At 39.4% G+C, this 572,661-nt stretch overlaps 10 protein-coding genes and 3 pseudogenes across 15 annotated transcripts; 6 read left to right on the plus strand and 7 right to left on the minus strand.

Moving 5' to 3' along the window:
• Positions 1 to 9,253: 9,253 nt before the first annotated feature.
• On the minus strand, positions 9,254 to 16,949 carry GPX7 (glutathione peroxidase 7). Its single transcript, XM_046015034.1, has 3 exons — positions 16,680 to 16,949; positions 11,698 to 11,959; positions 9,254 to 10,099 (listed from the first exon to the last, which is right to left on the minus strand). The coding sequence occupies exons 1-3, from the start codon at positions 16,812 to 16,814 to the stop codon at positions 9,936 to 9,938; spliced, it is 561 nt and encodes a 186-aa protein (XP_045870990.1). The 5' UTR covers positions 16,815 to 16,949; the 3' UTR covers positions 9,254 to 9,935.
• A 39,994-nt stretch (positions 16,950 to 56,943) lies between these two features.
• On the minus strand, positions 56,944 to 57,469 carry LOC123955873 (annotated as a pseudogene).
• Positions 57,470 to 67,752: 10,283 nt separating this feature from the next.
• On the plus strand, positions 67,753 to 191,824 carry TUT4 (terminal uridylyl transferase 4). Its single transcript, XM_045998664.1, is given in 32 exon segments — positions 67,753 to 67,917; positions 97,235 to 98,083; positions 106,256 to 106,419; positions 111,467 to 111,583; positions 120,655 to 120,832; positions 122,516 to 122,604; positions 123,627 to 123,678; positions 126,931 to 127,000; positions 128,619 to 128,745; positions 138,791 to 138,910; positions 139,091 to 139,303; positions 142,897 to 143,071; positions 145,383 to 146,083; positions 148,018 to 148,168; positions 154,277 to 154,363; positions 156,278 to 156,381; positions 159,002 to 159,059; positions 159,162 to 159,265; positions 159,580 to 159,669; positions 161,334 to 161,447; positions 166,113 to 166,190; positions 166,333 to 166,510; positions 166,828 to 166,875; positions 166,959 to 167,011; positions 167,013 to 167,042; positions 173,459 to 173,574; positions 174,500 to 174,720; positions 175,475 to 175,575; positions 178,528 to 178,975; positions 183,269 to 183,427; positions 184,792 to 186,291; positions 191,566 to 191,824. Coding segments are annotated over 30 exon segments (4,971 nt in total). The 5' UTR covers positions 67,753 to 67,917; positions 97,235 to 97,326; the 3' UTR covers positions 184,860 to 186,291; positions 191,566 to 191,824.
• Positions 191,825 to 191,972: 148 nt separating this feature from the next.
• On the minus strand, positions 191,973 to 203,278 carry PRPF38A (pre-mRNA processing factor 38A). Its single transcript, XM_046009817.1, has 10 exons — positions 202,982 to 203,278; positions 201,072 to 201,231; positions 199,422 to 199,543; positions 197,705 to 197,790; positions 196,677 to 196,787; positions 194,188 to 194,300; positions 193,610 to 193,636; positions 193,405 to 193,502; positions 192,942 to 192,990; positions 191,973 to 192,369 (listed from the first exon to the last, which is right to left on the minus strand). The coding sequence occupies exons 1-10, from the start codon at positions 203,109 to 203,111 to the stop codon at positions 192,327 to 192,329; spliced, it is 939 nt and encodes a 312-aa protein (XP_045865773.1). The 5' UTR covers positions 203,112 to 203,278; the 3' UTR covers positions 191,973 to 192,326.
• Positions 203,279 to 203,470: 192 nt separating this feature from the next.
• Positions 203,471 to 234,465, plus strand: ORC1 (origin recognition complex subunit 1). Of its 2 annotated transcripts, none has more exons than XM_046014688.1 (18): positions 203,471 to 203,594; positions 206,911 to 207,043; positions 208,934 to 209,033; positions 209,657 to 209,784; positions 212,062 to 212,240; positions 213,605 to 213,923; positions 218,151 to 218,520; positions 219,435 to 219,539; positions 220,133 to 220,328; positions 222,946 to 223,043; positions 223,621 to 223,722; positions 224,139 to 224,310; positions 224,914 to 225,021; positions 225,309 to 225,458; positions 226,172 to 226,291; positions 230,518 to 230,687; positions 231,232 to 231,319; positions 233,394 to 234,465. In XM_046014688.1, exons 3-18 carry the CDS (start codon positions 208,939 to 208,941, stop codon positions 233,583 to 233,585), a joined length of 2,592 nt encoding a protein of 863 aa, XP_045870644.1. In that variant the 5' UTR covers positions 203,471 to 203,594; positions 206,911 to 207,043; positions 208,934 to 208,938; the 3' UTR covers positions 233,586 to 234,465. The 2 variants fall into 2 exon arrangements, with proteins under 2 accessions (XP_045870644.1, XP_045870652.1); XM_046014696.1 differs by having other exon boundaries at positions 206,914 to 207,043.
• Positions 234,466 to 236,929: 2,464 nt separating this feature from the next.
• On the plus strand, positions 236,930 to 250,665 carry CC2D1B (coiled-coil and C2 domain containing 1B). Its single transcript, XM_045998119.1, has 25 exons — positions 236,930 to 237,074; positions 238,627 to 238,713; positions 240,111 to 240,255; positions 241,257 to 241,360; positions 241,738 to 241,896; positions 242,327 to 242,452; positions 242,622 to 242,781; positions 242,988 to 243,175; positions 243,349 to 243,424; positions 243,532 to 243,642; positions 243,723 to 243,853; positions 244,065 to 244,137; positions 244,343 to 244,473; positions 244,892 to 245,009; positions 245,093 to 245,265; positions 245,669 to 245,794; positions 246,291 to 246,349; positions 246,438 to 246,554; positions 246,856 to 246,929; positions 247,073 to 247,131; positions 247,354 to 247,405; positions 247,812 to 247,911; positions 248,078 to 248,168; positions 249,604 to 249,733; positions 249,965 to 250,665. Exons 2-24 carry the CDS (start codon positions 238,648 to 238,650, stop codon positions 249,730 to 249,732), a joined length of 2,568 nt encoding a protein of 855 aa, XP_045854075.1. The 5' UTR covers positions 236,930 to 237,074; positions 238,627 to 238,647; the 3' UTR covers position 249,733; positions 249,965 to 250,665.
• A 364-nt stretch (positions 250,666 to 251,029) lies between these two features.
• On the minus strand, positions 251,030 to 455,278 carry ZFYVE9 (zinc finger FYVE-type containing 9). Of its 3 annotated transcripts, XM_045998108.1 has the most exons (20): positions 455,156 to 455,278; positions 396,525 to 396,630; positions 380,676 to 380,781; positions 378,254 to 378,298; positions 374,970 to 377,071; positions 334,645 to 334,744; positions 332,035 to 332,211; positions 330,034 to 330,203; positions 325,391 to 325,511; positions 321,766 to 321,888; positions 319,671 to 319,826; positions 297,253 to 297,477; positions 295,630 to 295,712; positions 285,493 to 285,597; positions 268,252 to 268,402; positions 265,976 to 266,056; positions 263,384 to 263,546; positions 258,868 to 258,973; positions 256,727 to 256,903; positions 251,030 to 255,335 (listed from the first exon to the last, which is right to left on the minus strand). In XM_045998108.1, the coding sequence occupies exons 5-20, from the start codon at positions 376,833 to 376,835 to the stop codon at positions 255,174 to 255,176; spliced, it is 3,966 nt and encodes a 1,321-aa protein (XP_045854064.1). In that variant the 5' UTR covers positions 376,836 to 377,071; positions 378,254 to 378,298; positions 380,676 to 380,781; positions 396,525 to 396,630; positions 455,156 to 455,278; the 3' UTR covers positions 251,030 to 255,173. The 3 variants fall into 3 exon arrangements, with proteins under 3 accessions (XP_045854064.1, XP_045854046.1, XP_045854055.1); XM_045998090.1 differs by lacking the exon at positions 378,254 to 378,298; XM_045998099.1 differs by lacking the exons at positions 332,035 to 332,211; positions 378,254 to 378,298.
• Positions 411,826 to 412,995, minus strand: LOC123937345 (annotated as a pseudogene).
• On the plus strand, positions 420,014 to 456,095 carry LOC123955975 (transcription initiation factor TFIID subunit 4-like). Its single transcript, XM_046028215.1, has 5 exons — positions 420,014 to 420,073; positions 437,655 to 437,739; positions 454,652 to 454,938; positions 455,029 to 455,803; positions 455,980 to 456,095. The coding sequence occupies exons 1-5, from the start codon at positions 420,014 to 420,016 to the stop codon at positions 456,027 to 456,029; spliced, it is 1,257 nt and encodes a 418-aa protein (XP_045884171.1). The 3' UTR covers positions 456,030 to 456,095.
• A 41,431-nt stretch (positions 456,096 to 497,526) lies between these two features.
• On the minus strand, positions 497,527 to 497,859 carry LOC123956032 (annotated as a pseudogene).
• Positions 497,860 to 501,503: 3,644 nt separating this feature from the next.
• Positions 501,504 to 523,511, minus strand: BTF3L4 (basic transcription factor 3 like 4). 3 transcript variants are annotated; one of them, XM_046022216.1, is made up of 6 exons: positions 523,398 to 523,511; positions 519,719 to 519,785; positions 515,613 to 515,726; positions 503,593 to 503,794; positions 502,506 to 502,565; positions 501,504 to 501,963 (listed from the first exon to the last, which is right to left on the minus strand). In XM_046022216.1, exons 2-6 carry the CDS (start codon positions 519,770 to 519,772, stop codon positions 501,917 to 501,919), a joined length of 477 nt encoding a protein of 158 aa, XP_045878172.1. In that variant the 5' UTR covers positions 519,773 to 519,785; positions 523,398 to 523,511; the 3' UTR covers positions 501,504 to 501,916. The 3 variants fall into 3 exon arrangements, with proteins under 3 accessions (XP_045878172.1, XP_045878182.1, XP_045878192.1); XM_046022226.1 differs by lacking the exon at positions 523,398 to 523,511 and adding an exon at positions 520,044 to 520,062; XM_046022236.1 differs by lacking the exon at positions 519,719 to 519,785 and having other exon boundaries at positions 523,398 to 523,503.
• Positions 523,512 to 524,603: 1,092 nt separating this feature from the next.
• Positions 524,604 to 557,130, plus strand: TXNDC12 (thioredoxin domain containing 12). The gene is made up of 7 exons (XM_046021563.1): positions 524,604 to 524,838; positions 543,843 to 543,903; positions 550,795 to 550,847; positions 551,634 to 551,707; positions 553,539 to 553,608; positions 554,353 to 554,436; positions 556,274 to 557,130. The coding sequence occupies exons 1-7, from the start codon at positions 524,742 to 524,744 to the stop codon at positions 556,351 to 556,353; spliced, it is 519 nt and encodes a 172-aa protein (XP_045877519.1). The 5' UTR covers positions 524,604 to 524,741; the 3' UTR covers positions 556,354 to 557,130.
• KTI12 (KTI12 chromatin associated homolog) lies at positions 545,552 to 547,874 on the plus strand. Its single transcript, XM_046021552.1, has one exon. The coding sequence runs from the start codon at positions 546,273 to 546,275 to the stop codon at positions 547,335 to 547,337; it is 1,065 nt and encodes a 354-aa protein (XP_045877508.1). The 5' UTR covers positions 545,552 to 546,272; the 3' UTR covers positions 547,338 to 547,874.
• Positions 557,131 to 572,661: the final 15,531 nt, after the last annotated feature.

Consider the following 572,661-nt stretch of genomic DNA (forward strand, 5'->3'; position numbering starts at 1 on the left):
TTCCCAACCAAGAATTAACTTGTTCCTGGAGTGAGCCTAGCACAGGTGATTGTGTCCCTGAGAAATAACAAACCCAATGTCACACAGCAGTCGCTGGTCCAGGCAGGACTGGCACTCAGGTCCGCTTAGCCAAGGGTTCCTTTGGCAGTCTGATGAAGACTTATGGACCCCTATTCAGAAGAGTACTTTTAACGACAAAACGTAAATTACTTAGGATAACAAGAATACCAGTTATATAAAATCATTATCAAAATATATGTTTTAAAGGTTTTATTTATTTATTTGAGAGAGAGAGACAGGGAGAGCACAAGCAGGGGGAGGGGCAAAGGGAGAGGGAAAGGGAGAAGCAGCCTCCCTGATCAGCAGGGAGCCCAATGTGAGGCTTGATCCCAGGACCCTAAGATCATGACCTGAGCTGAGGTCAGACATTTAACCAACTGAGCTGCCCAGGTGCCCCTAAGTGTCTCCTTTCAGCTCAGGTCATGATCCCAGAGTCCTGGGATCAAGTCCCACATTACCCCTCTCCCTCTGCTGCTCCCCCTGCTATGCTCTCTCTCTCTCTTTCTCTCTCAGTCTGTCAAATGAATAAATAAAATCTTTAAAAAATATATTTATTTTATGAATGCCTTTCTTTTTTAATTTTAAAAAAATTTTTGGAAAGATTTTATTTATTTGACTGACAGAGATCACAAGTAGGCAGAGAGGCAGGTAGAGAGAGAGGGGGAAGCAGGCTCTCCGCTGAGCAGAGAGCCTGATGGGGGGCTGGATTCCAGGACGCCGCGATCATAACCTGAGCCAAAGGCAGAGGCTTTAACTCACTGAGCCAACCAGGAGCCCCATGAATGTCTTTCTTAAATATTAAACAAAAAGATCTAGAGATTTGTCTGTTAGCTATTATAATTTCAAGGTGGTGAATGAGTGTAAACAGTATTTTCAAGATATTGTTATTATAATGTAATATGAAAACCACAGCATTTGTTTACAGAAGATTCTTAGTGATAGGGTTTGCCAACCCTAGGACTGGAACTGCCTTTTCTCTTGATCTTGGGCAAGTCTCTTCCCCTCTCTGAGCTTTTATTTCCTGTCTTTTAAACAGGAACAGTAATTCCTAAATAACCACAGGAAGAACTATAATTTACTGGATATTTACTATGTGTCAGACACTGCAGTGGTTTGTGGGTGTATTAGCATTGAATCATCCCAATAGGCTTATGAGTTAAGTGCCATTAATATCCCCCCGTCCCAGAGGAAGACACTGAGGCCCAGCGAGGTAAAGTACTTTGTTTATGAGTCACCCAGCTGCTAAGCAGCAGAGCTGGGATGTGAATCCTGCTTTGCAATACTCTAGACTAGGATTTCTCAATCTATTGACGTTTTGAGATAATTCTTTGTTGTGGTAGACAGTCCTGTGCATTATAGAAGCTTCTGTGGCCTCTACCCACTAGATGCCGGTAGTACCCATCCCCCAGTTGTGACAACAAAAAATGTCCCCAGGTATTGCCAAATATTCCCTGGCGAGCAAAATCACCCATAATTAAAAACCACCTGTCTATACTCTAGAGTTCTAGACAATGTCTTTCCTCTGCAATGTGACCATGCTTGGGAAGCTTCTTTCCCTAAGAGTCAGTAAAGGAAATCAGCTGCAGACAAGTACTACACTGATGATAATACGGTTTCATTTTTGTTACAGTCCATTTCCACTTGCAGAGTGCCTTCTTATACATTAGTTTGTCTGATTATTCCAGGTGAGAGAACACATAGACAGAAGTTATCTAGCACAGTGCCCGGTGATTTTAGGTAACATCTTGATTTCCTTTTATTGGCTAGATGAAGTGATGATGGTTTTGTGAGGTTAAGGGATAGTTCCAGGGTTACACAGCTAGTAAGTGGATATTGTCATTTATCATATTGATTAACCTGTTAACTATTTTTCCCCGCTTTTCTACTTAAATCCTGAGAAGAGTTTCTGCTTTCATTGGGAGGAACAAGGCAAATCGGAAGAGTTAGAATCTTTGTTTCTTGGAGTTGAAAGCCTCTAAGAAGAGGCTATTAGCTCAACACCTTACTGCATGGTGTTCAGTCCAGGGAAATGTTGCCAGATAAAATAAGGGTGGCAAGTTAAAATTGAATTTTGGGAAAATAGCAAATATATTTTTTTAAGATTTTATTTATTTATTTGACAGACAAAGATCACAAGTAGGCAGAGAGGCAGGCGGGGGTGGGAGGAGCGGGCTCCCTGCCGAGCAGAGAGCCCGATGTGGGGCTCGATCCCAGGACCCTGAGATCATGACCTGAGCTGAAGGCAGAGGCTTTAACCACTGAACCACCCAGGTGCCCCAGCAAATAATTTTTTAAAAAGATTTAATTTATTTGTTTGAGAGAGAGAGTGCAAAAGGAGAGGGAATGGCAGAGGGAGAGGGAGAAGGAGGCTCCCCGCTGAACAGGGAGTCTGACTTGGGGCTCGATTGTAGGACCCTGAGATCATGACCTGAGTCAAAGGCAGATAGATGCTTAACCGACTGAGCCACCCAGGTGCCCCAACAACAAATAATTGTTTAATAGACGTATGCCCCGTGTAATCTTCACTAGTACCAAAGACAGCAGTGGCGCTGGCTCTCCCGCTGGAGAATGATGAGCAGGGCTCAGTCTGCCATGCGATCGGAGTGGAGCACTTCCATTCTAAGGGATTAGAGGAAGGGGTCTTCTGACCGGTCTTTCCCATCTCACTGAAATGGGTCACCCCTTCTATGGGAGAAGCCTACCAGATGCAGGGGCTCAGATAGCCCTTGGGACATTCAGAAATAACAGATGACAACAATGAGGTCAGTTGAACACCCACTCTGAGCCAAGCATTTCCTGTACTCAAAAAGGGATAAGGTCAATATCAATATCAAGGAAAGTGAGAATATTTTTTACCTGTGCAATGGGAGGAAGGAGTAAAGAGAATATGGCAGGAAATGGAGGAAAATGAGGCACAAGGACTTGGAATGACAGATTAAGGAACTAAGCCTTTACTCCAAGAATAGGGATGGAAGACACACTGAAGCAGAGAGATGATATGCTCAGATTTGCTTTTGGAACATCATTTAGCTTGTGATGTGAAGGATGGATTGGAGAAGGGAGCTGGAACCAAGCTGATGAGCGAGAAGGATGATAAGTCTTGAGTAGGATAATGGTAACAGGAAGGAACAGGGAGAGATTTGAAAGATGTTAAGATGTGGGTTGTTTTTTTTTTTTCTGAACCCAACTATCGGGGCTATTTGTTCTCCCCTTCTTCTACATTAATGAAACTCCCAGTTTTCATCTGGGCACATTACCATACAAATAAAAACTTTACTTCTCAGTCATCCTTGTCTGAGTGGCTATCTGGTCAAGTTCGTCTGACTTGTAGGGTGTGCTATAGTGCCCTTACTTAAAAGTATAGGGTTGAGGGTGCCTGGTGATGAGCTCCAACTCTGGTGTCAGCTCAGGTCATCATCTCAGGGTGTTGGGATGGAGCCCCATGTCAGGTTCTGTGCTCAGCACAGAGTCTGCTTGAGATTCTCTCTCTCCCTCTCTCTCTGCTCCATCCCTGCTCACACGCCCTCAATAAGTAACATAACATAACATAACATAACATAACATAACATAACATAACACATAACATAACACAACTTAACATAAATACATAAAATCTTTTTTAAAAAAAGGAATAGGGTTGAGGTGGCCGGCTGTCTTGGGTTGTGCAGGCGAAGGCAATATCCTGAGGATGGAAGAGCCATTAACCTGGCTAAAGGTCCTTTACATAGGCTAGAAATAAACTTTAACTTTATTTGAGGATGTGTTTACTTTGGGTTCCTGTTATAGCTGCCAAATCTCCATCCTAACACAAAGCAGTAAAAGCCACAGGTAAGAGCTAAGATGTAGGGACTAAAGGAGATGTGGGGAAGAGAGGAAGCTGCAGAGGTTTTTGTGAGACCTAAGGCAGTGTTTCATTTTTGAAATGTACCTTTTTTTTTAAAAAAAAAAAAAGATTTTATTTATTTATTAGAGAGAGAGAGAGAGCATGAGAGGAGAGAGGTCAGCAGGAGAAGCAGGCTCCCTGCTGAGCAGGGAGCCCGATGTGGGACTCGATCCCCAGGACTCCAGAATCATGACCTGAGCCGAAGGTAGTCGCTTAACCAACTGAGCCACCCAGGTGCCCCTGAAATATACCCTTTTGACCACCTGCTGTGTCATTTGTTAGGGTGGAGTCCACTTGGTGATTCGTAGGGACCCAGGCCTTGGCAATCCCCTCCCTCAGCTGCCAGGCTGGCCTTGCTGGCACTGGGATCTGCCAGGTCAGCCTGCTTTCCACAGGGGTCTCCACGGTGATCTCTCCTCCAGGAAGCCAGAGCAACCTGCTTCTCCTATCGGTAGTTCAGTGTCTGTCTCTGCCCCAGAGTTTATTTCTGGCCTTCAAACTTGGAACTGAAGACAGGCTCTGTCGTGCTAAGTCAGGTCACTCTCATTTTTTACCTGGATTCCACAAGGCCCGCAAGGTCTGGCCCCTGACTACCTCTCTTGCCCTTCACCTTATCACATGGCTCCAGACAGCTCCATCCTATTGAGCATTTCCTTCCTTAGGGTCTCCGTCTACTTAGGAACTTCCCACTTCTTTACCCTAACTCTTTATTAATTTTTTTGGTAAAGATTTTACTTATTTATCTGAGAGAGAGAGAGAGAGAGAACAAGCAGAGAGAAAAACAGATTCCCTGCTGAGCAGGGAGCTGGATGTCAATGTTGGGCTCCATCCCAGGATCCTGGGATCATGACCTGAGCGAAGGCAGACGCTTAACTCACTGAGCCACCCAAGCAACCCTCTTTCCTCTAACTCTTATTAAAATTTCAGCTCTTGGGCCCCTGGGTGGCTCAGTCAGTTAGGCATCTGCCTTTGGCTCAGCAGGGAGTCTGCTTCTCCCTCTCTCTCGGCCCCTCTCCACCGTGTGCACTCTCTCTCTCAAATAAATAAATAAATCTTACCAATAAATAAATAAATAAATAAAATTTCCGCTCTTGGCTTAAATGTCATTCCTCAGGGAGACCTCTGAACTCCAGAATAGCTCCAGTGCCAGCCTCCCTGTATTTCCTCCTGGTGCTTATCATAATTATGTAATAATTGGTGCAATTATTTGTTTAATGCTTATCTTTCCCATTGATGTTTGTCTTTCCCACTATTCTCTAAGTAACGTGGCTGCTGAGAACAGGCCTGTTTTGTTCACTGATGTAGCCCTAGACCCTAGTGCAGAACTTGACACATAAACGGGGCTCAAGAAATATTTGCTGATGAATGAATGTCCCTTTCAACCATAACTTTCCAGGAAGCACCCTCATAGTCATACTCTCCTCTCACCACATTCTAACTCAGCTCAGAGAGGTAAATAAGCAATTAGGAGGGACCTCCCTTTCTTAGAGGACCTGGGACCAGTTGATGAAGGAGAGGTCAGCCAAACAAAAAGGCCTTTGTCATATCCACAGCCAGAAGTGATCCCTCTCCAAACTCCTACCTGGTGGTCTCTGGATTGCTAATTTACTCTAAACTAATATCAGATAGCTAAGGGATCAGTGTAGGATTTAAGCAGACAACCAAAATATTGATTAATAATTAAGGCTTGGCAGAAAGCTAAACTACTAAGTGCTAAGAGAAAACCTGATAAATAAAATACATTGCTTATAAATAAAGTGTTAGAAAATAACTAAAGTGCTAGTAGAAAACCAGCTATTAAGTACTCAAGTGTTAGCTAATTACCAAGGGATTAATTTAAAACTAAGTTGTTAGCAGATACTGGTTAGCCAATGACTAAGATAACAGTTGATAAGGATTTAAAGTGAAAATTTTTTTTCCCTAGGGAACTCTTGCACATTAGAGGGGACAATGGGAGCAGGAGAATGCTGAAAAAGCATAGGAATGAAGGCCTACTTGGGACTGCAAAACCCTCAGCTAGACTCTAAATTTCTGGGGGAAACTGCTCGTCTTTGGTTTCTAGATAGGTCCTAGTCAGGGACAGCAGGGAGCTGGTGCTCAGAATGCTTACTTTATAGTTAAATTATATATATCCTGAAAGCCAGGTGCTGGGCTAAGGAGAGAGGGGAAACCAGTCGCTTAAATAATAATAGTGCAGTAAGTGAGTGGTATGTGAAAGGAAAGGCTCTGAGGATTTGTGAAGGCTGAGTGGAAGGGAGAGAGGTGTGTCAGGGAGCGGTGATGAGTTAAGTTCTGGAAGCGTTAAACTGTGATGTCTGTAGACACGCCCACTAGGCAGGTGAATAGGAGTCCAGTGTAGATACAAGGTAGAGATTTGGGTGTCAGTAAGGCATACATGGTGGGGTGCCTCAGTGGCTCAGTTGCTTAAGTGCCTGACTCTTGATTTTGGCTCAAGTCATGATCTCACGGTTAAGAGACCCAAGCTCCATCATGGGCTCTGGGCTCAGCTTGGAGTCTGCTACAGATTCTCTCTCCCTTTCCCTCTGCCCCTCCCCCCACTAGCTCTAAATAAATAAATAAAATATTTTATGTATTTTTTTAATTTTAATTTTTTAAGATTTTATTTATTTATTTGACAGAGACACAGAGAGAGAGGGAACATAGCAGAGGGAGTAGGAAAGGGATAAGCAGGCTCTCCGAAGAGCAGGGAGCCTGATGAAGGGCTCGATCCCCGGACTCTGGGATCATGACCTGAACCGAAGGCAGACGCTTAATGACTGGGCCACCCGGGTGCCCCATTAATAAAATCTTTTTAAAAATAGGGCATTGATGGTGGTCAAACTATGAGGAAAAATGAGATGGCTGAAGAAGAGTACATGGAGTGAGAAGAAGGACCAACCTGTTACTCCAAGGAAGAGCAACTGGGAAGGAGTGGGCAGGAGGAAGAGATATCAACAGATCTGAAAAGGAAGGAGCCCTCAAAGAGAAAAGCATAAAACCAAGAAAGATAGTGGCATGAAAGGGAAGAGAATGTGTCAGGGAGAAGAGTGCAGTCAGCAATGTCAGATGTGGCTGAGAGGTCCAGCAGGACAGGTCAGATTTGTCCACTGAGAATGTGGTTCTGAGGTGTCCATCATGAACATTTCTATGATTACTGCATTTCTGTGTGTGTGTGTGTGTGTGTGTGTGTATGCATAGCATATGCAGAGCTGGAACTTGGAGCAGGGTGTGTAAGGGCAGGCTGGAAACCACCATAGTGGGGCCTGTGGTTGGCTCACAGAGAGCCTTTATTTACTCTGGGTAGCTTTTGAGGGGGACCACTAAGCGACACTGCAAAAACTATAAGCACAGTTCAACCTTTTCATTGTCCAGTGGGAAAATGGAAGACAGCAGAGAGGGAACAATTTGCTCAGTCTATGAGTCAGAGGCACAGCCAGGACTTACATCCGAGTCTCCCTTCTAGAAAAGTGACCTTGGGAGAAGTGGACATGAAATTCTTATGGTTAATGAATTATCAATCAGTGACTTTGCCCATTACTTCAGTTTTTAGCTGCCTCTTTTTATATTTCTATAAAGAGTGAAATACATATTTTACATGCAAAATTCAACCATTATAGAAATATTTAACAAAGACTGTGAAGGTTTCCTGTAATCCCCCCTTTCCCCTGACTCCTTCATTGACAACCACCATTAATAGTTTGGTCTAGGGGGACCTGGGTGGCTCAGTTGGTTAAACATCTGACTTTGACTCAGGTCCTAATCTCAGGGTCCTGAGATTGAGGCCTGCATCACCCCAGTGCTGGGCTCCACGCTCAGGGGTTGGGGAGTCTGCCTGTCCCTCTACTCCTCCTCCGCACGCTCCCTCTCTCAAATAAATAGAATCTTAAAAAAAAAAAAAAAAAAAGAAAAGAAATAGTTTGGTCTATATTCCTCTCTCTCTCACTTAATATAGAAAAATTTTGATAAAAATATTATACTTCTTGGGGTACCTAGATGGCTCAGTTGGTTAAGCAACTGCCTTCAGCTTGGGTCATGATCCTGGAATCCCAGGATCAAATCCCACATGGGGCTCCCTTCTCAGCCGGGAGTCTGCTTCTCCCTCTGACTTCCCCCACTCCATGCTCTCTCTCTCTCACTCATTCTCTTTCTCTCTCAAATAAATAAATAAAATCTTTAAAAAAGTATACTTCTTTATACTGGATTTTTTTAAAAAGAGATTTTATTTTTAAGTAATTACTACACCCAACATGGGGTTCGAACTTACAACCCCAAGATCAAGAGTCACATGCTCTACAGACTGATCAGCCAGGCACCCCATACTAGAGTTTTGTGTGTGTGCATGTATTCATTCTGTTTTACAAGTTGCCCTTTTGTCACTTTTGGACAACTTTTTCTATGGTAGCATATAGAAATCTACTTCATTCATTTTGGGGCACCTGGCTGGCTCAGTCAGTAGAGCGTGTGACTCTTGGTCTCAGGGTTGAGTTCAAGCCCCGCATTGGGTATAACATTCTTTAAAAAAAACTAAAAAAAAAAAATTAAAATAAGATGAATGAATTATATTTTTGAAATATTTTATTTTTAAGTAATCTCTATACCCAATGTGGGGCTCAAAATCAACCCTGAGACCAAGAGTTGCATGATCTACTGACGGAGCCAGTCAGGTGCCCCTAATTCATTCATTTTAATAACTGTATTAGTGTACCATTTGGATTTGTACCATAATTCATTATCAGGCCATATTGATGGGTACAGGGTTGCATCCAATTTTCACTATTGGATACTTGTCCTATTTTTTGTTTCTTTGTATAAGGAGGTTCCATACTTAGTATGGAGCCCAACACAGGGCTTGAACTCACAACCGTGAGATCGAGTCAGATGTTTAACCTACTGAGCCACCAAGGTGTCCCTCCAGTTTTCACTATTATGAACAATGTACATATATACTATTGTACATATATATTTGCACAGTTTGGGAGACTTCTAGGATGAAAAATGATGTAAGATACTGCCAAATCACCATCTAAAAACTTGTGCCAGTTCATTGTCCCACCAACAGTTACTATGAATGCCATTTCCTCACATCCTTACCAACTATGGGTATTAACATTTAAAACAATCTTTCCAACTTTAATGAGGCTGAGTATCTTCTCATATCCTTATTATCATCTATATTATTCCATGAATTATCTATTCATATCCTTTGTCTATTTGTTATTATAGTGTAGTTTTGGTCTGTGAATTCTTATTGGGCAATAATGATTGGCTTGATAAAAAAAATTAGGAAGTCTTTGTACCAAATTGCTGACAGTATTTATTTACCTCCAGGGAGTGAGATATATAGAAAATAAGGGGGATATCTTCATTTTTATTTTATATCATCCGGTATTATTTTACAATCTATTTGCATTACTTTGTGATTTAAAAAAATAATACAGAGGAAATCAATCACAGTAACAAATAAATCTTTGGCCTTGGATTCTCAATGGCTGGAAATTCCTGTTGGGCAAAAGTTTTTATTGATTACAAATTATTTTATGGTTTATGTGCAAAAAAAAATTATTGAATGCCTCCTAGCGAACTGGCACTGCCCTAGGCACTTTCATAGATCTTTCATCCTCATCCTCACAACAGCCCTGTGAGGTAGGAATTGGTCCCATTTTACAGAGTTCTTAATAGACAGGAGATTATTGCTTGATATACTTCTATTTGCCACATGTTTTCATGGGCTAGAGGTCTTACTGGCTGGTGATTCATTGGTTGAGAGCTCTTATTGCCCAAGAGTTCCTATAGGTTGTTCTAAGACTCAAATAGCCCCAATACTAGAAATTTCTCCCCATAGATGTGATAGGGTAGGTGGGTTAAAAATGGAGGAAGGAGAGTCCATAGTCCTCCCTCTAAGCACCACTGAGCACCACTGAGTTTGCTTTGGTCACCCATTCAAGGTGGAGGATGGCAGGGGTGGGAGGACAGGGGAGAGGAGAGAAAGTGGTTATAAGTCTTCTCGCTTCTTCAGGATGAGCTTCCTCACGAGTGCTGTGATCTGAGGCCTGATCTCCTCCACCGACACAGTTGGGTCCCAAGCCCCGACTACCTTTCCATCTGGGGCCACTAGGTACTTCCAGAAGTTCCAGGTGGGCTCCTTCCCAGAAGTCTCTAGAGAAAAAGGAAGAAGGAGAGCAAAGTGTGCTTCCCTGTGTCCCCTCTCCTGGAATTCCACTACCGGTGTCCATCCTTCCCTTGAAGCAGTGGTTCTATTAGTCAGAATTAACTAAAGAACTTTTAAATATCCTGATGCCCATGGGACACCTGGGTGGCTCAGTTGGTTAAATGTCTGCCTTCAGCTCATGTCATGATCTTGGGGTCCTGGAATTGAGTCCCGCATCGGGCTCCCTCCTCAGCAGGGTGTCTGCTTCTCCCTTTCTCTCTGCCCCTCCTCCCTGCCCATGCATGTGCTCTCTCTCTCTCTCACTCTCTTACTCTCTCTCTCTTTCAAGTAAATAAAATCTTTAAAATCAAATCAAATCAAATCCTGATGCCCAGTCCACACCCCAGACTACTTAAATCGGAATCTCTGGTGTTAAGATGCAGCCATCAGTACTACTTAAAAGCTCTCCAGGAAATGCCAGTATGGCCCCAAGGTTGAAAATTATTGCTTTAGGATTTCGTGAAGTGCTTGATAAAGCAGTATCAGATCCTCCTTTCGTAATGATCTCAAACTACTGAATAGTCTACACTCTATTCTCTAATGAAATCTTAATAGTTTCCAGATGTTAGTCTGTGGACTGGTTGCATCTGAATCATGGTGTTGGTGGTGGTATGGGAGAGGGGGCGGGTTAAAAGCAACAGATTCTTGGGCCCTGATTCAGTAGGTATCAGTCTAAACCACTTTTGAGAGCTCCCCAGTTGCTTCTAAAGCAGTGTTGGGTTTGATCTATAACTATGGGAACTGGAAAGGAACTAATAAAAACACACAGGGGGAAAAAAAGCAAATATTAGGATTGACCCATAGAGCAAAATTCAGATCTGCCTCAGTAAGGGATCTTTTGTTTGCTACACTGTTGTTTTTCATTTACTCTTCCAAGTAAATGGGGGGTAGTGGTGAGGGATAGGAAGGCAGTCAGAAGCGTAGAATAGAAGGCAAAAATGGAGCCCCCAAAAGGAAGAGAAAGGCCCAAGGGAGGAACCAGGACCACAATGACAAGCTTGGCCCATGACCCCATCTTGGGGTTCTGAGGCTCCTGGGGATGCAGATGGGATCTATTTCTGAAATATTAAGATCTGGTATTTTTTGCTCTGAAGGTTTCCCTGCCATGGTCTACAAACTTTGCCCCTTACTCAGGAAAGGAGATACCTATCAGCCATCTTGGTCAGCCTTCTCCAGGCATGCGGCATCCCTTGTCTGTGCCTTGGTTTCTCTAACCTAAGTCCATAACCTCGACTAATTCATGTTGACTGAATCTGAGGGCCCAGTCTCCTTTTAAGAACCCCTGCATATGAAAACAGGATCCCAGAGAAGTCTGCAAGAGTAAGGGAGAACCTTAAGGCAGCGGGGTGAGGTGGGGTTAGAGATATTCTCAGGGAGGAATACCTCTCAGCCCACCCTCAAAGACTGGTGCTGGAACAGACCACGAATCTACATGCAGGGGTCTGGAAGGGGCCCCAGGTCACCCAGCCTTCTAGTGGCTTCTGCTGCCCAGGGAGCCATGACCTCAGCCAGCTACAGGAAGATGAGGGAAAGGATCAAAACTCACGGATCAGGTACTTGAAGGCAGGGTGGGCACCGGTGCCAGTGACTGCGACCTTGCTAAACATGGGGAAAGAAACACTGTAGGTGCGGCGGGCGAAGCTCTCGATCTCCTTGTTGCTGTCGGGCTCCTGCTGGCCGAACTGGTTGCAGGGGAAGGCAAGCACATTGAAGTGGTGGGGCCCCAAGTCCCGCTGTAGCTGCTGCAAGGCTCGGTAGTGCTGGTCGGTGAAGCCGCACTCGCTAGCCACATTCACCACCAGGGACACCTGAGCGCCAAAAACAAAACCCAGACACATACACAACCCAGTGACGAGTCATGCATTTATACGCGCACACATTGAGCCCCCCAATAATTAATGTTTTCTCATAAATACAAAGACACAGTGTACACATATGTAAACATGCAGTCCTCGCACAGATAGAACACATACACCCAGGCACAAATGAAATCAAACACGCAGATACGTGTGCATGCACATACATGAACATTCACGAGAATGAGAATACACTATCCATAAATGGGGATGAGTATGCCCCAAGATACAAAATATATCAGAGCACATCACACGTGCCCATAAACACACACAACACATTTACAGAGAGAGGCACACACGGTGGTGAGCTCCCATCAGGAGGTAATGCGGAGGAGTGGAAAGGCAGATCTGGATTCAATTTCTGGCTCAGTCAACGGGCACTCATCACTTTACATGGTCTCCCTTGTAATAAACTCACTGTGAACCCACTGAAGGCTACGCCTGCTTCTCTCCTGGGCTTAACACATGGAAAAGAAAGCAGAAAGTGTGTGCAGAATGAGTAAGTTAGTGTGCACAGTCAGTCACCTGCAGGGGTATATAGACAGACATGGCTTTTCTTCATAAAATGACCCCACGGCAATCCATCCCATTTTGCCCCTCTCCCTCCAGCACACAAATATCACTTTCTTGAATCTAACTTAACTAATCCTTAAATTTATTATCACCTTATAATAAATGCATTTATTTATAGCCTCTAGGTGGTAAATACAAAGCTGGCCGGCGGAACTCAGTTATAATACTGCAGTTAGAATTTTGGCACCAGTGCTGTTTTTAGCTCCTAGTTATACATTGTTAAAGAATTCTTAAATCTGGGGCGCCTGGGTGGCTCAGTGGTTTAAGCGTCTGCCATTAGCTCAGGTCATGATCCCAGGGTCTTGGGATCGAGCCCCACGTTGGGCTCCCTGCTCAGCAGGGACTCTGCTTCTTCCTCTGTGCTCTCTCTCTCTCTCCTCAAATAAATAAAATCTTAAAAAAAAAAGAATTTCTAAATCTTACCCTGTGTCTGGGCCGCCTGGCCCTGTCTCCTTGGCTGCTTTTCTACAAGAGCAGGGATTATACTAGCTATCTCCGTAAAGAGGGCTACCTCCCAGGGGCAGTCTGGCACTGGGCATGCACAGGCACAAACTGCTCAGACCGTGCAGAGTTTCTCACCTCAGTACGAGGGACATTTGGAACTAGATATTTCTTTATTATGCAGGGGCCATCTTATTCATTGTAGGAAGTTTAGCAGCACCCCTGGCCTCTACCCAGCAGATGTCTAGTTTTGGCAGTCAAAAATGTCTCCAAACATTGTTGTATGTCTCCTAGAGGAGTTGACAACTACTTGGCTGGATGATGAGAACTGTTGAGTTGTGACTCTCCCACCCTGCCTCCACCAGATAAGGAAGGACCCACTCTATGGAGCCACAGGCCATTAGTACAACCTCCCTCATTGGTGTCAGTATGTCATATTCTGCCTGTGGTGGTGAGAAACTAGGACCCTTAACTCCCTTCCCTAGTTAGCGGTCTTCCACTTTCTTATCCCCTTTGGATACCGGGGCAATGAGAACATTAAAGGTTGCTTATTTTTAACCTACATTTTTGCATCTGCCCACTCTTTTGGAAGGAGGGAAATTCAGCTTCTAGTTCCATTGCTGAAACCAAAAAGTTTATCCTTAAAGTGACCAAAACACGGATGGGCAGACACCCCCAAATACACATAGCTAATTTACATATACGTCTAGCCAAACATACAGACTCAGGTGTGCACACAGAAGTAAACCAACGGTTTGCACACATGCTACACTCAGGCCCAAGGTACATAAGCTCACACCTGAGACAAGTGCTTTCCCAGGTGGTCACCTATTCATCCATACTCAACACTGGTCTAAATGACAGCCTTCCCAGTTCGCCTGAGAGCACAAACCGTACGCTCTTGTTCATGGCTTTGTCTCCAGGGTTGGACCCAGTGCCCATGCAGGTACTGGGAGCCAGGAAACCTTTTTCAATTTTTTAAAAAAGACTATTAAGATATACATAATGAGTCAGTAATTATTTACAGGTAAATGAATGACCCCTATCGTCCAAGTAGTAGACCCAGCTTGGGTTAATTCACAGAATCCTTTACAGCTTCCTTGGAATGACTATTCCTGGTTTCCCTTTAAACCTCACAGTTATGGGCTTGGGCTTTGGACCTGGACTGCCTGGATTCAAATTCTTACTTTATCTCTTGGTAGGTATGTGATTTTGTTCTGTTTGTTTGTTTGCTTGTTTGTTTGTTTCAATTCCTTTAGGATTGATTTCTTGGCTTCTCACTCCCATGCTTTTTAGGATTTACCAATGACCTAGAGTATTAAAACACTCAGAATTCTGGAATCACTTCTCTGGGTCATTTTTCTCCGAGATTCCTGTTCCTCACATTCTGAGTGCCTTATTAATTATAAAAATAAACAGACTTTGTTCTATTTATGTCTTAGCACTTAGTACCACTTTACTAGGAATTACCTTGTTCACTTCTCTGTTTCTGTTTATTGTCTCTATCTTTTCCATTTCATATAAGCTCTACTTAAGTGGAAACTTGTCTGTTTTGTTCACCACTGTATTCCAAGCACCGGCCTAGTACTTAGCATACAGTACGTGCTCAATAATAATGCATGAATGAATAGCAGAACTGGTCAAGTGCTAAATCTGGAGCTCTCTGACAACCTGCACTAGAAGGAAGGTGAGACCTGACTGGGAATGGGCCCTACTCTTACTGGCTTTTTGTCCTCAGTCCTGGATGAGTTTCCTGCTGGGGCCCACCAAACACAGGTATAGAGCACTCTACCAGGTTCTTCTGATGTAGGAAAATGTTGAGTTTCAGAGCCGACAGCCAAGAAAGAATTCTTGAGAAGTCTGGTGCAAAAAGGTGCTTTAATTCAAGCACGAGGACAGGACCCATGGGCAGAACGAGCTGCACTGGAGTCATGAGGAGTGGCTGATTATATACTTTCAGGTTGAGATGGGGTTAGGGACAGCACAAGCCTCCAAGGTATTTTGGAAACAAGGTTTCCAGGATCCTGAGGGGGCTAGCCATTGTTGGGAAAAGGTCATTTATTACTGTTTAGTAAAAACTCAGTCCTGAGACCCTCCATATGTATATTAGTGGGTCATTTGCTTGGAGGATGATTGCTAACAGACATCTTAGAGGGTAGAGACAAAGGAAGTTTCCAAAGGAATTTTTGTATGTTAAAGTAGACACACAGGATCCTGGGGCGTCAGGCTAAGGTTGCCTCTTGCCCTTAGCAAAGTGTCAGCATTGAGGCAGCTGAGCTCCTACAAGAACATCACTCTACCTGTTTCAAGGACTTGTTGATGGGCTGTAGGCAGTAAGGAAACTTAATTTTTTTTCTTTTGCCTTTATTTCCCATATCACTTCCACACTATCATCTCATTTGAAATTCACAACACCTTGGGGAACAATCAGGACAAGGAATATTGCCCCCACGATTCCCAGCATAACTGGGCATTTTAAGGTTTAGAAAGTGCATTCTTCACTAAAGACTTTCTCCCAGGAGAAAAATGCCGATAGCCATTTTTGTGCAGTCCTTCCAAATTGGGATGTTGTCCCTATGTGTCCATTATCAACTCCTGACCTTTCCCACAACAAGGCCCTACCTAGGTTCATCTCTTTCTTTTCTTTACTTCTTTTTTTTTGTCTCAGGTCCATCTTGGGAAATGGACTTTGAGCACTCTTCATTACACCCAGTGCAAAATCTAGGCCTCTGAATATAGTGTTCAAGGCCCCTCGGGTCCTCCCTACTCCCTTCAGCCTCATCTTCTACCACTAAGCCTCAAGCTTTATACTCCTGCAAGCAGAACCCTTGAAGCCCACCCACTCATCCTCCATCCTTCTTGCTGTTTGCTTCTGAGCCTTGGTATGAACAGTTATTTGCCTGGAATGTACTTGGTCTTGCCAAAACTCACCTTTGTTTCCAAGACTAACCCAGGCACATTTCTCTTTGAGTCCTCTCTGAGCTAAGGAGATAGCAGTTAGCCTGGGTGACTTGGAGCTCAGCCCCAGCTGCCATCTTAGGAGTTTGCCTAGCGAAGTCCACAGATGGGTGGGTGATTCCCCTCCAGGCTCTGTGGTTTCCAGAGCTGTGTGACCCTGTGCAAATAACCTTTCCTCTGCTGGCCCCAGTGTCCCCTCTAAAGGGAGATCCGTGGAAGGTCCCCGTGCATCTGAACACCCCTCCCTACACTGCACATTCATTTTCACAGTGCTCTCATTAGATTCAAGAGCAGCAGCAATCCCAGCTCCAGACGCGGAAACTGGGGATGGGAGAGACAAAGGCGGCAGGATGCTGTGTTACTTTCCGACCCGTGCATGACAAAAGGCTGGGGCGAGGGGAGCAGCCTCTGGGAGAGGTCCGGACTCCAAAGCCCAAAGTCGCTCGCTGGGAGGGAAATCCTCGTCCTCTGGGAGAGTTTCGGGTTTCATTGCGTGCCAGGGCCGTGCCACGTCGTCGCGGGACAGACCCAGAGCAGGATCTGGGAGCGCTGCACCCCGCGGGGAATGCCTGGGGGTGATGGGAGCCAGGGCAGGGCTGCGGAGCCTCCTCGGAGCCACACCAGCAGGGTCCCGGGTCGCGGGGCTCGAGCACCAGGCCCTGCCCGGGAGGCGCCGAGGCTGCCGCGGGCGGACACTCACCGAACCGCGGTACTTCTCCAGCGACACAAGCTTGCCCCGGATGTTGACCGCCTTGAAGTCGTAGAAGTCCTGCTCCCGCTGCGCGCAGGCCGCAGCCGACAGGAGCAGCCACGCCGCCACCAGTGCAGCCACCATGACTGGCTCCCGAGCTGGCGGCGCTGCGAGGGCAAAATCGAGGCGTGGGGACCCAGCGTGGGGGGGGGGGGGGGGCGGAGGCGGCTCCGGCGCCGCGCGGCTGGGGAGGCTGGGCGCGCCCCCTCGCCTTCTGTCTCGCTGGCGCTGGAGCACGGGGCTCTGGACCTCAGTCTCCCCACCGGCACCGGGGGAGCGTCCGACTGCGCGCCGGTTCCCGGGCCCCAGAAACATGGTTTGGGGATTCTGACCGCTGAGACTATTCTGATCATGACAGTGAGGCTTCGTCTCGGTCCAGGATGCAGCGACTCGGTAGAGAAAGGGAGGTGAAAAACTGGATCTGAGAGCTCAGCTTTTAATGAGCTCAGTGACCTTAAGCTGGTCACGCGACTTCAATGGGCTTCAGCTTCTCCCTCCGTTCAGTGGAGGCTGGCTAGTCCCCCTTCCTGACGCCCCTAGACGATATAGAATGGGAGTAACAGAAAAATGGATGTGAAACCGACGGAAGAAAAAGAAACAAAGGCCAGACTTTGCTGCGGCCGGCAGAATTCCTGAGGTTTACAGATTGTAACACTCCTACATCCGTTACAGCTTTGCTCTTATTAATGTCACTTTCCCTGATCGCTGTAAACACTCCCCAAGATATATTTGCAATTACCTCCTGAGCATATGGCCCAGTGATAGACATTCGAAGGGTCCATGACTGATGTTTTACTAGGCAGTAGTAAATAACCTTATCTTAGCAGCACCTAGCCCCCTCAAAGTCCTGGAAGCTTTACTTCCAAATTCCTTAAAGACTTAGTCCATCCCTAACCCCCACTAACTAAAAAGGGTATCATCAGTCACTCCTCCCAACCCCAGTGCAGTTCTTTCTGTCCACAGGTCCTGACCCCGTGCTTAGTAAAAGCATCTTTTTGCACCAAAAATGTCTCAAGAATCACTTCTTGACCATTTGCTCCTGGTCCACATCACTTCAAAATGCTTCCTCAGCTGAAGGGTGCCTACAAACTTTAGGTGAATGAATGTACATTCCCTGAAAGAGATGGCACAGAGAAAGGGGAGAGAAGACAGAGGGCCTGTTGCAGGTGGGGTTTGGGGGAAGCAGATTCTGAATGGAGGTCATAGTGCACGAATTTATAAGTGAACACCTGTGGAATCAACACCTGTGGGCACAAGTCCAGAGCTCCTTGCAGGCCTAAGGACAGTCTTGGCTGACCCCATGGAGTCTCTGGAGACTCTGGAGCTAGACCAGCCCATCAGAGTAGTCCCCAGATTAGCTAAAATGGCCAGGCCAGGACTTTATGTCCCTGCCTCACCAGTCTTTGGATGTGGGGCCATCTGGGAAGGGGCCATCTGGGAGCCAAGGTGACCCTGTCCTTGGAGGGGCCGATCGTTAAAGGCTTTCCACTGACCACACTCCCAGCAGCTGATGTCTCAGGTCTTCACTGATAGGGAATCTGGGCGGCACATCACAGTGTCTCCTACATTCAGAAAACCCTTACTGAGCCCCACAAAGTGCCAAGCATGGTGCTGGGTGCTGATGCTGTGCTGGTTCTTCAGGAGCTGACAGGCTGCTGTTAGAGAACCCAGCCAGGGCACACGGGTGCAAGAGCTCTTGACTCCAGGGGTCCCAAACAGACCAAGTTCAGCCAGTTGTTACTGACAAAATCAAAGGCAGAGAGATGAGTGGTAGTAAAATGAGAAAGGAGTTTACTTCAGTGAGGCCAACATCGGAAGACAGCGGATTAACCTCTCAAAGACTATCTCCGAAGTGCCAAGAGTACTTCCAGATTTATATACAGAAAATGTGGGGCAAAAGTGGGTGGCTATGTGCAGGGAGGCAGTAGCAGTCAAATTGATCACTGTCTTGGAGTCAGTCATGGTCAAAGTCTTGCTGGCTCAGGGCAGTCCTGATTGCTTAAAAGGGTGGTTTGGGTTCCCATCAGGGGATGCTTTGCCTGCAAGGTCTTCCATCAGAGCCAAGAGACAAACTGGAAAAAAGAACCCAACTGGGGAATTTTGAGGTCAAAATGGAGGCAGCTTAAGTCCTCTTTTATGAGAAACCAGGTAAACTGGAGATTTGTTGTAATGTTGTAAGGGCTAAGCACTCCTATAGTCATTCAACAAACACTTATTGAGCACCTGGTCTGTACCAGGTTCTGCTTTAGGCACCTCTTATGCAGTGATGAACAAGACAGCATGGTCCCTACCCAGGGGGAGACAGGTATTAACTAATTCATAAATTGGTCTCTAATTACTACTTGTTAAGTACCGCCTAAACTAGCTTGGTGAGGGAAAGGGAGGCAGGCAAGGAGGGCTTCCCAGAGGAAGGAAAGTTTGATCTGCACTCTGAAGAATAAGCAAAAAGTAGCCAGGTTGAAGCAAGGAAGCAAGTGCAAAGGTCCTGAGGGAGAGAGAAACATGGTGCATTGAGAAGCAAAAAAGACTATTCTAGCTAGAGCACAGAGAGCAAAGGGTGAGGAGGGGAAGGTAATGCGGCAGGTACGGGGTGAGATCACAAAGTAGCTAGTAGGCCACAATAAAGATTATGGTCTTAAGCCAAGAAATGAGGGTGGTTTGTTGTTGTAGTTATTTATCTTTTTTTTTTTTCTTTCTTTTAGAGGTGGAAAGGGGAGGGGCAGAGGAAGAGGGAAAGAATCTTAAGCAGGCTCCACGCCCAGTGCAGATCTTGATCTCATGACCCTGAGATCAGGACCTCAGCTGAAATCAAGAGTGAACGTTTAACTGACTGAGCCACCCAAGTGCCCATTGATGTTGTTATTTAAAGTACAGGAGTTGGGGCTCCTGGGTGGCTCAGTGGGTTAAAGCCTCTGCCTTCGGCCCAGGTCGTGGTCCCAGAGTCCTGGGATTGAGCCCCATATCAGGCTCTCTGCTCAGCAGGGAGCCTGCTTCCCTTCCTCTCTCTTTGCCTGCCTCTTGGCCTGCCTGTGATCTCTGTCTGTCAAATAAATAAATAAATAAAGAAAGAAAGAAAGAAAGAAAGAAAGTACAGGAGTGGCAGGGAGTCTTATGATGTCAAAAGATCCCTCTGGCTGTTCCAAGGAGAGTGGATAGAAATGGGAAAGAGCACAAGCATTCTAGGCACTGAGGTAAAGGAAACTCTGGGTTTTTAAGGCCTAGAGGCAGTTGCTAAACTAGCAGTCAGGAAAGTCTTCTTGGTAGTAACACTAGAATCATGCCTTCAGAGAGGAATGAGAATTCTCCAGTTTGGGGAAGGAGAGGGCAAAATGTCAGCCTTAGAGAGCAACAGAGTCTTCATAAGAGTCTGCCTGGCAGTCGGGATGAGAAGTGTAGAGGGTAGATGAGATCGGAGTAGTCATCAGGGTCCAGATGGAGAAGGGTCTTAAGTGCCAAGCCAAGGAGCTCAGACTTCACTCTATACTGTGACAAGGGAAGTTTTGGAAGGTGGCCACAAGATCACATAGTTAATCAAACTCAAATCCAGGCCTTCAAATTCAGAACATGGGCTCTTTCTGAACCGCCAAGGTGGCCTCTGTCTTCAGGAGCACACAACATTATCAAGGAGAGGCGGAGGGGCGCCTGGGTGGCTCAGTCGTTAAGCATCTGCCTTCGGCTCAGATCATGAGCTCCACATCAGGCTCCCTGCTTAGCGGGAAACCTGCTTCCCCCTCTCCCGCTCCCTCTGCTTGTGTTCCCTCTCTCGCTGTGTCTTCGATCAAATAAATAAATAAAATCCTAAAAAAAAAAAAAAAAAAAAAAAATGGAGGGGAGGAAAAGAAGAAAACGTGCTCCTGGCAAGTGCCAAGACAGAAATCAAGTGCTCCTGCCATTCCCATTCCCTCCCCTACCTTCACTGTGGGAGCCTCAGGCCTATGATGCTTCTATGGTATTAAGTGGCTCCTGCTTTACTCTGCCCCATGAAGATGTTGATCTCTCTTCCTGCCATCTGTCCCTTTCACTCAGCCTGTCCCTGGATGTCCCAAATAACCATGAGTTCTCAAATTCTGCTCTATACAACTTAAGAGTTTTGCAAGCTTGGCCAAGCTATTTCCTGTAAAAATCCAGATAGGTAGGCATTTCTACTATGTAGGGGGTAAAAATAGTGATGTAATGTTTCTCACTTAAATTTCTCTTCTGAGGCCTATCCTCCTTCCTGTTGAGAACCCAGCTCAGATATCACCCTCCTCTGGTACTACACTCAAGCACTCTTTCTTCTCTGATGCCTCTGTAGCTAGTACATTTTCCTCCTGGTGGGGTGGTGATAATATTGTGTAGTTGTCTGTTTCCATGGCCATCTTTCCCATCAGCTGTTGGGGCAGGCTGGGCCATATCAGAATCATCATTGTCCCCCTGGCATACACTAGTTACTCAGTAAATGTTCATTTTTTCTTAAACCTTCTGGTGACTTTCATTACTTGTCTATGCTAGAATCTGAGATGAGATGCTATTGATTTTAGCCACGAGTGTATATTTTGTCATTTTATTTTCAGTCCACTATGAATTTTTCGTGTTTCCGAAAGAGCATAGCTATTTCCAAGTGGTCTATTAAGTGGGAGAGCCACACAGTTAGCTGAGTGCCTGAAAGGGTAAGGGACTCACTCCTGGATATCCTGTACTCCTCTCCCCCATAATAAGCTCAAAGAAGCTTTATATGGGTATTTAGAATATTTTCATTAATGTTTTGTTCATTCCTCAAATTATTGATCACCTACTATCCACAAAATACATTTTTTTAAAGATTGTATTTATTTATCTATTTGACAGAGAGAGAGTGAAAGAGCATAAGCAGGGGGAGCAGCAGAGGGAAAGGGAGAAGCAGGCTCCCCACTGAGCAGAGAGCCAGATATGGGGCTTGATTCCAGGACACTGGATCCAGGGCCTGAGCTGAAGGCAGACGCTTAACTGACTAAGCCACCCAGGCATCCCAACAAAACACTTTTTAAGGGCTAGGAATATAGTAGTTAATAGGACAGACCAAAAAAAAAAAAAACCAAAACAAAAAACAAAAAAAAAACAAAAAACAATAGTTCTTGAACTTACATTCTTATAGGGGGAAAATGAATAATAACTAAAATGTATAATATGAAACATATAGTTCATTAGATGGTGGTAACTGGGGAGAGGGATAGAGAATGTGCTGGTGAATGGGGAGGGAGTGGGAGGGATTTTGCAACTTTAATTCAAATTATCAGAAGGCCTCACTGAGAAAGTGGCATTTGAGCAAAGACGGAAGAAAGAGAGTAAACAATGGGGAGAACTAGTAGAAGAGCAACATTCCAGACAGAGGAAACAGCAAGTCCACAGGCCGCATGCCAGGAGTGTGAAGGTGTATTTGGAGAACAGCAAAGGGGCCAGGGTGTCTGGAGTGGAGCGGGTGAGGGAAAGAGAAGCAGGGGATGACACTAGAGAGGTCATGGGATGGGAGCAGGCTGGTATTGTAGGGCCTCACAAACCATTGTAAAGACATTGGCTTGAAAGCTGAGATGTTGAGCCACTGAAGAGTTGTAAGCAGGTGGAGCGCCTGGGTGGCTCAGTCTGTTGAGCATGGGACACAGGTCATGATTTCAGGGTGGTGGTGATGTAGTTTCTGAATGTTGGTGAGGTCCGGAGCCAATGGCCAAGAAAGAATTCTTGAGACATCTTTGGTGCAAAAAGATGGTTTTATTAAAGCACTGGGACAGGACCCGTGGGCAGGAAAAGCTGCTGCCCCAAGGTTCTGAGGGGTGACTGATTGTATTGGGAGACATAGGGAAAAGGGAGTTTTTCTTTTTTTTTTTTTTAAAGATTTTATTCATTTATTTGACAGAGAGAGATCACAAGTAGACAGAGAGGCAGGCAGAGAGAGAAAGGGAAGCAGGCTCACTGCTGAGCAGAGAGCCCAATGCGGGACTCGATCCCAGGACCCTGAGATCATGACCCGAGCCGAAGGCAGCGGCCTAATCCACTGAGCCACCCAGGCGCCCCGAAAAGGGAGTTTTTCAAAAGACTTTTGTATGCTAAGGAGGACCTACAATATACTAGAGCCTTGTCATTGTCAGGTTAAGGTGATTTTTCCCTCCAGTGAAGTATTAATATTAAGATAGTTGGGCGTTTCTTTCTGAAAGTTAGGTTATTGGTAACAATGCTTTTTCTCTTGTAAATCACTAAGACATTTGTAACTGAGGGAGACTCCCGGTTTATTGGACGGTGATCTCTATCAGTTTTCCATTTGTTTTTCCTTCCCGTAGCTTTAGGGCAGAGAGCAGTGCTTGAGGAATGTCACATATAGCCCCCCAGGAGTGGGGGGGATTACAGAGTGTCAGCTTGTGGGTTTTTGTTTTTTATTTTTAAAGATTTTAGTTATTTATTTGACAGAGAGAGACACAGTGAGAGAGGGAACACAAGCAGGGGGAGTGGGAGAGGGAGAAGCAGGTTTCCTGCTGAGCAGAGAGCCCAAAGCGGGGCATGATCCCAAGACCCTGAAATCATGACCTCAGCCCGAGGCAGACACTTAACAACTGAGCCACCCAAGTATCTCAGCTTGCCTTCCACTCCCTCATCAGCGGGATGGAGCCCAGCATGGAGCTCTGTGGGCAGCTCAGAGTCTGCTTGTCCCTCTCCTCTGCCCCCCAACCCCCGCTTTCTTTCTCGCCTGTGTGCAGGTGCGTGTGCACACACAGTTCCTCACTCTCTCTCTCAAATAAATAAAGTCTTTTCTAAAAAATGTAAAAAGAAAAAAAAGTTTTAGGCAGAGGAGTGGCATTTCTAATTCACATTTTAACAGAATCATTCTGACTGCACTGTTGAAGTGAGGAGACCAGTCAAGAGGCTGGTGCAATAATTGATTGGCTTAGAAGAAAGAGATGGCGGTAGAGGTGGTGCAAAGTAGTCAGGTTTGAAAGGAGATGCAAAAGGATTTCCTATTAGTTGGATGTAGGGTGTGAGAGAAAGAGAAGAGTCAGGGATGACTTTCTAAGGTTTTGGCCAGAGCAACTGGAAAAGTGAAGTTTTGCCATTAACTGAAATGAAGATGCCTACAGTGGCAGCTGGTTCGGGATGGAAGATCAAGAGCTCAGTTCTGGAGTTGCTTATGAGTAGGAGTGTGCTGGTGAATGTGTGACAACTGGTTCTCCAAGGGAAAAAGGGGTGTGAGTGTGTGTGTGTGTGTGTGTGTGCGCGCGCATGCACACGCGCTCATATAAATTTATGATAAATGGACACATACCACCCAATTCACAAATAATAAAATGTAGTAGCTCTTCTCCATCTGTGGAAGATAGGTTCCAAGATCCACAGTAGATGCCTGAAACCTGGGATAGTACCGAGCCCTGTATGAAACTATGATTTGGTATGCCTGGGTGGCTCAGTTAGTTAAGCATCTGAATCTTGACTTCAGCTCAGGTCGTGATCTCAGAGTCATGGGACTGAGCTGTTTTAGACTCCGTGTTCAGCGGGAAGTCAGCTTCTCTTCCTCTCCCTCTGCCCTCCCCTAAAACAAAACAAAACAAAAACAAAAAACCCACAAACCTATGATTTTTTTTCTATAAATGCATACCCGAGAGAGTTTAATTTATAAATAGGCACAGTCAGAGATTGACAACAAGTGCAAGTAATAAAATAGAACAATTATAACAAATAGAATAAAAGTTACATCAGTGTGGTCCTTCTCTCAAAACATCTTGTGCTGTGTTTGTAGTCAGGGTTCAGGGGTACAAGAGCACCCGGTTCTCGGGGCTCCCAAACACACCAAGTTTGGCCACTTGTTGCTGACAAAGTCCAAAGGCAGAGAGATGAAAGGAGTTTATTTCAGTAAGGCCAACCGCGGGAAGACAGCGGACTAGTGTGTCTGAAAGCCTGTCTCCAAAGTGTCCTGAACACTTCTAGGTTTCTATACGGAGGATGTGGGGTGGTGGTGGGCGGGTACAGGCAGGTGCACAGTAAAGGTCAGGTTGATCATTATCTTGGGGTCAATCACCAGCCGGGGCTTGCTGGCTCAGGGCAGTCCTCATTGCTTGAGAGGGCATTTTGGGTTCCCATTAGAGGATGTTTTGCCCATAGGGTCTTCTGCCTGAGTTAAGAGATAGCGGGGGTGGGGGAAGAACTTCATCAATGTGTGGGGCACCTGGGTGGCTCAGTCATTAAGGTGTCTCGAAGGCGTCTGCCTTCAGCTCGGGTCATGATCCCAGAGTCCTGAGATCATGGTCCCCCTGCTCCGAGGGAAGCCTGTTTCTCCCACTCCCACTCCCTACTGTTCCCTTTCTCTCTGTATCAAATAAATAAATAAAATCTTAAAAAAAAAAGATTTTTATCAATGTGAAAGTACAGACTGAGGTCACAATGCAGGTAGTTGACGTCCTCTTTTATATTCTCCCTTCTTGTGAGGATGTGAAATGGGGTGAATGTCTAGGCATTTGTGATGTAGTATTAGGGGACTATTGGCCTCCTGATGGTGCATCAGAAGGAAGACTTTTTCCAGACAGCAGTTGACCTGGATAAGTGAAACTCCAGAAGGGAAAGCCTCAGAGAAGGGAGGACTTTATATAATACTCCTTATCATAAACTCCATATGGCCAATTAATTCTCACAGAATGCTTTCATCAGTTTTTGCCAAACTTGTGTTTGTTTTTCAATGAATTTTTAAAGTTATTTATTTAAGGATTCTCTACACCCAACATGGGTCTCAGGTTCACAACCCCAGGGTCAAGAGTCTTGCACTCTATGGACCGAGCCAAGCAGGTGCCAGGATTTTTGCAAAATTTGTATCTGAAGCCAACTAATGGTTGCAACTGCTGAATAAGGATTGTTCCAAGGTTCAGCCATAAAAAAGAATGAAATCTTGCCATTTGCAATAATATGAAATGAAAATGACCCCTAGAGTAGTATACTAAGCAAAATAAGTCAGTCAGAGAAAAACAAACACCATATGATTTCACTCATATGTACAATTTAAGAAACAAAACAAACAAAGGGGGGAAAAGGGGGGGGGACAACCCAAAAGGCACACTCTTAACTATAGAAAACAAACAGATGGTCACCAGTGGGGAGGTGGGTGGGCAAAGGGGTGATATAGGGAAGGGGATTAAGAGTATACTTATAGGGGCACCTGGGTGGCTCAGTGGGTTAAAGCTTCTGCCTTCAGCTCAGGTCATGATCCCAGGGTCCTGGAATCGAGTCCCACATCGGGCTCTCTGCTCAGCAGGGAGCCTGCTTTCTCCTCTCTCTCTCTCTGCCTGCCTCTCTGCCTACTTGTGATCTCTGTCTGTCAAATAAATAAAATCTTTAAAGAAAAAAAAAGAGTATACTTACAGTGATGAGCACTGAGTAACATACAGAATTGATGAATCACTACATTGTACACCTGAAACTGATATAACATTGTATGTTAACTATAGTAGAGTTAAAATTAAAATTAAAAAAGTATAATTCCAAGGTGAATATTGGTTGATATTTGTTTACGTTAATAGTAAGATGCAAGTAGGAGGGCCTGGGTGGTTCAGTTGGTTGGGTGTCCAACTCTTGGCTTTGGCTCAGGTCATGGTCTCGGGGGGCTGTGGAATGAAGCCCTGTGTCAGGCTCCTTGCTTGGTGCTGAGTCTTCTTGAGATTCTCTCTCCCCCTTCCTGCCCCTCCCCCTGCTTGCTCGTGTGCTCTCTCTCTCTCAAATAAATAAATAGAAAAAAATAAAATCTTTAAAATAATAAGATGAAAGTGAAACAAGAAAGAACTATTTTGGAACTTCACTAGCCAATGATACAAATGACTGCTTTGTTGACTCTGTTGTTTTCCAACCCTGGAAGAACAGTCCCTCAAATTTTTTTTTTTTTAATTTTATTTATTTATTTGTCAGAGAAAGTGAGCGAGAGAGAGCACAAGCAGGGGGAGCGGCAGGGAGAGGGAGAAACAGGCTCCCTGTGAGCAAGGAGCCTGATGCGGGACTCCATCCCAAAACCCTAGGATCATGACCTGAGCCGAAGGCAAACGCTTAGCCAACAGAGCCACCCAGGCATTCCTGAAATGATATTTTTTAAAGATTATATTTATTTATTTATTTGACAAAGAGAGAGAGCACAAGCAGGGGGAGCAGAGGAAGAGGGAGAGGGAGAAGCAGACTCTCTGATGAGCAGGGAGCCTGATGTGGGGCTTGATCCTAAGACCCTGGGATCATGACCCAAGCCAAAGGCAGATGCTTAACTGCTGAGCCATCCAGGTGTCCCCCAATTTTTTAATATTATTTATTATTAATATTAAATAATATTATTTACAGTGTAATAGCTGCATATACAATGCAATCTAAATTTAATCTGCATTATTAATATTTTTTACATCACTTTCTTATGTACAGGCAATCAACAAAGTAACAAGCCAAACTCTGAGTGGTAGCATTTGCCAATTTCTGCAGTGTAATACTCTCACCATGAATGGTTTTGGAGCTACCAACGTGTCACTGAATGTGGAGTTAGGAAGAGATGAAAGAATAGCACATCATTAAATAGTATTTTCATAATAAGAAAGAATAGTTGTAAATAACATCAAGAGCATAGGAAATAATAAAATATATGAAAATTATGAGTTTTGGGGTGCCTGGGTGGCTCAGTTGGTTGAGTGTCTGACTTTGGTTCCAGTCATGATGTCGGGGTCCTGGAATCAGGCCCCACATCATGCTCCCCGCTGGGTGGGAGTCTGTTTCTCTCTCTCCTTCCTGCCCCTCCACCTGCTTGTGCTTTGTCTCTCAAATAAATTTATAAAATTTCATTTATATGAATTAAAATGAAATTTTTAAAAGTGACAAGTTTTAAATTTTATCTTTTTAAAATAGAATTTATTTCATTTTAACTTTATACAGCTTAATTTTTAGTAATGGTTGTGTTTAACAAGAGGCTGGAAAAATTCCTGAAAATGTAGCAGTTGTCTCTAGGAGCCTGGTCCAGACACCACTCTTTCTCTATTTAGGCTGGGTATCTGAGTCCGGACTTGGAGGAGACCTCCAGGTCAGATATATAAATTTGGGAGTGGACAGCATGTGGAGTATTTAAAGCCATGATACTAGATGATGATAGAGAGTTGGTCTAGATAGACGGGAGAACCAAGAACAGTTCCTGGGACTCCCAACATTCAGCATCAGGGAAATGAGAGCATCAAAAGAGTAGCTAGAGGAAGAACAAGAACCAATAGGGTGCAATTCATGGAGAACAAGTGACAGATTTGTCTCAAGAAGGAGTTATTTTTTATGTATTTATTTTTCGTATTTTGTTTTTAACATCTTTCAAATTCTTAATTGTTTTGTTTGCTTGTTTTACCAAGGAGTTGTTAACTACTCAAATGCTGTCAATGGTAAGACTAGGACTGAGAACCGAACAGTGGATTTATCAATTTGTTCTTAGCCCACAAAGAGAATCAAACAAACAAAAATACAGTATTTTCAAGCCTTTTTGCCATTACTCATCCTGCTCCTTCTGCCATTTTTCCCTGGTCCTTATCCTTATAGCAAGCTCCCATCCTGCTTCCAGGCTTTATCAGTCAGTCTGAATAGGAAACAGATGACACATTCAGATTAGGACAATTAGACAAAGGTTTATTTACAAAGGGGCTAATTTCAAGCAGGTGGATGGGGTATAGAGGAAGACTAGGAAGAGTCCAGGAACCTCGTGGGAGCTGTTAACGCCCCTTGACCTGGAGGGGTTGGGGGGAGGGGGAGAGATTACAGAAACTGGAAGAATCCTGTTCACCCAGCCAACGTGAAAGGGACAGTTACCTTCAAAGAAGGTTCACAGCCAGCTCAAGCGAAACTTGCAGGAACTAGCCGGGGAATTAACGACCCAGCCCTCACATTCCTCCCTCTCACCAATCCTCTGCAAGGGTGTTGGCGCATACCTAAGTGGAAGCAGGGAGCAAAGAAGCAAATTGACTTGGTCTGTGCAGGTTCATTATACTGGGCTGTGCATGGACAGTGGATCTAGAGAGCCAAACAGAAGGTATCCATGCAAACCCAACTCCAAAAACAACTGAGGCTTTTCTCAACATCTTTCATTTTATTTTTGAGTAAACTTTACACCCAACGTAGGGCTCGAACCCACAACCCTGAAAATCAAGCGTGGCACGCTCCACGGATGGAGCCAGCCAGGTGCCCCTCTCAACATCTTTAGGCAGCTAGGTGTGCCTATGCTAAGCTTCCCTTTAATGTAGTACTTACGCTGTATTGCCACGATTCTCAATCCTGGCTGTGCTTTAGAATCATCTGGGGAGCTTTTTTTTTTTTTTTTTTTAAAGATTTTATTTATTGGACAAGTAGGCAGAGAGAGAGAGGGAAGCAGGCTCCCCGCTGAGCAGAGAACCCGATGCAGGGCTGGATCCCAGGACCCTGGGATCATGACCTGAGCTGAAGGCAGAGGCTTAACCCACTGAGCCACCCAGGCGCCCCTCACCTGGGGAGCTTTGAAAAAATAACTGACATCCGGTCCCATTCCAGGTCAGTTGAATCAGGAAGTCTGAGAATAGGTCCTCAACATTAGTGCTTTTAAAAAAATCCTCCAGGTGATTCTAAGGTGCAGCCAGGACTGAGAACTACTGCTGTGTGGTCATTACCTACCTACCTGTGTTTCCTTGAGCGTCTGAGCGCTGTGAGGGGAAGATCATGTTTTTAACACGCAGCATGGAACTCGATAACCTGGCATGTGCTCAGGACATGAGAGTTCACATTACAGAGTACGATGACTTCACATTTTGTGTAATTTTGTTAGGATTATGGTGTATTTGTCATCTAGGGCATTGTTTTCAAACTGCAAGTTGCAACCCATTAGAAGGTCCTAGAATCAATTTAGTGGCTCAGACCAATATGAGGGAAAAAAAGAAAGACTTGAATCGAAAATACCAGAGTAGGTCCCACAGAGTAAGGGTTAGTGTAGTATTGTGAAACAGGTATGAGTGATCCAGGTTACAACATGAACTATGTTTCTGCTGTGGCTTGCGTACACAAGGCTTGAAATCCACTGATCTGGGACAAGTAATCTACTGTCTGTGCTTCTGTTTCTCTTTCTTTTAAAAAGGGGGTAGTGGGGCGGCTGGGTGGCTCAGTGGGTTAAAACCTCTGCCTTCGGCCCAGGTCCTGATCCCAGGGTCCTGGGATGGAGCCCCACGTTGGGCTCTCTGCTTGGTGGGGAGCCTGCTTCCTCCCCTCTCTCTCTACATGCCTCTCTGCCTACTTGTGATCTCTATCTGTCAAATAAATAAATAAAATCTTAAAAAAAAATAAAAAAATAAAAAGGGGGTAGTAATAGTACCTCCTACTTTATGGGATTGCAGAGAAGATTAAATGACGTAATATACGTAAATTGCTTGGTGTTTAACACAGAGTAAATAATCAACAGTTTTATTGTTCAACAACAAAAATGCTTTTTAAAAGCAGAATATGAAAGTTTATTTATCCTGCAATTACTGCTGTATACTATTAGGCATGCAGATAGATAAGGGTTTTTGTCTTAGACCAGTTATTGTTGGTAAATACTGTGACAGTAAATAACCTTTTACAAACAGGAAGGGATGTACCCAACCTCTTTCCTTTTCTTGAGGTCAGGAATGTTGTGGGCCTGATTGGGGTGGTGGAGGTGCTGTGTTAGATTCTATCTGAGGCTATGTCCTATTAATATCTCTACTGCTTCTGACCGGTGCCCGCAGGCTGTCTCTGCACCTGCTCTTGGAAAATTAACACAACTCTGTTTAGAGGCCCTGGGAGAAGGTACTCGGCAGGGCTTACTTATTTAGGTATCCAAAGCACTTAGCACCATGCCTGATACTCAATAAATGTGGGCTAAACTATGGGTAACTGTTGTGTGACCTTGATCAAGTCATATACTCCAGACCAGAGTTTCTTGTGTGTAAAATAAGGGAAATTGTGTGGAAGTTAGAGGTAAAAGGAATCTCTGATTTTACAAATGGGAAAGCCAAGATTCAATTAGGCGAAGGCACTTGCCCAAGTTCACACGACAAGGTAGTAGAGAGGTAGAGGTTATAGTTGAAGGCTCTCCACTCCGTGGCACAGCACTTTCAGGGGCATTGTATTGTCCATCCAATTCTAAAATCCTGGCAAGCAGTTAGAGATGACAAACTAAAGATGCACATAGCAGCAGGGATAGATCTTGAGAAACAGAGTGTGTGGTACAAAAGTAAGATACAGAATGAGATACATAATGGAGTGTCATTTACATAAATGTGAAATACATGCACACGATATGAAAACGCACATTTTGCAAGAACAACAAAAATGGTTGCATATGGGACGCCTGGGTGGGTCGTTTGGTTAAGCGTCTGCCTTCGGCTCAGGTCATGATCCCACGGTCCTGCATGGGGCTCTCTGCTGAGTGGGCTCCTGCTTCTCCCTCTGCCTGCCACTCCCCCTGCTTGTGCTCTCTCTCTCTAGCAAATAAATAAATAAAATCTTAGAAACAAAAACACAAACACGGTCTCACATTCAACACATTAAAGAGTTACCTACAGGGGCGGGGAGAGGAAAGATAGTAAAAGAAAATCAGTAGGGGCAGCTGGCTGGCTCAGTCCATAGAGCCTGCAACTCTGTTTTGGAATCATGAGTTTGAGCCCCATGTTGGGTGTAGAGATTACCTAAAAAAAAGAGAGAGTGAGAGAGAGAATGGATGAATGAATGAACGAGACAGGTCTTTCAGGTCAAAGAAACAACTGAGTAATATGTTTAACTCAACTCTCCACACTTAAAGTTTAAAATAAAATAAAATACTACAATCTCTGCCCTCTTGAGATTTTATTTCTTTTTAGGGGGGAGATTTTATTTCTAACACTGTATGTAAAATGCAAAGCAGATAGGTTGTCACTGATTTTTAAAAATCCTCCCCTCCTCTCCTTAGCCTCTATCCTCATCAATCAGGCCTCAGTTTCTCTCACTTGGAATCTTGGGGCAGCTTTCTCCGTGGTCTCCCTGCCTCCACTTTTGTCCCATCCAATTCAATGCAATTTCCCACAGAGAAACCAGAAAAATCTTTCTCACACAAAAATCTGATCGTGGTTTGCTCTCTTTTGTTTAAATACTCTTCAATGACTTAGTCTGTGAGCAAACAATGTGTCTTTTTCTATCTGGCTTCTTTCACTCATCATAGGTCATTTGGTGATCCATTCTGCTACATTATGAGTTTTTTGAGGAAAGAGAACCGTGTTTTATTAATCTTTAAATCCCTAATACCTAGCCCAGGGCCTGGCACTTGATGGAAGCCCCATGAGTATTTGAGGAATGAACGGATGCATGATTCCCTTGAGATTTTGTAATTAAACTGGTCATTTCCCCATCGTCAGTGGGGCCCCAGCTTCAGATCCCTGGGTGATGCAGGTGAGTTGCTAGGCAACAGCATGAGGTTGGCTCTGGGGTCACAGTGGAGAGTGTGCTATGGAGGCCTGAGGCTGAGGTAATTGGAAACACTTCTATTCAGCAGCCTCTGAACTGCCTCTGGTTTCGCCCCTCCAGCCCATCCCCCACACAGCTGCGGAGTGATCTTTCTAAAACAGGCATAGACCATAGCTCTCCCCTGTTCCAAAACCTTTGGGCTCTCAGCTGAGGAAACTAAGGTTCAGAGATTTGAAATAACTCTCCGAATGTCCATATAACAAGTAAAGTGCAGAGCTAAACTCTGGTTTTTCTGATTCCAAAACCCAAGCCCTTTCCAGTAGTTTGATTTTGGACAAGCTGAATTTGGAGTGTCCACAGATCATCAGCTGGAGAGATCCAGGAGTCCATGGGTGGCACTGCTGCCCTTCTCGCAAAGACTTCCAAGAATTAGGTGCTTCAGCAACAAACAAAAAGTAAAAGGGCAGGAGACTAGTTCCCTGTGAGAGAAGGGATAATCTTGAAGGTTTCATACAACTTGGTATCTAGAGTTCTAATCAGTGGACTTTGATCCAGACAGTGGCAACATGAGGCCTCCAGAGCCTGTCTGCAGGACCTCACTGATCCCAGAAAGGCACAACAGAGCGGTAGACTGGAAGAACAGAGGAGAGCCGTCAGGAAAGGATTCTGGGGCAAGAAGGCATTTTGAACAATGAGTAGAAGACCAGGGAGAGAGAAGGGGAATGTGATAGAGGCAGTTCAAATGTCTGGGTGTGTGAATTTAGGAGACCTTTAATAATCTGGTTGATGCCTACTTTCCTGGGTGAAATTGTAGTTCTTTAAAGCATTCATTCAATCACTCATTGCACAAATTTTTCTTGGTTAAGCCATGTACATTATACTTCAACCACATTGAACTTCTCACTGTTCCTTACACAATAAATGAAAGCTCTGTCCCTCCCCACCATTTACATACACACACAGTTCACGGGACACCATAGCAGTAAGTCTTAGTCTAGATGCAGGAAGGAAAAGAGGCATGTGGAGGAAGAAGGAGGAAGTGTCATCCAAACAGATACCAGAAAGATGGATGGCGTTAGCCCCGTCAGGAAGGGGAGCAAGGTACTGGTCTAGGAGAGAAACAACATGTGTACAAGTGCAGAGGCGAGACAGCGCAGTGTATTTGGATAACTGGAAGAAGCTTCTCGTGGCACATTCCTGTACATTCTTCTTTTATGGATCCAATTATTCCAGGGAGACTTGGATCCTTTCCCATTTCTCGAAGATTTATGATGTCTTTTCTTAAAGGGTTCATTACATGATATTGTCACTTGTCTGGATTGTTGTATTTTGTCTGTTCTCCTAAAGACCTTAAGTTCCTTGAAGGCAGGAAACTATGTCTGATTCTGCTTGATGACAGCAACACTGGCGATTAGTGTCATTGAATGACTGAATGAATGAACAAACTCCTCATATGTCTTTCTTCTCCACTAAACTATGAGTTGCTCAAGGGCAGGGATTCTAGCTAATTCATCTCTAAGAACTTTCTGGCTTTTGAATATAGTAGAGAGTATACAGGTTTTCAGGGACAAAGAGCAAATGTCAGTTGCATCAGATATTAACTATGTGACCTTAACCTTCCTTGTCTTCAGTTTCCCAATGGTCAAGAGAAGCAATAATTCCATTTTCACAGGGCTTCTGGGAAGGTTGAATGAAAAAATGTGTGTGATGTGGCTAACACAATGCTCAGCATATAGTAGATGCTGGTTGAATGAATGGGCAGATAGGTGGTATGGCAGTAGTTGAAGAGAAGACATAGGAAAAGATGATTCCCTTTCAAACCCAGATGAAAGAGGATTATTTTCCCCCTCATCACTGAGAGATGACTGAAACACTCTGCCTCCCACTCAGGGACCCCAAATTCTAGTTTATAACCCTCTAACTCATTGTTGCATGCTCAGTCCCACTTAGGCCTTCCCACTTTCCCCATTGTCTTTTCATTCTCTTGTATTATCTGTGGGCTTATATTATCTGTGCGGTTCAACTCCCCACATGGAAGTCCTTGGAGAACAAGGAGCAGAGTGGATTAATGCCTGACACATGGGGGAATGGTTCTCATTAATCACATGCGAAGTAGAAATATAAAGGACAGTAAGTCTGATGAAAAGGCCACCTAGTGGGGTGCCTAGGTGGCTCAGTCAGTTAAGTGGCTGGTTCTTGGTTTCAATTCAGGTCATGATCTCAGGGTTTGGAGATCTAGACCTTAGTCAGACTCTGTGCTTAGTGGGGAGTCTGCTCCCCCTCCCACTCCTCCTGCTCGTTCTTTCTCTCTCTCTCTCTCAAATAAATATATCTTTTTTAAAAAACACAGACAGGGGCACCTGGGTGGTTCAGTGGGTTAAAACTCATGCTCAGGGCATGATCTCAGGGTCCTGGGATCGAGCCCTACGTCGGGCTCTCTGCTCAGCGGGAGCCTGCTTTCCCTTCCTCTCTCTCTACCTGCCTCTCTGCCTATTTGTGCTCTCTCTGTTAAATAAATAAATATATTTAAAAAAAAGTTATTCTCATGAGAACTTTAAGATAGTTTAAAAAAACACAGACAACCTACTGGATGGGAGAAGATGTTTGCAAATTATATATCTGATGAGGGGTTAATAGTCAAAATATATAAAGAACTTACACAACTCAACACCAAAAACAATTAAATAATCTGATTAAAAACGGACATTTTCCCAAAGAAGAGATACAGATGGCAAACAAACATATGAAAACACTTTCAACATCACTAATCATCAGGGAAATAGAAATCAAAACCATAATGAAATATCATCTTACACCTGTCAGAATAGTTAGTATCAAAAAGACAAGAAATAACATGTGTTGGCAAGGATGTGGAGAAAAAGGGATCCTTGTGGACCAAATGTAAATTGGTTCAACCACTGTGGAAAACAGTATGGAGGTTCCTCAAAAAATTAAAAATAGAAATACCATATGATCCAGTAGTAATTCCATTACTGGGTATTTACCCAAAGAAAATGAAAACATTAATTTGAAAAGATAAATGCACCCCTGTGCTTATTGTAGCATTACTTACAATAACCAGGATACAGAAGAAACCTAGTGTCCATCAATAGGTGAATGGATAAAAATGTGGTATATATGGAATATTATTCAGCCATTAAAAAAGAATGAGGGGCACCTGGGCGGCTCAGTCAGTTAAGCATCTGCCTTTGGCTCAGGTCATGATCTGGGGGTTCTGGGATTGAACCCTGTATCAGGCTCCCTGTATCTGCTCAGTGGGAAATCTACTTCTCCCTCTCCCTCTAATCCTCTCCCTGCTCTTGCTCTTTCACACTCACTCTCTCTCTCAAATAAATAAAATCTTTAAAATAAAAATAAAGAAGAATGAGATCTTCCCATTTGTGACAACATGGATGCATCTAAAAAGTATTATGCTAACTGAAATAAGTCAAAGACAAATACCATGTGGTTTTACTTACATGTGGAATCTACAAAACAAAACAAATGAACAAACAAATAGAAAAGCAGAAACAGACTGCTAAACACAGAGACAAACTGGTGGCTGCCAGAGGGAGGGGAGTAAAGGATGAGCAAAATGAGTAAAGAGGACTGGGGGGAACAGGCTTCCAGTTATGGAATGAGTAAGTTGCAAAGGTGAAAGATCCAGCACAGGGAATATAGTCAATGGGATTGCCATGGTTTTGTATGGTGACAAATTGTAGCATAGCATAACATAGTTGTCAAATCATTATGTTATACACCTGAAACTAATGTAACCTTGTGTGTCAAATATACTTCAATTAAAAAAAATAAAAGGAGCAGATTTTTTTTAAAGGAGTCTGAATAATACATTCAGAGTGATTATGGACTCTAATTAAACTCAAAGACATCTTGTTAAAAAAAATTTCTTCCCTGGTAGCAATTTTCTATTTGAGGCCAGTGACTTGCTTTATTGAAAGACCTTAAAGTGTTGTCGATCTGAGCCAAAGGAGGTTCAGAAAGCCTTTTCCTGGCAGCGACTCAATCCTTTCTATTATGTCCATTTCTTTAAACAAAAAAGGATTATAAAAAATCTTTTAAAATTGATTCTCTTGTAAACACTCAAAGAAAGAATGTCTGTCCTGTGGCTGGGGTAATTGACTCTAAGAATAAAGTGGAGGTCTGGGGAGGGGGCTGGGTGAAGGGGGAAAAAAAGGTCTTTTAATTGTAAAGACGTAACATGTCTGAATCTTCCCTTCTAACATATTTAGTGTAATTGGCAATAATTTCCCCCTCCCCCACACCCTGATTGAGAGACAGCTCACTTCCTATTAGAAGAAAACCAGATCACCAACCTGAGAACCTGAGTCTTGGAAAAAGTTTATTTTACTAGAGCATGCTTCCAGAGGGAGCGGAAAGCAGGAAGCCTGCATTTTCTCTCTGCTTCAGTCCACCTGGTACCTGGACTTACCACCATGCTTGTGATTGGCCTCAGCTTTCCCCCCTTCCTCTTGGGACATTTTGTAGGCTTGGAAATATTTGGGCAGATGCTTCCTGTGGAAAATATTTCACAGGGCTACCCTCTGTTATATGGGTTTCTGGTAGAAGTATCAAAGGTTCAAAGCTGGGTCCCATATTGAGATATTAGGTACATTGTGCTTTTAAGGGATCTGTTATAATATTAGAAAAATCCTTAGAAATTTCTTTGCATTGTCAACAATTAAAAATCTCATCTTTTTCTTTCTTTCTTTCCTTCCTTTTTTCTCATCTTTTTTTCTTTCTTTCCTTCCTTCCTTTCTTTTTTTCTGATTTTATTTGTTTATTTGAGAGAGAGAGAGAGAGAGCATGAGTGGGGAGAGGAGCAGAGGGAGAGAGAGAAGCAGACTCCCTGCTGAGCATGGAGCCCAACAAAGGGCTCAATCCCAGGACCCCAAGATCATGTCGTGAGTGGAAGGTAGACACTTAACTGACTGAGCTACTCAGGACTCCTAAAACCTCTTCTTTTCTTCAGCAGGCAAACAATTTAACAAAATTTAACAAAAAAATTTGTTAAATTTCGGGCCCTACCATTTATTAACTGTATAGTTTTGGACAGGTTGCCTGCTGCCTCTGAAACTCAATTTCTTTTTCTGAAAAAAAATTTTTTTGGAAATAACAGTTCTCGCCTGCATGGGTTGTTATGAGGTAGAGAGAAAAGATAAGTGACAATCTTGGCAAGCATAATCACTAATAAATTATAACTATTATCAGTGTCATACCCTGGAACCAAAGGGTCCATTCTGCCCAGTTTTTGAGCCAATCCTGCCTGACCAGTGTAGGGGTAGATTGCCATACCTCTAGGAGTGGGTGGGACCGAGAGACCTGGTTTTGGATAGGCCAGACTGATTCAGTGTGTGTGACTGGTCTCCAGCTGCAGTCCTCCCACTTAATACACCTGCTGCTTGGTTGTCAGCCTGCGTGATTCCTACTAATCTTAACCTGGCTAGGGAGTGGGAATAGATCCTGCTCCTTATTTTAGCCACAAGCTGGCATTGAGCTGCAAATAGAATGATAACCCAGAACCACAGTGTTCCTCTCATGAGACTCCTCAATGTCATTTGCTGCCTAGACCGGCTGCCATTTCCACCTGCTGAATTGGAGTTCTTGCCACACATACCACCTATCCAGACCATGCCTGAGCTCATCACACTCTGAACATCATGCATTGGTCTGAGACTCAGCCTTCTCCTGACTAGGTCTCTACTTCTCCCTTTCTCGAGCCCAAGAGAAAAGGGAAAAATAAGTTAATACTTATTGGATACTAGGCAGCTTTATAAATGCATTCTCGCTTAGTTTTAATCCTAACAACTATATGAGATGGGTCTTATTTTTCATTTTCCTTCTAATTTTCTTCTAATAATGAGAAAACCACGGCTCAGGAAGGTGAAGTAATTTTCTCAGAATCACATATAAATCAAGAGGTGGGGTGAGATTTTGGACCTTGGTCTTTGCTGCTGAGGTCAAGGTTCTTTTCGTTAGAGACTGGGTGTTCGTTCTGAGATCCTCGGCTTGAGGCCCACAGAAAAGCTTCCATTGGAGTTGGGGAATTCCTCTAGTCCATTCTTTTGTAGGGTCCTGCTTGGGTTCACATCTTGACTCTGCCTTCTTGTCTTGTTCCATTTGCATATAGTAATCTTCTTTCCATCTTTCAATATTGCCCTTCGATCAGTCACTAAATTGATTAGCCAGGGTTTCTATTAGTTTTCTAGGGCTGTCATAACAAAATACCACAGACTGGGTGTCTTAAACAACAGGCATTTATTTTCTCACAGTTCTGGAAGTGAGAAGTCTAAGATCAAGGCACCTGCAGATTTGGTTAACTCCTGACACCTCGCCCTTTGGCTCCAGGTGGCCGCCTTCTCACAATCTCTTCACATAGTCGTTTGTCTGTGCACGTGTGCCTCTAGTGTCTCTCTGTGTCCACATTTCCTCTTCTCATAAAGACCCGGCAGGTTGGATTAAGCCTACCCTAATGGCCTCATTTGAACTTAATCACCTCTTTAAAATCCCTGTTTCCAGATACAGTCACATTCTGAGGTTCTAGGTCAACATCTGAAGTTTGATGGGAGAGGAGAAACTCAGTTAAGGCCATCATAGGGTTCTAAGTAATAAGCGACAGAAACAGACTCACTGAAGGGTGCTTGGGTGGCTCAGTCGGTTGAGGGTCTGACTCTTGGTTTCAGCACAGGTGGTTATCTCAGGGTTGCGGGATTGAGCCCTGTGCTGGGCTCTGGGCTTAAGCAGGGAGTCTGCTGGAGATTCTCTCTCTCCCTCATATGCTCTCTCTCTCAAACAAGTAAATCTTTTTTCTTTTTTAAAATATTTGTTTATTTATTTTATTATTATTTAAAAAAAGATTTTATTTATTTCTTTGACAGAGACACCGCGAGAAAGGGAACACCTGCAGGGGGAGTGGGAGAGGGAGAAGCAGGCTTCCCACCGAGCAGGGAACCTGATGCAGGGCTGGATCCCAGGACCTTGGGATCATGACCTGAGTCAAAGGCAGACGCTTAACCAACTGAGCCACGCAGGTGTCCCTCAAATAAGTAAATCTCTAAAAAAAAAAAAGAAGAAGAAGAAAAAAATGGACTCATAGATTTCAGAAAAAAAAATGTATTAAAAATGCACTGGGGATTTCTAAAATCTTGGAAATCAGGCAGGAATGAGAGAGGTGAGTAACCAGCCCACAACACAAATCAGACTACAAACCCCGTCTGGTGATGACCTGTCACTGGCCCTGACCAGTGACACTGCCCTCTCTGGGTGCCATCACTGCCCCCCGGAAACATGGCATGCCTGCTGCTGCTCCCACTTTGGTACTAGAATGAACACTCTATGGTCCCTGATCTTCTGGGTTACCAGCTCCTGATTCAAAATTTTGGGCAAGTGTATCTGATTGGACAACACATGCCCTTGTCCACCAGCAAGAGAGGCTACGAAAACAAGCATTTTGTGTTTTCTGCTTCTATATTAGACCCTGTCTTCACCCAAGACTCAAAAGGAATTTCCAAACATAAGGAAGAAGTTCAGACCTTGGGCACTCAGAATTATAAGTGTCCACTGCACTCAGCAAGTATTTATTGAACTTTCAATTAAAAAAAAAAACAACTTTATTTTAAATAGGCTCCAAGCCCAGAGTGAGGCTCGAACTAATGACCCCAAGATCAAGAGTTGAAGCTCTAGTGGGGCACCTGGGTGACTCAGTCAGTTAAGTGTCTACCTTTGGCTCAGGTCATGATCTTACGGTCCTGGGATCGAGCCCCACATTGGGCTTCCTGCTCAGCAGGGAGTCTGCTTCTCCCTCTGCCTGCTGTTCCCCCTGCTTGTGCTTGCTTTCTCTCTGACAAATAAATACATTAAAAAAAAAAAAAAAAGAGTTCCAAGCCTGGTATAGTGGTAAACAGATGAGTAAAGGATCAGTTTTAATTCACTGTAATTATGGCTATGATAGAGGATAGAAGGAGCTGTGGGATTACAGAGAAGAGGAACTGGCTAGCATAAAGGAATCAGGAGAAAAAAGATAAATATTCTGGGAAAGATGATGTCTGAGGAATGAAGGACAAAGGAGTTTTAGCTAGCTAAGAATCACACCCTCCCCCTTACCATCCCAGGCACCTGTTTTCCAAGCCTCAGATATGAGATGCCTTCTTGGCACCTGGCATCCAATCCTAATTGTACCTTCGCCCAGGTACCTCAGTCTTCTGGTCTGAGAACAGAGACTGAACATGAGTTTCCTCAATTAAGAGACTTATCCCCAAATGTACCAAATATATTCTCTCCTTCATTAATATTCTTAATCTCTTTTGGAAGCTTCTAAAACTTCCCAGCCCTGTGCTAGGCAAAGTAGGAGACAAAAAAAGGGAAGCCAGGGGCGCCTGGGTGGCTCAGTGAGTTAAGTGTCTGCCTTTGGCTCAGGTCATGATCCCAGGGAGCCTGCTTCCTCCTCTCTCTCTGCCTACTTGTGATCTCTGTCTGTCAAATAAATAAATAAAATCTTTAAAAAAAGAAAAAGGGAGGCCATGATCTGTGCTTTTAAGTGTTTATAATCTGGCTGTGGAGAGAAACAGGCCTGCAGTAGGGCTAATGATGTGTTCCTGTGGAAGGTCGGCTGGCCACTCAGATTCATTCTCGTAGGCTGGCGTTACCATGGTTTACCCTGGTTTTGTGGCACATGAAGAATGGATATGTCTCCTAGATTAGAGAGAGATCCTCAGATTCACATTAACAAAGCTCAGTGTAACATGCATAAACCAGAAGTCCATTTATTAATCTACGAAAAGAAACTATTTGCAAAGACAGTTTAATTTGCAAAGCAGATCAGAACACTCACATTAAAAGATCTGTGCACTTTCTCTCTCCCTCCAAACCTGTTATAAGGGAAGACGAGTATCACAGCCCAGTAGTCCAATAGGCCTGGAATTAGAGCAAAGGGTGTGAGTCAATCTCAAAAGAGACCCCTCTCCTCACTTAGATGTTTCTCAAAACTGATTGCACATTAGAATCATCTGGAGACGTTTTTAATGCACTCATGCCTGGGTCCCACTGAAATTCTGATTCAGTTGGTCCATGGTAAAGCCCAAATAGGAACCTTAATTAATCAATTAACTTATTTTTGTTTTGGAATCTTATTTTAAAAAGCTGCTAAGGCTGGGACTCCTGGGTGGCTCAGTTGGTTAAGCGTCTGCTTTCGGTTCAGGTCATAATCCCAGAGTCCTGGGATCAAGCCCCACATCAGGCTTCTTGCTCAGTGCGGAGCCTGCTTCTCCCTCTGCTCATGCTCTCTCTGTCTCTCTCTTGCTCCCTCTCTTAATTTTTTATGAGCAAGAGAGCACACAAGTTGGGGGGCGGGAGGGACAGACTCCTTGCTGAGCTCAATTCCAGGACCCTGAGCTGAAGGCAGATGCTTGACAGACTGAGCCACCCAGGCTCTCCTGGAGTTGTTATTTTTTTTAAACTATGAATTTAAAAAAGATTTTATTTATTTATTTTTGAGAGAACATGAGCATGGGGAGGGCAGAGGCAGAGGGAGAGAGAATCTCAAGCAGACTCCACACTAACCACAGAGCCTGGCATGGAATTCGATCTCAAGACCCTGAGATCCCAACCTGAGCTGAAATCAAGTCAGACATTTAACCAACTAAGCTACCCAAGTGCCTTGACAGTATGCATTTTAGTGTTAGACAATATTGATTGATTATTGTCTGTCATGGTTGGGTGACTAATACTATTATACTGTCTCCTCTCCAGTACTGCCTCATTTTTGTTGCTCATTATTTTTAGTTTGCCAAGATCCATAATGTTTATATTTTCTTTTGTAATTATAATTCCTCTAGCTGTTTAGGCTTAGTTCTAGATTTAAATGGATTCCATTTTCACCATCAGTCCTTTATGATACTTTCTTTTCTTTGTATAGATTCATGTCTTGATTGGCTGGATTTCAGCATTAAGAAGTTTTGTGGTTTGTTTTTTTTTTAAGAAGGATGCTGGATTCCTTGAATTCTTCCAGTTTTAACAATGTCTGCCTGTTGCCTTTTTATTTAAAATGACAACATAAAAAAAAATAAAATGACAACATAACTGAGTAAGATAGTCAGAAAAACTGCTTGCTATTTTTGCAACTCTTCTATAAATTTAAAATTTAAAGTTATTTTGAATTAACGAGTTAAAAAATGGGGCTCCTGGCCGGCTCAGTCGGTGGAGTTTGTGACTCTTAACCTTGGCATTGTAAGTTCAAGCCCCACATTGGGTGTAGAGATTACTTAAAAATAAAATCTTTTAAAAAATAAAGAGTTAAGATGCATAATAATACAATATATTGTTCAGGGATACAAATATGCATTGAAAGTCTAGGAACAAGTGTTCCTGGATGGCTCAGTTGGGAAAGCCTGCAACTTGACCTTGAGGCTATGAGTTCATGCCCCACATTGGGCATAAAGCTTACTTTATAAATCAATAAGATTCCTCAAAAAAAAAAAAAATCCAAAAGCATACATAGGACAACCTATGGAATAGGAGAAGGTATTTGCAAGTGACATATCTGATAAAGGGTTAGTACCCAAAAATATATAAAGAACCTATACAACCCATCACCTCAGAAGACAAATAATCCAATTAAAAAATGGACAGAAGAGGGGCGCCTGGGTGGCTCAGTGGATTAAGCCGCTGCCTTCGGCTCAGGTCATGATCTCAGGGTCCTGGGATCGAGCCCCACATCAGGCTCTCTGCTCCGTGGGGAGCCTGCTTCCTCCTCTCTCTCTGCCTGCCTCTCTGTCTACTTGTGATCTCTCTCTGTCAAATAAATAAATAAAATCTTAAAAAAAAAAATGGACAGAAGACATGAATAGACATTTTCCCAAAGAGGAAATACAGATGGCCAACAGACCCATACAAAGATTCTCAACATCACTCATCATCGGAGAAATACAAATCAAAACTACAATGAGTATTACCTCATACTTGTCAGAATGGCTTAAATCAACAATATATGAAATAACAGGTGTTGGCAAGGATGTGAAGAAAGGGGAACCCTCTTACACTGTTAGTGGGAATGTAAATTGGTGCAGCCATTCTGGAAAACAGTATGGAGTTTCCTCAGAAAGTTAAAACTAGAACTACCCTATGATCCAGCAATGGCACTACTAGGTATTTACCCAAAGAATACAAAATACTAATTCAAAGGGATACATGCACCCTAATGTTTATAGCTGCATTATATACAATAGCCAATTATGGAAAGAGCGCAAATGTCACTGACTAATGAATGGATAAAGAAAATGTGGTATACACATATAATGGAATATTATGCAGCCATCAAAAGGAATGACATCTTGCCTTTTGCAATGACATGGATACAGCTAGAGAGTATTATGGTAAGAGAAATAGTCAGAGAAAGACTCATATGTGGAATTTAAGAAACAAAACAAATGAGCATAGGGGATAAAGAGAGAAAGAGATGCAAATAAAAAAATAGACTCTTAACTATAGAGAACTCATAGTTACCAGAGAGGAGGTAGGTAAATGGATGGGTGAAACAGGTGATGGGGATTAAAGAGTACACTTGTTATGATGAGCACTGGGTCATGTATTGAAGTATTGAATCACTAATTTGTACACCTGAAACTAATATTACATTGTATGTTAACTAACCGGAATTTAAGTTAAAAAAAAAAAAAGCAGCATGCATAGGAAAGAAAAACACTGAATTCATGATAGTGAATACTTATGAATGCTAGAGGGGAGGAAGAAAGGATTAGGCAACTGTGGACAAGTATATAGGGGCTTTAATTTTATTGGTAGTTTCATTCTTCAGTGGGTTGTGGGACTACAGTATTCATTATATTTTCCATATTTTTTTGGTATATCTGATTTATTTCAGTAAAAATGAAATATGGGGTGCCTAGGTGGGGAAGTTGGTTAAGCATCTGACTCTTGGTTTTGGCTCAGGTCATGATCTCAGGGTTGTGAGATCAAGCCCCTTGTCTGGCTCTGTGCTCAGCATGCAGTCTGCTTAGGACTCTCCCTCTCTCTCTGCCCCTCCACTGTGCGTGCACAACCTCTCTCTCAAATGAATAAGTATATCCTTAAAAAATAAATAAATAAATATTAGGGCACCTACCTGGCTCTTGATCTTGGGGTTGTGAGCCCATGGGGGCTCGAACTCACAACCCTGAGATCAAGAGCTGCATGCTCCACTGACTGAGCCAACCATGTGCTCCAAAAATAAAATCTTATGTATAAAAAAAGAAATATATAGTTCAGTGCCAAAATGAACATTTGTGATAAAGCCTTACCTTATTCTCTTGTACAGATTTACCACTGAGCAATAGCCAAAATTTGAACTACCCTCCTCTTGCTCCTGCCTTTGCCTTAAGGTAAAAAGTGTGAGTTGAGGGCAGATTGTAAAGGACCCTGAATGCTTGCACTTTATCCTGAGAGCAAGGAGAAGCTGTTAGAAGGTTTCAGCAGGTGAGGGGTGTGGTTAGATTCATGTTTTAGGAGGCTGACTCTGGCTACAAGAGATAACAATTGAATGGGGATTGAGAATAGAAGCAAGAATGTAAACCAGGAGACTGGCAGTAGTGCAGAGAAAAGTGAATGGAGTCTACACCAAGGCAGTAGTAGTGGGAACAGTAGGAAAGGGAAATATAGACGAGGTAAGAAGGAAATAGCAGCAACAAGACTTGGAGAGTGATTGCATGTGCAGCAGTAAGGCAGACCCAGGGATAATGGCTCCTCTGAACTTTCTCATGAATGCTCTGGGCATTTAGAGTATTTGGCAAAGGGGCACCATGGTGGCTCAGTTGGTTAAGTGTCTGCCTTAGGCTCGGTCATGATCCCGGGGTCCTGGGGATGAAGCTGAGCCCCATCTCAGGCTCCCTGCTCAGCGGGAGGCCTGCTTCTCCCTCTCCTCCCCACTCATACTTGCTCATCTTCCTCGTGCTGTCTTTGTCTTTCTCTCTCTCTCAAATAAATAAAACTATAATCTTAAAAAAAAATTTTAAATAAAGTATTTGGCATTTAAGTATATACAGTATGCTATGTTATTTTGCTTTTTGTATTTATCCTTTGTCTCCTCAGTAGACTGGGAGCTCATTGAGGGCACAAACTGCCTTCTTTGGCTCCTCCACACCACCCAGTCCCATGCCTTGTGCTATAGCTTACCAGAAATTGGTAGGAGCTGGAGAGGTGTTGAGTAAAATCTCAAAAGCTCTGGAGCTAGGAGCAATCATATTCTGATGCTCTAGGAAAGGCTGCTGAGGAAAGGTGAATCCTGGGGCAGGCTGGCTAGGGCAAGGCTGTGAAGAACCAGGAAGAAGGACCTGGAGCGAGAGATGAGTTGAAAGCTAGTGCAGGAAAAGTAAGCTCAGAAAACAAGTATTTTCTGGGCGCCTGGGTGGCTCAGTGTGTTAAGTCTCTGCCTTCAGCTCAGATCATGACTCAGGGTCCTGGGATCGAGCCCCACATCAGGCTCTCTGCTCAGCAGGGAGACTGCTTCCCTCCCCTCTCTCTGCTTGCCTGTCTGCCTACTTGTGATCTCTGTCTGTCAAATAAATAAAATCTTAAAAAAAGAGAGAGAGAGAAAACAAGTATTTTCTTGCCTTTTTTTTTTTTTTAAGTAAGCTTTACATGAATGTGGGGCTCGAACTCACAACTCGGATATCAAGAGCCTCTTGTTCTATGGACTGAGCCAAGCACGCACCTCAACAATCCTGATTCTTTTTTTTAAAATAAGATTTTATTTATTCATTTGACAGAGAGTGAGAAAGCACAAGCAGGGGGAGTGGCAGACAGAGAAAGAGGCTAGAAGCAGGCTCCCTGTTAAACAGGGGAAACCCAATGTGGGACTTCATCCCAGGACCCTGGGATCATGACCTGAGCAGAAGGTCATGCTTAACCAACAGAGCCACCCAGGCACCCCAATAATCCTGATTCTTAATGGTGAATGGTGAAGGTGAATTCTAAATGGTGACTCACTGGTTTGATTTAGTTGATTCCAATCTATTGTAACACCATACAGAGCTTCCTAAAAGCCTAGCCACTAAAATCATACTATAAACATAGCATTTTATTCATTTATTCAGTAACTTATTCAAAATTATTTTTGTTGAGCACTTGTTATCTTACACACTTTGTTCCAAGTGCTGAATTACGAAACTTATGATCTATTGGAGAGATGATGATCAAGTATTTACAAGTATGATAAATGATACAAGCAAGGAATATTGAGTATTATAAGTCCTTATAATAGGAATGTCTAAACTTGTCTTTGTTGGGGACGGCCTCCATTAAAAGTAATGTTTAAGTTAAAATCTGAAGGATGAGCGGGAGCTCGGTGGATGAGGAATTGGGGAAATGAGTGGGAAGAGACTGAAAGTGGCATTGGCATGTGGGAAGGCCCAGAGGCCTAACCCTAACCCTAATCCTAACCCTAACCCTAACCCAATTTTGTTCAGGGAACTGAAAGGTTCAGTTCCTAAAAACTGGAGCACTGAGTATGGGACATGAGACAAAGCTGAAAGACTGCTGGGGGTCAGCTCATTTAAGACTTTATGGTCATGCTAGAGTATTCACAGTTCCTCTTCCTGGGACTGGCTTTGTTCTGGGTACTAGACATATACAAAATTGAATCAGACTTTAAAGTTCCTTAATCCTGGGGCGCCTGGGTAGCTCAGTTGATTAAGCATCTGCCTTCCATTCGGGTCATGATCCAGGGGTCCTGGGATGGAGCCCCCACCTAATCCGGCTTCTTGCTTAGTGGGAAGTCTGCTTCTCTCTCTCTCTCTCTCTCTCTCTCCCTCTGTCCCTCCCACTGCTCATTCTCTCTCTCTCTCAAATAAATAAATAAAATCTTTTAAAAAAATAAAGTACCTTAATCCCAGGCCTTAAATAATAGGTCATCGGGTGGCTTAGAGACACTTTGACAATGGCAATGCAGCATAATAAATATGATGATAGAGGTAAGAAGAGACTTTCATGGGAATTAACAGGAAAGGATCTTAAGGAGTAAAAAGCATCTAGAAAACAATTTTTTAAAAGACTTTATTTATTTATTTGACAGACAGAGATCACAAGTAGGCAGAGAGGCAGGCAGAGAGAGAGAGAGAGGAGGAAGCAGGCTCTCTGCCGAGCAGAGAGCGCAATGCGGGGCTCAATCCCAGGACCCTGGGATCATGACCCGAGCCGAAGTCAGAGGATTTAACCCACTGAGCCACCCAGGCGCCCCTAGAAAACAATTTTAAAGATTTAAAGACTTTATTTATTTATTTGACAGAGAGAGACAGACAGACAGAGAACACAAGTAGGGGGAGCAGAAGGCAGAGAGAGAGGGAGAAGCAGACTCCCTGCTGAGCAGAGCCCAACACAGGGCTCCATCACAGGACCCTGGGATCATGACCTGAGCCGAAGGCAGACGCTTAGCCGACTGAGCCACCCAGGTGCCCCAGGAGTAAAAATAATTTCATTATATTTCCTTTTAAAATTATTATTATTATTAATTAACATATCATGTATTATTTGTTTCAGGGGTTCAGGTCTGTGAATCATCAGTCCTACACAAGTCACAGCACTCACCATAGCACATACCCTCCCCAATGTCCATAACCCAGCCATCCTATAACTATCCCCAACCCCCCCCAGCAACCTTCAGTTTGTTTCCTGAGATTAAGAATCACTTATGGTTTTTCTCCCTCCCCTGTCCCATCTTCTTTCATTTTTCTCTCCCTTCCCCCATGACCTCCTGCCCAGCCTCTCAAATTCCTTATATCAGAGAGATCATATGGTAATTGTCTTTCTCTGACTGACATTTTGCTTAGCATCATACCCTCTAGTGCCATCCATGTCATTGCAAATGGCAAGAATTTGGTCTTTTTGATTGCTGCATAGCATTCCATTGCCATTATAGTTCCTTTTAAGTTATTTCCTATAGCTTCTAAACTCATATTAGATCAATCAATTGTAGGACTAGGTTTAGATTAATGTTACTTTTGGGCATACAGAAAAATGGCGTAGCCACTTAGGCAACCAAGCCATTGCTTGTTCTTGCTTATCATCTCTATACCACATTTCCTTTCCTTTTCATAGACTCTTACTCATTCTTTAAGACTCTGCTGAACTCCCCTCTCTCATTTTACCCGAGGTAGAATTAGAAATCTGTTCTTTTCCCCCCGGTATTCCCTCTAGATTCCCCCTCTAGACTTTTCCCCCAACTAGATTTCTTTTTTTTTTTAATATTTTATTTATTTATTTGATAGCGAGAGATATCACAAGTAGGCAGAGAGGCAGGCAGAGAGAGAGGAAAGAAGCAGGCTCCCCGCCGAGCAGAGAGCCCAATGCGGGGCTCGATCCCACGATCCCAAGATCATGACCTGAGCCGAAGGCAGAGGCTTTAACCTACTGAGCCACCCAGGCGCCCCCCCACTAGATTTCTTAAGCATAGAGATTTTGTCTTGTTCATGCTTCAGTCAGTCACTCAACAAATATTTATCAAACATCTACTATGTGCTGACCATCAGGATAGGTGCTGCAGATTCCCTGGTAACCTGGCTAAGACTCAGTCCTTGCTCTCATAGAACTATAGCCCAGTACAGAAGGCAGACAAGTAAGTGGGCAAAAACAGTAAGTATGACAAATGCTGTGATAAGGACAAGGGTAAAGTGTCATGGGGAACTCAGAGCAGGAGTACTTACCTTACTAGTGGTATCATAGAAGGCTTTCAGAAGGAAGTAATTCAAACTAAGAACTGAAGGATAAGCATGAATTAACCAGTCAGAATAGCATCATGGAACAGAGCTGAGAGAGAACATAATACATTTTAGAAACGGAAAGAAATAAACATTAAAAAAAAAAAACAGAGAGAGAGAAAATTAAAGACCTTTACAGAACAGTAGAGCTAGTAGACATGGGTTGGGGGGCAGGGGTCAGGTAGAGAGAAAGAGAAGGGAACAATTAGAGATAGGTGTTTAACATGATGGTGTACACATAGAAAACACTATGTAAATATTTGTTGGATGAATGAATGAGCCATTCCAAAACCTAAGAAAGTGAGACCTTTGGGAAAGCCAAGTTTGTGTGTGATTTTGTTCCCTCGTTCTCTGCGAGGCATTGTAGTGTGTTGGTTAAAAGCCTGGTCTCTGGCACCAGCTGCTTAGATTTGAATCCTGGCATTCACAATTAATAGCTGAGGTCACTCTAGACAAATTACATAACCTCTTTTGTGTCATTTACCTTATCTGTTAAGTTAGAGAAGATAGTAATACTTCTTAGGATTGTTGTCAAGATTAAACGAGTTAATACTTGTAAAGCATTGGAACAGAGCCTAGAACTAAGCACTGTGTAAGTGTTAGCTATTATTCATCCATTCATCAAAACATTTATTGCGGGCCAAGTTCTGTGGGAGATGCTGTGAAAATAAGATGTGGCTCCAGCCATGGAGGAGGACCGTAAAATCTGGTGAGGAAGAAAATTCATAAATAAGTAATTACAACACAATACCATCAAGTGAGGTGATGGGGTAAGTGCTGCAGAATTGAAGAAGAGGGGGTGACTCATTCTCCCCAAAGAAGCCAAGGGAGGCTTCAGAGGGCAGAATGCATTTAAATTGGGTGACACAAAATGAACAGATTGCCAGCAAAGAAAGGCAATAAGATTTATCAGGCCAAGGAAGCACCATGTTGCAAATGTTTAATAGGATTCAAGCCTAAAGCATGTTTAGCAAATGGTAAGGAACACTTGAGCATCTATTTTGGTCTGCGTTAGGCACTTGTTTTAAGTTATTTCCTTTACTTTTCATAAAAACTGTTCATTGCGTGCCTACTCCACGTAATACTCATATAGTCCTTACTGTTGCAGTGACTTTATGTATATTAACTATAGATACTTCTGACCACTGTGTGAAATAGGTACCACTATCATTCCCATTTTACAAATGAGGAAATTGAGGCAAAAAGGTCAAGTTCGTCATTCAACCTCATACAGCATTGAAGCAGCTGTGCCAAAATGCAAACTCACAGACTGACTCCAGAATTTGTGCTCTTAACCACTATTCTTAGTCTGTCCCCTCCCCTCTCCTATCCATTAATTGTTGTTTTTGATCTGCTATGGCTGTAGAAACTAGACATCCAAACTTGTTGGGACTGCATGAAAAGTAAGAGTTGAAAGTCACATTTGGGAGCAAAGTGCACACATAAGCTCTACGGCATATGCAGTCTGCCCAAGACTGAGACCCAAATGCTTAAGCACAAGACAAATAACTCCTTCCCCTCTCTGACTCTCCCGCTTGCTGTAGGCAGCAAAGGTGGGGGTGAGGGAGAGGTGGATGTTTATTGAATTACACAGGATGTCTCAGGCCACACATGCGTCTCTGGGGGTCCATTTTAAATGTGGATCCTCCAATCAGCAAGCTGCTCTTCTCTAGAAACAAACAAACAAAAAAGGGTTTAAAATACTCCCTTTTTGGTAGGGGAGGACAAAAATGGGCAGAAAATTGCAACACAGACAAGACATGCGACAAAGAGAGTTAGGATTACCGAGAGCTAGGCAGAGCCAAATTAATTCACAAAGAGATACACCAGTTGCAAGGACAATGAGGAATAAGAAGGGAGACTTTTGCAGACTTACTGGAGGAAGCAAACTTCCTCAGAAATATGATTAAGACCATACTTGAAGTGAACCCTTAGCAAATGCAACCATGGAGATTTAGATTAATGGTGGCAAACAAGAGAAGGAGCAGAACTGAGGCAGTGTAAGAAAGTTCAAATCCGACCTGAGGAATTCACATTAGTTAAGAGCTTTCCCTAGGTTTTTAAATTTTGTTTTGGTTTCGTTTTTGTTTTTTTACAGAGGAGGAACTGAAAGTCGAAATCAAAACCTATTAAGTCACCTTTGAAAATCTTCCTGCGGATTTATGTGTAAGTCAATGGGCAGTGAACTATATACTCTGGATATAATATATATTCGTAATATATATTATGTATATATATAATAACTGTATATTATATGGTACACAATATACATCATAAATGTATAAATATAATAACTGTATGCTCTGTATACTCTGAATAACTGAATATATACTCTATATTCAGAGCATAGGTTCAGTCTTTCCCTGTGAACCCTTAAATGACCTTCATAAAGTCTCCAGTTTAAAAAAAAAATCCCTCTATGTATGACCTATAGATAGCAATCTGCATGGCTAGGCCCTACCTGAGGTACAGTCAAAATTCTGGTTCCGAGGGTGGACAAAAAGCAAAGATTTCTTTTTAGTCAGAGTGTAACATAATGAACAGAAACTTCCTGACCACTCTCAGGATGTTCAGAGTTCTTGCTTGTGAAACTGCTTGAAAGCTAAGATTCTGGATAGGTGAATTTATAGCAACATCATGTCCCAGATTTTTGAAGACAGCCCAGATTTGAAGTGTCCTATCTTATTGTAACTGTAAGTATGCATATAAACTTGTCCTCTCGTGTATCCTAATTTGGTCAGAGAGGAAAATATGGGCATGATATAAGTTATACTTTCTTGGACTTAATGATAAGGATAAATACCAGAAGGACATTGTGCTTGAATTTAGAGGGATAACAGTGCTAGGAGTATTCCTAAGAATACTTGGTATGTACTTGGTAACAGGGTGTAAAAAAGCTGTTTCGGATTTGAGAGAGGCTGGAAGAAACTCCTGCAAAATTGAGGATGTTACACGTGCCATTTGGAATAATAGAAGAGTCCAAGTGAGAGAAATTTGGGGACAAAATAGAGAGAGTCTGCTCCTAGTGAAGTTCAGTTGTGTCCCCATCTAAGAGGAAAGGGCTGGAAGTCTGAGAAATCCAGAAGGACAGAGAGAGAGTGAAAGAAAGTTTACAAAGGCTCACAGGGACAGAGAGATAAAGAGAGTAACATTAAAAGAGTTTACAGAAAATCTTCAAAGAGACTCAGGAAAGTAAGAGAAAAGCGGGAGGGGTGGGGGCAGGAAGAATGGCTAGGGAGAACCAGAGCATTGGAGTGAGGGTGGGGTGGGGGTAGGTTGAGTTGGAGCGAGCAAGCAGGCAAGGGCCAGAGAGACAAAGGGGAAGCTTGGAGTTTCTCTCAAGATTGTGAAAGTCTGGGGGAGAGTTGGGAGAGATCTAAGTCTCGGAAAGGATTGTGGAACTGGACCAAGGGCTGTCCAAACAAGAAAAACTCAGAACTGCATTTACTGTCTGCTAGAACTGATGACCCTCCAGGGATCCCCTAGAGAGCCTCACCCGCCCCAAAGTTGTAAGGGATGTTGGGTCATATCCTCCCAGGAATTTTGGAGACCCAGCCAGATGTTTTGTTGATGTTTTCTAATCTTAAGAAACTCTCTCTCTAAAACATTGTCAACTTGCAAGGTGGGAGTACTTCGTGGTTTAAAAGGTGTGTTTCTTAGGTTCCTAGGAAACATCAAAGTGAGTAACTTGTGTTAGTCCCCAGTTCTCCTCAAATCTGGGTCTCCTGTGCTACCAGCCAGTACTTAATTTTTTAAAAAAGATTTTATTTATTTATTTGACAGAGAGAGAGAGAGAGAGAGACAGAGAGTGAGGGAACACAAGTAGGGAGAGCGAGAGAGGGAGAAGTAGTCTTCCTGCTGAGCAAAGAGCCCAACGCAGGGATAGATCCCAGGCGAACCCAGGACCCTGAGATCAAGACCTGAGCCAAAGGGACACGCTTAATAACTGAGCCACCCAGGTGCCCCAGTGTTTAGTTTTTGACTGAAACTACATTTGTAGTTACTATAGCCTTTGCTCAGAGATTCTGAGAAGCCTGCCCTTTTTAAAGCTTGGAAATGTTTAGTTTGTTTTCTCTCCCACATAACAGTGCAAGTGGAATTTAAGACAAACCCTTTAAAAATCAGTTTGGCAGCATATATTAATTTAAAATTTTTTTAATTTAAAAACTTTAAAATTTTCACACTACTCAATATAGAAATCCCACATTTGAGAATTTTCTCGTAGGAAATAACTTCATAATGCTTTATACATTTATTAAAAGTTATCATTTATAATAGTAAAAAATTAGAAGACACTTAAATGCCTAATAATAAGGGACTGGTTAAGAAAACTCAGGGGGGCGCCTGGGTGGCTCAGGGGTTTAAACCTCTGCCTTTGGCTCAGGTCATGATCTCAGGGTCCTGGGATCGAGCCCCGCATCGGGCTCTCTGCTCAGTGGGGAGCCTGTTTCTCCCTCTCTCTCTGCCTGCTTCTTTGCCCACTTGTGACCTCTCTCTCTGTCAAATAAATAAATAAAATATTAAAAAAGAAAAAAAAGAAAACTCAGGTACCTTCTCTTATGTAACATTTTGGAGCTGCTGAAATTGTATTTACAAAATTCTTAGTGATGTGGAAAGAAAGATAAAACATCAGGTAAAAAAGTACGTACAAAGTGTGACCTAAACTATGTTAAAATGCATAGTTAAAAAAGGACTGGAAGGAAATATGCCAAAAAGTTGCTTAGACTAGGGATCATAAGATAGTGGGGTGATGGTCTATTATTATTATTTTCTGCTTTTTCTTTTTTTAAGATTTTATTTATTTATTTGTCAGAGAGAGAGAGGGAGAGAGAGAGAGAAAATGCACAAGCAGGGGCAGAGGGAGAGAGAGAAGAAGGCTTCCTGCTGAGCAGGGAGCCCAGTGTGGGACTCTCCATCCCAGGACCCCGGGATCATGACCTGAGCTGGAGGCAGACGCTTAACTGACTGAGCCACCCAGGTGTCTCCTATTATTTTCATCTTATGTTTTCTTACATTTTCCAGATTCTGCAAAGAGCATGTAATATTATCATTGGAATAAAATAAAAGTTTAGTTTTAGAAGTTTAAGAAATCAGGGAACTAAATGTTTGCAAATATAAAAATCATTTAGTCAAAAGTAATTTTTACAAAAATAATTTTATAAAAACAATTGTTAAAGGGAATGCCATAAAACTTTTATTTTTATTTTATTTTATTTATTTAATTTTCAAAGTCATTTTAAAAAATTGTATTAGTACTGGGGCGCCTAGGTGTGTGTGTAGTGGGAGGTAATATGAACCAACGATTATCCAAAATTACTTTCCACTTCTTCTACCTCTCACCAAGAGAAAGATCAGAAAGGAAACAGCAATGTCACAATCAGAGCTCCCTCTCTGAAGCAAGAGTGGACCATGACCTTACCTTTAACCTGTTTCCTAGACATTATTTGTAAGTAGGCCAGGGTTTCTCTTAAACCCTCCTTTACCTCTGCATGCCTTTAGAAGGAGATGTCTATAAAGTCAAGGGCAGATAACCCAAAATTATTTTAGCTCTTATCAAGGTCTAGCTTTCTAAAAAGTTATCATAATTCTTGTATTGAATACCATCCTGTAACTATACCTCAACACTGATCAGACAGTCCTCGGGGGAGAATGCAAAAAATAGGATCTCAATACCCTATTCCTATGGTTCCCTTAACAAATTAGTCCATACAGTCCAAACAGTTCCTTCTGGGATAAGGAAGGACATATGAACAGCAAGGGTTAGAGAAAATAGATCAGGACCCACTCCATCCCTGTGTGTGTCAGTTAGCCTTTACTGGTCTTCTGTTTAGGTTGTAAGAGGCAGTATCCAGGTGGAGGTGGGAAGAGGCAACTCCTTATGAAGTAAGACACAGCAGGAAGGCATCTAGCAAGGCAGTCCTATAGGAAAATGCTTAGGTATGACATTGTCTTTCATACACAAAAAATTACGTTCTCGCCCCCATCTTAATCCCAACAGAGGAACCCACCAGAAAGATTCTTCTCTGGATCTCCTAAAAGAACAAGGGGAAAGCAAACAAACAAACAACAACAACAACAAAAAAAAAAAAACAAGAAAAAAAAAGAAAAACTTGGGAAGCCTGGGTGGCTCATTCTATTAAGCATTTGCCTTCAGCTTAAGTCATGATCCCAGGATCCTGGGATAGAGTCCCACATCAGGCTGCCTGCTCAGCGGGCAGTCTGCTTCCCCCTTTTCCTCTTCTTGCCGCTCCCCCTGCTTGTGTGTGCTCACTCTCTTGCAAATAAATATGTAAATAAATAAAATTTTTCAAAAACAAAAAAACCCAAAAAGACAGATCTTGCTGTTAAGAATATCCAAAAGGGACTGACTGGAAGGGGTTGCCCCCTCATGAGGGGCCAGAGGTCGTGACATTCTAGATGTTCACCATCACAGAGCTTTGACTGTCTAACCCAAGGAACAGTGGCATTCAATAGGATACTGTAGTCAAATGACAGATGGCTAATCTTGCTCCTTGGCTCCTAGTATTAACCCATTAACACTGAGGGTGGCTGAGACAGGTCCCCTCTGGGCTCAGCTTTCAAATCACAGTCTCCTGCACAGCCATTCTGCTCTTCATAATTCAGGCCCACCCCTGGTATGGGAGGCAGGTACTGACCTGGCATGAGGACCAAGTCAGAAACGTGGACTGGCAAGGTAAATAGTAAGTCAGAATAGGAAAATGATTGCCCCACCAAACTGCTGTTCCAGCATAATATATCCAGATGTGAGTCTTGAAGTTTAAGAAATTTGTGCATAGTTGCAGAGGCCCTTGTCGGCTCTCAAGGGATCATAAATAAATCCTCAGCCTGCCTGGATAACCAAGTTGTCCATTTACGAAGCCTATGCCACCGGGTGGAGGGCAAGACAAAGGGTTTTATTTCGCAAAAGGTTAGGCCTTGTCTCCAAGTCCATGAGCTGTAACTGCTGGAACTTTGGGAAACTGGTAGCTTTGAAATTTTCTTCTTGTTTGGGCCAAGATCACAGAGCTTCCCTTACCAGATTCAGTTGTAATTCTTTTGCTTGATTTTCCCAAATTGTGACTATTAATATCCATATCTTATACCTGACTTTCATTTGTCTTGGAGAAGTCTCATTCAGAGGCTCAGACATCAGAGGAGCAGTCCCTCTGAGGATCAGTGATTAAGGCCTGACCATCAGCTTGCTATGTTCAAACTGTCAGTTATCCAGAAAGCCCTTGGTATCAGGCAGCCAGAAAGGCTGAAGAACCAAAGGATTCCTGGGCCCACAGCTGCTTGCCTGTGCACTGGGGACAGTGATGGGGGTGGGTGGGGTGGGTGGATGGGTGGTGGGGTGGGGGATGGTGGGGAGGGTGGGAGGGTTGCGGGGTAGGACCTTGAGTACTTCCTGGTGTAGAGATCAACCTGCATGGTACAGTACACAGGATGCATGGCTCCTCCTGCCCAAGGTTTCAAAGCTGATTTCAGGTAACATAAAAGGATCCTAATTCCTAAATTACCCACTTTAGGTTTTTAAAGGCTAGGATCCCGGCACCTGGGTGGCTCAGTTGGTTAAGTGCCTTCGGCTCAGGTCATGAGCCTGGAGTCCAGGAGGATGTAGCACAGCATCAGGCTCCCTGTTCAGCAGGAAGTCTGCTTCTCCTTCTCTCTCTGTGCTTCTCCCCCTGCTCATGCTCTCTTGCACTCTCTCTCTCTCTCAAAAAAAAAAAAAAAGGGCTAGGATATTCAGTGGGAATTGGGACTTCTTTTTTTTTTTAAGATTTTATTTATTTATTTGACAGAGAGAGAGCTCACAAGTAGGCAGAGCAGCAGGCAGAGAGAGAGGGGGAAGCAGGCTCCCTGCTGAGCAGAGAGCCCGATGCGGGGCTCGATCCCAGGACCCTGAGATCATGACCTGAGCCGCAGGCAAAGGCTTAACCCACTGCGCCACCCAGGTGCCCCAGGAATTAGGACTTTTGTCTGAATTTTTTTTTTCTTCTACCTAGATACCTAACTTCTCCAAACCACAAGGCCAGTGTATATTATTGTCCTGGTCACAGTCTGAAACTCTCATGTTGCAGCTGCTGGAATTCTGGAAGTGAGCATTGTAACTGCTCATCAGGCCCATTCCCAGATGCTCCAGGAAGGGAGCAAAATAGGAGGCACCAGGCCTTCCATCTTTCACTGGCTGAATGCCAAAATCCTTCACACTACCAGTTTCTGTGAACTGCAGGTAGAAGTAGCCACACTCGACAGCCCCGTGCACCTGAGTGCAGAAGCCCAAACAAGAATCCTGTGTTAGGGGGCGCCTGGGTGGCTCAGTGGTTTAAGCCTCTGCCTTCGGCTCAGGTCATGATCTCAGGGTCCTGGGATCGAGCCCCGCATCGGGCTCTCGGTTCAGTGAGGAGCCTGTTTCTCCCTCTCTCTCTGCCTGCCTCTATGACTACTTGTGACTTCTCTCTCTCTGTCAAATAAATAAAATATTTAAAAAAAAAAAAAAAAAAGAATCCTGTGTTAGGTGTAAGAGCAATTGGCATCTAGCTGGTTAGTATCCATGTTAGCCAAAGAGATTTCCTCCATTTTCAGTGGTAAAACACGGCGGAGAGGGCGCTCCTATTGCTCACAGCAGCGCGGGCAGCAATATGTCGGGCTCTCCGGCTCCCTGGGGCAGTGGTGGGGCCTAGAGGCCTGTTAGGGCCATGTCCCCGGGCGGCGGGGGCTGGGGGAGCCTGTGGTGGCTGAGGCAGCCAGTAGCCAGCGGCATCTGCCTGGGAACCCCAAGCCTTTCAGTTTCTTCTGGCATCTCCCGGGGTCTGGGACTTTGAGCTCGGGCTGGCCCAGGACTCACCGCCAAAGGGTCTTTGAGCCTCAGCCAGCAGCCCCCTAAAACTTTTATTTTTTTAAAGTAGTATTTTTAATTTTTATTTTACTAAAAATAAAACTTTTACCTTTGAAAACACAAGTGGTCATGAAGAAATGCTTATGATTTAAGGTTAAGTGCAAAGGGGCCAAAATAGTTAAGAATACTATAATTACTACTATTATTAGTTAAGATTACTAAGATTACTACTATTTTTTTTTTACTGCTATTATTATTATTACTATTTAGTCCAACATTCTAAGCAACTATACTCAGCTCACAGTATATAGTAGGCCCCTGTAAAAGGACACCCAGGCTCCATGCTCAGAGGGGAGTCTGCTTCTCTCTCTCTCCCTCTGCCCCTCCCCTTGCTCAAGCTCACTTGCTCTCTCACTCTCTCAACAACAACAAAAAAATCTAGATGTGTATTTCGGACTTGGTTTTCATTTAGGTTCTGTCCTACTCCTGCCAAAATATACGCAGAGACTACTTTTGGTAATGCTTCTCCATATCTGACCTAGCCCCTGGTATTCTCCTTTTTTTCTTTTTTTTAAGATTTTATTTATTTAGTTGAGAGAGAGCCCGTGTTTGCAGGAGCACCAGCACAAATAGGTGGGAGGGGCAGAGAGAGAGGGGGAAAAGCAGGCTCCCCCCTGGACAGGGAGCCAGATATGGGGCCTCAGTCCCAGGACCCTGGGATCATGACCTGAGCCCAAGTCTGGAACAAAAATATTTGAAGTTTGAATTAAAGTTACTCTGTGCTTTCACAGCTAACTTTTGAATTCTCCTCCATTTCATTATTTCCAAAGATGGATATAAAATTGATATCCCTTTAGCCAAGAAGATATGAGATCTGAGATCCTATCTAGGCCAGAGAAACATCTTTCTCTCTCCAAAGCAGATTCTGCACAACCAAAATAGAGATTTAAGCATATACTTCTCTTACCTCTTATCTTACTTGAGATACCCCCCAGTGTCTGCAGGATCAAGTAGAAGCTCTTTAATATGGCTCCCAAGACCCCTCACAATCTATTGCCATTCTACCTCTCCAACTTTATCTTCCAGTAATCTGCTAACCTTTTTCTTTCTTCCTAACCCGATGTTACATCAAACTACTTCCATGCCTTAAACACGTATTAACTTTTTCCACATTTTATTGATGTATACCATTCATACAATAAACTTAAGTGTACAACTCAGTGGTGGTTTATATATGTACCCACATGATCAAGATCTAGAACATGATTAAGATCTAGAACATTTCTAGCACTCCAGAAGCCTCCCCATACCACCCTTAATCCATATCTATGCAATTCTGACGTCCATCAATAGATTCATTTCGCCTGTTCGTTAATTAAAAAAAAAAAAAAAAGAAATATGCCATATGTATATATGTATTCCTTTTTCTTTTCTGTTCTTTTTTTTTTAAGTAAGCTCTATGCTCAGTGTGGGTCTTGAACTCATGACCCATACACCCCTAGACCAAGAGTTGCATGCTCCACTAACTGAGCCCGCCAGGTGTCCCACCATAGGTATTCTTTAAAACACATAGATTTTTATGCTTCCTCTACTGGAAAGTAGGAATGCTGAATATCTGTCATGTGCTAGTGTTCTCCCATTCTGCCTCCATGGCAGATATAACTGAGTCACCATTCTTTCTTATTGTATCTAGATTGAGGTTTAGGCTCTCTTCCAAAACTGTGCACCAGTAGCCACTACTGATTATTGGGAGCTGGCACTAGTGAAACTTTCCTGGACAAGAATGGCCTCTTTCACATGAAATCCTTCATTTCTACCACGTACAACACATTTGATAAGTCATTTAAGTCTTACTGATTTAAATGTCCCTTTTCTCTGTTCCTTTTTTGCATGCCTACTCCTCCTACTTATTTCAAGCTTTCATAATTTCTCACCTGATTTTCTACAACAGCGTCTCACTGTTTTCCCTGCCTTCAGTTTTGGCTCCTCTATTCTTTTCTACACACTGCTGATTAATCTTTTTTAAATATCCAAATACTATCTACTACATCGTTCTCCTGGTTAAAACCTTTTAAGGTGCTACCTTTCAGCTTAAGCCTAAGTGGTTAACACGGTATTGTAGGCCCCGCCTATCTTGCCAGTGTCATCTCCTGTAACCTGCCCTCCAGGACGTCAGCTGTGCACAGCTTTCTGAAACATGTTCTGCCCTCTTCCTCCTCTAATCTTGAATGCTGTTCTTTCTAACTGGCTAAGTCTCCTTCACTCTTCAAGGGTGTTTCAGGGGTATTTATTATACAAACGTTTATCAGTCATTCTTTCCGTAACAAACGATTATTCTCTCCCAGGCAAAACTAATTATCCCTTGTTTGTGGCCTCATAATACTTTATATATATCCTTATTACGACAGTTATCACATTGTATTATTATCTGTTCACATTTCCAAGAGTTCCTAGAGGGAAGAGAGCTTTGCAGCTCCAGAACTCATTACAGTGCATGACATCTTTTTTTACAGGTTAAAAAAATTGTGGTAGGGGCGCCTGGGTAGCTCAGTGGGTTAAAGCTTCTGCCTTCGGCTCAGGTCATGATCCCTGGGACCTGGGATCAAGCCCTGCATAGCATCAGGCTCTCTACTCAGCAGGGAGCCTGCTTCCTCCTCTCTCTGTCTGCCTTTCTGCCTGCTTATGATCTTTGTCTGTCAAATAAATAAATAAACAAAATCTTTAAAAAAAAAACCTGTGGTAAAATAAATGTAATGTAAAATTTACCATCTTTATCATTTTCAAGTGTGCAGTTCAGTAGTAGTAAGTACATGCATGTGGTCCTGCAGCTATCACCATCATCTATCTCCAGAACTCTGTTCAGCTTGTAAGATTGAAATTCATACTTATTAACTTCATTCTCTCCTCTCCCTAGCCTCTGGCAACCACTATTCTACTTTCTGTTTATGATTTTGACTTAAGTGCCTCATAGAAGTGGAATCCCACAGTATTTGTTTTTTTATGACTGGCTTGTTTCATTTGGCACAATGTCATTTGGCACAATGTCTTCAAGTTTTATCCATTGTTGTAGCCTGTGTAGAATTTCCTTCCTTTTTAAGGCCAAACAATATTCCACTGTACGTATATACCACATTCTGCTTATACATTCATCTGCCAGGGGACAATTGGATTGCTTTCATTGTTTAGTTATTGTGAATATGCCGCTGTGAATATGGGTGTACAAATCTCTTTGAGGTTTGCCTAGGTGGCTCAGTCAGTTAAGCGTCTGCTTTTGGCTCAGGTCATGATCCCAGGATCCTGGGATCAAGTCCCACATCGGGCTCCTTGCTCAGCAGGGAGCCTGCTTCTCCCTCTGCCTGCCATTCCCCCTGCTTGCGCGCTCTCTCTCTTGCTCAAATAAATAAATAAAATCTTAAAAAAAAAATCTGTCTTTGAGAACCTGCTTTTAATTCTTTTGAGTATTTGCCCTGAAATGGAATTGCTGGATCATATGGTAATTCTTATTTTATTTTGTTTTCATTTTTTGGAAGATTTTATTTATTTATCTTGCAGAGAGAGTGCACAAGCAGGGAGAGTAGCAGGCAGAGGGAGAAACATGTTTCCCACTGAACAGGGAGCCGATGGGAGACTGGATCCCAGGACCATGGGATCATGACCTGAGCCAAAGGCAGATACTAAATTGACTGAGCCACCCAGGCATTCCTTGGATCATATGGCAATTTTATGTTTAACTTTTTGAGGAACCACTATACTATATGTGTGTGTGTGTGTGTGTGTGTGTGTGTGTGTGTGTGTGTATACGTACGCTATGTTTTCTGCTGTGGCTGCACCATTTTACCTTCCCATCAATAATACACAGGGCTTCCGATTTCTCCACATCCTTGCCAACACTTAGTGTTTTCTATGTTTTGTTTTTCTTTTTGATAGTAGTTGTCCTAACAGATGCGAGGTGTCATCTCATTGTAGATGCTTAACCGACTGAGCAACCCAGGATCCCTGGTCACAGATTCATTTTTCGTTAATTTTTGCTTATGGTGTTAGGTAAAGGTCCATTTTCATCTTTTGTATGTGGATATCCAGTTTTCCCAGAACCATTTGTTGAAAACACTGCCTCTTCCCCAGTGATGATTGGTCTTAGCACCTTTGTCAAATATCATTTGATCATATAGGTGAGGGCTTATTTCTGGACAGAGAGCGTGGTATTTCATAGGATCCAAAGATGAATCAGATTATCCTAACGCACTAGAGTTGGTCATAGGGAGTTGGATCTCATTTTTGTTTTAGACAAAAAAGAAGAGATGATTTTAGAGGGAGGTAAAATAGCTGACTTTAAAAGAGTTCAAGTCAGAATTATAGATTCTGGGGGCGCCTGGGTGGCTCAGTAGGTTAAAGCCTCTGCCTTTAGCTCAGGTCATGATCGCAGGTTCCTGGAATCGAGCCCCACATGGGGCTCTCTGCTCAGCAGGGAGCCTGCTTCCTCCTCTCTCTCTGTCTGCCCCTCTGCCTACTTGTGATCTCTGTTTGTCAAATAAATAAATAAAATCTTTAAAAAAAAAGAATTATAGATTCTGGTCATCTAGTTCACATCCTCGTTTTTATATAGGAAGAAAAAAAGGCCTGATGTTACTCTTAAGATCAGAATTATAACAAAAATTACAAGTTATTATAGAAGATTTCAACTCAGTGAAGGAAGAACTTCTAACATCTAGAGTATACAGATTTGAGAAAGAATGAGCTCTCTATAACTACAAATATTTAAACAGAAGTTGGATGAATACCTGTAAGCTTTGCTATAGAAGGCAGGTCTGATCATTTCTTTGCCTTGCTTGTAAATATTCCATGACTGCCCATTAACTTCAGGATAAGGGCCTGCTTTTTAAAATGGCATATACAGGGACCCCTGGGTAGTTCAGTTGGTGAAGAGTCTGCCTTTGGCTCTGGTCATGATCTCGGTGTCCTGGGATCAAATCCCACTTAGGCTTCTTGCTCAGCAGGGAGCTGGTTTCTCCTCTCTCTGCTGCTCCCCCTGCTTGTGCTAGTGCACTCTCTCTTTCTCTCTCTCTTTGACAAATAAATAAATAAAATGGCACACATAGCCCTTAAGATGTGGTCCTAGGTTACCTACTATATAGCATCATTTCCTGCCATGTATCTATGTTCTTGATATAGCCAACTTTTGTATTGTGAGGTCTGTCCTTTCTAATTGTCAGACCTAACTCAAATAAAAAAAAAGTCAAAAAACAACCATCTTAAAAAAAAAACACAACAGTTTCTAACACTTCAAGGAAGTAAGCTAAAGGGTGTGGCTGTAGCTTAAAATTCCATACATAGAATTCTCAAAACAAATTAAATAGAATCAATGGGTTGTAAGTATACACATGCGCTATTGACTATAAGGGCACATGAAATCCAAACGGGCAGATGAGAACAAACTTTGATTTTCAGAAGAAAAGGAATTAATTTTTGGTGAATGTTACCATATAATATACATTTATTATTATTTCTTTAAAGTATGCTGTATGCCCGGGCGCCTGGGTGGCTCAGTGGTTTAAGACGCTGCCTTCGGCTCAGGTCATGATCTCAGGGTCCTGGGATCGAGTCCCGCATCGGGCTCTCTGCTTGGCAGGGAGCCTGCTTCCCTCTCACTCTCTCTGCTTGCCTCTCTGCCTACTTATGATCTCTCTCTGTCAAATAAATAAATAAAATCTTAAAAAAAAATAAAGTATGCTGTATGCCCAACATGGGGTTTGAATTCATAACCCAAGATCAAGAGTTGCATATTCTACCAACTGAGCCAGTCAAGCACCCCTATAATAGACATTTAAACATATTTTAGCTTATTTAATTTTATGAATGCAAAAAGATAAAAAAAAAAGATCCTTTACACTATTTTTGATGTGAAAACATACGACGTTAGGATCTTTGGTATTACATGCTATAAATAAGAATCATAAAAGTTTTAAACTTTGAACATATCTTCTGCTTTACAGATAACTTAGTGTGTCAGTAAGTAATTTCTAGGTACTTTCTGTGTGTCAGGATTGTGCTGGGTACTGGGAATACAAACATGAAAAAGGAATAGGACCACAGCATTGAGGGTGATATGGTTGTTTTGGATGGAGCTCATCATCAGACAAGGTCTATAATTTTGAAGTCTCTCTCCTTGAAGAAATCAAATATCTGGGGAAAAAAGGAGGGGAGCTCAGAGAAAACCTTTAGCAGATCAGATCACATCTCTTTCTTGCTTATAAAAGTTCAGTGACTCTGGGGGCGCCTGGGTGGCTCAGTGGTTTAAGCCTCTGCCTTCGGCTCAGGTCATGATCTCAGGGTCCTGGGATTGAGTCCCGCATCGGGCTCTCTGCTCAGTGGGGAGCCTGCTTCTCCCTCTCTCTCTGCCTACTTGTGACCTCTCTCTGTCAAATAAATAAATAAAAATATTAAAAAAAAAAAGTTCAGTGACTCTGGGCGCCTGGGTGGCTCAGTGGGTTAAGCCTCTGCCTTCAGCTCAGGCCATGATCTCAGGATCCTGGGATTGAGCCCCGCATCGGGCTCTCTGCTCAGCGGGGAGCCTGCTTCCCCCTCTCTCTTTGCCTGCCTCTCTGCCTACTTGTGATCTATCTCTTTGTCAAATAAATAAATAAATTCTTTAAAAAAAAAAAGTTCAGTGACTCCCCATTGACTATAGGAGAAAGCTTGTTTTTTTTTTTTGTTTGTTTCTATGGCATACATAGCCCTCTATGATTTATTCCCTTTATGATCTACTGGCAAATTGACTTGGTTTGAGCAGATTCATCTTTGAGGTCCCTTTCTTGTGATTTGATTTACTCATCAGATCACCTGTCTGTCCAATATGATTATTTTTGGACTTTTTGGACTAAGTTTTTCTATCACCTAGGAGGAAAATAGAATATGAATATTGATCCACTGGGCAATTATATTTCTCGTTATATGTGATGAAATAAGACTTTAACTGCAAGCAATTTTTACCTGAGTTTAGATGAAATTGTGCTCCTAGAAGTTCTGGACTGGAGGGGTAAATTTAGAGACTTAACCACAATTATGATATCTTCATTGCAAGTATCAGATATATATCCTCAGTGCTTTTTTTTCATAGCCGTCATTTACTGTCTTATTTCTCAGTAAACTGTTTGGGATTCAGTAGAAAGAACACAGGGCTAGTATTCTGGTCCTGCCTGTGACTTACTGTATAATCCTGGTGACTTCAACTTCTTATGTCCTAAGTTTCCTCATTTTTCAAGTACAAATAATATTTGTTCTACATGTACTTTGTGATGATACACAAGATTATAGTTTAATTTTAACTCAATGAGTATGTGAGTATTATAGGGAATACAAATATAAGTATTTGTACTCAAGTTTATATTCTTTTGGGGTCAGACTTATAAAAGTAACATGTAGGGATCTAGAGGAAGGATGGATTACATTCAGTGGAGAGGGTGTGAACAGGAATATTTAATAAAGGTGATAGGAGTTGAGCCGGGTCTTGAGGAATAGGAAAGGTGGCAGAGTCATTTGGAAGGGATAAGCACAGAGAGGCCCTGGGATTCTCAGTCTGGCCTAGTTTTTTTTTTTTTTTTTTTTAATGATTTATTTAGTAGAGACAGAGGGAGAAAACGCAGCTTTCTTGAGGGGGAGGGATAGGGCAGAGAGAGAGAATCTGAAACAGACTCCCCACTGAGTGCAGAGGCAGGGCTGGATCTCACCATTTGGAGATCATGAATCTAAGATCGTGACCTGAGCAAAAATCAAGAGTCAGATGCTTAACTGACTAAGCTACCCAGGTGCCCTGAACCCAGCCTTTATTTTCAGACTCATTATTTTCGGCACACTTCAGACAAAATGATGTTTTCTGAATCAGGCATGTGTCTGGCATATAGCAGTTGAGCCTCCATGGTTCAGCTACTACCTCTTCCATTAGAGCCTCACCCAAGTGGCATTTATCATGCTTTCCTCTGTATGAGTCTAGGCCTTTGTTCACATGCCCTTTTGCTTTTATTGTAGCTTAATAGAACAACCTTCCTTGCTTAATGGTGAACTTTTTGGAGACAGGAATCTGGTACTGAACTCAGTGCTTTGCTCTTATTAAGTAATCAGGAAATTTTATTGAATTGAACTTGTTCCAAGGACACTGATATCACTCATGTCAGAAAGACATGTTGGTATCATCTCAGTGTCTCTATAGGCTTTAACTTTTGTGTCCTTCTGTTTTCCTTACATCATCTCTGTGAAGTAGATTTTTTTGCCTTTAAAAACTTACAGATGAGGAAACTCAGAGGGTACATTTGCCCAGTCATCCAGCTAAGTTCTGAAGCCAAGCAGGGCTCTTTTGACTTGAAATCCCTTACTCTCTGCACTATACCTGGGCCTTGTGGCATCAGACAAGTAGGGGTAAGATGTACTTACTCTGAGATCTCTCATTCTCTCTTTGTAAATGGGAGCAATAGTACTGACCACAGGGCATTGTTATGAGGGTTAAATGGGGTAAAATATGTGAAGTCCCAGCTCAAGGCCTAGCTAGCACCTAGTGGGCAATGCTTGGTCCCTTCTCGAAGCTTCAAATTCAAATGGACATAAACAGATAAATACCCAGTTCTGAGGTGCAGTGGGAAGTGGATGGGACTACATAGGCAGGAATATCCTCCTGTAACCTCTCATATGTTCTATCCTTTGAGACATATTATATGAAATTTCATTAGGCAGTATTTTTTAAGTACTTAAGATTTAACAACCTCCTTCACCATCACGTCCACCCACGTTCTACCCTTTTCCTGCCTAGTGTGTGTCAAATGCAAGGGCTGTAGTTGTGTGATTTCTCCAGCTTTGAAGTCAGGGGTTGGTTGAATAATGTCCAAGGCTGGGGTCTTTAAAAAAACAACAAAGAGCCATACATAAATCCTCTCGGATTGTGACTTTAAATAACTATGCAGAGGAACCTATTAAAAACAAAGTAAGAAGGGGCCCATAGATGGTAGTTATTTGCAAACCCGAGTGAAACTAAAGAAATTATTTTTGAAATCTTCCCGGGGTAGAGGGATGTTCTTAAGATTTTTCTGCTGAGCTCCTTAACTCCTAAATAGGCTGCATTTTGAAAAGAATTCCAGCTTTGGTGGGTTGGTGGCAAAGGTGACTAGGCGGGTGTCGACCCCAGCTTTCTTCGTCCAGCTCCCCCTTGATGTTCAGAAGCCCGTGCTAGGCGCGGAGGGTCCACGGAGGCTCCAGCTAAGCCCGGTCCGTGTGCCAGCCTACAAGGTGCACGTCCAACGCCAGGCTTCCTTGGTGGTGGTGGCGGAGCGGGGTAAGGACAGCTTTTGAAGCGAGGCGTAGAGGCGGCTTTTTGGCCCTTCTTCTCGCTTGGAGGCCTCGGTAGGGCCGGAGGCCCAGGAGCTAGAACTGAGCGGCGCGGAAATGCCCGTAACCCCGACCTGCTCAGGCACGCCGGCGTCCCGGTTCTCCCCAGTGGGGCCCCGTCGGGTAGCGGGAGCTCGCGACTCCCACTCGGTGGCCCCGCCCCTCCTCGCGAGCCCGCGGTGGCTTCGACCCTCCCCCAGCGCTAGAGGACCCGCCCCCTCCTCGCAGGCTAACGAGTGTCTTCGCGCGCGCGCGCCCCTTTCCTCGGCCTGAGTGTGAGTGTGCTGCCCTCCCACCTCGGCCCCTCCCTATTGTTTCTCGCCGCCGCCACAAGCCTCCAAACGCAGCCCCTCCCCCCATTGGTGTTTACCGCTCCCCTCTTCCCTCGCCTCGATTTAACCGGCATCCTGGGGCCCCCAGAACGAAGGGAGGGGTACCCCTGAACTCTTTCCTCTGCGTCTCCTCTCCCGGGTCTTCTCCGCGTCTTTCCCCAACCCAACTCTCGGAGGTCAGGACTCCATTCAAGACTCTGTCCCTCCCTCCCCTCCCCCCTTCCCTGGTTCCCCCTCGGCCCCCTCCCCTCAGCGGGTCCTCCTTTTTCTCTCCCTCTCCCTCCTCCTCCCCCACCCCATCCCTTCCCCCCCACAATGCAGTTCGCGGCGCGGCGGACATGGCGGTGGAGTCCTGAGCTCGTCGAGTCCCGGCCTCCAGCGGCGGCGGCAGTGACGGCGGCGGCGGCGGCAGCAGGAGGCGGCGGGGGGAGCGGAAGCCACTGAGATGAGGAGGCGCCGCGCGCGCCTGTAGCTCGCGGGCCTCGCAGGTACGGAGGTTCCGGCCGCGCTGCAGCGCCGGGCGCCGAGGGGGTGTGCTTCGGAAAGGCCAGGCGGCCCCCTGTTCGCCCTCCTCAGGTGCGGAGCCTCGCAGGTGTCGGGGGCCCGGCCCGAGCGTGTCTCAGCCACCCCCTTGGGGCCTGACACTTCTTTCTTTGCCAGAATGGACTTCGGGTGTCCCAGGGGAAGGATGAAATAAGGGAGGTAGGGGCGGCGGCCTGGCGGCCCGAGGAGGACATTGGGGCGCTTCGGGGGCCGAACTTCACAGAGAGGCTGAGGTTTTCGGTTCCGGGCCGAAACCTGTAGACCCGGGAGGCGGATTTTGAGTTAACGGGATTGATGGGAGCATTCTCTTGGGTCCAATACGATTCCCTGTCATGTATGCCTTTTCTTTCATCCCTCCCCCCTCCGTTAGACACAGATGTCCATGTATAACAGGCAAATAAACACACTCATGTAATACATAATAAAGGTTTTCTCTGGGCTCACCCTTGTCGAGGAGAGGGGGCAGAGATGTCTGTGAATTTCGTTTCTTGCTCGCCCGCCTTCTCTCTCCCCCGCCCCCCAGTCGAATGGTGGTAATGAACGCTTTTGACGTGGGAAACAGAGATTCGTATTTGTAAACAGACAGCACTAGCCGTGTGTGTTGCACGCCTCCGCGAGAGGTTTCAGGTCCTTTTGGTATCCGGATCGCAAAAGAATGAGATAATTGGACGTGAAAGAAGCACATCGTCGAGATTTCTAGTCATACCTGAATGGGATGAATTACTGTTATTTTAGGAACGTTGATTGAACATTTTCTTTTCAAAAGTTTATCAGATCTTTATTCAGGTGAATTTTGAATCTTGTGTGAGATCTTGTTTTAGTATACCATGTTTTTTCATTTTGATATATTTTTGATACAAAAGTAGTTCCTGACACATATGACATTCTTCTTGGTTTTGTGATCTTTTTAGTGTCTAGAAACGCAATTCAAATTGTTTTGTTGGCGTGCATTTAGTAATTAGCTGTAGTGGATCGGATTACCTTTTGTTTCCAAAAGGCCCCTCTCCCCCGCCAAGTCTTGTAGTAGCGAAATGTGTAACACTTGGTGAAACAGAACATATCTTGTTTCTAAAGTAATGAGAACTATTAGCTAATAAAACTGGATGATCCCAACTAGATACGACAATTTAGAGAGAGTACTATACTAGGCTGGTGAATTGTGGAATGCTTTAAAAAAATTTTTTTTGACTTTTTTGTTCTTGGTGTCAGTCAGCATGTTCTGTATATGAGTACATCGCACGCTGGAATTTTCTTTAGGCTCAGCAGCCTTGTAAGGTCTCCTTAAAAATTGCTGCACATTGCATCCTAGTACTTATTAGTTACAACTTGCAAAATTTTGAAATTGTTTCATTTAGAATGCTGTGCTTTAAAAATAATGAATTCACCAGTGTCTAGTCTGCTGTGATGCTTTTATAAACAAATTTTAAAGAGTGTTCTTAAAAACCGCATACTTTGGGGACAATAAGCATTTTATGCTTTAAAATTTTATGCCTTAAAATGTAATTGTTAATATAAACAAAAGAAAGTTGCTTTGAAAGAGCTCTTTTCGAAGTTCCTATTTGCAATTTTTAATTTGACTGGTGTGGAGAATGAAAAATAAAGCTTCCTTGAAATAATACAGAGGAGGAAGTGAAAGTTATTGACATTCAATGTTTTAAATGTAGCGAATGTCTGAATACAAAGAGAAAATTAAGGTCTTTTCATTGTCAGGTCAAGTTGTTATCAATTACATAAGTTTGTTATCATGTACATAAGTTTAGTTCAATTTCGTAATTCCTAAATCACACAGATTCACGTTTATTTTTAGTTCGTTTAACTAGAACAGTAGTGTCTGCGTTTTAATTTTAGGCCTTTTAAAATAAAAATTTATAATTGCAATCATAAATATTTCTGATTAATAGAAAGTTGTTTAAGGGGAATTTTTATTAGTTTTCAGAGCAGATTCAGTTTAGTAAGTAGAGAAACTTTTTTTGACCTCAGGGTTAACCTTGACATGAATAATCATCAGTTATGTTGTGTTCCATTTTCATTTTGTTTTGTTTTGTTTTAATGTTGTGTTCTTTATACAATGTCAAATCAGGATCTGTGGGTAGAGAAAGTTTTTTGATTTATTTTCTACAGAAAGTGTCTGTTTTCAGGCAGTAAATAAGACTTACTTAGAAATGCTGATGCCAGTAAAATTTGTTTATCTTTAAAAAGAACAAACCATTTTGATACAACAATTCAGTGAGATGTGTTATTTTCGAAAGTGAACTACAAATGCTGGGATCCATAAAATAATATTACAAAATTCAGTGAAAGTCATGACTGCAGATAGAAATATGTCCTAAAGAAGAACAGTTCTTAAAGACCTAAAACAAGGGGACAACACTGTAGTTTAAGTTAGGATAGGTGATATGTAGGTTTTTTTCTTCTTAATCTAAGAGGAATTAAGATGTTTTAAACTGAACTAAGTGAATTAAGAAGATTTACACTAAACTAAGTTTTAATTCTAGAATTTTAGATAATTGTGTAATTTGGGGAAATGTTTAAAAACCAGCATATGTCCCCAAGCATTTCTTACAGATCCAAAAAGAAAAGTTACATAAATGCAAAGATGAACAGTTTAGATTTTTTCCCCTAAAGTGATAGATTTATTTTGTATAATGTGTTATGGTTTCCAAATTGTTCTCAACATTAATTCATTGAGTGTCCATAATTATCCTGAGTTAAGGGGGAGAGAAAAGGAAACTGACATTTGAGTAACTTTTTTCCAGGCATTGTGCTAGACATGTTTATGTTTTTTTGTTTTTTTGTTTTTCACTTTTAACAACCTTATGAAACCTTTTTTGTAGTTGAGTTGAGTTCAGTCTCTGCTGAAGATCATAGAGTCAGATTTGGAACAGCTCAGTGTGTTCTTCCTATTATATATGCCTTGTTGCTTTTCACATGTATCAATTAGTCTCTCAGTTTTGTAGGATGAACTGCCTAGGGTTACTCATTCACTGATCATTTAATCATTTATCAAACATTTGCATTTGTACATTATCCTAGACACTGGTAGGTTTTAGAGACACAGAATTATTGAAGACAGTCTCTCCCTTCAGGGACTGAGTCTGCATATAATATAGATAAATTACAACTCACTGGATCATGGAAGGTCGAGGGAAGAAGCTGGCTTTTGAACGATGAATAGGAGTTTGCCAGGTAGAAAAGGGGATATAGTTTGGAGGCTGGTCCAGAACTAAGGAATAACCTATGCAAAGATGTTAGTTGTTAAGGGGCTCAGAGTAGGAAGAGTAAGAAATTCAGTGTGGCAAGAGTTGAGAATTTATGCATAGAGTGGTGAGCGAAATGGTATGCATAGAGTGGTGAGCGAAATGGTTGGAAATAGCGAAGGTTATTGTGTATGTTAAGGCCTTTGGATTTTTGTTTTGTCACACAAGATCACCAAGTGAGATAGTATTCGAGTTGTGATTGTTTTCTGACTCCTAGTTTAGTGTTTCTTTCTCTTCAGCTTCCTTACCAACAGAGTTAACCCATTTTTGGTGGATGGCCAAGCACCTTTTTTCGTGATATTCTTTTCTCCTCTTCCTAGTAGTTGCTGTATTTCAGATTAGTTTTTGAGGATCTCGAATGTTAAATTTCTTAGAAGATTTTTAAAAATTTTTTATTTATTTATTTGACACAGAGAGAATCACAAGTAGGTGAGGTGGGCTGAGGGGGAAGGGGAGGCAGGCTCCGTGCAGAGCAGAGAGCCTGACCTGGGGCTCCATACCAGGACTCTGAGATCATGACCTGAGCGGAAGGAGAGGCTTAACCCACTGAGCCGCCCAGGCGCCTCTTAGAAGATTCTTTGAAGATAAAAATACCTTTGGAGGTAATCACTTGTTATAGTTACTTAGGAAGTTTTTTCATTCCTTGATTTGAGTTGGTTGACCAATTTCTAGTTTAGCATTAGAAAGCAATAGGATGAGGGCTTGGGGAGTGTGTGCTTCCTGTAAGCTCTGTGTTCATCAGCAAGGATGAGCACAGTGCTCATCCTTGCACAAAGAAACCTGTACTTTGAAGAAGAAATCGGTGTAAGTCACATAATAGTCTGGTAGTTTATTTATTTGCAAAGATTTTGTTTTTAAAAAATCTCTACACCTAATGAGGGACTCAAAGTCAGAACCCTGAGATCAAGAGTTGCATGCTCCACCGACTCAGCCACCCAGATCCCCCAATAGTCTGGTAGTTTTAGGTGGGTATTTGATTTACAGTGATGATAGATAACTTACTGCAATTTTTATGAGATGTAATTTCTTTCTAAAGATCTTAAGTATTAACTCAGTCTTCAACAACCCTCTTGTATTATCCTCATTTCCAGGTGAAGAAAGAGGTACAGAAGGGCTAAGTATCTTGGACAATATTTCATAGCTAGTTCGCTGCAGACTTAGTATTTGAACTCAGGGTTCAGGGTGTCTGAGTCTGCAGTTAGAGCTCTTAACCACTATGTTGTACCTCAGGCTTGGGTTGTCACAGTTGAGCTTGCAGAGGGTGTAAAGTTCAGCACAGTTACATAGGTTGTCAAAAAATACATTTTTAAGAAAAAATATATTTTAAGAATGTAAAGTGTGAATTATACATAGTAGTGAAATCTGCTTGCGTTTTGTCAGTCTTTCCTGCACATTGTAGTTTAAATAATTGTCATTAAAATTGCTCAGTCAGGGGCACCTGGTTGACTCAGTTGGAAAAGCATGCTATTCTTGGTCTTAGGGTCATGGGTTCGATCTCCATGTTTGGGGTGGAGATTACCTAAATAAATAAACTTAAAAAAATTAAATCAAAGTAAAATTGATCACTTACTAAGTATTTGTTAGTTTAGGCTAGCGGTATTCAAATTCTGGGGATCTTTTTGAGGGGATCTCTGAGTCACAACTGTTCTCATAGTAATGTTAAGATAATATTTGCCGGGTCACCTGAGTGACTTAGTTGTTAAGTGTCTGCCTTCGGCTCAGATCATGATCCCAGGGTCCTGGGATCGAGCCCTGCATTGGGCTCCCTTCTGGGCAGGAAGCCTGCTTTTATTCCACTCTCCCTGCTTGTGTTCCTTCTCACTGTGTCACTCTTCATCAAATAAATAAATAAAATCTTTAAAAAGAAAAAAGATATTTGTCTTTTACTCTCTCCTGTCATCTAGAATGTAGAGTGATATCTACACTATATGTTAAAACATTGTTTTGGGGGCGCCTGGGTGGCTCAGTGGGTTAAGCCTCTGCCTTCAGCTCAGGTCATGATCCCAGGGTCCTGGGATCAAGCCCCTCATCAGGCCCTCTGTTTGGCAGGGAGCCAGCTCCCCCCCCCCCCCCCCCGCCTTTGCCTGTCTCTCTGCCTACTTGTGATCTCTCTGTCACATAAATAAAATCTTAAAAAAAAACAAAGACAAAACATTGCTTTGATGGCTAATGGAGTATTTGTTAATTTTTCTTTGAGATATAGTTTATAGTATTATAAGACTCATCCTTTTAAAGTATAGTGTTAAGGGATGCCTGGGTGGCTCAGTTGGTTAAGCCACTGCCTTTGGCTCAGGTCATGATGCCAGGGTCCTGGGATGGAGTTCTGTATCGGGCTCCTTGCTCAGCGGGGAGCCTGCTTCTCTCTCTGCCTCTGCCTGCTGCTCTGCCTGCTTGTGTTCTCCCTCTCTCTCTCTCTCTCTCTGAATAAATAAATAAAAATTAAAAAAATAAAAATAGTGTTAAGTATGTATTCATAAGGTTCTGTAACCATCACTATCTAATTCCAGAACATTTTCATCCTTCCAAAAGAAACCCTGTGCTCATTAGCAATCACTCCTCATTACTCTCTCCTCCAAGCCTTTGGCAACTACTAAGCTATTTTCTGTCTATGGATTTGCCTGTTCTGGAATCATACATGTGGCTTTTTATGCGTGACTTCTTTCACCAAGCATAGTGTTTCCCGGATTTCTCCATATTATGTATTAGTGCTTCATTCCTTTTTATAATATTGCATTCTATGGACTGTATCCTATAGAGATACCATTCTTTGTTATCCATTCATCATTTAATAGTCATTTGGGTTGTTACCACTTTTTGGCTAGTATGAATGATATTGCTATGAACATTCATGTAAAAGTTTTTGTCTGAGGGGTGCCTGGGTAGCTCAGTTGGTTGAGTGTTTGACTCTTGATTTTGGCTTAGGTCATTATCTCAGGATCATGAGATTGAGCCTCGCATTGGGCTCTGGTTAGTATGGAATCTGCTTGGAATTTTTTCTCCCTCTCTCTGCCACCCCTCCCTTCACTTGCTCTCTTTCTTTCTCCCCCCCAAAAAAAAGTTTTTTTGTGGATATATGTTTTCATTTCTCTTGGATATACACCCAGGAGTGAAATTGCTGAGTATTTTGATGCATTTATGTTTAACTTGAAAGATTTTATATTTATTTATTTATATATATATGGGGTGGGGTGCAGCTTGTGAGTGAGTGGGGGAGGGGCAGAGGGAAAGAGGAGAGAATCTCAGGCAGATTCCATGCTGAGCTTGGAGCCTGAGGCCCTTAGATCATTATGTGAGCTGAAACCAAGATTCAGCTAAGAATCGGACACTTAACCCATTTTATGTTTAACTTCATGAGTATCTGCCAAACTATTGTCCCAAGAGGCTGCACCATTTTGTATTCCCACTAACAGTGTATGAGAATTCTATTTTCTCTACATCCTCACCAACACTTATTATTGTTCATCTTCTTAATTAAAGCCATCCTAGTGGGTGAAGTGGTGTCTCATTTTGGTTTTGATTTGCATTTCCCTAATAACTCGTGATGTTGAGCCTCTCTTCTTGTGCCTATTGGCCATTTGTATATTTTATTTGGCGAAATGTCTATTCACATTCTTTGTCCATTTATTTATTCCTAATTAAAGATTTTTTAAAAGATTTTATTTATTTGTCAGAGAGTTAGCAAGCACACAAGCTGGGGGAGTAGCAGGCAGAGGGAGAAACAGGCTCCCTCCTGAGCAAGAAGGCAGATGCTTAACCGACTGAGCCACCCAGGTGTCCCTATTTTTAAAGATTTTATTAATTTATTTGAGAGAGGCACAGAGAGGGAGAGAGAGTGCGTGGCGCTTGCAAGAGTGGGGTGGGGGAGGGGCCGAAGAAAAGGGAGAATCCGACTCCCTGCTGAGCAGGGAGCCTGATATGGGTCTGATCTCAGGACCTGAGCTGAAGGCAGATGCTTAACCTCCTGAGCCACCCAGGTGCCCTTCCTTTGCCCATGTAAAAAAATTAGGTTATTTATTTTTTTTTTTATTGTTGAATCTTAAGAATTCTTTATGTATTCTGGATCCTGGACTCTTATCAGATACATGGTTTGCAAAAATGTGCTCCCATTTTCTTTAAAAAAATTTTTTTTAAAGATTTTATTCGTCATTTTGAGAGAGAGTGAGCGCGCTCGCGCGTGCCCGTGCTTACAAGCACGGGGGGAGGGGCAGAGGGAGAGAGAGGTGGTTTCCTGCTCAGCAGGGAGCCAGATCTGGGGCTCCATTCCAGGACCCTGGGATCATGACTTGAACTGAGGGTAGATGCTTAACCAATAGATGCTTAACCAATTGAACCAATTGGGCACTCTCTTTTTAAAAATTTTAAAAATTGTGGTAAAATATACCTAACATAAAATTTACCATTTTTAGCTATTTTTATGCATACCTTCAGTGATATTAGGACATTCAGATTGTTGTGCAACCATCACCACTGTCCATCCCCTGAACTTTTTCATTTTTCACAAACCAAAACTCTGTACTTTTTAAGCAATATCTCCTTAGCAAATACCACTCTACATTCTGTCACAATGAATTTGACTACTCTGTGTAATTAGAGTTGTGCAGTACTTGTCCTTTTGTGACTGAAATTTAACTTAGCACAACGTCTTCGACGTTCTACTATGTTGTAGCTTGTATTAGAATTTCCTTTCTTTTGGGTGGCTCAGTGGGTTAAAGCCTCTGCCTTCAGCTCAGGTCATGATCCCAGGGTTCTGGGATCAAGCCCCACAAGGGGCTCTCTGCTCAGCAGGGAGCCTGCTTCCTCCTCTCTCTGCCTGCTTCTCTGCCTACTTGTGATCTCTGTCTATCAAATAAATAAATAAATAAAATCTTAAAAAAAAGAATTTCCTTTCTTTTTAAGGCTGAATAATAACATTCTCTTGTGTGTGTGTGTGTATATATATATATATATATATATATCTTTTATGTGCCACATTTTGTTTATTCATCTTGTCAGACTTGGTTGCTTCCATCTTTTGGTTATTATGAGTAATGCTGCTCTGCGCAAGGGCATACAAATATCTGTTTGAGTTCCTGCTTTTTAGCTTTTTGGGTGTATAACCAGAATTGGAATTGCTGGATCATATGGTAAATTTACATTTAATTTTTGGAGGATTTGCCATATTGTTTGTTTTTCATTTTCACTTTTTTTAAAATAAAGATTTTATTTATTTGTCTGAGAGAGCATAAGTGGGAGGAGGGGCAGGCAGAGGGAGAAGCAGGTACTCTGCTGAGAAAGGAGTCAGATGTAGGACTTGATCCCAGGAGCCTGGGATCCTGACTTTAGCAGAAGGCAGATGCTTAACCGACTGAGCCACCCAGGCATCCTGGGTTTTTTTCATTTTCTTGAGTAAAGTATGTTTTTGAAGTATGTCAAGTTCTCAGTTTTGATAAAGTCTGATTTGTGTTATTTTTCCTTTGATTGCTTGTGCTTTGGGAGTCATACCTAAGAAATTATTGCCTAATCCATGATTATAAAAATTTATACCTCTGTTTTCTTATAACAGTTTTATAGTTTAGCTTTTACATTTAGATCTTTGATCCATTTTGAGTTAATTTTTGGATGTGATCTGAGGCAGAAGTCCAACTTCCTTTTTTTTTTTTTTAATTTTTAAAAAATATTTTCTTTCTTTCTTTTTTTTTAAGATTTCATTTATTTGTTTGACAGAGAGATCACAAGTAGGCAGAGCAGCAGGCAGACAGAGAGGGGGAAGTAGGCTCCTTGCTGAGCAGAGAGCCAGATACAGGGCTGGATCCCAGGACCCTGAGACCGTGACCTGAGCCGAAGGCAGAGGCTTAACCCACTGAGCCATCCAGGTGCCCTGATAGTACCAGTTTTAAACCAGTGATTTTCATTATATAAGAATTACACTTTCCTTTGGAAGGCATTTTAAAGTTACTAGAAACCACTCAGAATTATCATTCCTCTTCCTCATTCTTTTTTTCCTCTTTGTTTCTGTTGGGAATATATATTCTATTTCTCAGATGTATTAAAACAAACAAAAAGATTGAGAACCATTATTCTGTCCTAATCCTGTAAGGGATTTAGCTTAGTTTCCTCATATTTGAAAGCCAGGAAACCAGACCCATATTTTTCTGCGTGTTATCTATTTATTCTTCTGTCTTTGTCTGTAGTTCCTCTTCCTTTAAGACTCTTGGCCTGGGGGCGCCTGGGTGGCTCAGTGGGTTAAGCCTCTGCCTTCGGCTCAGGTCGTGATCTCAGGGTCCTGGGATCGAGCCCTGTATGGAGCCCCCTCTCAGCAGGGAGCCTGCTTCCCCCTCTCTCTCTGCCTACCTCTCTGCCTACTTGTGATCTCTCTCTGTCAAATAAATAAATAAATTAAAAAAAAAAAAAAGACTGGTGGCCTGCTGCCTATATTTTTTATCTGACTTGGCATTTCAATCTAGGAACCTCTGGGTTATTCTTTTATATTCATTGATACTGGATGTAATTCTTGACATCATATTGGCAGTTGGACATTGAAGGTCATCTAATACCTTAACTTTATTTTTCCTTAATTTCTGTGTTCTAGGGATCCCTGTGTGGCTTGCTCAGTTGGTTAAGAGGCTGCCTTTGGCTGGAATCAGGATACTAGGGTCCTGGGATTGAGTCCTTCACTGGGCTCCTTGCTCAGTAGGGAGCCTACTTCTCCCTCTACCTGTCCCTCCCCTGCGTGTGTGTGTGCATGTGCACACACACTCTCTCTTTCTCTCTCTGATGAATGGATAAAATTTTGAAAAAAAATTTTCTGTATTCCAGTGGTATTCAGTTCTACATTCCTTGACATACCTACTCATATGGTTAAAAAAGTGGTTCTGTTTCTGACCAAAATCTCAAAAATATTTATAGGTGTATCTTTCTCATTTCTTTAGTTTTCTGATCTATTCTTAATCTCTATATGTAACATCTTTTTGGCTTTATCGCCCCCCGCCCACTCATACCATTACTGTTTTTTAACCTTACTCTTTTGAAATAGTCATTCTATCAGTCCCTTACCCCGTATGAATTAAAATATCTGCTAATTGTATAAATTAGTAGACTGGCATTTTATATATCTAGTTTGTCCTTAACATAGCTTGCCAGGATTTTAGATTTCTTTCTGTTCCTCACATTTGCTGTTGTTTTCCTCCTGTCTTAAGCCCTCTACTGCCCTCTGCTTTTCTCGCTTAGTGCTGCCTTTTCTTTTCTAGAACAGTGGTAAAGTGTTTCTTCATGATTCTTTGAGATGATAGGTGGTCCCGGCAAAAGAGGCTTCTTTAGTCAAATAAATGTGGGATATGTTGTAAATTATCCCTCTCTCGGAGATTTGCAGTGCTTATTAGCATATTGAAGAGTCTGAAAGTTTGTTCTGGAGAGAAACTCATTTTACTTTATTTATTCATTTATTTTAATTTAAAGATTTTTTATTTATTCATTAGAGAGAGAGAGCGCGCACACAAGCAGGGGGAGAGGCAGAGGGAGAGGGAGAGAGAGAAGACGACTTTCTGCTGAGCTGGGAGCTGGACGTGGGGCTTGATCCCAGGACCTAGAGATCATGACCTGAGCTAAGGCAGACACTTAAACATCTGAGCCACATAGGCGCCCCTCATTTAACTTTAACACAGACGTTCCCCCTTCCCAACTCTACTTAAATTGCTTGTTAAAGGCCCTAAATAAGTTAGTGGTTTTTACTACTATTGATAATTACTATTGCTTACCTTACTGACTTGTCTCATTTTCCTTTCCATTCTCTTACTATTCTGAAATTAATCTAAAACCGAAATTGTGCCACTCTACTGCTTATCAATCTATGCCTTCTTTTGCTTAAAGTATAAACTTGACTTGGTATGTAAATGTGTACACCAGTTTACATTCTCAGTTCCTCTCCTGTATTCACGATTGTGCATGCTATTTTATGATCCTAAAAAGGTTGTCAAATTTTATAAATACATTTTGTTTACTATATTCAAATCTTATTAGGTCTTTCCCTTCTCACTCTGTCTTCTAAGTGGGAAATTTTTAGCCCAATAATTATTTCCATGATAAAGTCTTTTCTAAGGCTCTTTCCACCGGGTTTCCATAACATGTGTCACATAATATACTGTCATTATTTGTTTATATGACGGTCTCCCCTTTTACACATGACCCATTATTTATCATTATATCTTCAGCTTTTAACCTAGCACTTTATATGTGAATGTTGACAAATCATCTTTGTTAAAATGAATTCCAGGTGTATATTTATTTACCTGAACAAGTGTAGGCCCAGCTACGTAATTTGCAGGATGAAGTACAAAATGAAGATATAAGGACCTTGCTCAAAAAGTAGGGAAAAAGTGCCATTAAGGTTACTAAAATATAAAGCTTTTTCCTTTCTTCTGTGATTTTTTTTCTTAACATTATGGTGATCTACATTTACTTTTATTATTTTATGAGCAGGGAGCCCGATGTGGAGCTCCATCCCAGGACCCTGGGATCATGACCCAAGCAGAAGGCAGACACCCAATGACTGAGCCACCCAGGCTTTTATTATTTTAATTTATTTTTAATTTACTTTTAAATGTCATTCTAAATATAGAAAAATTAAAAACATTTTACTTAAAAAAAAAGATTTATTTGAGACCCATGTGTGCTTAAGAATGACAAAAAGAGGGGCACCTGGGTGGCTCAGTGGGTTAAAGCCTCTGCTTTCGGCTCAGGTCATGATCCCAGAGTCCTGGGATCGAGCCCCGCATCTGGCTCTCTGCTCAGTGGGGAGCCTGCTTCCCTTCCTCTCTCTCTGGCTGCCTCTCTGCCTACCTGCGATCTCTGTCTGTCAAGTAAATAAATAAAATCTTTAAAAAAAAAAAAGGAATGACAAAAAGAGCTTGTATGCATGGGTGTGCACGCAGGGAGAGGCAAAGGGACAGTCTCCCTGCTGAGCAGGGAGCCCTATGCAGCCCTTCATTGGAGGATCCTGGTATCATGACCAGAGCCCTGAGCCCAAATCAGACACTTAACTGACCGAGCCACCCAGGCACCCCTAGAACAATTAAAAATTTTAAGTTCAGTATAAATTTTACTGTTCATCTTTATATTGTTCAGTGTCACCTCTAAGTACATGTATGAGTGTTTAACTCTTATGTGGAATTGCTGGTATTTCATAGCTTGTACTTGTACCCTGTATACTTGTATATTTAATTTTATTTTTTACCACGGAAAACACTGCACAGTACTTATTGAGCTATTTTTATTTCACTTTTTTTTTTTTTAAAGATTTTATTTATTTGACAGAGGGCATACAAACAGGGGGAGTGATAGGGAGAGGGAGAGGGAGAAGCAGGCTTCTCGCTCAGCAGGATGCCTGATGTGGGCTTGGACTAAGCTGAAGGCAGACACCTAACCAACTGAGCCACCCGGGCACCCTCATTTTACTTTTATTATTATTTTTTAAGATTTTATTCATCTATTTGAGAGAGGAAGAGGTATGAGAGCAGGAGCGGGGAGGAGAGGGAGAAGCAGGGAGGGCTCAATCCCAGGACCCCTGGGGTCATGACCTGAGCTGAAGGCATCAGATGCTTAACTGTCTGAGCTACCCAGGTGCCCCCCATTTCACTTCTTATACTTGCACATTCCACCAGCACCCTCTACCTTCTTTTTTTAAGTTTTATTTAAGTAATTTCTACACTCAGTGTGGTGGAGCTTGAACTCATGAGCCTGAGATCAAGAGTCCCATACTCTTCCAATTGAGCCAGCCAGGCACCCAGTATGTCTGCCTTTGACTTTGGCAGTACTGAAGGGAAAACTGGCTTGTTCTGTCTTTCCCTTTCCTTCTGTGTCACCATTTTTAGCATACATGGTTAGTTAATACAGGGAAGTAACGTGAAAAAGAAAAGATATAATACTTTTTTTTTTTTTTTGGTCACGTTTCTTAGAATACCACTGCCTTTTTTCTGTGTTTGAAGCAAGGTATGGTTAAGGTAAAAAATGTGGCTTTTTGGTTTGCTTGGTTGTAGACAACATGCTTACCTTATACTCACTCGAGTCCTGCTGAACTACGTATAGTGGCTCCACTGGAATTCTGTGCCCATGGGGCATCAAAGCTATATAAAAACGAGGTGGAAAGGAATGTCAGACATGCGTTTTGCATGTATCTCCTCTGCTCCCATCAGACTACAAAACGCAGGGCCACCTGGGTGCCTCAGTCAGTTAGGCATCTGTCTTCAGCTAGAATTGTGATCTCAGGGTCCTGGGATGGAACCCTGTGTGAGCTCCCTGCTAGGTGGGGAGTCTGTTTCTCCTTTCCCTCTGTTCCTTCCTGCAACTTGTGCTTGTGTGCGCTCTTTTCTCAAACAAATAAATTTCTCAAACAAATAAATAGAATCTTAAAAAGAAAAACATTACAAAACACAAATTCATAGATAAGATTAAAAATTTCAAGTTGATGACAGCAGTTTTTTTTTTTTTTTAAGACTTCATTTATTTATTTGACTAAGAGGGGCGCCTAGGTGGCTCAGTGGGTTAAGCCACTGCCTTCGGCTCAGGTCATGATCTCGGGGTCCTGGGATTGAGTCCCGCATGGGGCTCTCTGCTCGGCAGGGAGCCTGCTTCCCTCTCTCTCTCTGCCTGCCTCTCTATCTACTTGTGATCTCTCTCTGTCAAATAAATAAATAAAAATCTTTAAAAAAAAAAAAAGAAAGAGATCACAAGTAGGCAGAGAGGCAGGCAGAGAGGGGGAAGCAGGCTCCCTGCTGAGCAGAGAGCCTGATGCGGGGCTCGATTCCAGGACCCTGAGATCATGACCTGAGTCAGAGGCAGAGGCCCAACCCACTGAGCCACCCAGGCATCCCTCAAAGATTTTATTTTTATTTAGTTGAGAGAAAGCGAGATAGAGCAGGAGCAGAGGAAGAGGCAGAGGGAGAGAGAGAAGCAGGCTTCCTGCTGAGTAGGGAGCTGGATGTGGGACTTGATTCCAGGACCTTGGGATCATGACCTGAGCCCCGACTGAGCCACCCAGGTGTCTTGCATGAGGATTTCATATTGTCCATATTCATACCAACATTTGTTATTTTCTGCTTTTTTGATAATCGTAATGTGTATGAAGTGTTTTTTTGTAGTTTTGATTTACATTTTCCTGGTGACTAATGATGTTGAGCATCTTTTCATGCACTTATTGACCATTTATTTATCTTTGGAGTAATGTCTATTCAGGTCTTTTGCCCATTTGTTAAGTGGGTTTTCTTGTTGATAAGTTGGAGGAATTTATATATTCTGGATACTAGACCCTTATCAAACATATGAGGTACAAATTTTTTTTCCCATTTTTTTTTTTAAAGATTTTATTTATTTATTTGACAGAGAGAGAGTTCACAAGTAGGCAGAGAGGCAGGCAGAGAGAGAGGAGGAAGCAGGCTCCCTGCGGAGCAGAGAGCCCGATGCGGGGCTCGATCCCAGGACCCTGAGATCATGACCTGAGCCGAAGGCAGCGGCTTAATCCACTGAGCCACCCAGGCGCCCCTTTTTTTTCCCATTTTGTTGGTTATTTTTTCACTTTTTGGGTAGTGTCCTTGCTGAACAGATGTTTTGATTTTTTTGTTGAGATGTAATTAACATACAGCATATTAGTTTCAGGTGTACAACACAATGATTTGATATTTGTATATATTGTGAAATGATTACCACAATAAGTATAGTTAACATCCGTCACCACACAGGTACAAATTATTTTTTCTTGTGATGAGAACTTTCAAGATTTACTCTCTCAGCAACTTTCAAATGTACAATATAGTATTATTAGTTATAGTCACGATGCTGTACATTATATCCCCAGAACTCATTTTTTTAAATAATTGTAATCTTGTACCTTTTGACCACTTTGACCTATTTTGCCCACTTCCTTCTTCCCAGCCCCAGCCTCTGGCACTACCAATCTGTTCTATATATCTATTTTTTTTTTTTTTAAAGATTTTATTTATTTATTTGACAGACAGAGAGATCACAAGCAGGCAGAGAGGCAGGCAGAGAGAGAGGAGGAAGCAGGCTCCCCGCAGAGCAGAGAGCCCGACACGGGACTCGATCCCAGAACCCCGAGACCACGACCCGAGCCGAAGGCAGCGGCCCAATCCAGTGTTTTTCTCTGTTTGTCTCCCTTAGCATAATACCCTCAGGGTCCGTCCAAGTTGTCATAAATGGCAAGGTTTTCTGCTTTTTTTTTTTTTTTAAAGATTTTATTTATTTATTTGACACAGAGAGATCACAAGTAGGCAGAGAGGCAGGCAGAGAGAGTGAGAGGGAAGCAGGCTCCCTGCCGAGCAGAGAGCCCGATGCGGGACTCGATCCCAGGACCCTGAGATCATGACCTGAGCTGAAGGCAGCGGCTTAAACCACTGAGCCACCCAGGTGCCCCGTTTTCTGCTTTTTTTTAATGGCTGAATAATATTGCATTATATATACACACCACATTTTTTTTTATCCATGCATGGACACAGGTTGCTTCCATGTCTTGGCTGTTGTAAATGACACTACAGTTAACATGGGGGTGTAGATATCTTTTTGAGTTATCTTTTTTTAAAGATTTTATTTATTTATTTGACAGAGATCACAAGTAGGCAGAGAGGCAGGCAGAGAGAGAGAGGGGGAAGCAGGCTCCCTGCTGAGGAGAGGGCCTGATGCAGGGCTCGATCCCAGGACCCCGGGATCATGACCTGAGCCACAGTCAGAGGCTTTAACCCACTGAGCCACCCAGGCGCCCCCATATCTTTTTGTTTCCAGAATGAGAATCACTGGATTATTTTGTAGTTCTTTTTAATTTTTTGAGTACCTCTACACTGTTTTACACTGTGGCTGTACCAGTTTAACATTACCACCAATAGTGCATAGGGATTTTTTTTCCTCCACATCCTTGCTGGTACTTGTTATGTTTTTTTGATAATAGCCATTCTGACGGGTGTGAGTTGATATCTCATCGTAGTTTGGATTTACATTTTCCTGATGTTTAGTGTTGTTGAACATCTTTTCATGTTCTGTTGGTGGTTTGTATGTCTTCTTTGGAAAATGTCTGTTCACATCCTCTGCCCATTTTAAAATCTGATTGTGTTTTGTTAACCTCTTGAGTTCTATGAGTTCTTCATATATTTTGGGTATTAACCCCTTGTCAGATATGTGATTTGCATCTATTTTCTCCTACTTTGTAGATAGCGTTTTTATTTTGCTATGCAGAAACTTAAATTTTTTAAAGATTTATCTATTATATTTATTTATTTAAAGATTTTATTTATTTATTTGACTGACAGAGATCACAAGTAGGCAGAGGCAGGCAGACAGAGAGGAGGAAGCGGGCTCCCCACTGAGCAGGGAGCTTGACGTGTGGCTTGATCCCAGGACCCTGGGATCATGACCTGAGCCAAAGACAGAGGCTTAACCCACTGAGCCACCCAGGTGCCCCTATCTATTTATTTTAGAAAGTGTTCACACGTGGGTGGATAGGGGAGGAGGAAGAGAATTTCAAGCAGACTTCCTGCTGAGTTGCTGCGTCTGGAGCCCAACCCAGGGCTCAGTCTCACAACTCTTGAGATCATGACCCGAGCTGCACCTAACTGACTGAGCCACCAGGTGTACAGAACCTTTTTATTTTATTTTATTTTTTTAAAGATTTTATCTTTTCTTTTTAAATATTTGAGAGAGAGAGAGTGTGTGTTTGGGTGGGGGAAGGAGGGCTAGAGGAAAGGGAGAGAGAGTCTTAAGTAGACTTCATGCTGAGCACAGAGGCAATGAGGGATGGGGCTCTATCTCGGGATCCTGAGAACATAACCTCAGTGAAAACCAAGAGTGGGACGTTTAACCGATTGTGCCACCCAGGTGCCCCATTGTTTATTTCTGAACATTTAAGTGTGTGTGTATATATATATGTTTTATTCTTTTTTTTAACATTTTATTTCTAAGTAATCTCTACACTCAATGTGGCGCTCGAACCCAGAACCCTGAGATCAAGAGGCACAGACTTGACTGACTGAGCCAGTCAAGTGGCCATTTTCTTCTTTCTTATGCAGAATTACTTACTACATATTGCTATGTGTATTATTTTTTTTATTTTACAGTAAGTAAGTCCTCACTATCACTCCACAGCAGAATAGATACTTCCTCATTCTGTTTTACAGTTGTGTGGTAATATATTTTATGTTCTATGCTAGTTTTCCCTACCAGTGTGGTATTAATGGTCATTTGAGTTTTTGCCCAGTCTTTTGATTTACAATTAGTGCATTTAAAAAAAAGATTGTATTTATTTATTAGAGAGAGAAAGAGAAGAGAGGGAGGGCACAAGCAGAGGGGAGGAGCAAAGGGAGAGGTAGGAAGCGGATTTTCCGCTGAGCAGGGAGCCTGATGCTGGATCCCAGGACCCTGAGATCATGACCTGAACTAAAGGCAGACGCTTAACTGACAGCCACCCAGGCACCCTCACTTAGTGCTTTAATAAATTATATAATATACTAATTATAATTATAAGTCTTATAGTTATTATAAGTTATGATAAGTCTGATGTGATCTATTTTGAGTAAATATTTGTGACTGGTGTAAGGTCAGGGTCCAACTTCTTTCCTTTGAATGTTAGATATCCTGGCTCATTTGTTGAAAAAACTGTCCTTTCCCTGTTGAATACTCTTAGAATCATTGTCAGATCAATTGACCCTGTAAGTGAGGGTTTTTTTCTGGACTCTGTTGTATTCTACTAATCTGTGTCTTTTCTATGCCAGTATGGTACTGTTTGATTACTGCAGTGTTGTAGTAAGTTTTGAAATCAGGAAGTGTGAGTCCTCCAACTTTTTTTCTTCCTTTCTTAGATTGTTTTGGCTCTTCAGAGTTTCTTGAAATTCCATATGAATTTTAGGATGAGTTTTTCTATTTCTGCAAAAAATGCCATTGGGATTTTGGTAATGATTGCACTAAATCTGTAGATCACTTTGCATAGTATTGGCATTTTAACAATATTGTTAATAATATAAGTTATTGGTGATAAGTAAAGGAAATGAATGGGTAAGTACATAGTGGCTGCACATCATGAATTCTGTCCAGTCTCCAGCTTTTGGCAACTCTGGGGAAAAAAGCCTAATTCATTCTTGGGATTTTTGAGCTTAATAACAATAAGCAAGGGGTGGAGTGCTTAATCCTTTTAAGTGAAGGTGGAACATTGTAAGAGATGTGTCTTCCAGTTTTCCACTCCTTGGGGCTCTAAGTCACAGGAACTTAAATACTTTATGATTTCCAGCCTTAACAGTGTAGAACGCAAGGAAGAGGTAGACAGGGAAAATAGATCGGAAGGAATCCATGAATTTGGGATATTGTACCATTTGTTTAAGTCTAATCTTTTTCAGTATTATTTTGTAGTTTGGCGTATGGAATTTTTTTGCTTCCTTAGTGTATTCTTAATTATTCTTTTTGATGCTAAAATAAATGGAATTATTTTCTTAATTTCATAGACCTGTGTTAATTTCATAGATCTTTTTGTTGATTCTGTATTCTGCAATTTGCTAACTTAGTTTTTTAGTACTGTTTTGGCACATTTGTGTGTGTGTGTGTGTGTGTGTGTGCGCATACTTTTAAGGGTTTTCTTACATATAAGATCATGTCATCTGCAAAAGATAATTTTATTTCTTCCATACCCATTTGGCTGTCTTTTTTTTCTTTTACTTGCCTAATTGCTGTAGCTGTAACTTCCAATAGATCTATGTCAAATAGAAGTGGAAAAAGCAGACATCCTTGTCTTATTCCTGATTGTAGGGGAACAGTTTCAGTCTTTAACTATTGGGTGTGATGTTAGCTGTGTCTTTGTTTGATAAAAGATGGCTTTTATCATGATGAGAAAGTTCCTTGCTATCACAAGTTTATTGGAATTTTTTTTTTCCAAGAAAGACTACTGGATTTTTTTCAAATGCTTTTTGTTGCATCAGTCAAGCTGATTATGTTTTCCTTTTCCTTCAGTCTGTTAATATGGTGTGTTACATTGATTTTTGTTTGTTGAACCACGCTTGCATTCTAGAGATAAATCTCACTTGGTTGTGCTGTATAACTCTTTTAATATGCTGCTCATGTTACTGAATTTCTTTTTCCTTTAGTGCCCGTGGCTCTTGGTCATGTTGCTTTGAAGAATGAAGAGGTAGACCAGACAAAGAGTGGTGGGCAGCAAAGCAAACATTATTGAGTAATAGTACAAAGCTCCTGAAGAGGAGGGGACCCCAGAGGGTTGCCACCAGTCTCCAAGTCTAGCGGTCTTTGTGGGCTTGTTGGTGGGCTCTTTTAATCTGATTAACCCTCAGTGCATCTGTCACCCTATCAGGTTTTTATCATATAACTATTAGGTGGGTAAGGGTAGAGGCTCCTTTAAGGGTGGTATTTAAGGGTGGTGTCCTGTTACGGTGGAGTTCCCTTGTTCCTTCCTGCCTTCTTCCAACTATCTTTCATTACTTGGTTTGCTGGTATTTTGTTGATGATTGTTTGAATATATGTTCATATATTAGGGTAATGCTGGCCTCAGAGAATGAGTTAGGAAGTGCCCTCCCCTTTTAATTTTTTTGGGAAGAGTTTGAGAAGGATTGGTGTTAATTCTTTACATATTTAATAGACTTCACCAGTATAGTCTTTTGGTTTCTGGGCTTTTTGTTGTTGTTGGTAGGTTTTTGATTACTGATTTAATCTACTTCTTTGTTGTAAGTGTATTTGGATTTTTTATTTGTTCTTGACTCTGTTTTGATAGCTTGTATGTACAATTTGACCATTCTATCTAGGTTATTCAATTTTTTGATAAACAGTTGCTTATTATATTCTTTTATAATCCTTATTTTTTAATTAAAAAATTTTAAAAAGTGATTTTATTTATTTGAGAGAAAGAGAGAGCATGAGCAAGCGAAGGAACAGAGAGAGAGGGAAGAGCGGACTCCATGCTGAGCAGGGGGCCTGATGTGGGGGTTGATCCCAGGACCCTGGGATCATGACCTAGGCCTGAGGCAGATGCTTAACTGACTTAGCTACCCAGGCACCCCATAATCCTTATTTTTAAAAATTATGTGAAATATCCCCCTTATATCCATTTTTAGAAATGTGGTAAAATGTACATTGTTTTCATTTGTCTCAAGGTATTTTCTAATTTCCCTTGTGATTTCTTCTTTGACCCATTAGTTGATTTGAGTGCATTGTTTAAGTTTTCCATATTTGTGAAATTTCCAGTTTTTGTATTGATTTGATATCTAATTTCATTCTGTTGTGGTAAGAAAAGATGCTTTGTATGATTTCAGTCTTTTTAAGTTTGCTAAGACTTGTCTTACGACCTTGCAGAATGGTCTGTTCTGGAGAATGTTCCACATGCAGTAGAGAAGAATGTGTTGTGTTGATGTTGGGTAGAGGCTTCTGAGTATGTTAGGTCTAATCGGTTTAGGGTTGTTGAAATCTTCTATTTTCTTACTGCTTTTCTGTCTGGTTTCTCTATTATTGAAAGTAGATATTGAAGTTCCCTATTTTTTTTTTTTTAAGATTTTATTTATTTGAGGTAGGGGAGAAGCAGAGGCAGAGGGACAAATAGGCTTTCCACTGAGCAGAGAGCCCAATGTGGGGCTTGATCCCAGGACCCTGAAATCATGACCTGAGCCGAAGGCAGATGCTTAACCAACTAAGCCACCCAGGCATCCCTGGATTGAACTGCTTATCAATATATAATGTTCTCTTTGTTTCTTGTAATCTTTCTTGTAATCTCTTTTGTCTTAAAATGTATTTTGTGTAACAATTATATGACCACCCAGCTCTCTTTGTAGTACTGTTTGCATAGAATACCTTTTTCCATCCTTGTACCTTTTTTTCCCCCGCCCTTTGGCCAGGGATGGAGAAGGGCAAAGGGAGGGGAAGAGAATCTTAAGCAGGCTCCATGTCCAGTGTGGAGCCTATGCCAGGCTTGATCTCATGACCCTGAGATTATGACCTGGGTCAAAATCAAAAGTCAAGGATTCAACTGCTTGAGCTGCCTGGGGACCCTGATTTGCATGTTTCTGATGGGAAATCATCTGTTAAATCTTACTGGGAATACTATGTACACGAAAAGTCGCTTCTGTCTTGCTGATTTCAAAATTCTCTCTTTGGTTTTCAAAGTTGAATAATTTGATGAAAATCTTGGTGTGGATTTCTTTAAGTTTATTCTGCTTGGAGTTCGTTGAACTTTTTGGATGTGTATAATTGTATCTTTCATCTGATTAGGAAAGTTTTCGGCTATTATTTCTTCAAATATTTTTCTGTCTCCATTTTCCTCTTTTACTCTTTCCTATGTGTATGTTAGTGTGCTTGATAGAGAAGAAAACAAATAAGAAGCTCAGGAAACTAGAAGCAGCAGAAAAAAATTTAAGAAAAACTATTAGTGTTCAGATATAAGAGATGATAGTCACGAGACAAGAACAAGAGTGCTGTAGGAAATAATAGTCAGAGAGTTAAAGTGTTTTTAGAAATGAAAATACGGTACACCTCCTGTGCTTCTCTCCTCCAAATGTAGAAGAGTTGGAAGATAAAGGTGAGGAAATCACTCAGGAAAGAAAATAAAGGTGGAAAATGAATAAAAGAGGTAAGATAACTGGCGAATCAATGTAGGAGGCATAAGGTCCAATGAATAGGAACTAAAGAAAAAGAGAAAATGAAAGGGAGGAAATGATAGAAGACAAAATATAAGAAAAAATTTTCAGGAGTGGGGGGACTTGAGGTAGAGATTAAAAGAGCCAACTGAATACCAAGAAAAATGAAGAAATATCTGCTCCAGGGTTTATCACTTAGAAATTACAGAACACTGAGCGAATCCTGGTGGTTCAGTTGGTTAAGTGTATGACTCTCAGTTTCAGCTCAGCTCATGATCTTAGGGTCGTGAGATCAAGCCCTGCATCTGGCTCTGTGGTCAGTGGGGAGTGTGCTTGAGATTCTCTCTCCTCTCTCTGCTCTCCCCCGCTCAAACGCGTGGTCTCTCTCTCTCAAATAAATAAATGAATCTTAAAAAAAAAAAAAAAGAAATTACAGAACACTAAAACAAAACAAAACAAAACGCTGAGACAAAGAGAATATCCTAAAAATTCCCATAAGGAAGAAAGCAATTCAGTAAAAGAGATGGAAAATAAGGATGGGATGATTTTCTCAGTATAACACTACAAACTAGAAATCATTGAAACAGTACTTGTTGCATTTTGAGTGTATGATTTCTAACCTAGGAGTTTAAACCTAACTAAACAAAATAAGAAAAAAAGACGTTTAAGACATACAAAGTCTTATACAAAGTCTTATAAAATTTACTTCCTATTGGGACATAAGGGACCCAATAATTAGCACTGTGTCCCTTCCTGAATCCTGAACAAACTGGGAAAGACAAACAAGCATATGGAGATCAGATTATTGTTTTTGTTTTAAAGATTTTATATTTATTTGAGAGAGAGCATAAGCTGGAGAAGAGGGAGAGGGAGAAACAGACTCCCTGCTGATCAGGGAGCCTGATGCGGTGCTTGATCCCAGGACTCTGGGATCATGACCCTAGCCGAAGGTAGATGCTTACCACTGAGCCACCCAGGCACCCCCAGATTATTTAATTACGGATAAAATTCTTTGGGGAATGGATTTTTTTATTTTCAAGTTGTTTGCTAATACTCAGTGCCAGAATTAGACTTACTCGGACACAGGCACAACTTCAGGCTCCATGTGGGGCTTATACTTGTAAATGTTATAATATGAATGAGAAAGTGGACTTCTCTGTGAACAGCTAGTGAAGAGAAATGAGAGAGAGATACTATGTTTTACCAACATCATTTTCACAAACTCACAGATGAAAGATGTTACTTCATGTCCTCAGGAAAAGAATGATAAGGGAAGTGGGAAGAAGTCCAGAGTGTTATGATAATGAATGCCTGTCTACATAGAATGAAATGCAGAAATTGGGCATAATTTTTTTTCACTGCCTTTCATATTTCCTTTCTTATCTACTGGAGGGTGTGCTCCACCAAAAAAAGAGGGAGTAAACTGTAGAAGAAGTATAAAGAAGTCAGCTTGAGGGTAGATGAGAATTGGTAGGGTGATAGTGAAAGGAAGTTGCAGGCTGACAGCTGTGGTAAAAGACTATTAGTAACCAGCAAGTGCTAGACAAGGGATGTTCAAGGAGAAAACAGCAGTAAAAATAAACATATAGCTTCTGTGTTGTGTGTTTGATCATATTGACAGGAGATTTATGGTTGTGTCAATGAATTATTGATAGGTATGTAAAAAAATCTTAAGAAAAACGAGGCAATGGTTAATTCCAGATAAAACTGTAAAGTATACCAAAGAGAAATACGATTATAAATATGTATATTAGTTATGTCAAAAGGCTGGCTACCATGACAAAGAAATCCATTAATACAGTGCCTTAAAAAATAGTTTTATTTTTCTCTCATATAACAAATGCTAGATGAATGGTCACCTGATCCAGATGAGTAGTTCTGTGTTGTCACTCAGGGGCCCAAGTTCCACTGATGATGTTGTCCAGCCAAAAGTATGGCCAAGGGTTAGCAGCATTGGCTTTACTTGGGCTTATTAGATATGCAGAATGTCAGTCCTCTAAATTAGAATCAGAATCTGCATTTTGGAACTAGCTGATTCTAGTTCTTACAGAAATTCGAGACTCTGTGGTCTGGATTAGAACATAATTGTTGGCTATATGACTGAAGATGGATGATTGAGAATTTTATCCAGTGATAGGAGGAGAGCATGGAGGAATTAACAACTTGATCTTAAGGACACACATAACTGTAAGGAAGGTTGGGAAATACAGTCTAGCTATGTGCGTGGGAAAGGAGAAAATGAATTTTGAGGGGCATTTAGAAATTTTTATAGTATAATATTTGGCTCAGACATGAATAATACTGTTATATCTTATTAAAATCATCTTCAGGGGATGTGGGTGGGATAGGAACATATGTGTGTGTATAATTCTGTTTGTCTCTGGGGGAATGTTTGAGACAACTAAATTCTTTCATAGTAGGAAGTCTGTAGATACTATCTAAAGTGAAAACAAATTAAGATCATTATCAGTTGAAGCATGTAATTTAGAAGTACAGAGATAAACTTCAGAAGGAACTGCTAAAAGAGTTGAAAGCAGTTGCTTCTGAGGAGGAAGATGGGTAGTTGGTGGACAAATACTGTTTTGCCTTATAGTACTGTTGACTTTTTGAACTCTGTATATGTATTTGTTTTATGAAAAGTAAATTGGAAAAAAAAGTTCCTATAGTACAAATAGGAAATAAACACATAAAAAGTTTTAAGTACTGGGTGCCTCCGGTGGCTAAGTTGGTTAAGCATCTGACTCCTAATTTCGGCCCAGGTCATCATCTCAGGGTCATGAGATCAAGCCCCATATGGGGCTCCTAACTCAGCCCTGGGTCTGCTTGTCCTTCTCCATCTGCACATTCTCTAAAACAAACAAACAAACAAACAAATATTTAAAACCTTATAAAAAAAGGATTAAGTATTGAATGCTGTGAGAAGGGTAAGACTAACGTTCATAGAAAGAGGCATATTTCTCTGAGCCCAGCTTAGGTGGTAGGAGCCTCTGGGATAGATTAGGGAAGGCTCCCTAGAAGAGAGATATTTTTCTATTTACATTGTGAATAATATAAGCCATGATGCAATTAAATGTTTTGGATTTATTTTGTTTTTAAAGTGAACAATTAGGGGCGCCTGGGTGGCTCAGTGGGTTAAAGTGAACAATTAATTAAATTAATTAAATTAAATTACAATTAAAATAATTTAAATATTCATTAATACATTTAATAGGTTCATTGAGTGCCTACTTTAAACTGGGCACTGTGGTAGGTAAACAATGTAAACAAAATCAGAAATGATTTCTTTCTTAAGGTAGATACTTAACTGAGCCACGCAGGTACCCCTAATTTATTTATTTATTTATTTTAAGATTTTTTTTTTTTAAAGATCTTAAAATTTATTTATTTAACAGAGAGAGATCACACGTAGGCAGAGAGGCAGGCAGAGAGAGGGGGAAGCAGGCTCCCTGTTGATCAGAGAGCCTCATGCAGGGCTTGATCCCAGGACCCTGAGACCATGACCTGAGCCGAAGGCAGAGTAACCCATTGAGCCACCCAGCGCCCTCCAAATTTTTTTTTTTTTAGCAGGACAAACTTTTTTTTTTTTTTTTAAAGATTTTATTTATTCATTTGACAGATAGAGATCACAAATAGGGAGCAAGGCAGGCAGAGAGAGAGAGAGGAGGAAGCAGGCTCCCTGCCAAGCAGAGAGCTCGATGCGGGGCTCGATCCCAGGACCCTGAGATCATGACCTGAGCTGAAGGCAGAGGCTTAACCCACTGAGCCACCCAGGTGCCCCAGCAGGACAAACTTTTGATGGCTTTCTGTAGTCATGCCTTAGAAGAGTTTTCCTGTCTGTCTTGTGGACAGGTTACTTGAGAAGTAATTATTGCTATGATTAGTTTTTCTGTTATTATGCAGCGGTTATTTCTGATAAACTTTCTTACCTAGTGTATCCATACAACTCATTTTAAGTCTCAGGCTCCAGAATTTGTAGCCCAGTTTGTCAACTGAGTGATGGATAACTAAAGAAGAGTGTCAGAAACTTCTCGTGAAACAATTCCAGAGGTCCCTGGGTGGCTCAGTCTGTTAAGCATCTGTCTTCTGCCTTTGGCTTGGGTCATGATCCCAGGGTCCTGGGATGGAACCTTGAGTGGGACTCCCTGCTCAATGGGGAACATACTTCTCCCTCTCCTTCTCCCTCTGACTCCATCCCCTCCCCCCACTTGTGCTTGCTTGCTTTCTCAAATAAATAAAATCTGGGGGGAAAAAAAGAAAGAAAATTCCAGTTTCTGCTAAAGGCTTCAGATTTTATCAGGAAAAGAAAGATGTGAAGCCATCTGTCTGGAGTGGATATTCTTTTAATTGCTAGTGATTTTGAATGTCTACTAAGTACCTAGCATTGTGGTAGTAAGGCAGGCAGAAGAGGGAAGTGCTGTATATTTGCAGGAGGAACAAAAAAACAGGGAACAGAGTGTTACACTTGACAGAAAGTTTGTAGCAATTAAGCAAACTTCTGATAGCTCTGTGATTTCTTGTGATCACAAGTGTTCTGCTGCCAGTGCTTTGCTTAATTGCAATTTAAATGCACACAAAGACCCCCAGTTAGCCTGAAATCAGACTCTATCTGCACATAGTAGCTAATGTAGAGCATTGCATAATATTATGCAGAATTCCTAGAAATCCCTGCCTGTTCCCTAGAATCCCACGAGTATTTCATGCCCAAATTATAACCACCCATAAAAATCAGAGCCTCACATCTGCCTAGTGCTACCTAGAGCCTCTCTTTCTTTCTTTCTTTTTTTTTTTTAAGATTTTTATTTATTTATTTGACAGGGAGAGATCACAAGTAGGCAGAGAGGCAGGCAGAGAGAGAGAGAGGAGGAAGCAGGCTCTCTGCCGAGCAGAGAGCGCAATGCGGGACTTGATCCCAGGACCCTGAGATTATGACCTGAGCGGAAAGCAGTGGCTTAACCCACTGAGCCACGTGGGCGCCCCTAGATCCTCTTTCTGAGTGTGCCCTCACTCTCCCTTCCTTGGAGTGTAAACTAGGACTTTGCTGCAAAGCTTCCTCTGTTATACTTCATTCTGACTTGTCCTTGAGTTCTTTCTCACTGCAAAGTCAAGAATCTGCCTCCAGCTTTTGGGTGAGGTCCAGGGCCTGAGAACTCCCTAAGTCTGTAGTCAGTAGGCACTGTAAGGATTCAAGGAAGGAAGACATGATTAGAACTAGAAGTAGGAAGTGGACTGATGTCTTAATGATATAAAAATGAAATGGAATATATGCTAAATACTGTTGTTTTGGGGATGCTGGGGTGGCACTCAGTTAAGCGATTGCCTTCGTTGGCTCTGGTCGTGTTCCTGGGTCCTGGAATCAAGTCCTGCGTTGGGCTACTTGCTCACTGGGGAGCCTGCTTCTCCCTCTGCCTGTTCTACCTGCTCTGCCTGCCACTCCCCCTGCTTGGGCACGTGCGCGCTCTCTCTCTCTCCCTCTAACAAAAAAATAAATAAAATCTTGAAAAAAAAACCTGTTGTTTTCAGTATTCAAACAACTTTTTAAAGAAATTTGTTAAAAATTCTTTTGTTTTTTTCTTGATAATAATTGCTTATATAAGGTTAGAATCTCATTTAGTTCTCATTTGCTGCATTCTAAAAATGTAACCAGGAACTAGAACATAGGTGCAACATTTTTATTTGGCTCCACAAGTTTTGCTGTGAGTGCACTGGGAAGCCGTGAACCTTACTCAAAACCTTACCTCCTTAGAACTTTATTTCTAGAAATTACAACTTTTTTGGGAAAAATTTGTACTGTTCTTAGAAATAGCAATTTTGCTATATAAAATTACCACACTTTTTTTTTTTAAGTGGCCTCCATGCCCAGTGTGGGGCTTGAACTTATGACCCTGAGCTCAAGAGTCACATGCTCTCTACAGACTGAGCCAGCTAGGTGTCCCACCACACTTTCTTTTTTGGTGGATTTTTTTTTTTTTAATATTTTTATTTTTTTATCAGAGAGTATAAGCAGGGGGAATGGCAGGGGAGAGAGAAGCACACTCCTCCTGGGCAGAGAGCCTGAGGTGGAACTTGATCCAGGACCCTGTGATCATGACCTGAGCCAAAGGCAAACGCTTAACCAGCTGAGTCACCCAGATGTCCCATAGGATCCATTTTTATTTTTAAAATTAGGAATTTGCAGCCGTTTCTACAAGAGTTTAGATACAGGCGTATATTTGCCAACTGTTTTGAGAGTTATGTGAAACACTTTAGAATATTGAAAGCAGTGTATAAACCAAATGAATTAAAATATCCAAAACCAGGAGCAAAAACATTCTAAGTGGTAAGCTTTTTAGTGCTAAGCTCTAAGTGGTAGAGCTTTTTACTAGAAAATAACATTAGTCGTAAAAAATATTAATGGTGAAAATATAGGATGGTTTTGGCTTAATTTTGTTTCTGTTTTGGCTTATATTTTAATTATAATTAAAAATTATAAAATAATTTAGAAATAAGAGCCTAATCAGTTTTAAAAAAAATAATAAAGTTTTTTTGTTTTTTTTTTTTAAAGATTTTATTTATTTCCCAGAGAGAGAGACAGGGAGAGAATGGAATACAAGCAGGGGGAGTGGAATAGGGAGAATCAGGCTTCCTGCCAAGCAGGGAGCCCAATGTGGGGCTCGATCCCAGGACCCTGGGATCATGACCTGAGCCGAAGGCAAACACTTAATGACTGAGCCACCCAGATGACCCCAGTTTTTTTTTTATTTTAAATAAAAGAGAATATCAGTCTGACAGAGTAATCCCTATACCCCATGTGAGACCTTGAGATCAAGAGTTGCATGCTGAGCCAACTAGGTGCCCCTAGATTGGAATGTGTTTTCTTTGTTCCATTTTCTTTTATATTAATTGTGGTACACAAATTGCAAGTTTTATTTCCCTTTTAGTTGAAATTCTTTTTTTTTTAATATTTTATTTATTTATTTGTCAGAGAGAGAGAGAGCGTGAGCGAGCACAGGCAGGCAGAGTGGCAGGCAGAGGCAGAGCGAGAAGCAGGCTCCCTGCTGAGCAAGGAGCCCGATGTGGGACTTGATCACAGGATGCTGGGATCATGACCTGAGTGGAAGGCAGCCGCTTAACCAACTGAGGCACCCAGGCATCCCCCTTTTAGTTAAGGTTCTTACTAAGTAATGTAGAACAAATCTAAAATTCTCTGTCTTGATGTCATATTGACATAATTACATTAGAATCTACTTTATGACCATTTGGCTGTTATTTACTAATAATTGGGTTTTAACTCCTTATATGGTTAATGGAGTTTTTAAAGTTGTTACAATTTCTCTAGTTTTGAGAAAAAATTTGGAAGTTTTTGAAAGTCTCACCAATTTTTTAAAAATGCCTTTTGCATTTTAAATAACACATTTTTTTTTTTAACCCTATAGTTTGTTTGCCTAATCTGGACTTGAAGCAATCCAGCTATTGGAAATCTGCCATTTTACAGTATCACAATTAGAAGGAAGCAGGTTTTCAAATAATGGAAGACTTTAAGACCTCTAAGAATGAAAATCATGAACCAAAGAAGAATGCTTGGGCTCTTTCTGAAGAAAACAAAGCAGTTAAAGTTATATCTAATCAGACTTTCAAAGCTAGAAATGATAAATCCATAAAAGAAATTGGGACCAGCTCTCCAAATAAGAACAGTAGTAAAAAAAATAAGCAAAATGATATTTGTATAGAAAAAACAGAAGTTAAATCATGTAAACTAAATGCTGCCAACATAGCAAGCCCTAAAGATTTGGGATTAGTCCTTCGAGATCAAAGTCATTGCAAAACAAAAAAATCACCTAATTCACCGGTGAAAGTAGAAAAGGTACCTGTTTCACAAGCAAAAGCAGAAAAATCACCAAAGTCCCCTAATTCACCAGTGAAAACAGAAAAGACACCCAGCTCACAGGTGACAGCAACAGAAAAGGCACTTAGTTCACAGAGGAAAATGGAAAAAGTACCTAGTTCTCAAATGAAATTGGAAAAGGTCCCTGGTTCACCAGCAGAACCAGAGAAAGTGCCCAGTTTACTGTTGAAGGAAAATATGCGACGTACAGAATTACAGCAGATTGGAAAAAAAATTCCAAGCTCTTTTACTTCTCTGGACAAAGTGAATATTGATGTGGAGGGAGGAAAATCGGCTTTGGAAAACTCACCAGGATCTCAGAAGCAACAAGCATGTACAGATAATACTGGTGATTCTGATGATAGTGCTTCAGGAATTGAAGACATATCGGACGATTTGAGTAAGTACAAATTAGAGTATTCCCCAGGTCACATTTTTGGAGAGATTTTCCTGTATTAATGTTCTTTAGATTATCCTTACTTTATTTTCAAAAACCACATTAATAATAGGGCTTTTTAAGCTAAAAAAGAACCTTTACATTTATTACAATAAGTAAAAAGCCTGTGTAAATAGAAATTAGTGGCTCCTGTAATCTGTATGTACATGTGTATGTATGTACACACATACACACTTTTTAAGTGGTCCTGGTAATATGTGGCTCATTCATTCAACGAACCTGTATGTATTGAGTTCCTTTTATATGCCAAGTATATGTTTGTAGTGGAAAAACAAAAAATACAGCACCAAATCTCAAGGATGCTTCTAGTTAGATGGGGGTGATACACTAAATAAAATGGTAATTTAGTTCAGTGCAAAAAACTTAAGTTGAGAGAGAGCATAATTTAATTGAGGGATTTAGTCTTTGGTTTGAGAACATGCAGGACATAAATGTGAGAATGAGAGTATGACTGAGATTAAATATGACTGGAACAGAATTGGGGGTGAAAGTAGCAAATGATCCAGCTGAAAAGACATACAGTAATTGGAGAATGAAGGACCTTTTAGGACATGATAGACAGTTTGGACTTTATGATATCATAAGAGTGTTTTGAGAAGCCATTGAACACTTTCAAGCAAGGTAGTTCTATGCACATGTATTTATACATGTTTTTAATTGGACTGTAGTGCAGTAAATTCTTTTGACAGGAAGCGGAGATTGGTTAGGACACTTGCAATTTACTTAAGACTTCTTGGTGTAAAATTCATTTTCTTTTAGTGTTTTGATCTTAGCTTTAATTGCTAATAAATGTTGCCTGTCTTTTGAGTACTTTAATCTTGGTTATGTTTAACTTTATGGATTTTTTTTGGCGATCTTTTTTCTCATGTTTCTGTGGCTGGGTGAATAAAAGCTTTCCTTGATATATGAATAACAAAAAAAAGCTATTTCTAAGTCATTATTTGTTACACTTTGAGAAACTCTGGTAAAGGGTTTAAAAATAGTTTATATCTGATGATAATAATTGATAGTATATTAACAGACCACTTTTTTAGCTTAAATAGACATATCTTTATGTGTATAAGGAAAAATACCAACTTCATAATTTTAAAAATGCGATTTAGGGGAAGGCCAAATAAAGTAAGTCAGTTTAAAGATGGTATCAAAAAAATAACACTACTGATAGTGTTTAGGTGAGACAAATCTGAACTAGATAGTATATGAATGATTGAAGTTGGGAAATAGTGGTGCATAAGATCAATCACAAGGGTTTGATTGAGTTAGTGAAAAATCTGATTCAAGGATTATTATTATTTTTCCAGAGATTTTATTTATTTTTTATTTGAGAGAGAAAGAGTGCACAGGAAGAGAGGGAGAAGCAGACACCGCTCTGAGCAGGGAGCCCAACATGGGGCTTAAGCCCAGGACTCCCGAGATTATGACCTGAGCTGAAAGGCAAGATGCGTGGTTGACTGAGCCATGCAGGTGCCTCCAAGCATTATTTTTTTAAAAAAGGGAAAGTCGGGGCGCCTGAGTGGCTCAGTGGGTTAAAGCCTCTGCTTTTGGCTCAGGTCATGATCCCAGGGTCCTGGGATTGAGCCCCCCGCCTCCTCCCGCATCGGGCTCTCTGCTCAGCAGGGAGCCTGCTTCCTCCACTCTCTCTTCCTACTTGTTATCTCTGTCTGTCATATAAATAAAGTCTTAAAAAAAGGGAAAGTAAATGAAGTGACAGTGATATGATTGAGAATGTGGGCTGTAGGGTGAAATTGTATAGGTTTTGAATCCCATCTTCCCTACTTAATAAATTTGTCATCTTGGGTAAGCTGCTTATACTTTATTTTTTTAATGTATATAATATTTATGAATAGATATACTGGTATACATAATAGATATAGATAATGGATGGATAGGGATAATGCATCTAGATACACATCAGATAAACTACTTATACTTTATTTATTTATTTTTAAAGATTTTATTTATTTGACAGAGATAATAGGCAGAGAGGCAGACAGAGAGAGAGGCGGAAGCAGGCTCCCTGCTGAGCAGAGAGCCTAATTCGGGGCTCAATCCCAGGACTCTGGGATCATGACCTGAGCCGAAGGCAGAGGCTTTAACCCACTGAGTCACCCAAGTGCCCATAACTACTTGTACTTTAAAACGTGTTTTAGTTTCTTCATTTTTTTTTTTCTCTAAAGATTTTATTTACTTATTTGACAGAGACACAGTGAGAGAGGGAACACAAGCAGGGGGAGTGGGAGAGGGAGAGGCAGGCTTCCTTCCCAGCAGGGAGCCTGAGGCAGGGGAAGGGGGGGGTAGTGGGGGGACATGACCAGAGCCACTGAAGGCAGACACTTAATGACTGAGCCACCCAGGTGCCACACCTCATTTTTTTTTTTTTTTAAGATTTACTTATTTACTATAAAGAAAGAGAGAGCACACACAAGAGCAGGAGAAGGAGAGAAAAATCTCAAGCGGACTCCATGCTGAACACAGAGCCTGACTTAGGGGCTTTATCTCACAACTCTGAGGTCATGACTTAGGCCAAAACCAATAGTTGGGTGCTTAACTGACTGTGCCACTCAGGTGGCCTATCAGTCCTCATTAAAAAAAAAAGTTAGGATGCTGCTGCCTGTTTTATGAAGGTGATGTGAAGTAATCTAATGGAATGTTTCATGTAGTACCTGACATGGTAGGCATGCAGTACAATGAATGAATATCCTTTATTATTATTATTTCTCCAATTAAATGCTCTTTTGTTATTTGTTAATATGGAGAACAAGTTGAAGTCATTTAAAGAAGCTGGTAGACCAAGTAGAGGTCCTTTTGGGAGACTTGGTTTAACAAATTCAGAACAATGATTTATAGAATAGCAGTCATTTTTTATTAAAGAATTCTCTTGAGTATGTGTAATATCTGCCTTGAAGTCATGTTCATACACAATTGTTTAGTATTTTTTTCCTCATATGAAAATTCCAAATTATATTTAAATTAATGATTTCTCATTAGAGTGTCCCTTTATAAATTAAATAGAATAAACCTTTATATATAGATTATTATCTATTTGGACTTAACAGACTTTATAGAAATTTGACTAATCTCAGGCCCACCTGAGGTTAGTGGCTTAATCTTCCTTCGTTAGGCTCAACTTTAGCTTCCAGTTAACACTTTAACTTTTCCTTTTGCCATTAATCCAGTAAATATTTTTATGGGTGTCTGCTATGTGCCAGGTACTAATTTAGTTGCTAGGAGTTTAGCAATGAACAAAACAGACAACATTGCTTTTACAGAGCTAGTATTCTAGTAGGAGGAGAGGGACTATATATATATATAAAATAACAAAAGTATGTCATAAGTTAGATGGTAGTAAATCTTAGGAGAAAGTAGGAAAGATTGTAGGGAATGATGCTTTTGTGTCTGATGGTTGTGGTTCAAATTTAAATTGTCACTGAGAAGGTAACAGAAATATTTGAAGGAAAGTGGTAAGAGAGGGAGCATGGTGAATATTTGAGGGGTGAGTGTTTTAGATCTGAGCTTCTCAAACTTTTTTCCCCCCAAATTCCAATACTTACATGAATTACCTGGGAATTGTATTAAAATGCAGATTCTTAGGTTCCTTTTCTAGAAATTTTTGATTTTGAAAGTTAGAGTGGGACCTGAGATAATGGATTTCTCACTTGCTCCTGAGTGAGATTGCTCTTGCTGGTTAGGGTCATGTTTTGAATAGCATAACCCAGCTTACCTCTTTCTGTTCACTTACATGACTTTTCATTGTCTTTTCAACATAACAGCCAGAATGATCCTGTTAAAATTATTTAGATCATATTACTACTATTCAAAATGGTTCTGTAGTTTCCCATACATTAGAGTGACAGGACCCTGGGATCATGACTTGAGCCAAAGGCAGACACTTAACCCACATTTACACAAGTCGGAGGGACACAGAGAGAGAGAAGGAGAGAGAATTTCAAGAAGAACCCACACTGAGTGGGGAGCCCAACACAGGGCTCTATTTCACAACCTTGAGATCACAACCTGAGCCCAAACCAAGAGTCAGTTTACCAACTGAGTGCACCACCCAGGCACCCCTATTATTATTATTATTATTTTTTTTTAAGTTTGTTCCATACCCATTGTGGGGCTTGACTCAGATCCTGAGATCCAGACTGAGCTAAGATCAAGATTCAGACACTCAAGCAACCGAGACACTCAAGTGCCCCTACCTTTTTATATAATAGTTTTATTGAGATGTAATCACATGCCAAAATTTCTCACTTAAAAACATACAGTTTAGGGGCATCTGGGTAGCTTAGTTAAGCATCCAGCTCTTGTCGTCTTGTCAGGTTCTTGACATCAGGCCCCACATTGGTGTCTTGTTCAGCTTGGTGACTGCTTAAGATTCCCTCACTCTATGTATACCACTCCCTGCCCCCCACCTCTGCTTGCCCCCCCAACCCCACTTGCATGCGCTCGCACTCTCAAAAAAAAAAAAAAAGAAACATACAGTTTAGTGGTTTTTAGGACTATATTCAGAAAGTTGTGTAGATTTTATCACTTCCTGAAAATTTTCATCACCTGCAACAGAAACTGTACCCATTAAAAGTCACTACTCATGGTGCCCCTGTGTTGCCCAGTTGGTTGAGGCTCTGACTCTTGATTTTGGCTCAGGTTGTGATCTCAGGGTCTTGAGATCAGCCCTGCACTGGACTCCATGGACTCAGTTGGTTAAGCATCCAATTTGGATTGGACTCCATGCTGGGCGAGGAACCTCCTTAAGGTTCTCTCTCTCCCTCTCTCACTGCCCCTCCCCCCTAAAAAAGAAGTTTCCAATCTACTCTCTGTCTCTATAGATTTGCCTATTTTATATAAAGGGAATCATATAATATATGGCCTTTTTTGTTTGGCTCTTTTCACTTAGCACAATGGTTTGTTGTTTTTTTTTTTTTGCTTAATTTTTGAAATTTTTAAATTTTTTTTTTAATTTGAGAGAGAGAGACTGAGTGCATGCAAGCAGGGGAAGGGGCAGTGGCAGGCAGTGGGGGAGAGAGAGTCCCAAGCAGACTTGGTGCTGAGCTCAGAGGCCAAAGCAGGGCCCAGTCCCATGACCCTGAGTCATGACCTGAGCCAAAACTTAAGAGTCGGATGCCCAACCAACTGAGCCCCCAGGCTCCTCCACTTTATTTTAGAGAAGGTGAGGGAAAGTGAGAGAGGGGCAGAGGCAGAGGTTCTCTTAAGATTCTCTTAAGAGAATCTTAAGCAGGCTCCATGCCCAGCACAGAACCCCATGTGGGGCTTGAGATCAAGTTACGACTCTGAGATCGTGACCTGAGCCAAAATCAAGTTGGATGCTTAACTGACTGAGCCACACAGGTGCCCCAGCACAACGTTTTTAAGATTCATCTATGTTTAGCATGTATTAGTACTTTATTCCTTTTTATTGCTGAATTCCATTATATGGATATACTACATTGTATGTATCCTTTTACCAGCTGATAGATGTTTGAATTGTTTCCATCTTTTGTTTATTATAAATAATGCTGTTACAAACATTTAAACGTTTTTGTGTGGATCTATGTTTTCACTTGATGTATGTGTAGGAGTGGAATTGCTGAACCATACAGGAACTACTATCTTAACCATTTTAAAGTATATAATTTAGGGCACCTAGATGGCTCAATTGATTAAACACCTGCCTTTGGCTCTGGTCGGGATCTCAGGGTCCTGAGATTAGGCCTGTGTCAGGCTCCCTGCTCAGTAGGGACTCTGCTTCTCCCTCTCCCTCTGCCCCACCCCCTGCTTATGCTGTCTCTCTCTCTCTCTCAACTAAATAAAATCTTAAAAAAATATATATAATTCAGTGGCATTAAGTACATTTATAGTGTTGTACAACCATCACCACTATCTAACGGCAGAACTTTTTCATCATCCCAAAAGGAAACCCTGTCTCCATTAAGATTCATCCCTTGGGACCACCTGAGCGGTACATTTGGTTAAGAGTCTGACTCTTGATCTCAGTTCAGGTCTTGGGGGGGAAAAATTCATTCCTATTCTCCCTCGCTCCATCATCCTCTGAAAACCACTAATATGCATTCTTTTTCTATATATTTGTCTCTTCTGGGTATCTCATAGAAACGGAATCATATAATATGTGGTCTTTTTGTGTCTGGCTGCCTTCATTAAACATCATGTTTTCAAGGTTCATTCATGTTATAGCATGAATGTTATAGCCAAAACTTAAGAGTCGGATGCCCAACCAACTGAGTCCCCAGGCTCCTCCACTTTATTTTAGAGAAGGTGAGGGAGAGGGAGAGTAAGAGTACTGATGGATATATATATATATATATATATATATCCATCAGTACTTCTTTTCTTTTTAAGGCTGATGCTATAGAATGAATTGTGTCTCCTTAAACTATCTATGCTGCAGCCTTAACTCCCAGTGTGGTTGCATTTGGAGATAACAGCTTTTAGGAGGTAATTAAGATTAAATGAGGTCACAAGATGGGGGTCCTAATCCCATAGGATTGAAGCCTCATAAGAAGAGGGAAAGCAAAAAAAAAAAAAAAAAAAAGAAGAGGGAAAGCTCTGTCTGTAAGAATTTCTTTTTTCTAGCTTCCTTTATTATAATATTACAATATATAATATTTATAACATACAAAGTATGTGTCTGTCTATTATTATTAAGGTTTTTGGTCAACAATAGGCTATTAATAGTTAAAATTTGGGGCAGTAAAAAGTTATATGCAGATTTTTGGCATCCCAAGCCCCAATATTATTCAGGTGTCACTTGTATAAAGAGTATCAGACTGTCTTCTGAAACAGTGTAAGCTTAAGCTAACTTTTGTAGGACAGGTAAATATTACTACCTGAAGTAAGGATGGCCTTGATGGTGAAAGGAGCAGCATATGAAAACACATTGAGACTTGAAGTAGCAGTGATCCATTCTAACACATTTGGTAAGAATAAAGTGAAAAGTGTTATGGCAGATTATAAGGTTAGAGATACAGATAACTTAGCTCTTTTTCGTAAGGTCTTTTTAAAAAAATTTTTTTTTTAAAGATATTTATTTATTTGACATATTTATTTGACAGAGACAGGGAGGGAGAGAGAGAGGACAAACAGGGAGAGCAGCAGGCAGAGGGAGAGGGAGAAGCAGGCACCCTTCAGAGTAGGGAACCCAATTCGGAACTCCATCCCAGGACCCTGGGATCATGACTTGAGTGGAAGGTAGACACTTAACCCACTGAGCCACCCGCTTGTCCCTCTTTAAGGTCTTGATTTAAAATCTGAGAGAAGTCTTCCCTGACTCCCATATCTGAAGTTAGTCTCCTTCTGAGTTACTTGCTTTTCTTCTTTATAGCATTTATTACAACTTGAAATTACTGTTCTGTTTACTGCCTTCATGAAGGCAAGGATAGCATGTAATATACTAGAGAGTTTAAACTTTATCCTGAGCTCTTTGAAAGTCTTTTAAGTATTTTAAGCAAGAGAATAACGTGATTCAGTTTGTATTTTTAAAAAATCACACTGATAGTGGAATCTACTATATGCCAGGTGTATAATGCTAGGTACTGGAAATAAAAAGTTGATAGTACACAGTCTATCCCTTGAAGAGATTGCAATCTATTTAGGAGGCAGAGAAGCAAAGAAAAATAATGATGTGATAGGGATATCCATGAGTTCAGTGAAAGCAGAGAGGCACTAGTTTGGTGTGGGTTTGTGGTCCAGAGGATAAATGTTCTTTTAGCAGCTAGTGTATAGTGATGAAGTCATTAAAATGACTTTAGTGACTAATCTTTGGGACTTAAACTAGCTTTTTATCACATTTCAGAGTTCAGAGATTATACAAGATGGTTATGTTGTGTTAGCCTTGTGTAGTGAGTCTGTCATATTTGTCTCTTGATAGGTCACAAGAACAAGATAGGCATTTGACTCATGAAATAGATTTTTCTTTGTGAATTCTGATACCTTGTATATCTCTTCATTGTATTTACATAAGTATACCAACTTGTACAACTAAGGAAGGTATAAGGAAAGAATATTTTTCCCGTATATGTATAAATTGATTGTTTCCCATTGACATTTTAAAAAAATTTATCAGTTCTGCTGATGGTAACTGATTGCTTCCTTTTCTAGGTAAAATGAAGAATGATGACTCTAATAAAGAAAACTCTTCAGAGATGGACTATTTAGAAAATGCTACTGTGATAGATGAATCTGCATTGACACCTGAGCAGAGGCTAGGCTTGAAACAAGCAGAAGAACGCTTAGAAAGAGATCACATCTTTCGACTTGAAAAAGTATACTATGTCATTTTAGTTATTTGGAGGATGATGGATGTTTTATTACTTTTCTTTGCCAAGCACAGCTCTTTTTATCTTCTTTTATTGCTAAGGCAGAGATAGCATTCATTTTTCCTAACTTCCCTCTTTCCTTTCTTCTCTCCATCTTTCTTTTCTTCTCTCTCTTTGTTCAGCAAATCCTTGTATCTGTGAATCTGACTTCATTCATTCTTTCTAGGGGTCAACAAACTATGGCCTACCTTCTTGTTTTTTCCTTTTGTTTGTGTGCTTTGTGTTTTTAAAATTGTGTAAAGTAGACCTAGTCCCTTGTTTTTGTAAGCAAAATTGTATTGGTATATAGCCATGCCATTTGTTTACCCATTTGTGGCTGCTTTCATGCTACCATGGCAGAGTTGAATTGAGTAGTTAGTTACTCCAGAGAACATTATAGCTTGCAAAGCATATAATGCAAAGCAGTATTTACTGTTTACCAAAGTATAAAATATTTACCAAAATATTACTTTGTCCCTTTACAGAAGTTTACTGACCTCTGATTTATTCACTCAGCAGTAGATACTGAGTGCTTCTTATGTTCTCAGTACTATGCTGGGCACTGGGATATACTGATAAAAATGGCAGTTGGTGAATTAGAAGTGAACAGTCCATTTGGAATGACAGAAATAAATGAGCAAATATTATATACTACACTTTCTCCTTTTCTCCTTGGTTTTCTCCTCCCCTTTCCTCTTCTGTCTCCCATATTTACTGAATATCTCTTATGTATTAGGAATTATTCTAGCTATTACTATCTTGTTCCTGTATACTGATTAAATTCTTAACCTAGAGATACACATTCCTAGCCTTAATAAAAAACATTGCTAGGTATTGAAGGAAAGAATCATACATCAGCCTGTTCACAAATAGATACTTGGGATATTTGTGAGCATGTGTACAGGGTAATATAGGTTATGATTCTTGATAAATAAGAAAGGAAAGAAAGAAACGGTATAATTTTGTAGAGTTTAGAAAAATGAGGTCATATCTAAATTGAAGAGGCAATCCTGGGTTATTAATAGAACTTAAGACAGAGTGGTCACCCTATGAAAATAGAAATGAATATCAAGGGGTAGAGGCCCATAATGCAGGGAGAATTTAGGTTGTGTAGTTAGTCTCCCAAGGTGCTAGTTAGAAGGAAGTCTTTTTTTGCAGTTTGCTCTTTTACTTAGTTCTCTCTTTCTTCACTTTCTTTTCCCTATGTCTGGAGTTAGTAGTTATTCTGGGTGTGTGTATTGTTAAGGTAAATATTTAGTGCTTTTCATGTGTCATGATCTGGTGATAAAAAGTTGAATTGGGGCCTGTGTGGCACATTAATTAATTAATTAAAAGATTTTATTTATTTAATTGACAGAGAGAGACAGTGAGAGAGGGAACATAAGCAGGGGGAGTGAGAGAGGGAGAAGCAGGCTTCCCGCCAAGCAAGTACCCCAGTGCAGGGCCTGATTCCAGGACCTGGGTATCATGACATGAGCCGAAGGCAGACGCTTAACAACTGAGCCACCCAGGTGCCTCATGTGTGGCATTTTTAAAAACATGTTACTGGTTTTCTGGTTTACTAATTAGAGAAAAACATGTAAGAGATAATAGTAATAATAGCAATATTGTTTGGAATCTTAGACAAAAGAGTGACCAACTTGAATGGTTAACTTGAATAATGTTAGATAAGTTATTTAACTCTTTAAACCTCAGTTTCTTCATCATGAAAATCGAGTTGATAAAAATAACACCTAGCTCATTGTTTGAGGATTAGGTACGATAAATACAAGTAAAAGTTCTTCATATAGTGTCTGGTGTGTATTAAGCGGTAAAGATCAACTACTTGTAGAATTTTACCACTAGAGCAATTTTTATTATTTCATTTTAAGGTTATAGAAGCAGTTTTCAGTGTTCGAGATTTTTTTTTTTTTAAAGATTTTATTTATTTATTTGACAGAGAGAGATCACAAGTAGACAGAGAGGCAGGCAGAGAGAGAGAGGGAAGCAGGCTCCCCGCTGAGCAGAGAGCCCAATACGGGACTCAATCCCAGGACCCTGAGATCACGACCTGAGCCTAAGGCAGCGGCTTAACCTACTGAGCCACCCAGGCGCCCAGTGTTCGAGATTTTTTAAAGATTTTATTTATTTGACAGAGACAGAGACAGCAAGAGAGGGGAACACAAGCAGGGAGAGTGGCAGAGGGAGAAGCAGGCTTCCTGTGGAGCAGAGAGCCCGATGTGGGGCTTGAACCCAGGACCCTGGAATCATGACTTGAGCTGAAGACAGACGCTTAACCGATGGAGTCACCGAGGTGCCCCACTGTTAGAGATTTAATTCAAGGTCAAAGACATGTCATCATAAGCCTTCTGACTCCCCATTTATGTTAAAACAAAGTTTTCTTACAAAAAAGAATCCAGACAAGTCCTTGTCTGCTAATATTTTACAGTTGAAAAACTTTTATGATGAGTTTTTTTGACTCCCTTAGTGACCTCATCAATATTCATAGCTTTAAGTGTTCTGTATTTATGTTTTCAACTCCTCAGTCCTGACCCTTGCCACTTTCACCACTCTTCTTGAACCAAGCCAGCATCATCTCTTGTCTAGATCATTGCAGTATGCTTGTAATGGCAATAAGCTCTTCCTGCTTCTATTCTTAAAGGAATTAGGAAGGCAAGGATCCTTTTAAAATATAGATTAAAACTTAATTCTCTGCTCAAAAACCTTCAGTTTTTTGGAATAAAAACCAGAGTCACTTTTGGAATAAAAACCAGAGTCCTTTTAAGGGGCCTTGTGATCTGGCCCTCCTTACCACTCAGTGCCAGTCATATATTAGGCTTTTTGCAGGGTCTCAGACATATTAGCATATTCCTGCCTGAATCCTTAGCTTAACATTTCCTTCTACTTGGAATATCTCTTCCAAAATACCCGCATAGTTTAATCCTTCACTTCCTTTCAATTATTTTATCAGTAAGGTCGTTTTCTTGTAAAGATTTTATTTTTATCTATTTGACAGAGATCACAGGTAGGCAGAGAGAGAGGAGGAAGCAGGCTCCCCACTGAGCAGAGAGCCCAATGTGGGGCTCCATCCTAGGACTTCGGGATCACCACCCAAGCCGAAGGCAGCGGCTTAACCAACTGAGCCACCCAGGCATCCCAGTGATGATCCTTTTTTAAAAAGTAGTTAACACGTTAACCCTGCACCATATTCCTTCTTATCTGTGGATTTGTTTATTACATGTCTCTGTATATTAGAAGTAAATTGTGAGGACAGTTTTGTTTTGTTTTGTTTATGCTATATATCCCTTCTTCCTAGACAAATGTTTGACGTTTGTTATGAGCTCAGAAAATATTTAGGGAATTAAGTATTAGTTGTGGTTAGAAACTAAGAGGTAGGAGTGTCTGCAAGGGCTTAATTAATTCCTCAATAAGGACAGATTTGAAAGAGTTTTTTTAATGTTTTTTTTGTCTTTAAGTTTTTATTTAAATTCCAGTTAGTTAATATACAGTATAATATTAATTTCAGGTGTACAGTAGAGCGATCAAACACTTCTGTACATCACCAGGTGTTTATCACAACAAGTATACTCCTTGATCCCCATCACTATTTAACCCATCCCCTCACCCACCTATCTCCTGGTAACCATCAGTTTGTTCTTTTGATAAATTTGGTTTCTTGGTTTACCTCTCTTTCTCTTTTTTTAACCTTTGCTCATTTGTTTTGTTTAAGTTCCACATGTCAGTGGAATCATACTATATTTGTCTTTCTCTGACTGACCTATTTCACTTAGCATAATGTTCTCTAGTTCCATCTGTGTCATTGCAAAGGGATAAAGAATTTTTATACTACAAATTGAAATGACTGGATTGAGCTGAATTTTCCTTTTTGCTTATTCTTTTGGACAAAATTATTTAAGTTTTGAGATTTAGTTGCTTTGCCAGTAAAATGGGGAATCATAAAGTTGAAGGTTATACATACTTTATAAATGATGGCTGTATTTATTTTTAGTCTGTGGTAGGACTCTTGCTAAATTTGGGACAGGTTTCCATTTGAAGAAAATCAATATTACGAAGTTAGAGAATCTGTCAGGAGTTGCAAGCTATTGAAGATCAATCTGAAATAAAAATTTAAGCATTGTTGTAATTTCAGAAATTGCAGTATAAGGCACTAGAAAAAATGTTTTAAAATTCAGTGTGTATTTATTATGCTTTTGTAATTTTTCATTCTATAATCATATGGGTTGAGTTGGCTTTGGAATCAGATATACATGAATTTAAATTCATCATCTACTTAATATTATATCCTTGTGAAATTTACAGGCTGTATGAGTTTTTGTAGAGAATGAAGATAATAGCAATCTAATTGGATTATTAGAGGTATTAAAAAGACAAATTGTGTATGAAGCACCTAACTTAGTACCTGGCACATAATAGGCACTTTGGAATTAGTTAAGTTTTTTTTCTTATTTCATGAACAGGTTATTATAAAGTATAACTAAAGTACTATGATAATTTTTGTGTGTCATCAGAATTGTTCCCTTTAGAATAGTGGCCTCAAGAGATTATCCATTTATTCCCATGAGATTGTGATTGAGTGGAATGTTTTCAGAACTAAGCTTTTGGAATATTCTTCCATATTCTCAACTCATATTCTTTTAAAATCTCCTATTTGAGGGTGGATTTTATTTTTTACCAAAAAGTCAAGGTTTGAAACCAATTTTTGGGAAAGCATTGGGAAGAAGACTACTAAGACTGCCTTTCTTATCCTACATTGGATTCTAAGGACTATATTAGATAAGTATCAAACATTTAACATTATCACAGTGTTGTTTGAAATGAGCATATGATCTCCTATGATGACTATTTTGAAAAGGACAGCTATTTCTTGGGGGTATAAGTACTGATTTGTTTATTAAAAATTTATTCCTTTAATGCTTCTTTTTGTTTCTTATATTTATGTAATTATATCATTCCCATATATAGTCAAATACTTACTTCTCTGCTTTCTGAAAAAATGCATTTTTTAACTTTGCAGCGCTCACCAGAATATACCAATTGCCGATATCTATGCAAACTTTGCTTAATTCACATTGAAAACATCCAGGGAGCTCATAAACATATAAAGGAGAAAAGACATAAGAAAAATATTTTGGTGAGTTCTTTTTTCAAAATATTTTATTTATTTTTCAAATGGCAAAACTCTATCAAATACTTATTTATGAAACTAAAAATGAGGTATTTGTCCTGTTTTACATTAGTAACTGAAGTGATAGCATTAAAAGCTGTGGTTGCCCTTCTTTTATCTTAGGTGGTCAGGACGGGAACCCTTTCAGAGCCAGTCTGTTCGTACTAAAGTACATTGATTCTCAAAGTTAAAACTGTCAGATATAGTTGGTAGAGCATATGATTCTTGATCTCATGTTGTGGGTGTAGAGATTACTTAAAAATAAAATCTTAATTAAAAAAAGAAACTATCAAATACAATCAGTCCATCCGATGCTTACTGAATTTTTGTGTACTAGGTCTAGGCAGTGGTGAATAAGATAGTTGTTTTTCCTACTCTCAGATTTTCTAAAATATTGGTGAAGGCATACACTGGAAAAGAATCTAAGTATATTGAGTTCTATTAAAGGGAGAAACGTGGTGCTAAGGAAGTATACAAGGATATTTTACCTAATCTGCAACAGGGACATTTCTGAGAAAGATATTTGAGTTGAACTTTGAAGTAGTAGTTAGAAATTAAGGCAAAAAGAGGGTGTCGAAGTGGCATAGTTGGTTAAGTGTCTGAAACTTGGTTTCAGCTCAGGTCATGATCTCATGGATCGTGGGATTGATTGAGAGTCAGTTCTGCGCTCAGCAGGGAGTCTGTTTGAAATTTTCTCTCTCTGCCCCTCAGTCCACTTTTGTGTGTGTGCGCTCTCAAAATGAATAGGTAAATCTTAAAAAGAAAAAAGGAAAAAAGGTGAGTGATGACATGGCATATGAGGAACAGAAAGAGTCTAGTATGACTTGGGCAAAGAGAGATAGGAGGAAAATGATGTGAGATGAAGCTAGAGTAGTCCAGACCATGCAGGGCCTTATAATCTTTAGACTGTTGGAATTCATAATTTTTCAGTTATTTTTATTAGAACATTTCATAGACATAGGTATGAGTAATGTTTTAAAAAAATTATTAGTATTTTAGCCATTTAAGCTTTTCTTTTCAAAGTGGTAATGTATATTTTTTATGAGGTTGATACATATCTTTTTAAAGATATATTTATTTAAAGATACATTTATTTATTTTAGAGAGAGAGAGAGCACAAGTGGGAGGGGCAGAGGGAGAGGGAGAGAGAATCCCAAGCAGGATCTGTGCTGAGTGCAGAGCTCTATCCCACGACTCTGAGATCACAACCTGAGCCAAAACCAAGAGTCTGATGCTCAACCGACTGTGCCACCCAGGCACCCCTCAAAGTGGTAATAGTAATATTATATAATCTCCTACTTATGTCTGAGTGTCTGCTTGTGTATTTTCTCTGAGAAAAATTCTCTGACCTGACCTTCCCAACAAGTCTGGATTAGGTATTCCTTCTCTGTGCTTGCAGAGCTGCTTGATCAGAAAACTGGATATATTGTATTGTGCATGTCTGCTTTCTCTCCTCTTCTAGACTTGAATATCCAGTATTCTAGAGGGCTATTCTAGAGGGCAGGTTTCAGTTCTTATTTATTTTTGTTTCTATAGTGCTTAACTCAGTGTCTGACATAGTAGGTGCTCAGTATGTCTTTCTTGAAAAAATGAATGCACTGAAGAAAATCAGGAACTCAGAAGGAAAAGAAATTAATTTGTTAAAAAAGATATTTATTTATTTATTTGACAGAGAGAAACACAGCAAGAGAGGGAGCACAAGTAAGGGAGTGAGAGAGGGAGAAGCAGGCTTCCTGATGAGCAGGGAGCCTGATGTGGGGTTTGATCCCAGGATCCTGGGATCATGACCTGAGCCAAAGGCAGGCGCTTAATGACTGAGCCACCCAGGTGCCCCAGAAATTAAAATCTTACTAGCATATTATTATTTTAAAGGTTTTATTTATTTATTTGAGAGAGAGAGAGCAAGAGAATGAGAGAGAGAGAACGTGAGTGGGGAGAGGGTCAGAGGAAGAAGCAGAACTCCCTGCTGACCAAGGAGCCCAATAGGGGACTCCATCCTGAGACTCTAGGATCATGATCTGAGCTGAAGGCAGTTGCTTAACCAACTGACCCACCCAGGTGCCCTATCAGCACATTATTTTGATTTAATTAGAGCTTCAGAAGATTTAGTAGGACAAAGACAAAATTGGTAGTTTATGAGATAACAACTGAAAAATCTTAAGAAATGTTGAGTGATGCTAATCATTAATTCCAGGAAGCTCAGGGAATTCCACACAAGAAACATAAAGAAAGCCAATAAACATTATATACATTATAAGGAAATTAGAGGACATTACAAAAAACTAAAAAAAAAAACAAAAACAAAAAAAACCTTAAAAGCAGTTGTAGTAGATTTTTGCTTAGTTGAAATTGTGATAATAACGATGAGATTTACCTTTACTCCTGAATAAATGAAAGGAAACAAGGGATAAAAATAGCTAACAATGGTTTTCAGGCAGTAAATGGAAAACAAATGAGATTAACCCAACCATTACTCTAGTTTGAGAGAGTTTCCATACTGCATTATAGGAAGGGGAACCCAGTACACTCCCAGAGTTGAGAAGATGAACTTGAGTCCAGGGAATCGAGGGTGGCTAGAGTTTGTAGGACAGGATAATAAAAAAGAGAAAGCTAGAAAGCTATACAGAAAGAAATCTATAGATAAAAAGACAGTACCTTCAGAGTATCCAGCACAATACTGATTGGTACATGTGTGTGAGAAAACTGCCTGAAGCTAGGGAAAGAATCATCTGAAGAAATTAGAATAGTGCTTGATGCTTACATAGGGCTGAGAATAGTACCTTCTCACTATTCAGACTGAAAAACTCATACTTCATGGGCATTGGGTGGAGTGCCCAGAAGGATCTTGTTTCAGGAGTGGGGAATATGTAGAAACTAAATGCAGTCTGATCCCAATAAAGACTTTTTTTAAAGAGGGGCGCCTGGGTGGCTCAGTGGGTTAAAGCCTCTGCCTTCGGCTCAGGTCATGATCCCAGGGTCCTGGGATCGAGCCCCGCATCGGGCTCTCTGCTCGGCAGGGAGCCTGCTTCCCTCTCTCTCTCTGCCTGCCTCTCTGCTTACCTATGATCTCTGTCAAATAAATAAATAAAATTAAAAAAAAAAGATGTTATTTATTTGAGAGAGAAAGAGAGAGAACATGAGTAGGGAGAAGGAGAAGGGCAGGGGGAGAGGGGCAGAGGGAAAGGGAGAAGCAGACTCCCTGCTGAGCAGGGAATCTGACCTAAAGCCCAATCCCAGGACCCTGAGATCATGACCTGGGCCGAAAGCAGATGTTTAACTGACTGGAGCCACCAGGCTTCCCCCAACTAAAGAATTTTAAAGGCAAGACCCAAAAGGACTATTTCCAGGGTTTAATGTTGTTATAGAACAAAGCTTGAGGGTATATACAGAAATAGAAAATGTCTGTCACCACAAAAAAGTTTACATTGTCTGGCATTCAAAGATAGTAAGGCCAAAGCAGGGAAATACATACCATAGTAAGGAGAAAAATCAGCCAATCAGAGGAGGACATCAAGGCAGATAACTATATTCCTGATATTCTAAAAATTAAAGAGACATGGATGATACAAAAAAGATTAAAGCTGAACTTCTAAGAATGAAGACTACAGTGTCTAAGATGAAAAATACACTGAATGGGACTAATGGTAGATCAGACCTTACAAAAGAAAAGGTTAGTGAACTTGAACATATAACAATGGAAACCATCCAAAATGAAATGGAAAGAAAAAAAGAACTTAAAAAAAAAGAAAGAAAAGGTCACGCTTGAGCTCTGGGATAATTTTGATAATATGTGTACCAGTTCTGCACATATTCCAGGGCACTGAAGAGTAAGAATGTTTCCTAATTTCAGTCCATGAGTCCCACATTACTCTTATACCAAAACCAGAAAAAGATTCTATAATAAAAGAAAACTTCAGACTATATTTCTCATGAATTTTAATGCAGAAATTCTATACATTATTTTAACAAATTGAATCTAACAATAAAATTAAGGAAGAAATATATTATGGTTAAGTGGGGCTTTATTCCAGGAGTACGGTGTTGGTTTAGAAAACCAATCAATGTAATTTATCATATTAAACAAAAAATCATTTCAGTAGATGCTGAAAAAGCTTTTTTTTGAAGTAGGCGCCACTCTGAGTGTGGAGTCCAAGGTGGGGCTTGAACTCACGACCCTGAAATCAAGACTCAAGCTAAGATCAAGAGTTAAACCATGTTCTAGCATGTATCAGAATTTTCTTCCTTTTAGTGCTGAATAACAGTTCATCTTATGTATATACCATGTTTTGTATATTCATCCATCCTAGCTTGTTTCTACTTTTTGGGTATTGTGAATGATGTTGGTATCAACATTGGTAGTTTTTTCTCCATTTTCTGCTTTCATTTCTTTTGTGTATAGACCCAAAAGTGGAATTGCTGGACCAAATGGTACATATGTTAAATTTTTTGAGGAATTGCCCTGCTGTTTTCTACAGTGGCTACATTGTTTTGCATTCCCACTAGCAATACACAAGGGTTCGGTTTCTCCACATTTATAAAACTTGTTATTTTTCTCTTTTGTTTTGATAATAGTCATCTTCATTGAATTGGTATCTCATTGTCCTTTTGATTTGCATTTTCCCAGTGATTAGTGAGGTTGAATACCTTTTCATGCCCACTTAATGCCCATTTGTATATCTTCTTTGGAGAATGTTTATTCAAGTCCTTTAACCACTTTTGAACTGGGTTTTCTTGTTCAGTTTTAGAGGAGTTCTTTATATGTTCTGGATATTAATCCCTAATCATATATGTGATTTGTAAATATTTTGTCCTATTCTGTGGGTTGCCTTTTTACTCTATTAATAGTGTTGTTTAATGCACAGAAGTTTAATTTTTTTTTAAGATTTTATTTATTTATTTTTAGTGAGAGAGCCCAAACAAGCATGAGTAGGGGCAGGGACAGAGGGAAAGAGAGAATCTCAAGCATACTCTGAACTGAGCTCTGAGCCTGATGTGGGACTTGATCCCATGACCCTGAGATCATGATCTGAGCCAAAATCAAGAGTTGGACGCTTAATCTGCTGAGCCACTGAAGTGCCCCCCAGAGGTTTAATTTTCATAAATTCGAATTTGTCTGATTTTTCTTTTGTTGTCTGTGGGTTTTTTTGTTTCATAGCTAAGAAATCATTGCCAAATCTAGTGTCATGAAGCTTTTTTCTTCTAAGAGTTTATTATTTTTCTCTTACATTTAGGTCTTTGATCCATTTTGAGTTAATTTTTGTATATGGGTGTAAGATAAGGGTCCGTTTTGCATGTGGGTATCCAGTTTTCCTAGCACCATTTGTTGAAAAGACAGTCCATTTGCCATTGAATGGTTTTGACAGCCTTATTAAAAATCATTTGACCATATATATGAGTGTCTATTTCTTGGTTATGTGTTTTATTCTTTCAGCCTGTACATCTATCTTTATGCCAGTACCATAATGTCTTGAGTACTATTGCTCTGCATAAGAAGTTTCAAGATCAGGAAATATAAGTTTCTAACTCTGTTCTATTTCAGGATTGTTTTGGTTATTTTGGGTCCCTTGAGATTCCATGTTAATTTTAGGATCAATTTTCCTATTTCTGCAAATAGGGATTAAAGGGATTTTGATGGGATTGCATTGAATCTGTAGATTGCTTTGAGTAATATTGATATCTTAACAATATTAGCTTGCCAGTCCATGAACATGGGATATCTTTCTGTTTCTTCATGTCTTCTTTCATTTCTTTAAGCAGTGTTTTGTTGTTTTCAGTGTACAAGTCATTCATCTCTTTAAGGTAATTTCTAAGTATTTTATTCTTTTGGGGACTGTTTTAAATGAAATTGTTTTCTTAATTTCCTTTTCAGATTGATGTTAGTGTCTAGAAATGCAACTGTTTTTTTGTGTTGATGTGTGTCCTGCTACTTTACTGAATTTAGTTCATTAGTTCTATCTAATTTTTTGTGTGTGTGTGGCATCTTTAGGGTTTTTTATGTATTAGATTATTATCTGTGAATAGAGATAGTTTTATTTCTTCCTGTCCAAGTTCATTGCTTTTCATTTCTTTCTGGCTAACACTTCTCTAATATATTGAATAGAAGTGGTGAAAATGGGCATTCTTGACTCATTACTGACTTTAGAGAAAAAACTTTCACAGCCTTTAACCACTGACTGTAATGTAAGCTGTGGGTTTTTCAAATATGTCTTTATTATGTTGAGGTAGTTTCTTTTTATTCCTAGTTTCGTATTTTGTTTTGTTTTGTTTTTGACCACAAAAGGATGTTAAATTTTGTTGAATGCTTTTTATGCATTGATCAAGATGCATAAAATTTTTTTTCCTCTCATTTTGTTAAGGTGATGATACATTGATTATTGTATGTTGAACCATTCTTGCATTTCAAGAATAAATTGTACTTGTCATGATGTATAATCTATTTAATATTTTGCCAAATTTGGTTTGCTGGTATTCTGTTGAGGATTTATTGAAAGTTTTAAAGTAGAAGACTAACTGGTGGAAGTAAGGGGAATAGAATGAAGCGGCAGAGTCTGGAAATAGGAGACTCATTAGGAGACTCTTCCTTCTTGGGCACTATTTCCTAGCCTAAACTGATTGTTTCCAGAACTTACATCACCTCTGCAGAACCATTTATTTACTCAGGTGCTTAGGACAAGCACCTTTGATTTATCTCTCTGATTTACACCCCCCATTCAAACCATTAACAAATTGTATAGAATATACCTTCAAAACATTATGTATTCCCAATTTAGTCATTTGTCGCACACACTCTTCTTTCTGTTTGGGCTTTTTTTTTTTTTTTTTTTTTTTTTTTTTTGTAATCTCTGTGCCCAGTGTGGGGCTCAGACTTATGACTTTGAACTCAAGAGTTACATGCTCTACTGACTGAGCTGGCTAGGCCTTCCTACTCTTTCTGTTTTAGTCTATGCTACCACCGTCTCTCACCTGGACTATTTCCAACTTAGCCCTCCTTCCTGCCCCCATACCATAGTCTGTTATTCTTTATTTATCAGCAAGGATTGCTCTTTTAAAATATGTCATATCATGTTACTTTCTGGTCATAGCCCCTCTTTGGCTTCCCAACTTAGAATAAAATGTAAGTCCTTACCAAGTTACTTAAGGTCATATGATATTTAACTTCCAGTTAACTTTTCAACCTTATTACCTTCCAGTCACCCTTTCGTTAACCCTTTAGCCACATTGATCTCTTCAAATAACATTAGGTACTTTCTTGCCTTAAGTTTTTGCATTTACTGTTCACTGTATCTGGAATGCTTTTCCCACCGAAATTTAAATGTCTCTCTCTCTCATTTTTAGGTTTCTGCTAAACGTTACCTGTTTAGAGGGACCTTCTTTGTCCACTCCATGCTAAAATAATAACCCTTGCCCATCAGTGTGTAGTCGTACCCTGTTTGATTTTCTTCATAGCTTTTCCTGACATGATAGTATACATTTATTTATCTGTTGTCTATTTTCTCTAACTAGAATTAAGTTACATAGGGCAGAGACTTCATTGAGCATACTTAATGACAGGTTATGTGAGGATGATCATTGACAGAAGGATATCAGTGAGACTGTTAGATGGAACGGTATCCTAAAGGAAGTAGGATAGGCTTATTAATAACAGGTAGAGGAGTATGTTCATCAACTCTCTTTTATCTTTTTATCTCCATGACAATTTAGCAATATAATTCAGAGAATTTTTTGGTATTAAGTGTGTAGCTATTAATACCTTGGATGAATCCTGAAAAAATAGACCTGAAAACTTCAGACACTCATCCAAGATTTAGATTATAATTAAGATTGCAGAAATATTCACAGAAATTTACAAAAATGACGTTGTCTTACCCCTGTGTTTGATATAATTTACCTTTATCTTAGGTAAACTTTATGTTGAGACTAAATATGGTAACACTGAATAAAATTAGAAATAGAGTGAAGTCTTTAACTATATTATGGGGAGTAGAGAAGAGAGAATAAGCTGCTTTTGATTTTTAGAATTGTTGGGAGCTACATGCCTCAAAAAATAAGAGAATGTCTCTTGACTGAAATGTGGGGTATAGAAAATGCCATTATTATAACATTAAAGAAATGATATGATCCCAGTTATGGTAAAAAAAATAAAATAAAATAAAGGAAGGGGTGCCTGAATGGCTCAGTTGGTTAAGTGCCCGACTTTTGATTTTGACTCAGGTCATGATCTCAGGGTCCTGGGATTGAGCCCCATCTCGGGCTCTGGGGAGTTTGTTTCTCCCTTGGCCCTTCCCCTCTCCTGTTTTCTCTCTCTCAGATAAATAAAATCTTAAAAAAAAAAAAAAAGTAAAGGAAATAGTATGATATTAGATCATGGATGATTTTCTTTGTATTTTCCTGTGTTTTATGTAACTTTTGCAATTAGCCTGTATTTTTTTAAAAATCAGAAAAAAATTAATCTTTAAAAATTGTGTGTATATAATTTAGTTGGTCCCTCTTTAGTTTTTGGTTTAAATTGGCTTTCAGACTTTTAGTGAAATCAAGGGTTTTGGGGAACATTTGGCTTAGCATTGGCGAAAATGACAAATCAATTTTAAATGGTAGGCAATATAACAAATGTGATGAAAGTGTCTAGGATATTTTCCTGTGACCATTTAATATGCAGATGAGAGAGGATTCAAGACTTTCTGCTACATCTACATTTTTGCTGTAATAAAATTATCTTCAGAATTAACAGCCAAGTGTTGTACTTAAAGTATTTTGGCTTTGATGTAGTATTTCAGAATTTATGCAGACAGAAGAACAAATTTTTATTTTTTTAGTGTTTAATAGGAACCTGCCCCAAAGCACCCCTCAATCTTCAAGTACTTAGTCACAAAGAAAGGGATTTCTGTCTTGTTCACTTCCTTATCCTAGTTGTCTTGAATCAGGCACGTAGAAGTTGAATATTTGTTGAGTTAAGACATCCATTTAGTCTTTTATCCTGAGTGTAAGGACATTAAAATAGAAAAGATTTTTTATGGTGTTGTTAAATGTTACACTAATAGGAAAAACAGGAAGAAAGTGAGCTTCGTTCTCTGCCACCTCCTACCCCTGGCCATTTGGCTGCTTTAAGTGTTGCAGTTATTGAACTAGCAAAAGAACACGGAATAACAGATGATGACCTCAGAGTCCGTCAGGAAATTGTGGAGGAAATGTCAAAGATTATAACAACGTTTTTACCAGGTACAAATATACTTTATGCTTAATTTTTAAAATCGTACAACTCTTCCCTTTGCTTCCTATCGAATTTACTTGTGTAAATTTCTTTGTTTTCCTTTCTCTTTGTTTATCTTAAAAACAGATGAATTTAATTATTTTTTAAATGGTTTTTTGGGGGGGAATATTTCAGGAAAGGAAAATGGGGAGTTACGAACATAACTTTTGTAATAAAGGTTTTTTAAATGTCAGATTCAGGAAAATTTCTTAAAGGTCCTATGTTTAATATTTTTAGTATTTCTGACTTCTGAATGGACATTTTAGTTATATTATTTTCAGTATATACATTCTAGCCAGTCATAGAATAAGAGTCCTATTGGCCTGATGTGGGGAAAAATTAATTTATTTAAGTGGTGTCATTAGAAGTAAAATTTGCACTTTTAATTCTTTTTGACTTTGCTCTTTCTTTATAGAAAGCTTATGTTTTTGGTGTAAGTGGGAGTTGTGCCAGGTTTATTATAGACATTTATATAAAGATTATATTTGTTTAGCCCTTACTATTTTTTGCATCAATATTGAATTTAAATATCTATTAAATAAGACTCATTTCTCACCACCAAAGGGATATTGAGCAGTTGACAAATTATAGTTTTATATAGAGCCATTGTGAGATTTATAAGAAAGAATGTAAAATTGAAATTTTAAAATGGAAGACATTTTCATTTCTCTTTCCTATTTCTGTTATAATGTGGTTTTCTATAAAAAAATTGAATACTAATTTAAATTATATGCAGAAGTAATTTAGTATTTGGGCACCTTGCTGGCTCGGTTGAAAGAACGTGTGCCTCTTGATCTTGGGGTTGTGGGTTAAAGCCCCATGTAGGATATAGAGATTATTTAAATAGCTTAAGATACCTAAAAAAGATGCCTAAGAAGATAATTTACTATTTTAAAAATAGAAATGACATTTTTATGATTTTAATGACTTCAGTGACTTTCAGACATTTTGTGAACTTGAAAAGTAGACTTTTATATATACAAATGAGTATGAGCTCACATTTTCTAAGAAACTGCACCTGCCTGCCCCAGTAGTTCCAATCATGTTATTTTTCAACTTGCCCTCTGGTGAGAACCTTTTAAAATTTTTGAAATAATATATTCGACTGTCTGAAAAAGATGTAGGTTGTATGTTACTATTCCTATATATTTTGTTCTGTGAATTCTTCAAAGCTACAGGATTTTGGTTTTTTGTTCAAGTGATTAGGCTTCTGTTTGTATTTTTAAAGAATGTTGGCATTGAATGTCTGTGATCCCTTTACCATTTTAGTGCTCTTAAATAAATATAAATATCTAAAAATAAATAAATGTAGTTTATGACAGTAGCTATACCTAGGGTAGTACATTCTTTACTGTTACATATTAAATGTTAAACATACGTCTAGTCATTCCTAAATGAACTGTTGTAAAATTTTGTTTAAACACTGAACTTTTATAAGTAATTTCTTCCATCTTTGTCCCTGACCCCCATAATCGAGAAACATTTTTATTATCTTGTTAGATCAATTAGAAAGGATGTCATTTTTCTATAAATGTTGTAACTAGAATTGGAAGACATGAAATTAAAATATATGCATTTTTCCTACCATTGTTTTAAAAATTTTCCCATTTGTACTCTATTTCATGCTTTGATATTTTTTCCTTTATTTCCAGAGTGTTCACTTAGGTTGTATGGCTCATCTCTGACTAAGTTTGCCCTGAAAAATAGTGATGTTAATATAGATATAAAATTTCCTCCCAGGGTAAGTAATTAGAAAAATCTTTTGTGATTCTTAACTAGTACTTGGTATTTTGGGGGACTATAAAACTGGTTTGTAGTGTGTTACTATCATAATTAAAGGTTGCTTTTGGAAACTATTAGGTGTTAGACATAGGTGGAATAAAGAAATAAGGGAGAGGAAAAGGAAAGCAGAGGAATACAATAAAAAATGAAAATGCTTATACGTGTTTGATTTTGTTGAATAGTTATTGCTTGTAAGCAGTATAGAAAGTGAAAAGAGTTTTGAAATCATACATCTGTGTTCAAATCTTGGCTGCAACGAGGCAGTTACTTTCTGAGACTCAGTTTTTTAATTTCCAAAACAGAGATAATAACTTTATATTACATGAGATGCTGTATACCAGGCATTTTTGGGTAGTGTGTGGTACATTGTGGGTACTTTTTAAGTAAGTAGTAACTAGCACAGCTAATACTACTTATTTATTGACCTATGAAACATTTAAAATGATCGGTTGATGTGTGTTACTGATTTTTTTTTTTAATAATACTCAAAGTGGTTTGATTTAGGTGAAAATTTGATGTTTTAATTTTCATCTGATACAGTCATTTACTTAAAATTAGCATGTGATTATTAAATACTTAAAAATAGCAACAAAGTACATACTCCACTAAGAATTTGACAAGCTTGTTAAAGTAGTATTTAATCTAAGCCTTTTGACCATGCTGCCAGTATCAGTATCTCTTAAATTTCCTATCTCAACAACTTCTCTTTAACAATTATTTGGTAAACTAATTTCTTTTCCATTTGTTTTACTGTGAAATTCCAGAATCTTTTCTCATTCTAAGATGGAGTAATAGTACTCCATTATTTATTAGATTCTACTGCCATGAACAATATTTGTTAATATAAAACTCCATTCTTTTTTCATTATTTTAAGATACAGAGCATGATTTTATTTAAATATTTAATGAAATTGAATTCTCCCTAAAGTATGCAATTTGAACTATGAAAGTAGTATATTGATTTAATTTGAAATCTTTTAGATGAATCATCCAGATCTTCTGATACAAGTGCTTGGGATTTTAAAAAAAAGTGGTGAGTTTCTTTTTTAATTTGTCTTTCTAAAGAAAATTCTTTAAGGGTACATGCAGTGTATTGTTTATATATGACTAACCAAGTTCAAATAACACTCATAGCATATTTGAGTCATTATATTACATAAAGTTATATATTTGTTGAGTAGATGTGCTATAAAATTTATATGTCATTAGATCAAAAGTATATTTAAAGCTGATATGTAAAAAAGTACTGCCTTTTGGGTAATTTTAAAATGTTAGTTTTGAATATTATGGGCATTTCTTGTGTAGACAGAAAACCTATAATCAGTAGGAGGCCATTTGATGAAGGATGATTTAGGGAGGGATATGGGGGAAAAAGTATGTGCATGCACTGAGTAAGTATTTTCCCCCCACTTAATATTAAACTAATCATTTATAGTTCCATCAGCCAAATCTTACCTATCAAAAGTTTTTCATATCTGGGAGCACCTGGGTGGCTCAGTGGGTTAAGCCTCTGCCTTTGGGTCAGGTCATGATCCCAGGGTCCTGGGATCGAGCCCCGCATCAGGCTGTCTGCTCAGTGGGGAGCCTGCTTCCCCCTCTCTCTCTGCCTGCCTCTCTGCCTACTTGTGATCTCTGTCAAATAAATAAATAAAATCTTTAAAAAATTTTTTTTAAAAAGTTTTTAATATCTGCCTTGTCTGTTTGGATTGTTTCTGGTGTAAAATGAACATTCATATAAGTAAAAATACTTCTTAAAGTAAAATTTTTAAAAATTACGCCTGTCTTAAACCAGGTCATAGGTTATGTAGTACAATATGGAATATTATTTTGTTTTTTATTTACTACTTTTTTTGTTAAAAGTAAGTGCTTAAGAGCTGAGGACCTGGAGCCAGACTTTCTGGACTCAAATTTTAGTTCTGCCACTTATTGGTTGTATCCTTTGGCAGATTATTTAAGTGTTAATATTTCAGTTTCCTTATCTGTAAAATGTCTATATATGTATATATATTTTTTACTATCCTTTAGATGAGAAGATTGTCATCAAACTCCGCATGTGGCTCCCTGCTCAGCAGGAGGCCTGCTGCTCCCTCTCCCACTCCCCCTGCTTGTGTTCCCTCTCTCACTGTCTCTCTCTCTATCAAATAAATAAATAAAATCTTAAAAAAATATATTTGCAATTTGGCTTAGGAGAGATAGCTTATTGACCTTAGCCTTACAGTGTCATTGACTTCATAGTTTTAAACTTCCTTTCTCTCTTCCTCTCTCTCTTTCCCCTCCCCCTGGGCCATCAGTTTTTTTTTTTTTTTTAAAGATTTTATTTATTTGACAGAGATCACAAATAGACAGAAAGGCAGGCAGAGAGAGAGAGAGAGAGAGAGAGAGAGAGAGGAAGGGAAGCAGGCTCCCTGCTGACCCGATGCGGGGCTCGATCCCAGGACGTTGGGATCATGACCCAAGCCGAAGGCAGACGCTTTAACCCACTGAGCCACCCAGGCACCCCATCCCCCATCAGTTTTTTATTGTTAACTTCTTATTGGCTGTTTTCCTTAGTTTTTTTTGTTTGTTGGTTGGGTTTTTTGTTTGTTTTTGTGCTCAAAACATTTTATTTGGTCCAATTAATGTCGTAAAGGGATTTTTAGTATCATTTTCTTTCTTAGTATTTGTTTGTTATTGCACAAAAACTCTGAAGCATATTACAGATAAGAGGTAGACATAGAGCTTTTACTTCTTTAGAATCAGTGGATAATATCAACTTAGCAAAATGTATTTTATTTATTTTTTAATAATTTTATTTATCAGAGAGAGAGGTTGAGAGAGAGAGCACAAGCAGGGGGAGTGGCAAGCAGAGGGAGAAGCAGGCTTTCTGCTGAGCAAAGAGCTGGACATGGGACTTGATTCTAGGTCTCTGGGATCATGACCTGAGACGAAGGCAGACGCTTAATTGACTGAGCCAATGAGGCATTTTGTAAATGTGTTTTAAATACATGACTAGATCATCTTAAGTCACATAACATAGGCTTACAAAATTCAGTTTGATAAAAAAGATTATTACTGCCTTTTTTCTTTTTAAAAATTTTTAGTTTATTTTTTTTTTTTTAAATATTTTATTTATTTGACAGAGAGAAATCACAAGTAGGCAGAGAGGCAGGCAGGGAGAGAGGAGGAAGCAGGCTCCCTGCGGAGCAGAGAGCCTGATGCGGGGCTCGATCCCAGGACCCTGGGATCATGACCTGAGCCGAAGGCAGAGGCTTAATCCACTGAGCCACCCAGGCGCCCCTTTAGTTTATTTTTTAATCTAAATTCAATTAAGGTACAGTGTATTTTTTGTTTCAGAGGTAGAGTTCAGTGATTCATCAGTCTCTTAGTGCTCATTACGTCATATGCCCAATGAATGGATTAAGAAGATGTGGTGTATATATACACACAGTGGAATACTACTCAACTACCTTTATGCCTTCATTGTACTCCTTTAAGACTTCTATCCTGTCATCTGCAGGATTGAGTTGTTTATATATTTGTTTTCTAAACCCTTATTTGAGCTCCTTGTGTCGTCTCATTCATTGTTCTATCCACCACGCATAATACAATTCCTGGCATATAAGTCTTCAGCAGATAATTTTTTATAAGTTAATAATTCCAACAAGTATTACTAAGAGATATTCTTTAAACCTCAAATGAAATAGTATTAAAACATCTATTTTTATTAGACTAATTATTTATGACATGGTACCTACCTCGAGATGTAGAGAAAGACTTCAGAGTGGAAGTGTGCTTCACCCTCTTCTTCCTTAAGAGCTTTGATTTGGCAGACTTTTCATATATTAACAGGAAATGGGGCCAGCAGAGTTAGTCTTTTACTTGCATAAATAATTTAAAAGAACTAAATTGTCAGAGAATTGTAGATTCTCATTTCATGACTTCTTCGAAAATAGAAGTAAGTGGTATTTGTTGTTTGCTATATTTTTGAAGGTTCAATAACTGACTAGATTGTATGCTTACTGGAAATATTCAAACTTTTAGAGATGTTAAGTTCTTCTTCTTAAGGTGATTATAATTTTTGGACAGTATTTTGGACTATGCCTGTGGTTTGTGATATACAGCAAATTACACCAAGAGAGGTAAGAGATTCTGTTGGTTTGATGCTAATAATGAGAAGTGTATATTATCACAGAAGCAATGTGAGTGGTTTTTAGAAGGATGCTACTGCTTAGTGTTTACCATAGAGTAAATATTTGAGAGATGTTGACATCATCTTACTTGGTTTATTTTTTTTTTCCCTAATTAGTATTATATATGGATGTGGAATCTGATTTTCATGCCAAAGTTCCTGTTGTGGTATGCAAAGATCGGAAAAGGTTGGTAACAATGAATAGAAAATATTTTTCGAAATAACAGTAGCTGAATACATAGTGAACATTTCCAAGACAGAAAATTTTATTTTAGATTTCTCTTTGGATTAATATAACTAACCTAGTTTCCATTTACTAAAAACAAAAGCTTACTAAAAGCTTGTGAACAAGAAATAGAATTACCAGTTAAAAACAAGACACAGTAAGGTAAAACTTACTGTTTCTTTTTTCTCAAGTTCATTCGTCCAACAGTATTGAACATTTACTATATATTAGGTACTGCTTTGCTGTAGGGATACAAGCATAAATAAGAAATATCCACTCTTCTTAAGGAGCTCACAGTTTTTTAGAATCTAGTTTTTGGTTCCCTAAATTGAATGAGTTATTGACGACTATTCTTGCCTTTCTAGTCAGATGTCTATAGGACTGAGAGAACAATGTGCCTGTAAAAAAGGAAATTGAAATAATCCTGTTTGAGATCAATGTGGGAGACATGGAAACAATATAGAAATAATTAAGTGTTCTTTTACTGAAAACTAACCTATATATCTTAAATTTTATGAGTATATTTTCTTATTCCAAGTTAGAAGGATCTATGGATCTAATCTAAGGATCTAATTCAACTTTGTTGTTTTCTAATTAGAAAATTGAGACATGGAGGAACTGAATGATTTGACCAAATTCATATCATGTAGAGTAAAATCAGAATTGGAATGGAAGTATTCTGACTTCTAGTGTTTTTTGTTTTTTTTTTTGTTTTCTAACCACATTGTATCAAATCGCCTCTTTGTGGAACCTCAGATACATTCTTCTCCCTGCCACCAAAATATCTCTACTATAATTCTGTCACCCCTTAAGGTAGCTCCTATTTTCATTTACATATAAGCATCACCTGTGGGTTAATACATACATCCTTTCTAATCTGGAAGTAGCAGTAAAACCTAGAAGTAGCAGTAAAACCATAAAAGCTTGGATAGGAAAAATTAGAGTCAGTAATTATAGCTAGTCAGTTCAGCATTTTATTTTTTTCTTTTTATCCTATGCAAAGCCAAAAGGATGAACTGGGAAGATATGTTGGACCACTTGATATTGATGAGATCAATATCTTTGATGTAAAACAAATTTTGTGATTTCTGATGAATTTAAGTTCTGAATAAGGTTGAGGTTTATTTGTGAAGTACAAATGAGTATTTAAAACATCTTTATATGGAACTCTAGTGATGGAAATGATTATAGTTTTCAGTAAGCTCTCAGTTTATTAAAGTCTTATTTTTATTATGACTTCCTAGGTATTAAAATATGGTGACTGAGACAAATCATGAGAAACTCTGGACTCCAGGAACAAACTGAGGGTTACAGAAGTGAGGGGATGGGGGAATGGGGTAACCGGATGATAGGGATTAAGGAGAGAACATGTGGTGATGAGGATTGGGTGTTATATGCAACTAATGAATCATTGAACACTACATCAAAAACTAATGATGTACTATATGCTGGCTAATTGAACATAATAATAAAACAATGCAAAAAAATTATGATGACTAGAAAGGATAGCCATAGGGTTTGGAATATTCTGGTTTGTAAGATATTAATTCAGTGAAATTTGTTTCTGTCTCATTCACAGTGGTTTGCTTTGTAGAGTGAGTGCAGGAAATGATATGGCATGCCTCACTACTGATTTACTTGCTGCTCTTGGCAAGTTGGAACCTGTCTTTACTCCCTTGGTGTTAGCCTTTCGCTACTGGGCTAAGGTAAGTGGAGCAGAGGGAAAAAAAGTACCTGTCTTTAAGGAAACTCAGGCTTTTTCTTGCACTAACATGTAACATAAATCTTAATATTTGGAGATAAAATTGTTATCTGTGCTAGACAGAAAGTGCTATGGCAGGTTCTGATTATGGACATGAAAATAAAGCAGTCTCACAAACATAGAATGATTTGTTTTTCTTCCTTTTATGTAGTACAGAAGTGTTTTCTATTGCATAGTAAATGAGGCTTTTTCATTTTTCACTTTTAATGTGAGTGAAAGTTGTAAGATATAAGTTAGTGCATACGTTTGCAAGGTTTTTTTGTTAACATCTTTTTTCCCCATCTCTGTCTTCGAACAATATTCTCTGTACTCTAAATCATTGATAAACCTACACACTTTCTGATTGGGTAACTGCTGAGAATCAGTTGTTTCCTAATTTAGAATTAATTATTAAAGGCTGTGGTTCCCTTTGTGGTAATTTCTTTGATATGAAGGTAAGGAGGAGTAATAAAATAATTACTGTTACCAATCCAAATGACTAGAGAGAGTATAGCTTTTCTGTGTATGTTCTTATCAGTGTACTCTTCATGACTTGTTATATTAGTGATGAGGAAATTTTCAGTCTTACACAAGAGGATGGATTAAGGAACTATGGGGGAATGATAAAGGATAGCAACAATTGCTAGAGAATTCTTTTTGGAATTTTTTGTTTGGACTCGGATAAGAGGATTGAATTCAGGGTTGGGGTAGACTCAGCCTGGTTGGTTGAGTAAGGAATGGCTTGAAAAGTAAGTAACAGTCAGAAATCCCAAGGTTGGTGCTTCTTCAGCTCAAGGCCTTTGTGTTTGCTGTTCACTTCATCTAGAATTTTCATTCCCCACATTTCTAGCATGGTCACTTTTTTACTTTTTTCAGGTTTGTGCTCAAATTTCACCTTTTCAGAGTTCTCTGAATCACCTTATATAAAATAGCATTGCTTCCATCATTCTCCCTGCTTTTACCTTGCTTTATTTTTTTCATAGAACTTGCCATACATGCATTTATTTGTTTGTGATCTGTTTTCTTCCAAGAAAATTGTGAACTTAGTGAGGAAAACTGTTTTATTTATTCACTGATGGTCCCAGTCCTGCTTATTTTATTGCACATGATGTGCATTTAATAAGTATTTATTGAATATATGCATGGCCCAATTTCTTCAGAAAGGGGATTTTTAACCATTGGAAGTGACTGGGAGCACTGAACCAGACTGAGGGATATAGTGAGTACCTCTCCTTGTTTATTTCATTATCCCTTATGCCTAGCATACTATAGAAATTTAGTACTGTGAGATGGAATAAACCAATTCCAACTCTCGTTTTCATAAATCTGTGATTTTTTAGCAAGACTTGAGCCTCATTTTTTCCATCTGGAGAAATTATGTCGAAGGTGATATGAAATAATGCATGAGGCTGTACTTTGAACTCTGAAATGCTACACAATTTTTTAAATTGGCAACTGAGAGTATTTAAACAACAGTAAGTCAATAGGAATAAGAACTGGTGCAAAAACTCTAGTAACCAAGGTTTCTCAGAGTGTGCGATGAGACTGGTACATGAAACATGGTACATGTCATTCAGGAAGCTCAGTGTAGGTTATTGGTTTCGTAAGGGATGAAAGAATAAACAGTTGGATGGTACTTCTTAATTATGCCCTAATTTTCTGGTTATCGTAAAATAGTGTCCGTTTTCTCACAGACATTCTTTTATTCAAGTAAATAGACTTGGTAGAAGAATATAAATGATACTCAAGTAATTTTCATTGGGGGGGTGGGATTTGATCTATAAACTTTCTTTTCTAAAGTGCTCTTAGAAGAGTACATTGATTCTAAATGTACCAGTCAATGAAGGACACTAAACTTCCATACAATGCGGGTTGCAGAGTAGTTCTTTCCTATTTCCAACATAACAGTGTGTCTGATTTTTCGCAGTTTGTCTTAGTTATAAAGAGCTTTTTTTATGGCTTTCATTTTCTGGGTTTATTGTAAGAAACCTAAAAATAATTCCTGGTATATTTTTCCTCTCAAAGATTTTTTAAATTTAAATTTTATTATTACTGTTTTTTTGAGATTTTATTTATTTATTTGTCAGAGAGAAAGCACAAGCTGGGGGAATGGCAGGCAGAGGGAGAAGCAGGCTCCCTTGTTGAGCACGGAGCCTGATATATGGGACTTGATCCCACCCCTTTGAGGTGTCCCTCAAAGATTTATTTATTTAAAAGATTTTATTTATTTGTCAGAGAGAGAGAGAGCATGATCAGGGGGAGTGGCATGCAGAGCAGGCAGAAGGAGAAGCAGGCCTCCTGCTGAGCAGGAAGCCCAATGAAAGACTCTGTCCGAGGACCCTGGGATCATGCCCTGAGCCAAAGGCAGATGCTCAACTGACTGAGCCACCCAGGTGTCCCTCAAAGATTTTTTTTTAAACAGTTTTATTTATCTTGAAGTTTTAAGCCACATTGCACATCTTACAATAAAGCATGGATTTTCTATACCTTGAGGCCTTAGATAAATTCCAGTTTATAAATATATTCTTGCAACTGATCTAATAAGATTGCTGTTGACTATTCTCTGGTTGTCTTCTCCTCTTAAGTAGCTATATTTTTAGCATTCCAGTAGTAGGAAATAGTTTCTTAATAAAGCCTCTTAAGACACTTTAGGCTTGGGGCACCTGGGTGGCTCAGTGGGTTAAGCTTCTGCCTTTGGCTCAGGTCACGATCCCAGGGTCCTGGAATCAAGCCCCACATCGGACTCTCTGCTCAGCAGGGAGCCTGCTTCCTCCTCTCTCTCTGCCTGCCTCTCTGCCTACTTGTGATCTCTGTCTGACAAATAAATAAATAAAATAAAATAAAATAAAATAAAATAAAATAAAACAAAAAAACAACACTTGAGGCTTCGCAGTCTCTTATAGTCAGGTTTCCTGACTGAGAGCCAGTTTTTGTGGTTAATAAAAGAATTAATTTTAGCAGTATTTGACATCTGAAAGAGATCCCTAGAGATAGCTACATTCAAAAAGTTAAACTGGACCACTTTCTTATACCTTACACAAAAACAAACTCAAAATGGATTAAAGACTGGATTCCTGGGTGGTTCAGTTACTTAAGCATCTGCCTGGCTCAAGTCATGATTCCAGGGTCCTGGGATAGACTCCTTCATCAGGCTTCCTGTATCTGATTCTCCGTTTCCCTTTGCCTGCTGCTCTGCCTGCTTGTGTGCGTGTGTGCCTGTTCTCTGTCAAATAAATAAAATTATAAATATAAAAATGAATATAATAAGATAAATACAATCTTTTAAAAAAGGACTAAAGACCTAAATGTGAGACATAAAACCAGAAAACATAGGCAGTAATTTCTTTGACTTAGGCCTTAGCAACCTTTTTTTAGATGTGTCTTAGGCAAGGGAAACAAAAACAAAAGTAAACAGTTGGGACTATATCAAAATAAAAAGCTTTCATACAGTGAAGGAAACCATCAACAAAACAAAAAGGCCACCTTACTGAATGGGAGAAGATATTTGCAAATGACATATTTGATAAGTGCTTATTATCCAAAATATATGAAGAACTTCTACAGTTCAACACTAAAACACCAAGTAAGAGACATTTTCCAAAGAAGACATATAGGTGGCCAATAGACAAATGAAAAGATGCTCAACATCACTAATCAGGGAAATGCACATCAAAAGCACAGTGAGATAGCACTTTATACCTAGTCAGAACGGCTGGTATCAAAAATATAAGAAATAGCAAGTGTTGCGGAGGATGTGGAGTAAAAAGAACCCTCTTATTATTGGAATATAAATTAGTGCAGCCACTGTGAAAAATAGTATGGAGGTTCCTCAAGAATTTAACATTAGAGGGGCGCCTGGGTGGCTCAGTGGGTTAGGGCCTCTGCCTTCGGCTCGGGTCATGGTCCTAGGGTCCTGGGATCGAGCCCCGCATCGGACTCTCTGCTCGGCGGGGAGCCTGCTTCCTCCTCTCTCTGCCTGCCTCTCTGCCTACTTGTGATCTCTCTCTGTCTGTCAAGTAAATAAATAAAATCTTAAAAAAAAAAAAAAAAGAATTTAACATTAGAAATAACGTCTGATTCATTATTTCTACTACTTGGTGTTTAGCCAAAGAAAAAGAAAACACTAATTTGAAAAGATATATGTGTCCTTACTTTTATACAGCATTATTTACAATAGCCTAAGATATGAAAGTGACCCAAGTGTCCATTGATAGAAGCATGGATAAAGAAGGTCTGTGTGAGTATGTATAGAGATCTTGCTATTTGTGACAATAGGGATGGACATGGAGGGTATTATGTTAAGTGAAATAAGTTACAGAAAGACAAACACAGTGATTTCATTTACATGGAATCTAAAAAACAAAAAAAGTAGGAACAGACCCACAAATACAGAGAACAAACTGGTGGTTTCCAGAGGAGAGGAGGGTAGGGTGATGGGCAAAATGAGTAAAGAGAAATGGGAGGTACAGGTTTCTGGAATATGAATAAGTTACATGAGTGAACAGTATAGCATAGGGAGTATAGTCAATAGTACTATAATAGTATTGGTGGTTACAGATAGTAGGTATACTTGTGAGCATAGCATGACGTATAGAGTTGTAGAATCATTATGTTGTATACCTGAAACTAATGTAACATTGTATGCCAGTTATATTTAAATTTAAAAAGTTCTGAGGACCAACTGACAGGTAATAAAAAAAAAATAATCTCATACAAGGAAAAAAGAGATCCCTGGGCTTTTTAATTTTTATTTTTTATTGTATGTATAAATACAACTTGAGATACCTGGGTGGCTCAGTTGGTTAAGCGTCTGCCTTTGGCTCAGGTCATGATCCCAGGATCCTGGGACTGAGTCCTGCGTAGGGCTCCTTGCTCAGCTCCTTGCTCAGCGGGGAGCCTGCTTCTTTCTCTGTCTTCTTACTCCTCCTGCTTGCGCTCTCTCTGACAAATAATCTTAAAAAAACAATACAATGTATACCTTGATAATTTGATACATGTATTAATTGTGAAATGATTACCAACCTGTTACCTCACACAGTTACCTTTATTGTGTGTGTGGTGAGAACACTAGGGATGTACCTTCTTAGCAAATTTTAGGTGTATAGTATGGTAGCGTTACCTGTGGTCACCATGCTGTATACATTAGATCACCAGAACTTACTCATTTTATGTAACTGAAATTTTTTATCCCTTGACCAAAATATATCCATTTCCCTCTCCCAGCCTCTGGTAACTACCATTTTAAACTCTACTCTTATGAGTTTGACTATTTTAGATTCTACATAACAGAGATTAGCATTTATCTTACGGCATCTGTTTTCTTTCACTTAGCAAAATGTCCTCTTGGTCCACTCATGTTATTGCAAACAGGAGAATTCTCTTTTTTAAGGCTGAATAAAATACCATTGTAGGTGTGTACCAACTTTTCTTTATCTCTGTTGATAGACATTTAGGTTGTTTCCACAGCTTGGCTAGGAGATCCCTCCCTGTGTTTTAAAAACTCTCTTGTAAACTTCCTAAATGTTGTTACTCTGTGAGATGTTCAGTAGTGTTAACAGCATACATGAACAGTTCCTTACAGTCACCAAAAAGTTTTTAATTAACTTGATTTAGTCATTAGGCAGCATACCTCCTGTCCTAGGACTCTGGATAAATGGGAATTTATTCTAGTGGAAAGATTGAGGCTCTTTTTTTTTTTTTTTTTTTTAAGATTTTATTTATTTATTTGACAGAGATCACAAGTAGGCAGAGAGAGAGAGAGAGAGAGAGAGGGAAGCAGGTCCCTGCTGAGCAAATAGCCTGAAGTGGGGCTCGATCTCAGGGTCCTGGGATAGTGACCCATGCCAAAGGCAGAGGCTTAACCCACTGAGCTCCTGAGCTCAGTGCTCCTGAGGCTCTTTTTATAAGTGTTTTTTATCCTTTCATTTTAAATTGTATTCTTCCCCCCCCCCCCCCCCCCCAAGTAAGCTCTATGCCCAACATGGGGCTTGAACTCATGACCCCAAGTACAAGAGTCTTACTCTGTCGACTAAGCCAACCAGGAGCTCCTGTATTCTTAAATTTACCAAGCCATTAAACGTTAGTGATTGTTATCTTTATTACCTAAATAAAAAATGGAAACAAAATTTTTAAAAAGCTAGTATAGACTAGTCTTAGATGCAAAAGTCTAAATGAAATACAAGTACAGTAAATTAGTGTATTAAAAGGTTATATTCCATGACTATACAGCGTTTATTTCAGGAGTATAATAATGGCTTAATATCAGGAAATCTGTTAACATAATTTATTAACAGTTTGAAGCCGAAAAAACGTGGATACTGAAAAGGCATGTTTTTCATTAAAAAAAAAACCCTCTTAAATAAACTAGTAAAGGAAATTGATGAAGACTTTACTAAAAAAATAACAAACATTTTAAACAGTGAATTACTCAAGCAGTAGGTGTTAGAATTAGGAGTATTATAGAGATGTTCTCTAGTAATGTCATACATTGTTTCGGGAGATTTAAACATGCAATAAGAAAATGAAATAATGTAAATATTGGAGAAACAAAATTTTTTTAAAGATATGATTGTATACCTATACAACTTTAGTAATAAAACTGTTGGGATTTATAAGAGAATTGAAAAGAAAGAATTTTAAGATGACAAATTACAATATAAACATATAATAATCAGTAGCTTTTTTTCTGTCATGGGAATAACCTGGTAGAGTGGAAATGGAAAAATATTCCTTAGCGATAGTGACACAAATTGTAAAATACTAAGGAATAAATTTAATTTAAAAGGTACAGGAAGAAAATTGTATTATTGAAATATAAAAATGAAATCTGAACAAATTCATTTATTCAGCGAACATTTGTTGAATGCTTCCTGTGTGCCAGACGCTACTCTAGGTGCTTGAAATATCTAACAAGATATATAGAGTCCTGCTGTCATGAAGCTTACATACTTGTGGAAGAATCAGCCAGTAAATAAATATATAAGTAACACAGTATCTGATAGATTTTAGTGCTGTAAAAATGAGATGATGTGATAAGCGAGTGGCATTATATCAGATGGTTAGAGAAGGTCTTTTTGAGGAAGTGATATGTAAACTCAGACCAGCAGCAACCAGCCACTTGAAAGTCTCAGGGAATAGCATCCTTGATAGCTAGTACAAAGCTTCTGAGGTACGGATGAGCTTGTAAGACCAGAAAGAAAGGCAGGAGTGACTGGAGTGAAGTGAGAGTGAATGTTTCAGTGGTAAGGAATTTGGATTTTTTTTTTTTTTTTTAAGATTTTATTTGTCAGAGAGAGAGAGAAGGCTTGCGCCCGAGTGAGCATGGGGAGGGGGAGGAGGGAGGAGCTGAGGGAGAAGCAGACTCCCTGCAGAGCAGGGAGCTCAATGGGGGACTTGATCCCAGAACGCTGGGATCAGGACCTGAGCTGAAGGCAGATGCTAAACTGACTGAGCCCCCTAGGCATCCCAGGAATTTGGATTTTAATTGCAGTGAGAAAGCAGTTTTAAAAGTGGTATATGAGTTGATGTGATTTATGCTTTGAAAAGATCTTTCTCGGATAAAAAGTACAAGGAGAGAACTCATTAATCAGGCTGCTGTAGTAGATCAGCCAGAGGTGATAATGGTCTATGCTAGGTTAAAATAGATATGAAGCATAATAGACAGATTTGGGATAAGTTTTGGAGGTAAGACTTGTAGAGGTATTGGTTATGAGAGTTTAGGAGAAGTGAGTAATTAATGAAAACTCTGAATTTTTGGAAACTGCAAAGATACAGAGTTCTTAGATAAGGATATGGTACCCTTAAAATGTAAAGTCATCTTAATTTTCAAATGTACGGTAATTTCAATTAGAAATACCCAGAATTTAAAAAAATTTGATAAAATTGTCTTAAAATTAGTATGGAATAATGTTTGTGGGTACCCAGAAGAATTCAGAAAGAGAACATTAGTGAAGGGGACCTACTTTACCACTGTAAAACTGCTTACTCAAGGATATGCCTTTGGCAAAGGAATAGACAATTAGATTTGTGGAATAGAAGTCCAGAAGTAGATCCTAATGTAAATGAAATTTTAATGTATGAAAAAATAAAATATTTCATTTCAGTAATAAAACAGTGGTTTATTTGGTAAATGGTGCTGTCACAACTGTATTTTTTAATTTAATTTATTTTTAACTGCATTTTAAAATTTAATTTTGTTTTATTTAAATTCAATTAATTAGTATATAGTGTATTACTAGTTTCAGTGAACAACCGTGTATTTCTTGAAGAAAATACTGTTGAATCCTTAGGGGACTAAGTGCAAAAATAAATTCTACTTAATGAAAAATCAAAATTTTAGGAGAAAAGTTAAGAGTATGTATATATGCTATGGTTTGGAGAAACCTTACCATGATAGGAAACCTAGAAGCTATATTGCAAAAGCCTATTTAACTATATATACACACACATTAATATATTTTACATGATAAAAGCTACCTTAAATAAGGTCAAAATAAAAACAGATTGGGAAAAATAACATTATCCAAGTGCATGTACCAGATTTAGAGGTTTATTAACTATAATGTAAATTGATATGCAGTGTGTACAAATAGAAAAAGTTGGCAAAAGATTCAATAGGCGGTTAAGAAAAGAGCACATCTAAATGGTTAGTAAACATAAAAATTGTGTAATATCTTAACATTGAGGACATGCAAATTGAAGTAATTATTAGATAATTGTATCACATTGGCATTTTCTTTTTTAAGATTATTTATTTATTTATTTGATGGACAGCAGGAGAGCACAGGCAGGGGTAGCAGCAGAAGGAGAGGGAAAAGCAGGCTCCTTCCTCAGCAGGGTGCCAGATGCAGGCCTGTGTGGGCAGATCCCAGGACCCTGGGATCATGACCTGAGAGGAAGACAGTAGATTAACCAATTGAGCCACCCAGGCTCCCACCCTTGGCATTTTTTTAAAAGTGGTAATACTTAGTGTTTGAAAGTGTTGTGTGTACACTGATGTTAACTGGTGAAAAGAGGAATTTTTGTAGTGATTTTGGAAAACTGTTATTAGAAATTAGGTATTTCACACATTTTTATTTTTATTTATTTACTTATTTTTAAAGATTTATTTATTAGAGAGAGAGTGCAAATGAGCTCACGGGTGGGGAGAAGCAAAGAGGGAGAGAGAAACCCAAGCAGACTCAGCACTAAGCACAGACACCAACACAGGTCTTGATTCCATGACCCTGAGACCACAAACCTGAGCTGAACTAAGAGATGGATGCTTAACTGACTGTGCTACCCAGGCACCCCTTTATCACACATTTTTAAATCCAGCAAACACATTCTTGGGAAAACAGCTCATATAAATAAGCACCAATAATTAGGAAATGCATATAAGGGTAAAATAGCGTTTTTTAAAGTGGCAAAAATTGGGAACAAAATGTGAATGTTCTTGGGTAGGAAGATTATTAAGTAGCCATACAGATCATAATGTATAATTTAAGCATTTAAAAGAATGCTAGGAAAATAAGTAAATAAATAAATGTGTTATATACTAATTGACTTAGAGGAATTTTGTTGGTACATTGTTGAGAAAAATAATACACAGATGTGTATAATACATTATTTTGGTAAGAGAATGACATAAAACAAAATCCTTCCTGCATTTATATAGAAAATAGAAGTACATAGGAATACATTTGTATATGGTTATTAGAGTATAGAAAAAGGCATGTAAGAGTTCATGAATGATCGTTAACATTGAGGCAGAAGTAGAAGGCAAGGTAAAATATTTTAAAATGTGTACACAGTAAAAGCACTATGTATGATATTCCATTTAACTCCATACCATTTTAATTCCATTACAATATATATGTTACTTTATATGCAATAAAGAAATGAATGAAAGATTGTCACCATTGTGTTAACAGTTATTTCAGTGTGGTGAGTGATCATAGTAAAAAAAAATTATGGGGGGAACAAAGAAGATTAAAGCTAATGGCAGTATTTTCTCCCCTTCTGTTTTGCAGTTATGCTATATTGACTCCCAAACTGATGGTGGAATCCCTTCCTACTGTTTTGCTTTAATGGTGATGTTTTTTCTACAACAAAGAAAACCCCCTCTTCTTCCTTGCTTACTTGGAAGTTGGGTAAGCATGAATTTGTGACATATATGTGCATGTATATGTGTAGTTTGCTCTGACAGAGTACTCTGTTCAGACATTTTAAGCGGAATTTGGTTTGTTTGTTTGTTTGTCCATCTTTTTGTTTTTTGTTTGTTTTTTTTTAATAATTTTTCCACTACCAATTTGGAATGCCTTTTTATATAGATTGAAGGCTTTGACCCAAAAAGAATGGATGACTTTCAGCTGAAGGGCATAGTAGAAGAGAAGTTTGTGAAGTGGGAATATAATTCAAGTAGTGCAACTGAGAAAAACTCAATTGCTGAGGAAAACAAAGCTAAGGCAGACCAACCAAAAGATGATACCAAGAAGACAGACACAGACAACCAAAGTAATGCCATGAAGGAAAAACATGGCAAAGTAAGCTTTTTTTGTTTTTGTTTTTGGCTTTTCTATCTGTAGAATTTGTGATGCCTTCTATTGAAGCTGCTCTTTAATAGTAGATTGACTGACTGCATAAGCCTCTTGGCCTCATTTTCCTCATCTGTAAAGTGAGGGGTTGATCTGGTTTAGTTTTTCAGTACTGAGATTCCCTAATGAATTTGTACCTCATTTTGGAAGATGTGTATTGTTTGAATCATATCATATGGTAATTCTTTGTATCTTTTTCATTTAGACAAGGAAAATTTCCTTCAGGAGTTGGGCTGTGATCACAACTTTAGCATATGGGAATTATGTTGCCAGATTGGTGGAAAAATAAAGGCCCTTTCCTCCTCTGTTGGGGGTGGCTTGCTTATTTAATCTTCAACATTCATTTATAAAGGTCCTGCTATATGCCAGACATTATCTTGAGGGCTAGGGAACCAAAGATGAATATCCATGGAAGTATGTAGTCTTCTGAAATAGACATATTATTACAGAAATAAAAGCATTACTGAAATGGTTGCCCTAGCTATACTGAATTATATGTAGTTCCCTGAACATTCATTCATTCATTCTTAGTGCCTTCAACTCTCCCACTTTCCTAGACTTCTTTTTCCTCTCCTCTCAAACCACCAATACTCAACTAATGATTTTGCTTATTACTTCACTGAGAAAACTGAAGAAATCAAAAGAGAACTTCTGCATATTCCCACCACCACCTGCTGCTATCTCACATAGTCTGCTTTGTTGCCTGCTTTCAAAAAGGAACTTCCCAAGTTGCTATCTAATTTTCTCCACTTGGGTATTTAATCCCATCCATTCTTATTTATTCTAGAACACTGCTCTAGCAATTCTTCTCTTTCCTTCCTTAAGTTAACAGTTTTTCATCTATAAGCAAACATGCTTTTATTTCTCCCATTTTGAATAAAAATATGGATATCATTTCCCTTCCCAGCTATTCCTTTGTACCCTTTTCCAGTAAAACTTCTTGAAAGAATTGTTCATATTCGTTATTTCCAATATCAGTTTCCTCTTAACTCACTGTAATCAGGCTTTGACCCTCATCAACCTACCAAAACTTGTATTGTCAATATCATTTATCTTCCATGTCGCTAAATCCAATTGTTGCTTCTCAATTTTTATATTTTTGATGTATCAGCAATATTTACCAGTGGATTACTCTGAAAAATTTGTTAACTTGACTTTCAGGATAGCACACCCTTGGCTGATTATTTCTTCTCAGTCTTTGTCGCTGGTTTCTCCTTTCCACTTGAATCTCTTAATGTTGGCATGCTCCAGGGCTCAGTCCCCGATCCCTTCGCCTTTCTTCTGCATCTGCACTCCCTTGGTGATCTTACCCAGTTGCATGGGTCTTACATACATCAGTATAATATATAATACTCCCTAATTTAAATCTTCAGCCAAGCCACACTCCTGAATTCTGTAGTTGTATGCAACTGCCTTTTTAATTTATCTACTTAGATGTCTTAAACTTAACATGCCTAAAACTGGACTCCTGGTCTTCCTCTTTCTCCACATGCAGTGTTCACATCTAAATTGATGGCACTTTGTCCTTTCAAATGCTCAAGCATTTGAAAAGCCTTGGAGTCATCTTTTACTTCTCTCTTTTATACCCTGTATCAAGTCTGTCAGGAAATCCTGTCATTTTTATTTCAAAATATATTTAGAATTTGACCACTTCTCACCACCTGCACTGTTAACATGCTCATCCTAGCCACCATCATCTTTGACTTGGATTACTACTGTAGTCTCATAATGAGTTTCCCTGTATCTGCCATTGTTCTTTATACAGTTGACCCTTGAATAACATGGATTTAAACTGTGCATGTCCACTTACGTGGATTTTTTTTTCAATATAGCCTAGTACTATAAATGTATTTTTCTCTTATAATTTTCTTAACATTTTCTCTAGCTTACTCTGAGAATACAGTACATGATAAATATAACATAAAATATGTATTGGTTGACTATGTTATCAGTAAGCCTTTTGCCTAACAGCATATATCAGTGGTTAAGTTTTGAGGGAGTCAAAAGTTAATATGCAGATTTTGACCTCATAAGGGTCCATGTGCCCCTAACCCCTGTGTCGTTCAGGAGCCAACTGTAGTCTGTTCTCAGCACAATAATCAAAGTGGTTCTTCAGAAACTTAAGTCATACCATGTCCTTCCTTCTCTCCACACTCAAAATGCTTCAGTTGCTCCTCATTTAATTTAGAATACAAACTGAGGAATCCTTACTGACTAGTCCTTTGTTTTTCTCTTCTCTTCTTCCCCTTTCTCTGCTACTCTAGTTTTCATGGTTTTCTTTTTAAAGCTAGTAACACTTCTAGTTAGTGTGTTTGCTCTATCTATTCCCTATTCCTAGAATGCTTTTCCCTCTTCTTCAAATCATACCTTTTTAACAAGATCTGTCCTGACCATGCTATTTAACACTGAAACCATGTCATACTCCCATACTTCCAATTCGTTTTTTACTAAACCCACTCAACTTCTTTTCATTTCCACAGCACTTTGCTTTTTCTAACTCGCTGTGTAATTTACTTGTTTTTTGTTATCCTCTTCCCCTGGAAAGGAAGATCCAGTAAGGCAAGGATCTCGAGGTTTTTTTTTCACAGATACAGCCCAAGTGCCTGGCACATAGTAGGCACTGGATGAATAGTCATAGAATTGAATGAATGAATGACAATTTATGTTCCTTAGTGGTCATTTTTAGCTAATTCCTTTAGAATTCAGATATTATCTCTTTTATTAAAACCCCCCTAATTTAGAGGCCTATGTTAGCACACAGTCTTTACTGTATTGTTAAATTGTCTCTTCCTTTCCTAATACTCTGTGAAGTAGGACCTCTCCTTATATGAGTGGTAGTATGGTAGGTAGAGTGATTAGCAAGATAAATTCAGTAGCCAGGTGGTCCTGAGTCAAATCCTTTCCCTGTATTATCTACTTTATAGAGTTGTTAGAATTAATAGTAACTGTATGTGCAACACTTAAAAAGAGTGAATGATGCAGAGTGACCATTATGTTTAAGTGTGAATGCTCATTATTTTTTTTATATCCCCAGTACAGTGCCAGGGACATAGTAGGTTCTAAATAAATGATTGCTGAATGAAGGAATTAGATTTTGAAAGCGCAGGGCATTTACTTAGATTTTTAAAGCAATTAGCAGAACAAGGAGCTGCAGTAATTGTTATGCAGTGGTTTACAACCTTGGCTGCACAGGAGAATCACTTAGGGGGCTTTAAAAATCCCATTGCCCAGTCCATTGCCCAGGTCAGTTAAATCAGAATCTTGGGAAGGGTATGGGAGGTAGGAATGGTATGGAGCTTAGGTACTAGTGTATTTTAATGTTCCCAATGTGATCTGATATAGCCAAGGTTGAGAATCACTGGTTTAATGGGAAAAACATAAAATTCTTGTAGTCAGTGAACCAGGACTGTGTTCCCAGCTGTGTAAGTTACTTCTTTATGCCTCAGTTTTTGTAAAAGTAATGTCTAAGATCTTTTTAAATGAAAATTCAGTGATTCTGTAGTTCTGTGAAACCTAAATGAAAAGTATTTTTTCTTTTCCAGTCTCCTTTAACATTGGGAACACCAAATCAGGTATCCTTGGGGCAGTTGTGGTTAGAGCTGCTAAAATTTTACACACTGGATTTTGCTTTGGAAGAATATGTCATATGTGTAAGGATACAAGATATTTTAACAAGAGAAAACAAAAACTGGCCTAAAAGGCGAATAGCTATTGAAGGTGAGATGATATGTTATATTTCATTTGGAGAATATGTTTTTGTGCTACTCGTCATTTGTTTCTTCTTCTTTTTTTAAAAAAGATTTTATTTATTTATTTGGCAGAGATCACAAGTAGGGAGAGAGGCAGGCAGAGAGAGAGGAGGAAGCAGGCTCCCCACTGAGCAGAGAGCCTGATGCGGGGCTCGATCCCAGGATCCTCGGATCATGACCTGAGCCGAAGGCAGAGGCTTAACCCACTGAGCCACCTAGGCGCCCCTTATCATTTGTTTCTAAAACAGTGTTCTAAATTATATCTCTGGCTTTGTAGCACTGTATATGCCACTAGGTTGTCATTATATATGTCAGGTAAATTCTTTATCAAGTCATGATAGTTTTATAAGATTAATACTAATTTTAAGGTTTCAAAACTATAAATGTATTTTTTGGGTTATTAGCTTATTAGATGCTTTTATTTTCATTTCTTAATTCTTTTGAAAAATTTCAAAAATACAGGAAAATAGAGAAGTTACTCAAAATAGTCTTAGAATATTCCTGTAAGTTTCTGTCATAAAATTATGTTAAAATATAATTTGAAAAATCTGGTTTTTCCATTGTCTTCTAAAGTACCTCATCTCTATGGAATGTGTAAGTCACCGGAGTGTATGTATATTGAGAACATAATCACTGGTGTTATAGTAGAGTTGTATGGTGACAGATGGTAGCTACACGTGGTGAGCACAGCGTTAACTAAAGAGTTTTTGGATCACTATGTTGTGCAACTGAAACTATAATGTAACATTGTCAGCTATACTTCAAAAACATTTAAAAAAAAAGTGCCTCAGTTGTTAAATATGGCTAAGCCAAAGAGAAGAAAGATTGATTTGGGAAAAACAAATTGTTGACAAAAAAATTTCACATGAAATCCCAAGAATATTAAGATTTTAGAATGCAAAGTAATAGAATGGTTTCTAGAAAACTTATATCATGCAGCATTTCACTTTTTACAGATTGGGAACTGAATTTCTGTCCATTATTGTAGTCTGTTTAGACAATATATTCTTCTGTTCCCTGTCCTCTGTTGGCCTTCTGTAGACCCACAGATACTCTTACACACTCGAAAATGTACTTAAATCTTATACACTTACATAGAGTGAATAAATGAGCTCGAAAGCTTGTAGCTTTCATAATTGGTCTTCTCGTTTTTTTCTTTTTCCTCTTCTAGAAGGAGAGTGAAAATGTTTGGGTTTAGGTAATAACCTGTGGACTTAGATAACAACAAAAAGTAACAGATACCCAAACATTAACAATCTGAAGCCTGCCTGTTAATTCTTTTACTTGATGATCTTGAGTAGTGGAGAAAATGTGTATCTTTTGGGTGTCATTTGTTCTTTGTATTTATTTATATTATTATATATATTATATTTAATTTTTGTATTTAAGGCTTATAAAATCCAAAAACTGCTAAGCATTTTTGGGGTCTTTTATATTTTCTTAATTATGAGGATGTAGTTGATATAAACCTTTCCAGCATACCCATTTTAGACTGGACCTTAAATTTTGGTTTAATTTTCTTTTCTTTTCTTTTTTTTAAAAGGATTTATTTATTTATGTAACAGAGAGAAATCACAAGTAGGCAGAGAGAGAGGGGGAAGCAGGCTCCCCGCTGAGCAGAAAGCCGGATGCTCTGAGGGGCTTGATTCCAGGACCCTGAGATCATGACCTGAGTGGAAGGCAGAGGCTAACCCACCCCAAATTTTACTTTCTTGGATCTTTTTTTTCCTGCTTTTTTATTTTTCCTTATTTCTCCCTTTAATTTTCTGATTTCACTGAAATTAAATGTTAAAATCACATTTTTTTAACTTGAAGCTTTGAGAATTTTAGGTTATATTTTGTTTGCTTAAATTGCAAGGAGAATGTAGCTAAAGAACATTGTGATGAGATGAAAATTATGAATGGGTCCTGGAGGCTTGAAAAATTTCATCTAATGACAGCCTAGGAAGGCATAACAGTTTGCCTTTATCTACCAATTTTATCATTGAAATTTTTAAATTACTGAGCTGGTGTTCTTGGCCAACCTCTCATTAATTACCCTTGTTATTATTCTTTTCTCTTTTCCCCTTAGCATTTTTATTTTATGACAGAAACAAAGGAAAAGATGTTTGCTGTTTTATTTCCCATACTCATTTTACAGAAACTCCCACTTAGACTTTAGGTTAGGAAAGGTTTGGGAAATTGTACTCTGCTGACAGTATAGCAGTTCAAATCTGTTTGAGTAAGCTTGGAATTGTAGTTTGTTAGTAGATACTTAACAACTGACCATTTCCTTTTAGATCCATTTTCAGTCAAGAGGAATGTTGCACGGAGCTTAAATAGCCAGCTTGTTTATGAATATGTTGTGGAGAGATTCAGGGCAGCTTATCGGTATTTTGCCTGTCCTCAGAGGAAGGGTGGAAATAAATCTACAGTGGATTCCATGAAGAAAGAGAAGGTGAAAATAAGCAATAAGAAACCAGTGAAGTCTGACAATATGGCATCCAGTTGTTGCATTCTACTTGGAGAAAAAACAGAAAAAATAAATGCAGAAAGAGGTCAACCTGATAAATATGATGAAATGGAATGTACATCGCAGAGATGTATTACTGAAGATAACAGTTTATTAGTAAATGAACTAGATTTGGCTGAACTTGGACAGGAATCTTCTTGTCTTTCTACCAGTGAAGGCAGTGAATTAGAGCCAAAATCAAATAAGAAACAAGATGATTTAGCACCTTCAGAAACTTGTTTAAAAAAGGAACTCAGCCAGTGTAATTGCGTTGATTATAAATCCCCTGACCCAGATGAATCTGTTGGTACAGACTGCAGGTCAAATACAGAAACAGAGAGTTCACATCTCATTGTGAGCACTGACACATCTGCTACCTCTTGCAACTGCAAAGCTACAGAAGATGCTTCTGACCTTAATGATGATGATAACCACCCCACCCAGGAATTATATTATGTGTTTGATAAGTTTATTTTAACCTCTGGCAAGGTAGGATACAGTTTGTAAACAATTTGTAAGATTTTGTGGGTTGTTTTTTTTTTAACAACTGTATTTGTAGTTTTTAGATTCAGAAATGTAAAAATAGCTTCATGATGGTAGACTGCTATATTTTGGTGTATATTTTCACTTTTCATTTTTACATTTTTTCCTGTAGTTGTCTTTAAAGGATGTATATAAAACCCCAAAAGGTTTCAAACCCTTATTACTAGTTGGTTTATTTCACTTTCTCATATAAAAGGATTCATCAGATATTTTGTGAAAATCAGTTTGGCAGAGGCCACAAATATTTAAAAATTTTATTTATGTGTATTTTTTCTTCCACAAAGAAGAATATAAGGTTTGTGAATTCTAATAGTATTTTACTTTAAAGTTTTGTTTGTTTTTTTGACATGGGGTGAGTGAATATAAATTTAATAAAGATAGATGAGCAGAAACTAAGATCAGGAACCAAAAATATGAAAAGTCCAGATTCTGTCTCTGCCATTGAGCTTTTCTTTGGGTGTTGGCATATCCTTTATAAATTAATGAAGTCTTAACTTTTCTACTTTTAAAATGTGATAGTCTGAGCTTTAACTTGATAAATTATGGAAATCAAAATACTCCAGTAACAGAAAAGAAGCAGCAACTACTTTGTTAATGAAAGAAAGTTATAACTAAGTCATATAGCTTCAAATCCAGTATACATAATTGATATATCAGCACCCAAGATGAAAGATTATATAGATCATGTGTAAACAAAGTAGAATATTTTTTTAAAAACCTAGAAAGTTATCCAGTTTGTTTTTATCAATAACTAGTTATTGACAAGCTTTAAAATTTTTAACCTAATTACTAAGCTGTGTTTCTTCATTTTGTGTAAGGTTATATCTATTGCATTTTTTTAAGGTTGCAGTGTTTAGGACGTATGGATTGTTGAAAGAATGAATTGAATGAATTAAATGGCAGGTTTTTAGAAAAGCCTCATAATTATATAACTGCAGTGTACATTTTTTGTTCTCTGTACTTTTTCCCTCTGGAAGTTCCTTTTCTAGAATTTAAATATGTCATTTAAAAAAGTTTTGAAAAGCTAATAAAATTCCTGTGGTATTGTTAATTAGCTCATAGCACAGCATTCCAACAAGTAGAGGTTTCTGTATATAATTTGCATCAGAGTTCATGGCTAGGTAAGTGTTGACGCTAATCCTGGAGGATGAGGCTCTCTGGGATTTAGGCATTTTACAATAAAGAAAAGAATAATGCTCTTCCTTCACCATATGTTTTGTTTAGCTAGTTGGGATACATTACTGTTTTAACTACCTGACTGGTAGTCCTGGAATACATTTTAAATGGTGGTTTGCAATTAACTTTATGGCTGTTGCATAAGAGTTAGCCCTTGCATGAAGTGAAGTTGTTTTTTGAGTTCAGCCCTACAGTTGGGTTTCTTGAGTATCATCCTAATGTAATAAATTGAACCAACTAGCCAGGTGAGGGTTTTATAGTTGATCGACCACGAAGATAGATATTGTTTGGAGTGCAGTGAAAGGTGCCACTTGAAATTTCTTTATAATCTACTTTGTTATGTTAAAGATCTCAGTGGGTTAAATTAATGCACATATTCATCTTGGGAGCTGACTGAAATGTTTGCATTAACCCATACTATTGCATCTTCTAGTATTTTCTGTATCGTACATCTCTGGGTAAATTTGATCTTGATAATATCATTCTAGTAGGGAAGATGAGTTAAAGTGGTTGACTTAAAATATGGTTTTTATATTTAACACTGCATTTAATTAATACTCTCTTGTTTTTTTTAAACCTCCTGGAAGTACAGGTTATCAGAATTGAGTTGCCTAAAAGAGTCTTTTTGGACCTGCTTTCTAAGTGATGATGAAGTTCCTCAATAGTTTATTAGATTATTAGATTATTTTTTTACCTTTATATAGCCACCAACGATAGTATGCAGCATCTGCAAAAAAGATGGCCATTCAAAAAATGATTGTCCAGAGGATTTCAGGAAAATTGATCTAAAACCTCTACCACCAATGACAAATCGATTTCGGGAAATACTTGATTTAGTATGTAAAAGATGTTTTGGTAAGTCTTACTACTAGAGCTATTCTGAGTAGATTCTTTCCTTGGTTTTAAATATTTATTTTCTTATTTAAATATAGTTTGCTTACATGTTTTGGTAGAGGGTTTTTTTCTTGATAATTTAGAGACCCAGCAACAGACACTGACTAAATGCACAGCACTGTGGTAAATGCCAACAGGAATACAGAGTCCAAATTTTTTTTTTTTTTTAATATTTTATTTGACAGAGAGAAATCACAACTAGGCAGAGAGGCAGGCAGAGAGAGAGGAGGAAGCAGGCTCCCTGCGGAGCAGAGAGCCGGACTTGGGGCTCGATCCCAGGACCCTGGGATCATGACCTGAGCCGAAGGCAGAGGCTTTAAACCACTGAGCCACCCAGGCGCCCCTACAGAGTCCATATTACGTGTTGCTTTTAAAGAGCTTAGATTCTGGATCTGTGCTGTCTAATATGGTAGCCATTATTTAAATTTAATTAAAATAAAGACTAATTGCCTCGTTTTTACTAGCCACATCTCAAATACTGAGTAATTACATGTGGCTAATAGTTAAATGTGGCTGCTGATTAGACAGTCTAGAACATTTCCATCATTGCAATGCTCTTGCACAGTTCTGCTCTAGACAGATGAATATTATGAAAATTGCTGTAATTGGAAGCAGAATATATTATATGCTGTAGTAGTGGTAAACAAAATGCAGTACAAACTCAATTAGTTTTAACTGGAGTGGATCTTTTTTAGATTTAGGAGAGTATGCACAAAATTATAGGGTGTATAATTTCTTTGGGAGAAGAATTGCCTTGGATTTGGTAGAATAAAAGAAAGGTAATAGAGGGATATTTGGGGAAGAGCCTTATATACCTTTATTCAACATACATTCATGGTTACCTGGGATAAACCTTCATTCAGCAAACTTTTCTTTTTTTAATTACTTGCTGTGTCCCAGAGAAGATAAAACTTCTGATGTCATAACATTTAGTTCCCCATCATAATATCTTCCCCCTACCTTTTCCTTTCCCAGCCTCTTGCCAGGCAACCACTTACCCATTTTTAGTTACTATAAATTAGTTTGTATTTTCTAAAGTTCTATATAAATAGAATCACATAGAATATACTCTTTTCTGAGGTGGGATATTGGCTTTTGTTTAGCATAATTATTTTGAGATTCGTTCATGTTGTGATGTGTGTAAATGTTTCATTCATTTTTATTGCTGAGCTGTGTTTCTTTATATGGATGTACCACAGTTTGTTTACCCTTCACCTGCTGATTTGTTTTTAAATTTTGGTTGTTAAAATAAATTTGCTCTGTACATTTGTGTGTGGGTCTGGCTAACAGGTACATTCTTTAAGTTCTCTTGAATAATACCTGGGAGTTGAGTAGCTGGATTGTGGCACATTTTTTTCTCCCAGCAGCTTTATTAAGATATAGTATATTGCATTTATTTGTATTCATTCATTCATTTTTATATCTCCATATGAATTCATGGATATTTTATACTTTGGGGTATGATCTAATACTACAATGTTGTTCATATTGTTCCACATTTGGCTATCAGGAACTCTTCATTTGGTACCTGTGACTCTTTAATATACCCCCATCAGTTTGTGGGGTTTTTTTTTTTTTGATTGTTTATTTGTTCTTTTTTTTTTTAAGCACTTCCTTACTTTCTGACACTACAAGATGCTCCAGGCTCATCATGTGTATTTTCCACCCCAGTCCTAGAATTAGATATATCTCCAAAGAGTTCTGGTTCCTTTTATTAGAGAATGGAGTTAGAAACCAGGATCCAGAAGCTAGGGTGCTTGCTATTATTGGGTGTTGTTGCTCTTAGGCTCTCTGTAAGTGAGAAAATTATATGTATATACTTAGTATATGTTCGTATCTATAAAAATTTCTGTTATGTGACTATCTTACATTAAGTTAAACATGACTTTGTGCTGATGGCTCCAACTTGAATACATTACCATATGGCTCATTCAAGACTCTTCTGCTTTAAATTTCCCACTCCCAGCAATGAGAAATGTGACTGTCATCATCTGCCTTTTTTTTTTTTTAATATTTTATTTATTTATGTGACAGACAGAGATCACAAGTAGGCAGAGAAGCAGGCAAAGAGAGAGAGAGGAGGAAGCAGGCTCCCTGCGGAGCAGAGAGCCCGACGTGGGGCTCGATCCCAGGACCCTGGGATCATGACCTGAGCCGAAGGCAGAGGCTTTAACCCACTGAGCCACCCAGGTGCCCCGCATCATCTGCTTTTTTATTTAATTGTCCCACTTAAATACAGTTGTATAACATTATCATAACTGTTATCTAATACCTGTATGGGAAAAACTGTATCAGAGTACAGTACTTATGTGTATTCCTTTTGCCCTTAGTACAAACTCCACTCATTTTCAAAAAGTTATTTAGGTTAGTACCTTTTCCCTCACTCCCTTGAGTGAAGTTGTCTTACATATGTAGATTATTTTGGTACAGGCTGCATTTCATCCTGAGATTTCCCAACCTCCTAGATGATTTTTTTAATTCACATACCATAAAGTTGACTTTGTGGTACACAGTTTTCTGAATTTTGACAAGTGCATTGTGTTACTTATTACCATTATAGTATCATACAGAATACTTTCACCACTTAAATAATAAAAAAGAAAATCACCTGTAATTCAGCTATGGGTATACCTCGGAGGTATTGTGGGTTAGGTTCCAGACCACCGCAATAAAATGAGTGTAGCAATAAAGTGAGTCAAATGAACTTTTCGTTTCCCAGTGCATGTAAAAGTTATGTTTACATTATACTGACATCTGGTAAGTGTGCAATAGCATTATGTCTAAAGAAAAACAATTACTTTAATTAAAAAATACCTTATTGCTAAAAAATGTTAACCATCATCTGAGCTTTGAGTGAATTGTAATCTTTTTCCTTGCAGAGGGTTTTGCCTCAGTATTGGTGACTGCTGACTGACCAGGGTGGCTGTGGCAGTTTCTTTAAATAAGATAACAAGTTTGCCACATTGATTCTTCTGTCATGAATGGTTTCTGTAGCATGTGATGCTGTTAGGTAGCTCTTTTGTTCACAGAAGTTCTTTCAAAATTGGAGTCAGTTTTACCAACTATGTTTATCAATTTTATCAACTAAGTTGATGTAATATTCTGAATCCTTTGTTGTCATTTCAGCAATCTTCACGGTACCTTCAGGAATAGAATCTATCTTAAGAAACCACTTTCTTTGCTCATCCATTAAAAACAGCTCCTCTTCCATTCAAGTCATCTCATGAGATTGCAGTAATTCAGTCACATCTACAGGCTCCATTTCTTATTCTAATTCTCCGGCTCTGCACCACATCTGCAGTTACTTCCTCTGCTGAAGTCTCCAACCCCTCTCAGTCATCCATGAGGGTTGGAATCAACTTCTAAACTCCTCCTGTTTATGTTGCTATTTTGACTTCTTCCCATGAATCATAGATGTTCTTAATGGTATCTAGAATGGTGACTCCTCTTCCAAAAGATTTTCTGTTTACTTTACACAGATATGTAAGAGATAGCTATAATCTCACAAATGGATTTCTCAATAGGACATGAAAGTTGAAATGACTCCTTGATCCATGAGCTGTGGAATAAATAGATGTTGGGTTAGCAGGCATGAAGACAACCCTAATCTTAATGTAGATCTCTGCCAGAGCTCTTGAGTGCCCAGCTGCAATGTCAGTGAACAGTAACGTTGAATCTTTTTTTCTGCAATAGGTCTCAGGATTGGGCTTGAAATATTCAGTAAACCATGTTGCAGACAGTTGTGCTGTCATCCAGGCTTTGTTCATTTATAAAACACAGGCACAGTAGATTAAGTATAATTCCCAGCGGTTCTAGGATTTTCAGTTTGGTAAATGAGCATTGGCTTTGGCTTAAAGACTCCAGGTACATTAACCCTTAACAAGAGGGTGTCAGCTTGCCATTTGAAGTTTTGAAGACAGGCATTGATTCTTCCTGTCTAGCTATAGAAGTCCTAGATGGTATCTTCCATTGTATGGCTGTTTTGTCTACATTGAAGATCTGTTGTTTAGTGTGGCCACCTTCATTAATATCTCAGCTAGATCTACTCTGTCACTTGCTGCTTCACATTGCACTTTTATGTTATGCAAATGGCTTCTTTTCTTAAACCTTATGAGCCCATTTCTGCTAGCTGCAGACTTTTTCTTCTGTAGCTTCCTCACCTCTCTCAGCCTTCATAGAATTGAAGAAAGTTAGGGCCTTGTTCTGAATTAGACTTTGGCTTAAGTGAGTATTGTGGCTGGTTTGATCTTCTATTTAGACCACTCACACTTTCTCCATATGAGCAGTAAGGCTGTTTCATGTTCATATTTTTTTTTTTTCTTAAAGTTATTTATTTATTTGAGAGAGAAAGAGAGAGAAAACACAACCAGGAGAAATTGCAGAGGGAGAGGGAGAAACAGGCTCCCCCTGAGAAGGGATCTCAATGTGGGGCTTGATCCCAGGAACTTGAGATCATGACCTGAGCCTAAGGTTGATGTTTGACTGAGCCACCCAGGTGCCCCTCATGCTGGTGTTCACTGGAGTAGCGTTTTTAATTTCTTTTAAGAACTTTTCTTTTGCCGTCACAACTTGGCTGTTTGGTGAAAGAGGCCTAGCTTTCAGCCTATCTTGACTTTTGACATGCTTTCCTCCCTAAGCTTAATCATTTCTAGCTTTGGATATAAAGTGAGAGACGTGATAATATATTTTTTTCCACTTGAATAGTTAGAGGCCACTGTAAGGTTATTAATTGGCCTAATTTTGTGTCTCAGAATAGAGACGTCTGAGGAGAGGGAGAGAGATGGGGAGAATGGCCAGTCAGTGGAGCATTTAGAACACATACAACATTTATTGATTAAGTCAATAAGTCGTCTTATTTGGGTACAGTTTGTGACACCCCAGAACAGTTATAGTAGTAACATCAAAGGTCACTGATCACAGATCACCATAGGAAGTACACTAATAGTGAAAAGTTTGAAATATGAGAATTACAAACTGTGACACAGACATAAGGTAAGCAAATGCTGGTTGGAGAAAAGGTGCTTGATAACTTGCTCAGTGCAGGGTTGCCACAAAAATTCAATTTGTGAAAAAAAAAAGCACAGTATTGGGGCGCCTGCTTGGCTCAGTGGGTTAAAGCCTCTGCCTTCGGCTCAGGTCATGATCCCGGGGTCCTGGGATCGAGCCCCACATCGGGCTCCCTGCTCAGCAGGGAGCCTGCTTCCTCCTCTCTCTCTGCCTGCCTCTCTGCCTACTTGTGGTCTCTGTCTGTCAAATAAATAAATAAAATCTTAAAGAAAAAACAAACAGTATCTGGGGAAAGAAAGTGAAGTGCAGTAAAATGAGGTATGAGGTATGAAGTATACCTGTATTCAACTTGCAATCCCAGATGCTACATTTGTTTTTCAAAAGCTGAATATTAATTCATTACTGTAAATTACTGAATTACTGCTTTATTCCCATTACTGTATTAACTCTTGGGGGTGAGTCTGGAGGAGGAGATTTAAAAAAAAAAAAAAGACTATTCTTAAGACTATGTGGTCTTATTTGGAAAAATAATATGAATATAAATGAAATAACTAGAAAATTGAATGGCTACTATAAACTGGCAAGTGCTTTAGGGAATAAGAAAATTCACTTAAGTCATTGAAGGCTGTGGATGGAAGCATCTTACAGGGAAAATAGGAATCTTGACCAGGCATTTGAGGAAACTCAGGTTTGAATGGGTCAGGTGCTTTACATAACAATACTGAGTATAATAGACTTACAGGAAGGAGAAACAAGCATATGGGAAGAGAGCAGAACGTCTGAAGAAAACAATATTAAAGAATTTATAGAGGTAAATATATTTTGTAGGTATTTCATAGGGAAAATGATCATATGTAAAACATACATAAACCTATAAAAATTATTTTTCTGCTGTCCCCTGCCCCTACCTTCCCCGGTAACATTTATGACTTTAAAGTCAGAGAAGTTAATAAATAATGAAATTTTAAGTAAAGAGTCTAGGGTAAAAAATTGAAGACCTTTTCAGATTCCATTTTCCTTACTTTTCTTTTTCCTTTTTCCTTTTTCTTTTTTTTAACTTAGATGAGTTATCACCACCCTTTTCTGAACAACACAACAGGGAGCAAATTTTAATTGGCTTGGAAAAGTTTATTCAAAAAGAATATGATGGTATGTCATATGTTAAAAATTGATTGTTTTTGTTATTATAGCCACCTAGTCTGAGTTCTATTTAAAGTGTTCATTGAATGTTATGTTTTAGGTACTATTCTAGGCGCTGGGAATACAGTACCAATACAAAAGGTGAAAACTGCTTTTGGAAAGTTTTTTATTAAGAAGGGTTGACATAGTTAGCTAACAAATAGGTATATAATATAGTATCAGGAAATAAATGCTATTAAAATGTGGGAGTTAAAAGGATAGTGATGGGGAAGTTTTTATACTGTTACGGTAGTTCTCTTTGATAAAGTGACATTTGAAGAGAGCCATGAATAATGTGAAGGAGCAAGTTATATGAATATCCAAGGAGAGAACATTCCAGAGAGTAAGAACAGCAAGTACAGATACCCCAAGATTGAATTATGTTTGTCATGTTTGAAGTCCATGCAGGACATCAATGTGGCGGCAGTGGAATGTGTGAGGTAGACTGTAACAGAAAGATGAGGTCTGAGAGGTAGCCTGGAGATTGAATCATTAGCCTTATAGGTATTGGTAGAAGGGTTTTAAATTTTGAGTGTCTAATGAGAAGCTTCTGGAAGGTTTTAACACTCAAGTGACATGATCTGAGGGAATGAAGTATAGGTCCTTAACAATAGAAGCAAGGGGAACAATTTAGGAGGCTGTTGCATAAGTTCGGATGAGACATACATCCGAATGTTCTGTAAGAGTCGATTAGAAGTGGTTAGAAATTGGACATATTTTGAATGTAGAGCCAGTAGGATTTGTTTTACGTGGTAAATATGAGGGAAAAAAAGGAGTCAAGGATCATTTCAAGACTTTACCTCAGTAGTTGGGTGATATTATTTAATTGAGATAGCAAAATAGCAGAAGGAGTAGATTTGGGGTACAGAGGTGAAGAATCAAGGGTTATGTGGCCAAATATTTTAGAAAAGGATAAAGAGTTGATTTATACATCAGAATGAATTTGTACTTGTAAAAGATAATCTGTTATATACTATAGGATTCCATATTCTGTTATATTTGTTAGTATGTAAAGTACTCACCAAATCTAAGTCTGTTATATTAAACTCATGCACATTTTTATTTGCTGATGAACATAGCTTCTTTTATGTCTCTCAGTTGCCATTTGAAATTTCAAGTTGGACATCAGAACTGAATTGGAGAATTAGGTTTCGAAATGCAGAATTTCTTATCTAAATATATAATCTAAAGAATTAATAGCGAGAGAAATCCAATCCAGTTAAGTGACAGCTTGCTTGAAGTGCTACCTGTTATTGAATGACACTAAATATGAAAAGATAACCCTATCATAATTTATATCAAATGGATTAATCACTCACTTTGGGAGAATTAAGTCTATGTACTAAGGTGATTTGTAAAACTATTGGAATTGTGCCTGAAAAAAACTCGTTCATTTCCAAAAGATAAATCTCCAAATATTGAACTTTACTCTTGGTAGTGATGTGGAGAATGAAGAAAAGTAGATGGATTTATGAGATAGTTAAGTTGAAAGAAATTAATGGACTTGGTGACTGTTTGGATGTAGAAGCTGAAAAGAGGGGGTGCTGTGAGCAGTCGAGTAGATAGATACTATTAGCTGAGAAGAGGGATTATAAGAGCATTAGTAAGTTTGAAGTAAAAAGCTGAAGGCTTAGTTTTGACTTGTTAATTTTATGATGTTTGTAGAAAAATGGAAAAAGTTGGAAACAAGGGTTGTGGGAACTTAGGCAAGAGATCTGGGCTTAAGTTGAATATTTTGGGAATTTCTCAGTATATCTGGCAATGGAAGGTATTTAAGCCATAAAAGTAGACAAGATCATCTTGTGTTAGTCCATTAGTGGGTAATAGAAGACTCCTCTTTCCTGCTAATTGTAAAACTTTTTACTTTTGTTTTTCTTTACTTAGAAAAGGCAAGATTGTGCTTATTTGGCTCTTCTAAGAATGGATTTGGATTTCGTGATAGTGATCTGGATATTTGTATGACCCTGGAAGGCCATGAAAATGCAGAGGTAAGAGTGTTTGGAAAGAGATGTAGAAGTTTATTTTCTTGCAGTGGTGAATGTATTTTAAATTATGTTTGTAGTATTGATAAAAGTATGGTGTCATTCTTTGTATAAATATATTAGCAATAATAGTATTTGAAATGTAAAAGCATTTAGCATTTTCATTTTAGAAGACATTCAGATGTCTAAGGAAGTAAATTTACTTAAAATTCAGTAATTTTATATCACAAAAACCATGTCCCTGAAAGTTAAAAGTGCTTTGTATTGAATTTTTGGAAAAAGTTAATACACCATAGAGTTGCAGTTTTTTTCATTGGAACCAATGTGCAGCTAGTGCTACTGATCTCATTTCTTCTGTCTTTTCATATCTCTTTCATTAGGTGATATCTTTGTATCACTAAAGTGGACACCTAATTTATAAATGGGTTGTGTTGTACAAGTTAATTGTAATTTGGGGGCACTTAGACCACATTTTTTTCTGTAAAGCAATGTTCACAAATGTGTTCTAGGATAGCTTTAGAAATTCATTTTGGGTGGGGAGGGGAACTAACATTTACTGAGGCCTCATTTCATTCTTAAAACCACCTTCGAGGTAGATAATTTCCCCCATTTTACAGATGAGGAAACTGAGGCTTTGAGAAATAAACTGACTTGCCCAAGTTCACACAGCTAGTAAATGTTGGAGCCGGGATTCGTACCCAGGTCTGTCTGACTCCACAGTTCATGCTCTTTCCATTGTATCTCACTGCTTCTCTGTAATTTATTTAACCCATAATGTAGCTGAAATATAGTACTAATAGTGTAGAACCTAACCTCTACTTTTGGAGTTTCACTGTGAGATGCCAGGAGCAGACCTTGCCCCAGAGCAGTCTTCAGCAGTGAGAGTGGGTACTTATGCTTTCTTTTTTCATGTACCATCAACAGTGGAAACAAGATTGTCCAAGCTCTGGTAAAGAAAGGAACTGATTGGATAGGGAACTATCCCAGGCCTTCCTAGCAGCAACTAGAAAGGAGGGGGATCCCTATAGTTGCTCCTTCCTTTATCAACATAACTGTTGGAATTTATGTCTCAAAATCAGGGACTGCTTGCAAGATTGGGGTGTGGCCAAGCTTCTGGCATCTGTAGTGGTGTCAGTATAGCCTCTGTTATACTATAAAAGAATTCAGCAGAGTAGTGTACCTATGCGTTTCTGAAAATTGTTTCAAAAGGTGGCTTTTAAATTGTTAGAACCAGAGTAAAGATGACAGAGTACTGATGTCTGGTAGATCCTTATTTCTGGCCCTAAGAAATTATTTCTGGTATTAACGTTTTATCAAAAAAAAAAAAAAAAAAAGAAAGAAAATGAAAATATAAGTATTTTGGTTCTTCTTAACTAACTTCTACTCAATGCCATCTACTGGAAAGAGGCTGCCCCTCTCCATTTTGAAGAGCAAGAATTGAAGGGATAGGAAATTATTTTACCCAGGGGTGGAGGCTAGGGTTTCTTCTGTATAAAACGTAATAATCAGATTTCTGATCACTAAGGGTTTGTCTGTTATATATCATCTGTGCCATTCACACTGAAAAGTTGAAGCAATGAAAAATAATCCATTCTCTTCCAGATGAGACATAGTTGAAACTTGTAATTTAGCATAAGTTGTATCCTTGCATAATAAATTTTATTATTTTAATTAGCAACTGTGGATTCCCTTGAAATCCTCAAGTTAAGCTGCAAAGATTTAGTGCTCTTCAGTACTAAAAAGAGCATGTTTGGGATATGCAAATGTGATTTTAGTAGTAAGTGTGGGCACTGATGTATATACTCTTCCCCTTAATCCAGTTAATTTATAATGCCATTATCTTCCCTATTCCTTGTATTGTGGTTATTGTTACCATAGCAACTCTGCTGTCTCTGATTTTTTAAAAAAATCAATATATTTAAATTTGTAGAGGTAAGAATTTTCTTGAAGAAGTAGGTACTGGTAATTGGATTACTTTTCCTCATCAACATGATGACAAATAAATAGCTCACAGATTTGAAGTGCTTATTTTGTGTCAAGTATGCTGCTGAATGCTTTATATACATGTTTCATGTAATCCTTCCAACTACTTGATAGGACAGGAATTTATAATTATTTTGATTTTATAGACTAGTAATATGAGGCTCCAAGGGGTTAAGGATCTGGTCAAAGTCACGCAGCTAATTAATAATAACTGGTTGAAGATTGAATCCAGCTTTGTTTAAATTCAGAACCCATGTTCTTTTTTTTTTTTTTTTTTAAAGAACCCGTATTCTTAAATACTATACTGTTTTGCCTTCACCAGATCCATCTCTAGTTACATATTCACGTATTTGAAAACATTATTCTCCTGTCTATGTGCTTCTCACACTTTAATGTGAATGTCAGTTACCTGGGAATCTTGTCAAAATGTAAATTATGATTCAGTAGACTGGAGTGGGGCCTCAGATTCTGCATTTCCATCGTTTCCAGATGGTGGCCTTACTGCACGTCTCTAGACCACATACTTTGAGTAGCTTATAGCTGGAGATTTTCAATGCTAGTATTAAATGCCTGATTAAAGTGAATTTGCACAAGGCCAAATTGAATTAGACAAACTTTATTATTTGTTTCTTTTGTTTTTTAGAAATTAAACTGTAAAGAAATAATTGAAAATTTGGCAAAAATTCTTAAGAGACATCCAGGTATGAATCTGAAGTTACAGCTTTAAAGCAACAAAATATTTTTTAGATTTATGAAAATTATTTAACCTAATGAAGTTTTTGTATTTGTTTGTTTTAAATCAGGTTTAAGAAACATTTTGCCTATAACTACTGCCAAGGTGCCTATAGTAAAATTTGAACATAGACGAAGTGGTTTAGAAGGTGATATCAGTTTATATAATACATTGGTAAGTTTCTCCTTCTGTATAGACCTAGGTATGTTTACACTTGTCATTTTAAAAGTTTATAGGTTTAAAAAAAAAAGTTCACAGATCGCTGACTTACACATTTATGTTTAAAAGTTTTAAATAGGAGCATTTTAAGACAAAAATTTTTAAGAATCATCTTGATATTTCCTTCAGATTGAAGATTAGTTTTTGACTCATTTACAGGTATTTTAAGTTTTACAGTTATATATTATATTTGGAGTATATTATGTCTTTTTATCTGATATATAAGTTTAATACATTTGAAATGCTTTCAGCTATGTAATTTTTTTCAGGCTCAACATAACACAAGAATGCTAGCTACTTATGCAGCTATTGATCCTAGAGTACAGTACTTGGGATATACTATGAAAGTGTTTGCAAAGGTATTTATGAACTAGTTAATGATCTCCTTTGTTATAGTACTCATGGTAGTTAAAATGAAATATACCGGTGTCAGACTCGTGAAAAATATCTTCTCAGTTTCGTCTATCTGAGCTTTTTAAAGGAAGCACTCAATAGTAAATGATTTAAGTTTATACTTACTAGAGTAATGTCTTAGTTTTTTTTCCCTGTATGTGCTTTATTCCCATGTGTAACACTTGAGTAAATTCTCAGTAGTAGAATTTCTCAATGCAGTAAAGATTTTCAGCCCCAGCTATGAGAATTGGCATATCATGCTACTTAAGAATCTCTGGGTTAGGACATCTGAGATTTGGGTTTAGTCATAAATTTTTCTGTCCAAGAAAACAAAAAAATCCCAATAAAATCTTGTGTTTCTCCTATTATAACACTTATAATACTGAATTCTGTTTTCTTTTTTTAGCTAAGTGTGTAAACTCAATGAAGATGGAGACCTGTATCCCCAGTTTAGTGTACCTGCTTTATGGGAGCTGCTCAATAAATAGTTAATTTTTTTAATGTGTTGGTGGAAGGCTCCTAGTAGCCGAGTGATTTGGTTGCATTTTCATTTTGCTAAATCCACTCTTCTACAACAGGGAGACAATACTTGATTAGATATTTCCTATACATGTCTTGGTCAACAGAGGTCATCTTAGAAAAGAGTGGCATTTAGTCATATCCTCAAATTAAATTTTATATGGCTACTTTTCTAGATTGACCTCACAGAATAATTTCAGCATAATGGTTCTGTACTTCTGTGGTGTTGTGGTATTGAAACTTAAGTCTTTCATGTCAGAGAAATCATTCTTCCCCCTTTTATATATCAGCTAAAGTCTTACTCAGGGGAAGCCTCTGAGGATTCTTTTAGGGTTTATTTTTAATTAAAACTTTTGTTTGGAATAGTCAACTTATTCATGTGGTTCAGAATTCAAAAGGTCTAAAGGGATTTCTGGTGGAAAATCTCCCTTCTACACCTGTCTCCTAGCCAACCAGTGACTCAGCTGGTGTTAAAAGTTCATTCGTATCCTCCCAAAAATACACCAGTATAAGCAAATACAAAAATTTCCTGTCTCCTTTTTATAATGGGTATAAATATACTAAGACCAGTGTTTTGTACTTTGCTTTTCTCACTGATGAATAGATACTAATAAGTACTTCCTGTTAGTATACTAGAGCTTCCTTGTTCTTTTTTTTTTTCCTTCCTTGTTCATTTTTAATGGCTACACCCTATTCAGTTGTGTAAATAGTCATCAGTTGTTTAGAACCTGTACTTTATTGAGGAGTCTTAAGTTGTTTCTGGCTTTTTGCTGTTGAAACAGGGTTATGCTTAAAAAAACTTATTTAGTTATTTCACATATTTTTTGGTGTTTGGTGTGTTTGCAGGATAAATTCTTAGAATTGCTAGGTTAAGTGAGATATACTTTGTAATTTTGATATTATCAAATTATTCATAGATTTTATGCTAATTTATACAGTCATCTGTAATGTATGAGAGTGCCTGTTTACCCATCTTCATAATAGCTTGTTATTTAACTTTTGGATATTTGACAGTTTGATGGGTTAAAAAGATAGTATCTCAGAATAGTCAGTACTTCTGCATAAATAAGATTCTGAAGTTATATTTTCAATCACTGTTTTGTTTCTTCAGCGATGTGACATTGGAGATGCTTCCAGGGGAAGTTTATCTTCATATGCTTATATCCTTATGGTGCTGTACTTTCTGCAGCAGAGAAAACCACCTGTTATCCCAGTTCTACAAGAGGTAGGTGTTTAAGAAAACTGTAAAAGAGTTTCTTGTGAAAACATTAATCTAAACACAGTAGATCTTAATCAGTTTATGAGGTCATGAAGGATTTTTCTAGCATGGACATCCTAAGTTTTCTTCATCCCTTAATGATGTAATCACATAATGAATCTTTTTTGAAAAATTCATTATGGGAGAATATAGAATACCGAAAGTTTTAGATAAACAAAACTAGTAAGTATCTTTTGTAGCGTGTTTGTATTTCATAGTCTTAGAATGCTGCAAATGATTATGAAAGTCTTATAGGCATCCATGAATTCATGCATTTAGTCTTTCAGATGCAAATATAAAGTTTCTTCTCTCCATAGTATTCTCCCTGCTTCTGCCTGACAAGGAACTTTGGTATATTCTTGTGTATACTTTGGTTAACTTTGTGAATTTTGGTTGAGAGAAAACCCAAGGAAATTCTTCCTCATCTCTGTAAGGTCATGTTTATTGCATTAAGCATAAGAATATACATCAGAAGAAACATTATACTCCTGTTTATTCAGATTTGGTGACTCATGGATTCCCTTTTTGTAGCCAATTTATACTGTGTGAAATAGGTTTAAAGGAGTTCTTAATCACCCCATCTGTTCCTCCTCATTCTTGGCACAAAGTGTATTTGCAAGTATTAGGGAGAATCCAGTTTTAAGTTCTTAGAAAGTTGATTATTTTGAGGTAAGAGAGACACATCAGAATTGTTTGACAAATCATATACTCTGACTTTACACAAAACCAGTGGTCACAGCAGAGAAGAAAATCACAAATTAAGCAAGCCATATAGTGGATGTTAGATGGCGTTAGTAAGTTTTAAAACGTTCTAATGAATGCCATGTATTTATAGCAGCATTTATTTCCCATTTTAAATTAACAGTGGAGAAGAAACAAAAATTTCAAATATCCTTTCCTGGCAGAAAATTTTAAGTTGCTAAATCTGTGTTGAGTGATGTGGTTTTTAACAAGGTTGTATATAGTAGGATATTTAATATTTAAAATGAATTAATGAGGCCTGGCAAGGCCAAGGTCATTCTCTGTATTAGTCTAACTGTTGTTAAGGCTTTAAATTTGGGTGTCTTAAACGCATTATTACACAGGAATATCATAGCAGCCATTTACTATGATTTGTTATGACTTTGACAGAGAACTAAGATTAACTAAAGTAGCACACAAATTTTGTTTTCAGGGTGGTTTATCTGTGGGTGATTACATTATCCATGAATGAGGAGCCTTTCAGGCAGTACTATATAATGCAAAGAGTGGGGCATGATTTTGGAGCTAGAGCTTACCTGGTCTGAACCCTAATTCTGACATTGTGGCCTTCACTAAGATGCCTGACTGCCACTAGTCTGAGTTTCATCAACAATAATAATGTAATAATAGTGTTATTTCACTAGTGATCTAAGGAACAGAGAAATCAAATGCCCTTGAATTATAGTAGGTGCTAAAGTAGGTGTTCATAAATGATGCTTGCTTTATCATCATCATTATTATTACTAGTACTGTCATTAGCAGCTGTATTAATATTATTATTGGAAAAATGTAGGCAGCACTGCAGTAGCCAACTTCAAGAACTCTTCCATTATCTGCTTAACAGTGCTTGATGAAATGAGAGACAGTCCATGGAATGTTTTCCATCATAATGAGCTCTGATTGTGGGGGGCTTTGTGATACATATGAACTGATGATATATGGATTTTTGCTTCTGGCCTTTTTTGCTTGTCATATGGGACCCCATTGTCCATTGCTCTGGCATCATTTAAGTATTGGTCATTGACATCGATCAACTTTTAAGGGTAAGGATATGTTTAATGAAGCTGTTGATCTTTGACTCCATTTATAATTGAACCTAGACTTGAAGTGACTGGGTATAAGTAAGACTCTGCTAAACGTATTTTTCATGGTTAACAATACAAAGTTCTTTAGGTCAAAAGGAGCTTTCCTAAGCAGGATGATTTTGCTGTATTCTAGAAAATCATAAGTAAAAATAAATTTTCATGTAAAAATACTAAAAGAGGATTAAGCAGTGGTAATCACACTTGATATTATAAACTTCTATGTTTTCTTAGCTTATATTAGCTTAAAAATTACAATTGAATGACTGACTCTTGAGAGCAGTATGCTAAGTGATACGTGAAGTAAACCAGTCACTAAAGACTAAATATTGTATGATTTCACTTATATAGGGTAGTCAGACTCATAGAAATGGAAAGTGGAATGGTGGTTTTGGGGGGCTAGGAGAGGGGGGAATGGGGAATTATTGTTTAATAGTTCAGTTTCGTTTTTGCAAGGTGAAAAGAATTCTGTTAATGTATGGTGGTGATGGTGCTCAACAATACGAGTGTACTTAATATCACTGAACTGAACACTTGTAAAATTTACCATCATAATCATTTTTGTTTTGTGTATTTTACAACTAAAAAGTTTAAGTATTGCAGTTTAAATATAGCAGCAGATACTAAAGTATTACAATTAAATATGAAACTAAATATGGAAAACATACAGGGCCACTCCTTGTACAAATATGATTGTTCATGAGGTTTTAGGGAGGACTGAGTAGAACTCAAAACTTGAGTATGGCATGATTGGTGTGGAGAGAGAGAGAAATGGAAAGAGAAATTGTGTGTGTGTGCGTGTGTGTGTTTAAGAGAAAGGGGAATAGCAGTAATCCTTCTAAGGGCTGAAACAGCAGAAAGTTAGAAAGTGAAATATGAGAGCTCATTTAAAAAAATAGGCAAATCAGTGTTTAAATACCTTTCAAGGCCTACAGGGTCCCCTTCACTGTGTTAGCAGCCATCATAGTTGGGTTTGGATCATAGATTTTAGTCAAAATAAGAATTATATTAAAAAGAATCAAGGTCTAACAATGTAGCTTTTATTATTCCCATGTAATACTTATAAATAAGGGTACAATATTCTATAATGGTAAAATATTACACTTTGGTTTCTTTAATACCTTCATTTCTTTTTTCAGGGCAGATTTGTTGTAGGTATCAATATCTAATTGCCACCCTCTCCCTTGTTTTATGAAGTGTCAGAATTTATGGTAGATAAGTGGTAACTGTATTTATGTTACACATAAATATAAAAGTAACTGGGGTGACTGGGTGGGTCAGTCAGTTAAGTGTCTAACTCTTGATTTTGGCTCAGGTCATGATCTTAGGGTTGTGAGATAGAGCAGTGAGTTGGGGCCCATGCTCAGTGGGAGTCTGCTTGAGAGTCTCTTTACCTCTGTCCTTCTACCCCTACTCACATGCTCGCTCGCTTTCTTTAAAAAAAAAAAAAGCAACTTCTTAGCTTAAGTTTCTGGAAACTTCATCTTTTTGTAAACATGCTTCCAGAGCATGGCTGTATAAGGAGCTTAAACCTGAGAGTGAAATTAGAGGGGCCAGACATGTTCATTTTGTAAATCACCGTGCCATCTAAAATGGAAGGGATGATGTGGACCACCTTATCTGATGGTTTTAAAGTATTTTCTGGTAAGCTCTAGGGGCGCATTAGAGCATGTTTGAGAAGTGAGATAAGGAAAAATTGGGTATATTTTCTCCCCTTAGGATTCTGTTAAAGTACCTCTGCTTTTATCTACTTTAAGCTTCCAGGAAGGTTCCATTTTAGGAAAGGATTCTACAGCTTAAAAGAAAAATGAAATTTGAAAACAACTGACCTAATTACTCTATAATCTCTCATTTTCATGGGATAACAGTGAAGGGTTTAGGAGGGTGATGGTCTTTAGAATCACTACCAGGCAGGACTAAGACTAGAAATGAGGTCTGCTGACTGTGAACCTGTTGTAGCTTTTTACTTTTTAAAGAACTCATCTTAAAGAGATACTTTTCTTCTAGTAAAGGAGCATTACTCCCCCTCCCTTTCCTCACGACAGTGGATTATTATTCATAATCATGAAGATTTTATAGTTTTTATCAAGATGTCAGGAAAAGCTGTCTGATTTTCTCATTAAAGAAGTCAATACCCAGGGCCTTTCAGCATCATCTGATAGACATAAGTGATTACAAGTACTAGAGCCTTTCCCCCAAACAAGCAGTTCCATTGATTTCCTTTTGGTGTACAAATCAGTAGATATTATGGATTTCTACATCTATGATCCTTTGATGAAAATGTGGTCTTCGGGGCACCTGGTGGCTCAGTTGACTAAGCAACTGCCTTTGGCTCAGGTCATAATCATGGAGTCCTGGGATTGAGTCCTGCATCGGGCTCCCTGCTCAGCGGGGTGTCTCCTTCTCCCTCTGACCCTTTCCCCTCTCATGTTCTCTCTCTCTCACTCTAATTCTCTCTCAAATAAGTAAAGAAAATCTTAAAACAAAATAAATAAAAATAAAAGATAAATTGTGGTTTTCTTTTTTTGTTTGTTTTACTTCATTAGTCTTGGGCTGGATGTGTTTTGACAGGCCAAATAGATAACATCAAATGTGTCATTTGGAGAGTCTCAAGCTCCTTTCCTAGCTTTGATTTTTTCAGATACATATCATTTATTAATAACCTGGCATCAAATTATACCATCCTGACATGTTCCTTTTGGAAAGAAATATCTCAATATCTCTTATAGGTACATTCTAAAATGATATGAGGATACTTAGGCGTTTGGATTAGAGGACTTGAAATCTAATAATAAAATTATTTTTACAGATATTTGATGGGAAACAGATTCCACAGAGAATGGTTGATGGATGGAATGCATTTTTCTTTGATAAAACAGAAGAACTGGTAATTTTTTCATAGTCTTTATGTTATAGAATGCTCACTGATATGTGTTGGGATTTGCATAATTTAATAATTTTACTTATATTTGGATTCTATATTTTGCATAGGTATAGACACCTCTCTCCCTCTTTTTTCTTACCTATAGAAAAAGCGTTTACCTTCACTTGGAAAGAACACAGAAACATTAGGAGAGCTTTGGTTGGGACTGCTTCGCTTCTATACTGAAGAGTTTGATTTCAAGGAATATGTAATTAGCATTCGGCAGAAAAAGCTGTTGACAACTTTTGAGAAGCAGTGGACATCCAAATGCATTGCAATTGAAGGTAATCATTTAGCTGTCATTAACTGAGGAATAAAACGAAACAGAAAGCTGGAGTTTCATTTCGCAAGGAGATAGAAGGGAAAACTGAAAACACATTAGAATTTGGAAGATTCTTCCTCTTGATTTTTATTTTTCTGTCCTTTTATTGTTCCTCCTACCCCAATTTCTATCTTTTTAAAATCTATAACTTTAGAAGAATAATTTGGTGACTTGAATGGTCTGAGTTATAAAGTATTACTCTCTTGGTATGGCTCATATGTATATTTTATGTTACAGTGAGCAGAATTCTTAATTAAAAAATAAATATTTCTTTTCTAGATCCTTTTGACTTGAATCATAACCTTGGTGCTGGAGTTTCTAGAAAAAGTAAGTTTTAAATTTAGAAATCCCCTGTTTTTAAAGCTTTTACACATTAAGGTCTTCATCTTTATTCTTTCTTTTTTCAATAGTGACCAATTTTATCATGAAGGCATTTATCAATGGAAGGAAGCTTTTTGGTACCCCCCTTTTATCCACTCATTGGCAGAGAAGCTGTAAGTTTACATAATTTGGATTCTGAATCTTTTTTTCTTATAGAACTGCCTTTTTTGTGGTATAGTAAATTTTATCCTATTTCCAAGTTGGTGTTAGAAATAGAGGAAAGAGATGATTATACATTCCCTGTATTTTTTTTTATTGTACTTGTCATAGTTCATAATGAGTTATCTATTTGCTAAATTTTGTGTATCTACTTGTTTAATTCTGTCTTCTGCCATTAGACTACAGCTCCCGAGGACAAGGGTCTATTATGTCTCTTCACCACCATATCTCCAGTACCTATTAAGATGGTACATTGAGGGGTCCCTGGGTGGCTCAGTGGGTTAAAGCCTCTGCCTTCAGTCTAGGTCATGATCCCAGGGTCCTGGGATGGAGCCCTGCATTAGGCTCTCTGCTCGGCGGGGAGTCCACTTCCTTTCCTCTCGTCCTGTCTCTCTGCCTACTTGTGATCTCTGTCTGTCAAATAAATAAATAAAATCTTAAAAAAAAAAGATGGTACATTGAATGTACTAAATAAACATTTGTTGAATGAATGAAGGCAGATAATCAAGAGTCAGTATCCTTAAATTTTGAATTTGAGGTGCTGCCCACTGCCCTTCTATCTCTGGAAATCTTGATGAAAATATAAACAGAGAGGACAACACCAAAGAAATACTTTCTTACTTGCTGAGACTTCTGCTCTAATTTTGGTGTAGCCCTGGTAACTGAATTTGATAGCATGTAACTGAGAGGATTCTTTTTGCCTGAACTGAGTGGCATAGTATTTCCTGTTGCTCTTGGTCTCACTCTGTTTTTTTTGTTTTTTGTTTTTTTTTTAAATTTTTTTTTATTTGACAGAAATCACAACTAGACAGAGAGGCAGGCAGAGAGAGAGGAGGAAACAGGCTCCCTGCGGAGCAGAGAGCCCGATGAGGGGCTCGATCCCAGGACCCTGAGATCATGACCCGAGCTGAAGGCAGAGGCTTTAACCCACTGAGCCACCCATGCGCCCCCTCACTCTGTTTTTTGCTTGCTTTCTAATGGGAGGAGGTCTAAGTTTTATAGAGAAAGAAACTTCAAAGAGAAGCAATCTCAAGAGAGAAACTGTCTCTACCTTGATTTTGTTCAGTACAGTTTATGTACTCTTTCTTTGGGATGTAGGGTAAGAAAAGCAGAAATATCTATAGCTTTTTTCCCTTGCAGCACTGATTCTTGACGTTTTTTTATTGACCTGCCTCTTGGGAGGGCATGGTAATAACTATAATGGAGAGAAATAAAATAATAGTAAAGTTTGAAATTTGACAAGTTGTGTAAGAACAAAATATCAAACAAAAGGAAAATCCAACAATGATTTTACTAACATACTAATTTAAAAAACAATAAATGAAGAGAGTACAGTCAAAACAAATTTGATGATGCACTGATAAAGCACTTTACCTGAAAATTGTGGGAATTTCAGCTATTAGTGTGTATATATGCATATATTCTATAGGAACCTAGCAGTTTCATGTTGTGAGAATTTTCAGTAGACTATTAGAATTCTTAGTATACTGAAAATGTGTTAATTTTAGTCTATGAATACAAAATTTTATAACTTTAAAAAAATTTATTTATTTGACAGAGAGAGAGAAAGACACACACAGTGAGAGAGGGAACACAAGGAGCGGGAGTGGGAGAAGGAGAAGCAGGTTCCCCTCTGAGCAGGGAGCCTGATGTGGGGCTCTATCCCAGGAGTCTGGGATCATGACCTGAGCTGAAGGCAGAGGCTTTTTTAAAGACTTTACTTATTTATTTGACAGAAAGAGAGATCACAAGTAAGCAAAGAGACAGTCAAAGAGAGAAGGGGGAAGCAGGCTCCCTGCTGAGCAGAGAACCCAATGGATGTATGGCTCGATCCCAGGACCCTGAGATCCTGAGCCAAAGGCAGAGGCTTAACCGACTGAGCCACCCAAGCACCCCTGAAGGCAGAGGCTTTTAACGACTGAGCCACCCAGGCACTCCAGAATTTTAGTAACTCTTAATTACTCAGTATAAGTAGTCCGAGTAGATGTCAGTCTTTGGTCTTGAGTATCATTTGGTGTAAGAGCCAAACATCAGTTTGAGGCCTATCTGAAGGGGTCTGTGAGTCTGCTAACCATTTTTTGGATACACTTTTTTCTGTTTTAAAAGTCAAATAGTATTCTGTGGCTTGTTTATATACTAGGTTAACTGTTCTCCTTTGATTGACATTTAGATTGTTTTTATTGTATCAGTGTTACAACTGATATTGTAGAAAATATCCTTTCAAGTCTTCATGCTTATATTTTCCATAGTAAAATATATTCTTTCAACACATATTTACTGAATTCCTATTTGGTTTTGTTTTGTTTTAGATTTTATTTATTTGTTAGTGAGCAAGCACAAGCAGGGGGAGTGGCAGGCAGAGGGAGATGCAGACCCCTCACTGAGCAGAGAGCCCAATGTGGGGCTCAATCCCAGGACTCTGGAATCATGACCTGAGCCGAAGACAGACGCTTAACTGACTGAGCCACCCAGGCATCCTTGAATTTTTACTTTGTACCGATTTCTCTGCTGTGTACTAATTAGGCTTGTAGGCATACAAAATAGATGTGTTTCATTCCTACACTAATGAAAATGAAGACAAGTGTATTTTCTTTTCATCTTTTTTGCTTTCCCACATATTTCCTCTTAAATATTCTTCTACATCATTAGATTCTCTACTGTATTAACCCATTTTTCTCCCATTCTGTCATCTATCTTCTGTCTTCATTTTTCTACCCATTTAACTTAGATCTCCTGGTCTGCTCTCTGGCATGTGCTTTAAATTCCTTTTCACTATTGTCCTTCTCTTTTACCTTTATTTGTTTAACTTTACATGAATTCACCTTACTCACTATCTGTCTATGCTTTGGCAGCTAGGCACTATGAAAAAATGTTCTAAAGCTAGGTGGTTTTATTTATGTAATACAAGTATAAAATTAATGTTTACCAGCCTAAATTGGACTTTCAGTACCACCTGACATTCTTAATACCTTTCTTTAGTTACCTGTATATCCTGTTTGATAACTAACTCAGATTTTATTAGACTCAAAATTCAATACCTGTTGCACTTTGTCCCACCTTTCACCTTTGCCCTTCTTACTCGTAGAGATTTTTCCTATGAGACAAAGATAGTATCAGATATTCCTTCAACCTTTCTGTAAATCTTTAAATTTGCCTGAATCTATAGATACATTTTCTTTATCAGAGACTAGTCCTTCATTTGCACTCAAGATCTAATTCTTTACCTTGAATCTTTAATCTTTTCATCTGTGAAAAACATTTTCAGAGATGAAATATATAAAATGTAATTGCAGATTAACATTAACAGATGAACATTTGCTATCGATTTTAATGACAGGTAACATTAATTTTGAACCTCAGTTAAGTGAAATGTCTCTCCCAGAAAGAATTCCTTTCTTCTAGGGGCACCTGGGTGGCTCAGTCAGTTAAGCAACTGCCTTTGGCTCCGGTCATGATCCCAGGGTCCTGGGATTGTGCTCCGCATCGGACTCCCTGCTCAGCGGTGAGTCTGGTTCTCCCTCTCCCTCTGCTCCTCCCCCTGCTTGTGCTCTCTCACTCTGTCAAATAAATAAGTAAAATCTTAAAAGAAAAAAAAAGAATTCCTTTCTTCTAATTAGTAAACTTACATTACAAAAAAATTATTTATTATTAGTATATTTTGAAATTCTTCAGTAAAAAATTTAGTGGAAATTTGCTTTCTCTTATTATGTAAGTATTACATAATATCTTCCATTTTGTCACAACACCTAAAATATTTACTTTCTGGCTCTTTGCTGTCCCTCAGGGCTAGGCCACCTTAACTGGGTTGATAGAATGGAGAAAAGTAGATTAAAGAGAGATTCAGGAATAAAATGGATATAACTTGTGATTAATTAGAGGCAATGGGTAGAGGAGAGCAAGTTCAGGAGATTCCTAGGTTGACAAAGGCTCTTATTTTGCCTTGGCAGAAAATATGATGAGGATTTTAATTAATTATATTTAGGTTTCTTCAATAATAAATGTGAAGAATTACATCTTTTTTTTTAACAACACAGCTTTGTTGAATAATTTACAGTATATATAATTCACAGATATACAGTGAGCAGTTTTTACTGGTTTATAGTATATTCACAGAATTCTGTAGCCATCACCACAATCTAATTTAGAACATTTTGTTTCTCTCTGAAGGAAATCCCTGTCCCCATTAGCAGTCATTCCCCATTCCTTTTCTCTCCTACTTCTCAAATCACTGATTTGTTTTTTGTTTTTGTAGGTTTGCCTATGTGGACATTTCATATAAATGGAATCATTAAATACGTAGCCTTTTGTGACTGGCTGCTTTCATTTGGCCTAAGGTTCTCAGGGTTTGTTCATATTGTAGCAGGGAATCACCACTTCATTCCTTTTTATGGTTGAGCAGTATTCCATTAAATGGAATATATCATATTTTATTTATCCATTCATCATCTTTGTTGGACATTTGAGCTGTTTCTACTTTTTCATTCTTATGAGTAATGCGGCTTTGAATATTTCTGCACAAATTTTTGTATGGATGTTAGTTTTCATTTCTTTTGGGTATATACCTAACAGTAGAATTGTTGGTTCATTTTGACAAATTTATGTTTAACTTTCTGAGGTTCTGCCAAACTTTTTTTTAAAGCATCTGTATTATTTTACATTCCCACCAGCAATATGTGTGGGTTCCATTTCATCTACATCCTTTTCTCTTTTTATGATAGCCATCCTAGTAGGTGTGTCTCTTACACTTTTATCTTTGACTTTAGATAGATTTGAAAAGTGCTAAGTGGATATGTTCTCTTGCTTTACAGAGATGTGGATACTGTTAGGACAAACTAGTCTTTGTGATAGTGCAAAATAAAACTGAGCTAAAGCTTAGAAGAATACTCCAGGTGGTAGGATAAAGGAAAAATAATCCTGCTACTTTTAAAACTTGGGAAAATGATTTACTGTGTATTGGTTCTCTATCTACTCATTAGCTGAACCTGCTTTATGTTATTAATGTTATATGTTCTTGAAATGTTATATATAAATCAATCATATTTTAAATAAACCAGAAGATTGCTTTAGAGAAGTCTTTTGTAAAGAGAATAATTCTTTTCTAGAAATGGCCTGGTAAGGCAGAAAGCATGAGATTTGTAGTCAGACCAACTTAGCATTAAATCCTGCTTACCTATCAGGTAATGGGCAGATTTTACTATGGGCAAATGACTCACTTTCTGAGCCTCTATTTGCTCATCTATAAATGAGGATGAAAATAGTATCTGTTGAGTTATTATGCAAAGATGCCACAGATAAATGAAGAAATAATGTGGTGGATGTAACATGGTTAGCACTGTTAGCAACTGTGATATTGATGATGATGATTGTTTTTTTTCTTTATTAGAGAGAGAGAGAGAGAGAAAGTAGGAGGAAGAGTGGAGGGAGAGGGAGAGAAAAAAGGAAAGAAGCAGACTGCCTGCCAAGCACAGAACCCAACTGGAGTCTGGATCCCACGACTCCTGAGAGTGTGACCTGAGCTGAAATCAAGAGCCAAATGCTCAAATGAGCCAAATGCTCATCTGAGTCACCCAGGGGCCCCAGTGCCGATATATATATATTTTTTTAAGATTTTAAAAATTTATGAGAGAGAGAGTGCACACACACAAGCAAGAGGGAGCAGCAAAGGGAGGGAAGCAGGGTATCTGTCAGTAGGGAGCCTAATTCATCAAGGAGCCGGATTTGGGGCTTGATCCAGGACCCTGAGATCATGACCTGAGCCAAAGGCAGACACTTAACTGACTGAGCCACCCGGGCACCCCAATAAGATTAAGATAATTCTTAATCTCATTTTTTCTTTATTTTTTAGGGTTTTGTTTATTTGACAGAGATCACAAGTAGGCAGAGAGTAGGCAGAGAGAGAGGGGGGAAGCAGGCTCTCTGCTGAGTAGAACCCGATGTGGGGCTCTATCCCAGGATCTTGGATCATGACCTGAGCCAAAGGCAGAGGCTTTAACCCACTGAGCCACCCAAGCGCCCTTATTCTTATTTTCATATTATGGTTTTAGTTACATTGAAAAGTTTTTGATATTTCCTTTTTTTTTTTTAAGATCTTATTTATTCTTTTGAGAGAGAGAGCATGAGTAGGGCAGAAGGGGAGCGGGACAGTCAGACTCCCTGCTGAGCAGGGAGCCCTCTGCAGGGCTGGATCCTGGGACTCTGGGATCATGACCTGAGCTAAAGGTAAATGCTTAACCAACTGAGCCACCGGGCTCCCCATTTATTTCCTTTTTTTTAAAACCACTTTTATATCTTGGTCTTCTTTCCATTTGGATTCCACAATTCCTAATGTTTTGGTTTTTTTTTTTCTAGTAAAGTTTTGTTTTCTCCCTAGGAGTACTTCTTTGATTCCCGAGTATTAACAGATGGAGAACTGGCTCCCAACGATCGATGTTGTCGTGTGTGTGGAAAAATAGGCCACTACATGAAAGACTGCCCTAAAAGGAGAAGGTTGGCAAATGATTATGTATCAACATTACAGGGAAAATAAATGTGAGGCCAATAGTAGCTATAACTGTGTTCATATATGTTTAAGAAGGATCAGGGCTTTAAATTGGACATTAGGTAAAATGTATATTGGAGTGGAATTTTTTTAATAGAGTGAGATTTATTTGTGACACAGTGCTATCTCATTCATTTGTTCACTTCATTTAGGTTTTTTGTTTTGTTTTGTTTTAACTGAAGAAGCATTTATTGACACCTGCTCTATTGGGAACTGTGCCAGGAGCCAAGAAAAAAAAATGATCAAGTCATGGGGTTCTTCCTGAGTACCTCACAGTCCTGCAAACCAGTAATTAAGATATAATTAACTGAATCTTTGAGATACTTACTGTGAGATATACCTATATAATATATACCTTGAAGAATAGACATCCTTCACACCCCTGAAAATACATTTATGAAATAGACTTTCCTGTGTTTTATATACTCTTTTCAATAAACCAGGAAAAATCATTTTTTTAGTTATTAAGTCTTTCCAAATATAAAGAGCTTAGAACTTTACGAACAGAATGAATTCCTGGGTTCTGTCAGTGCTATATACAGACTTAAATTTATAGAAGACACTTTGTCTAGCATCAGCTGCTCCCTCTATAAAATGGAGATAATAAGTACCAACTTCTAAGGATAATTATAAGATTAAAATTCAGTATTAAAATTTTTTTTCTAATTTGATATTGTATTATAAAAAAAACTCCTGGAATACCCAGTTTCTGCCGTAGGAGTAGGTGTGCTCTAAATGTGAGTTCCCTTGCCTTAAAAAAGGTGCATGAAACAATCAGCATGTTAGTCCCTTTATTGTGAGACTTCTGTGTAGTTTAGTTTGTTCTGTGATTCAGTTTACAAATCCCTAGCCCCACATTATTGGTATCAGCAGTTTACTGTTTAGACTAAAGAAGAAAGACAGTGAAGAAGAGAAGGATGGGAATGAAGAGGAGAAAGATTCCCGAGACCTTGTTGACCCCCGAGACCTCCACGACACTCGAGAGTTTAGAGACCCCAGAGACCTCAGATGCTTTATATGTGGAGATGCAGGACATGTACGAAGGGAGTGTCCAGAGGTCAAGCTGGCCCGTCAGAGGAATAGCAGTGTGGCAGGTAAATAGAAAAGGCTAAAAATAGTTTTTGGTAGAAATAAGGTCATTTGTGTTGATGTCATTCTAAGGACTCTTCATTCCTCTCTTTTCCAAAGTTAGCAGTATGATTTTGGACCTTATAATTTCTTAAAGAGAGAAAATTTAGACAGTCCTTTATTTTGAACAGTACTCAGATATGTTCACTATTAAGGTCTTAGCAGTCTTTTGTATTCAGTAAACTCCCTTTAACTATTCTTTTGATTTGAGTTACCTTCTTTATCAAAAGATAATAGAAATTAAATTTTTTTTTTCTGGGAACATATACAAGAGAAATTATATCTCTTCCCTTTGCTCTTATGCGAGAGGGAGATCTGTTTCTGTTATAATTCATAAGTAATTTTAAGAATTTGAAACCCAAATGAGAGTTCAGTGAAAAAAAAAAAAGTATTTTAGAAGTGATGATTTCCAGTTACTCAGATTCTTGTTGCAAAGGTATTTTCTTAAATGTATCATCTCCTTTAGGAAAGGAGTATTTGTCTTTTTGTTCTTGTTTCTACCACCAGTATATTTTTTTTAGTGATTTACAAGATTGAGAAATAACTTTAAAAACATTAGTTGTTACAAGTCCTACACAAACATAATAATACTATAAAGGTCCAAGTTTATAAAATCTCAGAGGGATTTGAGACTCTTTAACTGAGGAAGGGAGTTATTGATTGTCATTTCTCTGTTGTTTTTTTTTATCTGTTGATTTTCTTTCTGATGTCTTCTCTTAGCAGCCCAGCTGGTCCGCAACCTTGTAAATGCCCAGCAGGTGGCTGGTTCAGCCCAGCAGCAGGGTGATCAGTCCATAAGGACTAGACAGTCCTCAGAATGTGTAAGTACTCTGCCTGCAGATGGATTAGTTTTGGTGGGAAGATAGTACAATCTTTGATAGGTTACTGGGTTGATCTTTTAGACTGGCAAATAGTCATCCAGATAACAGTGCTTTTGTAGAGGTGTTTCTGCTAGGCACATGAGATGGAATGTGAGCATTAACTTTGGAGTAATGCAGATCTGGGTTTATATCTTTGGGCAAGCTACTTAACCTTATTAAGCCTGCCTAAGAGAACAGCTACCTAACATATTTGTTCATTAGTTAAACTAAGGTAATTGAGGTTTCAGGCTTTGCCTAGTAGCAGAATATCAGCAACATTTATAAAAATAAACCCCAAAATGGAGATGTGTTAAGGGTTTAATATGTTAGGGGAATACACATATGGCATTGGACTTGATTGAAGTCTTTATGTGTCTTCTCACAGCGGATATAAATACCTAATAAAATATATCTCGTGAAAGAAGAGTATTAAATTGGAGTTCACAAGTTTCATACTAACTTTGCTGAGTTGCTCTTAACCGTTGTGTAAATCTGTATTCACCTTGCACTTCTTAAATTAATTCAATATTAATTGAATGCTTCCTTAATTTTTTTAATTTAATTTTATTTTTTCAGTGTTCCAAGATTCATTGTTTATGCACCACACCCAGTGTTCCGTGCAATACGTGCTCTCCATAATTCCCACCACCAGGCTTACCTAACCTCCCATCCCACTCCCCTCCAAAACCCTTGGTTTGTTTCTCAGAGTCCTCATGGTTCGTCTCCCCCTCCTATTTCCCCCAATTCACTTTTCCTTACTTTAAACCTGGTACTATGCTTGGTGCTTCACACTTAATCCTTTGCGTGGCATGTGAAGTGGTAGGTATTAGTATGATCAAATTTTACAAATTGGGAAGCTGAGAAAAAGAGAAACTAAAAGATTCAAACTCAGGTCTAGGTAGCCTCAAAGCTGTTAACTGTTAAACATGCTAAATCTGATATGATCTCTGTTTTAGAAAAAATTCTCAAAGGATTTGTAGATCAATATAGGGAGAATCTTGGAACAACGTTTAGAAGCCCACTAACCCCATCTGTAATATTTGAATACATACTATGGGCTTGACATTTTCATAAATGTTATATAACAACAATAATATTAGCTAACATTATTGATTGCTGTGTGCCATATATATAATTTCTCCTGTTCCTTGTAATAAAATATTGAAGAAGTACAGAAAGTAATAAACACCCATGTAGTATCACCAGGCTTTAACAATTCTTAATATTTATTACCTTTATTAAAAAATCACCCATAGTTAGTAATCCCTGTGCATTCCTTTTGGATGCTGTTTCCATCTTAAAACCTTCCTACCATCCCTTCCGAGCTACTAAAATGTATCTACTGTCCTGAATTTGGTGTTTATATTTTCCACATGTACTGCTTAACCTACACAGAGATGTATGAGATAGATTCTGTTTATTATTTATACATTACAGGTGAAGAAACTGAGATTTAAGTTTCTTTCCTGAGGTTAGCATATACTTGGAACTAGAACTTGAACCCTCAGGCCCTGTCTTCTAACCACTTTCCTCTGCTGCTTCTAACTTTTACCCTCTGCTTTAGCACTCAATTTCCTCTTACTTGAGATTTGGGTCAGAGTCTGTCTAATGGACATTGTTATGATATCTCACAAAGCACTTTAACCTCAACATATCTAGAATGTAACATACTTCTCTCTAAATTCCTAGACTTGCCACTTCTTGGCTCCTGTGTTCTCCATCTCATTGAATGATCCTGCTTTCTAGTTTCCTTTCCCTCAACCCCCGCATCAGTCAGTCATCAACTCCTGTTATTTCTACCTATAAAAAGTAGCTCACAGCTATTTGTTTCCCTGTCCCTATATTGTATTTCCCTAGCCTAGGTTACCATCATCTTAGAGCCAGGGCCAGCCTTTTAATCATTCTTATTGGTTTCCCCCATCCCACCCCAAGTATTCTCTATTTCATTCCCATTAAACCAGAATAATTTTTCTAAAATACAGATTGATCATATTCCTGACTGGTTTGAAAGCCTTCAGTGGTTTCCCTGTGCACTCAGGATAAAGTCTTAACTACAAGGCCTATGGGACCCTTCATTATCTTGTACCTCTTTGGTTCTTCAACCTCAAATCTGCCATTCCCCTGCCCTTATCCTTCAGTAACAATAAACTTCTTTCAGAATTCAATTACTTAAACAAGTCAGGTGTTCATGAACCTATAGACCTTCAGTCATGTTGTTCCCTCTGCATGAAACACTCCTCCCATTCCCCTGTTCTTGCCCTCTTTTGTCAGACTGATTGCTATGTACCCTTGTGTCTCAACTTAAAGGTCACTTCTCTGGGAAGCTTTCCTTGATCTCCACTTTCATTCTTCTTGTTTTTTTCTCCTTCAGAAGTATGTTTAGATATTCCTGCTCTGGGATTTCCTTATACAATATACATCATGCATTCTTTATCATAGTAATCATTGTATTTCATTGTAATTACTCATGTAATCTCTTCATCTGCTCTTTCTCCTTTCCCCCATAAACTTTAAATTCCGTGAGGGCATACATGCTAGTATTGTATTTTTAATACCTAGAACAATGCCCAGACATAACTGACACTCAGTAACTTGTTGAGGGACTGAATGTGCCTGTGAGATACTTAGATACAAATTTCTAGTTAACAGTTGGAATGTGAGTTCTGCATGATGGAAATGACGTCTGGGCTCTTCTTTGGGCAGTAAAAAGGTTTATAGGGTTATATATATGTCAGAGAGGGTTTGAGGATTTTGGAGAAAATTCTATTTTCATGTAAAATGAGGCTTTTACTCACATAATAGAGTTGTATTTATAATGTTCTAATAAAATAATTTTGTTTAGATAATCTCTGCTTTTATAACACTAACATGTTTTTAAATTAATTTTAAAATGTTATCTTTTTCTCGTTGCAGTCTGATTCACCATCTTATTCTCCTCAGCCCCAGCCGTTTCCACAGAATTCTTCCCAATCAGCTGCCATTACTCAGTCTCCATCCCAGCCAGGATCCCAACCCAAGCTTGGCCCACCTCAGCAGGGAGCCCAGCCCCCCCATCAGGTCCAGATGCCTATGTATAACTTTCCCCAGTCACCACCAGCTCAGTATTCTCCCATGCACAATATGGGATTGTTGCCAATGCACCCTCTCCAGATCCCTGCCCCATCCTGGCCTATCCATGGTCCAGTGATCCACTCTGCACCAGGCAGTGCCCCCAGCAATATTGGCCTGAACGATCCCAGCATCATCTTTGCACAGCCTGCTGCCAGACCCGTGGCGATCCCTAACTCCTCTCATGATGGACACTGGCCTCGTACTGTGGCTCCAAATTCCCTGGTGAACAATGGTACAGTGGGGAATTCGGGTAACCCTTCCTTTTCTTCTTTTGCATCTGTCTGTAGAAAGGTTGGGTAATTGGTATGATTGGTTGCACTTGGGGAAATAAATGTGAGGAAAAGATGGCAAACAATATTTATGAGGGGCAGTATAGGATTAGATAAACGGTATGGGCTGTGGATTCACACTGTTTGGATTTGAATCCTAGCCCTGCCATTTATGATGTGGCATTAGGCAATTGCTCAGTCTCTTTGTGCATTGGTTTCATCGTTAAAATAAGGATATTAATAGCATTTAATGCACAGGGATGTTGTGAATATTAAATGAGGTAATATACATAAATGTTACTTATTTTAAATTTCACTACAGTGCAGCTTGATGTAGGGTTATTATTAAAGCTAATTTTATAGTTGAGGATATTACAGGGTTAAGTAACTGAACTATCAGGCTTTAATAATTAATCATAGTAGATCCAAGATTTAAACCAATTTCTTTCTTCAAAACCTGTGCTCTTTGCCCTAGCCTCTTTACTATCTTCCAGTAAGGACAATTCTTTAAAAAGATATTAGTAGCACTTTGTAACATTAAAAAGTGCTAGTTTTTTGCTAGTTTTTTCCTGATTTATAGAAATAAATTTTCATTATTGAACATTTGAATAATAAAAAATAATCTATATTCTCAATTCCTAGACATAATTGCCAAGTAATACTTAGGTGTTGTATGATCCTGTCATTTAAAAAATATTTGCATAATTAAAATATTTGATAAATCAGAAGTCTTGTTTTATATCCAGTTTTGGTTGATAAATTTTTTTAAAAGATTTTATTTATTTATTTGACAGAGGGAAAGAAATCACAAGTAGGCAGAGCAACAGGCAGAGAGAGGGGGAAGCAGGCTCCCTGCTCAGGAGGGAGCCTGATGCGGGGCTCGATCCCAGGACCCCGAGATCGTGACCTGGGCCGAAGGCAGAGGCTTAACCCACTGAGCCACGCAAGCGCCCCTTAGTTGATAATTTTTAAAAAGACTTATTTATTTATTTTAGTGAGAGAGCATGCACAAGTGGATGGGGCAGAGGGAAAGGGAGAGAGAATCTCAAGCAGACTTCGACACTGAGTGCAGAGCCTGACTGGGGGCTCGATCTCATGACTCTCAGATCACAACCTGAGCCAGATGACCCTGAGTCAGATGCCTGACTGACTGCGACACCCGGGTGCCCCAATAATATTTTTATTTTAAAGACTCTATTATTAAAAATTTGAAATGTATACAGGAAAGAGAATAAAGTATAATGAGAATAAAGTATAATATTCCCCATTACCCAGATTTTAACGGTTACCAGTATTTGCTAGTCCTTGACCCCTTTACTACCTTTTTTTTTTTTTTAAGATTTACTTATTTATTTTAGGGGGGTTAGAGGCAGATGGAGAGGTAGAAAATCTCAAGCAGACTCCCTGCTGAGCATGGCTTCTAACATGGGTCTCAATCTCACAACCTCAAGATTGGGACCTGAACCGAAGTCAAGAGCTGGACACTTAATCGGCTGAGCCACTTAGGCGACCCACTCCTTTTCTTCATTTAAAGAAAGCTTTTGGCTTTAGTATTTAATGAAATCTCAGGCATTGGGTCAAATTTCTGTATAAACTTGTTTGTATTTCTTTAACACACAAAACTATTTCCATATCCAGTATCCTCTAATACCCAGTTCTTGTTCATTTTTACCTATTTTTCTCAAGTTTTTTTTTTTTTAATCAGAATTCAGACAAATCCCCGTACATTACAGGTGGTTATTATATCTCTTAAGCCTCCTTTAATTTATAATAGTTCCCCCTCATTATTTTTCTCTCATATAAACCGTTTATTAAGAAACTGTAGAACTTCCTACATTCTAATGTCGGCTGAATTTTATTTTTGTGGCATTGTTTAAAATGTACCTCTGTCCCTGTATTTCTTAAATTGGTAGGTCCAGAGTTTGGATTAGATTCAGGTTATTTTTTTGGTAAGAATTTTACTTTCTGGTTGGTGCTATGTTTCCTGTTCCTTATTTCAAAAAGTACTTACTTTCTTTACTCTCTTAGTGACCTAAGATTGATCAGTGAGTTGGATATCCATTATAAAGTTCCTCTTTAATTTTTACATAATAGTCATAGCTGTTGTTGATAATTACTGCTGATAACCATTATTTCACTAAGGGTTGTAAAATGATTTTCTGTGCACTATTTGTGAACAGAAAAGTTCTTCTATAAAGAACTTTTCCTTATTAACTACTTGATTATCCTAAAATATAGTTTGTATAGGAAAAGTAGGCTAAGCTTGACTCTTTTCCCTTTATTAATTCTCAAAAGAATTTTGGCACTTTTTAAACAAAAATGGGTTGTTGCTTAGAGCATATGATAGAGGAGGTATCTCTAAACTCTTCTGAGATAATACAGATAATGTATTTTGCTGAGGGAAAATGTCAGAATGTGGGAACTCATTTAGACGTCCAAGGTCAAAGGATATGTGGCATACTTGGCCATTCTAATGTGATCTCTGCTTTTGTCATTCAACAAAAGTTTATTGTATATATGCCATGACATGTACCATGATCGTTACTGAGTTATATACCCATGAACACAGACCCAGTGTCTTGCCCTTTGGTATAGTGGCTCAGTTTTTACAGCTTTGTTCCTTCCTGTACCACCACTAGTTGATCTTTTTCAGCCTTAATGAACTAATGAACATCCCACGGACATACCATACTGTCTCTTATCCCTAATTGTTTACTTAATTTGTTCCATCTGCCTGGAAAGTCCTCTCCCTTTTATCTTTCTTGCCTATTCTCACATCCTTTTGCTTTGCTCCAAAGCTTGGCTAACTCACTCACCTCTCCTACCCACCCCCCCCCCCCCCCCCCGATTTTAAAATTTAGCTCACTTTCTGCAGGATGCCTTAACTCTGGTTGATTCTGCCCTCCAGTTGTGTTAGCTGTTCTTTTTCTCCTCCATGTTTATATTATGAAAATATTTGTGAAAAATGGCCAAGGGAGATTAGATATATTCTAAGAAGTACACTTTTATGTCAAACATCATTTCTCAATTGATCTGGACCTCAATATGTATTCCCAGTTTCATTTAAAGAAAAAAATATACCCTGCAGTATAGCTTCAGCTCTTAGTTGTAACTTGATTTTATGAACTTTCAATGAACCAGCTGCTTTGTTTTTCTGGTTACCTCCTGAGAAGACTGAGCTTGTTAAGAATGTGGCTAGTATGGGATTTAGTTTTCTGGCTGTGTACTCCTTTCTTTCCGTACCTCCTAATTTGTATTCCTGCTAGGAAGTTTAATGAATGTGAGGACAGTGTCTTTTAGATTATTTCCTGCCACATTATGATCCTGAATGAGAAAGGCCACCAAAAATGGTCCAAAGGATTCAGTAAGTGCTTTGAAAAGGTGTACTTTGAAAGATGTACTTACAAATACATCTTAAAGAGACGTAGATTGTGGGGTAGTTTGCCATAGAAAGAATAGTACTCATATTTTTTTGAGTTCCTACTTACATACCAGGACTTGGATAAGCCACATTACTTTTTGTCATCTAATTTAATACTCACACTAGCCTGAGGTGCATAATTGAAACTTAGTAATTTTTGGAACTGGGATTAGACTGTCAACCTGGTTGGCTCCAAAGCCCAAGTTCTCAACCATTACAAGTGCTTTAACTTCTAATAGAATCACCTTCCAGGCCATGATATAATTGTTTCTAGGATAGTTGGCATTGTCTTTAGGATAAAATATAAGTTCCTTAATGAGGTATTATAATTCTTTGAAATGTAAATTCTACCTTACCTTTCTAGCCTTTTTTCTTATCACTACCTACCTTTTCTCCTTTCTCTATATCGCTGATGGTTTTGCGGCTTCCCAAACTTGCTCTGCTTTCCTGTTTCTTGGCTGTTATATATGCTGTTCCTTCTGTCTAAAATGTGCCCTCTTTGCCCCATTTTGCCTAACTTGTTCCTTGTGCTTTAAAATTCAATTTAGTTAATCATCTTAGGAAGACATCTATCCTTGAGCCAAATGTGTTAGCCCCTTCTTTATAACACCTTCCACCCATCTGTTACAGCAGTGACCACATACTATTCTATGTTGTCTTCTTGTATGTCTCTTTATGAATAATTTGAGCATATTTACAGTGTTTGATTCTTTAAAAAAAACTGGTATGCTCTGCATTTAGCATTGTTCTTGTTCAGTGGTAGGTTCTCAATAAATCTCTGTAGAATGAAGGAATATTTAAATGAACAAACTGATGTTTTAAAGTATGTCTTTCCTGTCTTGTTGAAATGCAGAGCCAGGCTTTCCAGGACTAAATCCTCCAATTCCTTGGGAACATGCACCACGTCCCCATTTCCCTCTTGTCCCAGCTTCGTGGCCTTATGGTTTGCATCAAAACTTCATGCATCAGGGAAATGCCAGATTTCAGCCCAACAAACCGTTCTATACTCAAGGTACCGTTGTTTACAAATTCATTAATAGGCTGGGTGGGGTTCTGGGACAGAGAAAGCTATGTGAAGGCCAGGAACAAAGAGTGAAATTTTAAGCATTGGATAAACATTTATTGAAAGAGGATACTGTATGTCACACTGTGCTAATGTTTGTTCAAGCAAGAATTAAGTAAAACCTGTACACCTAATGCACATTTTATTAGGAGAGCCAGACATCTACAATAAACAAGAATAGGCGCGTAGAGAGAATCAGTTAATGTTATTCTAGCAGAGATAACAAGAGATAGGGACACCAAGGATCAATTCACACAAGATTTTGACATTTGAACTAGATTGTGAAAGAGATACAGGATTTTTTTTTCCCCTACAGATTTTTTAGAGATTACAGGTGAAGAGAGTTCTTAGCTGAGGAAATAATATATGCAAAGTCAACGATATCTGCCTGGCATAATGAGGAAAAAAAGGAGAAAATAAAAGGACTAGAGTATAAAGTAAATGGGAAAGATGTGTATGTGATGAGGTTAGAGAAGATAGGCTGAAGCCATATTATGAAGAACTTTTTGGACTCAGTTAAGTAAATGGTAGGGATCTAATAGAAGTTTTTGAATTGAGTAGTGACATAGTAAATTTGTTTTATTGAACTAAGACTTGAATGACATTAGAATTCATTGTATTTTGTTAGTGCGGAGGTACCAATAATGGCTTTGATCTTAGTAAAGAGTATTACAAACTAAGGAGTACTTGTAGCATTTTATCTAGCCTGCTTGCTTCAAAGCTATTTCAGTTCTAATACGGAATGTATGAGTTTGGCCCTCAGCTCTTAGTTAATCTAGGAATTAAAAAACTAGAGTCAGAGTTACACTTAAGCTAGGAGTTCTAGAAATTAAAGAAAGGCAGTCAGGAAATGCTGACTGGATGAAATTTAAGGGGTATGGGTTTCAGGCTTGATTCCCTTTAAGCCTTCCTAAACTATCCCATGTACCTCTGGGACATCCCTCTACTATAGAGTGGCAGAACATTGAGTATGGTGGGCCTATTCTTCCGAGTAAAGAACTAGGGTTGAGGAAAGTTACTTTTGGTCATATAAATCCTTTTAGGGTTCAGTAGGATTGTGTGGGGGATGTCTGAAATTCTTCCCTTATAAATTTGTTCCCTTTGTTTCCTCCCCTTCATTTCTCTTCTCATTCACATAGCCACATTTCCCTTCTGTCCTCCTCCTTCCCCTGCTAAATGTTTTTGACATGCTTTATCTCCTCTTTACTGTGTAAGTAGGAAAAAAAAGAGAACTAGCTACAAGTTAAATTCTAAGCATTGTCAGATAAATAGGCACAAGCCTTTCAGTTTCCTGTCTGTGTTGTGTCCAACAGACAGATGTGCCACCCGTCGGTGTAGAGAGCGTTGTCCCCACCCACCAAGAGGAAACGTGTCGGAGTAATGCGAGTCCATTTTCTTTCAGCTGGTCTACCGATGCACAGCAACCATCCAATCCTGCTGTCTCAAGGGTATCCGTACCTCAATGTCAGTTACATTCAGCAGAAAAAGTGACATTTAATGGAAAGCAAAACAAATCAGGTCCTGATTTAAAATTTTAACACGTTTAGATAGCTTATTTAAATTCTAAGACTGTTTTTAAAGACTGTATTATTTGTATATAAATATGAACTATAGTTTTTACTAGTATCACCAAATTGAGTGATACAAATTTCATCTATTTTATTACCCTATTTTTAAGGGAATTTTATGTTTTGTTTAATCTTGATGAATTGTATAAAGAGAGAATTAAAAAATTACATTCTTTATTTTCTATTAGCTGTATTCATACTTCGGTTGCTTCAGACTTTATATATATTGTTCTTAAGAATTAGGAAAAACTTTCATGTGTTTTAAATTTGTCACTTCTATTCTTTACAGAACCTTGTAGTGCCAAAAACTTTTTAAAAGGTAAAAAAAAAAAAATAAAACTACAACGTGAAGATTCAGAATTTTTTTCTTTTACATTTTCGTCTATTGAAAATATTCAAACTTGAACAGAAAGTTGCTTTTGTCTGTATTTGAAGTAATTCTATTTTAAGTTAATAAATTTTTTTGACAAGAGTCAAATTTGGTTAATTCATATGGTTGTTAGATCATGGAAATACAACGTAACAATTAGGACATTTGTTTTACACTCCAGGAATAGAGTATTCTAATTTACAGACTTAGTTTTAGAGATCTAAGGACCTTTTTTTTTTTTTTTTTTGTACTTTATTTTACTGGATCTTCACAGCACCCGATGAAGTTGACAGAAACATATGCTATCTCCATTCTATAATTGAGAAAACTGAGGTGCAAAACAATAAAGTGAAATTCAAGGTAGCACATTTATATGTTGGAATTGAAACAGATCTTTTGAAGGAGAGTTTTTAAACGCTGAGACTGATACTGGCAGTTAGAGTGGAGCGAAGATAGTTCTTACTGGGGTATTAGTATGTGCCAGGTTATCCATTTTGAGTTCTGTTACTACCTGGAATGCAAACTTGCCAGGATGGTTTTTTACCAATAATCACTGATTATAGTTGAAATTAAAACTTGTGTTATGGTGGTATTTTGGTACATCGAGGTTGAGCTCATTTTGTCTAAAACCCCCAGTTAAATGTTTGTCAGGGATTTTTGGACTAAATGATGATATATAGATTTGGAAATCTGCAGAATAAGTAAATACAAATGTATTTTAAGGACAGTGTATTATCTTTGTTCTGCTTTCTCAGATATGCATTACTTAAATAGGAGACTACCTGTGCTTTTGCCATATTTTCCAGCTTGGAAGATGCTTGAAATCTATTGCAGGAGGTTGAGGGCTTTCCTGCCATATTTGCAGCCCTGAAAAGGTATTTATTAAATGTTAAGATTAGGTGTATTTACTGTTAGTTTTTCATATTAAAACTTCAGTATCTTTCAGAATCCTACTAAATGATGGAGTTCACTCATTTGTTTTGTTAATGAACTAGCTGGCCCAGTGTATGTTATGTTTTATGTTAAAATGTAGGCATACCTCAGAAATCTTGGCAGGTTAGGTCCCAGGTCACTGCAATAAAGTGAGTATCACAATAAAGTGAACAGATGCCTTTTTTGATTTTAGCAGTGCATATAAAAGTTACATTTACACTATACTGTAATTGATAAAGTATGCAATAGCATTATGTTGAAAATGTGCATCTTAATTAAAATGTACTTTTATTGCTAAAAAAATGCTAACCATCAGCTGAGCATTAGTGAGTTGTAATCTTTTTGGTGGTTGAGGATCTTGATGTTGATGAGTGCTGACTGATCAGGGTAGTGGTTGCTGAAGGTTGGAGTGGCTGTGGCAATGTCTTAAAATAAGGCAATGAAGTTTGCCAGATCCATTGACTTTCCTTTCATTGAACACTTGGGGCCATTGTAGGGTTATAAATTAGCCTAATTTCAGTATTATGTCTCAGGGAATAGGGAAGTCCAAGAGGAGGGAGACAGTCAGTAGAGCAATCAGAACACACACATTTATTTAGTTTGCTGTCTTACATGGGCATAATTTTTGACACCCCAAACCATGGCTCAGATCACCATGACAAATATAATAATAAAAAAGTTTAAATTCTGTGAGAATTACCAAAATGTAATAGAGACACAAAGTTGTCCAATGCCATATATACTTGCTTGATGCAGGGTAGCCATAAACCTTCAATTTATTAAAAAACAACAACAAAATCAAAATTCATGATCTGTGATGGTGCAATAAAGCAAAGTGCAGTAGAACAAGGGATGCCTGTATGACTTGGAGCACTCTGGATTTTTTTTGAAGTTAAGTGTTCATGTATTTAATCTTTTTTCAAGTCTTGGAGAACAGATTATGAGGTATACAGGATGTTTATTTTACTGTTCTTTTGTATATATTTGAAATTTTTATTGGGGAAAAAATCTCCCAACAAGATACTGCCCCCATCTCAGTCTTATTTTTTTTTTTTTCTTAAACATTTTATTCATCTTATAGAGGGATTTCTTTTTTGTTTGCTTTTTTCCAATCATTAGGAAAGTGGTTGAGGAGTATTGAATCCATCACTACTTTGGTGACACAGTTAAGATTCCAGATTCACATTTCCAGGTACCAAGAGTTCCCTCTAATCAGTCTTATTTTCTATTTGAAGGCAGTATACCACCTGGCAAAAGGTACTTTTGGAGCAATAAAGCCCAGTGACCTAGGTTTTAATTATATGACAGTGTTCTATGTAGTTACTTTCAGCATCTCATTTGTCCCTCTTTCAGCAATTACCAGTGCTCAGTAAATGGCAAAACCGTACAAAGTGGAAAAATAGAATACTCTTAGTTCGTAGTTTATACAATAGTAGTTTAGAAGTTTGCAAACTTCTCATAGAAGTTGTAAACTTAAGTTTTTGATTGTGAATCAAATTCATTGTAGAGCAGTTGAAGTGCCCAAATTATCAATTTTACATAGAGTACACATACACACACTACACTTAAATCATACTGTTTTGTATAATATTTAATGACATGGAGAGATTAATATTTTCATTGTCATTAAAGATTATTCAAAAGTATGAATATTAATGATACATCATTTATTTGTCTAGTCCCCTACAGGTGGGACATGTCTGCTTTTTTTTCTCCTGTATAAATAATATTTAAAATGATGGGATAAAGCTATTTTTAACTATATTACTCTAGCATGGTGAATTTACATATTTATATTCATATGTGGGATTATTAGGTCAAAAGGATAAAAGTTTTAAGGTTCTTGCTATATATTGTTAAATTGCCTTCCAGGAAAATGGTTACCATTTTGTGGTCCCAACAAACAATATATAAAATGTATTGGTAAGCTTATAAAGTAGTTTTGAAGTCCAAACAATTCATTTTTTTCCCCTGGTAAAGGATAATTTAAATGTGTTTATTTTTTAAAAAAAGGAATATTTCATAAAAGAACAAAGTATAAAAATCACACAAGTCCATCCATCAGAAATAGATACTGTTAAGAGCTGATGAACTTCATTCATTCCACCTCTCTTTAAGTAACCTTTACATCCAACATGGGATTCGAATTCCTGACTGAGGTCAAGAGCCACACACACTTCCAACTGAGCCAGCCAGGTGCCTCCCTCCATCCCCAACTATCTTTCTTAAACATAGACATACATACATACAAAAGTGGGCTCAATATACTATGTTTACTAAATATAGCAAATTAATTTTACTTGGACTCAACAAAAAAAAATGTGAAAGAATGCTCAACTTTTGAAGTTTTTTCTATGGTAGTTCTAAAAGATTCCTCTTAAATTAAGGACAATTACAGAAAACACTAAAGAGGCTAGAGTTATTTTTTCCTAGTTCTCATGTATGTTTTGATTAGAAACCATTTATGACTCCTGTTAACGAAAAATGTAATCAGCAAACTTAGTAGTTCCTCTACTTCTTGCTTATATTACTTCTTACATAGATATTGTTCACATATAAGTTGGGCCCTAAAATTATTTCCCATTATTTTTATTTGGTCTTTAGAATTTTTGACACCACTCCTTTTATGGCTTCTTTTTTCAAAGTCCTTAATTTGATTCTTGTTGGATGAATTTTATTATCAGGCTGTTTTTTTAGTATGCCCATTCTCTTTACATTTTAAAGAAAACAGCTTTAGCTAGGTATAAAATTCCTATCACTATTTTCTGCAGACCTCTAGAGCCTTTTTGCTTCACTGCCTTAGGAAGTTTGCTGTAAGATGAGACCAGCTTGACCCCCCCCCCCATTATTTAGGACTTGATTTTTTCTGCTTATATGTCCCTGTAATTCTTTATATCTTAAGTTCATCAGGATAGTTGATAATTATTTTAGAAAAATTTTTCTGTATCTGGACATCTACTCAATTCTCTTCATCAGGAATATGAATTATGCATACATAGGATTTCATGTGTTTTATTACCTTTGTAGCTTTTATTTTCCATTTTTATTTCTTCCAGCCTATTTTCTTTATGCTTTATATTAATTTTATACTGTTATCAAATAAGGCTTTAATTTCTTCAGCTTTTCAAATCTTCATTTAAGTTCTGCAAGCTTACTTTCCATCTCTTACCTTTTAATATCATCTTTGAACTTGAATACTTTTTTTTTTTTAAGATTTTGTTTATTTACTTGACAGAAACAGAGACAGTGAGAGAGGGAGTACAAGCAGTGGGAGTGGGAGGGAGAAGCAGGCTTCCGGCTGATTAGGGAGCCTGGGGCTTGATCCCAGGACCCCGGAACCCCAGGATCATGACCTGAGCTGAAGGCAGACGCTTAACTACTGAGCCACTCAGGTGCCCCTATACTTTGCATTTTTAATCGTCACTTTGTTATGGTGTTTTTTCAGTCTGTGGAGAACTTGTTACTTTAACTTTCTGTAGGGAGTGACCAGCATCTGTGAGCATTCTTTTCTCATTACTGTTATAGATCAGTTATATAATGGAAGTAATAGAAAGGGGCTAGTGGAATGAGCTTTAAAAGTTGTGTTGTTATATTGGAAGACTTTCACCAAATTAATTGTGGGAAGTGAAATAAATTTTAGTGGTTTACACCAAATATTAAAAACACAGTAAAAAAAAATACTGTAGAGGAAATGTCAGAATGCATTTTACATAGTATTTTTTCCCTGAAATTTGTTTCAGCTACAGAATATATGTGTACAGAGGTAAAATGTAAAGTGTTCCTTAATACTGGCTAGTCAGAGTTACAAAGCTACAGTTCTAAGGCCACACCTAGTACGTTAGCAGATAGATGACAGAAATTGCCCTCAGCAAAGTTTGTCCTAAAGTTCCATCTCCTCTGGAATTCTGTAATTTACCAAATCAGTCTCTAGAGAGATGTTCAACATATCCCACTCAAGAACTCTTAGCTCTCTGAAGTAATGAAAGAATGAGAATAATCTGCTTCCTGCTATAAGCTGGCTGTGTTAACTGTAATTTGGTTCAGATTTCACCATATACCTGAGTAAGTATGCACTAAGTTTATAGTTTGAGAATGCTTATTTCTGTTATTAAAAGTTGTTGGGGTTTTAAAAAATTTTTTAATCATATTTTAAAGTGAATTATTTTTAACAATATATGGATGCTAACTTTGTTGGTCCATAGGTCATTAATCCAGAAGATATTTCTTTCCATCTAAATCACTTTGGTAAAGAAATAACCGGTAGGGGGAAAAAAAAAGAAAGCAATAACTGTTAGGACTCAAGAACAGATGTAAAACAGAGGTGCTTATATTTAATTCTTAAAGGCAGTCCTATATATAGTTGTCTAATGGATAACAAGAACCCTTATGGTCAACTTTTATTAGCTCAAGTATTATCAGGAGAGGAATCACTGAAGAATATGAAATCTCAAATATTCCAAAATGCTTTAATATTGCTGAAAAGTCCTTCAGTTCAATAGCAAGCAAGACCAGATAAAACTTCCCAAGAAGCTGGATCCTGTGAGGCATTTGGTCTTCGTAATCCTTACTGGGTCCAGAGCTGCAGAAAGTCAAAAGACTCCCCTTCCCCCGCTCCTTTTTTTCACTTTTCCCTTTTGAAAGGAGGAAAGGTAAGTACTGGTAGACTGAACTAGCAAAGATCCCAACACCTTCTTGATTATCAATGCCCATAGACACTTTGCATTTCTTATTTTGCTTTTGAATCCTTGGACCCTTAGCTTCTTTGCCATACTGTCTCCTAATTCTACCACCTTTCTGAATGGTTCATTTCCATTTTCAGTTGGTTAACTGCACTGCTTCCCTCTCACCAGTGTTGAGTGTTGCCAGTGATTCTGTTGTTGGCTTTCTTACATAAACACTTTCATAAACAGTCCCATTTAATTCTGTATCTTCATAATTACCTCAGTGTTGTCAATTCCAGGTTAGGTCACTATGCTCAACTCCACTTCCTATTCCTAACAACCTGGGCTTTATCTAGTTGTACCACAGCAGCGTCTAATTACACTTTAGGATAAACTGAATGCAACACTTTCTTTACCAACACAACTTTCACCACATGCCTCTCTAAAGCCTGGCCTCTTCCTGTTGTGTTTTGTAGCTTTGTGAATGAATGGCATTATTTTCTAGCAATTCAGGTCAAAACCCCAAGTGGTATTAGATACTTTCCTTTTTTTCAGTCTTGTTGCCCTACTGCTACTGACTATACTTGGATAATGTCAGTGCTTTCAAGATAAAGGCTGAGCACCATAACCTCGAATTCAAGGCTCCTGGGGAAGAAGAAATATCATTTAAGAATGTTGAATAAAAGGTATTAAGTTTCATTGTTGAACTGTTCGATGCAATTGGATTAAATGATCCAGAGAAGTCTTATATTTGAATGCATTCTTTTCTTCTTATGAAGCTGCTGCTAACTCGTCAGTTCTCATGCTATTACTACTACATGGTCCTGCTGGGGAGAGGGTGAAACGGAGGTAATGGGTTTTTACTGATTTGGTTTTTGAGTGTAATAGCAGCAGCACAAATCTCAGGATTCTCAGAACAGTTCCCATCATGGAGCAAAACAAAACTACAGAGAAATGGAAAATGGGTGTATAAAATTTAATAACAAAGGGTCAACAGGCAGCCACATCCATCCTCATCATTCATCCTCTCCACCCCTCAAGTCCTTTCTAACTTTATAAATTTGAGTACCGTCAAGGTTGGTTGCACAAAAGGGTCCAAAGCAGCCCTTGGGAAGCACTATACCTCAAATGTGGAATATGACTCAGATACAAAACTCAGCACCTCTTTCATATAAGGAAAAAAAAGTGGAGAAACTTGGTTAAAAAGAGCTAAAATATTCTCATAGCTGCCTGGGGAGTAGATAGATCTTAATCCTTCCACATAGATGCCTTCGGATCCACAGGTGATCATTTGGACTAAAACCAAACAGAGTCCATTACTCATTCCCTCTCCGGCTCTTCTTGTGGCTTTTCTTAGATCTGAAATGGTAACACATATGAATCATAAATTAACATAAATTTAATAACAGTTGTTCAAGGAGCTAAGCAAGAACTTTTGAGTAAGGTGGGGTATGCTGATACTGATGGGGATAGAGAGGATACCCAATATTCATTAAATGTGCTTGGTGTTATGTCTTAGAGCAACACTGAGTGAGGTATTACTATCCAAAATTTACCACTGAGGAAATGATCTCTGAGAGGTTAAGAGTGCACCTGACAGTGTACAGCATATAGCAATAATTTCTAATTAAAGTTTATCAAAAGAAAGTGATTTGTCCAATGTCACTCAGCTGTTAAGTGTCTGAAGTTGGGATTTAACCACAGGTCTCCTGAGACCAAAGCTCATGCCCACTACCAAAGCTGCAATTCTACAAGGAAAAAACAAAATAACATAAAACAGATACATAATTCTAGTAATTCTCAGGACAATGCGCCAATTTTATAATGCAAAAAAGGGAAATTGCTAAAACAAAATTTCAGGTCTAATTTAGTTGTGTGATTGGAACTTTGATTTCTGATTTAAGAAAAAATTCTTAAAGGTCAGTCCATACCTTTCAGGAGACTTTGAGTGGCTCCTATGTCTGTGACTACGGTGATGACCTGGGGGAAGAAAAGGCCACCGGATGAGTGTTATTCTATCCACCACCACCTCCGCTGTCATTTTCACTTCCCCCAATCCCTTTCATTGGCGTATTTTTTTGGCTTATGCTAGACAAACCTCTTGGTAGCACATTTCTGTGTGTGTTTATGGGGGAGTGTCAGAAGAACTGAATGCACTTCATACACATTCAGGGGTTATGGCTAATTTCACAAACATCACATTGAGTATTTTTATCACTATGTAAGGTCTTATTCCTATAATTTCAGATGAAAGAACTGAAGTTCATCCTTCTTTCAGCAAAGCTTACAGGAGAAAGTAAAGATGTGAACTCTATTCTCACTTCTTTTTAAGGAGGCTAAGCACTTACTGTATTTCTTTAAGACCACCAATAGCAAAAGGCCCAAATGCTGTACCTGGGGACTTGGAGCGGGATCTGTGCCGTCTATCTCGAGATCTGCTGCGGTGACGTCTTGGGCTTTTGCTCCGATGCCTTTCTCGGCGAGGGGAGGGGCTATGGAAATGATTGGTCAGATCCCTTTATCTGACATTATACTCACCACAACAGTACCCTCCCTCCCCAAAGCCCTGTCTTTCATTATAAATCAACCAAAGGCCTACCTCCTCCTTTTAGGAGATCGACTCCGCCTGTACAAAAAGAAAAGAGGAAGAACCTTAGTAGGTGCACTGCAGTTGTAGATTCCAAAAATTGCTCGAATTCTTCACCCATTTTTGTACTCCATGACCTTAGTCCTGTCACTTTTTATTAGCACCCTCCCATTCTATGTCTCTGGTTGGTCATGTGACCTGCTTTTGGCCAGTGGGCTATTTGCAGATGTGATACCAACATGATACTGGAAGGAAATTTGCATCATTGAGCTTGTCTGCTCTTGAATTCTGCCCCTGCCCTGAGACCATGCCTAACCCAGCCTAGAATAAGACACACATACACACAGAGAAGAGAAGAGTTGCCCCATTAATGAGTTGCCTCATTAAAAGCCATCCTATAGTAGCCAATAGACAGATGATCACAAAACAGGTTCGTGAACTTAAACTGCCTATCCAAGCCCAGCTTAAATCACTTACTGCAGACTTATGAACTAAATAAACAGTTACTGTCTGACACGGAGGTTTTGTGGGTTGTTGTTTTATAGCAATTACTGCATTGGGCAAACAGAGGCCAAAGGATAGGGCCTTACCTTCTGGGAGACCGGCTCCTACTCCTCCTATAGCGCAATGTGGGAGAACGACGGGGCTTGTCTAAGTCTCGGTAGCTTCTCCGGCGGTGATCAGGTGATGGCACTCTCTCCAACTGGAAAAGAAATGTATAGTAGGTCAGTGATAAGCACAGACTTACAGAGAACCACTTGGGGACATACGCGCTCCTTATCCTGTCCCAAATTCTACCTTCAAGTGACTTTAAACACAATGAATACACAGATAACCCCAAGGACAAAAAGAACTACCAAATAAAAAAACTGAACTGTTTCCAGTATTCTCACTATTGTTCTAGTGTTGGTACCATTATTCTGGGACTTTGTGAGAAGAATGCAACTGTGAGAAGAATCAGAGCTAAGTAATTGTGCATTTCGCCTTCAGAAGCTAGATTTTCAATGTGAAAGGAGATACAGATGTAAAATCAGTAAGATTGTATAAAGTGTATTTTAATTTTAAAACTTTCCTCTGGGTCTGCCAACTCTAGAGACCAAGAAATGCTGACCAAACCATATCAGTGAGCATTTATAGTGCCCAGATTCTGGTATCTTAAGTATCATTTTCCCTGTAAATGAAACCAAGGGCTCCCTGGAAAAATGGCTAATTTCAGGTTGGGGACAGCAGCTTACAAAACATGAACTGAACATACATCAGAAGACAAGGTGTCTGAGACTATGATGATTCTATCAGTCTCATGTGTCAACTTGGGTACCGCCCTCCATTGGCCAAAAAGGGGACGACAATTTTCAGCATCAACAAGGACTATGATGGTTCAAAAACACATCCAATCTGCTTAAATCCTTGAGTTTATAATGTTACCAAGGACAAAAGCTCATCACACTGGGAGGATACTACGGAGTCAGCTCATTATTTAAAAAATGATTGAGAAATAATCCAATATTTACCTTTTCTGTATCAACTGTACCTATGAAAAACTAAATACTGATTTAGGAGATTTCTCTTTATAGCAGTGTTATAGGTAACAAATGATTTAAAAAAAAAAAAAACAAAACCAAAGAACTAGAATATCACCATTTCACAACCCCTAACGGGTCTAGGCAGAGATCATCTAGGCATAGTGGCTCCTAATACAACAAAAAGAGAGGCAGGCTTTGCTCACCCTGGGGGGAACAGACATCAGTACTATGAAGTAGTGTTGCTCTACTCCAAAGCCTACAAAAACCTCAAATGCAATTAAGCTTCCAGCTCTTAAGAATTAGTTTACAGAAGGTAACAAGGGACAAGTGAACATGGTAAGTGACTTCACAGGGACACAATAAAAAAAAAAAACAGATTGTAAAAATCTGTACAGAATAATATGACTTGATTTATGGGCCACTCAAACTATTAAAAAATATAGGACAATTGGGGAAATGTGAATATTTTTTTCCTTGTTTCAAGTTTTATTTAAATTCCAGTTACAGTATGATTTTAGTTTCGATACTGAGTATTTGATTTTAAGAAATTACTGTTGATGTGGGGGTGACAAGCGGTACCATGTTTAGATCTTTTCTGAAATATGAATGCAATATATGATGGTTCTGATCTGTGTCAAGAAAATTTTGGGGTGGGGACAATTTGGTACAGAAATAAGTAAAATGGCTGAGTTGATATTATAGAGGCTAGACAATGGGTAAAGGGAGGCACATTCTCTCCACTTTGGTAAGTGACTGAAATTTTCCATTAAAAAAAGGAAAAACAGAATGCCTACTTTTGGTTCACTCACCACGGAAGAGCACCTCAGCATTGTTTGGCTTTAAATTTATGAACCAAGATAATGCTTCCTTTTGCACTCACCTTGAAGGGAGCCTAATGGCTCAGAGCTACACTTCCCATTTACATCCAGTATCCACAAACCGGCATTTCTTATATTCCCCCCTAGCTTTTTGGGATACATAGAATAGTTTCAGATCCTTCTTTTCTAACCATATGTATTTCCTCATTATCATATACTTTTCATAACAGCTGTGGCTAATAGTCTGTTGAGTTGATGATAGTTTACCTGACTGCTCCCTGACAGCTAGGTTGCTTTCAGCTTTTCAGCATTTTAACTAGTAAAGAACATGATCATGCAGTAGGTTTTTCTCTCCCCCTAAACTAAGCCTACTCCTTAGGATAGGTTCAACTCTGAACAGTATCATTTTTGTTCCAAGTATTTTAATAGCTAACAGCTGTGAGTCAATTGTAATGTCCCAATGTATGTGAAGGGCTTTATATGTATCGTCCAATAATCATAAAATCCTAAGAGAAAGGTATCATTCTCCTTGCTTTACAAAGGAAAAGACTGACATTAATTTGCACAAGATTATGCACAGCTGAGATTTAACTCCAATGCCTATACTCTTAACGATAAATACTGTATTTTTTGGCTAAAGTTAAAAATTAAACTGTAAACAAAACAGGGAAGGATCATTCTCCCATCCCCTCCCCATAATTATCCCTCCTTCAGCCCTTAAGCTCCCAGGTACCTGACCTTCTCATCCTCCTCTTCCTCCTCTTCACTGGACTCCACATCATCCATGTCCTCTTCTAGAGCGCTAACCCGGGGCTCCAGCTGCTCAGCTTCCTCTAGCACATAGCGTTTCTACAGAAAGTATGATGAGAGTCAGGGGGCCTTGTTCACTATTCTTAATATGGCATACATATGGCATATGGCAAAACTTACCAAATTGTATGCACTTTAAATTTGTGTTGTTTAATGTATGTCAATTGTACCTTAATAAAGCCATTTAAAAGAAAAAAAAAAACAACCCTTGTTCAAATGAAATCTCACTCTCAAGCTCAATATGTAATTAGAGAAAAAAGGCGCTACTCTGGTTGGAATATGTGGGCCTGTCTCTTATTCCTCTCAGCAGCCTTAAAACAGTCCCACAGAGTAGTTTAAAGACCACTGAAGTAGCCTAATTTCCCCATTTTATAGATGGGAAAAGAAAACCAGGTTCCACAGCTAGTCAGCTATAACAACAGAAACTTAATCTTCTTATTCCCTGCTCCATCATCTCTCCATTATAAATCATTCATTCCCTTTCTCCTTTGGTAACCTACTGTATCATTTTTCCCTTTGTATTTTACAACAGTAGTTTTAAAATAATACTCTGCAAAACCTATTCCTGAAAGGCACTTCATGGATAATCATTTATTACTAGGAAAAGGAGCAGGGTTATAAAGGTGACATTTAAGGGGTTAAGATCTTGTCTACTATTCCTGACCCTCTTATCTGTTTTACATCCTACAATTTCCTTCATATAACATTTTAAACAAGAAAGTCTTCCTGTGTTACTCACTTTTAAAGCCCTACCCTTCACATACTTTATCTGTTTTCCTCTCCCAATCACCTTTTTCATACATTAAAAAGACTACTTATTAAGATGACCCTTGGGGTGGGGGGAGGAGGACCCCTGACATCCCTGGGCTTCAGTGTTTTATTGTGTATGTGTACTTGTCTGTCTCCCTGTCTTGGGGAGAGAAGGGCGACTCTGATAAGAGACCTTTCTCTCTTACCTGTAGCCGGGGTAGAATGATGTCACAGACTCTCTCACTGTGGAGCAGTTCATCAATAAACTCATCTACATGCATCAGTTCAAACTCTGGAAGAACAATCATAAGCTCAGGCAACTTGGAAATAAGTTTATATAGCCAACAAGTAAAAGAAGTGTAAGTCTCTATATGCAAAATGTCTATATAAAAAAAGTACGTGGTATAGAAAGTGTGAATCCTCTGCAGCTTTCCTTCCCTGCGCATTTACTAGTAAAGCCATTCAGTCTGGCAGTTGGGATTACTGACAGACGTGGGCTCAAACTACGCCGTTCATAGCTTTGTCATCATCACTTACCTTCATTCAGCTCACCTTTACTGAGGGCATCTATATGCCCTCCTCCTTGGAGCTGGGCATAAAAGAATGAATGAAGCTGTCCCAATTAGCAGGAGACACAACACAAAAGGAAGCACAAACAGTTCTGAATTGTATAGGGATTATGTTCTTTTTTTTTTTTTTAAGACTTTTTTTTTTATTTGAGAGAACATGAGCAGCAGGGAGGGGTAGAGAGGAAGAAGCAAACTGAGCAGGGAGCCTGATGCAGGACTCGATCCCAGGACCCTGGGATCATGACCTGAGCCGAAGGCAGACGCTTAACTGACTAAGCCACCCGGGCACCCAGGGCTGATGTTCTTGAACAGATCCTGTAAGTCAAGTACAACTTCTCATGTGAACACACAGTGTTTCTAAATATAGAGCATGTACCTTATATGGTAAATGAAGTAATAGCTTTTCAGAATTTTTATGGTAAACATTACCTTAGTTCAGTGGTTCTCAAACAGGGGTTAACTTTGCCACGCACAACTAGTAGGGTTGCTACTGGCATCTAGTGGATAGAGGCCAGGGATACGGCCAAATATCCTACAAGGTGCTGGACAGCTCCCCACAACAAAGAATCATCTGGATCAAATTATCAATAGGTTGAAAAATCCCATCTCAATTTAACATACTATAAACATAAGTAACTTCATTATGGCCATGACCACAGCCATCTTGTTCACCATCTTATTTCCATTACATAGCACAATACCTGGCATCACACTGGCACTTAATAAGTGAGTAAAAGTTTACAGTAAAATACCGAATTCTTGACCTTCTGCTTAATGTTACATGTAGAGGTAAAAGGCAAATGTTACTAATCTGTTATGACACTCAGAAGAAAAAGGTTTTGATTGCATTACACTAAATCCCCTTCTACCACAAAAAAGATCTTTGTAAAATATATGGAGCTGCCCCCTTTGGATATACTTACTATTTTTCAGTAGGATCCCTACATAAGTATGAGTATACTTAATCTATACTATGGTGAATAGTACAGCACTAGAAAAGAGGCCATTAAAAATAACCGCAATGATGGAACGTATGGAAAACTAACTTTGGGAGGTTTTGGGAAGGCTTTTCAGAGGTCATTATCATATGGGACGGAGCACATGTGGAGGGAGCACATAATGCAAGGCTGGGATTGACATAAGATGCAGCTGGAAAGGTAGGCAGACGGGTAGATTGGGTAAGACCAACAGGAAGCTAGGAGTCTAATGGAGTACTCCATGCAGCAGAGGGAGAAACTGAAATGAAGACAGTAACAAGGATGAAGAGCATTCACAAGGTATGTGAAGATAGAGATATTGATGAAATAAAAGCTGGTTCAGGGAGGAAGGTCCAAACAATTGATACCATACTCACCCCCATTTCGGTTCTGGCTCTTGATTTTTCGATAGTCGTTGTAGAGAGGCTCTAAGTACTTATAGCAATCAATTGCAGTACCTGTCAGCCTCATGTAAAGTGCTCCCAACATACGCACGTACCTGACAGAGGACAGCAAAACAATAAGCCATCCTAAAAAGTTCTTGTTCTTGAGTTTCATACCTGGCTTTTCTCATGACAGCAGTGGATTTACAAGTTTTTTCTCTTCTTTGGCAGATGAGAGAACTGCAATTTTAGAGGAACATGAGGCAGCGAAAGGTAAAATATGGAGACCTGGGTTACAAGTTCCCATTCTACCACTTACTGGCTATAGGAACTTGGGACATGTTGCTCAACTTTCAGAGACTATTATATCTTATATAACATGAAGATTATGTTATATCTATTTACCTCATAGAATTACTGTGAGAATCAAATGAGATACTGAATTTAATAACATATAAGGTACGTTTACTTAACACTACAAGAAATAATACATATAGATGTGAATATATAAACTCTTGCTAGGCAGCACAGCATGCTGGTTCTGAAAAAAAAAAAAAAAAAAAAAAGTCAAAGTCTTTTGGGTTACAATTCTGATTCCGTTACTTACTGGCTTTGTTACATTAGGCAAGTTACTTGCTATCTCAGTCCTTGTAAAATGGAGATAATAGTGCCTAATTTGCTGGCCTGGTTTAGTGAGAAATCTATGTAAAGCGCTAAGCACAGCATACAGCACATAGTAAGTGCCAAATACGAGCTATTCTCTAGCTGTTAATGTTTTATAAGATTTCCTTTTTCTTTTCTCCTCTATCCAACTACCTGGTCAAATTCTCCACTTAGAATAATAAGTGGACATCTGAAACTGAATAGTTTCTTTATATGACAAACAGAATGGAGTAGAAAAGAATCTGAAGCCAGCTTTGCCACTTAGCTGTTTGACCTTGAGGAAATTACTTCATCTGTGCCAAGTTTCCTCCTCTGTTTAACAGGGATAATAATTTTGTGGGGTTGTTGTGAAGGTTAAATTATTACATGTAAATCCCTTAGAGGGTAGCACATAATCTATCTGCCTCCTGTACTTGTCTGTGAACTCCTTGAGAATAAAAAATAAAAGAATATGAGCAGCAGATATTTTCAGAGTATTTGCCATGCAATAGGCCCTGTGTTGTGAGATATACAGCACTATCTTCTTTAACCGTCAGAACAATCTTGAAATGGTTTCATCATCTCCAGTTTACAAGTAAAGAAAGTAAAGCTCACAAAATGTAACTTCTCCAAGGTCACAGTAAGTCTGGACATGGCTGGACATGAGCCTGGACACGAACCTCCACGTACACCAAAGTTTTCCCACTTATCTATTCCCTTATGTAGTTTCTTCATCTTTGAGCATCCAGTAATACCAACATACTAGGCACTCACTTGTGCTTAATATATGTTCAGTGAACTTGTGAAATGCTTTTTGGGGGTGAGGGGTAGTTATGAGGACTGAGAATGTAACAGAGAAGATCAATACAATCAGAACACGCAAAATAACAAGATACATTGCTTTCACTCCTCTTAACCAAAGCCAAATTCTGAAATTGAACAATCTGAAGCTTTTATATTGAAATTGAAGCTTTTATATTAGTGAATCAACATTTTACTCACTTGAAATCTTCATTTTTGATAAACTCTACAATGATATCCTTCTCAGGCTGAATCTGAAGCATCTTCAAGGTCAAACACAGAAAGGGAGTTGGCTTTATGTTGCCACCATAGACACCACCCACAAACCTCAACTCCATGGCTTTATCGACTACAAGTTCAGCTGAAAAGAAAAGCAAAAACAGATAAAGTGGCATCTCAAACACATTAGGGCCAAGCTTATCCCAGTCTGAAGTAGTGATAAGCTAGTTCAAGCTTTGGTGCTCCTGAATACTAATCAACAATTTAATATAAGAACAACTATGTATTAATAGTAACAATAAGAGCAGCCAATATATACTGAAAGATGAGTATATGCCAGATACTCTGCTAAGCATGTCATATTATCTCCTTTAATCTTTGCAATTAGCCATGAAGTTCCTGCACTGAGGCTGTTTTCAGCTAAGGGAAAATGAAGGCTAAGGAAGATTAAGTGACTTGCTCAGGGTCCACAGCCAGAGAGGAGCAGGGACTGCATTTACATGTAAGCAGTTTTAACTTGAGAGTCCATGCCTGTCACCATTATGTTTGGAGAAAAACAGCCAGATTCTGAGTTAAAAGAAACAGTAACAGCAAACGACTCAATAGCTACATAACCTTGGGCAAATGTCATTTATAGAAGGGGGATAATAACCTTACACAATTGTTTTCAAAAGCAAACCCTAGCTGTGTGAACTTAGGGCAAGCCATTTTACCTTCTTTTTTAGACTGTCAGTTCAAATCTGAATAATAAAAGTACAAAGTTTCAGGGCTATAGTGAGAATCAAACTTATAGCCAGGTACTAAATACTGCAGATTTAGGTAGAGGGAAAAGAAGGACAAAATTACTACGTTTACAGAGTTTACAGTCTGGCAAGGTAGAAAGCACTGGAAAAAAATTTTTTTAGGTGTGATGAATAGCTGAAATAAGATGCAGAATGCAATACAATTATAGATCAAGGGAACATAATCCAGCATTGGAGGAAATAGGTCATGAGTTCACTTTTGGACACACTAAGTTGGCATGTCTTGGAATTTAGATCTCAGAGATCTGGGCTGGAGAGGTAAATCTGAAGGCATCTACATATAAGATGTAACTGCAGTGTGGAGATCATCCAAGGAGAGAACTATGTAATGAGAAAAGGTCCCCAAATTTATCCAAAATTGACATGACTCCAAAATTTTAGGGACTCAGAGAAAAACAATATGATGTGTCCATGGACCCAACAGCTAATGGTGGTAGAAACAACAGTACAGGCACAGGAGTAGTTAACAGAGGTTAGCAACTAGCACCACCACTACAACTGCTGAGTACTTCTTAAAATATATACCTGTAACCATACCAAATGCTTTTTATACTTTATGGCATTTAATCCTTACAGCAGCCTTTTGGGATGGGCATTATATTTCGTTTTACAGTAGAGTAAAACAGTAGTAAAACTAGTAGGTTCACTAGGATAACAGAACTACTAAAATGCAGAGCCAGAATTCAAAGACTGAAGCATTCTCTGAAGAACCCATATTTGTATTAAGGCCCGAACGTGGAAATACTGCAAATGGTCCAGATTTAGGGACAGTAAGACCCTGAATTGGGTTTCGGGTATGTTAAAGTTCCTTTAAGAACTTCAGAGTCCCTGAGTGTTTGGGAACTCTGCAGATTACATTAAACATGGAAACCCCCAGAGAACCCAGCACAGTCACGCTTTAGAATAAGGCAGCAGTAGACTGTGTCTCCGAAGCTCAACACAAAACTACGCACATAGTAGGTACTCAGATTTTTCCGAATGACTGGCAGATTCCCCTCCAGTCACACCCGGGAGCCAGTTCCAGTGGCTCCCAGTTAGAACTGGGCCACAAGGCGGGGGCGGGGGGGGTGTCCGCGCGCTGCCGCTCACCCGTCAGTCCAAAACACTCCTCTTTCCAGTACTTGGACTCATAGATTCGCGTCCGAATGATCTTCTCCACCAGATACTGAGGATTGGTGCCGTGGATGCTGTGCGCATCCTTCACCGTACGGTTCGCCATTTTAGAACGCCTTCAGTTCTATTTCCGTCGGGTTCTTCAATGCGTCACATCCAGGTTAAAAAAACATCTAAGGGACTGAGAAGCGTGGAGAAAGTCGCTCTAGTGCACTCGGGCCACCATCTTGGTACCGGAAATGCTGCAAGGAAAGGAACTTCCCTCCGCGAACGGCGTCGCCGACCGAATCAATAATGGCCGCTGCACGTCGGCGGACGTACGACGTGCATTCCCTACCTTGTGGGCGGGGCTGAGGGGCGGGGCTGAAGGACTGGCTGGTGACGGAACGCGGGGACAGCGTGGGGGCGGAGCCACGACGTTTGGCGCGAAATTTTCTTTTCTCCACCTTCTTTCCTAGCTAGGCGCCGGCTTTGACTCCGGCGTTCGGCCAGTGGCTGTAAGAGGAGTCCAGCGGGGGCAGGTTAGAGTTGCTGCGGCTCCACGAACTTTTGGAGCTGAGACGGTGGGAGCAGAGGGCTTCGGCGCCTGGTGAGTGTGGCATTACGGGGCTGGAGGGGAATCTGAGCCGGCGAGACTGGAGAAGTTCTCTGTGGACTCAGGCATTGATTGATTCATTCAGCAGATATTTACTAAGCCCCTGTTAAGTGCCAGGTACTGTTCTAAGCCCATGCTCCTAATGCTTCCACATCCCGATTTGTAAAAGGCTTCCCGCTTCGCGGGGGACTGAGAGGTTGCAGTTCGGGAAACCGGAAGCCAACAGAGAAGCGTGAGCATCCCTGCCCCCAACGCCCTGAGATTCCCATTGATGATCTTAACCATCCCTCCTATCTGCTTTGACCTTGTGAAGCTTTTCCGTCTTTTTCTCCTTTGAGGCGTCGTGAACCAAGCACCACAGGAAAGGCAGAACAGCAGAAGTTATTACCCCCATTTTTCGGATGTAGCAATTGAGCCCAGAGAGACTTGTCTAGGTCGATATTTATGAGTAAGAGGCCTGGCTCCCACCCGTCTCCCCGGTGAGCTCCCTTAACTGCGGGACTTTCATCCACCTTCTTTCTAGAAGAGAAGTCTAAAGGCATGTCTTCTACTTCCTTCAGTCTAACCCTAGAGTAGAAGCGCCTTCTAATTTTCATAATTGGAAAAAGTACTGGACTTAGAGGCATAAGGTGTGAGATTCTTATCGTGGTCTACTGTCTGTGAAACTGCAATGATTAGATATGTCAGTTTTCGATTTTAGTTGTCTGTAAAAATGGTACCCTCTTCGGTGCTGGTATGGGGTACTTGTGAATGCCAACGGAGGTTTCCGATGTGAGAGCACCATTTACCAGGTCTTTCTGCAACGGTTTTTAACGTAACAGAGGGTAATATGTGATTGTTAGAAGGTTTATAAAAGCCTGAAATTAAGTGCAAAATTTTGTGTGAATTGTGAGTTTCCCAACATTCCTCAAATTCTTTTTTTTTTTTTTTTAAGATCCACTGTCTCTTACAAATAAATGCAAGGGATTAACGGAGTGAGGAAGTGAATTTGCCATTTTGCATTTTCCCACTTAATCCAAGAATAGTGCCTGGCACACAATGGGTGGTTAATATATGTTGGCTGAATAAAAGAAAGGTTCTATTATTATCCCCATTTTGTGGGTAAGGAAATTGAGGTCCATTTGATTTCCCACTTAGTGGCTGGGAAGCCTAACTTTATTGTAGTAAGCTCACCAGAAGCATGTTCTCTCAGGCATATGTTAACATTATTCATTTTTACACAGGTGTTGTAAGGTGAAGTGGTTTAGAGTCATTGGAATCTGGCTACTCAGGGTTCGAATTAAGACTGTGCCATCCCAAAGCATTGGGACAAGTTAATCATTTTGAAGTGCTCATAGCACTTAACTTTCATTCAGCAAATATTTATTATTGAGAGTCTGTTGTGTACTTAGTATGTACTAGCATTGAACTCGGGTTATTTTGAGCATTAAATGAGATAGAGTTTTGGCTCCATTTTCTGTCATATTGGCTCAGTACATACCTGCTATCATTTTTACCGCAATTCCCTTATATTTTCCTTGGGTGTGGCACCCTGTACTGGGTGGTGTGTCTGTTCTAGATTTCTGGTATCTGCAACAATTAAGAGCCTGTGGGTGGCTATCTCCTTGAAGCAAAGCCTTTGCTCCACCAAGTCAGACCTGCCTTTCCACCCCATTCAACATCCCTCTTGGGTAATTTCTCTGCTAATGGTGGGTGAGATGAAATCCTGGGTCCTGAAGTAAGAAAGTAGGGTAACAGTACAAAGAGGCTCGACATCCCTATGCTGCCTCTATAGAAGGATTCTTGATTGTTTGAACTCTTCATTGAAAAATAACTAAATACCGGCAAGTGCATATATCATAAATGTACCGGTTAATGAACTTTCTTGAAGAGAACATACCTGTGTAACCAGCTTCCAGATAAAGAAACAGGACCAGCATTCCAGAAACATGTCCCTTCCCCACCGTGCTCTCTTTCAGTCACTTAGGTTACCTTCTGTTCTGACTTCTAACACCAGGGGTTACTTTTAACCTATTAAGCTTTATGTGAATGGAATCAATATAGTATGATTTCTTCTGGTGCCTGATTTCTTTAGCTCATTGTTATTTTGTGAGATCCGCCCCCCGCCCCCCCCCCCCCCCCCCCCCCGCGTGTGCATTTGTAGTTGGTTTATTTCATTGCTGTATAAGGCAGCTACAAACATTTTGGTTCATGTCTTTTGATGGTATGTTTTTCTGTTGGGTACATCGTGTTGAAATTGCTGAGTCATAGGATGTGCATATGTTTAGCTTTGGTAGCTACTGCCCATTTTTCAAAGTGGTTTTACCAGCTTAAATGCCTTCCAGCAGTTCTGGAAGGGTTCTGGCTGTTCTATGTCTTTTCTACACTTGCTACTGCCCTAATGATTTTTAAAACCAGTTTGTTTTTCATTCATTCATTCATTCACCTATTTTATTGCCAAGTCCTAACCTAATCTCTAGGAATGCTGTTACAAACAAGATAGACAAGGTCCCAAGATCCGTGCTTTTGGAAGTTAACATTCTAGGGTAGGAAGTACAATAAATAAGAAAGTAATGTTATTGCTTTGATCATAGGGTGGTATAATGAAATATGACCCCGAGGGACAGTATAAAATGGTGTGAGGGTAAATTTCCATTGGGTATCAGTGAAGGCTTATCTGAGAAAGTTTTGTTGAGGTGGGGACATGAGCTATCCCTGAAAAGACATGCAAAAAGAGAGAACAGCAATGGTGTAGTAAGTCTGAGGGCACAACAACCTTGGCCTTTTTGAGGTTTGGAAAAGCAGGCCTGGAGCAGAGTGCTAGACCAGGGTGAGGCAGGTTTTATGTCCAAGCCCAGATAGTCTCTCTTGCAATATCCCTACTTGCTCAGCTTAGGGTAAATCACCCACCCTTGTACATATATGTCCATGTACTGGTCTCATTGAACACAGTGCATGGTCTAGAAAGGGAATGTTAAATTTTATCCTGGAGTGGTTTTTGAAGGAGGATGCCTCTGGATTTAAGAGTTGAGAGCATGGATTTGATTTTCTTAGGTATACATGAGAACCTTATAGGAATGGCGTTAGTCCTTCTGTTTGCCAATTTGGGGTATGAAAACATGAGATTGTTCCGGTGTAGTCAAGTATCATAGTGGAAGTGACAAATCAGGTATTTATCCTATAATTAGATTATGTAGGAGTTGTAGACAGTTTTCTGGGAGATAACCCATTTGCTACAAAGCACTCTCAGTGATTTTCCAGTTTTGTTTCGTTTTTTTAATGGCAGAGTTTAGTGAGAATTGTAATTGATTTACATCTTTTGTTCTCTCAGTAGCCTATTTTGCCTGATTGCATTGTGGAAAGGTGAAAAGTTCCAAGTTTACTTCTGACAATACTGTTACCAAGTTTACTTCTGACAGTTTACTTCTGACAGATTATCCATTAAAAGGAATATTTATTGTAAGGTAAGTTAGTGTTATGTATTTCCTCGGATGCTTATTGAAATTCAAACTTCTCCTAAATTTTACCAAACGCTTATTGTAATATAAGAATCCAAATTCATTTTTTACTTGACATGAGTCATTGCTCTTGTTCATTTCTGTGATGTACTTAATTAAAATTAGATTGATTTTAATACTACCATGTTGTGAATTACATAGTACTCTGAATGCTCTTTAAGCAATCATTCAGACATCATTTGTAAGCTGTGTATTTACTAATGACTTAGCATTTTTTCTTCTTTTTGCTAATTAGTTTCCTCAAAGTAGATTAAAAAATACCTTTTTTAAAAGCAGAAAATCTTGTAGGTCAGAATGTTCCTGAGTAGAGAATAAGACATAATGCTGCCGAACTTCAGGAAGCAAGGTTGTTTAATCAGGATATCAATATGCTAGTAAAATTCTGTTGTTTTCAACACAGACTGAAATTTTTGTTCATCTATCAGTAATTCAGAGTAATTCTGTCAGACAGATTAAAGAAAAAATTCTTTAACCCTGGTTTCGTCAAATATTAGCTCCCATAAAAACAGCAGTTAATTTAGAGGAAAGATTTATTATCTTAATAACTTAAACGTAAGATAATAGATTAGCATTATTAGGACTAATAGATTACAGTTTTCAAATTATAAAGAGGATTGTCAGATATGATTGGATTTTTCATTCACATTTCTGTTTTTGTCAGTAAAAGTGTCTTTTTTTTCCCCATATACTTTTTTTTTTAAAGATTTTATTTATTTATTTGACAGACAGAGATTTCAAGTAGGCAGAGAGGCAGGCAGAGAGAGAGAGAGGAGGAAGCAGGCTCCCTGCTGAGCAGAGAACCCAATGCGGGGCCGATCCCAGGACCCTGGGATCATGACCTGAGCTGAAGGCAGAGGCTTTAACCCACTGAGCCACCCAGGTGCCCCTTCCCCATATACTTTAATATAAGCATTTCTTTTCAGTGACTCATAACTACTGACAGCTAGGGCCTGTCAGCTGCAGAGGAAATACCCCTTTTAACTGCCAGAATGGTTTTGTTTTTGTCTTTAATTTAACATAATTGTAATGATATACTTGATAAAACATCTTGCTGTTCCTTTAAATGCCTCTTGCATGTTTTTGTGTCTATCCCTTGGAATCCCTCACTTAATTTTATCTTATCAGGGATGTCTGGGTGGCTCAGTTGTTTAAGTGTCTGCCTTCAGCTCAGGTCATGATTCCGGAGTCGGGAATCAAGCCCCCGTCAGGCTCCTTGCTCATCAGGGAGTCTGCTGCTCCCACTGCTTGTGCTCTCCCTCTCTTTTTCTCTCTGTCAAATAAGCAAATAAAATCTTAAAGAAAAAATTAAAAAAAAATGTTACCAATAGCTACTTACTATTCAATATTCAGTTTAGAAAACCCCTATAGGGTTTTCTAAAACCCTATAGTCTCTCTGGGTCCATCTCTTGGCTTTTCACACTACTAGTTGTCCCTTAGTGCATTTATATTTTATCCCTATATTGATTATAAGTGTTGTGAAGATACGAACAACCGTATATCACTTTTAGTTTCAAGTTGTTAGATGTTTAATACCTATCATTGTGCCTTGTAGCTAGCTGGTACTTCTAAAAACTTACAGTTTCTTTTCCTACATATTGACCCTGCATAAGAAGAGGTAAGGCATAGTACAAGATATATGCAGATGATAATATAGACAACAAATTGTCTATGTTCAATCTTAATGAAGTTTGACTTTTCTCAAAGAAGATGTTTTCTAAAATCTACGGGAATGTAATGGGAGCAGAAGAGAAGGCTAAACTCACTGAAGGCAGGACTGTGTGCTAGAATCCATCAGAGCATTGTCATGTTAACTCAGAGTTAGTGACTTCTACACAGGAACCATGGCGTGCTACCCTACAAGGCTGAAGACTAGACAAACTTATTCATGGGTTGGCAAGCCGTCATTGGACCAAAAACTACGCTACTACACCTACAAGTGAGTGTTGGACTCTGTTGGTTGTCCTGGAAATAATAACTTCTCCACGCTAAACTGTCAACTTATATCCAGCCTGTTCCAGTTACTCTAGATTGAGAATCGAGGGACAGTAAATATGAATGGATTATAAGGAGGGATTTTATTTGGTACAACATGATAGCATAAATATAGCAGTGATAGAGGAAGACATGTCAAGTTAATAAAATTTGGTATGTGTGATGATGCTGTGTTTATTTAAAGTGGGGTCTTTGTGTTTCTGCATGATAACGGTAGGATTCACTGTTGTTGCTGTCCTCTCAGCCCTAGAGGTCTCTGAAAACTTTGATACTGTTATTGGGCAGGTTTCATGCTTTGGGAAACCTTTATTCTTTGTCAATAACTAAGAGAGGTTAACATTCATATTAAGGCCTCTGGATTAACCATTCACATTAAAACAGTTCATTCAACCCATTTCATTTCTTCTTGCATATGACCTTATGGGCGAATTGGTTTCCTAGTAGGATACTTGGTCATCCAAGAGAAACTAGGAGATTTTCCAGTTGGAAAGCACTTTCATCTGCCCAGAGGGTACAAAGAGGTGGTCCACCCTAAGTGATATCCTAACATGTTTCTCTCCTTCATAGAGAAATGAGTGTCAAAATGGAAGGTGGTCTGACTGAGATTCATATTCAAGTTGGACAGTTCGTGTTGATAGAAGGGGATGATGATGAAAATCCGTATGTTGCTAAATTGATTGAGTTGTTTGAAGATGGTAAGTTTGGGGCTAGAATGAAAACTATTCCTTATCATGAACAATTGGGAGCTGCAAGATTTTTGATTGCTGATTTCTCTGTTCATAGCTCCATATAGGGTGTGTGCCCTGGATTCTGAGGTGGGGTCATTTAAGCCCTGGCTATACCATCTTATACCTCATAAACTTCTCTACTCATTAGAGCAATATTGGGTAAAAGTGGGATTGGGGGAGTGGTTCAAGAATTTAGCTTTCTCATTATTTTTAGGAATGGGTTAAAATGGTCACTAAGGGGCACCTGGGTGGCTCAGTTGGTTAAACAACTGCCTTCAGCTTAGGTCATGATCCCACTGTCCCAGGATCAAGTCCCGCATCAGGCTCCCAGCTCCACGGGGAGTCTGCTTCTCCCTCTGACCTTCTTGCCTCTTATGCTCTCACTCTCTCCTCCTCTCTCAAATAAATAAATAAAAATTAAAAAAAAAAATGGTCATTAAGGCAGGATTTTTGGAATGGACAAAAGATGAGTTCAAAAGGAAGGGGGAAGAAAAATAGATGATTTGCACTATCATACAGACATCTTTTAATTTTAGCATGAGGAAGTTAGGGGGGGAAATAGGTGATTTGCACTATAATACAGATTTTCTTTAAAAAATATTTTACTTAAAAAAAATTTTTTACTTATTTTTTTGAGAGAGAGTATGAGTTGGGAGGGAGGGTCAGCAGGAGAAAAAGAAGCAGATTCTCTGCTGGGCAAGGAGCCCTACAGGGGGGCTTGATCTGAGAACCCTGGGATTATGACTTGAGCCGAAGGCAGATACTTAACTGACTGAGCCACCCAGGCGCCCCCAGACTTGTCTTTTAATTTTAACATGAGGAAGTTAGTGAAGAATTTTGCAAGTATAACTTTTTTACAAGGGAGGAGGTAAGCTGGATTGGGAAGGTGTATCAGTTGATGTTCAGTCTGGAACACAAAAACACTTTAGACCTGCGTATAGTGTTGAAAAGGCTGTAAGAACAAAAGGTGGTATTTCCCAGAGATCAATAAGTGCAGAAAGCCATTATTTCCCCCTAATGCTGGAGGAACAAAGGGGAAGGTAGAGCCTGCATGTCTGCATTCACAGCCCTCAACTGATTTTCTGAGCTTTTAATGCCCTGCAAAGCAGAGAAGAGTGCAGAAAGGTGGGAATGGGACAGAGTTCTAAAAGGAGGATTAAGAAGAAATGGAAACTACACAAAACTGTGTCTTCCAAAAGCTAGGAGGGGAATGATGTGGCAGTTATTCCTGTGGCAGGTTGTATGCCTACCAGAAGGAACTGATAGGGTGAGAGGATGAAGATATTTCATGTTACAGATATAGGAAGGATATTTGACAAGAAGGGAGGAAAACCTCATCAAAGGAATATCCACCAGGGGGAGCACCTCAGCACTGTGGGCTTTTGTATTTGAGGTCCAGGCTTTGTGTATAGAGTTTGGAGTCCGGGTGGTGCTCCTTTGATGGCTTCAGCCTTTCTCTGAAGATCGCTGGGGAAGAGAAGAGGTGATGAGGGTGGTGGCACTAATGAGCGTATGCCCTTTCACTTGGACCGAATGCTGGTACAGAGTGATGTTAATGGTATATTGCAAAGATAAAGCTAAAAATTACAAGCACATGTTTGTCAGAAGTCACCTCAATGACTGAGGCTTTAGTTTTTGCCAAGATTTTTATTTTGCTGCTTTTTGGTGGCCTCTTTATAGTCACTCATAAGATTTGTTCACTGCCTCTGATTAGAATTTCTCCTCTCAAATGCCTTTTGTAATTTCTTCGAGGACTGATAACCTTACTAGGAAGTCGAGCCAAGTGAGAAGGACATGAATGCTGGGTGGAGTCAGATTGCTCCTGGTTGGTCCTGTAACCTTTGGCAAATTTTTTTAAGGTCCCTGTAACTTGATTAGTTTGTCTGTTAAAGGGAGATAGCCTAGTACCTACCTTGTAGGGTTAATGTGCTGATTAAAAATAATATGTTCATCGAGGTGCCTGGGTGGCTTAGTTGTTAGGCGTCTGGCTTTTGCTCGGATCATGATCCCAGTATTCTGGGCTTGAGCCCTGCATTGAGTTCCCTGCTCGATGGCAAACCTACTTCTCCCTGTCTCAGTCCCCCTGCTTGTGTTTCATCTCACTGTGTCTCTCTCTGTCAAATAAATAACACCTTTAAAAAAATATGTTAATCAAGTATTATCAGGTGCTTAGCACAGTGTCAGGAACACAGGAAGTGCTTAACAAATGTTCTTGCATCTCCCTTTTTCACATATCCCTCCTAGTTTCTGAACCTCATTCTAAGAAACGTGCTCGAGTACAGTGGTTTATCCGTTTCTGTGAAGTTCCTGCCAGTAAACGGCATTTGCTGGGCCGGGAACCGGCTGCACAGGAGATATTCTGGTATGATTACCCTGCCTGTAATAGCAACATTTGTGCTGAGACCATCATTGACCACGTGCAGGTAGGTGATGCTTTGATACTTGGGTTCTATCTTGAAGCTTATTTCTGGCTGCCTCCTGAACTGCATGACCTCAGAAACATTCCTGGCTCTAATTTACCCCACAGAAATGAATTTTTTCCTCTTTGTTATCTTTTCTGCTTGCTGCCTACTTCATCTCAACAAATATTTATCGAGAGTACTTACCATGTGTTAGGAGCCTCCTGGAGGAAGTGACATTTAGGTTGTGACCCAAGGGATAAGCAGGAATTAGCAAATGAATCTCGGTGGGAAATTATATTTAGCTGTGGTTGTGGCAGGCACAAAGCATTGTGAGGCTAGATACGCTTGCTTAAATGAGGACTTCACCTTAAGTGGATCAGTACGAAGGGTGTTAGTTGCTAAGGGCAAACTTGTATTATGGGATTTTGTGATAAATCAGGTTCCAGTGAGCTGCAGGATGAATGCAGACACTGGTTTGGAGACTAAGATACAGGTTATTTCTTGACCTACTTCAGGCCCCCCAAAATAGGGGATCATATGATATGAAGTGTGGTCCCAAGTTTGCTTTAATGGTAGGGCAGAGAGACTTGGGTCTGGCATGACCAGTCAGATTTTTCCAGTCTATGAGTCCAGCATAACATATGCCTCAAAACAATTTGTCTCTGAGTTAAAAGAGTGAATGAGCAAAAGGCAGATATACAAGTTGAAGCAGCAAATGGGTTGATTTAGAAAGGCAGAGAGGGAAGAGGGGTATTTAGATAGGAGCATGATGGGGGAGAGGAGCAGGACTGTGACAAGCCAATCTCAGATAGTGATGGAAAGCCATCTGGAAGAGGACTGAGCACACAGGAAGTAACGTGGGGCCATTTTTAGAATGCCCCCAAAACCAGTGTAATAATCAGATCTTGGGGTAGCAAGGAGCCGTTAGAGACTTGAGCAGGGGAGCATGCTTAGAAAAGTTGTGAGGAGGGGCGCCTGGGTGGCTCAGTCGTTAATCGTCTGCCTTCAGCTCAGGTCATGATCCCAGGGTCCTGAGATCGAGCCCCACATCGGGCTTCCTGCTCAGTGGGAAGCCTGCTTCTCCCTCTCCCACTCACCCTGCTTGTGTTTCCTCTCTCACTGTATCTCTCTCTGTCAAATAAATAAATAAAATGTTTAAAAAAAAAAAAAGTTGTGGGGAAATTTGGCATGAATGAATAGATCAGACTGGGAAAGAAAGCAACGTGGGATATGGATATCATACTCCATAAGTAGGAGTCTGGAAATATGCCTCTTTAGTTTGGAAGAGGGACATCCCAGGTAGGGATGTAGATGTAAATGCTTTTTAATCATAGCTCTCATGAAATATCTGTTGGCTCATTTGGTTCTCATTTCTTCCTGTTCAGGTAGTAGCTTTAGACCCAGATGAAGTGATGCCTGTAGATATGAGAAATGAGGAGACATTCTTTGTGAAACTATCTTGGAATGAGAAGACATTCCGACCACTATCGCCAGAACTATTTGCAGAGTTCGATCGGCCACAAGAAAGCAGTCCTAGGTGCCAGAAGCCTGTGGGAGTCAAGACTAAGGACTTGGGAAGCCCTTCTTCGACCACAGCAGAGCATACAATCAAAAGGATTGAATCAAGGCACTCTACCTCCAAATTTCGCCGAACTCCTTCCCATCTTGTCACCCCAAAGGCGAAGAAGAGATTGGAGCTCGGTGGTAAGTGCGAGATGGGTCACAGTGGGCAATACTGAGACTAACGGAAAATGATAAAATATTAACTCGTGCTGTAATATCCAGTTAATGCCCTGATGGACCAGGTACCGAGTGGACAGGTGTTGAAATACACATGAAATTTACCATTTTAGTCATTTTTTAAGTGTACAGTTGAGTAGCATTAAATACATTCTCATTTTTGTACAGCCATCCGCATCATCTTCTGCAATGGAAACTCTGCAGCCATTAGATGATAGCTTCCCATTTCCTCATCTCCCATCCTTGGGCAACCACCACCATTCTTTTTTCCTGAATTTGACCAATCTAAATACCTCATTTAAGTGGAATCATATAGTATTCATCCTTTTCTGACTGGTTTAAGTTAGCATAATGTCCTTAGGGACCATCTATGTTGTAAGAGGTGTCAAAACTTCCTTTTAAAAAGATTGAGAGGTATAATTAACGTATAGCATTATATTAGTTTCAGGTATACAACATAATCTGTTCACATCTGTCACCATACATAGTTACAAATATTTTTTTCTTGAGGTGAGAATGTTTAGGCTTTACTCTCTAAGCAACTTTCAGATATGCAATAACAGTATTCTTAACTATAGTTGCCATTATCTCTCCATGCACACTGTATCCTCATGACTGACTTATTCTGACCTCCTTCATCCATTTCACCCCCGCCTTGACTGGTGGTCACCTGTCCATTCTCTTTATGAGCTTGGTTTTGTTTTCTTAAAGTTTAGAGGGACGCCTGGGTGGCTCAGCCAGTTAAGTGTCTGCCTTGGGCTCAGGTCATGATCCTGGGATCCTGGGATGGAGCCCCACATTGGGCTTCCTGCTCAGTGCGGGGACTGCTTTTCCCTCTCCCTTGCCTGCTGCTCCCTCTGCTTGTGCTCTGTCTCTCTCTGACAAATATATAAATAAAATCCTTAAATAAAATAAAATATAAATAAATAAGTCCTTAAAATTTAGATTCCAAGGGTGCCTGGGTGGCTCAGTTGGTTAAATATCCAACTTTGGCTTAGGTCATAATCCCGGGGTGCTGGGATCGAGCCCCAAATCAGGCTCAGTGAGGATCCTGCTTTTCCCTCTGCCTACTGTTCCCACTGCTGGTGCGCATCCTCTCTCTCTCTCTCTGACAAACATAAAAAAAAATTTTTAAATTAGGTTCCACATTTAAGTGAGATCATACAGTGTTTGCCTTTCTCTGTCTGACTTATTTCACTTGGTGTAATGCCCTCAAGATCCATCCATGTTGTGCAAATGGTAGGATTTTATTCCTTGTTTGGCTGAAAAGTACTTCTTTGTGTGTGTGTGTATGTGTGTGTCTGTGTGTGTGTGTGTGTATCGTTATCCATTTATTCATTGATAGACACTTCAAGTTGTTGTCATATTTTAAATATTGTATATAATGCTGCATGCAGGTGCACATATCTTTTCAAGTTAGTGTTTTCAGTTTCTTTGGATAACTACACAAAAGTAGAATTGTGGATTGTATAGTATTTCTATTTAGTTTTTAAAAAGATTTTATTTATTTATTTGACAGAGAGAGACAGCGAGAGAGGGAATACAAACAGGGGGAGTGGGAGAGGGAGAAGCAGGCTTCCTGCTGAGCAGGGAGCCAGATGTGGGGCTTGACCCTAGGACCCTGGGATCATGACCTGAGCTGAAGGGAGACGCTTAATGACTGAGCCACCCAGGCACCCCTCTGTTTAATTTTTTGAGAAGCTTCCATACTGTTTTCCACAGTAGCAAATCTTTAGAAGTTATAGGGCTCAACCAAAACAATTAAGTTTAAGTTCCAAAACTTTGCTACTAAGGTAACCTTGCTTTTAGATCCTTAGTGGAAGAGATAAGAAATAAGTATTTTAAGGGCGCCTGGGTGGCTCAGTGGGTTAAGCCGCTGCCTTCGGCTCAGGTCATGATCTCAGGGTCCTGGGATCGAGTCCCGCATCGGGCTCTCCGCTTGGCGGAGAGCCTGCTTCCCTCTCTCTCTCTCTGCCTGCCTCTCTGTCTACTTGTGATCTCTCTCTGTCAAATAAATAAATTTAAAAAAAAAATCTTAAAAAAAAAAAAAAGAAATAAGTATTTTAAAACTCTTAAATTTATACCGATACTTCTAATTTGTATCACAGGGTTCTTCCCATATTCTATAGCTGTATCCCCCTTCTTCAAGATTCTGATACACATGAAGTAGTTTCACAATTGCTATCCCAGTACTACTGCCGGTAGTTAACTTACCAACTTAAGTCTGGAATTTATTTACATTTCTTTATGCCTTTAGAATATATTCCACTGAGGGAGTAAAGTTAATTTAATTGCTTTTCTTTCCTTCTGATGGTTTTATTATTGGTGATAGGCAGTTAGGTTCTTTTATTTCTGTTTAATTTTAGGGCCTCTCCCATCTTTGATTAATTTTTAAGCATATGAAACATTAAAATAAGATTCAAAGCTATTTAAAACAAGTGTACTCGGGATGCCTGGGTGGCTCAGCCGGTTAAGCATCTGCCTTTGGCTTAGGGCATGATCCCAGGGTCCTGGGATTGAGTTGCGTGTTGGACTCCTTGCACAGTGGGGAGCCTGCTTCTCACTCTGCCTGCTGCCTACTCCCACCCACCCCCGTTTGTGCTTTCACTCTCTCTGACAAATAAATAAAATCTTTGAAAAAAAAAGTGTACTCAAGAGAAGCCCTATTCCTTTCTTTGCCCTTGTACCCGGTTTCTTTTCCATCTTTTATAAGTAATCAGTTTTATTAGTTTCTGGTTTGTTTTTTTTCTGTGTTTTTTGCAAAAATAAGCAGATACACGTGTACGTGTATGTATGCACACACATACATATGCACAAACATGCATGTGATTTTATTTTTCTTTCACTTACAATGTATTTGAAGCCACCCTGTGGCAGTTCTGAGAGTTCATCCTCATCCTATTATGTGCCATCAATCCTGAATTCTTTGTGTATGTACCAAGTTCATTGGGTTTAAGTTATCTGTGTGTTTTTTTTGTTTTTTTTTTTATTTTATTTACTTATTTGACAGCAAGAGAGAGCGAGAGCAGGAACATGAGCAGGGGGACTGGGAGAGGGAAAGCAGGCTTCCCGTCTAGCAGGGAGCCCGATGTGGTGCTTAATCCCAGGATCCTGGGATCATGACCCAAGCCAAAGACAGACATTTAACCACTGAGCCACCCAGGTGCCCCAAGTTATCTGTGTTCTTGATAGCTCCTTAGTATAATGTGTATTTAGGAGCTAAATATAAACATATAAAACATTTGGGAAATACCAAAAGATTACTAAAGAAATAATTGGCAACATCACCATATAGAAATAAATGGTAGTATTTTTTGACTGTTGATTTTCCAGGACCTGGACAGGGTAAGAAATCTGGACTTGACATAGTTCTATAACTAGAGGAGAGGGCTATGATGAAAATGTTTTGGATTAATTGTTTTTAACAGAAAGGGTAAAATGGGGGCACCTGGTGGCTCAGTGGGTTAAGCCTCTGCCTTCGGCTCAGGTCGTGATCTCAGGGTCCTGGGATTGAGCCCCGCATTGGGCTCTCTGCACAGTGGGGAGCTTGCTTCCTCCTCTCTCTCTGCCTGCCTCTCTGCCTACTTGTGCTCTCTGTCAAATAAATAAATAAAATCTTTAAAAAAAAAAAAAAAAGCACTCCTGTGGTAGATTACTTCAGGGAAATTGCTGAACATTTATCCACAAAAGCTGATTTAACAGTTGACTTAATGACTCTAACTAGGGAAATCACCCTGGAATTTAGGAGAGATGAAAAATAAAAAAACTAGCTAGCCTGGGGGAAGAAAGCATGGAGTGATTAAAAATATGGGTAAGTCATGGGGCTCAGTCAGGTAAGCACCTGACTCTTGGTTTCGGCTCAGGTCATGATCTCAGGGTCCAGCCCTGCACTGGGCTCCGTGCTGAGTGTGGAGCCTGCTTAAGATTCTCTCTCTCCCTTTCCCCCTGCCACTCCCCCCTGCTCATGCATGTATGCTGTCTGTCTCTCTCTAAAAAAAAAAATGATAATAAAGTAACTGATCCTAGAATACAATGAGGCAACATTCCTTTTTTTTTTTTTTTTTTTAATATATATGGGCAATTCATGTCTTTGTGTAACTTCAGTAGATGAATTTAGCTGTAATGAGATTGAGGTTGTGCATGGTGCTTACTATAAAATTCATACATTGTGGTGATTTCTCTTGGGATTAGGTTTCCCTAGGACCCCTAACACTAGGATTTCCCAGCAGAATTCAGGGACCTTGTTGGATTCTCCCAGAAGAAGTAAACGAAAAGTGGCCTTCTCTGAGATCACCTCACCTACTAAGAAGTCTCAGCCTGATGGACTTCATACCTCGTCCCCAGCTCTGAAAGCCCCACAGAAAACTGGAGAGATTCAAAGCTCATGTGCTAAGGATGACAAGAAGGCATCACCTAACTGTCACAGGATCCTGAGAACCCGAGTCCCAGCTTTGAAAACCACAGAGATTAGTGAGGAAAGAACACTTACCCCTATCAGGGGGGGCTGCAAATCCTTGGCAGTGCCGTCCGTGGTTCTGAAACCAGATATCATCAAAAAGAGGTGACTGAGCGTTACCCTGCCTCCCACAGAGCAAGCTGAGCTCTGTTATGTGATGTGGAATGTGTGGGACACGGCTGCTCAAGTTAGAGCAGCAGGTCTCAAATCTGACTGTTGTAGCATCCCCTGGGAACCTTTCCAAAATACAGATTTCTGAGCCTCTTCCCTGACGAATCAATCTCTGAGTGTTAGGCCCAGGAATCTGCATTTGGAAATGGTCCTTGGATGATTCTGATATACTTGGCTGTCCTTTTGGAATCCCTGCTCTAGGAGATAATTTCCCAAACCTGGATTGCTTCACAGTCCTGCCAAGGCTCTTTGCCGCATATTAATATTCACTTTCCTAATCTGTTTTTTGTTTTGGTTTTTTTTGGGCTGGAAACCATTCTCAAATACATATGGTACAAGAAGATAATGCATCTAGATCAAACTTTGCAGTTTGACACGAGACAATGTTTGTAAATAAGGGGCAGCACAGATAATATTACAACAAAACAAATCACGCATGGCCGTATTTCCTGCTCAGAAACTGCCACACCTGGTCTATAGTAGGTTTACTTGGTAAATGCTTTGTATTGAATACATAGCTGCACTTCTGCCTGCCTTGAGTCTGGACAGTAAATCCACTGATGCCTCAGAAATGAAAGAGGGCAAGAAGCTCTGCCTGGCCTGAGTACATTCTGGTCTTTAGCTGGTGAAGTCATGAGTCTGATTTGAATGATAAGTTTCAGGCAAACTTTATCTTTGGTGGTGAGTCAGACTTGAATTATAAAGTTTTTGACCAAGTGTGATTAGTTCCCTCCAAATCCAAATCCTTCCAAAGTAGCTATAAAAAACAGTAGGACCCTGTCAGGAGCCCACCGCTGACTCCTAGTGCCCAAAACTATGTCCCGTAATCGTACTGTGATACTTTGTAGGGAGGCAGAAGAACCAGAAGCTCCAGAAAAAACTACCTCTACCCCACATCGGATCCGTAGGAAGAGTTCTGTCTTGACTTTGAATCGGATTAGACAGCAGCTTCGGTAAGCCTGTTCTTAGCAGGCAGAAAACGTTTGTCACTGCTCTCTATAGTATCTCTAATCTCATTTCCTAAAGCCTCCTATGTTTCTTGTTTGTTATTTGCTATTCCATTAATTTGCCTTTTACTTAGTATGTCTAGGAATATGTTGATTCCACATAAATGTCATAGTTTGAAAGGGGCAAGAAATAGTGCCCTGGGTTCAGAGGGCTCCTGGGACCCCACACTCACACCCAGCAAGACTGTTAGTAGAGTGCCTAAAAGCATGAACTTTGATTCTAGCAACTTGGATTTAAACCTGAGCTTTGTCATACTGTGTAACCTTGGGAAGTTACTTCGCCTTTCTAAGCTGCGGTTTCCTCTTCTATAAAATGGGAGTGATAATTCACAAGTCACAAGGTTGTCGAAGGATTTAACGAGACTACAAGTAAAGCCCTTAGCAGAGCATCACAGGAGCAAGGGTCCAAGAAGCAGAACACATCCTATATTACTTGGTTGCAGAAAAAACTCTGTAATATCTCTAGTCCACAGTGACCTATTAGAGAGCTTTTTTATTTAGATGCTAAATATCAGAAAATAATGTGTCCCACCATTCAGGTTTTTAGGTAACAGTAAGAGTGACCAAGAAGAAGAGGAGTTTCTGCCGGCAGCAGAGATTTCAGACTCTGGCAGTGAGGAGGAAGAGACTCCCACACCAACCCTCTCAAGGAGAACATCCAGTCAGGTGTCCAAGGACCTGTGCTCTTCCGTGAAGTCATCCTTACAGACCCCCTCAAAGACACCAAAGAAAACCGTAAGACACTTTTAGGTTTGTTTGCCACTGAAGCATCTTCTCTTACTTCTAAAATTGTGTTGGCTAAGGTCACACAGTTAGTCACAGCTGGATTCTGAGCACAGCTCTGTCATAGACAAAGTTACTGCAGCTGGAATATTCATAGAGGAAAAGATCTAAGTGAACCCTAGGACTGAAAATGAATCCAGTAGCAATGATTTTGAATCTGAGTTCCTTTTAAGATATGGAACCAAATAGCCAAGAGCCAGACTTCCTGAGGGAGGCACAAGGCCTGGCTCCTTGTCTTTGCATTTTCCACAAACGCTAGCAGAGCACTTTATGCCTGATCTGTGTAGCCAGGGCCCAAGGGTACAAGAGCCGCCCGGCTCCCGGGGTCCCCAACAGACCAGGTTCAGCCACTTGCCGCTGACTGACAAAACCCAAAGGCAGAGAAATGAGTGGTGGTGAAACAAGCAGGGAGTTCATTTCAGTGAGGCCAACACCAGGAAGACAGCAGACCGACCTCTCAAAGACTCTCCAAAGCACTGAAGATGCTTCTAGGTTGATATAAGGGAAAGGGGACAAAGGCGGGTGATGTGCTAGCGGGCAGGGAAGTCAGGGCCATCACTGTCTGGAGGTTAGTGCTGCAGAGTTTTGCTGGCGCCAGGGCAGTGGTTATTGCTTATCAGTGCTCGTCATGCAATGCCTTGCCCACATTAAGAGATAAGCTGGAAAGAACTAAATCAGAAAGTACAGACTAAGGTCAAAATGGCAGTGAAGTCCTCTTTCAACTTGCTCAGACTTGATCTCGAATCCAGGGCTACCGGGCTACGTTAGGTTGTTTCTGCTGTGCCACCTGATTCACCTGAGAAACGAGCACGACTGAGGTCTTGGTAATAAACTCTGTAAAGTAAGATGGAAGAGGGGAATGGACATCTCTGCTGCTTCCTGTGGAATTTTAGCAGAATGTTGAATCAATTAAAAGAAGGTCTTCCCACGTTCAGATGTGTTTCAGAAATGTTTGGATCACACAGTTAAACCAGTTCATTGTCACAGGAGTTCTCAGGGCCATTAATTTATTAATGTTATCGTGACCTTCTCAGAGCACATTACTGTAAGGGTCTTTGATCTGGAGACTCTTCTCTGGGAGCCTATTATTTTTAGGAAATGCCTAGTTAGTCTACAGCTGATCTCCATTTTTCCATATCAAGAAAAATGTGATTGGGCTTGGGTTGAAAAAAAAAAAGACCTTCAGAGAAGGAAATCAAGTAGATCACCTTGATTTAGTTTAGTTTGGATTAGTGGCCATTCTATCTGGAGTTTCTCATTTTGCAAATAGCTTACCAAGGTTCTGATCGCATCTCGCATCTGCGGGGTCCCACCCAGAACAAGGGATACTAGGGTGTGATGGCCTCTTTAGCATGATAAAAAGGTCAGAAGTCCACCTTCTTAGCAAGCTTTTGGTATTCCTTTCTTGTTTTCTCCAAAGGTGATAGAAAACTATTAGGGTGTAAGTGCTTTCTGCCTGAGGAAGGGGTGGAGAGGCTGTTACCCTATAGCCTGGGGAGATCAGAAGGTGGGTAGGGGAAATGCCCCCACGGAAGGGATTGCTTTATAGAAAGAAAGGTGGGGTAGCAGGTCCACTCTAGTAAGCCAGCAGCAAGGAAGAAAAGAGATGGGCTGGTCAGCCTAGATAGAACAGTGACCTGGGGTTTGGGAGTGGAAAAATCTGGTGATATCTTTCCAGTTCTGGATTATGGAAGTTCTGGGCTAAAAGTTTGACCGTATATTCAAACAAATCTAGAGGAGAAGCCTATGGATCAACCTTGGTTTATGCCTCCTATCCTACTGTGTATTGGGCAGAGTAGTTAGGGTTTCTTTCTTTTTTTTTTTTAAATTTAATTTAATTTTATTTTTTTTTTAAGATTTTATTTATTTATTTGACAGAGAGAGATCACAAATAGGCAGAGAGTCAGGCAGAGAGAGGGGGGGAAGCAGGATCTCCACCCAGCAGAGATGCTGAGGCAGATGCGGGGCTCGATCCCAGGACCCTGAGATAACGACCCAAGCCAAAGGCAGCGGCTTAACCCACTGAGCCACCCAGGCGCCCTGTAGTTAGGGTTTCTTATAAATTTCTTGTCTTTCAAGATATTTTACTTTTAAATAGTATTTAATCCATGCTTTGATTCATTTTTTAAATTAACATATAATGTATTATTTGCCCAGGGGTACAGGTCTGTGAATCATCAGGCTTACACATTTCACAGCACTCACCATAGCACACACCCTCCTCAATGTCCATAACCCAGCCTCCTTATCCCTACCTCCCCACTCCGCAGCAACCCTCAGTTTATTTCATGAGATTAAGAGTCTTTTACTTTCATTCATTCTTTACTCAGATTGACACTGTTTTCAAATCCCAGGACTGTGTGTAAAATAGAAAAAAGAAATGATGTCTGGCCAGTGAACAGTATTTGTAACATGAGAGAGGGGGAGATTCGTGGTACTTTATAAGGAAATGCACTAAGATGTATTCACCATTCTTTTTGTCAGATCATCATGAATCAGACTTGCTGATGTGTCCTAGATGTTTTGCTTTGTCTTTTTCTTCTGAAATCTGTTCCCTTTTTGAACACAGCCCAAGCCCAGCACGCCACGCCATGCCACTCCCCAGATCCGCAGCCGAAACCAGGCTGCCCAGGAGCCAGCCAGCATGCTGGAGGAGGCCCGGCTGAGGTGCGTTCCTCGTTGGCCCCCGTTAGATAGGCGGGAATGGGTCTCTGCTTTCATTCACATCAAATAAGTAATTTGTAGCCTTCCATGTACATGATAAAGGTAGAGAGTAAAATGAACACATGTGTTTAGAGAGATGAAACCTCTTCAAGCAGTGTCTGGGTGGGATAACGTGGACAGGTTCTCAAAGGAGTAGGCTTCTGCCACCATTTGCTCAGGGACAGAAGGTGGCTGATGAATGAGAATGCCGCTTTTCCATCATGGTACCCTTTAGAACTATGCCGGAACTTTTTCAAGATATATAAGCCAATACCTTCCCAGAAAACAAGTAAATCAGAATCTCTCATGGGATGAAGGCCATCCCTGTAATTGAGGAAAGCCCCCCAGGGGTTACATACCCTTGCTTAGAACCTATCAGTTGGGTCATTTGGGTGGAGAAAGAATTATGAGGCCGAATGAAGGCATTTCCTGTGGATTTGTGATTGAAGTTTCACATAGAAACTATACATAATCCTTCCGCATTTGTTATTGAGTAGATGGTGAAATGTCCTCTTTCCCCCTTGTTTATTACTGATTGTAGGCTGCATGTTTCTGCTGTACCTGAGTCTCTTCCCTGTCGGGAACAGGAATTCCAAAACATCTACAACTTTGTGGAAAGCAAACTCTTGGACCGGACGGGAGGGTGAGTCCTGCTGAGGCCAACGGGATGGTCTGGGGAGAAGGCTCCTGCTGGCATACCACCTCAGGTGTCACAGTTCAACTGAATGGTCTTCCCAACGTCAGGAGAACAGGCAAAGTTGTTGCTGAAGGCTTCTAAAGCAGATTTTGTCAAAATAATTCTCTAGGAAGAAAAATCCTGTCACTCAGAGAAAATGAAAAAAAAAAAGTCTTCTTGGCCTATAGCACTGCTTATAGAATGAATGATTCTGTGTAACCAGGTCTTGCTCTGACTAGCTTCCAAGGGTGGTCCTTACTGCTCCCACCTCCGCATTTCAGGGGTCTGGGCCCTTCCTTCAGCACACATCCCCACGCCTCTACCTGGTGACAGTGTGAGGCAGCTGGCACAGACAGCCCTCGGGTCTTCCCCTCTTGCCGCAGGTGCATGTACATCTCCGGGGTCCCCGGGACAGGGAAGACTGCCACTGTGCACGAGGTGATACGCTGCCTGCAGCAGGCCGCCCAAGCAAATGACCTTCCTCCCTTTCAGTACATTGAGGTCAATGGCATGAAGCTGACAGAGCCCCATCAGGTCTATGTGCAGATCTTACAGGTAAGTAAAGCTGCTGCAGCTTTTTGGAAAATAGAGTTTCTTGGTGGCATATGAAAAAAGGGAGGTTTAGTGCTTATTGGTATGTTTACGATGTGCCAGGCATTGTCCTTTGTGTGAGGTAGCAAGAGTAGAGAAGGCAGAATTCCTACCCTCAGGGACCTTAAAGTCTAGGAGCTGGGCATGAATACTGGAAGCCAGGACTTAACTGATGTGGTGAAAACTGTTGGCACGCAGGAGGCCCTGTGGCCAACTGTGGGGAACAGAGTAGAGGTTGGCTAGAATTTGAACCTGGCTCTTGTATTCATTAGTGGTTTTCTTGGAACAAGTAATGTCCAGTTATAAACCGAGTCATGCAGTAATGATTTTGGAGGGCTGCTGGGTCCTGCCTGTGGCTTACTTGCATTTCAAACACAGACTTTCTTTATCATCTCTTCTGGTGCCTTCTCTTCTCCTTCCAGGTTAAGGTTAAGACCAGAGTGGAAGGCAGAATTTAGGACACTGAAGTCCTCACACTAAATTGCTTCCTCTATTGCAAATTTAACATTAAGCTCAGGAGAGTAAAATCCTTCCTGCTTACCACACCTGCTTTTCCCCTCATTGCAGAAGCTGACCGGCCAAAAGGCAACCGCTAACCACGCAGCAGAACTGCTGGCAAAGCGCTTCCTGACCCGGAGGTCCTCTCAGGAAAGCACCGTGCTGCTTGTGGATGAGGTAAGGAGGTATGCCCGGGAGGACCGGGAGAGTGGCCTGGTGCTTGACTGGGGCATTCCAGGAGCAAGTGCTGGGTTGAGAGGGAGGCCCTGGCTCCTTCCTCTCATCCCTTCGTTCATCTGAGCCTGTTCAGTGGTGGTGAGAGGCCTGCGCCCATCGATGTCCCTGCTGCTTTCGTGGTGGGACCTGAGCAGCCCAGGCAGCTAACATGGCGATAACAGGGCTTCACTGGGAGGCTCTGGCTCAGTTCTGTGGTTGATCCTGCATCTCTGCCCCTTTCCCGGCAGCTTGACCTTCTGTGGACTCAGAAGCAAGACGTACTGTACAATCTCTTTGACTGGCCTGCTCACCAGGAGGCCCGGCTTGTAGTCCTGACCATCGCCAACACGATGGACCTGCCGGAGCGCATCATGGTGAACCGGGTCTCAAGCCGACTGGTGGGTCCTAGGGCTGCTCTCAAGCCCTTCTTACAGATCCATAACGGGGGCCGAGGAGTTCTAAAAACTAAATGCAAAGGAAACTAAAATAAATGGGAAAAGTGCACAATGTGATTTCTGAAATTCTGAAATCTGCTGTCATTACATGATTTTCTGCAAATACACCTTGCTGTTCTGCCACTGGGGTACTCTTAACCTGCACAGAGCCCTGCAGGTCTAATTGTTTTTTAAACATCTGGAAGCGCTTGCCCCTGCCAGGCAAGGCTGGAGGTGTGGGGTACAGTAGGGACCAGGGCAGACTCTGCCCTGCCCTCAGGGACGGGGTGCTTCAGCAGGAAGCACAGCAGGGACTGAGAAGCGAGTCAAGTGGAGCCAGGAGCTGAGCCTGTGTTCGCTGCGGAGTCGGGGATGCTCCCACCCGCTCCAGCTAGAGCACCCCTGCCTGGATCTACTCCTAAGTGATTCTGGGAGAACAAAGGTTGTCTGAAACGGAAGGAGAAATTACTTGAGCACTGCTGCTGCCTGCAGGAGACCACCTTAAGCTGTCGACAGTGAAAGGAGCTGGAATCGAATCCGTGGCAGTCCTGGGAGGGATTGTGTAGCCTGTTTTATGGGACTTGGAAAGCAGGCTTAGGGATTTGACGGTGGCTGACCAGAAGGACTGTCAGAATGGTTAATTAATGAACTTGTTCTCTGTGGTCTTGGCTTGCCAGGGTCTTACCAGGATGTCCTTCCAGCCCTATACTCATAGCCAGCTGCAGCAGATCCTAACATGCCGACTCAAACACGTGAAGGCCTTTGAGGACGATGCCATCCAGCTGGTAGCCAGGAAGGTAAGTCACCTTCGGGAGCTCCTACTTGCACCTGCGAACCAGGAGGCAAGTCTGTGCTGAGTGCCCGCCTGCGTGAGGCCTTGTGTTGGGTGCTTTCCGGGTGAAGAGAAATTTCGAGAGTCCTGTAAACATAAATATCAAAAAGTAGAAACAAAAGTTGAAAAGTTCCTTAATTTTTTTTTTTTTTTTAAGATTTTATTTATTTGACATGCAGAGAGAAATCACAAGTAGATAGATAGGCAGACGCGGGGGCGGGAGGAAGCAGGCTCCCTGCTGAGCAGAGAGCCCGACGACGCGGGACTCAGGACTCGATCCCAGGACCCTGGGATCATGACCTGAGCCGAGGGCAAAGGCCTAACCCACCGAGCCACCTAGGCGCCCAGTTCCTTAACTTTCTTATTGTCTAATTAACGAGCAAGCTAGGAGTATGGTGGGCTTATATACAAATGAAGGTAAATTGGTTCAGGCGGTAACAGGGGCAGGCAGCTTTTTATGACAGAAAGGGCAGTATAGGCCATTGAGTAGCAAACCTGGTTGGAATTCTGGCTCTGATACCTAATAGACATTGGAAGGTTAAGTGAAAGTTACTTAACTTCCAGAGCCTACGTTTTCTTCTCTGAAAAATGGGAATAATAATACTGACCTTATTGGACTGTTTTGAGAATTAAAGGAGATCACGTCCGTGATGTGCTTCCCGGGGTGGCTCTCCAGGACAGGTGCCAGGCATTGGATGCCAGCGTCCCAAAAGCTCACTGGGAGAATGCCAACCTAGACTGTTCTGCAAGGCTGCTGAGGGACAGAAGTGGGTTAAATGTCTTAGCTTCAAGCTGGATGTAAAAAACCACACATTTGGAGTATTTCAGCACTTAAAAGAATTATAAGCTTATTTCTGGTTCTTCCTGTCTGAAGTGATTGGAGTTCTGAGTGCCTAGAGCAGCAGCATGTGGGACACCATGTCAGCTGGGTGCTGGGGTCAGAGGTGATCCAGACAGGGAGCTGGTCTCCAAGCTTTGCTTTGTAGGAGCTCAAAGTTACCCCTTAACCCCTCTGTTGGGTAGAGTTTTTTCACTTCTGCTATCTTTCTAAAAGTTCTTTTTTGTCTTTTTGTCTCTCTAAAGGGTCCTTTTTTTTAATGCCATTCTGTTTATTGAGATTGTCTTCTCTCTTTTCTTCCAAGATCCTTTTTGTCTGTTGAATTCGGTCTCTATCTCGTATGGTTAGAGACTTTCCTCAGATGTCTTGGTTGTCCACTCTGGTATATGAGTGAAGATTAAAAAACTTTAGGTTGGGGAGCTCTGAGCACATGAGTGGGGCTTACCACTGGGAGTTTCACTCTGGGGCATTCTGATTGGGCCAATTCCAGTATCTCCAGTTCTTTCCCTTAAGAATAGTCAGGTCTGGGGCACCTGGGTGGCTCAGTGGGTTAAGCCGCTGCCTTCGGCTCAGGTCATGATCCCAGGGTCCTGGGATCAAGCCCCACATCGGGCTCTCTGCTCAGCGGGAAGCCTGTTTCCTCCTCTCTCTCTCTCTCTGCCTGCTTGTGATCTCTATCTGTCAAATAAATAAATAAAATCTTTAAAAAAAAAAAAAAAAAAAGAATAGTCAGGTCTCCGTGAACAGGCATCCTGTGTCCTGCCTGGAGGGCAGTATTCCAGGAGTCAGGCAGAGGATGGAGGTCTTCAAATTCAGTATGGGAACAGTTAACCATTTATATCTAGGAAGGGACCTCCCCTCCCCTGCAATAATGCCTAGTAGTCCCTGGCCCAGAGACTTTCTCTTTATCCTTGGTTCAGAATAAATCTCTGGACTCTTGCCATGGCAGAAGAGGGATAATCTCCAGGGCAAAGAGTTTTATAGTGACAGTACAACCAACCAAGGCACAAAATTTGCCAAAGAGCCCTAAACCTTCCCGCGTGTCCCTGAGGTTTACCCAACAGCATGAAATGGGGGAAGGAATCTAGGGCAAGGGTCTGCAAACTTTTTCTGTGAAAGGCCCGGCAGGAAATGTTTTAGGCTTTGTGGTTCCAACGGTCTCTGTCATCACTCCTCAACTGTGCCCTCGCATCCTGAAAGCAGCCAGGCACAGTAGATGAATGAATGCTCACGGCTGTGTTCCAGTAAAACTTCACATATGCAAATATGTGGCAGGTTGTAGTTTCTGACTCCTGCTCTGGGTCTTCGGGTCGTTAACTTTCAACCAGTCCTCCTTATTTTAGCCAGACATCCCCCTTTACCTTCAGTTCTGGTATTGCTGTCATCTGAGTGCTTTGAAGATATTTAGTGTAATTTAGATTTTTTTCTTGGATTCCTTCACACTGGCTTAGGAATTGGCTCTCTCCAGCCTGCGGAGTCCGTCACTACTCTGCCACCTCTTTCCAGCTGGGAAAATTACATTCTCCCCTCTCCTGTTGAGTCCCTTCCTTTTTAGGGTTCTTGGTTTCAGGAGGCATCAAATTTAGATGCTGCTTTTACTCACAATTTTGCCCGTAATTTCAAATCTCCTTTTCATTTCTATACATACAAAGAATCAGACTTATTTTATGTTGTTTCTTACGATTATGATATCTGAACTCTTTGTGCACTTAATTCTGTTGATTGCTGTTTCCCATGTGTATTTGGCCTTTTTCCTTGTTTTTATGTCTTGATTTTTTTAATTTGACTTTTTATTTTTTACTATATGCTCATGTTCCTTAGAGCTCCCTTTGAGAATTAGTTAAGGACTGGGTTGAAGTTAGTTCATTCAGTTTGTTTTTGCTTCTGTCAGTTACAAAGGGCCACTACCAACTGGGACCATTTTTCAACAAATTTCTCCACTTGAGGTTTTTAGGAGACATGACATACATTTGGGCCACAAATCCACGTGAAGGCTTGTAGTTGCAAAGACTCCGTTTTTTTATACCTGCCTGGCACCAGGATCTACACAGGCCATTTTTCTGTCCCTTCCGCCCAGTGGGTTTCTCATTCACCCTATATTGAGGCTGTAGTGGCGGTCAGAGCCCAAGTTTATACACGGTCTTCTGTTAGATTCCGTGCAGGGTGGGCCCAGCTTTTCTTGTGCCTTCTTCACCCCGGCAGCAGTTAGAGAGGGTATGGTCACCACAGTTCATGGATACCCCCAGGACAAGAACTGCTTTGGGCGTTTTCTTGCTTCCCAGGGTCACCTGTTCACTCTGCGTTTAGGCCTCTGCAGCAGCTCTCGGGTTACTAGAAAAGTGACCTTTGTTTTGAATGTCTTAAATTTACATTCTGAAAACATATACACAAAACATTTATAAACTCCGATAATCTCACTTCCCACAGATGACCACTTTTAATCTTGGTGTGTTGTGTATGTATATGCCTAAACAGTTTGCTCTTGTAAACGTGACGCAGCATGAATTTTGGAAGGAAATGATCATCTCAGGACGTCCAGGATGTCGTCAGGCAGGATGCTGTTACCTGCGATGGTTGTTGGGCAAATGGTGGGGACTTCCGACAGTTACTGGGAATACTGAGCGGTCCTTGCAGGCTGCAGAGTCCAAGAATTTCCTCTGTGAAATTTAAAGTGCAGGTGGCTTTCTGAGTCAGCTTGGGAGAGAGTACAGGATTCCCTGTGAAGGGAATCTGCGTGCATGGAAAGAAAGGAGCAGCGGAGTCATTGCTATTGTGGGTTGGTCAGACTCATCTAACCATGGACTCCCCTGTGTCCTCCAGGTTTGTGGCTTCCTTCCCTCTTGATTCTAGTTCTGGTTTAGCCATTGACAGGGTGGTCTCCAAAATTTACCACATGCTGTTAGGGAGACTGAAGCTGTGGCTTTAGCATCAAAATAGGTTCCACAGCAGCCTCTTGGTTTTGGGTAGCTGCTTCTGGGGTGCATTGTTCTCTTCATGCAAGGAATGAGAACACTTGTGTTTCTAGGTGGTTCAATAATGGTCTTGGGCCAGTGGTCTCTTTTAAGTTTTATGTCCCGGATTTTAAATAAAGGTGAGAATTCCTGCACTTTCCATTATGGATTTATCCGTAAATCCAAGACAAAGGTTTGGACTTAAGGAAGAATCCTAGAAGCAGTGTAATAATTTATATCCAGGCTCCCACCAGGTTCCCACTGGGTCTAAGTACATGACGTCAGGCTTCCAGCCCATTCCAGCACTGCCATTCCTTTTTAGCTGAACCCAGAGTCTGTAGGTTTTTCTCTTGGGCTGAGGTGGTAAAAGGACCCCAAGGAATAAAATATTCCCTCTTGTAGGTGGCAGCCCTTTCCGGAGATGCACGACGCTGCCTGGACATCTGTAGGCGTGCCACGGAGATCTGTGAGTTTTCCTGCCAGAAGCCCGACTCCCCTGGCCTGGTCACTGTAACCCACTTGCTGCAAGCAGTAGATGAGATGTTCTCATCGTCGTATATCACTGCCATCAAGTAAGTTGTTTCTAATGGATGTGGGTAACAGTATTTTCCTATGATCGTGTAATTTGATAAATATAGCCACAAAGGGAATTATATTACAATATATAATTGTTTCAAAGTACAACGTTGTATACCTTAAGAGTGTATAATGTCAAACGACAAACACATTCAATTTTTTAAAAAGTAAGATGCTTCTACTTCCTGACCCTGAACCTTCCTTGAAGGACCCCAGGAGAGGTCCACAGTGTGGGAAGGCCATGGAAGTTTCTAAGCTTTTACTCATCCAACCTGCATTTACTGAAGATGCTGTCCTTTCCTTAAGGGATATAATCCACAGGGAGAGCTAGTTGCTTTGTTCCCTGGCTTCTGTAATGGCATTTTATATCATTTTGAAACTTTTAGGAGGTAGGAGGAAACCTAGCTAAATAATATAGGAGAAAGGTTTTCCCAGTTTTTTCCTCTCTCTTCTGTAAAGACACATGAAAACTTTATTTGGCTTTTCTCTGAGCTAGTGATATGGCCACTTAACAAGAATTCACATCTCATTTTCTTTAAGAAATTCCTCTGTTCTGGAACAGAGTTTCCTGAGAGCCATCCTTGCTGAGTTCCGTCGATCAGGACTGGAAGAAGCAACATTTCAACAGGTGATTGATCTTTTCTTTAAAGCCTTCTAGATTTTGCTCTTGGTGCCTTTTAAATAGGCAGGAAATTCAATGACTGCATAACAGTTTGTCTCTATTTGTGTCAACCCAATCATGCTAAAGAATATCAGACCAACACCTTTTTTTTTTTTTTTTTTTAAAGATTTACTTATTTAAGAGAGAGTGTGTGAGCAGGGGGAGAGACAGAGGGAGAAGGAGAAGAGCATCTCCTTCCCCAAGCGGGAAGCCGAATGCAGGGCTCGATCCCGCCACCCAGAGATCGTGACCTGAGCCAAAATCAAGAGTCAGACATTTAACCGATTGAGCCACCCAGGTGCCCCCGGCCAACATCTGTTTTTATGTGATGTTGTATTCAGTTGCATGAGAAAAGACCTTTACCAACTAGTTTTCTGCACAGTTGGTGGGAAGGAGTAGTATGTGCTAGATACTACTCTAGGAGTAAGAGATTCAAAGATGAGTAAGACAAGAGGCACCTGGGAGGGCACATTCGTTTAAGCCTCAGACTCTTGGTTTCTGCTCAGGTTATGATCTCAGGGTGATGAGATCAAGCCTGGCATCGGGCTCTTTCTATGCCCCTCCCTGCTTGTGTATGCTCACGCTCTCTCTCTCAAACTAAATAAATAAATCATTGAAGACAAAACAAACACAAAGATGAAGAAGACAAGAGTTACTGCCCTAATACAGCTATGGTGTGGTGGGGATAAGGCTCTCAAAATGACCCATTTTTTTTTTTTTAAAGATTTTATTTATTTGACAGAGAGAGAGATCACAAGTAGGCAGAGAGGCAGGCAGAGAGAGAGGAGGAAGCAGGCTCCCTGCGGAGCAGAGAGCCCGATGCGGGGCTTGATCCCAGGACCCTGAGATCATGACCTGAGCCGAAGGCAGCGGCTTAATCCACTGAGCCACCCAGGCGCCCCTCAAAATGACCCATTTTAAAAACAAATGACAAAGATCAATGCAAACACTCTGAGCATAGTTTCGATTATATTGAGTAAAAGACTCACTAGGGCTAGTGCCTTAAAGGTCTATTTAAAACTAGTGTCCATAGATAATGGGTTGCCTTAAAAGATTGTTAAAGGTGTTTGAGTGTGTACCCGGGGGTGCGTATGTCCGTCTGTGTGACTATATTTTAGACATGCAAATGGAGAGGTCCAGCTACTTCTGTCCTTCCTTTCGTGTTTCTGTCCTTCCTTTCGTGTTTTCTTTACTTTAAATTCCATTTAAACTGCTAGTTATGCTTGCCCACTACTGTGGGCAACACAATCTAGAGCCTGAGGCAGCTCTTCGGCACAGTGGCTTTCGTTTTAGTCTGTAAACATTTCCTGAACATCTATAATGTGTCATTAACTCTGAAGGTGTGCCAGGAACCCGGGGTTGAATTGGTCAATGTCCCTGCTCCTGACAAGCTCCCAGCCTGGGTGGGGGTGGGGGTGAGGGGGGGATTTATAAAGAGAATAGTGACCAGGAAGTGCGGCAGGCTTGCCTGGCCCCCTGGAGACGCTTTAGGAATCCAGGTTTCCCACTGCGACCTGCCTCTCTATGCAATATTCTCCCTGGGCTTCTGTGCTTTTCCAGGTGTCTTGCTTTAGTACTTGTGTACTGTTATCTGCTAAAGAAAATGCCCTTATAGCAAAATTTGACTTGAATTTTAACAGTCTCATCAGGAATTCTCACTCCCTGGAAACTAGGACTGTTTGTATAAGTGATAATTACTAGATGTTTTATATCCATTAACACGTGAGGGACATGGCAGTATGTTTAATAGATAAAACTAAAGCTCACAAAGTGAAATAACTTGCCCAGGGTTGCATATTTAGGTGATTAGTAGAACCAGGATTCAGACCTGTCCTGAGTCCAAAGCCTGACTAGCATTCCACCCCCGAATTTGTGCCCCACGGGGGCGCCTGTTGATGCCTTCAGGGTATTGAGGATCCTGGGTAAGAAGTATCTGATTTGCCTACGGGAAGAAATAAATGATCAGGTACAGAACCGGTACTACCTTCTCTCTTCTTTCACTTTCTGGCATCTAACCTCGGATTTGCTTTTTTGTTTCTAGGTATACACTCAACACGTGGCACTGTGCAGAATGGAGGGACTTCCATACCCCACCATGTCAGAGACAATGGCAGTGTGCTCTCACCTGGGCTCCTGCCGCCTCCTCCTTGTGGAGCCCAGCAGGAACGACCTGCTCCTTCGTGTGCGGCTCAACGTCAGCCAGGACGATGTACTGTATGCACTGAGGGAGTGAACAGCCTCACGAGGAAGGACTGTGATCAGCTCTTTTCAAAGGGCTTCATTTCCTCTTTCTAGGCAGGTGAAATTGTTGTAGCAAAACATACTGAATGGGGATGGCTGTTAGGTATTTTGAAGTTTTCCATTAAATACTTTCCTTTTTCTAGAGTGTTTGAGAAGTTTACAGTCATTACAAACGCCAGATTAAAAGACCAAACCACCCTTCCTACAATAGGCCATCCTTGTGATTTTTATTTTTTAACCCTGCCATTTATTTAATGGCAACATGGTATGCCCACAGTTATGTGTATCTATATAAAATAGTTGTGGGAGAATAGATAAGAAGCTGGTTACATTGGTGGCCTCTGGGAAGGAACTAGATGGCTATGGCCAGGCTTTAGAGGAAGACTTACTGTAAGTCATGTATCTTTGAACTTTTGAACAATGTGAATGTGACAAAATTAGTTTACAAAAGAGAACTGCTGCTTGGGATACCTGGGTGGTGCAGTCCGTTAAGCATCCAACTCTTGGTTTCAGCTCAGGTCCTGATCTCAGGCTTGTGAGATCAAGCCCTGTTCCGGCTCTGTGGTTAGTGTGGAGTCTGCTTAAGACTCTCTATCTCCTTCTTCCTCCGCCCCGCCTTCTCCTCCTACTCTCTCTCTCTCTCTCTGAAATAAATGAATATTAAAAAAAAAAAAGAAGAAGAAGAACTGCTGGGAATAATACCAGCGATAAATAATCCCTATCAACAAATAGATAGAAAATATAATTTTTAAAAAGTTACTGTTGGGGTGCCTGGGTAGCTCAGTGGGTTGAGCCTCTGCCTTTGGCTTACTTGGGTCGTGGTCTCAGGGTCCTGGGATTGAACCCCACATCGCGCTCTCTACTTAGCGCGGTGCCTGTGTCCCTGTCTACTGTGATCTCTCTCTCTGTCAAATAAACAAATAAAAAATCTAAAAAAAAAAAAAGTTTATCATAAAAACAAATCTTTAAAGACTCAGAAGGCACAGAAAATACAAGATACCAAGAAATAAGTCTAATAAAAGAGAGGTAACCTCTAAATACAAGTCTGATTCAGTCAAAATCTTGGCAGGGCTTTTGTGTAACTGCAGTTCTCATATTTACATTTCCAACCAACAATGGAACAGACATCTAAAGCCTCCTTATGTCGGGCACTGAGAAAAACAAATCACCTATGTAATAGTCCTGCCAGAAATGTTTGACCTGAATCTACTGATGAAAATTTTGAGAAATCAAAATTGAGGGGGAAAATATTATGCAAAGCAACTGTCCCTCTTCAAAAATATCGGTATCCCAGAAGACCAAAAATCCATGGAGAAACTATTCTAAACTAAAGGAAAATAGAGAAATGAGACCTAAACAGCTAAATGTGCCATGTGAACCTTGATTGGGTCATAGGCTTAGAGATGCAAACAATTATAAACATTATTAGGGACCATATCTTATATCTTATGTAAATACTAAACTAAGTGAGTGGTAAGTTACTGTGGTTATATAGGAGAATGTCCTTGTTGAAATACTTATGAGTGAACTGGAACATCTGCAAATAGTTCTCAAATAATTCAGAAAAAAGTATTATAACTGCATATAATGGAGGATCAGTGTTAGTAAAGGATTACACAATTAATAAAAAGGAAGAATGAGTGAATAATTCATCTACAGAATAAGACACAGGAAATGACCAACAAAATGGAAACATCGTAAATGAGGCCTGCAAGTCAAAATCCTTTCACATGTATTAGAAAATCTTTCCACAACCATAGGGAACAACTGGAACCCAAAGGCTCCACTGACGGGAATGTAAACCGAAACTACTTTGGAGATGATCTGGTAAAATTTAATCTGGAAAATGCAGAAACCCTATGAGCCAGTAATCTCACTCCTTGGTATAAACCCTAGAGAAACACATTGCACCCCAGGAGTTGTGTACAGGAATGTTCTGTGCTTGCCGCTGGGAAAGTGGATTATTTCCATACCTTTTTTTTTTTTTTTTTAAGATTTTATTTATTTGACAGATCACAAGTAGGCAGAGAAGCAGGCAGAGAGGGGGTGCTGGGCGGGGGTTGGGGAAGCAGGCTCCCTGCCAAGCAGAGAACCCAATGTGGGACTTGATCCCAGGACCCTGAGATCATGACCTGAGCAGAAAGCAGAGGCTTAACCGCTGAGCCACCCAAGCGCCCCTATTTTCATACTCTGAAATACCACAGAGAAGTGAAAAATAGCTAGATGTGAATGAACCTTACAGATAGAGTTGAATAGAAAAAGAAGTTGTAGAATATATGTAGTGATACAATGTTAAAGCTTGCAAAAAAAATGCTGTAGATTGTTTAAGGATCTATACATATATAGTAGAAATAAGGGAATAGGTTTGTCTTTGGGAAAACGGTTGCAACATGAGAGGTGTAGGGTGGTTTCAGCTGTATTGTACTGTTTTTTCTTAAATTCGTGGTAGATACCTATGTATTTATGTCCCTTCACACAAAAAATAGGAAGTATATGTTGAGTACCTACCAGGTACCATGCAATGTTCTAAACACCGGAGATAACTTTAAGAACAAATAGAAATGTCTGCCTTTGTGGAGCTTGCATTCAAGCAAATATGAGATATTGTATATCTCTCATATATTAAATATTTCATAAAACTTACTAAAGAGAATATGAGAGCGAAACTTAAATTTTAAATGGTAAACAAGGCCTCTTTGAAAATGACCCAAAGGCGGTAAGAAAATGGAAAAGTCCTTTGTACAAGTTCAGGATTAGGCGGGAGTGCGTAGGGGCGTTTGATTCAGGTCAAGGTTCTCTGTATCACGCCTCCACCCGCCATTTCATCGTCCTAATCTCTTCGGGTTAAACTCTCTGAAATAACTTCATGAAGAGGTGCCATCAACACTGCCTGTCTTAGGTACTCAACCTGCCTTCTCACTAGAAAAGATACATTCAATTGCTGACTGATTCAGAAACAAACGGTGAGCCCCATTTTCATTTCTCTACTCTTACAAAGAATCTCCGCGCAGCAGGCTAGCAGGGAAGCCCCACCTCTGGGCCGGAGCCTGCGCTAGGCCCGCCTCCACGCCGAGGGGGCGGGGCGATTGTGAGCCCAGGAGCACCGTACTGGGAATGCGGGTGGAAGCTTGACAGCGAAGTTGTAAATGTAGGGGCAGGGGACGCACCTACTGCATTTGCTTAAGCAGCGGCATACCCCAAAACCGCCCAACTATCGTCTCCGCGAGCTACCTGCCTGAAGGCGCCTGCGCACTGAAAACCTCACGCTTCGAGTCACCTGTTGGAAGGTCACGCCCACCTCGTCTTGCGCATGCGTATTGCGCGCCTTACGGGCCGTGGAGTCACGTGTTAGAGCGCGAGCCGTCTCCCGCAGGGTCGCTTCCTGTCACCGCTGCTGCCCGTGCCGCCGCCCGGGGGCCGCGGGAGCCCTGGGCGGTGCCAGGCGGGATCAGGCCCAGGCTGGTTTCGGATCCGGCGTGAGGTATGCAGCGTACCCACACCCCGGCGAGGGGAAATACAGGGCTGCGGGGGAGATGGAGGCGCTGGGGCAGGGCAGGGCGGCGCGTCTTGCAGCGCGGCAGCGGGGTCCCTCGACTTCGCCTCCCCTGCGTCCTTCGCTATCTTCTCTTTTGAGTCCCGGCTCAGCACCGACGCTCCCTGCCTGAAGCCCCGGAGCCGCAGACTCGGCCGGTCTGACCTCGTTTCTTCCCCCGAGTCCGCTCATTTCGAGCCCCCGGCTCAGGTGACGGCCGGCCATTCCTCTAAGTCAGCGAACTCTGATGGCTGGAGTCACCCTGAGCGCCTCCTTCCGTGTGCCCACAGCCAGCTAACCTCGGAGCCCTGTTGATTTTACCCTCTAAGTGTGAAATCCAGCCGCTTCTCTCCATGCCCGACGCCACCCCCGCATTCCCCTCCGCTCGCCACTTTCACGGGGACCGTTGCGAGATGCTCGGTACCAAGAAGGCTTCCAGCCTCCTCTTACCGTCTGCAGCCGGAGGGAGGTTTCTGAATTGCCCATCTGGTCCCATCACGACCACTGCCCTCAGGACCGTGCCCGGATTCTTAGACTTAAAGGATTTCCCGTTTTGCCACCTGTACGGATTGTCAGCTTCGCATGTGCTATTTCCTGTCTCACACTTTTATGCCCCAGTAATCCCAGGTCTTTAGCTTGTGCAGATCAAATTGTTTCTCAGTTCGGAACCATTATCAGGTTGTTCCCTCTGGAATTCCATAACCCTTCCTTACCCCCAACTTTTTCATGACTCAGCACAAGCATCACTTTCTCCATGAAGCCTTTTCTCTCTGCTGGATAAGTGGCGGCTCCTGGGGATACAGGGTCCCTGCAGCAGCCCTGTGTGGTTTTAGCCCATTGTCAAGGCTGTCTCCACCATGTAAGTGCACTTTGAGGGCTGAGACCGTGTCAGAGGCATTCCTGCTCTTGCAGTGCCCAGCACACGTTCTTTCACATAGTAGGTCCAGTGAAAGGTTGTGAGATCTCTGAATCAGAATGCTGACTCAGATTTCTCTGGAGCAGAACAGTCCAATAGAACTTTCTGTGGTGATGAAAATGTTCAGCTGGCCGATGGAAGCCACTAGTTGAGGAACTGGATTTTAAATTTTAATTTAAAGTTAAGTTGCCACATACGGCTACCATGTTTGACAACACAGCTTTAGAGCCTTTCTGAATTCTATCCAGCCTTGCACAAACCTGGATCCTGAATCTGCCTTCCTGTGCCGCTCCCCCTCACTCAGCCTCTTGGGTTTAATCCAAATTGGTCAGATTCAGTAAGTTCTTACTGTGTGTCCACACTCTCCACGTAAACCTATTAACAGGTGGGCCCCATCCCTTCCACCTCCCATGTTGCTTGCTCCAGTGCTATGATTCCAGTGACAGTATTCCATCCTTTGGTGTTCAAGGTTGCCTTTCTTCTCCGGTTTGACAGTTTACGAGCCACACCCTACCACACCGTAGTGCTATTGGGGGTGGGGCTTTGTAGCCTGCTCCAGTCTGAGTCTCTTCCCCTCCCCATCAGACAGGTACCTAGGCTGACAAGATGCCAGGGCCAAGACCTCGGAAAGGCCCCCAGGCCGGTGGCCAGGGTGTGGCAGCTGCAAAGCAGGTATGGATATTGCCTCTTCCACTCCCAGGCCAGTCTGAGCTGAGGGGCTCTCTAGACGGCTTGATCACCTGTTTAGTTTCCCCATTAGTCCTGAGATTTTGAACAGTTACTCCTGGAGTTGGGAGAGCTGTTAGAGACCCTCTGACTAGCCCCTGTCACCCTCATGTGGGGGATGAGGTATGAACTCTGCTGTGTTTCAACCCAGGCATCCTCCTGCCATTGCCATCTCCATATGAGTGGTCTGAAGGGTTAAGGAGCCACAAAATTCAGGGTGTTCTGGTGGGGTGTCATCACTGTCATGGGTTTCTCATTTAGGGCCATGATTTTGCTTGCCAGCCAAGGATACCAGAGCTTGAAAACTATGGCCACTGGAAGAGTTTTACTGCTTAGGGACACAAGGCTGTGGCCCAGGTGGGAGACTGAGATATCTGCCCTCCAGTCTGCTCCTTTTACTTCTTCTGGGCCCAGGTTCTCAGACTTCTTAGTCCGTTTTATTTTCTTAAAAGAGGTGGGCAACGGAGCTTGTGGAATAAAGAGCATAGACTGAAACCACAAAGACCTTTATTTTAAATGCTTTCTGTAGCACTTACAAGACTTTCAGTTTCGTCTGAGCACGGAAATAGAAATAGGGCAACCTTTTCCTAGAGTAGTCAAGTTCTGAGGGACAGAGTAGAATGGTGGTTGACGGCATGGTGGGGGGAAGGGGAGTTGTTGAATAGGTGAAAAGAGTTCTGTGGATGGCTGGTGGCAGTGGTAGTACAACAGTGTGAATGTACTTAAATGCCACTTTACTGAACACTGGAAAATGGGTTCAGGCCAGGGGCGCCTGCCTGGCCCAGTCGGTAGAGCTTGCAACTCTTGATCTCAGGGTCCTGGGTTCAAGCCCCATATTGGACATAGAGCTTACCTTAAAAAAAATGGTTAAGGTGATAATTTTTATGTTACATGTGTTTTGTTTTTTAAAGATTTTATTTACTCATTTGAGAGAGAGAGTGTGTGCAAGAGCCGGGGGTGGGGCTCGAACTCACAACCCAGAGATCAGGAGTCACGAACTCTTCCAACTGAGCCAGCCAGATGCCCCTGTTATATGTGTTTTACCACAATTAAAAAAAAAACAAACTTAATGTCTCGGGATTATGGGAATTAATGAAGATAATCACGTAGAATGCTAAGTACATGCCTGAAAGCTAGTACTCATATGGTCTGAGTAATAATGGCAATGGTAGTCTTACTGGGTTGTTTAAAGTCACTAGGGAGATAATTTTCACAAAGGCTAATGTTGTAGGCCTCATTTTCCCTGTCCTCACCTTCGGCCTCACGCATAATGAAAGAGCCTAAGGCTGGCTCTGGAACTGGTCCTCATTGTGTGGTTCCTAAGAACCCTTCTCTCCTTGCAGCTGGGGCTCTTTGTGGAGTTCAGCCCTGAGGACATGCTGCTGGGGATGGAGGAGACTGAAGATGATGGAGATCTTGAGGCTGAACTGCTGGCCCTCACTGGGGATGCAGGGGCCTCAGGCAAGAAACCCACACCCAAGGGGCAGGGTGAGTTTGTGGCACTGGGCTGGCCCCTGCTGGGTCCACATGGGTTTAGGCAGATGGTAGAGAGGGTTCTCTCCTCACCTCTGGGAGGAGCCGGTTAGATCACCTGGTCCTTCTGATATCCATCCTGCTGCAGCCCTCCCACTAAGAGGCTGTCTTGCCCTGCTCATACACCTGTGTGATGGAATCTCACTCCTCTGACTGTGCCTCTCCGCATTATGGACAGTCAGCAGTCTGATTCTCAGACAGACTCACCTCTCTGGCTTAGCCCTAGCCAGGGCCCATTACAGGGGAGGAGCTCAGCACGGACCACACTGAGCACATAATAAGTGTATAGAAATTGTGTTGAATGAATAAGTGGAATCCCCCTCCCCAGCCTGGAAGAGGGCAGAGACCTGAAGCCTGGGAGGATCTGAGCATCCCACCTTTGTTTTAGCGAGAACCACCCCCACCATCTCGTACCCCTGAGATGAGGACAGTGGGAGGAGCTGGGAAGGGCATCACTGGTCTGGGAGACCCATGGCCCTTACTTCTCTGTTGGTCCAAACACGCTTTGGAGTTAGATGAGCCTGGGTTTGAATCTTGGCTCTGCCATTTACAAGGATTGCAGTGTGAGGAAAATTAACATGGATATTATTATCAGTTCACTCTTATAAAAAGGGGACAGTATTACCTATCTTGCAGAATTATTGTGAAACTCCAGTGGACGTTAAAAATCTTTACATGTGCTAAAAGTGTGGTTGGGGAATGGATGGACAGGTCTATGAATAACTATGACAACAAAAAATGCCAAGAAGGAAGCATTCCCAGGAAGCTTCCCCAGCTTTTCCCAGGGTCTTTTGAGCTGGGTCATAAAAGAAAAGCAGGAATTTTCCAGGTGGGACTTTGGCTATGGAAGGGAAGGAGGATTCTATCTGGGTGTGTCTTGCTGGCACAGTGGATTGAACACCCTCCTCATGGACCTTTTCTGCCTGCCCTGACCCTCTATGACCCTCTTCCATCAGCCCCCCTGCCTATGGCCCACATCGAGAAGTTGGCTGCAGACTGTATGCGGGATGTGGAGGAGGAGGAGGAGGAGGAAGGGCTGGAGGAGGATGCAGACTTGCTGGTGGGTCTGCCACGCTGATGTCTGAGGGCTCTGTGATCAAGCCTGTGGAGGAGGCCTGGGGTTTGTTTCTGTGTGTGTTCTGAGGTTGAGTGAGTGCCTTGCCCTTTTTGGGCCCATTTCCCTAACTGCAGTGTGAGACTGGTCTTTTTTGATGTCTGGTCTGAACTGTGCATTCAGAGATTTTCAGATTTGGAGTTTTCACTGTTTTGAAGGCTCTCCTTCGTCAGATTAAAGGAGTGTTTTGGTAAAGAGGACACAGTGATAGGCACAGTGACTGATGCTGGGAAATACTGCTGGGGAGAGGGTCATTTATTCTCATATGCTGTCATGGGTATGGCTCTGTGGTTCCCAAGCTCCTGAGACTTGTGTCTCCCCAGACTGAGCTGCAGGAGGTCCTGGGTGCGGATGAGGAGACTGGGCCCCTGGATGGTGATAAGACAGCTAGCCCAGGTGGCTCTGAAGAGGAGAAGGGACAGGAAGACACTGAAGCTCCAGCACAGACAGCTCTGCTAACAGCTTCAATCCCAGCAGCTCAGGTAGGTTCTGGAGGGATCCTGTGTGCCTCCGATTCCCCTTTGTGTCTGTGTGTAACGTGCACGTTGCGTGGCTTGCGTAGGAAGGCTGCAGTAACCCTTCCAGGGTCCTCCTCCAGCAGCTTCTCCAAGCAGAGGCAGAACATGAGAAACTGCTTGGTGGCTGGCCAGCCTCAAAGGCCTCTCTGTTCTCCCAGACCACCCCCTGCAGCGGTTTCCTGGCCTCCACAGATTGTCTAAGCCTCTGTGTTTTCTTCTGACATGGCCTCTGGCCTCTCCAGTGTGTCCTTGCCTCCCACCTTGAGGCTTTTAGGCTATTCCTTCTCCTTGAATCCAAGAGCTCCATTTTCTGGGGCAGCTTCCTTGCAGGGAGGGAGCAGCAAGGGCCTAGCTGGCCCTGGAGTGGCCATGCCCTGAACTGAAGTATCTACAGGCTGGAGGGCCTCGGGGGCTACAGGCTCTTCTGGAGGACCGGATCCACAACTACCGGGAGGCTGCAGCCAGTGCCAAGGAGGCAGGTGAAGCAGCCAAAGCCAGGCGCTGTGAGCGTGGCCTAAAGGTGGGTTGGGCCTAGCCAGAGAGCAGGGCTGGGAGGAGCGGGGCTGAAGGCACTGGGTAAAGCAACAAGAGGGGAGGCTTCCCCACTAGCCTTGTGAAGGATTCCTGGCCTGTGTTCAAGCAGGGTTCAGGCTGAGATGGCTGGCTGAGCTTCTGGTTCTCTCCCTCAGACTCTGGAGGCCCAGCTGGCTGCTGTGAGGAAAGGCAGGAAGATCAGTGAGGATGAGATTCCACCTCCAGTGGCCTTGGGCAAGAAACAGCCTGTCCCCCAGGAAACAACTGACAGGAACCCTGAGGCAGATGCCCCAGCTCCCTTCACCATGGAGCCAGGTATCTGGAGACATTCCAAGTCCTGGCCCAGTGTCCAAAGCCAGAGCCCATGGCCTGCTTCCCCATCCTGAAACACTGTCCATTGTCATCAGCTGCACCTACTAAAAGGTCATCGCACTGCCCACACCTGTAGGCACTGGGAACCCAGTGTGTACCTTCTTCTTTGACACTCATGCCCCTTCTGCGGGCTTTTTGTTTCTTAATAGACAAGTCCTCCCAGATGGAGACAAGCCTCTTGGGTGGTCCTGGCATTTCTGCCCCACCTGATTCAGACCCAGACTCAGACCCGCAGACCCTGTTGTTGGCTCGACAGAGAGAGTACAAATTGGCTGCCCTGAATGCCAAGCGGACTGGAGACCTAGACCGTGCCCGGGAGCTCATGAGGATAGGGAAGGTATGACGTCTGACTCAAGCTCTGTGTGCAACCTCTTGTTTCACAGATGGGAGCAAGGACCTGCTCAAGGTCACGCATATAGACTGAGCACGAGTGAGAATGGTCTGAGGGGGGGAGTTTTTTCAGCAAAGAGGTTCCCAGGCTTATGCCCACACCTTCTTTTCCTACTGTAGAGATTTGGCGCAGTCCTAGAGGCCCTGGAGAAGGGACAGCCTGTGGACCTGAGTGCCATGCCCCCCGCACTGGAGGGTCAGTATGGAGACAGTGGGGTGGGACCTGCTCAGGCTGGGATTGGGAAGTTTCAGGGCCAGGACTGGCCATGCACCTCCACCTCCACCTCTCCTCTGGGTCCCCAGATCTGAAGCCCCTTCCACAGGCTTCCAAGGCTCCCACAGCACCCTCAGCTGTATCCCCAGCAGTGGAGCGAGTGCAGCCAGTGATGGCCTCAGACACTCCAGCAGCCCCAGGTAGGATGGGATGGTGGAACTGCGGAGTGGGGACCTGGGGAGGGGCAGCAGAGCTGATGCCATCTCTTTTCTCCTTTAAGGGATCCCTGCTGAGCCACAGACTGTGCTGGATGCCCTGCAGCAGAGACTGAACAAGTACCGGGAGGCAGGCATCCAGGCCCGGAGCAGTGGGGATGAGCGCAAGGCGCGGATGCATGAACGCATTGCTAAGGTGGGCCCACAGCTGCCCTGCCCTGTGTCGGCCTATCTCCCTGGCTGGCTGCTCTGTGTTGCTGCCGCTAGTCTGAGTCTCCATCTCTCTGTCTCTCTGGAGTTCCTGCTGCTTCAGGGGCTCTTTTTCCCTTTGGGGCTGCTTTCTGTCTTCCTCCCCGTGTGGAGCCTGTAGACTGCTGCCCACTGTAAGGCCCTCCCTTCCCTTGCAGCAATATCAAGATGCCATTCGAGCACACCGGGCAGGACGGAGCGTTGACTTTGCCGAGCTGCCTGTTCCTCCAGGTGAGTGGGGCTTGGCTTAGGGGCTTTATGAGGAAGTCCCTGAGCAAGATAGGGGGAGAGGGAAAGATTTTCTCCCATATCTGCATCTACTCTGTGGAAGCCGTCCGTCCCAGTCATGGCCAGAAGACCCAGCTAAAGCCCGCAGCAGCTTAGAGCTTCTCCAAGGCCACCCTCCCCCTCTGCTACCTGTCTCTGTCTTGCACAGGGTTCCCCCCCATTCCTGGCCTGGAGCCCACCATGGGCACCGAGGACGACGCAATGGCAGCGACTTTAGCAGCTGCCCAGAACCTGGTTTCCGCAGAGGATACAGCCCCAGCAGAGGAAAATGAGGATGAGGTTTGGCCGAGGGCCTGAGACTCCAGGGTTTGGTTGGGGGGAAAGTAACAGATGAGGCATAAACCCAGACCTTGTTGTTCATACTAACGAGCCCAGCAAGGTAGGTAAGCTTTCTTCTGTTTTACTGGGAAAAGATCGTAGCCAAGTGCACACAGCTAGGAGTTAGCAGAGTTAGATTCAGACCAGCGTCTTTCAAACTTAGGGCCCAGGTTCAGTCCCCATTACCCTGCTGTTTCCTACCAGGAAGGTTTTGAAGCTGCTTCCAGCTCTGAGATTCTCTAAGGCCCAGGAGGGAAAGCCATTCATTTCAGGTTATACAGCGGGTTAATGCAGCATTAGGCAGAGAGCCCAGGTCTGAGAGCTGCCACAGCCTGGGCGGGGAGCAGATCCCCTGTGACAGCTTCCTGGGCACCTGCAGGATGAGTCCCCAGCCCAGGCCCCAGTGGCCAAGAAGCCAGCGAAGCCTGTGGTCCCTTCATTCCGGGCCGTGCCTGAATCCAAGGCCTCAAGTTCCAAGGAGTCAGTGAGTCCATCTGGTGAGTTGGGGAGAAGAGGACTGGAAGGTGAGGACTCTCATGAGGGACAAGCCTGGATCTAACCATTGTCCCTTATCCTTCAGTGCGGGAGCAGCTCGCATTGCTAGAGGCACGGAAACTGCAGTACCAGCGGGCAGCGCTGCAGGCCAAACGTGGCCAGGACCTGGAGCAGGCCAAAGCCCATCTGAGGGTAGCCAAATGCCTTGAGGCTCAAATCACCCAGGTACGAGCTGGCCGACCTGTGGACCTCTCCAAGGTGAGTCTCACCTCATTGAGCAGTAGGACTCCTCAGGCAGAGGAGGCATTTGGCAGCCTTAACAGACAGGGAATGAAGCAGCTACGTGGAGGAGGCGAGGTGCAGCTAGGATAGGGTGACACCTGGGAAAGAGCTTGTTCCTTACGCCACTCTATCCCATGGCCCCAAGAGAGGCCAGGGAAGGCCAGGCGGGCTGCCTGTGGTCAGAGATGACAAGGCAGGGCAAGGCTAGTGGAAAGTGGAGCATTGTGGCAGTCTGGGATAGAATGGGAGGCAGTGAATTCCCATCACTGGAAGTTAGCAGACATTGGGGAAACATTTAGTTTGGATTTTGCATTTGTTAGGCTCAGTAGAGGAATAATCTGACTCTTGGGGCCCCTGAGGGGCCTTGTGACCTGGGCAGGTGCCTTCACCCTTGACGGATGAGGAGGGTGACTTCATCCTCATTCACCATGAGGACCTGCGACTTTCCCAGAAGGCTGAGGAGGTGTATGCCCAGCTACAAAAAATGCTTCTGGAGCAACATGAGGTCAGTGGACTGCTTGTCTGTCTTCCGCTTTCTGTGCCCACAGCCCCTTCAGGGAAAGGTGTAGCGTTCAGGTCAAACAGGCCTGGATTCAAATTCTAGCTCTTCTACTTATTGGTTGTGACCACAGGGAAATACTTTGAAGATGGGAGCAAGAGAGAAGTGTGAAGGAAGATGGATGTGTGTGTATATTTCTGTATGTGTATATCTGTCTGAACTGTTGCCTTTAAGTCTTTCTGAAGTGGTGTTTCTGTTAGGTTTTGAGGGAAGAATAGGAATTTGCTAAGTGAATTCTGGGGAGTGGCTGTCCTCGAAAGAAAACAGCAAAAACTTGGGCAGAAAGGGATGCTGGAACTTGGGAACAGTGGTCTTGGAGTATGTGCTGGGAGAAGGAGGGCTGAGGCTACAGAAGGTTGGAGCTTTCAGAAATCAGGTCTCAAATGCCAACCTAGACAGGCTTACTCTGGGCTCTGGAGTCACCCTGGGTCCTTATTTTCAGAAGTGTCTGCTGTTCTCCAAGCAGTTCATGCACCAGGGCAATGTGGCTGAGACTACCAGGTAAGTGCCAGGCCTGGGGCTGGAGCTTACTGGGTGGGGAGGAGAAAATGAGCCCTGCCATGTTGATGGGTCCACCCATCCCTGTCAGGTTCGAGAATCTTGCTCAGGACCGCAAGAAGCAGCTTGAGATCCTGCAGCTGGCCCAGGCCCAGGGTCTTGACCCTCCCAGCCATCACTTTGAATTGAAGACATTCCAGACTGTGAGGTGCCAAAGCCCAAGTGAAACCGTGGCTCCATGCAGGGACAGGACTGGGGAGGAGTGGGGTGTGGTTGTCTGTCTGGGAGAAGCTCAGAGCTGTGGTGGCTGTGGAAGGAACTCTGGACTGGGGGTCCCATAGGTCTGAGGTCTGTGTACCGGCTCTGCTACTGTTCTCCCAGACACGCTTTGCTTCCTTGGGCCTACTCTCCTGACCACCTCCCAGCGAGGCAGGCAGGCAAGCAGGCACTGGAAGAGGGGACCTTTTCCTACCACTCTCCTTCACTTTGTTCTTTCTTCTTGGTTATAGGATCTTCTCAGAACTCAACAGTACAGAAATGCATCTGATCATTGTCCGGGGAATGAACCTCCCAGCCCCTTCAGGTAGTCCTAAGGCCTCGTCTGCTCCAGGCTCTTGCCCAGGCACTTAACCCCTGGCCAATAGAGAGTCACTGGCTCTCCCGTCATATCAAGCACAGGGCACCTGGCTCCTCCTCCTGACCCCAGGTCCTCTTTCTTCTTCATAGGGGTGACTCCTGATGACTTGGATGCTTTTGTGCGGTTTGAGTTCCACTACCCTAACTCGGTGAGGGTCAAGTAGAGGTAGGATCCCCTGAACCCCCACTTCTAGGACACTGTGCTCAGTTTCTCTGCATTCCCTGGGAGGTCTGGCTGCTGGGAGGGGTTTGAAGACCCTTGAGTTCATTCCTTACAGGGGGCAGTCATTCCCCTCAACACTGACTAATTTAGCCTAGAGCTCTTTGCCCTATAGAGCAACTATAGGACTTCTCCCATCTTACTGCTTTAGGACCAGGCTCAAAAAAGCAAAACAGCTGTGGTGAAGAACACGAACTCTCCAGGTGAGGACTGTTTTCTCCTCCTGCTCGCTCTCATGAGTGTGTGCAGCACTTCTGTTTCCAGAGTGCTTTCGGGTCTTACCTCAGTTGGTTTACTCAACTTGGGAAGTAAGGCAGTTGGGGAAACTGAGGCTCAGGGAGATAGAGGAACTTGCCTAGGGCCCCACAGCAAGGTGGTGCTAGAAACGGGACTTGAATCCAAGTTCTTCACATTTTGGTAGAATCCGTGTCTAATAAGAGTACAAAAATTGTGTGGGCTTCCAAGGCCGGGACCTAGAAACTCTACCACCACCCTTTGGTGGCAGTTACTCTGAATTGCAGTTAGAGAGTGGCCGGAGGGAAGGCCAGCTGTGAGCCTGTTTCCACTTTGGGAGCCCAAGCCACTTCTTGTCTTCTTCCATTCTTGCAGAATTTGATCAGCTCTTCAAACTAAACATCAACCGAAACCACCGGGGCTTCAGGAGGGTGATCCAAAGCAAAGGAATCAAGTTTGAAATCTTCCACAAAGGGTGAGGCCCTGGTCAGTTACATTGCCAAGATGGCTGGGAGGAAGGAATAGCTTCTGTTGCTGCCCCTACTGCTTCTCAGGTTTCCTGCAGTGGGCCCAGTTGTCTCAGTGCTGCCTTCTTCCCTACTCTTCCCGGTCTGATACTCTGCTGATTCTTGGTTCCCCAGATCCTTCTTCAGAAGTGATAAGCTGGTTGGCACAGCCCACGTGAAGCTGGAGCGGCTGGAGAATGAGTGTGAGATCAGAGAGATTGTGGAGGTAGGATGGGCAAACCAGAGGGCTTGGCAAGTAAGAGCCAATATTCATTGAACAGCAGTCCCTATTGTAGGTTTCTGGTGCCCATTCATTGTAAGACATGCATAAATGTGCTGTAGACTAGCTGCTACTCCCTTGCCACCAATGGAGAGATCGACAGGGTCTGAGAAAATTCCATAGCAACACTGGACAAGAAGTAGTGATACTCTTTCCGCAATACTCTGAGTCACCTAAGTTCCCAGGGATGGTGGATTAGAGGGGTTTTAGGGATCTGAGTGTTGCTGTCAACTTGGCATGCACAAATTCCTAGGTTTTGGCGGGGGCAGAGTTGTGTTTGGCAGTTGTCTAGCAGCGTGATGAAGTGGAACAAGCTCTGGGCATAAAGCTGATAAGTAGTTCCAGATGAGGGACGCCTCCAGAATGTAGGTAGTCTGTGTTTAGGAATTGACTCCAGACAGCTCCTTAAACTCCTGTGAATTCACTGAATTTCATAGGCAGGGGCTCTGAGAGCTTGATTCTGATGGGAGGACACGAAGGTCCAGCGAGAAGCGTGTTCCATAAGCACATATATTCATGCCCCTGGCAGGTCTTGGCCTGGGTCCTTGCTGATGCCTTTGTAGGCTGGGGCTTTCCCCACCACATGTGCCTGCCCCTACTCCTGGCCTGTCTTGGGGGACACAGAGCCTGTCTTCTCACACAGAGCCTGCTCCGTATTGGTCCTGCTGCAGGCGGGTGGGCTGCTTGAGCCCATAGCACTGTTTAGTGCTGCAGCTGCCCAGGCTCCGGCCAATGGGGGAAGCAGTGTAGTGGGTGGAAAGAAACTCTTCGCCTGGGTTCTAGACCCAGCCTTGCCACACAGTGGCTATATAACCTTACCATTCACTTCATTCTGCACTGTGAAGTATGGGCTTGGGCTTGGTGGTTTTCAGGCTATAGCTTGAAGCCAGACCATTTTTTCCAGGAGCTGCCATGGGGAAACTGAGTGGACAGAGCCCTGGGTTTCTCATCTCCACTTCAGAGCATTGATTTTTAGTCGGACTTAATGTTACCTTTTTTTTTTTTTTTTTTTTAATATTTTATTTTATTTGACAGAGAAATCACAACTAGGCAGAGGCAGGCAGAGAGAGAGGAGGAAGCAGGCTCCCTGCGGAGCAGAGAGCCCGATGCGGGGCTCGATCCCAGGACCCTGGGATCATGACCTGAGCTGAAGGCAGAGGCTTTAACCCACTGAGCCATCCAGGTGCCCCTTACATGTTACTTTTTGTAAGACAGCCTAAAACCACCAAAAAGCAGGGGTGTAGGGCAGTCACAAAATGGAGACTCCTGTGTCGGCACTACAGGACACTCCTTCCTCTCCTGACTTAGGAGCCTAGGAAGCTGTGTGTTCCCAGCCCCTGCCCCCTCTTAGTCACCATTTCTCTCTCTGTGGTCTTCACAGGTCCTAGATGGAAGGAAGCCCACTGGGGGCAAGCTGGAGGTGAAGGTGAGGCTACGGGAGCCTCTGAGTGGCCAAGACATGCAGGTGGTCACTGAGAACTGGCTGGTCCTGGAGCCCAGGGGCCTGTAAGGTGGGCAGCTGCCTGAGTCCTTGAACTTCTGCCCTTAGATTCTTCCAATATTCCCTTTTCTCATCTGTGTGGACAACCAAGAGACAGAACTTGGGTAGGGCTTGGGATAAGTTTATCATGATCCTCAAGAGAACTGGAGATCCCAGATCTGTCTGCAGGGAATCTTCTCTAAACTCTTTGCGTGTTCACTGTGGTTTAGACTTACTACATATGCTTTGTGGCCTCCTGCAGGAGACCGTCCATCTCAGGAGAGGAGACAGGCCAGCAACTGTGTGCGGAAGCATACTTTTCCCAGCCTTTGTACATAAGGAAGATGCTGCTACATAAGCACCAAAGATCTGTGAAGTATGTGCATTACTGACCACACGGCCCTGGCCTTTCCCATTGCTGGCCTGTCCCTGGGCCTCCACCACAGCAGGCTGGATTCCAGGAGTCCCTTCGCCCTTCCACTGCCTCCCTTTCCAGCAGGGCAAAGACAGCCTCATTGCTCTGTGCCATGGAGTCGTCCAACCCCTTAACCTTGTGTAGCAACTGTGTGTAGCTTAACCCCAGCCCCCAGTTGCAACATTTTTGGATGTGCCTTTAAAAGATCTAACTAAGGGATGGGAGAACTTGAGGGTGATCGGGAATGCCCCCACTCCCCGGCCTAGGGTGGGGGCAGGGTTCCGTGACTCACTTGCTCAGTGGCAGCCTGTCCCACTCAACTCAGTTTACCCCAGCTGTGCCTGTGCCTTGGTTCCTGACTGCTGCTGCACTAGCCTCTCTGCTTCCCAAAGCTCGCAGTAGAGGAGGGAAGGGATATTCAGGAATGTGGTGCTGGGAAGTAAGGGCAAGGATGCATTTCGGGTTTGGTCCATGCACCTAAGACTAAATGACTGTTAACTGGAAGAAAAAAAAATATATATATATATATATATAAATATATAATTTTATCTAGCTGTTTTTATTTAAGTAGGTCTAATTCATTATGGGATTTTACACTCTATATGCAGAGTAACTATCAAAGTCCTGAATAAAAGCCCTGTTCCCTGTCACCTTTAAAAGCCAGAGTGGCAGTAATGTTTGTTAATTGACAGAAACTGCTGCTGTGGCTTCCTCTCTGAAGGAAGCCTGTGTCTTCTGCTGATCACCTAGAGAAATACCTTAGTTCCTTCCCAAGAAACTTTCCTTTGGCTTTTTCTGAATGGATGGAGACAACGGAGGGGTTTGTAGTTACAATAGATTTAGATTTAATATTCAAAACTGCAATATTCTACATTTCTTAGAAATAAACTTCAACATCTTTTTTTTTTCCCCCCCTCTTCCTTTTTTGAAGCATTAGGTTCTACAAAGCATTCCTCAGTATTTTTTAAAGGCTATGAATGAAACAAATACATTCAGCTCACTGGTCACTAATGCATAAGCACAGCTCAAGGTCTGAGCTGTTTGTGTCTTTCCAGGATAGGGCTGGACCATGCTTCCTGCCTTAAGAGCAGAGCTGTTCATGGGTAACAGAACAGGAATGACAGAGGACTTATTTTATAAGTTTTCTGGCCAGTCTTATTTACCTATCAGTGAACTACCAAAATTTCTACAGATGTGAGAGCTAACACTAAATTGCAGTCATATCTGTGTCAAGCAGTAATCTAGAATGAAAAAGGTTGTTACTAGCCTTTACAAGGTGGCCTAGAGCAAAGAGGGGTGGTCAGGAGGGTTCCTGTCCTAACCTAGTCTTCCCCTAAGGGGTTGCACCCCACCCCATGCTTACTAAGGGGCCGGATAGACAGCTGTGATTATCCTCAGAGGTTCTAACCAGGCTTAGGAGTTTTTAAATTCACATCTCTGCTGGAAATGCCCTATTCCAATTTGATAGTAGTTTTCTATGCCTCAGAGATTTCCCTTCACAACCTGTTCTTCAGTCCGTTTTATTACCCTTTGCTTTTGGAAAACAACCTCCAGGCTGAGAAAGGCAAGACAAAGCCACCCACTGGACTTGGAAACTGAGATTCTTAAAAGGCCTTTGTTGCACCCAAGGCATGCAGAGGTCACGGCTAGTGGGAGGAGCCTGCCCAGCCTCCTTGTCCTAAGATTTGTCCTAATGCAGCTCCCAGATATCAGAGATCTGTGACTCACGGGCAGTTGGGAACAGGTCACAACCCAAAAATCTTTACATTTTAAATTCTCTTTCCAATCTAGTGCAAGACATAAGTTCTTCAGCATTCATGAACTGAATAAAATAGGGAGAAATTTATCTTATTAAAAGGGCAAAATATTTGTGACCTTAACATCATTTTCCTTTCTTATAGTACCATTGTGAAACCCACATTGTTACTTCCAGATGCTGAGCATGTTTCCTAAATATTGTGGGTAGCTCCTAAAAGATCTTGTCCCTTAAGGTAGCTCCTCTTAGGATGAAACTGTGGGGCTGAAATTTGTAGAACCATGGAGCTTGGACCTGGTCCAGGTCCATCACAGACAAATACTTCCCTCTTAGGGCCTCAGCTTCCCCAGCTCTGAAGTGGGCATTATCATTCCTACTCCACTCCTCAGCCCTTCTGGCCACATATTCACTCCCTAAAAATCTCATTACATTACTAAAATAGAAACCACTACCACAAACATACTACAGAAACAATGTTCAGCAGATTGCCTGATGACTGAAACACATTAGATGCATAAATTATTCCCCAGGGATTAGTTATGATAGAAGTCAGTTCATTTGGAAATTTTTAGCCCACCAGCATTCAGGAACCATAGGAGATGAGAGAAGACATGAGATGGCAGCCTACACAGGGCAAAATCCCATATTTCTGTAGCCCTGGAGACCAACAGGTGCTCAGAAAGTGTTGATAAAAATACCTGGAGAACCTACACTGCCTAACATTTGGTAAGAATTCAGTCAATATTTTTAAAAAATTTAGTAAGTTACCAGACTGGCAATTATTTTCTTTGTAAGGAGCTCTATAGCTCAATCTTTATGTTCTAGAAATATTTCACTCACTTAGAAATGCGGGGTTTCAACCCTCCACTTTATATCATTCTTACATTTTTACAATTTATAGAAACAGATAAAACAAGGGAATAAAGTAAACCAGCTTTGGTAACTTTATGCTCAACTCCACAAGATGATTTTACTAAACAAAGGATATTTTATACAATTGAGAATGGCCTTGACTATGCAGGGCCAGAGCTTGTCCTTGGTGGAATTCAAAAACTTGCACTGATCCAGAAGAAACAGCTACTACTGCAGCATGTGCTGAGCATGAAGGTAAACTCATAGGAAAATGGAACCAGCTCCTGTAGAAGCTCTGAACTTCTAAGATATATGTAGACCATACTGGATGTTCTACCCCAAACACATGCCCCTATTAAGTGTTTCCTGTTCTGTCAGGTTTGGTGGGTGGTGGTTCTGGGGTTTAGTCCTTACGCGTTGGTGTGCTCTAGGTATCTGCTTTTTTTTCCCCGTAGAAGTTCTGAGTACCTCTGAGTCTCTGGGAAAGGTCACAATCACAGAGCTCTGTAGCTACCATCAAAGCCTATGGAGAGACAGTGTAGAATGTGAATCCTCCCTCCCCCCACCACCACGGAAGAGGGATGAACACACGTTCAAGGCCAGGTCTCTGGGCCTCTGTTTGGAAAACTGCTGCTCTCTTGTAGTTCCACAGCCTGTGACTGCCAAATGCTAAGCCCAACTCTAGGTGCTGGAAAAGACTCACTGTCCCAGAGGCCTGCATTAACTTCTAGGGGATTTTTAGTGCTATGCTTTTAGGGATGGACTGACTCCTGTTTGGCCAGGGCTTTGAGAAGATGGCAGTGACAAGGGAGGTGCCCTAGTCCGGTATTTTCCAAATCAAGTTGTGAAATCCATTTGGTTCATGACTAAAAGCAATTTTAACAGAGAAAATGATCACATATATTACATGTATCAAGGGTAAACCGTATTTTCGTTTCTAATGCCACTCCTACTAAAAGAAACCATGGCTCATTTGAAAGTTGAGGCAGGGTAAACAAGATGAGCTGAGAACATGTTCTTAGGTCAGAAAAGGAAGTGTTCAAAAAGAAAATGGTAGGAGCTTATCACAAGGATGTAGGAGCTAGCTTGAAGGGGCTCTCTGGCCAAAGCTGAGACCATTTGAGCACCAAAATAATGAATTAGAGCTACTCAAAAAGTGATCCATGGGTCCAGGGGAAAATTAAATGAATGAATAGGAGAAAAGGAAGGTCTTTTGCTTACAGATGACAAAGCGTAACTGCTAAAAAAATGCCAGGAATGCACAAACTGATTCTAATTATGAGAAAGAACAAAATGAGGCATTCTCTATTAAAAAATAGGACGGGGGAACTTATACTCACCACAGATACTGATGCCATAAAGGTGAGTCAGGGCAGCTACTCGCTGAGTCTGATCCTAGGCTAGAAGCTTTACTGGACAGAAAATGCTCCAAAGGATGTGACTGGACAGTTGCTAGGTTCAAAGATCCTATTAATATTAAATTGACTGAAGTTGCAGTTATGCAGGAGAACATTATTTTTAAGAATTAAACATTATTGAGGAGTATATGACTGATATATGCAACTTACTCTCGAGAAGGAGAAAGAGAAAGCTAGAGCAAATGAGGCAAAATGTTAATATGTACATAGGAGAATCTTGGTAAAGTGTATGTAGGGTTTTTTTATCTGTAATTTTCTTGAAAGTTTAAATTATTTCTCAATAAAATATTTTTTAACTGCATGTAGTGTAGAACTAAAACTGCATTGTGTGTATTCTGTCAGTTTTCACAGAAAGGCCCACTTCAATGCCTGCCATTCACTCAGGCAGATCCTGAGCAGTCCTGAATTCGGCTCTGCTATCCAAGTGACCTCACTTACACTGAGTCACCCTCCTTGGATAGAAGAGATAATCCACTGGATCTCTGATTCACTTCAGTGAATAATCTGATAAAAAACAAAAATCTAAGTGTGAATTCTACCTGAAGTCACTGTGATGTAAGTGGGACAGAATCAGTGTAAAGTCTCCTTTTTTGTATCAATTCTATACAAAGATTGCAAGACCAATGCTTCTTTTTTTATTTCCCCTCTGCCCTCCCAACCCCATCCTTGGTGATGGTTGTACCCACTTGAGCATTTCTGAGCACAAGACCATAAGTAAATCTTAAGAGAGGAGCAGGATTTTTCTCTACAGTAATGGAAGGGAATTAGTGGCAAGGATAGCATAACTTGTGCAGTAACAGAAGCTGCCCAGATCTTCTTGGTGGACAATGCATAGAAGACTCAGAATTATGGAACATCTGTCCCCCCGACCACCCTTTCCCACCCCTGCCCCCAAACCCCCACTCCCACCCCACCCCCCTATTTAATAGTGTTAACAAAAGCTTAATCTTCCAGTTCTAAAGTGCAAATGATTTGGGTATGACTGCTGTTTCAACAGGTCTGAACAGAAAAACAATGAAGTCCTCTCTGTCTATGCGATGTTTTCCAGAATATAAAAGATGAGTTCCATGACGACGGGGCCCTCACTGAGCTGGCAGGCCCCTCCATGGATCACTGGCACCAAAGCGCTGTCCAGATCGTTCATGTATTGGGAGGGAAGGGGCTGGCCATTGCTTCCTGCTTGGTAGCCAACCTACGGCACAGAGAGAAGGGGATGACAGGTTACCGGACAGAGAAGGCTGGGGGCCAAGGAGGCTAAGCTGGAAAGGAGATGTCCTGGGCCATGGAGTAGACATAGCAGTGAACACAAGGTTCTCCTTATCTTCCCTGAATTGTCACTTACTATCAGCCTGTCATGTATTCATCCTAACTTCGCAACTGGGTAGTTGAGACCTTCGGCAAGACACTTAACTGGTTAAGGCCTTAGTCTCCCAGGAAAGGGCAGGGGGCAGGGGGCAGCACCCCCAGTATGGAATGTCCAGCAGTATGGAATGTCAGAAACGATACCTAAACCTTTGGTTGTGGAAATTAAAATGAGAAACATACAAGGTACAACTCCCTAACAGCAGGAACTGCACATCTGTTCTCCCATCCATTCATGCACCCACAAGCCATTTTCTGAACACCTACACATACACGGATTCAAAGATGAATGTAACAGGGCCCCTGCCCTCAAAAGGCTCACACATTTAGCAGAAAATTGCTTGTTCTTTAATTGTTTTATGTAAGGCAATTCTCTAACCAGGTTATCAGTATCATTCAAGAAAGGACCAGGAGACCTCATTTGTATTATCCTGATACGCTTATTAGTACCACATCGGTCAAGACATTAGGTAGAAAATAAATACACTGATTGATGACTAGGCAGGAATTGGGGCCCGATCATAACCTTTCACATTTTCCCTGATAGTGACACAACTCTGCAATGAGCAGTGGGACATGTCACAGGGATCCAAAAAAAAAAAAAAAATTAGAATACAGGGCCACAGGAGAGAGACACTGGGACAAGGCATGGGGTGGGGTGGGGGGCAGACTGTTACTACAAACAGCATATAAAAATAGTAAGAAAGACAGGAAGGGAAGCCTGGCCATAGGAGACCCGAGCTGACAGGAAAACTAGTGGGCCAATGGATCTACTCCTCATCCACTGACAAGAGGGGAAATGCAGACAGTCCTACCTTGAGGACTAAGGGTGCAGAGGTCTGTCAGCAGAAGCCTGCTGCAACTGGATTGAGAAAACAGGATACGGGACAGCATGGAACCTGCTGGCTCAGGGCAGAATGATTCCTGAAGGGTGGAACTGGGAAGTCTCAAAGAGGAGCACTGATGCCATCCACACATGGGTGGCAGGACCTCAACACACTTCCCCTCCTTACCCCATACTCACAATGGAGTCCCTGGAAGACAGTGAGGTGAGGAAACCAAGGTTGAAATGGTACAGCCAGTCTCACCAGGCAGCACATCTGGATACATTACTAACAGAGGGAAGGCCATCAAGTTTTCCTGATGCAGGAAAACTCACATGTCAGAAAATACAGACTCTCTTCAAGCCCAGCTTCCAAGGCTACTTAAGACTCTTCTTACCTGGTCTGAGTCAAGTGTCACACGAAGTCCTAGTTTAGTCATTCCATCTTCCTTCAAAAGCTTAAGGTGGGGACAGAGAGCAAGGCAAAAAGCCTTGGCAACATGCTCAGTCAATCGGCTATGATCGGCAGGATCACTCAGGCAACTGTGCTGGTCATCATTTTCTAGGAAAAACACCTGTTTCCCAAACAAGAGACTTTTAGCTTTGTGCCCAGGAGATGTGGGGAAAAAACAAGTGCATGAGCCCACTATGTATGAGCACCCTGATCCCCTAAGATGTGCAGGAAGACGTGACCTGCTTATCTCCCCGGTCTCAGCCATGGTCATAATGGTATGTTCTACTGAGAACCAGAAAAGGCTTACATTTAGCATTGTGTATTTCTAAAAGGTAATCCTTTTATGTGGACAATCTTCTGCAAAAATCTTCTTAGAATCTAGGAGAACAGCTCGTACAGATTATGTGACCCAGCCTCTTCATGTTACATATCACTCAGAGAAGTGAGTTGCTCAAGTGCACCGAAGTCCTCAGAGGGAAGGCCAATTCATGAATCTAAGTCTTTGGGCTTGCATCACAGCGTTTTCTTGTCACAAGGCCATGCCGCTGCTAAGGCCAGAACTGTACTAGTGTTCTTACAGCAAACTGAGTAGTGCACTAGGCACTGGACAGAATCAGAAGCACAGCAAAATTGGAACTGATAGTCATGAGTACTAGTCACATAGAGGAGGGTCATGAGCAAGTCCTTTGACTTCTTAATGCCCAATTATGCCTTTAAAACAGAAAGCCCCTGTCCTCCTTCATTATTGCAAAATGATATAAAAGCATAATATAGAAGGTACAGATATGCAAACACACAATGCTTATATTTACCACCCCATGGCTTACTGCTAGGTGGCTTATGCTAAGTACTACAAAGGGGGCAGCCCGGAAGCCCCATGCACTAGTGAGAATAGCACCACGAAATGATGAGCAGAGCTCCACAGTGGGCATCATAAGACTTCTGGCCCCTGCTCTGCCAGGTCTCTGTGCCTGTTTTCTAATTATGCAAATGAGACAGGTCACAATGCTACCTCACCGGATTACTGGGGAGCAAAAAGAAGGGAGAAGAGGTGAAACTACTCATAAGTGATAACGAGTTTCCCATGGCCCAGACTCTGCACTACTTGAAATCTGTCAAAGGGATAATCATTACAAAGCAAGCTGCTAAGACCACCAAGCTTCAATGTGAAAACAGAGTCTAGTGGTGTGAAGGATAAGTTACTTGGAACAAAAGGTTGAGAAATGGAGAACAAGGTTCTAGTCTCTTGCTGTCATGAACCCGCTGTGTGAACTTGGGTAAAGCATCAAACCTCTTTTAGCCTGAGTTACCTTGTGTGTAAAATGAAAAAGCTAGGAGTCACAGATTTTTTTTTTTTTTAATTAAGACGTTTAAAGCTGCAAGGAATTCTAGAAGTCTTATCATTTAATGTTTTATTTTATGGAGGAGTATAACTCAGGTTCAAAAGAAATTAAGAGACCTACAACCTACGCATTTATTCTCAGAGAATAAATTTCCTGATTTGTCTGAGATGTACATACATACAGCATCCCTGCCCTGCTCCTCTAACTCCCGGTTAGCCTCTCATACAGCTTTCAGGAAAGGGAACGTACAGTGGAAAAGAACTTGGGAGTTGGATGGATCTGGGTCTGACACAGAACTTTGCCATTACTCACTTGCCTTGTAATCTTGGACAAGTTACTGAGTCTCTGAGCTTTAGTTTTCTTATTGGTGAACTAAGGCCATTTTTAAAAGACTGTGTTATCTAAGAAACTTTTAACTGTGAATACAGCATCATAACTGCCCAACATTCTGAAGAATATAGCACAGATGGTGTATACTATTCAGAGAAGCGTCCTTCTTGAATTCTAATGCAAACAAATCTCTCAAAGCTTGTTAATAAAAAGGAAGAGAAATCAGATTGCTTCAGGCTGTATTTGGTGACATTTCTTCCTGGTGAGCTAACACAGGCCAGAGGGAATTGGAGTATCGAAAGTAAACAGAGATATTTTCTTAACCCTCCAGAATCAGCCCACAGTGTGTTTCTGAACCTTGCAAAAAGTTGTACTCAAAGGGGATCAAGGATGCCAAGTTTCATTTCCTTACCTCTGTCCATCTGATGACTTTTCCATTCGCTTTATACTCTGATCCATGGAATATCTTCACACTTGTAATAGACTCCATGGACTTCCCATCTATAGGACTTATAACACTACAATAGAGGCAAAGGAAAGAGATGGAAGCAGCTCTTGAAGTGAGAAGAACCACTTCTCTTATCAAGTCTTGCTACTAATTACACTGGGTGCTTTGCTAAACACATCTGAGCAACATATCATGGTAAGAGACACTGCACAAAAATGTACATGAAGAGAGCTCTCATGGGAGGGGCCTGTGAGCTGAAATAATTTTAAAAAACACATACAAAAAAACAGCCATGATTCCAGGAGTTTGTTCTTTCAATGTAAAAAAACATCTACTCAAACCTGCTCTCTTCTCCCAGTATTCCTTCCCAGATTCGGCGAGTGCATGGCCACCCATCCAGTCTTGCTGTCCCCTCTGCTGTCACATACTCTGCTCCTAACCATGGTAACTTTCACACATCTGCCTCACAAATGAACTTCTTAAGGGGAGGGAATATGATACACTCACCTCTGTATGCTGTATTCCCAGTTCTGACACACTGCTTGGAATGTAGGAGTTAATATTTATTGATTAAAAGAATTATTTGACCAAGTATGTTAATTATAACAGTGCTAGTATAAGCTCATGAACAAGTATTTATATCACTATTACAACAAATACTCTTTAGTGGTAAATTATCACTCTTAGATTCCTGAATGGAAAGGCCATTTTTAATAGTCATTTCCTCTCCAAAATATAGCAAGTATAAATAGGTAGAGATTCACACTCACTCTGATGAGAATTCAAAATAATTGTCACAAAGATTCCAAACTCTTCCTAATAATTTTCAAACCGGTTTTTTAATCTCTATGTAAAAAGGTCAACTTGAACTTAAACTTCAATATCAGGGACTCATTTCATTCACCTGAATTAGAATTATTTAAACAACACTGAAATTAATTTCTAACTCATTAAACAACAGTTATCAAAAAAGGGCACTCCTGGGGTGCCCAGATGGTGCAGTGGGCTCAGGGTCAGACTCTCAGTTTCGGTCATGATCTTATAGTTGTGAGATTGAGCCCCATGTTGGGCCCCCTCCCCAGTGCGAAGTCCGCTTCAGATTCTTTCTCCCTCTCCCTCCTCTCCTCCCCTTCCCCACTCATGTGCGCTCTCTCCCTAAAATGAATAAATAAAATATATTTTTTAAAGGGCACTCTGTTGATTAGCGTATTTTGAGAGGGATACCCAGACACAGAGGGACACGCTGGAAAACATTCAATTTATAGACTACACCCTAAACTGAATTCGAGAGTCTTCCCTAACTAGTTCTTGTCTTATTTTCTAAGATGCTGCCACTGGCACTCGCTGTAGGAAGGGGCAACTTGCTTGTTATTAGTTACTGATACCTTATGGCATCAGATTTTCAGATTATCAATTATTTGGTCTAAATAACCATGTTAATTTCCAACTATAATAGAGAATTCAACACAACTTGGTTTTGCAATTAAAATTTCCAGTGAAGTATGAGAAGATAAAAGGCTATCTGTAAAATAGGCATGTGTACTCGTTGGTTTAGAAATTGCTTTTTTTGTTCAATAACAAAAGTTTAAGAGATTTTTAAAAAATCTGGTGTGCCGTGTTGTAAATGCCCTCTATTTGATTTCGCTCCTGCCATTCTCTCAGACTGGAATGCCCACTCTGCCACAACTATGTGGCAAACACCTACTCATCCTATCAGATTCAGCTCAATCAGCACTATTTCTCTATGAAGGTCTTCTTGAATATTGCCCGAGCACCTCCACCAAGGTTCTTCTTTTCTTTCTTATCTTCACTGTATCCTACAGAGTTTTCTATGAGCATCTTCCATACTTGGATGCCCTTATTTATAACCATCTTAAAAACCAGGCTGAACCACTTATCAGCAGGGAGTTTGTGGAATTTGTTTTTGTACTTCCAGAGACCTAGACATAGAACTACTGCCTGAGGCAAGAAGGGATGGACTAGATGGTAGAAAGTTGAATACAATGATTTATGACACATTCGTTCAATCAGTCAATTTTTTAAACACCGACTCAGTGCCAGACAGTGTTTTAGGTGTTGGTGATACAGCAATAAATAAACCAGACAAAAATCCCTGCCCCTGGGTGGCCTGGGTGGCTCGGTTGGTTCAGCATCTGATTTGGGCTCAGGTCACAATCTCAGGGTCCTGGGGCTGAGTCACATATTGGGTTCCCCACTTAGCGGGGAGTCTGCTTCTCCCTCTGCCCTGCCCCCCCCCACCACCTGTTCATGCTCTCTCTGGCTCTTAAATAAAATCTTTAAAAAAATAAAAAATAAACTCCTTAAAAAAAAATCCCTGGGATGTCTGTGGCTCAATGGGTTAAGCCTCTGCCTTCAGCTCAGGTCATGATCTCAGGGTCCTGGGACCGAGCCCCACATCGGGCTCTCTGCTCAGCGGGGAGCCTGCTTCCTCTTCTCTCTCTGCTTACTAGTGATCACTGTCTGTCAAATAAATAAAGAAAATCTTTAAAAAAAAATCCCTATGACAGATGCTGGCAAGGATGCGGAGAAAGGGGAACCCTCCTACACTGTTGGTGGGAATGCAATCTGGTGCAACCACTCTGGAAAACAGCATGGAGTTTCCTCAAAAAGTTGAAAATAGAGCTATGCTATGACCCAGCAATTGCACAACTGGGTATTTACCCTAAAGATACAAATGTAGTGATCCGAAGGGGCATGTGCACCCCAATGTTTATAGCAGCAATGTCCACAATAGCCAGACTATGGAAAAAACCTAGATGTCCATCAACAGATGAACGGATAAAGAAGATGTGGTATACATACACACTGAAATACTATGCAGACATCAAAAGAAATGAAATCTTGCCATTTGTGATGACGTGGATGGAACTAGAGGGTATTATGCTGAGCGAAATAAGTTAATCAGAGAAAGACGATTATCATATGATCTCCCTGATATGAGGAAGTTGAGATGCAACGTGGGGGGCTGGGGGGAGGAAAAGAATAAATGAAACAAGATGGGATCGGGAGGGAGACAAACCATAAGAGACTCTTAATTTCACAAAACAAACTGCGGGTTGCTACGGGGACGGGAGGAGGGAGAGGGTGGTTGGGTTATGGACACTGGGGAAGGTACGTGCTATGGTGAGTGCTGTGAAGTGTGTAAACCTGGAGATTCACAGACCTGTATCCCTGGGGCTAATAATACATTACATGTTAATAAAAAATTTTTTAAAAAATCCCTGCCTTTACGGAGTTTACATGCCAGGGGCAATGTAATAAGTGAAATGTACTTTATGTTAGAGAATTATAAGTTCTCTTGAAAAATATAATGTAAGAAAGGGGACAGGAAGTATTGGGAGTGGGAGGGAAGAAATGTGTACGGGAGGATTATAATTTAGATAGGTTGGCCAAGGAAGACCTTACGAGAAAATGACATTTTAGAAAAAATCTGAAGGTGGTGAAGGAGGAACTCATTTGGCTATCTTGGCTATTGAGGATAGGGTAGAAACAACAAACGTCTGAGAACAGCAAAAACAAACGTCTGAGGGCAGAAGTAGAGTTGATGTGTTCAGGCAAGAAGGCAGGTGCTGCTTCTGTGAGGTAAGAGGGTGGGCAGATGTGTAAGTTGGAAAACACTCTGGCTTTTACCCTGAATAATACTGGAAACCAGTGGTGGGTTCTGAGCAGAGAAGGGACATTGCTTTGACTGCTGTATTAGAAACAGATTAGGTTGGGGGCAGGAGGAGCTGAAGACTAGAAACAAGAAAGCCAACTGAAGAACCCAATAACCTAGACCAAATGATGGTGGCCTGAACCAGGATGGTGGCCAGGGAGGTAGTATGATTCTGGATACATGTTGAAATAAAATATAACAGGATATACAAAATATATGCTATAAAATGTAAGAGTACCAGGATTTACTATTGGGGTAGATGAAGGGTGTGAGAGAAAAAGAAGTTTCAAAGATGACCCTGAAGTTTTAGCTTGGGCCCTCAGAGAAGAGTTGCCATATACTGGCAAAGAGAATAGGGCTTGAAGCCCAAGGAGGTGGTTTTAAATCCTAGCCCTGCCACTTCCTGGCCTCTGGAGTCATTGAGCCTCTAGGTGCTTGTTTACTCATCTATAATACGGCAAAAACAACATTAGTTATTATCTCAAATGAAACAATGTTAGCAAAAGGGCTTTCTTTTTATAAAACCATAAAAGTTTTAGGTTATCACTATTATGTCAATAACTTCAGAGTACTGTTTTATTTAATCAACTCTTTCCCCTCCACCGTCTTCCCATCTTCCAAAATATACAGAGAAACTCCTTCAGAAATTAAGCTAAGAAACTAGAAATGTAAAATTTTATATTATATATACAAAGCAGTCCTTTCTCTTTGGGCTTTCAGAAAAGTTATAAATACCAATGTAGACAAAATCCAGAGCCCAGCCCATAACTAAATGCCACAACAGGGAAAGTACTCCGCATTTACCCCTTGTTGACGTTTTTGTCATCGTCCACCCACTGGATGTAGATGTGCTCCTGGGGGTCCTCAGTGTCCGCCTTGCCACAGGTGATGGTGAAGTCCTTCATGTCTCGCAGTGCCTGCCTCAAAGCATCCATGTTTTCTGCTGTGATCTGGACCATAACGCCATCTGAGAATCAGCACCAAGATCACATAGGTGGAAACAACGCAAAGCCAGGGAGAGGGGCAGATAATGACAGTACCTAGCAAATCCCTTTAGGATTACATGTAAAACTTCAGCTGCTCTCTAAAGCTGACAGATACAGAGAGGTTTTGTTCTTTGAGCAGAATCTCTTACTTTTGAGAGTGCTATGAGAAGCAAACACCAAGACAGCTTCTGCTTAAAATACTCGCCTGTTGATTTCACTTCAGACACAACTGCGTTTCTCCTTAGACCATTTCAAAGGAAAACTTACACTCGGTCACATGCCTCTTCTGGATTGACAGAACTGTTTTCACTCTTGCCTTTATCATGCTCTAACTCATATTTATGTGTTCGCACCTCTGTGTCTCTCACCTTACTACCACTGCCCGGCATACAGTGAATGCCTAGTGAATGTCTGTTAAGTAAGCCACTGAGTAAGCAACAGTAGTAGGAGAAGGGATAAATCCATTCACTGGCTAGCAACAAGGCAGACCTACCACATGTGTTTCACATGAGCCACCATGCAGCCAACACATGGTAACTATTTTTGGCCTGCTACCTACCCAAGTCAAAGGCAAACACTGAAATTCAGGTTGAAAGCTGACACATGTTGAGCAATTACCCTGCTTCACTGACATAAAATTTTGTCAACTAAAATAATTCCATAAAAGAGTCAATAAAAATTTCATAAACAGGCAGCCAAGTGTTCAACTGACACACAGTGAAATACAAGACCTAAGAAATTTCCAATCCAAAGACACAGACATAACTTTTAAACACAGTACTTTGCATTATAAAGATCTGTGTCAGTTCAAGTTATCATTTCCATTACATTTAAAGGGTATTCTTTTAATCTTCTTGTCAAGACACAATTTCAAATGTAGTTAATACTTGATCACATAAGCATTAGTCACGTAAGACCAATGACTGTTTAACTCCTAGATTTCTTAACAATTTCTTAATAGCATGCTTCTGCTTTAGAGTCAAATTATGAAATTTAGTTGAAAAATATTAATGTACTTTGCTCTTCACTAGTTGTTTTATTAAGCTTACTAATAATGGAGGTCAAAGCCAGTATCTACTAACATAAGTAAGACAGTCTGTTCAGTTCAGTTAACACCCTGGAGTCCAGCTTTCATACAGGGCACTGGAGTAAGCTACTGTAGAAATGAAAACCTGTCAGCATGTGTGGCAGGCTGTACCTTCCAAGGGTCACCACAATATCTCCCATCTCACATGCTTTCTCACAATGCTACCTTCCCATTTCCCCATTAAGAAGTGGAGTCTATTTGCTCTCCTCCTGAACATGAGAAGGCTTATGACTCCTTCCAGCATTAGAGTATGGTGGAAGTGACATCGGGTGACGTTTGAGACTGGGTCATAAGAAGCAACCTGGGTTCTGCCTTTTGCTAGAACACATGAGCCTGCACTAAGAAGTCCAGCTGCCCCAGGCTGCCATGGCATGGTAGGGAGTCAAAGTGTGAGCACTGCAGTCTCCACCTCTAGTCTTTAAATCAATCCAGGCCAGGCCCCAAGATATGTGAGTGAACATAAACCTTCAGATAATCTGAGCTTCCAGCTGTCAAGTCATCCCAGCTGAGGCCCTGGACATCACTGAGCAGAGTAAAGCCATCCTGCACTACCTTGTCAAGATTCCTGACCCAAAGGAATCAGTGAACATTATAAAATAGTTGCTTTAACCCATTAAGTTCTAGGTAAATTTGTTATGCAACAAGAGTAACCAGATCAAAATACAGGAATAATCAACTGACAAAAAAATAAACAGTATGCTCATTAGCCTTTCATTAACTCCCATTTAATTAGTTTTTGTCAAGATATGTGTCAGGTCTATTCTAATTATAGCAAACCAGCAGCAAGCACATCCCATTCTGTACCCCAAATGATGACCGCAGCACTCCTGTGAGTTATGGCAGACTGAACTTCATCTACATACTTCAGAGACTGGAGCCCAATGATATATTTGAACTCAGACTATGCCCCTTTGAGTACCCTACTCCAGAGCTCTGAAAGGCCATCTTTTAATTTTTATGTTACTGCTCCATGATATCTCTATGACTTACTTCTTTCTTTGAAGAACTGAACACCTATATGACAGTATTAATTAGCTTAGGACTAAGATGCTATTGTATACATAGTAGGAGTCAGAAGTCTACTGTAGAACTGCCATGGTTTCATTTAACATTTCTTGCTTTTTATTTTTTTTAACTTTATTATTATTATTGTTATTATTTATGTAAGCTCTAAGCCCAACATGGAGCTTGAACTTAGGACCCCGAGATCAAGAGACACATGCTCTACCAACTGAGCTAGCCAGGCACTCCAACATCCCTCGCTTTTTAGTTGTATGATTAGGACTAAACTAATATACATGCAGTAAATAACTTATTCTTTACCTTCCACAATACTGGATTTGGCAAGATATCCGGAGGAAGATTTCAGAGCGCCACTGAACACAAAGAAACTGGCACCTGTCACTAAACAGAATATAAATAGTTCAGTGTAGACCCGGAGATATAAAGATTGAGAACAATATGAAATATTTGATAGTTGCTAACTCCAATCATCATCATATAGAAAACAAAAAACACCATCTCTATACAGCACAATACACAAGTAACTCAAATTCTGATGCTTATGATAGCTTTAGGAATGAAGTTTTAATATACACTCCCTCATTTTATTTTTCTCTCCCTCTAATCAAGAATTAAAGAAACTTACAAGCAAAGAAATCTCAGTGGTCAAGTCTAGGGCTTGGCAAACTACAACCCATTTGGCCTGCAGCCTGTTTTTATAAGTAAAATTTTATTGGAAGACAGTCATGTCCACTCATTTGCATATTGTCTGTGGCAGTTTTTGAAGTATGCCAGAATTGAGTAACTGGTGACAAAGACAAAAGCTTGCAATGCCTAACATATTTACCACCCAGCATTCACAGAAAAAGTCTGCTAACCCCGATCTAATGTTGGTTTTTTTTTTAGATAAAATACGTTCTGAAGACAGAGATATGGCTGGCAACCATTTTATTGACCTGGTGCAGTTCTTTTAAAAAAATAAATTACTTATTTAAAAGACAAACACCTGTTACCATTATCTTGTCATAAAAGAAAGGACAATCACATTTAGCTTTAAGAAAATTTCACTATGCCCCTCCACATCTTTTTAATTTTTTTAAAAATTAAACACCCAACACGGACCTCAGACTTACAACAGGGAGATCCAAAGTTGTGTGTTCCACCCACTGAGCCAGCCAGGAGCCTCTATGCTCCTCCACATCTTAAACTGGATTAAGTAATCCAACTCCCTGCCCACTGGCCCTGCAAAGTCTCTAACATGTGGACATCCAGCCTTTATCAAAGACTCCTAGTGACAAGGAGCCCACAAAGGCACAAGGCAGCCCATTCTACTTCTGGGTAACTCTTGGCCTTACATAATGTGCTCTCAAACTGAGTCCAGATCTAGATTCCTACAACTTTGACTCAGTGGTGCTGGTTCTGGCCTTTTGTAGCTATAGAGAATAAACTGAAACTTATTTCCACATACCAGAAAACCTTAAAAATAGGGATAGTTATTTTTCCCCTCTTCCAATCTAAGAGTTTTCCAGATTAAACATGTATACTTTTTTCAAAAGATCTTCCTTGACCTCGTTTCCAAATTTTTCACAGGCCTTGAATCATTCTCTTAAGAACCTCCAGTTTTATCAATGGATATCATTAATTACATTAATGATGTAATTAATTCAAATATTCTAGGTATCCTTCGACTAACAGAGAGCATTGTGGACTTACCACCTATCTTATTTTGGATATCATATTGAATATACATGTGACAAAGACCTTTTATGCCTTTACTGAAGACAATGACCTATGTCACCGTCAGCCAGAGAAGTGTTTCATAAAGCATACTAAAGAAAGCTAGTTATGGGAAATAGTCTGAGGAAAAACAAGATTCGGAGTCAAATAAATTTGAGAAGGGCCAGGCCCTATCTTCCTTTTGGAAAATTAAAATACACATCAGCCTGTTAAAGGCTCTGAAAGTCCTGTAGTAAAATCTGTTTAAACTTGTTTAACCAGGATTTCTCCATTTAATGTATTATGCAATACTTCCACTTATTTATTTTTTAAAACCACAGAACCTGATAAGACACCTTAAGGAATGCCAGCACAAGCGATGCTTCTTAAATTTCAATATGCATTTGAACACAGGGACTTGTTAAAAAACAAATTCTAATTTAGCAGATTTGGGGTATAGATTCTTCATTTCTAACAATCTCCCCAGTGATAAGGCCACACTATGAGTACTACTGAACCAAGCTTTCAAAATCCAGTCAACCTATTAATTAATATTCTTTGGATACGGTCATTCAATAAGTTTCAAATCTAAGCATATTCTCACTAAGGGACCTCGTCGCCTATTCAAATATCAATTCTGGCCCTGCTAATATCCCGAGGCAGTATTTTCAAAATTTTCCCTTTATTAGTAGAGATCCCATTTGCAACTCTGAATATGGCTACTGCTAAGCCAGTGTAATCTTAGAGAATCAGGTTGGAAACTTTAATTTCATCAAATTGTTTGTGGCCACCTAGCTAGAAAGTGAGAGTTATGGGGCTGAGATATCCAACTTTCCAAGTCCAGTACAATTCTTACCATGTCAATCAGCTCAAATACTCACCCTTTCTGGGCTGATTGTGAATACTGATAGCCTGGGTCTGATAATTTCCATCATCATTCTGTACACACACAAGATGAGAGTCTGCCTTCTCATTGAAGCAGGCACCTCCTGCCAGGACATGCTCATTGGACTTGTTCATGGCTTTCATCATCTGCAATCAAAGAAGAGAGTTAACTTTCTTATTCTGCCAAAAATGGGCATTTTTTTGGTCTGGCACAGCACAACTCCTTTACCTCAAATATAAAAAACAACAAGGAAAACACAGTGAAAAAGCAATCACCATTGGAAAAAAAATCAACATACACAAAAATTCCCTGTGTCGTTTATAGGTGATTTGTGTTATAACCTAAGTAAGCACATGACGTATTTTGTATTCATCTTTTTGGTATTTGTGTTGCTGCACTGAACTCAAGTAACATTATTTTAGCTACTTACAGTAATTTCTCCCACTCACTGGATTCTCTGAGGATATACACACTGAAATTCTAAGTCAAAAGAATGTTCCATATGTAAGTGCATCTGCCCTCTTTTCCCAAATCCACACAAAGGAGTGTTTTCCTCTAGAAATATATAAACTCTATTGCTTAATTTTACTAACTTACATTTGAAATCATCAGTGAAATCACTTAATAATACGTTGCTTTGTTCTTTTTTTCAAGTTTTTATTTAAATTCCAGTGAGTTAACGTACATAACTTCTCCTGAAGTTACACTTACATACAACACCCAGTATCATATAAGAAGTACCCTCCTTAATACCCATCACCTATTTAACTCACTCCCCTGCCAACCTCCCCTCTAGCAGTCCTCAGTTTGTTATTTGTAGTTAAGAGTCTGTTTTATGTTCATATTTCATTTCTTAAATTCCACATACGAGTGAAATCACATGGTATTTGTCTTCCTCTGACATATTTCACTTAGCATAATACACTCTAGCTCCATTCACATCGTTGCAAATGGCAAGAGTTCATTTTTTGATGGCTGCGCAATATTCCATTGTATATATACACCATATCTTCTTTATCCATTCATCAGTCGATGGACGTTTGGGCTCTGTCCATAATTTGGCTATTGTTGATAATGCTGCTATAAACAGCAGGGTGCATGCGCTCCTTTGAAACAATAACTTTGTATCTTTTGGGTAAATACTTAGTAGTGCAATTGCTGGGTTGTAGGGTAGTTTTATTTTCAAGTTTTTGAGCAATTTCCATAGTGCTCTCCAGAGCAGCTGCACCTGTTGGCCATCTGGATGTCTTTACTTAAAGAAATGTCTGTTCATATTTTTTGCCCATTTTAGATTATTTGTTTTTTGGGTGTTCAATTTGATAATTTCTTTATATATTTTGGATATTAACCCTTTATTGTAATAAATCATTTGCAACTATCTTCTCCCATTCTACAGGCTGCCTTTTAGTTTTGTTGATTGTTTCCTTTGCTGTGCAGAAGCTTTTTATTTTGATGCAGTCCCAATAGTTTATTTTTGCTTTTGTTTCCCCTGTCTCCGGGGACATATCTAGAAAAAAGTTGCCCTTTGCCCATTTTTTAATGGGACTGTCTTGTTGTTGAGACAAGTCAGTCTTTGAATGTCTTTGAATGAAAAAAAAATATTTTAATTTTTATTAAGTCCAATCTATTTTTTCTTTAGTTACTTGTCTTGTTGTAAATTATCTGAGAATCCATTGCCAAATCCAAAGTTAAGAAAAGTTACTGTCATGGTTTGTTTTTTTTTTTTCAAAGAGCTCCATCATTTTAGCTCTTATATTTAGGTCACTGATGCATTTTCATTTTCAAGATTTTATTTATTTATTTGTCAGAGAGAGAGAGAAAAAGCTCACAAGCAGGGGGAACAGCAGGCAGAGGGAGAATAGCCTCCTTGCTGAGCAGGAGCCCAATGTGGGACTGGATCCCAGGACCCCAGGATCATGACCTGAGCCAAAGGCAGATGTTTAACCGACTGAGCCACCCAGATGTCCCCACTGATCCATTTTCAATTAAATTTTATATATGGCGAGTAGGGGTACAATTTCATTCTTTTACATGTGGAAATCCAGTTGTCCTAGCATGGTTTGTTGAAGGCTATTCCTTCACCATTAAATGGTCTTGGCCCCCTTGTCAAAATCAACTGACCACAAATGTATGGATTTATTTCTGGATTCTTAAGTCTATTCCATACTAGTACCACACTATTTTGATAACTGTAGTCTTACAGTAAGTTTTGAGAATGGGAAGGATGACTCCTCCAATTTTGTTCTTATACAAGATTATTTTGGCTTTGGAGACCCTTGCAATTCCAAAAGAACTTGAGCACTGGCTTCTTCTTTTCTGGGGAAAAAAAAGGCCACTGGAGTTTTGATAGGGCTTGCACTGGATCCGAAGATCCACTCTGAATGACATGTCTTCCCATTTATTTAGGTTTTCTTCATTTCTTTCAGCAATGTTTTGTAGTTTTTAAAGTATAAGTCTTTTACTTTCTTGGTTAAATTTATTCCTAGATAGTGTACCAATACAATTCTAAGATATCATGATCTCCTGGCTTTATTTTGTTTTGTTTATAACTCTCGAAAAGTTAGCGTTTTAATATATTACTACATCACCATCCAAATAATAACTGAATATTCCTCTCACACTGATATTTATCAACCTCACTAATTCAAACCACTTCTGTCAGGGTTTTCCAAAGATTACTTTTAAGTAAATTTTCTGCGAACATGCTAAGTCAGCAGAAGGGTCCTATTTAGCAAAGTCAACTGACAGACTAATTTAGGTTCTAATTTGCAGTTTATATTTGTATCACATGAAGAACTGCTATAATCACATATAATTTTTAAATTAACATATAATGTGTTATTTGCCTCCAGGTAATTTTTTTTAAGTAAACTCTATTCCCAAACACAAGGCTCAAACACATGATCCCAAGATCAAGAGTCGAATGCTCTACTACTGTCTGAGCACGTCAGGCATCCCCACACACAGCAATTTAAAGAATGTTCAAAAATTAAAAAATTAAAAATAAAAATAAAGTTAAAGAATGTCATATCTATCATTTCTTCTAAATCATTAGGCTAAAGTGGTTTCTAACTTTGTCTACACTAAGCAGATAAAGAAATATTCTCAATTCAGACATTCTAAATAAATTAGCTAGCTTCTAAGAAATTTCCCCAGATGTCAATTTCAAGCCCAATGAGATAAACAAACTTCATATTTCTTTATAAATGAACACTTTTACCTTCTTAAAATCATGGGTGTATATACCAAGAGTTTCCCAGATATGCAAAGGACTTTGCATATAAATAGTTACTTTTGTCATATGATGATACAAATATGCAACTTTCTAGTTGTGTTACTTCTCTGCTCTGTTGATTCAAACTCTGTAATTTCTCCTCTATCTATTCCTATTTTCCCCAGAGTTCAAGATATAACTACCTCTTGGGGTGCCTGGGTTGCTCAGTGGATTAAAGCCTCTGCTTTCAGCTCAAGTCATGATCCCAAGGTCCTGGGATCAAGCCCCACATCGGGCTCTCTGCTTGGCAGGGAGCCTGCTTCCCTTCCTCTCTCTCTGCCTGCCTCTCTGCCTACTTGTGATCTCTGTCTGCCAAATAAATAAATAAAAATTAAAAGAAAAAAAAAGATATAACTACCTCTTTTCTGGACAATAAGGTTTTTCTGTAGTCATTCTGTCAGTTCTGATTCATTTCACACAACGTTTCCATATTTACCAAAGCACAACGCTGATCATGTCAATCTTTTTTACCCTGTCCTCTGCTCAAAATAACTAGCTTCCCATGCTCTTACTCCAAACCAGCTTTCTTGTCTTGCTTCCCTTCCTACCATATCCTTATTTGCAGGACTACTTCTTGATGTGCTACCATTTCCCATCTCTGAGCTCTTTAGCCTTCACTTTCATCCTCCATATCCAAGCACCTGAAAACTCTACCCCCCAAAACAAGGCCTAGTAAAAATACCAATTCCTGCATGCAGTCTTCTTGAATTCCCAGACACCAGTATGACTGCTTCCTTCTTTGAACTTCCATAGCACACTGCACTCAGCTTTGGGTTATGATTAAGAGCAGGAATTCAAGCCAGACTGCCTGCATTACTGGGCTTTGCTATTAACTGTGTGTGCCTTTGGGCAAGTTGCTTGATTTTCTGTGTCTGTTTCCTCCTCTGTAGAGGTGATAATAAGAGTAACAATTTCATACAGTTATGAGGATTAAATAAATATTTATAAAGTGCTTGAACAGCACATAGAACACAATAAGTACTGATGAAGTGTTTGCACTAAAATTTGTAGACCTGTTTTCTCTACTCTGCTTATAAAACTGTAAAGCAACCTAAAAATCAGTAGCAAGTAATTCGACCAAGTACCTCTTACAAGATAATGGGATTCAGACCCTTCCTAAAAACTCATGAATTAGTGACAATGACATACCAGTAAAAGGCAAGGAAACAACTGCTGTGACAACGGTATGTGCAAAATAGGTAGCAATATGGAAGGTCAACCTTGAGCCAGGAACTGGGCTAAATGCTACTCAGGTCTTATTTCAAAAGGCTATTTTAGGGGCGCCTGGATGGCTCAGTGGGTTAAAGCTTCTGCCTTTGGCTCAGGTCATGATCCCAGGGTCCTGGGATCAAGCCATCAAGCTGTCTGCTCAGCAGGGAGCCTGCTTCCCTTCCTCTCTCTCTGCCTGCCTCTCTGCTTACTTGTGATCTGTCTGTCAAATAAATAAATAAAGTCTCAAAAAAAAAAAAAAAAGAGGCTATTTTAACATATCAAGTGAAGGTACAGAAGCTTTTTCTTCCTGTGTTTCCCACCCCCCGAGTCTAGCCATCCCTGAAGACGATAATTGTTAAAAGCCAGTTAAAAGAATACAATTCTAGGAATGGTTGTGTCGAGAGGAATGTGTAAAGAGTTATAACATCTAATCCATCTCTGAATTAACATGCCACGTCCTTCAATTTCCTGGATCTCATGTTAAAATGCCAGTTTATTTAATCTTCTGATTTAAAGTGGAAAAGAATTTATATGCACGGAAGTTCCAAAGACCCTGAGGAATAGCTACAATTTCTATATGGTATGTAAGGCTTGGCACAGGGCCTTGTTTATGGTAGGTGCTCAATAAATATTTGCTGAATATACTAATTAGTTAACCATATTAAACAGGGATGGATTTGGAGGGTTTGTCTTATTCATGAAGTTATACAGAGAGTAAATGTTGTTAGCATGATTTAAAACATTTTTTTGGTTCATACATAATTGCAGTGTCACATAGATTAGGTACTTAATAAAATAAATTTTAACAATTTAATTCTATAAACATTTATCAAGTGATTGACAATGACTTTAGGTAGAAAGAAATTGCAGGGACATGGAAAATTTATGAAAGCCCTGTACCAGAGATAAAATGAAGAAAGAAAAACAGACTCTCTGCCCTCAGGGGACTCAAAATTCAGAGCAGAAGGGGTTTCATACTCATCAGCTATACAGGTTACATGAATAAAGAAAGCTAGGAAAACAGAGGAAAGAGAGAATGATACTATCTGGGGAATGGAGAATTGAGGAAGGATTCCTAAAAGGTAAAACATTTGAATTGGCTATGAATTCGGATAAAGAGAAAATCGTGAGCGAAGGAAAAGAAACGGAACTGAGAAAAGAACACTGAGTTGAGTAATGATGGAATAGAGAGGAATATCCTTGCCTGGAGATATTCTGGAACAATATAAACATCTTTCCCATCAGCTGGAGTTCACCTGTGTCCTGAAGCTAGCACCCATCTTCAAGTGCTGTGGTACATTCCTTCTAAACCTATTTTGTGGAGGACTAATTTCATGAGTGGATTTTGTACTTTGTCAAATGCTTTTTCTATATCTACTGAAGTGATCATATGGTTATCCTTTCTCTTGTTGATGAGATATATCACACTGATTGATTTGTGAATATTGAACCACATTTGCATCCCAGGAACAAATCCTACTTGATCATGGTGAATAATTTTTTTTGGTGAATAATTTTTTTAATCTATTGTTGGATTTGCAACTCCTTTCATTCTTTAGAAAAGAGGACTATCAGCTCCTCCTCCCCTAAGAGAAAAGAAATGTATTTTTTGAAAGCCAGAAAATAAAACATTCCTCAGACAGATTTTAGGGCCATCTGTTCTTGCTAGTGCTACAATGAACCTATGAAATCATGCTTTGTAAGTTCACATTTCTCTGAAGAATATGTGTAGCCTTGAATTAAAATAAACCAAAGCTCCTATTTCAGTATCACAGAGTGGGAAGGAATCTCAAGAGGCCATCCAGCCTAAATTATACTAGATAGGGAATTGTACAGACATATAATTTCACAGACTCTTGCATTATATCACAACCAACATAAATTTCTCTATTTTTTGGTACTGAGTAAAGGATTAACAAAACTTTGAGACTTGAGATTTTGACATTAGGCTAATTCTTTGGCTCTATTCCCACAGCAAGCTGATAATAGGTTGAATGCACATTACGTTTAAAAAAAGACCACACACCTGATTTTTTACAATTTAAAATTGACAAAATGTACATACTTAAAATGTTCAATCTGATGAATTTTGACATGTGTATACCCCCATAAAAACAGCATTTGAAATCACTCTCTGTTCCACTGATCTATATGTATGCATTTACAGCAAAATAATACCATCTTGATTATTTTACCTTTTTAAAAAAAGATTTTATTTTTTATTTATTTATTTGACAGAGAGAGAGATCACAAGTAGACAGGCAGGCAGAGAGAGAGAGAGAGGGAAGCAGGCTCCATGCTGAGCAGAGAGCCCGATGTGGGACTCGATCCCAGGACCCTGAGATCATGACCAGAGCCGAAGGCAGCTGCTTAACCCACTGAGCCACCCAGGCGCTGGATTATTCTACCTTTTAAATAAGCCTTAACATCAGGTAGTACAAGTACTTGAATTATGTTCTTTTTTCAAAGTTGTTTTGGGTAGGGGCATTTGGGTGGCTCAGTCAGTTAAGCATCTGCCTTCAGTTCAGGTCATGATCCCAGGGTCCTGCAACTAATTCCCACATCAGGCTCCCTGCTCAGCAGGAAGTCTGCTTCTCCCTCTTCCTCTGACCCTCCACTGCGCCCCACTTCGCTCATGCTCTTGTCAGATAAACCTTTTTTTAAAAAAACTTGTTTTAGGGGTGCCTGGGTGGCTCAGTGGGTTAGGCCTCTGCCTTCGACTCAGGTCATGACTCAGGGCCCTGGAATCGAGCCCCACATCCGGCTCTCTGCTCAGCAGGGAGCCTGCTTCCCCTATCTCTCTCTGCCTGCCTCTCTGCCTACTTGTGATCTCTCTCTGTCAAATAAATAAATAAAAATCTTCTTAAGAAGTTGTTTTAGCTGTTCTATGTTCCTTGTATCACCATATAAATTTTAAAATCAGCACCTCAATTTAAAACAACAACAACAACACAAAACCCTGCTGGCATTTTGACTGGGATTGTGTTGAAGCTATGGATCAATCTGTGGACAACTGACATCTTAACAATATTGAATCTTCCAATCCATAAACACAGTATCTCTCTTCACTTATTTGGGTCTTCCTCATTTATTTTTTTAAGATTTTCTTTATTTGAGAGAGAGAGAAAGAGAGCAGGAGGGGGGTGGGGGGAGAGAGAATCTAAAGCAGACTCCACACTGAGCACAGAGCCCAATGTGGGGCTCAATCTCATGATCCATGGGCTCATGACCTGAGCTGAAGTCAAGCCAGAGGCTTGACTGAACCACTCAGGTGCCCCATAAATTCTAATTTCTGAATGTTTATTATTAGTGTACAGAAATATGACTGATTTTTCAATTATGTTATCTGTGAAGAAAGACAATCTTTTTTCCAGTCTGTATTCATCTTATTTTGTCTTGTTCTAATTTTGTCTATTCTTGTCTTATTACATTGGCTAGAAGCGCCACTGAAATGTTGAATAGAAATAAGAGTAGACATCATCTCCTTGTTCTTAATCTTAAACAGAAAGCATTTATTCTGTCACCATTTGATATACTAATTATAGGTTTTTCATAGATGTGTTTATTAAGTTGCAGAAGTTCTCTTCTACTGTTGGATTGCCAAGATATATATACACACACATACACATTTTGAATGAAAGTAGAATTTTGTCAAATCCTTTTTCTCCATCCTGTGATTCACCTTTTTACATCCTGCTAATATGATGAGTTACAGATTGATTTTTGAATGTTAAACAAACAGCGTTCTTGGAATAAACCCCACTTAGTCATGATGTACCCTATCATTTTGTGTTTTGCTGGACTGTATTTACTAAAAACGTGTTACATACTTCTGCAACTATCTTCATGAGGGATACAAGTCTGCAGTTTCCATTTCTTGTAATCCACCCCCCCACCCCCCGGTTTCGTTACTAGTGTAATGCTGGCTTCATAGAAGGAGATTCCCTCCTCATCTATTTTCTGAGTGGTTTTTTTTTTTTTTTTCAGAAGTGGTGTTATTTCCTCCTTTGTTGTTTAGTAAAAGTCACAAGGAAAAGCATCTGGACCTGTGCCTTTTTTTTTTTAAAAAAAGATCATTTGAGAGAGAGAGAGGGAAAGCATGAGTTGGGGGGAGGGGACTGAGGGAGAGTGAAGCAGACTCCCCACTGAGCATGGAGCCAAATGTAGGGCTTAATGCCAGGAACATTAATATGGAACATTAATATAGGAACATTAATATCCTTAGATCATGACCTGAGCTGAAGTTAGACACTTCACTGACTGAGCCACGCAGGAACCCTGGAATCTGTGCTTTTCTTTGTAGGAAGGTTTATGACAATAAATTCAATTCTTTCAATAAATACAGGCATATTCAATAAATACAGGGAAATTCATGCTATGCTTTCTGAGGTATGATACAAAAGCTTGACATTCAAGGAATTTGTCCATTTTGGCTAAGCTGAACATTTACTGGCACAAATATATTCATAATATACCCTTGTTGCTTATTGTCTACAGGACTTGTATTGATAACCCCCCTTTCACATCTCATAATGGTATTTTGTGTTCTTGACGATCAGTCTTGGGCCATCAGCCCAAACAGTCTGACTATAAGTCTGTCAATTTTATTGACCTCAAGAACTAGCTTTTGGTTTCATTTTTTTTTTTTTTTAAGATTTTATTTGAGAGAGAGAGCAAACGAGCACAATCCAGGGAGGGACTGAGGAAGAGGGAGAAGCAGGCTCCCTACTAAGCAGGGAGCCCGATGCAGGGCTCCATCCCAGTGCCCTAGGATCATAACCTGAGCAGAAGGCAGATGCTTAACTGACAGCTATCCAGGCAACCATGGGTTCATTTTTCTTAATTTTTTTTTTTTTGTCTTCTACTTTATGAACTGCTGGTATTGTCTTTATTATTTTCTTTCTTCCATTTACCTTGTGTTTTATTCTTCTATTTCTAATTTCCTAAGGTAGAAGATTAGGTCATTGATTTGAAATGTCTTTTTCCCCCCTACTATAAAAATTAATGCTATCAATTTCTCTCTAATCACTGTTTTAGCTGCATCCCACAAATTTTGATATGACATGTTTTCATTTTCAAACAGCTCAAAGTATTTTCTAATTTCCTTTAGCTTTCTTCTTTGACCCATAGATTATTGAAAAGTATGTATTTTGTCTCCAAATATTTGGGGATTTTTCTAGAGATCTTTCTGATATTGATTTCTAATTTAATACTATTGTTGTCAGAGACCACATTTTGTATAATTTGAATCATTTTAAATTTATCAGGACTTGTTTTGTACCACAGAATATGGCCTACCTTCTATTGTTCTACGTACACTAGAAAAGAATGTGTGCCCTCTGCTGCTTTTGGGTAGAGTGCTCTATAAAAACCACTCAAGTTGAATTGGTTGACAGTGTTGTTCAAGTTTTCTATATTTCTGATTTTCTGTCTATTTCGAACAATTATTAAATCAGGGATATTGAAATCTACAAATACAGTCACAGATTTGTCTATTTACCTTTATAGTTCTATCATTTCTTGCTTCAAGAATTTTGAAGCTCAGTTATTAATGCATAAATGTCTAGGACTGTTACATCCTTTTGATGAACTGATCCCTTAATAATTATGAAATGAAACTCTCTATTCCTGGTAATACTTTTCATTCTGAAATACACTTTGATAGTTACTCTATCCACTCAAGCTTTCTTTTGATTAGTATTACCATGGTATATCATTTTCCACCCTTTTACATTTAAACTATTTGTCATATTTCAAATGGTTTTCTTATTCATAGCACAGAGGTAAGTAAATCTTGCTTATGCATCCAATCTGACGATCTCTGTCTTTTAATTGAGGATGTTTAGACCATTTATATATAACTGATTACGATACGGTTAGATTTAAATCTAACATCTTGCTATTTATTTTCTACTTGTCCCATCTCCTTTTCTTTTTCTTCTTTTTCAGTCTTTATATGATCCCAGTTTATCTTCCTTATTGGCTCATTAGCTATACCTCTTTAGTTTTTCTAGTGGTTGCTTTTGGGTTTATATCTTTAACTTATCAGTCTGCTTTCAAGTAATATACCATATCCTATGACATTCAAGAATGTTATATCTGTCTACTTCCATTTCCCCTTCCCTGGCTTTTGTGGTATTTTTGCAAATATATTTGCATTTTATTTCTATATATGTTATAAACTCCACGATACATTTTATGATTTTTGTTTTAAACAACTGTCTTTTAAAGAGATTTTATATTTACCTGCATATTTACCATTTCTGTTGCTCTATACTCCTATATGAAGATCCAGACTTCCCTTATTTGGTATTCTCCATGAAGGACTTCCTTTAACACTTCTTATAAAATAGGTCTACTGGTAAAAGATTCTTTTGGCTCTTTTATTTCTGAAAAAGCATTTTGCTTTTTGAAACATATTTTTTACTAGGTATAAGTTGATGGGTTTTTTCCCAGTATTTTAAAGATTCATGTACTTTCTTGTGGCTTGAATTGTTTTGATAAGCAGTCTGCTGTTAATCTTATGTTTGTTCCTCAGCATATAATGTGGATTTTTTTCCTCTAATTGCTTTTAAGATTCTTCTCTTTAGCTCTGGTGTTAAGCAGTTTGATTAAGATGATTATAATGTTCCTTAATGTAGTTCTCATCATGTTTTCTACAACTGGAATTCACTGAGCTTCCTGAATATATGGGTTTATACTTCTAATTTAAAAAATTTCTGATTACTGAGTTTTCAAATATTTGTTGTTTACTTACCTCTTGTCTCCTTTGAGGACTTCAATTATAGTGCTAGGCCAACTAACATCTCCCACAGTTCAATCATGTGCTGTTCATTTAATTTTTCAGTCTTTTCTCTTTATGTCTCATTTTGGATAGTTTCTATCACTATGTTTTTAAGTTTACTAATTTTTTCTTTGGCAGTGTCTAATCTACCATTAAATTCATACAGCGTATTTTTCATTTCATTGTCATTTTCATTTCTTGAAATCCGATTTGGATCTTTTGATACTTTCCATGTCTATCCATATCCATGTATCCAATACATGCTCTTTCCTTCATCCTGCTAAGCCTTTCTCTTAAGCTTGATAGGTAGGATCAGGGCAACCTGAACCTATGGATAACTTGTTTTGGTAGGAATAATCTGCCCCTAGTTCATTCTAACCAGTAAGAACACAAACCATGCCTGGCCTTGTAGGAACTTGTATCTTTCCAGTGTTTTCTCTTTAGTTTCTGACTACTAATACACTGATTAGTAGTCAGCTGAAGACACAGTGGGAACCTCCTGTGTATTTCCAGAGTTCTTTTATTTCCAGCAATCTGTTTTGCAAATTCTAGCCATTATGACCTCCTTATATTCTCAACTCTCTCTCCAACTCAGAGAGACCCCAGGTTCAGTTTGGGTTTCCCCTACTTGCACTATGGCCTGGAAACAACAGACAGTAAAGTAGGGCAATCACAGAGCTCAACTTCTCTGCCCCAATGACCTCTTTCTTTCTTTTTTTACTTATTTCATTTGACATTTCAGCTATTAAAGTGGACCTGTGAGTGAATGTGCCAAAACTGCTATAACAATGTACCACAAAGTGGATGGCTTAAACAACAGAAATGTATTGTCTCACAGTTCTGGAGGCTGAAAGTCCAAAATCAAGATGTTAGTAGAACTGGTTCCATTGGAGGGCTGTAAAAGAAGGATTTGTTCTGGGCTTCTCTCCCTGACTTGTAGGTGGTCATCTTCTCTTTAATGTCTCTCTATATCATCTTCCCTTTGTGAGTGTATGAGTCCAAAGTTCCCTTCTTATAAGGACATTAGTTATACTGGATTAGGGCTCATTCTAAGAGTTTCATTTAAATTCGATTACCTCACTAAAGACCCTAAAGTCATATTGATAATTGTTAAAATGATGTCTATAAAAATCAGTTTAGTATAGTGTCTAGTAGTAAGGACACTGGAATCAGACTGCCTAGGTTTGATTATGGCTCTACCACCTGCTAGTTCTATGCCTTAATATCCTCATCTATTAAAAGGAATTAAACATACCAATCTCACAGAGATAGTGTAAAAATACATAAGTGCCTGCTACATAGTATATTTCAATAAATGTTATAACATTAACTTAATATAAGTAACAATACATGTTAGTTAATACAATGATCAAAATAATCTCATCATTATAACATGAGTAGGGTTACCTAAATCAACAGAGAGCTTGAGTGGCCTTGATGAAGGAGATTAGAGAATTTATACACAAAGACTACTTCATTTATTAAATTTTCCATGCTGCCAGAAGTACTGTCTTCTAGATTTCTAAGCTTAAAATCTTTCCTTAGTGGCCCCCTCTCTCCACAGTTTACATATAGTTGCCAAAACTGAGGTTTCTAAAGCTCACTTTCATTAAGTTACTTCTCTGCTTTAGAACCTGTACAATCTATTTACAGATTATCATATTAGTCTAGATTCCTTTGCCTGACTTCTGAAGGCCTTTGAAAACCCAGGAGTTTCTTTGCACAGCTTTATCTCTCAGTCCACTTTAGCCTCTTCTTCACTGGGCAGATTGCTTTCTTCTATCCTCCTTTCAAAACATGTCCATCCCTGGTGCTTTCCTGCCTTTTTTCTGCAGGCATCTATGACCCTTTTCACTTGTTATTTTCCACCCTTCTCTTTCTCGTGCCTGAACATCATTCACTGTCCATTTACATTTATAAGACATTTACATGAACATTTACAAACCTGTCGGGCATGGAACATGCTGCTCTGGCTGTTAGGGATTCAGGATCAACAGGAAATAAAGGGATATTCCTGACTGCTCCAATTATTAGAGCTCTCCTTTCTTTAAACTTTTAGTAAACTTGCAATAAGTTTTAGCACTTGTTTTCACATCATTTCATCTATATTAGTTCTGTTTCATGTCTTCATTCAATAGATATTTCTCATGAAATTACTCTTTACTAGGCAGTCTGCTAATGATACAGTGGTAAATAAGACAGATATAGTTCCTTACTGAAATAAGTCTGATAGAAGGGCACCAGGGTGGCTCAGTCGGTTGAGCATCTGCGTTTGGCTCAGATCATGATCTCAGGGTCCTGGAATTAAGCCCTGCATCAGGCTCCCTGCTCTGCAGAGACCCTGCTTCTCCCTCTCCCTCTGCCTGCTGCTCTGCCTACTTGTGTTCTCTATCTGTCAAACAAATAAATAACATCTTTAAAAAAAGAAGAAGAAGAAGAAGAAGAAGTAGTAGTAGTAGTAGTAGTAGTAGTAGTCTGGTAGAGAAAATGACACTAAAGAAGGAAGTACAAATATAATGAACACTATCAACACAGTATGTGTAGAATTCTAGAGATGTTTATAACAGGGGAGAGTCATCCCCACTGGGAGTTAACTAAAAGTTTATCTGTCATCTAAGCTGACACCTGAAAAATGAGTGAGAGTTAGGCAGGTAATGAACAGGGAAAGTGTGCATCAATAAGAAAACAGCTTTTGCAAAGGCTTTTTTTTTTTAATTTTTATTTATTTATCTGACAGAGATCACAAGCAGGCAGAGAGGCAGGCAGAGAGAGAGAGAGGGAGGAAGCAGGCTTCCCGCTGAGCAGAGAGCCCGATGTGGGGCTCGATCCCAGGACCTGGGATCATGACCTGAGCCGAAGGCAGAGGCTTTAACCCACTGAGCCACCCAGGCACCCCTTGCAAAGGCTTTAGAGCAAAAGATAACACAGTCTAGAAAATAAGGAAGACTATGGGTATCAACAAAGAAAAGTAAATAAAAGGAAAAACAGGATATTATCATGAGTAAATAATATATAAGAAATTATTTTTTTCAGCTACAAAGTGAAGAATTATTACCAACACAATTCAAATATCCAAGACTGAGAGAGAAACATTGAACTGAGTTGAAATAAACAAACATAAAATATGAGTTGAAATAAAAAATGAATTAGAAGGGAAGTCAGTCTGCTAAATCAAATAAGGAAAATAAATAATACATAGTTGTTAAACTTTATTGAAAATGAAATATAATAAATAATAAGAAATACAGTTACTGTTTTTGAAAAAAGATATCTGAACCTGCACAACCATAAACCTAGGAGGCAGATAAAGACAGGGAATATAAATGGCAGTTGTCATAAATGTCTTAGGTCAGTACTGAAATAAGTATGGAGGCCTCATAGCTTTTTACAGATATACTTTTATAAACAGATCCAATGCCCAAGCACCATACTGTAAACATCAAGGATAGCCATGTATATTACCTGCTTGAAGAAGATATCTGATTATTTTACTTCTGGACAACAGGCTCCCAAAAGGCAAGCATCATGTTCTTAACTCATCTTTGGATTTCATATCACAGAGTATATTTAATAAATGTTTGTGAAACAAAAAAAACTTTCAAATTTGAGAAATAAACGTGCTTTCAAAGCATATCTCTTTTAAGACTATTTAGGGCATGGGGCACTTGAGTGGTTCAGTGGGTTAAGCCTCTGCCTTCGGCTCAGGTCATGGTCTCAGGGTCTTGGGCTCAAGCCCCATGTCAGGCTCTCTGCTCAGCGGGGAGCCTCCTTCCCTTTCTCTCTCTGCTTGCCTCTCTGCCTACTTGTGATCTCTCTCTCAAATAAATAAATAAAATTTTTTAAAAAAGACTTAGGGCATAAATTATTTAAAAATCGTTCATTTTAAAGATTTGCACTACATAGTCTAGTCTATTACTTATTGATATTCCAAGGTAGGACTATCTAATAGATAAAAACTGTTAATTGCATCACAGGAAAAAATAAAGTACACATTCTAGCTACTGTTTTCTACTGTCCTAAAAAAGCCATTGCATTGAAAGCCATAGATAAAAGCTTTCTTCACATAGGTCATTCTCATAAAACTCATTCTCCTAAGTTTATAAATCCAGTAAGACATTTACATGATTCTAAGTGAAAGTAAAAATTGAGTGTACAATTGAATGATGAATAAGTGGCTGAATGAAGGGAAAAAAAAGAAAGAAGGAAAAAATGAAAAAAAGAGAGGGAAGGAGGTAGTTTTACTTTATACCAAGAAATGGGGACTTACCAGCCTTCTAATAAAATAAATTTTGGGACACCTGGGTGGCTCAGTCAGTTAATCCTCTGCCTTTGGCTCCAGTCATGATCCCAGAGTCCTGGGAAGGAGCCCCGCATCCCAGTTGGCTCCCTGCTCAGTGGGGAGCCTGCTTCTCCCTCTCTCTGCCTGCTACTCTCCCTGCTTGCATGTACACATGCACGAGCTCAAGCACGTGCTCTCTCTTGGGCAAATAAATAAAATCTTTAAAAACAATAATAAAACAAATTTTAACCATTATTATATCAAATTCAGTTTCAAAATAAGATTTTTCTTTTAAACCATATGCTTACTGTTGGACATTTTACAACCAACTTTAAGAAACTTTTCAATTTAAGCAAGATTTTTTTCTTGCCATTTACAACAATGTGAATGGAACTAGAGGGTGTTATAGCAAGTGAAATAAATTAATCAGAGAAAGACAATTATCATATGATCTCACTGATATGTGGATTTAAGAAACGAAACAGAGAGGGGTGCCTGGGTGGCTCAGTAGGTTAAGCCTCTGCCTTCAGCTCAGCTCATAATTTCAGGGTCCTGGGAACAAGCTCCGCGTTGGGTTCTCTGCTCAGCAGGGAGCCTGCTTCCCTCTCTCTCTGCCTGCCTCTCTGCCTACTTGTGATCTCTGTCAAATAAAAAAATAAAATCTTAAAAAAAAAAAAACAAAATAGAGGATCATAGGGGAAGAGAGGAAAAATAAAGCAAGATAAAATCTGAGAGGGACACAAATCATTAAGAGACTCTTAATCTTAGGAAACAAACTGATGGTTGCTGGAGGGATGGGGGTTGGAGGGATGGACATTAAGGAGGGCATGTGATGTAATGAGCAATGGGTATTATATGAGACTTATGAATCACTGAACTCCACCTCTGAAACTAGTAATATATCATATGTTAATTAATAGAATTTCAATTTTAAAAAAAGAAAAGAAAAAAGAATTACTGACTTTCCACGGAATCTGCATATTTTTAATAGGTTCAAAACCTGCAACTAAAGCCAGCCACTCTGATCAACTAAAGAATCTTATGCAGCCACCAAAGAGAAATTCAGAAAGCTGAGAATTCCCAGGACAAAAAAGGTGGAAGACTTTGGCTCCAAATTCCTTGATTCTAATAACTACATTCTTTTCATAATATTTTTATGAAAAAAAAAAAGAGGAAAGAGACTTCACAGGGCACGTCGGCAAAGAACACTGTTTACTTCATTCTGTAATGTGTGTATAAAATACATTATAGTTACAAAATGGAACCATTCATTAATTCAAAATGCAACCATTTATTTGCTTTTGAAATCTCACTTAAAATTCATTTTGGGAGTTAATGCTTAAATGTTAAGTATTGTCAAAAATAATATATATCCACAGTAAGAGGGAAAAATGAAAAGATCCCACCACTAGTGTTATAAAGTTAATTTTATACCTTAGTCGAAATGCAAATCTGTCACTGATTACCATGGTATCAAAAGCACAATCAATGACATAACTAATGACTAAATAAATCACAAACCTAACATCTTGATTTTCTCTCATGAAATTCCTCATCACTGATCTAAGTCACATAGGATTATGAACTGACTTCACTATTAAAAAATGAAATTTATGTATACTCATATATTTTTCATTTTCATTTGTGTATTTAACAATGAAAAATATGCCTTGGTGATAAATCTTACCTCATTGTATCTGTTGCTGGGAATTTTGATACTGGTTTTCCGAACTTCCATATCAACCACCAAACCTTGAACTACTGGCAATGTATACTGGTAATTTCTGAAGTCCTGGGAAAAAGCAGATTGAAGTGGAATAAAGCATTCACCAATGGCAGGATTTGATTTATAGTAATAAAAGCAGCACAAGTTGAAAGAATGTGAAAATTAGAAGATATTATTAATTTAAATAATCAGGAAATGTGTAATGAAAACCCTAATGTGTATATTCTAGCTCTCTAATTAGATTACAAATTCTCATAAAGAAGTAGACCTGTCTCATATACACCTTATGTACAATATTAAACAAATATCTGAATACTTATTACTCTGTGTTAACTATCTCCTCCCTCTAGAGTAAGCTCCAAGAGATAGGGACTCTCACTTGTTTTCTCCTTGTTATATCCCAAATGCCTGGAACAGCCTAGGCACTCAATGACTGTTTGTTGGTAAAACATATGCACATGCACACACCACATCCAGTGTGGCTGAAGCAAAGTGAGCAAGAGTGGTAGGAGTTCTGGTCACAGTGACACAGCACAAAGCTAGATTTCATAGAGTTTTGGAGGCCACCATAGGGACCTTTGCCTTTTCTGTGAGAAGGTTTTTGACCTATTTTAACAGATCTCTCTTACTTCTCTGTAGAATAGCCGGTAAGGGAACAGGATAAAAGAAAGGAGATCAGATAAAAATACAAAAATAATTCAGGTAAGAGACAGTGATAACTTCGACCAAAGTGTTAACAGTTCCAAAGGTGGTGAGAAGTTATCAGATTCTAGATATATTTTGAAGAGGTAACTGACAATATCTGTAACTGGATTGAATGTGGAATGTGGAAAAAAGAGAAGAATCAAAGATGATTCTGAATTAAATGGACGGGGCAACTGTAAGACTGTACTTCCATTGACTGAGAGGTAGAACGTGGTGGGAAGGGAAAAGTGGCAAGTCAGAAGTCTGCAGAAGAACCAAGAAAGAAAGGTGTCCTAGAAGCTAAGAAAAGAAAAATGTATAGATACTGATAAGTTGGATGGAATGGTGTGAAAATTGTCTTCTGACTGCTTCTATTAACTCAGGGAAATTGGGGCTGAGTCATCAGCTGAAAGTGAGAAAAGAAGAAGAGGCACTGGAAATTTGAGAAAACATGAAAACAGGAATGTGTTATGGAGCAGGAAATACTGCCAGGTCTGAGAGCTTCTTTAATGGTATGGGTCATGAATCTAAAGTGAGACCAGAGAATGGGCTACTCTTTTTGTCTTCATCCACATTCGGGCTTGGACAAAATTATCAATGAAGGATGAAGTAGATCCATGCAGGTATGGTCAATTGACTTTTTTTTTTTTTTAAGATTTTACTTATTTATTTTAGAGAAAAAGTGTGAGTGGGGGGAGAAGGGAGGGGAGAGAATCTCTGCATGGCGCCCCATGAGGGGCTTGATCTTAGGACCCTGAGATCATGACCTGAGCTGAAACTAAGAGTTAGTTGCTTGACTGAGCCACCCAGGTGCCCCAACTGACTTTTGATAAGGGTATGAAGCCAGGTAAATGAAGAAAGGATAGTCTTTTCAACGAACAGTACTGGACCAAAAAAAAAAAAAAAAAAAAAAAAGAGTTTCTAACAATGCCTCACAATCATGAACAAAAAGTAACTAAAAATGGACCATAGGCTTAAACATAAAACATAAAACATAAAAATAAAACTATAAGCCTTCTACAAAGAAACATGGGAGAAAATATGTGTGATGTCATTCTGGTCAATAAGTTCTTAGATATCATATAAAAAGCATGCTCCATAAAAACATTAAGAAATTAAACGTTAGGCGTGCCTGGGTGGCTCAGTTGGTTTAGTGTCTGCCTTCCGCTCAGTTCACAATCCTGGGGTCCTGGGATGGAGTCCTGAGTCAGGCTCCCTGCTCAGCAGGCAGCCTGTTTCTCCCGCTCCCTCTGCCCTTCACCACTGCTTTTGCAACTCTCTCTCAAATAAATAAAATCTATAAAAAATTAAAAAAAAAAAAAAGAAACTGAACTTTAACAAAGTTAAAAACTTTTGTTCTATGAAAGACACTGTTAAGGGAATAAAAAGATAAACCACAGGCTGGGAGAAAATATACAAATGATAAATATCTACCAAAGGACTTATATTCAGAATACATGAAAAACTCTCAAAACTCAACAACAAAATAACAATCATATTTTCTAAATAGGCAAAAATCCCAAGATTCACTAAATAAGACATAAGGAGGGCAAATTAGCACATGACAAAAATGCTCTGAATCATTCATCATAAACAGAATACAAATTAAAATCACAAAAATTAAGACCACTAAGTCATTAAGCATCTGCCTTGGGCTGAGGTCCTGATCCCAGGGTCCTGAATCAAGCCCTGCTCAGTGGGGAGCCTGCTTGTGTTCCCTCTCTCATTCCCCCTGCTTGTGTTCCCTCTCTCACTGTGTCTCCCTCTGTCAAATAAATAAATAAAATCATTTAAAAAAACAAATTAAGACCATTAAACTATTGGAATGGCAAAAATTAAAAACAACAACAATAAAGAGAAATAACAAGTGCTGACAAAAGAAAAAAAAAAAAAAAGAAAGAATGAATTCCTGTATATTATTCACTACTACTAGAGGCATGCTGGAAAAGAATTTCACAGTTCTATATAATACTAAATGTACAATATGGCTTAACTATCTTGTTCCAGGTATCTACCCAAGAGAAAGGAAAACTAATGCTCACTCAAAATTTCATACATGAATATCTGCAGCAGCTTTATTCATACCCAAAAACGAGAAACAACCCACAGATCCATCAACAGATAAATGGATAAATGGATAAACTGTGGTTCTTACATACAACTGAATACTACAAAGCAATAAACTATTGCTATGGAACTATTGATATGGAAGGTTACCAGAATATGCCACCTGAAAATATGTCTCTGTTAATCACTCTTTGGCGAGTCTAGCCAAAGAACCAAAGATAGGTAGAGGAAAAGATTATTTCCTCCCCAACAACCTACATAACACAGATGAATCTCAAATGCATTATGGTAAGTAAAAGAAGCCAGACTGAAAAGGCTACATACTATATAATTCCAATTATATGACAGTCTACAAAAGCTAAAACTCTAGGGACAGAGGATCAATGAGGTGCACTAGCAAATTTTCTGGAGTAATAGAACTGTTCTATATCTTAACTGCAACAGTGGTGGCAACATAATTTTTTACATTTGTCAAAACTTTGAGAAGTATACTCTACAAAAGGTGAATTTAACTGCACATAAATAAAAATGAATTTTTTTTAAGAAAGGTAAATTTAACTAGGGTTTACATTTTGCTGGGCCACCACAACAAAGGGTAAGAGAGAGAAAGAGAGAAAAAAAGAGAGAGATAGGGAGAAACCAGAATTACACTAAAAATAAAAGTGATTTTAATGATAAAACCATGGAATCTTAAGATAGGGAGAGTGAAAGGCAAGGGGAGTGAGAGACAAAGGAAAAGTGTTAGAATCAATAGATTATAAGTCTTAGTAAGCTAGAGACAGAGAAGAGGGTTTAAACGGTTTTAAAACAAGGCTCCTCTAAATGTGCCACTTTGAACTGCAGGCAACTGAGACCCTGCAGGCTCAAGAGAAATTTTGCCCTTGTTTAAACTACCTGAGGGGCTTTCTCAGAATTAGAGTTATTATCAGAGATAAATTCTATCTGAGACCCATCTGTATGGTAGGGTAAACATCTAATTAATTACCAAACATTTGCTCTTAATTTTATTGCCTTGTGAACTGCCCTCCTCCCTTTGGAAGCCCCAAGTCCCTATCCCATTCCTTAGCTCAGGAAGGCAAATATAACTCATTTTACCTTTCTGTTTTTCAACCCTCCTGTATGTGAGGTTCTCATATATACAAAGTTAAATTCAATTTTCTCCTGTAATCTGTCTCATGTCAATTTAATTCCTAGACCAGATGGAAATATCCTTGAAAGAGAAAAAATTTTCCTCCCTAACAGTGGTGATGGAGACCAAGATACTTCAGGAGATAACCCACTAAAAGTTTATATAAGTGGATTGATATAGGCCATAAAACTAGATTATTAGTTTATGCTACTAGATTACAGGATAAATATCTCCTTTTCATTCTAAAGCAGATTATAATCAGCAAGAAAAATTACCTTGTCAAAAATGTGACTAAAAACTACAGTTGGCAGGGAGTGATAAAGCAATGGGGATTAGAGTAGAGGGAGGGAGACAGAGAGAGAGAGAGAAAGAGATACTATTGATTTAAAATATAATTTCAAAATTTCTACTTCTGGGGGTGCCTGACTGGCTCAGTTGGTGGAACATGCATCTCTTGATCTCAGGTTCATGAGTTGGGAGTCCCACATTGGTTGTAGAGATTACTTAAGAAAATAAATAAATAAAATTAAATAAAATGTCCACTTCTGGCCAAAATGGAGAGAAGAGGCCTGGATTTACCCTCCTGCCTGAAAACAAAACAAAACAAAAATGCACAGGACACATGAAACAATGATTTTAAAGACACTGAATCTCGGGCAACAAAGGACAGTGATTCCTGAGAGGCAGGAAACAAACAAGATGAGCTCTATGAGTATCCAGGTTATGTCTCCAAAACAGTTTCCAAGCTCCGGTGTAGGAAGGGGGAACCCAGGGAGAGCTGGCAGATTTCCTGAGTTGAGGAAATAAAACTGAGAATCCAAAAACTCAAGGTGGCTAGAGTTCACAGGACAGAGTATCAGAGAGGAGAACACTGAAGAGGAGAGCTCCAAAGATTAGCAGAGTGTCTCACTCCAGAATTTAACAGAGTTCTGATCAGTGAATGTGTGTGAGAAAACTTCGTAAGGCCAGTGCAGAAACACCTGAAATGATTACTGGGAACATTATCTGTTACACAGGTGTGGAAGTAGTGCCTGGTCTTAAAAACCAGAGCAGTAAACCTCAAATTTAATGGGCATTAGGTTAGAATATTCTTACATGACAAAGAATTTGGCTGGCCTTTGTTACGGTTCCTGAGAGGTAGCCTCCAAACCCCTGAATTTCCTGAATGATAAGAATGTCTTCGTTATTCAGTGGTGGATCCCTGATAGTCTATGTTAATTTAGTGACTCATGGTGAGTCCTCAGATAGTTTATGTGAACAAGATAATTCAGGATCGGGGCTGGCCATCCCAGAAAGATCAACCATGTGATTAGAGGATGGGGCCTTGAGGCACATGTTGTCAGGGGGGCTTGAGACTGAGTTCAATCACATGGCCAATGACTCAGTCAGTCATGCCTATGCAAGGAAACTCCAATAAAAACTCAGGACACAGACAAACCATAAATGACTCTTAATCTCACAAAACAAACTGGGGGTTGCTAGGGGGAGGTGGGATTGGGAGAGGGGGAGGGGATTATGTACATTGGGGAGGGTATGTGCTATCGTGAGTGCTGTGCAGTGTGTAAACCTGGCGATTCACAGACCTGTACCCCTGGGGATAAAAATACATTATATGTTTATTAAAAAAAAAAGAAATTGGAAGGGGAGGCGAACCATAAGAGACTATGGACTCTGAAAAACAACCTGAGGGTTTTGAAGGGTCAGGGGTGGGAGGTTGAGGGAACAGGTGTGGGTAATAGGGAGGGCACGTTTTGCATGGAGCACTGGGTGTTGTGCAAAAACAATGAATACTGTTACCCTGAAAAAAAAAAAAAAAAAACCAAAAACAAAAACTCAGGACACAGAGTACAGGTGCTTACGCTGTGCATGTTATATATCAATGTATCAGCAAGGTGACATGTCCCAGAGGACACAGAGGCATCTTGTGTGGGTTTCTCCCAGACCTTGTACTATATGTCTCTTCTTTTGACTGGCCCTGATTTGTATTTCCTTTATTATAATAAAACTGTAATCTCAAGTATTATATACCTTGCTGAGTTCTGTGAATCAGTCCAGTGAATTATCAAAACTGAGAGGGCAGTGGGAATGCTAACATTTGTATCCAGTTAGTCAGAAGTATAGGTAACCTGGGAACCCCTAAACTTGAAGCTGGTGCCTAAAGTAACAACAGTCTTCTGGTGCACCTGGGTGGCTCAGTCGTTAAGCATCTGCCTTGGGCTCAGGTCATGATCCCAGAGTCCTAGGATCAAGCCCTGCCATCAGGCTCCCTGCTCAGTGTGGAGTCTGTTTCTCTTGTGTTCCCTCTCTTGGTGTCTCTTTCTGTCAAATAAATAAATAAAATCTTTTTTTTTTCTTCCATTTTATTTATTTTTTCAGCGTAACAGTATTCATTGTTTTTGCACAACACCCAGTGCTCCATGCAAAACGTGCCCTCCCTATTACCCACCACCTGTTCCCCCAACCTCCCACCCCTGACGCTTCAAAACCCTCAGGTTGTTTTTCAGAGTCCATAGTCTCTCTTTTTTGTTTTGTTTTGTTTTGGTTTTTTTTTTTTGTATTTCATTTTATTTATTTTTTCAGTGTAACAGTATTCATTCTTTTTGCACAACACCCAGTGCTCCATGCAAAACGTGCCCTCCCTATTACCCACCACCTGTTCCCCCAACCTCCCACCCCTGACCCTTCAAAACCCTCAGGTTGCCCCAACCTCCCACCCCTGACCCTTCAAAACCCTCAGGTTGTTTTTCAGAGTCCATAGTCTCTTATGGTTCGCCTCCCCTTCCAAAATTTTTTTTTTTTTTAATAAACATATAATGTATTTTTATCCCCAGGGGTACAGGTCTGTGAATCACCAGGTTTACACACTGCACAGCACTCACGATAGCACATACCCTCCCCAATGTCCATAGCCCCCTCCCCCTCTCCCAATCCCACCTCCCCCCAGCAACCCCCAGTTTGTTTTGTGAGATTAAGAGTCATTTATGGTTTGTCTCCCTCCCATAAATAAATAAAATCTTAAAAAAAAAAAGTCTTGTAAAGAAATGTTCCTTTGATCTGTGAAGTTTGGTCTAATTCCAAATAGGGCCAGAGCCATTATAAGTAATCAGAAGAGTCTTGCCTTAGTGATGGGGAATAATTAGTATTATAGCAAACAAGACTTTTGCTCCACCTTACAAATCTTTTGTTTTGTTTTTTTAATTTTTAAAGATTTTTTTTTATTTATTTGACAGAGAGAGAGAGATCACAAGTAGGCAGAGAGGCAGGCAGAGAGATAGGGGAAAGCAGGCTCCCAGCCGAGCAGAGAGCCCGATGTTGGGCTTGATCCCAGGACCCTGAGATTATGACCTGAGCTGAAGGCAGAGGCTCAACCCACTGAGCCACCTAGGCACCCCCACCTTACAAATCTTAAAAGCAAGACTGAAAGGATCAAACTATTTCTAGGTAAATTAACTGCCTTACTTGTAACAGAACTCAGGAATATTTACAGAATACAAAAATATCCAGCACCCAGCGTGGAGAAATCATATTTGGCATCCAATAAGAAATTTAAAAATACCAAGCGTGCGAAGAAGCAGGAAAATACAACTCAAAGTAAGGCAGTAGTTAATCAATGGAAACTGAACTAGAACTGATAGAGATCTTAGAATTACCAAACAAAAACATTATAAGGTTCCAGTGGTCATATTCCAGATGTTTAAAAAATTAAGTACAGGCATATGGGATATAGAAAAGACTTAAGTCAAACTTCTAGAGATGAAAATTATAATGAGTGAGATCACCTCCCCCCCCCAGAAATGGAACTGACAGCTTTAACAATACAAAATAAAAGATTCTTGAACTTGAAGTCTCAACAATAAAAACCATTCAAAATGAAACACGAGGCGGAAAAAAAAAAGACAGAAAAATTAAAAAAAAAAAAGGAGCATTAGTGAGTTGTGAACAATTTCAAGCAGCCTAATATGTCTATAACATTAAAGTCCCTGAAGGAGAGGAGGAGGTAGACAGCAAATGTTGTTTGATGAAAACTATAAACTCACAAAAACTAAGAAGCTCAACAAACTCCAAGCATAAGAAACACACTCAAAAAACCATAAAAAGGTACATAATCATACTGTTTAAAACCAGCAATAAAAAGAAACACCTTAAAGCACACAGAGAAGGAAAAAATATTACACAGACAGGAACAGAGGGAACATGGACTCCTCATGTGAAACAACGCAAACCAGAAAACAGTAAAGTGATTACTATTCATCTTTAAAATACTCAAAGAAGAGGCGCCTGCGTGGCTCAGTGGGTTAAAGCCTCTGCCTTCAGCTCAGGTCATGATCCCGGGGTCCTGGGATCCAGCCCCATGTCGGGGTCTCTCCTCGGCAGGGAGCCTGCTTCCCTTCCTCTCTGTCTGCCTGCCTCTCTGCCTACTTGTGATCTCTGTCTGTCAAATAAACAAACAAACAAACAAAAATCTTAAAATACTTAAAGAATAAAACTGCCAACCTAGAATTCTATATCCAGCAAAAGTATTTTCAAATATGAAGGTAAAATAAAGATACTGTTAGAAATACAAATGCCAAACAAGTTTCTTTTCTTTTTCTTTTTTTTTAAGATTTTATTTATTTGACAGAGAGAGATCTCAGGTAGGCAGAGAAGCAGGCAGAGAGAGAGGGAGAAGCAGTCTCCCCGCCAAGCAGAGAGCCCAATGCGGGGCTCGATCCCAGGATCCTGAGATCACAACCTGAGCTGAAGGCAGAGGCTTAACCCACTGAGCAACCCAGGTGTCCTGCAAAACAAGTTTCTTACCAGAAGACCCACATGACAATAAATGTTAGGAAATCTTTCAGGCAGAAGGAAAATGACAGCAGATGGAAATACAGATTTACACAAAGGAATGAAGATCACTGAAAATGGCAACTACACAGGTAAAGCTACAAGAGTTTTTCTTATTGGGGCACCTGGGTGGCTCAATGGGTTAAAGCCTCTGCCTTCAGCTCAGGTCATGATCTCAGGGTCCTGGGATTGAGCCCCGCATCAGGCTCTCTGCTCAGTGGAGAGCCTGCTCCCCCAACCCTCTGCCTGCCTCTCTGCCTATTTGTGATCTCTGTCAAATAAATAAATAAAATCTTTAAAAAGAAAAAAAAAGAGTTTTTCTTATTACTGAAATCTCTTTAAACATAGTAAAAACTATAATAACAAATTCAAGATAGAGTAAGGAAATAAATCCATCCCCTAAAAAGCTGGGTAAATAGTTTTTTAAAAACAATCATTATGATGCTCTGGAGTTAGACCAAAGGCATACAACACGCTGAGCTGTGTTTATTCGTGAAAGCTAATGAACTTCAAGCAAGCATAGTAGAGCTGAGTCTGTGATCTTTCTTGGGGCTGCACCCTAGCCCTCTCAGGTAGTTCAAGGTAGTTTGTGAAAACATCAGCTCTGCTACTTGAAGGATCTTACTTGGAGTAGTAGCAGCTGCAGTGGTAATCTCAGTGGCTAGTTGGAACAGAGGGCCAGCAGCTCAGTTAGCTTGGTTGTTAGCCTATTTGGGGAAAGTAACAAGCAGGCAGACTAGCCAGAGATTTAACAAAGGTTCTGGGAGGTGAGAAAACCATAGCAAGCTTCATAAACTCTCCAAATACCCAGGATTAACCTTGGTTTGTGCACACGTACAGCAAAGGCCTGAGTGGGCCCAAGCCAAACAATATCCTTAGTCAAAAGAGTCAGAGCCTGTGCAAGTGCAAAGGTACATGGAAGAGCCCAGGAGAAAGGAAAAGAATAAAGTTTGAATCCCAACCTATACACAAATCCATCAGAAAAGAATGAATACCTTATTTGCTTAAGGTATTTGAATAAATCTCTGAGCAATCCTGGGCTAAACAATAAGCTATACAGACAAAGGGGACACTGATATGATATGATACGCTTAAAATAAAAACAAGACAGAATGCTAGATGCTTTAATTATACATTACCTCTAGACCTCAAAATAATCCTGCAAGGTAACTTCGATAGTAAGTGTATAACAAAGGGCTGAAATCCTGTACTATTTCCACTCCAAAGCACCATATACTTTCCAAAGAATATATATGCTGTTCCTTTCCTACAGCATAAATCTCCACTTGCCTGAAGCAGCAGGGGTATGGCTATTAACAAAAAATGAAATCCCTCTCTTCCTTCTTCTGTACAAACTCCAGTAAGAAAGAAGGCAATAAAAATCTCCAACTTACTGCAAGAAGATTCATGATGGTATGCCCCGTCTCTCCAAACAATGGCTTCCGAAATCTGACACTGAAGAGTGGGCATGGATAAACTATGGAAATGAGAAATAATGAGACTAAGTCTGACAGCTTAATATTTTGGTAAAAGAGAAACATCATGGTTCATAAAATTTTCAAAATATAAATGTAATAGCTGTTTTAGATCATATGAAATTTAGGGATCAAAAGTATTTAGCACAGTAGCATCAAAGACAAATTCTGAGCCTTCTATAAACCATACCAGAGTAAGTCTTTTGATGACCAGAATAAGCTTTTTGATGCAGCAGTCTTCAAAATGAACTACAACGTCTTAGGAAGCACTCTTCTTCAAACTGGATTAATATGATCTGGGGAAACAAATCTCTCCTAATTCTTCTGTGTTCACTCTTATATACCTCCCAACCAGGATCCTCCTTAGAACAGCCAAACATGAGGTCACCTATTACTTGGCTTACTCTTTGAATGTTAGGGGATGAAGTGCCTGTACAAGACAGGAAGGTAACATGTTTCCTCTGCATACAATCCTTTCTTTTCCCTACTTCATTTAGCTGATTCATATGCCTCTTTCACAATTCACCCCAGAAGTAAATTGGTCCAAGAAATGTTCCTTATCCAACTCCTTCATTCTTGGTGAAGTTAGAGTCCATCTCAGAACTCCAAGAGAACTTTGTTAACTTTGAACATGTGTTTTAACACAATATACTACTGTAATCATGATTTCTGTATGTCTTCCTTACAAAGGTTTCTAAAAACCTGTAACCATGTCTTAACTATTTCTAAATTCCCAGGATTTGTTACAAATGGTAGGCCTATATTAAATTCTTACTGAATGAGTAAGTGAAAGAATGAAGCTGACTTGCTGAAAGCATATACTATTTTATGACTCATAAAATAGTTTTTCATTATTTCATTTGATCCTCTTAACAATCTTACAGAACATAAAAGGCAAGTATTATTTTTTCCAGTTCAGAAGAAACTGACAGATTAAGTGATTTGCCCAAAGGTACAGAGCTAGTAAGTCACAGAGTTAAGAACCTTGTTCAGATGGTCCAATTCCTAGACCACAGCAATTCTGATCAGGTAAAAATATAGTTTAAAAAAAAGCTTACATTTAAGCCTTAATGTCTTAAAAGAAACCTCATAACTTAGTTGTATGACTTCCACAATGGGCAAGGAAGCTCTTCTACTGCTCACTTTACCAACTAAAAGTGATCGCTATACCACTAGTTTCTAGTACCTGTTATGTTATGTAAGATATACTTTGTCATAACTTTTTTCCAACAAAATAGCAAAAAAAAAAAAGTTCACTACAGATACTGTAAAAGCTTACTTATTAAAGTCCAACACGTTTTTTCCAAAGATGAACTTAAGTTTATAAGGTATTAAATAATCACTAACTTCCTAATTTGAGATTTTTAGTCCTTATCGTTAAAGCTAAAATAAGTAAAGACAATGGCCAAATTTAGCTTAGCTACTTCAAAAGACTTTTGTTGGACTGTATCACTGGGGGGGTGGGGATCTGATTATCTCAGGCCTTTATTTAGCCATCACATTTTGGTTATACAGCATAGAAGAAGCTATTTTACTACTTACGTCGATACTCAGCTCCAAGTCTTAACATTAGTCGGATGGGAAACACTTTAGCCCAAGGAGTTTCCCATTTCTGGATGAGAATCCCAAACAAGTAAGGTGGGGTTGGGAGTACTAGGTCTTGCAGTGACTGGTAGGTAGATGTCACATATAAGAATCCACCATGTTCTTTACTGCCAAGGAAACTCTGACTGAAGAAGGAATGTCCCAAGTTGCCCACGACATTTCCTAAAACAAAAAGTTCATTAATTATTCTATCAATAAATCAATCATATTCTTAGTAATCATTATTACTTAACATTGGGCCAGACATGGCCAAACACTAATTCCCAAACTTTCATTATGAAAGACATGTTTATAATGTTGTTTTTTTAAAAAAGGTATTTTTTTTTAAAGATTTTCTTTTTATTTGACAGACAGAGATCACAAGTAGACAGAGAAGCAGGCAGAGAGAGAGGAGGAAACAGGCTCCCTGCTGAGCAGAGAGCCCAATGAGGGGCTCGATCCCAGGACCCTGGGATCATGACCTGAGCCGAAGGCAGAGGCTTTAACCCACTGAGCCACCCAGGCGCCCCAATAAAGGTATTTATTAAATGAAAATTTGTTTTCCAATGTTATCAGGGCCTCTGGTGAGCATGAAATAGCTTATGTCATCACACTGTAGAAGTCTACCTAGCCCAAAGCCAAAAATATTGATGCCTTCCTTAGATTGCACAGCTCTACTGTCTAAATTAGAAGTCTCAGGGTAAGAATTACTGCCGCAAAAGTCATTTAAAAAAATGTTGCTACTAGGTATCTGTTCTTGCAGAGCTTACAATCTCATTGGGTGAATAAAGTCAACTCACAAACATAACAAATTAAGAGTAAGTACAGTTATGTATGAGACATTGAGGGAAGAAAATTTACGGAGAAGGTAGTATCATAGGATTTGTGAGTGAGACAAATACGGGTGAGACAAATATGAATCATAATGTAGCGTTTATTTAAATTCATATTCTTTTTTTCCTTCTAGCTGCAAAAGCTCTTGACTAAGCACTTTCTAACTCAAATTTTTTTACGTGAAACAGTGACAAATCAGCCTTTCATTAAGAAGACATTTTCCTCAGTTTAGAATTACAAAAGAACTTCCCAACAGGAGCAGTCTCGTAACAGTAGATAGGTTCCCTAGACATGTGTAAACTTCTGATATTTCTGAAAGCAGTAACAGCAAATGCAGAAATCCTCATTGGCAAACTTAACACTTACTTTCCTGGAAAACTAGAGTCTGCTCACAGAACAGTTCAATGATGGCTCACTGATTCCTTGAGGGAAGTAGCAAGCTCTGATGATAGTAGGGTCCACAAGTGAAGAAAACAACTCCCCACAAAACTTGGAGAAGCTTTGTGGCTGAAGAGCCATGTTCACCTGAACATCATCATCTGCCAAAGACATTTATAGGCAGTCCTCTTGCCCCAGGATTAACCAAATCTGGCTGCACATTTGCGCTTCTGCGCCAGATCTATAAAAACAAAAAAAAATCCCCATATCCAGGAAGCAGTATGGTATTTTGGGAAAAAAGAAAAAAAATCACAGATTGTGGAGTCACAGAGGTATGGGTTGAATACTAGTTCAATCACTATTATGTGATTTGGGGACAAGTAATAGCTATGTAAAATGGAGAAAATTACAAATTTCAGATCTGTTGTGAAGAATAAATGATAGAATTTCTCCAAAATGCCTAACAGCACATGGCATACAATGTGTTCTCATAAACTTGCAGCTATTATTGTTATAATTTACATATACATATAATGATCAGCCAAGCATTATAGTATTTTCTTTGCTTTATCAAAGATTTTAGAATAAGAGTTGTATAAATTTTCATCTTTTAATCTGGGAGGAGAAGAATGGGAGGCAAAAGAGATGGAAGATATTTTTTCCATCTATAATGTACAGTACACAGTATCATTCCTCTAAAGTTCTAATGAGAGCATAATGTTTATGTTTAAGATTGGCTAGTGCATACAACTCAAAGGTGAAAACTATGTTGGCTTGGTACTCAACACATTCATTCATCATCCCTTTGGGGATTTCCCTATTAGAGACTGGATTATGTATGGATAATCTGTTACTGGTTATTTTTCCAGATACTACCTTTTTGCTTCTACCACCTAACAACCTCCTCCTCCCCATTTCAATCACACTCAGATTCCTCACTATGCTCCTTTATATTATAAAATATATGTTATCCTGTAAGCATCTATTTTCTTTAAAAAAATTTTAAGGTAAGTCTCTATCAATCTTAATGAGTGATTTCGTTTAGATTGTTACATACCACCTCATCTATAAACAAGTAGCATTCCACAGGTATATACCAGCAAAAATAAAACACTGGGTATGAGAATTTGACAAAGACAGGCTTTCACTGAAAATTTATCATTTTTTAAAATATTTTATTTATTTGATGGAGATCACAAGTAGATAGAGAGGCAGGCAGAGACAGAGAGAGGGAAGCAGCCTCCCTGCTGAGCAGAGAGCCCCATGTGGGACTTGATCCCAGGACCCCGAGATCATGACCTGAGCCGAAGGCAGTGGCTTAACCCACTGAGCCACCCAGGCGCCCATTTCACTGAAAATTTAATCTGGGGCTCTTGAACTCATAAAGTCTATTATAGATTTGTTTATACATGTACTTCTCTATGGAAACATTCAATACAATGAATCCACTGAATTAATTCTATATGCCCCAAGACCACTATGGAATCCATATAAATAAAATAGATACAAATTCTTGCTTCTGAGCTTAAATGACCTGACAAGTATATCAAAGGTTTTATAGCAATAGCTTACAAAGCAATTTCCCATGACTTTGATCAGATAATCATCAGATCAACATCAGGTGTCATTTCCCTGAACTTCTGGATTTTTATTTTACAAGTGAAGAAACTGAAGGTAGAGGTGAAGTGACTCTCAAAAGACACAAGGTAAAATAAGCAGCAAAGTAAGATCTAGAAAGCAGATCTTTCAATCTCCTAGTCTTTCCATATATCATACTATCTTTAAAATATATACATATACATATCGTAATCTGCAATTTTCCATCTTAAATTTGGAATTTTAACTTTGTTCAAAGTGCTTACAGCCACCTTCAAATTCGATTCAAATACAACTTTGTATCTAGCAACAGCTTCCTTTTGTTTCAAAGCATGTTATCCTCACAACTAACTCAAATGGAACAATTCCCAAACAAATGGTTCAAGAAATAGTAATATCGTGAATATTAACATATAACTAAACCTCAAACTATCAAAAGAATTTAGATAGTCCTTTGGTGTTCTTTGTAAGACAGTAAACTGCACTTAAGCAGGAGTACTTCAGAAAAGGTCATTTCCCCAGTTTAAAGCATCGTAAGATTTACCATGTAACTTCAAAAAGTTCAAAAGGCAGTTTACAGCTTTTTTAAGACATGGGATTTAGAGAAGATACAGCTGAATTCAAACCTGGGTTCAGCCACTAATCAACTATGTGTTTGATCTTTGGCAAGTTACTTAGACCCTTGGTGTCTCTCAGTTTCCTCATATGTAAAATGTAGACAAGAACAGTATGAATCACAGAGTTGTAGTTGAGAAAAAATGAAATAGTACACATAAAACAATTAATATGGCCTAGCACATAGTGAGTGCTCAAAAAGTACTAGAGAGGCAACTGGGTGGTGCAGTCCATTAAGCATTCAACTCTGGATTTCAGTTCCGGTCATGATCTCAGGATTGTGAGACTGAGCTCCGCATCAAGCTCCATACCTAGCAGGGAGTCTGCTTAAGACTCTCTCCCCCTCTCCCTCTGCCCCACCCTAAGCATGCACACTCGTGTCTTTCTCAAACAAATCTTTTAAAATAATGAAATAAATACTAGATATTAGTCTTAAATCAGTTCTTCGTAAATAGTCCATATTACTTTCTCATTGTCTGAAAAATTACTTTGCAAAAGCAGCAATACCATGGCTCCTTTTCTCATAGAAAGATACAAAATAAATTTAATTTACCAAAAAGATTCACAGTTAATTATAAAAAGAGACTAAAAATCCAAACCATGATATAACATCTTTAACTGGAAAAGCAATACAAGAAAATTATTGATGATGATGAAAACACCAATGAAGTTCCTCCTTCCCTGGAAACAGATGGATTAGGAAACATTTTTTTTTTCCTATTTTAAAGCTAAAAAAGTGACCTGCTTCAGAAATACTAAAGACTATAAGCAGTGAATTTTTATGGCCATGAGAAATAACAGCAAGCCACTAAAATACAAAACAATTACTGGACATTGATTGATCAATTACGCATTTACCATAGGATATATATTGTTAGATACTGGTCCAAAAAAGAAATAAAGATACATATATTAGCAAAATATTTTCTAAGGGCGCCTGGGTGGCTCAGTGGGTTGAGCCACTGCCTTCGGCTCAGGTCATGATCTCAGGGTCCTGGGATCGAGTCCCGCATCGGGCTCTCTGCTTGGCAGGGAGCCTGCTTCCCTCTCTCTCTCTCTCTCTGCCTGCCTTTCTATCTACTTGTGATCTCTCTCTGTCAAATAAATAAATAAAATCTTTAAAAAAAAATAAAAATAAACTTTAAAAAAAATATTTTCTAAGATGCACAAAACCTGATAGAGTTCCAGTCATTCCACAAATATTTACAGGACACCTATCATTTTTTAATACATGTCTTATCAATTATTTATATTCTTTGGGAGACTACTATTTTAAAATCTCTTTTTTCCCTCTTCTCTAATCCACCTATAATTTTTCTTCTAAATATTTGCAGGGATGGACAACTGGCAAGAGATGGTGGTTTAAATATATCTAAATACATTTCTTTCTAAGTCAACAGTGAATACGCACCTATATTCTTGGACAGAGATAAACCTCCACATTAAAAAATAAAAAATCAAACTCCATTGTATTTGAGGCCTATAATTTTATTAGTGACATTGTAAAATTAATAAAAATAAAATTCAAAAATAATTGCACCTTATTAATAACAGACACATTAGTAATATAGTACCTTAAAATTTATTTTGCCTTTTGATAAATCTACATAAGAAATTTGTTTGTTTTTTTTGACGATTTTACTTATTTATTTGACAGAGAGAGACACAGCGAGAGAGGGAGTAGAAGCAGGGTGAGTGGGAGGGGGAGAAGCAGGCTTCCCGCTAAGCAGGGAGCCCTATGCGGGACTCAATGCCAGGATCCTGGGATCATAACCTGAGCGGACGGCAGACGCTTAACAACTAAGCCATCCAGGCGCCCCTATATAAGAAATTTAAATTAACCAAAAGTTCATCTGGGTTAACCCAGCTGACTACAATTTAAAGATACAAGATAAGGAAGATTTTAGTAGTATTTTTTTTTCAAAGATATTAAATTATAGAAAGTTCCCAAGTAATCTGAATGAGTGACCCCTGGTATTTCTTTCTCAAGGACCAGAGACACTGGGGTCTCAGAAACACTCCCAGGTTGGCCTCAATAGAATTTACTCTTGTTTTCAAGTCCCAATGGGAACAAGAAGTCAGGAATAATAAGTATGGCATTTTTATTAACAGAAGTGTTCTCTCAGGACTCATTGTCTCTAGGTACTTCTCCACAAAATGACAAACAAAATACTTCCTAGTGACATCATATCAATTTATTGATTCCTTCAATCCACAGGTTCTTTTTATTAAGCTTCTTCAATGTGCCAGACTATTTGTTCTAAAGGCTGCTACACAGAGTTGAGCCAGATAGATAAGTCTTGCCCTCACAGAGCTTATATTCTAAAGGAGGAAGACAAATTAACAACATCAGTTAGTAAAGTTAGAGATAAATGTTTTATAGAAAATAAAACAAGGAAAGTAATGTAAAAGATTGGTAGGAAAAGGGGACAAAACGCTTCTTTAGCTAAGAGGGTCAGGGAAAAATGCTTTGAGGCAGAAACATTTGAGATCAAACCTGAATGAAGAGAAGATACCAACCGGTTAAGATCTGCAAAGGAGAGCATTCCAGGTCTAGGAACAGTAAGTACAAAAGCCAGTAGTTAGAAATGGTTTTGATGGGTTCAAAGGTCACAAAGGTAATCAATGTAGCTAAAGCAACTAAGGAGTAGTAAAAGATAAAGTCAAAGAAATCTTTAGATTAAATCAAATAGGATCTTATTGGCCAAAGGCATTTGGAGTTTATTCTAGTTGTAGTGGGAAACCTCCAGAAGGTTTAAAGCAGCTTCAATTGGGCCTTCATACCCACTACTATATTACACAAATATACTCTCAATTCAGAAGGATCAGATTTAGGATACCCAAAGAACAGCTGAGAGAAGATAAACATGTCTGCAAACATTAAGTTACAAATGACTGAAAGGGAACAAAAAGCATTTTTCAAAGATAAAAATGATTTCACTAAGTCAATCAGAGAAAGTTCATATGATCTCCCTGATATGAGGAAGTAGAGATGCAACATGCAAGGTTTGGGGGGTAGGAAAAGAATAAATGAAACAAGATGGGATCAGGAGGCAGACAAACCATGAGAGACTCTTACTGTCACAAAACAAACTGAGGGTGACCGGGGGAAGGGGGGACGGAGAGGATGGTGGGGTTGTGGACATTGGGGAGGGTATGTGATATAGTGAGTGCTTGAAGTGTGTAGACCTGGCAATTCACAGACCTGTACCCCTGGGGCTAATAAAACATTATATGTTCATAAAAAAATTAAAAATTTTTTAAAAAATGATTTCACTTGCAAGGTTAATATCTACATTCAGTGTTTATAATTTTAATTATCTTCTTGCCTTGTTCCAAAGTTAAATCTAAAAGCTGAAAGTTAATAACAGTGTAACCTTATTATGTCCATGTAAATATTAATCAGCTCACATTAATATTCCTCTTAAATGAATGAGTTTTTTTGAAGAGAGAATGTACTCTAGGATCCAGCACAAAAGGCCAAGAAAAAGTATCCAAAACAACAGTTGAGAGATCAAGACTGATTTCAGAGGTTCCAACATGAAAAAGGAGTTCCAAAAGAAGAAAATGTTGGAAATGAAAGAGAAGTAATATTCAGAGATAATAACCAAGAATTTTCCAAATGAAAGAAAGAAGTGTGTTTTCAGATCAAAACTACACTTTTGACACTAGGCAGCAAAAATAAAACTAAATCCCCATATATGTACACATAGAGATCAATGGAATAATAGAGAAAGAGACCTATACACAGAATACAAACTAATATTCAAAAACAGTATCAAGGTAATTCGGTGGCAAAGGACAGTCTTTTTAACAAATTGTGCTGAACAACTGGATGTCCATAAGCAAAAAAAAAAAAAAGAACTTTTGAGCTTTACCTCTATACCTCTGTAGGGACCAAGGGCAGGTTGGGCCACTTTGCCATGAAGATTAATTTGAGTTAAAAACCTATTAAAACCCAGCAGATTCAGGAACAGCTCTTTACCTTCCACACAACTGCCTACAAAAAATTTAAATAAAGGACCTAGTCTGGGAAGAGACCTACCTACAATATAATTACATTATACTATGAACTAGGTATGGCATATATGGAGGAACCTACCCAGGCCTGTCTGATCAAAGTTTTTTATCTCACACTGTTTCTGGGTGGCCCAAAAAAGATCTGAAACATTTACTCTTTTCCATCTTCCAGTGAATTGTATTCCTTCCCTCTGATGTCCCAGACCCCTGCCACCCCCTTCTCCTTAGTTCAGAATAACATATACATCTCACCTTGCCTGTTTTTGGAATTTCCATGTCTGTATGGATTATCCATACGTATGAATTAAATTTGATTTCTCCTGTTGATCTGTCTCTTGTCAAGATGATTTTTAGTTCAGCTAGAAGAATCCTGAAGAGAACAGGAAATTCTTACTCCCCAACACCTCACTCCCTGTGCAAATATCAACTCAAAATGAATTACAGATTTATGTAAGAGTTACAACTATAAAACTTTCGGATAAAAAATACAGGAGAAAATTTTTGTGACTTTGGGTTAAGGTAAATATTTCTTAAGAAACTAAAGTATAAACTATAAAAGAAAAAACCAATGAACTGGACTTCATCGAAGTTTAAAACTTATATACTTCAAAAGACAGTTAAGAAAATAAAAAGACAAGCCATGTCCTGGAATATATTTGCAAAATGCACTATCTGATAAAGGACTTTTATCCAAAATTTATAAAGTACTAAAAATTCATTAAGAAAACTCAATTTTTATTTTATTTTATTTTTTTAAAGATTTTATATATTTATTTGACAGATAGAGATCATAAGTAGGCAGAGAGGCAGGAGAGAGAGAGGGGGAAGCAGGCTCCCCGCTGAGAAGAGAGCCCGATGCGGGGCTCGATCCCAGGACCCTGGGATCATGACCGGCAGAGGCTTTAACCCACTGAGCCACCCAGGCGCCCCAAGAAAACTTAATTTTTAAATGTGCAAAAGAAGAGCTACAGATGGTAAATAAGCGTATGAAACAATGCTCATACCACTAGTCATTAAGGAAATGCAAATTAAAATTACAATGAGGTGCTACAACACACTCATTAGAAAAGCAAAAAAAAAGGTTTTTTTTGTTTTTTTTTTTTTAGAGGCACTATCAAGTGCTGGCAAGGATCCAGAATAATTGAAACTTCATACATTGCAGGTAAATGTATAAAGTACAGTACATACATACATACAATCATATGCATGAATCTCAAAAGCATTATGCTAAATGAAATAAGCTAAATACAAACGTGCGATTCTATTAATGAAGCCTTCTGGAAAATACAAAACTAAAGGGAATGAAATCATATTGGTAGTTGCCAGGAGCAGATGCAAAGGGGAGGGGAATAAATAAAAAGGGACATGAAACAAGGTTTAGAGATGATGGAAATGTTGTGTATGCTGATTTTGGTGGTGGTTACATGACTATATCTGTTCATCCATACTCATTAAACTATGTCTGAGAAGGTGAATATTACTGTGTATAAGTTACACCTCAATAAACCTGACTATAAAAACTCACAGAAAACTTTGTAATAGACTTACACAAAATTAAGGATAAAAAGAAAATCCTAAAAGCCCAAGAGCAGAAAAAGAAAAGCAAAAAAAAAAAAAAAACAAAACTAGACTAAAGGAGATGCCAAAAGACAACAGAGTCGTATCTTCAAAGTACTTGCTAAGGGGAGGTAAAAGGAATAAAGTAAGGAATAACGGAACAAAGAGGAAAGGAAGGGAAAATATCCGTTACCCTAGAATTTTGTAACCAATGAATTATTCAAGAGGGATGGTAAAATTTAAAAATTTCAGACATACAAAGGCTAATAGAGTTTATGAACCACAAAGCTTCATTAAGAGAACTAAAAGATGTATTTCAGCAAGAAAAGCAAGTTCAAATGGAAAAACAAGATACTGAAATAACAGATATGGAGAAAATATAATGGCAAATTTAGTAATTTTGATTGAACTGAATAATGATAGTGATCTTTGATACTGACACTGAATACTAAACTGATAATGAAATATAAATAAAAACATATTTTTCTTTTACAACAAAAGGCAAACAAACTATAGGGAACAACAGTAAGACTGGTGAAGATACCAAATGAGTAAAGTATGTTTCAGGTCTGTGTCATGCTTGGGAGGACAAAAATCCTGTGTGGGAGGCAGAATTCTGTCTGCCTCCTATACATATGCCTTGTTTAATTCCCTCTCCTTGAGCGATGGCAGCACGTATGGATATAATGGAATGTACCCCCAAAGTCAGGTTACTAATCAGTGGGCTTTGAGTTAATCAGTAGGGAGATTATCAGCATGAGCTGATAAAACTAGATCTAGGGGTCAGAGATTCAAAGCAGAGACATACTCCTGCTGACCTGGAAGAAAGGAAACATCATTGTTGTAAACTATCCATGGAGCCAGGAAGCCATGGAACTGCAGGCAGCCTCTGGGAGCCAAGAGGATTACCCAGCCAATAGCTATCAAGAAAATGCCACCATCTAGGTCTGTGATTTAGATAAATATTTAACACCTCTCATTTTCCTCATCTAAAAAACAAAGAGTTTGTAGATGATCTAAGATACCTCCTAGTCCCAGTATTTTATGAGGTGTGAAATGATTCCTAGTTGAGGAGGGACTCTTATGGCTCACTTGCTTATGCCTCTGAAATGCTATTTACTCAGATATATATGCACATGCCCCCATCTATATTATAGATAACATTTAAAACAGCTTACATGAGTTATAGTCTGACTTTAGACATCACCATTATTTTACTATCACTTCAAAGTAATTTTGTTGTAGAAATTTTGCATTTTAATCTGATAGTTCAAAATAAATTCTACTGATATATAAGGATAATTCTGAAAAGTGAGTAACCACTTATGGTAACATATATTTTAATGACTCATGCAATGATTCTCAGCCTTTCCTTGTTGGTATTTCTCAGAGTTGCAGTCACAGCTCTAGTCTCCTCTAGGGACCTAACCCATTCACAACCACAGCTTCAACAATCGCATAAAAGCTAGGTCTCCCAAATCTCAGATCTACTACCTGAGGTCCATACCCATACATTCATTGTCCATTTGCATAAAGCATCTGTTGTCAATATTTCAAATTCAACACACTGGACAAAGAATCAGCCTCCCACTCCTCTGCCAAATCTGTTCTTCTATTTCTGTTCTTCTATTTATTATCTTGATGAATAAGAACAAAGTCCACTCAGATGTCCAAGTCAGAAATCTGAAGCCACTTGGACTTGTCCCCTCCCACCCCTCACATTTAGTTACCAAACACTACTGAACTGACACATCACTGTCTTTTATTTCTTCTCAATAGTCTTTGTTCCTACTGCTATTACTTAATTACTTTATTAAATCCTGATAATTTAATTCCTTACTGGATCCTGACAATAGATTTTTTAAATCAATTTTTTAAAAAGATTTTATTTATTTATTTGACAGAGAGAGCGATCACAAGGAGGCAGAGAGGCAGGCAGAGAGAGAGCGGGAAGCAGGCTCCCTGCCCAGCAGAGAGCCTGATGTGGGACCCGATCCCAGGACCCTGAGATCACGACCTGAGCCGAGGGCAGAGGCTTTAACCCACTGAGCCACCCAGGCGCCCCCTGAAAATCAATTTTAAAATAACAAAGTATAGGTGAGGATGTAGAGAAAAGAGACCCTTATGAACCATTGCTGGGAATGTAAACTGGTGCAGTCACTAAGGAAAACAGCATGGAGGTTCCTCAAAAATAAAAAATACAACTGGGGTCCCTGGATGGCTCAGTCAGTTGAGTGTCTGACTCCTGATTTTGGCTCAAGTCATGATCTCAGGCTCCTGGGATTTAGCCCTGCACTCAGTGTGGAGTCTGCTTAGGATTCTCTCTCTCCCTCTCTCTCTCTGCCCCTCCCTCTCTCCCACTATCTCTCTAAAATAAATAAATAAAATCTTTAAATAAATAAATATAGGATTTTGTGTAAGATGGCAGAGAAGTAGGAGACCCTGTTTCAACCAGTCCCCTAAAGTGAGCTAATTATCTACCAGAACACTCTGAACACCCATGAAACCAGCTTGAGATATAGAATTATACACTTCTGAATCTCCACAGGGGCAGAAGACACCAGTGGACAGGTAAAGCGTACTAGGAATGATCCGACTGATATCAGAGGATAAACAGGAGGAGGAGGGAGCCACCAGAAGCAACCCATTAGAAAATAATACCCCAATACAAAAGTGCCCTGTGATTGGGGACCAGCATTGACTTGGAGTCTAGCTAAAAGTACTCAAAAAGAGCAAAAGATCTTAAAGGGCAACTGGTGGAATTGGGCAGTCGCCTGCACAGGCCTAAGCCCTGGACCCAGATTGGCCACTGCCGGCAACCACAGGTGCCAGAGAAAGTGCGTCAGCAGCAGAGCCTCCAGTTCCTGGTCCCAGAGCCCCCAGGGTTGAGAAGCTTAAGGCAGTCTGGTGGGCACTCTCTAGAACCATAACCTTTTGCATTCTGTGTTCATTGTGCAACCGGGATCTGAAACATGCTCCCCACCCGTGCCTGAGAGTGTTCTGTGTGGGAGCTAGCTGGTGGTCTATAGGACCGCCGGACAATCTGAACACTCCCAACTTGGACTTGAAAGAACTACCCCAGACAGCAGTCCAGGCAAAGGCAGCCACTGGAAGCAGGCTACCCAGACCAATATCACTCACAGTTATGGCACGGGGGTGCAGGGACAGGCGGGCACTTCAGGCAACCAGAGACCATCGCTGGGGACTAAATCTCCGAAAAGCCACGAAAAGCCACCAAATAACAAAAACCTCCAGAGAACAAAAGCCTGAAAAACCGGTTTCCACAGAGCCCAGCCCTTTGATAGGGAGCAGGACTCAACCCAAGCAAGACTGACTAAAAAACAACGCAGCAGGCCCCTCCCCAGAAAGCCAGCCAAAAGAAGGAGCAAAAGAAACAGGACAACCACCACTGGGTCCCTATAAAACTGTAAAACCCCAATATCAGGGGAAAACAATTTAGCTCCCGGTATTGTCCTACAACCTGTATATTTCATAGTGCTACTTTTTTTTTTAAAAGATTTTATTTATTTGTCAGAGAGAGAGAAAGTACAGGCAGGCAGAGTGGCAGGCAGAGGCAGAGGGAGAAGCAGGCTCTCTGCGGAGCAAGCTTCCCGACGAGCAAGGAGCCGGATGCAGGACTCGATCCCAGGACGCCAGGACCATGACCCGAGCCGAAGGCAGCTACTTAACTGACTGAGCCACCCAGGTATCCCACTACTTTTATTTTTTATTCATTCTCACTATTCTTGTTCTTTTTAATTTCTTTTAACCTACTTACCATTACAACTAGAGGTTTAATACAACATATTCCACCATAACCTTTGAACTTGAACTTTTTTTATACATATACCTGTATTTTTCTTTTCCTTTTCTATTTTATTTCTTTTTAATATAAATATAGATATAAGCTTCAAGGTAATCGTCTTTCCCTAATCAATACTACCCCTATATATAAACCACTTTTAATCTCCCTCTATCTCTGGAAAGTTGAGTCTTTTAACAAAGATATCAGGATACACCCAGGAAGAATCAAAATAACCCTCCTTGCCCATAACCACCCTCCCATCTTCTTCTTCTGTCAGTGTTTCTGTGTATTTGTTTTTGTTCTGGGATTACATAAATCTCATCCTTGGGGTTCGTTTTGGCTGGGTTCTTTTTTTTTTTTTTTTCTTGTCATTTACTTTTTGTTTGTCCATTTTTGTTTGTATACCTTATAAATCTTACCTTTGGGGCCCATTCTGGCTGGGTCTTCTCTTTTTTTTCTGTCTCTCTCTTTCTCTCTCTTTTTCTTTTTTTCTTTATGGTGGTGACTTCCGATTGCTCAGAAGCATTCGAGGGTGCACCTTGCCTGGATCGCAGTTGATATATTCAGCTATACATCCCCTCAACCACCTCTCACCAAAATGACTAGGAGGAGGAACACCCAACAGAGGAAAAATTCAGAGACTGTGCCCTCTCCATCAGAGCTATTGGATATGGACATAAACAGTATATCTGAAAGGGAATTCAGGGTAACAATTATCCAGGCAATGGCTAGGTTCGAGAAAATCATTAGTGACTACATGGAATCCGATTAAAGCAGAAGTGAAAGGCACCAAGGAAGAAGTTAAAAATGCTATCAATGAGATCCAATCTAATCTAAATACTCTAACAGCTAGGGTAACTGAGGCAGAAGATAGAATTAGTGATCTAGAGGACAAACTGATAGAGAAAAAGGATCAGGAGGAGCCCTGGAACAAACAGCTTAAAGCCATGAAAACAGAATTAGGGAAATAAATGATGCCATGAAATGTTCCAGTGTCAGAATTATTGGGATCCCTGAGGGGGAGGAGAAAGAAAGAAGACTAGAAGATATAGCTGAACAAATTCTCCACGAAAATTTTCCCAATATGGGGAATGGAACCAACGTTCATGTCCTAGAGGTAGAAAGATCAACCCCCAAGATGAACGACCTCGAGGCACCTGATTACAAGACTGATGAATCATAATTTTAGACAAGAGATCTCAGAGCAGCTAGGGGGAAGAGATTCCTTATATACAGAGGAAGGTCCATCAATAACGTCAGACCTGTCCACAGAAACCTGGCAAGCCAGAAAGGGCTGGCAAGACATATTCAGGGCACTAAATGAGAAGAACATGCAGCCAAGAATACTTTACCCACAAGGCTGACATTCAAAATGGATGGAGAGATAAAGAGCTTCCAAGACCAGTAAGGTTTAAAAGAATATGTCACCACCAAGCCAGCCTACAAGAAATATTAAGCGGGGATTCTATAAAAGAAGAAAGAACCACCCCCCCAACAAATAAATAAAGAAAGAAGAAAGAACCCAAGAGTGTCATAAAACAGAAATTTACAAAGACAATCTATAGAAACAAGGACTTCACAGGCAACATGATGTCAATAAAAACGTCTCTTTCAATAATCACTCTCAACGTGAACAGCCTAAACCCTCCCATAAAACAGCACAGGGTTGCAGATTGGATAAAATGACAGGACCTGTCCATATGCTGTCTACAAGAGACCCATTTGGAACCTAAGGATATATCCAGACTGAAAGTGAAGGGATGGAGAAGCATCTTTCATGCCAATAGGCCTCAAAAGAAAGCTGGGGTAGTGATTCTCATATCAGATAAATTAGATTTTAAACTGAAGACTGTGAGATAAAGAAGGACACTATATCATTCTTAAAGGGTCTATCCACCAAGAAGATCTAACAATTGTAAATATTTATGCCCCCAATACGGGAGCAGCCAACTACATAAGATGACTGTTAATCAAGATAAGGAGTCAGACTGATATGAATACATTAATAGTAGGGAATCTTAACATGCCACTCTCAGTAACAGACAGATCATCCAAGCAGAGAATCAATAAAGAAACAAGAGCACTGAATGACACTGGGCCAGATGGACCTCATAGATATATACAGAATATTCCACCCTAAAATAACAGAATACTCATCCTTCTTGAGCGCACATGAAACTTTCTCCAGAATAAACCAAATTTGGGTCACAAATCAGGGCTCAACTGATACCAAAATTGAGATTATTCCCTGCATATTCTCAGACCACAATGCTTTGAAACTGGAACTCAACCACAAGAAAAAGTTTGGAAGGAATTCAAACACTTGGAAGCTAAAGACCACCCTGCTTAAGAATGTTTGGATTAGGGGCTCCTGGGTGGCTCAATGGCTTAAGCCTCTGCCTTTGGCTCGGGTCATGATCTCAGGGTCCTGGAATCGAACCCCGCATCGGGCTCTCTGCTCAGCGGGGAGCCTGCTTCCCCCTTTCTCTCTGCCTGCCTCTCTGCCTAGTTGTGATCTCTCTTTCTGTCAAATAAATAAAAAAAATATTTTTTTTTTTTAGATTTTATTTATTTATTTGACAGACACAGATCACAAGTATGCAGAGAGGCAGGGAGAGAGAGAGGGAGAAGCAGGCTCCCCGTTGAGCAGAGAGCCCGATGCGGGGCTCGATTCCAGGACCCTGAGATCATGACCTGAACCGAATGCAGAGGCTTTAACCCACTGAGCCACCCAGGCGCCCCAAATAAATAAAATCTTAAAAAAAAAAAAAAAAAGAATGTTTGGATTAACCAGGAAATCAAAGAAGAACTTAGACAATTCATGGATTCATGGAAACCAATGAGAATGAAGACACTTCGGTCCACAATCTATGGGATATGACAAAGGCGGTCCTAAGGGGGAAATACATAACCATCCAAGCCTCCCTCAAAAAAATGAAAAATCCAGATTACGCCAGCTCTCTTTACACCTTAAAGAACTGAAGAATCAACAACAAATTAAGCCAACCCCACACAAAAGAAGGGAAATAATCAAGATTAGAGCAGAGATCAATGAGATAGAAACTAGAGATACAGTAGAACACATCGATGAAACAAGAAGCTGGTTTTTTGAAAGAATCAGTAAGATCAATAAACCATTGGCCAAACTAATCCAAAAGAAAAGAGAGAGGACCCAAATTAATAAAATTATGAATGAAAAGGGAGAGATCATGACTAACACCAAGGAAACAGAAACAATCAGCAGATGATCAATAGTTATATGCCAATAAGTTAAGCAACCTGGATGGAATGGATGCATTCCTGGAAACCTATAAACTTCCAAAACTGAATCAGGAATAAACTGACAACCTGAATAGACCAATATCTAGTAACGATACTGAACCAGTGATCAAAAACCTCCCAAAAAACAAGAGCCCAAGACCTGACAGATTCCCTGGAGAACTCTACCTAACATTCAAAGAAGAAATAATACCTATTCTCCTGAAGCTGTTTCAAAAGATAGAAACAGAAGGAAAACTTCCAGATTCTTTTTATGAAGACAGCATTACCCTGATCCCCAAACCAGGCAAGACCCCACCAAAAAGGAGAATTTCAGATCAATATCCCTGATGAATATGGATGCCAAGATTCTCAACAAGATCCTAGCTAATAGGATCCAACAGTGCATTAAAAAGATTATCCACCATAACCAGGTGGGTTTTGTCCATGAGATGCAAGGGTGGTCCAACATTCACAAATCAATTAATGTGATAGAACAGATCAATAAGAGAATAGAGAAGAACCACATGGTCCTCTCAATTGATGCAGAAAAAGCATTTGACAAGATACAGCATCCGTTCCTGATTAAAACTCTTCAAAGTATTGGGATAGAGGGAATATTCCTCAACTTCATAAAATCTATCTATGAAAAACCCACAGTGAATATCATCCAATGGGGAAAAGATGACAGCCTTCCCTTTGAGATCAGGAACATGACAAGGATGCCCACTCTTGCCACTGTTGTTCAACGTAGTACTAGAAGTCCTAGCAACAGCAATCAGACAACAAAAAGAAATAAAAGGTATTCAAATTGGCAAAGAAGAAGTCAAACTCACTCTCTTCGCAGATGACATGATAACTTTATTAGGAAAACCCAAAAGACTCCACCCCCAAACTACTAGAACTCATAAAGCAATTCAGTAACGTGGCAGGATACAAAATCAATGTACAGAAATCAGCTGCTTTCTTATACACTAACAATGAAAAAATAGAAAGGGAAATTAGAGAAGAGATTCCATTTACTATAGCAATAAGGACCATAAGATACCTGGGAATAAACCCAACCAAAGAGGTAAAAGATCTGTACTCGAGGAACTACAGAACACTCATGAAAGAAACTGAAGAAGACACAAAAAGATGGAAGAGCATTCCATCCTCATGGATCAGAAGAATAAACATTATTAAAATGTCTATACTGCCTAGAGCAATCTATACTTTCAATGCCATCCCGATCAAAATTCCACCGGCATTCTTCAAAGAGCTGGAACAAACAATCCTAAAATTTGTATGGAACCAGAAGAGATCCCGAATTGCTAAGGAAATGTTGAAAAAGAAAAACAAAACTGGGGGGATGATGTTGGCTGATTTCAAGCTTTACTGCAAAGCTGTGATCACCAAGATAGCATGGTACTGGCACAAAAACAGACGCATAGACCAGTGGAATAGAGTAGAAAGCCCAGATATGAACCCTCAACTCTATGGTGAAATAATCTTTGACAAAGCAGGAAAAAATACACAGTGGAAAAAAGTCTCTTCAATAAATGGTGCTCGGAAAATTGGACAGCTCTGTGTAGAAGGAAACTTGACCATTCTCTTATACCATACACAAAGATAAACTGGAAATGGGTAAAAAACCTCAACAAGAAGCAGGAATCTATCAAAATCCTAGAGGAGAACACAGGCAGTAACCTCTTCGACATCAGCCACAGCAACTTCTTTCAAGACATGTCTCGAAAGGCAAAGGAAACAAAAGCGAAAAGGAACTTTTGGGACTTCATCAAGATCAAAAGCTTCTGCACAGCAAAGGAAACAGTCAACAAAACAAAGAGGCAACCCACGGAATGGGAGAGGATATTTGCAAATGACACTACAAAGGACTGATATCCAAGATCTACAAAGAACTCCTCAAACTCAATACACACAAAACAGATAATCATGTCAAAAAATGGACAGAAGGGGCACCTGGTTGGTTCGGTGGGTTAAAGCCTCTGCCTTTGGCTCAGGTCATGATCTCAGGGTCCTGAGATCAAGGTCCGCATCAGGCTCTCTGCTCAGCAGGGAGCTTGCTTCTTCCTCTCTCTGCCTGCCTCTCTGCCTACTTGTGATCTCTCTCTCTCTGTCTCAAATAAATAAATAAATTTTTTAAAAAATGGACAGAAGACATGAACAGACACTTTAAAGAAGACTTACAAATGGCCAACAGACACATGAAAGTATGTTCATCATCATTAGCCATCAGGGAGATTCAAATCAAAACCACACTGAGATACCACCTTACACCAGTTAAAATGGCCAAAATCAACAAAACAGTAAACAACAAGTGTTGGAGAGGATGTGGAGAAAGGGGAACCCTCTTACACTGTTGGTGGGAATGCTAGTTGGTGCAGCCACTTTGGAAAACAGTGTGGAGATTCCTTAGGAAATTAAAAATAGTTACCCTATGACCTTGTAATTGTACTACTGGGTATTTACCCCAAAGATACAGATGGAGTGAAAAGAATGGCCATCTGTACCCCAATGTTTATAGCAGCAATGGCCATGGTCGCCAAACTGTGGAAAGAACCAAGATGCCCTTCAACGGACGAACGGATAAAGAAGATATAGTCCATATATACAATGGAGTATTATGCCTCCGTCAGAAAGGATGAACAACCAACTTTTGTATCAACATGGATGGGACTGGAAGAGATTAAGGTGAGTGAAATAAGTCAAGCAGAGACAGTCAATTATCTTATGGTTTCACTTACTTGTGGAGCATAAGGAATAGCACGGAAGACACTGGGAGATGGAGAAGAGAAGAGAGTTGGGAGAAATCGGAAGAGACAAACCATGAGAGACTGTGGACTATGAGAAACAAACTGAGGGTTTTGGAGAGGGAGGTGGGGGATGGGTGAGCCTGGTGGTAGGTATTAAGGAGGGCATGTATTGCATGGAGCACTGAGTGTGGTGCATGAACAATGAATTTTGGAACACTGAAAAAAATAAATAAATAAACATAAAAGACAGAACTACCATAAGATCCAGCAATTCCACTTATGGGTATTTATCTGAAGAGCATGAAAACACTAACTTGAAAAGAGATCTGCAGCCCATGTTTGTTACAACATCATTTACAATAGCCAAGACATGGAAACAACCTAAGTGTCTATCAACAGGTGACTGGATAAAGAAAATGTGATGTATATATACACTGTGGGATATTTTTCTGCCATTAAAAAAAAAAATTCTGTCACTTGCAACATGGATGGAACTCAATGGCATTATTTTAAGTAAAATAAGCTAGACAGAGAAAGACAAATAACATATGATTTCACATTTATATATAGAATCTAAAAAACAAACAAAAAACCATAGGACACCTAGATACAGAGAACAGATTGGTGGGGAAGGATGGGGGTTGAGAGGGTGGGTAAAATCAGTGGAAGAGGTCAAAGGTACAAAATTCCAGTTGTAAGATAAATTAGTAGTAAGGGTGTATATACAGCACAGGAACCATAGTTAACAACACTACTGTATATCTGAAAGCTGCTAATAGAGTAGATCTTAAAAGTTTTCATCAGCAAGAAAAAAAAACTGTGAAAATGGATGTTAACTAGACTTACTGTGATCATTTCACAGTAAATACAAATATCAAATCATTATATTTTACATCTGAAACTAATAGTACATCTCAATTATATCTCAATAAAAAATACTTAAGTCAATCTTACTGGGGTATAAATTTCATGCAATAAAACCCAGAGATTTTAAGTATATGGTTTTGACAAATGTAAACATTCATGTAACCACCACCCCTATAACTACATAAAATATTTATATAATCCCAGAAAATTCCCAGGGCCCCTCTGTAGTCATTTGCAACCCCTGTACCCCCAACTCACCCCAGGTAAACACTGATCTAATTTCTATCACCACAGATTCAGTTTGCCTGTTCTGGAGAATCATGTAAATAGAATCACATAATAGGTACTTTTTTGTGCCTGGCTTCTTTTGTTCAGCACAATGGCTGTGATATTCATCCATGTTGTTGTATGTATCAGCAGTTTGTTTTTATTGTTGAGCAATATTCTAGTGCTTATCCACTATATTTTTTTGTTTATCTACTGTAACTGCTTCTTAACTCGCTCTACCTGCCAGCAGATACATAGTCTTTGATCCATTTTCATATTGCTTCTGAAGTCATCTTTATAAAATGCAAATCTGCCTGTGTCACTCATCTTTTTTCAGTTGTTCCTCATTGCCTACTCAATAAAAGATGGACCCCTGAACAAGATTTTCATGAACTTCCCATGCTTTAGCACCTAATTCCTCCTCAAAACCCACATGAATATAACAGTTGCTTGGATCCCCAATGCCATTTCACTATTTATAGTTTTTATATGTGAATCCATCCAAATCAGGGAGAAAAGTGACTGTTTCCAGTCATTTCTGGAAATAAATTTAGGTCCTGAGTATTATATAGCCTGAAGGCTCTAAATGAATTCATATTAATTCCATACATTTCGGAACTGACACAGTAAATACTAAAGTATACTTCAGAGGTATGTGGTAAGTTGTTGATGTATTGTCTTGTCCTCATGTAATATAACACAAATCATCACAAAGACTAAGACATAAAGGTATAATCTTTTATGGATAAGCTATAATCACACTAAAGATACAATTTTATATCCTGCTTTTGTCCTTACTTCAAGAGCATTTTCTGTGTTGTTATACTCTATTCATAAATATTACTTTTGATGGCTAAAAAATGTTTGAAAAAAGAAGCATACATCTAATTAGTATAACACAGTTTTAAGCCTATCTCCTATAGCTGGCATTTAGGTTACCGCTCAATTTTTGTGTTAAATTTAAGTAATGCTGAAATAAACACTTCATGTATAAGTATATATTGTACAATTTAGATAATTTTTTTTTTTGGGCACAGAACCCCACAAGGGGAATTACTATATTCAGAAAGTATAAATAGGGGTGCCTGGGTGGCTCAGTGGGTTAAGCCTCTGCCTTCAGCTCAGGTCGTGATCCCACAGTCCTGGGATCCGAGCCCCATATTGGGCTGTCTGCTCGGCGTGGAGCTTGCTTCCTCGTCTCTCTCTGTCTGCTTCTCTGCCTACTGTCAAATAAATAAAATCTTAAAAAAAAAAAAGTATAAATAATTTATGGTTTTAATATATTTATAAAATATCACCATGTAATACACAGAAATAATTTTAATACCCTGGTCAACCTCATTCCCCTTTCCAAGCCTTGTTCCTCAGAGACAATCTTTATTATTCATTTGTTATAGTTATTATATTACTCTTTCCCTATTTACAACCACAGATACCGTTTTTTTACTTCCTGTTATGATAATGAAAATTTAGCTCAACTACACCACTTTTTACCTACTCTGTTAAATCAGAGGAGGTTAATTTTGTAATGCCAAATAATACACATAAATATATTTCTTCTCTCTCAACTTATAATGTCTTTTTATTAGTATCCTTAGTCTTTTCCAGTAGCTATGCATCTACTTTTACATTGGTAGGGCAAACAATATTTATAATTTATTTTGAAACCATAATAAAGTTGCTCATGTCAGTGGTTTTTAAAACCTGAAAATTAAATAAAGAATATTTACATTATGATTATATAGATATTGTTAACTGAAGAAACATTCAGTAAGTTATGATTATGCTTCTTTTTACCAGGTACCAATATCATGATCCCTAACCCACTCAAAGAAAAATATTCTTACATTATGGTCAATGGATTATCTTGTAACTTTGATTCCAGCCTTTATAAAACAGTAACAGCCACACGAGGTAAAGTACTAAAATTTATATTTCCTTAAGCCTTAGCAAGTTCTAACTTGCTGCTGATACCAAAGTCCAATGCCAGGCTTCCAAATTAATGACTATTATTTTGCATCTGAGTCCAAAAATTTTTATCATTTTTTTTAAAAAAGATTTTATGTATTTATTTGACAGAGAGAGCACAAGCAGAGGGAGGGGTAGAGGGAGAAGCAGGCACCCTGCTAAGTAGGGAGCCGATTCAGGGCTTGATATCAGGACCCCAGGAGCACACCATGAGCAGAAGGCAGACGTTTAACCAACTGATCCACCCCAGTGGATGGATCACCTTTTTTTTTTTTTTTAAAAGTATGCTCCATACTCCAGCTTGGAGCCAAGCATGGGGCTTGAATTCATGACCCCGAGATCAAACCTGAGCTGAAATCAAGAGTTGGATGCTTAACCAACTGAGCCACCCAGGCACCCCCCGAAATTTTTATTGTCTTATAAAGGGTGCAGAAAAAGTCATAAAGCATTCCCACCTGCCAGAGCATCCCGATAAAGCTGCACAAAATGATTAAAGATATCCTTCGGCAAACACTTTTCATCTGGTAGACACTGAAGAAGGATGACTATCTCAGATTGACCCACTGCATGCATTCCCTTGGTTGTGAAACACCAGCACTTCCTGTTCACATCTATGAATGGAATAAAAATATAAAAGTAAGACATTCTCCTCAATTCTTACCTTTAAAAAAAGCATAAAAATCTGTTAAAATATAGCAAAGAATAAAATGTATTATACTGAATCTGTACAATTCAACTGTGAACTATTAATGCACTGAGCCAAAGAACCAATGAAGAAAATAAAATATACGAATGCCTCTGGCTTAAACAAATACTTAGAAAAGCAATGGGAAGGGAAGTAAAAGAAGTTACAGTGAAAGAAAATGAGCTGAAAATTTTAACTCTTATTATTAAAATGTGTAATTATTAAAAGAAAAGGCATTCCATTAAAAATAAATTAAATAAAACTAAGTATACTAGGCTATAATGAGTAAAGAATATATTCCCCACCTGTATTTTTAAAAATCCACAAATTAATCAATTAATTAATTAATTAATTCACTTTACCAAGGGAAAAAATTACTTATATAGAACTAGAAACAATAACAAAGGCCAATATTATAGCTTTGGATTCAGGTTGTGAGCGAAAGAAAATATACTTTTATATATACTTTTAAAATTTCATCTGTAACTCAAAGATTCTAGTTTTTTATTTTTTTTTAAAGATTTTATTTTTTAACTAATCTCTATACCCAATGTGTGGTTTGAACTTTACAATCCTGAGATTGATGAAGAGTTGCATGGTCTACCGCCTGAGCCAGCCAGGGGCCCCAAGATTCTAGCTTTTTAAATTATAGTCCTTTTTGGGAGAAAATTCTAGATAAACATCAACATGATTTTACTTGATTTCATCCTATAAAAAGTGGTGAAAGAATGGCTTTTCTGGACTATTTACTTTTACTTCTTCCCCTTAAGGCACTGTAGAGTCCTAACAGCACAAGCCATATACAGTTAAAAATAATGTTCAATCTTTGACACTTATATCATTTGTACTCCATACTAATAGGATCCCCAAAGGAACTGAAACAAGATTCAAATATAATTACAGATCTCACAATGTAAATCAAAACCAACAAAAGTTCCCTGCCTTACACTTTGGGAATAATGTTACTTTATTATACCTAACAGGAAGCCCCAAAACAACTATATTAAGATGGTGTACACTTCAGGAAATCTGGGTTAGCTATTTTCTAAGTGTAACTTATAAACTAGATACGGTAAATTGAAATTTCACAAATTATCTTAAAATCTAATCCTAGAAGAAATGGGGGCAAGCATTAATAACTGGCCAAATATACAAGGGTACAATTAAGTAAACCAGAGCCTGCACTCTTTAATACAGAACCTCAAAGGAAGGAGCAGATAGGTGTTTCTGGACTCCAAGGTCAACTTAGTAAGTACCCAGTGGGAATTAGAAGACAGTTCCCCAGTGCTTCTCCCCCAAAACTCTGCCTATTGACATTCATAGAGGATAAATGCATTCTCTATGCTCCAACACCATCCTGGAATTAAGATTCCAATTTACTGTCCTCTTACTCATTCCGATGCCCAGAAGCTAGCCCCAAGAATTAAAAAGTTTCTTCTGAATCTTAACTTATGACTTACTAAAGTTCTACTATGTGTCAGCTAACTAACCCTTTCTCAAATAAATGTCTGCACATGATTAAGGTTTCTGAAATTTAAATCTAGCATGTAAGTTATTTGACCCTCCTGGATAATTTGTCCACCACCATTCTGGGGGTCAGTTGTGATTTAGCACATCCATCTCAGGAAGTTTTGTTTGGCTTTCTCCATGGAGAATTCACCTATCTCTTCTCAAGAGTTTCAGTTACTCCCACAGTTGTCCTCTGGGATACGTTATTTTATACAAACCGATTCTCAGTTTTCAGTAAGATGTCGCTCCATCCATATAAAAACAACTTGTGTATAAGGAATTTGAAAGCTTTACTTATTATCTATGAGTAAGTAAAGTATCTCATTTTAATTTTAAAAAACAAATTTCTAACTTACAATTTACAATTTTAACCATTGACAACAAATTTGCATTTAAAACAAAGACAAGTGGGTCAGGACCACCATCCTCTAATTGCTGCATTACTGAAATCTGTGATGGTTTCTCTTCCACAGCATAATCTGTAAGGGAAGAAAACAATGTAAAAGATTAGTTAAAATGACAAATCAAGAAGAAATTTGATGCAGGAATGGGCTGATTATTCACAAGAAAGAGTTAAGCACTTGGTTTACAGATATGGTGAACATATCTGCTGTCCCACTGTAATGCTAATAGTTTCCCTTTCATTCTCAAAAGTGACCCTGTCCAGTTTGGATGAGAACATGGTTATCCTATACATAGACTTCTCCACAAACTGACTTATGCCATAATCTAAAGCACCCCTTTAGCATATGCACCCCGCTGTTTATAGCAGCATTATCCACAATAGCCAAACTATGGAGAGAGCTCAAATGTCCATCACTGATAAATGGATAAAGAAGAGGTGGCATATATATATAATGGAATATCAGGCATCAAAAGGAAAGAAATCTTGCCATTTGTAAGGATGTGGATGGAGCTAGAGTGTATTATGCTAAATGAAATAAGTCAGTCAGAGAAAGACAAATACCATATGATTTCACTCATGTGATATTTAAGAAGCAAAACAGATGAACACAGGGGAAGGATAAAAGAGAGAGAGAGAGAGGGAAGCAAACCATAAGACTCTTAACTTTATATAGAGAACAAACTGAGGGTTGATGGGGAGGGGCATGGGCTGAATGGGTGATAGGTGTTAAGGAGGGCACTTGTGATAAGCACTAGGTGTACATAAGTGCTGAATCACTAAATTCTACACTTACCATATGTAAGAAACCTATCTTACTATATGTTAACTAGAATTTAAATAAAAACTTAGAAAAGAAAAATAAAGATAGCCCTTTAACAAAAATTCTCCAACCATCATAACAGGAATTTCACATATTACATGTTCTAAGACCAACATTTAAAATAATCTATGATCTACAAGAAAGTGATAATACCCTAAACTCTAGATGAAAAGGGTGTTGTGGGGTTGAGGGAGAAGAGAATCCTACTTTTTACTCTATATTCTTTTGTACTGTCGAGAATTTTTTTACCATTAAAAAACTAAACTTTAAAAAAAAGTACCCAGAAAATAAACTAAAACTAAAATAAACTAAAAACCATCATAAGTGACTGGCTTCATGAAACACTTCCTCTAAGTCAAGAGTTCAGCACATATATCAATCACCAAAATCACCAGTAAATCACAACAGATTCCAACATGGACAAGTTAATAATTGAAACCCTGCACAGAACCTTTCCCATGAAATCCCTGAAAGTACAGTACGTGATATTCAGTCATGCCATTTTGACTGATGGTAATCTTCCCAGTTGGAAGTCAAAATCGTGGATAATAACCAATAGAAACCAAAAAACTATTTTTTTGATGTAAGAGGAAATGTCCATTTTACCAATAAATGGAAATGTTTATTGAGAAGAAAAATACTAAGTGACTTAAGAGAAAATATAAGAAGAAAATATTTGTATGAGGTTATCCCACTAGAATACAAAGCTGCAAAATTCTGGTGAAGAGACAGGAATAATATGGTTTAAGTAAGTATAAACAGTTGTTTCTCGTAGGAGACGTTTTAATAATTAGATTTAATGAAAATGGAATCTTATTTAAACAATAGAGTAGGCTAATTTAACTTCTTGTAAGTTAAATCTAAGACTCATTAAAGTAACCAAAATTTGAGCCTAAGTAGTAACTTTACTACAAAAGAATGTTTTTAGAGGGTCCGAGTAAAGTAGTAAGGATTATACAATCAAAAGAACGCTTAACTTACATGAAAGTTCATAGGTGAACAATGTGGGACATGGCTGGATTTTATAGTCTGATACTTTCAGCCAACATTGCTGAGACCCCACAACAGACCCAGCACCATCGTAGGAGAAGACATGAGCTTATGAATTAAGTCTAAAGAAATGCATTGTTTAAGTGAAATGAATCAGACCTATAAAATATCTAAATTACAGTAAGAAAGGTGTTAATACAGTAAGGGTGTATAAGAATTTCTATTCAGGGGCACCTGGGTGGCTCAGTCAGTTAAGGCTCTAACTCCCGATTTCTGCTCTGGTCATGATGAGAGATTGAGCTCCATGTCAGGCTCCATGTTCAGCATTGAGTCTCCTCAAGATCTTCCTCCTCCTGCTCCCTCCTCCTCTACTCCACCCCCAGCTAATGCATATGTGGTCTCTCTCTTTAAAATAAATAAATAAAATCTTAAAAGAAAAAAAAACTAATTTCTTTTCAAACAGAGATGACGTAAAACTACTACAGAGCAAGGACTGCTGGTAAGGATTCATAAAGGAGCTTTTCATTACTCTGGATTTTGAAAAGTTGAGGAGTTCTTCAAGGAGTCTACAGTATACAAACATATTCTAGGCAGAGGAAAGGAAGATAAGGAAAGTATTAATTATATGTCTACTTTACACCAGTCAATGTTCTCACTACATACTTCCAGGTATGAAATCTGATTTAATACTCACAATGACTTTTAAGTAGGTATAATTACCTAAGTAAGATTAGGAAAAAGATTCAGGGAGGATAAATGAACCGCCCACTGGGTCACAGCTAGAAAATAAGAGTACGTGGATTAAAACCCAGGTTTGTCCAGTTTTGTAGCCCATTCTCTCCCGACTATTTCACAGTGTAAGAAAAAACATGGAAGTGTGGAATGTGAATATTCAGAAAACAGTAAATGATCTGTAATGTGCATAAAGTACTGGGGTATTGGCTGGAAATAAAGTTAGAAAGATAAGTTGAGATAAAGTTGTAAGAAACATTGTATGCTAAAATAATTAATTTATACTGAAGGCATTGGGAATCCACTGAATGTTTTTAAGCCAGAGCAATATATGACAATACCTATGTAATATAAAAAGATAATTGGCAACAACATGGAAGATAAAATAAAAGAGAGAAAGACTGAAGGCAAGGTGACCAGGTAAAAGACTAGGACAAAACTGTGGAAAGATTATTGATAAACCACCTCCTAAAAATGTACTAATTAGATGCTGATCTGCATCTATCAACAACAAACTTTCACATAGAGATAAGCATTCTTTTGAATGGATAGTCATTTTACTTCGTACCAGAACTCAGTAAAAATATTTTTTAACAATAAAATTGCTATTTATGTTCAGTGCTCTCCATTTATCATATGTATAATTCTGAATATATAATATACTGCAAAACAAAGTTAGATAATGTCCTGACTGTTCAATCAGGTGGGCCAAATCCTAGAATTATAAGCAACTCTTCAGAGTGTCATATGTTTCAAAATACAAAGAAAAAAGTGCCAATGAAGTACATTTATTCTATAATTAAAAATAATAATAATAATAAATCCTTCCAGTAAATGCAATGACCGTGTAATATAAAAACATAAATATCTACTCTAAAACTACCAGTAACAGCAACAATTATTTTCATGGCACTGAGTAGTTGTTTTCCCAGATGTTTGGTTATCACTCAAATTCTCTCTTCTTCCCTTAATTAGAAGACAACATCTGGCTTCCCGCAATTACTATCCCTGTTTAATATTTAAGTCCGCATACCTCCTTTCACACCCGTGGAGATGAGAATGGGAGGAAGGCCATCTTCAGGAATTAGGTTCATTGCACTGCCAACAGGACTTCCAACCTGAGTTATACTCCCAGAGAACAGAGAAATATCCGTCTAGGAAAAGCAAATCAGCAAAGTGAGTTTTACAGAGAGGTCTAGACTTTAGCAGGATATTGTTGAGAATATAAACGTGAATTTAAGTGAAAATTTGGAAATTCATCCTTTTGGAAAAACAGCATAAGTTTCTCGTTAACCTGTGGTTTCCCAAAAGCCTGGGTTTATACTATGAACATATTTCCAATTATAGAGTTTCTCTTTTTGATATCACCAAATCATAATAATGACAGAAGAGGCCTTGTAACCTGGGTTTCCTCTGCCATAAAAGAAGATATTTTTTAAAACTTTAGCAGCAACAGAAACAAAATTTCAATGTTATCTCAGTTTCTGAAAATTTAATAGATTTGGGTCCACTTAAATTCTCATTTACATTGCTTTTCATTTTTTATTTATTTTTAAGATTTTATTTATTTGTCAGAGAAAGAGAGCAAGAGCGCACAAGGAGGAAGAGTGGCAGGCTGAGGGGAGCATATACAGGACTCGATCCCAGGATTCTGAGATCATGACCTGAGCCAAAAGCAGACAACACTTAACCAACTGAGCCACCTAAGCGTCCCTTACACTGTTTTTTTAAAAATAACTTCAAGCCACCTAGGTGTCCCTTACACTGCTTTTTAAAAAATAACTTCAAGAGACGCCTGAGTGATTCAGTCAGTTAAATGCACCTAACTCCTGGTTTCGGCTCAGGTCATGATCTCAGGGGCATGAGATCAGGCCCCTTGTCAGGCTCCATACTGGGCACAGAGTCTGCTTAAGATTCTCTCTCTCCCTCTCCCTCTTTCCCTCCTACCCTCCACTTTCTAAAAACAAATTAATTAATTAAAAATAACTTTGAGAATAGTGATGATGGTTGTACAGCAATATGAATGGCTTAACACCACTGGTTTGTACACTTAAAAATGATTAAAATGGCAAATCCTATGTTGCATATATTTTACCACAATAAAAAAAGGGGTCAAAATTAACTGGTAAAATACAAGACTAAAGGAGTGCCTGGGTGGCTCAAATGGTTAAGTGTCCAACTCTTGATTTCAGCTGAGGTTGTGATCTCAAGGTCCTGGGTCCTGGCCCCATGTTGGGCTCCACGTTCAGCAGGGAGACTACTGGAGGATTTCTCTCCCTCTCTCTTTGCCCCTCCCCTGCTTGCCCTCTCCTTCTTTCTCTAGTAAATAAATGAATCTTTAAAAAAATACAGATTAAAATAAGTCATTGTTTTTATTTATCATGCAATGAAATAAAACTTCAAGTTCATTTTTCTTTGCATTAATATGAAGATCACATTAACTACACTATAAAGTATAATGTTGAAACACACATTTTGGGGTGGAGTTAATTCTTTCAATCCATGAGCATGGAATGCTCTTCCATCTTTTTGTGTCTTCTTCAATTTCTTTCATGAGTGTTCTGTGGTTCCTTGAGTATAGATCCTTTACCTCTTTGGTTAGGTTTATTCCCAGGTATCTTATGGTTCTTGGTGTTATAGTAAATGAAATCGTATAGTAAATGAAATCTCTAATTTCCCTTTCTATATTTTCACTGTTAGTGTATAAGAAAGCAATTGATTTCTGTACATTGATCTTGTATCCTGCCACATTACTGAACTGCTATATGAGTTCTAGTAGTTTTGGGGTGGAGTCTTTGGGGTTTTTCATATAAAGTATCATCTCATCTGCAAAGACAGAGAGCTTGACTTCTAATGACTTAATAGAATATGCTCAAAGATCTATTAAAATAATCCTCTCCTCACTATATTCTATACAACTAAGCAAAAAGAAAAGCCTTTAGAAGTGTTTAAAAACTGTTTTTAACATGTTTAAAAATATTTATAGCAGCTTTACTCATAAGAGCCAAAGACTGGAAACCATCCAAATGTCCATTAACAGGAATACAGATAAATTGTCGTATCCATACAATGGAACACTACTCAGCAATAAAAAAACAAACAAAACCTAGCTTTTGATGCACACAACATGGATAAATCCCATAATCATTAGTTTAAGAAGCTAGACACAAAATATTATATACTATATGTTCCCATTTATATGAAATTTAAGAACAGAGGCGCCTGGGAGGCTCAATCAGTTAAGTGTTTGCCTTTGGCTCAGGTCACGGTCCTGGAGTTGAGTCCTGCTTCAGGCTCCCTGCTCAGTGGGGAGCCTTCTTCTCCCTCTCCCTCTGCCTGCCACTGCCCCTGCTTGTGCTCTCTGTGTCAAATAAATGAAATCTTAAAAAAAAAAAAAAAAAAAGACATTTAAAAACAGCCAAAACTAATTTATGGTGATACAAATCAAAATAATGATTGCCTTGGGGGAAAAACACACGGGTATTGACAGAAAAAGGGCATGAGGGAACCTTCTAGAGTGATGGAAATGGTCTATATTTTCACATTGGCTGAATCCAGTGGTGGCTGCATGGGTGTGTCTATAAGTTCATCAAGTTGCTTCCTAAAGATTAATATTCCTTAAGCACTTCACTATCTAGATTTTATACCTGAATAAAGATTAAAACTATTCTTAAAAAAATATGTCCATGTCTTACTATATTTTTGTCTAACTATCATTTAGGACTCTATCAGTTTTTAGGGGGTTTTTGCTAAAAATTTTGCAATGTTCTTGGGTTGCCTTGGTGGCTCAGTTGTTAAGCATCTGCCTTCAGCTCAGGTCATGATCTTGGGGTCCTGGGATCAGGGCCTGCATTGGGCTCCCTGCTCATCAGAGAGTCTGCTTCTCCCTCTCCCACTCCCCCTGCTTGTATTCCCACTCTCGCTATCTCTGTCAAATAAAAAAAAATAAAATCTTAAAAAAAATTTTTTTTTCAATATTCTTGCTAAAAATTTTGCAGTATTCTCAATACATCATCATGTAAGAGGAGATTTGGAAAATTTTATTGACAAATGATTATTACCTGCTTTGAAAGCCTAGTACAGGAAATACAGTAATCTATTCTTACTCTTTAATGATGCATAAATCCATCTTTTAGTATCACAGAAAGTGGTCATCTGGCCTCTACTAATATATCATCTGTGGAAAGGAATTTATTTCATTCAGTGAGCTCCTATTAAGTGCCATGCACTCTACTCGGTCCTAAAGATAAGAAAAATATATTCTAGTCTGGCCTTATAAAATCTGTTTTTCCACATTTTACCAGATAAGTATTAAAATAGAGTGTTAAACAATGCAAGAGACAGAAGTAAAATAACTAACTTGGTTTTAGTTTTACAAACTGGGCTGAACTTTGTTTCGTTTCTTTTTTCTTTTCTTTCCTAACAATTTTATTTGACAGAGAGAGAGATAGTGAGAGGGAACACAAGCAGGAGGCATGGGAGAGGGAGAAGCAGGCTTCCCACTGAGCAGGGAGCCCAATGTGGGACTTGATCCCAGGACCCTTGTATCACGACCCGAGCCTAAGACAGACACTTAATGACTGAGCCACCCAGGCACCCCGAACCTTGTTTCCTTGTAACACTCATTCACTAAAACTTCCTCTTGCATTGAAACAAAATTTATATTCTAAAAACCTATCAGGGGCACCTGGCTGGCTCATTTGGTAGAGTGTGCAACTCTTGATCTCAGGGTTGTAAGTTTGAGGCCCATGTTAGGTATAGAGATTACTCAAAAATAAAATCTTTTTTTTTTAAGTTTTTTTTTTGCTTTTATTTGATCAGAGAGAGAGCGCGAAAGAGAGGGCACAAGCAGGGGGAGTGGCAGGCAGAGGAAGAGGGAGAACCAGGCTCCCACAGAGCATGGGAGCCTGATGTGGGGCTTGATCCCAGGACCTCAGGACCACAACCCGAGCCAAAGGCAGATGCCCAACCCACTGAGCCACCCAGGCACCCCTAAAAAGAAAATCTTTAAAAATCTTACATAGAAACCAAAAAGTAGGGGTGGCTGGGTGGCTCAGTCAGTTAAGCGTCTGCCTTCTGCTCAGGTCATGATCCCAGGGTCCTGGAATCAAGCCCCACGTCGTGTTCCCAGCTCAACAGAGAGCCTACTTCTCCCTCTCCCCTCTGCCCGTGCTCTCTCACGCTCTTCCTCTCTCAAAGAAAGAAAGAAAGGGAGAAAGAAACCAAAAGGTAGAACGGAAGACAGCAGAGAGCTGCTCGGTTTAAAGGAAAGAATAGAGGGACTCTTCAGCCTCTTTTATATGGCCTGGCCCTTCCTCACCATGGCATTCCCACAAGGCCACCACAGAATCTGGGGAACAGTTTGACAACCAATATACAAAGGGGGCAGGATTCCATCTGCATGACTTCTAACAACAGCACTAGCCTGAGCTCACTGTGAACAACCTTAGTAAGAATCTTTTTCCTGAAAAAAATCTCCAAATACAGAGCAAACAAGAACAGATTTACCAAATTTACTTTACCCTTAGACACACACACACACACACACACATACATGCACTAAACTGTATCTGAAACTTATAGAGTTCCACAGGAAGGTCACTCAACTTGGGCAGAAACAGCCTAATGCTGAATAAACTAAGTACTCACTTTTAGTTACTGTTTTTGTTTTCTTACCTCTGTTGGTAGAGGACTGGTAGTTACTGGCTTTACTGGGTCATGTGACACAGCCAAGGTTCCTGCAGAGGAAGTTCCATTCACTGTTAATTTGGCTGCATCAGCAACTTCTCCATTAGGCAAGATCCCATCAGCAAACCAAACTCGCCTCTGCTCTCTGGGCTGAGCCACTTGAGGAGCCAGAAAAATAAAACAGGCATCAACGTGATATTGGTAGGGTTTCTAACATCAAAGAAGAGAAGGTCACCAATTTCAGAAGTACAAAGAAATTACTATTTAGCACCTTATCATTATAAATACAAGAACTGTAACTGTGTATAAAAGTGGTTATAAATTAATAAAATATGAGTTTAAATATATTTTTACTTCTGTAACTTCAAGTTAAATCTTTATTTAAAACACTTTACTTTAAAATATTAAATACACTTATGATTACATCACATACCCTGCTCCATATCATTGACAGAGAAACTAAGAAAGGTGGTTTAAGTGCCTAGGAAATAAATTAATAGCAGGGAAAAAATATCTAGCAATAGATAGCCACATCTCCTAAAAGTATGAGGTTTCCACAGGAATTAAATATCTGGAAAAGTGATACCATATTTTTAAAGGGCAAAAGATGCCCTGAAGAATGTTGAAGAATTATTTACTAATAAAGGAAGAGTTGGCACAGATATATAAGAGAATTGGGAAGCAAACAGACCAGATCTTTGGTTGACGTGTAACTGAAGATGAAAGACTGATCTGGTAGTGCAAAAGTAGTCTGCAGTAGGGGAAAAGCTGGAAAACTAGGTCTGATGAAATGATCTCTTTAAATCCAGTTCCGAAAATCAATCCCAAACAGCCAAAACAAAGACAGACTAGGGAAGAACAACAAAAATGACAAATGAAGTAAAGAGAATAAGGATTTTAAGAAAGAAAGCCTGAACTCATAAAAATACAAGGAATATGACTAAGGGATGATCTGAAAAGATGGGAAAATGGGGAAGAATATGACAATATCAGTAGAAGTTTGATCTTCAAAAGGGGAGGAGGGCTATTTAGCAAGGGGAAGGGTATATTACTAGCCAGGAAGACATAAAATTAATGAAAGAAGATTGATTTTAATTATCAAGGGAAACTTCCTGACAAGATTATTTTAAGGAAATATATAACCGGTTTTTACTACTGATAATCTCCTGAACTTACAACGTACTGTTCATCTGACAATATCATCATTCTAAAGATATAATAAATTAAAATAAGTTGAGCCTATAATGTCCTATGTAGCATGTGATATAATCAGAATTAAAGTTCTGGATTTTATAAAGGTCTAAGTACCTAATGATATTTTCAAATAGTAGATTAAAAATGAAAAGAGGAGCACCTGGGTGGCTCAGTGGGTTAAGCCTCTGCCTTTGGCTCAAGTCACGATCTCAGGTTCCTGGGATTGAGCCCCACCCACATCGGGCTCTCTGCTCAGTAGGGAGCCTGCTTCCCTCTTCTCTCTGCCTGCCTCTCTGCCTACTTATGATCTCTCTCTCTCTCTCTGTCTGTCAGATAAATAAATAAAATCTTTAAAAAATATATTTTAAAAAAATGAAAAGAGAAAATGGCAATGTTTCCAAAAAGCAATACTAGAACCAGCTGGTCCAAAGAAAGAACTCTTCATTTTCATAAACTCCTATAACGAACATTAGGGTAGGCATGAGGCTAGGATTTTACAGATCAACCTCAAATTCTGTATCTTTTTTCAAGTATAAGCAGTGTAATCACTACATTTTTAAGCTGGAAAGAGTATTAGCATATTTTTAGAGGTGCCTCCAAAATATCAGGCAACACAGTATTTACTTGCCCAGAAATAATCTTGATACATTTCTCACCTTGTTCCTTCCACTTTAATAACCACCCAGAGGGACTTAATCTATAGTGTTTTAAAGACTTGTGCTGTAAAATCACATCAGCACCTTTTCAGAGGAACTTGGTGAGGAAAAAGAGAGAGAAGAGCACATGATCCCCTACCTTCTGCTCCAGGGTGCTTTAAAACTCCCACAGGTACCATCACAGTGGGAGGTGGAGAGCTCAGGGCTCCTGAGGCCTGAGCTTGCTGCAAGGGAGGGATAGTAGAACAGTATTCAGCAGGATTGTTAGGGTTAGGGCTCTGGCTTGAGGCACTCATCATGTTCTCCCAGGCTTGAGCTAAAGCAAATACAGACAATCAATGTGAATGGATTGCAAAATATGGACATCAAGACCTCCACAATATTGGATAAATAATGTAGCTCCTCCTCATTAACATTCATAGTATGTCTCTCTTCCAGCTAGTGAAAGTATTAAGGTGATAGGTGATTTTATTCAATAAAGGAGACCATTTAGTTAGTAAACTATTTGGAAGCAACAAATATGAATTAGGAGATACTTCTCATACAGACTGAAAGCACATCAGTCTGAGGTTAATGACTGGGCTCCTGGCTCCTTTAAGAGACCATACATTCCCTTAAGAGGGAGTGAAACATCAAACTTACTAAGGATTTGCAACTGGGGTAGCATTTAGACATGGGGGGCAGGTTTAATATTTGATGCATTTTATAAAGGTCTATCAAAAATCAAAATCGGGGACTAAAATAGCATAATTCCATTATATGATTTTTTTTGTTTCATTTATAGACGTCAAGGCTCTTCTTAGTTGAGGTAAAATCTCAGTTGAAAAATTCTGAAGCCTAAAGCTCAAGAGAACACATCTCAACATGTTTGTGAATTCTGATTTTGTGTAATCATTACCTCACGTAAAAGTATCCAGCAAAAACAACCATTTCACATCTTTGGTGTCTCAAAAGCAGAGGACACATTTGAACATGAAAATGTGCCAATGTCATATAAGTGCCATCAACCAATATGAATGATCACAAATGCATTAAGATTCTGTATACTCTATTATTTTACTAACTAATATTTTAAATATTGATGTATCAACTATTGTTTTTAAAGTAAATAGGATGAAAGATGCTATGGAAATGAAAGATATTAAATTTTATCTTCTAGGTTCAGGTAATACCACATGCCCAGGAATGGAAACCACCCAATTTTTTCAAGCATCCTTTAAAAACTCTCATTCAACATCAAAGAATGATCCATAAGATTATGAACATTTATTGCCTCCAAACTTCAGGACAAAGCTAAAAACAACAGCTATGTTCCTTTAAAAGCACTGGCAGAAAGAGGGGAGGAAGAGAAAAGGTGAAAGGGAAAAAGGGATAGGGAACACTGAAAAGCATCAAATTAAATATTAAGAAAAAGACTTCGCTAAGCCATGCGAGAGGAAAGACACTGGAAAAACCAGGAAAAGTAGATTACTTTAGGATCCCCTGGTAAGGGGATCCTTGGCTTAATAAAAATAAGTATTCCATATGAATCCTCTGCCATTTCCTTCATCTTCAGCTATGCCAAGTTTAAAAAAAAAAAGAAGCTATCAACTTGAAAGACCTCATCAAATAAAAGAGGTACTAGGTACTGTAATTAGGTATCATGCTCTTTTCTGTGGATATATGTCCAAAAATGAAAGCAGGAATAAAAATCATCAATTGAGCAAATGAGTGAAATAACTACCATCTAAAAATTGACCCTTAAGAGTAGAGAGAATGAATTAATATTTGATCAAAATTGTAAGAATTCAGAAATGGGAGGAAATTGGATGGATCACAGGAGATCAGAACAGATCAGATTAACTGACATGCAGTAGGTTAATAAGCCAGCAACAGGAAAACATCACTAGGAGCAACGCAGACAGACAGAGCAGGAGGGGTCTTAAGCAGATAGGTTCTGGCCTCCAGGATGCACCCGACCCTGGCACAGGCAGCAGTGGTGTCCAAGTTGAACATTTTATTAGTAATTCTTCTGGCAACTGTGCAAAGATATACTTAAAGAGGAAATACTACAGCCTGATCAATTTTGTTGCATCTCTTTACAAAATACTGCTTTAAAATTTTTAACTAAAATTCCCTTGGATTCATTTCCAGTCCCACAAAGGATGAACACGGGGCAAGCTATATTTATCTTCTCCTGGCCATGCTCTCTTACCACATAACTAAATTCAAAACAAATATCCTTCTAACAAATCTAAGTAGTATTAAGGTGATAACTGATAAAAAAATGGACTTCTCTATTTGATCTTAGATGCTAAAATATTTATTTTTAACAAGATAAATGAAACAAGGTGTTACTAAGACTATATTTTAAGTTATTAAGTTATTCCCTAAAGATGGCTTCCCTTGAAAGGAAAACCTAGGCCCAATTTTAATATTTCATCATCTGAGTAGTCAATAGCCTCCCACCCCCAACCCACTTCAGTCATTTCATGGGAACATTAAAGCCACACAGCACCAGATTTCCATAAGAAACTCCACTCTTCCTGCAAAACTTACCTGATGTTAGCATTCATTCATTGAGTTTAGGCACAGGAATTCTGAAATTCTACAATACTTTCAAAACATGGAACTCTATTTTCAGTTAACGTTGTGCCTTTTGAGAAGGTGAGCAACTTATAGAGAAAGGCAGGAAAAAACAGTAGCCTTTTCATAGGAATTCTCTTGTTTTATCTCCATAACTGTGAATCCAAACCGTTTTAATACTTACCATTCATTAGCACTGAATGGCAGATTACACATACTCTAGCTTCCTTTCTATCCATGTATAACAGTTTACATTTCAGGCTACAGCAGGAAGCACAGAAAACCTGTAAAAAAAGAACATACTAAATTTATTTAGAATCACAATACGAAGGGAGCAAACTAATACTGACCAATACTGACCAACACTGTCTGACAGGAAACCATATTACTACAACACTGAAAACTTCAAAGGAAAATGTAATTGAGGAAGCTGGGCACAAGATCCAATTCAAAGCAAGAGCAAGATGACAAGTCTATCAGCAAAAAGGAAAGTCAAAGTGTCGGCTGAAAATAAAAACTTAGCCAAGATCACATAAGAAATACATAGCAGGGGAAAAAAATGAGCTACCCTTAGGTGAAATTCCTATACACATGTCACATAACATGGACATTTAAAGATAGTTACATCTGTTTGGAAAGCCAAGATAGCAGGGTGAAATAAGCAAGCACTGAGAATTCCAGGTTTTAGCTTCCAGTTTTTATTCATCTTGTGTGTGGAATAATAACCATAATCATCATTTTCACTGGTTTGGTATGAAAGCCAGGAAAGATCAAAGTATACAACTCAATCCTAAAATAAGCACAGGCATAGCTACAGAAAATCAAAGCACGCAACCAAAAATTCACCAGGCGAATTTCTAGCACCTTATTTCCACTTTCCAGGGTTGGTTCCTGATAATCTTACTTTCTTCTCCCTTCCACATCAGGCAGTAATTGAATCTCCTTAGCTCCCTCTTAAGATTTATTTTCTTGAGAAGTCATTAGTCACTTATCACAGAGAGCCCCATACAGGCGGAAGGCTGTTGCCAGTATGGTAAATTCTACTAATCCAGTCTTTATGGTCCAGAAGTATCTATCTGACAAAGATGAATCAAGAGAGGAGGTCATATTAAAGACAAAGAGAGATCATCTCCTTTCCTACTAGGTACAATTAGTCTATCTAGTCACCATGACCACCAAATTACAGTTTTCAGAGGCTTTATATTCCCAAAGTAACTCTAAAATGTAGGGGGAACAGGAAATAGATTATCCTTTTTCTATCAAAAGAAACTGAATTTGGATGGTTAAAAGACTTGTTCAAGTTCACAGTGAAGTGTATGAATATAAGCTTTTTACATCTACTATCTCATTTAACCTCGATGAAGGTACTCATTTACAATTAAGAGAGTTAAATAAACAAATGTTAAGTAAAATCTTTCAGTTGTATAGCTAGTAGGTTAAGTCTCCAAAGACCCTGTTCTTAACCGTTATGTAATACTGCCTCATACTAATTCATATATGGCCTTTCATTTTAGTTTGAGACTTGACTTTTCCTTCTCCCTCCCGTGACTTAGTCAGTGGCTAAGCCTGCTGGTTCTCACTCTTAAATGGTCCTTCCAAAATATCATCTCCTCCCCTCCATCAATAACGCCACTGCCTTTATTTAGGGTTATATTATTTGAGGCTAAGAAGATAATCATAATCAATTATCTGTCTTCCTAATTTTTAGATATGCCTTTCTAATTCATCTTTCACACAATAAATGACAGAACTTTCTAAACAATGAATCTAATCATATTAATCTTGAAATCTTTCAGTAACTTTTCTACTCAAGACATAAAACGAAGAAGCTATCACTCACTCATTCATGCTACAAATGTCTATGCTCCAACTATGTGCTGCGCAGCAGGCTACCCTACTAGATGTAGCAGTGAACAAAATAGGTATGACCTTTGCCTTCATGAAATTCATGTCATATTAGTCTACAGAGGTTATAATCTGAAATTAAATAATCACACAAGTGAATATACAATTACTTGCTTCAAAAGAAATACATGATAAAATAAGATGTAATCTAGGCCTCACCTCGACTGGCAGAGTCAAGGAAGGTTATATTTAGGAAATGAGAGAGATAAAATCTGACATAAAAGTTTTTTATGCATAAAATGGTAACAGGAGAGAGATAATAATAAGCAGAGGAAACAGTGAATGCACAGGTCCCATTAGGGGAAGAGAGCATGGCTCCATTAAAAAACTAAAAATAGTTAATGTGGCTAGAGGCCCTTAGGTTAAGGGAGGCATTGAATAAGATGAGGCCAGACAAGACAAATACCATATGATTTCACTCATGTATGGAATCTAAGAAACAAAACAAATGAACAAAGAAACAAAGAGACAAACAAAAAGAAAGACAAATACAGAGAACTGGTGGTCGTCAGAGGGGAGGTGAGTGGGGGGCTGGGTTAGATAAAGAGGATTATGAGGTACAAACTTTTAGTTATAAGTCACAGAAATAAAAAGTAGAGCATAGGGAATATGTCTTTAAGAGTTGTCCAATCATTATGGTGTATAGATGAAAATATAACTCTGTATATTAACTATACTTCTACTTTAAAAAAAGATGGCAGGGGTGCCTGGGTGGCTCAGTGGGTTAAAGCCTCTGCCTTCAGCTCAGGTCATGATCTCAGGGTCCTGGGATCGAGCCCCGCATCGGGCTCTCTGCTCAGGGGGGAGCCTGCTTCCCTCCCTCTCTCTCTGCCTGCCTCTCTGCCTACCTGTGATCTCTCTCTCTGTCAAATAAATAAATAAAATCTTAAAAAAGAGAAATAAATAAAAATTTAAAAAGATGGCAAACCAAGCAAAGTTCTATAGGTTGTATTAATAATTGTTTTTTTAATAGAGCAACGGGAAATCACTTAAATATTTTAATCAAAGATATGATCAGACCTGCATGGCTATAGTATAGAGAAAAAAGAATGGATTTGGGATTATTCAAAATATAGAACTCTATCAATGTGATCCACGTTAAAAGAATGAAAGAAAAAAAACCCACATAATCATCTCAAAGCAGAAAAACCATTTGACGAAATGCAACACACTTTCTTAATAAAAACAGTAAAAGAACCTAGAAATGTAAGGAAACTACCAACATAATAAAAGCCATATACAAAAATCCATAGTAATCACCATACTCAGTGGTGAAAAACTGAAAGCTTTTCCTCTAAGTTCAGAAATGAGGCAAAGATGCCTGCTTTCACCTCCTCTACTCAACAATAGTCCTGGAATTTCTAGCCAAAGTAATTAAGCAAGAAAAAATAAACGGCATCCAAATGGAAAAAAGTAAAATTATCTGTTTGCAGATGATATGAACTTATATACAGAAAACCCTAAACATTCCACATAAAAAACTATTAAAACCTATTAATGAATTCAGTGAAGTTGCAGGATACAAAGTCAACACACATGTATCAGTAGCATTTCTATACACTAAAAATGAACAATCTGGGGCACCTGGATGGGTCAGTGAGTTAAGCCTCTGCCTTCGGCTCAGGTCATGATCTCAGGGTCCTGGGATCGAGCCCCGCGTCGGGCTCTCTGCTCAGCGGGGAGCCTGCTTCCCTTCCTCTCTCTCTCTGCCTGCCTCTCTGCCTACTTGTGATCTCATTCTCTGTGTGTCAAATAAATAAATAAAATATTTTAAAAATGAACAGTCTGAAAAGGAAATTACAAAATTCCATTTATAGTAACATCAAAAAATAAAATAGAATAGATAAAATATTTGTGTTATATATAATGAACAAAGGGCTAAGATACATAACATATAAAAAGCTTCAATGAACTAATAAAAAAAATACAATGCTACAAATGCTTCTAAAGAAGAATTCACACAGGTAAATTTACAGAAAAATTTACCGAAATATAAATAAACTGACTAAAGATATACTAAGTATCACTTGTGACAAAATAAAAATTAGAAGAATGAGATACTCTTTCTATTGTACAAAGATTTTTAAGAAACTGGTATTATCCAATGGTGGTGAGGGTATAGAGAAAAGGAACTTTCGGGGTGCCTGGGTGGCTCAGGCAGAGCTGAAGCCTCTGCCTTCAGATCCAGTCATGATCCCAGGGTCCTGGGATCAAGCCCTGCATTGGGCTCTCTGCTTAGCAGGGAGCCTGATTCCTCCCCCATCTCTCTCTGCCTGCCTCTCTGCCTACTTGTGATCTCTATCTGTCAAATAAATAAATAAAATCTTAAAAAAAAAAAAAAAAAGAGGAACTTTCTCTCATATCCCCCTGGTGGTAGTATAAATTGGTGGATTAATTAACCAATATCTTTTAAAATTTTAAATGTTCTCTCCCTTTGACTTAGTGCATACAATTTTTAAAAATTTTATTTATTTTTTATTTTCATTTTAGAAAGGGGTAGGGCAAGGGGAGAGAGAGAATCTCAAGCAGGTTCCACGCCCAGCACAAAGCCCAAAGTGGGGCTCAATCCAATGTCCCCGAGATCACAACCTGATCCAAAATCAAGAGTCAAATGTTTAACTGACTGAGCCATACAGGTGCCCTTGGCACATGCAATTTGAAAGATTTATCATACAAAAAAAAAAAAAAAAAATCAAACGTGCAATGAGATGTATACAAGAATTCACTCTGTACAGTTCATAATAGACCAAAGTTATAAACAACAAAAATGTTTATCAGTAGAGGAATGGTTAATTAAACTGCAGTATAACCATTAAATGGAATGCTGTTAGCCTATAAAAAGAAATAGTTTTCTATGTAGTTACTCATATGAAAAAGCAAAAATAATCAAGTTGGAGGATAAGAATTGGACAGAAATAGGGCTTTTTCCCCCTTCTCTCTATTTACTTTACATTCTTTTTTTGGTGTTGGACTGGGATATTTAAATTCTATTTTGAGTAGAGCCTTTTCTGTATTCTAAGAGGAAAGAGAATTAAAAGGATTAGTTGGGTGTTATAGGTTAAATCGTCACTCTCCCAAATACATATATTGAAGTCTTAACCCTCCATACTTCAGAATGTGACTCATTTGGAAATAGGGTCTTTACAGAGGTAATCAAATTAAAATGAGGTCATTAAGGTGAGTTCCTAATCCAATATAAATGGTGACCTTATAAAAGGGGAAATATGGACACAATATGTGGAGAATAGGATGTGAACATAAAGAGGGTCATCTACAAGCCAAGGAGAAAGACATGGAATAGATCCTTCCCTCACAATCCTCAGAAGGAACGAACCCTATTACCACCTCAATCTCAGACTTCTAACCTCTGGCACTGTGACACAATAAATTTCCATTGGTTAAGCCACCAGTTGGTGATACTTTAAAGATTTTATTTATTTATTTATTTGAGAGAGTGAGAGAGTGAGTATGAGTTGGGGGAGGAGTAGAGGGACAGGGACAAGCAGACTCTGCTGGCCTGGAGACCAACCCAGGGGTCGATCTCACCACCCTGAGATCATGACCTGAGCCGAAATCAGGAGTTGGAGGCCCAACTGACCAAGCCACCCAGGTGCCCCTAGTGCTACTTTATTATGACGGTCCTGGTAAACTAATATAGTTGGGAACTTTCCGAAGTAAAGTAAAGGACTTGCTTTTGGTTTAAAAAAAAAAAAAAAAATTATCATGTAAGAATGAAAACAAACAAACAAACACAAAAACAAAGATATCCTTTTGTTAAAGCAAGCTGGGGTGGGAGGGGGCAGCATTATGCAGTTGAACAGAAAGACCTAAGACTACCTATCCTTCCCAATATATGATGAGCCTAACAGTAGTGTGGAGGGGGATCTTTTATGTCACCAAAGTTAGTTAGAAAAGTGGATGACTTACCAAGAAACTACCTACAATGGCAAGAAAATGGTAGTCAGGCAAAGGGATGCACCCATGACAGAGAACTACATGGGGTCAAATGTAACATACACCACAAAAGCACCACAGGACAGTGCCGTTGACTGACATAGATGGTGTACCACAACATGAAATAGAAGAAGAGCCAGAAATGCTGGCTCTCATTCTCAAAAAGACAAAAACTATCATGTAATAGCTCCTTGGGTTATAAGAATTAGTACCATGGAATAGATAGGCAGAATCTAAGAGATTGGCACCAACTGAGAACAGGTTAATAATCTTGGATTTAAAATTATTGGACAATACTAAAGTTGCCTGACAAGGCCAAGATCAAATTGTTTGCCATGAATCAAGTTAGTCGGTGTTCAACAAGGGCATTCTTGGCATTTGGGGCAGCCAATTCCTCACTGTTTAGCAGCCCAGGTCCCAGATTACTAAACACCAGTAGCAACCCCAGTCACTGTGACAAACAAAAGCATCCCACCCTCACATTGCAAACATCATCTAAGTACCTTCCCCGGTTCTCTGAGCTAGAGAGTCAAAAGTCAGTTCTAGAAATAGAGAATTACATATTTGCACATACAAACTTATTATACCACTAAAATATCATACCATATACTTTTATTATCAGAACTAGCACAATCTACTACAATCTATTATATTTATTTAACTTATTCTCCATTTTCCCAAGCTAGGGTATAAACTTCATGAAGTAAAGAACTAAAGTATTTCAACACTGATATCACAGTACCTGAAATAAAACAGGGACTTAACAAATGTTTACTGCTTCCTTGATTACTAAAGTTACTGCACACATGAATATATGAGCAGAGAAACAAACATTAATGTGGACTTATCTGGGAAGGCCTATATCACAGACACATTTGTCTTTGTAAAAAGACAAATTATGATGATTTATAATACATATTATATTCAATGTTCCAGCTAAGTACTGGTTAAAATCTTCCATTTGTGTGTTTTTGGGTTGTTTTTTTTCCCCTTTTTATTTATTTTTTCAGCGTAACAGTATTCATTGTTTTTGCACAACACCCAGTGCTCCATGCAAAACGTGCCCTCCCTATTACCCACCACCTGTTCCCCCAACCTCCCACCCCTGACCCTTCAAAACCCTCAGGTTGTTTTTCAGAGTCCATAGTCTCTTATGGTTCGCCTCCCCTTCCAAATTTTTTTTTTTAATAAACATATAATGTATTTTTATCCCCAGGGGTACAGGTCTGTGAATCGCCAGGTTTACACACTTCACAGCACTCACGATAGCACATACCCTCCCCAATGTCCATAGCCCCCTCCCCCCTCCCAATCCCACCTCCCCCCAGCAACCCCCAGTTTGTTTTGTGAGATTAAGAGTCATTTATGGTTTGTCTCCCTCCCAATCCCATCTTGTTTTGATCCAAAGGGGCACGTGTACCCGAATGTTTATAGCAGCAATGTCTACAATAGCCAAACTATGGAAAGAACCTAGATGTCCATCAACAGATGAATGGATAAAGAAGATGTGGTATATATACACAATGGAATACTATGCAGCCATCAAAAGAAATGAAATCTTGCCATTTACAACGACGTGGATGGAACTAGAGCATATCATGCTTAGTGAAATAAGTCAATCGGAGAAAGACAACTCTCATATGATCTCCCTGATATGAGGACATGGAGAAGCAACATGGGGGGTTAGGGGGATAGGAGAAGAATAAATGGGTTGTTTTTTTTTAAACTGAGGTCATATTTTGTTGCTTACATATATTAAGGTTTATTCTTGGTAATGTAGAGTTTAATGTTTTTTTAATCAAGGTATAGCTGACACATATTATATTAGTTGCAGGTATACAACATAACTATTCAGTATTTGTATATACTGCAAAAAGATCACCAAAATAAAGTCTAGTTAATATATGCCATCATACACAGTTACAGAATTTTTCACTATGACAACTTTTAAGATTCACTCTCTTAGCAAACTTTAAATATGCAATGAAGTATTATTAACTACAGTTGCTATGCTGTGCATCACATCTCTATGACTTACTTGTTTTATAACTGGAAGTCGGTACCTTTTGACTCCCTTCACCCATTTTGCCATTCTACCTGACCCCTACCCTTATTACCTCCCTCCCTCTATAAGCTTAGGGCTTGGGAGGTTTTTTTTTCATTTGTTTTATTTTTAGATTCCACATATAAGAGAGATCATAGGTATTTGTTTATTTCTGACCATTTGTGTGTTTACATACAATTTTCTTTAATGTGGGATTTCTGGATTCATTCTCAACCTTATCATTCACTGGCCAAATGAGTTTGTGGGAATAATTTAAACTCCGCAACCCTCAGTTTTTCCTCATATGTAAAAATGAAATGTTAATATTCTCCTTCTAGGGCTTTCATGAGAATTAAATGAGATAATACATGGAAAATGTAGTACACAGTAGGAACTAAGTGAATGATAATGCCTTTCTTATTTCCCTTTTCTTTCCTTTCAAAACTTCCCACTCATGGCTTTCCATGTAACAAATCCCACTGCCAAGTTGGTAAGTTTTTTTTAAAGATTTTATTTATTTATTTGACACAGAGAGAAAGATCACAAGTACGCAGAGAGGCCGGCAGAGAGAGAGGAGAAGGAAGTAGGCTCCCCACTGAGCAGACAGTCCGATGTGGGGCTCAATTCCAGGACCCTGAGACCATAACCTGATTTGAAGACAGAGGCTTAATCCACTGAGTCACCCAGGTGCCCCAGATAAACAAGTTTTATACTCGAGTACCATGTGCCTATTTATGCCCCCTTATTGTGTGCATAACACTTAGACCTTGAAAACTCTTGAAAATTCAAATCAGCAAATGTTCACTTATTTCTTCCCAATTTAGCGTAAGAGTGGAAAAAGTGATATCCCAGGTCTTCAAAAAAGTACTGTAATTATGACAAAAAATAATTGCCTTGCAAGAACAAACACAGGAAACTGCTTGTAAATGACCAATATCCAGCTATTCACAAAGACAAATGACAATAACAACTTGTAAAAATTTTTAAGTGCAGAAGAGTACTTTACCCTGGGTTATTAGCAAATACCAAAACCAATATAGCAAGAGCTAAAGCAGTTCTGATTCCAACTCTGCCTCTATCCAAACACCTGTTCCAACTTGACTGTTATTAACTGAAAACAAAAATAATTATTAGTCATTTTAAGAGTATACCACAGGAAGGGCTTTTATAAAAGGTCTCTAATTCGACCCTGCAATTTTATTTCTAATCCATGTTACACAGGCAGGCAGATGCAACAACAGAATTATAAGAAAACAAATTCGACATAAAACCTTAAACTTACTTGAAATTACCAGATTGGTTTCCTCTAAGATGCTATAAATTAATTTTTAAGTCCTGTTATTATTTTTTAAATAACCACATTGTGTTTTAAGTTTTATGTGTAGGTTAAAAAGTGCTAATTTGTAAAAGGCAAGCAATTAAGACATGTCCCTTTTTTAAAGCCATATTCTGGCCATTCTGCATTTTTAAAACTTATTATTACAGAAATTTTCAATCATATAAAAATAGACATAACAGAGGGAGGAGTCAAGATGGCGGAGAAGTAGCAGGCTGAGACTACATCAGGTAGCAGGAGATCAGCTCAATAGCTTATCTAAACATTGCAAACACCTACAAATCCAACGGGAGATCGAAGAGAAGAAGAACAGCAATTGCAGAAACAGAAAATCAACCACTTTCTGAAAGCTAGGACTGGCAGAGAAGTGAATCTAAAACGACGGGTAGATAGGCCGCGGGGGGAGGGGCCAGCTCCCGGCAAGCGGCGGAGCAACGGAGCACAAAATCAGGACTTTTAAGTCTGTTCCACTGAGGGACATTGCTCCAGAGGCTAAACCGGGGTGAAGCCCACGCGGGGTCAGCGTGGCCCCAGGTCCCGCAGGATCACAGAAGGATCAGGGGTGTCAGAGTGTCGCAGAGCTCGCAGGTGTTAGAATGGAGAAGCCGGCTACAGAGACAGAGCCGAGGACTGAAGTCTCAGCTCGGGGTTACCTTGAACTGGTCACGGGCTGGGTGAGCTCGGAGCGCGGCTGGAGGCTGGGGATACGGGAGTGATTGGGTGCTGTCCTCTGGGGGCGCACTGAGGAGTGGGGCCCCGGGCTCTCAGCTCCTCCGGGCCGGAGACTGGGAGGCCGCCATTTTCATTCCTGTCCTCCGGAACTCTACGGAAAGCGTTCAGGGAACAGAAGCTCCCAAAAGCGAACCTGAGCGGATTACTTAGTCTGGCCCCCCGTAAGGACAGTGCAATTCTGCCTCAGGCAAAGACACTTGAGAGTCACTACAACAGGCCCCTCCCCCAGAAGATCAAAAAAATATCCAGCCAGGACGAAGTCCATCTATCATGGAAAACAGGTTCAATACCTAAGACAGCAGTGGAATTCCAGAGGAGGAGAAAGCAAAGCATGGAACTCATGGCTTTCTCCCCATGATTCTTTAGTCTTGCGGTTAATTCAATTTTTTTTTTCAATTTTATTTTTCTTTCTTTTTTCTTCTTCTGCTAAATTTTTTAAAACTTTTACCCTTTTCTTTTTTAACGTTTTTTGACTAGTTTATCTAAAATATATATTTTTTCTTTCTTTTTTATATTTTTTCTTTCTTTGTTTTATTTTTTAAATGTTTTTCTTTTTTTTTCTGAACCTCTTTTTATCCCCTTTCTCCCCCCCCCCGACAATTTGGGGTCTCTTCTGATTTGGTTACAGTGCATTTTTCTGGGGTCTCTGCCATCCTTTTAGTATTTTATTTGATCCTTCATATCCTCTTATCTGGACAAAATGACAAGGCGGAAAAAATCACCACAAACAAAAGAACAAGAGGCAGTACCGAAGGCTAGGGACCTAATCAACACAGACATTGGTAATATGTCAAATCAAGAGGTCAGAATGACGATTCTGAACATTCTAGCCAGGCTCGAAAAAGGCATTTAAGATATTAGAGAAACCCTCTCTGGAGATATAAAAGCCCTTTCTGGAGAAATTAAAGAACTAAAATCTCACCAAGTTGAAATCAAAAAAGCTATTAATGAGGTGCAATCAAAAAGGGAGGCTCTCACTGCTAGGATCAATGAGGCAGAAGAAAGAATTAGTGATATAGAAGACCAAATGACAGAGAATAAAGAAGCTGAGCAAAAGAGGGACAAACAGCTACTGGACCACGAGGGGAGAATTCGAGAGATAAGTGACACCATAAGACGAAACAACATTAGAATAATTGGGATTCCAGAAGAAGAAAGAGAGAGGGGAGCAGAAGGTCTATTGGAGAGAATTATTGTAGAGATTTTCCTAATATGGCAAAGGGAACAAGCATCAAAATCCAAGAGGGGCAGAGAACACCCCTCAAAGTCAACAAGAATAGGTACACACCCCGTCACCTAATAGTAAAATTTACAAGTCTTAGTGACAAAGAGAAAATCCTGAAAGCAGCCCGGGAAAAGAAGTCTGTAACATATAATGGTAAAAATATTAGATTGGCAGCAGACTTATCCACAGAGACCTGGGAGGCCAGAAAGAGCTGGCATGATATATTCAGAGCACTAAACGAGAAAAACATGCAGCCAAGAATACTCTATCCAGCTAGGCTATCATTGAAAATAGAAGGAGAGATAAAAAGCTTCCAGGACAAACAAAAACTGAAAGAATTTGCAACACCAAACCAGCTCTACAGGAAATATTGAACGGGGTCTTCTAAGCAAAGAGAGAGCCTAAAAGTAGTAGATCAGAAAGGTACAGAGACAATATACAGTAACAGTCACCTTACAGGCAATACAATGGCACTAAATTCATATCTCTCAATAGTTACCCTGAATGTTAATGGGCTAAATGCCCCAATCAAAAGACACAGGGTATCAGAATGGATAAAAAAACAAAACCCATCTATATGCTGCCTACAAGAAACTCATTTTAGAGGCGAAGACACCTCCAGATTTAAAGTAAGGGGGTGGAAAACAATTTACCATGCTAATGGGCATCAGAAGAAAGCTGGGGTGGCAATCCTTATAGCAGATCAATTAGATTTTAAGCCAAAGACTATAATAAGAGATGAGGAAGGACACTATATCTACTCAAAGGGTCTGTCCAACAAGAAGATCTAACAATTTTAAATATCTATGCCCCTAACGTGGGAGCAGCCAACTATATCAACCAATTAATAACAAAATCAAAGAAACACATCAATAATAATACAATAATAGTAGGGGACATTAACACTCCCCTCACTGAAATGGAGAGATCATCCAAGCAAAAGATCAACAAGGAAATAAAGGCCTTAAATGACACACTGGACCAGATGGACATCACAGATATATTCAGAACATTTCATCCCAAAGCAACAGAATACACATTCTTCTCAAGAGCACATGGAACCTTCTCCAGAATAGATCACATCCTGGGTCATAAATCAGGTCTCAACCGGTATCAAAAGATTAGGATCATTCCCTGCATATTTTCAGACCACAATGCTCTGAAGCTAGAACTCAATCACAAGAGGAAAGCTGGAAAGAACTCAAATACATGGAGACTAAACAGCATCCTTCTAAAGAATGAATGGGTCAACCAGGAAATTAAAGAAGAATTGAAAAAATTCATGGAAACAAATGATAATGAAAACACAACGGTTCAAAATCTGTGGGACACAGCAAAGGCAGTCCTGAGAGGAAAATATATAGCGGTACAAGCCTTTCTCAAGAAACAAGAAAGGTCTCAAGTACACAACCTAACCCTACATGTAAAGGAGCTGGAGAAAGAACAAGAAAGAAACCCTAAAGCCAGCAGGAGAAGAGAAATCATAAAGATCAGAGCAGAAATCAATGAAATAGAAACAAAAAAAAACAATAGAAAAAATCAATGAAACTAGGAGCTGGTTCTTTGAAAGAATCAGTAAGACTGATAAACCCCTGGCCAGACTCATCAAAAAGAAAAGAGAAAGGACCCAAATAAATAAAATCATGAATGAAAGAGGAGAGATCACAACTAACACCAAAGAAATACAGACAATTATAAGAACATACTATGAGCAACTCTACGCCAACAAATTTGACAATCTGGAAGAAATGGATGCATTCCTAGAGACATATAAACTACCACAACTGAACCAGGAAGAAACAGAAAACCTGAACAGGCCCATAACCAGTAAGGAGATTGAAACAGTCATCAAAAATCTCCAAACAAACAAAAGCCCAGGGCCAGACGGCTTCCCAGGGGAATTCTCCCAAACATTTAAAGAAGAACTAATTCCTATTCTACTGAAACTGTTCCAAAAAATAGAAATGGAAGGAAAACTTCCAAACTCATTTTATGAGGCCAGCATCACCTTGATCCCAAAACCAGACAAGGATCCCACCAAAAAAGAGAACTACAGACCAATATCCTTGATGAACAAAGATGCAAAAATTCTCACCAAAATACTAGCCAATAGGATTCAACAGTACATTAAAAGGATTATTCACCACGATCAAGTGGCATTTATTCCAGGGCTGCAGGGTTGGTTCAACATCCTCAAATCAATCCATGTGATAGAACACATTAATAAAAGAAAGAACAAGAACCAAATGATACTCTCAGTAGATGCTGAAAAAGCATTTGACAAAGTACAGCATCCCTTCCTGATCAAAACTCTTCAAAGTGTAGGGATAGAGGGCACATACCTCAATATTATCAAAGCCATCTATGAAAAACCCACCACAAATATCATTCTCAAAGGAGAAAAACTGAAAGCTTTTCCGTTAAGGTCAGGAACACGGCAGGGATGTCCATTATCACCACTGCTATTCAACATAGTACTAGAGTCCTAGCCTCAGCAATCAGACAACAAAAAGAAATTAAAGGCATCCAAATCGGCAAAGAAGAAGTCAAACTATCACTCTTCACAGATGATATGATACTATATGTGGAAAACCCAAAAGACTCCACTCCAAAACTGCTAGAACTTGTATAGGAATTCAGTAAAGTGTCAGGATATAAAGTCAATGCACAGAAATCAGTTGCATTTCTGTACACCAAAACAAGACAGAAAAAAAGAGAAATTAAGGAGTCAATCCCATTTACAATTGCACCCAAAACTCTAAGATACCTAGGAATAAACCTAACCAAAGAGGCTAAGAATCTATATGCAGAAAACTATAAAGTACTTATGAAAGAAATTGAGGAAGACACAAAGAAATGGAAAAATGTTCCATGCTACTGGATTGGAAGAATAAATATTGTGAAAATGTCTATGCTACCTAAAGCAATCTACACATTTAATGCAATCCCTATCAAAATACCATCCATTTTTTTCAAAGAAATGGAACAAATAATCCTAAAATTCATATGGAACCAGAAAAGACCTCGAATAGCCAAAGGAATATTGAAAAAGAAAGCCAAAGTTGGTGGCATCACAATTCCGGACTTCAAGCTCTATTACAAAGCTGTCATCATCAAGACAGCATGGTACTGGCACAAAAACAGACACATAGATCAATGGAACAGAACAGAGAGCCCAGAAATAGACCCTCAACTCTATGGTCAACTAATCTTCGACAAAGCAGGAAAGAATGTCCAATGGAAAAAAGACAGCCTCTTCAATAAATGGTGCTGGGAAAATTGGACAGCCACATGCAGAAAAATGAAATTGGACCACTTCCTTACACCACACACGAAAATAGACTCCAAATGGATGAAGGACCTCAATGTGAGAAAGGAATCCATCAAAATCCTTGAGGAGAACACAGGCAGCAACCTCTTTGACCTCAGCCACAGCAACATCTTCCTAGGAACATCGCCAAAGGCAAGGGAAGCAAGGGCAAAAATGAACTATTGGGATTTCATCAAGATCAAAAGCTTTTGCACAGCAAAGGAAACAGATAACAAAACCAAAAGACAACAGACAGAATGGGAGAAGATATTTGCAAACGACATATCAGATAAAGGGCTAGCATCCAAAATCTATAAAGAACTTAGCAAACTCAACACCCAAAGAACAAACAATCCAATCAAGAAATGGGCAGAGGACATGAACAGACATTTCTGCAAAGAAGACATCCAGATGGCCAACAGACACATGAAAAAGTGCTCCACATCACTCGGCATCAGGGAAATACAAATCAAAACCACAATGAGATATCACCTCACACCAGTCAGAATGGCTAAAATTAACAAGTCATGAAATGAGAGATGCTCCACGTCACTTGGCATCAGGGAAATACAAATCAAAACCACAATGAGATATCACCTCACACCAATCAGAATGGCTAAAATTAACAAGTCAGGAAATGACAGATGCTGGTGAGGTTGTGGAGAGAGGGGAACCCTCCTACACTGTTGGTGGAAATGCAAGCTGGTGCAACCACTCTGGAAAACAGCATGGAGGTTCCTCAAAATGTTGAAAATAGAACTACCCTATGACCCAGCAATTGCACAACTGGGTATTTACCCTAAAGATACAAACGTAGTGATCTGAAGGGGCATGTGTACCCGAATGTTTATAGCAGCAATGTCTACAATAGCCAAACTATGGAAAGAACCTAGATGTCCATCAACAGATGAATGGATAAAGAAGATGTGGGATATATACACAATGGAATACTATGCAGCCATCAAAAGAAATGAAATCTTGCCATTTGCAACGACGTGGATGGAACTAGAGTGTATCATGCTTAGTGAAATAAGTCAATTGGAGAAAGACAACTATCATATGATCTCCCTGATATGAGGACGTGAAGATGCAACATGGGGGGTTGGGGGATAGGAGAAGCAGAAATGAAACAAGATGGGATTGGGAGGGAGACAAACCATAAATGACTCTTAATCTCACAAAACAAACTGGGGTTGCTGGGGGGAGGGGGTTATGGACATTGGGGAGGGTGTGTACTATCGTGAGTGCTGCGCAGTGTGTAAACCTGGTGATTCACAGACCTGTACCCCTGGGGATAAAAATACATTATATGTTTATAAAAAAAAAAAAAGAAAGAAAGAAAGAAAAGATGAATACCCAACTTTTGTAGCAACATGCATGGAACTGGAAGTGATTATGCTGAATGAAATAAGTCAAGCAGAGAGAGTCAAGTATCATATGGTTTCACTTATTTGTGGAGCATAACAAATGATATGGAGGACATTGGGAGATGGAGAGAGAAGGGAGTTGAGGGAAATTGAAAGGGGAAGCGAACCATAAGAGACTATGGACTCTGAAAAACAACCTGAGGGTTTTGAAGGGGCAGGAGTGGAAGGTTGCGGGAACCAGGTGGTGGGTAATAGGGAGGGCACGTATTGCATGGAGCACTGGGTGTTGTGCAAAAACAATGAATACTGTTACGCTGAAAAAATAAATAAATAAATTATAAATGAAAAAAAATAGACATAACAGTATAAAAAACACCTAAGTGCCCAGTGCCCAGGTGAAACAATTATTAAAGCAAATCCTCACTTCTCCCTCATTTAATCATTTTGGAATAAATCTCATATATCATCTTTAAATATTTCAATATATATCTCTGAAACACAGGGACTATTTTAATACAACACTACCATATCTTAAAATAAAGATTTCTTAAAATTAACAATTCCTTAATATCAAATATCTGAACAATGTTAACATTTTTTACTGTACTTTTTTTTTAATAGACTCTCTTTTTTAGAGCAGTTTTGGGTTTACAACAAAATGAAGCAGACATTAAATGGCATTTGATACACCCCTCCCCCAACACATGCCCTAGTCTCTGCCATTACCAACATCACTCATTCTAAGTTTCCCAAGGTGGAAGCTTAGATAACTGACTTTAGATCTTTCTTTTCTAATTTATGCATTTAATGCTGCATTATTATTGTATTCTTTTAAATTTTATTTTATTTAACTTTTTAATGTTATGCTTGAAGCAGAAATCAAAGAAGTCCATATACTATGATTAGTGAATGTCTCAAGTCTCTTATTATACAGGTTCTCCTTCAAAAATATTTTATTGAGGGGCACCTGGGTGGCTCAGTGAGTTAAGCCGCTGCCTTCAGCTCAGGTCATGATCTCAGGGTTCTGGGATCGAGTCCCGCATCGGGCTCTCTGCTCAGCAGGGAGCCTGCTTCCCTCTCTCTCTCTCTGCCTGCCTCTCTGCCTACTTGTGATCTCTCTCTGTCAAATAAATAAATAAAATCTTTAAAAAAAATTTTATTGAAAGAATTGAGTCATTTGTCCTGTACTTTCCCACAATATGGATTTCATTGATTGCCTTCTTGTGGTGATATTTTTTAATGCATTTCTCTAACTTCCTATTTCCTATAAATTGACTGCTAGATCTAGAAATTAATCAGATTCAAATATACTTTTTCTGAGAAGACTATCTCATAGATATTGAATTTTTTTGTTTTTTAAGATTTTATTTACCTATTTGACAGAGGGAGAGACAGCAAGAGAGGGAACACAAACAGGAGGAGTAGGGAGAGGGAGAAGCAGGCTTCCAGCTGAGCAGGGAGCTCCGTAAGAGGCTTGATCCCAGTACTCTGGGATCATGAGCTGAACCAAAGGCAGAGGACTAACCACTGAACCACCCAGACACCCCCATCCCAAACTATTATTATTTTTTAAAGATTTTATTTATTTGACAGACAAGTAGGCAGAGAGAGAGGAGGAAGCAGGCTCCCCACCGAGCAGAGAGCCCGACACGGGGCTCGATCCCAGGAGCGCAGGATCATGACCCCAGCCGAAGGCAGGGGCTTTAACCAACTGAGCCACCCAGGAAACCCCAAATTATTTTTAATCAGATCAATATTAAAACCACTATTAAGAATTAAAAACAAAAAGAAAATGAAAATAATTTCCCAGAATTCCACCAATTAAAACTACTTGTTTTGTATTTTATGCGTTCACTTTATATATACATGTTTTTATGACCAAGAGTAACTTTTGTAATTATAAGCAAAGCATAACTATGAGTCTGCATTTTATTTTATCCATATGTCATCATAGACATTTTTCATACTGTCTTATCATAATTATTTTTAGTGGTCAATCCAGATGTATATATCGTATTTATCATTATCCAATTTTGGACAGAAATTGTTTTAAACGTACTTGCTATTTAAAGTAACACTAGGGGCATCTGGATAGTTTAGTTGGTTAAATGTCCAATAACTCAACTCAGTTCTTGATCTCAGAGTTGTGATTTCGAGCCCCATGCTGGGCTCTGTATAGCATGGAGCCTACTATGGAGCCTACTTACAACCAAAAAAAGCCCTTTGAGCTTAATAAATAAATTAAATAAAGTAACACTAAAATGAACATCTTTTTGCCTAATAGTTCTTGCTCTTTAGGAATTATTTTCCCCAAAAGGAATTATTAGCTCCAAGAATTGACAATTACGGCATTTTAAATGTATAAACATGCTGATTTCGACTTAACATCTCCTACATTGAGTATTATCAAGTTTCTATTGATCCCTGTATGAAATTTTCATTTTTACCTCATAATAACTAATAAATTTAAATATTTCTCTACTGTCTACTAACCCACTTAAACCTCTTTTGCCCATTTATATACTGAAAATGTGATGGTTTTAACAAAAGACACTTTTGTCATTTGACATTCTGTAACCAACTTCTAATTTGTTCTATCAAAGGAAGCCATTTAAGACTCAATATCCTACTCTGCGTTTTTCAAATAATTTTCTTCTGGCTTAAAAAACATTGTGACTGGGGTGTCTGGCTGGCTTAGTTGGTAGAGCATGCAACTCTTGGATCTTAGGGTCGTGGACTCTGAGCATCATGTTAAGTGTAGAGATCAGTTTAAAAAAAATTGACACGACACCTGGGTGGCACAGTTAGCTAAGTGTCTAACTCCAGTTTCCACTCAGGTTGTAATCTCAGCATTGTGAGACTGAGATTATGCTGGGCTCGGTGCAGAGTCTCCTTAAGACTCTTTCTCCCTTTCCCCCTTCACCCCTCTCCTCCCCTATCCACAATGATAAGTTGTGTGCTCTTTCTCTCTAAAATAAATAAATAAATCTTCGGGAAAAAATTGTGACCAACCCAGATGAAATGGACAAATTCCTAAAAATACAAAACCTGCCATGTCTGAATCAGTGAGAAATAGAAAATCAAAATACATCTATAACTAATAAGGAGACTAAATCAATAATCAAAAACCTCTCAACAACAACACAAAAGCTCTAAATAAAATGGCCTCATTGGTAAATTTTACCAAACATTTAAAGAACACCAATTCTTCTCAAACTCTTCCCAAAAACTGAAAAGAAAAGAACCTTCCCTAACTTTCTGTGAGGACATTACCCTGACAAGAAAGCCAAACAAAGGCACTACAAGAAAACTATAAACCAATATCCCTTCTGAACACTGATGCAAAAAATATCCTCAATAAAATACTAGTAAACCAAATTCAGCAGCACATTAAAAGGATTATGATCAAGTGGGATTTCTTCCTTGAATATAAGGATGGTTCAACATAGGAAAATCAATGTAAGACACAACATTAATAGAGTGGGGGAAAAAAATCCACATGATCACTGATACAGAAAAAGCATTTAACAAAAGTCAACACCTTTATGGGGCGCCTGGGTGGCTCAGTGGGTTAAGCCACTGCCTTCGGCTCAGGTCATGATCTCAGGGTCCTGGGATCGAGTCCCACATCGGGCTCTTTGCTCAGCAGAGAGCCTGCTGCCCTCTCTCTCTCTCTCTGCCTGCCTCTCTGTCTACTTGTGATCTCTGTCAAATAAAAAACAAAACAAACAAACAAAAAAAAGTCAACACCTTTACATGATAAAAACACGCAACAAACTTAGAAAGATATTACCTCAACATAAAAGGCCACATAAAAAATTCACAGCTAATATATGTAACAGTGAAAGACCGAAAGCTTTTCCTCTAAGATAGGAATAAGACAAGGATGTACACTTTTATCACTTATATTCAAGCTTAGTGCTCGCTTCGGCAGCACATATACTTATATTCAAGCTTAGTATCTGAAGTTCAGCCAGAGCAATTAGGCAAGGAAAACAAATAGGCATTCAAATTGGAAATGAATAAGTAAAATTATCTGTTTACAGATGGCATAATCCTGTATGTAAAAAATACTAAGGATTCCATACACAAAACTGTAAAAACTAATAAATTCAACAAGTTTGCAGGATATAAAGTAAACACACAAAAATCTATCTTTTTTTTTTTTTTAGATTTATTTATTTACTTGAGAAAAAGAGCACATGGGGGTGGAAGCTGCAGGGGGAAGGATGCAGAATCTCAAGCAGATGCCCTGCTGAGTGCAGTCAGACTTGGGACTTGATCTCACCACCCTGAGGTAACGACCCCATCCAAAACCAAGTCGAATGCTCGACTGGGCCACCCAGGCACCCCCAAAAATCAGCTGTATTTCTATACACTAATAATGAACAAGTCAAAAATGAAATTAGGAAAATGATTCCATTTATAATAGAATCAAGAATACTTGGGAATTAACTTAACCAAGGAGGTAAGGGACTTGTATACTGAAAATAACAAAAGATTGCTGAAAAAAATTAAAGATATAAATATGTAAAAAGACAATTCATGAATTGGAAGACATTATTGTTAAGATGTCTATACTATCCAGGGTTCCTTTGTGGCTCATTTGGTTGAGCAACTAACCCCTGGTTTCAGCTCAGGTCATGATCTCCAAGTGGTGAGATCCAGCCTGGAGTTGGGCTTGCATTCAGTGTGGAGCCTGCTGAGATTCTCTCCCTCTCCTTCTCCTGCCCCTCTGCTCCTCCCTATACTTGCTTGTGCACTCACTCTCTCTCAAAATATATAAAGAAATAAAATCTTTTTAAAAAGATTTCCATGCTATCCAAAGTTATCCAAACAGATTCAATGTTATCTCCATCAAAACTCCATGATGATCTTCACAGAAATAGAAAAATCCATCCTTACATGAATATGGAATATCAAGGGATCCCAAGTGGCTAAAATAATCTTGACAAAGAACAAAGTTGGAAGATTCCCACTTTATGGATTAAAAATATACTACAAAGCTACAGTAATCAAAACAGTATATTAGTATAAACACAGACATCAAGAGCCATGGAATAAAACAGTGAGCCTAGAAATACACTCTCACATATATGAAGCCAAAATCTATAAGGAACTTAGCAAACTCAACACCCAAAGAACAAACAATCCAATCAAGAAATGGGCAGAGGACATGAACAGACATTTCTGCAAAGAAGACATCCAGATGGCCAACAGACACATGAAAAAGTGCTCCACGTCACTCGGCATCAGGGAAATACAAATCAAAACCACAATGAGATACCACCTCACACCAGTCAGAATGGCTAAAATTAACAAGTCAGGAAATGACAGATGCTGGCGAGGATGTGGAGAAAGGGGAACCCTCCTCCACTGTTGGTGGGAATGCAAGCTGGTGCAACCACTCTGGAAAACAGCATGGAGGTTCCTCAAAATGTTGAAAATAGAACTACCCTATGACCCAGCAATTGCACTACTGGGTATTTACCCTAAAGATACAAACATAGTGATCCGAAGGGGCACGTGTACCCGAATGTTTATAGCAGCAATGTCTACAATAGCCAGACTATGGAAAGAACCTAGATGTCCATCAACAGATGAATGGATAAAGAAGATGTGGTATATATACACAATGGAATACTATGAAGTCAAATGATTTTGACACGGGTGTAAGACAGTTCAATGGGCAAAGAAGAGTGTTTTGAATAAATGGTGCTGGGCAAACTAGATATCCACATTCAAAAGAATGAAGTTAGACTCAACATACAAAAATTAACTCACAATGGATTAAAAAACTAAATGTAAGTGCTAAAACTATAAAACTCTTAGAAGAAAATATAGGGGAATAGCTTCATGAGTTTTGGTTAGGCAACAAAAGAAGAAAACAGGCTGAACATCAAAATTTAAAACATTGTTGCATCAAGAGGCACTATCAACAGAGTAAGAAAGGTAACTTAATGAAATGAAAGAAAATATTTGCAAGTCAGATAGCTGACAGAGAATTGATATCCAGAATCTATAGGGAACTCTACAAGTCAACAAAAAACACTTTATAAAGAAACTACAGGCAGTTTTCCATAAAGACATAATTAAAATAAAAGTTACCATTTAATGATAATCCACTACATATAGTGCTAGGTAACATATTTAACTTCTAATATTCCTAATTCATTCATTCAGCAGATCTTTATTATATAATTGTACAAGCTAAGTATTATCACCTTTATCTTACAGATGATCAAAGTGTCTTGCCTGAGATCATAAAGAAGCTAGGGAATGACTATAAAGTTATCCTGAATCTAGGTTTTGAGAAATATTGGTCTCTTTTTTTCTTGATTTTATTTATTTATTAGACAGACAGAGATCACAAGTAGGCAGAGAGGCAGGCAGAGAGAGAGAAAGGGAAGCAGGATCCCCACTGAGCAGAGAGCCCGATTTGGGGCTCGATCCCAGGATCATGACCTGAGCCGAAGGCAGAGGCTTTAACCACTGAGCCACCCAGGCGCCCCAAATATTGGTCTCTTTTGCTCTTTATAGTGCTTTTAATACATTTCAACAAACTTTCAGTGTGAAAAATTACTACTTCTCTGCTTCCCAAGGGGCACAAACAGTGGTCATGTTTTAATACCAGAGAACAAAACAAACCTTGAGAAAATTGATCTCTGAAGTTATAAATAAATATTATCTTAACGTGCTTTTTACTCAGTCTTATGAAGATTATTCTGTATTCACTATCCAATTCTCAACTGTTAAACAAAACTGTTAACTCAAGTTATTCAGAAGTAAACTGTGAGTAATTTAATGTGTAACTTTTTTTTAAGTAAGAAATTGCCATGTAGACGCACCTGGGTGGCTCAGTGGGTTAAGCCTCTGCCTTCAGCTCAAGTCATGATCTCAGGGTCCTGGGATCGAACCCTGCATTGGTCTCCCTGCTCGGTGAGGAGCCTGCTTTCCCCTCTCTCTCTCTGCCTGCCTCTCTGCCTACTTATGCTCTCTGTCAAGTAAATAAATAAAATCTTAAAAAAAAAAAAAGAAAAGAAACTGCCATCTAATAAAATAAGTACCAGATATTTATCAACTTTATTTTTAAAATATATTTGCTCTGAAAATATGGTATAAATACAGGCATTCCTCAAGAAATGCTAAGAAAACCACATAAAAATCAACACAAAACCTACTGAGTCGTTTCCTTTTTATCCTGTCAACTATATTTAAAGAAAAAGAACATGAGTTATACAAAAAAACACTAACAGTTCCACTATCTCAGTTTCTTCAACTGAAAAGAAGGAATAATAAACCGTTCACATGGACTTAAGAGGTAGATAGTAACTTACAGAGTTTATGTACCAAAGCTTTAGCTACCTTCTGTTTCCTTCTCAGCTGGCTGCTTAGGAGCTCTGTAGTCCTAAGTCCAAGTGTTGCTACAGTGGCTCTTTTACTAAGTTAAGGACCTCAATTTTATCACTCCCCGTTTGTTTGTTTTTCCCTGGAACCACTGCATACTGCTTTGTAGTGTAGGCTCTACATGTCAAAGAGCCTAAGTTCGAATCCTAACTCCACTTATTGGCTGTGTGATTCTGAACAAGTTACTTAATTTTTGTAGGCCTATTTCATCCTTTGTAAAATGTAGACTATAACCCTAGCTACTTCACAGGGTGTTATGTATATTAAATAGGATAATATAAATTGCATTTAGAAAGTACCTGGCTCACAGTCAACACTCAATAAATATTAGGCATCTCATTTTCACCACTACTACCACTGCCATCATCGTCTATCTGCTTCCCAGCACAAAGCATGTGCAGCTTTGTAATTGTTTTATTACTTATTTCATATATTTGTGTTTGGTCATCTATGGAAGCATGAGCAGTCTGCTTTTTTTTTTTTTAATTTATTTGACAGAGAGAGATCACAAGTAGGTGGAGAGGCAGGCAGAGAGAGAGGAGGAAGCAGGCTCCCGGCCAAGCAGAGAGCCCAATGCGATGCGGGGCTCGATCCCAAGACCCTGAGATCACAACCTGAGCTGAAGGCAGAGGCTTTAACCCACTGAGCCACCCAGACGCCCGAGCAGTCTGTTTTAATAGGGCAGCCATTCTCCTTTTTTCTTTCATCTCTTTGGCTGAAACAGAACACTAAACAGTAAGTAAATCCTTGCCGAATGAATCCATGAAATAAATGGAAATGGATAGAGAGATGGCAGCATAGATTGGCCCTATAGAACTTTTCTTGCTTCTCCAATAATTGCTTGTATTACAAAGATAACATAACAAGTTCGCAATGACTCCAAAGACAAATACCTTATCCCATGAAGTCAGGACTGCACTAGCATAAAATGACTGAAAATTTGATACCCAGTCTCACAGGGCTACCAACATTTCAATCTAACTAGGTTTTACTTTCCTACTCAAAAGCAACTATCTCGCCCCTCTGAAAACTTCATCACCTACTTTACCTCTCTCGATGTTTATATTTTCTATATGAAGTATGAGCCAAGGAGATGTAAACGTCTTCATGCTCTCACCAATAAATCCATAATCCTACCATTATCAGTCCCCACCTTCTCTTCCTTTCCCTTAGGCCAAACCCTCAACATGTGTGTAGATCCCATCCCTTTGGCCTCCTCAAGGATTTTGCTCTTCCTGTGATCAATCCCCCTTTTTCCCTAAAACAACCTGTCTAAAGGATCATTCATTACACTACATAAATATAATAGTATTCCCCATCCTTTAAAAAATTCATCTATAGGGATGCCTTGGGTGCCTCAGTTAGTTAAGCATCTGCCTTTGGCTCAGGTCATGATCCCTTGCTCGGAAGGGAGCTGCTTCTTCCTCTGCCTGCTTCTCCCTCTGCTTGTGCTCCCACGCTCTCTCTGACAAATAAACAAAATCTTAAAAATTCATCTATAACCATTTTCATCTAGTTAGTGCTCCAATTTTTTCTATTTTCCCTTACAGCAGAACTTCTTGAAAAAAACCATCTCTACCTCCTCACTTCTTACTCCATTTTCAGCTCATCCCCCATTTTCAACCCGTTCTGGCTTCTGTATCCATAGCTGCTGTACCAAGTCTGGTCCCTCTTCCTGTCCACATGTTCTTGACTTCTTTAGTCAAGAACTTTATATTAGGTGATAACTCCTTTCCTTTGACAAACTGCATTCTTCTTCTGACTTCCAGACACCACATTTTCCTGGTTTTCTGCCTAACTCTCTGGCCGTGCCTCCTCGGTCACTTGTACCAGGTCCTCCTCTGCTTGACTTCAGTGGCTCAGCCTTGGGCCCCTTCTTTTCACTCTGTAAATACTTCCCTAGGTAAGCTCTTCCATTCCCATGGCTTCCCATTCCTCACATGACCTGCAGAATACTACATGATCTATTCCCTGGCTTCCTCTCTAAGTTCTTTTTAAGTGACTCTTGCCTTAATATACCATACTGAATTCCTTTAAGTTTCTTGTGTAAGTGCCTTCTTAGCTCAGTCCAGCTGTTCTCTCTTCCTGAAATATTTTCTCTTGTGTCATCTAAAACGTCATTTCTGAGAGAGCTTCCCAGATCTGCCTCCCCCTTCATCTTTTATATTATCCTCCCTTATTAATTTCCTTCATAACCCTCATCACAATTGGCAATTATATATTTGTTTGCTTTTGGTCATTTCCACTAATCTTTACATAAGGGTTCACAATGCCATCCATGTAAACTCAGCACCCAGCACAGTAACAGATAAATAACAAGCATTCAATGTGTACATAAATTAATGATCTGGCATTCACTTATTCATTCACTAACAAACATTTATTGAGCAATTTGTAGGTGACAGGTACTGTGCTAAATGCTGGCGACAAAAGATAAATCAGAATCACTCTCAAGATCCTTACATTCCACTGAGAAGGACAGAGACAATACTGTGTGATAAGTGCCATGACATGGGTGAGGCCAACTTCTTGAAGAATGTGAATGGACAATATTTCCCTAACTTCTTTAGAAACCAAGGTTAATCCAAATGTTTTTCCTGTTCTACCATGCTAGAATGGTTCAGATCATTATGTCAATTATAAGACAGGTTTTTCCTCAGAATTACTGAGGAATATTCTATTTAAAGCATCCATTTCTTACTCTCATATCTATTGTTCCCATCAATAGGTAAGTAAAAATGAAATCAGGAAAATTAAAACTCATTTTGGTTTGAAACTGTCCTTAAATAAGAGAAACATACAACTAATTTAAAATATTTTCCAAAGATCTTACATCCATTATATTCTGAATTTGACACCATCATCTGAAGACTCAAGGTGTTACATGGAAAGATATACTGCTGCATTAAGGACAGTATTCACTCACTTGTTTGTTTATCCAACAAAAATTCTGTAAGCACCCATTATGTGCCAGGACTAAGGATACAGGAGCAATCAAGGCAGAAAATATCCTTGCCTTCACTGAGTTTTTAGACTCAAATTGGAGAGACAAACAAAAAATAAGAAAATACAGAAATAAAATCATAATTGTAAAGTTAATAAATCATTCTAACACTTATAATCAAGAAACAGCAAAGAAATTGTACTGAAATGTATTACTTAAAAAAAATGTTTAGTTAAGGGGCAGCCTGGCTAGTTAACTGGTAGAGTACACATCTTGGGGTTATGAGTTCAAGCCCCATGCTGAGCACACAGATTACTTAAAAAAAAAAAAAAAAAAAAAAGAAAGAAAGAAAAGAAAAAGAAAAAAATTAAGAAAATGTTTGGTTAAATACCCAGAGATACTTCTAAAATAATTAAAAGAGAACACATCTAAGAATAAAGGAACATAGACTAGAAGAAAATATTTGTACAACATATCTGATTAAAAAAAAAAAACCTTGTAACTTACGAAATATAAAAAGAGCTTTTAAAACTCAATAATAAGAAAACATCCCAATTAAAACTGGACAAAAGATCTGAACAGACACCTCACCAAATAAAAACAGACAGCAAATAAGCATTTGAAAGGATGTTCACCATATGTCATTAGGGAATTGCAAATTAAAACAAAAATGAGAAACTACCACACACCTATACGAATAGTTAAAATCCAAAACTGACAACACCAAATGCAGGTGAAGATGTGGGGCAAGAAATCTCATTTACTGCTGATGGGAATACAAAAAGGTACAGCCACTTTGGAAGACACTATGGCAGTTTCTTACAAAGAGAAACATAAGCTTACAATGTTCCAGCAATCATGTTCCTAGGTTTTTATACAAATGAGGTGAAAACTTATATCCATGCAAAAACCTGCACATGAAATGTTTACAACAGCTTTACTTACAATTGCCAAAAATGGGAAGCAACGAAGATGTCATTCAATAGCTGAATGAATAAACAAGCTGTGGTATACCCATACAATAACATATTATTCATAAATACAAAGAAATGAAATATCAAGTCACAAAAGACATGGAGGTTCCTTGACACTGGTTTTGGCAATGATTTTTTTTTCTTATTTGACACCAAAACCAAAGAGAATAAACGCAAAGATAAACAAGTAGGACTACACTTAAAAAGCTTCCTACACAGAGGAAACCATCAACAAAATGAAAAGGCAACGTATGGAATGAGAGAAAATACTTGCAAATCATATATCTGCTAAGGGTTAATATTTAAAATACATAAAGAACTCATACAACTTAACAGAAAAATCTGATTAAAGAAGGGGGCAGAAGATCTGAACAGACATGGCCAAGAAGTACATGAAAAGCTGCTCAACATCACTAATCATCAGGGAAATGCAAATCAAACCCACAGTGAGACATCACGGCACACCTGTTAGAATGGCTATCAAAAAGAAAAGAGATAACAACTGTTGGTAGTGATATGGAGAAAAGAAAACCCTTGTACAATATTGGTGGGAATGTAAATTGAAGCATCTACTATGAAAAACAGTATAAAGGTTCTTCTGAAAATTAAGAATACAACTACCATATGACCTAGCAATTCTATTTCTGGGTATTCATCCAAAAGAAAAAAAAGAAAAGAAAACACTAATTCAAAAACATTATCTGTATCCCCAAGTTCATTGCAGCATTATTTACAATAGCCAAGATACAGAAACAACCTGTATGTCCCTTAATGGGTAAATGAAGAAAATATAGTATACATTGTGTATACATATACACAATGGTATTTTATTCACCCATAAAAAAGGGGGAAATCTTCTTTTCCATCTGGGCTGCTGACATGCTTCCAGACTGAGGAAGACACGGAAACTTCTGGCCCACGTGAGCCATGGCCACATCGGCATCCACAAGCACAGGAAGCACCCAGGAGGCCAGGGTAATGCTGGTGGCATGTATCACCATAGGATCAACTTCGACAAATATCACCCATGTGATATTTGAGTTGGTTTTTGTGTGTGTGTGTGTGTTTCCAACTAGGTTTTATTTTAGTGCCAATATTATCAGCAATGATACAGGAGTAATTCAGGCAAATAGATCACCTTAAGTACATCAGAGAAAACACTCACTGTGTCAAGCACGTCTCACACTCTAGCAAATGAACGTAAAACCAGAGAACAAAGTTAGCAGCATCAAATTAAAGTGCTTTTTGTCACACTTCTGTCCGAGCCTTTCCCTCAGTGGGATACATTTAATTTCATTTACTGTAAAAGAAACTCAAAATGCCATTCATTGCCCAGGGGCTACATTCAAAAAAATTCATATTTAGTTATTAAATAATTTTCCCCCAAAAAGCACAAAATTCATTGGAATTGTGTGACACAGATTTCTCCTGACATGCTGTGAAGTGACCACCATGTAGGCCTGGCAAAAAGCTCGAACATCCTCCTGCTGTGGGGCGATCCCAGCAAGGTCCATCACTTGGTTCCACACAGCAGCGGCACTAAAGGTCTGAACGAGCGGGTACCCGGACAGGATGCCACCTTTGTGGCCATCTACTGGTAAGCAGAGGCCACCAACTCATTTGATACAAATATCACTCATGTGATACAATGTCGGTATGAGACATTATCACTTAAAGAGAAACCAGAGCTTCTGCCCAACTGTCAACCTTGATAAACTGTGGACCTTGGTCAGTAAGCAGACACAGGGAAATGCCGCCAAAAACAAGACTGGAATTGCTCCTATCATTGATGTGATGCGATGGGGCTACTACAAAAAGTTTTGTGAAAGGGAAAACTCCCAAAACAGCCTGTCAGGCCAAATTCTTCAGTAGAAGAGCAGAGAAGATAAGGGTGTCAGCTGCCTGTATTCTAGCAGCTTGAAACCACGTATGGGGAGGTTCATTAAATGTTAAAAAGTGCTTTTCTAAAAAAAAAAGGGGGGGGTAGGGCATCTTGTTATTTACAACAGTAGGATGGACCTTGAGGGCATTATGCTAAATAAATGTTAGAGATGGGGCACCTGGATGGCTCAGCGGGTTAAAGCCTCTGCCTTCGGCTCAGGTCATGATCCCAGGGTCCTGGGATCAAGTCCCACATCGGGCTCTCTGCTCAGTGGGAAGCCTGCTTTCTCCTCTCTCTCTGCCTGTTTCTTGGACTACTTATGACCTCTGCCTGTCAAATAAATAAACAAAATCTTTCAAATAAATAAATAAATGTTAGAGAAAGACAAATACTGTATGAGCTCACTTATATGTAGAAACTATTAAAAAATAAATAAATAAAGCTCACAGAGAAAACAGATTAGTGGATGCCAAGGTGGGAATTAAGGGCTGGGAAAACTGGGTAAAGTTATTTTATAACTTCCATTATAAAATAAGTCCTGGAGATGTAGTGTATATCATGGTGACTATAGTTAATAGTACTGTATTGCGTATTTGAAAGTTGCTAAGAGAGTAAATCTTTTTTTAATAAAAATTATTTTCAAGTGATCTCTATCTTGAAATTAAGTATCTCTGCGCTTGTAATTAATGATCCCAAGATCAAGAGTTGTATATACTCCACCCACTGAGCCAACCAGGTACCCCTCAGAGAGTAAATCTTAAAAGCTCTCATCACAAAAAAAAAAATTTTTTTTTAAAGATTTTATTTATTTTTTGTCAGAGAGAGACAGAGAGAGAAAGATCACAAGTAGGCAGAGAGGCAGGCAGAGGCAGAGGGAGAAGCAGGCTCCCTGCCGAGCAAGGAGCCCGATATGGGACTCGATCCCAGGACGCTGGGATCATGACCTGAGCCGAAGGCAGCCGCTTAACCAACTGAGCCACCCAGGCGTCCCACAAAAAAAATTTTTTAACTATGTGTGGTAACATATATTAACTTGATTTATTGTGGTGATCATTTCACAATATATGCAAATATCAAATCATTATCTTATACACCTGAAACTAATATAATGTATGTCAATTATAACTCATTTTTTTTTAAAGACATGGAGGAACCTTAAATGCATATTACTAAGTGAAAGAAGCCAGTGTGAAAAGGTTACATAACTGTAGGGAAAGTAAAAACATCAGTGACTTCAGCAGTTAAGTGGGAGGAAGGCAGGCACAAGGTGGTGCACAAAGGATTTTTAGGTTAGTATAATTATTCTATAGGATACCATAAGAGGATACATAATATGCATTTATCAAAACCCACAGAACTTTTCAACACAAAGAGTGAATCTAAAGTAAACTACAGTATGTATTTATTTTATAGGACTTCAGTTAATAACAATGTATTGTATTGGTTCATCAATTTAAAAAAATGTAGCACACTATTGGCAAGATGCTAATAATGGGGTTATTTGGGGGGGTATGAGAACTCTATACCTGCTGTTCAGTTTTTCTGCTCTAAAAAATAGTCTTTTTTTTAATGGGTATATTCAGAGGTAGACATGAGGTTGTCATCATAAACATTATTTTTTCAAAGATTTATTTATTTATTTATTTGATGCAGAGAGAGACAGTGAGAGAGAAAGCACAAGCAGGGGGAGTGGCAGGCAGGCAGGCAAAGGGAGGAGAAGCAGGCTCCCCACTGAGCAAGGAGCCCAATGTGGGGCTCAATCACAGGACCCTGGGATCATCACCTGAGCCGAAGGCAGCTGCTTAACCAACTGAGCCACCCAGGCACCCCATAAATATTATTTTAAAGTAATATTAAAATACACTGTATTTTAACTAACCAGAATTGAAATTTTTTTTTAATTTTTTTTTCCTTAAGATTTATTTATTTATTTGACAGACAAAGATCACAAGCAGGCAGAGAGGCAAGCAGAGAGAGAGGAAGGGAAGCAGGCTCCCTGCTGAGCAGAAAGCCTGATGTGGGGCTCGATCCCAGGACCCTGGGATCATGACCTGAGGTGAAGGCAGAGGCTTTAACCCACTGAGCCACCCAGGCACCCCTGAAATTTTTTTTAAAGTGTGCCATGAGGGGCACCTGGGTGGTGTAGTCAGTTGGGTGTCTGACTCTTGGTTTGGCCCCAGGTCATGATCTTGGGGGGGGGGTCATGAAATCGAGCCCTGGGTGGCTCCCCCAAGAGCAGGCTCCCTGCTGAAGCCTGCCTGGGACTCCGTTGCTCTCCCTCTGCCCTTTTCCTCTCCCTCTAAAATAAATAAATAACTCTTTTTTTAAAAAGGCACCATGAAATTAGGAGTATGATTCTTGATGCCTGAGTTCCAAAACAGGTAAAATAAAATGAAGTCAATCCAATATGAAATAAAAGGAAACAAGAACAGAAGAATAGTATTCCAGTATTTCTGTCCTTGTAGAGATGAGGAAGGTCATGGCACATTCTAGAGCTCTCAGAATCAAAATATTTATAATACCTGAATGAAGTCAATATTGACAAATACCCTTGGAATCCTGCTAAAACATTACATTATGATATAAATCAATTTGGTATCAGGCAAGTTTGTCATAACTAATGCAACAGGCATTAGTTATTCAATTAAAAACGTCTTAACTGGGGCGCCTGGGTGGCTCAGTGGGTTAAGGCCTCTGCCTTCGGCTCAGGTCGTGATCCCAGGATCCTGGGATCCAGCCCCACATCGGGCTCTCTGCTTAGCGGGGAGCCTGCTTCCCTTCCTTTCTCTCTGCCTGCCTCTCTGTCTACTTGTGAGGTCTGTCTGTCAAATAAATAAAATCTTTAAAAAAAAAAAAAGTCTTAACTGAAGGCAGTTTTGTCATCTGTGACTCAATTTCACGGCATTATACAGAGAGACACTATTATAATGAGGGTCTTACATGCTTTAAATGATCAACATATACTTTAACACTGGCAGGTAACAAGGTGACAAGGGAAAGACTCTCTTACCTGGCTGCCTTTTTTATTTTATTTATTTATTTACTTATTTTTAAAGATTTTATTTATTTATTTGACAGAGAGAGAGACACAGCGAGAGAGGGAACACAAGCAGGTGGCGTGGTTGAGGGACAAGCAGGCTTCCCACTGAGCAGGGAGCCCGATGCAGCTCCATCCCAGAACCCTGAGATCATGACCTGAGCCAAAGGCAGATGCTTAGCAACTGACCCATCCAGGCACCCTGGCTGCCTTTTTAAAATATACAGCATTCATTTACAAATTATGACATTTATCTATCCTCTATTTAGAGTAAATGAAGTTGAAAATAATCTTCAATTCAGTCAAGAGTCTTTGACCATAGTCAAAGCATAAAATAACACAGACTGACAGCACAGACAGACATGATTTTGCATATTTTGTCATCTTAGGTTATAGTACTGAAAATAATTTTCCTATGGTTAAAAAATAAGCACCATCAAATTTTTTCATACTCCAAAATAATATTATTTTATCCCAGATAGCATTGAAAACATTACAACTCTCCCCTAATATTTTAGGGGAGCATAATGCTATATTCTGTAATATTATTGAATAAAAATATTGTTAGCTTCTAAAAAAATTATTTTTAAAAAAAGTGTTTTATTCTTAGTTTTAAATTTAAAGTTCTTTTAAATATGATATTTTGATTTTTAAGGTATATTTTCACTTAAACTAAAAATTGGGTATAACAACATAAAAACAAAATATTGTATAATTTTTTTTTTTAAAGATTTACTTATCTGAGAGAGAGAGACTGAGAATACATGAGTGAGGAGAGGGCCAGAGGGAGAGAATCAGTTCAGGCAAACACCCCACTGAGCACACAGCCAGCCCCACGAGGGCTCCATCCCATGACCCATGAGATCAATACCTGAGACAAAACCAAGAGCGGGACGGTTAACCGACTGACCCATACAGGTGCCCTGATAGTTCTGTTATGCACTTTTATATATAAAATTACTCCTGACATTACTAATGTCAAAATAAAAGCAGAGTTAGGGGGCACCTGGGTGGCTCAGCTGTTAAGCATCTGCCTTGGGCTCAAGTCATGATCCCAGGGGACTGGGGTGGAGCCCAAATCAGGCTCCCTGCTGAGCCCTTCTCTCGCTGTGTCTCTGTCAAATAAAGAAATAAAATCTTTAAAAAAGAAAAGCAGGGCGCCTGGGTGGCTCAGATGGTTAAGCGTCTGCCTTCGGCTCATGTCATGATCCCAGGGTCCTAGAATCGAGTCCTGCATTGGGCTCCCTGCTCCAAGGGGAGCCTGTTTCTCCCTCTACCGCTTCCCCTGCTTGTGCTGTTTCACTCTCTCTCTCTCAAATAAATAAATAAAATCTTTAAAAACTAAAATTAAATAAATAAATAAATAAGAAAAGCAGAGTTAGATACTGACTGTATTTTTCATTTTATACATAAACATGTGTTATATAAATTATATAAATTTATAAAATATTTATATAGTCTATAAATACAAAATTATATCAAATTAACATTTTATAATTACATTTATAAATGCTCACTATGTTAAATATCTATAATCCCAAGTGTCTGAAAGGGGGAAACTTGTCAGAACTATATTAAAAATTTATCTGGATCATTTTTCAATATGTCATTTTTTTTTTAAAGATTTTATTTATTTGACAGACAGAGATCACAAGTAGGCAGAGAGGCAGGCAGAGAGAGAGAGAGAGGAAGCAGGCTCCCTGCCAAGCAGAGAGCCCAATTCGGGGCTCGATCCCAGTACCCTGGGATCATGACCTGAGCCGAAGGCAGAGGCTTTAACCCACTGAGCCACCTAGGCGCCTCTCGATATGTCATTTTGACATTAGGCATGTCATCAAGGTATTTTTTAAATAAACTGTAAGTAAAGAAGATCATGTGTGCCTATAGGGATACTGAAGAAATTAATACTGGAAATGAATCAAAAAGGAAACCGTAACTGCAAAATAAAACCTTCAGTATAGCACACTTGACACCTTGATAAATAGCATTTCAGTTTAACTGAGATGACTTCCAGAAAACACACTTATAGCACAGCACACTTCAAAATGTTTAATGGTGCACTCTTCCCACAAAGTGACCCTAGCTAATCAGTACATTTAGTAATAATTTTATAGAGATAAATCATTGCCAGCACAAGTAATTCTATTTCCTTTTCTATTTTTTTTTTAAAACAGTTTATATAAGCTTTTTCAGAGAGCTGCAATGAAACAGAAATAGTCTATGCAATCCCTTCCTTTTACAGAAGAGGAAACAGAAGCCTGGAGCTCTTTCATACCCATTCCAGTGTTCTTTTCTCTGTTCTATTTATTCAAATTACTAATGCAGTAAAAAACAAAACAAAACAAAACCAAAAACACATCTTCTTTGAGTTATACTTTAAAAATCAATTACAATGGAAAAAATAATTGTGAGTAAACTGGAGTAATATATATTACCATCACTAAATCTCTCCTTGTTCAATGACTTGGTGCCCATTTTATTCTTTTTCTACTTTGTAAGTCAAGACTTGATATATGAAATAAAATCTAGGGGTGCCTGGGTGGCTCAATGGGTTAAGCCTCTGCCTTCAGTTCAGGTCATAGTCCCAGGGTCCTGGGATCGAGCCCCACATCGGGCTCTCTGCTCAGTGGGGAGCCTGCTTCCCCCTCTCTCTCTGCCTGCCTCTCTGCCTACTTGTGATCTCTCCCTCTCTCTCTGTCAAATAAATAAAGTCCTAAAAAAAAAACAAAACAAAATACCTAAAATCCCGCTACTTTGGTAATTTCACCTGAGAGTCCCACTCAAAATTTTTATCTTCCTTTCAAATTCAAATACTCAAATTCCCAATCCTTTACTGCTGCCCAAAACTAATGTTCACCCAAAGACAGACTCGTATTTCTAGTAAGCAATTTAAGCACAGATGAATCTTGTTGCTATGTCCTATATAGTAAAACAAGCATAAGGCTTTGGAGTCAGACAGATTTTTCTTAAAATCCACACACTCTTGGGAGACCTAAGTGGCTCAGCTGGTTAAGTGTCTGCTTGTGGCTCAGGGTCCTGGGATAACTCCACCATGGGCTCCTGCTGAGCCAGTGGGGAGTCTGCTTGTCTATCTGCTCCTTCCCCTCCTCACGCTCTCTCTCTCAAATAAATAAATAAAACCTTTCAAAAAAAAAAAAAATCCATGCACTCTCATTTTTAAACTCTGAGGACGGAGGTATATTTTTCTCACCGGTAACTATATTTCAGAGAACTGTAATATTTTTTTTTAAAGATTTTATTTATTTATTTGACAGAGAGAGATACAAGTAGGCAGAGAGGCAGGCAGAGAGAGTGAGAGGGAAGCAGGCTCCCTGCCGAGCAGAGAGCCCGATGCGGGACTCGATCCCAGGACCCTGAGATCATGACCTGAGCCGAAGGCAGCGGCTTAAACCACTGAGCCACCCAGGCGCCCCAGAGAACTGTAATATTAGACAAGCCTAGCATAAAGTGGAAGTGTTAAAAAATGTTATTCTTTTTTTTTTTTAATTTATTTGACAGAGAGAGATCACAAGTAGGCAGAGAGGCAGGCAGAGAGAGAAGGGGAAGCAGGATCCCCTCTGAGCAGACAGCCCCATGCAGGGCTTGATCTCAGAACCCCGAGATCATGACCTGAGCTAAAGGCGGAGGCTTAACCCACTGAGCCACCCAGGCGCCCTCAAAAATGTTATTCTATTTTCATCTTTCACACCATCTCAAACAAATACAAAATATCCAGGTAATAATTATAGTTCAAGAAGTTTTACTTTTAAAAAAATTTTTTTTAAGATTTTATTTATTTATTTGACAGACAGAGATCACAGATAGGCAGGGAAGCAGGCAGAGAGAGAGGAGGAAGCAGGCTCCCTGCTGAGCAGAGAGCCCAATGCAGGGCTCAATCCCAGGACCCTGGGATCAAGATCTGAGCCGAAGGCAGAGGCTTTAACCCACTGACCCACCCAGGTGTCCCTTAAAGAACATTTTTATGTTTATTTCTATTAAATAGTAAACAGAGCAGTCATTAACCAGATAGCACCAAGTAAATAATAATTGGTCACATCAGAGATGGTAATGGCTGACCGTGGATGCTTAGGCGGCTTAGCTGGTTAAGTGTCTGCTTTTGGCTCAGGTCATGATCCCAGGGTCCTGGGACAGAGCCCTGCTTTAGACTGTTTGCTCAGTGGGAATCTGCTTCTCTCTCTCCCTCTGCCCCTCCCTTCCTCACCGCCCCACCTCCATGTGTGTACTCTCTCTCTCTCAAATAAAATCTTAGAAAGAGAAAAAAAAAAAAAGAACCAAATAGAAGATACGTGACATTTTTTCTTTTAGAAATTTTTCACTTTCAAAATTCCTCTTTCCTTAACTCTTAAACTCAATGCTTTCTTAGTCCTCTGAAGTCGAATGTTCAAATAAAAAGAGGTCAAAATGGAGCTTAAGAGAGAATGAAAAATCATGATCTGAAGTTGGTGATTTCCATAGGAAATTAATATGGATATATAGTTATGGTGATCATTTGAACTTAAGAGGGCACCTTTTGGGGAAAGACCTCTGTACTCTTTCTACTCTATAATTTATTGCCTATTATACAGGAGAAGTAGGGATTATGTTGTTATATGGAGCAATTATCTAAATTAATAATGTGTGAAATCATGAAATAAAACTCACATTTGCTGAGCATTTTAGAGTATGACATACTTTTCCAATTAACAATGAAGACAGGAATGGAATCCAGATATCTCGATCTCCATTTTAGTAATAGAGATAAACTGCAACATTTTAATACTTTCATAAATTCTAATGTAATTATTTTATATTCTACTTAATTACATTTTACCAAGATGAATGTTACAACAATTCTACTGCTTATCAGCAACTGAATATAAGCTTTAAACTGTGCTAGATAATTTCCCACAATTTTCTGTTAACTCCTTCTATATTCAAGTATTTTCATCTTGACCCACTCTTCTGTAAGATAAATTTCCCTTTCCCCACTAATTTTCCACCTGTATTCTGATGTGATCTCATTTTTCTCATATACTTTAGACTCTGTCCCATAAATTATATCCACTTTTTTATATCTCCCTCTCCAAAGAATCATTTTGTTTTTTGTTTTCTCCAAATAGTCATTTTGTAACATGACTAATTCCCTCTGCCATTCTTAGAAAAATTAAGCTCTCATTCTCAATGATCCTATTTTGTTCATACTGCTATTATAAATAAGGAGGCGTGCTAGAAGCAGTATGACTGAAAGAAAGAATGCTAGCTTGGGGCCCCTAGGTGGCTCAGGCAGTTAAGTGTTTCACTTTGGGTTTCCGCTCAGGTCATGATCTCATGAGTCATGGGATCCAGTCCCATGTGGGGCTCTGCACTCAGTGGGGAGTCTGTTTAAGTTTCTCTCCCTCTGTTCCTCCCCCTACTCAGGCTGTCACTGTCTCTTTCTTGCAGATAAATAAATAAATCCTAAAAAAAAAAAAAAAAAAAAAAGTACTAGCTTTAAAGCTGGCTCTAGCACTTTCAAGCTGTGAGATCCTAGGCATATTCCCTGACTACTCAGTCTCTGATTCTTAACCTATCAAATAGGAAAAAGTTAACAACCCATTCTACAAGAGTGTAATGAGGATTAAATGAGAATAAATATAAAACATATATAACTAGCTCTTAATATAATGTCTTCTACTTTGCTATGGTATAGTCTGATTGTCTACTCAGATCAGAAGTTCACAATTTTTTTAGGATTTTTTTTTAACTATAGGAAATCCAGATTTTCTCCTAACTTGCTGAAACCAGTGCCCTTAATTACAAACTCCATGAGGTCATATATCACAATTTTTGTATCTCTGAATCTCTAATACTTAGCCCAGAACCCTTCATATATTAGATGCTTATTATGCTTGTTAAAGAGTATTAAGCTTTTTTTATTAAGTAGAGAAATTACTGGATATGCAAACTAAATTTCTTTTTTCAATAGTAAACATTACTTTACAAAATAACATTGCTTGGGGTATTTTTCTAGCTATATTCCCAGTATAATCTCATTACTAGCTAGAAAAAATATACCTATGTTTTTAAGCTCTTTTCTTCTGAGAAGCTCAAGGATTTTTTACACAGACCTTATCTCATCAATCCTTAGAACATCCCTGAGGTAACTGGAGATGGAAAGGAAAAAAATAGAATTTGAATCCATAATCCACATGAATCCATAAATTCATAAATTCCACTCAGAAAAACTCCCATCTAATTTTTCAGTTTATGTGCATTTTGCCACCATTTCCCTTCTAAATCCACCTAAGTTAACCTATTTACTCATTACATCTGGATATGCTGATGTGGGCAAAAGTGTTACTATTTGCTCAAGAGAGCAAAGTTTTCAGAAAGTATTATACAGAGTAAGTAACAAAAGAACAACATAAAAAAATGACAACTCTAATTGCTTAACAGAAAACTGACTACTGAGGCTACTGACTACAGGTTTACTTTAGACTACTAGCTATTTAGGAATTAGACACATTATTTTCTTCAAATTTTAATAATCAGAGACCAGCAGCCCAATCACAGCTTTCACTTTCTTCTGCTCCCCATCACTTGGTTCTTTTGTACCCTTATAGTAGCCCTTACTGACTACCCACCCAGGAACCATTCTCCTCCTTTTCCATATTAATAGAATCCCACTTCTGTTCAGGCAACATTGGGCTCAGCCCCAGGGGATGATCATAACTGATCTTCTTAGCCAATCCTAGCAATCCTATTCCCCTTTCTAAATGACTGGTATAAAATTGGACCTGTGGGGGCGCCTGGGTGGCTCAGCGGGTTAAAGCCTCTGCCTTCAGCTCGGGTCATGATCCCAGGGTCGGGCTCTCTGCTCAGTGGGGAGCCTGCTTCCTCCTCTCTCTCTGCCTGCCTCTCTGCCTACTTGTGATCTCTATCTGTGAAATAAATAAATCTTAAAAAAAAAAAAAAAAAATTGGACCTGTGATCTAAAACTGGCCAAAAAATTGAAAGAAGTTGCTAGGGATTCTTTCCTCCCTGATGAGAGGTCAGCAAGAACAGGCTACTTAATATATACATTGTGCAAAGCTGGAAAAAAATTCATCTTTTGCCCCCAACCAATTTCCCTGTACTTGAGAAGTTGCCAGCTTGAATTCGATGCATAGAGCTGTACCACTCTCTTGCAACCACAAGTGAAGACCAAGAAAACTTCAGTGATTCTGACTGCAACCAGACATAAGTGAGTCTCTATCTTTCAGGCTTCCTGTTATATGAAATGTTATTTTTGTCTACGTCACTAAGGATCAGATACTCTATGCCTTAAAGCTGAAAGCATCCTAATTAATTAACACAAGTAGGCCAATAAATCAGAAAAGAAGGGAAGTACACATTTAATTACTGAGCACTTACTATTACATCTGTAATCTCATTTATGAAAATTACTAATCTTTCTATTTTGTTTTTATAAAAACAAAAGCTTAATAAAGTTATATAGTTAATAGTAAGAATGTTAAAATTGAAGTCCATACCTGAAACCAAACTTTGCATTCTTTTTAAAATCCCTTCCTCCTTGTTTACAGTTCTTTATTAAAAAGATAAACCAGTAAGTTGATGTTAATAGCAAGCAAAACTCAGGAAGAGCTAAGGAATATCCATTATTCTTATAACCTTGTCATAGGATCTATAGCCCTCAACTCTACTTTGTATCAAAGTTACAAGGAGAGGGATGCATGGCTGAGTGGCTTAGTCCGTTAAGTTTCTGACTCTTGGTTTTGGCTCAGGTTGTGATCTCAGGGTCATGAGATCGAGCCCTGGGTCCAGCTCCATCCACACTGAACACGGAGTCTGCTTGTGACTCCCTCTCTCCCCGACCCCCCTCGGATAAATCTTAAAAAAAAAAAAAAAGACATTGGGGAAAAAGACAAAATATGTGTATATGTGTATAAAAAGTTACAGAATCTCTAGCAGAGTGACCAAACTCTTCTACACCAAAAAGTAAGATGGACTTCAAGTGTAATATTCAATTTCTCAAGAATTAAAAAATATGAAGTCAATCACAAGTATTTCTTTAACCAAAAAAAAACAAAAAAAAAAACTTCCTTATTTCAAACTATTCCATTAACCAAGTATCTATCAATATAGAAACCACAAAGTTAACACTTCCTCAATTTTCATCTGTTCATGGAAAGTGATTCAACTTAAATCTTGGCAACAAAAAAGGTTATATAAACACTAAGATTCAGCAAGGTCATTTTTTTATTTAGAAATTTACTAGAACTGGATGTTCCAAGCTATTTATAATGTCATCTCAACCAGAAGTATATTCACCTTATATTGACTTTATTAATCTCTAATTGAGCTTAATAAAGTGGGCATGCAGTATTTCTGACTTAAAACACACACAACTTACCTTCCCACATGCTCTGCAATGATGCCTCCTTTTGGTGAATGTAAACCTGGCTTCACATTTCATGCAGTTTGGAGCCTGAGAATCTGGTACCCATACGGGAGCCACCTCACCCAGAGTAGTAAATGGCTTTCTGGCAGAAATTCCAAACTGACCAGCTCTGAGATCATTATCTGGGCTTTCTGGAGCTAAAGCAAGGCACGGTCTACTGGATATCCCAGACTCATAGCTTTCTAAATGTTCCCCATTTGTATCAGCAATAGAGATGTTTCCCAAGGAGGCATTGCATACATTGGTTGCTGAGTTCTCCCCTAATTTTGCTTTCCCAAGAACATCATTTTTGTTTTTAATATTATTTCCACTATTTGTAGGAAGGTCATTTTGTAAATGGTCAGACAATGGCTTTGGAATTTGAAGTTTAAGATTAGAAGGTTGCTTGGGTCTTGCACCACCAAAAGGAACACTGATAGACTGCAGGTTTGCTACTATCTTGGGTGAAGACTGCCCGAGCACTGATGGAACTTGGCTACAGAAACTGTGTAAATAATTTTTCTTCATTAGGTCACCAGTGCTATTTAAAAGTAGTCCACTTCCTTCTGTGGCTTCATTTCCTCTCTGTTCATAAATATTTGAGTAGCATTCTGACTTGCTCTCTTCTATTTCTTTTTCTTCTGTTACTGAATCTTCTTTGGAGGGTAAAGTCTTTGGAACAAAACAAACAACTGGGCTCTGCATTCCATAGGAATCACAATTAGATAGAGAATTTGCTGCTGGTGTATCCATAGTGGAAAAATCACATCCTTCACTTTCATTGGTGCAAGTTCCTTTTAAATCTAGACCTGCTTCTGCCATTCTATCACACTCTCCTCCACTATCATTGTAAATGTCCTCAGGCTCATTCATTGGCAGAAACTTCTCATTTTCTTTATTTATTTGGCTGTCATTCATATCATTTAGCTTAGTCAATTTCCAATTAGTCATCTCCTGAGAGTCAGAGAAATGCTCTGTCATATTAAGAAGTTCCGTACTGCCAAGAATTTCTTCATGTTCACAACCTTCCTTTTTGTCAGCTCTAACATCACTAGGCACAAGACAATCTGAAAACTGTTCACAGTTATCATCCCTTCCAGACCCATTAGGTATGTCTGTTTTGAGAAGCAAAGGTAAACCAGATCGGACAGATTCTTCAGTTGTTCTCTCCTCTGTTGACTCTTTTTTCATCAAAATCCCCTCATTCAAGTGGGAAAAGGAGTTTGGACTCCCTAGATCTGTCTTAGCAGAGCTGGTCTGGCCAGTAAGAATATCATCTGGTATATAGTTCTCTTGCTTTTTAGCAGCAGGACCCTCATCTGTTCCCTGGGATGAGACTATTGAATCAATTGTTAAACTTGTAATCACAGACATGGGTGGGTCTCTACCTGTATTTTCATCATCCTTTAATTGTGAAGGGGAACAGACACTGGCTAGATTATCAGATGAAGTAGTACATGTATGTTTAACAGAATCCCCCATTGCACTTGATCTATTCAACAGATCTATTTGTTTCTCTGAGTTCATATCTTTTTCAGTGGACCCATTTATACTAAAACTAAATTGATCAGTTTGTCTGTTTTCGTTATCCAGTGAACAGCTAAAAGCATCCATGAGGGACTGACTATTATAATTATTACAATCCTGCAAATCGTTTTGTAATGTCCTCTTATCACAGTTATGCATGACGGCTACGACAAGAACATTCTTCTCGTCTGGCAGACAAGCTAGGTTTCCACATTTCTTCTCTCCGACTTCAACAGTACTACATTGATCATCTCGATTACAGTTCCTCTTAATTAACTGATCTTCTACAACAGCATTTTCATCAATCCACATTGTGCTGATCTCTGGATTCAGATTATAGTCCTGTCCATTAGCACAATGATCCTCTCCCTCTGTGGTCAAAGAAGCTGAATGAGCCAGAGAGAAGACTTTTAGTTGTGGCTGTGACTCATTAGAAACTGCAGGTTCATTCACACTGGCCAATGCGGGGTTAAATGACAGTCGGTGAGACGGGGGATCTAGAATCTTATTCCACTTGGTATCCAATAAAATAGGAGAAACTGTTTCATCTGAAAAGATAAATAATTACAATAAGTTTCCTGGTGTCACTAGAAAAGCTAGGACTCAATTAACTATATGTGCAAACATTCTGAAAATAAAATATTCCCAGGATATCTAAAAATAGAATATTCCTAGAATATGAAATTTCTAATTTTTAGCTAAGAATAAAAAAAATATTCTTCAGACTGTTTCTATATTACATGTCACCAAATGGTAATATCCCAGAAGATTCCAAACAACAAAAGAATTCTACCTCAATCTACTAACATAATTAAAGATGGCACAGAGGCTATACTTGGTACCGGGGGCAGGCAGTAGCAATCAGAAAGACCTTCAATTGGCTGGGTACAACATAGGGTGCAGACTAATCTAAGCTGGAAAAAAATTAGGACAAGTAATTGAGTAAGAGGGAAAACAAAGGAATATTCTGTGGAGACAGAGTGATCTATAATCTACATGATGACTGGAATGTGGGTTACATTGATGTATTTACTTATCAAAACTGGTACACTTAAGATTTATACATTTTAATGTATGTAAATTTCATCTTAAAAAAAAAAAAAAAAACTTAAAAAGGGCGCCTGGGTGGCTCAGTTAAATATCTACCTTCAGCTCAGATCGTGATCCCAGGGTCCTGGGATCAAGCCCAGCCTTCCGCTCCCTGCTCAGTGGGGAATCTGCTTCTCCCTCTCCCTCCACCCTTCCCCACTGCTCATGCTTGTGCACATGCTCTATCTCTCTCAAATAAATAAAACCTTCAAAAAAAAAAAAAACCTGTAAAAACATAACAAGCAGTGAATAGTGGATGAAGATACAAATGAAACAAAATTGGAATCATATTAATTACTGCTGAAGCTGGGAAACTGGATATATCAGAGTTTACTACACTATTCTGTTTTTCTATGTATTTGAAATTTGTCCATAACAAGTATTTTTAAAAGTTTGCTAGAGTATATGAAATTATACTCATAACTAACTGTGTCACATTATTAATTAGGTTTATATTTCTATAATTATCTGAGGACATCTGGCAGAAAAATATTCATTTATCTTGTTAAATCAACCTACTTACATTCTATCAATAAGCATAATTTCATGTTTACTTTTTAAGAGATTATAACTATGATGATTATTTTTCCAAGTTATAGTGCCATATGTATATTTAGAGAAATAAGAAATAATACACTTACTGTCTGTCTTGCTGTCTTCTTACAGTAAATCTAATAATCATAGTCCTGAAATTATACAGATATATTTTCCCCTCAATAGTAACATTAACCTTTAATGCCCCCTTAGCACCTTGTTCATGTCTCTATTTAAGCATTTACTACACTATAACACAATGGCAAGTGTAAGCAAGTAGTGAAAAGAAGCCAGAAAGGCCAGACTGTAAAGGCCATAAGACACCAAAATGTGTGGAGAATGGTCTTGAATACTGAATGTTAAAATCATGAGTTACCCAAACTTGGGCTAGCAGAGACTTGAGATTTAATAACATAAACTTCCTTTAAAAAAAAATAAATCATTATTTCCAACATGGTTTATGGAAGTAAAAAGGAAATGCTGCTTCTTACAAGAATATTTAATAATATTCAAATAAGAATGGTAGATCAGTTATTAAAAATGTCATTATTCAATTACCTACTACATGGGTATAATGTTAATTATCTAGTGCTATCACAGTCTGTGTGTGGTATATTTTTCATTTAAAGAAGGAAATTAACATAGAATGAAAAATCACTTTATTTAAAATATGCTTGGAAAGATACCAGGCTAGAGGTAGTCATTTGAATACAATTAGTACATAGTAAGATCTTTAAACAATAGTTCAAAACAAATATACAACATAGTTCCAAATAAGAATTTGGCTTGTGAAGTTCTTCTCCTTCTAAAAGAATTAGTTTTTATAAGCAATGCTGTATTTCTGAACTAAAAGACAATATTTACTGATTCAACAAAAATATATTCAAAATCAACTATATACAAAGTACCCTACTAGATCTACAGAAGTCCTAAAGAGATTGATATAATAAACTAACAGTTTTCTTAGAGTCAATGGTATTTTAGAAGTATACTATTCAAATGATTAGGTATAGCACCTGTTTAGATATCTCGTAACAAATAACTGATACACAGAGGGCCAAACCAAAGAAAGGACTGAGAAATTACCTGTATAAATGATTGAAACTGAGAGGAAAAGACCCCCTTCACCTTGGTATGTAGACCCAATACAATCCCAAATGATTAATTTCACACTTATATGAATCCTATGGCTATGGAGTAGCTTTGGGTCATCAGTGGTAAAATATGAGAACAGTATCCTTCCTTCTCCCTTTTCCTTCCTTAAGCCCATAATTCTATACGGCTTGGTCTATTACAGACCCAAAGCAACAACATTAAAATTAATCTCTCTTCCCAACTACTATCAAAGGACAATCTAAATAATGGATATAGGGGTACCTGAGTGGCTCAGTGGGTTAAAGCCTCTGCCTTCAGCTCAGGTCATGATCCCAGGGTCTTGGGATTGAGCCCCACATCAGGCTCTTTGCACTGCAGGGAGCCTACTTTCTCCTCTCTCTATCTGCCTACGTGTGATCTCTGTCTGTCAAATAAATAAAATCTTTAATAAATAAATAAATAAATAAATAAATAACTGGATATAGTAAAGGTCTGGAGACCATTTCTAAAATCACAGACTTCAGACAGAAATACATCCCTTTGTAAACTTGTTACCTGCCATTTCCAGCTAGAAAGAATACCAGGGGGCGCTTGAGTAGCTCAGTTTATTAAGCATGTCTGCCTTTGGCTTGGGTCATGATCTCAGGGTCCTGGGATCTAGCCCCATCTTGGGCTCCATGCTTCTCCCTCTTCCTCTCTCTTATCTCACCTCTGAACCCCCAGCTCTGTGCTTTCTCAAGTAAATAAATCTTAAAAAAAAAAAAAAAGAAGAAGAAGAAAGAAAAAAAGAAAAAGAAACAGAGTATCAGAGTAGGAGGGATCTAATTAATTATAGCTTATCCATTCAAATCATACTGACAGAGAAATTTAAGGAAAAAGTTTACCTAAATGAAGTGAATCTTAGGCAGACATTTTATCTAACCATTCCGGCCATAACTTAAAACTATATAAATCTTTTAAAATTAGGTTTAAAATATATCTTTATTGGTCAACAGGCAACAAGTTATTTTTCTTAGTTTAGGAAATACAATCACACATTCTAAAACTCTTCTTGACCATAAACTGATTGTATAAAGAAAGTTCAGGCTCTAGTATCATAATGCCTGGATACTAATCATTCTGCCACTTATTAGCGAACTAACCTCAGGGAAACCACTTAATCTCTCTGTGTCTCTCATCTGTAAAATGTAGATAAGATCTACTTTCATGGGATTATTTTAAAGATTAAATAATACAGTCCATTTAAATACTTTAGCATAATATCTGGCACACAGTCCAAAAAATATTAGTTCTTCCTCTGGATACTGAAATATAATACTATTATCATTAAGTTATTAAGTCATTTTATTTTTTTAAAGTGTTGCATCCTCTCATAACCCCACATTCTCCATATCATAAATGTATTCAAATAGATTCACCAAAATAAATTCTCACCTTCGTTTTGTTCAAATTCATCTAATACCTTGTCCAGGTTGTAAGCTTCTGCTTGGAAATAATTCTCCATCGGTGAGGAAACACCACTCAAGAGACCTGTTTAAACCTAAAAGTAGATCAAATTTGTTTTACACTTTCAATTACTAAAATTTAATTCATAGATATTCAACTGAAAACAGAAATACAAATGATCATGAGACTACTATGAACAATTTACACTTTTAAATCGGAAAACCTAAAGGAAATGAATAAATTCCTAGACAAATGCAACCTACCAACAGCGAATCACAAAGAAATAACAATTCTGAACAAACCAATTACTAATAAAATTGAATCAGTAATTAAAAATCACCCAACAGGGGCGCCTGGGTGGCTCAGTGGGTTAAAGCCTCTGCCTTCGGCTCAGGTCCTGATCACAGGGTCCTGAGATCAAGTCCCATGTTGGGCTCTCTGCTCGGCAGGGAGCCTGTTTCCTCCTCTCTCTGCCTGCCTCTCTGCCTACTTGTGATCTCTACCTGTCAAATAAATAAATAAAATCTAAAAAAAACAAAAAACAAAAAACCCCACCCAACAAATAAAAGTCTAGGACCAGTTGGCTTCACTGATGAATTCTTTCAAACATTAAAAAAAAAAAAGAACTGGGGTTCCTGTGTGGCTCAGTTGATCTAAGTGTCTGCCTTCAGCTCAGGTCATGATCCCAGGTACTGACTGCATCAGGCTCCTTGCTCAGCAGGAAGTCTGCTTCTCCCTCTTCCTCTGACCCTACCCACTAGCTCACGCTCTTGCTAACTTTCTCTCTCTCAAATGAATAAATAAAAAATCTTAAGAAAAAAAATTAATAGTAATGTTTCTTAAACTCTTCCAAACAATAAGAGAGGGGGAATACTTCTAAACTCATTTTACAAAGCCAGCATTACCCTGATACCAAAACCAGGTAAGGACGCTACAAGAAAGGAAAATTACAGACTAATATTCCTGATGAATATTGACACAAAAATCCAAAGCCAAAAATATCAGCAAATCAGATTCAATAACACATTAAAAAGATCATATACCAGGCACCTGGGTGGCTCAGTTGTTAAGCATCTGCCTTTAGCTCAGGTCATGATCCCAGGGTCCTGGGATTGAGCCCCACATTAGGCTCCCCGCTGAGTGGAGAGCCTGCTTCTCCCTCTCCCACTCCCCCTGCTTATGTTCCCTCTCTTGCTGTGTCTCTGTTAAATTAATAAATAAAATCTTAAAAAAAAAAAATCATATACCATGATCAAGTGGGATTTACTCCAGGGATGCAAGGATGATTCCACATCTATACATCAATGTAGTACCACATTAACAAAATGAAGGATAAATCATATAATCATCTCAATAGTGCAGAAAAACATTTAACAAAATTCAACATGCATTTATGATAAAAATCCTAAACTAAGTGAGTAGAGAACACAACTCAACATAATAAAGGCCATCTATGACAAGCGCACAGTTAACATCATACTCAGCAGTGAAAACCTAAAAGCTTTTCCTCTGAGATCAAGAATAAGACTGGGGGGGCCCCTGGGTGGCTCAGTGGGTTAAGCTGCTGCCTTCGGCTCAGGTCATGATCTCAGGGCCCTGGGATCGAGTCCTGCATCGGGCTCTCTGCTCGGCAGGGGGCCTGCTTCCCTCTCTCTCTCTGCCTACTTGTGATCTCTTTCTGTCAAGTAAATAAATATTAAAAAAAAAAAAAAAAGAAAAGAATAAGACTAGGAGGGGCGCCTGGGTGGCTCAGTGGGTTAAAGCCTCTGCCTTCAGCTCAGGTCATGATCCCAGGGTTCTGGGATCAAGCCCCGCATCCGGCTCTCTGCTCTGCAGGGAGCCTGCTTCCTCTTCTCTCTCTGTCTGCCTCTCTGCCTACTTGTGATCTCTGTCTGTCAAATAAGTAAATAAAATCTAAAAAAAAAAAAGAATAAGACTGGGAGACTCACTCTCACCACTTTTATTCAATATAATACTGGATTTCCTAGCAAAAGCAATTAGGAAGAAAAAGAAACAAAAGGTATCTGAATCAGAAAAGAGAAGTAAAACTATCTGCACCTGCTGGTGACATGATATTATATATAAAACACCCTAAAGACTACACACACACACACACACACACACACACACACAACCCTGTTAGAATAAATGAATTCAGTAACATTGCAAGATTAAGTCAACACATAAGCAGTGCTTGGCTGGCTCAGTCAGGAGAGCATGCAGCTCTTGTTCTCTGGTTCATGAGTTAAGCCCCACGTGTGGCACAGAGTTTAAATTTTTAAAATTAAAATTTAATTAAGTTTAATTAAAATTAAAATTTTTAAAAATTTTTAAAAAGTGAACACACAAAAATCAGTTGGGTTTCTACACTCTAACACCAAATTATCAGAAAGAGAAATTAAGCAAACAATATCATTTACGATTGCATCAAAAAGAATAAAATTCCTAGGAATAAATATAACGAAGGAGGTGAAAGATCTGTACTCTGAAAACAGTGATGAAATAACTGGAAGACACAGACATGTGTCTTCTGGGCTCATGGATTAGAAGAATTAATATCGTTAAAACGTTCTTACTACCCAAAGCAATCTACAGATTCAATGTAATCTCTATCAAAATTCCAATGGCATTTTTCACAAAAATCTTTAAAAATCCAATAATTTGTCTGGATTCACGAAAGATCCTGAATAGTCAAAGCAGTCTTGAGAAAGAACAAAGCTGGAACCATCACAATTCTTGATTTCAAACTATATTACAAAGCTATAGTAATCAAAACAGTATGGTATTGGCATAAAAACAGACCCATCAATCAATGTAACAGAAAAGAGATCCCAGGAATAAAACCACATGTATATGGTCAATTAATTTATGACAAATGAGCCAACAATATACAAGAAAGGATAATCTCTTCAATAAATGGTGCTGGGAAACCTGGACAGCCACATGCAAAAGAATGAAACCATACACCTACCTTGTATCATACACAAAGATCAACTTAACACAAAGGTCAACTTTACTCAACATGGATTAAGGACTTGAACATAAGACCTGAAACTATAAAACTACTACAAGAAAACAGGCACTAATAAGCTCTTTGACATTGTCTTAGAGATGAGTTTTCGCATTTGACTTCAAAAGCAAAGGCAAGAAAAACAAAAATAAAAACAGGTGGAACGATATCAAGCTAAAAAGTTTCTGCACAGCTGAGGAAACTATCAACAAAATGAAAAGCAACCTACTGAATGGAAGGAAATATTTGCAAATCATATATCGAATAAGGGTTAATATCCAAAATATATTCAGAACACATACAACTTGACTGCAAAAAAACCCAAACAATCCAATTAAAAAAACACAGACAGCCAACAGACACATGAAAAGATGCTCAACATGACTAAATATCAGAGAAATGCAAATGAAAAACCACAATCAAATCACACCTGTTAGAAAGGCTAGTATCAGGGCACCTGGGTGGCTCAGTTGGTTAAGCAACTGCCTTTGCCTCAGGTCACAATCCTGGAGTCCCAGGATTGAGTCCCGCATCAGGCTCCCTGCTTGGCAGGGAGTCTGCTTCTCCCTCTGAACCTCACCCTTCTCATGCTGTCATTCTCTCTCTCTCAAATACATGTAAAAAAAAAAAAAATCTAAAAAAAAAAAAGGGGGGGTGGGCACCTGGGTGGCTCAGTGGGTTAAAGCCTCTGCCTTCGGCTCAGGTCATGATCTCAGGGTCCTGGGACTGAGCCCCGCATCGGGCTCTCTGCTCAGCAGGGAGCCTGCTTCCCTTTCTCTCTCTCTCTGCCTGCCTCTCTGGTTACTTGTGATCTCTGTCAAATAAATAAAATCTTTAAAAAAAAAAAAAGAAGAATGGCTACTATCAAAAAGGTAAGAAACAACAAGTGTTGGCAAGGACATAGGAAAAAGGGACCCTTGTATTCTGTTGCTGGGAACGCAAACTGTATGAAAAAAAGAGTACAGAGGTTTCTCAAAAAATTAAAAATAGAACTACCATATGACTCAGCAATTCCTCTACTAGGTATTTATTTAAAAAAATGAAAATACACATACCACAACTATGTGTGAAGTGATCGATATTAACTAAACTTATTGTGGTAATCCTTACCAATATATATATCAAATCATTATGCTGTACACCTTAAACTAATTCAATGTTATTTGTCAATTATATATCAATAAACTGGAAAAAAGTGAAAAAATACATAGATTTATGAATATTTATATAATTTATAAATCTTAAATATACAAGTATAAAATCTCTTATAAATCTATTCAGACCACGGTAAACTATAAAATTTCTCAACCTACTAGAGGTAGTCTAAGATCTTTAACCTAATAAAGTCTAGAAACCTATAAGGTGACAATAATCAAAATGTAATTATAGAAGACAAACGGTGCATTTGAACAGGATATGTTTCAAAAGATAAAATCCAGATGCTGATAGAGAAATCATTTCTTTGAGATAAAACTACATTTCTATTTGAAAAGAAAGTTTTTAAAGAATTGTACCCAAATGGGGTGCCTGGGTGGCTCAGGGGGTTAAAGCCTCTGCCTTTGGCTCAGGTCATGATCTCAGGGTCCTGGGATCGAGCCCCACGTCAAGCTCTCTGCTCAGCATGGAGCCTGCTTCCTCCTCTCTCTGCCTGCCTCTCTGCCTACTTGTGATCTCTGTCTGTCAAATAAATAAATAAAATCTTTTAAAGAGTCATACCCAAATGGAACAAGAAAGTTCAAGCAAGCATGGGGTATGGGATATCAGTTCCATAATGTTAATGATGATTATGATTTGGTTATTCTTTTTAATAGATTCTTTTAAAAATAATCTCCACACCTGACCTGGGGCTCAAACTCATGACCCAGCTGAATGAGCTCAAATTCACTATCAAGCTTAATGCTCTACTGACTGAGCCAGGCAGGCACCCCTGGGTTTTTCTTTTTAAACTTCTTTTTCAAGTACCATTTCTAAGTCTTTCTTGGTGTTAATTCATCTAAAAGCATTCAGTGGGCACATACACTAGGTGTGTCACCTACCTAACAGGATGCCAAGATCATATAGTAGTTGTTCAGTAAATACTATCCCCATTTTTCCCCTCTACTACAATGATCCCCATACTTATTTATCTCCTTAATTTCTCAAAATGTTCTTTCCAAACTGAAAATTATGCTTGGCTTCTTATTGGCAAATAGGGAGGCAGACTGAGAGGAGATAATATTATAGTTCCCCTAAAATGTCTGAGTAAGGAAAACATTAAGAAGAGGAGAAATTTAAAAATGTAATATACTAAGGGGAATCCTCCTACACTGTTGGTGGGAATGGAAGCTGGTGCAATCACTCTGGAAAACAGCATGGAGGTTCCTCAAAAAGTTGAAAATAGAGCTACGCCATGACCCAGCAATCACACTACTGGGTATTTACCCTAAAGATACAAACACAGTGATCCGAAGGGGCACATGCCCCTGAATGTTTATAGCAGCAATGTCCACAATAGCCAAACTATGGAAAGAACCTAGATGTCCATCAACAGATGAATGAATAAAGAAGATGTGGTATATATATATACAATGGAATACTATGCAGTCATCAAAAGAAATGAAATCTTGCCATTTGCAACAATGTGGATGGACCTAGAGAGTATTATGCTGAGCAAAGTAAGTCAATCAGAGAAAGACAATTATCATATGATCTCCCTGATATGAAGAATTTGAGAGGCAACGTGGAGAGCTTGGGGGCAGGTAAGTAAAAAATGAAACAAGATGGGATCGGGAGGGAGACAAACTACAAGAGACTCTTAATCTCACAAAACAAACTGAGGGTTGTGGTCGGGGGGAGGCGGGTAGGGATAGGGTGGCTGGATTATGGACATTGGGGAAGGTATGTACTATGGTGAGTGCTGTCAAGTGTGTAAACCTGGTGATTCACAGACCTGCACCCCGGGGCTAATACTACATTATATGTTAGTAAAAAATAAAAAATTTTTAAAAAATGTAAAATACTGCTATTACAAAGTTTAATAAGGTAAATATAAAATGTGGTGAATTTTCTTTGACTTACAGTGTTTCTCCTCTGAGACCTATAAAAGTGTGAATATTATTTCTTTCATTTCACCAATTAAAAAAAAAAGCTCAGGGGATTTAACGGGTTTATTCAAGTATTTCCTCATGATTATTCATTCAATCAACTTTTGTTTATGGACTGGCTCCTGTTAAATGATTTAAGTTTAGGTAGACAAATAGGCTGCATAATAATACCTTAATAGTTTTTCTTAAATCTATCTTTATAGTTCAAAATCATTTTCATATACATGCCATTTTATTTTGATAAAACCTGCATATTTAGGGGCGCCTGGTGGCTCAGTGGGTTAAGCCTCTGCCTTCAGCTCCAGTCATGATCTCAGGGTCCTGGGATTGAGACCCACATCGGGCTCTCTTCTCAGCAGGGAGCCTGCTTCCCCCTCTCTCTGCCTCTCTCTCTGCCCAATAAATAAATAAAATCTTAAAAAAAAAACACCTGCATATTTAAACTTTCTGATGCTAAGAGCACAAATGAAATTTCTCACAAACAATGTGCTAATCTAACACATTTAATATACATGTACAATACTCAGCATTTCATAGTCATTTCATAGTCAAAATACTAATAAATAATTGAATTCAACATATTTATTGTGCATCTACTGTATACAGGGTATTATAATCAATTGAATTTCCAGACATCATTCTTAACATCAAGAAGCTTATAACTTAATTAATGGTAAACAATGCTAAATAAGAAAATTAAGATAATAAATGATTTTAATAACACAGTACAAGAGACACAAAGCACTACTTGATTAATTTGTCAGATGAAATTAACAGATAAGTGCTACAGAGTAAGTACTATGAAAGTTCAAGAAATGGGCAGAACCACCATGTGGATGGTCAAGGAAGGCATTATTTATGGATTTGAGCTGGGTCCAGAAGGAAGGAAAAATTTTAACAGATATTCCAGATAGCAAGATATTGAAGTGAAATTTCAAACAGGGAGAGACATACAAGGAGTTATCTAGGGATGGGCATTTATTGAGGGATCAGTGAAACTGGATCAAGAATTTATTTATATAGTTAATGTTAGGACATGGTTGGAGAGTTAGATAGACTTTATATTATGCAAGCCTTGATTCCAAGGCTTTCTCCAATCTGAGAAAGGTATTGTATTACTTTAAGCAATGGAAAGCACTACAGCACATTCACATAAGTTTTATTGCGATATATTGTTATAATTGTTCCTTTTATTATTAGTTACTGCTGTTAATCATTTACTTTGCCTAAATTATAAATTAAACTTTATCAGAGGTATGTATGTATAGGAAAAAACAGTATACATAGGTTTTGGTACTACCTGTAGTTTTAGGCACCACTGGGGGTCTTGGAACATATCCCCCATACATAAGCAGGGACTACTGTATAAAAAGCTGGTCAAGAAGCTGTACTGAACTCCAATGATAACTACTGATTCAGGCCAGCATCAAAAATGAATGCTAAAGCCTTTAGGTAAATGGTTATTGGGGAAGATATATTCACAGTGTCTCAAAGTATTAGTCCACAGATAATTAATCACAAAGGAGAAAATATATGTTTATATTAAAAAGATATGATAATCACTACTTAAACCAAATGATCAACTTAGCATCACCAATTGTTTAACAATAGTTGATATAGTTTAACATGTTAAAAAGTTTAACATGATGCACCTCTTGATGTTATGCAATGAGAAGTTTAAAACATTATCAACCCAGTATTCTTGCCAAAAATGTTTAATCAGAATTGAACTCTGAAGAAACAATTTGACAAATCTAGAATCCAAGGCATTCTATAAGACAACTGTTCTGAACTTTCCAAAAAATTCAATGTTATAAAAACCATCAGTCTAAATTAAGAGAGACTAAAGAGATTAAATAACCAAATGCCGGGGTGCCTGGGTGGCTCAGTGGGCTAAAGCCTCTGCTTTTGGCTCAGGTCATGATCTCAGGGTGTTGGGATCGAGCCCCGCATCGGGCTCTCTGCTCCACAGGGAGCCTGCTTCCTCCTCTCTTCCTCTCTCTGCCTGCCTTTCTGCCTACTTTTGATCTCTATCTGTCAAATAAATAAAAATAAACCTTTAAAAAAAAATAATAACCAAATGCCATGCACGAACACTGACTGGGTCCTAGATCAAGAAAACACACATATATATATGCACAGCAAAACATCACATTTAGATGACAATCCATGAAATTTGGACTATATATTAGGTGATACAAAAAATTAATAATCACTTCCTTAGATGTCATAATTGTATTTTGATTTCCTAAGAGAATGTCCTTACTCTTTGGAGATGTCTGCTGAACGATTTAGGGAAAAAGTGTTGTGTTATCTGTATTTAACTTTCAAATGATTCAGAAAAATAAAAGTATGTAAACGTGTGTATGAGTGTGGGAAAGAGAAAAAAAAAGAGAACGGAGGGAGAAAGGAAGAGAGATGTTCAAAAAAGAAGCAAAATGGTAAAAACTGATGAATCTAGGTAAAGGATATGGGTCTTTGCTGCATTATTTTTCAATTTGTCTACAGGCTTGAAATTTTTCAAAAGAAAAAAAGAGTACTGAGCTGGTGGTAGGAAGCATTCCTTCTCTCTCTCAATATAGAAATTCTACAAAAAAGAAAAGATTATTTTAAAATCGTTTATACAGTCAAATTCAAAAGCAAGAAAGGGAAATACAGATACATAAACAAGAAGCATGCAAGCCACAGCAATGAGTGAAAACTGAAGATGTCGGTCCACAGGGGTTGCAAAACTAGACAGAAACTATAAAACTAGACAGCGACAGGCCTAGGGTTCAAAGCTAACAGGGAGGACAGGAATTATTGGCTGCAAACTTCCAGAAGTTTCTGCTATGGAAGGGGCCACATTGGGCTCTCCAAATAAAGCCAGCAGCTGGGGAAAAAAACTATGCCAAGTGGCTCCAAGACTCGGCAATGGAACAGGAAAGAACAGAATGCCAGTAAAATCAACTTTCAGAAATTAGAATTCCTACCCTGCCCCTCACTCATGACTGGGAATGATATTAAGTCTTTCTATTCCTGACTAGAACATGGTTTATCTCTATGCTTACTCAACTCTTCCTGTAACTTGTAATAATAATGTCTGTAATTTTAAAAAGTCATTAAGTATGGGATAGTAGAGAGAGGAGGGTGCACTTGACAAGGAACAGTACAAGGGAGATCTCTGTGGTGATGGAATTGTGTTCTATCTTCAACTACAATGGTAGTTGAGAAATGGGAGAGATACACATTCATGAATATGCTCACAGCAGCTATATTCATAACAGCGAAAAGGTCGTAACAACTAAATATCTATCAACTGATGAATGGATAAATAAAATGTCCATTTCCTGGTTTTTATGTTTTCTATAGTTTTGTAAGATGTAACCAATGAGGAAAAACTGGGTAAATGAAGGGCACACAGGAACTCCTTATACTATTTTTACAGCTTCCTGGAGGTCTATAACTACTACAAAATAAAAAGTTGACAAAATAGTAATAAAAGGGAAAATGTTATGAAAAATTCAATAGACATGGGAACAGGATGAAGAGAGCATCTGTGTAAGGGGGAGTCAGAGTCCAAGTGTGGTAAAATAGATGTACTCGTGTTAGGGTGGCCCAACATAAGGTGTCAGAGACCCAGCAGGGTGAGGAAGCCGTCTGTGCAGAAGGACAGTGCAGCATGGGGTGTCAGAGCACAAGAGAAGTGAGGAAGGCATCCACATGAATGGGACGGTCTGGCCTGGGGATAAGAAGAGTCCATAGGCAGGAGGGGTGAGGAGATATAAGAGTGCAGCCCAGAGTGGCAGGTCGGAGTCTGAGCAAGATAGAAGGGCAGGGGGAAGGAGAAGGTGATAGGAGATTGGTTACATGTAGAGATGATCAAATAAGTGACTATATGAAAGGCAACAGGGGCAAGGTTTCTCACTATTAGAGAAAAGAGTTAAATGCACAAAAGGTGACAACCAGAAAGAACTCTGCAGTGTTGGTTTGGAATTCGAGATGTAAGTATGAACTCACAGACTGCAAGAAACATCAATAGTTATAGCAAGAGATATAGATATAAATGTATGTGTGTCCACCCACAATAGATACAGATGTAAATGTATGTGTCACGCACAACAGATACAGATGTCAGTGTATGTGTGTTCACAAACAACAGATACAGATGTAAATGTGTGTGCATGCATATTCTCTAGCTCTATGCACAGGATCTTGGAGAAGCAAAACTCCACCTCCACTTCAAGTAGCTATGAGCATATACCTCACACCAGATTTGGTTTCCAAATATGTTATCCATGCAAAGGAAGCAGGATTCCATGGGGGAAATGGTTGATTCCAGAGCTGGAGTAGAAAAAAATACAAGAGCTTTGATGAGGAAATAGGGAAATAAGAGCTCTTAACACATTATTAGAAAGAAAGTAAAATGCTGCTACAACTTTGAGAAATAGTTTGGCAGTTCCTCAAAAAGTTAATCAGTGTTACCTTATGGCATAGCTATTCCACTCCTAGGTTTATACCCAAGAGAAATGGAAACATATTCACACAAAAACTCATCCCCAAATGCTCACAGCAACATCATTCACAACAGCCAAAAGGTGGAAACAACCCAAATACATAGCAACTGATAAATGCATGAAGAAAGTGTAGGATGGTATATCAACAAAGTGGGATATTATAGGGCAATAAAAATAGGTGATGTATTGCTGTATGCTACAACATGAATGAATTTTGGAAATATTAAGGTAAAGAGCAGAAAAGCTATATATGATTCCATTTGTATGGACTGTCCAGAATAGACAAACCATAAAAACAGAAAATTAATTCATGATTGTCAGGTGCTGGGGGGGGTGATTGGAGGAAAATGGGAAATGACTACTATTGGATATAAGATTTCTGTTTGGGAGGGATAATAAAAATGTTTTGAAACTATACAGTGGTGATGACTGACTGCACAGTTCTGTAAATATATAAAAACCACTGGACTCCACACTTTAAAAGAATCAATTTTATGGTATGTGAATGATATTTCAATTAAAAAAAACAATTTTGAATATCTTATATGCTGGAAAGCAAGTATGTGTTCTAAGAATGACGGGGACATGTCAAAAGGACACAGAAACCAGCCTGAAAGGGTTCCCACAGGCTAAATAAGAAAATCAAAATAAATAATGATAGCAATATATCCCACTGAATAAAAAAGAGAACCATGAGACTTTGCAATATGAATGAATGAATCCCAAGTGTGATGAGAAAGGGATATTTAATAGCTTCAAAGTTCCTCCCCGCAAAAATACTAATTACCAAAGGAAAAAAAAGAAGAGTAACTTGAGCAGCAAAGCCTGGCAGACACCACTAAAACAAGTATCACAGTGAGCATCATCAGTAATGGGTCAAATGGAAATCTGTGCTCTTTGACAGGCTGCACTGAAAAGGACACAACAGGGCGCCTGGGTGGCTCAGTGGTTTAAGCCGCTGCCTTCGGCTCAGGTCATGATCTCAGGGTCCTGGGATCGAGTCCCACGTCGGGCTCCCTGCACTGAAGGGAGCCTGCTTCCCTCTCACTCTCTCTGCCTGCCTCTCTGCCTACTTGTGATCTCTCTCTGTCAAAATTAATAAATAATATCTTGAAAAGGACACAACAATGTCAATACCAGGAGAGGTGAGGCAGTGAGTAGGGGCAGTCAGGGGGTTATGGGAACGCCCTTTAATTTCTGCTCAATTTTGCTATGAACCTAAAACTGCTCTAAAAAAAATAAAATGTATTAATTCAAAACAAAAGTAGCAGGGCACCTGGGTGGCTCAGTGGGTTGAACCCTCTGCCTTCAGCTCAGGCCACGATCCCAGGGTCCTGGGATCGAGCCCCAAGTCGGGCTCTCTGCTCAGCGGGGAGCCTGCTTCCCCCTCTTTCTCTGCCTGCCTCTCTGCCTACTTGTGATCTCTGTCTGTCAAGTGAATAAATAAAATCTTTGAGAAGGAAAAAAAGAAAACAAAAAACAAAAGTAGCACCACTTTGATATTTGTACAAAAATGCATAACTTGAATCTAGTCAGGAGGAAACATCAGACAAACCAAAACTGAGGAACATTCTACAAAATAAGTGGTTTGTGATCTTCACAATGGCCAAGGTCAAAAAAAGTCAAAGACTGCAGAACTGTTCCAAAGAGAAGGAGACTACAGAGACATGACAACTAAATGCAACACATGATTCTAAACTAGATCATCTTGGTATAGAGGACATTATTTGTACATCTGGCAAAACTTGAATAAGATCTGAGAATTAGATGGTGGTAATGAATCAAAGTTAATTTCCTGATTTTGATAATGTATTGTGGTTAGGTAGGAGAATGTTCCTATTTGCCAGAAACACAGTTTCAAAGGGAATGGGGCACACGCAGCTAGCAATTTATTCTCAAATGGTTCAGAGAAAAAAGTTCTTTGTATTTGTGACTTTCCTATAAGCTTGAGATAGTTTAAAATTTTTTTAAATGCACCAAAAGTGTCTATCATATTTTAAATGTCCAGAGCACTTCCTTTTTCTAATAATTTTTTTTAAAGATTTTATTTATTTATTTGACAAGAGAGATCACAAGTAGGCAGAAAGGCAAGCAGAGAGAGTGAGAGGGAAGCAGGCTCCCTGCTGAGCAGAGACCCCGATGTGGGACTCGATCCCAGGACCCTGAGATCATGACCTGAGCCGAAGGCAGCGGCTTAAACCACTGAGCCACCCAGGCGCCCCTAATAATTTTATAGCATCTTATTTCATGAATATAATTTCTTCTCTTACCTCTCTGATGCAATTACTAATTACCTATTGTTTGTTGGGTTTTTTTTTTTTTTTTTCTCAAACTTTCTTCTATTTCCAGTATTATTTACTTCAAGCTCCTCTTTTGTACTTTTGGTCTCTTTCTCATTGGATCCTTTCCCAAATGCCTATTTATTGAATAAATGGAAATACTAAAAGCCAGCTGCAAGATCTGCATACTTGGCTTCTCAACCAGGTGGCTTCCACTGCATGGTGATCAGGTGGGAACACAGCAATTTCGTGGGAGACCTCTAAATGCCAGTATAGGTAAGTGTTTTCTTTAGACTCTGCAGAAGACTCATATAATATTCTATAAGGGAGTAACAACATGTAATACCAGACAATTACCTTCTGAAAGAAAAGTAGAAGGAGCGAGGGGAAGAGCCTCATTTTTCAATATAAATGATTTCCCTTAATTCCTCGGCTTTCACTATGATGCCTCATCCTTCCTTGATCTGTAATGTTTAGTGTCCCTAAGTCTTTAGCATATTTAGTTTCATTTTCTTTTTTTTTTTAATATCTTTATTTATTTATTTGACAGAGATCACAAGTAGGCAGAGAGGTAGGCAGAGGGGAGGGGAAGCAGACTCCCTGCTGAGCAGAGAGCTGGATGCGGGGCTCGATCCCAGTACCCTGGGATCATGACCTGAGCTGAAGGCAGAGGCTTTAACCCACTGAGCCACCCAGGTGCCCCTAGTTTCATTTTCTAAGGAAAAACCTGTGGTCTCCTGAGGGCTTGGGGGAGGGACAGTCTTCTCACTGCATAAGCTACGTCTCCCAGAGGATTTAAATACTACCTCAGGATTCATTTTTTAAATTAATTAATTTATTTATTTTAAGAAGGCTCCACACTCAATGTGGGGATTGAACTCACAACCCCAGAATCAAGAGTCACATGCTCCACCAACAGACCCTGCCTGGTACTCCTTATGTCAGGATTCGTTACTTGTCTTCTTATTAAAGCTTCCAACTCTTTCAAACTCTTTCAAAATAGAAGCCACTAAATATTATACACGTATATCTCAAAAAAGGAAATAATTACTTAATTTACTGGTTTCTTCCTGAGGACCTCTTTTGTTGTTGGGCTTCTAGACCTTTTTATTCTATTGACTAGAGTCCTTTTGGACACTCTCTTGAATCTCAGTCTTAGGGGGTGCCACTTTTAAAGCACTGATCTGATTGTTCCCTTTATGTTTTCTTCACTTGTACGTCCTCTTTATGCTATCTACTAATTATAATGAACATTTGTATATCCCTGTATCAAACATTACTGAGCATCTACTATGTTTCAGGCACTGTCCTAGTCATTAGATTACAAGACAAATAAGACAATGTCCTTGACCTAACAGTGCCTAGTATCTTATAGGGGAGATGGATAAGTAAACTTAAAATATAAAACATTGTGTCAATTGATATATACACTGAATACTATGGAGCCAAAGAAGAGGTAAAGCTAAATCAGACTGAGATGGGGGTGTACTTCTGGGCTACTATGACAAATATTCTAATAACTGATTACCCCTGATTATTTACTATTTATTACTGTTGATAGTTTTTGCAGAGGCTTGAAAACTTCCTAAAAAGAGGTAATGCCTGGGGGCGCCTGGGTGGCTCAGTCCATTAAACATCTGCATTCAGCTCAGGTCATGATCCCGGGGTCCTGGGATCATGCCCCACATCGGGCTCCCTGCTCAGCAGGAGGCCTGCTTCTCCCTCTCCCATTCCCCCAGCTTGTGTTTCCTCTCTCACTATCTCTCTCTCTCTCTCTCAAATAAATAAATAAATAAAATCTTTAAAAAAAAAAAAAGAGGTAATCCCTGAAGAGTAAGATTTTGCCCAGTAAAGGCAGAAAAGAGCACTCCCTTCACACCCCCTCAATGAGGTAGTTAGGGTACAAGAATTACTCTTCCAGCAGCAGGCCCAGAAGTTCTGATGGAGAAGAGTGCCCCTCTGCTGACTCTCAACTAAAGAGAAAAGGAGCTCAGTCTCGCATCACAGAGTCAGACCCATCCCTCTATCCTCAAAGCTTACATGAAAAATCAAAGAACTCAGCCAGAGTATGCAATATGCCATTAGTGAAAGGCATAATCAGTTTCTGAAACTAATCCCACCCACATAGCCTCCACCCTCATCACCATTTTCTACCCCTTTAGTAATTGTAAGACCTGAAAGAAATCAAACACGATTCCTAGTCAGGGAAAAATAATCAACGATTCCTATTCTACAAGAATTAGTAAAATACTTCCAATTTTCTACTGGAAATTTTTGTTCTTCACAGTTAGTCTAAAAATACAAAGTAAAATAATTAAATTAAATTTACATTTGATTCCCTGCCCCCAAATTAGCTCTAGTTGTTTAACTCTTGCATGATGACTAAGAAATAGAAATAAGATTAATTGGATTTGGGATGCCTGGGTGGCTCAGTGGGTTAAGGCCTCTGCCTTCAGCTCGGGTCATGATCCCAGGGTCCTGGAATCGAGCCCTGCCTGGGGCTCTCTGCTCGGCCAGGAGCCTGCTTCCCTTTCTCTCTCTGCCTGCCTCTCTGCCTACTTGTGATCTCTGTCTATCAAATAAATAAATAAAATCTTTTAAAAATTTTAATTAAAAAAATAATAATAAATATTAATTGGATTTTTTTTCTCTTAACAGTGTTGCTCAAATCCATGTTCTTTTTCATGCTGAAATTACCTTTCTATTTTGAAAATGGAAGTTGACTCCAAAAGGAAAAACCAAGCACTGGCAGAGAAATTATAATTTTTGACATAATTCGACAGTAATTTAAAAATACCCCTTTGCTTTGGATTTAAGTCAAGTCTTTTTTTAAGACCACACTTTTGATTTAACAAGAGGCAATGTTATAAATGAAGCAAACAGCATATATACATAAGCATTATTTCCTATAGATTGAGTTGTTTTCTTAAGTTTAATCTCTAATAGAAACAGAACATTGGTTTTCTTACCTTTTTCCCCTTACACACGTGATACAGAACAGACTTCCCTGTGCTTACTCATGATGCTTGCCGCACCACCAGCCAGTCCTGCTGATTCAGTATGTTCTGTTTGATCCTAAAGAAAAAAAAAAAAAAAAGACACACATTGCTCATTACATTTGCAGAAGGAACAAGCCCTAATTTTCTCCATATAAACCTATCATAGCCAAACAAATGAAAACTATGGGCTTAAATAATAAATTACAGTTACATCTTCAGATTCAAAGACCTAGCCAGCATGAAATGCAGCAGTCACATTTTATTGTTTAAGAAGGCCAAAAGTTAAACGTTTCAATAAACAGTTACGAATTTTTTTAACATTTCTTATTTTCCATGGATAATACAAAGTGAAACATCAAAGGCAGACACTTTCTACCCAATGGTATTAACTACGTTAATTCATAAAAATACCACTTATTTTGTATTACAATAAGCCCTCCAAGAATTCAAAGCTAGCAAAACTGCTGCTTTACTAGGATGTGGGATTTTTTTTCTGTACATACAGAATCCTTAAATTGAGATTCAGAGGCTTCCCATTGAGATTTTTATTGCCAAACAACTGTTATCCCTACAAATGGAATCTCGTATGATTCCAGCCCTCTTCCACTGTTCAGAAGCAATGGCTCTATTAGCCCAATATTAACCTTTACTGTCAGAGGTATGCAAAAAACAAAGCTGCCAAAGCTTCTTCAAATGTTATTTCCTTCTTCTGAATATATGACAATATCCATGAAGTTATAATAGTCCAATTTAAATACCTCTGTAGCTGCTAAGAGATAATTTAAAACTCTACAAGAGCCTCACTTAGTCTTGAACAAGATTAGTAATTGTAATCAGAATAAAATTAAGAATCTCATATTATCTGTAAGGGCCTATTTAGCCAGAGCAGCTCCATCCAGTTAAACAGTGATTTGGTTGTTTATGCAGTAAAACTTCAACTGACCTTGCCGCACCCCCTCCCATCCCGGGAACTTACTTAAAAACAAGTCCGGGAAACCAGTCCCAGGTAACAAAGCCCAAATACAAGGGTGGGTCAGGCCAGGTGGAGGTATCCAATCAGTGGGGGCGCATACTGTCTCCCTGGCTACCAAGGAGTATGGGCCCTGCCCTTTGGACGCCTTTTGGGCGCCAATTCTGACCAAGGTGATAGGCTAGTTCAAATATCTACTACAGGGTAAATTGTAATTCAATTGATTCAATTCGTCAATTATGTGTGACCTAGCATGACTGTGCAGCTTTCTCTGTGTGTTACAATCTCATTGGCCACCTGTGCATGGCCAGGCCCAACCACATGGTCTTTGCCCTTAAAAGCTAGTCTGTAAGGCAGAGAGAGGTCACCTCTTTGCAAGAGATGGCCCCGGCTGGTCGGTTTGATTCTCGATGCTTGGCGAGAAATAAAGCTTTGCTTGACCTTTGCTTTGTATCAGTCTCACTCCTTTGATTACGGACCCAACATCATCCATATAAAATATATAACATATAATCATAGCATTTCAGAACAGGAAATTATCTGTATCTTACATACAACCTAATGAACATCACTTAATTTTAAAGTAACAGGCACTAAAATAAAATTTCCTGGCATTATTGCAAATATAATTCCATTACCTAATGTGAAAATGATGTACTTATTAAAAATGGAGAATAAGGAAAAAGCTAAAATTCAAGTTTCCAGAGGCCAATAAAAAATATGGAATGAAAACCACTGGTGAAAGATTTTCCAGGGGCGCCTGGGTGGCTCAGTGGGTTTAGTCTCTGCTTTCGGCTCAGGTCATGATCTCAGGGTCCTGGGATCAAGCCCTATGTCTGGCTCTCTGCTCAGCAGGAAGCCTGCTTCTCCCTCTCTCTCTCTGCCTACTTGTGATGTGTGTGTGTGTGTGTGTGTGTGTGTATGTGTGAAATAAATAAATAAGACTTCAGAAAATTTTTTTTTCCAATCTTGAGAACTTGAAAAAAATATGTATTTGTTACATTCTAAATGAGAGGTGTTGCTGATACTCAGAACCACACTTATATCTATCAAATAGGGAAAAAAACCGTATCAGAAATAGGAAATGGCTATATGAGGAAAAGTACCAAGGTCAAAATAAATGAGGCAAAAGTAAGGTCTTCACCTCTAATTAAACTATTTAACTGAAGATTTTTTTTAACAAATAAAATTAACTCTAGATTCAAAGTCAAATCCTTTATGTCTGTATGTGTTTTGATGTGTGAGGCAAGTCCAATAATATTATATAACTGTCTCAAACATCACAGTTTTTTCTTCTGGAATTTTATCCCTCTGATCTTTAGCCTCAGCTGGCAAAGCCTTAAGTCTGGTTAAATTACTGCCTACCTAACTCCATACATTACCCCAAGAAGCTTAAATGTGTCTAGAGGAAAATCACACAAGGAAGAGACTGCTCTCAATTTCACATCTGTGACTTCACACTACATTTCCCTTAGTCAATCTACTTTCAACCCTGTGCCTCATCCCTATCTTTTGATATGCCTGGAATCCCTTAGCTCAAAGTTTTCATAATTAAATTCTTTCAAAAAATAAACCTTTAAGTTTCCTGCAGGACAAAGAATAATATTACTTGGCTACATAAACTAGGGCAGAATACCAGCATATCTAACCACTTCTTGTACAGACTTTCAACCAATTTCTTTTTCAGCACTAAACCTCACCTAAGCCTTTAGAGATTCCTAGAGCCTCCACAAGTTTCTCTAAGGTTCTGTAGGGGTGTACACTTACTTCTCATCATGTCTCCCTCCACAGTGTATTGCTTCTTCAGTTCTAAGAGCTTTATTTTACTTTTTCCATTCACTGAAACCTCCCACCCAATGCTGTTTCCTTTTCTGTTGTTTCTTCCTATCATTCAGTGGCGTTTTAGGGAAGAAAGAAAATAAGTGTGTGGGGGGAGAGGGATCAATCTATCCTACTGAGCCACAAGTCTCCATTCTTATCTTTGAGAACACATAATGGAATATAATACTGTATTCTTTCTGAAAAGTAGGCTTAAAAGTTGCCAATGCCCTAGTAAATAAATTGATAAATAGTTTAGAAAAACAATGGGAGAGATAAATAGACAAGTAACAAGTAGTGCCTCCCTCACCTCACCTAAAAACGTGCTTTCCAGATAAGAAACAGTATCTAGGGGCACCTGGATGGCTCGGTGGGTTAACACCTCTGCTTTCAGGTCAGGTCATGATCCCAGGGTCCTAGGATCGAGGGGATCCAGTCCCACATCGGGCTTTCTGCTCAGTGGGGAGCCTGCTTCCCCCTCTCTCTCTCTGCCTGCCTCTCTGCCTACTTGTGATCTCTGTCCGTCAAATAAATAAAAATCTTTTTTTAAAGATTTTATTTATTAATTTGATATATATAGAGAGAGAGATCACAAGTAGGCAGAGAGGCAGACGGAGAGAGAGAGGGAAGCAGAGGCCCCGCTGAGCAGAGAGTCCGACGCAGGGCTCGATCCCAGGACCCTGAGATCACGACCCCAGCCGAAGGCAGAGGCTTAACCCACTGAGCCACCCAGGCGCCCCAATAAATAAAAATCTTAAAAAAGAAAAAACAGTATCTAGTACTTTTTTTTGTCTTTTTTTTTTTTTTTTTAAGAATCTAGTACTTTTTGCCTAGAACAAGCACTTTACGGTAGAGCTTTTTCATCGCCTTTTGGCATTATGGAATTGGTTTTTGGAAGGAACAAAAGAAGTTTAATAACTGGAGAGATATATGACATAAAATACAGTATAAAATGTTTTAAATACAGTTCAAGATACACAGAAAAAAAAATTCAGAGTGCCTTCAAGAGTCTGCTCAATATCACCTCCTAAAGTGAAATGAATAATCACTTAGTTCTCTATGTTCTCAGAATACATTTATAACACATTTCACGTTGCATGGTGATTTCTCCCTTTATGATCGGTTGCACTCCACTACACAATAAACCACTCAAGGCAGGAAACCCTTTATTTATCCTTTCATCCCATGATGCCAACAGTGTTGTCACATAAAGCAAGTATTCAAAATATCCAGGATTATTTAATTAAGTATAGCATTTAACACATCTCCCATGACAAGGATTCCAAATAAATACCTCCTAATTATATCTCCCTCCTTCTATTTCTAAAACTGCCGTATTTTAAGCCCTCATCAGTTCTCACCTTATCCCCCTCCTATCTCACCTACTTAATGGGACATCTCTAGATGTCAGTGATGCGTCTTCATTTGTCACCACAAATACTACCCAGATTGATTGTGCTTTTCTAGCTAATGAATAAATCCCCTTATTCTCTTCACCCAAGAATGAAGTCCAGATTTTTAATATGGCAATAGAGATCCTTTCAGAACTTGGTCTCTGCCTCTTTTTCAACCTATTCTCCCACTACTTCCCTAAACTCCAATCACACAAAAATACCCATATTTCTTGTGAAATCCTTTCTCATGCTTCTCTATCATTGCATGTTCTGTGCCTATATTGAGACACTTTTGCCACCCTTCTTTACCTAGCTAATATGCATTACCCAAGGTTCAACTCAAACTCACTTTCAACACAACCTGGGAAGCCTTCCCTGATTCTCTATAGGCTGTTTTAGAAGAGTCATCCTATACTCATGTCATGCATTCTCTCCAGAAATGGCAGCACTTACCAAATTAATTTACATTGTCGGTATGCCTGTCTACCTCCCCCACTGAACTGTCAGTTAACTGAGAACAAAGACTATGTCTTCATTCTCTGTAACCCAGGGCACAGTAGAGTATTCAACAAATGTTTCGTGAAAAGGTAAATCAAATGAAATTAATGAAGTCCATATTTTTTTAAAGATTTTTATTTATTTATTTGACAGAGAGAGATCACAAGTAGGCAGAGAGGCAGGCAGAGAGAGGAAGGGAAGCAGTCTTCCTGCTGAGCAGAGAGCCCAATGCGGGGCTCGATCCCAGGACCCTGGGATCATGACCTGAGCTGAAAGCAGAGGCTTTACCCCACTGAGCCACCCAGCTGCCCCATGAAGTCCATATTTAAGTAATTAACTTCATGATGAAGATTTCTTCCACTCTGATAAATATCTGTGAATGTGTGTGTTGTAGGAGAAAGACAGTAAGTAAAACATGCAAGAGAAAAACAAAAACTGGGAATTCTCTAGTGGAAGAGGGGGGAAAAAGGGACAAGGATTTATATAACTGATTTTTTTTTTTTTTTAAAGTAGGCTTCACACCCAATATGGGGCCTGAACTCACAGCCCGGAGATCAAGAGTCCTATGCTCTACTGACTGAGCCAATCAGCCGTAATAACTGGGAAATTTTATCATTACTCTATAATTCAGGCACTTTAACATAGTAACTACATTCTAGAGATTTACCTTAAGGAAATAATGGGAAAAATAGAAAAATATGGAATAACTGTTAGATTGATGTTAAAATAGTAAAATATTGGGAAAATCTACATGTCAATTGAAAGGAGCCATTTATAAAATGGTACAAATGGTAAGACTCCATATTTGGGGAAAACTTAAAAGTCTTTTTTTTTTTTTTCAAGATTTTATTTTTAAGTAATCTCCCTACCCAACATAGGGCTCAAACCTACAACCCCAAGGTTAAGAGTTGCATACTCCACGGCCAGGCGGTCCCCAAAACCTAAAAGTCTTAAGAAATATATACCAAAATATAATAAAAAAATCTCTTGGTAGTGTTTGGGTGATTTGCATTTTTTTTCAATCTTTTATAGTCCTAATTTTTCTTGGAATGAATGTCTACTATTTGTTAATAACAGGAAAGAGTATCAAGGATACATGAATTTCAATTAATAAAAACCCAAATTAGGAGTGCCTGGGTGGCTCAGTCAGTTAAGCATCGAAATCTTGGTTTTGGCTTAGGTCATGATTTCAGAGTCCTAACATGGAGGCCCACATCAGCCTCCAGGCTCAGCATGAGATTCTTTCCCCCATCTCTCCCTCCCCCTTTGCTCCTCCCCACTTTGCTCCTCTCCCTGGCTCTCTCTAAAATAAATAAAATCTTAAAAAAAAAAAAAAATCCCAAGCTACTTAAATTTTTACTTTCAAATATGAAAACTAAAAAAGGAAGGAAATAGGAAAGACAAGGATTTTAAAAGATTATCTCTCTGGGATATATAACAGAAGATTAAAATTTTAATTATATATGGGGAAAGAGAAAGAAGAATCATCTAAAATTTAAAAACCAAGTTTGTTTTTTTTAAATAAACCTATAAGGGCAATGACAGGGAATAAAGATGTTTAAAATATAAAATGTAAGCGATTTATAGGAATCTCTGATGTGGACATGTTTATAACAGAAGAGATTTATGAAGGTAATACAGATCTTTTTCAACTTATGATAGAATTATGTCCCAATAAAACAATTGTAAGTTGAAAATCTTAAGTCTAAAACACATTCAATACACCTAACCTACCAAACATCATAGCTTAGCCTAGTTTACCTTAAGCATGCTCAGAACACTTATATTAGCCTAGAGTTGGGCAAAATCATCTAACAGCTTATTTTATAATAAAGTGTTGCATATTGTACTGAAAGTAAAAAACCAGAATTGGTGTTTGGGTATAGAATGGTTTTAAGTGTATCACTCTTTACTCTTGCACTCAATCACATGGCTGCCTGGGAGCCATGGCTCACTGCTGCTGCCCAGAATCACAAGACAGTATCATACCACATATCACTAGCCTGGGAAGAAATCAAAATTCACAATTTGAAGTATGGTTTCTACTGAATGTGTACTGTTTTTACATGATCCTAAAGTCAAAAAAAAAAAAAAAAAATCACAAGTCAAACCATTGTTAACTAGGGAAGACTCTGTAATTTCCACAAGCCTGGCCATGGATAAAAAAGAATACGAAAGGGACATCTGGGTGGCTCAGTTGGTTAAGCCACTGCCTTTGGCTCAGGTCGTGATCCCAGAGTCCTGGGATCAAGTCCCACATCCGGCTCCTTGCTCAGCAGGGAGGCTGCTTCTCTCTCTGCCTCTGCCTTGCCACTCTGCCTGCTTGTGATCTTTCTCTCTCTCTCTCTCTGACAAATAAATAAATAAAATCTTTTAAAAAATACAAAAATATGAAGGATAAACTAGAAAACATTCTCAGTTAAATACTGTTTCCTATCTTGGTTCTGATTAATACTATTTACCATAGATCAAAGTCAATATCTGCTTAGTAACCAAACTTCTTAACATTTTCACCAGTAAGTATGACAGGGAGTTACACTCGATATGTACAAAATTTTATTCAATATTCCAAAGTCATTTCCTTTGTTTCCTATCCTACTCTATACAAGACTCTCAATTTAGGTGTGGCAGATTATATTTGCAAAGACACCTACTACAATATCTCCCATCCCACATGTTCTTCTCAGAGTGGTAAAATCTATGTCCCCTTCCTCTAAACATGGGCAGAACTTCATGACTACCTCAATAAATAGAGCAAAACAGGAAGAATACAACATAACTTTCAAAGCTAGGACATGAAAGGTAACAGTTTTTTCCTGGTCCTTTTGGGATATTCACTCTTGGAATCTAATTATCATGCCAGAGAAACCACAGGGAAAGCCCACATGTAGATGATTTTGCCCATGAACCTTTACATATTTGAATGGGCAAGCTTCAAGACAAGCAAGCCTCAAGCATCACCCAGCCACTTCTGACTACAACTTCATGAAAACCCTAAGTGAGAACCACCAAGCTGAGACTAGCCAATCCTAAGCAAGAGAGATAATAATTAACTTGTTGTTTTGAACCACTGTGTTTGGGTATAATTTATTACACAACAATAGATACATGTAACAGGTTAGTAATTTGATACTTTTTTTTTTTTTTTTTTAAGGGAGGAAGGGGCAGAGGGAGAGGGGGAGAGAGAATTTCAAGCAGAGCCCAAAGCTGGGCTCAATCTCACAACACTAAGATCATGACCTGAGCCAAAATCAGGAGTTGGATACTTAACCAAATAAGCCATGGAGGCACCCCAATTTGATACTCTTCAATCCAATCTTCTATAAATATTCTAAAGGAAAGGGTAAGAACCATAAAAGGTACAGGCAAAAAAGAAGATGGAGTGATAGCAGCCTCTCCTCTACTGAACTATTCAGCTCTGATTTCAAATTTGTCCCACTCAATAAAACACCCTTTGAGCTTCTTAGAGTATAGTTTAGGAACTACCTCATTATTCAAGCAAGAAGCTAGGTGAGGGAGGAGATCTTACCTTCTTCTATGGAAACTTACCAAAGTTTTCCTCTAAACAATATACAATATTCTATTAAGAGTTCTGGTAAATGCATTTTTCATCTCATCAGCTTTCCAGTGCCATTTCAGAACTCCTCATAGATCAGCACCCTGAAACCTACCTAGTTAACCAATTCCTTAATGACTCTATGTGCCATTATCCATTCTACTGACCAACTCAAAGCCTTGAATGCCATTTTAGATACTACCTCTCTTCTTCCTTCCACCTCTACATTCAGTCTAACACCAAGTCTTACCAATATTGCCTTTTAAATCTCTCAAATCCATCCATTTCTCTCCATTTCCACTGCCATATCTCACATCTTCCTGTTGCCCAGATTTCTGTAAGAATCCTAACTATTCATCCTGCCCCTGTTTTGTGTCCAGTTAGCCAAATCTCTATGCAAATGCAAAACACAAAATCTGATTATATTTGCACTTAACACCATTCAGTGGTACCCTATTGCCCTTAGAATAAAGTCCATAAATCTAAAACATAGTTGCATCTGATTTGGTTTCTGCTTACTTCTTTAGTATGACACCTTTTTTCTATTCTCAAATTCTTATTCTATGCACTGGTTATACTAATCAATTGAACTTTTAATCTTGCCCATCTCCATTCCTCAAAACATGTGCTCATACTAATAGATACTACAATATGGATGAACCCTGAAAATATTATGCTAGGGGAGCCTGGATGGCTCAGTCGGGTGGGTATCTGCCTTCAGCTGAGGTCGTGATTCCAGGGTCCTGGGATCAGGCCCTCCACTGGGCTCCCTGCTCAGCTGGGGTGTGTTTCTCCCTCTCCCACTCCCCCTGTATGTGCTTTCTCGCTCCCTCTATCAAATAAATAAAATCTTTAAAAAAAAAGAAAAGAAAAGAAAATATTATGCTAAATGAAAGAAGCCAGTTACAAAAGACCACACACTGAATGGTTCTATTTATATGAAAAGTCCAGAATAGGCAAATCCTTAAAGACAGAAACTAAATAAGTGGCTGCCAGAAAATAGGGATAGGAAAGAATAGGGAATGACCACTAATAGATATAGGGCTTCTTTTCAATGTGGTAAAAATGTTCTGAGAGTGTCTGAGTGGATCAGTTGGTTAAGTATCCAACTCTTGATTTCGGCTCAGGTCATGATCTCAGAATTATGAGATCAAGCCCTGAGTAGGAGTCCACACTAGGCATGGAGCCTGCTTAAGATTCTCTCTTTCCCTCTCCCCCTGCCCCTACCCCTTCCCTCTCTTAAAAAAAAAAAGTTCTGGAATTAGATAGTGGTAATGGTGGCACAACTCTTTGAATATACTGAAAACCACTGAATATATACTTAAAAAGAATGAATTTTGTGGTATGTCAATAATATCTCAATAAAACTGTTATCAAAACAAAACAAAAAAACAGGCCTCCACACATTATTTAGGCTTGGAATACTGTGCCCTTCCACTGTTACTTTACTAATTTTTACTTCTTCGCCTTATCCTAGCCTACATATCACATCTTCTATGAAACCCTTCTGATCTAGGTCTCAAATAGGTGTCCCTTCTTTCTTCTACAGTTTTTGACATCCTTTATCATAGCACTTAACAACTGAATTATGAATTTTTAAAAATATTTTATTTATTTATAAGTAGGCAGAGAGGCAGGCAGAGAGAGAGAGAGAGAGAGAGAGAGAGAAGAAGCAGGCTCCCGGCTGAGCAGAGAGCCCGATGCGGGACTTGATCCCAGGACCCTGAGATCATGACCTGAGCTGAAGGCAGAGGCTTTAACCCACTGAGCCACCCAGGTGCCCCTGAATTATGAATTTTTAAAAACTGTTTCTCTCTCCCTTTTAGGCTATTGAGGTTTTCCAGGATAAGGACTGCTTCTGTCTTATTTATCATTGTATTCATGATACATAACACAGTATTTGGCACAGAGTAAGTCACTAACCACTCGTGATACAAAGTAAAATAACTAAAGGACTAACTTTCAAAACATTTCCACCTAGGAAATTTTACCATACAAAGGATCCCAGAGTTGTGCCTAGACTGCTAAGGCTTATATATACCTACTATTGCAAAGTCTGTTAATGCCAACATAAAATTAGGAATTTGTATACTGAAAAACATTTCAAACTTAAACTGTGTTTTATCAAGGCTTTCTATCCATGATCACAACTCTTCAGACAGCTATTAGTTTAACAACTTACTTTTTAAAAAAAATTCATCCATTTATTTGAGAAAGAGAGCACAAGTGGGGGGCAAAGAGAGAAGCAGACTCCCCACTGAGCAAGGAGCCTTATGTGGGTCTCGATCCCAGGACCCTGAGAAGAAGGCAGACGCCCAACCAACTGAGCCGCCCAGACACCCCACAACTCATCTTTTTTTAAAAAAAGTGTGACTCAAGAGTATCTATGAATATGACAATGGAATATCTAGCAAAACTGGGACTCGATTTTTTTTTCCTTACAAGGAATCTTTTTTTAAACTATTTTTTCAATCGAAATTCAATTAATTAACATATACTGCATTATTAGTTTTAGAGACAGAGTTCAGTGATTCATCAGTCTTAGATAACACCCAATGTTCATTACATCACATGCCCTCCTTAATGTCCATGGGACTGGAATTTTAAATCAACCATTACCAATACATAATAGACTTGCTTCTCTGATGCTTAATACAAATGAAACTTTTTTATGAGGGAATTTGGTGGAAGAGCAATGGTACAGGACTCTGGCAAATCCAGGTTTGAATTCAAGCTCTAGCACTTAACAACTGGGGCTGGAGTGCCTGGGTGGCTCAGTCAGTTAAGCATCTGCCTTCGGCTCAGGTCATGATCCCAGGGTCCTGGGACTGAGCCAAACATCAGGCTCCCCACTTGTCAGGAAGCCTGCTTCTCTCTCTCCCACTCCCACTCCCCCTGCTTATTATCTCCTTTCTCGCTGTCTCTGTCAAATAAATAAATAAAATATTACAAAACAAAACAAAAAACCATCTGGGGTTGCTTTAAGCAAGTTACTTAACCTATCCAAGTCTCAGTGTCTTTATATGAAAACTGTGCTTTGCAGGATAGTTTTAGTGATGAAAAACAATGAATTTACATAAAGTGTCTCTTTATCTGATCTGACATCTCATACATACGTGCTCAATAAATGGTAGCTATGATTATTCATATCAAAAAGCTATCTGTGTGGGGCACGCGGGTGGCTCAGTGGGGTAAGCCTCTGCCTTGGGCTCAGGTCATGAGCTCAAGGTCCTGGGATCGAGCTCCGCACCAGACTCTCTGCTAAGCAGGGAGCCTGCTTCCCCCCACCCTGCCTGCCTCTCTGCCTGCCTGTGATCTCTGTCTGTCAAATAAATAAATAAAATCTTAAAAAAAAAAAAAGCTATCTGTGTGCAAGAATTACAAGAGAAAGAAAGACTATGATTTTAACCATAATACTAGCCAGTGTTTGTTTATACAATTAATAATCCATCAGGGCCATTGATCTTAAGTGATTAACTCAAGTCTGAACAATGAAAAGAAATACATGAACAAAAAAGTAACCAGACAGTTAAACTTTCTGAGAAGGCTAAATATATTTGATCCTTAAAAAAACCCTTTGAATATCAACATTTTCACTCTCAGTGGCAGAAAAAAGAAATTCGATAACCTTTGAGAAGAGCTTTATTCCTGCACATCAAAGTACATTAAGTGAGCAGGATCTGGGAGCTGTCATTGTTGCTACCACACATTCACACAAGGTTTCAATTTCCAGGATATCAATCTGGCATCTTTCACAAACACTGAATTCTCAGTCAAGAGCTATTAGAATCAGGTGGCCGTTTTCATATAGTACACACTAAACAAAAAGTACAGTTTAACAAATATTTGGGAATGTGATGATAACACATGTAAATATATATGTATCTCCACTGAAACTCTAAAAAATCTATTTGAGATTAGCACTAAAACAAGGAACATGTACAATTCTCATCTCTGCAGTAACAAGACTCAAAACCATATAGATGAATTTGTATATATATGATAAATGGCCAGAAACAATTCAGATATACAACATCCCTAAAGTAGCACAGAGATTTTTGTTCCATGACTGGAATCATTATATTAATTCTATATTAGCCCAAGTCCATACATTGAATTTTCAGATAATATATATCTTTTAGTTTATATTTGCCAACAGAATCCTAGCATTGCCCACCTCTCACCTCCTGCACACATGTAAGTTTTATAGCAAGATTAAATGCCATGTTCCAGGAAAACTGATCAACCTAGCCAGTTTATTAACCAGGTGTGCACTCCTGATCTAAACTGAGTGAATTACAGACCCTTCTACACTGTTCCAGAGACATACAGCTCCAACACCTACCTCTGGGTTCTGTGAAATATCTTTGTATCTTTAAACTCTTTTTCTCTTAAGCAAGTTTTAACTTGCAACAAGATTCTTAACAGATATATCCCAATAGTTTGATATAAAATGAGACAAACAATGTTAAAATCACAGGAGGGTTTTTTTTGTGTGTTTTTTTTTTTTTTAGGATTTTATTTATTTCTCAGAGACAGGGAGCAAGTGAGCACAAGTAGGGAGAATGGCAGGCAGAAGGAGAGGCGGGCTTCCCACTGAGCAAGGAGCCCAATGCGGGACTCAATCCTGGAACCCTGGGATCATGACCTCAATCGAAGGCAGACGCTTAACCAACTGAGCCACCATGCATCCCAAAAATCAGTTTCAACCTTAATAGCATACCAAAGATTACAAAGTCAGACAGTAACTCATATTCCATAATCTACAAGTAGATAATAAACAAAAGACAAATTTATTAGGAGGATGTTGGGGGCACCTCCCACTTCTCCTGCTCTCTTGTCTCTTTCTGTCAAACAAATAAAATCTTAAAAAAAAAAAAAAAAAGGAGGCGGGCATTACCTTTTCTTTTTTTTTTTTTTAAAGATTTATTTATTTATTTATTTCACAGAGAGAAATCACAAGAGAGGCAGGCAGAGAGAGAGGAAGGGAAGCAGGCTCTCTGCTGAGCAGAGAGCCCGATGTGGGACTCGATCCCAGGACCCTGAGATCATGACCTGAGCCGAAGGCAGCGGCTTAACCCACTGAGCCACCCAGGCGCCCCGGGCGTTACCTTTTCAATCATTCTAGGCAGTAAACAGAATGATACAATTTGTATATCACAACTTGCATGCACCAACAGTAATAATAAGAGTATATATAAAACTGGATTGTAACTCACTACTAATCCAGTAACTACAAAAAGCCAAGCTTGGAACAACTAAGCTGGATGAAATAAGTCCATGCTAAAATTATTTATGCAAATTATGAATACCATGATATTATTTAATGACAATCTAAAGAAAATTTCTAACTGTAGGTCTTTCCAAGTTCTATCTTTGGCTCCCTTTTCTTCTAAAAGTTTTCATCCACCAGCTCCGTATGAATGACTCTCAGATTTCTCTAACCTCCCCTCTCATTCAAATTCCAGAGCCACAGATTCACCTGATATACCATACTTCTCCACTGGATATTCCACTACACCTCAACTTTCAAATAGTGAACCCTTCACATTCAAAAGAAATGCAATCTCAAACGAGTTAATGTACTCACATTGTCTCCTCTTCACCTCCTACTCTTGCCCCCCACACTTTTATGGCTCTTTCCCCATCTTAGCAACATTCAATTACAGTGAATCACATTTTCATCCTTTATAAAAGCTTTCCTCTATGACTTACCTGTCACTAAAAATTCTGGTTTTCTCCTACTTCATTGACTCCTTCCTTTCACCTTCCTTCCTGACTCTTCTCCTACACAATCTTAAATATTGAAATTTCTGCACTCAGTCCTCCTTTTTTCTTTTTTTAAATTTTATTTATTTGACATAGAGAGACACAGCAAGAGAGGGAACATAAGCAAGAGGAGTGAGAGAGGGAGAAGCAGGCTTCCCACTGAGCAGGGAGCCCGATCCGGGGCTCATTCCCAGGACCCCAAGATCATGACCTGAGCAGAAGGCAGATGTAACGACTGAGCCACCCAAGCACCCTTGTCCTTTTTTTTGCCACCATGAGAAAACATTTAGGAAAATCTCAATCACTACAAAGCTCAGAAGCTCCACTTAGGTGCAACAAACGTAGCTATGATGTTAAGCAATTCTAGTCTTTTCATAAAGTAAGATGTACCTCTGACAAGGGTATTGATCCTTGAAGCAGCAATCCTCAGATTTCAGTATGACCCTGTATATTTTTAAATAAGGCTAGAATGAGCTATCAAGTTTTGAAGAATATATAGGGTGATAGATGGCAAATACACCAAGTGATCTGAAAATGTGCATAGGTAACAAAACACTTTAACTTAGAAAATTTATGCCATTACCAACACATATGGCTCCGTTTCATTAAGAACACTCGATTTTCTAGAGGAGGAAGAGGTGGCTTTCTCAGCTTGTTGAGTCCAAGTCTCAGATTGTTTGTTGGTCCAAGTTCCATTAAAGCTTGTGATAGAATTACCTACCATCAGGTAAATGTTTCTGTCTAGAAGAGGATTCCAGTTCTGTCAGCAGAGGGAACCTGACATTAAAAATCTAGGTCAAGGAGCTATAGGATGAGTCTCATTAGAAAACTGAACAGGACAGAGACTTAGGTAAAAAAGCAATTTCAGGGGCGCCTGGGTGGCTCAGTGGATTAAGCCGCTGCCTTCGGCTCAGGTCATGATCTCAGGGTCCTGGGATCGAGCCCCACATCGGGCTCTCTGCTCCATAGGGAGCCTGTTTCCTCCTCTCTCTCTGCCTGCCTCTCTGCCTACTTGTGATCTCTCTCTCTGTCAAATAAATAAATAAATAAAATCTTTTTTTAAAAAAAAAAAGCAATTTCAAAGAATTTGAGAGCTTTAAGGTTAATAACATCTTTTCAGAGATGTAGCATGTGAAGAACCCACAAACACTACATAGTGAAGAAAGAGCAGAAAAATGTCTTGTCTAAAGTGGGGAAGACAGTATTAAAATATTTACACTAAAGAAAGGGTTCAGAATAAAGTAATATTTACAGGATGTTAAAAAATCAATCTTCAGCCATGAGGCCTCTTTGAGCTACCAAAACCTTTGCTTTCTTCTTTCATTTTCACTCATGTTGCTTCCACTGTTTCTCCCTTTGTGTGGCTCATAGTTGAGAGGACCAGACAGACTTGCTTTGAGAACAAACACTGGTTTCCTATTGGAGACTGGAGTCTGTACTGCCTCAGTTGCCAACCTGAATGGGGTAACAACAGATGCAGAATTCCCATTTGTGGTCTTTCACTTGTATGTCCCAAGCACAGCCTGGCCTTTTGGGGTACTCCCAGATATGGTCACATGTGGAGACTTTCTGGCTGGAGTCTTGGTCAGTGAATGGTTATGCTCATTATCTTTGGCAGCAGCTGAAAACCTGATGCTTGGCGGACCCCTTCCCACACAAGGTGCTCTGGCCTGTAGCACCCAGGGGCCAACTGTGCAAGAGGCACTGACTGGTGGGAGTACAAGCCACAGGGAGCCTTCCCTAGAGAGGAACTGGAGGCACCACTGCTCTCTTGGTGACCAGCTGCTTCTTCAGTTCATTAAATGAACTGTGTTCTGAAAAATGTTTCTTTTTTTTCTCAATATATTGATCAATGGACTCCATCTCCTTAAAAGAAGCCTCATAAAGTTTCTTAAAGTTTGGAGTAGTGCTTACAGTTCTTTTACTTCTTCCAGGTTTAAAAAGCCCATCTGTGTAGAGAGGCTTCTTTCTTTCTGAAAGTACCTATGAATCTTCATTACCATTTATTCTTTTTCCTGAGAAAACCACATTCTCCTCTCCTTGGCTCTCATCTGGTGCTGAAGGAATTTCTGCATCAGTTCTGAGATCCTGGTTTTCCTGCTTCTCTTGATTCTTGAATTCAGTGTGATCACTTATTTTTATCTCTGAATGATCCTGCTAGAAGTCAGGGTTCTGTGGAGTCTCCTGCACCTTCTCCTTGTTTTGGTGACATGGACAACCGGTTCCCTCTCAGCTTGATCCTGGCTGCTGATCTGCATCTCAGGCTCATCAAAAGACGATGCAGAAGTTTGACTTCCATCCTGACACCCATTTTCTTTTTTTGCTTCATCTTTAAAGTATGCTTTCAAGGCTTTTGACAACGCCTTCAGGTTAGCCCAGAGACCCAGACTCTTGGTCAAGTTCGGAGTCCAGCTCCTCAAGGGAGGGTACGGCCATGGTGGGCTGCATCCAGGTAACTACACAGAGGACATATACTTTACCCTCAGCAGCGCAGTTCAAAACTCTGACACCTGATTTATATTCTTTTTTAAGGGAATTCTATCTACTACCATTGTCTTAACACCATCTGTTAACAAGTTCCAATTTCCTTTTATCTACTTCAGACCTCTTCTCTGGGTTCTAAGCCTTTCTATACAAGTGCCTATTCATGTCTCTGTATCTCACAGACATCTCAAACTCAGTAAAGTGTATCTACTCTGACACTAATTAATGCTGTTTCTTCTCATTCCCTATATAATCATCTACCCAGTCATTCTGTATCTCTCTCTCTCTCTCAGTGATGCTCAGATCAACATTCAGCCATCTCCTAAAATTGATGAAAATCCATTTACTCTGTCTACAATCACTACCTTGGTCCAAGCCCCTATTAACCTATATCTGGATTACTATAATAATTTTTTCAGTGATCTTCTTACACCTATTTTTTTTCTTTTTATTTTCCCCTCCCTCCCTCTCTCATACCTATTTTTTTTTAAGATTTTATTCATTTATTTGAAAGACAGAAATTACAAGTAGGCAGAGAGAGAGAGGAGGAAGCAGGCTCCCTGCTGAGCAGAGAGCCCGATGCGGGGCTCGATCCCAGGACTCTGGGATCATGACCTGAGCCAAAGGCAGAGGCTTTAACCCACTGAGCCACCCAGGCGCCCCCTCATACCTATTTTTGCTCCCTCCTCCCCAGATCCATTCTCCATTCAGCAATAAAGTAATCTTTCAAAAGAACTAAACAAGGGTCAAAAAAGAAATGAAAAGAGAACATTTTAAAAACCTTAAGATGAGTGAAACACAATATAGTTTATGGGAGACAGAAAAAGCAGTTGTAAAAGGGAAGTTCATAGTGATACAGGCCTATCTCAAGAAACAAGCAAAATGTCAGTTAAACAATCTAGCTTTATACCTCAAGGAAGGAGAAAAAGAAGAAAAGTGAGGCCCAAAGTTTGCAGAATGAATGAAATAACAAAAATCAGAACAGAAATAAATGGAGACTAAAAAAATAAATTAAAAAGATCAATGAAATTAAAGCTGGTCCTTTGAATAAACAAAATTAACAAACCTTCAGCCAGAGTAACCAAGAAAAAAAGAGAGAGAGCTCAAATAAATAAAATCAAATATGAAAGAGAAGACATTACAAATGATACCACAAAATACAAATAATCATAAGAGACCACCAACAAATTGGACAACCTAGAAAAAAAATGGGTTAAGATTCTCTAAACACACATCATTCTAAGACTGAATCATGAAGAAATAAAATAGACTAATTACTAGTAAGGAGACTGAATCACCAGTCAAAAAATTCCCAACAAATTTACAACCAAGAATACTCTACTCAGCAAGATTATCATTCAGAAGTGAAGGAGAGATAGAGTTCCCCAGATAGGCAAAAACTGAAGGATATCACCACCACTAAATTAGCATACAAAAAATGTAAAATGGGGGCACCTGTCAGTTGGTTTGGCATCTAACCCTTGTTTTCAGCTAGGGTTGTGATCTCAGGGTTGTGGGATTGGCCTCTGAGGGTTCTCCCTCCCCATCAAACCCTCCTACCACTCTCTCTCCCAAATAAATTAATAAAATTTCTTTTTTTTTTTAAGATCTTATTTAAGGGCACCTGGGTGGCTCAGTTGGTGGGGCATCTGCCTTCCACTCAGGTCATGATCCTGGGGTCCTGGGATCAAGCCCCTCATCGGGGTCTCTGCTCAGCAGAGAACCTACTTCTCCCTCTCCCTCTGTTGTTCTCCCTCCCCCTGCTTGTCCTCTTTCACTCTCGATCTGTCTCAAATAAGTAAATGGATAAAACCTTAAATAAAAAAGATTTTTATTTATTTGAGACAGAGTGAGAGAGTGGGCGAGCACAAGTGGGGAGGAAGAGGCAGAGGGAGAGGGAGAAGCAGACTCCCTGCTAAGCAGGGAGCCTGATGCAGGGCTCGATCCAGGACCCCAAGATCATGATCCAAGCTGAAGGGAGACACTTAACCAACTGAGCCACCCAGGCGCCCAATAAATAAAATCTTTTAAAAAAAAAGAAAGAAAAGAACAAGAAATGTGAAGTGATCTTATATCAGCAAAAAAGAAAAGGCCATAACTAGAAATAAGCAAATTTATGAAAGAAATCTCACTGGTAAAAGCAAATAAAAGATAAAGGCAATGGGTCAGCCACTTTAAAAACTAGTATGGGGGTCGCCTGGGTGGCTCAGTGGGTTAAAGCCTCTGCCTTCAGCTCAGGTCATGATCCCAGGGTCCTGGGATGGAGCCCCACATTGGGCTCTCTGCTCAGCAGGGAGCCTGCTTCCCTTCCTCTCTCTCTCTCTGCCTGCCTCTCTGCCTACTTGTGATCTCTGTCTGTCAAATAAATTAAAAAAAAAACTTTAAAAAAATAAAAAATAAAAAGCTAACTTGAAGATTAAAAGCCAAAAAACAGTAAAATCAATTATAACTACAATAAGTAGTTAAGGGATATGCAAAATAAAAAGATGTAAATATGACAACAAAATCACAAAATGAGAGGAGTAAACAATGAGAGGAGTAAAAAAAAAATGCATTCAAACTTTAGCAACTATCAGCTTAAAATAGACTGCTATATATTTATGTAGATATATGTGAATTTTATGGTAACCACAAAATAAAAACCTGCAAGAGATACAAAAAAAAAAGAAAAAGAAAGAAAAGAAAAAAAAAAAACAACAACAACAGAAAGGAACACTAACAGAACACTAAAGAAAACCATCAAACTACAGGGGAAGGGACCTAGAGAATAAGAAAGGAACATAGAAGTACTACAAAAACAACCAGAAAACAATAAACAAAATGGCAATAAGCACATACCTATCAATAATTACTATAAATGTAAATGGACTAAATTCTCCAGTCAAAAGACATAGGGTGGGGTGACCTGTCTGGTTCATTTGTCAGGTATGCATCTAACTCTTGATTTTGGCTCAGGTCACAATCTCAGGATTGTGAGATCAAGCCTCCTGGTCCCTCCTCAGCAGGCAGTCTGCTAGGGACCCTCTGTTTCTCTTTCTATATATATTTCCCTCTGCCCCTCCCCCCACTCTTTAAAAATAAAATAAATCTTTTTCTAAAAAAAGGCACAGGGTGGGGCGCCTCAGTGGCTTAGGAGGTTAAAGTCTCTGTCTTTGGCTCAGGTCATGATCCCAGGGTCCTGGGATCAGACCCTGCATCCGGCTCTCTGCTCGGCGGGGAGCCTGCTTCCCCCTCTCTCTCTCTGCCTGCCTCTCCGCCTACTTGTGATCTCTGTCAAACAAATAAATAAAATCTTAAAAAAAAAAAAAAAAGCACAGGGTGACCGAGTAGATTAAAAAAGAAGTTCCATCTATATGCTGCCTAGAAGAAACTCACTTCAGATATAAAGACACACACAGTGAGGGGCGCCTGGGTGGCCCAGTCAGTTAAGCAGCTGTCTTCAGCTCAGGTCATGATCTCAGGGACCTGAGATGGAGCCCCATTTCAAGCTCCCTGCTCATGGGAAGTCTTTTTCTCTCTCCCTCTGCTGCTCCCCCTACTTGTGCTCTCTTGCTCACACTCCTTCAAATTTAAAAAAAAAAAAAAAAAAAAAAGATACACACAGTGAAAGTAAAGGGATGGATAAAGATATGCCATGCAAATGGAAAAGAAAAGAGACTGTAGTAGCAATACTTATATTAGACAAAATATGTAATATACCACATGAACAACATTCATTTATGACAAAAACTCTCAACACAGTGGGTATAGAAGGAACACACCTTAACATAACAAAGGTCATATACAGAAAAACCCACAGTTAACATGTTCAACAACAAAGCTAAAAGTTTTTAGTTTTTCCTCTAAGATCAATAACAAGACAAAGATGCCCACTCTCAACACTTCAATAGTCCTAGCCACAGAAATTAATTAAGAAATAAAAGGTATCCAAATTGGAAAGAAAAAAGTAAAACTGTTACTATTTGCAGATGACAGTACACTATATATAGAAAAACCTAAAGATTTCACCAAAATATGGGGTGCCTGGGTGGCTCAGTTGGTTGAGCATCTGACTCTTGATTTCCGCTCAGGTCATGATCTCAGAGTTGTAGGAACAGGTGCTCCATCTGTCTCCACACTCAGCAGGCAGTCTGCTTGAGATTCTCTTTCTCTCCCTCCGTCCCTTGCCCTGCTCTCACATGCGCACTCTTGTGCTCTCTCTCAAATGAATAAATAAATCTTTAAAAATAAATAAAAAATAAAGACTCCACCAAAAAACAATTAGAATAACTGAACTCAGTAAATAATTGAATTCTGTATCAGAAGATAGAAAATTAATACACAGAAATTGATTGCACTTTATATACTAATAACAATCTATCAGAAAGAGAAATTAAACAAATAATCCCATCTACAATTGCATCAAAAAGAATAAAATACCTAAGAATAAACTTAGCCAAGGAGATGAAAGATCTGTACTCTGAAAACTATACGACACAAATGAAAGAAACTAAAGATAACACAAATAATTGCAAAGATGTTCTGTGCTCAAGGGTTGGAAGAATATTGCTAAGATGTCCATACCACTCAAAGCAATGTATAGATTCAATCTCAATCAAATTTCCAATGACAATTTTCAATCAAAATTCCAATGACATTTTTCACAGAACTAGAACAAAGAATCTTAAAATTTGTACAGACCACAAAAAACCTCAAATAGCTAAAGCACTCCTGAGAAAGAAGAACAAAGCTGAAGGAATCACACTCCAGATCTGGAACTATATTACAAACCTATAATAATCAAAACGGGATGATACCTTCATGAAACACACATACTGATCAATAAAATAGAAAACCCAGAAATAAACCCACACATATTTAATAATTAAGTTACAACAAAGGAGTCATGGATATACAATGGAGAAAGGATAGTCTCTTCAGTAACCGGTGTGGGGAAAGCTGGGCAGCCACATGCAAAAGAATCAAACCAGACACCTATTATACAAAGATCAACTCAACATGGATTAAAGACTTGGACATAAGACCTGAAACCATAAAACTCCTACAGGAAAACATAGGAGGTAATAAGCTCCTTGACATTGGTCTCGGAAATGATTTTTTGAATTTGACTCCGAAAGCAAAGGCAAGAAAAGCAAAAATAAACAAGTGGGACTACAGCAAACTAAAAAGTTTTTGCACAGCAAAGAAAACCATCCATGAAATGAAAAGCAGCCTACTGAATGGGAAAAAATATTTGCAAATCATATATCCAAAAGGAGTTAATATCCAAAATATATTCAGAAATCATACTGGGCAGAGGATCTGAGTAATCATTTTTTCCAAAGAAGATATACAGATGGCCAAGAATATCAGTAATCATCAGGGAAGTGTAAATCAAAACCACAATGAGATATCATCTCACATCTGTTAGAATGGCTATTATCAAAAAGATAAGAAATATAGCAAGTGCTGACCTCTCTGACCTTGGCTGCAGCAACTTCTTTTTTTTTTTTTTTTTAAAGATTTTATTTATTTCAGACAGAGATCACAAGTAGGCAGAAAGGCAGGCAGAGAGATAGAGGAAGGGAAGCAGGCTCTCCACTGAGCAGAGAGCCCGATGCGGGGCTCGATCCCAGGACGCTGGGATCATGACCTGAGCTGAAGGCAGAGGCTTTAACCCACTGAGCCACCCAGGTGCCCCTGCAGCAACTTCTTGATAGGCACATCTCCAAAGGCAAGAAAAACAAAGGCAAAAATGAACTATTGGGACTTCAAGATAAAAAGCTCTAGCACAGGAAAGAAAACAGTCAACAAAAGTAAAAGGCAGCCTACAGAATGGGAGAAGGTATTTGCAAATGTCTTACCAGATAATGGGCTAGTATACAAAATCTAATAAACTCAACACCCAAAACACAAAAAATCCAATCAAGAAATGGGCATAAGACATGAACAGACATTTCTCCAAAGAAGACATACAAATGGGCCACCAACTCATGAAAAAATTCTCTCAATATCACTCAGCATCAGGGAAATACAAATCAAAACCACAGTGAGATATCACCTCACACTGGTCAGAATGGCTAAAATTAACAATTCAAAAACAACAGATGTTGGGTGAGAATGTGGAGAAAGGCGAACCCTCTTACACTACTGGTGGGAATGCAAACTGGTATAGTCACTCTGGAAAAGAGTATGGAGGTTCCTCAAAAAGCTAAAAATAAAGGGGTACTGGGGTGGCTCAATCAATTAAGCAACTGCTTTCTTGATTTCAGCTCAAATCATGATTTCAGGGCTATGAGATCAAGCCCCATGTTGGGATCTGTGCTGGGCATGGAGCCTGTTTCAGAGTCTCTCTCTCCCTCTGCCCAACTCCCCGCTCTCTAAAACAAACAAGCAAACAAAAAAATTTTTAAATACCAGAAACAACCTAAGTGACCATCAATGGGTGGATAAAGAAAATTGGTGTGGGGGTGCCTGGGTGGCTCAAGCCCTGCATTGGGCTCTGTGCTCAGCATGGAGTCTGGTTGAGTTTCTCTCCCTCCGCCCCTTCCCCCACTCAAGCGAGTACTGGTGTTCTCTCCTTCTAAAATAAATAAATAAATCTTAGAATAAAAAAAAAAAAGAAAGAAAGAAAGTTCTGATCACAAGGGGGAAAATTCTATAACTATATATGGTAACAGATGTTAGCTAGACTTACTGTGATCATTTCCCAGTATATACAAATATCAAAACATTATCTTGTATACCTGAAACTAATTTAATGTACGTCAACTTTGCCTCAATAAAAAAAACAGAATGGCTATGTGATCTGCAATTCCACTTTGGGTAGTTATCTGAAGAAAAGGAAAAATCCAATTTAAAAAGATATCTGCACCCCACGCTCATCACAGCATTACTTATAATAACTACAACACGGAAACAACTAAAGCGCCCATCAATGGCTGAATGGATGAAGATGTGGTATGTATTTATAGTAGAATACTACTCAACCATGAAAAAGAATGAAAGCTTGCCATTTATGACAACACGGATCGACCCTGAGGACGTTATGGTAAGTGAAGTAAGACAGAGAAAGTCAAATATCACATGATCTCACTTACATGTAGAATTTTAAAAACAAAAGAAAAATCCTAACTTGTAGACACAGAGAACAGACTGGTAGTTACAAGAGGCATAAGCAGGGGGATGGGTGAAATGGAGGAATGGAGTCAAAAAGTACAATTCTAGTTATAAAATAAGTAAATCATGGGGATATCTGTACAGCATGGTGATTATTGTTAGTAATACTGTACAGCATATCTGAAACTTGTTGAAAGTAAATCTTTTTTTTTTTAAGTAAATCTTAAAAGTTCTTCTTGGGGCGCCTCAGTGACTCAGTCGTTAAGCGCCTGCCTTTGGCTCAGGTCATGATCCCAGGGTCCTGGGATGGAGCCCCACATTGGGCTCCCTGCTGGGTGCGAAGCCCGCTTCTCCCTCTCTCACTCCTGCTGCTTGTATTCCCTCTCTTGTGCTCTCTGTCAAATAAATAAAATCTTAAAAAAAAAAAAAGTTCTCATCACCCAAAAAAACATGTTTTACTATCTATGTATGCCAACAGATGTTAATTATACTCTCTGTGATCATTTCACAACATGTACCAATATCAAATCATTATGTTATACATCTGAAACTAGTATATGACAATTACACAATTTAAAAAACATTTAATCAAATGATTCCTCAACTTGAAACTCTTCCACTGATTTCCACTGCACTTAATATATTAAAATAATATTGAAATTCCTGACTATGACTTTATTTTTTTTTATTTTTTTTTATTTATTTATTTGACAGAGAGAAATCACAAGTAGACAGAGAGGCAGGCAGAGAGAGAGAGAGGGAAGCAGGCTCGCTGCTGAGCAGAGAGATCGATGTGGGACTCGATCCCAGGACCCTGAGATCATGACCTGAGCCGAAGGCAGCGGCTTAACCCACTGAGCCACCCAGGCGCCCCTGACTATTACTTTAAAAGATCCTACATAATTTAATCCTACCTAACTCTTCAGTTCATACTTTTGCCATTTTGCCTCCTACTTACTTCTCTCCATCCACACTGACATCTTCCTCTTCCTCAAGAATATCATGTTGTTTCTACTTCTGGTCCTTTATCCATGGTCTTCCCCTCCTTGGTTTGTTGTTTCTGACTCTTTTCCTCTACCTCTATCTTCCTGGCTAATACAAACTCACTCAACTTTCAGGTCTGAGAGTAAATGTTAATTCCTCAAGGAATAGCTCCTCTGACCCCTCAGCATAGGTTTTATGCATAGCTCTCTTATAACTATAATTATTTTTATAACATTGTAAAATATCAGCTGGTATGAGGACAGGTTACATGATTATCTGCTTTACCAAAATACTGACAGCACTTAGCAAGCAGTAAATAAATATTTTTCTATGACTACATGCTGATATGTTATAAATTCACTAATAAACATAAGTACAACATTTAATTTCTTTTTTTTATTTTTTTTTAAGATCTTATTTATTTATTTGACAGAGAGAGATCACAAGTAGAGAGGCAGGCAGAGAGAGAGAGGGGGAAGCACGCTCCCTGCAGAGCAGAGAGACCCATATGGGACTCAATCCCAGGACCCTGAGATCATGACCTGAGCCGAAGACAGTGGCTTAACCCACTGAGCCACCCAGGAGCCCCAACATTTAATTTCTCCTATTAAATGCCATGCTGTCATTGGTCAATCTTTCCAGGCTTCAATGATGTTTATGATGATCTTCATTTAACTACCTTTATAATTTGTTGATCTTTACCCTCCTAATTTCTCTACCACTTCAACCACTGTAAATTTTGCATTTCAATATTTAGGATACTCAAAACAGGGAGGGTACACTCACTAGATGAGAGCTGTTGCAAATGGTATGGTAAAGTTCCCTGGCCAGTAGTGTATAATACAATCTGCTCAATGACTGAGAGTGTATAAAAGCACTCTGAATGTGAACAAAGGTAAGAATATAGTGAAATAGATTATGTTGTATATCCTTTAATGTTGTTGAATTTTAACAAAAACTTCCATAAGATAGCTATTCATTAACACTCTGTGTGTCCATTTTTTGGAAAGGGGAAAAAATAATATTATTTACTGTCTACTTACTATGTATCAGACCCTGCTGCAAGTGCTTTACATGTATTAAATCCTCAATCCTCTTAAAAACTCTAAACAGTAGGTATGGAATTAAGCCCTCCAGAATGTACATATATTATAAGAAGGCACAGATTTTTGTCTTAATCCTCCTTGTTGTATCAATGGCATCCAAATAGTGTCTAGCATATGGTAAGCCCTCAAAATATTTTTGAATGAATAATGACGAAATGGAGGCAAAAAGAAGTTCAGTAACTTCCACAAAGTCACACAGAGTGGCAAGTGCCAGGATTAGAACTCAGGCAATCTGGTTTCATATCCCAGACTCTTAACCACTGGGTATGTATATATTTGGAAACTACATTCCTCCTTCGCTTCTCCTCTTTATCATTCAGAAGTAAATGCATTGTAGAAACACTTTCATGAGCCAGAAGTTGTTCTCACTATTCTGCTAAAATAAAAAGAAACTCTAGTTTAATAACATACAAACACTGGATTACAGCATGTCTGAATTTATGAATGCTCCCACTAGAGATAATAGTCATCAGAGCAGAGCAGGAAAAGAGATGTAAATCAACAGGTTATTATAAGGTGTTTTTAAAATATACATACATGTCTACTGTTATATTCATACATGTGTTATTTAACATAGGATTTTATTCAATTACCACTACACAGAACAGTGTGAAATGAGGAATGCATGTATATCTAAACTTGCCATAGTCTCTTTAAATAGCTAAACAGCATTTCATTATACAGATGTATTACACTTTAACTCTCATCCCTATCAGTGGACATCTAGATTGTTTCCATATTTTTATATCTATACACATCATAATGAATATCTTCATACATGCATCTTTATACTTTAATATATAATAAATCCCTAAAAGTGGCATTTGAGACAAAAGTAGTATACATTTTAAATTATAATAAACATTGCCAAAATTTTCACCAAACATGCTGTATTTATATTTCCTCCAAGAGTATATACAATTTTTTCTATACACTCTTGTCATTACTATTATCTTTGCAAATCCCCCAAGTAGGAAATGGAATATGATTTTCTAATTTCTTTCTTTAATTAGGAGTAGAAGTTGAACGCCTATTTATATCTTCTATGTTTACTGGCCTTTCTACAAATTGCTTATAAATGCCTTACATGCGTTATGTTTAGAATCTTTATCCTAGTTTAACGTCTGTTCTTTTTTTTTTAACTATATGGAAATCTTCCATTTTTGTGCAAATTCACCAATCTTCTTTATGGATTCTACATTTCACTACATGCTTAGAAAAACCTTCCTTGTTACAATACAAGAAAAATATTCACCCATGTTTTCTCTATTTCTATGGTTATTTTTGCTTGTTTTACCCTTTCATCATCTAGAATCTATTTTGGTAGAAAAAGGTCTATAATTTGCCTTTCTCATTCAATGATATATCCTAAATATCTTTCCAGATCCACAACTTCATTTATTTTAACTGTGCATAACAGAATTCTAAAATATATCCATATCATATTTAGTTATTAGTTATATAACTAATATGCTTATTAGTTATATATAATTAATTAGTTATATATGGTTTCATTTATTAGTTATTTATAGCACTAAGAGCACTTACACTTCCCCTATTTTTCCACAATTACCAAGAATGCCGCCATGAGTACCTCTGTACATGCCTTCTAATACACATGTTTATTTTTTAAGATACACATTAAGAAATGAAATTATAGTGTATTAGTGTATATCCTTTTTTGATACTGACAAATTATCCTTTAAAATGATGTACTTAATACATTTTCATTTTAAGAATGCATTCACGGGGGGGGTGGGGGGTGAGCAAAATGGGTGAAGGGGAGTAGGAGATAAGGGATTGCAGTTATAGAATCAATAAGTCATGGAACTAAAAGGCACAGCATAAGGAATATATATATATATACTCAATGATATTATAATAGTGTTGTATGGTGACAGATGGTAAGTAGCTATACTTGTGGTAAACACAGACTAATGTATAAATTTGTCAAATCATTGTTATACACCTAAAGTTAATGTAAGATTGTGTGTCAGATAGACTCAAAAAAATTAAAGAAGAAGAAGAAGAAGAATTCAACAAATATTTAAGTGCTTGCTTGCTTTGTGGTAAGGACTATCCTAGAAGCTGAGTATACAACATAATGGTAACCGACCCAGACAGGGGCACTTGCTGTGGTGATTAAAACTGAAGGCCCTAGAGACAAACTAAACTGCCTGAGTTCAAATCTGAGATCAACAAGACCAGCTATCTGATCTTCGGCAAGTTACTTTATCCTAGTGCCTCAAGTTCCTTATCAATAACAGATTACCAGTACAACTGACATATTTTCCTTTTGTATTTCCTATTCTGTGACCTCTTGTTGAAATCCTTTGTCCATTTCTGTTAGGATGTTGGCACTTTTTTTAGTGACTTGACCATTAATTATGATCCAAATATTTTTTAATATGATGCTTAAGCTCTGACAAATAGGTTATTGCGTTCTATTTGTGGTCAAGTCACAAGAATAGCAATACTGACTGCTATTTTGGTAAGAGAATGTCAGGCCCTATTCTCCACTTTAAAAGACTTCTAATTGCTCAGACTTAGGGAAGGAGATAAATAAATACTCTCCAAACAGTGGAAAGTATAAGATAAAGTTTAGGGGCAATTTCTATCTTACCCACTTTCGTCTCCTAAACACCTGGTACAGGATCTGGCACACAACTATTGATGAACAAGTATTGTTTGAATGAATTCAAAATCTCCTCACTAGGTTAGGAGCTCCTTGTGGGCAAGGATGGTGTCATACTTACATTGGTATCACTCCCACAATGCCTCACAATGCTTTTACACAAAAGAAGCATTCAAATGGTTTTATACTAAGATCACTATCTCTGTACCTGCACGAAAGGAGCTGAGGTAATCAATGTAAAACAAGCAATCCCTTCCTGATTACACCCTGATTTGCAGCTGCCGGTAGCTCTGTACACAGTTCAATGTTGTCTCAGTCTCTGTATTAAATTCACTATTTGCTTCAAGTCTTTGTTCTGAGGGAAAAATGCCCCAGGCAAGTTATTATGCCTTGAGCCCATCTAAATGCTGCTTGATGATATCTGTGCAGTATTTCTCATGCCTTATTATCTCTCCAAAGTATTGTTTTCCCTGCATTATTTAAGAATAAGTCTACGTCAGCACACTAGACACAGCTCTTTGGGTCCCCTGATTTCTCTTCCCACACACTCTGCTTGGTAGTAATCTGTTTAGCTAAGTTTTACTAAACTGGTTACTTTCTAGATTATCACTCTTGATTATGTAGGCTTGTAGTTTCATGTGAAATAATGAGACATTGTGGTGCAATGAAAGAACTGTAGGATCATTACAGCCCAATGATCTGGGTTTGAATACTACCTCAGCCATTTACTAACTACCTGACCTTATTATCCCCAGGTCTCTCTGTTTCCCTCAGTTTTCAAATGAAGGTATCATCAATAATATCTAATGCACCTGTGTTACAAGACTACAAAGTAAGAATTACAAAATTAGATAACAATGTAGAAATGTTTTACAAAGGCTTCTGTGAATATGTGTCATTAGTATATGAAATATGGCTCAAAAACTCAACAAAAGTATTCCACCAGACAAGTCACTTCATGAAAGCAAAGATCAGAGATTAGATCTGTCTGGGTCATGGCTGCATCTCCAAAGCCTGGCATATTTACTGAAAAACTAAAAGAATAAAAGAAAATGAAAACAAAACAAAACAAAATCACTCACCAAAGACCTGAGTTAAATTAATAAATCTCTGAGTCTCAATTTGCTCATCTGTACAGTGAGAGCACTCCCACCCCGTCAAAAGATCTTTAAAAGGATTAAAAAGAAATAGTATCAGGGCACCTAGCTGGCTCAGTGAGTGAAGCATGTGACTCCTGATCTCAGGGTTGTGAGTCTGAGCCCACAAAGGATGTAGATATTTCTTAAAAATAAAATCTTCAAAAAAAAAAAAAAAGAAAGAAAGAAAGAAAGAATATCTATAGAATATAACATAATGGATACTTTTCTATTTACTTCTTCCTAAGCCAGATATGATTTAGAGCTTGGTTGTATAAAAGTAGATACTGTTAATAGTTAAGTAATAATGGGTACTTACTCAAATTATTCTAGGTCAAGGAACATTACACTACCAACTGCCCTTTAATCTCAATAAAAATTAGTATGTCGGCAAAGTCATTATTTAAATAATTTACCTCAGCCATGTTTAAACAGCTACAGTTCACTCTGACTCACATGCACATAAAACCTTATAACGAACCACTGCCCCAGTGAAGTTGCGTCCTCTCAGAGACAAGTGCTTCTTTATATAATCTAGAGGTAACAATTTATTATTAGTCAAAATAATTTAAGCATCAAAGCTATATCAAAACAAATTCCACTTATTGGTCACAGTATGTAAGGTGCAATGTTTTCTTTAGTTATCAACAGTGTTCACACACATAGAATCTAATCTATATTATGCATCAGAGTTAAAGCTAAAGTATGTTGGGGTGCCTGGCTGGCTCAGACAGTAGAGTATACTACTCCTGATCTTGGGGTTTAAAGTTAAAGCCCCACACTGGATGTAGAGATTAGTTTAAAAAATAAAATCTTTAAAAAATAAGATAAAGCTGGGGCACCTGGGTGGCTCAGTGGGTTAAAGCCTCTGCCTTCGGCTCAGGTCATGATCCCGGGGTCCTGGGATCGAGCCCTGCATCGGGCTCTCTGCTCCGCAGGAAGCCTGCTTCCTCCTCTCTCTCTGCCTGCCTCTCTGCCTAGTTGTGATTTCCCTCTGTCAAATAAATTAAAAAGAAATAATAATAAGATAAAGCTAAAATATGTAACAACAGAGCCCCAAAATACATAAAGCATAAACTGACAGAAATTAAGAAGTAGACAATTCAACAAATATAGTTGTAAGTTTCAATACTCCAGTGTCAATAATGAATAAAACAACTAAGGAGAAGATTAGCAAGTGGGGCGCCTGGGTGCCTCAGTGGGTTAAGCCTCTGCCTTCGGCTCAGGTCATGATCTCAGGGTCCTGGGATCAAGCCCCATATCGGGCTGTCTGTTAAGCGGGGAGCCTGCTTCTCTGCCTACTTGTGATCTCTCTCTGTCAAATAAATAAATAAAATCTTTATTTTATTTTTATCTTTATAAAATATTTTCTATTTTATATAATATTTAAGATAAAATATTTTATCTTTATAAAATAAAATCTTTATTTTATTAAAAAAATAAAGAAGATTAGCAAGAAAGGAGAAAATGTAAACAACACTGTAGGTCATCTAGACCTAATGGATAACTACAAAATACTCCATCTGGGCGCCTGGGTGGCTCAGTGGGTTAAGCCGCTGCCTTCAGCTCAGGTCATGATCTCAGGGTCCTGAGATCGAGTCCCGCATCGGGCTCTCTGCTCAGCAGGGAGCCTGCTTCCCCCTCTCTCTCTCTCTGACTGCCTCTCTATCTACTTGTGATCTCTCTCTGTCAAATAAATAAATAAAATCTTAAAAAAAAAAACAAAAACAAAACACTCCATCCAATAACAGTGGGATGCACATGCTTCTCAGGTGCACATGTATCAGTATATGTGCTGCCGAAGCGAGCGCACAGGTGCACATGTATCAGAAGAGACCATATGTTATGCCATAAACCATCCTCAACACATTTAAAAGGACTGAAATCATGCAATGGAATGAAAATAGAAATCACTAACAGAAGGAAATTTGAGTGCTTGCTTCGGCAGCACATATACTAAAAAAACAAAAGGAAATTTGAGGGCCGCCTGGGTGGTTCAGTTGGTTAAGCAACTGCTTTTGGCTCATGTCATGATCCTGGAGTCCCAGGATCGAGTCCCACATTGGGCTCCCAGCTCCATGGGGAGTCTGCTTCTCCCTCTGACCTTCTCCCCTCTTATTCTCTCTCTCTCTCTCAAATAAATAAATAAAATCTTTAAAAAAATTGAAAAATTCAAAAACATGTACAAATTAGACAACACACTAAATAACCAGGTAATAAATCACAAGAAAAATTAGAAAATACTTAGTGAAGAATAAGAATGCAAGCACAACTGGGGCATCTGACTGGCTCAGTCGGAGTAGCATGTGACTCTTGATCTCAGAGTTGTAAAGTTTGAGCCCCACACTGGGTGTAGAGATTACTTAAAACAAAATCTTAAAAAAAAAAAAAAAGAAAGAAAGAAAAAAGCAGCAAGGACAACATATCAAAAAAAATTTTTAAAGCAAAATTTCAAAAAATAACCTAACTTTTTACCTTAAGAAACTAGTAAGGAAAAAAAGGAGCAAACTAAACCCAAAGCAAGGAGAAAGAAAGGAAGAATGAAAATAAATCAGAGAAAAATCAACGTAACCAAAAGGTGGTTCTTTGAAAAGATCACAAAAATTGGCAAACCTTTAGCTAAACTGACCAAGAAAAGAGATGAATCAAATTACTAAAATCAGAAATGTAAGTGGGTACATTACAGATGACCTTACAGAAATAAAAAATTATAATATTATGAATAATTACAAACCAACAAATTAGACAAGCTAGACGAAATGTACAAATCCTTAGAAATAAACTACCAAAACTGACTCGAAAAGAAACAAACTATGAACAGACTTATAAATAAAGAGACTGAATTAATAATTTTTAAATTTCCTATCCAAATCTAGATGGTCTCACCAGTGACTTCTCCCAAATATGTAAAGAGCAAATTAATGCCAATCTTTCACAAAAACAAACAAACAAAAAACCAGACTACTTCCCCATTCATCCTACAAACCCAATATTACTGATATCAAATCAAAGACAACCTAAAAAAAACTATAGACCAATATCCTTTATGAACATACATGAAAACTCCTCCACAAAATACGACCAAACTAAATCCAGCAACATATGAAAAGAATTATATACTATGAATAAGTGAGATTTATTTCTACCTGCAGGGTTGGTTTAACATATGAAAACTAATCAATATAGTATACTATATTAGTGAAAGAACAAAATGACATGATCTCAATAGACACATTTGATAAACAGAGCATCAATTTTTTAAATGTTAACTATACTGGAATTAAAGTAATTAAAACAAATAACCTAATTTGAAAATAGGCAAAGAAATGAAAAGACATTGCTCGAAAGTAAATATGCAAGCAGTCAATAAGCACATGAAAAGATGCTCAACAAGATTAGAATCAGGGAAATGCAAATCAATAACCTGATAAGGTATCACTTTACACTTATCTAATCTTTTTGATTAGAATCAAAAAAACAAACAATATCTAGTGACGGTGAGGATGTGGAAAAAACTCGAATCCTCACACATTGCTGATGGGAAGGCAAAATGCTGCAGCCTCTTTGCACAACAGTTTGGTAGTTCCTCAAGAATTTTGGAACACACACACACAAATTAAATTAAAATTTTTTTAAAAAGGTGAATAGTGAGAGATACCATATGACCAAGCAATTTCACTCTTAGGTAAACGCCCAAGAGATTATGTCTACACAAAAATTTGTACATGTGTGTTCAAAGCATTATTTATAATAACCAAAAAGTGGAAACAACCCAAATGTCCATTAACTGATGAATGGATAAATAAAATGTGGTATACAAAATGACTACTATTCAGTAATAAAAAGAAATGAAGTACTGATATGTTACAATATGGATGAACCTTGAAAATATTTTGCTAACTCAAAGAAGCCAAACGTCATTTATATGAAATGTCCAGAATAGATAATTCCATAGAGACAGAAAATAGATTAGTGGTTGCCAGGGGCTGAGGAAAGATGATGACCGGAAACAGGAGTGGCTACTAATGGGAACGTGTGTTCTTTTTGAGGTGATAAAAGTGTTCTAAAATTAGATAGTGGTGATAACTGTATCTCTGTAAATGTAATAAACATCACTGAATTATACATTTTAAGCAGGTGAATTTTATAATACATGTGTTATATGCCAATAAAGCTATTTTTAATTAAAAATAGAAAAAAAACAACTATTTCTAATCTGCCTGAACTTAACATGCATGCTTTTTTTTTATTATAAACATAAAATGTATTATTTATTTCAGGGGTTCAAGTCTGTGATTCATCAGTCTTACACAATTCACAGCATTCACCATAGCACATACCCTCTCAAATGACCATCACCCAGCTACTCTATCCTCTCCCCACTCCCCAGCAACCCTCAGTTTGTTTCCTGAGATTAAGAATCTTTTATAGTTTGTCTCCCTCTCTGGTTTCATCTTGTTTCATTTTTCCCTCCCTTCCCCTATGATCCTCTGTCTTATTTCTCAAATTCCTCATAGCAGTGAGATCATATGATAATTGTCTTTCTCTGATTGACTTATTGCGCTGAGCATAATACCCCCTATTTCCATCCACATCGTTGCAAATGGCAAGATTCCAGGGTTTTTTACGGCGCTATATAGTATTCCATTGTGTGTGTGTGTGTGTGTGTGTGTGTGTGTGTGTGTATCTATATATATATATCTCACATCTTCTTTAACCATTTTTCTGTTGATGGACATCTAGGCCCCTTCTACTTTTTGGCTATTGTGGACATTGCTACTATAAATATTTGGGTGCATGTATCCCTTCTGATCACTACATTTGTATCTTTAGGGTAAATACCCAGTAGTGCAATTGCTGGGTCATTAACATGCATGCTTGACCATGTCCATCACTCTACCTTATAAAAACTACCATAATGAATCTTCAGTTATAAAATAGAAAAATTAGCAAGCAGACTTCTCACAATAAATTCACTTTAAGGGCTACAAAACTATTATTTTTTATGCAATCATATTCTTCAAAACATTCATCAAATATCAACTACGATAAAATTGCTTAGTTTCTTCATCAGTTATTTTTAACAAAGGATTTTAAAGTGGTTAGCAAAAGTCTATTAAAACTTCCAATTCAATAAACAGCATTTTTACATGTCTGGTTTGTTAATCAGGAACTAATACTCTATAACTGCCCAAGAGAGCTAAGCAACAGAATTTTAGACATTTTTGAACATTTCCCATGCTTGTAGTTTCATAAAAAGTACCTATTAAGCACTGATAATTTTGTCAGAATTAGGCTTTCCATGTGAATTTACCATCTTTTAGCAAAGTGGGACCACACAAAAGTTGCTTAATTTTTCTTATGATGTTATTTATTTGTCAGAGTGGGGGGGGTGTACACACACACACAAGCAGGGGGAGTGGCAGGCAGAGGTGAAGCAGGCTCCCGCTGAGCAAGGAACCCAATGTGGGACTTGATCCCAGAACCCTGGGATCATGACTTGAGCCAAAGGCAGACACTTAACTGACAGCCACACAGACATCCCTGCTTAATTTCTTTTTACCTATTTTTTTCCTCCTCCAAACTGGGAATAAAAAAATATATACACCCTAATACTTAATTCGATGGCTATGAAAATCAAAAGAAAAAGTACTCTGTAAGATACAATTATTACCTCCCCCAATGAAAAACCTGGTCAAGGAGATGATTAAAATATCAAACATGTCTATGGGCGCCTGGGGGTTCAGGTCATAATCCCAGAGTCCTGGGATCAAGTCCCACGTCAGGCTCCCTGTTCCACAAGGAGTCTCCTTCTCCCTCTGTCCTTCCACTCATTCAGTTGCTCTCACTCTTGTGCTCCCTCTCTCTCAAATATATAAATAAAATCTTTTAAAAATACACCAAACAGGTCTAAAGAACATAAACCTGAGATGGGAGTGGCACATAGTGCTATACTGGGGAAGGACCTAAAGGTTCTACTTCCAAACAACAAAAAGCAGTATGTCATTGGATTTGCAAAGCTTTTTATCAATTCTTTTATACTGAACATTAGTAGCTCTTCAAATCTAAAGGATCATTATCAGTGATGATCTTACAGGACAGTTAAGAATTTGTTTTTGTGCAAGACAAAAAAAAAAGGTAAAGATTGACTCTAATTTAAAATTATTTTCCTTAAAGCTTTCTAAGCAGTAAGTCACAAAAACGTCATGATGACCTGTTTAATGTTATTTTTAAAATACTACAAATAATACTTGGGCACAGTAATGCTTTCTCCAACACACCCTAAGCAAACTATACTAAGAACACCATGCTAGGGAGACATCCATACTTGTCATTAAATAAATACCAAAAGGACAAATAGAAATATGAAAAAAACCTAATTTAAAGTTGCCAGCTGGATCAAATTACCTCAGTACATGAGTTTATAAAACACCATGATGTCCTATCAGCAGCCCCACTCCATTCCTACTTTAAATATCTTTTAAAAATTATCTTTGTAAAAGGAAAAGTTCTGACAGCTTGTACTTAACACAAAATTGTAAAGAATAACGAAGTAAGAGGGAACCCACCTAACAATAAAGGAATTCTGAAAGTATGTTCACAATTTTCAAAAACTCAAACATATTTTCTGGTCAATCTTCACAATAAAAGACAACCCATAAAGTGGTAAGGAAGACCCTGGTTTACACCAAATGTATCTTCAAAATACCCAGTAAAATAAATTCAGTACTTAGAGATTTTCCAGACTAGTCCAGATTTTCCAGACTAGAGGCTAAGGATAAACAACTCAAAAAAATACATGATTGCGATGCTTCAAAGTAAGGGAGGGGGACTACACCTAAATACTAAAAATAAAGCTTATAAATTCAAAGACTGTTGAAACTTATCAAGAACAAGAATGTTACACCTGCTGGTATAAGAAATTCCTTCCACTGGGCACTGGTAAATTTATATATACGAACAGAAGGAAAGCCTTTTGGTCCAGTCTATGAATTCATCTAAGCATCCATCTACTGAAGCACATATTTACTGATCACCTACTATAAATGCTCAAGAGCTGTGCCAAGAGCTCTGAAAATAGGAAAGTTCCAGCCCAATGCAGGGGGGTACCAACAATATAATATAATCCATGACAGACTGGTGCTCAGAGATGCAGCATTTTATTTTAAAGTTCGTGTGTGTATGTATATATGTATGTATGTAATCTCTATGCCCAAAGTGGGGCTTGAACTCAAGACCCCAATACCAAGAGCCACATGCTCTCTGACTGAGCCAGCAAGGTGCCCCCAAGATGCAACATATAATTCAACTGAGAGGAAGAAAACAAAGAGAGTAGCTGAGGTAAATGTGGAAGAAATGATTCCCCTGCCTAATGATTCCCCTTTTTTTTTTTTTCTTTAAAATTTTTTTTTTCTTTTTTACAGATAGAGAGAGAGAGAGAGAGAGATTACAAGTAGGCAGAGCAGCAGCCAGAGAGGGGAGGAAGCAGGCTCCCTGCCAAGCAGAGAGCCCGATACGGGGCTCGATCCCAGAGACCCTGAGATCATGACCTGAGCTGAAGGCAGAGGCTTAACCCACTGAGCCACCCAGGCGCCCCATAAGTCATTACTTTTAAACTTCTCATGTTGACTGATCTAGACTGGTTTTTTGTCGTTACTACTGAGTCATGTAAGTCACATTAGTAATTAGACTATCTTAAAAACTGAATGTGTTTTATATAAACAAGCATATGTGTAACAAAAGACTGGTCCTGAAAAAGGAAATAAGGAAATTCAAGTATATAACCTTCTGGATTTAAATAATTTTAGATAAATAAGTTAGTAACTTAAAAGACAAAAGTACCAACCCATGTCTCCCATCCAAGTACTAACCAACCAGCTTAGCTTCTGAGATCAGACAAGATCGGACACATTCAGGGCAGTATGGCTAGAGAGTGAACCTATGTCTCAATTCACTTACCTATCCAATGACAGGATTAGTCTGGAAAATCTCTAAGTACTGTAGGACTTCTAAAATTAACCTCAAAAGAAGTTCTATCTGTTGGTGGTTGCTGTTTTTCTTTCTTTCTTTTTTTTAAAGAGAAGTCTGTGCATTTATTGGCTGAACAGGCTACTTGAGAGGAATGAAAGAGAGGAATGGGTAGCCCTGATGCCAGGCCTGCCATGCTTCACAGCCTTGTAGGTGATGGAGAACTCGACAGGTAATGGCCAATCATCTTGGGCTTGGCTTCCACCTCGTTGAGGGTCTTGACACTGTAGTTACCCACCATGTTGCCCACCATCTCAGGCAGTGTTGCTGTTTTAATAAATAACAATAAAAAATACATCCCAAATATTCATAGTCTAGTCAAATGGAGATTAATTTATCTCCCAATACACTAATTTTTTCATCAGTCTATATTCCAATATAAACTGAATGCCTATATCCTCTGTCTTCTCAACTTCTTCCTCTTATGGTCTCTAAATATCTTCAGATATCTTTCAGTATGAGATACCCATTCTTTTTTAAAGATTTTATTTATTTATTTGACAGAGAGAGGAGATCACAAGTAGGCAGAGAGGCAGGCAGAGAGAGGGGGAAACAGGCTCCCTGCTGAGCAGAGATCCTGATGTGGGGCTCCATCCCAGGACCCTGAGACCATGACCTGAGCCGAAGGCAGAGGCTTAACCCACTGAGCCACCCAGGTGCCCCATCAATGGCTTTCTAATTGCCAAGCCCAATGGACACTTTAAATCATCTTAGTCCAACCACTGGAACTAGCACAGCTGGCCGCTCCTTTTAAAAATTCTCTTCCCTCTCTTCTTTAACACTTGATACTTTTGGGACTCCAGGCTGGTGCAGTCGGAAGAGCATGTGACTCCTGATCTCTGGGTTGTGAGTCTGAAGCCCACATGGGGTGTAGAGATTACTTAAATAAATATCTAAGGGGGGGAAAAAAAACCCTGATACTTTCTAATTTTCCTCCTTGGTCTTTTTTTTTTTTTTTCTATCTCCTTCTGTAGGCTTTCCCCCTGTGTATTTCTTAACTATGGCTTTTATCCAGTTGTTCTCGGACTCTTCTGTCTTTACTCTACTTGCTTCTACTGGATGGTCTCATCCACTCTCATGACTCTCCCTAAAGTCTATTATATTTCCTTACTCCCTCTCTAAGTAAAGGTTTCACCATACATTCAATAATCCAAGGCCCCATACCCAGGAACCATTCTCTTCATCAACTACATCCAATTAATCGTAAACAATTTTTTTTTAAAGATTTTATTTATTTATTTATTTATTTGAGAGGGAGCGAGATTGGGGTGGGGAGCAGAAGGAGAGGGACAAGCAGACTCTGAGCTGAGCAGGGAGCCCCAGGCGGGGCTCAATTCCACCACCCCGAGATCATGCATGACCTGAGCCAAAATCAAAAGTCAAAGACTCCAGTGACTGAGCCACCCAGACATCCCTCAACAACTCTAACTCTTAATTACCTCTCAAATCCATTCTTTCTTTTTCATCTCAGATATTATTACCCTAATTCATGCTCTGATCTCTGGCTTAGATTTATTCAATAATTTCCCAAACGGTATACCTGCCTCCATTCGGGCCCTCCTCCAATCCATCTGCTATACTGACACCAAAATAATTTTCTAAAAGCTTAAATATGACCAATTGGTCTACTATTTTAAACTCTTCATTGGTTCCGCATGCCCTACTTAAGAAAAAAAAAAATACTAACTCCTTTAAATAGTGTATGAAGCTTTTCTTCTTCTAGTCTCATGTCTAGGTCTTCCACCTCAACTTCTGCCCCTCACCCTTTTCAACATACAAAACTACCATGCCACACTATTTGCAGTTCCCCAAATACAATATGTTGTTCCACATATTTCCACACATTTGTACACCTGGGTTTTACTTTAAGGTGTCCCTCTCTTTTTCATCTTCACAGACAACTCCTGCTAATCAAACTGAACACAAGCATCATCTCTTCAGTAGACTTTTTTTTTTTTTTAAGATTTTATCTACTTATTTGACAGAGAGAGACACAGTGAGAGACATAAGCAGGGAGAGTGGGAGAGGGAAAGCAGGCCTCCTGCTGAGTAGGAAGCCTGTTGCGGGGCTTGATCCTAGAACCCCGTGATTATGACCAAAGCAGAAGTCAGATACTTAACGACTGAGCCACCCAGCCACCCATCTTCAGTAAACTCTTGATAGAACTTATCATCCTCAGTGAATCTGGTACATTTACTTATTCACATATCTGCTTTCCCAACAGCCCTTTAATTCCCTAATGACAAGGATGTCTTCCCCTCCCCGCCTCTTTTTTTAGATTTACTTATTTATTTGAGAGAGAGCAGAGGGAGGAGCAGAGGAAGAGGGACAAGCCAACTCTGCACTGAGTGTGGAGCCTGAAGTGGGGCTCAATCCCAAGGCCCTAAGATCATGACCTGAACTGAAATCAAGAGTCAGACACTTAACTGAGTCATCCAGGTGCCCCTCTTATTCCTCTATCTCCAGCACAGAGGCACAGTCTTACGAGAATAAACATCTCAATATAACTGTTGTTAAATGAACAAACAAATTTAATTAAATACTTCACTGGGCACCATTAAGAAATATAATTTTCCTGGGCACCTGGGTGGCTCAGTGGGTTAAAGCCTCTGCCTTCAGCTCAGGTCATGATCCCAGGGTCCTGGGATCAAGCCCCACCAGGCTCTCTGCTCAGCGGGGAGCCTGCTTCCCTTCCTCTCTCTGTGCCTGCCTCTCTGCCTACTTGTGATCTCTGTCTGTCAAATAAATAAATAAAATCTTTAAAAAAAAAAAAAAAAACTACAATCGGGGTGCCCGGGTGGCTCAGTGGGTTAAGCCTCTGCCTTCAGCTCAGGTCATGATCTCAGCGTCCTGAGATCGAGCCCTGAATCAGGCTCTCTGCTCAGCAGGGAGCCTGCTTCCCCCTCTTTCTGCCTGCCTCTGCCTACTTGTGATTTCTCTGTCAAATAAATAAATAAAATGTTTAAAAAAAGAAACAAAAAACTACGATACCTTGCCTAATTCCTGATCTAGTTTTCAGATCCAGACCCACCAGCTTAGAGAGATGGCTGGTTCCCCAGCAGCAAGGACATATGTATGTGTGCATATATATATATATACATATATATATATAAATTATTACCCCCAAGTTCTTCTCCAATGACACTTATGCCTATTTACTCCAGTGACTATACAGCAGGAAAAAGAAAATACCCAGACATTTAAAGAACTATTGGTCAGAGAGTCTGAGTTGATGTTGATGTTGACACCTGGAACATCATTATTCCCCTATTATAGGAACTAAGCAATAAATGGAGTTCTGGCCAAAGTCCAGCTTATATTGGGTCTATATACCCACCTACCAGTCATTTTTCTAGACCCTGAATATAACAAGATTGGCATCCTTGGAAGTTGGGGGAATCCCCACCCTGAGTCCTTGGCCTCTGGAGTAAGAACTATGATAACGGAAAAAGAGAGGTGAAACCTGCAAATATCTAAATGTCTCCCCACACCTTGACCAAATAGTAAATCAAAAACAGTACTTTATAGGGGGACAGAGGAACAGCAGAGTTTAGTGCCACCCTTAGGATCTCAAAGATGCAGGGGCAGTGGTCCCTTTCATATGTTTGTTTAATGCCTCTGCAGGAACCAGCTGGATCCTGGGGAATGATCAGAGACTACCACAGGCTCAACCAAGTAGTAGCCGTGACCACAGCTGCCCCTACCAGATGTAATATGTTTGCTATACCTGATAAATATATATAGCCTCAGGTGTATGGCATGGAACTACTGATCTGGCAAATGAGTTCTTTTCCAACCCAATCGGAAACAGTTCCTTTCACGTAGAATAAACAATAGCATATATTCACAGTTTTGCCTCAGGGCTATATTAATTCTCCTATTCTGTCATAATAAACTCTGAAAAGAATTAGATTCAAAATAGCACATTGATCCATTTAATCATGCTGATCATGCAAAATAAACAAGAGATGGCTAGCATACTGAAGTACATGGTAAGATACATGTGCTCCAAAGGGCAGGAGAAAAACTCTACAAGTATCTGAGGATATGCGATTTCAGTGAAGTTTTAGGAATTCAGGAGTTCACAGTCATGTCAATCCATCCCCTCCAAAGCAAAAGACAAACTGCTGCATCTTGTATCTCCCACTACAAAAAAGGAATCACAGGGGCGCCTGGGTGGCTCAGTGGGTTAAAGCCTCTGCCTTCGGCTCAGGTCATGATCCCAGGGTCCTGGGATGGAGCCCTGCATCCGGCTCTCTGCTCGCAGGGAGCCTGCTTCCCCTCTCTCTCTGCCTTCCTCTCTGCCTGCTTGTCATCTCTGTCAAATAAATAAATAAAATCTTAAAAAAAAAAAAAAAGGAATCACAACATCTGGTAGGCTTCTTCAGATTTTAGGGGCAACACGTTCTATAGATAGGACTATTGCTGTAACCCATGTACTGAGTGATATGGAAGGCTTACTGCCAGTTTTGAGTAGGAAACAACACTACAGCAGGTCCAGGTTGTAGTATGAGCAGTCCCTATCCTGCTGGAGGTCTAAATATTAGGAAAAGATACAATAGAGAGTTTAATAGCAAGACTTAATGGGAGAATCACAATGCAGACATGCTACTAGGCTCTGGAAAGAAATTGCTTGACCATTGCACACTACATGTCCAGAACGGCTCATAATGAGCTGGGTTCAACAGGACTCTCCAAGTTATAAAGTCAAGTGAGCTCAGAAACAATTCATTATGAGATGGAAATGGTACATCAAAAATCAAACCCAAGTGGGGCACCTGGATGGTACAGCAGGTTGAGCATCGACCTTTGGTTTCAACTCAGGTCATGATCTTGGGGTCATGAGATCCAGCCCTGCATGGGGCTCTGCACTCAGCAGGAAGTCTGCCCGGGGTTTTATTTCTCTCTCTCCCTCTCCCCTTCCCTCTGCTCCTGTGCTCATGTGCATGCTCTCGCTCTCTCTAAAAAATAAATAAATAAATAAATAAATCTTAAAAAAAGAAAAATCAAACCCAAGTAGAACAAAAGGGCACAAGTAAGATACATAAGTAGACAGCCAAGACTTCCCTAACAACTACCACAATTGTTCCTGCACCCATTCCTCAGTTCACATCTATAGCTGTTTGGGGGATTCTATATGACCAGCTCAAGGAAGAGATAAAAGCCAAAGCTTCGCTTATAAATAGCTTATAAATGGCTCAGTATGTGAATGCAAGCTGAAAAAAGAAACAACAACTTCATTACAGCCACACTTAGGGCTGACCTTGACAGTGGAAAGGGAAAATCTTCCCAAGGATAGAGCTTCAAATGATTCATCTGGTCATGAACTTTGTGTAAAAAGAAAAATGGCCAGAGGTGAGAATATATATAGACTCATGGGCAATTGCAAATGGACTGGCTAACTGGTCAGAGCCCTTTAAGGAAAAAGACTACAAATTATTATAAGAAGGCATGGGTGGAGGCAAATGAATGAACATAGGGAAATGTGTAACACTGATAAAGTGCAAAAATTCTTTTCACATGTTAATGCTCCCCAAGAAGCATCCAATGTAGAAGAGACACTGAATAACCAAGTGAACAAAATGACTCAGAGAGTTGACATGAGCCACCACAGAACTGGCATGATGGGGACATGAATAAAGTAGCCAGTGTGGGGGCGCCTGGGTGGCTCAGTGGATTAAGCCGCTGCCTTCGGCTCAGGTCATGATCTCAGGGTCCTGGGATCGAGCCCCGCATCGGGCTCTCTGCTCCGTGGGGAGCCTGCTTCCTCCTCTCTCTCTGCCTGCCTCTCTGCCTACTTGTGATCTCTCTCTGTCAAATAAATAAATAAAAAAAATCTTTAAAAAAAAAAAAAAAAAGTAGCCAGTGTGGCAGAAACCAAAATAGAAGCAAAGAAGGAGGCATGGACTCCCACTTACCAAGGCCCAATCAGGCTACCGCCCTCTCCAAACATCCAATTTGCAAATAACAGAGACCAACACTGAGCCCCCAATATAGCACTATGCCTCAAGCTGACCTACCAGTTACCACATCATTTTCATTCCGTCTTGAAAAGGCCAGCAATTGATCACCACAGGTATTCAACAGATACTTATTCCAAGTATGGGCTTTCCTTTCCTGTGCATAGAGCCCCAGCCATACCACTAGCAAAGGGCTTACAGAGTACCTGATCCACAGACATGGAATCCCATATAACATAGCATCTAACCAAGGGAATCACTTCACAACGAAGGACTGTGGTAGCAGGCCCATAATCATGGGCTCCAGTGGTCTTATCACATCATAGCACCATACAAAAGCATCCAGCCTTATAGAATATTGAAATGGCCTACTGAAGACACAGCTGATATACCACCTCAGAGATAAGAATGGTGTGCTATCCTCTAGGATACACCAAATGCACTGATTCAGAGCTATGCTCCCAGTAGGATGAACAGACAGTCTGAGAATCCAACAGGTAGAAACAGAAAATGGCCCCTATGTACCATCATTCCCAATGATCCACTGGAGGACCTTATATTTTCCGTCTGTACAATGCTGGGCTCCAGAGTTAGAGATCCTGGGCATACTTTTCCCAGGTGACATGTCAAGGGTCATACTGAGCTCTAAGTTATAGCTATAGCCGGTGCATTTGGGACTCTGTGTCCCTGGACTAAGAAGCAAGAAGAGAAATCACCATCATGTCAGGATAAATAACCCTCATCCTCAGATGGAAGTAGATCTGCTGTTACACAACACGAGCAACAAAGAGTATACGTGGGACTCAGATGATCCATCTGAGGGGATCCAACTGGGCAGGGATTGATACTCCCCTGCCCAGTTGTGACTATGAGTGGACTAATGCAACCACTTCAGACTGAGAACAGTATGGTTCTCAGATACCTCAAAAATGAGGGGTGGATCATATCAGTAGGTAAACCACCCAGACCAACAGAAATGATAGTTAATGGCAGGGGAGTTTAGACTGAATAGTGGAGGAGACAATGAGAACCAGTGTAGTCCTGAGAGCAGCTACACAATGGGGGCTTAAGCCTATCTCACTAACCCACTTCTTTTAAGTTTCCCATCAAAAAGAGAAGTCCAGGGTATCTGGCTGGTTCATTCAGTGGGGCATGAGACTCTTGATCTCAGAGCTGTGAGTTCGATCCCCATGTGGGTATAGAGATTACTTTAAAAATACACCAAATGCACTGATTCAGAGCTATTCAGGGGCACCTGGGTGGCTCCGTGGGTTAAGCCTCTGCCTTCAGCTCACGTCATGATCTCAGGGTCCTGGGATGGAGCCTGCATTGGGCTCTCTTGCTCAGCAGGGAGCCTGCTTTCCCCTGTCTCTTTGCCTGCCTCTCTGCCTACTTGTGATCTCTCTCTCTGTCAAATACATAAAGAAAATATTTTTTAAGAAATAAATAAAAATAAAATACTAAAATAAGAGAGAGAGAGAGAGAAGTCCATGGAACGCTGCAAGAACTGCTTTCAGTAAATGTTTGGAGACCTAGATCCTGCAAGACAAGAAATGGACTGTGGCAATTACTTGGATCTCCCTTCAAGAAAGAACTTGCATTTAAAAGAAAAAGAAGAATGTCTGGGTGGCTCAGTTGGTTTAGCATCCAACTTTTGGTCTCAGCTCAGGTCCTGATCTCACAGTCATGAGTTCAAGCCCTGCATTTATAAAAATAAAAAAATAAAAGAAGGGGCACCTGGGTGGCTCAGTGGGTTAAAGCCTTTGCCTTCGGCTCAGGTCATGATCCCAGGGTCCTGGGATCAAGCCCGACATCGACATCGGGCTCTCTGCTCAGCAGGGAGCCTGCTTCCCTTCCTCTCTCCCTCTGTCTGCCTCTCTGCCTACTTGTGATCTCTCTGTCAATTAAATAAATAAAATCTTTAAAAATAAATACGTAAAAATAAAAGAAGAAAGAACAAACTTGCACCCAGGTGCGTGGAGACAGCTAACAGCCTCCAGCTGCTCATCTTGGCTTTCCAGCTGAGTCCAGACTCTTCTGGGGAAGCTCCTAGCCTATGACTAAATATGGTGGGTATACCAGAACCTGGCCATTTCTTCCCAATGCAGAACTCCTCTAACAGGTGATCTTTGCTCTGGAGCTCCCAGGATTGGCAGAGTTTTGCTGTTTGTTTTTTTAATCTATATCACAGATTGAGGCTCTTGTAGGTCAGTTCAGCTTGCACTCCCTCTTCTTCCACTGCATTATCTACTCCCCATAAAATCTCTCACACTACAAACTCCATCTCAATATTTGCTTCTCAAGGGACAAAAGCAACATTCTATGTAATTAGCTCTTTTATGAATCATTTCATTTAACTAAGGTATTACTGCTATTCCCATTTCACAGATGAGAAACATGGGGCACAGAGAAGTTAAGTAACTCACCAAGATCACAGAGTAAAAGCAGTAGAACTAAAATTTGAACCCAGGTAGTCTGATTCCACAGCCTGAGCTTCAATCACTATGCTAGCAAAGGCATCTTCAGATATTAAGATGAGAGTAATTATATATTTTACTTAATTTTAGGAAGCAAAACAACAAAAGGACAGATATTAAAGAAAAACAGCATTTGGCTAAATATAAAAGAATTTTTTCTAATAAGTTATCAGCAATGAACAACAGAAGTGGTGTTTCAGGAAGTAATCAGGGCCTATCACCTGAGGGTTGAAATAGTCATGGATATTGTGAGAAGCTTTATAAAACAGATAAAAGTTCACCTAAATCAGTAAAAGATACACTGCTAAGTATTATGTGGAAAAAGGGGTCACCAGTCAATAAACTGGATAATATATTGCTGAACAAAGTTAAACCACTTTCTTTACTTTAACTCAATTTTTTTTTTAAGATTTTATTTATTTTTTTGACAGAGAGAGATCACAAGCAGGCAGAGAGGCAGGCAGAAAGAGTGAGAGGGAAGCAGGCTCCCCGCCGAGCAGAGAGCCCGATGCGCGACTTGATCCCAGGACCCTGAGATCATGACCTGAGCCGAAGGCAGAGGCTTAAACCACTGAGCCACCCAGGCGCCCCTTAACTCCTCAATTTTTAAAACACTAAAATGGGGGCATCTGGGTGGCTCAGTCTGTCAGGTGACTGCCTTCAGCTCAGGTCACGATCCTTTCCTGGAGTAAAGGATCAAGTCCCCCACAACGGGCTCCCTGCTCAGCAGGGAGTCTGCTTCTCCCTCTGACCCTCCCCCTTCTCATGCTCTCTCTCCCTCTCAAATAAAGTCTTTTTTTCTTTATTTTTAAGATTTTATTTATTTATCTGACAGAGATCACAAGTAGGCAGAGAGACAGGAGAGAGAAGGAGGGGGAAGCAGGCTCCCTGCTGAGCAGAGAGCCCAATGCGGGGCTCGATCCCAGGACACTAGGATCATGACCTGAACTAAAGACAGAGGCTCTAACCCACTGAGCCACCCAGAAGCCCCTCAAATAAACTCTTTAAAAAATATAAAAAATAAAAACAAAATAAAATACTAAAGTGTATTTATAAACTCTATCTGAGGGATATAGTATACTGAAAAACCCAAACTTATTTGACTAAAGAATACTTCCTTGCTTCCAGCCCAGAACGATTTAGTTCCAAAGTCAATATTCATCGTTCAAGGTCTCCAGAGGCTAATAAGGAAAAGAATGACAATTTTCTAGCTGGTTAACAATTTTCCAAATAGTCAAAACATCACCTATCTACCTATATGTCAAAATAATCATCTCTAATACCTTGAGGGTAGAAAGGCTATATAAAAGTTCTGTCACTAAGCTGCATTTCATTTTTTTTTAATGCAAAGCATGCCTTTGTTTTATCAACAAACTCTCTAAAGATCTACAATAATGGGTTCACATTTTAATTACTGAATTCTCACTTTATGAGCAATACAAAAGCTTTATTTCAAGTGTGCTACTGGTGACCTGGTTATTTTCACATAACAGCTCTAGATGCTTTTTTTTTCTCTCAAATGCATATACACTGGGGCACCTGGGTGGCTCAGTGGGTTAAGCCGCTGCCTTCGGCTCAGGTCATGATCTCAGGGTCCTGGGATCGAGCCCCACATCGGGTTCTCCACTCAGCGGGGAGCCTGTTTCCTCCTCTCTCTCTCTGCCTGCCTCTCTGTCTACTTGTGATCTCTCTCTCTTTCTGTCAAATAAATAAATAAATAAATAACCTTTAAAAAAAAATGCATAAGCAATGGCTACGGTCGCCAAACTGTGGAAAGAACCAAGATGCCCTTCAACGGATGAATGGATAAGGAAGATGTGGTCCATATACACAATGGAGTATTATGCCTCCATCAGAAAGGATGAATACCCAACTTTTGTAGCAACATGGACGGGACTGGAAGAAATTATGCTGAGCGAAATAAGTCAAGCAGAGAGAGTCAAGTATCATATGGTCTCATTTATTTGTGGAGCATAACAAATAACATGGAGGACATGGGGAGATGGAGAGGAGAGGGAGTTGAGGGAAACTGGAAGGGGAGATGAACCATGAGAGACTATGGACTCTGAAAAACAACCAGAGGGTTTTGAAGGGGCGGGGGGGGTGGGAGGTTGAGGAACCAGGTTGTGGGTAATAGGGAGGGCACGTACTGCATGGAGCACTGGGTGTGATACCAAAACAATGAACACTGTTATGCTGTAAATAAACAAATAAAAAAAAATGCATATACACTACCACAAGAAAGGACATAAGAATGGGGGGTAACAGGTATGGAGGGAAAAAGCAACAGTTAAAACTACTCATCCAGCTAATTCCCAGACTTTCTGTGTCGTTATTTAGAAATACAGTCTCTTGGGGCACCTGGGTGGCTCAGTGGGTTGGGTCTCTGCCTTCCGCTCGGGTCGTGATCCCAGGGTCCTGGAATCGAGCCCTGCGTTGGGAGTGGCGGGGGGGGTCTCTGCTCAGCAGGGGGCCTGCTTCCTCCTCTCTCTCTGCCTAGTTGTGATCTCTCTCTCCATCAAATGAATAAATATAATCTTTAAAAAAAAGAAATACAGTCTCTTTACTTATTACAGGGGAAATTTCTATGTAAATTTCAGTCCCTTGTTTTAATTCTCCTATTTTTCTTAGCCCATTGCTACCTATTCTCTTTCTTCATTAATGATACTATCACCATGGCCTGGAGCTGTTCATATGCCATCTATTTTTTCATTCAGTTCTCTGGAAATCTCAATGGAATATTAAATGTGGAAGGGGCATTAACATCTAGTCCACCACTCATTTTCAAATGAGAGAAATGATGCCCAGAGATCAGTTATTACTATTTTTCTAATAATAGCAAATTATCAGTTATCTATTTCAAAAATACATATACGAAAGTTGAAATTCCCAAAATACACTAACACATTCTTTTTTTTTGAGAGAGCAAGAGAGCAAGCACAGAAGAATGGCAGAGGGAGAAGAAGAGAGAGAATCTCATGCAGGGTCCGATCCAGGACCCCAAGATCATCACCAAGAGTCAGACCCCAAGCTGACTGAGCCACCCAGACACCCCACATTTTTTTCTCATACAAAAAGCTACATGCCAGTAGTATACTTCAAAGGCAAATGCCACCAAAGTCAACCAACTAAACTTGAGCTCTCCTAATATGAATACTTCCCTAAAGCACTATGGAGTATCTTTTTTTTTTTTTTCAAGAGGGAGAGAGAGAGGCAGGGAGAGGGGCAGAGGGAGAGAGAGAACCCCCAGAAGACTCCCTGCTGAGCACAGAGCCCAACTGAGGGCCCTGATCTCTGGACCCTAAGATCATGACCTGAGCCAAAAATCAAGAGTCCACACTTAACCAACTGAACCACCCAGACACTGCTGGATTATCTTAAGATAAAACAAATACAAAACACGTGGAGAGGGTCACATGATGAAAAAGACTATAGACTTTGTAGTCAGAGACATATGGTTTGAATCATGGATGTAGGCTTAGGAAAATCAATAAAAATCTCCATGCCAGTTACCTTAGCTATAAAACGTGCATGACACTATGAATATTATAGGGTCATTTTAAGAATTAGAAAGAACATATGTGAAATACCTACCAGACAGCACACAATGGACAAAAATTTTATATTACACAAATAATTAATACAAGGCAAAAGAAATCAAGAAAAACTCCATAAACCTGGAATCTCTTTTTTGGCGGGTGGGATGGGGGCCTCCATGCCCATCGTGGAGCCCAAGTCAAGACTTGAACCCATGACTCTGAGATCAACACTGAGCTGAAATCAAGAGTCTGGTGCTTAACGGACTGAGCCACCTAGGCATCCCAAACCTGGAATCTTTAAAAGGCAGGATAGTGGGGTATAGAGAAATAGGAAGTGAGGCACGATGATGCTGGAACCAATTAGGAAGGGCTATGCCAGATTAAAGAATCTAAACCTTGCTTTTTACTTATTTTTAACAACTGATAATTTATTAAAAAGGTTGATTTAAGTATCTGCAATAGTGACTTCAACATTGACTCCTGGCTCAATACTGATCAAAGTAATCTGTTTAACAATCTCACAAGGACTATACAAATCAATGAGTCACTTGTAGATCCTCATCTGAAAACAATCCCAAATCTTAGAACCTTCACCACAAGAAAGTTTTTCTTTTCTTGATGGGCACCAGAACTGGTCCTTTCACCTTGAGATTCTTTTCCTTTGAACCTCTGATCAAGTCAGCGCACACCTTCTCCAAGTACTTGCGTAGGCTGTGGCTGATCAGATCTAATTCGATGAATCACCACCTCGGGTTCCACCGGGGCCTTCCCGGTGTCTTTAAAAGCTATGGCTGTAGCAGGAGTGCAGCTTCCTGACAGACTTGTTCTTGGTGAAAGGGAGCAAATAGTGGTGAGTCAGGAGCAGGAGCCGGGTGCCCAGAGCTGTAACTGCAGTACCATCTCCCTTGCAGAGCTCAACCTTCTTTTTTAGACATTTAGCAGAACCTTCCAAGAATGACCTCACAATAATCTCAAAAATAGTTTACTTCAGGGGCACCTGGGTGGCTCAGTGGGTTAAAGCCTCTGCCTTCGGCACAGGTCATAATCCCAGGGTCCTGGGATCAAGCCAATCAGGGAGCCTGCTTCCTCTTCACTCTGCCTGCTTGTGATCTCTGTCAAATAAATAAATAAAACCTTAAAAAAAAAAAAAGGTAGTTTACTTCAGCTACTAATTAAAAACAAAAACAGAGACGCCTGGGTAGTGCAGTCGGTTAAGCATCTGCCTTCAGTGGCTCAGGTCATAATCCCAGGATCCTGGGATCAAGCTGGTGTCAGGCTCCCTGCTCAGAGGGAGTCCTCTGCCTCCTCTCTATCTCCCCACCCTCCCAACATCTCCCCTTATGTTCACTGTTTCTCTCTCTCTCTCAAATAAAATTAAAAAAAAAAAAAAATACAAAAACAAAAACAAACACCTATGGGCAGTTTTATCACCAGAATCACAAAAATGTTTAGATGATGTATTCTTAAGTCTTAAGGTTTTTCTCAAACTGGCAGTATTCTGCTTCAATTACTTTTTAAGTGCTGTTTCTCTTGTTCAATTGAAAATGAAAAATGGAGGCTAAAATTACATAAACCCTGACAATATTTCCACAAAATTTTTAAAATGCTTGTTATTTTAGTAAAGAGAATTTTGAGAGAGCTGAGGTTCTGCTTAGATACAATAACAAAAACATATACCATTTACTCTTTCTTCATTTTAATAAAACAAACTCTGGCAGATAAACTAAAACACTATAACCATGAGAGGTTAGAAAAGAATCATATTATAGGAGCACCTGGCTGGCTCAGTCCATAGAGCATGCAACTCTTGATCTCAGGTTGTGAGTTTGAGGCCCATCTTGGGTGTAGCAATTACTCAAAAATAAAATCTTAGGGCGCCTGAGTGGCTCAGTTGGTTAAATGTCTGCCTTTGGCTCAGGTCATCACCACAGGGTCCCGGGATGGAGCCCCACATTATGCTCCGTGCTCAGTGGAGATCCTGCTTCTCCGCTCTCCCTCTGCTGCTTCCCCTGCTTGTGTGTGCTCTCTCTTTCTGTCAGATAAATAAAATCTTTAAAAAATAAAAAACTAATAATAATAAATAGGGGCACCTGGGTGGCTCAGTGGTTGAGCGTCTGCCTTCAGCTCAGGTCATGATCCCAGGATCCTGGGATGGAGTCCCACGTCAGGCCCCCTGCTCGGCAGGAAGCCTTCTCCTCCCTTTCCCACTCCCCCTGCTTGTGTTCCCTCTCTCGCTGTGTCTCTCTGTCAAATAAAATCTTTAAAAATAAGTAAATAAATAAATAAAATCTTTTAAAAACCTTTTAAAAAAAAGGAACCATATTACAAGCAGAAAAAAAATTAATCTTCATTATTGGGTATGTACCCAAAACAAAGGAAAACACTTGTACATTAAATGTTCATAGCAATATTATTCATAACAACCAAAGAGAAAAAATAACCCAAACTGACAAAGGGATAAATAAAATGCGGTATATCCATATAATGGAATATCATTTGGCAGTATAAAGAGATGAAGTAGGAGCACCGGGGTGGCTCAGTGGGTTAAAGCCTCTGCCTTCGGATCAGGTCATGATCCCAGGGTCCTGGGATCGAGCCCCAAGTCGGGCTCTCTGCTCAGCAGGGAGCCTGCTTCCCCCCTCTCTCTCTGCCTGTCTCTCTGCCTACTTGTGATCGCTATCAAATAAATAAATAAATAATCTTTTTAAAAAATAAAATAAAATAAAGCGATGAAGTACTGATATATGCTGCAACATGGACAAACCCTAAAGACATTATGCTAAAAGAAAGAAACCACTCACGTATCCTATAATTCCATTTATATGAAATGTCCAGAACATACAGGTAAATCCATAGAGGGCAGAAAGCACATTAGTAGTTGCCTAGGGCTGTCAAGATTGGGAGGAATTTCTGTTTGGAGTGATGAAAATGTCCAAAATTAGATGGTGGTGATAGCTGCATAATTCTGAGTAGTCTAACAGCATTGAACAGCATTGTACCCTTTAAATGGATTAACTGCATGGTATCCGAAATATATCTATTTTTTTTTTATAAAGCTGTTCTTAAAAAAAAAAAAGAGGGGCGCCTGGGTGGCTCAGTGGGTTAAGCCGCTGCCTTCGGCTCAGGTAATGATCTCAGGGTCCTGGGATCGAGCCCCGCATCGGGCTCTCTGCTCAGCAGGAAGCCTGCTTCCTCCTCTCTCTCTCTGCCTGCCTCTCTGCCTACTTGTGATCTCTCTCTGTGTGTCAAATAAATAAATAAAATCTTAAAAAAAAAAAAGCCTTACCTAATATTTTAAATTTAATTGAAATACATATGTTCTTCACTTCACGTGGTAATATTTATATTTATAACTTATAATTGTATATTTGATATATATTTACTTCATGTATATTAACCATATATATGTATATATAAATATTTATTTGTAATAATGCATAATAATTTATAATATAATAATTAATATTAATGTTAGTATTATTTTTCTAAAGTTAATATTATTTAAAATAGCCAGAAGAACCCAGGACTGAATAGACCCAAACTTTTCCTAATTAATGGAAAATTCCAGACTCCTTTTACCATTTCCTTAGGTCTTATTTCCTAAGACTCCTTCCCTCAAGATACTAAATTTTCATTTAATTTTAATTAATCTTTAAAACCTAGGGCATGGATTTACTACTTCTGTATTTTAAAAAAGGCAACAGAACTACCATCATAGATATTAAGTCACATATCCTTATGGATAAATTATCATAAACAATCAGAAAAAAGATGACAAATCACCACAGAACGATCAACTAAAGAAATTAGTATAGTCCAAAGCCTAGAGCCACAAAAGCATTTTTAAGCTTAATTAGACAACTGTAAGGATTTTTTTTTTAAGATTTTATTTATTTATTTGACAGACAGAGATCACAGAGAAGCAGGCAGAGAGAGAGAGGAGGAAGCAGGCTCCCCGCTGAGCAGAGATCCCGATGCGGGGCTCGATCCCAGGACTCTGGGATCATGACCTGAGCGGAAGGCAGAGGCTTTAACCCACTGAGCCACCCAGGCGCCCCAACTGTAAGGATTTTTAAACTAAAAGATAATTTATAGGAAAAAAAATTAAGATTTTTACAAATAGTTCTCTAATATAAAATCCCAAATGCCTCAAGATACCCATCACACAGGGGCGCCTGGGTGGCTCAGTTGGTTAAGCGACTGCCTTCAGCTCAGGTCGTGATCCCGGAGTCCTGGGATAGAGTCCCACATCCGGCTCCCAGCTCCATGGGGAGTCTGCTTCTCCCTCTGACCTCTCCTCTCATGCTCTCTCACTCTGTCTCTCTCTTGAATAAATAAATAAATAATAATTTAAAAAAAAAAAGATACCCATCACCACATTAAGTTTTCCTTTCCCTTGCCTAATATGAACCCAGTAACTTTTTCTTGATTTCAATGGGTCCAACGAGATTTCCTTATCTTTACCTTATTTTATTAAAGGCTGTCAAGAAATATTTCATAAGTATAAAACATTATATACTGCTCTCGTTTTTCCAACAGTTCAGTTCTATAAATGGGCTATTTATAATAATTAAAAGAAAAAAAGTTTAAAATATCACTTAATTTGTAAAATAGGAAATATAAAAAGAATTTAAGTACCATTTAATCTATAAAACAGGAAATATTTTACAAATAGCATTTTTTAATTGTTTTATTAAATAACATTTATAAAGCATAAAGCATTCCACTAATTACACCATTAAAATACTAACTCTACTGATAGCTTTGTTTCTACTTAATTTAGCAATCTCTAATAGTTCAAAAGTAATGTTGATTTTATTTCCTAGTTGTAAACTGTATTAATAATGATCTTTCAAGTTCTTTCAAACAGAAGTAAACAAGTAGTATATTTTCCACTTTCAGGGTAACAATGATTTACCAGGACTCATGGGACTGAATTGTAGCTCTGATTTACACATTTTATCGTTTGATCATCATAACAATCCTATAAAATGGGTACTAACGGCTTCATTTTATAGAAGAATAATTGAGGCTTAAAGGGGACAGGAAAATTGTCCATGGTTCTCTAGGTCATAAAACTGAATCCCATATCTGACAGGTTATAAAAATCTAGATCTGGGCACCTGGGTGGCTCAGTGGATTAAGCTGCTGCCTTCGGCTCAGGTCATGATCTTGGGGTCCTGGGATCGAGTCCCACATCAGGCTCTCTGCTCAGCGGGGAGCCTGCTTCTCTCTCTCTCTCTCTCTCTCTCTCTCTCTTTGCCTGCCTCTCTGTCTACTTGTGATCTCTCTGTCAAATAAATAAATAAAATCTTTAAAAAAAAATCTAGATCTAATCTACTATAGTTTGTAAGGAAAAGTCTGTTTTGAAAACCCTTCCGTTTTTAAATAATTTAAGTTTAATAAATGGATATTATTTTTAAAAACTAAGTATATGAACTATTTCTACTCAAAACTGCAACCATTTATCTTTTGCTGATTATTATACACTAAAAATGTTGCTCTATATTAATGCAAGTGAGGTACACACAAGTAAAAATCATGTAAAAGTCTGAAAATGAGTAATGGAAAACAAATAAAACTCTAACAATGTAATAAGTGTACCCTATGCATAGAGAACAGCTCATTTATTCAGTAAAAATGAAATGGGAAATATATATAACAATTATGATCAAAATTGTTTTCTATCAAAAATTTTTAAGAATTCTAAAAGTAGATGCAGTCTCTAAAAAAATCAAAGCTACTGGGTCGCCTCGCCTGGGTGGCTCAGTGGGTTAAGCCTCTGCCTTCAGCTCAGGTCGTGATCCCGGGGTCCTGGGATCAGCCCTGCATTAGGCTCTCTGCTCAGCAGGGAGCCTGCTTCCCGCCCCCCCTCTCTGCCTACTTGTGATCTCTCTCTCTGCCATATAAAGAAATAAATAAAATCTAAAAAAAAAAAAAAAAAATCAAAGCTACTATGTTTTAAGTCACATAGAAATTCCAAACCCTAATTTTTTTCTTTTTTTTTTTGCTTTTTTTTTTTTTTGCTTTTCCCAAAAGGAGGAATGGATGTGAACATTTATTGGGCACCTTCTAAGAGACAGATCCTGAGCTAATTGCTTTTTATTATTTTTATCTCATGGAACCAGTTCTACTTCCCTGTGATGGCAACTATTACTTGAATTATTACTACATAAGAAGCAACTCAGGATCTAAATGTCCCATTGTTCTAAGAGCTGTAATAAGGATTCCTGCCCACATCTGACTCCATACTCTGCACCACATCATGCAATTAACAACCATAAAACACCACACACACACACACACACACACCCCATCCCTCTAGGGACATAAGAAATAAGTTAAAATCCAGGCAATTATCTTTTTTTTTTTTTTTAAGATTTTACTTATTTATTCGACAGAGAGAGAGAGGGAACACAAACAGGGGGAGTAGGAGTGGGAGAAGCAGGCTCCCCGCAGAGTAGGGAGCCCGATGAGGGACTTGATCCCAGGATCCCTACCTGACACCCAACGACTGAGCCACCCAGGTGCCCCCAGGCAATTATCTTTTAAACAAGATTTGTGCCTTGCAACTCGTGTATGGCCAGCACATACCAGGTGCCAAATAAAAGTTTACTGAATGGTATAAACACTGGTAGCTTAGCAACGAAGAAGAAATGGGATCATCTTTATTCATTCTGTCTTTCTAAGGGAGATAATATACAACTATTGCTTACCAGGCAACATATACAACTTTCTCCTTACAGAATAAAATACTGAATCAGGAATTGGAAGTGAAAGGAATGACCACACATAAAAATTACTAATATTCTTAAAGGTCAAGTTATTGGATTAAACATTAGAAGCCTTAAAGAGAGATCAAGCATGATCTACTCAATTACAACTCTTGTCTGATGGCTGCCTTATAAATAAGAGTTAAACACGTTCTGCTTCCACAGCTGGCTAGTTGCTAGCAGAGACCACATTTTTGTATTACCTAGAACACCAAAGACAGGACCTGACACTTAATATTAATAGCTAAAACTTTATAAAGATCTTCTACAAATTATAAAACTGAATTAACCCTAAAAGCCTTGCAAGGTAAGTATATATCTAACCATACTTTATAGACAATGAATTCAAAGTCCAAGGAGAGATTAAGTGCAAGGTAAGTGGCCAGGTATTCTATAACACCACAGCTGCCAGAAAAGGCTCACAATATATGTTAATTGAATCAGCTATCTCTTGAAATATCCTTTTTCCTTCTATGATTTTAACACCATTATCTGTTGCTATGAAAAGTGTATTGCCACTTAAGATTGATAGCTTTCCTAGAAAACAGATACTGTCATTAGGCTTAATAAAGTTTGTTAACTTTTAACTTATTCTCAAACTTTAGTAGGATGAAGAACCAGGGAGCTTGATAAAAATCCTTGGGCCACCATTATCCCTAAAAATTCTGATTAAAGGTACCAGGAATCTGCATATTTTAATAAGCACTCTCAGCTAATTCTAATGATGGCAGTCTTCAGAGACACACTGAGAAGAACTAAACTACTTTTGCAATTTAATCTACTCCCCCCCAATTTTTTTAATCAAGCCAGTTTTTTACAACTATAAATATTTAAGCAAAATCTTACAAAAACAATCCAAGGCTACTACCTCTAACATGATAGGTTCTCAAAAATGTTTACTGCACCTCAGGAGCTTCCCATGCTGCACAGGAGGTAAGTCAGAGGTTTTTTAGGTAATTAACTATGTTATTCCATTTAAGTTGATGAATTCAACTACACCACAATGTAATTTAGTAAAACATTTTTATATGTCTTACACAAATGACTGGATGTTAAACAGTAAAAGGGAACAGTTAACTCTGAACCTAATAGAATAATAAAATCATAATAATTTGAATAATTATTAAAGTAATAATCACAAATAATTTTTAAATCACCAATAGTCCAAGCCCATTTAAAACTTTAAATGACCATCAAAATGTACTAATTATAAAATTATGGGTGACTTTTCCCTCACTATTAAATATTTATTGAGTTGGCACAGTACCTTTCTGTACTTTTCAAATTTTCTACAGTAAGCATATTTATTTTATTCACGATTATAAAAGTTTTAGAAGTACTTATTAATCCTACAGTCTTCACATTCATTATAGGGAAAGCAAGAATAACCCGTAACCACATTTATCATAAACCATAAACACCCAAATACCTGACTTAAGGTATCAAACTGTAATCATTACCTTATTTTCGCACTAATACCAGAACAAATCACTTAACCTCTAAAATTTAGACTATGTCCCATTTCCATCAGGTATCTGTTATTAGTACAGTTAGCACGACTTTTTAAAATCCTCTTGTCATCTGTTCCGTGGATCTATGTAGGTGGAACATTTTTGTACCAAGAACTGAGGCATTAAAATATTTACACTCTCTTATTACGGAAAAGGGGAAAGACCACTATTAAAAAAAAAACACATATTTTTATAATTGTATTTCCGAAGGAAACTAGGATTGGGGCAAAGCTAGGATGGGGCTTTCTCCAAGGTAGACCACTCTTAGGGGCAAAATGTAATAGAAAGCGACAGGGATGAGCCGCCAGCAGGTGATGAAATTTCAGCTCAAATAAAACGCAAACGGTTGTTTTCAACCCAGTCAGATCGGTGAATGACACTCGGGAGTACGGGGGGCTCTCAGGGCCCCGCACTTTCCGCACTCCAATTCTCACCAGCTCTCCCGCCCCTCCCCCCCGGGGCTCTGCGGGACTTGGTTTGGGGCACCGGGAAGCCAAGGCTGTTTGCAAACAGGCGTCCTCAGCCTCCCTCCAGGATGTACGTGCTGGGCCCGGGGTAAGAGGCTGCGCTCGGCCCGGGCCCGGGGCCAACCTGAGCGGTGCCAGTGCCTCCGCCAACACACCGGGCCGCAACGGAACCGAGGCCAGGGCGAGGGCTTCCCGGCTGCGCAGGGCCTACTAGCCCCCCACGCGCCTCCCGCCTCCCGGGGGACGCGGAGACAAGGGGTTGAGGGCCCAGAGCCGCGGGGTGGGGGAGGCGGCTGCAGCAGCAGGACGCCCCGTCCGCCCGGCCCGAGGGCTGCTGCCAGGGCCCTTCCCCGCGGCGGAAGGCCATCGAGCCCGGGACCGCGTCGCGCCACACTCACCTCGAGCAGCGGCCACCGCCGCCACAGCATGGCCGGGGGGGTCGTCCCTAAGCCGACAGCCTCCTCCTCCGGAGGACACCGGCGCGGCCCCAGGCGCCGCCGCGAAGCCTCCCGCTCCTGAAGGGGTTGTGGTCGCCGCTGTTACTGAGGCCCAGAGCCCGCCGAGCCTCATCGGGCTCACGGGCCGCCGCAGCCACGCGGTTCCCGGAGGAGCGCCGCTGAACCGGGCCGGGGGCGCAAGGCTACGGCGGGACGACCGAGGTGCTGCAGGCGGGGATCCTCGGCGAAGCCTCCAGCGTCGCCGTGGCCGCTCCTGCCGCCGGCGCCGCTGGGCCACAGCGCCCCCTGGACCCCACGCCCGGCTACGGCGCCGGGACTGCGGCGGCCGCCCGGACACGAGCGGCAGGGAACGCGGGGGAGCGCGGCCTGGGGATGGCGGGGGCCCGGCGCTGACTGCGCTGCCCTCGGCCCCCGGCCGGCCCCCGACAATGCCTCCCGGGAGGCGGAAGCCCCTCGATCTCCCACAGACCGTGGCGGGTGCCAGCCCCACCCCCAGCCCTCAGGCCGTGAGCGCCTTTGCACCTTTTCCTTCTCTCCAGGAGATGTGTGGACGTTTCTGTCACTCGGACGTTCACCTGAGAGCAGGAGGTGAGGGAATCTGCTCGTTTTCATCTCTCGTGATTCGAGAGGGATCCGTCTAAGCCCCTCGGTGTGTCTGGGTGTAAAAAGGGTGACCCAGAAACAACCTTTTTTCCATACACACACACAAAATCCTCCCCCAAAACAGATGAATTGTCTTTGACCTTAACTTTTTTTGGATCTAGAAATTTCCTACAGATACCAAATCCTTAATCCCAAGCCGCCCCAAAATTAGAAAAAAAATATAATAATATGCCGAGCAAGAGAATTGCCAACGGGTTGTCCTGAATCCATAAACAACTTAAAGGTAAGAAAAAAAACACCCATCTTTTCTAACTTACCCCCTCCCCCACCCCCACCTCATACCTCTACTCTTTCATCCCAACCCCGGTCAAATCCCAGGTAAGGATCTGAAGGAAGGAAATGTTAGCTAGTGCAGGCTGTGGAATCATTCTGTTTACAGATACCCCATTTTCAATCCCGTATAGGCTCTAGAGTGCAAACATCTGAACCAAAAGCAATGGAAACAGGCTGTCAGAAGGGAAATAGAGAAAGAAATTCTCCAAATCCTCTGGACCCAAATTTCCCAAGTAACAGTACATTATTTTATCGCAGAGTGCTATAGTAGAATAAGCAGGGACTTTGGTTCTTGATACTATCAATTCCAGCTCTGTCATGTTTAGCTATATGACCCTGGGTAAGTTACATAACATTTCTGAACCTGAGTTTTCTAATGCCTGCCTTGCTGGTTGTAGTGAAAATTGGAGATGATTTATGTGAAGGAACTGGCCCAGAAAAGATAGTCAATGTTAGTTCCAATTATTGTTGGTTCCAAAACACCCTCTCCGTCTTTCTTAGATTCAAGTTTTTTCCCATCTGTTTTTGTTCTCTCTCTCAATTTCTGTGTGCAAATATATCTTTATCAAAAGATGAGCACGTCAAAAAAAAAGGAGGGGGGGGTGAATGGTGCATTGTTCTTCATCATCCCTGGTTTGGGTAAAATTTTCCTAAGTTTCACTAATGGATTTATATAACATCACTCTGCTGATTAAAAACAAAAAACAGGGGCGCCTGGGTGGCTCAGTGGGTTAAAGCCTCTGCCTTCGGCTCAGGTCATGATCCCAGAGTCCTGGGATGGAGCAGCAGGGAGCCTGCTTCCTCCTCTCTCACTCTGCCTGCCTCTCCGCCTACTTGTAATTTCTGTCTTTCAAATAAATAAATAAAATCTTAAAAAAACAAAAAACAAAACAAACAAACAAAAACAGAGCTTAATGCACTGGATGCTATAATATTCTACTGCATAGCAGATTTTAGCATAAAGATAGTATATTTTTCTATATACAAAAATTATAAGACAACCTTACCTTACTTCAGGTTATGTCCTAATAATAATAAATCTTAATGAGAAAATTATATAAGGTCTCAGGGAACTTTCAAATAATAATTGAGCAGCTACCTTAGAGAAAATATAACCTTACAGCTCTCTTGCAATCAATGAGCTGTTCCTTTTCTGCACAATCCAGAGTGTGCCTTCACCACCTACTTCTGAGTCACGTTACCAAAAAAAAAAAAAAAAAGAAAAAATCACTATCCCGTTTTTATAACAAGAGAAACTGGGGCTCAGAGAGAAACTATGATTCATCCTCATGACAACTCTATGAATTAAGTACTCTACTACCACCATTTTACATGTGAAATACATCCAACCTAGAGGAAAGCTGGAAGTAGACCTTGAGATTTCTTCAGTCTCCCATCTGATGACCTAACAGTCCTTTTTGCAATATTCAGAAAATGCTGTAAGAGTAAGTTACTGTTGCTAAAAATTTTCAGTCTAGAGAAATGGGCCCTTTCATTTAGATTAGTTTGGCAGCCTAACATTAGCAGTGCTTTCGAAGCCTGGTTCACTACCACCACAGGAAATCTGCATTTGTTTATGAATAATCATGCTACCCAGGGTGTAGCTACTACATGAAGATGATTCATTTGTTCCCAAGACCAGTTTCCTCTTGCTTCACACTTTCTCTCCTTGTATTCAAATATGTTGCTGAAGGAGACAGTCTTTATCATCACTACCACTTCCTGATCATAGTAGACTCCTGTAAATCATTTCATCTATAATTTTATTCCATCATTCAACTCTTCTACCCAGTTTGCTCTCTGCTCCTGACAATATCTGTTTCCCCCTCTCTACTATAAATCTTTCTCATTTTAATCTTTTACCTGCCCTCAGTTGATTTGGTTACCCCACTCTCAATTTTGCATTGATTTCCATAATACAGTGACTCTAAAATACCGATTTATTCCTAATCTGACAGACCCCTTTCCATTTTCATTTTTATGCCATACACATTCTGTAGAAAGCCAGTATTCTAAAAATAGTTTCTTCACGTGAGTTTAAGCTGTTGCACTCTGATCAAAATTTTCTTTGCCCTTTAAAATTTGTTCTTGGGTGCCTGGGTGGCTCAGTTAGTTAAGCAGCTGTCTTCAGCTCAGGTCATGATTCCAGGGTCCTGGGTTCGAATCCTGCATTGGGCTCCCTGTTCAGTAGAGACCCTGCTTCTCCCTCTCCCTCTGCCTGTCTCTCTGCCTACTTGTGCTCTCTCTCAATCTCTCTGTCAAATAAATAAATAAAATCTTTTAAAAATAAAATAAAATAAAATTTGTTCTTAAAAATTAAAGTTGTGGGGCACCTGGCCAGCTCACTTAGAGAAGCATACAACTCTTGATCTCAATGTCCTGAGTTCAAGCCTCATGTTGGGTGGAGAGATCACTAAAAAAAATAATAATAATAAGCTTAAAAAGAAAATCAGTCATTTTACTTGTCAATTATACCTTAATAAACCTGGGGGGAAATGAAGCCAAAAAGATACGCATTTCCTGGCTTTGTGAATGGCATTGTAGTCATCTTTACAGTTGTGTTTCTGTCATGGACAATTGTTTACTGAGTCTAATAAGTTCTACTTCTTGATGTTACTAAAATTTCTCTCCAACTCCACTGCCATCCACTTTGGTCTAGATATATGCTCAATAAATGTGCAATGAGTAAAAAAGAGGAATGAGTGAATATTATATTTGTGTATGAGTATATATACTGTGTAAAGTTTGGGAGAAGGCACAAAACCTCTTTCATGTTCCCAGTAATCCTTGTGCTTCCCAATTTATAAGCACTTATCACTACATTGTCAATCTCTGCTTACTTATATGTCTCTGCTATCAGATTTTGAGCCCTGTGAGCCAGGTTCAATGTTTGATTCATCTCTGTGTCCCCACAGCCAGTCTCAGCATGGAATACAGCTCAGAGAATGTTAAACTGAACTAGGCTGGTTTAGCCTGATGTGCATCCAGCTAGTGCATTCCGCCCGTTCAGTGACTTTTTAGGTCTTTCTCTTTAACTTTCAGGGCCCACCAAAGAATAAGACTCCCCTTTAACAAGTGATTGCCCTGCAGCCCAGAACTACCCCCAGCCTGCTGCTGCCAACTGCGGTCCTCCACACCCCTCTGCAATGGTTGGTGAACCACGTGTTTGTTGGTGAACAACGTGGTTGGTGAACCACGTTACCAAATAAGCCTGAGATCAGACCGAGTCAGGAAAGCAGCACAAAATTAAAAAGGATACTGGGGACATTTGGTAGCTTGTTAGGTCACTTGAATCATTTAAAAAAGAACAAAGCAATTCCCATTTTGGGAATCAAATATAATAGGTAATTAAATATGTGACAAAGATATATGCAAAAAGATGTTTATTATGTATTTTACTGTAGGTTTATAACAAAAACAAGGAAAAGTAAGTGAGTTAAATGGATTATAGTACACACACAAAGAATTACTATTCATTAATAATTGTATTTTTGAAGAATTGTAAATGACATTGAAAACTGCTCATGATTCAATATCAAATTAGGAAAAACAGTTTTAAGGGGCACCTGGGTGGCTCAGTCACTTTAGCATCTGCCTTGGGCTCAGCTTATGATCCTAGGATTGAGCCCCATATCAGGCTCCCTGCTTAGCGAGGGGAGCTCCTCCCCGCCCCTGCCTCTCCCCTCAGCCTCTCTCATTATCTCTCTCTCACTCTCGCTCTCACTCTCTCTCAAATAAATAAAATCTTTGAAAAAAAAAAAGAAAAACAGTGCTAAGTAAAAAAGACTTGTATGATCCCAATTGTTTTTATATATTTATTTAGAAGAAAATAGTTCAAAATATTATGAGTTTTTTTAACTTAAAAAAAATAATTTCAGGGCATCTGACTGGCTCAGTTGGTTGAGGATGCAACTCTTGTTCTTGAGGTCATGAGTTCAAGACCCATGTTGGGTATAGAGGTTACTTTAAAAAATGTTTTTTTAAAGTCTTTTTTTTTTTTTATAAACATATAATGTATTATTAGCCCCAGGGGTACAGGTCTGTGAATCACCAGGTTTACACACTTCATAGCACTCACCATAGCACATACCCTCCCCAGTGTCCATAACCCAACCACCCTCTCCCTACTCCCCTCCCCCCAGCAACCTTCAGTTTGTTTTGTGAGATTAAGAGTCTCTTATGGTTTGTCTCCCTCCCAATCCCATCTTGTTTCATTTATTCTTTTCCTACCCCCCAAACCCCCACATTGCATATCCACTTCCTCATATCAGGGAGATCATATGATAGTTGTCTTTCTCCAATTGACTTATTTCGCTAAGCATAATACCCTCTAGTTCCATCCACATTGTCGCAAGATTTCATTTCTTTTGACGGCTGCATAGTATTCCATTGTGTATATATACCACATCTTCTTTATCCATTCGTCTGTTGATGGACATCTAGGTTTTTTCCATAGTCTGGCTATTGTGGACATTGCTGCTCTAAACATTCAGGTGCACATGCCCCATCGGATCACTACATTTGTATCTTTAGGGTAAATACCCAGTTGTGCAATTGCTGGGTCATAGCATAGCTCTATTTTCAACTTTTTGAGGAACCTCCATGCTGTTTTCCAGAGTGGTTGCACCAGCTTGCATTCCCACCAACCAGTGTAGGAGGGTTCCCCTTTCTCCGCATCCTCGTCAGCATCTGTCATTTCCTGACTTATTAATTTTAGCCATTCTGACTGGTGTGAGGTGGTATCTCATTGTGGTTTTGATTTGTATTTCCCGATGCCAAGTGATGTGGAGCACTTTTTCATGTGTCTGTTGGCCATCTGGATGTCTTCTTTGCAGAAATGTCTGTTCATGTCCTCTGCCCATTTCTTGATTGGATCATTTGTTCTTGGGTGTTGAGTTTGATAAGCTCTTTATAGATTTTGGTGTTTTTTCTTTAAGTCTTAAAAGGTAGTTAGAAAAAATAATTTCAGATGTAAAGGAATGTTGTAAAAATACTACAAAAAAATCCTGGGGCACCTGGGTGGCTCAGGTGGTTGAGCATCTGCCTTCAACTCAGGTCATGATCCCAAGGTCCTGGGAGCTAGCCCACACTGGGCTCCCTGCTCAGCGGGAAACTGCTGCTCCCTCTCCTCTCTGCTTGTGCACTCTCTCCCTATCTCTGTCACTGTCTCTCTATCAAATAAATAAAATCTTTTTTAAAAAATCCCATATATCTCTCAGCCATATCTAACCACATTTGCTTTGTTTTTCTCACTCATTTTCCTGCACTTGGTGTCATTCTTCCTTTTCTATCTATAAAGATATAGATATACTTATAGATGCATAATCAAATTATAGTCATTATTTTCTGAGCCATTTATTCCTAAATATTTTTAGTGCATTTCCTCAAAACAGAATATAAGCATCACAGTACAATTAGCAAAATCAGAAACTTATCATTGATACAATACTATGATCTAATCTATGACCTTATTCAAATTCTAACAATTGTTCCACTAAAATTCCTTTACCAAAAGAAAATGATTGTTTTTTTCTGGTCCAGGACCCAGGGCAGGATCACACATTATATTTAGTTGTTAAATCTGTTTAATTTTCTTTAATCTGGAACAGTTTCTCAGTATTTGTCTTTTATGAACTTGACACTTTAAAAGAATACAGGCCATTTATTTTTTAAATACCCCTTAATTTGAGTTGGTCTGATATTTTTTCCGGATTAGAGTCAAGTTAGGCAGTTTTGGCAGAAATACTGCAGAACTGATGTTATGTCTTTCCTAATGCAGCAGGAGGCATGTGATACCTGTATGTATCTTTACTGGTGATAACAACTTTGTTTACTGGGTTAAGGTGGTATCTGCCAGGTTTATCCAGTGTTAAGTAACTAGTTTGCTTTTTGTAATTAGTAAGTATCTTGTAGGGAGACTATCTGAGACTACAAACAGGTTTTAACATTTATTAATAATGCTTGCTTGAAACACTGTCGTTGTTGCCAAATGGTAATTTTATAATTCCATCAGTATCATTCCTTATACATTTTTATTTGTCTTACTGTACAGGAGAACTTTTTGCATCTCCCCCATTTATTCATTTATCAATTTATTGATTTATATCAGAATGCACTCATCAATTTTTATTTTATTCTATGAATTGTATAATCACTGTAAAAATACTTTCAGACTTGGCTGGCTTCTATGTTCTTTTATCATCTTATCATCCTTTTTTTCTTTTTAAGATTTTTATTTATTCACTTGATAGACAGAGATCACAAGTAGGCAGAGAGGCAGGCAGAGAGAGAGAGGAAGAGAAGCAGGCTTCCTGTCGAGCAGAGAGCCCGACTCAGGGCTCGATCCCAGACCCTGAGATCATGACCTGAGCCGAAGGCAGAGGCTTAACCCACTGAGCCACCCAGGTGCCCATCTTATCATCCTTTTTTAAGCATTTCCCTTACTTTCTAACACTATATCCCAGAATTAATTTGTGCTTTCCCAGGCCCTAGAATCACCCATTTCCTCTCATAACCCTAGTTCCATTTAATGAAGAATGATGTTTAAAAATCAAGATCTGTGGGGCACCTGGGTGGCTTTGTCATTAAGCATCTGCTTTCTACTCGGGTCATGATCCTAGGGTCCTGGGATCCAGCCCCGCATCCAGCTCCCTGCTCAGTGGAAATCCTGCTTCTCCCTCTCCCACTCCCCCTGCTTGTGTTCCCTTTCTCTCTGTGTTTCTCTCTGTTAAATAAATAAATAAATAACATCTTTAAAAAAAAAAAAATCAGTATCTAGGGATGCCTGGGTGGTTCAGTCAGTTAAGCATCTGCCTTCTGCTCAGGTCATGATCCCAGGGTCCAGGGATTGAGTCCTGAGCAAGGAGCCTACTTCTCCCTCTGCATGTGCGTGCTCTATCTCTCTCTCTCTCTCTCTCTCTCTCTCTCTCTCTGTCTCCCTTTGACAAAATAAATAAATAAATCTTTAAAAAAATAAAGATCTTATAAAAATAAAAATCAGTATCTAGATAGTAGGTGTGCTCATTGTCACTATGGTGGGATTGCTTCTTTTTCATTTTATTTATTTATTTGACAGAGATATAGAAAGCACAAGCAGGGGGAGTAGCAAGCAGAGGGAGAAGCAGACTCCCTGCTGAGCAGAGAGCCCCGAGATGAGGCTCAATCCCAGGACCCTGGGATCATGACACAAGCTCAATCTACTGAGCCACCCAGGTTCCCCACAGTGCTATTGCTTCTAAGCTCTCTCAGTGAGTAAAGCTAGAAAACACACACACACCCCTCACTTTTACTTGAACATCATCCTTACTTTAAAGAACAACTATCATTATCCAGATGTGGAAATTTAGCAGACATCTTCTAGAAAATAAAAATGAAATATGCCTGTCACTTCAAGGAGAAGAATTAATACTCTTTGTTGCCAATGATAGAACTCAAGATTTCAAGTAAAAATTAGAATTTTGGAAAACTCGTATTCAGCACCATGAACTCAACACCTTCTCAAACTTATCTGAAGACGTGAGTGGTGCTATTAACAACTGTTGTGGAGTGCTTTTAAAAAATATTTGTATAGTGAAATGTGTCAACATTTGGAAGGTCTGTATAACTCAGTAAGCTAGTATTTTTTTCAAATGGCCAATGCATGATGTTACAAAAACATACATGGGTAAAATATCCCCTTAAAGTGTGATATAGACCAAAGTCTATATTTTTTAACAGAGTACAAAAAGCTCATTGATAATTGTTACAGATTCCATGTTGCTGTTAACCTTTAAGAAGTTGCCACTTACAAGTTTTGATGAATATCAAAGAAAATATCCACAAGTATCTGAAATTAATATTAAAATACTCCTCACTGGGGTGCCTGGGTGGCTCAGTGGGTTAAAGCCTCTGCCTTTGGCTCTGGTCATGATCCCAGGGTCCTGGGATCGAGCCCCGCATCGGGCTCTCTGCTCTGCCGGGAGCCTGCTTCCTCCACTCTCTCTTTCTGCCTGCCTCTCTGCCTAATTGTGATCTCTGTCTGTCAAATAAATAAATAAAATCTTTAAAATAAATAAATAAATAAAATGCTCCTCACTTTTCTAACTACAGGAAAGATTTTCTTCATATACCTCAACTAAAACAACATATCCCAACGGACTGAATGTGAAGCAGATATGATAACCCAGCTGTCTTCTAGTGGACTAACTTTAAAGAGATTTGCTCAAGTACAAATAAGTCCACTCTTCTTACTATGTTTTTGTTTTGGATTATATGGTTATTTTTTTATTAACATATGATGAGTTCCCTATTGTTATTTTAAATAAATGAATAATAGTTTAAAACTTTTTTAAAAAATTTTATTTATTTGACAGAGATCACAAGTAGGCAGAGAGGCAGGCAGAGAGAGAAAAGGGGAAGCCAGCTCCCTGCTGAGCAGAGAGCCCGGTGCGGGGCTCGATCCCAGAACCCTGAGATGATGACCTGAACTGAAAGCAGAAGCTTGACCCACTGAGCCACCCAGGAGCTCCTTAAAACATTTTCTTAGCTTTAATTTGAAAGATAATAAATATCAATAGATATAATCCACACAAACAAAAGAACTCTGGGGTCCTCAGTAATTTATAAGAGAGTAAAGAGAGCCTGTGACCAAATGTTTAAGAACTACCTCTATAATTTATTTTACCATTCTCCTATGTAAGGGTATTTAGGTTGTTTATTATATTTTGCATTATGAACAATGTTGAAATGAATAATTTTATGTGTGTGTTTTTCTAATGTAGATGTAACTTTAGGGTAAATTCTTAGAAGTGGAATATCTGAGTCAAAAGATAAATGAGATAAATGCATATGTAGTTTTGTTAGATATAACGAGACTCCCGTTAACAAGGGTTGTGCCTCACTGCTATCACTGCCTTTCTCCCCTACCAATACAAATATGCTCTGTCAAACCTGATACAATAAGAGATAGAACACTTTCAAGGCTATCTAGTGGGAAAAGCTTTGGAACAAGATAGCCATGGATTCAAATCCTGAGTAACTACTAGATATGAACAGAAGGACCTGTTTTCTCATCAATAAGATGAAACTAATGTGTGTTATTTGTACAAGGAACTGAGTAGGTGCTCATTAAATGGTAATCCTTGTTATTATCTGAATATATCTGGGCAAGTAGGAGTAGTTGTCAGGATTGACAAGCGCAGATATCCTATATTCCTTGGGGGTAGAGAATGGACTATTCTGGGGTGCCTGGGTGGCTCAGTTAGTGGGCGCCCAACTCTTGGTTTCAGTTCAGGTCATGATCTTGGGGTTGTGGGATTAAGGTCAACTAGGAGTCTGCTTGGGATTCTCTCTCTCCTTCTCCCTCTCCCCTTTCCCCCACACTAAAATAAATGAATATAAAAAAATTTTTTTAAAGTGGACTATACTAATTGGATCTATAGAAGATGTTGACAATATGAGAGAACATAGAGTTGCCTTGGTAGGTACTTAGAGTGCAAGAAAAGAAGAGGTCACCTAAACCAGAAAGGAGGTTAGAAGCAGATGCTGAAACCTAGAGTACAAAGCCAGGGTCTGGGCAATGAAAGCAAAGAACAGTTCATTAATTCAATCACTTGGTCAACAATCACTGAACACTACTATTCACCAGCCACCATATTCTAGGGTAAGCAAGGTATTATCTCTGCTCTTAAGGAGTTTAGACTCTATGGGTAGAGGCAGATGAGAAAATAAGCAATTATGATTTTAGAGGGTAAATGCAGTGTGCTTTAGGAACACATATCAGGAACATCTGTCCCAAACTCAGGGGTTAGGCAAGACTTTTTAGAAGAGATGATACCTGAGCAGAGACCTGAAGAATGGCTATGACTTAGCTAGATAAATTGGGTGGAGGAGTAGGAAGGGAATAGATAGGAAAAGAACATGTTCTAGGCAGCAGAAATAGAATATGCAAAAACTTGGAGGCAAGAGAAAACATGATGTGTCTGGAGAAGTGATAGGGCAGTTTTGATTGAGGCAGTGAGGGCAAGGTTAGGAGCAGTGACAGCCACGGCAGGGGCCAAATCAGGGAAGGCCTTAAAATTCCTATCAAGGACTTTGGATGTTATCTCATGGGTGATAGGAAGCCATTAGAGCATTTAAGCTAGTCAGGGGCATTAGCAGGTTTGATCTTAGAAAAGATCACTTTAACTGTTGTATAGAAACTAGAGGACACACATTTGGAGACAAGAAAGCCACTTACAAGTGTCTACTGCAATAACCCAGGCAAAAGTGATGGTGACCTAAGTTAAAGTAGTGTAGGAAGAATAGTGATCTCAGGAGGCAAAATCATCAAACTATGATTAGATTGGCATGTGGAAAAGAGGGAGCAGTCAAAGGCCCACTTGGGTTCTGGCTTGGGCAAAACATGGTAATCAGTGCTATCAGGGAGGAAGCTAGGAGGGGAGGAGGAACAGACTTGAGGGAAAAAATGATGAGTGCTGTTTCAACATGTTGACAGATTAGGAACTGAGGTTCAGAGAGGTGAAGTTACTTGTCTACGGTGACTGTAAGTGGCAGAGCTAAGATTCCAACCCAAGTCCATCTGACTACATGTATCCTTGTTGCTTCAGCACGGCCACACCTCCCCCCCCCCTCAGCGTGGGAATGTGCACTAACCACCAGGGAGGAGAAAAACCACTGCAAGCGAGCACTTACAATGTAAGTGAAATGCCTTCATATACATCAAATTTGACCAAATAGTAACACAAAAGTGTATTTCCATAAGCATAAACAATATCATTAACATTGTTCATGGTAACTCATACTGCCATCCTCTGGTTCCAGAAGGAAAGTATTAGGATACACTTGACATTGGGGAATGTTTATGATATATTTTTCATAGGAATTATATATGAGGCAGCGTGGCATATGGAACAGTAGAAAGACCCTGGCCACCTGGGTTCTAATGATGTAAATATGGACTGGACTGAAGAGGAAAGTTGTTATGGACATTTGAAACTCTGAGCCTTTCCTCAGGGTGTCCACTTCAGTCAGGTCTCCATTAGCCCAAGGCCAGCTGGGCTACTCCGTAGCAACTCCATTAGGCTACTCTGTAGCCTATTCCATGCTACCCACCATGTTCAGAGATGATACAGTATAGTGGAAAGAGCTTGTAGTTGGAGTTAAGTGATAAAAGTTCAGTTCAAAGCTCCACCAATTTCAGGCTGTTTGACTGAAGGAAGTCACTTACGCTTTCTGAGTCTTACTTTTCTCATTTGTATGGTCCACGATTATATCTCTTAACAACAAAGTGCCAGGTATGTAGTAGGCACACAAAGGTAATTATCTTCCCTGGCCTTTTCTCATCTTGTTAACCTCATCTCTATCTTTAAAGCTCTAGAAAAGAGTTAGCAGCTTCTTTTTACCCTTCCCTATTCTTTTCAATGTACATATATTCTCTCATAATCAGAAAACCAAATAAAAAATATTTAGGGGCACCAGTAGAACAGCCCGAGGAGTCAGCATCCATTACAACCTGATAACTCACTTACTTGGGCATGCTATACCCCAATCGCATGAGGGATGCATGTGAGGAAATAATAGAATTTATGTATGCATTCTCATGTGAATTTGGATCCACCTGAATTCTACAAACACAAAACTCTAACTATGATCCAGATACTATAAGAATACAGAGTTGAAAAGAAGTTTTTTCTTTATTTTGAAAGCATTTATATGTGTGTGTGTCTGTGTTTTGGCTGTAGGAAGAAAAGATTGGATTCATAGAATTGAGGAATAATAAGCTGAAAACAGTGATGGGCTGGGGTCAGCTTGGATCATGAGAGCCAGTTATTAAATTTTAAGAAATTTTGTGGGCCAGTTATTAGATACAGCCATTTTTAAAAAGCTAAATTATATAAAACTATAATCGAATATATTAGGAACAGAGTTAAATACAAGCAACCCTTGCTTTGCACAGTTCTGAAATGTGCAAATTTTAGTTACCACAGTGTAATTAGGTAGCATCCCCCCAAAACACAACTCAAGTTTTTGTGGGTTTTTTTTTAGATTTTTTTGTTTCAGTGCTCTGTATACCCAGCCTGGGGCTCAAACTCAGAACACCAAGATCAAGATTACAGCCTCCACTGACTGAGGCAGCCAGATGCCTCCAAGTTTCATTTATCATAGTATGTTAACTGTTAATTGCACAAGGTACAAATATTGCTGCTTTCTCTTCTGTCCATGAATCACTATGTAAATAATAGATTCACATCATGTTCAGTGACCAATCACTTTTTTTTTTTTTTTTTTTTTTTTTTTTGGTAAACTCTGCACCCAATGTGGAGCTTGAACTCACAACACAGAGATCAAGAGTCTCATACCAACTGAGCCAGCTAGGCACCCCTCAATCACTTCTTTCAAAGTCTGTCAATGATTGGTCATCTTCTTTCAATTTTGACACAGACAATAAATTATATACTGTGTTACTACTTTTTCTACCAATGATAAAAAACACATGACATTTTAAAGGAATGAATATTCAAACAAGGGAACTGAGTGGGGGGGGAAGTTCAAATGAAGCAAAGAAACAATAAGTGAGGGGCACCTGGCTAGTTAAGTCAGAGAAGCGTGCAAGTCTTGATCTCAGTCTCTTGAGTTCGAGCCCCACACTGGGTGTAGAGATTACTTAGATGATAGATAGATAGATAGATAGATAGATAGATAGACAGATGATAGATAAACTTTTGACAAAGAGAAAAGAAAAGAATTAGAAAGGGATAAGGCTGCAAGTGAAACTTTAATTGAATGTAAATGGAATTAGAGAAGAAATCACTGAGTGTGGGAATGTTGACATTCCTTCCATCTGAAAGACTCAGATATATAGCCAGAGAAACTTAGTGAAGGCAAATTTATTGATGTAAGTGAGGAAAATGGTTGTGACCAAAAGAATGAAGATGTTTCTCACATTAAAATTATTGGAGATACTTCATAATGTTGAAAGTGCAAAGAATAAAATTTTGAGGGGCACCTGGGTGGCTCAGTGGGTTAAAGCCTCTGCCTTCGGTTCAGGTCATGATCTCAAGGTCCTGGGATTGAGCCCTGCATTGGGCTCTCCGCTCAGCAGGGAGCTTGCTTCCCTTCCTCTCTCTCTCTCTCTGCCTGCCTCTCTGCCTACTTGTGATCTCTGTCTGTCAAATGAATAAATAAGATCTTAAAAAAAAAAAAAGAATAAAATTGGAAAACTGATTCAAACTTAGAAGTAGGAGCATGTTCCAAGCAGTCATATTGTAAGTTATATAGTAAGAAGGCAAGCACTGCTCAAATTGCTCTTGATAATTTTTTTACTAAGAAATAAAACACTTTAACTCTCAATGTTTTGAATATCTTAAATTATAGTGTGCTATAATGGGGAATTGGAAAATGGTACATGTCAGGGTTTGTTTTGTTAATTGTCTAGACTTAAGAAAGTGATAGAGCAAATGTTAAATGTTAATAATGTAGATTAAACTTAAAATTATGTTGTATCTATAGCTCTTACATCTTAAAAAGCACAGCAAAAATTGAAGAAATGTTCTTCTAGCGCTTGAAAACTATTATTTGGGGCCACCTGGGTGACTCAATTGATTGAGATCTGACTCTTAATTTTGGCTTAGGTCATGATCTCTGGGTCATGGGATCATGGGATTGAGCCCTACCTTGGGCTCTGCACTCAGTGAGGAATCTATTTGAGATTCTCTCCCTCTCCCTTAGCCCTCTCCCTCCCTGTTCTCTCTCTCTTTCTCAAATAAATAAATAAATCTTTTTTTTAAAAAAAGAAAACTATGATCTGATTTAGCAAATAATTCATAGTGTTGACAAATGAGTGAATTTCCAATAGATGTCTTCATTGTTTTACTTCTTGTAAGTAAAGTTTACTTTGTAAAGTAAAGTAAGTAAGTTTTCTTACTCAGAAACAAAATATTAACCTTCATGTCAGAACTATACTCGGAGAGCCAATAATTACATATTATTTAATTATTTATTAAATTTATTGATTTACTTATTATTTGATTAAACATCTACCATTCTCCCAGCCAGGAACATCAATGATCCTAGAATCTAACATCTCCTACCATTTTATATGATGAGGGCATGAAACCCAGGACTTGCCCTCAGTCACAAATAAGTGAACGGATGGATGATCAACATTTGAGTCATGTGTTGTTCTTCTACATTTTAACCTGACTATCGAGGAAAATGTGTTTTCTGTGACATGCCACAGTGGGGATGGGCAGTGAAGACATGTGAAAGAGTTGTCACTAGTTTAGCTAGTAAGCCCTTCTCTCCAGTGTCCTAACAATGCTGTGTGCCTGGCAAGAGGAGTCAGAAGAATCAGGACATAGGAAGAGACTTACTAAGCCCTCTCCCCATCTGGGCAGACAGCAATAGGGGAGGCAAATAAGCCATGTCTTCCTTTTGGACTTATCTTTCCTTACACCCTGAGGCACTGAAGAGATTGGGGAGATATTCAGGCTTCCCTCAAATCAGGGATTTAACAAGCCTGGCCCCAAGAGAAAGGATCAGGTTCAAACTTGGCCTCCAGACCAAAGCTCTCCCCTTGGCCTCAATTACTTAGAACATCACTTCAGTGTTACTCATTCAGTGTATGTTTGCGAGGTGAGCCAAAGATTATTAATAATAATAGATTTTACTTTTGCATATAGCCCTTTATAATTTACACGGCCTTTGTACATGTACCATCCCATTTCAGCCCCATAATAGCCCTTTATAGTGAGTAGGGTAGGGGTTACTAAACCTATTTTATAGATAAAGAAATGAGGCTTAAAGATCAAGGGTGCCCAAGTTCATGGAGTCAGTTTCAGGACTGAAACCTTGGCGTACTGACAAAAATTGTAATTGTCTTCCAAGTATTATAGCACAGGCCTAGAAGCATTCACAGAATTATTATTAGTGATAGTTATCAATAATAATAAATAGCTACAGTTTATGAGCATTTATTGCTCATTGTACTAAGTGCTTCATTTGCGTTCTCACGAATCTTCATAGCAGTGTTTTGAGGTTGATGCTAACTTCTCCATTCACTAAGAACCCGAGATTCAGAAAGTTTAGGAATGTGTCCTGGATCACACAGCCGGAGTGTCAGAGCAAGGATCTGAACCCAAACTTCAACTTCAGCTTCCTAAGATCATACTCTAAAGCTCTTGAATATTATGAGATCATCAGGGGAGATCATAATGGAAACAGTGAGATCGCTGAGAAACAATTATTCAGGAGGATTCTGGGCACTGTTTTTGAGGAAGTGGGATCTGAAGTCCCAGTTCCAGTTAGCCAGGAGACAGCATGTGGAATGGCCTGATGTGAAAAAGCACTGGAGGACTGAGAGTCAGCCAGTGCGGCTAGAGTGACCTGAGCAAGGACTGAATGTCAAGAGATGAGGCCCAAGACAGTGGGCAAAAAGGTCAAAAAGGGCTGGTAGCCCATGGTAAAGATTTGGAATTTTTTTCCTCAAGAAAAATGAGAAGCCTTGTAAGGTTTTCAATCAGGGAGGGATGTAATTCAATTTATGTTCAATATTACTGGCTGCTAAGAGGCAATGGAATTATAGAAATAAGATTTGAAACCCTTTTAGAAATCCAGGCAAGATGGCAGGTTGGATAAGGTCTCAGGTAAAGAGCAATGGAGAAGGACAACTATGAGTGGATGAATTTGAAGTATGTGCCAGATACTATCAAATACATTTTCTTGTTTAAGCCTCACAACAACCTGGGGATGTAGATATTTCACAGATTTTCTATATTACAGATGAGGAAGTTGAGAGTCAGAGAGGTTCGTCTTCCATATCATGCTGACCCCTGTTTAACAATGATCATCTTGGGGTGCCTGCTGGCTCAGCTGGTAGAGTATGCGATACTTGATCTTGGGGTCATGAGTTTGAGCCCCATGTTTGGGTAGAGTTTAGTTAAAAATAATTTTTTTAGGGGCGCCTGTGTGGCTCAGTGGGTTAAGCCTCTGCCTTCGGCTCAGGTCATGATCTCGGGGTCCTGGGATGGAGCTCCACATCAGGATCTCTGCTCAGCAGAGAGTCTGCTTTCCCCTCTCTCTGCCTGCCTCTCTGCCTACTTGTGATCTCTGTTTGTCAAATAAATAAATAAAATCTTTAAAATAATAATAATTTTTTAAATGCTTAAAGAAAAATGGATCATCTTATCTGCCAAGTAATGAAATGGATATTCTGAACCCAGAGTAGGTGTGAGGGTGATTTGCATGATAAAGCCTCTGTCTAAAAGACTGTAGTCTTTTTCACAAGAAAGAGGTCAGTCTAGCTAGGGAACTTCTGTGGTTAGACAAGACTAATGTCAACTAGAGAACTGTGTTTGTGAGTTAGCACAAGATCGGGCTGCTGGGACCCCTAAATTCCAGTCAGTGTGGAACTTCCTATTGTTGTGTGACATGAACAATTTATGGCCCAGAAAGATAAAATTGTAGATTGATAGAGTTTGAAAAACTCCTTATAGACAGCAGGGCACAAGTGTCCCACTTCATAAATAAGAAAACTAAAAACTAAAGTTCAGGAATGGGGAAGAGCTTGCTAGGGTCACTTGGAGTGATAGTGGCAGAGTTGGGGCTAGAACTGCGTCTTCTGACTCCCAGCCCACAGTTCCCACAGAACCAAGTTCTGCCACCTCTTTGATAGGCCCAAAGGTCCTTTTACATTGGGATATTCTGTACCAAATGAATTTCAGGTAGGGAAAGTGTGCTTTTGAATAGAGGAAAGAAGGCAGATTTCACTTCGAAGAGGTCCCTGCTAGAAACACAAGAGTCATGATCTTCCCACATTACAGCCTCTTAAATCCCCAGACATAGTTTACTCCTGAGAATGCTGGAGAGGGGACCAGAATTGTCCCTAAGATTCTGGGCTCCTATTTCTCCCTCTCTATTCCCTTCTTACTCCCAGTATTCTCGTTTTCTCTTAAAAGCATGCTTCTGGGAAAGCATCTTCTTCTTCTTCTTCTTCTTTTTTTTAAGATTTTATTTATTTATTTGACAGACAAGAGATCACAAGTAGGCAGAGAGGCAGGCAGAGAGAGGGGAAAGCAGACTCCCTGCTGAGCAGAGATCCTGATGTGGAGCTCCATCCCGGGACCCCGAGATCATGACCTGAGCCGAAGGCAGAAGCTTAACCCACTGAGCCACCCAGGTGCCCCTGGGAAAGCCTCTTCTATCAGTTACCTTCATTTGGGCATGAATTAAAGAGAAGTAAATCTTTTTCTTTTTTTTTTTTTTTTAAGATTTTATTTATTTATTTGACAGACAGAGATCACAAATAGGCAGAGAGGCAAGCAGGGAGAGAGGGGGAAGCAGGCTCCCCACCGAGTAGAGAGCCCGAATCGGGGCTTGATCCCAGGACCCTGGGATCATGACCTCAGCGGAAGGCAGAGGCTTTAACCTACTGAGCCACCCAGGAGCCCCAAGAGAAGTAAATCTTAATAAGACAAGGGTGCTAAATTCTGTCTCTCACTACTGTGTGACCCTTGGGCAAATCACTGCTCCTCTCTGGGCCTGTTTCCTTATCTGTATAATGAGGATACTGGACTTAATCTCTGAGAGTTCTGCTAGTTCTGATCTAATGGAATCAGAACTTACTAGTTCCCACAACGTCAGGTCCCTGGTACAGTGTAGGTTCACCAGAGTTCATGGTTACCAGGTGAGATGAAGCTTATCATCAACTGCTGACCCCTTCTGCTTCCCATTCCCCTCATTGCTCCCCTAGTCTCAGGTGATGACTGGAAACTTCCGGGATTCAGATTCTTTTTCTTCTCTGCATTCAAGGAGCCTCAGCCACCACCCTTTGTCCTTATACTCATACTCTGAATATAATTCTAGGGAGGCATCTTCCTGCCTTTAAAATATCTCCTCTACCCACTGGAAGGAAGTGAGATGTTGGTGAAAGAGCAAGAGCTTTGGAGTAAATAAGCTTGAGTTTAAATCTTGACCCTATCAAGGGTCTGTGACCTTGGGCAGGTTATCCCTCCATCCTCAGATCCCCAGGTCCTGCATGCTGTGAAGATTAGAGATGTCTGTAAAATACCTGTAGGAGAAAAGCATGCTGGGGTACCTGGGTGGCTCAGTTGGTTGAACATCTGCCTGCAGCTCAGGTCGTGATCTTGGGGTCCTGGGATTGAGCGCTGCATGGGGCTCCCCACTTGGTGGGGAGTCATCTTCTCCCTGTCCCACTTCCCCTGCTTGTGATCTCTCTCTCTATGTCAAATAAATAGATAAAATCTTAAAAAAAAAAAAAAAAAGGAAGGAAAGCATATAATCTCCTTTTCACTTAAGGGGGAAAATCACATTAAAAATAGAGTATTGGGGCACCTGGGTGCTTCAGTGGATTAAAGCCTCTGCCTTCAGCTCAGGTCATAATCCCAGGGTCCTGGAATCGAGCCCCACATCGGGCTCTCTGCTCAGCAGGGAGCCTGCTTCCTCCTCTCTCTCTGCCTGCCTCTCTGCCTACTTGTGATTTTTGTCTGTCAAATAAATAAATAAAATCTTTAAAATAAATAAATGAATAAATAAAAATAGAGTATTAAGAGAGCTGACCTTCTGTTTCCTTTCTATGGTTTGTTTGTTTTTTAAATTAGGGTAATACCATCTAACAGTTTATTTATTTTTCTTTCTTTTTTTTTTTTTGAATGTGAAAACTCTATTATTTTCTTTAATGGGCTCCACACCCAACATGAGGCTTGAACTCATAACCTTGTGATCAAAAGTTGCATTCTCTACTGAGAATTTTCAACTGAGTCAGACAGGCGCCCTGTGAGTCCTGGCTTACTTGTCCCACATTCATTTTTCTTTTGAATCCTTCCCTTGATTTTAAAAAATCTTTCTGAATTATATATAGTTTTGTAAGTCATCTTTAATCCTTCCTGGATACGGTTAGGTTATAAATAAACATCATTTTTTATTTTTAAAAGTTTCCTTTTTTTCTTCTCTCTTTTTTAATTTAAATTCAATTAGCCAACCTATAGTATATCATTAGTTTTTGATGTAGCGTTAAATGATTCATTAGTTGGAACAGTTTATTTTCTAAAAACAAAAATGCGGAGTGCCTGGGTGGCTTAGTTGTTAGGCATCTGCCTTCGGCTTAGGTGATGATCCCCTGGTCCTGAGATCAAGCCCCTCATCAGGCTCCCTGCTCAATGGGAAGCCTGCTTCTTCCTTTCCCACTCCCCCTACTTGTGTTCCCTCTCTCACCATGTCTCCCTCTATCAAATAAATAAAATCTTTAAAAAAGATTAAAAATAGGGGCACCTGGGTGGCTCAGTGGGTTAAGCTTCTGCCTTCGGCTCAGGTCATGATCTCAGGGTCCTGAGATCGAGCCCCGCATCGGGCTCTCTGCTCAAGTGTGGAGTCTGCTTCCTCCTCTCTCTCTCCGCCTGCCTCTCTGCCTACTTGTGATCTCTGTCTGTCAAATAAATAAATAAAAATCTTAAAAAAAAGATAAAAAATGAAACAAAATGGAATGCAGTTTTTCCTTCGACATGCTTAATACATAATTAGTGCTCAGTACATTTTTATTTTCATTAGAATTACAACTGTTGATGGTAAGTCCAGTGAATCTACTCAGAACATACTGAATTCTCTCTGAAATAGAAATCTGATTCAAAACTCTCTCCTGCGGAAAAAATCTTTTGTGGCTCCTCAGAACCTATGTGGTATAAAACCCAAACTCTATACTCTCATTTAGAGCTCTTAACAGTCTGATCCCAACTTACTTTTGTAATCTGGAGCCTCTGATATAGTTAAAAATCAGTCAATCATAAGATTTGGCATCCCACCTTAGCCACTTAACCTTTTTCCTTCTCTATAGTACTGGAATAGTACTTTCTGCCTTATAGATTAAATAATAGTAGCTTATGTTAGCTACTAATTATTGCAGATATTAAGTGCCGGCTAGTATATAAGAATTTGACAGATTTATTTACTCCTGACAAGAATCTAGTGCAGTGAGGGGCACTGGGCTCCCTGCTTGTCTGGATGTCTGCTTCTCCCTCTCCCTCTGCCTGCTGCTCTGCCTACTTGTGCTCTCTATTTCTCTGTCAAATAAATAAATAATTTCTTAAAAAAAATAATCTAGTGAGGTGGGCACTTTTATTTTCAGAAGAGAAAACTGAAACTTGGAGAGGTTAAATAATTATTAAACGTATCAGTTATCCAATATAACACAGACCTAAACCTAGGTGTCAACCATTGTATTATTATTTTTTTAAAGATTTTATTTATTTATTTATTTATTTGTTAGAGAGAGACACAGCAAGAGAGGGAATACAAACGGGAGTGGGAGAGGGAGAAGCAGGCTTCCCACTGAGCGGGGAGCCCGATGTGGGGTTTGATGTGGGATTCGATGTGGGACTTGATCCCAGGATCCTGGGATCATGACCTGAACCAAAGGTAGATGCTTAAAGACTGAACCACCCAGGTGCCCCTCAACTATTGTATTATAAAGACTTCCTTGAGTCTTCTTTTCTAAAAGGACTTTGTACACAGGGAGGCTGTGGATATTGGCTATTAATCACTGTTTTCACTTCCTCCTTCGATGGATCTGATGCTCAGTTAACAAAGAAATTTACCATTCTCAAAGACGCTTTGTGGGGCTTGAACTCATGACCCTGAGATCAAGACCTGAGCTGAGATCAAGAGTCAGATGTTCAACTTACTGAGCCATCCAGACACCCCTCAAAGGCACTTTTTTTAAAGTTTTTTTTTTAAAAGATTTTATTTATTTATTTGACAGACAAAGATCACAAGTAGGCAGAGAGAGAAGGGGAAGCAGGCTCTCTGCTGAGCAGAGAGCCCGATGCGGGGCTTGAGCCCAGGACCCTGAGATCATGACCTGAGCTGAAGGCAGAAGCTTAACCCACTGAGCCACACAGGCGCCCTCAAAGGCACTTTTATTTATTTGTTTGCTTGCTTGCTTATTTTTTTTAATATTTTATCTATTTATTTGACAGAGATCACAAGTAGGCAGAGAGGCAGGCAGAGAGAGAAAGGGGGAAGCAGGCTCTCTGACGAGTAGAGAGCTGATGCAGGGCTCGATCCCAGGACCTGAGACCATGACCCAAGCTGAAGGCAGAGGCTTAACCCACTGAGCCACCCAGGAACCCCTGTTTATTATTTTTTAATTTAAGTTTAGACGTGCCTGGTGGCTGTCAGTTAAGTGTTTGCCTTTGGTTCAGGTCATGATCTCAGGGTCCTGAGATTGAGCCCTGTACTGGGCTCCCTGCTCAGTAGGGACTCTGCCTCTCCCCTCTGCTTGTGTTCTCTCTCTTCCTCTCAAATGAATAAATAAATTCCTTTATAGTTTACCTATTTAAGTAATTAAGTATCTCTACACCCAACGTGTAGGGTGAACCCTCAAGTTCAAGAATTACATGATCCGGGGCGCCTGGGTGTCTCAGTGGGTGAAGCCTCTGCCTTCAGCTCAGGTCATGATCTCAGCATCCTGGGATTGAGCCCCGCATCAGGCTCTCTGCTCAGCAGGGAGCCTGCTTCCTCCTCTCTCTCTGCCTGCCTCTCTGCCTACTTGTGATCTCTGTCTGCCAAATAAATATATAAAATCTTAAAAAAAAAAAAAAAGAATTACATGCTCTTCCAATTGAACCAGCTAGGTGTCCCTCTCAAAAGCACTTTTACAGTTCTCTGTCTTTTTTTCATATTGTTCTCTTTGTCTGGAGTACTCTTATTCCCCTCTCAAAATTATACTCCTTTCACAAAGTAGGAGATCACCTGATCTGTGAAGGGTTCCCCTAACATACTGACATATCCTTCATCCCCTTAACTCTGCAAATTAGGACTTCTCCATCTTTATCTCCTTGGCCCTTTCCACTTGGTAAGTGTTCAGTAGGTAATTGTTGAATTCACTAATCTCAAATAGTTTATTATAAATTCAATGAAACCAGTCAAGGGGGTTTTCATTCTAATGGGGCTTCAAGTGTGCCAGAGAAAATCTGAAGTGATTGTTGGGTATTGCTGAGGAGAAAAGTAGCAGTGTAGTTCAAGCCACATCCAACACATGGCACGGCAGTCATGGTCAAAGCCGCTAGTGGAGTGCTCATTAGAAGAGAGTGAGGGAGAGCGGTAATAACAATAACCAGTCAATCGTAATTGCATAATATTCACAAAGCTCTTCTATATATTATCTACCTAAATTTTTATCCCCATTTTACAAATGGTAAGGAAAATGAGGGAACTTCTCCAAATCCCAGAATGTTTTTGGAACATAATACCAATCAGCCAGGTAAGGTGATTTCAAGTGTCCTTTACATTTTCTTTCCAAATTACCACTCTTACTTCTTGAAAGTATGTGAAATGTCACATTAGGAACTTCAACTCTTTGGCTGAGGCTTTAAATTTTAAATATTTAAATGGAGGAGAGAGGTACCTGGGTGGTTCAGTCGGTTAAGCCTCCATCTCTTGGTTTCAACTCAGGTCACGATCTCAGGCTCCGTGCTTAGCACTGTGTCTGCTTGTCCCTCTCCCTCTGCTCCTCCCTCTACTCGTGTGTATGTTTTCTCTCTCTAAAATAAATAAATAAATTTAAAAAAATAAATGGAGGAGAGGGGGAGGGGAATGTATGAAATATTTTAATTCATCTGCTCTTTAGTATAAAAAGTTTCAAATATATTCTTGAGAACCACTTACTTGACCTGAGTGGATTGGATGGATGCATAGAGAGTGCAAAAGGGAACTGGAGACCTGAGGAAGAGCCTCAAAGTTGAGACAGTAGGTGGGGGAAAGGAAGGGCAAACTGTAGGAAGTTTCATTAATGTAATGATTTTGTCATGGGCCAAACTGTTTTCCTATTATTGTAGCCGTTGCCAGAGGACTCCATTCATCAAGGAATTTGTTATCTTAGGAATATGAGAGCACCATTCAGACAGTGTATAATCAAGTAGTAATGCCTGGGAAATTCTCAAGAAACCTTTCTCATCATTCTCTGATAGAAACTAGAAAATGGGGGCGCCTGGGTGGCTCAGTGGATTAAGCCGCTGCCTTCGGCTCAGGTCATGATCTCAGGGTCCTGGGATCGAGCCCCGCATCGGGCTCTCTGCTCCGCGGGGAGCCTGCTTCCTCTTCTCTCTCTGCCCGCCTCTCTGCCTCCTTGTGATCTCTCTCTCTGTCAAATAAATAAATAAAAATCTTTAAAAAAAAAAAAAGAAAGAAAGAAACTAGAAAATGGAGAGTCAAATCAGGGTTATATTAAATCTGGAGTAAAATAGCAAAACCTGCCATTCTAAGTTTGACACCTGTAATTTAGTGTTAGAATCTCAGGCTTTGATAGGACTTGGAGGTCAAAAATAAAATACAAAAGTCACAGATTAGAACTTGGTATTCTAAATATAGATCTTGAGTTGCCATTATTGAAATTCCTAAAGTAAAATTTCTGGTTGTGATTTAGGAATCTAATTATACGGGGTGCCTGGGTAGCTCAGTCTCTTAAGCACCTGACTCTTGATTTCGGTTCTGGTTGTGAGACCAATCCCTGGGTTGGGCTTCACACTGGGCATGGAGCCTGCCCGAGGTTCTCTCTCTCTCCTTCTGCTCCTCCACACCTCCCATCTCTCTTCATCTCTGAAAAAAGAGTAGAAAAGAAAAGGAAAAAATTATAGGATTCAAGTTCAAAGAGTAGAGCCTGTGCTTTCAATAGCAGAATTTTGGTTTCCAAGTAGTAGCTGAATTCTGTTGATAGAATGCTCAGGTTCAGAGAATAGAACCTGAAGTTTCAGTAGTAGATATTGGAGTTCAGTACTAAAATCTCAGGCTCTGAATTTGGAGCCTAGAGTTCTAATAGTAGAATGTCAGGTTATGAGAGTAAAATCTAGAGGTCCAATAGAATTTCAATTTCAGAGAAAGAATCTACAGTTTCTGAAGTAGAAACTGGAGTTACAAGATTAGAACATGGAATTGTGTCATTAGAATCTTGGATTTTGAGGTCAGAACTTTAAGTTCTTAAGACTTATCTTGAAATACAAGCATAAAATATGGGATTCTGATAGCACCATCTTGAATTTCAGTAGGAATCTTGACATTGTGTAATAGTACCTTGAGGTACAATATTAAATTATGAAAATTTGAAATTGGAATCTAGCTTACTAGATTACTATTAGAATCAGCGATAATGCTAATGAATAACATTTATCAAGTGCTTACTATGTGTCAAGCAGTAAATGCTTTATGTGTAATATTGTTATTATCATTGCATTTAATGTTCACAAAAAAATCTGCCAGGTGAGTTCTATTATTACCATTCCTGTTTTACAAACAAGAAACTGAGGCCCAGATAATTCTGAGACTGAATGTAGAACTTGGAGTTATATTGGTGGAATCTTGATGTAGTTAGTTTTCATCTCTGTTTTCAACCATTATCCTATATTAATAGTGCATTTATTTTGCCTCAGCAACAATCACTGTTTGCTGTTTACTGAAAGAGGACGCTTTTAATTTTTTATTTAAGATTTTATTTTCAAATAATCTCTACACCTAATGTGGGGCTTGAACTCACATCCCCAAGATCAGGAGTTACATGCTCTACCTCCTGAGCCAGCCAGGCACCCCTCAATGAGGTAGGACTCTTAATCAGAAGGTAGGATTTTGTTGTTGGTGGTGGTGGTAGTAAGCAGGATCTCCACTGAGCAGGGAGCCCCATGCAGGGCTCTAACCCAGGACCCTGAGATCATGACCCGAGCCAAAGGCAGACGCTTAACTGACTGAACCACCCAGGTGTCCCAGAGAGTAGGATTTTGACTGCTACTCTCAGAAGTGTATAAAATTGAACGTAACCTCCCAGTGTTCTTTGGCTGTAGACGAAAGAAGTCTTCCAAGCAATGAGCCATGCAATTAGGCCTATGTTATGTGCTCTGAGGCATTCCAAAGACAAGACCCTGTCCTTGTCCTGAGAAGCTAGCCATGAATAAGCCAGGACAACCCCGATATAGAGCAGAATGTAATCCAGTGCTAAACTGTGTGTGCCGGCATTATTCAAACTGAGGGAAAGAGATCAGCATAGGCTACCACAGTCAGGGAGGCTCCACAAAGGAGGCTTTCAAAGCATTTCAAAGATAGGTAGAGTTTAAATAGGCAAAGAAGATGGGGCATGTCAGTTGGGAAAATACTCAAGAAAAACATGGAAATATGATCTAACATGGTATACACGAGCAATTTTTCAGCAAAGAAATATTTATGGAGTGCCTACTACTCACCAGACACAGTGTAGCCCCTGGAAAAAGAAAAAGAAATCACAAGAAGTTTCTGCCCCTGAGGAAATCATGTGGAAGAACAAATATAATGACTTTGGCATTAGACATACCTGGGTTTGAAAAACAGGCTCGTTAACTTACTATGTCACTAAGCAAGCCCCTCTGTATCTTTGAGCTAGTGTCTTCCTTTATGCAGAGGATAATGATACCTTCCTTAAAGCATTGTTGTAAGGATTGTGTTCTTTCTCCACATTCTTACCAACACTTGTTATTTCTTGTATTTTTTTATTTTAGGCTAGTTTTATTATTTGCTGAAAAATTTGAGATCAAGTTGCAGTATCAGGACCCTTTACTCATAAATAACTTAAGTATTTATCTACCAAGAAAAAGGACATTTTCAAATACAATACAATTCTCAATTTCAGGAAATTTAACTTTTTTTGGTCAAAATGTCAACATTTGTTTAATATTTTTGTCTAACACGTAGTCCTTACATAATTTTCACTCATTGTCCCACTGATGTCCCTTAGGCCAAAAAACAACTCTCCACAAATATTTTCACTTTTCTGCATGGATTGGACTTTTTGAGAAAAAAAAAAAAATCTGTCAAACCTGGTTTGAATAGCGACCCTAAAGAGAGAGACTTCTGAAGAGATAAAAAGTCTTACATTCCCCACTTCTCAGTCACTTGTTAACATTCCACAAAGATGAAGTCAAGATCTTTTCCACCTTTCCCCAGATAGGAAGTGTTTACATTCCAGAGCCAAGATAGCTCTGTCCATCTCTGGAAGGAAGGACGGACAGCTACGAAGGCCATTCTAGATTAGCTCTGAGGTTCATAATTTTGGAGTTTCTCTTACATAGTACAAACACTGCTGTACAAGCAGGTGACAACCAGGACCTTTTCCTGTCACCCTATGGGAAAATAGGACATAGAAAGCAGCTGCTAAGATTGCTGTGTCAGTAAAAACAGTCTCTCTCTGATCCGGATCTGGTGGTTTCATGTTCCTGTCTGTGTGTGCGTGTGTGTGCATGTGCACACACACAAAATTGCTCAAGTAAGGTAACATCTCAGACCCCTTACTTCCAGTTTAGGACTTAACCCTTTATAGCTTTTTTTCTGTCCCCAGATCCAGGATCTTATTGGGGAATCACATGTTGCATTTCCTTTGTCAAGTTTCTTTAGTACCTTGTAATATTCACCCTTTAACCTTTCTTTGTCATTCATCACACCAATACCTGGGAAGAGTTTAGACCATTGGTTCCATGGTTCCCTTCTTTCTTACACATAAAAAAGGATAAATATATATTCTTCTGCGTCTTGCTTTGTCACTTAACAATATAGCTCAGAGCTTATGCTCTATCAGTATATTGAGATCTTTCTTTTTTCTATGGCTGCATAATATTTCATTGGTTGGGTATCCTGTTTCCCTAGTATATAGCATATACAGTAGGTATTCAGTGAGTGTTGGTTGAGGAAGTGGATGATTCTAAAAAAAAAAAAAAAGCACAAAGCTAAAGAAGTGAATGTGAAACAATTGAGCAGAAGAGCCATATATGGCCTGGACAGAGACAACGTTGGGGTCAGACAGACTGGGGATACGAATCTAGCACTCTTGGCATTAGACAGTGTGGCACAGGAGTTAAGTAAGCAAGCTCTGAAACCAGATACCCCGGTTGGTTTGACTCTCCCACTTACTTACTTAGCTCTGTTTCCCTGAGAAGGCTGCTGAACCAATTGTGCTTCAAGCTTCCTCATCTGTAAAATGGAAATGATAAGAGCACCTACTGCATACAGTTGTTGTGAGAACTCAAGAAATATGGCCTATCCTTTATAGAGAGAGCTCAGTAGTGATTAGCTGTACTTTATAATTTTTCTAAATTCCAGTTTCTTCATATGTAAAAGAGGGCTAGTAATAGGCATTCAGCAGAGAAGCTGTTGAAGACTAGGTGACATAATGCCTATAAGGCATCTAGCATAGTGATGAGCACAGAAAAGCAGTCATTAAAGGAATGTGATTACTGGGAGGGTTGTCAGTACTGTAAACTCCCTGAGGATTGTACTGTTTATCTTATTCATTAACTCAGGCCCAAACACAAGACCTGTCACATTGGCTTTGGAGTTAGACAAACCTATTTGTATTTATATTCCAGTTAGGACACCTATAAGCTGTGTGATGTTGGACAAGTTACTCAACCTCTCTGATCCGTATTTCCTCACTGATAAAACAAGCATAGTAGTACCTATCTCAGGGTTGTTGTTGGAATTAAATAGGATGATAGGTATAAACCTATCTGATCTCACCTTAGATGATGATTAAAAAAAAAACAAAAGTAAAGCCGATGCCTGCCCGTGTATGTATGCACTGCAAAATATTTTTCTAATTACCTTCCTGTGGTGGCCATAACAGTGTGACTTGCAAGCCTCCAACTCAGTGCCACTTGTGATTTTCCCTCCAAAACAGGACTTTTAAAGTGCATGGAGATCTGTATATGCAAACTTGAAAGCTAAAATAAATCAAAATTAAATTCGAATTCATTGAACGAGGTCGTCATAAAAAGTAAACTTGAGGTTATGACTGGTCATGTTCTGGGGGATAGGGCACAATTAAAGCTGTGGAAAAGTTCACATCCTTATGTTTTAGTTCTATTTTATTAGGCTCGGGCAATAAGGTTAAGGAAATGACTCTCACAAGCAATGCCAAATGAGTTTCATTGTTCTGCTTTATTACCACTACCCGCAAACAGCCCTCAAGTCCCTGAGGGAAGGAAGAAAAGGCAGATAAGAAGCAGGGGCAAGGTAAGAATCCTCTTGTGCCCTTCGTGAAGGTCAGGGCTGGGTAGCCCCTGGTGCAGGCAACCAGAGCCTCTGGCAGATAGCAGAGAGTTTTACTGAGGAAGTCACCTAACACAGAACCAGCTCTGTGTCCTATTTGCTGTCCCATTTGTTCTAACAGGCGGGAGTTAGCAAGATATCCCAATACCACTAAAAGGCCTAATTAGACAAAATGAACATTCAGAAGTTTATCAATGGCCTAGATTCTGGCTCTCTGGATTCAGTCATAGTCAAGATAATCTGACCTTAGTGGCCAATGATTCAACAAAGAATACATAAGGTATGCGTGTTCTTATACCTATTTTATAAAACAAATGTCACACTTTCACATTTTTTGTTATCTGCAGAAAAGAACTTTGATTTTATTACTTGGTATACATTTTATAAAAATTAGGAAGACATATATTAAAATCCAACACATGGTTTTCAGTCATAATAGAAACCTGAGGGTAAAATAGAAGTCTGGCATCTTAAAGACCAATTTTTCCCCTGTGTGTAACAATGACATAGTTCCTTTTTAAGTTATTGAATGAATGAAGTTAGCAAAAAAACTGATTTGAATTTATGTCTAATTCCCGGACCCTTTTTCATTTTACTTGGCCATGTTGTACTGATAAGCAGTCCTCTTTTTCTTTTTCTTTTTTTTTAAGATTTTACTTATTTGACAGAGAGAGAGACAGCGAGAAAGGAACACGGGCAGGGGGAGTGGGAAAGGGAGAAGCAGGCTTCCCGCTGAGCAGGGAGCGTGAGGCGGGGCTCAATCCCAGGACCCTGGGATCATGACCTGAGCCTAAGGCAGACACTTAACAACTGAGCCACCCAGGTGCCCCTGAGCCGTTCTCTCTAAATCCCATGAAAATTATTCTGTAAGAGGAATAATGCTAATGAGTAAATAGAAAGCTGTCATTTTTGTGCAAAGCTAAAACACTGACCCTCCATAAATGTTAAATAATAATGAGAGTAATCCACCAGAGGCAGTGGGCTTAACGTTTACAGAATCACGCGGAATTCCAGGGGGTAGAAAAGATCATTAGGGATTTTCAAATATGTTCATGTAATAGAGGTCCTAGAAGACACAGTGCTCTTTGCAAAACATCACATTACTAAGAGCTAATATCATTACCTAAACAAGAAATGATCTCACTAGCAGACACAGCATGATGTAATGGGAAGAAACAGCCTTTGAAGTCTCACAGAACTGAGTTTTCCATTCATTAGCTTGAGACTTTGAGTAAGTTAATTACTCAAGTTGGTTAACCTTTCTGTGCCTCTAAGCCCTCCTCTGAAAAGTGGAGAAAGCAAATCCCTGCTTCAGGGTTGTTAAGGATTACTTTTGACATGTGTATGGTTTATATATGGACAAGTGATAGTTATAGGTCCATAATTTTCTACCCAAAATTCTCAAAGCCAGATTTATTTCAGAATTAGAAAATTTTTTGGATTTAAAAAATTTGACATAAGACATAGGTCATATAAGTAAGAGTCCAAGTGAATCTGAGGCAGTACCCTATAATCAATTTTTATGTTTCTACAACTTGTACCACATTTATTAAAAATATACTTTTTTGGGGGACACCTGGGTGGTTCAGTTGGTTAAGTATCTGCCTTCAGCTCAGATCATGATCCCAAAGTCTTGGGATCTAGCCCTACATCAGGTTTGCTTCTCAGCGGAGAGCCCGCTTCTTCCTCCTCCCTCTGCTGCTCCCCCTGCTTGTGTGTCCTCTTTCTCTCACTGTCAAATAAATAAATAAAATCTTTTTTATTTTTAATTTTTTTAAAGATTTAATTTATTTATTTGACAGAGATCTCAAGTAGGCAGAGAAGCAGGTAGAGAGAGAGGAGGAAGCAGGCTGCCTGCTGAGCAGAGAGCCTGGTGAGGGGCTAGATCCCAGGACCCCAGGACCATGACCTGAGCCAAAGGCAGAGGCTTGAACCCACTGAACCAGCCAGGTGCCCCAATAGACTCTTTTTTAAAAAAAGTTATATATATATATATATATATATATACACACACACACACACACACACTTTTTTTCAACCCATCTTTTTTTTCCCCAAGATTTTGTTTATTTTTGCAGAGCCCAGAACCTTGGGACCATGACCTGAGCTGAAGACAGATGCTTAACCAACTGAGCCACCCAGTTGAGCCACCCCTAAAACCATCTTGAATCTGGCTGGGATTTTGGATTTGCAGATAAGGGATTGTAAACATAAATTATTACTTGAAGATAACATGACTTTATATATATGTAGATCTCCAAAGTCTAAGAATATCTGTGTTTTTTTATGAAGGATATGTTGGTGCCAAATTCAAGTCCTTTTTGCCAGTTGGTGCATCCATTCTCTGTTAGCTGCCAATGTTGGCTGTTAACAATTCAGTTTTCCCCCTTCTTGGAAACTTGTCCTCAACCAGACAAGAGCCATCTTTTTTGGGGGCGAGGGAAGTGGGGAGAATTGTCAATGGCTCTCTAACGTAGTTTTATGTCTGAAGAGATTAATCTTGGGGTACAGTTCTTGTTTTAGAGTTTCCCTGTGGGATTACTCTTCAAATATACACTTTTCCTTAGTTTTTCTCCCCTCTCCTCTGTTGCTTCTGTCTCCTCGTTTGAGCAAATCCCTCAATAAATCACTTGAACCAGAATCCCTATCTCAGGCTCTACTTCTAGGGAATCTAACCTATGACATCTGTTGCCAAGAGTGCTCCTAGAAAGCAGATCCTAATGATGGTATTCTGGAGTTGGATAACACAAGGACTTTGGGGTACGTGGGTTATGAGATTCCCTGACATACTGTAGAGGTAATTGCAGTCTTTCACCTGTGGTGATTTGGGGTAGGATACTGGTAGAAGGAAAGGGATGCTCAATGTAATAGCTGCAATGTCTCAAGCATTTGAAAGATATTTGGGAAATAACAACTATAAGGATTGTGGAAGTGGGTGACTGTTGCTAAGAGCCATTGATTAACTCATGAAAGAAAATGGCAGGCCGAGATATGTTAATCAACAATTCAAAGCAAAGGACCTCACTGTTAGCATTTAAAGAGACTCTCATCTCTTCGGGCACCTGAGTGGTGCAGTCTAAGTTAAGTGTCTGACTCTTGGTTTTGGCTCAGCTGTTAATGTCAGGGTCATGATCTCAGGGTCGTGATTTCAAGCCCTGCGTAGGGCTCTGCATTCATTGAGGAGTCGGCTTAAAATTCTCTTTCCCTCTCCCATTCTGTCTCAAATCAATAAATAAATCTTTTTTAAAAGAAAAAATATTTTATTTGGGGCGCCTGGGTGGCTCAGTGGGTTACAGCCTCTGCCTTTAGCTCAAGTCATGATCCCAGGGTCCTGGAATTGAGCCCTGCATCGGGCTGTCTGCTCCGAGGGGAGCCTGCTTCCTCCTCTCTGCCTGCCTCTCTGCCTACTTGTGATCTCTGTCTGTCAAATAAATAAATAAAATCTTTAAAAAAAAAGATTTTATTTATTTTTTTGACACAGAGAGAGAGAGAGAGAGCGCACAAGTAAGCAGAGTGGCAGGTGGGAGCAAGCTTCCAGATGAGCAGAGAGCCCAACATGGGGCTTGATCCCAGGACCCTGAGATCATGACCTGAGCCGAAGGTAGAGACTTAACCAACTGAGCCACCCAGGCACCCCAACAGATAAATCTTTTTTAAAAAAAGATAAAAAATAAAGAGATCCTCATCTCCTGCAACCAATGATCAGAGACAATTAATTACAAAGCAGAACTGTGAGAATTGGAGAATTTTAGAGAAGTTTGGAATTCTCAGTGTATGGGAGTCTCTTCATAAAATTTGGGTCCTAGGAACAAATGGGGTCCTGATAGGGAAGAAGTAGTACCCTTGAATTTGAGGTAAAGATATCTAAGTAGAAGCACTTGAGAAATATGAATCCCAAGATTCCTCTGAATCCTCTTGTAACAGAACTAATGTGAGTTCACTTTTTAGTGAGTCACAGATAGAAACTACACCAGCTGAGTTGTCACACAAATGAAACTTTATTTGCAACAAATAAGGAGATACAGGGGGTAATTTCCAAAGATATGTCTCCCTGAGCAAGGGTGAATGGGTTTCTTTTATTTAGGGTCAGGATGAATATTTAATTGAGGAAGGCTTATCGTGTGTGTAGAGGCAAGCATAAGATCACATTTGCGCCTTAAGAAAACATGCCTGTACATGTATTGTATATTATGTAAGTGAAGTTTATACTCTTCCTTGGGTGGAGATTTTAATATTGTAATGAAATAAAGGTAATTGTCAGTCATTCCAGAGGTCACACCATGGCTCATCTGCACTGGTGCAAGTTGGAGGGTGGGGGTTAGCTCAAACTGGTCTGGGTGATATGGGCTACCAGAGCTCTTCCTCTGCTTGCAGAATAGTTTTGGTTTCCATCATGGGATGTTACATCAATAGGGTCTTTTGTCTGAGTTAAGAAGTCAACTGGAAAGAAGGGAAATGTGGGAATGCTTAAGGGAAATGTAGGACAAAGATCTGTGGGTACAAGCAGGTGAGCTGTAAAAGTCATGTCTTGGGGTCTAGCTGGTAACACCCTGGGCCTATAGGAGTGACCCATTCACTCAGGAAGGAAGATAAAGGCTCATCCCTCCCCACTTTGAAGTCCCCCTCAGAATCTTTAACAATTTCTCTTCCCGGCCATGGATCCATATCTAGAATTAAATAGCCTAACTAGGCAAGATTATATCCCAAAGTAGCTATAGGACCTGACTTACATATAATGACAAGTACCAAGAGAGTATGCCTGAGGGTTGGATAAATGGGGATGGAATTTAAGGCTGGATAAGGGACAATTCATCAATATCAGGGCACTCTGCTATGGCACAGGATTTAATACTCTGCCAACCCCAAGAGATGATCCTACACTGCTGGGATGGTTCCTTGAAGCTTGAAAAAGTGATAAATCTGTATTAAATCAGGTAGACAGGAGTGACTGGGTGTCTCAGTTGGTTAAGTGTCTGCTTTTGGCTCAGGTAATGATCCCAGGGTCCTGGAATTGAGCCCTGCATCAGGCTCCCTGCTTCTCCATCTCCCTCTGCCCCCTACCCTGCTTGTGTTCTCTTTCTCTCCCTCTCTCTCAAATAAATAAATAAAATCTTAAAAAAAAAATAAGTAGGAGGAGCCTGGGTGGCTCAGTTGGTTAAGCATCTGCCTTTGGCTCAGGTCATGATCCGAGGGTGCTGGAATTGAGCCCCATGTTGGGCTGCCTGCTCCATGGGGAGTCAGCTTCTCCCTCTCCCTCTGCCTGCCATTCTGCCTACTTGTGTCCTTTCTCTCTCTCTGTCTCTCTGTTAAATAAATAAATAAGTAAATAAAATCTAAAAAAAAAAAAAAGTAGATATGACAGAGCTGCCAAGAAAACTATGGTTAAATGAATCAAAAGTCTCCAAGAAGTGGGCCTGCTATAACGAATCTGTTATCTAAGACAGAAAAATCCAGCGTGCTGTATGGAAGAGCCTGGAAGACACTCCATTTATGGAATGCACTAGCTAAGGAAAGTGTTAAAATCATTGAGAATCTTGTAGCAACTGTTGTCTCTAAGTCAGAACTGATGGCAGGAAATGAGCTCCCTAGTAGCAATGGGGATAAGATCTCAGACTAGCATAGACCACATGGCAGTACTTAAACATTAGAAGAAGTTTGGACAATGTCAAAATGGTAGCCAGGAAGGTCTTGCTGATGGATTTTGGAGATAGTTGAAAGAACATGTTTTTATCAAAAGGGCCAATATAGATGGACTATCTAGTATATATAATTAAAGGAGAGCAAGAATGGACAAGTAGACAAAAAGACAAATAATGTATTATTCTGCTTATATAAGGCATCTATAGTAGTCAGATCCACAGGAACAGAAAGTAGAATAGTTGTTGCCAGGAGCTGGGATGGTAGATGGGGAGTTATTTAATGGATATAGAGTTTTAGTTTTGCAAGATGAAAAAGTTCTAGAGATCTCTTGCACAAGAATGTGACTATACTTAACATTACTGAACTGTACATTTAAACATAATTAAGGTGGTAAATTTTATGTTTTTTTTTAAACACAATTTTTTTTTTAAATTATTAAAACAAAATGGATGTGAGGGAAGGCTGAAATCATCTGTCCTACTGGAAAGTCAAAAATCTTTTCTTACTGGGGTGACTGGGTGGCTTAGATGTTTAAGTGTCTGCCTTTGGCTCAGGTCATGATTTCCAGGTCCTGGTACTGAGCCCTGCATCCAGCTCCCAGCTCAGTGAGGAGTCGGCTTCTCCCTCTCCCCTTGCTTGTGCTCCGTCTTTCTCTCTCAAATGAATGAATAAAATCTTTAAAAAAACAAAACAAAATCTGCTTACTATCAGACTCTGAAGCTATCAACTGAAGGAGACCAGGATCTTATGAGGAAGGACTCTGCAAAATCATAACAAATAAATATGGTAGTGATTCCCCCAGCCCATCCCCAAAGGGAGCTAAGGCCATTTATTCAGATATTCTCTATTAGAGTAAGGAAAATACCCTAATTTTTTAGGGTTATTGAATACAAGGTACAAGTTAACACTGATACCTGGGAACATAAAGCATTAATATTGTTCTCTTATTGGAATGGACCATATGTGAATCAGGTAATAAATGGAGTCTTTGGCCAGGTAGGTCTCACATTGGTTCCACTAGGTACATGGACCTACCCAGTTATTTGGCGATTCCTGAATGTACAACAGGAATGGGCATACATAGAAATGGAAGAATCCTCGCATTAGTTTCTTGACCTGTAGAATGAGAGCTACTAAGTATTAGTAAGAAAAGCCAAGTGGAAGCGTCTGAAACTGCTCCTTGACAATGGCCAAAATAAATTAAAAACCTGTCACATTTTAGGGGACTGGCAGAGTTTAGTGCCTCAAAACATTAAAGAATGCAAGAATTATGGTCCCTATCATATTCACATTTAATCCTTCAGTCTGCCTCTATAAGAACTGGGGCGCCTGAGTGGCTCAGTGGGTTAAAGCCTCTGCCTTCCACTCGGGTCATGATCCCAGGGTCCTGGGATGGAGCCCCCATCAAGTTCTCTGCTCAGCAGGGAGCCTGCTTCTCTTCCTCTCTCTCTGACTGCTTGTGATCTCTCTCTATCAAATAAATAAATAAAATATTTAAAAAAATTAAAATTAAAATTAAAGTATATTACAAACTGGCCAAGACCACCATGATTTGATTTGAACAGGCCATATTAGTCATGCTTTAATAATAAAAACTCATTTTGATTCCCTATAGTGTGCACACACTTCATATACATTTATTTTCCCCAATAATCCTGCAAGGTATTGTCATCTCTCACTCTCCACGTGGAAAAATGGAGGTCTAGGCAATTAAGTAAATCATTCAAGTCATATACAGAGTGATGGAGCTAGGATCTGAATGGACAACCACAGGTGGCCCCTCAAACCCTCTTTACCATTATACCGTACTACCTTCATGCTAATTTTACTGGTCCATAGTGGTCTGAAAATACCTTAATCTATCCCAACTCCTTTATTTAACATTAGATTCCCATCTGACACCCTCCAGTGACAGCTCTTCAAAGCAGCCCTTTTCATCTATGATCAGGAGATTCTTATAGAGGAAATGCAAATATCTTCTCTCTAGGATCATTTAGGTACAGGGAATGCTCACTCAAGCTAGCTTAAACAAACAGTAGTGGTGGCAGAGAGAGGTATTTGAAAAACACAAAAATCTCACTGGCAAGTTAGCATCTCAGGAGCAGAAAAAGGACAGCCAGTCTTCATGAGGACAGGACTTTTTTCTGAGGCTGTATTCTTAGAGTTGTATAACCTATGATTTCTGCTTCATTCTTACCAGCTTCCCCAGCTTGCACATTACCCACCATTAGCGCTCTAGCTCCATCCTTCTTGACCTTTTAGTTCAAGGGTCCATTGTTATCTAAGACTAATTTTAGTACAAAGTGTTTAGAAATAAATGGGTTGGCCCAGCTTAACCTATGGATTGGATGTTGGATCAGTGTTCTAGCCTTGGTCTGACCACCTATGCCTGGGGTGGAGTCACCCTGAAAACATGGCTGTCTGGTCTTGAGCAGGATGTTTGGATGTAAAACAGTTTCAGAGGGGAGTATGAGCTGGGTTTTTTGTTTTTTTTTTAAGATTATATTTATTTATTTGACAGACAGAGATCCCAAGCAGGCAGAAAGGAGGCATAGAGAGAGAGGAGGAAGCAGGCTCCCTGCTAAGCAGAGAGTCTGATGTGGGGCTCGATCCCAGGACCCTGGGATCATGACCTGAGCCGAAGGTAGAGGCTTTAACCCACTGAGCCACCCAGGCGCCCCATGAGCTGGGTTTAACACACTGTGCAACCTTGCATAGAAAACAAAGATGAACATCTTCTGTGACACTTAAAGTCTGTGGCACTTACCTGATTCATGGTATGATTTCTTTTTAAGATTTTATTTATTGAGAGAGTGAGAGAGAGCAAGTAAGAGAGAGCATGAGAGGGTAGAAGGTCAGAGGGAGAAGCAGACTCCCGGTGGAGCCAAGAGCCCAATGCCGCACTCTATTCTGGGACTCCAGGATCATGACCAGAGCTGAAGGCCGTCACTTAACCGACTGAGCCACCCAGGAGCCCCATGGTATGATCTTTTATTTTCTATGTTTACTGTTTTCTAACTGTATTGTAAGTACCGTGGAGGTAGGGATTTGCTCCTATCCATCTTGGTCTTTCACAGCGTCTATCTAAGTGTTCTCAACATTGTCACCTTGGAGACAACTCGATGCTGAGGTAAACTGTTTTCATAGTATTTGTGATGGGATACAATCACCTATTGTTGGCCAATCTCTTAAACATAGGGTAGTGAGAGGCGTGCTGACACTTTTTTTAGTTGGGGAGAAAGGGCGGGGGAGGAGGGAGAATTCTAAGCAGGCTCTGTGCCCAGCACAGAACCAGACAAGGGGACCAATCCCACAACCCTATTATGACCTGAGTCAAAATCAAGCATCAGGTGCTTAACCAACTGAGCCACCAAGGTGCCTGACACTTTTTCCTTATTGTGATAAACTGTATGTAAAATTTACCACTTTAACCATTTGTGAGTATACGGTTCAGTAGTATTAAGTACATTTATATTGTGCGACCACTACCACTATCCATCTCCAGAACTTTATCATTATCCCAGACTAAGTAACCACTGTTCGGTCTCCATACATTTGACTATTCTAAGTTAGCTCATATAAGTAGGATCATATAATATTTGTATTTTCGTGTCTGGCTTACTTCACTAAGAAGATTATCAAGGTTCCTCCTTATTTTAGCATGTATCAGAATTCCATTCCGTTTTAAGGCTCAATGATATTCCATTATATGTATATGCTTTTTGTTGATTCCTTCATCTGTTGTCAGACATTTGGGTGGTTTCTACTTTTGGGATATTGCGAATAATGCTGTAATGAACATGGGTGTACAAACATTTGTTTCAGTCTCTGCTTTTGAGTATATACCTAGAGGTAGAATTGTTGGATCATATGGTATCTCCGTTTAATTTTTTGAGCAATCACTAATCTGTTTTCCTCAATGGCTGCAAAAATGCACAAATGTTCTAATTTCCCCTCATCCTTGCCAATACTTTTTTTTTTCAGTGTTCCAAGATTCATTGCCAACACTTTTTAAAAAAATGATTTATTTGTTTGAGCCATTCAGCATGAGCAGGGGGAGGGGCTGAGGGAGAAGGACAAGCAGACTCCCTGCTGAGCGGGGAGCCCAACACAGGCCTGGATCCCAGGATCTCACTGAGATCATGATTGAGCAGAAGTCAGACACTTAACCAACTGAGCCACCCAGGCACCCCAGTACTTTTCCTCCCCCAAATAACCATTCCTATAGGTGTGAAGTGGTAGCTTATTGTAGTTTTAACTTGCATTTCCCTGATGATTGGTGGCGTTGAACATTTTCTCATGTGCTTACTGGCTATTTGTGTATCTCCTTTGGAAAAACATCTATTCAAGTCTTTTGCTCATTTTTGAATTAGGTGGTTTTTTGTTACTGAGTTTTAGTTATTTATATATTGTGGACATTAATTCCTTTTTTTAAAAGATTTTATTTATTTATTTGACAGAGAGAGAGATCACAAGTAGGCAGAGAGGCAGGCAGAGAGAGAGGAGGAAGCAGGCTCCCTGCGGAGCAGAGAACCCGATGCGGGGCTCGATCCTAGGACCCTGAGATCATGACCTGAGCCGAAGGCAGTGGCTTAATCCACTGAGCCACCCAGGTGCCCCCATTAATTCCTTTTTTTTAAAAAAAGATTTTATTTATTTATTTGACAGAGAGAGACAGAGGGAACACAAGCAAGGGAGTGGGAGAGGGAGAAACAGGTTTTCCATGGAGCAGAGAGCCCAATGCGGGGCTCTATCCCAGGACCCTGGGATCATGACCTGAGCTGGACATTAATTCCTTATCAGATGTATGACTTGCAAACATTTTCTCCTATTATTTAAGATTTTATTTCATTTGAGTGAGCTTGAGAGAGCACAAGCCAGAGAGAGGAGAGAGGGACAGAGGAAGCAGACTCCCCACTGTGCAGGTAGCCTTATGCAGGGCTCCATCCCAAGACCCTGAGAGCATGACCTAAGCCAAAGGCAGATGCCTAACAGACTGAGCTACCCAGGAACCCGCTTTCTTCTATTCTGTGGGTTGCTTTTTCACCCTTGATGTCCTTTAAAGCACAAATGTGTAGTCTAATTTTTTTGTTGTTATCTGTGCTTTTGATGTCATATCCAAATAATTATTGCTAGATTCAATGTCATAAAGTTTTCTCCTGTTTTCTTTTCAGAATTTCACGGTTTAAGTCTTAGTTTAGGTCTTTGATCCATTTTGAGTTAATTTTTGTCTGTTGTATAAGGTAAGGGTCTACTTTCATTCTTTTGCATGTGGGTTTCGTTTTTCCAATACCATTTGCTGAAAAGACCATCCTTTCTGCATTGAATGGTCTCTGTACCCTTGTCAAAATAATTTTACCACACATGTGAGGGTTTATATCTGGGCTCTCTCTCCTCTTCCTTTGGTCTATGTGCCTATCTTCATGCCAGTACATTGGAGCCTTGTAGTAAGATTTGAAATTAGAAAGTGAGTCCTCCAACTTCAACTGTTTTGAGTATTTAGGACCTCTTATGATTCTATATAAATTTCAGGATGGGTTTTTCTATTTTTGCAAAAGATTTTGCTAGAGTTTTGACAGGGATTGAATATGCAGGTTTTTTTTTAATATTTACATCTTAAAATATTAAGTCTTCCAACCCAGAAATATGGGATGTCATTGTATTATGTCTTAATTTCTTTTAGCATGTTTTATAGTTTTCAGTGTAGAAGTTTTTTTTTTTTCAAGATTTATTTATTTTTGGAAAAAGAGAGGGAGCAGGGGGAGAGGGAGAGGAAGAGAAATTTCAAACAGACTTCCTGCTCACTGGAGAGCTCAGTGGGTCTCAATTCCCGGACACCAAGATTATGACCTGAGCTGAAATCAAGAGTTGGACGCTCAACCAACTGAGCCACCCAGGTGCCCCTGAGTGTAGAAGTCTTTTGCCTCCTTGGTTAAGTTTGTTTCTAAGTATTTTATTCTATTTGATGCTGTTATAAATGGAGTTGTTTTCTTAATTTCCTTTTTGGATTATTTATTGTTAGGAATAAATCAGAAGTACAACTGATTTTTGTATGTTGGTTTTGTGTCCGGCAACTTTGCCAAATTTATTAGTCCTTTTTTACTATTTTTTTAAAGATTTTATTGATTTATTTGACAGACAGAGGTCACAAGTAGGCAGAGAGGCAGGCAGAGAGAGAGGGGGAGGCAGGCTTCCTGCTGAGCAGAGAGCCCGATATGGGGGCTTGATTCCAGGACCCTGGGATTATGACCTGAGCTGAAGGCAGAGGCTTTAACCTACTGAGCCACCCAGGCGCCCCTTGTTTTTGTTAATTTTAAGTTTATTTATTTTAAAAGATTTGTTTGAGAGAGAGAGAATGAGCAGGGGAAGATGCAGAGGGAGAGGGAGCAGAGGGAGAGAAGCAGACTCCTTGCTGAGGATGGAGTCAACATGGGGCTCAATCTCACACCCCTGAGACCATGACCTGAGCTCAAATCAAGAGTTGGATGCTTAACCTACTGAGCTTATTATTATTTTTTTTAAATATTTTTTATTTATTAAACAGAGAGAAATCACAACTAGGCAGAGAGGCAGGCAGAGAGAGAGGAGGAAGCAGGCTCCCTTCAGAGCAGAGAGCCTGATATGGGGCTCGATCCCAGGACTTTGGGATCATGACCTGAGCCGAAGGCAGAGGCTTTAACCCACTGAGCCACCCAGGCGCCCCCTGAGCTTATTATTTTTTAAAATGCTCTCTGCATGTGAGGCTCGAACTCATGACCTTGAGATCACCCATACGCTCTTCCACCTGAGCGAGCCAGGCACCCCTAGACTTGTTTTATCTTTTGTTTGATTTTTTTTTTAATGTTTTATTTATTTACTTGACAGAGAGACATAGCGGGAGAGGGAACACAAGCAGGGGGAGTGGGAGAGGGAGAAGCAGGCTTTCTGCTGAGCAGAGAGCCCAATGTGGGGCTCGATCCCAGAACCCTGGGATCATGACCCGAGCCGAAGGCAGACACTTAACGACTGAGCCACCTAGGTGCCCCTCTTTTGTTTGATTTTTAAACAGAAAAAGTGTGTCTGCAGAATAAATTAATCACCTTGCTCAAGTCTACTGAATATTTTTGACAAGGTATGCTAAAAGGTGGCAAAATTTTCAGAAGAAACACCAGTGTCAAGGAGATCAACTTGTGTAACCTACGAGTTTTTGCCCAAACACTTCCAACTAAAGATCCTGTCCCAGGTTATGCATCTAATTATTAAGTTTATAAAAGTCAATTCCTGAATATACAAAAAATTAACAATCCTACTTTAAGAAAGCTTCAAACTTACTTCTTTACTAAGTCTTAAGATAGGTTTGACTTAAAGCTAATATTGAGTGATATTTGAGTATATATGATGTTCTCTGTCGGCCACATACACATAATTTCCATTTCAGTGAACACTTGTCAAATGGTGTGGGATGATGTTTAGTATGTAGACTCCAGAATTTGATAGATCTAGATTGGAATCCTTATTCTCCTACCAATCAGTTTTATAACTTTTGGCACTTTCTGTAAACCATTTATTCTTCCTCTTTTTTTTTTTTTAATTATTATTTTTTTTATTCTTCCTCTTTAAAGCAGGACTGGGATGCCTGGCTGGCTTATTTGGTAGAGCATGCAACTTTTTTTTTTTTTTAACATAATCTCAAGGTTTTGTCATCTTCATAATAAAATATGAAGCTTAGAACTGGATCACTTGCCCCTTTCTCTTATCTCCTCCCAGTTCAAAATGCTTGCATCTCTTAATGGTCAGCATTCTTAGATCTGCAGTTGGGCTCAAAATATTCAAGCCCCAGTACTATCTTCTTTATAGTTTTAGTCTTTTTCTGGAAAATTGGCTTAGTCTGCCCACCACAGCCACTCTGCTTCCTGTCATATAACGCTGCTTTCCCTAGGCATAATCTTTGCCTTTCCTGTCACTTTGTGGGGTTGGTGCTTGCCACACTTCTTGCAGAAAGTCTGGCAGGTTTTAGGAACATTCACCTTATTTGTAAGCATGCTATTGGCACAGAAAGCAGAGCATGCAACTCTTGATCTTGTGATCATGAGTTCAAGCCCTACCTTGGCTGTAGAATTTACTTTAAAAATAAATAAGTAAAAATAAAAATAAAAGTTGGATACAGTATCTGCCCCACTGGACTATTTGAGTTCAATGCAGTAACTCTGTATCCAATAGTTTTCATTATGTATTATTATGACCATGAGTAGACTACATGTTGGTTACTATGCTAAATGTTGGGGAAAAAAGATGTATGAAACCCCACCTGCCCTCAAGGTGCTCACGATCTAGAGGGGTTAAATATAAGGAAAATTAAATAATCTTAATATTGTACTATAGTAAAAATACGTGCAAAGGAATAGAAGCTTGAAACAGAATGGCATGTTGGAGAGAAATGTTTAAGGCTGTGACATGCTCAGATATGAAATTTAGGTAGTTTGTCTCCTGTGTAGAGGATGAGCTGAAGGGAGTGACTCATAAGCAAGACCAATGGGGAGGGTATGATAATCTAGGCAAACTTTTATATGGCAGAGCAATTTAAAGGTTGAACTGGAGGGTAGCAGTGTAGAATGGAGCCTTGCTGTGCCTAGAACCATGAACTCCTTTCTGCCATGACTTGGGAGATGACACACTTGAATCATCTTTCATCTTCATGTTAACCATTTAAGGGGTTCTAAGGAACCCTATCTGACCACTTTTCAGGCTTATTTTATAGAAGAGGAAACAGGTTCAGAGAGCAAGGCCATCACTGCATTATTACAGGGGCACTATTCACACTGTGTTCTATAAAAATGGTGTTCCCTGGAACACAACAAATATGAATGACAGCCTCTGAAGTTGTGTACTGCAGCAGCCTGATTGCAAAGGTTACAGCATGGCATGTAATGGAACTGATGTCTATCTAAAAACCTGTGCATTTCCTACTATACCATACTATGTCTAATCATGATGTCATTTATGGATATATAGCATAATTGGGTTAAACACTGACTTACAACAAAGAAACAAATCAAACACAGTCCAATATGGGTCTTCACAGGAACCTGGTATGCATATTAAATTAATGGAATCCCATAAATACTAATTACTTAACAACAAATCAAAGTGCTTTATGTATTCTTTTTTTTAAAGATTTTATTTATTTGTCAGAGCGAGCGAGTGCACAAGCAGGGGGAGTGGCAGGCAGAGGGAGAAGCAGGCTCCCCACTGAGCAAGGAACCCGACATGGGATTCGATCCTAGGACCCTGGGATCACGACCTGAGCCGAAGGCAGACACTTAACCCACTGAGCCATCCAGGCGCTCCATTTCTTAATCCATTACTTAATAGGAAAAGTAGGATAAAACAAGTATAGGGTCCCAACTATTTACTTTGGGCTTCCCTAAGGCAGATAAATGAGGAACTTCACATGAATGGAAAGGACTAATCACAAAATCTAAGACCATGAATCAATTTTGTACAGACATTTCTTGAATTATCCCGAAATTTTAAGGTAAATTTTCCCAGCAAATGCTTATTCTATAGTTATCTTGGCAAAAAATACATGATTTTCTTAGAAAGAATACATTTAGGTACTATGTCATATATTAAAAAGCTGTATAATTAATATTTATGCCAAGAACCACTATTTACAAAAGTTTCATCCATAATCATCCATGCCTGCTCACTCTGAAGGCAGGAACATTTCTTTGGATTGAATCAAGATCTCAATATGCTTTCTCCAGGAAAGGGGAAGGTATGAAAAAACAAAACAAAAAAGAATACTGGCCCAGCTCATTGCACCCAAAGGAGGCCAGCCATTAAGAGTAGTCTAGGTGAGTAGTTAAGATGTGATCAAAAAGGAAAAAGAGGAAACAGTATATACATACAAAAAAGCTTTATGGGTCTTAATAAAAACAGACATTTCTGAAAATATATAAAATCAGTTTCTTAAGAATTTTCAGAAATGAGATTCATCCAATTACAAGAGCAGAAAAAATGTTAAGATTTAGAAACATCTCACTTGTCTGATGATGAACTTCAGAGCAGTTAGGTGACCTGGCCAGGTCACATAGTTAGCCAAGCCCGGACCAGGACCCAAGTTTCCTATTTCCAGATGAGTGCTTTTTTTCAGTTGCTATACTATCTCTTACATGTTCTTAATCACTTGGAAGTCTCCATAACTCTCTCTGTCCCATAATGCGCACATCGGGGACAGTCAGAGGAAAAGAATTCTGGACTATGTAGGCCATTAAGAGCTATTAACCTAACAATGGATGAAACATTATTTCAAATAATGACTGGGCTGAAATTCCTCTGAGGTTGGGGAGTAGAGAGGAAAAGAAGGAAATTCTGTAGACAATAATAAAAGAAGCACAAGAGGAAATATTATCCTCTTTTGTTATTTTATTACTGTTACTTTATTTTGTAGTTAGGTCCATATATTATGTAAAACAGAACAGGAAAACTGAACAAATTTATAAAATAAACTGAAGTGTCTGGATGAAAAAAATACAAGAGCTTTGCCTTCTTGTCTATCGATCTCTTGATATGTTGTTGGTCTTGCACTTTAGATATCAAATAAAGATATCTAGCTTGAAACAAAAGTAGATATGCTGCAAGGTTAAGTCATAGTTAGTTTGCTGGTGGGCCAGGAAATGATAGATTTTCTAAATCTTATCCTTAAATACTGGCTATAACAAATGCTGATATAGCAAAATGCAAACTTTTATCATCAGACAGCAAGAGGGAAACTTGAATTAATAAATGCAACTTACCTCCAAGTCCTCTGAAAGGAGGTGAAAAAAATAAATACTGTATTTTACCGGTGTTCCCCAAAAGCATTACTCTAAGCATGCAGGAGGATTCTGTGAGCAGCTACAACAGTGAGATCCAATCCAGAGGTAGGTTCAAGACCAAGAGTTAGGAGAGTGGTTGACGAAATCCTCCTGGGGCCAGTACCATTTCATAGAATGACTATTTGTGCTGGGGAATGAGTCTATGGCCATCTTTTTCTGACTCAAAAGGACATTCCTAATTTTAACCTTGCTGAATGTAACAGGCATTTTTTTTTTTTTTTTTGAAACAGGCATTTTTGCACCAGCTATTAAGAACAGCTAGTATAGAGGATAAGGCTGGCATAAAATTATTTAGCAAGCACATGCTAGCTATTCCAGTTTGAAATCTACCAAACTATAAAATCAGGGAGAAAATAAAAAGTTGGAAGATGGAGCTGTTGTTCCTCAGGATGAGGGAAAAATGTCTTACCAAAAGAGGGATTAGGCACTCACTTAACTCTATACGGAGAACATCCTTCTCAGGCTAGATAGAAGATGAGGAAGAGCATTATCAAAGGCTGACCAGGGCACCAGGAGACCAAAAGGAGAGAGAAAAGGGATTTAGGAAGAAAGCTAGAAGAAAATCTTCTGGGTCTGACTAGGTAAGTGAATCTAAGGCAATGTACCAAAGATATGCTACCCACTATACCAACATAGAGCTGGTGACAAAATATCTGAAGACATTTTAAACGCAGAGAAATGTATAAAAAATATGTTAACAAAGCAAATTAAAACCAAACTTCCAAGGGCAAAATCTCCTCAGATCTGAAATCCAAGGTACTCACTTTTCTAATTCTGTGCATTATTAGAAAAAAATAAAAAGTAACAAATGTAAAGATATGTTTTATTTTCTACTGGGGGAAGGAGGAGGATAAATAGAACTGTTTTCCAATTTGCTCTCCACTGTATACACACATACCCACACGCATACATACACATACACACACACCAAAAATACCCCAACAAAAAACAAAACAGGAAACTGAGACTCAAACACCAAAACACCCTCAAACTGCACCAATACTTCGTATTTTGACCAAAAGAATAGATCCTGGGAGGAAGTGCAAAATGCAAAATCAAATGACCGAAAAATGCTGAACAAACAGCATTATCAATATACAAAATATTTATATTACTGAACTAGTAACAGTTGATGTTCTCCATGTCTGTAAAACTTTGGAACCACATAGCTGATTTGTTAAATCTAGTCCATGCCAGCTTCCAAACTCCAGAAAAAATTTTAGTTAGCTTCATTCTTTGATGCCTCATCAAAATTTTCTACGAGATCTGGGGGGGAAAAAAAGTAAATGAGTTAAAGATACAAAAGAAGAAAAAGAGGTAAATGGAATTCCTAACTTCTAACCCTAATAAAAACCAAACTGTGGCTATTAAAATTAGCCTGAAAACATAGAAGACAAGAAGAAGAAATGAACTGGTGGCATTTCACTAATAATGCTTCATTTATCTGCTTTTAAAACACTAATCCTAATGAAATGTTAGTCCTTTTTTTGTCTGAGCAAACTCAGATGAACAGCATTTTCATGTCAATCACAATTCCCATGGAAATCATGTAACAATAACTATGCAAATTTAAAATCACTGTGATTCTAATTTAACAAATGCAGGCAGCAGAGCTTTTGTGACAATTTCTGATTCTAAATTCTAAATGGGAAGACTTTTATTCTTTTTCATTAGATTGTATCCATACTATTGTGAATCAATTTAAATTCACGAGTTCACCATCAACAAAAACTGAAAGTTACTATAAAATGAATTAAATGAGATAAACAGGCTGCTAAAAATCTTAGTGCTAAGGAAATGTCACTTACCTGGAACATCATCATCCTCTTCATCAATGTCTTCTGGTTTTGGTGCTTTGCTATCCAACACTACAAAACATTTTAGAATTAGTTCTTAAGAACAAAGGCCTTTAATAGAACACTTGTAATGTTTATTCTTTTCTCCTGTCTAAATCTTTTAATAGTTGTTCAGAAAAAGCTAAAAAGATTGTCTGACCTAATACCATATTTTTTACTTAACACTAAAATCAGTAACACTTTAACTTCATTAAGTATATACTAAAAACAGCTGGCAGTATCAACGGGCAGTGAGGTAAAATTTATTTGGAAAATGAAATAATTCTGATGGCTGGAATAAAAAGACACTACAGTTAATTTATTTTATAAATTCCATATGCTTAAAATAAAAAATCCATATTCAAGACTTTCCATCTCTTCTGATATAAGGAAGTATTCAGCCGTATAGTATGGGCACTGATATAAAAGGCTCTTAGATTTTGAGGGGTGACAAGACATCTGAAACCAGGGCTACTGTGGAAATTCAGAACTTATAGTTGCTGTGCCTGTAGTTCAATCAACAATATTAAACAAAATACAGTTCTCTCATAACAGTATCTTCTTCTTGCAATTAGTCAGAAGTGAGTATCAGGGGCGCCTGCGTGGGTCAGTCGTTGGGCCTCTGCCTTTGGCTCAGGTCATGATCCCAGAGTCCTGGGATCCGGGCTGCATTGGGCTCTCTGCTCAGCAGGAAGCCTGCTTCTCCCTCTTCCACTCCCCCTGCTTGTGTTCCCTATCTTGCTGTGTCTCCGTCAAATAATAAATAAAATCTTTAAAAAAAAAAAGAGTGAATATTAAATGCTGTCTGTAAAATGTGGTCTACAGATCTTTTAGGTAATTACCTCAACTCTATTACTAAAATGTATTCATATATTCTATAAGCTACACTGCACAATTATTAAAGAAACAAATTCAAAAATTTATGAAGCATATGAGCAACATTTTGTATGTAAAAGTAAAATTTACATACAAATAAATCCTTCCAGTATAAAATGGACCTTTTAACTCATTAGGTTCTTTAGATTACAGCGAAGGAAGAATACCTAATGGAAATACCTACCTTGCCGTGGGAACTGTTCAGCTAACTTCCTAAGACTTGTTAAGCTGTCAGCACCAAGCTGACTTAATATTCCAGGAAGCATTTCTGTGATTGGTTTGGCTTCTGCATGACCAGTAATTGCAAAGGTGTTAGCAGAAAGGGAAGCTTGGACTTTGGGATTGTTGAAATGAATAACTGTCCCATCATCTTTAATCATGTTCACCTGTATGATCATAGAAGAAAAATATACTTCACATATCTGGTACAACTAAAACAATATCTGTTTAAATAACAACTCAGCCAATTATGGTGTTTTTGTTTTTAAAAACAATCCCAAGGTAGTGACTGTTTAAGCAGTAGATACGGGTGGAAAAAGACCCTAGCAGCAACAAAGTAAATGGTGTAGATGGCACGAATTACTAGGATCGTCAAGAAACATTTTATTACAGAATCTAGATTTTAAATTCAAAGACTTTTGCTACTACGAGAAAGAAGTTCATGCCATATTTTGAAAATAATGGAATTATCAGCTAAGAACTGGCTTCTTAATAAAATTACCCATTGTCTTACCCGATTTACACCACTGAACTAAATTGGTACATTTGGTGGGTGGGACAGCATCTTTCTTAGGTGACACAATGTAAAGGGTAATAGTGTATGGTAAAAAATAACCACTGAAAATCCATAAAGAACACTCAGAAATTTAACCAGATGTTTCATTCTTATGAACACTTAGTACATTTACAAAAATTTCAGTTTGTTCTCCTCATGTCATTCTTTATAAAAGATTTTGTTAGTTCCTTTAACTCTTACGTATAGCTTCTCAACAACCTTCAATAAGCCTTGTAAATGTCAAAGAGGCTCTCCAACCCACTTGCCTGGCCACCTGAACATGCTTCATCAATCACTGGGAAACCTTTAAAATCATCCTCACATTCTTTTGGTAGTTTTCACCACATGAATTGACTGTTTCAGATTCAATTTTATCCACTGCCTGAAAAGGAAGGTTAAACATGTGCTATTTAAAAGATTATTTTTCTCTCTCACTCATGCACTTTCTTATTATGTTTTAGTAAAGCTGAATTTGCCTAAAGTTAAATGTTTAAATCATGTGATTCCACTAGTAGTTGATTCCATTGTGTAAGTTACCTTGATGGTAACATGCTTATTATAGAAAAAGGTTAGGAGAGTTAACTCTTGGCTACTATAGAAGTATTTCATGATCCATCCAAAAACTGCCCTTGTCAAAATCAAGCAGAGATGCTGTGTTCTCCATGGTCAGTGGAAGTAGGTGATCACCACCACTGATAGCACCAGAAAGGAGGGGAACAAAGGGCTTCTAAATTTCAGGCAACACCTGGAACACAGAGAAAGAAGGCAAATCCTCTGGAAAAAATTGTAACTAAGATCTGCAAATAATTTCCTAGGTTTCTCTGACAAAAATCACTATCTGAATTCTATACCATTCCCTCTATCCGTATTTTACTTAAGGTTCTATTATACATATTACACACAGTAAGTATTCAATCCAGCTGTTCTGAACAAATACCATTGTGAGTTAAAAACAATTTATACTGACTTAGGGAAAGAGAAATTATATAGTTCTGAAGATAATTATAGTTTAAGTAGAAAAGTTTAACAATAAAGTGGCTGAAAATTTGGAAGAGGAAGGACTTGAGAAGGAGGTGGCATAGTGGATATGGAATGGAATGTTCTGCATCTATCCTAATATGGGAAAAGAATAAAGATATGGTAGGATTCTATATTCTAAATTAAGACCAAATCTCTAAAATACATTTAGGAATGAAAAGAGTCTAAAATATTAGAATCTGAGATATTTATTATTTATAAATGTTAAAATCACAAGAGATTTGAAATCAATATTGGTCCAAAAGTCAGGCCATGTATTTGTTGAACTTAGAGGTTTTCTAGTTCAAATCCCTTTTAAAGAAATAAATACTAAAGACAAAAGCTCTTGTTTAAGCAACATATCCAAGGACAAATAGCTAGTTACATGCAAACCTAGAACTTGAATGTGGGTCCCCAAATTTCTGTTTAGTTTCCTTCCTCATTCTTTTTTTTTTTTTTTTTTTTTTTTTTTTCTTTTTTACAGAGAGAGAGAGAGAGATTACAAGCAGGCAGAGCAGCAGCCAGAGAGGGGAGGAAGCAGGCTCCCCGCCAAGCAGAGAGCCCGATATGGGGCTCGATCCCAGGACCCTGAGATCACGACCCGAGCCGAAGGCAGAGGCTTAACCCACTGAGCCACCCAGGCGCCCCCTTCCTCATTCTTAAAAATGTTTATTTCCCTACAAAAATTCAATTCTGTGGCCTCGTGAAAGCTTGCCAGATAATTATCTCAAAATACAGGCTAAATGGAGAATGCAAAAAAATGCAACACAGATATATACATAATATATATCTTACTGGCTACAAAACAAGTAAGAAGCCCCAGCCCCCGCCAAATCGTGAATTTTCTTGTGTTTAAGCTTCTTTACCAAAGGCTAAATGTTAGGTCTTATTTTACAACCTGATAAAGGTCTTTGTAGTTTAAATTGAGTTTAGTGTGAAAAACAGGATGAATTCCATCTAAGGCTGTGAAATAGAAATAAATTTAAATATGGTTGTTTTAAATAGGGTTGCACAAAAGTTGTAGCTCTGTGAATAAAAAGGTCCAAAAAGGGGTGGAGAGTTTAGTTAATTTTCGAATTGAGAATTAAGTTTTAGAAGTTAAAGGCTAGAATATTTTATTTCTACCATTCCTTCCTCTCTACTGAGCAAATAACATGGTTATATAAGGGTCCTAGATGCAAGCTATTAGACTATCAAAGGATGAATTGTTGGGCTGAGCAAGATCAGTTAGACACTTTCCCCACCAAAAGAAGGGATAAGGAACTTGTTAAATTCACAAAGCAAAACCAAAAGAAGGGATAAGGAACTTGTTAAATTCACAAAGCAAACTGTATGCATTTGATATGAAGACTTCACTTTTTCTAGTGATTTTACTGCTTTGTGGTCCACATAAGTGGTACAATCTACATACATATAAAAATAAGGAGCACACAAGGGGCGCCTGGGTGGCTCAGTGGGTTAAAGCCTCTGCCTTCGGCTCAGGTCATGATCCCAGGGTCCTGGGATTGAGCCCCGCATCTGGCTCTCTGCTCCGTAGGGAGCCTGCTTCCTCCTCTCTCTCTGCCTGCCTCTCTGCCTAGTTGTGATTTCTCTCTGTCAAATAAATAAAATAAAATAAATTTTTAAAAAAAGGAGCACACAAGGAAACAAAGACTATTAAACTAGCTACTGTACCAGCTCAGGTCCTTTCCCAATCAAATAACCCTTTTATATCAAAATGTTTTTTACACTTTAACAGGTAGCTGAAGGTAAAGCATGCTACTTGAGCAATGGAGGAAGTAGCATTTTTGAGACCCTAGTGCACACCACCAGATGCCCTTGCTCTTATTTTTTGCTTGAATAATACTGACATGTTTTGTAGTTATCAAAAATATTGTCTTGCATGCCTACTACATTTACATATGCTGTTTTCACTGTTTAGAAGAATCCTTTTCAGCTTTTCCACGTTACAAATTCCTGTTTAATCCAAGACTTGGATCAGATGCTTGTTTCTCTTTAAAAATTTAGGATTGTTTATGCACTTCCTGTACCTCATGGGTATTGCAATTATATGGAATTATCTTGTAGTGTAATTGTGTTTGCAAGTCTTTGGATTTATTAGAAGGTGAACACCTTCTGATCAGAGACCATGCCTTACTAGACATAGTATGCCCCCAAGTGTCCAGTACATAATAGTCACTCAAATGTGCCAAATGAATGGGACACCTCAAATACAATTTATTTTAAAATCTTGGATGCTGTCAGACTTCAACTCTCCAAATGCTAAAGGGTCATCTCAAATTTAGAAATAGTTCCAGTAGTTCTCTTAATGAAGATGCTCAGAACCTCCTGAGCTATATCTTAGCCTTGACTTTTCTTATTGTTCAGACTTTTCAGAATCAGCCTGAATGCCCTACAGCATTCAGGAGCATTTTAAGTCATTCTTGGCAAGTGCTGGGTAGCCCCATTATGCTGTTATCAAAACCAGCAAAGGCTGACCTCTAAGGAGGTCACATATATTATCACAGCAACCTTCTATCTGGTAAATCTGATGTGTGCTTTAATCCTACACAGCAATATGTTTTTATGGCTCTGGGAGGCTCACAAATTTACCACTGACTCTACAGTTCTTGCTGGTAACTGCCCTCTCAGTTCACAGAGGAAGTTTAAATTCTTCCATGTGATTTTTTTGGTATCCAAGTCCCCACTAGGCTGGCTAGCTGCAGTTTTGAGAATTGACAGTTGTCTTAAAAATCAAGTTTTACTGCTACTCCTTCCTTTATGAAGTGGCATTTATTTATCTACTTATTTTTAAAAGACTGCATATTTAAATAATCTCCACACCCAACATGGGGCTTGAACTCACAACCCCGAGGATCAAGAGTTATATGCTCTACCAACTGAACCAGCTAGCTGCCCCTGTAATGGCATTTAAATGTTTATCAGGAAATTCACCTTTTATTGCCTTACTCCTGTATCTTAATGGGGTGAAATAATAGACATTTTAAGAAAAAAGGACATAGCGTCTGTGGTTTTGTGAGGCTAAGGGAGGTAAAAGTTTGAAAATTATGGCCTTGGTGCATACTTCCATAAGTATCTTTCATAATCAGTCCTTTTAAGCTCAGCACCTGCTTATTTCTGAAGGCTAGTATGAACATAATCTATTATTGTTGATATGAGCTAAAGCCAAGAGCTATAATTAAACTATACAATATGCTGGGATCATTTTCTCTTATGCTCTGGAGGCAAGAGTCTGATGAGATGGATTCTTCACAGCTATGCTATAGATAGTATAAAATGGCACAAACTATTTGAAAAGCAATTTGGCAACATGAAGAATTCTAAAATGTTCATGCTCATTCACCCAGTAACTATATTTCCAAGAATCTCTCTGAAGGAAATCAGAGATAAAGATACATATTACGTATATTGAAACCAAACATGTGATTCTTTTATTATCAAAGCATCATAATGTATTATAAATTAAGAAATGTTAAATTATGGTATATCCATTGGAATATATACAGACATCTACACTGTTGATTAAGAAGGTTTTTTGTTTGTTGTTTTGTTTTTTTAAGATTTATGTATTTATTTTAGAGACAGAGAGCGAGAGAGCATGAACAGGAGGGGCAGAAGAAGAGGGAGAGAGAATCCAAAACAGACCTCATGCTGAGTCTGAAGCCCCACATGGGACTTGATCTCATGACACTGATATCATGGCCTGAGCCAAAACCAAGAGTTGGATGTTTAACTGACTGTACCACCCAGGTGCCGCAAGAAGAGTTTTTTAGTGATATAAAACAATTTTCATAATATAATGCTATTTGGGGGAAAAAATTCCAAATGTGCATCTAGCTACAGTCTGAAACATTTAAAAGTACATGCATCTAAAGACAGGAAAGAAATACAAAACTAGTAGTAGTTGTTTCTGGGTAATTGGGATTATGATCAAATGTTAGTATCTTATCTTCTGTATACCCATAACTTGCTATAATGACAATATATATATTTTTAAGGATTTTATTTGTTTTTTTGTTTGTTTATTTAAGAGAGAGACAGAGAGAGAGAGAGAGAGACTGCAAATGTGTGAGCAGGGGAAAGACCAGAAGGGGAGAGGGAAAGAATCTCAAGCAGACTCCATGCTGAGCATGGAGCCCGACACTGGGCTTGATTCCATCACTCTGCGATCATGACCTAAGCTGAAACCAAGAGTCAGAGGCTCAACCAACTGAGCCACCCAGGCACCCCGACAACAAAATATTTTTATATTGGAAGGGGGAAGCTATTTTAAAAACAGAAAATGTTCATCAACAGATGAATGGATAAATGTGGTATTATCCATACGATGGAATATTATTCAGCTATAAAAGGAGTGAAGTTCTGATACATGCTAAAACATGGATGAACCTTGAAAACATTATGCTAAATGAAGTATGCTAGACACAAAACAAATATTGTATTACACGAAATAGTTACAACAGGCAAATCCACAGAGACAAAGAGTAGGTTACAGGCTATCGAGTTGGGGAAGGAGGAATGAAAAGATGAAAAGTTACTGCTTAACAGATATAGAGTTTTGGTTTGGGATGATAAAAAATTTTGGAAATAGGGGCACCTGGGTTGTCTCAGTCAGTTAAGTGTCCGCCTTCAGCTTAGGTCATGATCCCAGGGTCCTGGGATTAAGTCCAAGCGTTGGACTTTCTCTTCAGTGGGGAGCCTGCTTGTCCCTCTCCCTCTGCCTGCTGCTCTCCCTGCTTGTGTTCTGTCAAGTAAATAAATAAAATCTTAAGAAAAATTAAAAAAAAATATTTTTTGGAAATAGATAATAGTTGTGGTTGCACAACATTGTAAATATAGTACTATTGAATTGTACTTGAAAATGGTTAAAATGACAAATTTTATGCTGCATATATTTATTACAATAAAAAAATAGCAAAAAAACAAAACCCCCCAAAATCAGGATCTTAAAAGAAAAAGTAAGGCTGCTATGATGGGATAAGGTAAGTGGGACATGGTATTTCCCTTTTACTCTCCTGTACTCAGAGCTGTCCACACATTGGCACCTGAGGCTCTGTCTGGTTGGAAGAAGAAAGAATTGTGGTTAAGGGTTAACCAAGGTCCTCCTTCTGGTATAAGTGGTTCAGGAAAAATAAAAACCAGGAAAAGGAAAATATAAACAGTAAAACTTAAGAGGACAATTATAAAATTTACATTCTCAGCCCTGTTTTCCTGAACTTTTTTTTTTTTAAATAAGTAATCTCTATGCCTAACATGGGGCTTAAACTCACAATCCTAACATTGAGTTGTATGTGCCACTGAATAAGCCAGCCAGGCACCCCAATGTCTAACTTCTTGAGAACAATTCCATCTCAAATAATCAGTATCCCTTAAACTTAATAGGCCCCAAATAAACTCATCATGAGAGTCAGCATGCTACAGACTATAATGAATAAACATGGTTCCTGCTATCCAGTTCTTATAATCTGAAAAAAAGACTATTTGGTTAATAAGTAACCATTATACCCCACAATATGAGGTTGTCAGTAATAAATGTATTACAGCAGAGCAACTTAAGCTAAGGGCAATGGAAGCAGAAAAAAGGGGTGAATTAATCAGATCTGGAAATAAAGGAAAAGTTCCAAAGGCAGAATTTTATCCTAGTTACAATAGAAGATGCCCTCTGAATATAAAACTCTATGAAGCAACTAGGCCATATGGATCAGAGATTCCAATTTTTGATGACATTGCTTATCAAATAAATTTGATAAAATTAATCACTTCTGAGAAATAGAACAGATCCCACTGTTGACAGATTTATGTTATCAGGTAAAGACAGGTAACAGCATGGTCGCTTATTCAACTAGATTACCAAATAAGAAGCACATCCAAATACCTTCAAATGTTATAGCATATAAAACATTTTTAGAAATTTAGATTATAAATTTGGATTTTGGAATTTTGGATTATAAATCTTCTGGGGTCTGCCTAGGAATTCCCTCATAAAACCTAGGCTTTTGTATGAAACAGTCTCTGACACTCCAGTACCCTTACTTTTTTTTTTTTTCCCCATTTTATTTATTTTTTCAGCGTAACAGTATTCATTCTTTTTGCACAACACCCAGTGCTCCATGCAAAACGTGCCCTCCCCATTACCCACCACCTGTTCCCCCAACCTCCCACCCCTGACCCTTCAAAACCCTCAGGTTGTTTTTCAGAGTCCATAGTCACTTATGGTTCGCCTAGTACCCTTACTTTTTGATAGCTTTGCATTTCTCTGTCTTCGGTAACATGTAAAAGAAATCTATGACTTATAATTTATTATACCAAATCAATAAACTAATGAATACATCAAAGACCAGAGAAGCTTGTCTTAATCCAAATAATCCTTCAGTTTTTTAAAGTTTCTAAAGAGTACATAAATTAAACTTTGGGAGAGGGAAAAAAAATCACTAATACCAACAACTTAGAAAGTAAGATTAGAACTTTACTTGGCAGAAGTACATTCCGTGAATTTTTGCAATCCATCACTGATTTCCCTGTTCCCCACCCACCAAACTGAATACTTTCTATTTGTTTGATGTTTTGAAGGCCTAAGTACAGAAAACACAGTAATATTATTTTTTGTTTTACAAGAATGGCAATGGTGTCTTTACAAGAATGGCAATGGTGTCTTCTCTTTTTGAAAGTTTTTATCTGCTTTTCTAAAAGGGCTGAAAAACAGAAAGAGTACTTTCCTCAAAGGTCAGGACTTTTTTTTTTTTTTTTAAGTAAACTCTATACCCAACATGGGGCTCAAACTCATGACCCCAAGATCAAGAGTTTCCTGCTCTACTGACTGAGCCAGCCAGGTGCCCCAGAGTTCGGCACTCTGAAACAAGTTTCAGACATTCCAAATAGAAGATGACAAAATTATAATTAATGTGTTTCTTCTATTCTGATATATTTTTTTCACATCTTAGTGTTTCTGAAAACTTCTGTACATCTTTTCATGTTTACATTTAATGCAGTAGTTTCTTTTCTCATTCCAAGAGCTGTTTTTAAACCAAATGTGTGTCATCATTTTCTTTAAAAAATTTTTTGAAAAAAACTCTACGTTAAACTTAGTAACACAAACATAATGTTTGAGGCAAACTAGGTTATATATAGTATACTAGATATTCCTACACAAAATCTGCCAAGTGTTATATAAAGTACAAGTATCTTAGCTCTCAAAAAACCAATTTTAGAAAGAGGGAAAGAAGGAAAAAAGTAAAAGTCCCTCCCATCTTAGCTTCAAATATTCAGAAATTTTATAGCTATTACCTACACTGTTGATTATCTTTATGCATATTTCTCTTTAATTAGTCTGTGAAGGCTGGAAAACATCATACACACAGGGTTGGGGTACAATGAGTGTGTGTATGTGCTTATTATGTAGCACTAATTTTCTTTTTTTTAAGATTTATTTGGGAGGGAAGGAGAGAGAGAGGGAGAGAGACAGACAGTGACAGAGACAGAAGGAGCAGGAAGAGGGGCAAACAGACTCCTCACTGAGCATGATCCCAGGACTCTTCACGATCCAGGGCCTGAAGTCAGACATTTAGCCAACTGGGCCACCTAGGCACCCCGGTAGCATTAATTTTCTGTGCTATGACTCCTCAAAAAGCTAGAATTGCCATCAGTAGCAGCTACAAAAAGGAATTCACACCACAGTTTAATAAATGCTGTAATAAAATAAATACAGGACATTATGAAGGCACAAAGGAAAAACATCTGACCCTTCTTTACACAAATGTGTAAGTGTGCTACCAGGAAGACTTCTGGGAGAAATAATGCCTGCATTAAGACCTGAAAAAAGAGAAACATCCATGTCTTTGGAAATACTGATAGGGATTTCTTTTATATATAATGGTGTAACTAATTCTGCATGGTAGGTGTTCAATAATACAGGGTATAAGGCAGATACTTTCCTTCTCTGGTGGTGGGGGAGGTTTGAGGGATAAAGAGGGGAGCAGGAGGAGAGGAAAAGGCCTAGAGAGGATGTAAGAAAGTGCAACTGAAAAGACCAAAAGCAGGATAAAACTGACAAAAAGAATGAACTCGGTTTTAACACTTAGACTCTAACACTTACTAGCTAAGTGATCTTGGGCAGGTACCTAATTCTGTCTCAGCTTTCTTCTCCGTAGCCAGTAACAACTGACTCAAAGAGATATAGTGAATCTGAAATGGGATAATACATGTTTGTCTCGTTATCTAATTAATTTCCCCACTAGACTGTAAGCTCCAAAGGACAGAGACTATGAATAATAACTTATGAATTACTATCTAGCAAGTCCTTGGCAAAATGCTTGGCACACAGTAGATGTCCACCAAGTACTGACTATCATTACTTTATTAGAAAAATTTCAACTACAAAAATACCATCACTTCAGCAATGCACTGTAACAAATGTGGTTGTATTATAAAAAGATCAAAGACTGTTAACTGATTGGTTTTCTTATTATAAAAACATTTATAAAGTTAATGCTATCTGACCACAAAGAGTTTTATTAACCATAACCATAAAGTGTCCCAAATCTGAACAAAAACAAACATTTAGAAAAACATGCCCTTGGAGATATTACATAGTTAAATCTATACTTCAAAGAAGTATAAATAGAAACTTTTCCTCTCTCTAAAGAGGTGTTTTTCAACCAAGGATGACTTTGTTCCCTAGGGGGCATGTGAAAAAGTCTGAGGACATTTTTGGTCGTCATAACTCGGCGGGATGTGTGTGTGTGTGTGTGTGTGTGTGTGTGTGTGTGGTGGAGCTACTGGTATCTAGTGTGTAGAGAGGCCAGGGAAGCTGCTTAAACATCCTACAATACACACCACAGTTCCCACAATAAAGAACTAGCTGGTTCAAAATGTCAATAGTGCTGAGGTGGCAGGGCAGGGATGGGGGAGGGGGAGTCAGAGAGTAGAAATGTATGCACGGTTGTAAGACGGCCAGAACACTTATAAGTTGCTTAGGTTTAACATTACCAGAGTTATTGTCTATTATTGCAACTTACTCCTTTTTTTTTAAACCAAGATTTATTTGGATTTTTTAAAAGAGAGGTTTAGAGGTTTTTTTCCTCATATATACCCCAGATAAAGAGCATGATCTCTCTGAGAATTATTTTAGGTCAATAAAAATATATAAAAGCTTACAATAGCTCAGAAGAAAAAATGCATATATAATGCTTAATTTCAAGACTTGCAAATGAAGTTCTTATCTTTATCAGAGTAAGAATGCACAGGTACATTAAGCTAAAAGGAAGAAAAGATACATGTGTCTTACATTTTCTACCATTTTATCAGTATATCAGTACTTTGAAAGTACAAAGCAGACTTAAATGATGTGTTAATATTTATTCATATATGCACAGTAGGAGGAACATGTGGCCATTTCACTGCCTCTTCTCTGGTACTCTGCTATTTATTAGTGATCCTTGCCTCCACATTATCTCCGATCTGTTTTATAGCACATGGGCACGAATGATCTGTTAAAAACTGTGAGGTGGTACCACACATAGTAATGATATTAAATATAATTTAACTTAAACATTCAATTTAATTTATGGCAGTGAAAATTTAAACACTGGTTACTATCAGAAATGGAATTATCATGGGGTGTCTGGATGGCTCAGTGGGTTAAAGCCTCTGCCTTCGGCTCAGGTCATGATCCCAGGGTCCTGGGATCGAGCCCCACATCGGGCTCTCTGCTCAGCAGGAAGCCTGCTTCCTCCTCTCTCTCTGCCTGCCTCTCTGCCTACTTGTGATCTCTGTCAAATAAATTTAAAAAAAAAAAAAAAAAAAGAAGTGGAATTATCAGGTAGACGTGAATTTAGATGGTAACAGGTCATAAAGAGCTGATGTTATCATTTTTCTTGCATATCTTTTGAAATAACATCCTTTGGCTTCATATTTGAGAAAAGTAGTATCACCAAAATATAATGAGATGATTTAAAAAATTTAACCAATAATTTCCAGAAAAGGTCTAATAAGAAATCCAATCCATGTAAAGCTATTACTAGAGCTTCTTGACTGAGGTAATAAAAAGATACTGTTGAGTAGAAAGGGAAAAAAAATCCACCTTATTTGAAGAAATCTTGGAGTTTATTTCTGTATTATTGGGAAAAAATAACTTATTTTACATGAAAATTTAAAAGCAGTTCCATAATTTTGTCACATATGCCAAATTCTTTGAGACAGAAAAGGATGACTGAATTCCTTATCTGTCAACTGAAATCATTTTATTCGATCATCCATTTTTATACAATAAGCAAATTCAACACCTAGTCCTTCAGACACGTGACTGACTATACCTGATTCTTCTAAGCTGATATTTTTTATCTGAGAAGTGTAGATAATTATCTATCAATGTGCTATTTGTTCACATAATTTAACCATTTACAAAATGACCATACCTCTTCAATACCAGCTATATTATTCACAGCCAGTTTTTTTAGAGAACTCTGAAGTTTTTTGTCATCAGCTGTAGCTGTTCTATGTACCACCTTCTTCTTTCTGCGAGCTGTACCCTGAAAAATAACCAAACAGAAGTGTTAGGATGCTTTGCATCTGGCAACTGCAGTCACATGTCTTCCTATTCCCAATACTCTAATTAAAACCCACATAAGAAATTGCTGACTTTATACTAATGACTAAGAAGACTGCTCAGAGTTGTGTTAGCCTAACCCAGATTTTTGATGGTGAGTTCTAGTCAGTTCTTATTTTTTCCAATATCCATTTATCATTTCCACATATCATGTTTCAAAAGTTTTCAATAATAAAACAATACAATTGTGTTTTATGACAACTTCCAAATATTACAAAGAATGCTTTTTTATAGTACCTGCCACCCCGACAATAAAGTTAAATCTAAAGATATTCTGAAACTTTGAAGATTCTGACATAATTAAGAATCAAATGCCTACAACTGAGTGTTCAACATTCCTAGAATCTAGGAATGAAAAACATCAAGTTCTTACTTCAAGGAGCATACATTACAGTGGGATGGAAAAGTCAATAAATACATGAACAAATTAGATCCCTTTAAATGGGATACGGGTATTAAGGCAAAAAACCCCAACACAGTATTAAGAGTATTTATTGGGTGGGTGCAGAGCAGTACTTTACTGCTCAGGGAGGACCTTCTGAAGAGGTGACATTATGAGCTGAGACCCATGGGAAGATCTAGGAGAAGAGTGATACAAGCAGAATGAAACAAGAGTGAACCTATTGTTTCTACAGAGAGAAAACAGGTCAGTCATGCTTTTGGCAGAGTGAACAAAGGGGAAGGAGGAGAAAAATGCAACCAGAAAGATAGGAAAGGGCCAAATCACGTAGCTAGAATGCCATGAGTAGTAGTTGGGATTTTATTCTAGTTGCAATACGAAGGTCTTAAGCATGGGAATGATTTGATCTCATTTATGATTTTTACAGATGAATAAAGTTGCTGTGGATAATGAACTATAATGAGATCAATCAGGAAGCTACTGCAGTAGTCTTGATGAGAGATGAGAGTTCTGGCAGTGGAGATGGTGAGAGCTTAGACTCTCTGAAGAACCAACATGCCGATGGATTGGACATGGGATGTGAGGAAAAAAGGAATCTAGAATGATGCTTAGAATATCGGCCTGAGCAAATAGTTTGACAATTATACTATTCACTGAGACAGAAAGAGCTCATTTCTAAATGGATACTTTGAAACTTTAGATATATATTTCCACTGAAAAACTATTTAAGGGGCATCTGGGTGGCTCATTGGGTTAAGCCTCTGCCTTTGGCTCAGGTCATGATCTCAGGGTCCTGGGATCAAGCCCCAAGTGGGGCTCTCTGCTCAGCAGGGTGCCTACCTACCCCCACCCTGCCCTGCCTGCCTCTCTGCCTGCTTGTGATCTCTGCCAAATAAATAAGTAAAATCTTAAAAAAAAAAATAAGAAAGAAAAGAAAAACTATTTAAAATAATGCATTAAATTCCGGGACCAATTTAAAAGAAAATATAACCTAAAACAGAAATAAAATATTACCAAAAGAAGCCTAAGTGTTGAGGGCTAAATCTTTCTGAGACCTGGAAGGAGGAAAGGAAGAGAGTTTTCCATCTCTGGGTACCTCCTGAAGTACTCAGGGAATCAGCTTTATAGCAAGTATGCAGGGGCTTCAGCCTCAGCAATGCTGGAGGGTTCTGTGAGTAGCAGCAAAGGTTGTGACAAAATCCAGTTGTTGAAGGATGGACTATAGGTGACTATTTTCACAGATGGTCATTTATGTGATAAATGTTCCTAACTCAGGGGCAGCTCAACTGCTTGCTGTATGCCTCAAATGAAATGATTCTCAGGTACCTCAAATTTGACATGTCTAAAAGCTTGAGTCCATGAAACTTCCTCCTATATTTCCTAAGTTTTATAGCTGGGGGTACCACCATCTACCTAGTCTTTATTCCTCTTCATATGAATTATGTCATTCCAACTCCCAAATTTGTGTGCCAAATACCAAAGCAGCAGTCTCTCAACCGTTCTCCTCTATGGCAAACTTTCATTTCATTCCTTTCTCCATGTTGCCAGCACCTATCTTTCTAAAATGATTGTTCTTAAAATCTTTCAATAGTTGCCCCTTGCCTATAGCATAAAATCCTATACTCCATGGGTGCCAGGGTGGCTCAGTTGGTTGGGCAACTGCCTTCAGCTCAGGTCATGATCCTGGAGTCCTGGGACAGAGTCCCCAATCAGGCTCCCTGCTCAGCGGGGAGCCTACTTCTCCCTCTGACCCTCTCCCCTCTCATGCTCTCTCTCTCAAATAAATAAATCTTAAAAAAAAAAAAACATCCTGGCCATGCCTGGGTGGCTCAGTGGGTTAAAGCCTCTGCCTTCGGCTCAGTCATGATCCCAGGGAACTGGGATCAAGCCCCGCATCGGGCTCTCTGCTCAGCGGGGAGCCTGCTTCCCTGTCTTTCTCTCTGCCTGCCTCTCTCTGCCTACTTGTAATCTCTGTCAAATAAATAAATAAAATCTTAAAAAAAAAAAAAGAAAAGAAATAAATAAAATCTTAAAAAAAAAATTCCATACTCCATAGTATGGCATATAAGACTATGATACAACCCCAAATTCCCTGGTTGTTTCATCTTCTACCATTCTGTATCCATTATATAGTCTAAACTTAACTGTACCAAACTAAAGCAAGCCATTCCATTAAGTGTCATGCTATCATAGCATCTTAAGTGCCTTAGCAAGCATGAGAATGACGATCCCCTTTTCCCTCTACCCACTTAGCCTCACCTATCTACCTAGTGATAAATTCTTGTTTGTTCTCCAAATCTCAGCTCAGTGATGACTTCCTTGTCCCTCCTAGGCAAGAGCACCTTGTACCTCATTTTAACATTTACTATTCTGTAGTGTAATTGTGAGCATGTCTCTCTTCCAAGCTAAGCTGTGTCAAGAGAAGAAAATCTTGACTAGTTTCTCTACTATGTGCTTGGCACATAGTAGGTGCACAGTAAACTAGTTTTACTTACCACCTGGTTTAAAATATGTAATAGTGTTGACCCAAGCTCTCCAGGTACATTCTATGGTTCCTGAATATCCCTAGTTTTTGCATTGGTTCATTACCTTATACTTAATGCTACAATGTGACCACTTTGGTTACATGAATGTGTTAATATGACTCCAGAGTCCTATAACTGTATCACTATGGAAGGAGAAAGTATAAGTCACGTCTTCCCTTCCCCTTCTATCTCCATCCCTAGAAGCTATGGTTATCATCATAGTAAATGAAAAGTAGAGCTACTACATAAGTGTCCTACCTACCCTCTTCCCAGGTCTGAACTGAGTACTATTCTCACTTTCCCTTTTACGAAGATTGTTTAGGGCAGAGTACTCTCCTTGAGCTGGGGGCTAGAACTGAAGGGAATCAAAGATTCTCAGGATGAACTCTTCCTCAGGCTTCAAAGTACATGGAATAAGAATGTCTGTGCTCATATTGACCAACACAGAAGAACAGGCAGGAATTTGGGAGGAAAACCTACCAATGAACAAAACGTACAATCAGCTTGAGCATTTCCAGTTAAACCTAATAAACCTAACTGTAGAAGTAGGTATATCCAGTCATGAGGTAACCTCAACATCTGCGATGCCCTGCAAATGAGTCTAACATAATAATAGCTGTCATTTATTAAGTATGCACGCTGTGCCAGACACCATGTTCGGCATTTCATTAGTATTACTTTAATCCTCAGATGCATCTATTTCTGTTCTGCAGATGGGAAGATGGAAGCCTAACAAGGTCAGATAACTTGTTCATGTCACAAAACTACCAGATGTTAAGAGGATTCAAACAAAGGTGGCTATTTCCATTGCACCACCAGACAGAGAAGTTTTCTAGTTACCTCTTTTAAATCTAGACAAGTTATTTTCAAATTGGAATGTGGTTTGATCTTGATAAAAGATTTTAGATTTTCAATGACCACAAATCCAAAATAATACTACTATCTGGCAATAATACATTTTCCTCTCAATTTTGCTTATGCCACACTCACCTTGCCCCCTATCCGGACCTGAGCCTGAAGTTTGGCTAACTTTTCTTGATTCATGCTGTTGGTAAATCTAGGGGGGGAAAAATAGATTTGTTAAAGTCACTGTTTTACCAAAATAAAATAACTGTTTATGCAACAGTACCTTCTCGCTCACTAGGCTTGCAATATGCATCACCATCATGATCATATTAATAATGTCTCCATATTCTTAATAAGTATTAATAACCTGTTCTAGCTTTATAAACCAGATATTAAGAGAACTAAAATTAAATAAGACTGCAAGGGAGACAAATATATGAACAGAAAATAGAATGGGACTCAAAGTTACCTATTTGAAGATGCCTCCTTAAAAACAAAATTCACGGGGCTCCTGGGTGGCTCAGTTGGTTAAGTGGTTAAGCATCTGCCTTCAGCTCAGGTCATGATCCCAGGGTCCTGGGATGGAGGCCTGCAGGTCAGGCTACCTGCTCAGCGGGAAGCCTGCTTCTCCCTCTCCCTCTGCCCTCCCCCCTGCTCATGCGCGCGCTCTCTCTCTGAAATAATGAATAAAATCTTAAAAAAAAAAAAAAAAAACCACATCAAAATTCATTTCGTTGGCATTCAGTAAAACCTACCCAATTATAAAATCTCTAGATATGCCAGTTTTTTCCCCCAGAGATTGTTACAGCAGAGCAGTTACCAAATGTTATTAGCACAACCTTTAAGAAGACGTTTTCCTCCCAAATCATAAATGAACCATATATAGCCTTGTAACCATAAATAGACCCCCCCCCAGAAGAAACCTGGACAAAGAAGAAATTCAACAATAGGCTGTCTAGCTGTCAAGATATAAGGTAGTCATATCTTTTATTCAAGGTCAGATGGTATGTTAATAACAGGAAGAGAGCCAGATTTTTCAGACATTCAGCACTTTAGCAGCCCTTTCCACAGAGTTCATTCAATATTTTGCACTGATATAGTGTGTCACACTTGTCAAGATATTCCTGCATACACGGTAAAATGCTTCACTGCACAATTTGATAAAAACATCTCTGCTACATTAATTCTAAATCTTTGTGTGTTGGGGGGGAGGAAATTCTTAAATATAAGCTTTTTAAGGCTAATTTTAATTTTGAAAATTCTAAGAAAATTGTAAAGTCATAAATCCTAATCTGATCAGTGATATTCCTACTAAAGAAAACAGTTCTTAAGTTTATAATGGGTTTTAACATTCCATACTATATAAACAAATACAAGCCAAGGTTAAGGGACATCTGGGTGACTCAGCTGGTTAATTGTCTGCCTTTGGCTCAGGTCATGATCCCCAGGTCCCTGGACTGAGCCCCGCTTTAGGCTCCCTCCTCAGTGGGGAGTCTGCTTCTCCCTTGCTCATGCTCTCTCTCCCTCTCTCTCTCAAATAAATAAATAAAAATCTTTAATAATAACAATTCTTTAAAAAAGCCAAGGTTAAAAATCTTGTTTTACTTGTTCTGTGGACCAACAGATTATTACTAAGATTTGAGAGAGGGAATCAAAACTTTTACGGCCAATTCTCTAACTGCTTTATAATTATCATTCACATGCAAAGATAATGTCTTTCAGAGATTAAAGAGAATCAAAGATTATATAAGCACTAACTATTCTGTATTCTGACACTGGACTTTAACAGTAACCTGTATATATATGCTTCAAGGCTAAATAAAGTCCAGTTCCCAAATAACATTCAGAATTTATGATTCCTCAATCTCTGCTCATCACTGTATCACAATGCTCAGCAGCTAAAAACTCCTTTACAGGAGGAATACAAAACCAGAAGGCTTAGGTGTGTGACAATCTCAACTCAGCCAGACTTAAAATTGCTGATGCAAATTCCAATGTCTATACTCAGTATCCACAGAAAAGGACAAATATTCACTTTCCCCAAAGGAACGTGGCCCCAAAAGTACAGTGAACTAACCTAAACATTTTTTTACAAAAAAGGGGCTAAGTGAAAATATTAAAACTAGACACGGTAAATCTTCTGAGACTCTTCCTGCATTTTAAAGTACCAATCCCCAAGAGAAGAGATGGAAGACAAGAGACTGAAGTCAAGATGAAGAGCCTTGACTTGTTTGAAACAAAAGCAAAACCAAAATTAACTCTATATCAATGTATAGATGAAAGAACAGATTCCATTCTATGTAATCAGTACAACAGAAAACTTGTTCCCAAAACTCATCTCAGAGAAAAACCATTTTTGGGAAGTTGTAAACTCAAGGGGGAAGGGGGAGGGAGAAAGGTGGTCCTTTGTCCACTAGCATGTTGGGGTGTGTGGAGTTGAAGTAGTAAAGAGGATTGGACTCAGTCTATGAGAGATGAGATGCCAAGCTCAAAATCTAAACTAGACCTCAAAGATCACTTGATTTAATTACCTATTCCTCAATCAACCTTTACTTCATTATACCCATTATTTCTGTTTTGTATGTGAGGCCATCTCAAATACCTGCAAGCAACAGTAGGGTAGAAATAAATTGTAAACAAATAAAATAGTTTACCTCTCTCCTAATTTAACAGATTTGGAAATGAGGGTCCAAAAGGGAGAAGTCACTTCCTAGACCCAAAAGGCAGAAGTAACTTCCTAAGAACATAAATTACTGAATTCTTCCTTGGGGACCCTAGGATCGTTTAATCCTTTACTCAAGGACTCAAGAAAGGTGTAAATAATGAGATTATAATCAGTATTTATTGAGTGCCTAAGTTCTAAGCATTATGGTAGGCACTTTCACCATGTTTACATATCATGTTTACACACGGATAAAATAACTTCAACCTTTAGTCCTAACTTTTTATTATGTGGGGTATCTCTAAGAGAGGCACAAATTTTGGAATCAAAAGGATCAAGGTTCTACCACTTAGGACTTCGGAAAGGTATTTTACTTTCTGAACTTGTGTTTCTTCTGTATTAGAAAAGGTTTAACACCACACAACTCATACGGTTGTTTTAAGGATTAAAGGTTAAGTTATCGAGCACAGGTATGCCTCACGGTAGATACTCGAAAACTGGTAACTATTGTTACCACTCCCGAGGGGACAGCTATAGTGTAAGTGAAAGAACGTGGGAACGGAAGTTGAAACCGCCATTCACTAGCTGTGTAACTGGGTGCCCGTCGGTCAATCAATTTCCTGACAGCCTACTATGCTTCAGGCAGTGTGATGAGGCTATCGAGGTGGTCAAGGCAATTTCTCGGGGAGGGAAGCAGAACTGTAAACAAATACTGCCATTACGAGGTGAAGAGAGCTGCAACGGAATTCAGTCCCAAGCGCTTCGGGGCCAGGGGCTGCTAACCTCAGTTTCCCTATCTGTAGAGTGGGAGGATCAAAGAAGACGACAACAGATAGGCTGTTGTCACAGCATTGTTGTTGTGAATTAAAAAAGAGTAACAGGAGAGAGGCGGGGGACCACCCGCCTCCTGGGACTGAATCTGGGCGGCAACAGCGCGGGCCCCACAGGGAGCGGTGGTGCTGGGGACCTTCCCTCAGGTGCCGACCCCCAGCTGCGCCGCCGGTAACCGACAAGCCAAACCAGCCGCCTCCGCCCCCACTCGGCGCGCCACGGCGGAAGTGGCAGCCCGAGTGGTTGGCGGGTGTCGGAAGAAGAGGGCGGGGGGGAGACCGTGCGCAGCGGCCTATGGCCGTGGAGTGGCGGGACCGCCGGGGGTCTCACCTGAAGCAGGGAGGGTCCTCCAACAACAGCACGCGGCAAGAGCAAGATGGCTGCCTCAGTCGAGACAGAGAAAGACGACGGCAACAGCGGCGGCGGGAGCGGGGCCCACGTGACACAAGCAGCTCCGCCTCTCTCTCTCTCTCACAGGAGCAGCCTATCCCGGGGAACGCATTTACGAACTACAAAACCCAGGCTGCTCTGCGCCTCCCAATAGAAATGCAGCAGGTGCAGGTGGCCGCACTGCATTCTGGAGCTTGCAGTCTCCTGAGAATTCCATTGTGTCTGTGCCTACAAATTTGTAGGGATCCTAATAAAAAAGAGGCGTGTATTTTCGTTTGGGTGTGTACTTTTGTCACGTCTCTTTCACTAAGCATTAACTCCGCACTGTCGGACTCAACTAGTGCGGACTCATTAGTATGGAGACTCAGCCAGTCACTGAGCGAGGAGACGGGAAATTTTGACGTGCTTGTTGTTTAAAACAAACAAACAAACAAAACTGAGAAATAATTAACCCAGAAAGTTTAAAAACAACTAGACAAGTAGATTTAACCAGAAAAGCTTTACGCTTTAAAGGCCTGCAGTGACTTTTGTCCTGGTTCCCCGAAGAGCTAGGTCAGTTTTGCAATAAGAGATCCGAAGTTTTGGTTTTCTCGGAGCTTGCATCATCCCTGAGTGGAAGAAGTGCGGCTGCAAGGAAAAATAAGTCCAGCGCTGCTTCTCCAGCAGGAAGAGGGCGTTCTTGTTAAGGCCCAAGACCATGCACTGCAGAACAGGTTTGCCAGGTCTCGTGGCTCGGGCAGGAACTTAAGAATGAAATCCGGTTGTCTAGTCTTTTTTTTTTTAATTTGCAAAGCAAGATAGGGGAGGCCAATGGCAACGCGCCCACTGTTGGGAACTGCTGACTTCACCGATCAATAGTTAGCTCTGTGAATATTAAGTGCAGCGGTTCTTGGGGGGAGGGGCTCGCTTGCAGGTCAACGCAACCAGCAACGGTTCTCCCGAGCCCCACACCCCACCCCCGCTATCTCCTCCACTTTTTCCCTCCCCGTCTTCCGACCGAACACCCAGAATCGAGGAAAAGCAGGTCGCGCTGGAGAGCTACTCCCACACCCTTCTACGTGATCTACACCTTTAAACTTACTCCATCTCAAACCGGACCCGGGAGGCACCACCCACATCCGTCTAACATCACTTCCTCCAGGGTTACGGAGGCGCCGGGAGGGGGGAGAATCTGGGAACGCGAGGGGTTGGGCTGAGCCTCACTTGGGGAACCGCGCGGACCTTCTGCTAGCACTCTGGCCGTCTTCCGTCAGCTCAGCCCAGTGGCCCCTCGCATCTACTTCTATGGAGCTGCAGTCTCATCTCGGGGCCACCTGTTTGCTGGGCTTCAGTTTCCTGCTTCTCGTCACCTCTTCTGATGGACATATTGGGCTTGGAAAGGGTCAGACCAACTTCTTATCTTAATCTTTACTCATACTGGGCCCAGCCCAGGATAACCCTCTTGTGCTAACACGATTCTCCTCCAGTTCTATCTCTTCGGCCACGCCAGGTTTCTTTCTATCCTCCCTAACCGCTCCTAGATTTGCGGATTTCTTGAGGGTAGGGAATAGCGGGTCTGGGGAATGTTGAGATGAGTAAGTTGTGCTGGAGGCCTCCCTAAATTCTTGGGTTGGAAATAAGGAACGACCCTTCAATTAGGGAAAGCATGTTTAAGAGTCCAGCATACGTCCCTAGCACTTGGTAAGTCCTCAGGAACATTCAGTCACTTCTGGAAGAAATAGGGCCTCTGGACACCTGCATATACAGAAATCTTTCCTTGGCTCTGAGATCCCCACACTTACCTCTTGCCTGAAGAGTTGGGTTATTGCCTCCTCTGTATAGGTCTTGGGGAGACTAGGACTTACATATCAGGAAGGTGTGACTGGTATATAAAGAAAGGCCAGATGAAGGGTAGAAGTTCTGATGTTAGAGGGTAACTAACAATTGTCCTTGGTATGCTTCAATCAATGTATTTGAAGAAACTGTATTTTTTTGAGGAGGGAGGGAACAGTGGTTATGAATGGGGGTGGGAGGTGTGACCCCCTACTTCACCCCCTTCCCTACATCTTTGAAGCTTAGGGTTTGTGCTTTTGCTAAGTGGAAGAGTGGTAGCATGGATTCCCCTCTCCTTCCTTTTTTTGTATACACCTTACTGGATGGAACGATTCTGATGCAGTCCTGCTGTTTTAAATTCTTTTATATTCTCCCTATTTGCATATTTATTGGTAGGTGATGAATTGGGTGGACATTCAGTGTGCCTGAATACAGTCACCCCAGCAAATAATTAAATTTTGAACCCCTGCTGTATTCCAGGCACTGCCCTAGGCACTAGGGATATAGCAGTGGACAGGACAGATAAGGTTCCTGTTCTCACAAAGTTTATATTTAAGTGAGAGATACAGAGAGTGGACACATGAACAAGAACAAATTAAGAAGCAAGGTAATTTCTGCTAGGGATAAGTGCCATGAAGAAAGTGAAACTGTGATGAGGTAGGATGGCTGGGGAGGTTAAGGGAGCCAGCATTACATGAGCTAGAAGCCAAAGAAGGCTTCTCTGAGAAGGTGATATGTAGGTTTCCATCTCAGTGATGAAACCGCTTGGTGAATTCTACTGGGCCAGAATGTTTTCAATACTGACAATCCCATTGTAAAACAGATTACTATATATTTAGCACAAAATTGTAAGTACCAAGGGAGACAGAATATGATGTTAGGAATGTGAATGTAGATTTGAGTTTTATTTCATTCTGCTATTGACCATGTGAGATGCTTAGGACAAGTTGCTTAATCTTTCAAAGCTCGGTTCTTCATCTGTAAAATGAGCATAATAATAACTACCTCAGATACTCCACAAGCAATTTATTACTGTTAGGTGTAGGCAGTATCTTGGAGTCACCTATTTAGTATATTTATTCCTTGTTAGACATTAAGTCATGTGTGGTTGTTCCAATTGCCATTGCTGCATAATAAACTACACACAAATTTAGTGATATAAGGAAATCGTTTTATTATGCTCATGATTCTATGGGTCAGGAATTCAAACAAGGCATGGTGGGAAAGGTATGTCCCTTGGTTCTGTGTCTGGGGCCTCAGCTGAGCAGGTTACTTCTCCCTGTGGTCTTGTGGGCTTCCTTGGGTTATGACAGCTGGATTCTGAGAGTGCCCGCCCCAAGAGAACAAAGAGGAAATGCGTTGCATTTTTGTTATCTAGCCTTACAAAGTCACATAGCATCGCTTCTACTGTAAGGGCATGTTCAAGAGGAAGGACACCCATGGAAGGAATGTTGAGGTAACTTTGTAAGAAAAAGCACATGGAGTGAGAGATATTGCAAGTATAGTCTGCCATGTAAGCTGGGACCATTTGTGTCTCATTCATGCTCAGGAAGAGTTGTCAGAAGAAGAAATGAATGAATGGTACCTGATCATTGAGATCCCTGTCTTTTTTCAGCCTATAGTCTGAAGAATGTCAGACAAGTAAGCAAGCAATTGCGTAGGCTGTGTATGTACTGGGAGCAGAGGAATACCGGGTAACTGTAGGAGGCTGGGGGGGGGACTTGAGGCAGGAGGGCTGTGTTGTGAGGATTAAGTGAAAAAAATGATAGGCACTTCATATCATGTTACAAATTTAGAAAGTATTTAGTTAGTATTATTACGTCCTCCCAAGGGAGAATATTTATTTGTTCTGAAAGGAATTAATAATTTTTCAAAATTTTGGTTTTTTGTGTCTCTTGGGTATGGATTCTTTGGAAATAAATTATAGCCCACCTACCCCACCCCCCCAAAATGTGTTAGCTGAAGCAGGGTTCCTGAAAATCTTGATAGTTAAGATTTCTTCCCAAATGTTTCCAGAAGATGGCCTGTTGGTTTGCAGAGAGGAGAGACTAAAAGACCCTACTTTTTCATTAACAACAGGAAGTATGGTGGTGTGCTGTGAGCACTGGATGGGAATCAGGAGGCCTGCTTTTTAATGCTGGTCAGATCAGGTAGCCAGCTCTGGTCTTCCCTGGAGACTCTTTACTGACTGAGAGTATTGAACTGTATATAATTCCAAAGAGTCCTTCCAGCTCTAACATAATGTTCTCAAATACAGTTGACTCTTGAGCAACACAGGGGTTAGGGGTGTTGATCTCCCCACACCCCATATTCAATCAGCATATAACTCCTCCAGAACTTTATGATAGCTTTCTGTTGACCAGAAGCCTTACCAATAACATAATCAATTAACACATATTTTTATGTTATATGTATTATATTCTATTTTTATATAATAAAGTAACCTAGAGAAAAGAAAATTAAGAAAATCGTAAGGAAGAGAAAATATATAGTACTGTACTGTAAAAAAAAAAATCCTTGTATAAGTAGATTCATGCAGTTCAAACCCATGCTGTTAAGGGTCAACTATAATTTTGTTGTTCTCTGTGTCATAAAAATTTGGAATGTGTCACCAATGGGGGAGTTGTAATGACTAACATTTTCTGTACATTCACTATATTCCAGGCACTGTACTGTGCATTTTTCATGTTTTGACTGGTTTAATCCTCATGATAACCCTCTAAGATGGGTAATACTTTTTCTCATCATCCTCATTTCACAGATGAAGAACCTAAAATGTGGTAAGTGGGGGTGGGGGGTGTCACACAGCCAGTAAATGGACTCTCTGGCATAGAAATCCTAGAGGTTGTGCTTTTAACCAGTACACCATTCCTGCCTCTGACTGCAGAAACTCTTTTGAAGACTTCACAGGAGAAACAAGAAGGCTGTTAATGGGGGCCGTTCATGTGCTCTCCAGCCTGAAACAGAGATGGATGACTTTGTCAGTCTCTGGAATAAAAATTTGGCACATGAGAAGTATTTACCTTCTACACTGTGCACAGTCACAATAACCCTATGGGATGATTTGTTAGTCATATTTTGCATTTATGAAAATAGTCAGAGGATGGAACTACACTTCCAGCCCAGGTCTGCTCCGCTGCAGAGGGACTCTCCTTTTTTAGCCACTGTGTTATTCTACCTCTCAGGTACAGTGTTGCTTGTTTTAGAGGCTTGACTGCCAGCTCTGGCACTTGACCTTTTGTTTCGTTAGCCCGGGAAGGGGCAGGTAATACTTTTCTGATGTCTTTAATACATTCATGAAAACAATTTTAAGATGAAGGACTTGGGAACTCTGTAAATGCTGTGTTTAGAAGTGGTCCCTTTCCCCTCCCTCCCTCCCTCGAAAATTAATGTTTTAGGGGAAGGGCAACTGGATGTGGGAGCCTTTAGCTTTGCAGATAGCGGCGTAAAGTGGCTGTGCATGTGACACTTGAGGAACTTGGATTGTCTTCCAGTGCTCCACGTTGGCATGTGTGTATGCATGGGTGGTGTCAGGAAAGTAGGTGATTTTTTTTTTTTTTAAGATTTTACTTTTTTTTTTTTAAAGATTTTATTTATTTATTTGATGAGAGAGATCACAAGTAGGCAAAGAGGCAGGCAGAGAGAATGAGAGGGAAGCAGGCTCCCTGCTGAGCAGAGAGCCCAACGCGGGACTCGATCCCAGGACCCTGGAGTCATGACCTGAGCCAAAAGCAGCAGCTTAACCCGTTGAGCAACCCAGGCACCCCAGATTTTACTTATTTATTTGACAGGGAGAGAGAGAGAGCACAAGCTGGGGGAGCAGCAGGCAGGAGCAAGCTCCCTATGAGCAAGTAGCCTCACGGGGGACTCAGTCCCTGGATCCTGAAATTATGACCTGGGCTGAAAGCAGACGCTTAACTGACTGAGCCACCCAGGTGACCGAAGTAGATGATTTTAGTAACAAGGTTAACACTCTACCCCTTCAAGTTATTTTGAAAGGAAAACAAGAGCACCTGGTTTTCTAGATCTGAAGCTGGGGTTTTCATTCCTTGTTGGTGAGGCCATATTCATTCATTTGTTCATTTAACCTTTGCTAAAAAGGCAGTATACTAGTGTGTGATTAAAGTACAGACTCTAGAACCTTATCACCTAGGTTCTAATCCTAGCTCTGCAATTTATTAGCAGTGTAACCTTGGGCAAGCTGTTTAACTTCAGCTTCCATATCTGTAAAATGGGGATAATTGGAGTTTCTACCTCATAAATTTATGTTGAAGGTAAGATATTATATGTAAAAGCATAGAAAACAGTACCTGGCATATAATGAATGCCATATGAATGTTAGTCATTATTAATATTATTGTTGTTATCATTGTATTATTGTGATTATCACAAAGTAAACATTCAAAAAATGATAGTGGTGATTACCACTATTATGAAAAGTTCCAATGTACTTTAAAAAATTATTATTATTTATATTTGATTAATTAAAATATAATGTATTATTAGTTTCAGAGGTAGAGTTCAGTGATTCATCAGTCTTATATAATACCCAGTGCTCATTACCTTACATGCCCTCCTTAATGTCCATCACCTAGTTACCCCATCTTCCTAACCCCTCTCCCAACTAGCAACCCTCAGTGTGTTCCCTATGATTAAGAGTCTTTTATGATTTGTCTCCCTCTTGTCTTGTTTTATTTTATCCTCTCTTCCCCTATGATCCTCTGCTTTGTTTCTTAAATTCCACATATGAGTGAGATCATATGATAAATGTCTTTCTCTGATTGACTTATTTTGCTTAGCATAATACTCTCTAGTTCCATCCATGTCATTGCAAATGGCCAGATTTCATTTTTTGATGGCTGAGTAGTATTCCATTGTGTGTGTACATATATAGATAGAGAGATAGATAGGTAGATATGCCACATCTTTTTTCAAAAATTTTTTATTTTTTATTAATATATAATGTATTATTAGCCCCACGGGTACAGGTCTGTGAATCGCCAGGTTTACACACTTCACAGCATTCACCATAGCACATACCCTCCCCAATGTCCATCACCCAGCCACCCTATCCCTACCCTCCACCCTCCAGCAACCCTCAGTCTGTTTCATGAGATTAAGAGTCTCTTATGGTTTGTCTCCCTCCCGATCCCATCTTGTTTCATTTTTTTCTTCCCTACCCCTCGCCCTGCTTCTCAAATTCCTCCTATCAGAGATATCATATGATAATTGTCTTTCTCTGCTTAACTACTTTCACTTAGTATATTACCCTGTAGTGCCATCCATGTCGTTGCAAAAGTTAAGATTTTGGTTTTTATGATGGCTGCAGAGTATATATATATATATATATATACCACATCTTCTTTATCCATTCATCTTTTGATGGACATCTAGGCTCTTTCTGTAGTTGGACATTGCTACTATAAATATTGGGCACAGGTGCCCCTTTGGATCACTATATTTATATATTTGGGGTAAATACCCAATAGTGCAATTGCTTGGTTGTAGAGTAGCTCTGTTTTTTACTTTTTGAGCAACCTCCATACTGTTTTCCAGAGTGGCTGCACCAGTTAGCATTCCCACCAACAGTGTAAGAGGGTTCCCCTTTCTCTGCATCCTCACCCAAGTTAACCTGAGTTGTTAATTTTAGCCATTCTGACTGGTGTGAGGTGGTATCTCATTGTGGTTTTGATTTGTATTTCCCTGATGCCTAGTAATATGGCATATTTTTTCATGTTGGTCATTTGGATATCTTCTTTGCAGAAATGTCTGTTCATGTCTTCTGCCCATTTCTTGATTAGATTATTTATTCTTTGGGTGTTTAGTTTGATAAATCTTTATAGATTTTGGATACTAGCTCTTTATCTGATATGTCATTTGCAAATATCTGCTCCCATTCTGTCAGTTGTCTTTTGATTTTGTCAACTGTTTCCTTTGCTGTGCAAAAAGCTTCTTATCTTGATGAAGTCCCAGTAGTTCATTTTTGCCTTTGTTTCCCCTTGCCTTTGGAGATGTGTCTAGCAAGAAGTTGCTGTGGCCAAGGTTGAAGAGGTTGCTGCCTGTGTTCTACTCAAGGATTTTGATGGATTCCTGTCTCACATACAGGTCTTTCATCCATTTGAATCTATTTTTGTGTGTGGTATAAGAAAATGGTGCAGTTTCATTCTTCTGCATGTGGCTGTCCAATTTTCCAACACCATTTGTTGAAGAGACTGTCTTTTTCCATTGAATTTTCTTTCCTACTTTGTCGAAATTAGTTGACCGTAGAATTGAGAGTCCATCTCTGGGTTCTCTATTCTGTTTCATGGGTCTATGTGTCTGTTTTTGTGCTAGTACCATACTGTTTTGATGCTTACAGCTCTGTAGTAGAGCTTAAAGTCCAGAATTGTGATGCCACCAGCTTTGGTTTTCTTTTTGAACCTTCCTTGGGCTATTTGGGGTCTTTTCTGGTTCCTACAAAGTTTAGGATTATTTGTTCCAGCTATGGAAAAAGTTGATAGTATTTTGATAGGGATTGCATTGAATGTGTAGATTGCTCTAGGTAGCATAGACATTTTAACAATATTTGTTCTTCCAATCTGTGAGCATGGAACATTTTAACATTTCTTTGTGTCTTCCTCAATATCTTTCATGAGTATTCTCTAGTTTTCTGAGTACAGATCCTTTGCCTCTGTGGTTAGGTTTATTCCTAGGTAGCTTATGGTTTTTGGTGCAGTTGGTACAGATTGACTTCTTAATTTCTCTTTTTTCTGTCTCATTGCTAATGTATAGAAATGCAGCTGATTTTTTTTTTAAGATTTTATTTATTTATTTGACAGACAGATCACAAGTAGGCAGAGAGGCAGGCAGTGAGAGGGGAAGGGAAGCAGGCTCCCCGCTGAGCAGAGAGCCTGATGTGGGGCTCGATCCCAGGACCCTGGGATCATGACCTGAGCTGAAGGCAGAGGCTTTAACCCACTGAGCCACCCAGCACCCTGAAATGTAGCTGATTTCTGTGCATTGATTTTATATCCTGACACTTTGCCAAATTCCTATATGAGTTCTAGCAATTTTGGGGTGGAGTCTTTTTGGGGTTTTCCACAGAGTATCATGTCATCTACAAAGAGTGAGAGTTTGGCTTCTTTGCCAGTTCAGAGGCCTTTTATTTCTTTTTGTTGTCTAATTGCTGAGGCTAGGACTTCTAGTACTATGTTGAACAACAGTGGTGAGAGTAGACACCCCTGTTGTCTGCCTGACCTTAGGGAAAAAGCTCTCAGTTTTTCCCCATTGAGAATGATATTCACTGTGGGCTTTTCATATGGCTTTTATGATATTTTATCCCTCTATCCTTATTCTGTTAAGAGTTTTAATCAAGAAAGCCTGCTATACTTTGTCAGATGTGTTTTCTGCATCTGTTGAGAGGATCATATGGTTCTTGTCCTCTATTTTATTTATGTAGTGTATCACGTTGCTTGATTTGCAGATGTTGAACCACCCTTGCAGCCCAGGAGTAAATCCCACTTGGTTGTGGTGAATAATTTAACGTATTGTTGGATCCTGGGGTGCCTGGGTGGCTTAGTTGGTTAAGCATCTGCCTTTGGCTCAGGCCAGGACCAAGCCCCCGCTTTAGGCTCTCTGCTCAGTGGGGATCCTGCTTCTTCCTCTGCTGCTCCCTTTCCTGTGTGCGCTCTCTCTCTCTCTGTGTCAAATAAATAAATAAAATATTTTTTAAAAATGTACTGTTGGATCCTACTGGCTGATATCTTGGTGAGAATTTTTGCATCCGTGTTCATCAGGGATCTGTAATTCTCCTTTTTGGTGGGGTCTCTGGTTTTAGGATCAAGGTAATCCTGGCCTCATAGAAAGAGTTTGGAAGTTTTCCTTCCATTTCTATTTTCTGAAACAGTTTCAGAAGAATAGGTATTGATTCTTCTTTAAGTGTTTGGTAGAATTCCCCTGGAAAGCCATCCTGTCCTGGACTCTTGTTTGTTGGGAGATTTTTTATTACTGCTTCAATTTCCTTGCTGGCTATGGGTCCGTTCAGGTTTGCTATTTGTTCCTGGTTCAGTTTTGGTAAGTGTAAACTACCAAAGTACAAGATTGCCTAATTCGTTGGCATATAGTTACTCATAATATGTTCTTATAATTGATTGTATTTCTTTGGTGTTGGTTGTGATCTCTCCTCTTTCAGTCATGATTTTATTTATTTGGGTCCTTTCTCTTTTCTTTTTGATTGCCAGGGGTTTATTGACCTTATTAATTCTTTCAAAGAACCAGCTCTTAGTTTTGTTGATCTGTTCTGTTGTTCTTTTGGTTTCTATTTCACTGATTTTTGCTTTAATCTTTATTATTTCTCTTCTGCTGGGTTTAGGCTTTATTTGCTGTTCTTTCTCCAGGTCCTTTAGGTGTAAAGTTAGCTTGTGTATTTGGGATTTTTCTAATTTTTTGAGACAGTCTTGTATTGCAATGTACTTCCCTCTTAGCACTGCCTTTGCTGTATCCCAGAGGTTTTTTTTTTTTTTTTAAGATTTTATTTATTTATTTCACAAAGAGAGAGGTCACAAGTAGGCAGAGAGGCAGGCAGAGAGAGAGGAGGAAGCAGGCTCCCTGCAGAGCAGAGAGCCCGATGCGGGGCTCGATCCCAGGACCCTGAGATCATGACCTGAGCCGAAGGCAGCGGCTTAATCCACTGAGCCACCCAGGCGCCCCTATCCCAGAGGTTTTGAACCAATGTGTTTTCATTCTCATTAGTTTCCTCAAAAAAAAATTTTTTTTAAGATTTTATTTATTTATTTGACAGACAGAGATCACAGATAGGCAGAGAGGCAGACAGAGAGAGAGGAAGGGAAGCAGGCTCCCCACTGAGCAGAGAGCCCGATGCGGGGCCCGATCCCAGGACCCTGGGATCACGACCTGAGCCGAAGGCAGAGGCCTTAACCCACTGAGCCACCCAGGCGCCCCTAGTTTCCTCAAATTTTAAAAATTCTTCTTTAATTTCCTCATTCACCCATTCATTCTTTAGCAGGATCCTCTTTAACCTCCAAGTGTTTGAGTTCCTTCCAAATTTTCTCCTGTGATTGAGTTCAAGTTTCAGACCACTGTGATCTGAAAATGTGCAGAGAATAATCTCAGTCTTTTGGTATCAGTTGAGACCTGGTTTGTGACCCAGTATGTGATCTATTCTGGAGAATGTTCTATGTGCATTTGAGAAGAATGAGTATTCTGTTGTTTTAGGATGGAATGTTCTGAATATATCTGTGAAGTCCATCTGGTCCAGTGTGTCATTCAAAGCCCTTGTTTCCTGGTTGATCTTCTTAGATGATTTGTCCATTGCTGTGAATGGGGTGCTGAAGTCCCCTACTATTAATGTATTATTATCAGTGTGTTTTCTTACTTTGGTTATTAATTGGTTTTTATAATTGGCTGCTCCCATGTTGAGGGCATAACTATTTAAAATTGTTAGATCTTCTTGTTGGATAGACCTTTTAAGTATGATATAGTGTCCCTCTACATCTCTTACTACAGTTTTTCGTTTAAAATCTAGTTTGTCTGACATGAGGATTGCTACTACAGCTTTCTTTTGAGGTCCATTAGCATGATAAATGGTTTCCACCCCCTCACTTTAAATCTGGAGGTGTCTTTGGGTCTAAAAATGAGTCTCTTGCATACAGCATATCAATGGGTCCTTCTTTTTTATCCAATCTGATACCCTGTGTCTTTTGATTGGGGCATTTAGCCCATTTACATTCAGAGTAACTATTGAAAGATATGAATTTAATGCCATTATATTACCTGTAAAGTAATACAAAGTATACCTGTTACTGTAGATTGTCTCTGTTCTTTTCTGATTTATGTTACTTTTGGGCTCTCTCTTCACTTAAGGGATCCCTTTTAATATTTCTTGCAGGGCTAGTTTAGTGATCACAAATTCTTTTAGTTTCTGTTTGTCCTTTTTATCTCTCCTTCTATTTTGAATGACATCATTACTCAATAAAGAATTCTTGGTTCATATTTTTCTCATTCAGCATCCTGAATTTATCCTGCCAGTCCTTCCTGGTCTGCCAGGTCTCTGTGGTTTGGCCTACTGCTGGTCGAATGTTTCTACCCTTGTAGGTTATGGACCTCTTGTCCCGAGCTGCTTTCAGGATTTTCTCTTTGTCTCTGAGATTTGCACGTAACACTATTATATGTTAGGGTATTGACCTATTTTTTTTTTTTTTTTAAGTTTTTGAGGGGGGTTCTCTGTGCCTCCTGGACTTGCATGCCTGTTTCCTGCCACAGATTAGGGAAGTTCTCTGCTATAAGTTGCTCCAGTATGCCCCCCTCTCTCTTTCATATTCTAGGATCCCAATTATTCTAATATTTTTTAGCTTTATAGTATCATTATCTCACAAATTCTCCCCTCAGGATCCAGTAATTGTTTATCTCTCTCTCAGCTTCTTTACTCTCCATCATTTGGTCTACCATATCACTAATTCTCTCTTCTGCCTCATATATCCTAGTAGTTAGAACTTCCATTTTCTTATTGCATCTCATTAAAAGCCTGTTTGATTTTGACTTTTTGTGATTTTAGTTCTTCTATTTCTCAAGAAAGAGATTCTCTAGTGTCTTTTATGGTTTTTTCAACCCCACCTAGTATCTTTATTTTTTTTTTAAAGATTATTTATTTATTTGACAGAAAGACAGAGATCACAAGTAGGCAGAGAGGCAGGCAGAGAGAGGGGAGGAGGAAGTAGGCTCCCTGCTGAGCAGAGAGCCCGATGCAGGGCTCGATCCCAGGACCCTGGGACCATGACCTGAGCCGAAGGCAGAGGCTTTAACCCACTGAGCCACCCAGTTGCCCCAAGCCCAACTAGTATCTTTATAATCGTCATTCTGAACTCTAGTTCTGAATCTGACTAATAATTCCATATAATAAATCCATACTGATTAGGTCCCTAGCAGTCAGTACTGCCTCTTGTTCTCTTTTTTGAGGTAAGTTTTTCCATCTTGTCATCCTGTCCAGAGTAGAATAGATGAGCAAGAAAACAAAAATACTAAAATGGCAACAACAACCCTGGAGAAGTATACACCAAACAAATCAGAAGAGACACGAAATTGAAAAAAATAAATAAAAAAATAAAAAGAGACTATAATCAGACAGATGAAGAGAACAGAGCAATACACTGGATCCTGTGTGTATTTTGGTCTTTTTGTTAGAGAACTGGATCCCAAAATTGTAAAGAAAGAAAAACTTATGTATGTACAAACATAAAATTAAATATAGTGAAAGAATAGAATGTAACTGTAAAAATGAAAATTAAAAGACAAAAAAAAAAAAAAAAAAAGGAATAGAAACAGGCAGGTGAACAGAACAGAGCAATACACTATATCCTGAGTGTATTTTTGGTCTGTTTGTTGGAAGAAACTACATGCCAAAATTGTAAAGAAAGAAAAACTTCTATATATACAAAAATAAAATGAAATACAATGAAAGGATAGACTTTAAGTGCAAAAATTAAAATTAATAAAGATTTTTAAAAAGAGTTGATAAAATAAGATATTGGTTGAAAAAGGAAAGAGAACCAAAAAAATTAAAATTGAAAGACTAAAGAATTGTGGGGGGAAAAACTGAGGTAGATATATATATATATAATACTATTTTCCTTTCATGCTGGAGTTTTGCAGTTCTGTGTGTTTGTTAAAGTTGGTTTTAGCCAGATGTTCTTGCTAATCTTGTGGTGGAAGGGCTTGTTGCACTGACTTTCAGATGTCTTTGTCCCGGTGGAACTGCAGGTCCTTTCCAGGTGAATTGTTTCAAACTATACCTCTAGGCTTACTCTTAGGGATAATGCAGTAGGGCAGCTATGCACATGTTGGATCACTGGGAAAACATGTTAATTAGTAATCAGGAGACCTAAATTTTGGTTGTGGCTTACTATGTAGTTTTTGGGTAGCCTTTTCTCTTTTTTCTAGGCCTTCCTAATATGAGAGGATTGCACTAATCTCTAAGTTTGTGCTTCCTAATAAAGTAGCACTAGCCACATGTCACTCCTAAGTTTTAAATTAATTAAAATTATAAATTCATCTCTTAAGTTGTGTCAGCCACATTTCTGGTATTCAGTAGCTACTTGTGGCTAGTGGCTATCGTGAATAGTGTAGATATAGAACATTTTCATCAATGTAGAAAGTTCTACTGAATGGTGCTTGAATAGGGTGTCTCTTAGTAAAACCTCCTATGACTTTTAGCTCTGTCAGCTAGCTTCTGAGCAGCTCAGATATATGGAGAAATTTAATTTTACCTGATACTAATCTAGCTTCTCTGACTTTCTCTTGGGTGACATTTGCCCAATACATAGTTTCAATCAACTTACTTTGAACTTTTTCAAGTTCCTGTTTTAGATGCTCTTACATTATAGGGTAGTTTTTTGTTTTGTTTTTTAACTAAATTCTGACAATTTCTCTTAACTTTAACTGAATAAGTTAAATAAATAAATAACTAAATAAGTTTAGTCTATTTATTTTTATGTGATTATTAACAGAGCTGTTTTTTAAAAAGCTTTTAAAAAGATTTTATTTATTTATTTATTTAAGAGAGAGCACGAGGGCTGGGGGGAGGAGCAGAGGGAGAGGGACAAGCAGACTTTGCTCTGAGTGTGCAGTCTGACACAGGGCTCCATCTCACAACCCTGAGATCATGACCTGAACCGAAATCAAGAGTTGGACACTGAACCGATTGAGCCACCCAGGCATCCTGACAGAGCTGGTCTTATTTCTTTCATCCAGTTTGCACTGCATTTTTTCCAAGCTTTGTGCCTTTTTTCTTCCCTTTTCTTTAGGGGTTGAGTATTTTATTGTTCTTTTTTGTTTTATCTCCATTATTAGTTTCAAAGCTGGCACTCTAGTTCTGTTCTTTTGGTAGTTACTTTTTTTTTTTAAGATTTTGTTTATTAATTTGACAGAGAGAGTAACACAGTGAGAGAGGAAACACAAGCAGGGGGGTGGGAGAAGGAGAAGCAGGCTTCCTGTGGAACAGAGAGCCTGACGTGGGGCTCGATCCCAGGACCCCAGGATCATGACCTGAGCTGAAGACAGCCGCTTAACAGCTGAGCCACCCAGGCCCCTTAGGTGTTATTTTTGAAATTTTACTTGCATACTTATAAAATCTAACATTAATATCTTAACCCTCCAATGGTAAGAGGGTCTTAAAACATTTCAACTTAAGTTACCTCCCCTTTACTTACAAGCAGGTATTCAGGACTTTACTTTTGTCTTTTAACTCTACAAATTGACCATTAGCATTCTTTGTATAGATAATATTTAGATTTATCTACATGTTTGTCAGTGTATTTGCTCACTATTCCTTGTATCTAGGTTTTCTTCTGGAATCATTTTCTTCCTGAAATATGCCCTTTATTCATTCTTTTAGTTTCTCTGTTTCTTCTCTCCAAGGGGATTATTTCATATTTCCCTTTGTCTTGGGAAGTATTTCCCAGTACTTCCTCCACAGTCTTTGCTCTCACCAGGTGACTATGCTTCCTGTGTAACAGAAAACAGAAGCAGTTGGAAGAAGACTTTCAAAAATTGTCATAATTACCTCTACCCACCTTCTAGTACGACCCTGAGATCATGACCTGAGCCAAATTCAAGAGTCTGATGCTCAACTGACTGAGCTACTGAGGTGCTCCTGAAACTCCAACATTTTTATACTAGCTTTCTTCGTCTACTCAATACTTCTTGACCTCTTCACATTTTCTATCTTCTTATCTCTCTTTGCTGTAGTCTGGATAGCTTTGATTTATCTCTCCACTTATCTCTAATTTGCTCTTTCAGCCTATCCATTGAATTGTTTTAAAACATTTTTTTTAAAGTTGATTTATTAAAAAAAGTTTAATATTTTAAATCTCTATACCCCACAATGGGGCTCAAACTCACAACCCCGAGATCAAGAATTGCTCACTCTTCCAACTGAGTCAGCCAGGCATCCCTCCATTGGAATTTTTTTTAAGTTACAGAATTTATTTTTTGAACAGTCTATAAAAAAATTGAGGTGAGAATAGAGTTCCCATGTAAGCCCTCACTTTCACCACCCCCAGTTTTCCCTGTTATTAACATCTTACATTTGCATGGTACGTTTGTTAAAATTGATGATCCAGTATTGATACTTTTTTTTTTTAAGATTTTATTTATTTATTTGACAGAGAGAGAGATCACAAGTAGGCAAAGAGGCAGGCAGAGAGAGAGAAGGAAGCAGGCTCCCTGTGGAGCAGAGAGCCCGATGCGGGGCTCGATGCGGGGCTCAATCCCAGGACCTTGAAATCATGACCTGAGCCGAAGGCAGCAGCTCAATCCACTGAGCCACCCAGGCGCCCCTTGATACATTATTATTAACTAAAGTCCATGGTTTACATTAGGGTTCACCTTTGTGCTGTACATTCTATGCATTTTGAAAAGTGTATAATGAGATATATATGAAATTGCTAGGGGTGCCATAACAAATTCTACAGACTCGGTTAAACAACAGAAATTTATTTTCTCAAATTCTGGAGACTAGAAGTTCAAGATCAAGTGGTTGGAAGGATTGGTTTCTTGTAGATGGCTGTCTTTCTGTGTCTTCACGTGATCTTCCCTTTATATGTGTCTATGTCCTAATCTCTTTGTAGAAGGAAAGCAGTTAAAATGGACTAACGCCCACACTAATGACCTCATTTCAATTTAATTACCTCTTGAAAAACTCTGTCTCCAAATATAATAATATTCTAAGGTATGTGGTTTAGGACTTCAACATACCAATTTGGTGGGGTACACACAATTTAGTCCATAATAACATATATCTGCCATTACAGAACATACAGAATAGTTTCACTGCTATAAAAATTCTATGTTCCACCTACTCATCCCTCCCTCACTTGTGAACCCCTGGCAACCACTGATCTTTTTACTTTCAGAATGTCATGTAGTTGGAATCATATATAGACTTTTCATGTTGACATTGTTCAGTTAGCAATATGCATTTAAGTTTCCTCTGTGCCTTTTTGTGACTTAATAGCTCATTTCTTTTTATTACTGAATGTCCATTGATTTTATATTTCAAGATTTTTCTTTTCTTTCTTTTTTTTAAAAGATTTATTTATTTATTTATTTGACAGACAGAGATCACAAAGTAGGCAGGAGGCAGGCAGAGAGAGAGAGAGAGAGAGAGAGAGAGAAGCAGGCTTCCCACCGAGCAGAGAGCCCAATGTGGGGCTCGATTCCAGGACCCTGAGATCATGACCTGAGCCAAAGGCAGAGGCTTTAACCCACTGAGCCACCCAGGCGCTCCCACACACCCCCCTCCTTTTTTTTTGAGACAGAGAGAAAGGGAGGCAGGGAGGAGCAAAGGGAAAGGGAAAGAGAGAATCCCAGGCCGACTGTATGCCCAGCGTGGAGCTCAATCTTACGACCTAAGATCATGACCTGAGCTGAAATCAAGAGCCAGACACATAACCAACTGAGCTACCGAGGACCCCCTGCCCATTTTTTTTAAAGTGGGCTCCAAGCCCAATGTGGGACTTGAACTCATAACCCTGAGACCAAGGGTCAGATTCTCCACTGAACGAACCACCAGGCACTCCTATAGAAAGTTCTGTTTGGTGCCTTACAGATTTTGCCTATTCATTCCCTGTGTTGCATTCCCATTTTTGTGATCCCTTGTGTTATTTCTTCAGATGTTCAAATGTAGTTATTTTATATCCTGTGGCTGACAATTCTAATACTGGAAGTCCTTAAGAGTCTAAATCTATTTGTTGCTTTTGCTGATTCTTAATTGTGGTGGCTTATTTTCTCACATGCGTGGGGATCTAGTGTATTGTGAACTCGTAATTGTTTATCTGTGGCTATTCTGGAAGCCTAAATAGGGAAGTACTTTCCTGTAGAAAGACTTGGCATTTAATTCATCTGGAAACCTGGGGGTGTAATCACTTTAGTCTTTTTTGAGTTGGTTAATATTGAGTCTCAGATTTATCTCCTCCATTTTGCTCTATTGTAATGCTTTATCTTCAGATCAGTCTTCCCTTTTGCTTGTCGCTCACTATTCCTCATCTGGTTTTAGCTTATTTTGTGTTTATCACTGTAAGCCCAGTGAGCACATTCTGAAGGTCCATTTTGTCAGGATTTTATTGTTTTGTAGGTGACTATCCCTCCAGACTATCTAGTTCGGCATTCCACCAAAGCAGGATTCAGTTGCCTCAGTTTAGGTATTGACAGGTAGAATGGTGGTGATTAGTCACATTAGGCACCTTCCAGTTCTCCCAGTTTCACTCTCACTTAATCATTGACTCATCAGGATTAGACTTTGGGCCCTGGGCAAATGACACATTTTCTCTTGGCTAGCAACTCTTGCTATTGGGAATGAAAAGTGATGATGATTAGTTTGGACACAGCATCCCTTTGCTAATCTGGATGATCTGTTAATTCCCCTGTGGTAACAGTGATGGAAATTTGAATTTATTTCAGGGAAAGAAAGGCCCGAAAGATAGTATAATAACTGAGATGTCATAAAATTGAAGTTTAAATCCCAGCATGGCCATTTACCAGCTATGTGACCTGGTACATGTTATATAACTTCTCTGAGCCTTTGAAGTCTCAAGCTGTCAAGTATAACAAACAAAGCTGCTCTTTATTGATCATTTATAAAATGTTAAGCAGTGTACTGATATGTATAGTATTTCTTTTTTTTTTTTTTAAGATTTTATTTATTTATTTGACAGAGAGAGATCACAAGTAGGCAGAGAGGCAGGCAGAGAGAGTGAGAGGGAAGCAGACTCCCTGCCGAGCAGAGAGCCCGATGCGGGATTCGATCCCAGGACCCTGAGATCATGACCTGAGCCGAAGGCAGCGGCTTAAACCACTGAGCCACCAAGGCACCCCTATGTATAGTATTTCTTATGTAATATTCAGTAACAATCTTATGAGATATAGATATTATTATACCTATTTTACTGATGAGAAAACAGAAGTATAGGGAAATATAGAAAGTGTTGTTATTCAAGCCAAATTTAAATGAGATAATGTGTATGTAACACAAGTACACATAGGTGACCAATAAATGACAACATTATTATGATCACTTAAATTTCCCAGATATAAAATTAAGTCATTTCCATGTTATGGCCTAAATAAGATTCATTTACTCAATAAATATATTTTTTAAGATTTTACTTATTTATTTGACAGAGATCACAAGTAGGCAGAGAGGCAGGCAGAGAGAGAGGGGGAAGGAAGGTCTCTGCCGAGCAGAGAGCCAGATGTGGGGCTCGATCCCAGGACCTGAGATCATGACCTGAGCTGAAGGCAGAGGCTTAACCCACTGAGCCACCCAGGTGCCCCTCAATAAATATTTTTATGGAGTACTTACTATGGCCATGTGTAGTGCTCAATGCTGGGGAAACTAGAAGGAATAAGACAGATATAGCTTCGGGCCTTAGGGAATTCCCTTTAGAGTGAGGGAGAAAGGCACATAAACACAGTTCAGCCTGGGAAGTGCTGTGATGAGGCAAGAAGGTGGTGTTTGGGAGTTAGAGTAAAAATTTTAAAAAATACTTATTTGAGAGAGAGCACGCGCATGGGCATGATCACAGGAGGAGGGGGAGGGGCAGAGGGAAAAGTAGACTCCCCACTGGGCAGAGGGCCTAATGCTGGGCTCAATCCCAGGACAGTGGGATCATGATCTGAGCTGAAGTTGGATGCTTAACTGAGCCACCCAGACACCTTGGGATTCAGGGAAGATTTACCAGAAGTAAAGATGCCCTCTAGATTTGTACTTGAAGAATGAATTGGAAGTGAGGGTGGAAGACCAAGGAGGCAGCCAGTTTAAGAAATGAAAGTAGTTTTGTATATAGGATTTTAGACAAAGCATAGAAAGTGAGCCTAGGGAGATGGGCAGATTCTGAAAGCCTTTGTAAGTCCTGCTACCAGAGTTTGACCTTTCCTTTTAGGTAATTGGAGAGCCTCTGAAAGGTTTTTACTCAGCAGAGATGTGATTTTAAAAGATCACTCTGGCAGAAGTGAGGGGAATAATAAGAGTAGCTTTATATATATTATCTCATTTAATCTTCACGCCAACACTAAGAGGTAGCTATTATTATCTTGATTTTAAAGATGAAGAAATTCGGACTTGGAGAATTTACTACATTCACACATTTAATAGGAAGTGGAGTCACATACCCATGTATTTCTGACCCTAAACCTATGTTGCTGTATTGTATCCAACTAGTAGTGATTTGTATGACCTACTTTATGTTTTCTTTATGGAAAATTCTCATTCATTCTTAACAGTATTATTTGCATACTCGGTGTTAGTTTACAAAGCATTTCACAGCCATTATTTAATCTCTGTAAAACTATGAATTAGGTGATGTTATCTCTATTTTATAGGTATGAAAGAAACTGAAGCTTGAGGTATGGGACTGTTCATGGTCCCATACACCTAGAAAGTGGTTGAGCTGGGACTTGAACATGATGCTCTTGACAAAGGAAAGATTTTTTTTATGCGTGTTTTATGAGTAGGCCACGTTTCTTTTTTGGGTCTTTGCCCTTTGTTCGCGAGTGAATGTTTATAAGGCTCTTTCCTTCCAGGTTTTGGAGATCACATTCATTGGAGGACACTAGAAGATGGGAAGAAAGAGGCAGCTGCCAGGTACAAGATAAGGTTTTAGGTTATTTATGGGGGAAGGGGTGCCTGGCTGGCTCAGTTGGATAGAGCATGTTTATGTTATTGGTAAGGCTTCTTACCCAGGTTGGGCCTAGAGATTACTTTTTTAAAAAATACATTCACTGGGTTATATATGCTAGCAAAGCATTTTCCAGCCATCAACTTAACATTAATTACAGGTGAAGGTTATGCCAAAACAGAGCCAGAACTGAGTAGTTGCCTGATGATAACACTACTACTACTACTGCTACTGCTACTATTAAGTGCTTATTATGCACCAGACACTGAATTATGTGAATTAACTCATTTAATTCTCACAACAGCTCTTCTGAAGTGGGTGCTGCTGTTACCTTCATTTTAGAGATAAGAAAACTAAGGCACAAAGCAGTTAGGTAACTTGCTTAAGATCACACAGCTAGTAAATAGTGGAGCCAAGATTCAAACCCAGGCACTCTGGATTCAGAACCTGCACTCAATCAGTAAACCATATTGCCTAACAGTCTCAAGTTGAATAGTCTTAACTTTCAATTATTTTTAGTCTATTCACTGATGCAAAGAACCGATAAAGGAGGCAGAAAAGACAGAGCAAGGGAGGGAAGACTAAAGCACTGATCTAAGTGCTTTACATGCATTAATTAATTAATTAATTATATTTATTAAATAAATTATTTAATCCTTATAATCTATGAGGTTCAGCCTTTGAAATAAGAACTTCTGTTATTATTTTACAGGAGAGGAATTGAGACACACAATAACTTGTCAGTAAATTACACAGCTAGTAAGTTGACAGAGCCAATATTTGAATGTTCTCTACTGCAGTGTACTGGAGAGACACAAAGACCCAGTATATGTGCATCTACTTTATATACACACATACTTGCACAGAAACACACTTCTGCACCTACAAAATTACAGTTGACTTCTGAACAATGCTGGGGGGGTTAGTGCTGACCACCTGCTTAGTCAAAATCTGCATATAACTTTCGAGTCCCCAAAAACTTAACTACCAGTAATCTATTGACTAGAAGCCATACTGATAACATAAACAGTCAATTAACACATAGTTTGTATGTTACATGTATTGCATATGTATTCTCACAACAAAGTAAGGTAGAGAAAAGAAAATGTTAAGAAAATTATAGAGAAAATACATTTATAGTACTGTGCTGTTAAAAAAAAAAAGTCTGCATTACAAGTATACCTGTGCAATCCAAACCCATAATTTTTTAAGGGTCAACTGTATTTTGCTAGAACAGATCCTACACCTTCATGGCTCTGAGTCTCACACATTCTGTAGAATAGGGTTGCCAGATTTAACAAATAAAAATAAGGATGCCCAGTTAAAAATTTGAATTTCAGGTAAGCAAGAGGTAATTTTAAATATGTCCTATTCAATATCTGAAACATAATAAAAACATTTTTTTGGTTGTTTTTCTGAAGTTCAAATTTAACTACACATCCTGTATTTTTTTTTAAGATTTTATTTATTTATTTGACAGAGAGAGATCATAAGTAGGCAAAGAGGCAGGCAGAGAGTGAGAGGGAAGCAGGCTCCCTGCAGAGCAGAGAGCCGGACGTGGGACTCGATCCAGGACCCTGAGATCATGACCTGAGCCGAAGGCAGCGGCTTAAACCACTGAGCCACCCAGGTGCCCCCACATCCTGTATTTTATCGGGCAGCCTTACCCAGGAGAAAAAATTCTGTTAGTTTTTCACGTTATAAAGCAAACGACTATTCCTCGATAAAGTCTTAAGCAATTTTGGGGGGCAGTTTATTTTCCTCTTCTCTACTTTTACATCCCAATCTACTGTAATTATCTTACTCTGCTTGTAGGTGCTTGATTTTTCCCATTCAGACCCTTAACTTCCTATGGGGGGAACTGCCTGATGTTCATTTCAGAATTCCCAATCATGGAGAAGTTAAATGATTGAAAAGGTTATTGAGTAAACAGTTACCGAGAGTCACTGAGTGTAAGGTATGAAGTGGAACTAACATTTGTGAATGGTCCTTTTCCTTTTGCATGCTGAATGTAGTGCTGATTGTTTTTGCAATATTTGGTGCTCATTAAGTCCCTATTAAAAATGGTTGGGCATTGTTTTTGGCCACAGGGAGAATCACATTCTTTTGATGCCTATTTGACATAAGTAACTGCTGTCATTGTAGTTTCCATCACCTTTCTGAGATAGCAGGTCCTAGATTTAGTTGGGGTTTCAGTCGTGTTCCCATAGCAACAGTAGGTCCTTTAAGACTCGGGAGGGACAGGAAGTGCAGTTTGCCTTTCCGCCTTGCGTCCGTGACGTTTACACCCCGGAAGTCGACGCTACACGGTTGCACATGGCCGCGCCCTGTAAGGATGCCGCTCGTGGTGTTTTGCGGGCTGCCGTACAGTGGCAAGAGCCGGCGCGTAGAGGAGCTCCGTGGGGCTCTGGAGGCCGAGGGCCGCGCGGTGTACGTGGTGGATGACGCGGCGGTGCTGGGCACGGAGGACGCGACCGTGTACGGCGATTCGGCCCGTGAGAAGGCGTTGCGTGGCGCTCTGCGAGCTGCGGTGGAGCGGCGCCTGAGTCGCCACGATGTGGTCATCCTCGACTCGCTTAACTACATCAAAGGATTCCGCTACGAGCTTTACTGCCTCGCGCGGGCGGCGCGCACCCCGCTCTGCTTGGTATATTGCGTGCGGACTGGCGGTGTGAGCGGGGGACCTCAGGTGGCGGGTGCGACAGACAACCAAGGCCAGAACGTCAGTGTGAGTTGGAGGCCGCGCACTGAGGAAAGAGGGAGACCCCTGGCGGCTGGCAGCAGTGCCCTCAGGGAACCCCAAACAGTAGACTTCGTAGTAAGTGGAAGAACCCAGGTCAGTTTACCTAAGGAACTGGAGCAGGAGAATACCAAGGCGCCAGATCTTCCAGCTCGTGTGACTCCAGACTTCGATAAAGATGCAAAGGGTGATTCAAGTGCCTTTTATCCTCCTGAACTTATGGAGGCCCTAACGCTGCGCTTTGAGGCTCCCGACTCTCGGAACCGCTGGGACCGGCCCCTGTTCACTTTGGTGGGCTTAGAGGAGCCCTTGCCCCTGGCAGAGATACGGGCTGCCTTGTTTGAGAACCAGGCTCCCCCACCCCATCAGTCTACACAGTCCCAGCCCCTTGCCTCTGGCAGCTTTCTGCACCAGTTGGATCAGATTACGAACCAGGTGTTGGCGGGATTGATGGAAGCCCAGAAGAGCGCGGTCCCTGGAGACTTGCTTAAGCTTCCTGGAACCACTGAGCACCTGCAGTTTACCCGGACTTTGACCATGGCAGAACTGAGTCGCCTCCGTCGCCAGTTTATTTCCTACACAAAAATGCATCCCAACAATGAGAACCTGCCTCAGCTGGCCAACATGTTTCTGCAGTATCTGAACCAGAGTCTGCACTAACCAAGTCTCCTGGTGTAACCTCCCCGCTCTCTGTTTTTCTTGATGGAGTAATCTCACAGTCTGCAGAACATGTTGGTGTGTGGTACTAGAGCTGTTGTGACTGATTTACTTTCCTCTGTGCCAGGCCTTGAGTTTACAGCATAATTCAAGACTAGAAAAACATGGAGAACTGGCTTGGAGGTTCTTGGCAAGTTTCTCCAGGGGACAGAGCTCAGGTGGACATGGTTTGTTTAGATTGGGTTCTACTTGGGGTATCACACATTGATGATTTCCGCATCTGAATTGTGAGAGAGCAGACTGGTTGGATGAATTGTTTTAAACAGTTCCAACAAGAACTGAAGATGGCCCTGTACATCTGCACTCCCTTTGTTCATACCACAAACAAGTTTTGGAGTACTGTGCCTACTTTTTGTTAGTCTGTTCTGATGTCAGGGGTCACAGATAAATCCACTGGTTTTTGTTCTTGGGAAGCTTTCGTTTTAGTGGAAGTGAAAGACTTAACTACTGGATTATTTCATCTAATAAAATCTTTTAGAAGAAGTAAGTCTGTTGGAATCATTTTCACTTAATGTAACTTAATATTCTTTGTGTAATTTACCTAATGTAATATTTAGATGCGTGAGTATCGCTGTTATGCCTTTGACCAGAATAGTACTTTGATAGTGCTTGGTGTGAGACTAGATATTTTGGTCTAACCTAGAGTAATTATGACAACTTCTATAACTATTGTGCTTCATTCTGGTTTTTAAGGCAAATTTCACTTTAAGCTGTTTTTCATTCTTTCATTGATTTCTTTAAACCAATGGTGGATACCTGCCTTGACAGCATTTGTGATTTTTAGAGATGAATTAGATAGGCTTTGCCCTTGAGAAATTAATAGTTTAGTGAAAAATACAAGTAAACACGATTATGGGATGAAAAGGGTTGGCAGTTGCAGGATCATGACAGAGTGCTTTGGAACCCCAGAGGAGGAAAGGACTAGCTAGCTGTTGAGAGATGGTAGTTTTGGGAAGGCTCCATAGAGGGGTTGATATTTGAACTGTCACTCTAGAACATGGGTCAACAAAGGGTCAAATATCAAATATTTTAGGCTTTGTAGGGGATAAGGTCTCTGTTGCAGCTTATTAACTATAGCGCCTTGTATCACAAAAACAGCCATATACAATAAGTATACAACTGAGTATGAGTGCGTTTTAATAAAACTACACTGAAGGGTGAATTATATTGAATTTTAACATCACAAGGTACTATTTTTTAGATTTGTTTTTCAAACATTTAAAAGTGAAACTCCCAAGTCTGTTGCAGGGAGACAGGTAAGAGAGTAGTAAATGCAGTAATCATATACACTGTATGATGGTGTGGTGATACAGGGGTTGGGTGAGGGAGAAAGCCAGTGGCTGCTTACATAGGACTCTCCTACAACTTGGGGTTTTAGCCTTGAGAGCTTAAGAGCTTCGTCTGGCCCAGACTGGTTCAATAATCCACCACTGGCCAAGGTGGATTATGTTCATCATTTTAAGGAAGAAAAAGTTTTTTCCTCCCTGATTATAAAAATTACATTTAATTATAAAAAAAATTGGAAAATGCAGAAAAAATATAGTAAAACCATAATCCCATCATCTAGGGATAACTGCTATTATGTTTGGGTACGTTTCTTTCATTTCCTTTTAGGAATGAAAAAAAAGGTTTTTGTATGTTACAGTTCTACAGAATCGAGCAGTGGGCTGGATCAGGTCTGCAGACTAGTTGGCTAAAATCTGCTCTAGAAAGATAAATAGGAATTTTCTTGGGAGAGGAGGGAGCAAGGCATTCTTTTTTTTTTTTTTTTTTAATTTATTTATTTATTTTCAGAGTAACAGTACTCATTGTTTTTGCACCACACCCAGTGCTCCATGCAATACGTGCCCTCTCTATTACCCTCCACCTGGTTCCCCAACCTCCCACCCCCCACCCCTTCAAAACCCTCAGGTTGTTTTTCAGAGTCCAGTCTCTCATGGTTCATCTCCCCTTCCAATTTCCCACAACTCCCTTCTCCTCTCCATCTCCCGATGTCCTCCATGTTCTTTGTTATGCTCCACAAATGAGTGAAACCATATGATACTTGACTCTCTCTGCTTGACTTATTTCGGAGCAAGGCATTCTTAACTGCTCTGTAAATGCATGGAGTCATTAAAAGGATGGGCTTGTGATGTGATGGGGTTGGTGATGTGTTTCTTGCTCATCAGGCAATCTTAGCCACCATTTGTTAACTCTAGATATTTTGGATGTATTATAATTACCTGTGATATATTAGATGGTATATGATAGAATTCCTGAGTGAAATGGAGGTTTGGACTAGGCAACCTCTAAGGCCTTTTCCAACCTCTGTTCTCTGATTCAAAGTTAGTTGATTATTGGTTGTGGATTGCCATCCTAAATTGAAGTAAACTTTAATGGTCAGAAAGAATATTGGTTTTGGAGCCAGAATTAATGAATTTAGCTAGTAAGTGGCAGAACCTAGATTTTATGTGGTCAGATATTTAATCTTTTAGAATTAGTCTGTGTTTTCTCCTTTCTTTTATAAGAACAATAATATACCTCAGGATTGTTGTGAGGATTTTTTTAAAAAAAGATTTTACATATTTATTTGAAAGAGCGAGAACATGAATAAGGAGAGGGTCAGAGGAAGAGGGAGAAACAGACTCCCTGCTGAACACGAGGAAGGAGTCCATCCCAGGACCTGAGATCATGACCTGATCTGAAGGTAGATGCTTAACTGACTGAGCCACCTAGGCACCCCTATATTTGTTCTTTATATTTATTTTATTTTATTATTATTATTTTTAAGATTTATTTATTTATTTGACAGACAGAGATCACAAGTAGGCAGAGAGGCAGGCAGAAAGAGAGAGAGGAGGAAGCAGGCTTCCCACTGAGCAGGGAGCCCAATGCAGGGCTCCATCTCAGGACCCTGGGATCATGACCTGAGCTGAAGGCAGAGGCTTTAACCCACTGAGCCACCCAGGCACCCCTTTAAGTTTATTTTAAAGTAAGCTCTATGCCCTATGTGGGTCTTGAACTCAGGACTCCAAAATCAGGAGTCACATGTTTTTACTGACTGAGCCAGCCAAGCACCCCTATTCTAGTTTTTAATTTGACATAGCAATGAAAAGTTTTATTAACTTTTTCAGTGGTTATATAACATAACATTTAGAAGTACTGTAATTTGATGTTTTCTTCTCTTTTTGTCTTTTCTCCCTAGCTTTAAAACCCAAATTTGCACAACTTACAGGAATGTCAGAACTTACTAATAATTGTACTACAGTAATCTATAATATTTAGGTTGCTTAAAAATTTTCTTAATCTAAGTCATACTACATTGTACATTAACCTTTGTCCTTATCAGGTGGTCATTTTATTAGGATGGACTTAAAGAAGTGGAATTACTAGATTGTAATTTCTTTGTTTTCTTTTTAAGTGGGTTGCCTCTGATGGTGATTATCCACAAGTCCTGGTGTGGAGCTTGCAAAGGTAAGTGCAAATAATCCAACCTCCGATGGGTTCTTAAATATTAACACTTAAAAAATAATAGCACAGACTTTGTCCCAGCATTGCTGATAGCTTTAAGGAATACCAAAGAAATGTATGACATAGATTTCTTGTTCCAGGAAGTTTGCAGTTATCTATGCAAGGGATTGGAGGGCAAAACAATGAGATGTGGTTAGGGAGAGTATAGGATTAAGTGCTACAGTAGTCATATGGACAGTAAATATAGGAAACTGAAATACACAGAAACATGGGAAGTGTTTAGGGAAGTCTTCCTGAAAAAGGTGGAAACCAGAGTTATTTGTGGCATGTGTTTTTCTGCTGGGCCACCTTGCTACTTCCCAGTCAGCTTTTTTCTTTTGTTTGGTATGCTACACTCAACAGAATCCTAACTGGAAAAGGAGTATGAAATTAGTGCAAATAGTGTAATTATATATATATAGATATAGATGTTACTTTATTGTCTATTACTTCAGTAAAAGTTACTGAAATGTGGCTGTAAAAAGCAAATAGAAATAATTGTTTTCATTTGTATGCTATTATCCATATTTTATAAGTGGGTTAAAAACTTGAGAGAAGTGAAGTCAGTCACTCTGGTGACAACCTGTGTGGGTAAGTGACAGAAGCATGACCAGAATTTGGGTGTCCTGATTTCTGGTTCTTAGGAGTTAAAAAAAAAAAAGTTTCATTTATCTGAATCAACTTAGCAAATTAGGGTTTGGATTTGACACTGATGTTTTCATGTATTCTAAGATCTTTTTCCCCTCTTAGCTTTGAAGCCCAAATTTGCCGAATCTACAGAAATTTCAGAACTTTCTCATAATTTTGTTATGGTGAATCTCGAGGTAAGACTTTGAGAGTTTCTCCTTTCGGCTACGATTTTAAGCCTTTGTTGTTTTAAAATTATCATTATTAATGGTATAAAACCATATTCAGCAGAGCTGGCTTCCTGTATATAGTGTTTTCCTCTTGACCTCTAATACAAAGGCTTGTGTGTCAGCTGTAGAAAGCTGTCCAGCCTCCACTTGTCAGAGGAAGAAGAGGAGAAATGGGATAAGATGACTACATTTTAAGGTCCCCTCAATCTTCATCTAGGATTATGACTGTTTTACATCATTGTATGGTTGTACTAGAGGTACATGCAGGACACAGATCCCTATGTGATGCAGATGAGCCCCTTCTCGGTGCTGGGCTTGTATGCACAATCTTCTGGTTTCTTCATTAGATGTCCTTGGCATAGATTATAGGTCTGTTACTATCAAGTCAGATATCAGATTTTAGAATTGGTTTTTTTCAGCCGCTGGGACTCTATCTCTATTTTATAGAAAAAGCATCTTGGGACTGAAGGTATTAGGTGATTTAGCCAGGATCAGAGAGCCTAATAAGTGATAAGAATAGGTACTGTGACCTAACTATGTTGAGTTTTAGGCTGTACTCTGCAAGTCAAGGATGCTTGGATGCTCTATGATGAAACATCTAGCCCTAAGTTTCTGTGAAGATAGCATTACTTAAAGGACTGGAAATCTTTTGAGGACACTAATGGGGAATGTTGAGGCAGTTAAGGGACTGTAAAGGATTGCTGTATGACTAGTGATAGCCTGAATGCTGACACACCTCACTCAAGGCAAAATTATATTAGTTTGAAGAAATCACATTTAACTCCTGAAATGGGATCCACACCAAAAATGACATCAACCAACAATACTGTTGATTTCTTATGCATATTAACTTTTTATGACTTTCTAAGTTAGAGCCATCACTCAAAGGAAACAGAAATGTCTTAACTGAGCATTTTCCAAATTCAGACTTTTCTTCAAAAGAAAGTGAACCATGTGGTCATATCTCCTGGGAGGATTGTAACTCCATAATTATAGCTAAAATATCAACCTCATTAATTCATTGATTCAAGAAATACTGTGTGGAAGTCACTGATGTGGGTGTTGGGAATCAGTGATGGAAAAACGGATAAAATTCCCCACCCTTATTGAAATTACATATGGGAAAATGAATTATAGGGAGACAGACAAATCAGTTAATCAAAATATGTCAGGTGATGGTAAATGCTATGGCTAAAAATGAAGGGTGGAGGGGATAATTGCAATTTTAAATAGATGGTTGGAAAAAAAGGTGACATTTGAGCAAAGATTTGGTTCAAGAAAGGGAGTAAGCCATGTGGATAATGGAGGAAGTAAGTCCTGGCAGAGGGTAAGAACAAGTGCAAAGGCCCGATCAAGGTGCATGCCTGGTTTGTTTAAGGACAGCAGCAGCAAGCAGGTCAGCATCATGGAAGAAGACTGAACAAGGGCTAGGACATAAAGTCAGAGAAGTGCTCAAGTGGCAGATTATGTAGGGCCTCTTAGGCCGCTTGGGACTTGGAGTTTTACCCTGAGTGAGAGGGAAAGCCCCTGAAAGGTTTTTTGTTTTTGTTTTTGTTTTAAGATTTATTTACTTACTTGAGAGAGAGTCAGAGACAGAGACAGCGGGGTGAAGGGGCAGAGGGAGAGAGAGTCTTAAGCAGACTCTGCACTGAGCGTGGCGCCTGACTCGGGGCTCGGTCTTACAACCCTGAGATCACAACCTGAGCTGAAACCAAGACGGCACCACCCAGGCACCCCACCTCTGAAAGGTTTTGAAGAGGAAAAGGACATGATCTGACTTAAGGTTTATACTTAATAGGACGAAGAGGAGCCCAAGGATGAAGATTTCAGCCCTGATGGGGGTTATATTCCACGAATCCTTTTCCTGGGTAAGGTGAAAGATCATAATCTGGGGATCTGTGATGTGGAAGGAGAGATAAAAGAATCAAGGCACCCACTGTATTTAGCGAAACTATACGAGGATGGTTAAAAACAAAAACAAACAAAAGCCAGTTTCAAGAGAATAGGGAAGTTTCCAATGCCAGAACTTCAAGTCTGAAAGGAAATTTTTTCCATTAGTTTCCATTAGTTCACTGTTTTTGTGAACAGTAACAGAGTACTGATCACCCATTATTCATTTGCGTATTAGCCATATGTCAAGCACTGGTAGGCACTACAGGGACAGAGATAAGTCACAATTCCTACTCTGTACTACAATTGCACTCTGATCTCAGAGTACAACTGAGACAGCGGAATGCTGTAACCAGACAAATGTCTTTCCACAAACAATTTACAAAAGATGTTAAATTTAGTGGCCATCTAATCTTTGCTCGGCATTCTGCTGGATTCTATAGGGGAGACAAATAGAAATGTAGAATCCCACCATCATCAAGAAGAAAGGGAGCATGCCAGGAAGAGAGAACAGCATATGCCAAGGCATGGGGGACATGAGTTCAGGGAGCTGCAAGGAATTCGCTGTGATTACAGCAGAAAACGCAAGGGGTAGAGTGGTGAGAGAGTGGGCTGCAAAGATGGGCAGGTCTCATTTTCTAGAGGGCCTGATATACATATAGCATTTGAAATACCTCTCTGTTGTAATTATGGCAATCCTTGTCCCATTTTGTCTATAATAGATCCCAGTGGCAAGGTGCATCCTGAAATCATCAATGAGAGTGGAAACCCCAGCTACAAGTATTTCTACATCAGTGCCGAGCAAGGTATGTTTATGTTGAGAGAGAGGGGATGGAGAATTGCTGCTGAATTTAAGTAGGATGGAGCACATGCAAGGTCTGTGGGAGGAGACTTGGTGCTATGTGTTAGCTGAGCATCTCCAGCATGACTAGCTTTTGGCTAGAGCCTGTGTAGAATATAGGAGAAAGATGAGACTGAGCCCCTTCCCTAGCTGCTTACAATGCAGTTTGGAGCTAACGGAACAGAATTCAGAGGAGGGGGAATGCCATTAGGTGATCAAATCTAAAAGGTTTCATAAATAGTAAGCTTTAACTTACTATTTTTATAGTAAAGGATATTTAACTTACTATCCTTCTTATCCTAGAAGGATAAGAATTTGTCTCTATGGACAGATAGGAGGACATTTCAAGCTATGGAAGCAAGGGTGGGGGGTGTAGCCCAATACGGAGAGTACACAGGCTTGCTGGAGGACACAGTGACTGGACTGAATCCTGAAGAATGAGACCTAGCCAGCAGAAGAATGCAAAAAGCATGTTCCAGGCAGAAAGAATAGCATCGGCACAAACAGGTGAAGGGAGGTTGAAATCATGTCAGGCCTTCTTGTTCTCTAATCCTTGAGCACAATCATTCTGGAGGCAGGAGGTTGGAATTCATGTTAAGTACTCTCCCTGTTTTCCTTCCAGAGTTTCTCCTGTCATCTATAACGGGGTTTGTTTGCTAAGTTGCCATGTTCCCACATTGCCATGGTGTCAGGTTGTTGCTCACTTTATGTTCTGAGTCCTTGAAACTCTTGTTTCTCAGAATAGGGAGAGGAAGGAGATCTGTCGAGGAGATAGCTCTCCAGATCTCCTTCCTATGGGTAAGGAGAATGTCATCTTCCTTTACCCAAATGCAGATCACTGGAGGCTGGCCTTAGAGGGAAATTTCCCACATGCGAAGGGCAGCTAGCTAGATTTTAGGTCCCCAGCTCTTGACCCTGGAGATTCACCTTCTCTTTAGAATTTCATCCAACTTGCCACTGCCATCACTTTTTAATATGTGAGTCCAAATGTGGACACAAGACCCTTGCTGAATCCCCCATGACTCAGCTGATGTGGAACTGGAACATCAAGCCTGGCTTTACTAAAGGCTTTGGCACAGCAAGAGGGAAATAACGAACTATACTACTTGTCTCTTAGGAGGTCGTAGGCTGGCTTTCTGCGATTTACAGACTCTGGCTCAGCCCAGCTCCTGGCCTGTCACTGTGTGGAGAGCCTATACCAAAGCAGCTGCCCTCCTTGAAGCTGTATTGACAAGAAAGATGTCCTGAGATAGTTCACCTCGTTTTTTTTTTTGCCTGAGAACTTGGCTGCTTCTCAGTGTAGTTGGTGCTAGAAAGGACTGCCTCCTTCATTGAAGACCATACCTCCTCTGAGCACACGCACATACTCATCTGTAACTTCCACAGGAAGTTAAATAGATGCAGCATTCACCCAAAGAATATCATGGGATGGGCGGAGGGTGTTTTCTTCCCTTAACGATGACAAGTGAACATCTGTAGTCTGTGACAGGAATTCAGCCCTAATCCTGGAGGATAAGCCATAGTAACTGGTCATATTTTTGTAGTATTTCATAATTTATAAAGCTCTTTTATTATCCATTCATTTAATTTTTTATAATAATCCTGTGTGAAGTAAGTAGCGTTCCCTCAATTTACAGATGGAGAAACAAATTCAAAGAGGTAATTGACTTTCCAGGACTAAAATCCAGAATTAAATCCTGTGCTCCTGTAGAATTTCTCCTATAATAAAAATCTGTTAGTTGCCAAATGTCAGATATTAAAAATCTGCTTCGTACTCTCTCCCTGCAATCTTTATTTCACAGTTGTTCAGGGGATGAAGGAAGCTCAGGAGAGGCTGACCGGGGATGCCTTCAGAGAGAAACATCTTGAAGATGAGTTATAACATGAATATATTCTTTCTTTCATCAGAGTTAGTGCTCTGCAAGGAAAGCAGCGGGGGAGGGAATATTGAGGAATCGCTCAGAACAATTAAATCAACCAGGAAACCTTGCTCCTGCCTACATGGGGAGGAGCACTCTCACTGTGGAAGACTTCTGCTGACAGGAGCTGGTCTCCATGTTTGTGGATCCAGCAGAGTGTGGCAGACTTCCTTCTCCCCCCCCCCTTAGATGTCTGTCACGGAACGTAAAGAATGACAGCTTTTGACACAAAACTTGAGCCATTGGAGTTGTACTCCTCACAGTTCAGTATTTGAATCTTTTTCTGTTTCCTCCCGCTTTATTCACCTTGGTGGTGAAAGGAGACCAGTAGCATCTTTTCTATGGTATTAAAATTACAGAAATAGTTCATCACTTAAAAAAATAAATCTAAATGTAAAACAGTAATTCTGCCCCCACTGAGGAGACCAGCCTATTTCTCCTCCCTTTCTCCTGGGAATACTCTTGGGCTTCTTCCTGAATCCCGGTAACTTCCATCCTCTTCTCCTGCTTGGGCTTCCCTGTTTGCACGCATGTGTATGCAGGAATGGCTGTGTCTTTGGACTCAGCCCCAGCTGGAAGCATGCTTTCCCCTGCTACTGTTAGAGAAACAGAAACCTTCAAGCCCTAGGTGGAGCCATTTTTGTCAAGTCGTCAATTGTATTTTTGTACTGAGGTTAACAAAAAAATTTAAAAATACTAATTGTTCCATTAAACTTTAATAAAACTTTGAGAGGAAATGAGTTGTGATGGCCTTTTTGTTATTGGAGAATGGAGGGAGGGATGGAGATCACTTCAGGAAGAAAACGAACCATGAGGGCCTGATCTAGGATTCCTCCCACTCCTGCTCCTCCTACATTTAAATGGGCAGCAGAGCTCATCTCTTCTGCTCTTTAAATAGCCGAATTCCCTCACTGTTACTGTTACTGTTTTCCTGCAGGGCAGGCTTTTTCTATTTCCAGGACTATCTATTATGACAGCCTCTTAACTTGCTTCTTACGCCCAGTACTCTCTCCTACAATCCATCCTCCTTGCTTCCCACCCCCATCTTCTCAAAATGCAAATGTGACAGGGTCACTCCCCTGTTTAAAGCCTTTCTTGCCGCCTCAAGGCAGTAGTATTAACATGAGATATTTGGGCTTCGGTAAGTGTTGTGTGTGTGTTATCTTATTTTGTTTGCGTTTAGTCCTAACAGCCCTATGAGAAAGTTATATAACAATCTTCGTTTTACAGAATAATTTGAAGTATACAGTGAAACCAGGGCACAGAAGAAAGTCGAGATCTTTACCATGGTCTTTAAAAAGCTGCCTGCTTGGGGTGCCTGGGTGGCTCAGTGGGTTAAAGGCTCTGCCTTTGACTCAGGTCATGATTCCAGCGTCCTGGGATGGAGCCCCACATCGGGCTCTCTGCTCAGCAGGGAGCCTGCTTCCTCCTTTCTCTCCTTGCCTGCCTCTCTGCCTACTTGTGATCTCTATCTGTCAAATAAATAAATAAAATCTTAAAAAAAAAAAGCTGCCTGCTTCTTCAGCTGCATTCGTTCTGTTCATGTCTTTACATTTTGTGTTGTGACACCAAATTTGTTCAAGTTCCCCTCACAACATGCTTTTTTATGCTTTTGTGTCTTTGCTTGGCTTTCTTCCACTGCTCCCTCTTCCTGAGAGTCTTTCCTGACCTTTCTCATGAGGAGAAAGTATCCCCTGTACCTACTCCCACAAGCACATCGGTCCTGGCCCCACACTACATTACATTGTAGTTCTCTGCACATCTGTGGCTGTTATCAGGTGGCCATGCTTCTCTAGGGCAGAGGACCTTTCCCTGTGTACCAAGGTCCCAAAACAATGTAGTTCAAGTGAATTGTCAACCTCTCCGGTAGGTTCCTTTCATCTATTCTCTTTATAGTTCTGTGGGATGGGTATTGTTAACCTCATTTATAGAAAAGGAAACTACGGAGAGGGAATTGATTTTCCCACAGTTTCTAGACTAAGTAAATACTGAATTCTAACCATGCTTATCGTACTTCAAACTCATGCTTTTTTCCGACTACACATTGCATTACCTCCCTTATGTGCCAAAGTGTGACTCAGAACAGGAGTTTTCAATCTGGGGTACAGACTTTATAAGAGATACATGAACACAGAAACTTAAGTGAATTGATATTCAGCTAATTTTTCTTAAAACTGATTTCCCAGAATTCCTCAAAAAATTAAACATAGAATTACTGTAGGATGCACCAATTCCATTGCTGGGTATATACCCAAAAGAACTGAATGCAGAGATTTGAATGGACTTTTTCGTGATAGCCAAAAGATGGAAGCAATTCAAGCATACCTTCGTGGATGAATGGATAAACAAAATGTGATGTATGCATACAACAGAATGTTATTCGTTTTAGAAAAGAAGGAAATTGTGAGGCATGCTACAACATCAATGAACCTTGAAGACGTTATGCTAAGTAAAACAAGCCAGTAACAAAAAGGATAAATATTGTATGGCTACACTCATATGGGGTATCAGTCAAATTCATAGTCGAAGTAGAATGTGGTTGCCAGGGGCTGAGGAAATGGGGAACTAGTGTTTACAGAATTTCAGTTGAGAAAGACGGTAAAATTTTGGAGATGGACAGTGGTGATGGTTGCATAATGATGTGAATGTATTTAATGCCATAGACGTGTACACTTAAAAGTGGTTTAAATGGTAACTTTTTAGGTATATATATTAACCACGATTTAAAAAAGTTTTCCCAGGAAGTGTTATCATTCCCTCCTCCATTTTCATTTTTCACTTTTCCCCACTTTACTGGGGGGGGGGAAAAAAGTATACCTCTCACTTTGAATCTTAATGGGGTGCATTGCTCTATCGTGTAAAAACCTCTGGGGGTACCAAACAAAGGAAAACTGAAATAGTACTAAGCCTCCATGATTAAAGCTTTTTGTCCTGTCCCTAGTTCTGTCTTAAGCATAGTTCTATTATGAGCAAAATTTGACATTAGAAATGAACAGTTTGCCCCATTTGGAGCTGTTCTGAATTCAGACAAGTTGTATAGTGGAAATGTTGAAAATTTTCTTCTTCCAGTCCCCAGTTATTATTTAGAAAGGCGTCTCTCCCAAGGGAGAATTCTAAGGAAGCATAGAAGAAAGTTTGAAGTCATCTGGGTGGCAAACTCAGGGCAAGTCTTCACCTTTTAGAATTCAGAATTAATCTTAGAATTTGGAGCTTGGATAGTTGTCAACAGAGATTCATGTTAACGTGTTTATTTGAACTGAAAAATGGAATTACGATGTTGCCTCTGGGAAAAGACTTAAAGAGATACTTCACAAAAGAAAATATATGAATAGCCAATAAGCATATGATAATGTATGATATTATCAGGCATCAGAGAAATGCAGATTAGAGCTAGGAGATAGCATTTCCTACCTGCTGGAATTGCTAAAATTAAAAAGACTGATGATACCAAGTGTTGGAGAGGATGTGGAGCAACTCTTGTATATTGCTGGTGGGAATGTAAAAGGGTACAACCACTGCGGTAAATAGTTTGGGAGTTTATAAAGTTAAAAATGCACTTACTATGTAACCCACCAATTCCAATATCATGACTATATGGATTATATGAAACAGAGGTCCACAAACAAAATTGTAGGAGTGCCTGGGTGGCTCAATTAGTTAAGCAGCTACCTTCGGCTCAGGTCATGAACCTAGGGTCCTGGGATCAAGTCCCACATCAGGCTTCCTGCTCAGCGGGGAGCCTGCTTCTCCCTTTCCTTCTGCCTGCTGATCCTCCTGCTTGTGCTCTCTCTATCAAATAAATTTTAAGAATCTTAAAACCCACAAAAACTTGTACAAGAATGTTCGTAACAACTTTATTCATAATATCCAAAATCTGGAAACAACCTAAAAGTCTATCAACAAATAAATGGATAAATTGTGGCATATTCATACCAAGGATACTTCTCAGAATAAGAAAGAACAAAACTACTGATACATGGAACAGCATGGATGCATTCTTAAAAACATGCTGTGAAAAAATAGACCATAAAAAAGAGAATATATTTGTATGAAGTTTCGGGACAGGCAAAACTTACCTATAGTCTAAGAAATCAAATAGTAGTTACCTGGGAGGCAGGCAGCAGGGGGCGGCAGGGATGGGGTGGTGGTCACAGGAGGGAATTAACTTGTAATGGCACAGGAGGGAACTTTCTGTGGTGATGGAAGTGTTTGTTACATAGGCATATACATTTGACAAAACTCGTTGTACTGTAAAACACATTTTATTGTACGTAATTTATATGCCAATATATTCGACTTTAAAACACCTATTCCAAATCTCCAAACTGAAGTCTCTGAAGAAAGTCTGGATGCAGCTGATTGATTTAACAGTGAAGACTGACTTGGTCAATTAGGTAATACATAAAACTTTTCCCATAAATTGAATGAAAACCAAGTGTTTGATTAAAACATACTTAAATCACGTAAGATAAATAGATTTAGTCGACGTATATTTTTTAAAGTTTTTATTTAAGTTCCAGTTAACATACAGTGTCGTGTTAGTTTCAGGTGTACAATATAGTGATTCAACAATTCCATAAAACACCTGGTGCTTATCACAAACGCCCACCTTAATCCCCATCACTTATTTTACCCATCCCCCCACCCACCTCCCCTCAAAGTATATCGGATTGGCAAAGGTTTTCTTAGCCATTTCTGAGGAACTGGGTTATGCAGTATACCTCAAAGGCAAGGAAAAAACTGAGATGCAGTTAACAAGTATTTTATAAGTCTTTGTGTCATACTTCCCAGAAACTGAGAAAGAAAATGACTAATGAATGAGCAACAAATTCTTTCACGAAGTAGATGTTTTCTACTTCTTTGTTTACAATGTGATTGAAAGGTGACCTAATTGAATTATCAACTGATATATCATTTGACATTTTTGATGTTAGAGCACTGTGATTTTGGGGCATATCACTCATATGTTCATCTGTTTTGCTTCTTAAATTCCATATGAGTGAAATCATATGGCATTTGCCTTTCTCTGACTGACTTACTTCCCTTAGCATAATACCCTCTAGCTCCATCCACACCATTGAAAATGGCAAGATTTCATCCTTTTTTTGACGACTGAGTAATATTTCATTGTATATCTACCATATCTTCTTTATCTATTCATTAGTCGACGGACATTTGGGCTATTGTTGATAATGCTGCTATAAACATCAGGTGCATATACCCCTTTGAATCTGTATTTTTGTATCCTTTGGGTGTTGGGTGAATACCTAGTAGTGCAATTACTGGATTGTAGGGTAGTAAAAAAAAAAAAAAGTTCAGCATTTGCGGGGCTCCTGGGTGACTCAGTGGGTTAAGGCCTCTGCCTTCGACTCGGGTCATGATCCCAGAGTCCTGGGATCGAGCCCCACATCCGGCTCTCTGCTCCGCGGAGAGCCTGCTTCCTCCTCTCTCTCTGCCTGCCTCCCTGACTACTTGTGCTCTCTCTCTCTGTCAAATAAATAAATAAAATCTTAAAAAAAAAACAACCAATAAGCATTAATTATTAAATATAAAAGTAAAACTTTATTGGAAGTGCACCTATTAGTGACAAAACTTCCTAAAAATATGGTTCATGTATCTGAATGTTACTTATGGCTAGCAGGATTCAGCATTAACTTTTTCAGCATTAACTTTTATATCAAAAGCAATTCTCAAAATGTTAAAAACCTCATTCTCAGTTTCTGAGCACCTGCAAATTTTTTATTAACTCATTAATGAGGACCAGCAAAATGACACAACCCATTCAAAGGAGGATATAAGAAATGTCCATCTTTATTGTCAGTAACAAAAAGGAATCCTGAAAGAAGGCTGCTAAATCAAATATAAAACAGGTTAGTGACTTAAAGGCAATAGAGCCATCACATTTAAGGTTATCTTCCCCCTGGGAAAGAAAGCATTTTCATCTTAATAGTTTTCTTATAAGTTAACATCTAACTCCATTGAGTTGTAAAATGTCTGTACCCTTTTTAATAGTAAATGGTAAATCAAATTAAGTTATATTCTCTTGGAAAATCAGAAAACCCTTTATGCAAGCTCGTTACAACAATGCTCTACAAAAACATTAAAAGTTTCAAACAATTTTTCTTAACACTAGTTATTATTTTTAGAAATATAAATGCTGAGAAATGTTCACATAAATAAATACATGGGAATGGAAGGAGTTTTGTTATTGCAATGGCATTAAATTCTTTCAACTCTTAATTGAGTGATATGCCCCAAAATCACAGTGCTCTAACATCAAAAATGTCAAATGATATATCAGTTGATAATTCAATTAGGTCACCTTTCAATCACATTGTAAACAAAGAAGTAGAAAACATCTACTTCGTGAAAGAATTTGTTGCTCATTCATTAGTCATTTTCTTTCTCAGTTTCTGGGAAGTATGACACAAAGACTTATAAAATACTTGTTAACTGCATCTCAGTTTTTTCCTTGCCTTTGAGGTATACTGCATAACCCAGTTCCTCAGAAATGGCTAAGAAAACCTTTGCCAATCCGATATACTTTGAGGGGAGGTGGGTGGGGGGATGGGTAAAATAAGTGATGGGGATTAAGGTGGGCGTTTGTGATAAGCACCAGGTGTTTTATGGAAGCAGGCTCCCCGCTGTCCAGAAAGCCAATGCGGGGCTCATCCCAGGACCCCTGGATCATGATCTGAGCCGAAGGCAGAGGCTTTAACCCACTGAGCCACCGAGGTGCCTCTGTTTTTTTGTTTTTTAAAGATTTTGTTTATTTATTTGACACAGAGAGAGAGACCACAAGCAGGCAGAGCAGTGGGCAAAGAGAGAGGGGGAAGCAGGCTCCCTGCTGAGCAGAGAGCCCGATGCTCAGGCTTGGGGCTCCATCCCAGGACCCCAGGATATGACCTGAGCTGAAGGCAGAAGTTTAACCTACTGAGCCCCCCAGGTGCCCCAAATCCATGTTTGTAACCACTATATCATCCGATGCAATTTCTAGTCAAGCAACTCAAGGAATGGATCAATACCTATGCTGCATAGTGGGTCTACATTTTCAGGATAACTAATACAGTTACAAAAAAGGGAACATAATTGTAGATTCCAAAAATTTTTTCTCAAACCCCACTCTTCATGAAAACAGAGAAATTTTTTATAGTCAGATCTGAGATTTTTCAGGTATTTGAGATTTAAACTGCCTGCTTTTTAAATTTTTCTTTTCTATCTTTTTTTTTTTTTTTAAGATTTATTTATTGGGATACCTGGGTGGCTCAGTCAGTTAAGCAGCTGCGTTTGGATCAGGTCATTGATCCCAGAATCCTGGAATCAAGTCCTGCATGGGGCTCCTTTCTCAGCAGGGAGCCTGCTTCTCTCTCTGCCTGCCACTCCCCCTGCTTGTGCGTGCTCTCTCTCTCTCTCTATGACAAATAAATAAAATCTTAAAACATAAATAAATTTTCAAAAGATTTATTTATTTATTTTAGTGGGGAAGTGTGGAGGGAGAGAGAGAATCTTGAGCAGATTCCCTGCTGAGCGTAGAGCACAGTAGAGGGCTCTATTCCACAACTGTGAGATCCCGACCTGAGCCGAAATCAAGAGTTGGCCCCCTGAAGCGACTTAGCCACCAGCCACCCACATTTTTACTCTCTTCTCTCTCTGTCCTGGACGTAGTAAATGAAGAGACTTGGGGTTACACCACCTTTAGTGAGTGGGTAATTGCACTTTGAGTTGATTATATTAATGGGGATTTTTCTAAAGTGTAAACATGGAGCAGGCAGAGTTCATGTAGGGCAAATAAATTAGTGGATTGTATGGATATTTTGATTCTTTTTGGCCATTGCATTAAAATCCCATTCTTAGGTTTAAGAAATCCTTCAACTTTTAAATTTGAAGATGGGCAAAACCCCTTTTCCATTTTATAAGTTGGAAATACCAAATAATTGCTTTCCTAGCTTCTGCTGTTAGACTTTTGGCACATGACCTAGGCTCAGCCAGTCAGACACACCTTCTGCAGCTTTCTGTAGCAGAAATTTGACTGAGTTCTTGAGAGAATGCTGATTGTAGTGCCCATGGTGGTGTGCGGGGTCAGAAGCTAGTAGTGTTGGCTACACAAGCTTAGTGTTTAACGGCGACAGCAGTGGTGCCTTCCCCGGCATGTCTGCAACGCGTATCCCCAAACCTGGTTCTCCAGCCTCCCTGGATATTTTATGATCGATTCAATGTATATAATATTCTTTCCTTCCATAAATAAGCCAGAGTAAGTTTCTGTGGTTAGCCACTAACCGTGACTGATTTGGTTATCAGTAACCATTGTTTAAAATGTTATAGCCCGGGGCACCTGGGTGGCTCAGTCAGTTGGGCGTCTGCCTTAGGTTTGGGTCATAATTCTGGGGTCCTGGGATTGAGCCCTGCATTGGGCTCCCTGCTCAGCGGGGAGTCTGCTTCTCCCTCTCTCTCTGCTGCTGTCTCTCTCTCTCTCTGTCAAATAAATAAATAAAATCTTTAAAAATAAATAAAAGGTGATAGCAGCATTTTCAAAAGTATATTTCATGGAACACTAAGTCCCCTTGAAAAAGAGTCCATGGCTCACTAAGTTTGGATGGCCAGATTTCTCTTGGAGTGATTCATAATTCAAAGGAATACTTTAGAAATTCTGAGAGGTCTCCCAAGAAAGATATTTATGCTTGTTAGCAGACTGAGTGAGAAACTGACACATGCAGGGAGGGGACACACTGAGAAAACTGCCAGTGAAACATGGCTGGAGCCAGTGGATTAAGTCAACTTTGAATTGCACTTTGGTTTTGGACTTTGAGATATACGAGGTAACATTCCCTATATTTAATACAGCTGAATCTCAGCTTCCCATTACTTGCCATAAGAAGTGATGAAAAACATCACCTAACATCTTCGCCGCTCATTTATTTGACTTTCTCATCACCAATGACCTCCACTCTATCTCAGCCTCCCTTTCCAACGGGTCTCGCTTATTATCATTCAAAGCCAATCTACCTTTGAAATCTTGAACTTGGAAATTCTATTCTTTGACCACAACCACCTATTTGTCCTTCCGACCTAACCGATCAACATCTTCTACTACACTTTGACCTTATCCAGAGGAAGTTAATTTTTGTTAAGTCACTGGGTCTGTGGTACTTGGTTAACGCAGGCCAAGCCAACTAATACATTCTTCATCATCTCTGTCACCACCACCAGCAGTATTTGTTGCCCAGATTTTTGTAGTGTAAGATCCATCAGGGCTTTTATCTATCTTATTTGCTGCTGTATCCTTAAAGTCTAGGAGACAGTCTGGCAAATAGTGGGAATTTAATAAATATTAAAGAAACAGGGCACCTGGGTGGTTCAGACTTTGGCTCAGGTCGTGATCCCAGGGTCCTGGGATAGAGCCCCTGCATTGGGCTCCTTGTTCAGTGGGGGGGCCTGCTTCTCCCCCAACCCCCTTCTCTGTCTCTCATGAATAAATAAAATCTTAAAAAAATAAATATTAATGAAACAGCTAAATAAATGAATTTATTTTAGCTATTTTAGGTGGTGTCCTTGTGTCCATCCTTCCCCTCTCTCCAGCTGTTCTCCACAGAGATTACTTTCTTTATGTTAAAATTCTGGTTATATCATTTCCCTGCTTGAAACTCTTTATTGTCTCTCTTCCATTATTCTAAGGATGAAATCTGAAATCAATAATATTGTTTAAGTGGGTGGTATTATTTGGCTCGCACGTCTCTCTCCATCTTCGGTGCATGTAATTCTCTCATTCTATGGTGAGCATTCCAGCCCCAAATGTGTTCTTTCCATTTCTCAAAGTTCCTCAGGACCTTTACACATGCTCCTCCCTCACTGGAGTATCCTTCCCCATATTTTCACCCTTGTCATTCTTCAGAAGTCGCACCTAGATGTTACTTTGCAAAACCTTTCTTGATCATGCCACCACAATGACCTTTTATATCCTCATTGCTTTTCCTTCAAAACAATTATCATGATGTTAATTATTGATGTGATTATTTAATATCTGATTTACTCATTAAAATGTAAGCTCTGTGAGAATAGACTCTGTTTTGTTCATTATTGTTTTTCTAGTGCTCAGACTGCAACCATACCTGTATACCATAAATGAATAGTTGTTGAATGAAAGCAGGGGCAGTGTTAATTTCCTACGTCGGAACGTTCTACTTCACCTCTCAGTACCAACAGCAAGCGTAAGGTCTAGAAATAATACAAAGAAGGGGGTGATTAAATTATCTCCAAGTAAGAAGGGTGGAATGGATGGCAGGATGAATAGGAGGGGGTATTGAAGACACACAAGGTAGAAAAGTCATGTGCAAAAACACTGAGGTTTAAAGTCATTCTTTGTGTCCAGAGAGCAGAGACCAAAACCATTAGTGGTGATAGATAAAGACAGAAAAAAGGATCTGATCAAGTTGGCTGAAGAGGTTGAATTTTATTCTATAGTGCAACAAACATCACTGATTTTTCCAGTTCTTTTCTTTATTTAGGTCTGCTTTGTCTCTTATCCATGGACACTCGGAAAAGTCATTCAACCTTGCTGAGCTTCAGTTTTCTTTTCTGTTGAATGGTTGATGAGAGACATGAGATAGTGCATGGAAGGTACCTCAGATATTCCAGGAATAACAGAGATGATTATCAGATGTTAGTTCTCTTTGGGGGTGCCTGGCTGGCTAAGTCAGTACAGCATGTGACTCTGGATCTTCTGGACATGAGTTTGAGTTCCATGTTGGGTACAGTTAATGTAAATTTTTACTTAAAAAAAAGTTAGTTCCCTTTTTTTTTCACCGCTATAGTCAGGTTGATTTCAGCACCATGGCTTTTGGTCAGTCCTGAGAGAGTGCAGTTCCCATTTAGAGCACAAGAGGGAGTATGAGACTGAACCTTTGCAGGGGGTCACTGGTCTGACTTCGCCTCCCTTAGAAAGTCCCAGGAGAAAAGACAAATAGAGGAGACATTCTTCCAAAACTAGAAAAGCAACCTGACTTATTTTAAAGATTCTAAGTAAGTGGTAACTGTTCTTCAGGTTCCTGGACATTTGAAGGGGGGAAACCATCAGCAAGCATAATGGATTTAGTTACAAGAGCTACGAGATCCCTTAAAGTAGCTGGTTATTTTTGAACATGTTATTATTATACACTAACCTGTTTTCCATACATTGTCACTTTTAAATTTAGCTCTCCCAAAGAGCCAGTGAAATAATTCTCATCATCTTTGTACGGATGAGCAACCTGTGTGATCAAGAGAAATTTAATCACATAACTACAAATGGTGAAAGTTGGATTTGAACTTAGACCTCTCTGACTCCAAAGCTTCTGTGCTTTTGATGATCCCACCCTGCTTTCCCTTAGAAAGCCTTGGGGTTTATTTTAATTCAATTCCCTTATTTAACAGAGATGGTCTAAAAAGAGAACAGATCAGTGGTGAGTGATAACTGATGAGACCAAGGAGGAACGTGTCCCGAAGGTGGGCTTGTGGACACAAAGACCCTGATCACAGACCATGGCTATGCTCGTGCCGCTGCTGTATAAACATCCTACAAGAGGGGGAGGTTTCCAATTTGGTCAGTTAGCCATAATCTAGAGACACCTGTCCTCTTCAGCCCTTAAGTTCCTCATCTCTGAAATGAGTTGACTCCTTCTCCTCCAACTCTTCTCAACCCAAGTGTCATTTCCTCAGAGAGGCTTTCCCTGTTTAATAATTCTAAAATAATCCCCTCTCCTAGTTACTTTTATTCCATCCTCTTGGAATATTTCCTCAAATGCACTCATCACTAACTGAAATTATCTTTTTTTTTTTTAAGATTTTATTTATTTATTTGACACACAGAGAAAGATCACAAATAGTCAGAGGCAGGCAGAGAGAGGGGGGGAAGTAGGTTCCCTGCTGAGCTCGATCCCAGGACCCTGAGATCATAACCTGAGCCGAAGGCAGAGGCTTTAACCCATTGAGCCACCCAGGCGCCCCAACTGATATTATCTTATGAATTTTGTTTACTTGTTTGTTTGTCTCCCCTCCTAGGATTCATAACCTCCCAATAAGCAGGGTTCTGTCTATTTGTTGATTTAAATATTTTGTCTTATTTATTTAAGTAACCTTTACATCTGACAAGGGGCTTGAACTCACAACCCCAGGATCAAGGGTCACATACAGCTAGGTCTCCTTGTGGTAGGGGATTTTAAACTGGGTTTCAGGAGAGCTCTCTTCCTCTACAATGTAGAGCTTGTATTACAAGGGAAATTGGAGTAGCAGTTGGAGAGTGAGGAGGTTGTGGCCCTGGAAGGAATGGAGTGGAGAGCTCTCAGGAGGTAGAATAGATCAGCTTCTGTGAAGGACTGGCAAGGTGGGTGAAGGAAGTGGGAGGGGTTGGTGGGTGGTACCTAGGTTCTGCCTATTCACATCTTGAATGTTTTCCTGTTTGTCTCAGATTGTACTCCTGCTGGCCATGGTATACCCTGATGATGGGGTGATGTCCTCAATGTACATTTTAACCAATTTCACTTATAAACTTTTGCTAGTGGGGAGGATGGCCATGCACATTCATTTATTTTACAAATCAAGAAACTGAAGCACAGAGAAGGAAGGAATGATTAGTGCATGAAGTGACATTTGAGATACTCATTATCTAAATCTGTTCCCACTCCTGTTGAAAAGCAATAGATTTCTCTCTTCCCTGTATCCTCTCCATGCCCCTTTGTGATGTGACTTTGCTATTCTTCCCAATTAGAGGTGAAGTTTATTTCTCTCGGAATCTGGGCTGTGCTGGCGACTTGATTTGGCCAATCGAACAAAGTACACATGATGTTATGCAATTTCTGAGGCTAGGCCTTTTTTTTTTTTAATTTAAAGATTTTATTTATTTATTTGACAGAGACAGCAAGAAAAGGAACACAAGCAGGGGAATTGAAGAGGGAGACCAGGCTTCCTGCTGAGCAAGGAGCCCCATGCAGGGCTCCATGTGGGGCTCAATCCTGGGACCTGGGATCATGACCTGAGCTGAAGGAGATGCTTAACGACTGAGCCACACTGGTACCCGATTCTGAGGCTAGACCTGACGAGATTGCATCTTCTGCGCTTACCCTCTTAGAATGGTGCCCTGAGACCACCAGGGAAGCTGAGCTAGCCTACTGGTGGATTAGATTTGGAGAAGAGCCATGGCAGCCAGCCCTCAGCCAGAACCAACTGTCAGACCCATGAGGGAGGCCGTTTTGGACCTCCCGGTGCAGGTGAACTTCCAGCTGATCTCACCTAAAACCAGCAGACTAATCCGTTCGGCCATCCACAGAATTATGAGAAACAATACATTATTGCTGTTTTAAAGCATGCATTTTGGGGAATGGTTTGTTATGCAGCAGTAGGTAATCAAAACATCTTCTGTGCTTCTGTTGTCAGTAAATAGCTTCCCTGTCTACCTGGTTGTTTATGCCAGTTCCCTCTCCCTCATATTTCACATTTAATCCTTCCTAAATATGTATCAAATCTCTCTACTTTTCACTTTCCCCTATTGCTAGGACCTGAGTTCTGATCCTCTTCATCTCTCACCTGGACTATCACAGCAACCTCTGACTGTGCACCGTGTTTACTGAGCGCCGTCTCCCTGCTTCCTACCTTTCTCATCCAGTTTGTCACACCCACCACAGTCAGAACATTCTTTGTTACATGTAGATGTAACCATGTTACTCCATTGCTTAAAGCCTTTTGCTTACAAGGTAAATTCCTAAATCTTTAGCATGATTATGAATCCTTAAGATCATCTGGCCCCTGCCTCTTCTCCGTCCCCTCTTCCACCACTCCTCTCATTGAACCCTGTGTTTCTAGAGCTGCTTTACAGATTCTGGTGACCTTCTGGCACCTGCTTAAGCATCCTATCCTAATTGCATGAGGCAACCTCTGAAGGGGTCAGATGAAAACATTAATCTGTCAACATACCTAAGTTCCTATGCTGGTCATGAGGGACTCATACAGGGGTGTGGATTTGAACCTTGTAAAGATTTGGACATTCCAAATGATATCCATCTTTATGATACGAACTTTTCTAAATGACTGATTCTCATTCAATAAAAAGCATCAATTTTATATTCCATATAAAAACCAGGAGCTGGAGAAGGCTGATTACTCTTACAATTAGAAAAGGCTTAAGGAAATTTTGTTTGTAGGACTCTTAACCCCAGTAGTGTTCACTGAGCAACCATAATTCTGAAGTCTAATAGAAAGAGTCTAGCCTTGGAATCAGACAGACTTGGTATCTGGTTCTGCCATTTATCAGATATATACCCTTGGCAAGTCACCCGAATTTTCTGAAATCTGTTCCTTCATTTATAATATAAAAGGGGATGACAAATCATACATTGTGTGATTGTATTGAGGACTAAATGAAATAAAATATATGAATGAACCCATCATATTTTAAGGTCTTAATGATCATAGTTATATTTTTTAAAGATTTTATTTGTTTATTTGAGAGAGAGTGCATGAGCGAGGGAGGGGGAAGGGGCAGAGGGACAAGCAGATGCAGGACCCCGAAACCATGACCTGAACCAAAGTCAGATGCTTAACTGACTGAACCACCCAGGCATCCCTTAATGATTACAGTTATTAATCAATCTGATCCAAGGCAAAATATAGACTTTGGGGATAGATAAGTCTTTCTTCCTGTTTTTTATTTGGGCATTTAGATCTGGAAGTGAAGACAGTTAAATATAATTTGATATGTTCTCTCTGGTGGTAACTTGCTATTAATTGGGAGATAGCTGTTGGGGGACATTACTGATACAGCTCAAGTGTCAGAAGTGGCCTCTCTGCCCCGTTAAGGTCTAAATGCAATGGGCTTAAAATTCAATTTTCATATTTACAGTCGTTATAAGTTCTAAGCCTTCCTGGAATTGTTTTGTAAATTCTATGAGGGCTGTGGTCTCATAGTCTCTGCCTCTAGCTTTCTTTTTCAACTCAGAAAAACAAAGACCTTTGCACTAGTTCCCTACGCACTCATCTTCAGTACTCCCTTCAGAAAGCATTCCTGAGTTTAATGACCTTTCCTAAAGTCTCAAGAGTCAAAGACAGTGGTCACATCATACACGTGACAACATATTCATTTTATGCATCCTAGAGCTTAAACACTCTTTTGTCTGCTTGCTATGGGAGGTTTCTTCTGACCTTTTACCCATGTAGCCCTTACCCTTACACTGATTTTTCCATTCATCTTTTTCCTTCCCCCCTTCAAGTTCTCTTTATGCCCTCTTCCTCCTATTTTGCCAAGTAAATTCTAAATTCTCCCATTTCTACCCAGAGCAATATAGTATTCCTCCTTCTCTTCCCACCCTTACATAGCCACACTCTTCAAGGCCCTGAGTAGGACAAAAGGGTCTTCTGTATATTAGGGTCTATCCTTCTTGGAAGGCACTTGTGGCTAAAAATAACATTTGTTTATAATAACCACATCTTATTATGTACCTGGCACTGTATCAAGTGCTTGCCAGTAGCTATCTATCTCATTTTCTTATTTGGTCTTCACAATAATTCTGGGAGGTAACTCTCATTATTTCTATTGCTACAAATGAGGATGAGGTGTGTGTCTGTGTGTTCAAAAAATTATGCAATTTGCATAAGATCACACAGCAAGCAACTGGTGGAACAAGGATTGAAAACAAGATCTAGCTGGCCCCAAATTCTATGCTCTTTCCATTTTACTACATGGCCTTCCAGGAGAAGGAGAAAGAGAAAGTAATCAGAAGACCCGAGGCTACATAAACACAACACCATCTGTTCTCATATTGTTTCACAACTTTAAAAGTTGTTTTATATGTTATCTCATTATTCCTGTGAAGAATGAATAGTCATTATCATTACACCCATTTTGAAGTGAGTAAACTAGGGCCTGGTGGGAGACAGGGAATGAGGGAACAGGTAGTATAGGATATTTGATTTTAAGATCACAGAGGCACTAGTTTGGGGTTAGTAAGAAGTTCAGGGTGTGACCGTGGGAGCCAGTGGCCAAAGTGATGTGAGGAGACCAAGGACTGAGGGATCAGGAAACTACGTGGCTACTGAAGTCAGGAGGCAGGGCAGGGGCTAATGAGGATAACCACAAGCCAAGGGTTGAAATTTTCAATGCGTAAGGAATAATTGGGGGCCAGTGTGACATTTGCGATGAGTAGAAGGAGGTATGGCTGAAGAGCAAAGGAGAAGGAATTTTTACAGAAGGGTAGGAGTGGCAATGCTGACTCCGCCCCCTAGTTTTCGGATGTGGGGAGTGGTAAAGT

The sequence above is a fragment of the Meles meles genome, chromosome 1 (genome assembly GCF_922984935.1).
Source record: "Meles meles chromosome 1, mMelMel3.1 paternal haplotype, whole genome shotgun sequence".
Classification (NCBI taxonomy): Eukaryota; Metazoa; Chordata; class Mammalia; order Carnivora; family Mustelidae; genus Meles; species Meles meles.

Bases quoted from the DNA above. Each gene is read 5' to 3' on its own strand.
- GPX7 (XM_046015034.1), bottom strand. From the start codon at position 16,814: ATGGTGGCTGCACTGGTGGCGGCGTGGCTGCTCCTGTCGGCTGCGGCC. The intron at 11,960-16,679 runs GTGAGTGTCCGC...TTTGGCGCTCAG, and splicing joins TGGAGAAGTACCGCGGTTCG to GTGTCCCTGGTGGTGAATGT. The intron at 10,100-11,697 runs GTGAGTTTTGAT...CTTTTTCTCTAG, and splicing joins TGCCTTCAAGTACCTGATCC to AGACTTCTGGGAAGGAGCCC.
- PRPF38A (XM_046009817.1), bottom strand. From the start codon at position 203,111: ATGGCGAACCGTACGGTGAAGGATGCGCACAGCATCCACGGCACCAAT. The intron at 193,637-194,187 runs GTAAGGCCCTAT...CTTTTTGTACAG, and splicing joins AGGAGCCGGTCTCCCAGAAG to GCGGAGTCGATCTCCTAAAA. The intron at 192,991-193,404 runs GTACAGCATTTG...TTCTTCCCCCAG, and splicing joins ATCCCGCTCCAAGTCCCCAG to GTCATCACCGTAGTCACAGA.
- ORC1 (XM_046014688.1), top strand. From the start codon at position 208,939: ATGGCGTGCTACCCTACAAGGCTGAAGACTAGACAAACTTATTCATGG. The intron at 219,540-220,132 runs GTAAGCCTGTTC...CCCACCATTCAG, and splicing joins CGGATTAGACAGCAGCTTCG to GTTTTTAGGTAACAGTAAGA. The intron at 231,320-233,393 runs GTGATTGATCTT...TTTTGTTTCTAG, and splicing joins AAGAAGCAACATTTCAACAG to GTATACACTCAACACGTGGC.
- CC2D1B (XM_045998119.1), top strand. From the start codon at position 238,648: ATGCCAGGGCCAAGACCTCGGAAAGGCCCCCAGGCCGGTGGCCAGGGT. The intron at 238,714-240,110 runs GTATGGATATTG...CTCTCCTTGCAG, and splicing joins GTGTGGCAGCTGCAAAGCAG to CTGGGGCTCTTTGTGGAGTT. The intron at 244,138-244,342 runs GTGAGTGGGGCT...TGTCTTGCACAG, and splicing joins CGAGCTGCCTGTTCCTCCAG to GGTTCCCCCCCATTCCTGGC.
- ZFYVE9 (XM_045998090.1), bottom strand. From the start codon at position 380,745: ATGGAGAATTATTTCCAAGCAGAAGCTTACAACCTGGACAAGGTATTA. The intron at 319,827-321,765 runs GTAAGTTAGAAA...TTCCATTCATAG, and splicing joins AATGGTTAAAATTGTAAATT to ATGTGAACAGGAAGTGCTGG. The intron at 258,974-263,383 runs GTAAATGCGGAG...CCTCTATTGTAG, and splicing joins GACAAAAACGTCAACAAGGG to TGTTATAAGTCCTATAGATG.
- LOC123955975 (XM_046028215.1), top strand. From the start codon at position 420,014: ATGAAAAAGAATGAAAGCTTGCCATTTATGACAACACGGATCGACCCT. The intron at 437,740-454,651 runs GTAATATGTTTG...TTTTCAACCCAG, and splicing joins CACAGCTGCCCCTACCAGAT to TCAGATCGGTGAATGACACT. The intron at 454,939-455,028 runs GCGAGGGCTTCC...TTGAGGGCCCAG, and splicing joins GCAACGGAACCGAGGCCAGG to AGCCGCGGGGTGGGGGAGGC.
- BTF3L4 (XM_046022216.1), bottom strand. From the start codon at position 519,772: ATGAATCAAGAAAAGTTAGCCAAACTTCAGGCTCAGGTCCGGATAGGG. The intron at 515,727-519,718 runs GTGAGTGTGGCA...GTTATTTTTCAG, and splicing joins AGGTCCGGATAGGGGGCAAG to GGTACAGCTCGCAGAAAGAA. The intron at 503,795-515,612 runs GTATGGTCATTT...ATGATCATACAG, and splicing joins ATATAGCTGGTATTGAAGAG to GTGAACATGATTAAAGATGA.
- TXNDC12 (XM_046021563.1), top strand. From the start codon at position 524,742: ATGGAGCTGCAGTCTCATCTCGGGGCCACCTGTTTGCTGGGCTTCAGT. The intron at 524,839-543,842 runs GTCAGACCAACT...CTTTCCTTCCAG, and splicing joins ACATATTGGGCTTGGAAAGG to GTTTTGGAGATCACATTCAT. The intron at 551,708-553,538 runs GTAAGACTTTGA...TATACTTAATAG, and splicing joins TTGTTATGGTGAATCTCGAG to GACGAAGAGGAGCCCAAGGA.
- KTI12 (XM_046021552.1), top strand. From the start codon at position 546,273: ATGCCGCTCGTGGTGTTTTGCGGGCTGCCGTACAGTGGCAAGAGCCGG.